Raw genomic sequence first — 576716 nt, 5'->3', positions numbered from 1 at the left:
ACAGTTCTCCATATGCGAGACAAAGGTTTTCGTGGATCCAAAGATTCGCAGAATGACTTCCATCTTTGCGATGCAAGTTTTTCCATGCGACGCTGAATTTTCTTTTGAGTTATTCTGGTCAACCTCAACTCAAGTGCAGACTTCGTGCCTGTACCTTCGCTCTGCAAGGCGACGAATTGCACGAAGCTTCTGCAGCTCAATGTCGTATTCGGTGCGCGTATACGTTCTCGGAATCGAATGTGTGCCTCTAGGTCACCCTTTATGATGTCTTCTAGGCTAGAGGACAAGTCCTCCCGACAGCCATCTTCGACAATTGATCTGAACATTGGCCAGTCGATACATTGCGTGACGCCGGCTAACTTGGAGCCTGACAACCCTCCAATCCTAAGATAAGTTGGTAGGTGGTCCCTTCCCCGCGTTCCAATATCCGGAAAACACCTGACCGTTCTAGTGAAGGAGCATGAAACAAAGCTGAGGTCCAGGCAGCTGCAGTAGACAGTTCCACGCAGAAAGGTGCGGCTCTCATCATTGAACAAGCACAGTTCTTGTTCGTAGGCAAATGACAGTAATGTTCTGCCTCTCCAGTTTATCTTAGAACTTCGCCAGAGATGAAGGTGGGCATTAAAATCTGGAGTCATTACCAAAGGCTGCGGAGTCGCTGTCGTAATTTATTTATTTATTTAGTTTACCCTGCAGGCTCGGAGGAGCATTGAGTAGGGGGGGAGGGGTTACAGAAAAATGACAAATATTTAACGCAAAGAAGGGAACTACATAGTAAGAGAAACAAATAAGTTTCTACATTGGAAAAAAAGGAACACTGTTAAACATTGGAAAAAATACATACAAATTCAAGGAAATACAGTGGAAAACAAAGTCCAAAAACAATACAAAGGCGAATAGAATACAAAGTCGTACAACAAAGTCAAGCGAACATGTGATGTTCCAAATGTTCACGAAATTTGGCAGGATCTTTTATTGAGACAATATTATTTGGAAGTCTATTCCATAGTGCGATGGCGCGCGGTTATGCAGAGTTATTGAATGACTGTGTGCGGCCAAAAATGCGCCTGAAACTGAGATGATTATGAAGTCGAGTAGATGTGCGAGAAGGAGTTTCAAGCGACAAGCGGCTGGACCATGCATTATAGTAGTATTTATGAAAGAGGCATAGGAGAGCAACAGAGCGGCGGGAATGCAAGTCCGGCAGGGGAACATCGCGTTTAATTTGGGTAATGCTAGATTGATGACTGTAGTTAGAAGTTATAAAGCGGCCAGCACGATTTTGGATGGATTCCAATTTATCTATTAGGTATTGTTGATGAGGAGACCAGATCGATGAAGCATATTCAAGTTGAGGGCGTACAAACGTTTGGTAGGCCTGTTGACGCATGGTAGATGGCGAGAGGTGCAGATGACGACGTAAAAACGCTAAAGTTCTGTTAGCTTTAGCGCATATTTTCTCGATGTGAAAGCTCCAGGCTAGGTTAGTACAAAAATAAACGCCAAGATATTTGTAAGTAGAGTCACGGGGAACTTCCGACGAGCAGATTTTGTAAGGAAACTTAGGATATGATTTCGTACGAGTGAAGGAAAGAACGCAGCACTTCGATGTGTTAAGTGTCATTTGCCAACGGTCGTACCACCGATTAACTAGGTGAGGTCCTTTTGCAAAGTTAGGTGATCATCATGACAGTTAATCGTTTTGTAAATGACGCAATCATCCGCAAGAACTCGTATGCAGGAGGAAATGTTGCTCGGTAAATCATTTATAAAAATTAGGAAAAGAAGAGGGCCTAGCACAGTACCCTGGGGTACACCTGACGTTACAACAGACATGGAGGAGCTAAAGTTATTCACAGATACGAACTGGTGCCGATTAGATAAGAAATTGCAAAGCCAAGATAATATTAATGAGTCAATCCTAAGAGCAGTTAATTTAGCTATTAGACGACAGTGAGCAACTCTGTCAAAGGCTTTTGCATAGTCGAGAAAGATGCAATCAATAATTTTGCTGTTATTCATGCCATAATGTAAATCTCACGTAAATTCCAATAGTTGGGTGTCACAAGACAACGCTTTACGGAAACCATGTTGATTTTGAAAGAAAAAGTTATTAGATTCAACATGGTGGGATAAATCGGAGGCAATGATGTGCTCGAGAAGCTTGCAACAAATGCATGTTAGTGAAATGGGGCGGTAGTTACTAGGTGAGTGTCTTTTTCCATCTTTGAATATAGGAATAACTTTGGCTATCTTCCAGTCAGCAGGAAGAAGACCTGTTGATAAAGACTGCGAAAGATGTAGTACAAAATCTGACTGGATATAGCTGGCGTGTTCTTTAGAATTTTAGAATTAATATTGTCAATGCCACATGATGTAGACACATTTAGATCGCGTATTAGTTTTGAAATGCCTTCAACATTAATATATATAGGGGACATGAAGCGATAATGAAGGTCGGAGACACAGGGAATGGAGGAGCAGTCTTCATTGGTGAACACAGAGCTAAAGAACGAAATGAAAGTTGAAGCACACTCAGATGCAGGGACAGGAACATTGTCAGCGTCATGTAATGTTACTGTATTACTGTCACGACCAGGAGAGATAGCTTGCCAAAACTTTCTAGGGTTAGTGTGTAGTAGTGAGTACAGATCTTTGGAAAAATACTTCTTTTTGGCTTCACATATTGCTAGGCAGTAAGATTTTAAACAACCCTTATATTTAGACCATGCCGAGGGACATGATAGCCGTTTAGCAGAAGCGTACAACCTTTTCTTTTTATTTCGGAGTGATCTAATTGATTTATTAAACCATGGGTTACGTTTGCCATTAGATATAGTGAGTAGTGGCACATATTTGTCTACTAGGAGTGATATAATACTTCTAAATGAATTCCAATTCGCTTCAACAAAATTATTTGTAAATGATGGAAGAAACGTTTTCTGAAAGAAACCCTCAAGTACATTGTTCATTTGTTCGTAATTTGCTTTGCTCTAATCCCTGATAATCTTACGTTCAGCACCAGCGAATTTCAATGGAATATAAATTGAGAACTGCAGTAGGTTATGGTCACTAAAGCCATCAAGTTGCATGACAGGGCTTACGCTATGTGGCTCTGATGCGAGAATAAGATCTAATATGTTAGTACCGCGGGTAGGCTCAGAAACAATTTGCGTAATATTGAACTCTAAACACAGCTCAATAAAAGCACCTGAATCAATGCTCGATGAAGAAAAGCGAGACCAATTAATATCAGCGAAATTAAAATCCCCAAATAGGTAGATTTTATTAGTGGGACACTGTTCCAGGGCCCTGGTAATACTTTTATGAAGATCGGACACGAACAAGCGGTCAGCGGCAGGTGGGCGATGACAAACGCCCATCAGTAACTTGCCGTATAATGTAGGACAAGCCAGCCAAACTACATCAAGAGCAGTGTCAGTGTCAACGAGAAAAGAAGCAATAGTTTTATTGATGGCCACCAACACGCCGCCCCTCTTCTTATGTGAACGATCACGGCGATAAATGGCGTACTGATTAGAAGTATGAAATAACTCGGAGTCACCTACATCTTCATTAAGCCAGGTCTCGGTTAGCAATACAACATCAGGCATGCTATCTTCAAGATATGACTCAAGCAGGACACGTTTTGGCAACAGACTGCGGATGTTAGTAAATGATACTGAAAGTGAAGGTGTACGTGAAGTTGATAGCCGCTGGACGTTAGCACTGCGCACATCGGCAACTAGCTATCGAGCAGGTACTAGGGAATCAGAACAACTGTCGTAAATATACGTGGTATTATCGATACGAAGTTTGTCGACATTCAGTTTGTAAGAACAGTTACGTTCTCTGGCAAATTGAAGCAATTTCTTACGTGCCTGTCGAGTAGCTAGAGAAAAATCTTCTCTAATAGAGATCCCAGTATTTTTCAGCTTATGTGCACTAGTGAGAGTTTCCTGCTTATCCTTAAAGAACGTAAACTTGGCAATTATTGGTCTTGATTTATTTGAAGCAAATTTTCCCAGCCGGTGCACACGTTCAAACTGAGAACCGGCAGTTGTGATTTCCAACTTATCTGAGCATAGGGCAATAATTTTTCTTTCTGTAGTCGACCAACTCTCTTTATCCTCGTCGGGGATTCCAAAGAACAACAGACTGCACCGTCGCATTCTGTTCTCAGCTTCGTCAGACTTTGACATTACTGCCAGAAGTTGATTGCAAAGGAGCCAGTAGCATGATCAGAGCTGTTAGACAGTGAGGTGGCATGTGAAACAAGCTTTGCCTCCAAAGTGACCACTCTCTCGGTCAAGCTTTTAATTTCTTTATCGCTAGCATCTTGCTTTTCGCTCAGCCTCTTAATTTCACCGATTAATGTATTCTGACTCCCTCCTAGCCTACGCATAGTTTCAAGGACAATTTCAAGTGTTTGTTCGACGGTAGGGCCGGGATTTGATTCAATATCACCCGAAAGCAACAACAACAGACATGCAGAATTTTTGCGCAAGAATGAAAAGAACAGCAACAAACGCCGAATCTTATCATACAATTCGGTCGAGCACGACACCGCAACAAGGCAGTAATGGCTGCATTTTATACAGGATGCATCTTTGAAGTAACCAACCTGGAAAAACAGCAACGGTAAGCATCCCATCCTTTCAGCGGCGTCGTGCCCAACCGAAGTGGTGCCTTGCTGGCCTTTATATCCCGCTTTATAGCTTGCGAGGGCGTCAGTGAAGGAACCATGTTGCCAGCCACCAGAAGAAGAAGGAACCAAACTTGGCCATCCTTGCACTTTTGGGAACCCGGACAGAAATGCTTGATCAGCCCAGCGCGGCCAAGGTTCGAGAACCCACGGAGATAAGACACCGAGGAACGTAACCTGGAAAAACAGCAACGGTAGGCGTCCCATCTTTTCAGCGGCGTCGTGCCCCGTAGTCGCCGTAATCGCTCGCAGTCCTGCCGACTTGAGGTTGATATGTAGGATCCAACTAATGTGCAAGTGAGCTTGCCTTTCTTCGCTTTCAGACATATGTACTGATTTTCTTAGTCAAGTTGCACTGGATAATGGACATACGTAAGATCACGTCACATGAATACGATGATCTTGCTGCATTCGCCGTGGCGGACACGAAACACTCATACCCTGACAGTCTGATGTTACCTGCTAGGGGCTCGCAGATGACGATGATGGGGAACTTATTCGTGAACACAAACTGTCGAAAGTCCGACATGTGTCACTTAAGTCCTCTGGCGTTCCACTGAAATATCGACGCGTTTCAGACTTCGTAACGAAACGACGGCTTCTTGAGAGCCATGATTTCAACCAAGAGCTGCAAGTACTGGACTCAATGTGTCCAGCACCTGTGACGCGCTTTGCGCAACCTGTGCTCATATTGCTAAGTATGACAAGAATGACATTCATGAGCGACCGCAGAATGTTGGGTACCTGGAGATCATCAGCCAGCGTCGTTTCAAAACTTGCCGAAGCCGTCGAAGTCGGCTCGTTGTGAGGTAACTTAGCAGGGAGTTGTGCCCTCGGTAGCTCAGGTCATTCTTCAGGACGGGCGAACCTTTTCGCTTTGTTTGCTATCCTTTTATCTGTTTTGGTGGCACAATGCGTTGGTGCGGCAATCCTTCTGACGGAAGACGGCGTGTTCCTATCTCCGGTTGCGAAATTTCGTGAACGTTTTCGGTGTAGATGCCGACGTCGCCGAACAGCGGCAGCAGCCTCTCAATGCGTTGATTGTCCCACACGATTCGTTTTAGGATCGCGAATTCCTTCTGCATACGTGGACAATCCTTTGATGAGGCCTTGTGAGGACCACTGCAGTTAGGGCACCTTAGAACGTCTGTGCTGCAGGCGTCTTCTGAATGGAACTCAGAGCACCACGGCACACGACGTTGTTCACGCAGACACCCTTTACGTGGCCTGTCTTGCAGCAATTGAAACACTGGAGGGGCTTCGGTACGAATGGTCGTACTGGATGGCGGACATGTCCTACTTTGACGTGGGAAGGAAGGCTGTTTCTTTCAAACAAATCCTTCACACAGCGTATGTTTCTCAGTCTGAAAATCCTCGTAATGAAAGTGCCTTCTGTCGTTGGCTTGATCAGGATTGGCAAACCGTCATTCGGGATGCCAATGTCGACGTCATAAATGACGTCCGCCGTACCATCGCCGCCTGTAGGGATCATTGATCGCACCTTTACATTGTCGATCTCAGTTATACTACGTAGGCCTTGTAGGGCGCTGCGATATTGCGCATGAACTGCCAAGACATTTTTCCGCGAGTTTATTCGCCCGTCTTTAATCTCATTTGGTGCGATTCTCTCGAGTAACGAAGAGAGGACTTGCCTGTTGAGGAACCGAAAATTGGTTGCTGGGTCCACGGGCATAAAGAGCACAGTGTGCGACTAGCGCTGCGGTGCACTCTTCACGGTAGAAGCACTTGGTGACGAAGATACCTGCAGTAGTCGTCTTTTTGCTGATCTACTCAACACCACCTGGAAGTCACCGTCCGGCGAGTCGTAGCTGTCCGAACACAACTCAGTGGCCTTGCTGTCTGTGTCGCTTGACGCACTTCCACGTTTCCTGGACGCTATCCGACCTGACGGCTGCGCACCAGGAAAGTCCTCGACGATGTCTTCATCCATTACCGCAAGGAGGGAACTGCAGCTCCCAGAAATGCAGGGAAACAAAGCGAAAAAGGGTAGACAAATGTACAAGCGTCCTATCAAAGAATCACTTCGTCTTCTCAAGTCTTTCGACGGTGACTGGCTAACATAAGCTATGACCCTTTCAGCTCCGTTTTCTTTTTGAACTAGTAGGGCGCCGAGGCTTTGTGGATTTTCGTCTCGCCGTCTTCGTCGAAATGTGCCAGTACCGATAGTGACCTTACGTGTCGTTTCTATTTTGGGAATGCTTTGCCTTGGGCTGTTTACCACTTCAAGTGGACGTCTGATTTCGGGAGAGGGGTCAATGGCTCAGCACTGCATGAAACGTCCTAGAGAAAGTGCCTATAACAGCCAACGAATCTGTGCAGTGCCTTCTTGTCGACAGGATGCGAGAACTTGTTGATGGCAGACGTCTTCTGAAGATCAGGACGGACTCTAGATTAGCTTGGCATGTGACCCAGGAACAGAAGCCCATCGTAAGCGAAGCAACATTTTTTGTTGTCGCTTTGCTTACGCCCTGATGACTGATATGACTTCTAGTACTTTCCCAAGCCGCCTGAGGTCATCGTAGAAATTCTCGGTAAAGACGACGACGTCATCCAACTAGACAAGACAGGTCGGCCACTTCAACGCTGCTAACACCGTGTCCATCACCCTCTTTGGGGTATGCTCATAGAGTTTCTCGCTATATTACCTAGAGGGAAATCTGGTGCTGCTGCGCTGTGGTATGCATGGGAATGCCGGTATATCGTGACTTCGGATTGGGATCGTTCTCGGAGAACCATGCAAGCACCATTCCCTTTGTCACAGTGATTCATTTTCTACTAAAGCTTCACGTAAAAAGGTGTTTTAGCTTTATTATTTCGCCAAAACCTGTTTTGTTTAACTATGAGGACTTGTTATTGCATGTACAATTATATGATACGTAAAAAGTATCAACGGGCCGCTAAAGTCGGAGGACAGACGACAAGATTCGCGCTCGCTTTGGAACAGTTTGTCGTCTGTTCTTGCATTTTTTCCCTTCGTCATCCATTGTAGGTGAGTAAAGGTGCAATTTGCGTCAATGGAAACATTTTATGAAGATTTTACTTTCAGAACGTGTTAGTTGTGTAGCCATATCCACGTTTTAGATGAGGCCTCTTACAACACCAGCAAAAACAAGCCTGGCAGACACATGTACCGTCATTCCCATGACGGCACAGCGCCCCTTAAGAAACTCCCATAGACGGTGGCGCCAGATTTCCCTCTAGGTGTTATAGTGGGAAACTCTATGGGTATGCTAAAGGGACTGCCAATTTTTCCCTTTCACGCAACTTCCTCCACCATGCAGGCGTCCTCAGAAGTGCTTTGTCATGATAGAATACAAGTGATCACCTCTTGTATTCTACGTGATGACAACTCCACTGCAGGAGCATAAGTTTGCCCCTTTGCAATACATAATTCATTACGTTGTTATAAATAGCATTATATAAACCATTATGTAACAAGATATTTGGACCACCACATGTTGGTCATATTATCATGAATGGTTGAACGACGTAAAACATAGAGCAAATAAGGGAAAACCTTGTACATTGAAAATTGAGTCCGCCATTTTTTTTTCGCAATGACAACCATAAACTCGAATTGTGCTTAGGATTGGAAGAATAACTGGTGCAACTACTAGACATCATATGAACTGTTTATTTTATGATAATTATATAGATGGCACAAAAATGCAATAAAACGGAAAGAGATATGATGACATCGAGATGTGCAAATAAAATCAATTTGGTGGACTGTGTCGGGGACGTCGCCACAGTGGGTTAGGAGAAACGTCTTGTGCTTGCTACCGAGGGTGTATGGACACTACAGAAATTGCGTAACCAAATACGCAAGTGACATTTAATCATGTATTGAAGACCTTACATGCTTAACTTGTGATATAACTAGTCGGGACATTAGGGCTTAATCTAGCAGTCGTGCTGGCGCCCTATTCCTACTTAGCCTGCTGCCGTCAAAGATGGTGAGCGCGAGCTGATATCTCTTCGTCTTGTTGTCCAAATCTCTTCAGCCATGTCTGGACCCTATGTATCGAACGCGGGAGCCTCATACTAGAGCAACTATCTAATTTTTGTCACAAATTGTGCAATTGTAAGCCTTGTAACTGCTGATGAGCACAGGTTCAAGCTTCATGTGTTATACCTACTATCGGTGAGCGAGCTCTCTCAAACGGGAATGCTCTCTTTCGGATCGACAAAGGTACTGCCGAGCTATGCCTTTCTAAACGCCACGCGAGGAGCTAAATTCAGCTCCAATTATGTGGTGCATGGCTGAAACAGCGGCGCCTCCTGCACACGGAGCTATGCATTAGCATGTAAGGGCTTCTCTACTCTACACAACAATACAAAAGTAAGGCGCGTAGGTATACAGTATCGTTGCAAAAGATATTCCCCGATAATCGTAACACATGTTTCTTTTATACGCGGTTTCAGCAAGCGACCCTCCATTCAGACCGAACTGAAAGGCTTTTCGCATCCAAACGATCCTACGGTATATTTCAGACCGACCTCAGCGGTGTACTTTTATGTTTTTTCTGTATCTTTGCAGACTTGCGTCGGAGACGAGAAAAACAACACCTGCGAAGGAGAGTGCAAATGTGAATACGTCACGCGTGGAACGTACAAACGCATCCAGCTGCATGACTATATGTGCTTGCCTAGAGGCCAATTGGAAAAAAGTTTGTGGGAAAAACTAATGGGAGAATAAATATCGTTTCCTGCTTTCATAAGAAGTTCGAGTGACTAACTCTTATATCTCAGCGGTGGCCCAGAAGCTGAGCAACCGGCTGGAGCCTAAAAGGCACAACTCGTAGTTATTGTTTTACCAGCCGAGACTCCACTTTCCCGTAGCCAACATTTTTTCTAGTCTGTTAAAATGTAAATTCTGACTTGGTTCTTACTATGGATCGTTTAATTAGAGAAAGGCCTCGGGAGTGATTGGATGATGATTATGATTTATTGGCATATCCTTCAAAACGACGATGTGAAATTTCGTCGCCTAGCCTGCTTAGACAGAGAGAGAGAGAGAGACAAAAGAAAGGGGGAAAGCAGGGACCTTAACCAGATGTTTAGATCCCGTTTGCTACTCTACGCTGGGGAGAGAGGCGAGGGATGGTAAAGGGATAGCAAGATAGAGATAAAGAAAGAAAGGAGCATAGACATACTGTTGCACTTTTTAAGGGCATCAGAATTGGACAAGCGGCTGTAGCCTGAACAGATGTTTATAGTGCTCCAAGTGCTACTGTGCTGTGTGGTGACAGCCTGCTTAAGCTAAACAGGTAATCTATATATACGTCTTAGTCAAGTATTTTGCCTACTTCTCCCTAATCATTTTCCTTTTTTCTCAGCACATTTCGATGTGCTGAGTGGTCTCCGAATTCTTGCTGCAGCACACGCATGCCTCATACCCTTGCGAATATTTGCTCCGGTATGTTTTTGTCCTTATAGGCGACCAACTCGAGCCTCAAATAGGAAGGCACTGCCCCGTGTGTTATCCTACAGATTTCCCCCTTAATTTCTTTCTTGACATTCTTGTAATTCCGCATGGTGTTCTTAATTTCCACATTTTGCGTCCAATTTACTGTGGCCGTTTCTCTTTCTTTTTGATGACCCCTAGTTGTCTGTCTCTTGAAACTTTCACTGTGTTTGATTGCTAACTTGACAGCTTTTTTTTTTTTACTTTTCGGACCTCGATTTTCAATATTACAAAAACAAAAAGTCGCAGTTTCGCGCGAAAGGTGAAGCATCTATTGCGATAACAAATTAGTGCACAGCACCACCGCAGAGCACAGGCCACGCCCTCGCGTATTTCCTTTCATAAAGGACTGTCCTTTACATTCAAGAACCCGCCGCGTTTGCTCGGTGGCTATGGTGTTGGGCTATTGAGCACGAGGTCGCGGGATCGAATCCCGGCCACGGCGGCCACATTCCGATGGGGACGAAATGCGAAAACACCCGTGTACTTAGATTTAGGTGCACGTTAAAGAACCCCAGGTCGTCGAAATTTCCGAAGTCCTCCACTACGGCGTGCCTCATAATCAGAAAGTGGTTTTGGCACGTAAAACCCCATAATTTGATTTTTACATTCAAGAGTCCGTATTGTTGCTGAGCACAAATGCCTTGCCTTGAAGTGTTCAATGAGAGAAAAATCCTCTGCAAGAAAGCTACTAGTCTGATCGTAACATGTCATATTCGATTACTCGCGGGACGAGTAGTTGTTGCTTAATAATTAATTTGATGATTATTTGTCACAGCAATTTGATGGCATGAGCACACACACACACGCACGCACACAGTGATATCATAAGAAGCTAACAAACACTGACACCAAGGGCAACATAGGGGAAATTACTTGTGCTTAATAAAGGAAATAAAGAAACGATAAATTAATGAAAATGAAAGTGAATGAATAAACAACTTGCCGCAGGTGGCAACGATCCCACAACCTTCGGATTTCGCGTGCGATGCTCTACCAATTGAGCTACCGCGGCGCCGTTTACCCCATCCCCTTTCTTGGATATTTATGTTTCTTTGTATAACCCTGGGAGTGTTAGCCAGCGCCACCACTCACAGACCTTGTGGCGGATGTGGATTCTCGAACTTTGCGGAGAAATGCATTGGCGTTCCAGTTACTGTGTGCTTCAGTGCGTGAAACGACGTTTTGTTAACAAATTAATTGTAACGCCAATGCATTTCTCCGCAAAGTTCGGGAAGTTATAACTCGAAACTGGAGTCATCTTGAAAATTCGTTCCAAGTGGATCATCCTTGTGAACTCCGCGGCTATAATTTGTAAGTTGCAACGTGGGCCATAATGTAATTAGTTAAAAACCTAATTAGTGAATGTTTAATAATGATTCGACAATGCATCTCAATTTTTTGTGAAGTATTGTCCGCTGCTTCCATAGACGTGCTGATGAACAAGAATTGTGATTCTGCCACAGGCAACTTTTCAAGGTTTTTGAAAGTGTTCGCTGAAACACTCTATTGAAACTCATGGGAGCGGACAAGACGAGAAAGAAGAAGACGGCGGACTCCAAAGGCGCGCGCTAGAAAAAGCAATAAAGAAAAAGAAAAAAAGAAGAATCTTGATTTTGTCCGCATCGAACACAGCTGTCTCATCTCGTTTCTGCGACATGGTGCGAGACCAGGATAGCGGCTACTCCTCATCCGACTGGCCACGGACTACCAAAACGACGTACTGGCCATAGAATATTGACGAAGAGGAGGCCCGAAGATGTACCAACGGCAGTGCGGTGAGACATCGACAGCAAGGAGCGGCACGGAAAAAGAGGGCGACGAAGCCTCAGATGACGTCTCGGCGCTAGAATCTGTAAGCGACCAGCAGTTTCCTCAGTTAATCAAGATGAACAGAGAAGTGATTTGAAAAAGCGAAAAACACTGAGGACACAAATAACAAACTTAGATAGGGATGCTGAAAAGAAACTGCAGGAAAATCAGGATCCTAAAGCTGATAGCCAGCCAGAAGAAGGACGTTGCTGATAGCCAGCCAGAATAAAAGTATTGCAGACTCGCTAAAGAAAGCAGACGAGCAGATGGAGCACTTCATAACACCCGAAACAGCGGACTCGGAGTTTGCGAAAACCACTGAGTACAAGTTAACGATAATAAGTGCTCTGCACATCATCAACACGTACATTTCTCGACAAGAAATACGGGAAACAGCGCGGGAGCAACCCAACTTTAATGGCGAAGGTAGACAGTCGCAGCAAGCAACAATAGTGAAGCTACCAAACCTAGAAATAATGAAGTTTGACGGCGATAACATGAATGGGCAGAGATTTTGGCGGCAATTTGAAACAGCTGTACATAAAAGAACCGACTTGAACGAAAATCAGAAATTTACGTACCTTCTGTCATCACTAACCGGAAAAGCGGCAGCTGTCGGGGAGAGACTACAGTTTTCCGACAGTAACTATGGGAATGTCATTGATCTACTCAAGCAGAAGTACGGAAAAGATGACGTGCTGGTAGAAACACATATGAAAGAACTGACTTGAATACAGTGACAAGCTGCAACGACCATGACGGTTTAAGAAAGCTGTCACAAAAGGTGCAAGTGCACATACGTGGATTGGAATCCTTAGGATTGAAAAGCGAGTACTATGCATCGATGTTGCTTCCGATCCTGAAAAGAGCTTTGCCAGTGGATATGTACATTGGATTCCAGTTAAAGTTAAAACAAAGAGAAGTGATTAGTAGATGTTCAGCACAAGATCATAATGTGGGCTTACGTCAAAAAGATATTCTTAGGCGCTTGATGAAATGCATAGAAGATCAGGTAGAGTGCAGAGAGGAATTGTCGACAGAAACGAGAGAAAGCTACGGCAACAGAACTGAGAGCAAGCAGCAGACAAGAACTGTTAATTTTCAAAGTACAGCTGCAAAGTTTTGCATATTTTGCCAGAATGCTACTCATTATACTGATAATTGTAGGAAAATGATCTCTTATGAAGATAAGAAAATGAAGCTGAAAGAGGCAAACAGATGTGTCCGCTGTACCAGGCCTCGCCATACTGCTAAAATATGTAAGGCAAACAATAGGTGCAAGATATGTCAAAAATGGCATGCGACATCTATGTGCCCTAGCAAAGAACTGACAGCACAGTGTACAGCATCTAATCCTGGTGAAATTGAAGATCACGAAGAAAAAACATCTACTTGCCAGTTTATGTACCTCTCATCAAGTGTTTTTCTGCAGACTGCAGTTGCATTAGCAGAAGGTAGAATGCAGTCATGTTATTGTCGTGTTATGCTGGACGTCAAGGCAAGTCTCGAGGAGCAGCATTCTCAGGACAAAACGGCACTCCTCTCTGAGCAGGTGGCACGTACCAAGGAGCTGCTGAGCAAGCATCGGGAAGAAGTGGAGCAGCTGGAGAAAACTGCAGAGGCAAGGCTAGCTGACGAGCGGTGACGCCTGACAGAAGAGGCGTTCTCCGTTGTAGCCTCTGGGAAAAGGAACAGGCTCTTAGCCGGTCTGCCAACGAACAGCAGGCAAAGCTAGGCTTCTGCCGAAAAGGCAGAGATTATCAATAAACATGGTGAAGAGGTCCAAAAACTGTCCTCTACCCTCGAGGAATAGCAGAAGAAGACAGAGTCACTCCGCAATGCACTTGATTCCCTCAAGAAGGAAACGGACGAAATCGTACAGCTTGCAGAGAGCATCGCAAGGGCCAGCTCGGACTCGGCGGTTGATCCAAGCGCTGCAATTAGACGAATTGCAGAAGAGAATGCGACGTTGCGACGAGAAGCGGAAGCGGCACGCACCGAACATGAGTCTATGCAATCCGAGGGGAAGTCTAGGCTGAAAGAAGAAGCGGAGGCTGTTCGTGCAGAGTACCAGTCTACACTGCAGAATCTTGAGGAGAAGCTCCGAGGAACCGAGGTCGACCACATGAGACATCTGGAGGAACTGCTTGCAAGCCAGGAGCGGTACCAGGAAGAAGTGAAGTTGAAAGACGAAGAGCTACTTCTACTGAAGCACGATATGGAGCATTACGCTGACACGCTCGGCTCGCAAAGGCTCGAGTATGACCAGGAGATAGAAAACATCGAGCGGAGTCTGTAGGCCAAGAACGCTGCCGAGATCGAGTCACTCAAGTCAGAGCACAGGGAAAACATTGAGGTTCTGAGAGAGAGTCTGCAACGAGAGCTGCTGGTACACCATATTCATCAACTCACGCTGCATGGAGGAATAAGCGTCACATTATCATACCTTTGAACTAAGAACTGGATAATACAAGGAACACAGCTGGTGAAGAAGATGATTCATGGATGTCTAAAGTGCCAACGATTTGACGCCAGGGCGCTGCACCAAGAAACAGACCCACTTCCTGCTGACAGAGTCAACGAGCGACAACCATTTGAAGTGATCGGTGTAGATTTCGCGGGTTCGTTACTTATAAAAGACGCGATGAAAAGTACTACAACGCAGTATGTTGCAATATTTGTATGTGCTACTACACGAGCTGTGCATCTCGCAGTTGTGGACAACACAAGAGAAGCATTCTTACATGCATTCCGAATATTTACAGTGAGACGAGGGCTATGTTGCACCATTTACAGTCACAACGCAAGGACGTTCAAGAAGGCCAACAGAGACATCAATCGTATAATTAAAGAACTACAGGAAGAAGTCTCCAAAAGAACAAGCCAAGGAGACCAAATCAATTGAAGTACATCGCAGAACAAGCGCCTTGGTGGGGAGGCTTTTATGAAGGGTGGTATGAAGCATGAAATCAGCAATGAGGAAAGTTATTGAAAAAAAGGCTGTTTAAAGAGAAGAGATGCAAACAATGACAACTGAAGTGTGCGGACTCGATGGGCGCTTCCAGCCGAGGAGGTGGCCATTGCCCTGGCCATCGCCGACCCCGAGTGCACGACTGTGATCTGTGATTCTAGGACGGCAGTGCGAAATTACGCCAGAGCAAGGGTGGGTGTGTGGTGAAGCCGCGCGTGTGTTGCGTGTGCTCGATCTCGCGAGTGAAAATCGATGTGTAGTGATAAAGTGGTTTCCGGCCCACATGGGCAGTGATGTGTCGGATCGCGGCAATGCTAACCACAACGAGACGGCGAACGCGGCGGCGCGAGGACTAACCAACCGTGCCGCTGCTACTGCGGTCGACCCGTCCTGGTGGTGGGAAACCAAGGACAATATCACTTCCTACAACAAAATAGTGAAGTGGTACAGACTAGAGTGAAGGACTATGCCGCCACCTCATCCGGGCTTGACCCGTAAGGAACGGGTTCTATATCGACAACTTCAAACGGGGTCGTTATTCACCCCGGTACTAATGAGGCACGTGTGTCCAAGTGTTTATGTAAGTGACCTGTGTTGTGTGTGCCAAAAGGAAAGATCCACTGCAGCTAACATCCTTTGGGACTGTGCTAAGAATCCGCACGAGGCTGCAACAATAACAACGATCCCGCCGCGGCTCGAGGCCTCTACGAGGTGCTATGATCAAGATGTCCAAGCCCATGCCGTCCATCAGATCTCGGCGGCCCTCGAAAGGCAACGACCGAGCGAAACCGGAGGAAGGCTGCCACCCAAAAGAGGGGCAGGCGCGGTCGACCAAAGGGAGTAGTGCGGAGTAGTGCGAACGATGAATCATGTTTTATTAGAATGTGAAGACATCTGCCCAGCGGTCGATTTAGGCACCACTGGCCTCCTTGAAGCTCTTGGGTTTAGCGAGAGCAGGGTAAAAGTGAACCTGCCCACAATACACATTAGTAAGAGGCGGTTGGAAGATTGGTGGAAGAAAGAGAGAGAGAGAGAGAGAGAGAAGGAGATTCTTGAATATGGGAAGGAAAGGTTGGGGTAAAGTGCAGCGCAGTAAAGTAGGAAAGGGAAGTAGGAAGTAGTAGAAAGGGAGAAAAACAAAACTTTTTTACAGTTGGGTATTTGCGCTTTGTATATTTCCTTGATTCCTTTGCTGCGCAATACATAAACTGCGACAGCGACATATTCTCACGGAGGATAGCTCATCTGCACAAGAACATTCTTTTTTATGTAAGTAACATTGTTGTCGCCACTACAGCACTTCCTATTGTAGCCTACGAAATATACGCAGAGACGCCGTGACCCTGGCAATCTGCGGTGCGCGCGAAACTATACAGAAATTACTAAACAGTCATGTGACTATCGCGCACAGCTCCGAAGTACACATAACCGTCGGAACGTGAGTTAAAATCCAAGTCGCGATGGTGGATGAATTTTGGCGCGTAAAAATTTGGGTGCCCTGCGCAATTTTTGTCCCGTGTGTTTCCTGCCTTCTGTCTTTGTTGTCTTGCGCTGCCCCTTCGAGATGTTTAACCAGTACCAACTCGCCCACATGTTGATTTTTCTGCAATTTTTGCCGACGTTAGTAATTTACACTAATGTGTTGCAACAACTTAGATGTTACTGTTCTGTAATCATAAAACTATTGAATATCGCGCACTGTTCTATTAGCAGATATACTGCGTACTTAAGTACCTATACGCCGGCGATATAGATGCAGACACTGTGTCGTCATTTATCGTTTTAATATGCAAAAAAAAAGCGCTCGCTGGCCCTATTAACTTGTTGGTCAAAACTCCCCGCTGTATAAGCCGGCATGGTGTGGCTTGAATTATCTGCAGCGTGAGCAATGGCGCACCAAGTGTAAAACGTGAGCAAAGTGGATAAGGGCCGCTGACTTGCGACGACGACGAGGGCCATTGACGGAAAGCGCTCGCACACACGCGCACATCTGCGCGCACTAGAAAGCAGACAAAATCGCTGGTTTTACGATCTAAAACTGCGATGTGATTATGGAGACGGCCGCAATGGTGGACTGTGGCGTAACTTGGGCCACCTGTGTTTCTTTACCACGCACCTAGGGTGCGGTAAACGAGTTATTTTTTTCATTTCACCGCCATCGAAATGCGGCCACCGCAGTCGAAATCCAACCCGCGACCTCGAGCTGAGGAGAATAACGCCAGATCCACTAGGCTACCGCGGTGGATAACGAAAAGCACAGGAAAGCAAATTAACCCACTTTTGAGCTACAAAAATAAATGAATAAATTAAATAAAAAATAATAATAAGAGCTTAGAGTATTCTGAAGAAATTGATACAGGAGAAGAGGTCATACATGAGCAAGTCGATATGGGATCACATATGAAGTAATTTGGCATTACCATGAAGTGTGGATCAAGTTCATGTGGTTCGCCTGGATAGTCGTCAAATGATAGTATAGCTGAGCAGTTTGTATTTACCTATAGTTTAGTGCTTTGACTTGCCCATCTGAAGCGTGGTTTGTTGCACCCTTTGGTACTGGAGCACGAACCAGCCGATTGGCATTTATTACATCCATCATTTTTCTTTTGTAATAAATTACATTTCCTAAAATTTTCAAAATCGCAAATGCCAACGAACCTCCAGCATCCACTTGCGTGTGAAACCAGCGCTGACGAGTTGGGTGTTATTCAATATGAGTGATAGCGTGGCGCCATTCAGATAGAGATGACAAAGGTAAAACATTGGAATGTCCATTTGTGAAGATTTTGTTGCCATAGACATTGACTCCGAATGCTTGATGTGGCTGTTGCTACTTCGAGCTCGTAAAATGTAGCAGAAAGCACACATGGCAACAAGACTAAAGTCGTGAATATCCCTTACATTAGCTCTATATCGCATAGACTTATGTAGGCCGTCGATACAAGGTTAAAGTTGTGTTTACTGCTGACAATAAGATGGGAAAGATATGCGCCACCGAGAAGACTAATCACGAGCAGTTGAAAGTGAAAAGGTACCTGAGAGGTGCCGTAAAAAGTTCGTTTGAGGTCGCTTCTCTGTGGTTTATAAAATGCCCTTTAGCTGTGGCGCTTCTTATGCACGGCAGACAGGTAGGTCCCCTGCCTCACTCAGAGATGAAATGAGCCCAAAGAATTGGTGACGCCGTCCAGCTTTTCAGTTCACTCTCGCGAATATATACGTACGCCGTACGTTCCAAATGTACCGAATTTTTTTTTCTACAGTTTATGAATTTGGATTCGTTTTACGATTTTACGAATGTTGCCTCAAGTTTTACGAAAAATAGGTTCTGTTAAAGAAAATGTTTCGCTCGTCGGTCGACGAGACACCTGTTAGAGGTTTTCCGGTGCTGAAAGAAAGCGAGAGGTGCTTGCCTAAAGCAAGTAGCTCTCTTTATATTTTGCATTATCTTTGGATTCGGCTTAATCACACAATTTCTCCTAATTATTTATTCAACTTCTGAAATATTATAATTAATGTCAATGAGAAAATTATAGAACAACATGAAAAACTCCCGATACAGCTTTATATTTCTCAATGCGTGCTAAAAGAAGTAATGGCTTCTTTCCTATACAAAATGATACCAGAGCGAGGCACGTGGGTATGCGGCTGCAAATATTTATAAGCTATACCACCATTACATGCTTTCGTCTCATAGACGTGACGTCACGTGCAGTTTACTTCCCGCTCCCTCCTTATTTCCCAATGTTGAGCAAAATGGAAGATATTTGACGTAAAAAAATATATATCTGATGTTTTACCTGCCAAAATCATGATATGATGATGAGGCACGCCACAGTGGAGAACTCGGGAATAATCTTGACCACCTGAGGTTTACATTACTAGTAGATACCAAAATGTCACTGCCACCGTGAGAAAAATTTTGGTCATGCCAGAAAGAGGAAAAGCGGAAGAAGGCCTAGTGGCGACGCCACGTTGAACTTCCCCCACTGACTCTCCTTGATGTCATGGATTTTGACGGCGCCTGTTAATCTATTCTGTGTGGCAACGATAGACTGAATTGTAACCAAAGACAGTGTTTAGAAGGTTTCTAGAATAGTTACTGATCCACAACGGCCCACACACACACACACACACACACACACACACACACACACACACACACACACACACACACACACACACACACACACACACACACACACACACGCACGCGCACGCGCACGCGCACGCACACGCACACACACACACACACACACACACACACTTTGAGATCCATGACGTCACTATGACGTAACAGAAACTTCGCTTTCGTCGCGCACAGGCTCTCAGAATTGTCACAATGAAAGAAATTAAGAACCACGTCGTGTACTGGTGCCCGGTACACTTAGGACCAAAGATCGGCGACGTCCCCAACCTTAACGAGGCGGCACACGAGGCTGCGCGCGCGCTTACAGACCGCGCGGCTTCACCCGACCACTCGGAGAACAAGGACGCCTCCACTACATACAATGCAATCACGAAACACTACTACCTACAACGGAGAGAGTATAGCACGCCACACCGCACGCTCACTCGAGCTCAAGCGGTTACACTCAGAATGCTACAGACAGACACATACCCCACGCAAAACAGATTGCACCACTACATGCCTGAGCTCTACGACAAGCCTTATTGCACCAATTGCAATACACCCCTTAACGTCTATCACTTACTCTGGCCGTGCTCGCAAGCTCACATAAACTCCGAACCGCACGAGCGCAAGTTTGAAGAAGCAATCCGGAGAGAAGAATTCGCTCCCCAACTCTGCGCCGTCCAGCAGGTCCACGACGCCGCTAGGAAACTAAACCTCCCGGTTCCGTCATGGGAGACGCCCACTCCATGAGAGCCCCAAAGCTCTCGTGGCCTGCAGGACCTTGAATAAAGTTGTTTCTTCCTTCCCTCGTCGCGCAATGAAAGAATGTAACAACTCACCTTTGGTTTCTCTTTTAATATTGAACCTAATAAAAAAAGTGAACAAAACTGAAGTTTGCAAAGAATTTTTCATCAGCTTAAAGTGATAAATATTGTGCCTTATTGGGACTGAATGCATTTCATGCCCGTAGATGCCACGATCACACATTGTACGGATTTTCGAATTGAATTTGTGATTCAGAGGTCCAGGAGCCATATTCTCCTTATCACAGCCGTCATATTAGGGGGAATTGTGTGTGTGGAGGGGAGGGGCGTGAACAGAGGATAGATGCTAAGAAAAAAGTTGCAGTTTCGCGCGAAAGGCGAAGCATCGAATACGATAGCAAATCGGTAGACAGCTATAAGAAGTAAGGGTAGGAATTATGGATTTTGACCAGCTGAGGTTCGTCAACGTGCACGCATATCTAAGTGAATGGCCCTTTTTACGTCTCGCCTCCATCAAAGTGCGGCTGCCGCGGCAGGTACCGAACCTCTGACCAGGGGCTCAGCGGCGCAACGCCATAGCTGAAGGCTAAACCGCAGCAAGCGTATAGGTGTATGCAAGTTTGACAAATATTTTTTAAGCGCAAACAAGAGACACGGCACAAAAGGGAGGTCGAGACAGTACTATCCTGTGTTGATATTCCTTATGTGCCGTGTCTCTTGCTGGCACCTTAAAAATATTTGTCAAATATGCACCTACTAGGCCCACAGAAATTTCGTCTAAGTGTATGTAACTCTATTCAAGACAGCTGCAAGTTCTCGGGTTCTCAGCTGTGTCGACGAGACGCTCCCACAAATAATGTCTAACGCAGTGCAAAAAGTAAGAGTGCTATCGCGCTTTAACCTCTATTCGGGCACAAAGTCATGTTGGACGCCTAGAATAGAATGTGTTTTCCATCGTGTCTGTTCCTTTCGTATTGTTGTTATCATCCTATGCTATTTTGAGCCGGCTGAATCGCTGGCGCTGTCCAGGTAACGAATTACAACTATTTCCGAGAACACAGACCGCCGTGCCAACTACAGAGCCTGTTTCATACAACTCCTATCACATACATGAAGCTGGAAAAAGCACAATCGAGACAATGAACAAAACTGCAACAAGATGAAAGCAGAAGCCATGGTTTCGAGAAGTGGACTTCTCTTTTTCAACGAGACATATGCTTTCGTCGGCACGTTATTAGAGGTACGATTCTTCTAAAAGGGAGAGAGGGTTAAGTGTCTGGGCGAGACAGCGACAGAGGGTGTGTTAGCGACGAGGATGTAGAATGCAAAAGAAAAGTGCGCTACTGGACGTCGGTGGAGGAACATGGGATAGCGCCGTGTGCCAGCCGGTTGCTGGTTGACGTGTCACTGTAGAGATAAGTTTTTCTGAACGGTGTGTCCAGCGTCGGCAAGGGCGCCGGTGACCTGTTTTCGAGACGACCCCATGGCACTAGCGCGCACATTGCCGCTGCCATCTTGTTGCCGACGGCGCCAATAAGCCTATCGCAGTGGACGGCGGTGCTTCAATAATAACCATCGACTACCAGAAAATACAGACTTTAGAGAATGCTTAACCGTCTCTTTGTCATAATGTTACAGAAAACAAAAGAATTATCGGATGAAGTTTGTAGCTACTCGTGGGAAGCCGGGGTGCAGGCGAGCTGTTCGTGAGTGCAACGACAGCTGGATGCAGGTTTTCAGTTGAACGCGCCTTGTATCGCTATTCTCGTTCATGCTATAGAGATTTCAAAGCTCTCGTCGCTTTTCACTATGACACATTTCAGGGAGTGCCTTATTTTAGCAGCCGCTATCTTGGATGAACAAAAGCCGCAGCTTCGCCTGGTGGGCGAAGCATCGATAGCGATAGCAAATTAGGAGACAGCTATACAAAGTAAGGATAGTAGTTTCATCGGCTATATAACACTCTAACATTCGTTTACTAACTAAATTACCAAGCATTGTATCCCGCGCGTACAGGCAAACATGAACACATCTCACTCGATGTCTACGCCCACTAGTTGTCAAAACGCTGGAGTAAGAAAACGCGGCAGCAGCAGCGGCCGAATTGACCTTGGTGCTGCCTCTCGCTTCAACGCGAACTAAGCGGCGAGAACACAGCGCACACGAAACTATCAGCACTAGGCGCATTCTGTCCCCATCGGAGTAGTAAATGTATGGCGAGGCCCGTGCGGGCTCGCCATGCGCAGCCGCCGCCGGAGTATAACGTCCGCTCGTGCCCGCGCGACGGAAGACGATGTGCTTTCTCCCCGCTTTCCTCCTTTGCGAACGGGAGATTGAGCTACCATAATCGGCTCATCGCCCTCGCAAGCTTTCGCTCGCACATATAGCACAAGGCGCGCGGCGACGTTGTTATCGCCCTTGGACTTTATACGGATCATAACGGGGGCGACGACGGCAGAAATGCGCTGGTAGTGTCCATATAATTGCTATCGCACTGAATTAAACTGGTGACGTCGCCATCGCCGCGTTAATGTCGTAACAAAAAAAAATTATATACAGATGTATTAACACATTTTATCATTATAATAGTGTAATAGTAGATGATTTGTAGCGTTAGAAAAACATCATGCGCCATTCCACTCCGTGAAGGTGGATGGCCAGCGAAACTATGTAGCACACGGCGAAGAGGTGACACAGAATTTTGAACAAAAGTACGAACACATTTATCCTCTTGATCGGTGGTCATCGTGACGAAAGGTAAGCACACACATTCATTCTGATACAACCGTGTTCATTCCTGTTATACATTCGTTACATGCCTTCGTGTTTTCATTACACAATATATTGAGGCAAAGAACTTGAGGTGGCCTATGTAGACGCGGCGGGAGGCGGCGGCGGTTTCACGGTGGAAACGGCCGTTAGCGGCCGGGGTAATCTCGTGACAGCTGCCACTCTGCGCTGGTGAAGCATAGGAGTTGCCGAGGAAATTTCGATCGCGTTAGCTTGCACTGGAACGAACGCGAAATTTGTGATCAGTGACCGCAAAACTGCAATACAAAATTTTAGCAAGGGAAGGATCTGGCCCTTAGCGGCCAGACTCCTAGGCCAGAGAAAGTTAAAATAGAAAAATTTTAATAATTTGGACTCCGGCGCACGAAGCCGTCCCCGGAAACGAGGCGGCCCACGAGCTGGCTCGAGATCTCTATACCGCCGAGCCGCTACGGAGCCCCTAGATGACCGAGGGAACGGAGAGCGCATGCTAAAATATGGGGAGATCACGCAGCATTATCGATTGGACCGCAGACTGGTATCTCCGCCAGACCCGAAGTTAAACAATAGACAAGCAGTGGCGCGGAGACGACTGCAAACTTATACGTATCCGCACCCGGTTATGGCGAACCACATGATCCCCTAGGCCAGAAGCGATAAGTGTAATCTTTGTGGGGCGAGAGGGAGCCTCGACCACATAATATGGGAATGCCCGTACTCTCCCGAGGGGGCGCACAATATAGGTGATAGAGGCACCTAGGAGACTCTTCTGCGCAGCTCGGACTCTGAGCTCCAGCTCCGGCTCGTCCAAGTGGTTGAAGAGGCTGCTGGGACCCAAGACATCTTAGCCTGCATCTGAGGCGGCGGCACCCGCCCCTTGACCTGCGTGTCGGTGGGTGGGTAGATCCCCTTATCCGTTGGACAATAAAGCTTATTCTATCTATATCTCTGAGACCGAAGTCACCGCACCTTCTGGCAGTGGGCCAGTGCCGTCAGCGCTTTCGCAGAGAAGGGGCAGTATGGAAACGCTGGCATGATGAGCAGAAACGGAGCTAGCTGTGGAAGACGACGACTACGAAGGCACGAGCAGAGACACGAGCCATTGTTGATGACAGTTTTTCCTCACGCATATTTGTTGACACACACGAAATATGCGCAGAAACCTAGCCATAAACAGGTTCGCTGTAAAAAAACTGGTGACGTTTGCGTCGGGGCGTCAAGGTCGTAGCAAAAGAAGGACAATTTAAAAAAAAAGAAAAAATAAGAAAGCTGCGGTGTGGCAAAAAAAAAAAACGGTTGTCAGGGCGCTTCGCCTCAGTTGATACGCTATATCTGTTAATTAAATGTATAATTAGTGAAGTTAACACCAATAATCGATATATAAGTATTCTATATTCAATATTCTATAACATTACATTATTGGTATAGCGTTAGAAAAAGAAATACTTCTGACCGGGATTCGAACCACGGACCGCAGCGTACGTAAGCGTTATTTGGTGAGTACTCCAACAAAATCTCTCCGTACCGTGACGCCTTAAATCTGCAAAACAAAATCATAATTATCCAAGTTAACACACTTAATCATTATAATGGTGTAATTGTAGATGATTGGTAGGGATGGGTAGACATGCATAAGCTTGTAGAGACCGTCCGTCCCTGCGTTGTCCTCACTTCACAAAAAGCCGGTTTCCCTCGAATTGGGGGTCATTATCCCTTGCTCTTTCTTGTAATCGAGGCAGTTTCCCGCTTAGGATGCCACCACAGACACTCGGCGAACTTGTTTTTACTTTTGAATAAAAGCCAGTTGACTCTCCGTGCACAAGCTGTCAAAACGTGTATTCCTTGCCTCCGCTAAACCGAGCTCCCAAGAAGCTTGCTAAATGCGTATGCAAAAACGATGTAGCAGCCAAGCCAAAGAATGCTTACACATTAGAAGACAATTCTCAGAATTTTATCATTTTACATCATATATATTTTAAAAACTGTGTTGCTTGTCAGCCTTTGCTGCTTATAGTTTTGCTGCTGCTCGTTTGTAGCGTCTACAGCGTGAGCTAGCTTTGGATTATCCTCCATAAAATACTATTGGTCCACCTGCACGAAAGAAATATGTTTGTGTACGTGCATGCAGGTTATAAATTTATGTAAACTTTAAGCCAAAAAGCCATACCCATACCAAGAAAAATAAAATAAAATGTCATACCTTGACCGATATCTCTAGAAGATTGCGCACATTTATCCAGGCAATGGCTGGCTTGCGTTCCTTTTCAGAAAGTATGCGCGATAATTTTTTTTTTGTGTTTTCCTGCATTGCTGTTAGGAGCGACTTTCATGTGAACCCGAATTTTTACCAACATGCTTAGATTTCTGTTCTCTTATCTCGCATTCCGTGGAAATTGAAAGGTCATCTATTGTTGAGCTTACATTGCCAATTACTTGCATTACACTCGTGTCGTTATTCATACTGTTTTATTCTACGAGACTCTCGTGCTGAAGCGCGCATTGCGGCGCTGATTCAAATATTATTATGTTATGCGCGCACGAAATGGAGTGAGAGTTATTGTGTAGAGGAAGAGGCGGTTATTTCTGCAGCCTTTCCCGAAGCATAGCCATGCTTCTTGAATGGCTGCAGAAAAAAGCCGCCTCTACCTCTACACAATAACTCTGGCTCCATTTCGTGTGCGCATAACACATTGTTATCGAAATCTTGTGCAGGTAGACATTTGAGTCGCAAGGAGAACCGGCAGCCAATGGTGTTTTTCTTCGCTGCCTTGAAAGAAAGGAGATACGTAGGACGCTGGCTGTGCTTCCGACAGCCCCATTATATAGAGAGATCAAGACTTGACCAGGTTGTGGTCTGGACCAGAGAACACGTACAGAATCCAGCGTTAAGATGGCCTCATCGAGTTCTCTATTCGTCTTAATATTTGTATTCATGGTCACGATGATGTACGAGTAAGTACTGCAGTCATTGCTTCCAATGGTAAGCTGTACTAAGAGGCACATACGTCGCTGTGCTTTCCATACTAGTCTTCAGTTACAGTGTAGTAGAACGGACCATAAATATTAGAGTACACTGTGCTTCTGTGGCGCTTCCTTTTTTGTGACGCTTTCCCATACAGGCATTCCTCAGGACGAAAGGAGCTGTTTTTACAGAGAATCCGTTAATGGGAGTTTCGCAGCACTTTCTTGTGTTGAGGCGAAAACCGGCGGGCTCAGCGTCAGCCAAAAACACTACCTGCATCAGGGATACGAATTATTGCTTTAAAATATAAGCATAAATAATTAGAAAATTAAAGTTGCCTTACACACATACAGTGTATAAGAAAACAAGTTGTTTCCGCGGTTTTTGTTAGCCAGTAATCCCTAATTTTTGCTTCTCGCGTGGCATTTTACCGGCTCCGCATTGGTGGCCAACGAGGAACTTGCATGGCTGCGGTGGTCAACGCTGACGTTGCGGTAGGTATCCCATGTCAATCAAAGCGCAGCCAGCAACGTCAGCAGCGTGGGAGCTCCGAAGCGGCCGTGAGACCAGGATAGAGACCAGGCATTGGTGATGAATCATCACTAAGAGCAGCCAGAAAACCGACGCTCATATATAGGTCGAGAGAATAAGCGTCACACTCACTCGCAAATATTTTCACAAGTTATTTACTCACACTTGCTGGCGCAAACCCACGTTTATACTCATGGCCACTCATTTACTCGCGTTCTACAGGGTATACTTTTTTTGAATATCCGGTTAGTGATCACTATTTCGATAGATATGCCAGCAAATAAAAATTCCACCTTTTTTGAGATAGACATATCATGGGGGCAGCCATGCTCCAACAGCCAAAGAAAAGAGCACCAAGAAAAACGGTGCAGAAACTCCACAGAAATTCTCTAACTATGCATAAGCATACTCGCAAAATTTCAGTTAGCCTACCCCCAGATTTAAGTTGGCCCACTCCCGAATTTCAAGTTTCCCCACCCCGATATTTAACTAGGACCAAACCCAAAATAACGCGCCCCACCCCCAAATTTAGGTTGGGCTAACCTTAATTTCAAGTTGACCCATGTCCGAACTTCAAGTTGGCCTTTATTTTCAGTTAGCTTATGCCCAAATTTCCAGTTGGCCCCATCTCTAAATTTCAGTTTTACTACCTACAAATTTCAAGTTGGTCCATCGCAAAATTTCAAGTTAGCCCTCACAAAATTTACGTAGCGCCGCCTTGAATTTCAAGTTGACCCACGTCAAAATTTCAAGTTGGCCAAACCCCAAATTTTATTTGCCCCACCTCCAAATTTACGTTGGGCCACCGTGAATTTCTAGTTGACCCACGTCCAAATTTCAAGTTGGCCCACCCTAAAATGTCACTTAGCCACACTTCCAAATTAATGTTGCCCCTCCACCAGATTTCAACTTGGCCCATCCCCAAATTTAAGTTGACCCACCCCCAAATTTCAACTGGTCCACCACCAAGCTTAAGTTAGCCTACCCCCAAATTTTAAGTTGTTCCTCCTCGTAATTTAAGTTGGCACACCCATAAATTTTAGTAAGCCTACCCCACAGTTCGATTTGACCCACGCGGAAATTTCAAGCTCTCCCGCACCCTAATTTAAGTGGTCACACCCCAAAATTTTAGTTAGCCTGCCCCACTTTTCTAGTTGACCTAGCCGCAAATTTCAAGTTGGCCTACCCCCAAATTTAAATTTGACGACCGACAAATTTCACTTGGCCCACCCCTGCTATAAGCTTCCCCATGCATTTTCTATGAAGCCCTATGTATATCTATGCGCATTTTCGCCTTAATTCTTTTCGTTTAAACTGTTCCCATCTCTTATAAAGTTACCAATCATATATATTTACAATATTATAACGAGCCTTAACATTGCGAATTACGCATTTTTATGCAAATAAAAGGCATTGCACTTTTCGCATGACGGGGCTGGGACACTCGCCAAAGACTAAAGAAAGTTTACACCCTTTGCGGCGTATCTTGTCCCACAACAATAATCGTCATCTCTCTCGCCCACATTTTCTTTCCTTAATGCTGCGATCCCGGCACTTCCATGTTACGAAACGCTTGAGCGTTATCTGCGTGACGCAGCATTGTCGCAAGAGAAATGGCGAACGCAGTGTTTTCAAGAAAAAAATTAAATAATGGGGTTTCACGTGCCAAAACCACTCTCTGATTATGAGGCACGCCGTAGTGGAGGACTTAAGAAATTTCGACCACCTGGGGATCTATAACGTGCTCCTAAATCTAAGTACACGGGTGTTTTCGCCTCCATCGAAATGCGGCCGCCATGGCCGGGATTCAATCCCACGACCTCGTGCTCAGCAGCCCAACACCATAGCCACTGAGCAACCACGGCGGGTATTTTCAAGAAAGGAAGCGCAAGAAAGGTACATGAAGATTATTGTTGTGGGACAAATATAAAGGTGCAACTGTTTCAAAACTCTAAAAAATGTTTACACCCTTAGGGCTGTATATCTGCCACACAACAATAATCGTCATCTGCCTTGCTTTCATTCTTGAAAACTCGGCGCTCGCTACTTTCCTGTCGAGAATGCTGCGTCACATTGATAACGCGCATGCCGTTCGTGACTGGGAAGTACCGGGCTCGCAGCGTTAAAGAAAGGAAACACGAGGAAGACAAATGACGATTATTGTTGTGGGAAAAGATAAGCCCCAAAGAGCGTAAATTTTTCAAAGAGTGTGTTGTGTGGCAAACATACACCCCAAAAGGTGCAACTGTTTTTAGAGCGTATGCTTTCGGCTTGCATCGAGCTCCTGAAGCCTACGCAAGCCAGAAATCCCCACACATGAAAAAAAGGAAGCGCACTGAGGAACCTGCTTACATTTTGAAATTGTAATTTAGTCATTAAACGATGATTTCAGAAAGTCCATCCAGCATACGGCATTTATTACAGCGAAGCTCGAAGGCTTCTCAATGGGTGTGGTATTTCTTGCAAGTTTCCTGTTGTTCAATCGTCTTTTTGTACGTCTTTGAATATATACCTTAAAGTGGGCATCGCGTATCATATATAATGCGCGACAGCCTTGTTTCTTCTTTAAAAATTTTTTTCGTTTTGGAGTTTTTGGAATAAACAAAGTCTGGTCTAATTTTCTCAAACATTCATTAAAAAAATACAGCAACAAAATTGCGCAGTATAGGGGGCTAAGTACGATTTGCTCAGAGAAGAGCGTTTTTTTGTTTTTATTTTGAAAAGGTCTTCGTCTGGAAGTACGAAAAATCTGTAGGGTATCTTGCTGGGACTTTTTTACCATATTCTAAAATTAAGGCAATTTTAGGCCTCCTAGAGCACTAAAAAAAGAAAAGGTGTCAAAATGAAACTTCAGACGAAAGAGAGTGTACCACGTTAACGTTGTGCTGTGTACAGAACAGTAATAAAGCGTAATTAGCTCAAGAAGACGGAAATCAAACCCAGATGCACTCGTTCAAACTGCGCTCGCCTAAAAGGGAGCCGGTAGTGTGGCTTCACTCAACGGAGAATGAGGGCCCATCCCGAAGAAAATGCAGTCTGGGCCACTGCCGAAGGTGGTACAGCCCATAGAGTTTCATACATTTACTAGGGGAAACTGTACCTCTGCTGTCCACGGGAGCTGTGAGCAGGGTGGTGCAGCCAGCACGGGAATGATAGGTAATACAGGGACTTGCCTAAATTTCGTCCTCCTGGCTTTAAATGGCTTCTTGACATTGCAAAGTGATTAATTTTAAGAAGGTACTGCATTATAAATAACTAAACAAGCAATATTAGAATTGTCCCATGGCAGGATTCGAGCTCAGGACCTCTAGCACAGAAGCCCGATGTTGAAACCATTCAACCCCGAACGCATGGACAAGCGGAACCACTGCAATTCGCCGCGGTTATGCGTGCCTGAAGAATCTTATTGCCTTCTGCATTAACAAAAAGTACCAATTGCTTTGAAATTTAGTCCAATTTAGGCCCAGATAAAGCATAATAAACGAAGCCACAACGTATGAAGCCCCAAGCACGAAGATCAGACAAATACATGTGTTATCCATCACTTCGATGGCGGCTGAATAATCAGAGCGTCGGAGTTCCTCCTAGGGATTGCAAGAAACTCTATGGCGCAGCCTAAGCAACAAAACGCATGGTACACTAATGTACCCAAGAATACCTTGTCTTTGTTCGATGTCAACCACTGTTGACTCGTCTTCCTTTTTTGTATAAACGACCCATTACAGATCATATTTATTTAAGGCCGTCGTTTTCTAGCAAGAAATTCAAGAACAGGAATTTAAAAAAAGAACGGAAGCACGAAGTTTACAGCTTTATAACTCAGAAATAACAAACTATAACGTAGTTCTCTACATTGCACCTATTCGGACATCTAGAGCGAACAAATTTTATCTAACATACACAGCTTTTAAATCACCAGCAATCTGTGCCACAATTGTGCACAACTTTTGTAAAGCATGTAACCTTTTTCCACTGCAGCTGTATGATGCACGCTATTTATCCAGAAATATACGCAACAGATAGCTACACAACACATGCTATGGGAATGCGGGGGACTAATACTGGACAATGAGAGCGAAGCCTCCATCGACAGCCTCCGGCCGCGATGGCAGGCCGCGCATCTCAGCTCGAACCTGGAAGACAAACTCTGGGCAGTCCAGCGGGCCAAGGAAGACGCCGGGAGACAAGAACCCTTGGTCGTAACCTCGGCGGGTGTGACAAACCACTGACTCGCCTGGCGCGAATCATCCTGATTTCGTTCTGAAATAAAGTTTGCTCACTCACTCACTCAGCTGTAAACAACGATATCATATTTGATCATTTTAGATGATCCATCAGAGGCAGTTTACAGAATTGTTATATCTCATTTCGGTGCAGATATATTCAATTCGAGACAATTTGCGTGAGCATTGTGAATCCCCCCCCCCCACTCTTTTTTTTTTCTCTTGATTCAACGTTTTCAGTGACATCGCTCATTCGCTTAATGTATGTAAAACAAAGCCTACCACGCAGTTGAAGTTGACCGGATGTCTTCACCTTACCTCGCAGAAATATATTCTCAGCTCCCGAATACAAGTGCAAGAGTTACCCAAAGGTAAGTAATCATACTTCACTTCACTTTATTTCCTTAAAGACACCATAAGGGGGTGTTACATAAGGGGTGGGTTGTACAGAGATGCTACAAATGCCACAGGTATTTAACAAGACAGGTATATGGATACACTTTGAATAAAACGTGATGGACAGGTGAGTGAAACAATGTCATTCCATTCTGAAGCTGCGCGGCAAAAAAATGATGCAGAAAAAGTAGTGGTGCCAGAACGGGGTCGGGCGACTTGAAGTGGATGGCCCATGCGGGGGGATGTGCGAGCGGCGGGAGCGATGTAAGGTGGATGGCTGAAAGAACTGTGATAAAACTTGTGGTAAAGTGATAGTGTGGCGATCCTGCGGCGAGACGAAAGAGTGGGCAGACCAGAGTTATTCTTAAGGGATGACACGCTGATATCATATGAATAAGAAGAATGAATGAAGCGAGCAGCACGATTTTGCACTGCTTCGATAGCGTTAATCAAATAAACTTGGTGAGGGCTCCAGATTGGTGATGCGTACTCAAGTTTGGGTCGAATTAGCGATTGGTAAGCCAAAAGTCTTACGTGGTAGGGTGAGTGACGCAGATGACGTTTTAGAAATCCTAATGATCGATTAGCCTTTGAAATGATATTCGTGACATGGGTGCGCCAGGAAAGATCAGGGGTTAGTGTTACACCAAGGTATTTATAGGATTCACTTGTTTCAACTAGTATGTTAGCGATTTTATAGGGAAATTGGAGCGGGTTTCTGCGGCGGTGGAAGGAAAGTAATTTACATTTGTTAGGATTAAGGGTCATTAGCCAGCGCTTACACCAGACTGGCCCGAAAGACGAAGAAGACGAAGAACCTGCTGCTAGCCTGTCTGAGTAGCTCTGCCTACATTTATCGTTATTTTCGTTATTTTCTGGTAATATTACTGGTCAGAACGGTTCAAGACGTCTGTCGACTCGAAAAGGTACCTTCCGTATCGGAGACCGACGGGTGCTGCGCCACCCGCCGCCTCACAAGGTGCTAGAAGGAACCAAGCTGGCACCGACGAGCACCCCGCCATGACCTCCCAAGGGCTGACACCGGGTCAGAAACGCCAGCTGGTTTGTACAAGCCAGCCTGACTGCAAGCGACAAGACACTGGTGAATCTGAAGACGAGTCAACTATCATCGATGACGAGAACGTGGCGAACGCTTCGGACCTAGACATGGACGAGGGTGGTTTCCGAATTGTGCGCCATCGTAAAGACAGGGCGGAAGGCATTCCAGTGTTAATCACTGCAACATCCGAAAGAGATGATTTAAGGCAAGTAAACCCTATTGTCCTGTATTCTCAGCTTGAAACGATTCTCGGTGGAGCACCAGTGAAGAGCCACTTCACAGCACAGGGAGCACTGCTCTTAAATGTAGAGACAGAAGGACAAGCCAACGTCCTTCTAGAGACCAAGAATATCGGTGGCATAGTCATATCTGCCCGTGTCCCACACAGTTATATGAAAAACACGTGCATTGTTAGAGGAGTCCCTAAATGGTACTCGGATGAGGAGCTGCTCACCTACCTGAGACCTCAGGGTGTATTCCATGCAAGAAGAATCATCCGTCGGGTCCAAACTTCATCATCTGAATGGGAGTCAAGGCGCACTAACTCGGTGGTTCTCACATTTGCTCCAAATTCTGAACGCCCGGAGAAGATCAACCTTGGTTTCACCAGACATGAGCTTGTCGACTACGTGGAGACACCACCACGCTGTTTTAAGTGTCAGCGCTTCGGACATATCGCTAAGTACTGTCGTGGGGAACAGAGGTGCAAGCGCTGTGGGGGACCTCATGACTTTAAGACGTGTGCAAGTAAAGACAACTTTGTGTGTGCAAATTGCGGCGGTGACCATCCTGCTAGCTACGGTCGATGCCCGGCGCGGACAGCTGTTCAGCAAAGAAATAAGATGTTTGTTCTGGGTCCAAAGAGTGCAAGCGCACCATCGAACACGAAGACGTCCAGAGCGCCACAACTAACTGGTTTGGAAACAGAGTACGCATCTCATTTCCCGCGTTTCACACCGATAAACGAAGTTATTGAGCCAACGCAAACGGTCACAGCGGCTGAGAAACCTGTTCGAAAAGAGTCCGAAAAGCGCACCTATGCGGCCGCAGTAAACCGACCTCAAGTACCACTTGGCAACAGTCAGCAGGAAAACTGCCAGCATGTGATACGCGCTTTGTTCACGGCACTACGTTCCCACGTCGCGAAGATGCCTGCTAGTTCAACGAAGGATATGCTGGAAGCAGTGCTGGCTCTTGAGTCAGTAATACTCTGCTCTACTTCCACATACACTCAGTAGCATAATGGCAATGTCTCGCCCACTTGGTCCATTCCGTCGTCCAAAAGTGCCCTTAATAATGCAATGGAACTGCGCCGGTATTCTACAGCGTCTTTCTGAACTCAGCCTTTTCCTTCGAGACATACCTATACCAATTCTAGCCCTCTCGGAGGCCGGTCTCCCAAATGGAAGGACGATCCCAGGGTACATCAGACATGGAAATCCGAGTATACCATCATTTGCAAATGGAAGTGCGATGATATACATCAGGCGGGAAATACCTCACGTCACGTTACCAGTGCAAGACCTTTGTTCTACCTTCTTGGAAGTCGCCACAGTGCAAGTGTGCCTAGGAAAACGAAAACTCAGTGTGGTGTCGGTGTATATAAGTCCGCGCAGGAAGGTCTCCATGGAGGCGTTCATAAAGGACCTTTGCATTCGTTGCCCCTCTCCTATAATAATCTGTGGGGACTTTAACGCACATCATTCGCTTTGGGGAGATAAGACTGCAGATTCCCGAGGCAAGGAACTAGTCACAGCCGCGGAAGCTGCTGACTTGTGTATCGCGAACGATGGCAAACCGACTTTCTTCAGACCACCAGATTCATGGAGTGCCATAGACCTCGTGATCCATTCTATAGACCTTGTCGTATCGTCAACAACGGCCCCAGACAGGATGGGCAGTGACCACTTTCCCATCTTCACCAACATCACCGGATTTCACACTGCTGGGCGACAATTCTGTGCTGTGACCCGCTGGGACACATACAGAGAAGCGTTGGGCGAATCCCCTGGTGAGCTGTTCGCAGATATGCTGCGGAGCAAAAGAGTGGCTACCTCAATGTTGAAACTGCCAGATCATTTCCCTACTCCTGATTTGAAACTAAAGAACCTCTGCGCAGCGCGTAGGAGAGCGGAGCGAAAACTAATGAGAAAAACGGGAAATCCATCTGCGAAAACTGAATACAACAGGATAAACGCTGTCATCCGTCGTCACACAAAAAGATTAAGACGAGTTCAATGGGCTGCTTTCTGTGAGAGTTTATCGGCGTTTACTCCCATGACAAGGATATGGGGAGTAATGAATAGCCTATCCGGAAAGATTCGCCTACACAGGCCATTCGAAGCGCTTGCTTTAAAGCAAGGAAAAGATTTGCAAACCCTTGCAGAAGATTTTGCAGACGTATACACATCTGGCAGATCAGCAGGAGTATCGAACCCTCTGTTGTCTGAAGCATTCCATACCATGGATACGCCGTTCACCTTTCGTGAGTTGGATTTGGCGCTTAGCAAATTAAGAAGACGCTGTGCTGTGGGTCCTGATTCGATCAGCAATCAGATGCTGACAAATCTGCCATATGAACGAAAACGAGCACTTCTGGACATATTTAATCACGTCTGGAGCACAGGAAAGATCCCAGAAGCGTGGAAGACAGCATGGGTGGTGCCAGTGCTCAAGTCCGGAAAGGATCCTGCAAACCTCACCTCATATCGGCCAGTATCGCTAACATCATGCGTATCAAAGTTGATGGAAAGACTAATATGTACGAGGTTAACATGGTATCTTGAGCAAGGCAATAGACTGCCATCATGTATGACCGGATTTCGTCCACGGTTGAGTGCCCAGGACAGTGTCTTGGATCTACTGAGCCATATCGAGCACCATCGCGTAGACGGCCTTTCCACACTCGCCATCTTTATGGACGTTGCCAAGGCATACGACTGTGTGCTTCATACAGGCATCATCAACGGACTCCGAGCCATGGGCGTCTCGGGCAATGCTCTTCGATTCGTCCATGAATTTCTCAGTGATCGATGTGTACAAGTTAAGCTGGGAAGTATAATGAGTGTCAAGCGACGCATTTCCCTCGGCGTCCCACAAGGAAGTGTCCTATCCCCCTTGCTTTTTAACGTTGCCATGGCCAGCCTTCCAGATGCCCTGAAAGTAGGTCGGACGGCAGTTAAAATGTCCATCTACGCAGATGACATCTGCATTTGGATCTCGGGGTACCAACACAAACGTTTGGCCCGGATAGCCCAGGCCGCAATCTCCACTATCGATCGCCACTTATCGACGCTTGGCCTATCCTTATCAGCAGAAAAATCAGCCTTCATGCTTTTCCCGGGAGTGAGACGCAAGTCAACACGTCTGACGCTGAATATCAGAGGGCATTCAATTCTTCGTGCAACTCATGTTCGATTCCTGGGCGTCACCATCGACAACAAGCTACTATGGCGTGGTGCGGTCGAAAGTGTTGTGGCTGCATCGGTGCAAAGAATCAACACACTTCGTCGATTGGCAGGTGTACGTTGGGGAAACAATCCTATCTCCATGCTTAAACTGAACGCTGCACTGATAACAAGCCGCATTATCTATCAGCTCCCTCTGATATCACCGTCATCGAGTCAATTCGAGCGCTTGGAGGCAGTGCACAGAAAGGGACTTCGCTTGGCGATGGGAGTTCCAACGGCGGCTTCAAACAAGAAAGTCACTAATGAGGCAGAGTCTCTTCCACTCCGCCTCTTGGCATCTCAGGCCTTGCTGACGCAGCTATTAAGGCTGGGCGAGTCACGCGCAGGCACGGCGCTTCTCCGGCGGCTAAGATCAAGAACTCGCTCACATTTCCATGCGGCGCTGAACACCTTCCGATATTTAGGATTGGAATGGCCTAAACGAAGTCGCCTTGGCCCGCCATGGTCTTTTCCGGACGTTACCTGCAGCCTCAATGTACCCCACCTACCGACGAAACGCACCATTTCAACTGCCGAAGCCAAGTTTATTGTGTTGGACCACTTGAGCACTTTGTTTCAAAGCCATCTACAAGTGTACACAGACGGTTCGGTGTGTGCACAAACAGATAGCTGTGCAGCGGCATTCTGCATACCATCCCTTGATGTGTCATGGTCTGGCCGACTGGATCGCGTAGTTTCCTCTACAACAGTAGAAAGCGCCGCAATCACCGCGGCTTTGCGGAAACTACGTGCCTTTTCTGCACGAGATGTCGTGGTGCTGACGGATTCCAAGTCAGCATTACAAAGATTACATCGGGGCCTACCTCTAGAGAAATTTACAAGGCAGTCTCTGGCACTGATTGACGACCTCACGAGCAAAGGATTTAACATAAGGTTTCAGTGGATTCCATCACACGTAGGAATTGATGGAAACGAGAAAGCTGACGCCCTTGCACGCCTAGCGCTGACATGTGTCCCAAAAGTGAAAGCTCCAAAAGCTTTTCAAAACCCTAAGGATGCAATCCGCCTTCATTTTAGACAGATGCACAAGAATCCACACGAATCCTGTATGACTCATGGATTTACACGCGAACACGCGACGCTTTTGTACCGCATCAGGACCGACTCCGCATACATCCCAGCTTGGTTATTCAAGACTGGGCTTCGCGCTTCCCCACTCTGTGTTTTCTGTGGTGACATTGGTGACATCGAACATTTCATTTGGCTATGCCCACAGTTTGACACAGCAAGAAAAGCGTTGGTCGACAACCTGCAAAAAAGCGGTCTCACGCACAGGACCTTTGAAGACGTTGTTTTCCCCGGAGGGCCCGCGGCATTCAGGAAGAGAGCGCAACGCCTGCTGATAGCCTTCCTGCGAGACACGGGGCTCATCGACACCTGGTGACACATCCCTGATCTCAACTTGAAGGAGGATCAGGCGGAACAATTGCCGGCTATGTATGCCAGGCTAACCCCGCCTGCTTCAACATCACCACCACCACCACCACCACCCAGTCGAACACTTTATTAAGATCATCTTGTAGGGCTGTTTGGTCAGATATGTTAGTTATTTTGCGGTAGATGACACAGTCGTCAGCGAACATGCGGATGTTACATGATAAATTATTATGCAAGTCGTTGATATATATTAGAAATAAAAGCGGGCCGAGGACAGATCCCTGCGGCACGCCGGACGTTACAGGGAGCGAGTCAGACTTCACATTGTTAAGGGAAACAAACTGAGAGCGGTTAGTCAGAAATTGGGCGATCCAGTTTAGAACGTCGTGTGGCAGATTTAGTTGAGAGAGCTTCATTAGTAGACGCTTGTGTGGTACTTTATCAAAAGCCTTGGTGAAGTCAAGAAATATAGTATCTGTTTGTAGGTTAGTGTCGAGGTTAGCATTCAGGTCGTGAAGAAAAAGGGCTAGTTGGGATTCGCATGAGAGGCCTTTTCGAAATCCGTGTTGAGAGGGATTAAAAAAGCTGTTAGAATCAAAGAAATGCATGACCTAAGAGTATATGATATGTTCCATGAGTTTGCAGCACACACTGGTGAGAGATATGGGGCGGTAATTTAATGGACAGTCCCTGTTGCCTGCTTTATGAACTGGAATGACCTTCCCACACTTCCAGTCGTAAAGGAGAATTCCTGAGGAGAGTGACTGGGAAAACAGTAACAGTAAAAATTCGGCAGATATGTGCTTAGTGTTTTTTAAGAGCTTGGAATTTATTTCGTCCGTAGCAGTAGAAGATGACAATTTAATTTTTTCAATTAAGGACAGGATACCAGAGAAACTAATGCTTATGGGTGGCATTTCTGGTAAACTAGCGGAAAACAGTTCTGTTTCAGTAGGGTTAGGTTCATTTGTAAAGACAGGCGAAAAGGCTATATTAAATATATTGGCACTTTCTGAACAACTTGCTTCTTGACCAGATTGATTAGTAAGGATAACAGGAGGGGTGTCATGTGGGTTTAGAATTTGCCAGAAACGTTTGGGTGAATCAGCAATGATTTTTGGTAGCTCAGTGTGAAAGAATGAGTATTTAGCGTTGCGCACTTCTGTTAAGTGTGCTTTTTCTGCAATGTTGTATTTGTCCCATGCGCAAACACTGTTTCTAGTCTTGGCGGCACGAAAAAGACGTTTCTTCTTGTTTTCAAGCGATTTTAATGACTTAGTAAAGCAAGGTTTTTGGCGGGTGGGACGGAAAGTTACCTTAGGGATGAAGTCATCAGCTAATCGGTTCATTTTGTTTTTGAAGAGTGACCAGTTTTCGTGAATAGGTCGCTCCCAAAAACAATCTTGAAACGATGAAAAAAAGGCATTAAGTTCACTAATGATGGCCCCATAGCTCCCCTTGTCATATAGTCGAATTGTTTTCCTGCAAGCTTGGCGTATTTCGGGAACAAAGGCAAAATTAGCATGAATTACTTTGTGGTCACTTATTTCTTTTAGAAATGTTATAGAAGACAGGCTCCCTGGATCTGTTGTTAAGATTATGTCAAGAATATTGGCGGTATCGGAAGTGACTCGTGTAGGTTGTGATATCAGCTGAGTAAGATTAAAGTTTAGGCAAACGTCAAGAAATTCGTTAGCTTCTTTCGCATTGGGTGCTGACGAGGTTAGGGTCATCCAATCGATATTCGGAAAGTTAAAGTCTCCAAAGAGAACGATGCGAGCATTAGGGTATTTAGTCGAAAGTTTGGTTAAAATATTATTAAGTTCGCGTGAAAAATCTGGAGTGTGTCTAGGAGGCCTGTAGCAAACTCCTAAGAGCACCGACTGTGGTGCGGAACGACAGATTAACCATAATATTTCAAGGTCGGAGGATATTTTGATAACAGAACACGAAAGCTGTTTGTTTGCAGCAATGAGGACGCCCCCGCCGCGTGTGCTGAGACGATCCTTTCTAAAAAGATTAAAGTTGGGCAAGTCGGATAAAACTTCGCCATCAGTGACGTCAGAGGTCAACCACGTTTCAGTTAGAATAAGTAAATTGCTACTGGATGAAGATACAAGGCTTGACACGTGGTGGCGTTTAGAAAGAAAGCTGCGAATGTTTGTGAAAATAATCGAAAAAGAGAGATTAGCTTTGTGACCAGGAACGGAACCATTTAATGATTTGGGGTGGGGAGGGGGTAGCTATGATTTTTCTTCGACAGTTTCGGTTGCATCGTCGAATACGTAGCGTTTGGAGCCCATAAATAATGTTTTATATTGTAAAAGAGAAAAGGACCAGATTTTTCTTTAGCAAAAGCGAGAAGGTGCTTCCGTGCGTTCCGAACGTGAGGCGAGAAATCTTCCCCAATTCTAAAATGTGTATTTTTGAGTTGAGAGCCATTAGCTAGAACAGTTTCCTTGGTTTTAAAAGAGGTAAATTTTACGATTATGGGGCGGCACCGGTCTCGCAAGTGGCGACCAAGACGATGGGCACGCTCTATTTCCTTAGATTCAATGGCTACATTGAAATGGTCCCTGCAAAACGCAGTGATTAGCTCCTCAGACTGAGCGTTGGTCTCGGATGGCGTGTCGTCCGCTATGCCGTAAAACAACAAGTTGTTTCGTCGGGAGCGGTTTTCCACGTCGTCCAGCCGAGTCTCCAATACCGAGACCTGTCGACTAGTCTGGGAGGTGATGGTTGCAACGGTGTCTAATTCCGTTGGGAGCGTTTGAATCTGGTGGTAGTGCAATTCTAAACTGTCGATTCTTTTGCCTAGTTCGGAAATGGTTTTATCGGTGCTTGAGAGCTGGCTCTTTAGGCTCTGCACGTCTCCAATGAGCTGGGCTTGACCAGAAGACAAGCCTTTTAGTTCATTTAGTATTTCAGTTCATACATTTGGCATTGAAGTAGCGTGAAGATGTCAAACCATTTATGTGCTATCCGCTGCGATGTACTAGATATCCTATCAACAGTTATGATACTGTATCAATAATACTCCAGTTCAGTCCCCTCCTTACAAGATTATTACACGCTCCTTGTTCTGATCTACGTAGTTGCTGTCTATCACAGACCCTGATCTGCCTCCGGAAGAAGAGCACGTCCGATAGGCAAGAACGATATAGTTTTATTTCTTTTCTGGTAGTCTACAGCCTGTATGGACTGTGTAAAAAATGTATATGTGGCTGAGAATCAATTAGTACATTTGATGACCTTACTGGGTACTCGTTCAGTAATTGCCGGCGCGAACGCCTTCCTACTTTAGTGTCCATCGCTGGAATCCCGAAATACTTGGCGAAAATTTTACAAATAAACAAGGAAAGAAATCCCCTCTGCCTACTGACGAGCACATTGCCAGTCGAAAATTCCACTTTTCAACAAATTTTTCGTGATGATATTAAGTGCAGCCAGTGTAATAATTTTATCTGAGCATTAAAAAGACAAAAAGGAAATGCATCCCACTCCAACAACTTCAACGGCTTCAAGGGCATCGCGGACCAGGATAAATTTTTCTTCAACTGAGAACCTTCCTTTCAAAGAAACCTGTATGGATTTCCTTTGCTACGTGCTACAAGATGGGTGGATATCATAAGGAGCCAACAAACAATGACACCAAGGATAACGTAGGGGAAATTAATTGTGCTTAATAAATGAAATAATGAAACGATAAATTAATGGAAATGAGAGAGATGAAAAAAGAACTTGTCGCAAGTGGGGAACGATCCCATAACCTTCGCATGCAACGGCAGCATATGAACTGTATTTAAACTTCGATAATGAGATAAGGAAAAAAATAGGATAACATTACGAGATGAATGATTACGAAAATCAAGAAAAACTTGTAAAGTATACCACTGACGTCATGTTGCCGAATGGAACAGAATACCTAATGTAATAAAAATGTAATATATTTTGAACCATAAGGCCGACAGTTCATTAACCAAATGGCAACCGCAGAACTTACCGTTTCTTTACGTTTGAGAACGCGAAATGAAGACAAAAACTATTTTACGGTGTATCTATCAAGTAACCTCCACTGCACAATTACTTTTCTCCCATCTTTCTAGGCTTGCTATAACGGCGACAACAAAACTTGTCAAGGGGAGTGCGAATGTACAAGCCTCGGCAGTAACCAATATATATGCGCCGAATTTGGACCAGTCGGTAATGGAATAGGATGACACAATAAAACTTGATGCTGATTTTCATAAAAAAAAGAAAGAAATTTCGGTACAAACCTTCTCAAGATGGCAGTCCACGTTAATGTGATTAGCATTGACAAAATGTAGCAGCACACCGTAATACCACCGCCTAAATGCGTCATGAACGAGGCCTGCGCTGCAGTCAGGCTCCTCTCTCACGCTTCCCACAAGACTAAGTATCCAGAGAAGATTGCCTGTCTATATATGACGCAGGTTGGCTTCCGCCAAGCATTGGATAAATTTTGAGGATTTCTTTTAATGCTAAGAATTCTTTGGGGACTTCACCGAACTTGCAGTAATTCTCTTAATACCTACGTCCGCGCCTCATTTCTTTCCTGCGAACTTCTGTCAATGAGTAGTCTATGGCCAAATGGGCAGAGAACTGTGCTACTGTGCTGAGTGAACCGGGTGAAAAATCAACCGTCCGAAAAACTCGGTATGTATCACTGGGTATGTGCCAGCATTCAATCAGCCTCTCTCACACCATCTTAGGTCACTGGGTACGCGTCATTGTGTATGTGCCACTGTTCAACAAACCTGTCGGGACGAGGCTCACAGAACATGAACTCTGCTCAAGGTAAGAGCCAGTCTGCTTCATTGCTGCTGCTCGCAGAGAAACACTTCGTCCGAGGGCGCCACGTACCACACGGCCCCGGTCTTTAGAGACGGAGTTGTGCCACTGTATAGTGCAGTGATGATTCGAGTGGCGGCACGAAGTACTTGAAGGTGAGCTTGTCATATGGCACGCAAAAGAAGAGGTGGTAAAGGACGATGGAAGCAGAGGGCTTTCCTCAAAATCCCGCTTGAGGAAATCAGTGGACACGACAGTGTGGCGACCGTTGACAATGATTGTGAATATCTTCTCCTTGTGATCTAAGAGAATATGGGGTCCTGTGTACGGCGGCTTAAAAAAATGCTGTGTGGAGTCCAACCAGAGAAACACATAAGCCGAGTCTCAAAGGTGGCGTAATATAAGGGGCATTCTATATTGACGAGCTCTGCTTGGAGTTGCGCGAATTCTGGAGAATACATTCGTCCTGTACCGGGCGTGCAGCTGATCATTAGACGTGGTCGTGGGTGTTTTGGAGAGGAGAATGGGCACCTCCAGCGCGACGTCACTAGGGAGAGAGGACTGGATGTGGGCCGAGTGAGCATAGAGGGGATACGTGTAGGCTGAACAGTCCTGCAGCTTGCACGAACCAGCCTTCTGCACGTTGCACCCAGAAAGGACGAAGGCAAGTAATGGTCGCTTGATCAACCCGTGGAGAAGATGTGGCGGACGCGGTTTCTTTGTTGCAGGCGTTTTGTTCGTCGCTTCCAGGTCACCATTGCAGAGGTGAGGCTCTGAACAGTAGCTCGTCAAGATAAAAGCCAGTTGGCCGCTGCTGCTGCTTCTGAAGGTAACGCGATAATACAGCTCACACCCACCCTAGTGGATTGACTTTAATACGAACGAGCGGGCATACCAACTGGCTCGAGAACTCGCATTCCGCGTCTGTGGTCCACACCCTCGTTTCGGCCCAGCCTGGAGGGACCTAGACAACAAAGACACGTTAGTGTCATACCACAAAATCACCTCAAATTATATGTTAGCACTAAAATCGTTCTTCCTCCTCACACAAAGCTCAAAAAAGCACAGCCTTCACTTACACACAGTTGCAGACTAGAACATACATCATACCAACGACACTAAGCAGGATCAATCCAGACCTTTCTACTGAATGACCAGCCCACACTGCGGCCACGAATACAACTTCGAACACATGCTCTGGCTGTGCCCTGCCAACGCGGGCACGCACTTTCCTGACCAGTCCTCCTGGGACTCAGTGCTCAGAAGCACAGAGCTCATCGCTCAGCTCAAGGCTGTCCAGAGGGCCCGGGCCGTCGCCAAAGGACTCTGTGTACCGGCCCCGACCTGGGTGGAGCCGCTGCATTGATTTAATTCTTTCTCCTCAGGACCTAAATAAAGTTCACACTCACTCACTGGGCAATTGGCCAAGATTTGGCAGCTGAACTTTTACATATTTCAAGAAACTACAAATATTGCGCCCCCGAGCACCCGAAACAGAAAGATTAACTAGTTTCCTGAACAGAATAAGTTATCATAGTAATGATAGGATTTAACACAAACATCACTAAGATAATTTATAAAAGTGAGAATATAAAATCCTATTCGTTTTTTTTAATTGAATGAAGCCTCAAGCGACATAAAAGACGTCCCTGTGAGTAAACCCAATACGGAGGCACCGAAAATTAGTATTATTTCTGGTGTTAAGTTCAGCCCTAGTTCATCAAGCGGAATTGTCAGAAGTTTTTTCCTTCGTAATTTATACCGGCCGCAAATTAAAGAGTTCTACAGTTTCTATTACTAGGTAGCATTGACACAAAGGCGATATCGCCAGACCAGGCCTGTGCAAATATAGGCTCAATGGGGGGGAGGGAGGCGGACACGGCAGCGTAATCTGGTCATCATTACTTCTGCTTGTGTTGATCGACACCTCGCTCGCGTCACCTTGTGCGCATTAATTGATCGACCATTTCATCTATATGTAATCCACAGTGACCTTGCTCCGGAGACTTCGTGTTCGTCTGTCCAAAGGCGTTGACTTCCAATTCACTTCCATTGACATCCAATTTCGCGTGTTGACTGAGCGTGGTGCCTGTGCACAAACTTTCTGTGAACCGCGGCTCACGTGCACAGTGCATACAATGAGACACGAACCTCGCACTTTCATCTTTTCTGACGTATTTTTCATGTTAGGCTAACAATACATTGACACCGTGGCCTATCTGGCCTACGTAATGAGTACTACGTCACCTTGAGACATCGTACGCGACGTCTTGAGCCCATGTAATGATTACAGTGCTTGCGCTGCCTGCTTCGATAGAATCACTACTATGACACCAAACTATCAATTTTAGGCGCACACTGTAATATTTCCGTAACGTTTTGTAAAGTGTTTGGACATTACCAAAAAATTAATAAATTACGGTTAAAAACGCGTTACCGCCTTAGGTTGCGTAACTCGTTATCGTTAGGTAAATAAAGTAACTGACGTCACTTTGTTTTTACTTCATGCACTGAAGCTTTAGACAGTGCATATACGTTGCTGAAACATAGGAGAACAATTTTATTTGACATACAGCAAGCTTTCAGTCATAATACCGACTCAGCGAGAGAATTGTACAAATGATTTTGACTTCAGTAGAATAATTCGTCGAAAGTTGTTTCATAAAGGGTCAAATCTGTTGGATGCCTCCTCTGTTGTACCCCGCAGGGGCGTCTGCGTCAGCAGGCGTTTGGTGCGTTGCGACACCACGTACCCGAGCACACGAGGGTTTGACCCTCCCGCATTTAACCGTGCATGGCTTAGCCGCGTCCGGGGAAAGGGGGTTCCTGGGGGTTGAGCCGATGCTGTGTGCTGGGGGTTGAGCCGACGCCGAGGGACCTCTGGGGTCCCTCGGCGGAGGCACCACTCCCCACTGGCTTCGACGGCACCCCCGGAGTGACCCACCCGGGGGAAATCGGTAGTTGCCTTTTCCTGTCTTCCTCTCCAATCCTCATCTTTCTCTCTTACTTTGAATATTTCCATTTACTATCTTCCATTCTATCTTCCTATTTACTATCTTCCATTCACTACCTATTTTCCAGGTGGCGACGGTTAACCATGTTTATTATATCCAGCCCTGGATATGCATATTAGGTTATACTGGCGGTGTGTAGCTGGCTTCTGCAGGTTTCTAGAAACCTGCAGCGTCCCCGTGTTGGGCTCGATGGTGGGTGGCAACCACCGCTGCGGGACATCCAAGAATCTCTATGGAAGAAGCCTTTGCCTCCTTACCTGGTCACCCTCAGAAAAGAGGGTGCAGCGATGCAACATTTCAGTTTACATTCGAAATCAATGCACCCAAGTATATGTACCATGTTATACATAGCACAGGAACACTGCTTCAAGAAAGATTTTCCCCTTTTTGATGGCAAAGAACTTCATACAAGAACTCGGACCAGCCTACATGTGTTCAAAGATGTCTAGTGGTGATCTACTCATAAAACTGAAAGAGAAAGAGCTAGTTGAAAAGCTTTCAGATGTCAGCCATATCGTTAGTATAGCAGTCACAATTTCACCTCACCGCACATTAAACACGAGGATGGGCGCAATCTTCGAGGAAGACTTCATGAACTTGAGAGTTGAGGAACTCCTTCAGGGTTTGATGGAGCAAGGCATCACAAAAGTCCAAAGAATCATCCTCCGACAAAATGACCAAGAAATTCCCACGAAGCATGTCATTCTTACATTTTCCACCGGCGCTTTGCCCAGTTCTCTTGAGACTGGCTACATCAGGGTCAATGTCAGGCCGTATGTTCCCAATCCGACACGATGCTTTAAGTGTCAAAAGTTTGGTCATGCTTCTCGTTCTCGCAGAGAGAAAGCAACGTTTGCAAAATGCAGCTCCAATGACGACGAATCCGACAACTCTAATTTTTATCCACATTACGTAAACTGCAAAGGTGATCACCCTGCTTACTCACGGTCATGATCCACTTGGAAAAAAGAAAAGTAAGTCATTGCAATCACATTCACAGAAAAAATATCATTTTAAGAAGCTAGGAAACGTCTATCACGCCTACCTGAACTCAGCTATGCCAATGTGGTGCATCAAGGGCAGCGCCACATAGGCTCCACGAGCCTACAGGGTCTACCATCAGTGTCCCATTGCGTTCAAAGGCTCCGAAGACCACGGTCCCACATTTCCATAAGACAACGCGAACATCAAGGCCTGAGGCACGTGCCTCAGCGTCAATCACTCGTTCCTGTAGCGCTTCTGAGAGAGCAATCGAGGTCGACACGAAAACACCTCTGTCATTAACACTGAAGGACCGGCACTCTCTCGAGAGCGCAAAGAGGGATAAACTCCCAGTAACCAGTCCGAAAAAGGATAAGTAACCTGATGGTTACCCTTCTTATCTACAGTCGACATTTGAAAACATTCGTCACCTGTAATTTGTATTATAGACCGATTTCTGTTTAAATAATATTAGTTCTGTTCCCTCGTGGCTTTTATTATACAGTGGAACTGCAGAGGTCTACTGCACAACTTAGGTGAAATAAAATATATAATAAACAGTTTCTTCCCAGTTACCTTTTGTTTGCAGGAAACAATCCTAGGCCCTAAAAGACATAATATGTTTAGAAGTTCTTACCGTCTTTCAGACAGACCGGGACAACACTAGCCGACTTTCTGGAGGAGTTGCTGTTGTCGTGAAAGGCGGCACCCCCACCCGAGAAGTTTCTCTGAATACTCCTTTCGAAGCGGTTGCAATCACTATTCTCTCTTTTAAAACTATAACCGTTAGTTCTTTGTACATACCATCCCACGAAAGTGTAAATCTGAAAGAACTTGAAAAGCTGATTGAACAGCTGCCGGACCCTTTTACACGTATAGGTGATTTGAAAGCCCATTGTACTCTTTGAGGAAGGGGGAAAACTGACCAAGGAGCACAGCTCATAGAAGATTTTATTCTATCTAACAACATCGGCCTTTTAAACTCAGGAGCACCTACTTATTTTTCACCTACATCACGTATATTTAGCTGTCTTCGCTTAGCTTTCTGTTCACCGTCTCTTTTCATTAATTTTAACTGGGAAGTGCTGGACACTCCGCACAACAAATTATTACTTACCTGCCATAATCAAACCGTCATCAACTTTACCCAATACCACCTGCAGGCCGCGTCGTTGGAAAATCCAACAGGCAACCTGGCCGCTTTTCACAGAAACTGCCAAGTTTGAAAAACATTTTTCCGCCGATCTGGATATGCATAAGGTTAATGAAACATTTACTAATTTCATAATCACGGCAGCTGAAAGAGCTATACCCGAATTTAGTGCATAACATCCGAAGAAACTAAACCCGTGGCCGACAGAGGAATGTATGGCAGGAAAAAAATAACGGAATTTGACCACGCCGTCACCCCCGGGAAACCGCGTCTCGATGAGTTGGAGGCAAACAGGGACGCCCCAGTAACATAAAATGAAATCACCAAACACTTTTACTTGGGACGACGTCTCTTTCCGCCTTCGCTCCCCAGACTAAACAGGCCGCAGGCGCTAACGCTACGCTTGTTGCAGACACATACTTATCCGAACCCCACCACCTTACACATCATCTACCCGGACTTTTACCACGACTATGCGTGCCCCTCGTGCGGGGTCACGGCGACACTCGCACACGTGCTCTGAGAGTGCAGAAACGCTCCGCCCGATTCTACCTCCGACAAGTGGGAGAAACCATACGAAGCCCGCTCCTACAATATCAGCAATGGGCCGTCCAGCAGGCTCTCGCAGCAGCCGCCAGGTACTCCCTGTCGGTCCCTGCGTGGGAGATGCCCACTGCGCGCTGACGTGCGTCCTGCAGGATTTTTATTAAAGTTCTTCTAATCCAATCTAATAAGGTCTGGGGCAATCTTCGTAGATACCCAACTTACAACAGCCTAACTAATTTCAAAATCGAAAAAAGTCCATGCACGATACATCCGTAGACAAGCCGAAAAGCACTCTTGGCAGAAATACGTCTCCTCAATTAATAGTTCAGTTACCTCCAAACGCGTGTGAGTACAGGTAAAGACAGTCAAAGGGGATTACTTATCATACGAAATTCCGTTACTTTCAAGTCCTGTACACAAACAACACTCGAAGAACAAGCGAACATTCCGGGGGAACACTTCTACAGAGTATAAAGTTCAGCAAACTTCACGGACACGTTTTTAACATAATAATTCTGCTGAAAAACAAAGGCTACCAACAACAGTTGCGTCCGATCGGTTAACCGTACAATGTTCCACTTACACTCCCATAATTAAATGGTGTATTTTCTGCTGGAAATAAAACTGTAGGTGGCATGCACCGCATCCACTACATCATGCCTGTCCACTTGTCAGAGACCTCTATAAAAGCATTACTAAAATTATTTGACAAGATCTGGGAAACTGGTGTAACGCCAAAAACATGTAAAATGCCATAATTATATTTTTTTCTAAAATGTGGAAAACCCCCAACATTCCCAAGCAGCTACCATCCCATTGCTCTCGCCAGCTGTTTGGCAATGTCATACGAATGTGTTGTGAACACCACACAAATTTTTACCCTCAAAACAGAAAAGCCCTTAAACATACATTCATGTGCGTATAGAAAGGGTTGTTCTACAACTGATGAGCTGTTTCGAGTAGACCATAATATATACAGTGCCTTGTTACACAAACAACACTGCCTAGCTATATATATTTCGAATTAGCGAAGGCATATCACACCACATGGAGATCCGGCATTTTGAGGGAGTTGGCAGACTAAGGAATTCGGGGCAGCATGCTGAAATGCCTTTCTGATTGTATGTCCAGTCTAACATTTCATGTGCGCCTTGGAAAGGTGCTGTCACGTCGATTCACCCAAGAAAACGCTGTGCCTCAGGGCTGCGTTTTAAGTACAACACTCTCTGTCATTAAATTGAGCTCTGTTAACAAAGTCCTACCATCTAACCTTATGCGTTCTCTTTATGCCGATGACGTCCGAATTGCTTTCCGCGCATCTAACATGACAACATGTGAACGGCTGATTCAAATCACTCTAAACAAATTGACACAATGGGCTAATGAAAACGGCTTCCGTTTTTCCTCGGCAAGAACCGTTGCCTTGACATTTTCTCAGAAGACGGACTTACAACCGGACCCCTACTTGAAACTAAATGAAATAGTAATACCAGTTCAAAAAGAACACTAGTTTTTTGGTGTCCTATTCCACACAAAGATAAATTTTCTCACTCGCTGAAGTAACCTAAACGTTAAAACAAATACCTCAGTCAAGGTCCTGAAAGTCCTGTCCCGGGAGTTGTGGGGTCCTGACTGTACATGCCTTCTATATATTTATCGTTCTTTGGTACGTAGCATATTATACTACGGTTGCATAACATATGGGTCAGCCAGACAGTCGCACCTTAAGCGGTTAGATCCCGTGCACAATAAAGGGCTACGCTTAGCAACTGGTGCGTACAGGACCTCGCCTATTCCCAGTTTGCATTCCGACTGTAACGAGCCGTCTTTCCATCACAGAAGAGAGCAACTAATGTTGACATGCGTTGACATGAGTTGACAACTTTTTTTACGTGCTGCTGAAAGTCTATGAGAACTATAGTGTACATAAATTCATGGATTAGAAAGCTTGCATGATTAACTTATGATACAGCTATATTGGGTGTCCTATGTTCTCTATTTGCAATCGCGTTTGCCCCCTATTCATAGAGAGATCGCTGTGGTCAAAGGTGGTGGGCGTGATTTAGCACCCCTCTCTCTTGCTCGCTGAACGCCGAGTGGGTCGCTAAATTTAGCTCCAATTGCGTCCTGTATGGCATGGCAAAGGCACCTTCTGTGCATTAGAAACCCGCATGACTGAGAAGTGCCTTCCCTCCCCTAAACCGCAACACCAAAGTAAGACACGTGGGTAGTACGATTGCAGTGATGTAAGCGCTGTTATTATTACATGCGTTCGTCACATCACGTGTAACGTTACATGTGGTTTTACCGTGCGACCCCCCTCCCTATGCAGACCGAAATTACAGACGCCTCAGGTGAAAAAAAAATATATAGTTTGGCCTTTTACGTGCCGAAATCACGATATAATTATGTAACACGCCGGAGTGGGGGATTAACTTTCACCACCTGAGGTATTTCCAACATGCATTTAAATCTGACTACATCACTGTTTTTACGTTTTGCCCCCATCGAAATGCGGACACCGCGCCACGGGTCGAACGCTCGTCATCGAACTGAGCAGCGCAACTCCATAGCCACTGGACTATAACGCGGCATATGCGTACGTGCATGTAATTGTATTCAAGACAGCTGCAAGTTGTCGCTTTGCCGTCGCCAGGCATGATATGGAGGCCGTGACCGGCAGCCTGAAGGCCACGCATGGAACAGCGGCATCATAATTTTTTCTTTTCATTTTTGGCCTTCACTAAATAAAGTTTGTACCACCACTACCACCTCTCGGCTAAGCCGACCAGATGCTCCAGCAAATAGCCTATGCAATGCAAAGGCTCAGAAAGGGGCGCTAACATAATTCAACCTCAAACTAATCGAGCCCCAAGTTAAGTAAACGCCTGAAATAAAGTATGGTCTCGGTTCTGCGTTTCTTCACACAAGTTGTAAGTAACAAAAAAAAAATCAAGCCCGCCGGATCTCCATATCCTTCTCGTTCTTGTGGTTTCTTATGTTTCGTGTGGTAGAAATGAATGCTCGGAGCAGAGCTAACGCGAACGCTATTGTCATGAAATTTGCCGCAGCAGCCATTGTATGGCCCGCTGTTACGTCGATTGTGAAACCGCGAGCTGTTATTCTCAGCGCGCGCATATATGCATGAGATGTCCTGATGGCTGTGGCCGGTGAGATATAATAACTACAGTCTTTTTTATTATTATATGGTACTTAAGACATGTCATCGCCTTTAGTTGGCGCCGGCTACTCCTTTTCACGCAGAGATTAAAAAGATAGCATAACGCATTAAAACTAAAGCTCAACTCTTAATCACAAAGTTCAGTCCCATAAGTACACTAATGCCACACTAGAACTGAAAGTCAACTCAGAAACAAAGCAACGCAAAGTCCGGTAACATAACTTCACTGAAATCGGATATGTAAGAAAGTACGGATTAGCTTCAAATGAAGGTACATTAATCCCGGCATTGAATCGGACAGAGTCGGGTTAAAAAGATCCCCTAGAATGAGCTTATCGCATTTAAATACTCTACTCAATAGTTTCCGAGAATATTGCTCGCTTCTAGAAATCTTTGAAGGGCAGGTAACGTTCGTCTTTCCGTGAGTATGTTGGCCGTGAACCTAAGAACTTGCTGAGGCTGAAGGGCCTGCGATGTAATGTCGCTAAACCACGTGCTCAGCGTTGTCTGTGTGTGTAGTGTCGTGGAGATTCTACCAGAAGACGCTGTACATCCTCATCTGCGTGGCCACAAGTGCATTCCGGACTGCCATCTCTTGAAATTTCCTGTAGGAAGGGTTTCATGTACGTGGTACCGAGCCGCAGACGGTGAACGAGCATTTCAAAGGCTCTGCTTGCATCTAATGTGGACGGGATGTTACATTGAAGCGATGGGTCAATGGTTAAAACACGTTGGCGGGCTAGCTGGTTAGAATCCATGGTAGAGTGTATAAGCGCGACTGGACGAGGACGTAGAAAGAAACAGATACACAGACACAGCGCTTCACTTTCAACTATAGATTTTATTTTCGCACGCATCGATAAATATATACCGTGTGAGCGGAAACAAACGTAACAGCAAAACAGAACATTGAGTGGTGCATATCGTTGAACCGAACACGTGTGCAAGGCAAGGGAAAATAAAATCTATAGTTGAAAGTGAAGCGCTGTGTCTGTGTATCTGTTTCTTTCTACGTATTCGTCCAGTCGCGCTTATACACTATACCATGGATGGGTCAATGTTAAGTAAATCTGAAGATTTCGAGTTCTGACGAAACCATGAGGCTTCGCAACCAACTAATTTGCTATCGCAATCGATGCTTCACCTTTCGGGCGAAACTGTGAACTTTTAAATATATTTTTAACTAGACGTTTTATTTATTATTTTGATCATGAATGCTCTTGCTGATGGACCCTCTAGTTAGCCTGGGTGTGCATGTGTGTGTGTGTGTGTGTGTGTGTGTGTGTGTGTGTGTGTGTGTGTGTGTGTGTGTGTGTGTGTGTGTGTGTGTGTGTGTGTGTGTGTGTGTGTGTGTGTGTGTGTGTGTGTGTGTGTGTGTGTGTGTGTGTGTGTGTGTGTGTGTGTGTGTGCGTGTGTGTGTGTGTGTGTCGTTCCAAAAAAAATAATAACTGAGGCTGCGAGTGAGCGCTTGTGTGTTAGCGTTGCAGTGTGTCTCGTTTGCTGTGCGCGCTGCACTTTCCTAATGTTAGAGTGGGTGTCATGTTCTAACGTCAGTGCAACCAACTTCCGAAGCCAGTTTTCCAGTTTCCCTCTAACTTGGATAATAAATTTTTCTAGATTGTCCTAAATTTTTGCAAAATATAGTTGTTAATCTGTTTACCAATATAATTTCTGGACCGATAATCCTTTTCTAACTTGAAGATAGGCAAGGAATTTATAGTTTTAATTATTTCCAACCTTGCTTTGAATAGTCAAATTATTCAGTCTCTGCACTCAAGATGCAATGGTTTCGCAGTGTAAGCTGTTGGGCTAACAAGAACGCCTACTGCTTCAGCGATATTCACGAGAAAAAACTCAAGATGTTCATGCTTAGTTTTTGTACAAACTTGCTTTGCCCGTATTTCAAGGTACCGAGATTACGCAGAAAATTATCCCAACTTAAACGAAGTTAGGTACGGGACCTCCCTATAGAAAGTGTAACGAGGTCAAATGAGCGCGCCACTTCGCGGCATCATTAAAAAAACACGTGAATAAGTATTTTTTTCCGGCTGTACAGCATGCAAAAATGCACGACACGTGTCGTGCATTTGCAGCGAAGCACGCAGATATGCGGCGGATTTTTATTTTTTCTCCAAAGCAAAACTTTTCCAAACACATGACCACTGGGACTCTGTGCAAGGTTGCTCTGCCTATGGGCAGTTCGCAGTAAATATTAGTATACGCGTGCATAGATGGCTGTTTGGCGCTAAGACCGCATTATAGTGATTATCATTACGTATATGAGATTAGTCCGTGCTGCTTCGCTTGGCGTTGCAGCATACGTTTGTTTCGCCGGTTACAGATAAATACTTCCTTCGCAATGCGCACACAAGGATAACACAGCTAGAGGTACGAATGGCAGTAGCAGTATACTTCGTGACAGAGCACAGGACATCCGCACCCGTTTTGCTGGCGAGATGTGTCCACTCCGTGGTAGTACGATCAAAAGTCATACTTTTCATGCTAATGCGAAGTTAACTAGGGGTGATTGAAATCAAAACATGCCATCACGGGAGTCGTTGCACTGTTTCAATGTCAGCGTGAAATGTTCCATGATTTGGACGAATTTCTCTTTTCACCTAAGCAAGGCTTGAATCCCTAGATCTAGAGACATTTCCCTACATTTAGCAGCACTGGTTTTTCTGTACGTTCTAAAGGTTTATGGTTACTTGTATTGTTGTGTTTTCTCTTGTCTTAAATGCAAATTAACTGAAGTGTATGCCCTACCTAACTTCACATTTGTAAGCTGCAAGTAACTAAACATGCGACCTTTACTGAAGTTGCCGAACGGAGAAGGCACGCGATCGACAACACGCGGTGATGGCCAGCCCGGGTGGCGATTATAATGCTCCTGTACACTCTCATTTCAGATAGGCTGAACGTCAAGAGACCGGAAGAAAGTGGTGTAGACTAGATACCAAACAGGTGTAGGCGGTGGTCTAGCTGAGATTAAAAAGCAAAAAAATAGAGTGTGGCGGATCATATCATGCGTAGGTCAGATAACCAGCGGTCTCTTGATTCGCAGTCAAACTTCTCGGAGGTGGAGTGTTGATGAACGCCCTCCTCGCGGTCAGCACCGTCCTCAGCACAAACATGGCCCGGAGTTCACCGTCCTGCGCTCTGCCAGTGTTCCTCGTCAAGCTCTCCGAGTTCGTGGTGCACCGGCTGCCCTGTCCCTGTCCTGCAGGTCGACCTGGCGTTGGCGATGGCGGTGTGCAGAACAAGTGCTACAACAACGCCGTGGCCCGCGAGTGGTACGCGGCGGCTCGCGCTCTGGACCGTGCCCTCGGCCTCGTCTTCGCGGCTGCTTACGTCGTCCTCTGCCTGTGACGCTCCCATGTTCTGTCACTGTAACTTGGAACGCTAACAAGCCGAAACCGACCAGAGTGCGTTGGGTTGTTCGCCGACTCGCTTGCATTCGGCAGTAATAGCCGCCTAATTATAGCTTCCAGTACGTACCCCTTTGAGCATTGTGCTAAGGAACGCCCAAATCGCTTTTAAGACTCCGCGACTTACGTGTTTACATGCACAGGCTGTGCATAAGTATGTTAAATGAGTCTAAATGTTGCACGGGAAAGCTGCTCATTATACGTTTTAAGGGGATCGACACTATAGAGAAAAGGATTTTTTGACTGTACTAGTAAAATACCTTACAATAATAGCAAAAAACTCACAATTGCCGTGAAAAAAAAGTTTGCTTAGCCAGAAAAGACCAAAAACTAAAAGAACGTTGAATGTTTCGGCTTGTCGTTGAATTCGCGCATTGACAATATGAATTTAGACGGCGTCTATGCCTAGCGTCTAGCTGCTGGAACTTAATCAACTGTTTGTCGGCAAAGTTGCACCAAATTGCAACCAAGGACAGTATTTAGCAGGTTTCTAGAACTGATTGCTCCACTGTTGAACTGTAGAACTGTTGCGTGCGATAAGATTGATAGCTAATGTTCCGTGGAATGCTCACACCAGAGAATATTTCAGGCAGTTCAATATTTTAAGAATAACTACCTTGTATGTGTTCAAACTGCTGTGCATTTACAAAACTGCTGTAGTAACGAACAATAACCTTATGCTAACAATGTTTCAGCTAGTACGTCATGAACCTACATATGATGTACGTCACTCTATATCATGGGTCCTACCGTTAAGTCGCACCAAATACCGCACACAATCTTTATCGTACAATCTGCCTAGCTACCTAAATGTTCTCGAAGATAATCGTTTTTCTCTTAGGTTGCTTTCTATACAAACTTTAATGGAATTGGCAAATCTTTTCGTGCCTTCGAACGAATAGCTCACCGACACAATTACATAACAAGAAGTTGAGTTTCAGCACAAAATAAAAAATTTAACCACTGACCTTCCGTTCCTCTTTTAATAAGCAACGTATTATTAGGAAAATAACAAAACAACTTGGAGGACGCTTAAGCTTCGCCTTTTAGATTGGAACATGGTAGCATTTATCAGTACATGCCTCTAACACACTTTATTTAGCTAAACACAACAGCCCACTCACTAGGCCCCCTAGTATCCACACCTTGCCCCCGCAGCCACTAAGATATACCTCAAACGGCAGCTGGAAAAGGGGTCTGTGCTTGAGTTTCCGCGTAACAGAATTATGTTTTCTCGCATATTCAAATTACAGTCATGTCTGTAGGTTGTGTGTAAGTAGTACTTTACAAATTTTCTGACGCGTTTTACTTTGATAACTTCAATTAGTTTGGCAACGCCTATGCGCCACGGAGGGTCTGCGTGGTTCGGGATGATTTTTCTCTAAAGGACACACAACACTGCCGACGCCGACATCGGACTTTCTGCGCCACGGGATCCTTAACGCTGTCGCCTTAAAAGAAGCTTAGCATGCATACCTCTCTCTTACTCTCGGAACGACCAGTGAGAGGCAGAATTTAGCTCCGATTTCGCCCTGCACGGCACGACAATGGTGCCCTATGTGTACTGGACACATGCATGAGTGAGAAACGCCTCCTCTCCCCTAAACAACGGCACCGAAGTAAGGCAAGCACTATTACTATTATTATGTCATATTGTTATTTTCACTATTACTGTAGTGTTCATGTCATCGCGTGTAACATTACATGCGATTTTACCATGCGAGCCCCTATGCTGACTGAAATCAAAGGCGCCTCTAGTAAAAAAAATTTCGCCTTTTACATGCCAAAGCCACGATATCATTATGTGTCACGCTGTAGTCCGGTATTAACTTTGACCACCTGAGGTTCTTTCAACGTGCATTTAAATCTGCTTATATGGCTGTTTATAGGTTTTGCGCCCATAGAAGTGCGCACTCTGTGGCAGAGGTCGAACCCTCGACCTCGAGCTCAGCAGCGCAACTCTGTAGCTACTGGGCTATACCGCGGCATACGTGTACGTGCATGTAATTGTATTCAAGGCAGCTGCAAGTTGTCGCGCTCTCGGCTAAGCGGACCAGATTGTCCCGCAAATATTAGCTTATGCAATGCGAAGGCTCAGAAAGCGGCGCTAACACAATTCAACCTAAAAATAATCGCGCCCCAAGTTAAGTAAACGTCCTGAAATAAAGTATGGTCTTGATTCTGCGGCTCTTCGCAAAGCAGATCCGTTATAGGTTGTAAGTAAAAAAAAATCAAGCCCCCTGGATCTCTTTATCCTTCTCGCTCATGTAGCTTCTTATATTTCATGTGTTAGAAATGAATGCTCGAAGCGGAGCTAACGCGAATGCTATTGTCATGAAATTTTCCGCAGCAGTCATTGTGACGTCAACTGTGACGTCAACTGTGGCACCGCGAGTTGTTAACTCTCAGCGCGCGCATGTGCATGAGATGCCCGGATCGCTGTTGCCGACCAGATAGAATAACTACAGTTATTGTGGCGACTACGCAGACCGCTACGCCGACAGTTCCCGTGTTATGTAGAACTCCTACTGCGCGCATTAAACTGGAAAAACACGATAGCGGCGGGTTTTTTCTTGAACGGTGTGTCCAGTGTCGGCAAGCCGGTGGACCACGTGTTTTCAAGACGACCCCCAAAACAAGCGTCTCGTTACAAATGGCGACGCTAAGCCTATATCGCGGGGGACGGCGGTGCATCAATAATAGCCGCCGAATCTCACAAAATCGAGTAGACCTTACCGAACTTGACGTCTCCATAACCTTGTTTACGCCGTACTTTATATGGAATCCGTTCCCCTAAGACATTTTCAGGAAAGCAAGTTCAAGGTCAAATATACGTTCTCGCAACTTCAAGGTCAAGAACGTTTCTGTACGCTTTCTGCAACCTACGAAATCTCACCTCGTACCCAGGCGTTGTACAATGCATGGCTAGGGAAGACGAGAATGCAATCTTCCTGTATAATTTAATAAATGATGTCAAAGCGTCTTGCATGTAGAAACTCAATATTAATTTCAGAAAAGGCTTTGAGGCACAGTGAGAAACGGGCGTTTCAGGAAATTACGCCCTCTTTTTCAGTATTTTGCTTTTCCCTAGAGATGGTTCGTTAGTTTGTTGGTTAATCAGTTACAGGGCTCGTAACAGGCAATGCCACTTTCTGTCTCCTCTATGGGCTTTTGAAATGTGAAAACTATGCCGATTAAAATTAATCTGTTTCTGCTGCCTATCAGGCACTGCCGCTCGAGTCGCTTGTGGCTTTGGTAAGCCTCATTTGAAGTTTCCTTGTGACATTGTGCAATAAAGTATTATTATTATTATTATTATTATTATTATTATTATTATTATTATTATTATTATTATTATTATTATTATTATTATTATTATTATTATTATTATTATTATTATTATTATTATTATTATTATTATTATTATTCGTGGTAGTAGTAGTAGTAGTAGTAGTAGTAGTATCTGGTATATATATTATGCGGAAAGTATTGCATAAATACCAAGCAGGTTGAAAACAGGCTTGAAGAGACGCGCGCAAAAAAAGCAACAGCACCGTGCTTTTTGAGAGACAGACGCAAGGGACGTAGAATAGGAAAAGAGCAGCCTTATGTCACGGCATCTTGCGCTTAATTTGTAGGCTCGCGCAGGCTACGACTCACTCACTGCGAAAGCAGGAGAATCTCACCGCGGACGCCACCGTCTTCTCAACAATAGGTTCATTGCGATGCCAAAATACCCACAGACGCCGCAACACGCATATTGTGTGTGGTGTGGAAAGCCTTCCAGAAATTACCACAGGCACTCGCGTTGTGTAAATTTGTTAGCACTGAACAAGTTTTGCTGACGCTCGTTTATAACACTCTAAATGTGTTGCTACGATGTCAGTGTCAAAATTTGGCAATAAAAGAAAAAAAAACGGCTGGATATCATGTGCTTTTCCATTAGCTGATATGTAAGCCTATGCGGACTATTTATATGCGGACATTATTTGTTATTAATTGTTTGATGGCGCAAAACAGAAATGCACTTCCTGGCGTATATTCATGCCTCAAACGCCTTGCAGTACAAGTCGGCTTTGCGGGGCTTGAATTGACTGATGAGCAAGCAATGCAATGGCGGTGGTGGGCAAAGCGTTTATATATATATATATATATATATATATATATATATATATATATATATATATATATATATATATATATATATATATATATAAACGAGAAGCAAGGGGTTAGCAGAGGGGCCCGATTTTTATTAGTCACATCATAACAAGCCAACAAACACTGACACCAAAGACAACATGGGGGAAATTACATGTGCTTAATAAATGATATAAAATTATGTCATTTGGTATGCACAAGTAATTTCCCCTATGTTGTCCTTGGTGTCAGTGTTTGTTGGCTTGTTATGATATGACTATATATATATATAACAAATGTACACCACTGCGCGTCACCAAAACATGAATGAGACACCGATCAGGTTTCCCCAGAATTACTGCGATTGCTAAGACATTAGTTCTGCCTTAGTCAAGGTCAAAGACGGAATGTTGACGCAAGGCGCACCACCATTCGCTGCGATAGCAGCAGCCTCAAACATTTCACGTGCACGAGCGTCATTGTAGGGTTTGCGGATGGATGGATGTATGCAAAACTTTATTTGGTCCTGAAAGTAGTGATAATTAACCACTAAAGGGCTGTTCTTACGTCAGGACTGGAAGGCTAAGCCTCGCGGCCACGTCGTGAGCCTGCTGGACAGCCCAGAATTGTCCATCCACGTCCGGGCTGCGAAGTTCAGCCCGGACCTGGATAGCGCACCGTCAAATGTCTGGCCCTTCAGTACGGCACACGTCACATTCCCTGTAGTCATAGAGTCGCCGCCAGGAAACTCAACCTTCCGGTTCCGTCGTGGGAGACGCCCACTCCATGAAGTTGATTTCCTTCCTTCCATAGAGTTACCTACAGTATACTAGACAGAACTCTGGTGCTGCAATTGTTGAGCCACCCCGGGAATGATGGAAAGTACACGGACCTCTTTGATCTTCGTGCTTGTGGATTTTGACGTTCTTGTCGATTAATTTACTTCGCTTTGTACGCCTTCATTGTCGTAAATTTTAGGGCACTCTAGACTATTCTAAGTGCAGATGACGCTGCGAACACACACAATCGCTACTAATTGTAACCGTTCAGCTCGTCGAGGTGACCAAATCGAAACGCGCTAAGCGTCTCAAGGCACGGGCTTGCCCACAATAAATTAATGAGTGCTTTATATGTCGCTGGTCGATAGAGTCACTGTATATGGCTCCCGAAGGGAGCCAGGGTTGGGAATACGTCCGCCATTTTGCAATACACATTTGGGCAATGAAGACACCTCTCATTCGCGCAGGGTCTATTTGATTTATTATTACGATAGCAGTTATATGGACACTCCTGCCACATTTCTGCCGTCGCCGTCGCCGTGAGGTTCCGTTTGAGTGAAAGCATGTGAGGGTGAGCCGGCGAACGCGGTTCAATCTCGCGTGCGCGAGCGAGGAACGCGCTCAGGATGCGTGCGCTCTCCTGTGGCGCGCGATGGAGGGTAGTGATGATGATAGTGATCTAAAGAAAGGAAAGACGATTGGAGTGGAGCACGGTGTAAGAATTCTTACACCGTGGAGTGGAGTGAGGCGAAGGAGGAGGCGCGTCCTTCTCCGGCGGCTGCTACGGTTAAAGCCATAGGCTTTAGCTACGGTGCCTCGATATCCCCTCGCCCGCCGCTCCGTACAGAGTGGACACAACCGCGGCGTCAACTACGGCGTTGGCCACGCGAATCGCGGACGCCGTACTGGACGCCTTTGGCGAACGCCGTAGGGACGCGTTGCCGACGCTCGTGTGTCTTGAAAGCGGTCTGCGACGTTGGCAAAGTGCGCACCCACGCGGGCCTCATCTTCAAAGCGATCGGCGATGTTTTCAGAGTGCGCGTAGTGCCGGTAGCTTCGTATGCGCTGTGCTTTCTACATTTCGTACGCGTTGAAGGGACAGATACTCGTAGGTGAATTGGGTCGCTGCTGCTTCTGCGATTCCTAACTCCAGCGTTTTCACAGGCAGTTTCTTTTCTCATCTAGCGATGTGTGTTCATGTTTACCTGTGCACGTGTGACACCGAGCTGGCTAATTTAGTTAAAACAAATTGACGGGCTAGTTAGTTTTAATTCATGATACAATGTTTAAGCGCGACTGAACAAAGACATAGAAAGAAGCAGACACACAAAGATAGCGCTGTCTCCGTGTGTCTGTTTCTTTCTGTGTCCTCGTTGAGTCAATCAAGTACCATGCTAGGGCGGGGTAGTAAATTAATGATGCAGTGAACAATTAGGCTTTTATAGCTTTCCGCATCGTCAACGCATCACCAATGCTACTGCTCTGATGCCATCTGGCAACTAGAAATCAAATGAGTTTTACAGCCCGGTACCGTGTGTGCAGTCCTTGCACCGTGAAAACAAACAGCCGACCTCAATAATTAAGGCAAAAGATGCCGAATGATTTGACCTCAGCTGGGCATGAAACTGGGTGATGATGGATTTCGCCGCTTGTTTCTTCCTTAGAGGGCGGAGAGCCAGTAACAAACGCGAATTCGGATCGAAGTGGGTGGTCGGCGCTGTATGGGCGCTGCCATGTTGCCACTGTTAGGGTGGCTTCCCTGCAGCAATTCGGAGTTCCACGTGGCTGCGCTTGGCGAAGGGCAACAGAGCGGCATGTGGAAAACAGAAGCCCAGCTCTGGCTCCACTTGTAGATGCATGCATCCGTGACGTAATGGTTTAAGTAACGGGCGTCTGTGCTAGAGGTCCTGCGTTCGAATCCTGTGTCGGACAATTTTAATAATGTTTATTGAATGCTTTATTACGCAGCACATTGTAAAGAATTACTAGTTTTACAAGGTCACGAAGCCGTTTGAAGCCAGAAAGACAGTGTTTAGGCAAATCGATGTACTGCCCATAATTCCCCTGCTGGCTCAACCGCTCTCATTGCAGTTTCTGTAGACGCTAGCGCCAGAGCTCCCTCAGCAATTATTGTATGAAACTATGCAGTGTAGTGTAAGGCCAAGTTGCTTCTCGAACTGGAGCTGAGGCCACAGCCTTCGTCTTAAGACTAAGCTTTAGCTCGGGTGCTAGTTCTATCTAAATACATGTATAAGGAGAACTCGTTTTTCTCGACAACCACTGCACTAAATTTGACGAGTTTTGTTGCATCTATAAGAAAAACTTTATATCTAGTGACTGTTCGTCTGGATTTTTTTTATTTATGTCGTCAATTCTTTATTAAAGATTAGCAAAAATTCAAAATTTGCAGAGAACGAGACTGTCAAGTTTACAATTCTATAACTCAGCAATGAAAAATGACAGCGTAATTCTGTGAAATGCATCTGATAGTAAACCAAAAGCGGACAAAATTGATATATTACACATAAATCTGAAAAAAAATCAGTAATATGGAAATACAGCTTTTGCACAGCGTAAGGAATTCCCTCCTACACAGTGTAACGAATTCACGGAAAATGTAAATTGACATATCGAACTTGTTCACCTTAAATGATCTAATGGATGCCGTTTACAGAACCGCGATATCTCTTCTTGGTACGGAGCTATTAAGTTTTAAACTTCGTACGTTCATATTTTCCGAACTAGCGAACTCTTTAAAGCTCTTGTAACAAAAACCAGGCCTTAAAGCGAACTTCCGCTTCCAACAGTGACTAGGATTTAACTTTCTCTCTCAAATGCAACAAATTTCATTAAAATCGGCCCCGGGGTATTCTCAGGAAAGCATTTCTGCGTTTTATATGTATTTGAGCAGGTCGCATCGGAGTTCGGCGCGAGCTAAAGCTTCCTCTTAAACGATCGTTTAAACAACGACCGGTCTGTCCAATGTAGGAGTGTACACTGGAAAGGGGCATCTCGTACACAACCCCAGCTCCACAATTGACGAATGGTGTGGCATGCTTCTTCGTACAAGCGGTTTGTTGAGATTTTTCGCAGTTGATTTGTCGACATAGTCGACCTATAGCTTATTAGGCACCTACAAGTTCCTCTTCTTGCCCTTCGTCTTTTCACGCTGTTTCCCTATAGAGTATGTACCGACTAGACCAAGCCGCCACGGTGTTGCGGTTTAGCTGAGGTTGCAAGGAGGTGGCCTCACGACGACTGTGCGACAATTGTCAACCTTGCCATTGACGTGCCGGGAAGGGCAGGGGGACGAGGTAAACCCAGTTTCGAACGTGTAACTGCAGTCGGTGTAAAAGAAAGATGATGGGGGAAGAAAACTCGCCATACCGGCCCTACAGAAGTGGTTGTGCCAGCGAAGCTGTCGGAAACCACCACTACAATGGCTGAAGGTTGTATGCAATGCTTTATGGCTTCAGACCAAAGGTAGTAGCGCTATGTTAGAGTAATGGATTAATCGTAATTTTGACAGCACGCCCCCGCCAAGAGCGGTGCTGCAACGACATTAAAGTGAGTTGCTAGGCTGGTTATATTATGTACGAAAGGCTAGGGACGTCACTGCCCACATCGCTATGTGCCGTGGCCGCGGCAGCTTGCGCAGCAGAAACCTTTACCGGCAAATGTATGCGGGGAGCGCTACGTGCTTCGCATTCCATGTAGGTACAGAAGCGCCTTATCATCAATTATGTGGTTCGCATACTTGTTTTGAGCTTGTTCTTTATAGAAGCGTATGCTGTTCAGGTTCTATGCGTGATTCCAAAGAATTTAAGCACTGTTTGCTTCACTTTGCTGAGGGCTTGTAGCGTCTGTCTTACGGGGCTATGAGCCATTGCATTTTTTATTGCATACGGGGATATGAACCATTGATGATGATGGTTTTATGTCGATGAACGTGAAATAATTCTGGGATCCTATCGATGTACAGCTTCGCTGTAAAAGAAGAGGTGAAAGCACCATGAAGAAAATATAGGAGTATAGATTGTATGCCAGGAAGTAGATATCAGCTCAGTTAGCACAAGGGTTACCATAAACACAGGATGTAATGTTGCTGTGGATTTTAGTGGATACAGTCATCGAATGATAGGAGCAGTGCGTTATTTTATTTTATCAGTGCTGATCGTTAGTGAGGTTTGTCGTGCATTTTATGTAACTAGCAATCGACGACAGCCCAGCCGCTGTGACAATTATTCCACCAACTGTTGTGCATTTCTAACGAGTTACACATTAGAAATCCCTGCAGTGGTGTCTGCGTCAGCAGGCGTTTGGTGTGTTGCGACACCACGTACCCGAGCACACGAGGATTGCCAAAGGTTTTTACATGCTTCCCATGCATGCCGAGAACAAACAACTTGTGCTAAATGCAGCTATAACGATCACCAACCTGACAATTGCACCTCTTCCGCACATTGTGTTAACTGCAAAGGAGATCATCCAGCTTACTCGCGGTCTTGCCCTTGCTGGAAAAAAGAAAAAGAAGTAATTGGATTAACTGTCCAAGAAAAAAACTCATTTTTTGAAGCGAGAAAGTGATTCCCATACCTTTCACGAAGACGTTATGCCGATGTGACGCAGGGGGGGGCAGTGTCACAGAGGTCTCACGAGTCCTCCGAACCTACGCATAGTGGTCCCGCAGAGACCCCTCCCGCCCGCGTGGTGGAAGCAGCCAGCACTGCTCCATCCTCTTCAAAGGCCCTGGAGACACCAATCCCGCAGGGCCCTAAAATCAACCGAACACCAAGGCCCGAGACACGTGTCTCGGCGCCCGATTCTTGGTACTCTAGCACTTCAGAGAGAGCGATGGAAGTCGACCCAAAAACCCCGGTGCCGTCGAAGCCGAAGGACAAGCGTTCTCTCGAGCGCGGAAAGGGGGACAAAGTCCCAATCAGAACGTTCAATAATAAAACGATAACCTAAAGGTTATCGCACCTTTGTATTAACATTCTATAAATATGTGTCACCTAACATCTGTTCTATTCTCATGTACTTTTAATGACATTTTTTTACCTTTCAGTTTCAAAATGGCTTTTATTATCCATTGTAATTGTAGAGTGCTCTTACACAATTTAGGTGACATCAAATACATGTTAACTAGCTTGTCTCCTGTGGTCTTGTGCTTACAAGATACGAACTTAGGCAAAACGCACAATAAGATTTTAAAAGGCTTCACTGTTGTACGGCGCGACCGTACTCAGGCGAACGGGCTTTCGGGTGGTGTAGCTATTGTTCTACAGAGCAGCATTGCAGCTAGAGAAGTTGCCATTAATACTCACTTAGAAGCCGTTGCTTTCACAGTTTTGAGACACAAAACAATTACCATTTGTTCAATATACATTCTACCACATCCACATTTTAGTGAAGAGATCTGGAGTTAATCTTAAACCAGCTACCTAAACCTTTTTAATCGCGGGTGATTTTAACGCTCATAACATATTATGGGGTAGCAAAACAACTGACACCAGGGGACAAACACTTGAAGATGTTATCCTTACAAACGAAATATGACTCGTGAACACTGCTGCGGCAGCCTACTGTTCCCCAAGCACAGGAGCTATGAGCTGTCTAGATCTGGCGCTGTGCACTCCATCTCTCTTTATCGATTTTAAATGGATTGTTATTAGCAATCCTTATGGTAATGATCATATGCCCGGCATTATTAAAAAAAATCTCCTTTCCCTACAGTACCATTAAGATCACCCCGTTGGAAACTCCATCTAGCAGACTGGCCTCTCTTCAGCGAAAAGGCCAGTCTGGATGACATATCAGATGATCAAATGATAGACGAAATGAATTAAAGGATTTCTGCCTCCATACTTGCTGCAGCAGAACAGATGATTCCGCAATCCTCCGGGTTCTTAAGGAAAAAACTAAAACCCTGGTGGACGAATGAATGTACACAAACTAAAGAAGCACAAAACAAAGCGTAGGGTATCTTTCGGCGATACCCAACACAAGATAACCTCTTGTATTTCAAAAAAGCAAGACGAAAGCCAGGTATCCGCGCAGGCAAGCCGAAAGAAAGTCTTGGAAAATGTATGTATCCTCCATAAATAGCTCAATAACATCCAAAATAATGTGGGAGCAGCTTCGTAAGTTCAGAGGCGACTACGCTCCTTACACGATCCCCGTACTCTCACCCCCAGGTACGCAAACGAATGTAAAAGAACAAGCAGGCATATTAAGGCAGCATTTCCATATCATGTCAAGCTCAATAAACTATTACACTGCATTTCAAGAATATAAACAATCAGCAGAAAAACAAAAGCTTCTGACAACAGGAAGTTCCGAGAGATCATATAATACCCTCTTAACACTCCCGGAAATCAGCAGAGTACTCGCCACTGGCAAAAAACAGCGCCCGGTCCGGACAGAGTGCATTACACAATGCTTGCACAGCTATCTCCAAATAGCAGTTAAGACCTTGCTCCATTTTTTCAATATAATCTGGGAAACAGGAAAAATATCGAATGAGTGGAAAAAAGCCATAATAATAATAATAATAATAATAATAATAATAATAATAATAATAATAATAATAATAATAATAATAATAATAATAATAATAATAATAATAATAATCCCTTTCTTGAAAGCTGGAAAGCATCCTACAACAGCTACCAGCTACCGACCTATAGCACTCCCAAGCTTACTTGCCAAGTCTTATGAATCCATTATAAACATCACATTGACAAACGTCCTTGAAACTGAGAACCTGCTAACAATCTCGATAATCATCAGTGTGGGTACAAGAAAGGCTGCTTTACAACCGATCATCCAGTTCAGCTAGAACACTAGATACATGCGGCCTTTCTGCACGAGCAATACTGTCTCACAATTTTCTTTGGTCTAGAAAAGGCGTACGAAACAACATGGACGTTTGCTATATCGAAGGACAATGGATTTTGGGATGCATGGTAGAATGCTCAAATGTCTAGCCGATTTCATGTCGGACCGAACATTCCAAGTGCGTTTAGAAACGGTGTTGTCACGTGTATTCATTCAGGAAAATGGTGTGCCACAGGGATGCGTATTAAGCACAATATTGTTTGTGGTGAAAATGAACTCCGTCAATAATGTAATTCAATCCTCTGTAATGTATTCATTATATGTGGATTATCTACAAATTGCGTGTCATGCATCGAACATGGCGAGCAGCGAACGGCAAATTCAAATTACACAAAGCAAACTAACGGAGTGGGCATCCGAAAACGGCTTTCGCTTCTCAAGGTGAATGAACTATTAGTGTTGTCTTTACACTAAAAAGAAGCCTACAACAAGATCCAATCCTTAAGCTACAGGTTTATTTGCTCCAATCCAATAAGCTACAGGAAGCCACACTATACCGGTAAAACAAGAACACAAGTTTCTGGGTGTTGTGTTTGATAAAAAATTGAACTTCCTGGCGCACATAACTAGTATAAAAATTAAAGCAAACAATGCACTTAACATCCTCAAAGTCCTCTCCCGGAAACGCTGGGGCTCTGGCTGTAAATGCCTGCTACACATCTACCGCACTTTAGTACGTAGTATATTAGACTATGGTGGCGTCATATATGGTTCAGCCAGACAGTCTTACTTCAGGCGACTTGACTCAGTTCATAACCTCAGCCTACAAGGGGCAAGTGGCCCTTACAGAACATCACCTGTCCAGAGTTTATACGTTTATCAATGCGATTCGGAAGGCCCTGACGTCAAAATGGCAGCACGAATGGCACCACTGTTTAAGCAACAAGCTACATCTTAATAAACCTGTAATTGGCGAGTGGAAGTGATACAATCACCAGCAACGGTTCTACGAGGTGATCTTGTGTCGACTTGGGATTAGACACACACCTGACGCACAATTTCCTCCTCCGAAAAGAAAACACGCCAACTTGCGAAAAATGCTATGAACCTCTTAGAGTCATACACACCTTAATAACATGTCCACACATCGACACACAGAGATGGACGTTTTTACACGGCCTGTATAATTTACATACTCCATTACACCCCACCCTATTACTGGCAGATGACCCCCTAGTGCTATTTACTAACCTGTCCGACTTTTTAGAGGAAACTGGTTATTTACACCAACTATAATGTAACGCAGCTATAACTGCTCTAACTTAGCGCTTCCTTTTGTCTTGTGACTGGCGCAGCTTGGCGTTAGTTGCCTTCGTACCATTAAACCCAGACTAACCAACCAACCAACATTCCAAATAAAAAAAACACAATAGTTAATATATCGTTTTCTCCGTTTATGTAATAAACCACCGATGCAGAGTTTGGTGTCATTAAATGTAAATGATTGCATGGCACCATTCAGATAGAGATACCAAAGGCAAAATTTAAACACCTGCATTCGGGCGCTCTCGGCAAGTCGTGTGCATGTTTATAATGAGCATTAATATTGACAAGCACGTCGCGCGTTTAAGTGAAGCAGATTTCCCTCTTGCCATACCCATTGTCTCTGAATACTCAGATGGTAAGAAGAAGAGAGTCGTGAATATACCTCGTATTCACTCTTTGTCCCGCAGACTTAAGTAGGCAGTCGACACACAATAAAAGTTGTGTTTACGGCTGTCATTAGGCTGAAAAATATATACGCGCCGCCGTTCAAGGAAAGGACGAGCGTCTGAACGAGAGAAGAAGACCTGACAGATGCAACGTAAGCAGCATAAAATGTACCCAAGATGTCTTTTATAATAAGTTCTTAAAATTAACTTTCATTTAGCCGCTTTTTATCCTGATCAGGCGAGATTCTGCCTTAAGAAATTAAAGGATCACTCATGGTCGTTTACATGTGGAACGCTTTCTATGCCCTTTCGTTTCAGCCTTGTTAATGCAATGTACTCCCAATTTCGAAGATACTGAATTCGTATCCAGGCACACAAGAATCCTGAATTGCTTGTTATGGTCGAGGCATGTCAAATTCTAGTTGCAATAGCACGTGCGGGAGCCATGCCTCCATTGTCTTCCATAAATAATTCTTGTGCTTGAACCAATGTATTTCGAGGCATGTGCATATGCTTCCACATTTGATGAGTCAGCACTACCTTCCACAGCGCAGGCCCGATAGATTTTGTCATCTTTGTGCGTTTTCCTTATATGCAAGAAGTCTCACCATCTGCAAACTTTCAATTGAACTCACATTCTTACTCACTTGTTCAGCTTTCTAGTGCTTAATTCTCTCTCATATATATAACTCCTATTGTTGAGCATTTTATGCAGCTACTGTGTATTACCATATTCGTTAGAAAACTATGATGTCACTGTTCGCACTCTTTTGCTCCACGACAATCTGCTTCTAAATTTTCACTGGACCTACAATACGTCATATGCGCAAAACACATTTTTTATTGTTTTCTGCGGATGGACATTTTAGTTTCCAGAAAAGCTAGCAGACAATTGTTCTTTCCTTCTTGGAAAATCACGCCACTGTTAAAAAAAATATAAAGAGGTACGTGGGTAGTTGCCTAATACTTACATAATCATCAGTGTATAAAGGCATCGAAGTTTTACCGCAAGCTTGTGGTTTCCACAAGGTAACAGTTACAGGATCTAGAGTTACGATGTCCGCAGTAAATTTCATTTTCGTTTTAATGTTCGCAATCACGATCATGATCACGTAAGTACACTTGTCGTTCCTTGCTTTGCTAAGTTAGCTTGGATTATAATTTATATTTTCCCGCATTTTTCTGTGTTTGCGGGGATGCTTCTCTTCTCGTGGCGTTTCGCACATTAGGCAATTCCTTAGAATTAAAACTACCTATTTTTCCATATCGAGCCTATGGTCATTAATGCTCCTCTTTTAATGTCTCGCTTATCATTATTTTCATCAGCCTAATTACGTACAGCGTAGCACAAAGGGCTCTGCTCGTAGCCTCACCTGCATCTACAATAATGCCGAACTGCGCTACGAGTGACAGAACTTTCGCATCTGGCATGTGAAAAGGACTACATTGTGCAGAAGAAGAATGTCCAGGAGCGTGGCACGATTAGCGAGTTCATTCGCCGTTTTATACTGGATTTCCCACGTGACTTGTGCCAAAAATTAAAAAGTGTGCAAGTGCCGCGTAGCTGGGCAGAACCAAGGTAATGCTGTTTGCCGTGGCTTGGAGCAAGTCAGACTCTTTCTTGTATTTCGTTTTATTACATAATTAGTTAGTAACTTAGGAAATAATGTTGTTGATATCCACTGAAACAATTTAAGTGCTAGTGTCTTGGTGCAGATATGTCGGCGTCGACGGAGTTGTACATGAGCGAAAATTTCCCCATATATTTAGGTATATGTATATGCCAACCTTGCTATATATATGACATGCGGTATAGACCGGTTATATTGGCACACCGCTCTATCACTAAAGTTGTTCATACCTTGTATCACGTTCTTGATAAAGTTATTCCTCGGAATTTTTAGAATGCCATCCCACAAACAAATGTCACAAAAGGAAAGATCGGCAGCGCGTGCCTTTTATGTTAAATCTTCTGAGACTTAAATATTAAAATTGCGAAAGAATGTCTGAAACCTGAAAATGCTGTAATTGTCTTGGCGTGGCTGGGCACTACCTCCGGGATCTGCCCACGTAAGAGGCCACGTTTCTAGCAGAAAGCTAGCCTTCATGCATATCGTTCGCCGCCAGCGTTTCCCGTTAAAAGTTACCGTTACATAAACTGCAGTTGCCGGAATACGTTAGAATCAGTCAGGGATCATTAAATACTATCACGTTTCACTCTTAAAGTTGAAGCTTCTGGCGCCCTCCAAGATTTTTAATTCATTTAGGACGTGAAAGCTATGTGGGCTTGCTCGCGAGTTTACGTTGACTCAGAGGAATTCGGCAGACTCTAAAGAACAGCGCCTTTGTTTCCCGTGTCCTGATCTGAAGATCCGCCTTACACATGGCTTACCACGACGTGAGGTAACTCTCATTTGTAGTATGTGGCTTGGAGTGGCCTTTACCAATGCGTACTCTTACCTCATCGGAATGGTCACAAGTCCACAACGTGAAGCTCGTAGGTGCAAAGAGACAATAGCACAGCTTCTATGTGATTGTCGTCGTTTCAATGCACAAAGAAAAGTCCTCAGCACAACGCTCCAGAAGATTGACAACCGTTCTCTTACAGAATCCAGAATTCTTGGACCCTGGTCCCAGCCAACGTCGGCCCAAACTGCTTTAGAAGCGCTAGTGTGCTATGTAAAAGAAACGGGTCTCATTGAAAAAACTATAGAATGTGCGAATTGATGCGCTCCTTTTCTTTAAATCTTCTCTTGTTTAATTATCTTGTATGCCCGTTACCCCATCCCCCTGTGCAGAGTAGCCAACTGGACACTTAATCTTTATATATTTGCATTTAACCTCTTGTTTTTCCTCCGTTAGGACGCTAATTTCTTGGAAGAACTCGCAAGGAATAAAATTAGGAAAAAAAGTTTACTTTCCTCTAATACAGCAATAAAAATGACCTAACCATTTTATAAAACGCACCTATTATTACATATAATGCAGCCAATTTTTATGTTTTGCACTGCTTTGAAATACCGTACTAATATTTGTGACTTGTGAATAACTCGCTTAAACAATGCAACGTTCTTACATAAGGTGTAATATATTTCGTTACTTTTGACAACTTCAGACTACCTAAGAGATAGAGTTTACAGAATCATGGTATCTGCTCCTGGTGTAGTTATGGAGTTGGAAAGATTGTGTTTCAGTTTCTGTAATTCCCGTTTCTTCACTAAATCATTTTCTTCTATCACTCCGTTAATTCAGCTTACCTCTGCACAACAAGGCTGATGGCGTTGGTTGAAGATGACCATAAATATGTGCCCTGCTTTCTTGCAGAAATATATCCTCAAGCACGTCCACCCGGAATGGCAATGGTTTAACATGTCGCAGTGTTGGACAAGTAAGTCATCAAATTTGTAATTGAAGTATATAGCTTCAAGGCATTGCCGAATCTTATATGTACGATCGGCGGCGGCACCCTAGATATGCTGTCTACTGAGATATCTTTTCTGTTTTTGTTGTTGTTGACACCGAATTAGAAAGACAACGCAATTGTAGTCCTTCAGTTAGATTTCTCGCCGTGGCGGATATTACTCGCGCGAGAAATCAACATGCGTGATCGAGTTATTAACACAATTTCACTAATTATTATTAATTCTTTAGTTTACGGCACACATGGCAATTTACGAAATGTAGCTGGCGAGATTCCAAGGCATACCATTAGAAACAATTTATAAGGATGCCACGGGTTTTGAGATTTGCGCAGTCAAACTTGCGCATAAATGGAACCATTTGTTACACTTACTTTTTTTCTAACATACCGCCGTATTATGCATTGAAGCAAAAAGTAACTGGAACGCCGATGTATTTCATCGCGCACTTTGGGGATATCTGAAAATTTGTTCCAAGTGCATACGCGTTGTTAACTCATTTTTCATTTTATTTTTACTTTGTTTTTTATTCCGACGTGTGGCAAAAGGAGACGACCTGTCTCCTGATTGGGCTTACTCTTCGTGGGGCACTTCGGACAGTTACAGCAAAGCAGAACACAATACAAACAATATACTATGTTCAGAGAAGATTGGGTGCATCATAACCAACAAAATTAATACTCAAGCTCAGAAATTGTTTTTTTTAAGCCACGCACAATGTATGTGTTGTACATCAATGTGTGTCAAACACGTGACGCATTTACATGAAAGCAAGCAATTAGCAAACTACAACGAAAATTCGTCGATTCCAAATGTTGAATGCGTGTTTTTCGAAGGTACGCGGAGGCGCGAAAATCTATGGGTACTTAGCTTAGCTCAAGTGCGACAGGCGAAAGCCTGCATAAGAATGTCTTTGTTGCTGTTGTCTGAACTGTCCTGCGAACGGCCGCCGCCGTGGCCGCGAGCATGGGATGCAATCACAGCCATATGGCTGAAAGGTTTGTCGCCGATGTGCGCGCTCTCCCACGCTGCTACTCGCACAGCGCTACTGGCATGGCGCCTCCTCTCCTTGCTCTCCTCGCCTGTGATCACCGCTTTCCTGCTTCCACCACGGACCGCGCCCGGGCACTCATGAGCCACTAAAGGCTTAGGCCTTAATTTTCACAAATGTGGAAATACAGATTTGTACTTAATTTGATACACGTGGTATAAGACAACGCATTGTAGTTCTGGTTCCATGTACATACAGATTGTTGATTTCTTAACACTTGGGCAAATTTCTTCCTAAATTGCAGTATGTTACCGGTTTATTTTGCACATTTTGTGATTTCGCGATGTTTATTATAAAGTGTAATACACTGGTTATTTATTGACTGCATTCCATAGTTGACGCAACGTATCGGCCCGACAAGTTCTACAACACGTAGATTATGTGAAATATTTGTATTCAAGAACGTATGAGTGAACAGTTCGGAATCTTGTTTTATTTTCCGAAATACTAGCGCTTCTATTTGATATCTGTAGCAATCCGAAAAGGGCATCACATTACACGAACGAAGTTGTGACACGTGGTTTCGGGTTGTGTAACTAATAACGCCTAGAGCAGGTTTTGCGGGGAAAACAGCTTGTCGGCATCCGTTTTGTTACAGGTTCCCCACACCAAAACGAAATGAATAAGTTGGGAATGGCTAAGGGAAAAACTATAGCTATCTTTTAACCCTACCCGGAAGAAGAATATCCGAATATCGCCGAATTAGGCCGATAGGCTTTCATATTTTAACTGGAACGTTATCTACATGATCAAACCAACTCATATTAAACATACCACAAGAAATTAATGCGAGTGCGTTTGTGTGTTGCATTCATTATTAAATTGCAAAGAAACATTGTAACCTGTTGGCCTATTTTTCAGTCGGAAGAGCATAAATTTCGTTTTCTTTACTTTTAATTCTAACTGATTGGCTTTAAGCCATGCCTGTAGTACCCGTAACCAGCGGTTTGATTCTTGCTCAATTTTTTGTAAAGCTGCGCTAGAAAAAAAGGCATTCATTTTATTTGCATACATGACAAGGAGAGGAGTGAAATGAATATTTACTATGTCGTTTATGTCTAGAATGAAGCGTAAAGGGCCGAGGACTGACCCTTGCGGTAAAGCATACTTGATAATACTAAGTCAGATTTAATGTCATGAATCTGTGTACTTTCTTCTATTGCTAGGGTCACTTTTCATTAGAGCAAGCGTAGTTCCACGTATACCATACATTTTGAGTTTCCTAATTAAAATATCATGTTTGAGGGAATCAAACGCTTTGCGGAAATCAGTAATCAAATCCGCAGTGTAAAGTTGTTTTTCAATGTTATTAAATATGCGATCCCTAATTGGCAGTAGTGCTGTCTGCGTCGATCTACCACACTGGAATCCGTACTGTTCTTCCCAAACTACATCGTTTTTTTTTTTTGAAATAAAGGCATATAGACTCTGATATAATACGTGTTAGGCAACTTTAGAAAATATAGGTAGTATGCATATTGGACCGCAAATATTTAATTCATTTTTATTTCCTCCTTTAAAGATTACTATAAGTGCAATTCTACAATTAACAGTTCGTAAATTGCAATATTTGCCATTGTGAAAAAGTAAAAAGACAATAAGTGATTTTTCTATAATTAGTCGATTATGCATTTCATTATCTCGTGCAAGTAATGTCCGCCTCTTTTTGTAATCGAGCTGAATGACTAGAATTACGCCGTCTGGCATAGGCGACATTGAAATATTCTGCATGGTCTAAAAATAAAACCACCGGTATATTAAGATCATTGTCTCAAGTGTGCCCCCAATTTAGTTTCCTCCTCACATCACTTTACCCCTCTAGCTTTGAGTAGCCTCCACCAGTAGACGATATTTGATAAACGAGATGAACGCCTTTGATTTACAAGGTAGTTTTCCGGGAGTCCACAGCGTATGTAAGGAGTGTGAACGAAGTGTGAACGGAGTGCCTGTGTCACGGGTCTACGTGGCCCAGGAGCAGTCACTGCATTTGATAGACTTACGGGATACACCTACAGTGGCTGCAAGCGCGAATGTCAGCTAGCATGTTTTTGACTCTGTGCCTCTGTGGTACTCACCTTTGATAGTGCTGGACAAAAGCTCCATTTTCCTTCACCTTTTACCTTACTCAAGCTTGTTACCTCCTCCATTATCTTTTATAACACAGGGTATCAAACTGGGAATTCCTTCTTGCTAACTGCCCACCCTCCAGAAGCTAATTAATGCAACAGATATGCTAGATAGAGATGCAGGATCCAGATGTTAGATCAGGCGACAATACACATTTCCAGTGAAATGACTGCAAATTTGGGAAAGTCGGAACATATTCATTTTAAAGGATGCGCAAAAGAGAAGAACGCAGGCGTTCTTGCCATTATTAATGGGAAATCATTATATGCCCTATGAGGCAGAAAATCTGGCGTGATCAAGTGGTGGTACCGAAAATCATCATCGTAATGACGTCATCTGCGTCTTGTAAGACGTCTGCAGCAATAAAGAATACAAACTGCATGAGAACGTTTTTGAGTAGAAATTATGGGTAATTAATGGGAATTCAAGTGAATTAAAAAGTGAAATAAGGTGAATTAGAGTGAAGCACCGTTGATTAAGGTTAGAATAAGGTAACTTTAGGAGGTGTAAAGTGAATTAAGGGGAAGTAAAGTAAATAAAGTGGATTAACATGGATTATAGTGGACTAAGGTGTATTAAAGTGGATTAAGGTGGATTAGTGTTGGTACAAATTATAACAAGGTGGATTAAGGTGTAATGAAGTGGATTAATTTGAATTAATGTTGGTACAAATTAAAGCAAGGTAGATTAGGGTGGATAAGGTTGGTAGAAATTAGAACAAGGTAGATTAAGGTGGATTAAGATGGATTAAGGCAGAGTTGTGAAGGACACGTGAGAGAGTGTATGATGTCACATGTCATGGACGTAACCAATTTATTAGAGAAGTCATATTGCTCTCGCATTCAAATGGCGTAAGGCTATTTAACTGACTGTCAATTTCTTTTGCCTGGGCCCTCGTTGTTCTGCACACCATTTATAATTAGATTCTTTTGTTTTCGTGTACTCTAAAATAATTCCTTATTTTTGCTCCCCGAACATATTTGATGAAAATTTGGTTCAACCTAATTTCACCCTGAAGTTTGCCCTTTCATCAAGTATAATAAATGCAGGAGGTACAAAACTAACGAACGCTGCCAAACTTTTGTGAAGCAAATGATAAAGGTATATCATACGATTAATATTATTCATATATTAATGTGCTATATGCCTCGTTTACTACTTGTCGGGATAATTAATGTTGTTGGGCTTCTACTTCTTCATTTGAAGAAGACGAAGGAACGGTTGAAGAAACGACTTCATATAATGTATTTACCACTTGCGAGCCTTTTTGGGTGAACCAAAGTCAAACGTGTAAACGGCGGTAATGCAATATGAAGCAAACACGGCGTTGACAATGCTCTGCATTGCGAACTGTGGTTGTGACGCAGAGAGAACTCGGGTATTCAAGTATATTACACTCAAAAATCAATAAAGAAAGAAGGCAAGTTGGGTTACTTGATATTTCTATGATTTCGTTGCAAGACCGTATAGCGTGAAGTGGTAAAACAAGACGACAACCGAAAAAGACAGAAGACTCTGCAGGTCCAGAATGTCACCGGTCTTATACAGCTCTTCTACATGTCTTCCAATGCCCGCGGGTATACATGCCCCCACACGTCCAGTCAGCCAGTGTCTCTTTGAAATGCGACAATAGGTTCAGCTTTCTGGCGTATTAATTATCGGGCCCTCGTGTGGAAACACAATGTGTTGGAGGGAAGCATGCGGGTGGCTTTTCCTCTGTAGATTCTGAAAAGAAGCGTCTCTTTCGAGCACGACCACGGAAGTTGCTCGACGTCTCCTATATTGTTGCAAGTTTGCACGCCTCGTCTTATATAGCGACGCGGATAGGTTCTGTGCTTAATGTTAGTGCTTAATTATCCCTTGCATATATTGCGTGTCCCTCTTATCAATCTTTTGGGCGACATTTTTCTTTCCATCTTCCTACACTTTTCGCATGCCGCAGGAGACAGATTGACCACGCCAGTGAATATATCGAGAAATGAAAACACGTACACAGCTGCGCTCAAATTTCGCGACAGGGAGCATTGTTATCGTCGGTGAATTTTCTCCAGGGTGAAAATGCGTCCAACTTGATAATGCGTTCTGTACTCGCAATATGTCGCTAAAAAAGAACCATGGTCTTCGTAAAAACCAATGAAAGCTCCGGCTAAACCGAATTTTTGCCGTATGTGTTACTTGGTAATGTTGCAAAATTCCTACCTGTCAATTGTGAAAATTAAATTTCGTAAAAATGCCCCGTACATGACAAGGAGGTAAGAGGGAAGGCAGCGTACCGGTTCGAAGCACACTTTCCTTAGGGCACTAAGCTTTATAAACCGCTACTCAGGTGGACAAGCAGCTTTGCCTAATCCATTCGACAAAAAAATGTAACTGGTTGATTGCGCAATCAGAACAGTCTGAGCTGGCGTCTTGGATATAGTGTGTTGACAGCACCGTCACATTAGCGTGCGTTTGCCACCTTTGAAATGTGTACCAGTTCATACTTATCTGTGTTTAGAGAGACCAATACGTACAAAATATTAAGGCCCTACAGGTTGTCCAAAACAATATGAATGATTAGGTCAACGATTACAAGCAAGACACATTTAAAGAAAGCGGAAAAATAAGCGGAATAAGCATTTCACAAGTACAGCCAAATTATAACAACCTTTATGAGCGTAGAAATGAACAGTGGGAGCTTCGAAATCATAGCGACTCATTTTGCGCTTAGGACCACAGATGATGAATATAATATATATAGAAATTGAGAAACTAGTGATTGTGTTAATTTGCCCAAAAATTCGAAATTTATACTGTGTAAGTGAGAATGCACTACTAAAGAGAATGTCTCATGTATTGAGAAGGAGAATGTTACTCAAGTTCTGACAAAGACATCTGTAGCTGAAAATCTCACGTTGAAATGACAGTCGCAAACAGAAACTTATATTAGATCTGTCAGTCCCGTCGTGGGATTAGCCGGGTGCGCGTTTTATCGCGCTGTGCTGGACCAAATAAAAGTTTATTCACTCACTCACTCATTAAACTTGTGACTGTGAAGTGATGCTATAAAAACGATGTGCCAGCTTACTTATGAATAACTTCATCAGTATGCACTAATATATTTTCCTACACCTTTCTAGTCTTGCAGTAATGGCGACAACAGTTCCTGCGTCGGTGTCTGCAATTGTGAAGAACTCGGCAATGCTGATGGAACATATTCGTACCAATGTGTGGAACCACGTACGCCGGTATCAAGTTCACATCAGCGGAAATAAAGAGAGAATAAAAATTGACACCGGTCTTCATAAAAAGCTAGGGTGAAACCCTTACTGACTTAAGTCAAGGCCAAGAGGTTGAGCGTCAGGCTCATGCGCATAAAACCCTCGGTTCGTAATCTTGTACCGCCGAGACGAAACTTCACTTATTCGAGCGGGTGAAATAGCCGTGAGTGAACATTCGAAATTGCGAACACGAGTCGAGTAGTCTCGCTATTTGATTCGTATTAAATTCGACAAATCGCAATTATTAATTGCCGAATATTTCTTTTTCTTTCGAATATTTAAAGCATAAAAATTATAGGTGTTTCGAAGGAGAGAGAACGACAGAAGTGGGGTCTGTTCCGAATGATTCCGCTGCAATCAGACGCGGTTCCTGCGCAGAGGCACCCGTTTCTGGGTGAACGCACAGGGCATCGAACTTATGCTCAACGATGTTCGGTGATTCATTTTAAATGGCTCCCTTTTAATCTGTCTATATTTGATTTTGTTCCCTCGATTCAGGCAAATCAATTCTTTGTCCATTCGCACCATGTTTCGAAACCTTTAAAACAATGTGTGCTCCTTTAGTATCACGCCTCCTTCCCTGAACGAACTGTACCCTCTACGCGCATCTGGTGATGTGCCGTTGACGTCTGTCTGGGGAACCTCATTAACTAACGTGATTGTCGTGGGGCACTAGATAACTTAAAGCAGTTGTTTCTCATTTACAACTTACCCAGTTGACTGGACGTCCGCTTGCGAGTGGTATTGCATCGTGTAAATATACCTGCGAGTAAGCCGTGTAAAAGCATCAACGCCTTAAGATTTTTACTCACAGAACTTCATGGTAACTTTATATTTGGCTGCGTTTCTAAATGAAATGTTCTACATTTCAATTGACAGTCGGACGTCATCCTTCTTGTATAGTTGTAATTGAGTTGATTCGAAAATTTCGCTATTCATACGCAGTCAGGATACAGATATTCCTACGTCTGGCGCTCAGCTCATTCTCTTGCTATTTTATCTCGGGAAGAGATTCTGTAGCGATATTCAGCAGGTCTCTGGGCACACCCTGCTCCGCCAATGGCGGGCATTTTGCGGAGGACACGCTGCTGTTTTGAGAGGCACAATGAAAATGAAGTGGCATAAAGCCTTACTCCTGGGGCTTTCATAGGTACAACGGAGAGTAGAAGCAGGGTGATCTCGACAGCCAGCGGAAAATTTTTGTGCTCTTCTAGCTTGGCCACGGAGCCCATGACGGGACACGCAGTGAAGTGATTGAACGCGCATGCATACAATGTGTCAATCGACCAAGGGAAGTAAAAAATAAAGTTTTCATTTCCTTTGCGGTGCCGGTGGTGCAGAATAACTCGCGCGTGAGTAAACCGGCACGCGATAGGCCGGTTGCTACACAACCTGTTTCTGAACACCTGATGCTGTAACTGTGAGAAACATTGCTAAAGCCCATTTAAAAAGGTTCTTACAAAGGGCGTCATATCATTTTCATTGTAGCAATTGGCATAGGGAGAGCGAGAACGCAAGGAAAGGAGGGTGGCAGCCCAACGGACGTCCGGATCGCTATCCTGCACAGGAGACAGGGGATTAGGGATTAAAATAAAGAACTCCAGATAAATATAGAGAGAGAAAGTCTGTAATACCTGGAGTATGTGCCTAGTGACCTGTTTGACATGCTTCTCCAGATGAGATGTCGAGGGACGAAAAAGGGAGAGTGAGGTAAAAAACAAGAAGGAAGCACATACGCATTAACGAATACACTAACACACACAAAAAGGACTATTCTTTTCCCGAAGGGGATGACGTTGTTGCGCCAGTTCTGGCTTACTATCCCACGTAGTCTGTCAACCCTGTTACCTGCCACCATCACGTCACGACGTCGCACAATAAAATACCTGCTGCCCCTCAAGCTGTTTCGTCATGCCTGCTGGTTGCGCTTAATTCTTCTCTTCGCCGGAACATCCTGCAGCTTTGAGCTTCCCCTTGTAGACTTGGTGATACCACAAGCTGCATGCACCTACAGACGCAGACAAAGACGTGGACCCAAGCACAGGAACTAGAAGAAGGTCGCGGAGCGGAATCTAGCGCTTCATTTGTGGTTACGTAGGACTGGTTGCTTGTTTTCAAGTGAAATGGCGCAACAAATCACAAGGATAGTCTGAAAATCGAGTTCTATTAGGCAGCCAATAAAACGAATTTTATAGAATGACAACTAATCAATAATAATAGTAAATTGTGCATGAAAATAAGCTCAAGGGTGATACCCTGGCCTAGTTTCTTCAATATGATTTCTGTAGGCAAACATCGACGAAAACGAAAACGGCGATATGAAACACTACAATGCGCGGACTACAGCACCTGGGTATTGAATTCTCTTATAACCCTCGAATAGCGAATTTTTCAGTACTCAGAGATTTGAAGTATCCCTAAACAAACTATGTTGGCGGATTCCTTCTTTAAATTTTTGTCATGTGTTCTGCTTTCCTTCTCACGAATTTTCAGTCATTGGGAAGAAAAAATAAATCTCCTCATGGTAATATTGCTAGAATCTGGAATATTTGCTAAATCTGGAAAGTCTTTATCCTTTCATTTGAAAATTCGAGTCCCGGGAAGTCACATATATGGTTGTGCCGCCGTCCTGACCTTTCTTATTGATTTCGAGCGATGTCCCACATAAAGCTGCTTCGCTTCATCTATTTATTTTTGCAAGGTACATTTCAATTCAAGCTGCGTTATTGGTTTTCTTGCATCTGTTACATTGAATTTATCTTTTCTTTCCTTGCAAATCTGCAAGTACAATGTAATCTTTAAGTTAATTAGCTTTATCCAACCGAATTTGGGCCAGTCCTCCATACCTGGTGTGAGAATGAGTTAAGAAAAAAACAAAAAAAAAAACCAATGAGTTAAGAAAGAAACAAAGAACTAAGAACTGGAGGGTTTTATTGCATTGACTGGAAATGATCGAATTCATACCTGGTGTGAGAATGAGTTAAGAAAAAAACAAAGAAAACAATGAGTTAAGAAAAAGAAACAAAGAACTAACAACTGGAGGGTTTTATTGCACTGACAGGAAATAATCGAATTAATAATGAACACGTCAAAGCAAGACCTGATTGTCGGATATGCGTGCGAGGACACGCCGCAGAATAAAGGCGAAGCAGGAAGGTGGCTTAACAAAAGAACAAAGGGTGCTTGCGCAAGCATCGCCATTTCAGTTACACGCATGTGGTTCAGCAGTTAGGTCAGTTCAGCAGTCAGCGAGGAAACATTTGCACGCATCTCACCGAACCACTAGTCCAGGCAACGACCCGCTTGCTATAAAAGTAACGCACGTTACTTTGTCGTTGTTCCATGCTCAGCAATTTTAGAGAGCGGGTGTTTGTTGCAGGGACCCAGAAGAACGATTTCAGAGAGATCATATTTTACAGACCGCATCGTTTCACGCTTAATACTGACTGAGGGACGGAAACATTGCACAAATTTCAAGAGCTTGAATTGAATTTGTGGTCCAAAGCTGGCTGCCTGTAGAGTTAAAGGTGATGACTTTCACCTCTGTGGCCCACAGTGGAACCATTTGTTCAACATGAAATTTAACTACAAACAAGCTTTCATCCTTGCTTATCCTCTGCAAAGAGAACTTTACAGAACACTGAACAACTTTACAGTAATTACATGTTAACAATACGGTGCTTTAAAATGGTTGACATGATTCTTCTCACGAAATAAAATTGCGAATGCTTTAGCGTTAACTGTTAATGACATTGTTAATATCAAATGACATTGGTAAAACGTACTTGCAAGAGCCGACAGAAGTACGTTGTCGTTTCGAACCTGCATAACTACACGCAAAGTAGCGAATGTTTATGTGAAGGTGCTTAATGGTGAGCCTCACTCGCTGCTAAAGGATCTGGTAGTAACGCGAACGCTCAGTTTACCAATAGTTTACCAATAGGTGCATTTCAAATTCGATATCGGACAGCTTGCCTCGGTACTTATTAAGTATAGCGTGGGGAGGGGGGAGGATAGGTACGCTTTGGTACATGTTAGTTTGCGCGCACGTTTTAAAGCTTGATAGGCACTTTGCATTATTCTTAGCTAACTCTGCTGCCGGCATCATTGAGGGTACGTGCTTTGTGGCGCGTATACAAGGCGAGAGAATTGTCCTCGAAAGTGCCTCTACATTCTTTGCCACGCCCAGTTTAGCTCAGGTGCTGTACATTCTAGATGCGAGAGCATCAAATGGCTGTTACGTTTCGCCTACGACGCGCGGTAAAGCCGGCGAGGATACAACAGACGCCAGGGCTTCGTTCAAAGCGGCAGACATTTTGGCCCGTTCGGCGCCGCCGCTACGCCTCCCTGCCAAGCGCGTCCAGGCATGTTCCGATGCCACGTGCCTTCATGTGCGTGTGTGAGTGTATGTGCATATTGGTGCCCACGCTTGTCGAAGCGCGGCAGCCGGGGAGAGGAGCTCCCAACAACTGTGAAGCAAGGGGGTCCGAGCGGCGCCGACACGACGGCTGCTCCTCCTTCTCTTCCCATTGTGCCCACGCTTGTCGAAGCGCGGCAGCCGGGGAGAGGAGCTCCCAACAACTGTGAAGCAAGGGGGTCCGAGCGGCGCCGACACGACGGCTGCTCCTCCTTCTCTTCCCATTGTGCCCACGCTTGTCGAAGCGCGGCAGCCGGGGAGAGGAGCTCCCAACAACTGTGAAGCAAGGGGGGTCCGAGTGGCACCGACACGACGCTGCGCCACTTTATCCGATTGTGCCCGAGCGGCACCGTCAGGTGCTCGTCTATAGAGGGGTTCCTTCTTGCCCTCAACTGCGAGAGTATAAAAGCAGCTGCCCCCGGACGCCAAAGGAGGGCTCCGATTTCTTCTGTTGAGTAACGTGCACTCCCGTCTCTCTACTTCGGTCAACCTGACCGCCAACTCTTTGCGATGTTAGAATAAACAAGTTGTTTTGTTGTTACCAGTCGACTCATGCTTTGCCGGGACCTTCGGATGCTTCCAGTTGTACCCCAGGCCGCCAGGCCAACGCTACCCTTGGGGCTTGCGACCCAGGTGCAACAACGGGCGTCAGCGCCGAGTTCCCAACAACTCGCGCCAGCGGTGCGATTACAACATGGCCCACTGGGCGAAAAAGCTGCCGTCTGTAGCAGCGAAACGGCACCTAAATGCCCATTGGCTACGAAACCACGTCACGTGAGCGCCTCGACGGAGCAGAGCGGGCGGAAGGGAATACTGGCTGCCTCGCTGGCGGGTCACGTGTTGCGCGAGGGGAGAGAGCATCGAGCCACGCCACGTCACTCACGCTCTCGGAAGCCTGTCTTATCCGCGCGTTTCTTGTCCGCGCAAACTGAAGCCTGCGTTCTAACTCGATAATCCGCCTCGGTAATCGCTATGAAGAAATTAATGTATAAATAAAGAGATTAAATTCGAAAGACAAGACATTCAGGGTAGCGTGCTCCGAACGTACGACACTACGCACGGAAACGGAGTGTCTTACCCACTTGGTGAAACTAGTGCCTCCTAGAGAGCGCGAAATTCAAGGCAACGTAGGGCGGGACACGGACAAGCGCCAACTTTCAACTAACTTTGTTCTTCGTCGCGTAAATAAAATAAATCGAGGAAATAAGCAAATTGTGCGCGCCCTACTATAAGGAACCGCGTTATCTTCTAAGATCCCTTACCTCGACGACAACCAAAGCACGACTCATGCTGCTGCTTATGATATGCACAAATGAAGAGGATGAAATTAAAACATCGATTTCATACTATTTATTTACGTAGCATCTCGACTGCACCAGTGTTCTGCAGTTTCCCTAATTAAATCTTTATATACAATTTATATGCCGCCCTCAATCTCATTATCTCTTTTCCTCTCTCTCGAATATCATATTTTGTGCTCGTCTTCGGTCTGTCTGGGATGTGATGTTTTTATGTTTCCGTAAAATTATTATAATAATAAGAATAATAACAATCAAATTCGCAGGAACTCCGTCGGGTGGGTTTCACAATGAGTACCCATCATAACACTTGCTTAGTTCTTCCTTACTCTAAATCTCAAGCACAACGCACTTCACTGAAACAAAAATATTCGCCAGATTTTCTACGGCTATCGCTATGCCGGTGCTCGTCCTCCTTATTTACTATACTGTCCCGTTGCCAATTTTGTGTAAGTCTGCTCAAAAAGTGCGAAGCGTCGCAGTTAACCTTATGCCTTCTTCCTTCCTCAGAAACGCTTCTCGGTTTGATAATTCTCATACCCTCCCGGATCACGCATGTATTAACGGTTTTGTGGGAAAGGTAAGCAATCATATATCTGTAATTGCAATTCTTTGTGGATTACATCGAATTATTTGTGTGTCATCGACAGCAGTGCTCGAGGTGCGCTGTCGACATTTCATTTGAATGTCCAATCCATGTCAATTGAAACACGCCTCCTTACAATGCCTTTATTATGTTCTTTGCTTTGCGTAGCCTCTGGTAGTGCATCATGTGTGATGGACATTCTCTGAGACCAAGAATACTGAATGCACAGTGTATGCGGCTCAGAACAATTCAGCATATTTTATGGCCTCGCCGGATGCATGTGTATTGCTGGCTTGATCCAAACTATCTATATTTTGTAAAATGTGCCTTGTATAGATGTACTATTGGTGCAGCCACATTAGTACATCCCACAAACTAATTTTTTTTAATGAAACGCATGCGGTGGGAACATAAAACGTCAGCGAAGAGAAAACATTGTCATGTTTGGATTGCTGCATAAGACAAATTGTTCACAGCTAGTCAACTTCAGCAAGCTATTCCTTGGGAATTTCAATCTAAGCACATTAGAACGAAAGAATTGTTCCGCTTGGACGTACAGTAGAACAATTTTGATCGGGTTTGCGGCATTTACAAGACAACGTAAAGAGGACGCTTTAGCTCGAGCCCCAACTCCGACGCCGCCTCTTGAAATACATGTAAAACGCAAGAAGGGTTTTCTGAGATAACCCCTGGACCGATTTGAATGATATTTGTTGTAGTACTTGAGAGAGAAAGTTAAATTCTAGTGACTGTCGGAAGCAAGTGGAATTCCGATTTACGGCCCGAGTTTTGTGAACAAGATTTTTAAAATTCGAGTTTGAAAAACAGACGCACGAAGTTTATAAATTAATAGCTCTGCATCAAAACCAGATATCGCAGTTTTGTAAACGGCATCCATTAGATAATTCAAAGCGGACAAATTCAATCTGTCAATCTACATCCTATCCGAATGTGTTACGTTGTGTACGAGGTTTCTGCAAAAGCTGTATTTTCATATTAATTTTTTTCGATTCATATGCAACAGATCACTTTGGTCCGCTTCAAATACACAGAAATCCATATGTATTTGAAACCCCGTTTTAACAAAGTGTATTTGCCCTGCAAATGGGTAGGAAGAACTAGGTTTGTCCCCGAAACGAATAGTTCCCGACTCTTGCTCGCCGAATATACACCGCTTCCCGCGTGGTTCGGCCCACGCGCGGCGTAGAAGTTCAAAACTCGCGCGTCCCCGCATTCAATGCGCCGTCAAGCAACGCTGGTGTTTCTCACCACTTCACATTGTTTTGCGTAAGGCTGTGCGTAAGGAGTGACCACGGCAAGCGGCCATGCACGAAAGAAAAACTGAGGAGAGGCCCAGACTACGCGGACGTCGCTCTTTGTGAAGCCTCCGTGGCGCCGGAAGTTGACTTTACTCCGCCATTTTGTCGGAGCAGATTCTACTTATTGCATTTCTCGCCTCCGGCGTGCATCCCCACCAAGGTGCGCGCACGCCCGCGCCGTAGCGATCCCACCACCGAAGTTCGATCGCGATCAATCCGATCAATCCCGATGTACCACTGCGATACGGTTGCCAAAGTGACGTCGTCCTTGTATACAAGGACGACAAAGTTCTCTGCAAAAGCTCTTTGATGGAGGTAAACATATATTCCCATAGTTCCCTACAAAAACTCGGCGATGGAGGTAAACATGTGCTCCCATAGTTCCCTGCAAGAGCTCTCTCATAGAGGTAAACATATACTCCCATAGTTCCCCGCAAAAGCTCCGCGATGGAAGTAAACATGTACTCCCATAAGTACATCCACAACCTCCGTTCAGCAGCGGAGTAAATCTTTTACTCCGCCTACCCGGAGCATATTAACCTCCCACCGGGGAATGCGCTATAGGACAAGTCATTTACTCCCATGTCGGATCATTTTTGCTAACAGTGTATTATGCCCTAGCGGCCTCGCCATCGTTATCGCAGTTCTCTGTCTATGGAGGAAGGAAAACAGATTGTGTTGATCCCTCTTTGACAAGAATCCGTAGAACACCAAGTGAAATCTATCTTCACAGAAGCTGTTGCACGTTTGCTTCGTGAACTCACGATCCGCTGCATGCGAAAAGCGCACGATTGGCGGGTTGGCAACCATGTTGCAAGTTTACTTGGCGCGCGGTGTCCTGTTGATGAGTCGCTTCGGCGAAGGTACGAGCATTTTGGTCCGACTCCGTAGCCTCTTCGGCAGCCAGTTCAGTTGCGACGCGCTAAGCTTCAGAATGCGAGTAGCAGATTTAGCAGCGTGAGCCATGGACCCGCGAAGGCGTTCTGATTCACGCTGGCGCGTCTCTCGCCGGACCAAAGCGAGATTCGCCCGTAGACGCCGTTGCCTTTCTACGCCGGTTAGCGCAGTAGTTTTCTCAGTTGGTGCCACCGCAAGCGAAGCAGTAGGTGGCGCGTAAGCACTGCGGATGCATTTTCAAGCTGCAGTTCGTATATAGGTGACGAGGTATCACAGGCAAATCGGACGCGAAAGACAAACCATGTGAGGAAATTGCGTCATCACCTCAGCATAAGGCCTACACTGCCTACACAAGGCAACACCGCGTTGGAGCCTCTGCTGCAGTGACCTACCTATCTAGGCCACTCATCTTCGCTGCGCTGAGCGCTCACTGTCCGCGCTCGTTAGTCTCACCATGCAGTACATCGCTTCACCGCTCCTATAGATGGCGGCACCATTCCTGTCAAGAGAGACTATATTTTACACGTTTGCACTGATGTCACTTCTGTTACAGGAAGTTGATGGTGGACCCCGGCATAAAGCGCTTTAGTGTTAAAAACTGAGGAGAGGCCCTGGCACAGTAGCAGAAAAGTATGCATTAATTCACGTGGTATTTTTCGGTGTATACCGACCGTATTGTCAGGGCACAATGGCGGTTTTATTATGTTGGTGTGTGCTCATGCGTGTGTTGCCCTGTAGGTGTCGCACCGTGGCAAAGGCGCCTAATGCGCCCTGTGTTTTGTTCCACTGAGTGACGAAGACCGTGCTCTCTCGGCTGTTGTTGTGGCCAGACAAGACTGGAAGAAGTAAAAAAAAAAACGTGATAAGACTGCGCATGCAACGGTCTACACCACGCACCGCGCCACGGATGAAGGACGATCTTCTGGGAATCTATTTGCCGTCCTCGGTGGTTTCAGGCTACATTGTCATCAAAGACTAAAAACGCTCTGCTTCAGAAGATCTACGATAAACTTCTTCGAGGTTAGTGATAGCTCTAAAGTGCTCCTGCTCCTGGCAATGGACGATGCTTTTGTGAAACGTAACACAGCCATGTGGAAGAGTGAGAAAGAAGCGGCTGCTGTCAGTAATTAAGGGACGAACCCTCCTTGCCGCAGGTATCTGTGTGCTCAAGGGACGCAGGCAAATGCAGGATGGTGGATGCGGTGCATGAGTGTGCAAGGCTCGACAGAAGAACGTACGCCTGCGCGCACATAAAACGGCTGATGGTCGCACGTACGCACGGCGAACGCGCTAATCGCACGCATACGCGCTGGCTGTTCGGCACCGTGCGGACAGAGCTTTGTTTCGGAGAAGCTTCACTTACCGTGAGAACAACGTAACTCAATTTAAACTCGTAACTACGTTCACCTGTGCTGTACTCTTCGTCGGCGCGCTGTGGCTCGTCACATATCTGTGGAGCGTGGCAGCCCGAAAATTATTTAGTAAAGCAAAACGATTTCTATAAAACCACGACCAGCATACGCGTCTGTTCACATAAGCTGCAGATGGGCTGCCCATAGATCGTGATTAGCGTGAAGTGTAGTGCCGGTCATAGCATGTGCATTCTTGCAGTGCAGTGAGAATGCACAGATTTGTTTTCAGAGAAGGCCACAGATGTTGCGGGGGACCGGCCTCACAGTCCATTGGGGGCGAGGAGTTACGGAGTCGCCATCTGTCGGAAGCGCCTCCCTTGCGTAGTATGAGCGATCACGCGGCGCGCTCCTCGTAGGTTTCGCTTATGCCGCTCAATCAAAACACCACGCGGCAGCCGTCCTGGACATTTATGTAGGTACTCTCAAAACGAGAGAAGTTTTTGACTGTCGATATATTAATCGTGGGCAAACTTAAAGCACAGAATCGGTTACAGACGCTATCTCTTTACCGAATACGTACAGCGAACGCCTCTACGCGTGCTCTCCGCGTCTCCCGAACCGACTTCTTCCGTGAAAGGTAGGCAAACGCTGAAAGTAAACTATGTGAAATATGTTCTTATAATAGGCTGTCTGTATAAACAAATGGGGCATAACAGAATAAAGCCTCAATGCGGCGATCACACGGGTTCGCAGCGACTTACTGCGCTTCTGCATGCATGTCCGCGCACAATTTTTTGCTTGCGCTGTGAGCGCATTTTCGTACCGTGTGTGCTTGCGTGCTGTGAGCTTCAGGCCGCAGTATATGAGCATTTGACAGTACACTAGCAACCATTGTTGCGTGGACGCTATCAGAACTGTCCAAAAATAATTTCGTTATAGAGACTTCAATGCCTGTATACGGCGACTGTGATGCGCCGTCGCGAGGATTCAATCTTTTTTTTGTCTTCTAAATCCTTGGACATTTCGATATTATTTCTCAAGTTGCTTCGCACTGTATGTTTGTCGCTCTTCTCAGCGTGCGATTTCCCTCTGCTTCCTTTTTGTAATCCAGTGCATTAATTCTTAACACAAACATTACCATATGCCATGCCTTTCTTTAATCTGCGTCTTACCGCTTCCTTTCCGCTCCAGTGAACTTGCCAGTATCAACAAGTTCATAGACCAAACCGTCCTGACATTAGCCGGGCAGCGGGCGCGGGCGAGCGTCTCAGTGCGCGTTTTCTGCTACTCACCGAACATCGCGCAGTCCCGGCGCCGTAGCAGAAATCTTCCTCGCGTGTGTGCTTGCTGCATACTCGAGTTGCAGCGGATGGCTGTCTGCCAGTTCTAGACTTCGCCAGCGAAGCTTCACGCAGCTCCTTGCCCTATGGTCACGTGTGAATAAGGCTGACACCGGGCTCCGTTGCGTACGTCCGGCTCTAAGGCACCGAGCTGTAGCCTACCATGCTGCACGCCTCCAAAGGCAGCCACTACCTGTTGTAGTAGTTTCAGATGTTTTCAAGCTGACACCGAAGGCGGTAAAGCCTCACCACTTAATCAGAACCGCGGCTCAGGTGGGACTTTAAACTTTCGTTTTCAGCTCGCTTCGGCGCTTCCGAAGCAGCCGACGCGGCCGCTGTGTCCACGTGGTCCCTCATGCAACGTCCCACCGACGGTGGCGCCAGCTTTTCCAGTAGTGGAGCTCGCCGCCAATAGCTTGCGGAGTTCATGATGAACTTTCAACGCTAGAGCACCATACTCGGACGAAATGACTGCGGAACGGTATCTCAACGGTTACGGGCTGGATTCCAAGAGAAGGGAAGCGTAGCAGGCGCGGCAGAAAGTTAGGTGGGCGGATGAGATTAGGAAGTTTGCAGGGACAACATGGACACAATTAGCCCATGGCTCGAGTAGTTGTAGAAGTATGGGAGAAGCCTTTGCGCTGCAGTGGGCGTAGCCAGGCTGATGATGATGATGGTGATCGCAATGGTACCACGATTGGATCCGTCGGTCGGACTACAACGGCGTGCGCACGTTCGCGCCGTCCGGCGTGGTTGCACGCTGAATGCGAGGAATGTAATCAAAGAGTAACGTCAGGGCCCCTCCTTAGTTTTTACTTCCTTCATCTCTCTCTCACTCCGGCGCCGCGCAGCCCATGGAAAAAGAGAAGTACGTTGGCCATGGTGAGGCCGCCCCTTGTGCGTGGCAAGGCGCAAGGCCCCGGCATCAGAAGGGGGTGTGCAGAAGGCTGAGTAGAAATCCTGAAGAGATGTCGGCATGTTTCCAGGCTGCGAATCACCGTGAAATGCGGTTCCCGCGCTTCTGGAGTAGTGAGGTGACTCGACGTAGGTTGCGGGACTCCTAGACACACTCGTAAACTCTGAGCCTGCAACAGCTGTAGCCGATGGAGGCACGTCGCAGATAATTTCTGCAATATAGGGCCGGAGTAAGCAATTCTCTGGCGCACAAATGCTGAGTGGGCGTGAAGCAGGGATGCAAGCCCTGATTTCGACATGTGTGCGTCAAAGGTTTCTTCAGGGGCTTAAACATCGACAAAAGACAAAAGGGTAAAACGGCGGCGCAGCCACCACGTTTTCGACGTGCCAAAGAGGAGTGCGAGAGCGAGCAGTCAAGCGTCCTAAAAGAAATTAAGCGGCCGGGATCCGACATATGCGCGTCAATTGGGAGTGCATGCACTGTCGCGATACCAGTTTCAAGCGCCCTCTTCCTTATACCTAAAGGCGATGGAACTCGGGAGAATGTTCGTCTCTCCGTGCCGTTCGTATTGACGATCCGGTAAACTAAACAAATGTCGATACGCGCACGAGTGAACTAACAATGCTGCACGTGCGAACAGCTGTCGCGTATAACACGCAGTTTATGACCTTTTTCTATGACCTTTTTACGCTCGGCGCATGTACTTTTGAGCATGCATCAGAAATATTATTTCAGGTCGAAGCATATATAACACGGGCTGGTTATAAAGAATGCTTCGGAACGTAAATAGAACGTATACACGTTAATTAATTTGTTTGCGTTGATTCTAGCCCAGACAGTAACCCTTTGAGAGTCGCTTCCGTTAATGTTGCTCTTTTCTTTTTCTTTTTTGCAAAGTGCATCAGGCAGGCACCGAGATGGAAACGAATATGCAAATAGTGAGTGGAATAAACGTAAACGGCGCACGCAGAGCTAAGCAATGCAAAAGTCAAGCGAAGAATCAGTATTTTTTTCTTTCTGTGAGAACTAAGAAGTGGAAGCACAGCCGAAACAATTTAACTAATCTGTGCCGTAAGTTCAACCAATGCAGCGTGGCAAGTTCTGATCGCGTTAGAAGCGCTCGCGTGCGAACGTTACGATGCAAACAAACGTTCACTTAACGCGGCGTTCACATATCCACCACTCTAGCTCATCACGGAGGAGCGACCGCGTCGAGGAACATAAGAATATCGTCCCCAGTGAGCAGTTAAAATAATTTTTCCCGCGACAAACGACACCGCAGTTGGTGCGTGACATTACAAAGCTGCGTCCTAAGCTTGCGCTGTGCTTTGCTACACGTCAGCTGCAACAAGATTCATGGCAGATGCTTTCATTTCACGTCGCGCGGCGTCGCCATCTTGGTACCGCAGGTCCCCGTAGCAGATGACGAACACAACTGCCCGCCTTGACGTCACGCGAGCGCCGCTTTCAGCGCTCTTGTTGGCAGAGATCAAGCCTATAATAAAGCTCACAACACTGTCAATTCGATAGAAGTCTTATTACGCGGTTCGCCGGCGGCCCTCTCAAAACCCAATGAAACCGTTAAACAATTGTATATATGTATTTTTAACGCAATGACACTCCTACACATTAGTACAGCATCCTCCTACTCCCCATGAAGTGAGGATTCGATTCTCCACCGCGGCAGCCGCTTTTATATTGGTAGGGTACTCAGGAATTAACTAAATTTACACAATGTTTAAAGAGAGAGAGAACAACTTTATTTTCCAAAAGGCAGAACTGGCCATGTAACCCATTAAGCGACAGGCCGGCGAAACCGACAAGCGACGTCTAGGATGCGCAGGATCGTTGCGGCCTGGATGCGGCATCCGGTTGATCGCAAGAGGCGGTCCTGGGAGGCTTCCGGTGTGGGATATGACAGGAGCTGAGAGGGAGGAGGGAAGGCCGCACACGTCTCCATAGCACGTGGGCGAAAGGGGTGTGTACATTGCACGAGGGGCAGTTAGGCCCAAAGTGGCCCGAGTACATATACGGGAGACTACGTAAGGGTTGGAGAAAGTCTGTTTGTAGTTGACGCCAGCCATCAGCATGCTCGTGGGTGAAACGAAGGCGAGGAGGGGGGTAAGGACGCCTACTGATGCGATAAGATGTCGTGATGTCGGGGTGAGGCGCTCTCTGGGCATATCAGTTGACGAAATCTCAAGCAGTGAGGTGGGCTGCCTCGTTCCCCGGATCGCCTTCGTCAGCCGAAACCCAAACCAGTTCGATGGGATCGCTGTCCTCTCAGGAGATGCAGGGTGGATGAAGTCCCAATGCCGCGATGGAAGTTAGTGAAAACCTGCTTAGAGTTGCTTACCACTACAAGGATGTGCGTATTTAGCATGGCGAGTTCGATGGCTGCTTCTTACGCAGCTTCTTATTCGGGTGTCGCGATGGTCGCCGAAGTAGCGATTCGCCCCGAGCCGGTCACCACAGCGCAGGCTCGCGCTGACCGCAAAGCAAGAGTGCCTAGCAGAGGGACGATAACGAACCGCGTCCGTGTAAAGGACATGTGAGCAGCCGTTGTAGGAATCGTGCAGAGAGTCCGCCTGAGCGCTACTCCTGGCATGGTGAATCTCTGCGAGCATATTCTTAGGGAGCTGTTTGGCGAAGACCTTGGCCCTGACCAGAAGTAGACGGGATGCGCATCTGGTGTTAGTGTGGCTATGGGCGGTATGCCCAGTTTGGTGAGAACACGTCAGCCTGTGGTAAGCGCTAAACGGTGTTGCTGAAGTGTTCGGTGGACTTCAACGAGCTCATCTACCGTCTTATGAATGACGAGATGGAGGAGCTGCTCCGTGCTGGCGTAGCGTGTGAGGTCAACTGCAGTCTTGTACACCTGGCGGATGATGGAATCCACCTTCGTCACTCGAGGGCCTTGGCCTTATCTGCCTGGTGATGACGTAGATAAGGGATCCAGCTTGTCACTCGAGTGAGAATGAACGCCTGAATCAGCTTAAAAAGGTCAGTTTCCTTAACTCCGTGCTTACGGATGGAACATCTACGAATGAAGGATTCCACAGGCCGCGTCGCTGTTTCGAGCTTCATGATGGATGGCTAATTGTGTGTATTGTTCTGTAGCAGCACTTCTAAAATCCGTATGGTCTGCACCTCCCGAATGCTGACGCCGTCGAGGCAAATGTCAAGAGTGACAGGCGCTGGAGAAGGCTGAGCAGAGCGCCTGGCTTTGTTGCGAATTACGAGGAACTCGGAATTTGCTGCTGAATAATTGAGCCCCACATGGTTGTACGGTCTGAACAGCCTATTAAAGGGCAGTCTGAATCACCCTATCAGAGCCTCTGCAGCAAAGACGACAAAATCGTCCGCGTAGAGGGGCTGGGAGATCTTGCGGATGGATGCCAGCTCCGTAGGAAACCGGAACGTAGTCATATTAAAGAGGAACGGGGAAAGAACAGTACCTTCTGGGGTTCCCCGCTTTCCTACAGAAAGATTTCTGGCTCCCCCGTAATCAAGAGTAGACGTAAGCATGAAATGGGAACCGCAAAGCACATATGTTGGAAACAATAGTAGCGACAATCTTAAAATGGTTGTAGTGCATCTACATTGGCACACCCCACCACACTGCACCACACCACACCACACCGCACCACGCCATACTGTACACTGGTCCATATGGACGCTGCCCAGCCAGAAGACGAAAACCAGCTGAAGGCGGCATGACAGGCGGCGAAAGACGCCAGGGAGACAGAGAACACTGCCCGGCTAGAAGAAGAGTGAATTAAATTATGTGGCTTTACGTGCCGAAACTACGATTTCATTATGAGGCACGCCTTAGTGGGAGACTCCGCATTAATTTTGACCACCAGGGTATCTTCAACGTGCCCCCAATGCACAGAACACGGGCGTTTTTGCATTTCACCCGCATCTAAATACAGCCACCGCGGCCGAGATTTGATCTCGTGACCTTGTGCTTAGCAGCGCAACACCATAATTCTACCCCAGCGGGTAGAAGCCCCTCAAGGAGACACCACGCAGCGTGGAACCATCTCTCGAGGCGATGCAATACCCGCGCCTGAGCGAGCGAGCGCTCAGCTCCAAAAAATGACCAGGAAGGGTATAGTGCCCTGTATCTACCTTTTGAACGTTGTCATTAGAAATGACTAATAACTCTTTCAGCGTACCATAAAATACAGCTTGGGTTATTGTAAACAAACGTTAGGAAGAGCTCGGAATCAATTTTTTTAACTAGTTTGGGTAGTAGCTAGTGCAAATATTGCGGTCCTGTACAAAACGTTGGGCGCCAGAAATGACATTGTGTGCGGTTTCGAATTGGTGCCCGGTTCATTTCAATTCGTTCAAGCAACATGCCCGGATGTTTATGTTCTGGTGCCTGGACAGCGCCTGTGGCTTTATGCTCAAGGTCCCTTGAAGCTCGCCGACGACGCGAGCTAAAAGCATTTCATGCCTAGTACGATCACTGCAGTATGCTCGCCGTGGGCCAGGTCTAAAGTATACCGTTGGTCCAAAACGCCCAGATCTATAGTTGTGTGCGCGGAATTCCGGGTTCATTTAATTTAGATTGACCATGATGGTAGCATGCGACAAACCGTCGAATCCTTTCCGGATATCAAGTCCCACGACAAACCTGGTCGCTCGCCCGGATCGGGGGTCCGGGATTGCGACCGGCAATTGGAGCATGATGCCCCGCGTGGGTGGGTGGCGCCGTTAGCCAAACATGTTGCCGAGGTAAATCTTATCTTCCACGTCGGTGATAAACCGATTAGGATCCCGTTACATGCTTTATCTAATGCAAAATTTCAGAGAAATTGGGCGAAGGTTCTGAAGGCTGAGAGACTTGCCTGGCTTCGGGAAGAAAGTCACACGAGTGTGCTTCTAACCTGCGACACCATTGGTGGTGCGGGTTTCCCTCACATTTATTTACGTTCTCTCTTTCATTGAGGAGATGAGTCGATGTGGTCGAGTAAATAGAAACGCCTTCGTAATTTCGTAACGACAAGACAATTGGTGACAACATTTTTTTTCCTCATGCTTCGCAGTCAAAGTTCTTTAAGACCCGGTGTTGGTGAACGCCGTCACCTCCTCCAGCATCATCCTTAGCAAAAGGATGTCCCGGAGGCCGCCATTCTGCATGCTCCCCGCGTTCCTTCTCCGAGTTTGTGGCACACCGGCTGCCCTGTCCGTGTCCTGCATGCCGGCCAGTCGGGAATCGGGGACGATGACGGTGGTGTGCAAAAGATACCTTACAATTACGACACTGAATCGCGAGAGGTTTACGGCGGCTCGCCCCCTTGACCGTCTCCACGGCCTCGTCTTCACGGCTCTTTCCGTCATTCTCTGCCCATGCACTATTTACCATACATCTTGAAAACGCTAACGAGCTTAAACCTGTCTAGAATCTATTGGGTTGCTCCCGCGTCCCAAACACTTACTTAAGTTCTTGCTCGGACCCTTGCCCCTAATCAAGGGGTAGGGGTTTCCGGGTTAGACCGGATCTGTAACCATGTCCTTATTCTTGCAACCTATATGAACACCTAAATATCGGTGCTGGAAATGCAGCAGGTTGGATTACACTTGTGTACCTGGCCTGCAATATTCTGCCTTGGGCATCTCTCACGCCAATATTCTGCGGGTGTTCCGAGTATATGTTCATCGAAGTGGCGTTTCTAATAAAAAAAAAGTAAAGCAATGAACGGGAGTAGAACGCTTTCTATTACTCCGAGCCCTACATAGAAATGGAAGACAGTAAGAAAGGAAGAAAACACAGAGTGCAAGAAGACAAATGTCAAAGGATAAAGCAGAACGCACACAGTAAACGTCACGCACAGCTGGCCGGTCGCTGCAAGTGACGTGCATGTAATCGTATTCAAGGCAGCTGCAAGTTCTGAAGTTCTCAGTAGAGTCGACCGCAAATACTTGGTTATGCAAGTTGTACAAGCGCAGAAATAACGCGATAACTGCGGGGTATATCGCTGTTTAACGTCGATGTTTTAGTTCGCTGCCAAGTCAAGCAAGACATCTGAAATACCATCTAGCTTCTGCACTGTTCTTTTCGGTCTCTTATCTTTGTGTGGTTGTACGCTGCAAAAAAAAAAAAAAAAAAGTCGAGCTCCGCGGATTTTCCGGTTCCCCTCCTTAATGTCGTTATTCCTTTAAGCGGAGCGAACATGAATGATATATTCATGAACCTTTTGGCGCTCGAAAAACATTCTTCACACATCCTTCCCTCCCACAACGGCACGTTGACCGACGGCTTATTTTCGGCATGACGTCACTACCGGCGCACATCGTCGTTGCACTTTCGTTGGCCTTTGCCGATGGCGCTTCTAAGCCTATACGTAGTCTCCTATATGACTTCTTTGCCTGCTTGATGACCGCTAAACGGCCGTGGTCTACAAAGCCGCCATTTGCTTAGGGTGAAAATCAGCACATTTATGGTGGTCACAACCCCCACCAAGCGATAGGCGACCATGGCACGGCGTTGCCACCGAGTAGCGGTGGAAGACAGCAAAAGTTGTTTGCACTCATCGCATAAAAGTGTCAAGCGGTGTTTGCGGGTGTTTCAAATGGTGCGTGGAGACACCAACGTATGCGCCCCCCCCCCCCCTCCGCAGAAGTTCTAAAGCGGCCGCTCTTTATTGCTTCGCTATAATTCAACAAGCTGGAGTGCGCTGCTGCTCTTTTATTCATGCACATTTTTTCTTTGTCAGTAGCGAGCACCAAATCTAAAAAGTATGCTCGACACAGCCCTACGTAAGTGGCGCCATCGCCATAGTTCAAACTACGGCCGCTTCTTATTGGTTTGGCGATGATTCGGCAGGCATGGAAGTTATATAGGCTATTGTTTATACGTAGCCTCCTATATAACTTTTATGATCTATAGTGTTTTGCAGACGGGACCACCTCAATAACAACCCCCGACTATCACAAAATAAAGACTTCAGAACGTGACTATATTTCTTTTTATCGTAATATCACAAAGGAAACGAGTCACGAAAAGATCCCCCATCCTTCGCGTTATGCGAAGGATGGGGATTATTGTGATTACATGGATTGGTTCGTTTACAACCTTATACAGGTTTTGGCCAAAGTTATATCTACACAAGATCGTTGTAGAGTAGTTGAGTGACTTGGATTCGTGTGGCACTTCAAACCAAACTCTTGTAGCACAAACTGTGGCAACCGGTTTCTTGTCTTGTTTTGAAATGTCGGCATTGAAGTCATCAGCGATGATCACAGGGGTATAGTCATCACGGCTAACCCATGCAAATTACGTGGTCATAAGCATCTCCATATCACACATGGGTGTGCCTGAAAATATGTACAAAGTGGATATCACAATTCCATTTTTTATTTGTACAACAAATACAGCCCCACAATCTGTGGCATTACTATATCTTGTGGGGTAAGGGTGTGTACGGTTGTACATACATTTGGTCCTTTGCGTATGTGGCAATGCCTCCTGCTCGTGAGTCCATGTGGTGTCCATACTCATCGACTTCAAGCAATGCATCTTGATTTATTTCGCTTATTATTCTTTACTATTACTATTATTATTGTTAGTGCAGTGATGAATTCAAAGAGCTATAAGTTGCATTTCGATTGTTAAGAAGCAAAAAACGTTTTAAAGTACCCTATTCTGCCAGTAAGTATGGAAAAGCGAGAATTGTATAGATCCCAAAAATTTTGAATGATTTTGCTGATGGATTGTTTTTTGCAACTTCAAAAAAAGAATTCAAGATGTTATTGATGAAATGGCGAATTCTAGTACTTTATGGTTTTGTCTTTGTTTGCTTTGTCATTGTCTGTTAACAGGTCATACTACCAACTATTCCTGTGAAAGCTGGTAAAAGAAATGCGTTATTGTGTAAATGTGCAACCACATCGCTGCACCGACTCTGCCTTGCCTAGTCGCACAAGTCCTCAGGGACTTAGAGAGGCCTGTTTGCTTATTTCGCTTGTGAACGTGTATAAATTATTATTATTATTATTATTATTATTATTATTATTATTATTATTATTATTATTATTATTATTATTATTATTATTATTATTATTATTCGCACTATTTCCGGGATCGGCCCACGGTAACCTTTCTATTGCTGACGCATAGACACGGAAAATGCAATTAACCTTAGCCAGATACAGCGTCACTCTAAAATACTATGCTTTCTTTTTAACGCTCTTTCGTAGTACGCAGAGCTCGTGCACTCTCAAATGTCAGCGAGCATACCCTGGATCGTGACGGTAAGAATACTTTAGTCTCGACGTTTTGCAAATATACGTGTTCCTATTGTCCACAGAAATTGAAAAATATTCTTTTTTAGTCACGTCATTGAAGAAAAGAGTGAAGAAATGCATTCGGCACGTCATAATACCTACGTCAGCGACTGTGTTTAAATACAGCGATATTTTACCGCAAACTTGTGGTGTGCACGAGTGATACATCCGACGTTACAATGGCCAGTGCGAAATTTGAATTCGTCCTCATCTTTGTAGTCACTCTTATGCTGATGTAAGTACTGTTGTCATTCCTTCCTGTGCTAAGCTAATAAGTGACGCATACCGTATCATCTACACACTTCTTATTTTCTTTCGGGCTCCTTTTGTTGAGGCATTCTCGCATTAGGCATTTCTTGGGGCTACAGGTATTGATCTTCGTCTATCGAGTGTACGATTTTCATTGTTCCTCCTGTAGTACGTAAGTTATTCTTATTGCAAACATAATTGTGGACGTTGCAGTATAGAGGGCTCTCCTGGAGGTTTCGAGTCATTAACAGAACGTTTGTAGCCACTGCGCGGGCGTCTTTCTATGGAACCGGTGGGTTGCAGCGCTTTTATTCATGGAATGTGAAACAAAGAAACGTCCAAAGGGAAATTCAGGGCAGATGACGCAATCACCGTATTTCGCAATACTTTTTGCCAGCGAGCATGGTGATGTCTCTGCGTCTGAACTTTACGGCCACAGCAGCAGAATCTAAGATGCCGCAATTTTCTTAGGGACTTCTTTGCGATCTGAACAAAGTCTTCCCCGTTGACTGCAGAATTGCCTAATGGGGCTTCTGAAATTGGTACGCAAAGGCCACTCCTCTTCGAGCATATAATGGGCACAAATCTAGGGATCAGATAGATCTTTATATGTATGAAAAAAAAAAGGACGGGAAAGTATAAAATAACCTTCACTGTATAACAAGCAAATGCACCGAAAGTACTTGTATGGCGTCGGCTACTTTTCGACAGCTTCTCCGTCATTTGTCCGCGTGGACAATTTAATTGACGTTTATTTCGCTGAAACGTACCTCATTGTATAAGAATAATAAAATTTCCCAGTGGTTCCGCAACTATTGTCGCCCTGTTCACTGGTAGCCGAGCGCGAACCTCTCAGCTTCTATCTCCTCAAAACGCACTTGACTACGTTAACGCCGCGAATCAAGAAACTAACCGATGTTAATTACCTTTATTATAGACAAGAAAGTGACTGCATGCTTCAGTGCACGTAATCTACTCAGAGTGAAAGAAAAGTCGCGTGCAGCCTTCTTCGGCAGCCGATTTTTGTTTTCCTGTACCGCAGTGCGGCAGTGGCCGCCGCCGGTTGGTTGGCCGGTTGTCATCCCGCAGCAAATGCTATCCCATAATTCCTCATGCGATGCGCTTCTGTTTACATGCGCCGCTGAAATGTGTATTCTCCATCCGAAGCTACCCCAGTGCGGTACGCCTTCCTAGCGAACTACCTCGTTTACATGAGATGCGATAGGATCGAAAGTTGAACGATATACGCTCCTGGATGCAGCTAGTAACGCATGACGTTGGCGCGAAACAAAACGCTGATAAGCGCTCGACTGGCGTACCGTGATTTGGATTGACTTGTGTGATGGGCATAGCCAAAGGCTACGAGCACGGCAGTCGGGACTGCACGCTAAAGCGGAGATCTATCCGATTATGAGTGCATGCCGTATAACTGCGCACTTCTCGTTGTGCTCCTTTACACGCCGGACCCGTGGGCGCCGCCATGTTTCATCACGTGGTCATGCTTCCGGTGCTTGCCTGAGCCTGCCTCCGTGGCCTGTGCGCGCGACGCCCGTACGGCGCATCAGCTACAATGACTAGGAGAACCACACGAAGCTTCGGCAAGTTTCAGAGAACATATCCATCCTTACTAGTTGAGTACGGCTTTTCCAAATGCCAGCACCGCCAGGTTCTCGACTCCAGCGAGCACGCTGGATTTGAGAGCGAGCTATTTGCTCACAAGGGCTCTCTATGTAGTGGGAAATCATCGAAAGCAGTTAGAATAGATTGGCAGGTTCTTTGTTTCTTATTTACTTGTATTTCGGACACCTAGGTTAAGATATCGCTCTGTATTTTCTACTGACCTAGCTTAAATTGTCTCTTTCGAAGTCCTTCTTCCGTTAAAGAAGAAATTAGTTGCAATGGCGCCAGCATATTTTAATATTTCGAGCCGAAGAACTCACGCACATGTGAAAGCCAAAGACTTTACAGTGGCCGTGCACACTTATCGTACCGTAAAGGCCAAGCTTTTGTCTTTTGACTGTGTTCTGCTCCGCAAGCCCCGGCTAATATTGACACGTGTACTTATCTTTATCCGGCGACCACGTTTCGCCGCTTAACAAATGTAATCGCACAGCGAGGGACGCGCCTGCATGTATCCGACGTTTCTGGAAAGTTATCGATGCTTCTACCCGGCTGTCTGTTGTCGCCGAACCTTGTGTTATCTGATTCCATCGCGTAACGCGAATGGTGTAGAACATTGTGGAAGGCACGCGGGTCCGAACGATTAGTCTGGAACATTCGACGGACTATCTCACCCGTTTTGCGGAAACTAAAGCTCTACCAAAAGGCAGCGCAGCCGAAGTGGCGAAATTTTTCGTGGAGAACATCCTGCTGCGACATGGTGCCCCAGAAGTCCTCATCGCCGACAGAGGAACGGCTTTTACAGCAGAGCTCACCCAAGCCATTCTGCAGTACAGCCAGACAAGCCACAGGAGGACAACTGCCTACCATCCGCAGACGAATGGTCTCACGGAGCGCCTGAACAAGACCCTCGCCGACATGCTAGCAATGTACGTCGACGTCGAACACAAGACGTGGGACGCTGTCCTGCCGTACGTAACCTTTGCGTACAACACGGCGGTGCAAGAAACAACACAGATCACGCCGTTTAAGCTGGTTTACGGCAGGAACCCGACAACGACGCTTGACGCCATGCTGCCGCACGTAACTGACGAAGAGAATGTCGACGTCGCTAGCTATCTCCAGCGCGCCGAAGAAGCCCGACAGCTCGCCCGCCTGCTAATCAAGAGGCAGCAGAGAACCGACAGCCGACACTACAACCTCCGACGACGCTTCGTCGAGTACCAACCTGGCGACTGTGTTTGGGTATGGACCCCGATACGCCGACGAGGACTGAGTCAGAAACTATTGCGACGCTGTTTCGGACCCTACAAGGTCATCCGACGTATTGGCGCTCTGGACTATGAGGTCGTGCCAGACGGCATTTCGCATTCACAGCGGCGCCGCGCACGATCTGAAGTGGTCCACGTGGTGCGCCTTAAACCCTTTTACGGACGCTGACAAACTTCGCCATTTTTGTTCTTTTCTTTGCTACGAGTGCTTTTGTTTATTACCTTCGTTTGTTTGCAGCATCGGGTCGATGCTTTTTAAGAGGGGGGTATTGACACGTGTACTTATCTTTATCGGGCGACCACGTTTCGCCGCTTAACAAATGTAATCGCACAGCGTGGGACGCGCCTGCATGTATCCGGCGTTTCTGGAAAATTATCGATGCTTCTACCCGGCTGTCTGTTGTCGCCGAACCTTGTGTTATCTGATTCCATTGCGTAACGCCAATGGTGTAGAACATTGTGGAAGGCACGCGGGTCCGAATGATTAGTCTGGAACATTCGACGACTGCTCTATAAAAGCCGACGCGCTTGACCCGCTGATCAGATTTCCGACGATCGCCGACCGTGTTCGCCGCTATCGTTGTGCTATAAGTGTAGCCTGTTTTGTGGGCACAGGTTCGCCCAATAAAAGCTAGTTTTGTATTCCACCGTACTGCTTCTTTCTTCACCGTCACTACCACGGGACAATATAGCTGCAACAGGTATCTGCACCATCCGCAGCCTAAAAATAATCAAACTAGTTAATTGCCAGTTTGTCATTGTCACATTGTCATGCTTACATTGAGCCAGAAATAAATAAATAAATAAATAAATAAATAAATAAATAAATAAATAAATCGTGAGCACCCTACTGAGGAACCGCTTTAGTTTCTAAGATTCCGAACCTCGACGACAGGCAAAGCAAGACTCGCGGTGCTATAACTATATGCACAAATGAAGAGGATGACATTCAAATATCGCTCTCATACTATCTATTTGTCTAGCACATCAACAGCACCAGTGTTCCGCAGTTTCGTTTACTTACTCGTTCTTTATTATTATCTGCCACCCATGAATGCGTTATCTTTTTTCTTTCTCTCGACTGTCATCTTTCGTACTCGTCTTCCGTCTGAATATGATGTCATTTTTTTAGGTCGCCATAAATATATAGTAAGAATAATTATAATAATCTAATTCTCAGGAACTACGTTCGGCAGGTTTTGTAATAGGTACGCATTATAACACCTTGCCTAATTCTTTCCACGTGTAAATCTCGACTGTAGAAGAAGAAAAAAAAGCTCCCCTAATTCTCGTTAAATAAAAGACTTCATTGAAACAGTTGGCAAGCCTGACTCGCTTGGATAAAACAAAATCTTCACCAAATTTTCTATGGCTATCACTGTACCGGTGCTCGTCTTCCTTGTTCACTATAAAATCCCATTGTCAAATTTGTGTAAGTCCGCAAAAAAGTGCGAAGCATCGAAGTTAATATTATGTCTTCTTGCTTCCACAGAAACATCTCTAGGAGTGCGGCGCTTGATGGCCCCGCGATTCACAGATGTATCGACGGTCTTAACGGAACGGTAAGCGATCACATACATGTAACTGCAATTGTTTTTTGATGACAACGAATTCTTTGTGTGCCATCGACAGCAGTGCTCTAGAAGCGCTGTTAACATTTCATTTTAGTGCCAAATGTATGTCAATTTATACAGGTTTCCTTAAAATGTATTTATTATGTTCTTTACTTTACGTATATCCTCTGGCAGTGCATGATGTGTGATGGACATTCTGTGAGACCAAGATATACAAAATGTACAGAGCGTGCATGCGCGTCAGAAAAATGCGCCATATATTATGGCCTTGCGGGATGCATGTGTATGGCTTGCCTAATCTTTAGTATATATTTTGCGCAAAATGGTGCATTGTATTGAGTTGCTGTCGGTGCAGCCGCACTTGATACACCCCACAAACTAATTTTTTGAATGAAACGCATAGGGTGAGCATATAAAACGTAAGCAAAAGAAAGTGTTCTCGTGTTTGCATTGCACTATCAAACAAAGTGTTTACAATGAGCCAACTTCAGGAAGATATTCCTTGGGAATTTCCATTTGTGCTCATTAGAACGAAAACATTGTTCCGCTCGGACGCACAGTAGAATAATTCTGATCACGTTTGCGGCATTTACAAGAGAACGTTAAGATGTACTGACTAGGAAAAAGTAATTTCACGATTGGGCCTCCGGATATCTTTAAATTACTAGAATGAGAAAACCTATCTATCAAGACCATCAGATTAAGCCAAACAAGCCATGCGATGGCCGTGTTACGTTTATGATGATGCGAGAGCGTTCAAACGATTCTATGAGGGATCCTCCACGTATGACGTGCTCCCACAGACAACCGAGCTAGCACTTGCTTCATGCAATAGTCATGAGTATGGCGGGTGCGAATTATTCATTCGATCAAAACCATTTACCGCCTTCTGTTTGCCTGATTCAGTGCTCATCATTATACACACTCAATATGCATAGCCAAATTGTTGCAAAATATAACGGGGAAAAAAGGAAAATAATAGTTTGTGCACCTCTAGCTGGCCTGACAAGGTCTACATTCAAAGAACAGCTTACAACATTTGATGCGCATTTTTTCCTCAACAACAACCTTCATTGATCGTGCCTGCTTTTCCGGTCTTTTACGTTGTACTACAGGATGTTACATCAGGCCAACCTCTCTGCATTTCCACAATAAATTATTTTCGATCACTCACTCTCCCCTGCTACTTCAAGGTTACGAACCACATGCACGCCATCATGACATAGCATTCCTGAAAGGAAAGTAGCCTGTGCTCAGTTTTCGGGAAATGAAACCAAGTAAGAGAGATGACTATTATTATTTGGGAAGAAGATACGCCCTAAAGGGTGTGAACTTTTTTAGAGTGTAGGATTCCGCGACAAGAGCTATTTACACAATGAACGCCGGATACACGCAATGGTATGAGAGCAAAGCGTATAAACATCCAATAAAGCAACGCTGTGCCAGCGAGTTTCATGACAATCACGTGCCCAGCGCAAACAAAACGAGCAAACTGAGAGGGAAGGTGCATTAAACGAGATGAGGAGGAGGGGAGGCAAGGCAAGGAGGAATTTCGTGATCCGTAAGATTTTACTGTCGACTCTGCATGGTATCGAGGCACATACATATAGAGGTCCGCATGTCTGGCTGGAGAGGTTCATATCTGGAAGAGGATGCCCAACCCGCAACGTAGCTAACGCTTAGGACACTCGTAGCCATCCTGTGAGATTTAATGCGAAAGCATTATGTGCCCCATTACAGGAAAATATCTCGTCGTTGGCGGCGTGATGGCGCAATGGTACGAAATTGACCGACCGCTCGAAGAGTAAAGAACACTTCACAAATTGCTCGGACTGACGTCGCATTTCTCCAGGAGGTTCGTGTAAACAAAGTAAATAATGGCCTTGAAGGCAAAATTTGGTACATTTGGGTCTGGGTGTGCATCGAGCCCGGGCCTCCGGTGTGCGAGACAAGCACATTTCCCCGACGCCAGGTCGGATCCACGCTTCAGGCTCACTAAAGGTGTGCCTTGTGCTTACGTCGTTGCACACGTCGCGTCACAGCTATCTGGCTGACTAAAGGCGTGGCCTAGTGCGCGCCTGATTGGGCACGTGACGGCGCAGCCAATGCGGAGGAGGTGGTGCCACGTCATGAGTGTATAAAATAAGGGCGCTGACACCCATGCCAAGGGGACTTTAATGCTTTTGCATTCGTACACGTAAGCAGTCTTAAGTGTCCCTACGGATATTTCTGACTTAAAGGTCTTTATTTTTTTCATTAAACGCATTTGCGTCAGCAATATATAGATGTTTATTATATTTTTATATTCGAATTCATTTCGCTGTGCCATTGCAGTATTATTGGTCCGTAACGCTGTTATGTCCTGCATGCAAATCGCAGTCGCTCTCCAATCGCCCAGCCTTGACGGATGGCACTGGCAAAATAGGCTTTGAAACGGATTTCGGGATTGAATTCGGCATACAATGTGAATCGACCATTGCCCCAAGATTGTCCAAGCGACACGCCAGTGCTCGCACGCGGTCGACGAAGCGCGTTAAAAGACCGGACCGGCGGTCGATCCACGTTAGCGTTGGCCATGAATCTTCGTGCCATTTGCTCATCACTGGGCGGCGCTACCTGTACCAGAAACCACGTGCATTGTAGATCCCATGTCAATACATTTGTACACTGCTTTGACTCTGCCACAGAATGCGAACGCGAGAAGACAATGATAAAGGCGCATTGCTCTCTCCATGCTCACCAGTCTGTGTGGCATTGATTTGATTCACTGGCGCACGCTTAGTTTTAATACTACACCGTATTTAGCACCTGATAATGTAATTGCTGCACATGTTTATGTTAAGTATTGCAAGCGTTAGATTTGTCATATCTTGTTTATTGCCGTTATTCTTTCATACAGGAGTGACAAATTTTAAAGCTCGGTGTCATCAGATACCTATTCGCGTTCTAATGGGCAGAGATGTCCCTCGGTGTGGATCCCTACTGCTTGTAGGGATTCTCATCCCGTAATCGATCCCCTTAAAGATTTTCTCTGGGCACCATTTTTCCAATAACAGATGGCCTTGTAGTAGAGCGTCCGCCGTGGTAGGCACACGAGAGCTGGTGCCGGCTGTCTACCGGTAAGATAGGTACAATCGCGCTCTCGGTCACGTGTTCATTACGGGACCTCAGCGCTTAGAAATAAAAAAAAAAACTCGAGGCAATCTCGATAGCTGTCAGGTGCGTGCGGATACCATTCGGAAAAATGTCGCAGCGCACGCGACTCTGATTCTCTCTTTCAGCCCTCAGGGCTTCGATGGGTTTTGTGTCCCGCGGGCTCTTAGAACTGTTAAACGGTAAAAAACGTTTGCCTGGGCTATGCCTGAGCCCATCTGTAACCATTGAGAAAAGGCGGAAGCCTAGTTTTTAACCCGCGTCTTCCCGAGCCCAGGGGCTTTTGTTCTGCTCAAGATTTTCGACTGCTTAGTAAAACGCGGCGAAGTGACCCCCTACCCACTTAGGACTGAAGGGTTGACACTCTCCAAGTTAGGCGGCGTCACTAATACATCGACTGCCCGATGTTCCAATCGATTGTCGAAGAGGGCTGTCGTCATGACTTGTTCTCTAGCCCAGATGACATCGTAAAGGTACCCTAGAGGCTGCCCCGCATTGGCTTCCCGAGAACTTCTGCCCGCACCGAATACGATATTGAGCTGGAGAAGCTTCGTGCAATTCATCTCCGTGCAGAGTGAAGATACAGGCATGCAAAATATGTACATGTCTTGAGATTGGCCAGAAGAAATCACAGGAAAATTCAGCGTCGCATGGACAAACTTGCATCGCAAAGATGGATGTCCTTCTGCAAGCCTTTAGACCCATGAAAACATTTGTCTCACATGTGGAGAACTGCTCGTGGTCTCCGTGGAACTCCTCAGCAACGCCACCCTTTCAAGTCTCTGACCATTCACCAACAAAGCAGATAGATTGACGTCACTGACGATTTCTGCAGGAGAATTGCTGGTGAAACTAGATCCGCCGCAATATCTATGCTCGACCGCTCACCGATTTCACGCGAACCCCACATGGACAGTCCTTTCACCAGGGATGAACTCGACGCTTCACTTGCCTTGTGCAACCGTTCATTATTACCAGGACCCGACAGCATAACCTACCGTGCCCTGTGCATCTTGGCGAAGAGGCTCGGAAAGTGCTCCTGTTCTGGTTCAACAGCTCCTGGCAGACAGGTACGGTTCCCCAGGAATGGAAGACCAGTCGCCTAATTCCGCTGCTCAAGCCTGGCAAGTCGTCTGTAGGCATTGCATCACACCAACTGCCCTTGCCAGTTGCATCGGAAAACTTATGGAGAGGATGGTTCTAGCACGGCCAGAATGGTATCTCGAACATTAACAGGTATAACCAGATGCAGTAGCCGGTTTCAGGCGTGGCCCTTCTTCCATAGACAACGTTATCGACTTGGTGACATACATCGAGCACCAGAAGTCCTGCAAAAGATTATCTGCGGCCCTGTTTCCGGATGTTAAAGGAGCGTACGATAACGTAACGCACGAAGCGATTTTCAACGCGTTAGATAGCAGTAGGACTTGGCGGCAAGGCCTATTTCTATATTAGTTGCTATCGACATAAGAGATCCTTTTTCGTGCTTACCCGAAGATGGCCCGACCTCCCAGCATTACAGTAACCGTGGAGTGCCTCAGGGCAAAGTACTGCGCCCAACGCTCTTCAATGTAACACTCACTCTACTTGCCGACATCCTGCCGTGCAGCGTTAGGCTCTCTACCTATGCTGACGACATCTGTATTTGGATGTCGGGTGTGACGCGACTGCAGCTACGCGCGCGGCTTCAGAAGGCAGCCACTTTAACATCATCCTACCTTCGAGAACAAGGCCTTCATATATCATGTGAAAAGTGTGCAGTGGGGGCGTTTACCAGGAAATGAATGTCTCCATACGGGATATCCGTCGACGGACAGCTGATCTCGTATGGCCCAAGTCACAGATTTTTGGGGCGTGGTCATTGACAGAAATCTCTCCTGGACCCCTCATGTTAATTATGTGAGAAAATGTCTGAAAGGAATTTCCCATATGTTTAAGTCCCTTGCAGGAAACACCTGGGGAGTACCAATACAATCTACGCTGCAACAGTACAGGGTTGATCCTTTTTATTGGATTCCTGTGGTACAACCTACCGGTGATCTCCTACACCTGCAGAAATAACCTGAATATAATTCAAAGCATGCAAGCCCAAGCCTTCAAGATATGTCCTTGCTTACCGCGGAGTGCGTCAACGACTGAAGTTATTGCAGTTGCTCAAGATTGCACTATTAGAACGCACATTACCATTGAAACAATGCGTGTCCACATAAGACACACAGGTCAGGTTACGCAGCTGCGGCAAGACCTTCGATTCCTCCATGGTGTGTGAGCTGGGCTCAAGTAAACCTTACAATCTCAGGACTTCAGAAAAAGTCGGACTTACCACAATCACCACTCAAGCAACTAACTTCTCTTGTACGAAAAATACAGCGACTGCACACACGTCTGTACTGATGGATCAACTACATCAACCAGTTCCGGTGGCGCTGTTGTTATACCAACAATGAGAATAACCTAGCGGTTCAAGACTTCCTGTGTCACTACGTCGACAGCTGCAGAGCTCGCGACTCTCCGCGAAGCCCTTCATGTGATAAATGCTGAAAGTCCTCGAAAATGGGCAGCCTTCTTCGATTCAAGGCCGGCCTTGCAATGTGTGTAGTCGTTTCTCCGACATGGAACTAACGATCAGCTCACGTGCGAACCCGTCGAGCCTGTCCATCATTTTAGAGAAAAAGGCCATGATAACAATTTAAATGGATACCACATCATTGCGGTATCATTGAAAATGATGACTTATATAAAGAAGCTTGGACGTCAAACCAAGTAGACCGCTGCGTCCCCATTCCTCTCTCAAGGACCGACGCTGCGAGTCAACTTCGCATTCTGGCATGCACGATCTCCTTAGCAGAGTGGAATACCACACATACAAGGCGCACAAAACTGCATAGACAAAACGCTTCACTGCAACTCATACCTCCGGTCGGACTGCACCAACGCGAGACGTCTCTTCTGTATCGGTTGTGGCTTGGAATTGCCTTCATGAATACCTCTCACCACTAAGTAGAATGGCTGATAGGCCTGCATGTGATGTTTGCGGATGCGACGAGAACATTGACCACCTTACTGTCCCATTGTCCTCAATTTCGAGCACAAAGACAATATTTGTCCAACACATTTAGGAAGTTAGATGATCGTCTTCTGAGTAAACAGAAAGTACTATTTTTTTTTATTGCGATAAAGACTTGCCCTTAAGGCATAATTCTTGATGCGTATATGTGTATTATATGTGTGCTGTGAGGCCTGTGTTGTGTATGAATTGAAGCAGAGCACCGTCCCCACCGATCATCGGCTCAGAAGGCAGTGAAGGCCTTTCTGTGCTTTCTCAGAATGTCTGGTTTGCGCGAGCGGCTTTAACTCAAGTACTGTCCGTGCACGGCTCTATACCTTCTCTCTCTTCCTTCTCTATCTTTTCCTTCTCCCTACCCCCAGCGCAGGGTAGCCAGCCAGATTCCCGACTTGTTAAAATCCCTGCTTTATAAGGCAGGGATGTTAACTGCTGAGAGAGATAGAAATTGAGAAAGAGAGAGAGAGAGTATACTATCTCTATATATATATATATTAGTGTCGCACCGTAGGTGTCGTACCGTAACAAAGGCGTCGTGTGTGCAGGATTGCGTTAGTCTCCGTGTTTTGTTCCGCTGTCTTAAGTAGACCGTGCCATCCCGGCTGTTGCCAGCAAAAAGAGTGAAACGACCACGCATGCAGTGCTGTACACCACCTACCACATGTACGCCACGCATGAAGGACGATCTGGGAATCTATTTGCCGTCGTCGGTGGTTTCATGCTGAATTGTCATCACAGTCTAAAAATGCAGTGCTTCAGAATATCCACGATAAACGACTTGCAGATAAGTGACAGCAGTGAAGTGTTCCTGCTTATGACAGTGAACGATGCATTTGCGGCACGTAAAGCAGCCATGTGGAAGGATGAGAAAGAAGCGCCTCCAGTGAGTAATTAAGGAACGAATCCGCCTTACCTCAGATATGTGTGTGCTGGAGGGGCGCAGGGAAGTGAAGGTTGCCGCATGCAGTGAAAGAGTGGACAAGGCTCGACCGGAGACCATTCGCGTGCGGGAACATCAAACGGCTGATGGTCGCACGTAGGGCCGGTCAACGTGCTGGCCGCACGCGTACGCGCTTGCTGTTTGACACCGCGCGCGGAGGATACCACACAGCTTTGTTTTGGTGAAGCTTCACTTACCGTGAGAACAACATTGCTCAAGCTGCAGTCAGTGTATTTAAACGCGTAACGACGTTCTCTTCTGGTGGCCTCCTCATTGGCGTGATGTGGCTCATCACATATCCACGGGGTGCGGCCGCCCGAAACTTGTTCAATAAAGCAAAACGATTTCTACAAAGCCACGACCAGCATACATGTTTGTTCCCATAAACTGCAGATGTGCTACTCATTGGTCGGGATGTGCGTAAAGTGTGCTGCCGGTCGACGTGTGTGTATTCTTGCAGTGCCGGGATAATGCAGATTCATTTTCAGAAAAGGGGGCAGAACATGCGGGGGACCGGCCTCACCGTCTAACTTGCGGACTTCCTCATGAACTTTCAACACTAGAGCACGATACCCGGACGAAACGACTGAGGCAACGGTGTCGTCGCGCTTCCGCGATTCGATCCGTTGGTCTGATTCCTACGGCGTGCGCACCTCCGCGCAGCCCGGCGGGGTTGCGCGCCGAAGACGAGAAGTGTAAACAAGAGAGAAGAATCTGCCCCAACAAGATGGCGGCGTAATGCCAACTTGCGGCGTCACTGCGCTTCACGAAAAGTAACGTCACGGCTTCTCCTTACTTTTTCCTTCCTTCATCTCTCTCTCTCACTGCGGCGCCGGGCTGCCCATGTAGAAAGAGAAGTGCAATGACGATGGTGAGGCCGCTGCTTGCGCGTGGCAATGCGTAAGGCTACGGCATTCACTTTCATACCTCACGGCGTCGCTCGATACTGACTAGAACACCTAGGTGCTGCCTCCGAGATGGCATTGCTGCCAGTGCAATCACGGGGGCCATGAGTCGGCCAATTAAGCCAAGCTGGCGCGACCAGGTTCGTTGCCTTCCCCATTAGCACATGCAGCATGGACACGTGCGAGCGGCGAATCAGCCGTGATCAGCTGCGTAGTCCGCGCTTCGTGTCATGTGCCACTTGTTTTTGCTGTTTTTATTAAAATGTTTTCGCGTGCGTGTCCGAGAAGCCGTTGCGTGGTCGCAAAACCGTCCTCTTCTCTGCATACTAAAGTTGTGCGTCCCGTTGGGAATCATCATCATCGGCCTATTTTGATGTCCACTGCAGGATGAAGGCCTCTTCCGGCGATCTCCAATTATCCCTGTCTTGCGCTAGCTTATTTCAACTTGCCCCTGCAAATTTGTCAAATTCATCACTCCACCTAATTTTTTGCCGCTCTCCACTGCGCTTCCTTTCCCTTGGCACCCTTTCTGCAACGTTAATGGCCAGCTGGTTATCTACCCTACGCAATACACGGCCTGCGCAGCTCCATTTCTTTACCCTAATGAGAACTAGAATATCGGCTATCCCAGTTAGCTCTTTTATCCGGAACGATCTCTTTCTGCCTTTTCACGTTACGCTTAACACTTTTCGTTCCATCGCTCTCTGCGCGGTCCTCGACCCTTTGTTGAGCTTCTTTGTTGAACTCCAAGTTTCTGTACCATATGTTAGCACCGACAGAATACAATAATAGCACACTTTTCTTTTAAACGACAGTGGGAAGCTCCCAGTAGGCATTTAGTAATTCCTGCCGTATGCCCTCCCACCCATTTTTATTCTTTTGTAAGTTTCCTTCTCATGAAGCTTCTCCTGTCCTGTGAATATCTGACCTATATAGATGTGCTCTTGTACAGACTCTAGAGGCTGTCTGGTGATCGTAAATTATTGTTTCCGTGACAGGCTATTGAACATTGCCGTTGTCTACTGGGAATACATTGCGTAATTGAATTGGCAATGCACTGCAGCAAAGAGCAATAATTCGCTACAACGATGTATTGTATATAAGGAAATAATTTCGGGTCACACTTGAACTTACACTGAGGCTTTACTGTATCTACTTCCTGTATGCCACGCTGGTTGATTGAATAAGTAAACTGGACAGAGCTTTTCTTTCCCACAGTATAGTAAACAGCCAAGCCGAAAATAGATTATCAGAGACTAAAGGAATGAGCACTATTTCATAAAAGTGCTAGAAGTGATAAATTATATTAAGAAAGCCAGGCCACATATTGACACAGAATGTATCGTGTGATGAATAGTAAAATATATTTATTATTTCCGAAACGCTTCCGTTTTAACCAAAACATTTGTGAGGCGCGGACAATTTAATGTCTCAGAAACCGACACAGAAATTGTCCTTTCGCTCTCCTTGTGAGGGCAGTACGAGGCAATACTAGCAATTCTATCAACCTTCCTTCTAATGACGTATTTTCTTACATCTTTCAGAATTGCGATCCAAAGGTCGACGGCTACTGCGGTAGAGGGTGCGAGTGTACCGACAGAGACCAAAGTGGAGAATATACGTGCCAGTTTACCTAGAGGACTCCAACGCCAATAAACTGAGACAATAAAAATGGTTTCCTATATTGCTAAAAAGCTGGAGACTTCCGCGGCTTTCCAGTAACACAACCCAAATTCTAGCATAACTGTAGCAATTGTACTAGCGATTTTCTTCGAGTTCCGGAATTAAACCACCTATTTTAAACATGAACCAAATTTTGATATAGAACAGCGCACGCAAAAACCAGCAGGGATACAAAGAACGACACACACCACCAGAAGGTACTCGCGGCTCAAGGATTCACACACGTAGGGTGCATTCTTTTAGTCAATACAGATTTTTTTTTTTATGAAGAAGGTAATGAGCACAGCGAACGTGGGCTTTTTGCAGACGAGTTCCTATGCGAGGTGGACATACCTTGCTATTAATAACGTGAGCTTCAGAAGAGTAATTAAGAAATATTCTATAATTAAGTTTTTTCTTAGTTCATTGGGATCAGTTGTCTACATGGCGAATTCAGTGGCAGTTAAATTTAGTTACTTTGACAGTTACAATTACATTACAACCACATTTAAAAATCTTTTTAATCTCGCCAAATTCGAGATAGGGACCGTCAAATTCCAAAGCTCAATCGATGCAATATCCAGTCTGAACGAGCGTCGCTTGGCGTCAGACGGCAACGCCCCGTAAAGAAGGGTGGGTCTAAGTTTGAATGATGGCATGACGCGGCAAATCCTAACCCGACACACAGCCGCACATGCTTGCCAGGCAAAGCTTGACGTATCAGTAGATGCCGCGACTGGCCGATACGTTTGGCTTGAAGCTGTCTCGTGCTTGTCGTCGCGGAGCGTTTCGGTGTGATGTAATAGCGGGGCCGCGTTTTCTGCGCTCCCGTGGGGTCGCTTTCGATATTGCTTCCATTATTCAGTGAAATTTCATTATGTATATCTCGAATTGTGTGCTAATTTCAGGATTTTTAATGAATGAGGGTGCTATGAAATGTGACTGCCTTCAAATTCGCCGTTCAGGCAAAAGCCCGTAAGGCACTAATCAAATGGTTAATTAATAAAATTTTGTTAAATAGCCTTCCGAACCTCACCTTACTAGCTAAAAAGTCCGTTCACCATGCCCAGGAAATCCTCTGCAGAAAACGTCATGGTCGCTGCACTTTTAGCGTTTTTATAAAAAGTATATATCGCCTAAAAAAAATTAGGCCCTGTTCAAACAAGCACAGACAAACAGACACAGAGTTGGTGCGGCCGTCTGAATCAGTTCAAGTTAGGGGAATAGCTTCCGTATAAGCATAAATTCTTTGGCTTGCTAAGTAACTGAAGGTAGGTCTAAAACAATTTTCATTTTCTTGAGAAAAACTGTTCCAATAATAAGTACGCATGCACGAATAATGTTATGAATAATACGAGCCCCGCGACCTCCGCGAATGGAAGCACGAGCGCTAACACATTCATTTCTTCGAAGAAGCGGGAAAACATACTACTACGGTCTTTGCATAAGGTTTCCAAATATAGGCGAAGTCAATATTTAGTTAGTTGCCCCAAATCCCTACTTGTAATCTTTACCCCTTGATACGATCTCGACTGGGTGTGGTGAGTCTTGACCACAGGAATCAGGAAACGACGACGAAGGCTGCGAAGCAGATCAAACAGATAAAACTACATAAGCGGTCATATACACAGACTCATTAAGCGTTGTAAAAACATTGTTGTCATGCTGCAGCCACAGAAATCCAGTAATTGCAGATCTTTTCTCCCTCCTCTGTACTATTTATGCCTCTGGCCAACATGTAACGGTATGCTGGGTGCCCAGATACAGAGGTCTGGAAGGTAACGTCCTGGCAGACCGGATTGCTACCTCGTTAGACACTAAAGCTTGTAACATGTCCGTAGCCACTCCGGTCTCAGACCTAAAGCCATACTTACAAAAAAAAAAAAACTGAGAACCTACTGGCAGCATAAGTGGGACGCTGAAATCCTTAAACTCCACGTAGTTAAGCCATAGTTAGGATACTGGCCATCACCAATCAAGTCCAGACGAAGTGATGTCCTATTCTGTAGTCTCAGAATAGGGCACACTTATGGCACACACAGTTTTTTTGTTGACTAGCGGGGAGCGTGCAATGTGTAACAGATGTGGGGAGACAGTGTTCAGCATGTGTTCAGCATGTGTTCCTAGAATGTCGCGAAACACAAGTCGACAGGAAAATACGCTTCCCCTTAGCATATGTTCAGTATATACCACTTCACCTGGCACTGTTTCTATGCAGAGAACCACTATTTGACATGCAATATATTTTAGCCTTTTTAAACGACGTTGACACGCTCCGCGTTTCCTGTCCAAGAAATTCGTAGCACGGCCTCTTCCGAGAGGCCACGGTTGCGATGTCAACCTTTGTCATAGCACATGCCTCCGGGCCCTTGTACTCAAAGGACCCGCTGAGGCTGTTTTGCTACTCGTCATCAACAATCACCCGTACATTTTTATGCATGTAACGCTATTACACCCTAGTTGTGCATCGTATACTTATAGCATACCCTACTTCAGTCATTCTCATATTTTTATTCCTTATATATTTTGAGCAGTTTATAGCTCTCAGTTTTAGGCCTCTATACAGCCACGTCACATCTCCCCCTTCCCCATCTTCAATCTCCCCCATCCCTCTCCCATGTGTAGGGTAGCAAACCGGTTAAGCTAAACTGGTTAACCTCCCTACCTTTCCCTCTCCATTTTTTCCTTCCTTCCTTCAGCCATTAATCCATTGAGTAGTCATCATCGCTGCCTTGGCGCTTTTTGGCCACACTTGGCCCTTGCGCCAGTAAACACTACATATCGTCAAAAAGATAAAATCGACTTATTTCATTCATTTATACAACCCACAACGGACTGCGACCGCAGCGGGTTCTCGAAACGTACACCGGTATTTTGTCACGAACAATGTCAGAGACTGAATAAGGCCCAAGGGCTATTTTTGAGAAAATGGCGATGCACCCTGGGAGAGCGCGCTGAATTGATTGGTATTCAAGGACCCACGCAACGCACATCACCACCGGCAACTTCATGCTCCCCGCATGGATTTTTAACGCTGACGTGAAGCAATAAGCATCGCTAGAACTAAACGTTTTCTCTCTCTCTCCCTCCCTCTCAGAACAAATTTGGTGCATTACACATAGTGCCGTATTTGGCCTCCGACACCACCGTGCATCTATGCTGCCACATCCACAGCATGCGCGGCCTTTAAAACTATAGTACTTAGATTTAGGTGCACGTTAAAGAACCCCAGGTGGTCAAAATTTCCGGAGTCCTCCACTACGGCGTGCCTCATAATCAGGAAGTGGTTTTGGCACGTTAAACCCTATAATTTAATTTTTTATTTAAAACTATAGGGTCGCGAAACCGCACACAAATTGCTAATAGCCATTGCTGCGCAATAGCACAGCGGTTAGAGCGTCCGGCTTGCGAATGAAAACTACCCTCGAAGAATGTGTTGCATGAGTCATCCGGGCGTTAAGGTTTTATTTCCAAGAAAGCTATGTGCTAGCAGATGTCTCTTTTCCTCAATATGCGGCAATGAGGTAGCTATAGACGTCGCCGTCCGTATTTATCTATATTAAAAGTTTATTAGAATCAAGGGCCATACAGCCTACGAAAGAAAATGCGCCTGTTCCCGTTTGCCTCTCTTTTTTTGTAATTTAATCCAGGAAGACCAGAAGGCTGCGGGAAGTTCACAGGGGCAGAGACCGTCGCAGCTTCTGCCGCCCGTTCTCGCACTGCTCGATGGTCGATATCGCAGACAGGCGCACGCTTCGTCAGCAGTTTCAGTTAACTTACGAAGTACGAAGATGTGAAAGGATAAGACGGAGAAGCTTGATAAGGGCATCAGGGAACAGAAGACGCAGAAGAAAGGTGCAGTAGACCGAGACGGCTGAATCGGTGTATCGCAAGTCTTGCGCGAGCAGTGGTCACGCAGTCCAGCTCCGCCAGCTTTTTTTTTTTCGGTTCCGCTTAAGAGACAGGTAAGCACCAGCTTTTTCACCATACTTTATTTGCAGACACCGGTGTTTCACGGGTAAAGGTGTGCTTTACAGGTAGCAAAATTCCTGCGAAGACTTCACGTACCAGAGCTGTTATGTTTGACCGTTGCAAGGGCTGTGCATAAAATACTATTTATGCCCCGGGGCAGATATTTTGAAGAGCGCGAGACAAGACCAAGAAAGGGGGAACAGGACAAAACGTTCTGTCTACGTCATATGTACCAAGTAGCCCTAAATGAACATGTTACAATTTACCGTGTGCTAGAGCTCATCGTTGCCGGCTTAAATGCGAAGTTTTCTTTTTGTGAACTTCCACTGCCAAGACTAAAATAAAACAAAAGCGCAGGAATTCATTCTAAGATTTCGTTTGACGAGCAAGCTCTCGAAAATGATCCACGAGCATACTTTTTCTTCATTTTTGATGCGCAGGCTATGCCGAGTAACTTGTGCAGCAGTGTAAAAATATGCGAGGCCATGTTGCTGCATAGAACCAAGGTAATGTTGTTAGGTGTTGCTTCGAGCAAGTCAGAATATTTCTTGTACTTGCGTAATTACATTAGTTATTATTGTTGATTTAACTTCTCAGATGTTGTCACATGGTAGTGACGATGAAGAAAGCAGCAAAACTGTGAACGGCGAAACTAATATTTTATTGGGCGAACTTTTGCCCCTCAAAAACGGGCTGCACTCAAAGAACGGTTACAGTGGCGAACACAGTCGGCGATCATCGAAAATCTGATCAGCGGGTCAAGCGCGTCGCCGTTTATACGTCAGTCATCGAAGGTTCCAGAGTAAGCGCTGGTGCCTGCGTGTCTTCCAGAAAGTTCTACCATAAAGTAACATAGTAAACGTAAAGAATGGGCACTCCTATTGGCCTCGGGCTCCACCACTGGAAAAGCTGGCGCCACCGTCGGCGCGACGTCCTATGAGGGATCACGTGGACATAGCGGCCGCGTCGGCTGCTTCGGGAGCTCCGAAGCCAGCTAAAAACGAAAGTTTAAATTCCCTCGTACGCTGCGGTCCTAATTTAGTGGCGAGATTTTCCCACTTCGTGTGTCTCCTTTACAACGCTTCAAAGCACTACAATAGGTAGTGCGCTGCCTCTGAAGGCGCGGAACATGGTAGGCTACTGCTCGGTGCACGCAGTGCCGGACGTACGCAACGGAGCCCAGTGCAGCCTTATTCACACGTAGCCGCAAGACAAGAAGCTGCGTGAAGCCTCGCTCGCGAAACATAAAACCGGCAAGCAGTCCTCGGCTACAACTCAGTTATGCAGCAAGCACAGGCGCGACGAAGATTTCCGCTACGGCGCCGGGTCTGCGATATTCAGAAAACGCGCACTGAGACACTCGCCCGAGTCCGCTTCCCGACTAATGTCATGACGGTTTGGTCTATGAACTTGTCGACGCTATAGATACTGGTAAGTTCACTGGAGTGGAAAGGGAGCGGTAAGAAGCACATTAAAAAGAGCATGGCATATGGTCATGTTTGCCTTATGAATTATTGCACTGGATTACAAAAAAGAAGCAGCTGGAAATCGCACGCTGAGAACACCGATAAACATACAGTGCGACGCAGCTCGAGAAATAATATTGAAACGTCCAAGAATTTAGGAGATAAAAATTATTGAATCGTCGCGACGGCACATCACAGTGCCCCCGTAGGCGTCAGAGTCTTTACAATGAAATTACTTTCGAGCAGCTCTGATAGCACCCACGCAACAATGGTTGCTTGTATACTGTCAAATGCTCATATTCTGCGGCCTAAAGCTCATGACACGGTGCGAAAACGCGCACGCGGTGAAAGCGAAACAGTGCGCGGACAGGCATGCAGACGCGCAGTCGGTCGCTGCGAATCTGTGCGATCGCTGCATCGAAGCTTCATTCTATTACGCTCCATTTAGTTATACAAACACTATAAGAACATATTTCACATAGTTTGTTCTCAGCGTTTAATTACCTTTCACGCGAGAAGCCAGTTCGGCAGACTCCGTCGCGGCGACCGCGAGTGGCGTTCACTGTACGTATTCGGTAAAGAGATAGCGTCTGTAACGATTGTGTGCTTTCAGTTTGCCCAAGATTATTATTTAGACAGTAAAAAACTTCTCTTGTTTCGACAGTACTTACAGAAACGTTCGGGAGAGCTCACGCGTGGTGTTTTCAGTGAGCGCTGACAGGAAAACCTATGAGGAGCGCGCCGCGTGATCCCTCATACTGCGCCAGCGAGGCGCTTCCGATAGATGGCGACTACGTAACTCCTCGCCGCCAATAGGCGCGTGCGGCCTACTTTGACTCTCAGCGCACCTAGCGGCATTGACGAAACGCACCAGCCTCCAAGATGGTCGCGCACGCCGCCGAATCTCGGAGGCCTTAATTTCAGCTTTTTTTTTTTTTTTGATGACTCAGAACGTTGCTTAAATCGAGTGGTTTCATGCAGGCGCTTGTGCCGCTTTCTATATGTTGTGACGACGTGACGACAAGCTCCCAAAGGTGTTTCACTTCATGTTTCATTTAAATTCATATTTGTGGTTTAAAGCTGTAATTTGCGCAACAGTCATGCCAACTGTTGAGGAAGTAGAATTTTATCGCTTATGATATTGTACGTCAGGTAACTCACTTCAAAAGGTGTATCGTAAATAAATGTGCCATGTTCCTTAAATATAAATCAACTTGCTGCACAGTCAAGAACACGAAAATAGCAGATAACAATTTATTTCAGCAAGATTGTAAGAGGCAGATACATTAAAACGGGAAGAAACAGCGAAATGCAAGTAATACAGGTGTCACACGGCGCACTTTTAAGCGCAATCAACCCCAATCCTATTTGAATTTATCGGTCGCGATTGGTTCCTTGGCGCAAGCTGCGCGATGGAGCCAATAGCAGTCGAGAATTTCGATCCGGATCGAAATTGACCGCGATCGAAAGTGGTCGTTTGACACCGGTATAATGAATAGTCGGAAATTAATGCGGTGGAAGGTGCACATATTTGTTTCAACGATATTAGCCGCGGTTTGCACCGCAGAACACAGTCAAAAGACAAAATCTGGGCCTTTATGGTGCGATATGCGTGCACGGCCACTCTGAAATCTTTGCCTTTCACACGCGCGTGAGTTATTCGGCTCGAAATATTTAAAGAATGCTGGCGTCATTGCAACTAATTTCTTCTTTAACAGAACCGGGAGCTAAAAAGAGACAAAGAGTGTGACGTCAGTAGAAAATACAGAGCACAATTTAGTCCGAGGTGTCAGAAATACAAGGTTTGGTTTGGTCAAAGGCAAGGGTCAGGTTAGGCCAAAGAGCGCCATGACAAGTGGTAATGTTGATGATGTACTGTGGATGACGTGCACAATGAATTCCTTATAGTAGATGTGACATGGCTGTAAAGGCGCCTAAAATATGTCGCTGTAAGTGGCCTAGAATATATAGGTGCTAAAATATTGACGCTGACTAGGTAGTGATGTGGGCTATGGCAATGAGCTTTAGTTAAATCATGATGCAAAAGACATAACAGAGACACCAGAGTTTCAAGTGAGCCCTTGAATGCAGGGCTTTTAGTCGTGTGCTAAATGTTGCCTGGCCAAATGATTTTCCGGGTGTAGGTCTCGGCTAACATATCTACGACTGTTTGCAGATTAAAAACCGGTTCATCGCTAAGAAAAAAGGCAGGGTGAAGAAGTATATTCTCGCGATATGCAGCAGGGAAATACTTTTTCCTCTCTGTTTCTATGGGAGGGCACTGAATAAGAACATGGATGACTGTGAGACTATTGCCGCACTTAATAAAAGTTGGAGGATCGCCCCCAGTCGAGAGATAAGAGTGAGTACCGTATGTGTGGCCTATCCTTAATCGGCAGAGAAGTGCTTCTTTGTACCGTGCTGTTTTTCCACTTATCCAGTTCCCCAGTTTCGGTTTTACAATGTGAAGCTTATTCATTGCTTATGTATCCCACTCGCCTCGCCAATGATTCCTCAATTTACGGGGCAGAAAAGGCTTTAGGTCTGTGGCAGGGATGGGTGTAGTTCAATCTCTGTCGCTAAAACTCACTGACGTAGCCATTTTGTCAGCAGCCACATTACCTTTTATACCCCTGTGGCCAGGTACCCAGCATAAGACGATCACTTAGTTGCACATATTTACAGAGCACAACAAGGTATATGGTTCATTCAAAACGGAGTTCTTGTGTTTTCGTAGGCTAATGAGGGCTCTCACTACACTTAGTGAGTCTGTGAAGACAATAGCCTTAGCGATATTTGTGAGCCGTATGTGTTGAATTGCCTTAAGTATAGCGTATGCTTCCGCTGTAAAGATACGGGTGTGTGGATTTAGTGCTCCAGATGTCAAAAATTAGGGTCCTAGAGTTGCGTAAGCAACACCAGCAGGAGACCTTGAATCATCTGCATAAAATTCATCACAGGAGTACTTCTCCGTAAGTTCCAGAAAATGCGAATATATGTGTGCTTCCGGGGCTCGTTTCGATATTTCTAAGAAAGACATGTCACAATGGATAGTCTGCCACTCCCAAGGCGGTGGAAGCCGTGTAGGAGCCATTAGGACATTGTGTAAAAGAGGGACCCCTGTATTTTCTGAGAGTGCTTCCAACCGAAGGGACAGAAGAGGCCTGGTGGCTGGGCGGTTACGAAACAGCCTAGCAGTGGACAAGTCGCATATAGTAGAAGAATGTTTAATATCTGAGCTAACTTTCAGGGCGTAGGAGAAAGTTAAATATGTCCTTCGGTAGTACAATGACCATTCGTTTAATTCGACGCAGAGGCTTTGCACAGGGCTAGTCCTAAAGGCGCCTGTAGCAAGGCGGATACCTGAGTGGTAAATAGGATCTAGCATTTTCAGAGGACTAGGTCTAGCAGAATAATAGACTATATATTAGGCTTTTGTACGTGTTTAAAAGGCATCTCCTGTCGCTTCCCCAAGATGTGCATGACAAGAGCTTCAGCAGGTTCATAGTCCTGAGGCACTTTGATTTCAGATACTTCAGGTGTGGTACAAAAGTCAGCTTACTGTCTGAAAGCAGTCCTAGAAATTTGTGTTCATGGCCCACGGATAGCCGTTCTCCATTTGGATATATTGCGGGGTCCGCAAATATGCCTCTCTTGTTAGAAAACAGGACGCATGTACTTTATTGTGGGTTTAGCTAGAAACCGTTTTTGTCCACCCACTTAGATAATTTATTTATGCAAAGCTGCACTTGGTCGCTCGCAGATACTTCGGTTACATGATTTGAAACCTTTCTGGCTGTCATCCACATATACAGAATAAAACATAGTATGTGGTACGGCAGTCTGGATCGAGTTCATTTTGACAATAAAAAGAGTGCAGCTCAGCACGCCACCTTGTGGAGCACCAGCCTCTTGCGTAAATATACGAGACAGAACGTTACCAACTCTAGAACATGCGGTTAGAGAGGTAACTCTGAATCACAGGCAGCAAGTTGCCTCGAACTACCATTTCAAACAGATCATGGAGGATTCCAAAGCGCCAGTTTGTGTCATATGCCTACTGTATATCTAAAGATACAAAGAACGACGGCGACGCAGTGGCTACAAACGTTTTGTTGATAACTCGAAACCTCCAGGAGAGCCCTCTAAACTGCAACGTCCATTATTATGTTTGCATTAAGAATAACTTAGGCACTACAGGAGGAACAATGAGAATCGTGCACTCGATAGACAAAAATCAAAACCTGTAGTCCCAAGTAATGCCAAATGCGAGAGTGCCTCAATGAAAGGAACGCGAAAGAAAATAAGAAGTGTGAAGATGGTACGGTATGCGCCACTTATTAGCTTAGCACAGGAAGGAATGACAACAGTACTTACATGAGCATGAGAGTGCATACAAACATTAGGACCAATCCAAATTTCACAACGGCCATGGTAACGTCGGATGTATCGAGTACCTGATCACTCGTGAAGACGACAATTTCGCGGTAAAATATCGCTGTATTTATACACAGTCGGTGACGTAGGTATTACGAAGCGTCGCAAGCATCTCCTCACTCTCTCCAAGTACCTGGTAAAGAAAGGTGTTTTTGCATTTCTGTGGCCAATAGGAACGTGCATGTTCGCAAAACATCAAAAATAATGTATTCTTACCCTCACGATCCAGGGCGTTGCTCGCTGACATTCGCGAGTGCACAAGCTTTGCACATTACGAAAGAGCGTGAAAAAAAAAAGCACATTTTAGAGCGAAGCTGTATATGGCTAAGGTTAAATACATTCTCAGTGTCTGTCGTCAGCAACGGAAAGGTGAGCGGGTTGATTGAATGAAACTTTTATTAGAAGTGATAGCCCGTGGCCTAAGATGGGGGTAAGGGATCAGGCAATAGGAAGGATGCCTGCCTGTTTCGCAAAGGACAGCAAATCATTCATTCTTCTGGTGGCATTTGTGTGCGCTGCCACCCAGTCTTCGTACGATGACACCTTTAGAGGTCGGGTATGCGTCAGCAATGAACAGGCGAGCGTGGGCCTATCCTGGAAATAGTTAAATACCGGGCCGACCCGCGGAGGAGGTGAAGCAGGGTTGACGCTCTCCGTGCATAAATAATAATAATTATTATTATTATTATTATTATTATTATTATTATTATTATTATTATTATTATTATTATTATTATTATTATTATTATTATTATTATTATTATTATTATTATTATTTATTTGTACACGTTCAAAAGCAAAACAAGGAAACGGGCCTCTCAAAGTCCCTGAGGACTTGTGCGACTAGGCCCGGAAGAGTCGGTACAGCGATGTGGTTACATATTTACATAACACATTTTTTACCAACTTTCACAAGAATAGTTGGTGGTATGACGTGTCAACAGACAATGACAAAGCGAACGAAGTCATAGCCATAAATAATTAAAGTAAAAATCAGAACTAGAATTAACCGTTTCATCAATGACATCTTCAACTGTTTTTTTTTCGAAGTTGCAAAAAAGAATCCATCAGCCAAATAATTAAATATTTTTGGGATCTATACACTTCTCGCTTTTCCATACTTACTGGCAGAAGAGGGTACTTTAAAACATTTTTTTGTTTCTTAACAATCGAAATGCAACGTATAGCTCTTCGAATCCATCGCTGCAACAACAATAATCGAAGTAATAGTAAAGAATAATAAACAAAATAAATAAATCAAGATGCATTGTTTGAGGTCGATGAGTATTAACACCGCATGGACTCACGAGCAGGAGGCATTGCCCCATACGCAAAGGACAAAATGTATGTACAGCCGTACACACCCTTAACTCGCGTGATTACAATACCACCGACTGTGGGGCTGTATTTGTTGTACAAATAAAAGATGGAATTGTGATATCCACTGTGTACATATCTTCAGACACGCCCATGTGTGATATGGAGAAGTTTATGACCACGTAATTTGCATGGGTTAGCCGTGATGACAATACCCCTGTGATCATCGCTGATGACTTCAATGCGGACATTTCAAAACAAGACAAGGAACGGTTGACTCAGTTTGTGCTATAAGAGTTTGGTTTGAAGTGCCACACCAATCGAAGTCAATCAACTACTCTACAACGATCTTGTGTAGATATAACTTTGGCCAAAACCTGTGTGAGGTCGTAACAGAACCAATCCACGTAATCCCAATAATCACAAAGTTATTGCCACTACCATTACCAAATGATGAGAGTGAATACATGTACCCTTGTGTAACATGTACTACGCGGTGTCGTGAAGGTTCAATGGCCATCCATCATCCCAGAGTGGTATGGCTCCTTATTCTTTTATTTTGTTTTCTTGCCGAAGGACTATTTATTCAGAGCAGCTGCATTAAGTTATTGTGGAAGTTGCTCCAGTTTCCAAGAAATAAGAGAGAAAATATTTCAATGCGTCTACTTTGTTATCCTTATCTGAATGTGCGTGCGCAAAAAAAAATTTATTTCGTAGAAACGGCAACCGCTAGCGCTCGCTTAGAGAAGACAGCAGACTTCTGTGAACTTGTATATTCACAAACGGGTTTGCAGCGAAGCTGTTTCTTTGGAGGAGTTGAAATTTGGCAATTTCGGGTTGCCGTAATTAAATTACATACTTTAAATCATTGCACAGTTAACGACTAAAACTTTTTTTTTTCATGTAACCTAGGAGCATCTCTAGTAAACTGCTTTCTAAGTACCTAGGTAAAAAGTGACGACATCTGTGAAATCTCTAGCACCAACGAGAGTAGCGATGCGAGACAAGAAACTAATTAAACAATGGAGTCGTTCCATCCACTTTCCGGGGTATTTATGTGTTAGTACTAGAACTAACTCTGGGAGTGTTAGCCAGCGCCACAACTCGCAAGCCTTGGCGGCGGATGTGGAACATGCTTTCTGCAGCAGGCGTCACGAACACGTGATGTTTTTGCGTGAAGGCAACTGGTCACAAAACCTACACGTGCTACCTGAACACATTAATGTAGCCGGATTCGAGACCCTCGTTATGTAGAGGGGCCAGATTTTTATTACTCATTTCATAAGAAGCCAACAAACAAAGACACGAAGGACAACACAGGGGAAATTACTTGTGCTTACCGATTGAAATAAAGAAATTATAAATTCATGGAATTCAAAGTGAATGAAGAAACAATTTGCCCCAGGTGTGGAATGATCCCATATCCTTGATATATGATATTATGATAAAAAGAAGTATAACCGCGTTCTTAAAAGTCTTTATTTTGTGATAGCCGGCGGTTGTTATTGAGGTGGTCCCGTCCGCGAAATACTATATTTATTTATTTATTTATTTATTTATTTATTTACCCACAGCGCCACAGTGCCATTACATACACCATAGAAGTTGCATAGACCATAGATCATTACATAGACTATAGAATTGACATAGGAGGCTACGTGTCTATAGCCTCCTATATAACTCCTATGCCTGCCGGATCATCGGCAAACAAATGGGAAGCGGCCGTCGTTTGAACTATGGGGGCGGGGCCACTTACGTAGGGCTGTCTCGAGCGCACTTTTTACATTTTGGTGCTCGCTACTGACAAAAAAATATGTGCATCGATAAAAGAGCATCAGCACACTCCTGCTTGTCGAATTATCAGCGAAGCAATAAAGAGCGGCCGCTCTTGGAACTTCTGCAGGGGGGGGGGGGGGGGTGGCGCAGGGGGAGGCGCCACATACGTTGGTGTCTCCGGCGCACTATTTGAACCACCCGCAAGCGCCGCTCAAAACCCTGATGCGATGGGTGCAAACAAGTTTTGTTGTCTTCTGCCGCTCCTCGGTGGCAACGCCGTGCCGTGGTCGCCTATCGCCTGGTGGGGGTTGCCGCTACCATCAATGCGCTTATTTTCATCCCACGTAAGTGGCGGCTCCATAGACGACGTCCGTTTCGCGGTCATCTAGCGGGCACAGAAGTCATATAGGAGGCTACGTATAGGCTTAGAAGCCCCATCGGCAAAGGCCAACGACAGTGCAACGACACTGTGCGCCGGTAGTGACGTCATCCCGAAAATAAGCCGTCGGCAGGCTTGCCGATGCTCTAGGTGCCGTTATGGGAGGGAAGGATGTGTGAAGAAAGTTTTTCGAGCGCGGAAAGGTTCATGACACGATCGATCATGTTCGCTCCGCGTAGAGCAATAATTTCTACCAGGACATATAAGAAACGACATTTAGGATGGGAACCGAAAGAACCGCGCTGCTCGAGTTTTTTTTTTTTTTTTTTTTTAGTAGCGCACAACCACACAAAGATAAGATATCAAAAATAACAGTACAGAAGCCAGATGGTGTTTAAGATGTCTTGCTTGACTTGTCAGCGAACGAACACATCGACGTCAAAGCGAGATATATCGCGGAGTTATCGCGTTAGTTCTGTGGTTGTACAATTTCCATAAACAGGTATTTGTGGTCGAATCGGTTGAGAGCTCGAGAACTTGCAGCTGCCTTGAATGCGATTACATGCACGTGACTTGCAGTTACCGGCGAGCTGTGATTGACCTTTACTGTGTGTGTTCTGCTTTATCCTTTGACATTTCTCATCTTGCCCTCTGTTTTTCCTCTTTTTGTCATTTCTTCCTGTCTTCCATTTCTATGTAGAGTTCGGAGTAATATAAATCGTTCTACGCCCGTTCACTGGTTTACTTTTTTTTATTAGAATCGTCACTTTGATGAATATATGCTCAAAACACCCGCACAATATTGGCGGGAGAGATGCCCAAGGCAGAATACACGGAGGCCAGGTACACCAATCTAATCCGACCTACTGCGTTTCCAGCACCGATATGTAGGCGTTCATATACGTTGCAGGAACATTCTGGATGCTGAATTAGGACATGGTTACAGATGCGCACAAACCTTAACAAATAAGCAACCCATTCGTACGTTTTAGGAAGTAAAAATAGAAAATATAGTATTTGAAGAGCCGCCCTGAAGAAACCAAAACCAAATAGTGAGTTTTGTGTTTCGGCCATCTGGCGGAAGACTGCGGAACTCAGTCCTACGCGGCGTTAAAAAGGAATGCTAGCATGGCATAGATGCTAGTGGTTAAACGTCTCGGCCACGGCTTCCGAATTTTCTGCAAGTGATACGCTTGGGTTTTTATTGATACAACGTGAACTTGCACAACTTTGTGCCAGAAATCGCTTTTGTGTGTAGAGAGTCAAGATGGGCATTAATCGAAAGCTGAGTCTCCGGACTAGATACGCAGCAGTGGCTTTTGCGATAGACGCCACAGTTTTGTCACAGCTACCGTTTATGTCTCGAAAAGCGAGTGCAATTTTTCGTCGTTTCCACAGGCTTCCATTGCTGAATCTTTAACCACTCTGTCAACAGAATTCTTGCTTACCACACAGTGATCACTGCATTTGGCTCGTGTGGATTGTCTTCCAGAACATGTCTGTCCCCTGCCTTTTTCAATAATCGACCTGCAGCTTTTCTTATTCGCGAAAAACCCGCTCCTTCTGTTCAAAACGCGCTAGCTTCGTGCCGGGGCCGCTTGGGGCGCTAGTTGGTACCTGTCCAGTAAAGCTGGATATGATTCTACCATGGGGGCATCTCTCAGGCCAATATTGTGCGAATGTTTTGAGCATATATTCATCAAAATGGCGTTTCTAATAAAAAGAAGTAAAGCAACGAAAGGGCGTACAACGCTTTTTATTACTCCCAACTTTACATAAAAATGGAAGACATGAAGAAAGGAAGAAAAGAGGAAAGACAGAGGGCAAGATGACAAATGTCAAAGGATAAAGCAGAAAACACACAATAAAGGTCAATCACAGCTGGCCCGTCGCTGCAAGTCACGTACATGTAATCGTATTCAAGGCAGCTGCAAGTTCTGGAGCTCTCGCCGAGTCGACCGCAAACACTTGTTTATGCAAAGTGTACAAGCGCAGAAATAGCGCGATAACTCCGCCATATACCTCGCTTTGACGTCGATTTGTTCGTTCGCTGACAAGTCAAGCAAGACATCTGAAACACCATCTGGCTTCTGTACTGTTATTTTTGATATCTTATCTTTGTGTGGTTGTGTGCTACCAAAAAAAAAAAAAAACTCGAGCTGCGCGGTTCTTTCGGTTCCCATCCTAAATGTCGTTTCTTATATGTCATGGTATAAATTATTCCTCAAAGCGGAGCGAACCCGAATGATATTGGCACGAACCTTTCGGCGCTCGAAAAACATTCACACATCCTTCCCTCCCACAACGGCACGTTCAGCGTCGGCAAGCCGGCCGACGGCTTGATGATGATGATGATGATAGCAACTTTATTGTACCGCCGGATAAGGAGGCCCCCACTCCCCGTCCCCGGCACACAGGCCTTGGGGACGGGGGCCGGAACCTCCGCGATTAGAAGCAAGCAAAGAGGTCTTGACTCTTCGCGGCTTCTTCCGCCAGGCGGATGGCCGACGGCTTATTTTCGGGATGACGTCACTACCGGCGCACATCATCTTTGAATGTTCGTTGGCCTTCGCCGATGGCGCTTCTAAGCCTATACGTAGCCTCCTATATGACTTCTGTGCCCGCTAGATGACCGCGAAATGGCCGTTGTCTAAGGAGCCGCCACTTACGTACGGGGAAAGTCAGCGCATTGCTAGTAGCAACTACCCCCACCAGGCGATAGGCGACCATGGCACGGCGTTGCCACCGAGTAGCGCCAGAAGACAACAAAATGTTTTTTGCACTCATCACATAAAAGTTTCGAGTGGCGGTTGCGGGTGGTTCAAATAGTGCGCCGGAGACACCAACGTAAGTTTCATCCACTTTCAATTCCATCAATTTATAATTTCTTTATTTCAATGGGTAAGTACAAGTAATTTCCCCTGTGTTGTACTTGGTGTCTTTGTTTGTTGGCTTCTTATGATATAATTAATAAAAAACAGGCCCCTCGGTTAACCCCCTTTCTTCTCGTTCATTACATAACGAGGGTATCGAATCTGGCATCATTGATGCCTTCAGGTAGCACGTGTGGGTATATTGACCAGTTGCCTTCACCCAAAAGGATCACGTACTCGTGACGCCTGCGGCAGAAAGTATGTTCCACATCCGCCGCCAAGGCTTGTGAGTTGTGGTGCTGGCTAACAGTCCCAGGGTTAGTTCTAGTAGTAACACATAAATACCCGGGAAAGTGGATGGGAAGACGGCGCCGCGGTAGCTCAATTGGTAGAGCATCGCACGCGTAATGCGAAGGACTTGGGACCGTTCCCCACCTGCAGCAAGTAGTTTTCTTTATCCAGTTTCAAATCCATTAATATATAATTTGTTTATTTCAATTAGTAAGTACAAGTAATTTCTCCTGTTCTGTCCTTGGTGTCTTTGTTTGTTGGCTTCTTATGATATGATTAGTAAACATCGGGCCCCTCGGTTAACGTCGTTTCATCTCGTTCAAATAAAAACGAAGGGGTTTTGGTGATCGCTTGATATAACTGGCTCCACGTGGCGAAGCCGGGGCACAGGAAAGCTGTTTGTCAAAACAACGGCGGCTAGACACTTGTCTTGTATCACTGACCTGCCGAAGTTCCTTAGTGGCTATAATGTTGGGCCGCTCAGCACGAGGTCGCGGGTTCGAATCCCGGCCACGGCGGCCGCATTTCGATGGAGCCGAAATGCGCAAACACCCGTGTACTCAGATTTAGGTTCACGTTAAAGGACCCCCGGATTGTCCAAATTTCAGGAGTCCCCCACTAAGGCGTGCCTCATAATCAGGTCGTGGTTGTGGCACGTAAAACCCCGTTATTTAATTAATTTCTTATCTCGTATCGCTACTCTCGTTGGCGCTACAGATTTCTCAGATGTCGTTGCTTTTTACCTCGGTACTTGGAAAGCAGTTTACTAGAGAGGCTCTTATGTTATACGAAAGACAAAGCTCTAGACGTTAACTGTGCAATCATTTAAAGTATGTGGTTTAATTACGGGAACCCGAAATTTCCAAATTTCAACTCCCCCAAACAAACAGCTTCGCTGCTAATCCGGTGGTGAATATACAAGTTCACAGAAGTCTGCTGTCTTCTCTAAGCCAGCGCTAGCGGTTGCCGTTTCTACGAAATAATTTTTTTTTTTTTGCGCACGCACATTTAGATAAGGATAACAAAGTAGACGCATTGAAATATTTTCTCTCTTATTTCTTGGAAACTGGAGCAACTTCCACATTAACTTAATGCAGCTGCTCTGAATAAATAGTCCTTCGGCAAGAAAACAAAATAAAAGAATAAGGAGCCATACCACTCTGGGATGATGGATGGCCCTTGAACCTCCAGGACACCGCGTAGTACATGTTACACAAGGGTACATGTACTCACTCTCATCATTTGGTAATGGTAGTGGCAATAGCTTTGTGATTATTGTGATTACATGGATTGGTTCGGTTACAACCTTAGACAGGTTTTTGGTCAAAGTTACATCTACACAAGATCGTTGTAGAGTAATTGAGTGGCTTGGATTCGTCTGGCACTTCAAACCAAACTGTTATAGCACAAACTGAGTGAACGGTTCCTTGTATTATTTTGAAATGTCCGCACTGAAGTCATCAGCGATAATCACAGGGGTAGTGTCATCACGGCTAAACAATGCAAATTACGTGGTCATAAACTTCTACATATCACACATGGGCGTGCCTGAAGATATGTACACAGTGGATATCACAATTCCATCTTTTATTTGTACAACAAATACAGCCCCACAGTCTGTGGCATTGCTATCTTGCGGATTAAGGGTTTGTACGGTTGTACATACATTTGGTCCTTTGCGTATGCGGCAATGCCTCCTGCTCGTGAGTCCATGTGGTGTTCATACTCATCGCCTTCAAACAACGCATCTGGATTTATTTGTTTCCTTTATTATTCTTTACTATTACTATTATTATTCTTAGTGCAGCGATGAATTGAAAGAGGAATACGTTGCATTTCGATTGTTAAGAAACAAAAAACGTTTTAAAGTACCCTATTCTGCTAGTAAGTATGAAGAAGCGAGGAGTGTATAGATTCCCAAAATTTTGAATGATTTGGCTAATGGATTGTTTTTTGAAACTTCAAAAAAAAAAACAGTTCAAGATGTTATTGATGAAATGGCGAATTCTAGTTCTGATTCTTAAGTACTTTATGGTTTTGTCTTCGTTTGCTTTGTCATTGTCTGTTAACAGCTCATACTATCAACCATTCCTGTGAAAGTTGGTAAAAGAAATGTGTTATTGTGTAAATATGTAACCACATCGCTGCGCCGACTCTGCCGGGCCTAATCGCACAAGTCCTCAGGGTTTGAGAGGCCCGTTTCCTTGTTTCGCTTTTGAACGTTTATAAATAAATAAATTATTATTATTATTATTATTATTATTATTATTATTATTATTATTATTATTATTATTATTATTATTATTATTATTATTATTATTATTATTATTATTATTATTATTCGCACTATTTCCGGGATCGGCCTTCGGTAACCTTTCTATTGCTGACGCACAGACCAGGAAAATGCATTTAACCTTAGCCAGATACAGCTTCGGTTGAGTATACTATGCTTTTTTTTTACGCTCTTTCGTAGTACGCAGAGCTCGTGCACTCTCAAATGTCAGCGAGCATAACCTGGATTGTGAGGGTAGAATACATTAGTCTTGATGTTTTGCAAATATACGTGTTCCTATTGGCCACAGAAATGGAAAAACATATTTGTTTAGCCACGTCATTGAAAAAAAGAGTGAAGAAATGCATTCGACACGTCATAATACCTACGTCGCCGGCTGTGTATAAATACAGCGATATTTTACCGCAAACTTGTGGTGTGCACGAGTGATACATCCTACGTTGCAATGGCTGGTGCGAAATTTGCATTCGTCCTAATCTTTGTATGCACTCTCATGCTGATGTAAGTACTGTTCTCATTCCTTCCTGTGCTAAGCTTATAAGTAAGTGGCGCATACCGTTATCATCCGCACACTTCTTATTTTCTTTCGGGCTCCTTTCGTTGAGGCATTCTCGCATTAGGCATTTCTTGGGGCTACAGGTATTGATCTTCGTCTATCGAGTGTACGATTTTCATTGTTCCTCCTCTAGTACGTAAGTTATTCTTATTGCAAACATAATTGTGGACGTTTCAGTATAGAGGGCTCTCCTGGAGGTTTCGAGTCATCAACAGAACGTTTGTAGCCACTGTGCGGGCGTCTTTCTATGGAACCGGTGGGTTGCAGCGCTTTCATCCATGGCTTGTGAAGCAAACAAGATTCCAAAAGGAAATTCAGGGCAGATGACGCAATCACCGTATTTCGCAATACTTTTTGCTAGGGAGCATAGTGATGTCTCTGCGTCTGAATTTTACGGCCACAGCAGCAGAATCTAAGATGCCGCAATTTTCTTAGGAACTTCTTTGCGATCTGCACGAAGTCTTCCCCGTTGACTGCAGAATTGCCTAACGGGGCTTCTGAAATTGGTACGCAAAGGCCACTCCTCTTCGAGCATATAATGGGTACAAATCTTGGGATCAGATAGATATTTATATGTATGGAAAAAAAAAAGGACGGGAAAGTATAAAATAATTCCTTCACTGTATACCAAGCAAATGCACCGAAAGTACTTGTATGGTGTCGGCTACTTTTCGACAGCTTCTCCGTCATTTGTCCGCGTGGACAACTTAAGTGACGTTTATTTCGCTGAAACGTACCTCATTGTATAAGAATAATAAAATTTCCCAGTGGTTCCGCAACTGTTGTTGCCCTGTTCAGTGGTAGCCAAGCGCGAACCTCTCAGCTTCTATCTCCTCAAAACGCACTTGGCTACGTTAACGCCTCGAATCAAGAAACTCACCGATGTTAATTACCTTTATTATAGACAAGAAAGTGACTGCATGCTTCAGTGCACGTAATCTACTCAGAGTGAAAGAAAAGTCGCGTGCAGCCTTCTTCGCCAGCCGATTCTTGTTTTCCTGTACCGCAGTGCGGCAGTGGCCGCCGCCGGTTGGTTGGCCGGTTGTCATCCCGCAGCAAATGCTATCCCATAATTCCTCATGCGATGCGCTTCTGTTTACATGCGCCGCTGAAATGTGTATTCTCCATCCGAAGCTACCCCAGTGCGGTACGCCTTCCTAGCGAACTACCTCGTTTACATGCGATGCTATACGATTGAAAGTGGAACGATATACGCTCCTGACGCAGTTAGTAACGCATGACGTTGGCGCGAAACAAAACGCTTATAAGCGCTACCGCTTTCCCTGGGCTAAGGTGGATGAGGAAGATTGAGCGATAAATCACCCATGTTTTCGAAATAGTTGACAATACGAGAGCTCGTATGCCTACAGCGGTTTGTTTTCGACTGGCGTACCGTGATTTGGATTGACTTGTGTGATGGGCATGGCCAAAGGCTACGAGCACGGCAGTCGGGACTGCACGCTAAAGCGGAGATCTATCCGATTATGAGTGCATGCCGTATAGCTGCGCACTTCTCGTTGTGCTCCTTTACACGCCGTACCCGTGGGCGCCGCCATGTTTCATCACGTGGTCATGCTTCCGGTGCTTGCCTGAGCCTGCCTCCGTGGCCTGTGCGCGCGACGCCGGCATGGCGCATCAGCTACAATGACTAGGAGAACCACACGAAGCTTCCGCAAGTTTCAGAGAACATATCCATCCTTACGAGTTGAGTACGGCTTTTCCAAATGCCAGCACGGCCACGTTCTCGAATCCAGCGAGCACGCTGGATTTGAGAGCGAGCTATTTGCTCACAAGGGCTCTCTATGTAGTGGGAAATCATCGAAAGCAGTTAGAATAGATTGGCAGGCTCTTTGTTTTTTTATTTACTTGTATTTCGGACACCTAGGTTAAAATATCGCTCTGTATTTTCTACTGACCTAGCTTAAATTGTCTCTTTCGAAGTCCTTCTTCCGTTAAAGAAGAAATTAGTTGCGATGGCGCCAGCATATTTTAATATTTCGAGCCGAAGAACTCACGCGCATGTGAAAGTCAAAGACTTTACAGTGGCCGTGCACACTTATCGTACCGTAAAGGCCAAGCTTTTGTCTTTTGACTGTGTTCTGCTCCGCAAGCCCCGGCTAATATTGACACGTGTACTTATCTTTATCGGGCGACCACGTTTCGCCGCTTAACAAATGTAATCGCACAGCGAGGGACGCGCCTGCATGTATCCGACGTTTCTGGAAAGTTATCGATGCTTCTACCCGGCTGTATGTTGTCGCCGAACCTTGTGTTATCTGATTCCATCGCGTAACGCGAATGGTGTAGAACATTGTGGAAGGCACGCGGGTCCGAACGATTAGTCTGGAACATTCGACGGACTATCTCACCCGTTTTGCGGAAACTAAAGCTCTACCAAAAGGCAGCGCAGCCGAAGTGGCGAAATTTTTCGTGGAGAACATCCTGCTGCGACATGGTGCCCCAGAAGTCCTCATCACCGACAGAGGAACAGCTTTTACAGCAGAGCTCACCCAAGCCATTCTGCAGTACAGCCAGACAAGCCACAGGAGGACAACTGCCTACCATCCGCAGACGAATGGTCTCACGGAGCGCTGAACAAGACCCTCGCCGACATGCTAGCAATGTACGTCGACGTCGAACACAAGACGTGGGACGCTGTCCTGCCGTACGTAACCTTTGCGTACAACACGGCGGTGCAAGAAACAACACAGATCACGCCGTTTAAGCTGGTTTACGGCAGGAACCCGACGACGACGCTCGACGCCATGCTGCCGCACGTAACTGACGAAGAGAATGTTGACGTCGCTAGCTATCTCCAGCGCGCCGAAGAAGCCCGACAGCTCGCCCGCCTGCGAATCAAGAGCCAGCAGAGGACCGACAGCCGACACTACAACCTCCGACGACGCTTCATCGAGTACCAATCTGGCGACCGTGTTTGGGTCTGGACCCCGATACGCCGACGAGGACTCAGTGAGAAACTACTCCGACGCTATTTCGGACCCTACAAGGTCATCCGACGTATTGGCGCTCTGGACTATGAGGTCGTGCCAGACGGCATTTCGCATTCACAGCGGCGCCGCGCACGATCTGAAGTGGTCCACGTGGTGCGCCTTAAACCCTTTTACGGACGCTGACAAACTTCGCCATTTTTGTTCTTTTCTTTGCTACGAGTGCTTTTGTTTATTACCTTCGTTTGTTTGCAGCATCGGGTCGATGCTTTTTAAGAGGGGGGTATTGACACGTGTACTTATCTTTATCGGGTGACCACGTATCGCCGCTTAACAAATGTAATCGCACAGCGAGGGACGCGCCTGCATGTATCCGACGTTTCTGGAAAGTTATCGATGCTTCTACCCGGCTGTCTGTTGTCGCCGAACCTTGCGTTATCTGATTCCATCGCGTAACGCGAATGGTGCAGAACATTGTGGAACGCACGCGGGTCCGAACGATTAGTCTGGAATATTCGACAACTGCTCTATAAAAGCCGACGCGCTTGACCCGCTGATCAGATTTCCGACGATCGCCGACCGTGTTGGCCGCTATCGTTGTGCTATAAGTGTAGCCTGTTTTGTGGGCACAGGTTCGCCCAATCAAAGCTAGTTTTGTATTCCACCGTACTGCTTCTTTCTTCCCCGTCACTACCACGTGACAATATAGCTGCAACAGGTATCTGCACCATCCGCAGCCTAAAAATAATCAAACTAGTTAATTGCCAGTTTGTCATTGTCATATTGTCATGCTTACATTGAGCCAGAAATAAATAAATAAATAAATCGTGAGCACCCTACTGAGGAACCGCTTTAGTTTCTAAAATTCCGAACCTCGACGACAGGCAAAGCAAGACTCGCGGTGCTATGACTATATGCACAAATGAAGAGGATGACATTCAAATATCGCTCTCATACAATCTATTTGTCTAGCACATCGACAGCACCAGTGTTCCGCAGTTTCGTTTACTTACTCGTTCTTTATGATTATCTGCCACCCTTGAATGCGTTATCTTTTTTCTTTCTCTCGACTGTCATCTTTCGTACTCGTCTTCCGTCTGACTATGATGTCATTTCTTTAGGTCGCCATAAATATATAGTAAGAATAATTATAATAATCTAATTCTCAGGAACTACGTTCGGCAGGTTTTGTAATAGGTAGGCATTATAACACCTTGCCTAATTCTTTCCACGTGTAAATCTCGACTATAGAAGAAGAAAAAAAAGCTCCCCTAATTCTCGTTAAATAAAACACTTCATTGAAACAGTTGGCAAGCGTGACTCGCTTGGATAAAACAAAATCTTCACCAAATTTTCTATGGCTATCACTGTACCGGTGCTCGTCTTCCTTGTTCACTATAAAATCCCATTGTCAAATATGTGTAAGTCCGCGAAAAAGTGCGAAGCATCGAAGTTAATATTATGTCTTCTTGCTTCCACAGAAACATCTCTAGGAGTGCGGCGCTTGATGGCCCCGCGTTTCACTTATGCATCAACGGTCTTAACGGAACGGTAAGTGATCACATACATGTAACTGCAATTGTTTTTTGATGACAACGAATTCTTTGTGTGCCATCGACAGCAGTGCTCTAGAAGCGCTGTTGACATTTCATTTTAGTGCCAAATGTATGTCAATTTATACAGGTTTCCTTAAAATGTATTTATTATGTTCTTTACTTTAAGTATATCCTCTGGCAGTGCATGATGTGCGATGGACATTCTGTGAGACCAAGATATACTAAATGTACAGAGCGTGCATGCGCGTCAGAAAAATGCGCCATATATTATGGCCTTGCGGGATGCATGTGTATGGCTTGCCTAATCTTTAGTATATATTTTGCGCAAAATGGTGCATTGTATTGAGTTGCTGTCGGTGCAGCCGCACTTGATACACCCCACAAACTAATTTCTTGAATGAAACGCATAGGGTGAGCATATAAAACGTAAGCAAAAGAAAGTGTTCTCGTGTTTGCATTGCACTATCAAACAAAGTGTTTACAATGAGCCAACTTCAGGAAGATATTCCTTGGGAATTTCCATTTGTGCTCATTAGAACGAAAACATTGTTCCGCTCGGACGCACAGTAGAATAATTCTGATCACGTTTGCGGCATTTACAAGAGAACGTTAAGATGTACTGACTAGGAAAAAGTAATTTCACGATTGGGCCTCCGGATATTTTTAAATTACTAGAATGAGAAAACCTACCTATCAAGACCATCAGATTAAGCCAAACAAGCCATGCGATGGCCGTGTTACGTTTATGATGGTGCGAGCGCGTTCAAACGATTCTATGAGGGATCCTCCACGTATGACGTGCTCCCACAGACAACCGAGCTAGCACTTGCTTCATGCAATAGTCATGAGTATGGCGGGCGCGAATTATTCATTCGATCAAAACCATTTACCGCCTTCTGTTTGCCTGATTCAGTGCTCATCATTATACACACTCAATATGCATAGCCAAATTGCTGCAAAATATAACGGGAAAAAAAGGAAAATAATAGTTTGTGCACCTCTAGCTGGCCTGACAAGGTCTACATTCAAAGAACAGCTTACAACATTTGATGCGCATTTTTTTCCTCAACAACAACCTTCATTGATCGTGCCTGCTTTTCCGGTCTTTTACGTTGTACTACAGGATGTTACATCAGGCCAACCTCTCTGCATTTCCACAATAAATTATTTTCGATCACTCACTCTCCCCTGCTACTTCAAGGTTACGAACCACATGCACGCCATCATGACATAGCATTCCTGAAAGGAAGGTAGCGTGTGCTCAGTTTTCGGGAAATGAAACCAAGCAAGAGAGATGACTATTATTATTTGGGAAGAAGATACGCCCTAAAGGATGTGAACTTTATTAGAGTGTAGGATACCGCGACAAGAGCTACTTACACAATGAACGCCGGACACACGCAACAGTATAAGAGCAAAGCGTATAAATATCCAATAAAGCAACGCTGTGCCAGCGAGTTTCATGACAATCACGTTCTCAGCGCAAACAAAACGAGCAATCTGAGAGGGAAGGTGCGTTAAACGATATGAGGAGGAGGAGAGGCCAGGCAAGGAGGAATTTCGTGATCCGTAAGATTTTACTGTCGACTCTGCATGGTATCGAGGCACACACATATGGAGGTCCGCATGTCTAGCTGGAGAGGTTCATATCTGGAGAGAGGACGCCCAATCCGCCACGTAGCTAACGCTTAGGACACTCGTAGCCATCCTCTGAGGTTCAATGCGAAAGCATTATGTGCCCCACGCACTACAGCAAAGAGCAATAATTCGCTACGACGAAGTATTGTATATAAGGAAATAATTTCGGGTCCCACTTGAACTTACACTGAGGCTTTACTGTATCTACTTCCAGTATGCCACGCTGGTTGATTGAATAAGTAAACTGGACAGAGCTTTTCTTTCCCACAGTAAAGTAAACAGCCAAGCCAAAAATATATTATCAGAGACTAAAGGAATTAGCACCGTTTCACAAAAGTGCTAGAAGTGATAAATTATATTAAGAAAACCAGGTCACATATTGACACAGAATGTATCGTGTAATGAATAGTAAAATGTATTTATTATTTCCGAAACGCTTCCGTTTTAAAACAACACATTTGTGAGACGCGGACAGTTTAATGTTTCAGAAACCGACACAGAAATTGTCCTTTCGCTCTTCTTGTGAGGGCGGTACGAGGCAATACAAGCAATTCTATCAACCTTCCTTCTAATGACGTATTTTCTTACATCTTTCAGTATTGCGATCCAGAGGACGACGGCTACTGCGGTAGAGGGTGCGACTGTACCGACGACGGCCATCCTGGAAACTATACGTGCCAGTTTACCTAGAGGGCTCCAATGCCAATAAATTGAGACAATAAATATGGTTTCCTATATTGCTAAAAAGCAGGAGACTTCCGCGGCTTTCCAGTAACACAACCCAAATTCTAGCATAACTGTAGCAATTGTACTAGCGATTTTCTTCGAGTTCCGGAATTAAACCACCTATTTTAAACATGAACCAAATTTTGATATAGAACAGCGCACGTAAAAACTAGCGCGGATACAAAGAACGACACACACCACCAGAAGGTACTCGTGGCTCAAGAGAGAGAGAGAGAGGGCTCTTTATTGGAAAAACAGAGAATTTTGCCGGCGCGTATATAACTGCTGGCATGCTACTCTGTATAGGGATGGGGAATGGGATTAAAAGATTCCAGAAAAGAGTGCGAGAAAAAAAGGATAAAAGTAAATATGAAATGTCCGAGTGGACCTGATACTAATATTTACAGGTGACATGGCGGGTAAACTTAAGCTTTTGTATAGGAAGGATGCAATCTTTAAAGCTTTCCTATTTGACCAATTTCTGTCAGGTAATTGAACAATAAATCCAAAACCCGTCGCTGGTTTGAAGGGCCGGGCATTGGACCTAAGATGCTCGGTAACGTTAACGGTTCGTGGCAAATCATGTCCATTTGGTGCTCAAAAAATTGTCTCTCGTCGCGGTACGCGGGGCATTCTAGTAATATGTGCTCAATTGTCTCTAAGTTGCGACAGTTATCACAGTATGGGTTAGTGGTAAGTCCTATGCTGTACAGATAATTGTTCGTGTATGCCACATTCAGTCGAAGACGATGGTACAATGTCTCTAAGTGTCGAGGAAGTGGTCGTGGAATTTTCGGTCTCATTTCTGGGTCAATGTAACGTAGGAAGTTATCTTGGTGAAGCGGCAGATTCAAGATGCGGTCTCTTTCTTGATAGGCATATTTTTTTGCCATGTTTGAAGCATCGGCTTTTGTAAAATATGTTCTTTTGAACTTGCGGTAATGGAGTCCATTTCTGGCGGCTTCGTCCGCTCTTTCATTTCCCGAAATGCCGGCATGGCCAGGTATCCACTGGAACTTTATGCAATGCCCAGCAATCTTAGCCCTGTGGTGAAGATAAGCAATGTCAAATGCTGCTGGTTGATTATTGCAACGCTTGTGCCTGTTCCAGATACTTTGTAGGGCTCCTTTTGAGTCTGTGAAAATCACCCATGTCCTTGGCGGCTGCTGTCGAAGTACATACACAAGGGCCTCCTTAATGCCATATAGCTCCGCTGAAGTAGATGATGTCGCTCGCTCAAGACGAAACGAGAATCGTTGCCCTGTAGAGGGTACAAAAAGTCCGCATGATGAACGATGTGGAGTTGTAGAGCCATCTGTGAAAATGTGCGTTGCGGCTGCGTATTCTTTGTGCATATATTCTAAAGCTATCTGATAAGTCGCTGCCTGAGGCATTTTCTTTTTCGCACTGATTCCAGGTATATATGGCACGATTTCCAGTGGGGACAGTGTCCATGGTGAAATGTTGCGCGGCATAATTTGTGACGCCTGAGCAGGAATCGAAATAGATATGCTTCCGACGGCCTGCCCAAAGCTAGATGTAGCACGGGTTCTGGAAATATCCTTTAAAAAGTGAGTCTTCGTATGAATGACGTGGCGGAGGTGTATCCGAAGTGTCTCCTGCGAACATAGCACTTCCAGAGGCAGGCATCCAGCTTCTGCTACAGTCCCTGACCGGGACGACCCCTTCGGAAGGCCAAGACATACGCGAAGGCAGTTGTTTCGTGCTGCCTCGAGTTTTCTCTTGCTTGTGGGAGATATTTTGTGCAGGATCGGGAGGTAATATCGTAGTGTTCCGTCGACGTAGGCCTTATGGAGGAGCACCATTGATCTACAGTTGCTGCCCCACTGTGTTCCGGCTAAAAATCGGAATACGTGCGACGCCGAGGAAATCTTCTCACTCAGTTTTTTCACTTGGGGCGACCATGTGAGGTTCCTATCGATCGTCACTCCAAGAAACCTTTGCGTCTTGACGTATGGAAGGGCACGACCACCCAACACTAGTGGGTATTTGTCCATACACCTCCGCGTGAAAGCCATGGCAACGCTTTTGTCGGGGGACAATTTCAGACCCCTTGGATTTAGGTAGGCCGATATATTTGCTAGCGCTCTCTGGAGGCGTTGTTGGGTGGTACTGCGGGAACGCGCCGCACTCCAAATGCAGATGTCGTCCGCATACAGTGTGATTTTGACGCCAGGGGGCAGGTTTCTTTTCAGATGGATGAGGACTAAATTAAATAATACCGGGCTTAACACAGCTCCTTGTGGCACTCCCTTCTCGACGGCATAAAGCGCCGTGGGGCCATCCGGGGTACACATGAAAGGATTCACACACGCAGGGTGCATTCCTTTAGTCAATACAGATTTTTTTTTTTTATGAAGAAAATAATGAGCACAGCGAACGTGGGATTTTTGCAGACGAGTTCCTGTGCGAAGCGGACATATACTTCACTTCTAATAACGTGAGCTTCAGAACACTAATTAACAAAAATTCAATAATTACGTTTTTGTTACCATCTTGGGCAGTTGCCTATATGGCGAATTCGGAGGCAGTCGCCCAATGTACACCCAGTTTTACAAAAAATTAAATCGCACCAAATTCGAAATGCGCGTCAGACGGCAACGCCCCACAAACAAGTCAGGGATGAAGTTTGAACGATGGCATGACGCGGCAAAATCTGAGCCAACCCACAGCCGCACATTTTTGCCAGGCAAAGCGTGACGTATCAGTAGCTTTCGATATCGCTTCGATTTACAGCTGAAATTCGATGATAAATATCCCGAATTAGATACGACCTTCAAGATTAGTAATGATGCATTAAAATGCGATTGCCTTCAAATTCGCCGTTTAGAAAAATGCCTGTAAGGCACGAATAAAAAGGTGAATTATTAAAATTTTGTTAGCCTTCTGAAGCTCACTTGATACGCCTAGGAGCTCCTCTGTAAAAAAAAAAATCCATGTTCGCGGTGCTTATAGCCTTTTTATAACTTATAGCCATCTTATAAAAAATCTGTATCGTCTAAAAAAAAAAACTGTATAAACAATCACAGGCATCCCATAGCATGAGTTGCTATTACCGTCTGATTCAGTACAAGTTAGGTAAAAAGCATCTGCATAAACGTCGTGTCATTTGCTCATAATTTGACATAAACGTCACCATTTTGTCGTTTTGTCATAAGCATCATCATTTGGTCATCATTTTGTCACAAACGTCGTTTGGTTTGCAAACCAAATGAAGTTCGGCCTAACACAATTTTCATTTCCTTAAGAAAACTGTTCCAATAATAAGTACGAAAGCACGAATAATATTACGAATAATACGAGCTCCGCGACCCCTGCGAATGGAAGCACGAGCGTTATCACATTTATTTCTTCAACGACAGCGGGCAAACATATTATTAGGTTCTTCGTATAAGGCCTCGAAATAGGGACAAAGTGAGTATTTAGTAATTGTCCCCGAAACTTCTAATTAACCAATACCCTTTAAACTTTTCCCATAGGTAACCTCTGAAATCCCTCCCCTCCCCCCTCCCCCCCACCGATCGTTCCGAATGTTAGAGGGGCACTGAACGAAAATATCTTTAAGCCTCGAAAAGGCGTTGCAGCGATTGTGGTACCTCCAAGGAATAAATTACCGAAATAATTTTTCATTAGAACCTACAGTACGAGCTTAGATACCTTGAATGCGGTATCTACTTTTCCCATTCGTCGTGAGCGTCGTCCGTGATGAAGGAGCGGAAGAGCGCCGGTGGAGGTGGAATTCTGATGTCCTGCCCACAGCGTTACAGCGAGAGGGCTCGTCGCCACCTGCGCAGACGCAGCTGCGCGCAACTGCGAGTGAACCGCGTTGAACAAGTGAACCGCGGTGAAAAAGTGAACCGCGGTGCAAGTGAACAAGCCCCTGTGGCTACCCTCATCGCGGGGCTGGAGTGCGAGCTCGCGTGCCCCAAACTGGCCGTGCTGCTTGGTGCAGACCGGCTTTGTCTTGTAACGATATCAGGCGAGTCCAGATTGGTGTGCACTTGGCAGGGCTCAATACGAAGCTTGTCCAGCGAGGAGCGGCCGAGAGTTGTGACGTGCGTCACTTCACAACGACGCGCGTCGTTGTGATGCACGGCGCAAGTCGCTTCTATAGACGCCAACCGCCGTTCGCCGCGAGGCGCGACAGTCGTAGCGTACGTGTGGTCCGGGCTTAAATTTCGCGTAGTTCGAGGCTAGTTGGGTGTTCCCGACTGATCGAAATTAGCCGACGGCTACGATGCCGATAAACTGTGCGGCCAGAGTTCGGTTCCTACGGTGTAATTTTGAATCCTGACGATTTACGTGCCAAAACCACACAAATGTTCATTTCAGAACACTCGACGTTTGCTCCGGTGTGTTTCAACATAGCTGTGTACTCCGGCCTTAGCTTAGCTGTTCTAAGTGCGAGGGAAAACGACGAAATTAAGGAGGCCGGTTTCCCGGCCCCGCAAGCCAGGCGACTCGTCTTCCGCAGTCCCAGCTTGATTGTGCAATTTTACTACCCACTCGTTTAAGGCTGTTAAAGAACACGCTTACATACAAGGTAATGTTGAGGGAGGGGGGGGGGGGGGAGGAGGAGTATTCCCCGCATCACCTTGTATATAAGCGTGTTCTTTAACATGCATTAAACGAGTTGACCGTAAAATTGTGCCACGTAAGTCAACGTTTTGTTTCTTATGTTCGTCGTCCATTAGTTGCGTCAGTTCAACACTAAGCGCAATACAATCGTGAACGTCCACCAACAAGCCCCGTTCACTGCTTTACTAAGCATGCTCACTTGCAGTCGAGTTGTGAGAACTAATACAACTATTTATATAGCTATATTTATATATATTACGTAATGTATATTTATATTTATTATCGTCAACTAATATGCCTATTTGGGACGCACCTGCTATGGCGCGAAAGCATTGGGGTGTCTCAATGTTTAGGTGGCGGCGGTGGATCAATCGAGAAGGACAGCACTCTCCCTTCTCCCGCCAGCCTCTCCAGCTGGGGCTGCTGTGGGAAAGCATTCGGCTTTCATCCCGGTGACTGCGAGGCTAAAGGCAGCGTACATACCACGAATCTGCTTATGCATGTAGCCACCAATACAACCGCTACAGGCGTTCTGATTAACGGCCATTCTCTCTACAGAATTGTTCAATGAAGCAACAAACGCTACCTAAATATCCTCTGAGCACAAGTATACGGCTTCGAGAGAATCATTCCTTTAATAAAGGGTGTATGTTTCTAAAAGCGTTCGGCTATTCGCTTGCATTGACAATCATCGTCGATGGTTTGCGCACAATTTTATTTTCTCGCTTCACGAAACTCTGTTCGTTGCTTGAGGTGCGTGAGTATTAGCAAGAAATTTTGTTTTCCGTTAACCAGACGGAAGGTCTTCAAAAGCAGTTCACGTTGTCTCACTGTCGACGTCTACAAAGGTTTCTTCGAAGTCCTAATTCTCAAACTAATATGATAACGGTGAATGTAATCAAGGAGGCCAAGAAGAATGCGCGATCGAGTGCCCTGATGACAGCATGTGCGATGTCAACAGAAGCGCCCGCACTGCTTTCGGATGAGGCTTTTGGACCGGGGCACACCAAGGGCACACCGGTCGCCATCAAGCCCGCCACCTTGCCGACAACTGGCGGTAGCGCCCGGACATTCGGCAGGAACCTGACGAGGTTCATGTTGGCGACGGTGGCGACGATGGTCAGGGCGTTGATCAACACGCTGGTGCTCAAAACAATGGCTGCAAGAAAAAAAAAACCGTTGAGGAGCTAGTGGTGTCGTCATCAACAACAACATCGTCATCAACACAATCGTAATATGGTCATTGGAATGACGCCAATTACCCAACCAAGAGTACTGCTACCGGCCTCATGCCGTCTCAACTGCCCTTCGACCTGCACCAACCAAACTGAACTGGCATAAAAGCAAATTTCATTTAAAGCACTGAAACTGCACAGCGGGTAATGAGGGACGGTGTAGTGCGGGACTCGAAACTAATATTTAACAGGGGGAATTCTTTACCGTCCGCCCAAATAAGGCTACGCGGGCGTTTCTTGTATTCTGCACCCATCGGGATGCGGTCGCGGTGGCTGGGCTTCGCACCCACGTCGCTGGGCTCAGCAGCGCAACGCCATAACCAATCAGCCACAGTGGCCCTGGGCATGCTTATCCTGTCGCTTCGTTCATCTCATTTAATTAGTGACAAAGGTCAACTGCGCGTTCCTCTGGTACACGCACTTGGCACACTATTACTCGAGTACACTATTATTCTTATGGACCACAGTATATCAATTCTAAACGAAGCGTCGTGGCAGCCGGCGTCTTTTGCAGAACAAGGGTTTGTTACTAATCCCCCTGGCCCCTCTTTTCTCACATTATCCTGATCCGCTCAACATGTACCATGACGGCGAAAGTTCGTCGAAGTTAGCGAGGTCAGCGGTTGATGAACCTTGACGTACCGTTTCCTATCTCTTATAGAGGACATTTGGCTATGGCATTTGCCACGTGTTGAAATTCATAAACAACATGTCACAGATATCTGCCGGGTAGTGGCCTGAATGGAACTGTAGATATATTTGTGGTTGTGTATATGGCGCCCGTCAATGTATTAAAGTGAGTGTTTCACTGCGACTGCGTTATAGGCGGACGTCACCCGCTTTGGAGATGTCACGTTCCTCTGACGAAAAATGTGCGCCGATCCTCGAGGCCGTGCAGTTTAACACAGCGCCTCAAAGCACTAGCTGTTCTGAGCGATTAGCGCGAGAAACTGGCACGGGACGTACGCGCCAGACGTTTCTCAGAGCGACTTTATTACGACAGAACCTTGCGTGCGATCGTGACATAATCGTTGAGTATTGGGATGCTGTGCTGGAATGCAGAGGTTCGATGCCACCATCGGTTACGAATTTACAGGCAGACTTCACCGACTACGGAGGTACAGAAAACTCCACGGATGTTGATGCTGAGGGTATGCTAGCGTGCAACAGTGTACACGCTCTCGCAATCTGTCACAAATTTGTAAGATATGCAAGATATAGAAACGTCACTTTAATAAATGAGATTGCGCAATGTCGTCCGTGAGGCACGCGTTCGCAGCTGTCGAGACATCAAAATCCTCACAATGCTTAGAGAGTTAGGCGGTGCGAAGTTCTGGCCTGCATTATTTTCCTCCTCACTCCTTTTCATTCTTCCCTCATCATATCACCTCAAGTAGCACTCCAAACATTTCGCAAGGATAACCTTTCCCCGTTTAAACTTACTCTTTCTCTCTCCATCAATAATTCACAGTCTCGAGTCAATCTTGCCAATTATGACTTTTGAGGATACGCACAATGACGAAAATAACAAGCGCTCTCCTCACTGATCTTTGGCACTTGGTTGGACCCCGCTGCCGCATCGTCGGCCCGGTACAGCAGCAGCAGTGACACCAGAAGCGCCACGCCTGCGACTGTAAACCGCCGGTCCGAGAGCGGCGGTAGCCACAGCGTTAGTAGGCTTAGCACCACGACACCGACAGCGGGAAGGAGAAGCGTGAAGTGCTGGAACAGGTTGCGCCTCTCCAGGACGAAGCGGTAGACCACGGTCGAGTAGCGGCCGTACTCTTCGTAATCCTTGATCTCGCTGAGTAGATCACAGTAAAAAAGTACCAGAATGTTACTAGAGGCCTTGAGTTTTCTGTTGTTAGACACTTTATGAGGCCTTGAGCACGCACTGCGAGTATCAGAACGGCAGATAAATATGGACGAACAAGTGGCTATAACACACCCAAAACTGGTAAAAAATAGTCGGCATGCCTGGTCCGAAATATATAGCCCCGAATATAATGTTTCATCTGCAGAATCTACATGAGAATGCAAGCTCTTTTGAGCCAGGAAATACAGTGCACATATAAATTCCGACAGGTTTGGCAAACAGGTAAAACACAACTTATAACAGCAAGAAAATAGAGTGGTTGCCATCATTGCTTATATAGTCACATAGAACGAGAGTTACGCACAATGAGTGTGCCACACTATACCACCCTCAAATTTCACCTCGTGAAATTATTGATGAGTGTATACATTGAATTGTCATTTATTGGACAAGAAAGTACGATCGACAGTACAAGCTCACAAAATACAGAACATTTTATAAGTGACTCAATGAGAACGTCGTGTGTCAAATCCACTTACAATAAGAAAAAGTGGTCCCGCAGGTGGTGCGAAAAGGCAGGCCACTTAGCGTATCAGGTTCTGGCGACACGAGACCAACATCAACCTTGGTTTCACCTCAACTTTGCAAACTGAGGTGAGGTTGATGTGAGACTGCGAGACAGTCTCCAGTTTTGGCCACAGCTTCTTGTGTGAAGCTGAGGTGGAGTGAGGTAGAATTCTGAGGTCAAGTTTTCTTTATCACAGTTTCTGTGCCTGCTTATGCGTCTGCTTATCCTGAATAAATTATTTGATGGTACTCAGCCCACGTTCTCATGTAAATTTTTACTTCTTCAGAGATAAATTGCATGCAGGGACAGCCTCGTCATCAGACAGACGTAAGGATGTTTCACAGCTGAACAATCCTAATGAACGAGCTTTCTCGTGAAGTGCAAAGCTTTGCTCACTACATCGGAGCTTTGATCCATTGTGTGTAACAGGCATCGGAGCATGCTTACGTGGGTTAAAGTATGATAAACACGAATAGCTATGTACGTTCGACATCGAACACGAGACCTCGCGTTCAAGATATTAGTATGAGCTTGAGGACTCGACCTCTATCTGAGTTAGAGGCAAGGTTGTGGATGACCACTGCACAAGCTGGGATCAGTTGGAGCAGGACAGGGGTAATTGGAGATCGCAGCGAGAGACCTTCGATCTGGCAGTGGACATAAAATAGGCTGATGGTAATGAAGATGATCATGCTGTGAGGTCTCTTGAAAGCATCCCAACATCTTGGTCTGTTTTTGAAGTTGACTGGGGTCGTCAAATCTGATAGGAGGTTGAGGTGAGCGGGAGATTTGTGTCGTCGTTTGTCCATTTTTCCTGGTATGTATATCGAGAACGTGACGTGGGCATGAAGCTTGTCGTGCTCAGATGTTCCGCTATAGCGGCACCACAACATTTAGGCAGCGCGCATTCCTTGTGTTTGAGTTTTGAGTGTGACTGTTTTATCTCACACGAAATATGCATCATAGAAGTTGTGATTAAAGGACAAGAAAATAACTACTTTGTCAGCTTGACCAACCCGGCCTCCTGGACCACTGAGTCGCAAGCAACAAAGCAGCACAAATTTGGTTTGAAAGAAACACTACCGAAATTACACAAGTTGGACACGCAATGTTACTAAACTACGCACCATTTCATCGCAAGAAACATGACAAAATGAACAAGGAAAATAACTACGCATGATAAACTCGCAACATTCCGTTAAATGTTACTACTTGTACCACGTTACGTTGAATCATTACACATGTAATAAAGATCTCTTTTGTTGTTGTTGCAAGGGCGACGCAAAGTATAGACTGTGACTGTGACTTTCTGTCTGTTAATCATACTGCATAGAAAGCTCACAGCCTCTCGAAATGGCGACTGATGCGTACTCGCGGTACATACCACTATGTGCTGTCTATGGTAGAGTGGATGTGCGTATGCGTTTTCTCAAACCTGGTGGTGGTTTCCAAGTTACTTTGCGGTTTATTAATTTCACTACAGCATGCGGACGCGAGTTAAACTAACGAAAAAAAGAATAATAACGATGTCCGATTTCTGAGCAAATCATGTATGAGGAGAGTAAGAGTAAAAAACTTTATTGAACATAAATAAAATAAAATAAAATAAGGCACGATGGTTGGAGCCCCTATTCCAGGGCCTCACTGGCACGAGCGGCTCGCTGGGCTTGGTCCAGAAGAGCCAGCTGGCTCTCCCGACCCTCGTCCGCAAGCCATGCCTCCCACTGTCTATTCTTCATTAGTGGATGTTGGTGGAATATGAGGCTGTCTATGTGCGGAGGCCTCCTGGGGCACTCCCATGCGATGTGCTTTAGTGTGGGTGTGTCTGTGCGCCACGGGCACTCGTCAGTGAACCTCGTGGCATGTATTCTGTGTAGGTGGTGCAGGTTAGGGTATGTATTCGTCTGAATACGACGTCAGTCCCTCTCTTGTTCGCTGTTTGAATCGGGGTGAGGATATCCAAAACATCTCCGCTCCTGCCTTAGCTGTAGGAGGACGTCACGAGAATTCGGTGGAAGGTCGTCGCTAGGCCATGCGGTTGCTCGAACGTTTAATCCTCGAGCAATACGGTCTGCCCTCGCGTTTCCTGCCAGTCGCTCGTGTGCCGGACACCATACGATAGTGCGGTGCCCCTCTAGTTGAGCGCCTAAAATTTTGATTATGTATTTGGGTGCCATTCCATGCAGAAACAGGCGGCAAGTCGCTTGTGAGTCGGGTAATATGACAGCCGAATTGGTTTGGCACTCGGCGTCCTGAATGGCCAAGGCGATGGCTGCAGCCTCTGCCACGCATGCCGAGGCGGTTTTCAAGGATGCCGCTGTTATGTTATTGTTGCATGTAGAGACTATGGTGAAAGTGTCTGAGCTGGCTCGACTGGCATCCGTATAATACACCCCCGGTCCCACGCCAAAACGTTTGTGAAGAGTCTTTACCTTTGCTCTGCGTCGTCCGGGATGGTACTTGGGGTGCATGTTTTTGGGAATTGGGACCACCGCGATGTGCGATCGAACGTTGCGGTCTATCTGTGCCGTTTCCTCTCCGCAATACTGGAGTCTCAGGGGAAAGCCTAACCTCGCCAATACTTCCCTGCCCTGAGTTGAAGAACAAAGTCGCTCTTTCTGAGCATATAACGTCGCGACTGCGTACTCGTCAAAAGTGTTGTGCAGGCCCAGACCCTCGAATCTCTCTGTGCTAGAGCATTCGGGAAGACCAAGGGCGGCTTTGAAGGCTTTTCTTATTATTGTGTTTGCCTGTATATTCTCTTGGTTTGTCAAGGCCTGATACGGAAGGGCGTATGTGATTCGGCTAATTACGAATGCGTGAACCAGGCTGATGGTCTCTCCCTCAGTTAGGCCGTCTCTGCTTCTTGCCACTCTCCGCATCATTCTGGCCACGTTTCATGTGACTGCCTTTAGTTTTTGAAGGGTGTGAGATGTTCCAGCGTTCTGCTGTATCCCCATCCCCAATATTCTGAGTGTCTCCACTTCACGAATTGGCGCCCCGTCGAGAGTCAGGGTGAGTGGCACCCAATCCTTCTTTCTTGCGTATTTCGCACGCACCTGAATGAATTCCGATTTTTCGGGTGCGCATGCCATGTCCACCGCCCTTGCGTATTCCACGACTGCGTCTATGGCCTTTTGAAGGGCTTCTTGCTTGTCCCCGTAGGACCCCTGGTGAGCCCAGAACGTGATGTCATCGGCATATATCGTACAGCCGAGATTCGGGTGTTTATCTAGCTCCAGGGCTAGCTTTCTCATCCTTACATTAAATAGCAGTGGAGAGAGTATAGTTCCCTGATGGGTTCCTCTGTCGGGACAGTTGAAGGTGTCGGACCTCGTGGAGCCTAATCCGATTGTGGCCATGCGGTCGCTGAGGAACGAGCGCACGTAGTTATAAATTCGCTTTCCACAGTTCACCGCTTCCAGTCCCTCCAGAATAGCGTGGTGGGAGATGCTGTCGAAGGCCTTTTTGATGTCCACTGCCAGTATGAGAGCCTGCCCGAAAATGCAACGCGATGAGTGGAGACGCCCGCCGTCCGGTCGCACAGGGTTCGAATCCATTACGCAGTTTAAGCTGCAACAAGTTCACCGACGAATTCGCCGTTAAGCTCACCACCTCACGTTAAGCCAGAGTGCGCTGGACAGTCAGGACCTGGCCGCACTTACAACAGCAGTACCTGGATCCTCGGGTAGTGCTCGGCGACGCTGGAGAATTTTTGCCTTGAGCATGCTGCTTGAGCATGCTTGAACCTGAGCATGCTGGTTGCCCATCGCGACAGGGAAACCAAGTGGGAATCTGACAAAAACGATGAGTGGCACAAAGACTGTTGTTGTTGTTGTTGTTGTTGTTGTTGTTGTTGTTGTTGTTGTTGTTGTTGTTGTTGTTGTTGTTGTTGTTGTTGTTGTTGTTGTTGTTGTTGTTGTTTTCAACAGTGCTGTGCACGCATTCCTTGCGCCTATTTTCGGCTTCATCTAATTTAGGCACTGTTCCCCTGCAACTGAAAAATAAAATGGTTGAAAATAGTCGCCGAGGCTGCAAAAATCGAATTTGTCTTTAAGGAGATTAAGGAAAGCTAGCTATGTTACCAAGGATTACAGTAGAAAAAAATCTTTGCCTATACGCTAAATCTTTGCATTTGGTCAAACGGAGAAGACGAAACGATTACCGTAGTATACCCCACTGCTTGTACGAAAACAAGACATCGCGAAAGCACTCTATACTGTGCCGACCACTGGTGCGCGGTATCCGTCGTGAATGTATAGAATGAGTCAGTGTTCACGGTAGACTTGCACATTCAAAAGATAGTGGACCGCAGTTCTACGCACGTTTTGGAGGTGAGGGAGACGAGTACAAACTCCGAGTCCGTTTTCCCTTGGGAGTCGGTTCGGTCAATGGTGAGGTTGACCTCCTTTTCGGGGTTCAGTATGGTGCTGTACTCCACGAGACATTCGTGGCGGTCCACCGGGAAGTGCGTCATGTCCGCCTGCGTGCCAAGCGCTTGTACGACAAGAAACGTGCAACGTCCACGAGTGAAGAAGAGAATACGCACCATCTACACTGCGGACGTGAACGCTATCGCGACCATCAAGCCGATTCGTGAAGAAAATTCCCGTAGGAATTATTAACGACGATCATCAAAGTCGGGGATAGCTCTCCGAAATTCTGCTGCGTTGCCATGGCATTGTCCATTTCAAAAAAAAAGAAAAAACACCTACCACAGTCATCACCATTAGCCTATCTTTACGTTCACTGCAGTATGAAGGCCTCTCCCAGCGATCTCCAACTACCCCTGCGTTGCGCTACCTGATTTCAGCTTGCGCTGTCGAATTTCCTCGTTTCGTCTACCATAGTGACGCAGAGAAATTCCGGAAAGGCGTCGCCAACTTGGATAGTCATCGGCAATGATTTATATAGCAATTGCAACATCCTTAAAAGCAACTTTTAACGATTATTGCTGCCTTATTTTCAGTTACGTTCGCACAGAAACTCATTTTATTTGTTCGTTTTGCTCCATGTCGTCTGATGAAACACGTCACATTGTTCTTTAAAAATTTAAATTAAATTCTGGGGTTTTACGTGCCACAATCACGATCGGGTAACGGGTAACAGCGTGGTGGGGAACTCCGGATTAGGTTTGCCCACGTGGGCTTTTTTTTAAACCTGCACCCAAAGCACGGTACGCGGGCGTTATTGCATTTCGCCCCGGTCGAAATGCGGCCACCGTGGCCGCGATTTGATCCCGCGACGTCGTGCTTAGCAGGGCAATGCCAAAGACAGTAGGCAACCACGTCGGGTGACACTGTTCCTTTGTTTGGCTCTTCAGGACCTTTAGTTGTCGACTGACAGCAAAGCCAGCCCACGTATCTGCAACACTTCGCTTCTCAGATGGCGGCGTGCAGATACAACAGTGTTTTGTTCTTGTCTTTCTTTTCCTTTTTGGGCGAACTGGACGAGCAAGTATGCTGAGCGCTTTGGTGAAGGACCTGGAGCATAAATTTCTACCTTGCTGCAAAATTTGAGCGGAAACGAAGGAGCACTAACATCTCCAAACCTTATTTTCAAACCGTGAAAGAACAGCAAGGTGACCTGCCGCGGCAGCTTAGTGGATGTGTGACGTCGTGCTGCGCTGAGCGCGAGGTCACGGGTTCGATCCCGGTCGCGGCGGCCGCATTTAGGCGGGTACGAAATGCAGAAACGCTCCTGTACTTACATTTAGGTCCACGTTAAAGAACCCCAGGTGTTCAAAATTAATCCGGAGTCTGCCGCTACGGTATGCAGGTCTCATAATCGTATGGCGGTATTGGCACTTGAAACCCAAGAAGTTTTTTTTAACAGCAAGGCAATGGCCGCCTACCCTTTCTAGCATTTCACTCGGAGAACAAAAAAGAAAGTCAGCGTCAGCACCTGCTCCGCCAACAACACAATGTTCCCTATAGCAGCAACTTCAAAAGATGGCTGCTATACAATCGACTCTTGCACATTTGTCGTACGGACGTATAGTCAGGCCTTAATGCCGTTCAACTGCAGAGATTGCAAGCAGCATTGATCCGGCCCGTCTATTTTACTTGTCGGAAAGAACGAAACTTCCTTGAAAATAAATTGTATAAAGTTTCAATCAGGAGAGTTACAACCACTTACTTATAACTGCGAGATGGGAGAAAAGAAATAATTACAAACAGGATGGCTTTTCAACAATCTTCAAGGCACTTCAGTCTTCAACACACTTGAGTCAGTTTGTCTTTTCTTTTTTAGAAATGTCAAGGGAGTAGGTGGACACGACTTACACTGCAAAAATTTTGCACGGACGTCGCCGAGCACATTTGAACTTTGCCGTCGTCGCTCACGAGCAACACGTAGTTTGTGAGAAGGCTGGAGTAGACGTCGGACCTGGGTATAGGAAGAAAAGCCGCAGCTGTTAGTTGTAGCTTTCTTCTTTTTTTTTTTACTTGTGGCACCTTGGTCGCTGACCCACCGAAGTATCTGCAGCGCGCAAGCAAGCGTTTTTGTGGAAAAGTTGAACAGCTGCTTCCCCTTGCACGTCCTACCCGTGCGATGCGGTTTGAAACACGACTGCCGTCAGCCAATCGGCGATGAGAGAGCCAGCTGCATTTTACGAGCGAGGAGTTAGCGCCATTTCGCGCCGCTAATGTACCACGGTTCCTTCACTTAAGAGGAAGCTTTAGCTCGGATGCTCCCATCTAAATACATGTAAAAGGAGAATTCGTTTTTCTCGGCAACCACTGCACCAAATTTGAAGAGGCTTGTTGCGTTTAAAAGTAAAACTTAAAATGTAGTGACTGTTTGTTTCAAATTTTTTATTCAGGCCATCAATTTTTTATTAGAAATTGGCAAAAATTGAATATATTCAAAAAACGGAACTATCAAGTTTACAACTACGTAACTCAGCAACGAAAAATGATAATTCAATTCTGTGAATTGCATCTAATGGTACATCTAAAGCGTACATAATTGATATGTTACACGTGAATCCCGGAACATTTACTAACATGGAAATACAGCTTTTGTAGAACCCCTTGTAGACAACGTAAAAAATTCACTTAAGATGTAAAATGACATACCGAATTTGTCCGCTTTCAACGATCTAATGGATGCCTTTCACAGAACCGCGGTATCTGTTCTTGATGCAGCGCTATGAATTGGTAAACTTCATGCTTCTGTATTTTTTAACTATCGACTTTGCGAAAATTCTTGTAAGAAAATTCAGGCAACCCGCCGTGGTTGCTCAGTGGCCATAGTGTTAGGCTGCTGAGCACGAGGTCGCGGGATCGTATCCCGACCACGGCGGCCGCATTTCGATGGGGGCGAAATGCGAAAACACCCTTGTGCTTAGATTTAGGTGCACGTTAAAGAACCCCAGGTGGTCAAAATTTCCGGAGTCCTCCACTACGGCGTGCCTCATAATCAGAAAGTTGTTTTGGCACGTAAAACCCCAAATATTATTATTATTATTATTATTATTATTATTATTATTATTATTATTATTATTATTATTATTATTATTATTATTATTATTATTATTATTATTATTATTATTATTATTATTATTATTGTTGAAATTCAGGCACTAAATCGAAATTCCTCTTCCATCAATCATAGAATTTAACTTTCATTTGCAAATGCAAGAAACTTCATTAAAATCGGTCCAGCGGTTATCTCAGGAAAACGTTTTTGCGTTTTACATGTATTTGAATAGGCCGCGTCGGAATTGGCCCCGAGCTAAAGCTTCCTCTTCAGAGGAAACTTTTTATTTATTTTATTTTTAATTCGTTTACGTACCTTCAAGCGCCTGGGCATTGTAGACGCGGATGGGCTACATGGAGTACAAGCATAGCAAGATTGCTAGTCATGCTTTATGTAATGCTAGCAATATTTTCCCTCAATATATTTCCCAAAACAACACAACTGTCAAAAGAAAGGAGGAAAAAAATCTAAAAAATACAATAAAGAACTCTCTGGCTCGGTAGGTGCCATCTAAAAACACGGCAACGGATATATATATATATATATATATATATATATATATATATATATATATATATATATATATAACGCCTAATAATACATCTAAACCGGGCCAAATCTATGCCTCCTATATACATCCCTCGTAAATGTACCGCTAATTTGTGAGTAGGACTTCTGCGGAACCTTTGTACACAAACATCGCAACAATTGCTCTTAGGCTGTCAATTAATGTACCATGGTGCTCTGCTTCAGATGCTCTTAGATATGCAGTTTTCATAGAACTTTCATATTTGTTTTCATTGCAGAGTTGCCAATTCGTAAGCCTCATGCTTCAATTTGTTTTTGTTTTGTTTTTTCAGTTGGCTTACCGATTTTCAACAACTTATTCGAAACTTCGAAGTTCTAAAATTATTTTCTGTTTCCAAGAGTTGGTAGAGAACTTCCTCTCTCGAGTGCAATAAATTTTATTCAAATCAGTCCGGCGGTTGTCTATTAGGAGAATTTCCCTGTTTTACATGCATTTGAATCGAAAAATTGGAGCTGGCCAGCACTTCAATGACACCCGACCAGCCTCCGGTAACGGCTGCTTTCGCAACTGCCGACAGGCGGCAGCACAAGTTTACCAGTTTATGTCAGCGCCGTCTTAGCACCAGCTAGCTTCCCAGTAGACAAAAGCAACTTCGCATTCCCTGCCCCCCGCCACCCTCCACTCCCTCTTTAAAAGTCAGGCAAGTAACTATGCGAAATGTTATGCTGGATCATCTGTACCATAGAATGCGATATTTCTGTAAATTTCAGTAAAAACATAGCAATGGTGTCCGCAAAATCTTTTATTTAAGGTTTTTATTAGGAGGAATTAAAAACGTGCATCCCTGCACACTGTAGTCATGCTTCATCGTTTTGAAGTAGCTGCTTTCACCCCACTGCAGGGTGTTGTTGAGAGGAAGCACCTCTCTTGTATTCAGCCATAGCCTTCTATATGTAGCCCTAGATCTCGCCGTATTCTTTTCTTTCTTTCTCTCTTCTACTTGTCCGCGTGTTATGTTGTTGTTGTTGTTGTTGTTGTTGTTGTTGTTGTTGTTGTTGTTGTTGTTGTTGTTGTTGTTGTTGTTGTTGTTGTTGTTGTTGTTGTTGTTGTTGTTGTTGTTGTTGTTGTTGTTTCGTTAAACAGATAGGTTTGTTCCACAGGGGCGACATAAGCAAGAGCCATGCGATTTAAATCTGGGACACTAATTCGAAACATATCGCGAGGGTAAAACGAAGCGTTGCGCCTATGCATCTACTCTCAGGTTAGAAAAAGCCGCAAGAAGTCATAACTTTACCAAGACGACGTCATGTACAATTCCGGCCTCCAAACGTCGCCCGTCTTTAGGCGGATTAACGTCTGTCCTCCGTATTGCGTTGCGTTCCACTTGAGTCGGTGATCCTTCCAAGTCTAAGGTACGGAAAGAGAAGCATAGCCGACACGCAGATTACACGCTACGCTGTTCAAAATAAGCCCGTAATGTCTTTCTTCAAAGCGTTGGCAAATTCGACAAGACGGCACTTCCCACAAAATCCTTATTGCGTCATAGACATGCTCTTTTTTTCTTCCTTATAATAATACAGCGCAAAAACGCGAGGATTGTCTGCCGACATTGTATCTGCTATTAGGCCTGTCTATAGGTATTAATCGATTTGTGTTCACGTGACCTAAATAGATGAATGCGTAAAGCGGTAAGGACACACCCTGTCTATATGCGGCCTTTACTCCCGTATTCTCAAACGCTCCTTTACTTGAAGCTATTCCTCCACTCGATCAAGCTGAGTACATCGCCGCCCATCGACTGGGAAAAAAAGTGCACTATTCAGAAATTGGCCTGTATGACCGTGAAGCGCAATGATCACTTCTGCCGAGGGACGTCGCTGATCTCTGCTTTCTTGACAATGCTGCAGCGAATCCAGGCTTTATGTTTAGCACAGAGAAATTGGTAATTATGGTTTTCAATGAAGAGACTAGTCAGAATGTCAAGGTGAAGCGTTAAATGAAGTAACATTTTAGAATACGGAGAGAAGGGGGGAGGAGGATGGGTTTGACTGCACGGAGCCACTTTCCAGAAGTCACATACGGAGAGCCCGTAAAAGTTGTAAATAAACGTTTACCTACTTTCTCTAAGACAGCCATGCAGTTTATGTGAATAATTTCATTCTAGTTTGAAACAATTGTTTTTTCGAAAGGTTACGTAGTCACGCAGCCACTCACCATGCATAAACCGATGTCTGCGTAGAACAGCTCTCTGTCGGGATGCTGCCAGGCGTTGAGTCGGCAGTAAGAAAAGAGGTAAGACAAAGTCAAAATACGCAATGTCCACATTAAGCTGTGTCCCCACTTTTCAAGAGTTCCAAATATTTCACAGAACCACTGAAAAGTAAGCCTCAGAATCCATCCAGTATATATCGGTGGCCGTAGGCATATTCGCACATTTGATTTACTAGTGCTGTATACGTCATTTACCAATCATTTCCGGTTTGTGTTGTTTTTGTTTGTCACTGCGCTTGTAACTCCGAGTAAGCTGCCTCCAATGCTGCGTGTGAAACTTGTATCCTTTTTTTTTTACTGTACGAGTGCGCCTCAGAAGTTCCGGGGCCTCGTGAAGTAGAACTGTACGCCTTTAGTCCCGCTACCCCAGGACATTTTTGTAAATGTCAGAGTAAACTGCTATTCTGTTCTATAAACGACGATGGACCGAAGCTCACGCTCCCTGAACAGCAGCCATTTCACCTACCATCTTTTCTTTTCTTTTAATTCGTTATATTCTTTCTCCTTGAGCAATCACATTTGGCCTGCCACGGGAATGTTTGCTCTTACCGCTGGCAGGGCTGGCTCAAATCCCCGTAACTAATGCTTAACAGTGTCACAGGGGACGTATCCGGAGTAACGTTTCGAGAATGAGACAGTGACGACAAGAACTGACGAAGTACAGCAGCAATATTGTAAAAACGAGAAATCGCTCGTGGCGCTCTCTCTCTCTCTCTCTCTCTATCTATCTATCTATCTATCTATCTATCTATCTATCTATCTATCTATCTATCTATCTATCTATCTATCTATCTATCTATCTATCTATCTATCTATCTATCTATCTATCTATCTATCTATTTTTCTTTCTTTCTTTCTTTCTTTCTTTCTTTCTTTCCTTCTGCGGAACGCATCATGCGAAGGCCTGAAATAAATTACTTTACATTACAGCTCCGACTCCTGAAAGTTATTGCCTTCACGAAAACAAGCCTTCTTTTCGAAACATTGGCTCTTAAGGCATCAATTCAATTCAATTCGATTCACACATCCTGGAAAGGAATAAAGTACAGCAACTAAAAGCAGAATCATAACCTTGACAAGGGCACATAAACGCCAACAATGAGTATTTGTATACGTACACATTTAAAAATCTCTGAACACATTACGATGAGAAAGCAAATCGACAATTGGGAACTAATATTATTTATGCAATAAGTAATGTTTATAAGCCTCACACAGAACGTTGGGCAGATATCAAATCAATAGAAATTAAAATTGCGTGCTAAACGTGCAATTGCGTGCAAACCTTGAAACTGTCATAGCTATACAAATAATAGCATTTTAAATTACGCCACAAGCATTAGCGACAGTTCAGGTACAATTATGTTAACGTCACATTACGTAACAACACAAAAATGTAACAATTATAACGTAAAAGAGCAATCGACCAATAAATACCTATTGTAAATATGGCTTTTGGGTTCCTTAAAAGTGCAATTACTGATAGATTCGCGCTTGTTTAATAAAGCCGGGAAATTATGTTGAAGGGACAGTAATTTACAAATATTTCTAAATCTTGGTACAAGAGCACAGAACTACTGGTATATACGTATTATCTGACTTCTTCAAGAATGAAACATTCCCTGTTCTGCCTGTGTTTATCACTTAAAGTCTACATCTTGCTATGTACAGTCAACCACAAAACCTTACGGACGACGCGATCTCACAGAACGTTGAATTTACGAGCAGCCTGTAAATGTAGCCAGTAAAACTGCACATCACTAGGTGATGTACGGTTTGCGCGTGTACTAGAGTATGCTAGTAGCGGCTGGAAATGTGAAGGCTCCATTGCGAGGCTTCTGTGAGGCCGTTGTAGAGATAGTTGGCCTTCCTTATTTTTTTTTTTTTCAGGTCCCGTAGTCCGAAAAATTTCGTGTGCGACTGTACATCTGTCCTGTTCATAACTAATCCTGTTAGGCAGCCTAGTTGGTTGCGCTTGACTATTCGTGAAACGTTTCACCATCGAACGGTACACAACAGGAAGAGACGCTGACACCACAAGAGCTGGTTCACAACGTTGGAGTTGTATATATTCTCGCGTTTCTGGTGGCAGTGTCTTCTCTGATCGTCCGTTTCGATTTGGACTGTTATATGCTTCACGACTAAGCCCCCTCTAACGACTACCAAAGGTACCTGGCTGAGTTGATGTGTAGTGCTCGTTTCAGAAAAGGTTGTTTAGAAGGAAGCACAAGGTGAAGATGACAAATGCATTGTGCGCCTACTCTACGACTGATTGTTTACTGAAACACACAAGAAAGCACAGCATAAATCCAGTTGAAACAAAAACAAAAAAGGTCGCTCATTCAGTTCTCTTTCTACGGGACGCATTCAGCGAAGCCTTAAACTGAGGGAGCCTATCATTATCGCTCTGATTTTCGATATAGTGTTGCTCTCTCTCTCTCTCTCTCTCTCTCTCTCTCTCTCTCTCTCTCTCTCTCTCGCCCGTTGCCACTGAGAGTTTTATGATTGTTTCAAGTAAGTTCTCCTCCTAAATTCTTAGTTCATTATAATATTTGCCTTTCCGTGGATATTTCCTCTCTTCCCAAATGTTTGCGTTGCTTTCTGCAGTGCATAATGGCGTTCCCTAATCTCATCCATTTCTTAATCCTCCATAGCGGAAATGCGCTGTTCTCAGAGATAAATCGGTTCAAATAAACTTACACCTCAAGCGACCTATTGCGAAGCTACCGAAGCTTTCGAATTCACGCATTGGTATATTGCTGGGCGAGCTCCCGTTACTTAATAGTGCGCAATTGAGTAGGAAAGCCGACAAGCTGTATGCATTCAAAGCAGTGCGATTACGACGTTTACCGCGTTCATTCTTTTCACAAAGCTTAGGTTTCAGTGTCGGTCTTCTCAGGTGGCGTCATGTCAAGTGACCAGTAATCGTGGAAGTTTTATGTAGGAGGCGCTCCGTCAGGACGTTCGCGAGACGTCACGACCCGGGCATCGAAAGAGAACGACTGAATTACAGTACAACCTCTTTACTTGTCGCCCCCTCTTTTTTGTAATTTGAAATTTTAACCATACCTGAGCGTTCGAAAACTTTTGAGCAAGGAATATAACGACTCACCAGGTCAAAAAAAATCGCTAAATTTATTATCTATGTTCACAAAAAAAGCACGATGCGTTTGCGACGAGAAATATACGAGCCTGCAAAAACATAGGTTAAGCTTGTCCGTAAAGATATTAACCTCTACGTACAATACCGGGCTGTTGGAGACGTGGCTAGCAGCAACAACGCTGGTGGCGACGTCCCATGACGCAACGTCCAACCACAACGCGTTAGCCACGTCTTTTTTTTTTTTTTTGCTACATGTATGTTTTTCTCGGATAAATTTCGCTGAGTGTTGCATGTTAACGATTACGCAGCTATCGACGCTTTACACCAGCAACTAAGTAGAATGTGGTTGGTTGCTGCAGCGACAACTCTGCGTCCTCTCCTGTTAAATTATGCGATATTCCGCAAAGGGCAATGCGCTTAAGGAGAGGCTAAAGCTCATTAATTATATGACTTTATCATATAACTTGCCAGCTAGCATAGCGCGCATGTCGTATGCTTGGCGGTCCTTTCGACCGCCAGACGCACTGCAGCGAGTGTCCTAGACGCGTAAAAAGGAGTGTTCTCAGGCGCGTACACTACATGAAACTCCAGACCGGTGCCACTGAAAAAATGGATGAAGGAGGGACACGTAAAGTAGGCCACAATTAAGTGTTAACGGAACGTGTAATTTGCGAAGAAATGCTGCATTCCCGCCTACAGTCTGGTCACCACAGCCTCGATTTCAAACTTTCAGTGTGTCGTCGCTTTTGCGACCTGCGCCGCAATTCATTAAATTTAGAAGCGCCGTACCTTCGCAGGGCAGAAAGGGGTCATCGAGCCGGTGTCCCGTAAATTTTTGTCGATGACCGTATACAGCGACGACTGATCTAGTAATAGAGAACAGTGCACCGTTTTAAAGCCCACACGTTGTCGGGTTGTGCGTTGCTTCGACGTGTTAGTCACTCACCAGGTAAGGGCCGTCGATAACGTCGGCGCTTATGAGCACCTCAGTCGTGTCGTTGGCGTGGGTGGCAGGTCGACTTCCGGGGTCGTAACCCTTTCCCAGCAGGTCATTTCGGAGGCGCCACAATTCGTTGCTGCTCCGACCATCGGTGCATGCAGCTCTGTTTGCTGCGCGTTGCCGTTTCGATGTAACGTCCGTTATTATTTTAGCGCATGTAGAACGCGGCAAGCGAGGCAAAAAAAATATAAACTGAATCAAAGGATATTCAAGAGCAGTGCAAGTAACATTGGTATCGGCATCATGCTAATCCCGTTTCAAAGAGTCGCTTTATAGTAACGCTAAATCAGTCTGGATTTGTGAAGTATTGTTTGAAAACTTCGTTCTCAGTCGTGGTACGTGCTGAAAGACAAGTGCCCTAACGCGGAGACGAGTAAGCTGCAGAAGCCGCCAGAATAAATAACAGTAGCTGGATATAGACCATTGCTTCTTGTTCACGATTTGTTGCAACTACTTATAAGCTGTGCTTTATTATGTTTAATAATAATAATATTTGAGGTTTTACGTGCCAAAACCACTTTCTGATTATGAGGCACGCCGTAGTGGAGGACTCCGGAAATTTTGACCACCTGGGGTTCTTTAACGTGCACCTAAATCTAAGCACACGGGTGTTTTCGCATTTCGCCCCCATCGAAATGCGGCCGCCGTGGCCGGGATTCGATCCCGCGACCTCGTGCTCAGCAGCCCAACACCATAGCCACTGAGCAACCACGGCGGGTTTTATTATGTTTAGTTTGGAAAGCAGGTCCGATTGCAGTCACTGAAGTATGTCAACATACTGTATGTATGTTAACATACTTCTGTATGTTAACATATTGTAATCTTTCTAATCGTTACAACAAGACCGATTCTGATATTTCGATACATGAGCGATAACGACGAAAATGGAAAGAAGTTCACGCTCTGTGGATGGCAGCCGTTTCACATGACTTTTACTGTTGTTTTGTATTGCTACTATTCTTTGACCTGGAGACCTTGAACTTCGACTGCCACAGGGATTTTTTTCCTATGGACGTACGAGCTGGCTCGGGTGGCTGTAACTGGGATGCTTAAAAATGGTCGAAGGGCGTGTAGCTCCAGAGCCAACGTAGAGTCATGGAGACTCGTCATCGTCAGTTAAACAACTGGTGGCTGTAACTGTGATGCTTAAAAATGGTCGAACGAGGTGTAGCTCCAGAGCCAACGTAGAGTCATGGAGGCTCGCATGGAGGCGAAAAAAGTAAAACAGCATCATAACAGAAGGGAAAAAGATAGAAAAAGAAAACGATCCCTCATAGATCTATTTCTTCTACGGAACGCACCCAGCGAAGCGCGTATAGTATATAGAACAAAATGGACAACGCCATATGCACCTTGAATCGTTGCCAACTTGCTCGACTTTCATCCGTTCCAATCTTCGTTCTCATTTATTAGGCGAGAATATGTTGATTACTAGTGAGGGAAATAGCTAGCAAGCGCCAAGCTTGACTTCCTTTCGTAAATTTTTGCGCAGAAACATCAGAGCGCGTACGGTAGTGTGACGTCACGGATTCCGAAAGCAATCTATCGAATTCGAAAGCTTTCAGAAGCCATCAAAGTTCTCGAAACTTCTCGAAACTACCATGCTTTCAGGTCTAAGTACGGACAGTAGTGCCAGAGGTCCTTCCTGTAATTTTTTTTTTCGGGGACCTCCACATGCTTACTGCAATCGGGTCTCGAAAGTCGAGCTTATCGTGGAACGGCGCATTAGTAATGCTACCAGTTGTCACGTGCCTTACCGATCTGCCAGAGCATGCACAGCACCAAGAGTGAGGATCCAGTCCGCCGTCCTAAGAAAGCCATCGCGAGCGCTTGCTTCGTCTCAACGTTGACAGCCCGCTGGGGAGGTGTGTGTGGAAGAAGGCCACGGGCTGCAGCCCGAGCGAGGGCTCCGTTTACAAGGTTCCCGTATCGGTTCCGCGGACTCGCACACGCGACAGTGCTGCCAAGCAGCGGAAGAGCAGCAAAGTCAGATTGGTTTCTTTCGAGGTTGTACTGCACCTATTTTGAATCTACTACTGGACAACCTAAACTTCAGTTGAGCGACAAACTGCGCGCTCAAGTCGAAGCAAGCGGTGGTCACGGGCTTGTCTCCCCCCTTTTTTTTCTGCGCTATAAAGCGCCAATGACGAATGTCAACCAACTATAGTCAATTTATACATCTTGCAGAAGGTACCTGCTTCCAGTAAAATCGAAATGTATGAGCTTTTTCTCGAAGCGCACGACCTTGTTGGGAAAGAGGGTTGTAATTCTCCAAACTTAGGGTGCTTCAGCATCGACTGTATCCAATGATTAAAAATCCTGCATGTGAGACAAATCGTTGGTGATTATTTAGATCAGCGGCGGACATAAGTAACCGCGCCATAATCGTCAATTAGTTCTTTCACTGCCGATTTTTCTTAATTGACTTTTAACCAGTTGCACTACATGAGGCACGTTCCAGTCGCGGGATTAATGCCACAGTCGGTGCACGCTCGAGGTATGTCTAATTAGTCTAAATCCTGACTTTAGCAAAAGTTTAGAGTACCGTATTTTCGCGATTCTAAGCACCCCCCCCCCCCTCTATTTTCGCGAAAAAAATTGGGGGAAATGTTTGCATGCGAATCTAAGCACCTCCCTATTTGTTCGGAAGAGCGCGTAGCCGAGGCCGCCAAGCGTGCTTGCTCACTCTGTCATCGAGCCCGAGCCGTTGGAGTCCCGAGGTGGAACGGCGTCTGCGGTACGAGTACGCCGTTCTCGCGCCGCGGACGTACTCGCACATTCACGCCGCGAGTACGCCGTACTCGTGCCAGTGCTGCAGCCCCTCGACGTTTCAGTCAACAATCTCCGACAGGAGTTCGAAGAGCGGGTGCTAAACCCTGACCGGAAGAAGACGCCAACGGGAAAGCTGCAGAAAGCGTCCCCATCAACCATCGCAAAGTGGATTTCGGACGCGTGGAAGCGGGTCCAAGCGGACGTTGTGGTCAAATCATTTAAGAAGTGCTCGATCACTAACCACTTCGACGGAACGGAAGACGACCTGCTGTGGGATACCGAGAGCGGCGCGATGAACTCGAGTGGCAGTGATAGTGACTGAGCATCCGACACAAGCGATGCGCTCACTGTCTGCACCAATTTTTCTTTGGAATGTTTGCAAAATAAAATGTTATTTCTCGCACCCGTCTCGTCGTGATGTCGCAGCGAAAAGAGGGAGGGGGGGGAGGCATTCTCGATTTTTCGAACCTAAGCACCCCCTCCCCCTTACTTTGGGCATCGGGATCGTGAAAGAAAGGGGGTGCTTAGAAACGAGTAAATACGGTATATATTTTCGAGATATCGGTCCTTTGATGTATCCGGTGGTAGATACATCTGTTATCTCCATAACCATCGATAGCGTGCTTTGGGGAAGGGTAGTCTATAACATTCTGGATTAATTGGATATTTGTCTTTATAGTGCACCTTTAAAGACTACACGAGTAGAAGTTCGGTATGGCTCCCGCGCACACTTGGACCACAGCATAAGTGCAGAAATAAAGCTAAACTTTCCGCTGTGACAAGGACACTAGTTACTCAGACCGCCGGATCCAGAATGCATAGACGCTTGACACGTCTTGTAATTGCTACGCACCGAGCTTTGCTGAGCTCAAGCTCATGAATACTCGTGCTTCTGACTTCCATCGCAAAAGTTTCCAGTCATACCGATTACGTGAACGAGAAATCGACAAACATAATCGACTAATCAATAAAAATAACAAATTAGTTTCTTTAATTAATTGCCTTACAGCGCGTCGGCGCACATTGGAATTTACGAACTGCAGTCGCTGAGTTCGCAAGGCCACTCCGTGCGCAAGGCACATCCATTTATTTGGAACCAACTTTCAGGACGACACCAGTTTCGAGATATTCATTTCTAAAGTATGCGACGAAACACATGGGCTTTCTAATTTTGCCCTTCAATGCATAAAACGGTGGTTGGTTAAAAGAAAAGGGGGGGCAAGTGGAACAATACTGCATTTTTGCCGCAAGTTCCACGGCTCATGTCCTCGAAACCCGAGAGATCCTTAAAAGATTAGTTCCAGATGGATTTGCTTCGCAAACACACCGGCTGCAATTCTAAATGGCAATATGTGCCATCTAGCTGTGATAAGTGCCGTCTGTGATATGGAACTGAAAACTGTCACTACGTTGGCGACATGAACGGTGGACTTTCTTTTTTTTTCTTAAACTTCTCCTTTCCTTTTCCCCTTCACGCAGTGAAGGGCAGCCAACCGGGCTCAGTCCTGGTTAACCCCCCCTGCCATTTATTTAGCCCCTTTACCTTTCTCTCTCTCTCTTCTGCATGGTCGGTGATCGCAACGATATGGCGGGGGAGGCGATTCCAGTCACGCGCAGCACGAATAAAAAATGTTTGATGAAACGTCGTGGTATGGGTAGTGTGAGCACATGGAGCGACGGCGGCCTTTGGATGGGTGTTACGGGAGCCCTGTGGTCCTGGCTGCGATGGACGATTACGTCATCGCAGGGAGAGCAACTACCAGACGACAGGTGCTTCTGCGCGTGGAAGGAGCCGCGAGGGTCTCGATAAAAGAGCGCTGTAACTGAAATGATAAAGGGGGTGGCAGCATGAAGCGTTCGTTTTGCGACTACCACACGTGACCCATAGAGAAAGAAATTTCAACAAGAGCGGACACTCCCATAGAGCCCAGCGGCCGAATTGACTGTAGCACACCAAGCGGATGTTGTTGACTCCTTCCGGTTTCGGTTTTGGGCGCGCGCATTTTGAACACCACTTGGTACACGCCGCGGCGGCTCCGCTGCTCGCGCGGCATTCATTTTTTCTTTCTTTTCGCTTCTGCTGAGCCTCGCGTGGCCTTGGCGCGGAATCGTTTCATTATTAAGTAGAAATGATTGCGTTTGACCTTTACAAGACTGCACCGAATCTGTCAGGTGCAATTTCATAAAGAAAACGAAAGACGCCTTCTGAAATGATGAAATGTTTATTTTGCTCTATATAAATGCTCGTTCCGGGCTTCTGCATTCATCCAAAGTTGTGGCACCAGGTAAGCAGCAGTCGCTGCCGTACGATGCTCCACCGGATGCCATCAGCTGAAAGAAAGTAAATTACAAGCATGTATCATTTTGGTATATTGACCTAACAGGAGTATTTCGTGTAGAGGCGAAACGTGCGTAAGTGGTGAATGAGCGGCATTACAGATAAATTCACTTTTACGTATATTTCGCAGCAAAGACTCCTCCCAAACAATGCTACAAAATTTTCAAGCAGCCCTCCTTTCCCGGGCATTATTTCCTGCACTTCAAGTGCACAAATACACGGGTGACTGCGCGTTTCCAAAGCAACTTCGCCTCAGTCGACACGATGGTACGCCAAGTACACAAAGGTGGCTACAACAAAGGCTCAGCCAGACCATGTTACACGCTCGCAAAATGCCTTCTAATCGCACTGATGTCAGACTCGTGGGTGCAAAGCCTGTTTTCAGTCGCTCAGAATACATAAATGTCATGTTCTTGAGCTCCTCCTTGTTATCTTTTACGCGTCCTGCCGGCGCATGCAACACTCCCGTGTTATCACTCTCGGCAATCGCTCGTCGCGTTTTCGAGAAGCGTGAGTACCGAAATAAGGTATATGTTGTTGCAGGGCTATAAAATGCGTCACAAACTTGTCCCACTAAAATTCAGTACACGCAAAACCAACTCACTATGGCCGGCTTGCTCTTTTGCTAACACCTTCATAACCCCAGGCGCGGCGAGCAAGCCTCAAGATATCCTAAAGAGTTACCAAATAAATTACAATACTTTCTCGGGTCAGAGAATGCGTAACGAACTTCTACCAGTAAGATTCAGTACACGCGAAACTGCGGCACACAGCCGAGCTGCTTTTCGCTAACTGCGTCAATAAGCCGGGCGCGGCAACCGTGCTTCTAAATTACCCCAAATATAACGACGTTAGTTACAATAATGTTGGGGGCCACAGAATGCGCGAAAACTTGTCTGTCTTAGGCGCTACGACGTAGTACACGCATGTATGTATGTACACGCGCAAATGCGTCACACGGCCGAGCCGGTTTTCGCTTACTGCGTCAATAAGCCGGGTGCGGCAAGCGTGCTCCAAAACTACCGAAATAAGTTACAGTAATGTTGGCGCTCATAGAAAGCGCCGCAAACATCTCCCAGGACGAGGCATTAACTCAAATTAACTGCGCCAGGACGGCGGAGCTGTTTTTCGCTAACTGCGCCACTCGAACTAAGCCTAAATGTGCTTAAAATGCGCCGCACACTGTCAAACACAATTTCTCACCTTGCCGTAGTCCAGTAGTGCAGTGGTGCCGTGACGAAATGCAGACGATACGCAAGAAAAGCATAGAGAAGGCCGGGAGCCCAAAAACATGGGCTATATCCAAAACAGACGGGTCGGCGAGCACGCGAGCTTCGTACGTACGACCGGCCTCGCTCACTCCTGCGGCTTGTCTGGCGCATGACGTATGCACGCGCGTCTGGCGTGCCGCTAGCTTGTTGCTAGGCAACGAAACAAAAAGTTGCAAAGTATAAGTTCATTTACACGCAAAACTTTTTCACTTTTAGTGGGAAGGAATAAAAAAAATAAAACGTTGTCTGGAAGTTTATTTCACATTCTTTTTTTTCTGATGCTCGCGTCAACTGACGGTTGTTGTTGAAACTAGGCGTGACGTGTTTCCTGTTGCCAGTTTTTGAAGAGTGTCCCCTCTTGTTGAATTTCTTTCTCTATGCGTGACCCCTCGCTGCGGCGCTCGCGACGCAGGCGTTGCGACTGCTCGCGATCGTATACTGAACTCTGCACGTTTGCGCATTTGTGCGCGCGACATCATGCGTGTTTGGTAGTGGGCGAATGTTCACTGCACTTTATACTGGCCACAGAACTGCGAGCCTTACTTCGGGTATTATTCGAAAAACTTGTCAGTGCTTCGCTCTTTAGGCGAAACGTTTTTCGTTGCATTTTAATGAAACTTGGCATTACATTTCCGCTAATTTGCTGACATAATCTTAATTCCCACGTGTTTCACCGAGCTTGCTCATAATGTCTGGGACTGTTCTGCAGTAACTTTAGTGCCATGCTTCTGCAACTGGCTACTGGCACCATATGTACTATATTGCTAACCTAGGAGTGTGCGAACACGTTCCTCTACTTGCACCAGCCACGGAAAACAGTAGGTTCAAGGATGCTGTAATTAGCATGTTGCATAAAAATGTTATTACATTCCTGTCTTCTGGACACAGGGCCTTTATTGCTGTGATTAATAATTGTTATTCACTATTATATTTTGTTGGACCATCCTGACCACTTGCCTTTGTAATGACCACTTGCCTTTACCTCGATGGCACAGTTTCTAAATAATGTGCACGACTGATGGAAAGACAAGGAAGCACACAACATTGCACATTGCTGCATGCATAAACATTTTATTCCTTACAAAGTAGACGTACATATTAAAATACAACAAGCAACAGACATATTCTCTTTTCATTTTGTGTATCAACAACCTTAAAGAACATGCTACACCTCAACCCGTCGCTTCCTAGGATGTTGCCAAAAAAGGTTAAAAAGAGAGAATGGCATGAAACACACCACCTCTCTTCCGCCAACATTGGCGTGATGGCAAGTGATTGACAAGTGACACGTCAAATTATTACCGTGCCCTAAAAAAACAGCGCAGAGACAACTTGCCACACGACTGAAAAAAGTATGTGTCGCTCCTTAATTGATGTCTATACAAATCACTAGAAAGATACACGTCTATCTATGCAGCTAAGATCTGTATTGTCAACCAAACAACACACACGCTAAAAAAAAAGTGTCATCACAAATTCACCTTACAAGAAAAAAAAATTCAAGGTGCTTCATACACATGAGAGAGAATGCGCTCTCTGAAAGACTACAATACGACAACACATGCTTGAAGAATTTGCTTGAGCACTGCCGACTTTCATTTCACCGGGCACTGCATATGCGAGCTAAAAAAACAAAGAAGTGTTAGTCGCTGAGCAAATGAAGTGTGTCTGGGGAGCTCCGAAGAAATGCCTAGGGATTCTAGCAACTTGCCTGCGGTTCACAACCTTCAAAGGTTCATATGCAGCAAATAACGCACATGACTGACAAAGGGACAGCGCATGCAAGAAAAGCTGCCACACAGGCCTGCAGCTCTGTAAGAGTGACATTCAACAAAACCTTCAAAACGTTTACAAAGTCCAGACCTACTACAAGTGCAAGAAAAACATTGCAATCTTTTTTTTTATTCTTTCTCTCAATGGTCTTCTCTTGTGACAATGGGGAAGAAAAAAGGGTGCGACATTTACACGGCAAGCACACATATTGCTCCAAGTTCAAGAAAACCGATGATGCTTAATGTTGGTTCCTTCTAGGGTCTTTTCTTATATCTTTGCACAAATCCTCCCACATGAGAGATAACCCGACATGTCATCACAGAAAAAAAGCTCCCAGACGACACCAGCGCCTAAGCCAGAAACAAAAGTTCTGAAGCCACAGAAGTAGAGAAAAATTCAAACATTCTCACAATCAACGAAAACATCATGGAGTTGGGCAGAACTTCAATTTGGCCAAATCAATGTGCCATTCATTCCATGTTTGAATCCAAGGCAGCGAGCATCATTTATTTTCCTTTGTAACACCAGTCCGTAAACTCGTACAGTGCAAAGCTGCTGTTCCGGTACCCTTTAGTAATATGGTTGGTTATGGGTGAGAAATGGATGCCTCATGCTTGCACACATGAACAATTGAAGTCAGTTTGAATGTCGGGCTACAGGAAATTATTTTTGATCAGACGTTCTTGGAGTGTGAAAGGCTGTACTCGCACATCCGAGCATTAGCGCAACGAGAAATGTGGTGGTGAAATAATGGTCCTGGATACCTTGAGAATGCAGGTGCGGTGAACCGATGAGAAAAAAAAAGGCTGTCGACCGGCGTTCAAAGCAAGCAGAGGTAACATGGCACAACAAACGCGCCTTTCCTACACAACTCCAGGAAATGCATTTGCCGCCTTAGTGGCAATCAAGGGCAGTTTAGTGTTGGCAGCAGCAAGTCGAAAGGCTGCCCCGAATCTTGTACCATTAACCGACTGCTTGCAAAAAGAAAAAAAAAAAGGCCTCCAATGTGCAAGAGAAAACATTGTTAAGAACTCCTGTGTGACTGTGCAATAAAGTAAGCAAAACTAATGAGTTCAGATGTCGAACGATGGGAAAAAAAGAATATGTTGCGTACTGATGTCATGGCTGCACATCTCTGAAGCTGTTGTACAGCAGTAAACCACTGGGGAAAGTCGCTCTCATTACTACCAGTGCTTGGGGTACTGTGCACGCTACAATACTGCCCTCAGAAGCAAACAAGCGACCATTGTGGAATGACTAAAAGTATCTGTACTGAGAAGCGTCTATTAGCCACCTTAAAAGCTGCTGCACTAGCATCTTCAGCCACGTTCCACGCCTCAGTCCTTGGTCAGAATGATTGTGTGCCACTTGACACGGGGCCTAGTTTTGCACACTTATATAGCATCTCCAAAAAAGAAAACAATGGCCACTATGTGGCCCTTCGTATACCAACACTTCTCGGGCAAACAGCCCATGCCATGATAGGTGTTTCATCATTGTCTTGCTTTGCACAATCTGATGCCTACAGTGTTCTTCTATGAGGTTCTTAAGCAGTAGGCTTACTGATTTAGTGCCAGCATTTATTTTGCTATGGCTAAAGAGAACTGCAGCTGCCTCTCCCAGTGTGCTGTTAAAGGTGATGAAGAAATGCCAATGCCCTGCCTCATCTGTTACCATTCCTCCGCATGTTACTGGAGATGTGTCACGTCAGGACACCACAAGCTTAGAATCAAGTTCATACAACTCACTTCTGAAGCTTCACGTCCTGCAGTCCACACGAATGCTGTTTGTTTCAGCCAGTTACAATGGCATGTCGTGGTCATGTTGCCAGACAGTCTCTGCATGCAAATGATGCATGAGCAAGGTGAGACTGAGTCAGTGTGAGTGTGACCAAAATGGCATTGTTCATGCAATTTGCGAATCCTGAGTTCTTCCCCATTTGTTGCACCTTTCATTTCAACCTTGGGGAGCAATTGCCTTCAAAGCTTTAGTGCTCGGGGCACATTCGTGAAAAGTCAAAATCACCCGCATCTGTGAAAAAAGCAGCTGGCAGCCATTGGCAAGCCCATCCATCAACCATTTTTGCGGTACGCAGACTCCTATGCAAACCACCCCTTGGCGAAACCCAAGCTGTCCAACTTCGATTCATTTGTTCCAACAGCTTTAAGCTGACTACTCGGCTGAGCCACTTGTAATTTCACACGGCAGCGATTCTTCCATCATGCCACTACCGCACAGCGCCAGTGCTAGGTATCTCTTGCCGGAACCAGCCCCCGGGGCTTGGCCGTCCTGGTTACTCTCGGTTGTGCAATCGTCTCAGTTGTTGGTTGCTCTCGCAGCCACGTCGATCTTTCCAGAAGCGTTGTCACACTTCAACTGAAGGCTTTCCGTGGCGGCACTCAGGTTGTCCTGCTTCAAGATTTGCAGCTGAGTTACGAGGTTCCTCAGGCCAAAGAGGTAACCTTCATCTGGCCCTTTGTCCTTTGGGCTGTAGACTGAGTGGGCAAAGTCAATCATCCTGATGTCCACTGGAGGCGGCGGCTGCTTCTTGGTAAAGACGCTCTCTTTGGGTGGTGGTGGTGGCGCCTCGCTGCAGTCGTTTGAGTTCCCGTCGGGCCCTTTGCCCTCGTACAGGATCAGAAGCGAGCTCGTGTAGAAACGAAAAGACTCCAGCTGCTCTATTGCCTGCACAACAAAAGGCCACAGTGAGGGTTGGTTAAGAATACGAGCTTCAGTAGATGGTGGTGTACTAAACGTCCTTGATGAGCAACACAGGAGGGGGACACACTCAAACTTGCATTCAAGGTAGTGTGGCAGCTCACATCAATTGTTTAAAGAATTATACGTTTAATGGGACAGCCCAATATGTCATGTTGAAATAGCAAAAAGATTTGCTGCACAACGAAGACATACATGCAGGAAGAGCACAGCACAGCAACAAATTACCTAACTAGTGTGTTCAAACATGACATGTGGGCACCAACTAACTCAAAGAGATGTTAGCCAAATGTACACTACGTTGCAAGTAACTGTTCCCACAAAACAAATTTTGGTGATCAACTCTCAATAAAGTTTGCCACTAAAATGTAAACATGGATAACAAATAGTTATTTCTCGATTGCTTTCACCGATTGCTAATATATGCAAATCTCGCATTTATTAGAACTGAATATGCCATCAGCATCAAGGTCTTACGCTCATTACTATAGGTACTCAAATTACTACATTGCAGAGACTAGAAGGACTGCAGATCAGCAGCCAGCAGGAGCAGCTGAGATTAAAGCTGCATTTTTCCTTTGACGAGCATCCACAGCTGCACTCACGACTTCTCAGTGACTAGAGTGATATACCCACTTATTTCGGCTACAGAAACTCAAAGGGACACTAATCGAAAACTGGTCTCACACCACTTGTTGTGGACTATGGTGCCTCTCCTGCGACAGCACTGGCCGATCGACAGAGAGCATCACCGAGGGAGGTCACATGGAGATTACATTAAAGCGTCCATTTTGGGGCGAGGGAGGTTCCAATTGAGCAGCAGTCGTGCGACCTTCCAGAGCAATTTTCTATGCAACCAAGCGACATACTAGCATACAGAAAACGTTGATAGAGTTATAGAAAAATAATCTAGCAATCTAGCTAGACTCAATAATTTCGTTTAGAGTGCCTTCAACCCGCCGTGGTTGCTCAGTGGCTATGGTGTTGGGCTGCTGAGCACGAGGTCGCGGGATCGAATCCCGGCCATGGTGGCCGCATTTCGATGGGGGCGAAATGCGAAAACACCCGTGTGCTTAGATTCAGGTGCACGTTAAAGAACCCCAGGTGGTCAAAATTTCCGGAGTCCTCCACTACGGCGTGCCTCATAATCAGAAAGTGGTTTTGGCACGTAAAACCCCAAATATTATTATTATTATTATTATTATTATTATTATTATTATTATTATTATTATTATTATTAGAGTGCCTTCAATGACAGTGTGTAGGCACACTGACCTCTGTGAGTGATTGGAGCCGGTCAATGAGGGGCAGCAGGATGTCGAAGCGGAAGCGGATGCCATCGTGAAGGAAGTGGTACAGGGTCTGCCGGAAGCCTTCCACGTTAAGTGACCGGCCAAAATACTTGTTGTGGCACTTGTAATAGCCAAGGTTCTGTTGGTACACCTGGAAAAGATGCAATGAGCAAGAATAATGCGAAAAGTTACCTACTACAACTATTTTGCAGAACCCAGCTCTTTCTTGCTTCAAATGTATTGTGCTGGAGACTTGCGATTCTAGGCACAACATGCCTTACACGCATTGACTATGCACATAAGTACTGCAAAGGCAACACACAAATTGGGGCTGGTCTGGTAGTTTCAGGATCAAAACAACGAAAGCTTGGGCCCATAGAAATGTAAATGTAACCATTGTTGGTGGCCTGATCAACACACACGTGCCCAACCCCATGACCCTAGTGCACAACTCCGATAGCTTGGATGGCCACAGAACAAGTTCTCTCACGTAGAATGTTAACGACAACGTGCCGCTTTAAGTCCGCTTACAAAAGCACATTCAAGCAATAAGTTATTTTGTAAGTTAGCGAAAATAAGTCGCGCCATGTGTTTGCAGCCTTCCAGTGAATTACATGCGTCACAGGACGAACTAGCGAAGTGGATAGTATAGGTGTGGGCTTCCATCCTGTTTGGAATTGTTTGAAGTTGTTTGATAAATGCAGAACATCAAATGCACTATGGACTGCACGAAGGACAACATGTGGTGGTTCTTAACAGACAGTGATAAAGTGCTTTCTAAGAGTGATGACAATGGGCATAAAGTAAATAAAGTTCCATTCTGTGAGGTAAAGCCCACTGCTTTAGACTTTTTTTTACTGTCAGGATTGGAGGCATGCTGCATTTTTCTTGCTAGAAAAGTGTGTGTTTGATTTCTGCTTTGTTTAGGACCTTTTATGTGCTTTCTACATTTGTTTCATAGTTTAAAATTATAAAAAGGGGGTTTACCATGTTCTATTCTTGCGCGTGCTGGAATAGGACAAATACGGCCAAATAAATCATCACTGTGTTTAGACGTTTTTCCTGCCTTTTGTTTAATTCGATCTGTCAGATAATTTAATGGGTCGGTGCCAAAAAGGTCAAATCAACAGAAGTCGACTCTACTTTAAAGAATGTGCCATTAATTATTTTTGCACCCTTTATTAAGCATCGCACATCAAGTAGAAATAAGTATGCTTGCTTTGAAAATGCAATGAAGCGCGGTTGCAGTAAATTTTAGCATAGCCAAAATATGAACACATGAACAGGCACTAGCAAGTCATACTTAAGAGAATATCAGTCCCATGCCATCCTTTGATGATATGCATAGACCAGATATATACTACAAGAAACTAAAAAGAAAACAGCACGTTCTTCTTGCTGACCTGCATGCCGCAAATCCGGAGCCCGAGAGGACTCGAAGTCGTGGCGGCCGTCTTGGCGTCGAGGCTTCGGCGCTTCTCTTCAGAAGCGTCGTCTGCATACTGCCGAGTGCCCATCTTCAGGTCCAGGATACAGGGAAACGTGTAGCGGGCGGTCAAGTTTTCCAACAGCAGGAACTCTGGTGGCAGAGAAAGTTTGCGAAGAAGTCTGCTCAATCGCAACTTTTGGAAATGTATTAAAGCAAGGACTCTGCCACAAAACAGTGCAAAGAATGAAGGCACACCACCTTTTCTCAATACATCCCCTTCCTCTGATATAAAACACATTTCATTACATGCCATCAGGCAATGAAATCATTACACCTGCTCGCAGCATCTCTCGTCTGAGGCAAAATAGGCGAACAACACCACATCCAAGCATTCTCGTTTCTTATAGTCAGAGATTGGAATGCCCTTCCTTCTGAAGCAACTATAATCAATGTCCTCTCATGTTGCAAATCTGACATTGAAAATCACCAAACAGGACATGTAACTCGTAATTTTGATGCCTTACGATGCCAGGACCTCATGCCAGTAATCAGTTATAAGATTATTTTGGTGTGATTCACCATGAAAAATAATTTAAAACCTTTGGTGTTAATCCTGGCTCCAAACAATATTTCTTTATTTTGTAGCCCTTTCTTTAAAACTCTGTGCTCACTACTTTGTCAAGAATGCAATGTGACACTGATAGGCTCATGCTTTTTGTGACCTGAAAGTATCTGGCCTGCAGCATTAAGGGAAGGAAAGGCATGCAATATAGACGCCTATTATTGCTTGAGGACAAGTCAAGTCCAAAAGGGTGCAAGCTCTTCTTAAGAGTGTAAATGCATAATAAATAATTAAGAAATAACCCTCATGTTTATGCATAGAGCTGAGCCAATTAGAAACTGCACAGAGGCAAGTTTGAGCAGTACACCAAGAATCGGCATGAATGCAGGTCACTGGAGCATGAACACCATCTTGCATACCTCTGGGGCTTCCGGAGGATGACAGGAATCGCTGAATCTGTAAGTTGTGGCACCGCACGATCCACGGGTTGTGCGTGGTGAAGCTGTCCTTGCTGTCATCCTCCTCAAACAACTGCGTACCGTCCGTGAGCACCGGCTCAATCTCGACGCTGCCAGCCTTCTGCCAGCGCATCCTGCATTGACAAGTCATTTTCACATGGCCATCTGTAGGCTGCCCTTGAAGTCTGTCAGCTCACTGCAATGTTTGTCCTTGTAGAACGGCGTTAGCATGTATTACTTCCTCACTTTGCAAAGGATGTTTGGGAGACCTGAACCATAACTGCACTTGGCTAAGCAAACACCAACTACCTAACCTAAGCAGACAGACACACACAAAAAGTAGTCGTAGACAAAGCACACAAGACAAACTACTTGGCAAACTGAAGCCGCAATTTCTTACGCATCTGTCACCCAAGTACTGGTCGGCCAGGCGCTGCTGGCTTCAACAAAATAAAACAAGTGGGGTGAAGAGTGCCCAGGTAAGAGAAGCCTCACTCAGGGGCCAACATTTCAACAAGGGAACTTGAAGACAATCTCTTTGTCGATACACTGGCTCCAACCTCTGGCTTCTCTTACTTGGTCACTGTTGCAATCACTCCAATTCATCACCTCCCTGTAAAGCGCTGTCTTGTTTGAAGTGAAATCATGGGATTTACCAAACCAAAGCACCACAAAAGCTACACGGAGCATCATAACGGGGGGAGGGCTTTGAAAGGCTCTAATTACGACCTCTTGAAGTACTTTATTATACACCTAAATCAAAGTACACGACTGTTCTTGCATTCTGCTGCTGGGAATCACACCCATGTTTTGCACTCAGCAGCCCAATGCCATAGCCACTATACCACCATATGTGTCGTGTCTGAACAAGGCAGGTGAAGTGTACCTGTACTTTCTGGCTTTGAGGCTCGTGATGCTCTCTGTGCCCTTGATGTTATGACTAGAAGCACAGCCATTCTTAAGGGGGTCGTACGAGGGATGCGCTGTCAGCGTCAGGTAGCCATCGGGGTCCTCCAGCAACGCTACTTCGACGACACCTACAAAAGCGCATAGCAACAGGGTTAAGGAGAGAGAGATTAATTGTGGGCAATGAAAAGATATTGCAGGCTCATAGACAGAATGAAGAGAAGGGAGGAGAAGGGTTTATGCCAGCAAGATACAGGCAGAGGCTGCTTACCTTTGTATTCGGATGTGAATGGCTTAAGAACATCCGGAAGGTTTTCATAAAATTTAAGTTCTTGCAGTATGAGTGGCTTGCAAAGTGTTAACTCGTCAAGACACAGCATGGATGACCGTCCTCCAACCTGAAATCATGTGCAGAGCGGAATCTATTTCAATCAATCAGAAATGTTATTAGCACTGAATCAGTTACACGTTTATGTCAGCCTAGCTTGGCCAATAGATAGGAGGCTATCAACGGGATCTCAAATGTATTAACGCAGTAGCAGATTTGAAAATGTTGCCTACCCACAATATTTCAATCTGATTGTGGACCAAATCAGAGAGAGCACAAATATTTGCACTGAAATCCTTTAAGAAACATGAGAATTAAAGTAATGTAGCTTGCAAGTAGCGTTTTGCACTGAAAATTAACATGTGCGAGTACGCACGCTTCTTGTTCATGAACTTCAGATTTCATTTTGCTACCATATGTGTGTTATGTATGTTACGATCGCCCAGTAAAACTTTAGCTGTGTGGATACAAGTGCTTTTTCTTAATATTCCTATGAAGGCCATAAAGGTTTGTGCTGGATTACATTAACGATGCTTGCTGGGAAAGCCTGTTCATGATAACAAAATGATACATCAGAGTAGAAAATTATGCAACGTGGGCAGACAGAGAAGCGGAGATGACAACCATTGCACTCGCAACTCTTACGCAAGTTACAAGCTGTAAATATATGTCCTGCCCATTTTTCTTCTTTTTGTGAGACATTATTTTCTGTGCTGACTTACTGTTGTAAGTACTACTGTTAACTTCCACTGGATTTTTCACAAAAATTAATTGGAAACACTGAGCATCTGTGATCTATGTCCTTTCATTATCAAGCTTTTGCAGCCCTAATGACTTCCATGCAAAATTTGCCTCGTCACTACATCAAGACTTTTGTTTGCTTCTTACACAACTTGCTTTCTCTTACAAATTGCAACGACACGAGATGGTACAATCCAAAAGAAATGTACAGGCTATTCCTCTTTTAAGACCTACGAGTACGCGCAACACTTGCAAATTAGCAAGCTATCCAAAATTGATCTCATCAGCGCTAAAATGAGTGCGGTGTTCACATTTTGACACGAATGCGGCCTATTCTTCGACTACCACTACAAGCTGCTCAGACTGGTTGCGTGTTCCTCCAGCCAAATGCCTCACCTGGTGGATGTAAGGTTCCAAGACCACATTTTCGCACTTTCCTCCGGATTCGGCAGCCATGGGTCATCGCGTTTATTCTGCGGGCTGCAATGTGACGGGACGATTACTCCGGCCCTCCGCTGTCATCCCGGCGTTCAACAGTTCTGCGTGGCGTGAAAGATACAGACAGGGCCGTTGTTTTGAATGACCCTCGCCGTAAAGATACAGCGACTATCTAGACAAGACTGCGCGGCGAGGCTCCTCAATTTCTGTGTCATTTCGAAACAACTGAGAAGAGGGTAAAAAATGAATGTGAGAATCGGATGCAATCTGCACTAAAGTGTGCCCCTGACAGCAGCTAGCTTTCGGTATAGAGGTGCGCTAAGAAAAAAAAAAAAATTGCTGCTAGCGATGACACTAGGTAGCAAGATCATTTACGCGATAGAAGCATTTAATCGATGAACGTAATCCCACCAGTAAGGTCGAGATGTTGGCGTCTGAGCTCTGATAGCGATTGCTAGGTGGGAGTTCCAAGGCCAATATTTCATGGGTAGACGACGCCGGCCGCGAGTCGACGAGGCTGATCACGACATCAAGTCCGTATCACCGCTCGCCAGCTCTGAACGCGGCAACTAGGAGCTGTGGTACACGCATGACACTCTTACCAGAGGAATCGGGGAGTCCTTGCACAGCCGGACACAAGAAAACGAAAGGAAATTAAAAGTGAAATGAATCGGTTTAGCACTACTCAAAACATACCGCAGGAAATTTTGGTGTTTTCATACTTTGATAGAGGGCTCTACAGGCAATTGCGGCGCCTCTGGCGCTCGGCTGAAGCAGTTGCCATGCGGAACGCAAAAAAATGAATCACGTTCGCTGAAATATCATGGACTGTATTATGCTTACAGTTACAAAATATTGCCCTAAAATTATGCTTACAAAATTAAATGTATTTAACTATGCACATTGCCAATTCGTCATTACACATAATAAAAATTTTACACTCAATAATGTGGTCGATAAAGCCCCACAAAAAGCTTCATATTTATTACATGTTATTAAAACAGGTGATAGTCTTCATTTGCGTTTATGAAGCGCCGATACGGTGATGCGTACGCAAAGCAACGTGCGGTGACAACCGAAACCGATATCTACGACTTTAATGTGCTAATAGAACACGCAAGTTTGTTCGAAAACAATCGGTAGAAAACGACAAGGGCATTTTCCAGAGAGACAATATTGACTTTGACTATTGTGACAACGGAAAAGTTGGCGACTTTCGGTATGTTTTCGGTATGTAAAATGAATGACACGGAAAAGTGAAACTACGGCAGCTTTCTGCGCATAAATACACAAGACGTATAGGGTGCGTTCGATTCGTCGTTCAGCGACGTACAACTGACGAGTGTGGAGGAAGGGTACCGGTTGGCCATCGATAAGTGGCAAAGCGATATACCGCAGCCCAACGTCATTTGATAAGTCTGCTGATGCGAAGGTTCGATTTGATAAGCGAGGTCATCAAATGAAAATAAAAAATCAGCTCGCAAGTAATTGCTGTGCGTTCGGCGAAATGTTTCGACGCTGCGGCAATTAATTACCAAAGCATATATAAGGTATGGATTGTTTACAAAAATGCACATTGCTTCTAATTTTTAAAACTGAAGCTCTCTTTTTTTTTAGCTACGCAACTACGGCAACAACGAACCCCCAACCATTTACGCAGGCGTGAGGGGGGTTGGTTGTGACGTCATAGAGCAGAAACTTTTCCCGCGGAGCTTGGCGCACCGCGGGGCGCTGAATCGAAGCCGACCCGAGTCTCAAAAATGGCCGTGGAGCAAATCGAGGCGAGAGCATCGCTCTGGAAGGTTGCGTGCCGCTTCTGCGAGACCTCGCAGCGATGAAATCGTAGGCAGCTGCTCCGCTCAGCACCTTGCGTTCTCCGAGTGCTCGGCCCGTTCCTCGGCGACGAAGCATGAAAGAGAAGCCCAACTCGACTCGCACGTATGACGGGGACGGCTTTCGGCGACGAGCGGCCTGTCTGTGCGTACGCAAGGATGAAAGCGAGGTGAGAGTCTTTCGGACCCCGTGCATTCGCATGCATCTTCGCGACTGGCGTGAACAAACTCACGTGCTGCGCGACCTTCGCACGGCACCTGTCACGCTCGCTGGCCGAGGAAATTTGCGCAGCAGTGAATCCTGTGTTCGCTTTGCGACGACTCGGGCGCCTTTGCGCCGCGAGAGCGGCTCCCGTTTCGAGACATAGACGCCCCGCGAACGGAGGAGAGACTGGTTAAAGAAAACTAAAAGCGGAGGAAACATAAGATGGAGACAGGATTCGAGGATGTGCGTAAAGTTCGTCGGACATGCTCCAAATGCCGTTCGCCTAGCGTGGCGTCGGCTGAGCTGTCGCGCTCCGCAGCTATATATACTTTTTTTTTTCGCCGATTTCTTTCGTTTACTTTATTTCGTTGAGCGATCGTCGGGGGACGACCTTGCTGCCCCAGCGGTTCAATAGTCAATCGAGCGTGCCAGCGCATTCGTCTCCGGCGCGACAACGTACGCGAATTTCTTGCTGATTTTTCTTCCCCAGCCTATGTGTCGTGCTTTGAACGAGATTTAAGTGTGCAGCAGTTTTTCGACGACGCTAACGGCTCTGTCGTCAACAAAAAGAGAATCAAAAGAAAGAAAGTCGACCACGGTAGGAGGTTGCTTTCGTTAATCGGCTCAGCACGCTGTGCATCCTCATGCTCGTGTCAAACGGATTTGTGTAGGTGCGTGTGTTGTATACGTGTACAGCGCATCACCGCAACGTAGATGAGTACTAGTACAAGCGTGCGAAGACTAGAATAGATGGCGTCGCTCGCTTTCGGCTGTGTTTTTTTTTTCTTCTTTTCCTTGGTTTTTCTCTACTTTCTGGCGGGCGGCTAGGCAGCCAGAACTGTAGAAACGACGCGAAAAAAAAAATAATAATAACGCGATCGCGCTATGGGTGCTGCTAGGAGAGCCAGCGCGGCTCCATCTCCGCTCCTCATTCTGACTTTGATTAATCGGTGCGTTAGCACGTGAGACAAGACAGACAGCCAGAGACGTCGTGCGTTCTCCTCCTCTCCTTCTTTATTTTGTCACTTCTCTCGTTATCTTGATCACGCATCGCCGGGTTGTGTACCGCGTGATATGCTGGCGACTTGTGTCGTACAGTACGTAGTACTTACATGAGCACTTTCCGCGGGCCCCGCTCTAGCGAGGAGATCGCGTGCGGCGCCGGATAGATCTGGAATGGGCCAGCCGAAGCAGGCACCGGAAACTTGTTGCCGTAGTTCTCAGCTTCTCAAAAAAAAAAAAAAAAAATGGCGGGGCTTCAGCGCTTGTTTTGTGCGTGTTGTTCAGAGCCCGCAGCAATAGACTCACGGGAATACAGCTGAATTAGCGCCGCATTTGTTTATCGCGTCGTTTCTGCCTTTTTCCGTGCACGGCGTTTAAAACGGTGCTTGATAAACCCGTCGAGTGAACGAAGGTGCGCTTCCACCGAGCGTCGCCTTTATCGAGTCCTTTTTATTTTGGGAATCGGCTCCCTGCTGGCGTTGGAAAAAGTGGGGGAAGGGGGGGGGGGGGGGAGGGCCATGAGAAGCTGCCCTGTTGCTGGTGAGCAGAGACAAATGAGAAAAAACGGCGAAGAATTGAAACAGAAAAGAAAATGTTTTCAGAGCCGTTTAGACCCGCTTAGCGCCGTGTACCCGACGTTGAGGCCCAGCGTGTGAACGCGAAGTTGGCGTTGAAAAAAGATCGGTGTCCCGCCGACCCGTCGCCTGTCGCTGATAATCTCTCGCAGTCTTATTTTCCCATTCGCTGCCTCGAATCCTCCGTCTTCCTGTCACCGGCCGTGTCGTTCTCCTCGAGCTTTGACTTTTTGAAAACTTTGTGGCTAGGCTGGAGAGAAGCACAGCCTGTGTTGGAAGTTTGCAAGTCTTTCGTAACGTAACATCATCTGCTGGATATATCGAGTGACCCGTTGTCAACTTCTTGGACACGGCACCAGTGGCGTCAGCAGTGAGATAGAACTTGCGCCTAGCTGGTGTCAACGTTCGTTTGTGTTTGACCCGTTGCTTATAGCTCAGTGGCTGGTGCTGTTCTGCTGCTGAGAACGAGGTCGTTGGTTCGATTCCCAGCCGCTTTGCAACGACTGCGAAAGGAAAAAAAAAAAGCAGGTGGCACTGTGGGAAGCAAAGGCACTGTGGGAATCATCGATGTAAGCAAAACTTTGTGTTGCTTGTTTTGATTGACGATAATTAGCGGCGATGTTGACGGCGAATGTTTCAATTCTTCAACGTTTAGTCCAACACGATATGATTGATTCGACGTTAAAAGTTTACGTTGCGTGCGCCACAAGTGTTTAACTGCATAGTACACAGAACACGTAGGGGGAGATGTTTACTTGAGGCGTTGCTGTGCGCCATGCTTTATAACCTCTGAGAGGGTTAAACATTTCCATTGCCTCACATGGCACATCGCATCGGTGCAGAAGTATTAAACTTTCAGTGAATATAGGGCTGTGCGTGCCAAAACCAGAATCAGATTACGAGGCACGCCGTAGTGGCGGACTCCGGATTTTGACTATGTGGCGTTCTTTAACGTGTACCTAAATCTAAATGCACGAGTTTTTTCTTTTTTTTTTCGCCCACGTTGAAATGCTGCTGCCGCGGTCGGGATCCAACCCGCCACCTCGAGCAGTGCCACAGCCGCGAAGCTGCCGCGGCGGGCACAGAAGTGTAGATTTGACATGTTACCGCTTCGGCAGTGTCGCTAGACCCTGCGGTGCGCTTTAGTACGGCGCTGCAACTGCTTAAGTTGTCCTCTTGACAAATTTGCATGGTGTTTATTTTTAAGGAATAGCATAAACGTACCGGACCTTGAACTTAAGTTCATCCAGTTTTCCCGCAACTGCTGTCGTGTCTGTAGCAGTAGCGTATCCTTGCCTTCTCCCGTCACCTTTTCCCTATCGTCCCTCCCTCCCCCCCCTCCCCCGCCGTATGCGAAGTGCGAGTGAAGAGTGGCAAGGCTATTATTCACTCGTACTGCGACAGCGTTGGTTCCTCCCTCCTCTCACCCTCCTCTCTACCATTCATTCTCTACCATTGTGCACATTCGACCCGGTGCAAACGTTCAAGCGAGTTTCTGGCGTCGCCTTTCATGTATACACGCTCTCTGAACGCTCCCCCGCCTCCCCCCCCCCCCCCGACGCGGTGTGCCAGACAGCAGCAGCAAAGGAAAAGTAGCGGGAAGAGGTGAAGAAACTTTAAAACTCTAGACATAGCGAAAAATGGTGGCAAGTGTCGGAGCGGCCTAAATAATTCAGTATAATATGCTTGTTTCTACGAACCAGATGTACCATTGGGACAGTGTCGAATTTCGCAATATTGACAAATTTTGTAAAGGCCGACATTTTGAGCCAATAAGAGATCTCGGCCGTAGCAGCCCTCTGGGCCAGTCAGAGCTGACAAGATGGCGCATCGGACGGTGTCCTGAATAGCTCCCCAGTTTCGGTTTCAGTGTACCCGGGAGGTGGATGCATGCGTTGTGACGTCAGGTGCATTGTGTCGCGCCGCTTGGTTTCCGCGATCGCAGTCAGAAGAAACGCACACAGAACTCTTGTTTGTTATATTCTATCACTAGCAACATCGTCGTACCTATTGTAGGCTTATGGCTATGCAAAGCTAAGTAAAATTTGCTCGTGCCGTGACGCCGCGATAACGTCGATGACACCAGCTTGCGGCTATCGAGACCAAATGTGGTATTAAATTAAAAATGTTTCCCAACTGTCATACTCGCTAAATGTGGTCCTATTGCGCGCGAGAGAAGCGTGTGGGAAAGATTCTGCAACCTGGAAAGCATGTGCCGGTATACCCCTTTAAATCTAATTCATTGAGCTGTATCAGTGAGGCATACGCATCTACGATACCAAGAATGCCGCTTTTCATCGTAATAAGGGTATTGGTAAACTGTAAAAAATGCAAAAAAAAAAGAAAGACGAAAGACCGCCGCGATTGCAAAGTTGATATTGTTGTGCTGCATGAGCAGGAGGTCGCAGGTTCGATCCCGACCGCGGCAGTCGCATTCCTATAGGGGCGGAGTGAAAAAAAAAAAAAAGAAGACGCTCGTAAAATATACATTTTGGTGCACGTCATAAAGAACCCCACGGGGTCGAAATTAATCCCGAGTCTCCCACTACGACGTGCCTCACAGTCAGATCGTTTTTTTTTTTTTTGTCCCGTACAGCCCCGAAATTTAATTTTCAAAACACACAGAACTAGTGGCGACAGGACAAGTTCTCGCACCAGCTGAACGGGACGTCATAGACTTTTACTGCGTCTAGTTGTGAACTGCTTATTCGTAAAGTAAGGACTATACATTACATTCAGAAGGAGCAAAAGACGCACGCTAACAGATTTCGAAAAAGCTTTCCTGTGGCCAAAACGACCTGATTACGAGAAAATGTATGTTTACTTTGAAACTCGCCGTGACGTCACAATGAGACGTACCGACGCTGAGGTAGAGGTGCGAAATTGGAGACATGGAAGCTTGGCTTGCATTTCCTCCGGTTACGATCGGCATTATGCTGCGAAATGAATGACACGAACAAACTTTTTGAAACATTCTTTATCAGTCCAAAGTGGTTTATTATCCGACTTTAGGTTTCCTTTAAATCCCTCGTTTAGATCTTTGTAAATCTCAAAGGTAGCTAATGCGTCATGTCAGGTATCTAGGGGAAACGCGGGGACGGCGGGAGATGGAAATTCAAGACGATCTAAGACTTACTTGCCTTGAAAAAGACAAGTCCGTCGACTTGTCGAAACGTTGACTCCCGCTTTTACCTTGTTCTCATTTTGCTCATCACGTCGGGTACGTACGTTGAGCGGGCGGGTAGTATTAATGATAATCACGCGCCACCGAGCACGACAGGCGTTACAGGAACACTGAAGTGAAACGTTAAATGAGTTTATACTGATAAAGTGTTCTTCCAAAACAGTGTTTTCGGTAATTAACGCGGTGATAGGTCGATTATATTATCACACCAAATGTCACGCTGACGTCACTGATTTCATACGTATCTTTTCTTTTTTTTCGTGTTTCAGCCGTGGTTCTTAAAGAGTTCTTGAAAGTTGCCAAGGTCTTAGACTCCGTTTGAAAGCAATGTAGCCGATTGTCACTAATGAAACGATTAACTAGGCTCGAGGAGATGCGGTTAAAAAATACAAGACGTCACGACGGGTTGTTGCGCGAACTCGCCGGCGGCGTCGCTGCCCGTCCTTCTTCTTTACGTATTTTATGGCTTCCATGCAAAGTCTGTTGTCACGGAAAGCGTAGCTTTCTTTTCTTTTTCTGTAGAAGAGTAACTAACTAATGCGGCTCACGGGATCTTTTTATCTATAGTGTCTTTTTTAAAACATCGTAACTCGTAGATAACCGACGGCCAGCCTGATTTGGTAAGCGAGAACGAATTGGTGGCTCTACGAACTTCGTTTCTTGATGGCTTATTTTGTGTCCGGACGTCCGATAAGTCGCTGGTGCGAGCTGGAGCTTCAGATCGTCCGCGAGCTTCGCGTCCGGCTACTGTCCGACGCGAAAGCGTTGATCGAAGCAAATCCTGTTAATCTTATCCAGCGGTAACGCGATAAAGAAAAAACGTTGTTTTTGGCCGACAGAATCGTGTCCAGTAAGGCAGAGGGTCAGCGCGCATGGTCTTGTGTCGAGCCTCCAGAGGCCTCGAGTTCTTTGTGCCCATTTTTTCTGGAGTTTCGACTCTTTAATAGCGATCTGGGGCTGCTTGAGAGGTACATACAGGTTTTGTGCCAAGAAAAGGAAGCAAGTTTTTGTGGAGACGGCTCGCTTCATGTTGCTTCGGCCGGTAGCGGTATAGAGAACGATTTCCAGCATGTCTACCGCCGGGGAGACACCTGTAATTTTCAAGATGTTTGTCAGTCACGGAAAATTTAGGGGACAAAAACAGGAAATTTTCACCTCGGTTGCTTTCAATCAGGAGCATATACCGTGGTATGTGATGTTACTCACGTGGTGCATATCACGAAGGAAGCTAGGTTTTCTTGCTACGCATATATGTGATCCGCAAATAACGGTGTCTGCGGCTCGTTTCGCTAGAGAAGAGGTTAAGGACCGCGCAACGGGGGAGCGATGGGACGAAAAGCGACAGGCGTATAGTAACGCTGATAGACAGGAAGACTGCAGCGGCGTGGATTAGAAAGCGACCGGATGTAACAGATATTCTAGCAGATTTAACAATGAGTAATGCAGTTGGGCAGGCTTCGTGGTATCTGCCCAACTAGATAACCGATGGACTACACGAGCTTTACGGAATGGGTGCCAAGAGGGATAGTTTAATCATGAGTGGGCAGAGAACAAAGTGGTGTGACGAAATTAGGAAACTTGCAGGCACAACCTGGAATCACCTAGAGCTAGACAGAAGTAATTGGTGATTGCTGGGAGGAGCCTTCGTCATTCAGTTGACATAAAGCTTGGCTGCTGCTGCTGCTGCTGATGATGATGATGATGACGACGACGACGCCTCCGCAGACCATATATGGTGGGTGTCCGCGACTTCGCAGAAGGCTGCTTTGAATCAAACTTCGTCCTGGCTGTGAAGGGCGCTTGCGCGACTCCCTGCAGCGCAAGGTGTGCGCTGACGTCACGTTAAGAACGAAAGTCTACGAAAGACAACGCGCGCCATCGAGCTGGTGACTGACGAACACATGTTACCAACGCTGCAGCCTACCGCGTACCTTAATTATATGGCGCACTTGCATGCACTGTACGGCTGAAGGAACTACAAGGAGAAACAGTGGGTGTGCTTTATTAAATGGCGTCGCTTTCTGTACGATGCTCTGGAATGTTACTAAGTCGGGTACAACCTGTGCACCGCTGTGCAACGCAAGAGATAATTTCTACAGATGCACCGCGCAGTTACGTTCGCCCACTCAGGTTACGTAACTGCGGAGGCGAGCTTCTTCCAATGCCAGCGTCTCTCGGAAACTGCGTTTTGAAGCGCAGAAGCGGCACGTGCAGGCACGTGCAGTGCGGCTTTGTGAGCCGAGCTTGTGCTGAATTATCAGCTTATCACCCAGTGTGGAATGGAATCCTTCTGGATGTCCCCAACACGACAGGTGGTATTTGCGGAAGAGTAATTTTGCGGAACCTGCGTCACTGACATCAGATGTCGTCTTATAAGCGTATGTACCCTTACAGAAATATGTTTATCCTCTGTAGAATATCTGCAATAATGACCATGTAGACCTTGTCGTCTTAGAGATTTCTTCACTTTTAGGTATGAGGGAAGTGTAGGCCATCTGTAAACCATCGTTGATGAAAAGTGTAAGACCATATATAGTCTGCCAGCTTACAGGCCACATAGACTTTCGGTACAGCCAGCGTACGACAGGTGATTTGGGATTTACTGATTCACGTAGTTTAAACGTCCCAAAGTACCTGTGGCACCTTGAGAGACCCCGTATAGTGTGAAGAACTCCTGGTCAATTTTAACCCAATCTGGCAATCTGTAACGCGCGTCTAAAGCTCGCGGCACACGAGCCAGAGATCCAATCCCGTTCCGTTCCGAAGACCCTGACGATTTCGCACCAATTCCCGGAATCATTCCGACTGGCCCCAAGCAGTCCCGCAACTCTGATATGGCGTACAGCACAACGCTGCGGCTGTTGCGACATTCAGCGTGCGCGCACACGGGCGTTGTGTTTGCCCCCGTCGACCGAAGGGCGTCGCACTTGCAGAGGCGGCTTGCTTGTTTTCATTTGCGATTGTCTCCAGCCGACCCCCCCTTCCACCGAGCCCTCTCTCTCCCAACGTCCTGTGTTGACATGGGACTCTGTTAGGAGGGCGAGGAGCAAGCGGGTGGTGGAAGGCGGGCTTTACTGTGGCCTGTTGCCGGGGGGTCATTAGCGGACGACCGCGCCGAACCGAGAGCGCTGTAGCTCTCCTCCGATCCTTGACTCCGGATAGCGGTTGGCGTGGCTTTGCGCGTCGCCCTTCACCTTGAAAGTGCTGGTGTGTTCGTTCCTTTACACGCTCACTTTCCTCGCGCGACCACCCTCCCCCGACCTATCCCCGCGCACGCACTTCTTACATTCCAATTTGTTTATCAGACGTCATATGTTGGCACAATTTGTTTATCAAACACCACATGTTGACGCGGGCGTTGCAGGCATCGAGAGTCTATTAGTGTATTTTTCTGTTGGCCGGACCTTCTAAGGTTTCCCTAAAAGAAAATTACTGGAGGGATTTCTGGGTCTACGACCGTTAAACTATCGCGGAAATGGTGGGCATAAGATGAAGTATTGAAGGACTTTGGTATTGCAAAGATGTGTCTAATCTTAGTGATTGTGGTTTCAGGTATTCTTGTGACGTCATTCATTATGTTTAATGTTTGTATGTTACCAATACACTTCTTTTTACTCAAAGCAAGGAGGCAGCGGGTTTCTGCGTACAGGTAAACCGATTGGGAATCATTAAATTTATAATTTAGTATTTTGTTGAAAAGAAACAATTTGCAAATTCACGAATTAGCTTGAAGAATTTTAGGGAAATGTGTATACCTATCAGTCACATGCTAGTTGGAACAGCCATATTCGTATCTCGTGTGGGCACTAGCACCAGAGTTTCCTGTTGTACGTTGGTAAGAAGCTCAGCCTACCTGCATCTCAACCTCCCCCCTCACACACACACCACAACCGCACTTCTTTCATCTACGTTGTTTATCAAACGCACATCGTCGTTAGCATCCCGTGTATACCACTTCTCTGTGGCCCAGACGGCAGCGTTGTATTGTTTGATATTTGGAGAGCACGCTGTCGTCGCCGCGACATAGGCGACGTAACGAGAGGATTGTCTGCCAGCGTTGGAGTCAACACAGCGCGCGCTTTGACAACGCCGCGACCTGACAAGAGCTCCCGCGGCGCTGTACTGACTGGTGCTATATATAGCGAACGTTGGATCACTGCTCGCTGTTGAAACAATCGTGATCTAAAGGAAACAATAGTTCAAAGCGTTGCGAATCGAAGCATACGCTCCAGCCACGGCAGCCCGTTGTATTTTCACGACGCTCACGTGCCCTGTCGCGCCGGAAATGTCCGCTGGGGCGGCGCCACCTTCCCAGGTATCATAAGCTTTACAGCACGGACAACACCAAATCGGATCTCAGCTGTGGCCCGGAATAGTACCACCACGGTTGTGATGTGTGTACAGATCTGTGTACAAAAGGACGCTGTCAAATTTCACGGCGCCAATACGTGCGCGGACTTGAAACAAAGCATATATAGCGACGGGAGACGTGAGCTCAGTCGGAACACGGAGCGAAAACCAAGCAGCCGCTCTGCGTTCCGACTGCTCACGTGACTCGATCGCGTAAAATTGGTTTCGCTATGTTACACGTTGTTGCGTTTCGCCTGCGACACGTGGTTTTGCCGGCGCGACTGCGGCGGGGCGGCAGACATTTTGGCCCGATCGTCGTCGCCGCAACACTCATCGCCAGGTGTTTCCAGGCGCGACTGCGGCGATGCGACCGCCTAGGGATCATCCTCGCATTCCAGTCATTGTGCCCGAAACAGGCGATGCCAAAGCAGGGATCTCATTCCAGTCATTGTGCCCGAAACAGGCGATGCCAAAGCAGGGATCTCATTCCAGTCATTGTGCCCGAAACAGGCGATGCCAAAGCAGGGACCATCCTCTCATTACAGTCATTGTGTCCGACCGGCAGCGCCACGACAGGGTGCTACGAGATCGTGCTCGACATGGTGCTACGGCATCGCTACGACAGTGTGCGTCACCATTAGCCCATTGTACATTCACGTGCTCGTCTTTTGAGGGGTTCCTTCTTGCCCTCAACTGCGAGAGTATAAAAACAGCTGCCCCCGGACGCCAAGAGGAGGGCTCCGATTTCTTCTGTCGAGTGAAGTGCTCTCCCGTCTCTCTACTTCGGTCAACCTGACCGCCAACTCTTTGCGATGTTAAAATAAACAAGTTGTTTCGTTGTTACCAGTCGACTCATGCTTTGCCGGGACCTTCGGATGCTTCCAGTTGTACCCCAGGCCGCCAGGCCAACGCTACCCTTGGGGCTTGCGACCCAGGTACAACCACGGGCGTCAGCGCCGAGTTCCCAACAGATCGTACCAGCAGTCCGATTCAAAACATCTGGTTGCCAGCGGTGAGATCGCCTCCGACTTCAAACAACTGTCTGCCAGCGGTGAGATCGCGACAACGGAGGCCAGCAGCGAAGAGATGCAGTTGACTGTATGCTGAGCAGCTCAACGACGATCCGGGAGCAGTGCAACGAGCCCTGTGTGACGACTGGTTGCCTGCAGCGGAACGACTGCGCGGAATTCCTGCCTGCGAGGTTTGGTGAGTGCGGGACTTTCTTCTTCTGAGCTTTGCCAGGCTTTTGTTAGTGTTAGAAACAGAGCTGGTAATTGTGGTTGTCGTTGCTGCCGGGTTAGTTGCGGCAAGACAATAGTAAGCAGTAGAGAAAGCAGCATTCAGAGCAGCCATGGATTTGAAGTCGTTGCGCAAACCGAAATTGTTGGAGCTTGCAAGAGAGTTGGGTCTGGATGTCTCAGACAAACTAAGAAAACCTGAACTGCTAAAGGCTATTCTTGAGTTAGAGGCTGAGGATGACGAGCTGTCGGAATGCCTTGAGACTATTGAGGAGAGGTCAAAAAGACAGGAGCGCGAACTTAAAGAGCAAAAAGAGAAACAGGAGCGCGAACTTAAAGAACAGAAAGAAAAAGAAGAGCGTGAACGTAAAGAACAGAAAGAGCGAGAGCAACAAGAGAAAAAAGAAGAGCGCGAACACGCTTTGGAAATGAAGCGTCTCGAGGTAGAGATGGAACGCGCTCGTAATGGAAGTCAGGCACACGGTGCAGGAGAACGAGTATTGTTCAAAATGACTGACCTGATGCGGCCGTTTAAGCTTGGAGAGGACATTGGTTTGTTCCTGGTTAACTTTGAGCGAACGTGCGAGAAGCAGGGGTTCTCTCGGGAAACGTGGCCACAGCGCTTGCTCACTTTGTTACCCGGCGAGGCGGCCGACGTAGTCGCTCGCTTGGATAGAGAGGAGGCAGAGGATTTCGACACAGTGAAATCGAGTCTTCTAAAAAAGTACCGGCTGTCTGCGGAGGCGTTCCGTCGGAAGTTTCGGGAAAATGAGAAAGGCAGAAGTGAGTCATATACAGAGTTTGCGTATAGGCTTATGTCGAACATGCAGGAGTGGCTCAAAGAAGAGAAAGCGTTTGGTGACCACGATAAAGTTCTGCAGTGTTTCGGGCTAGAACAGTTTTATAGTCGGTTACCTGAGAACGTGCGATACTGGGTCTTGGATAGGCCAGACGTGAGTACGGTGGCTAGAGCCGCTGAACTAGCCGAGGAGTTTGTGACGCGTCGGGCTCGCGGAGCTAAGGACGGTCAAAAGGGTGAATTTGGCTCGAAGTTTGAGAGGCCGAAGTTCACACCCATGAGAGCAAAGGGGAACACGCGTAGTGCGGATGCGAGTGGAAGCAGTGCGACCGAACCTAAGGAGACGGCGGCAGCCGAAGCCGAACGCAGAAAGCGGTTCGAGATGAGGCGAGCGGGCGTTTGTTATACGTGCCAGAAGCCGGGTCACTTTTCGGCGCAGTGTCCGGAAACAACACCAAAAGTTGTGTTTTTTTCAATAGGCAGCACTGACGAGAACATGAAGCTTCTCGAGCCTTACATGCGAGACCTCCTCGTGAACGGGAAAGAGTGCCGAGTGCTTCGCGATTCCGCAGCTACGATGGATGTAGTTCACCCATCTTACGTAGAACCCCATATGTTCACGGGCGAGTGCGCGTGGATCAAGCAAGCCGTGGAAGCTCATAGCGTGTGTCTGCCAGTAGCAAAGGTGCTTATTGAAGGACCTTTCGGAGCGCTTGAGACAGAGGCGGCAGTGTCATCTATGCTGCCACCCCAGTACCCGTACCTATTTTCAAACAGGTCCGATCACCTCCTGCGCGAGAAGGGGCTTTTGTTTGGTGAAGCTAGTGTTCAGGCCTTAACCAGATCGAAGGTTCGGGAGCTCGCTGCAAAGGCGGTAGTTGCGGGGCCGACGTTATCAAACAACGAAAAAGGGTCAGAGGCGCAGCAAGCTGATATGCCGAGCACGCCCGAACTGAATAAAATTGAGTCTGTAACGTTAAAGGCACCAGATACTGGAGAGGAAAATCCCGATGCGGGAAAGTTAGAAGAGCTATCTACTGATTTGCTCATCGCGCCTACGTCACACGGACTTGATAGGTTGCTAAAAGTCAGCCGGTCGGCTTTGATAGCCGAGCAAAAAAAGGATGGCAGCCTGGAAAACGTGCGCTGCAATGTCAAAGAAGGTATCGCCAGGAAAACTGCGCGTTTTGTGGAAAGGGGTGGAGTCCTGTACCGGAAGTATCTAGACCGCCGAGGAGTGGAGTTCGATCAGCTGGTCGTGCCTCAATGCTATCGTCAGGATCTGTTGCGCTTGTCACATGGGGGTTCGTGGTCCGGACACCTAGGAGTTAAGAAAACTAAGGACCGTCTCTTGCAAGAGTACTATTGGCCAGGGTGTTTTCGGGACGCAGACCATTTCGTGAGGACATGTGACACTTGTCAGCGGGTGGGCAAACCAGGGGACAAATCGAGGGCGCCGTTGAAATTGGTACCTATCATTACGGAGCCTTTTAGACGGCTCGTTATTGATACTGTGGGACCTCTGCCGGTAACAGCCACGGGGTACAGACACATTTTGACTGTGATCTGCCCAGCGACAAAGTTCCCTGAAGCAGTGCCGCTTAAAGAACTCAGCTCAGTTGAGATAGTTAATGCACTACTGTCCATATTTGCGCGAGTTGGTTTTCCTGCGGAAATCCAATCAGATCAGGGCACAGTGTTTACTAGCGCTTTGACGACAACTTTTCTCGAAAGGTGTGGGGTAAAGCTGTTACACAGCTCAGTGTACCACCCACAGTCGAATTCCGTTGAGAAGCTCCACTCCGTCATGAAGCGCGTGTTGAGAGCGTTGTGTTTTGAACATCGAACTAACTGGGAGCTGTGTCTGCCTGGGGTGATGTTTGCTTTAAGGACCGCGCCGCATGCGGCTACGGGGTTTTCGCCAGCTGAACTGGTGTACGGTCGCTCGCTTCGATCTCCGCTTCGCATGCTTCGAGAATCATGGGAAGGTAGGGGCGACGACCCAGTCGTGGTGGAGTACGTACTTAAGCTCCTCGAACGCTTAAGAAGGGCACAGGAGTTGTCAGGTGAAGCAATGACAAAGGCCCAGCAGAGGGCCAAGGTTTATTATGATCGGACAGCCAGGGCCCGTCGTTTTGAGGTTGGCGATGAGGTCATGATATTGCGCACATCGCTAAACAACAAACTAGACGTGCAGTGGGAGGGCCCAGCACGAATTGTTCAGAAACTGTCGGACGTTAACTACGTGGTAAGTCTGCCAGGAAAGCGGAAAGCACAGCAAGTTTACCACTGTAATCTGCTCAAACCTTATAGACAAAGGGAAGCAGTGGTGTGCATGATGGTAAACGTTCCTGAAGAGCTCCCGGTCGAGCTTCCGGGACTAGGCTCAGTGACGAACAGGGAAGACACCGGTCAAGTCATTAGTGACCTTATCAGTAAAGCACCGCTGTCGCCCGAGCAGAAAACCGAACTACACCAGCTATTACAAGAGTTTCAAGGTCTGTTCTCTGAGAGGCCTGGTAGGACTTCTGTACTTACTCATGATATTGAACTTACCTCCCCAGAGCCAGTACGATCCAAGGCGTATCGGGTGTCACCCCGCCAGAGCGATATTATGGAGGCTGAGGTAAAGAAAATGCTACAGCTCGGTGTTATTGAGGCAGGTGAGAGTGATTATACCTCCCCTTTGATTTTAGTTGAGGTACCGGGCAAGGAACCTCGTCCTTGCGTCGACTACCGCAGGCTTAATTCCATCACTAAGGATCAAATTTATCCGATCCCTAACATCGAGGAGCGCCTTGAGAAAGTTAGTAGCGCTCAGTTTATTTCCACCCTAGATCTTGTCAGGGGTTATTGGCAGGTTCCACTTACAGAAGAGGCTAGTAGGTATGCGGCGTTCATTTCACCAATGGGAACATTCCGTCCTAAAGTGTTGAGTTTTGGTTTGAAGAACGCGCCATACTGTTTTTCAAGTCTCATGGATAAAGTGTTGCGGGGACAGCAAGAATTCGCTTTACCGTATCTAGACGACGTAGCGATATTCTCCGCATCCTGGTCTGAGCATATGACACACTTGCGGGCAGTGCTAACCCGCCTGCGCGAAGCAGGCTTGACAGTCAAGGCTCCTAAGTGCCAGTTAGCACAGGCCGAGGTTGTCTACCTCGGTCACGTGATTGGTCAGGGTCGTCGCCGCCCCTCTGAAATAAAAGTGGCCGCTGTGCGAGACTTTCCGCAACCGCGCACAAAGACCGATATTCGGTCGTTCTTGGGTGTCGCCGGCTACTATCAGAGGTACATCCCTAGGTACTCTGATATCGCGGCTCCCCTGACGGATGCTCTAAGAAAGACAGAGCCTCAAACAGTCGTCTGGGACGAGACAAAGGAAAGAGCTTTTAGCGCCCTAAAGAGTGCCCTAACAAGCCAGCCTGTGCTACGATCGCCAGACTATACAAAAGGGTTCATTGTTCAGTGCGATGCTAGTGAGCGAGGCATGGGCGTTGTACTGTGCCAACGGGAAAATGGAGAAGTAGAACACCCCGTCCTGTATGCTAGTCGTAAGCTGTCCAGTCGTGAGCAGGCGTATAGCGCCACCGAGAAAGAGTGTGCGTGTCTCGTGTGGGCCGTTCAGAAATTGTCATGCTATCTAGCCGGCTCGAGGTTTATCATTGAGACGGATCACTGCCCTCTCCAATGGCTGCAGACCATCTCTCCCAAAAATGGCCGCCTCCTGCGCTGGAGCCTCGCTTTACAACAATATTCCTTTGAGGTGCGTTACAAAAAGGGGAGTCTCAACGGTAACGCCGATGGCTTAAGTCGAAGCCCCTAACGTAGGAATCAGCCTCAAAATTGTTTGTTACTGATGTTTTTCTTCCTGAGGCAGGATTTTTTTTTAACATATTGCTTTTGTTTAGTGTTTCAAAGTGATGATATGCTTTCTAGTGCAATTTTTCAATTTGTGGACGCGTTCTGAGTGATGCTAGACTACTGTAAGGAACTAGGCAGTGGTATAAAAAGGGGAAAGAGCCTGGCAGGGCTTAGTGAGGGTTGTGCCGTGCTTGCTGACTGAGCGGTTGAGTTTCAGCGTAGTTCTAACGCTTGCCGGGAACGAGAACAAAAATGTGAACTCTCCCGAAGTCACTTTGCAGTGTCCCGTGCGAACCTGAACATGAGAACGAGGCCTTCTCTGTGCGCTGCGCTCAAGAAACGTCGAGGGACGCCCGACTTCGGTTATGAGCATCATCGAGCGACATCCCTCCGGATAGCGGATGCAGTCCCCTGTCCATCGGGATCTCCTTCCCCCGGCGGGGCGGTCTGTTGCGTTTCGCCTGCGACACGTGGTTTTGCCGGCGCGACTGCGGCGGGGCGGCAGACATTTTGGCCCGATCGTCGTCGCCGCAACACTCATCGCCAGGTGTTTCCAGGCGCGACTGCGGCGATGCGACCGCCTAGGGATCATCCTCGCATTCCAGTCATTGTGCCCGAAACAGGCGATGCCAAAGCAGGGATCTCATTCCAGTCATTGTGCCCGAAACAGGCGATGCCAAAGCAGGGATCTCATTCCAGTCATTGTGCCCGAAACAGGCGATGCCAAAGCAGGGACCATCCTCTCATTACAGTCATTGTGTCCGACCGGCAGCGCCACGACAGGGTGCTACGAGATCGTGCTCGACATGGTGCTACGGCATCGCTACGACAGTGTGCGTCACCATTAGCCCATTGTACATTCACGTGCTCGTCTTTTGAGGGGTTCCTTCTTGCCCTCAACTGCGAGAGTATAAAAACAGCTGCCCCCGGACGCCAAGAGGAGGGCTCCGATTTCTTCTGTCGAGTGAAGTGCTCTCCCGTCTCTCTACTTCGGTCAACCTGACCGCCAACTCTTTGCGATGTTAAAATAAACAAGTTGTTTCGTTGTTACCAGTCGACTCATGCTTTGCCGGGACCTTCGGATGCTTCCAGTTGTACCCCAGGCCGCCAGGCCAACGCTACCCTTGGGGCTTGCGACCCAGGTACAACCACGGGCGTCAGCGCCTAGTTCCCAACAGATCGTACCAGCAGTCCGATCCAAACAACGTCCAGCGCCAGTCCTATCGCTTCTTTCTTTCTAGCTCGTGTCTCTGTATCGCGCTTTTTGTTTTAATGATCGGTTACACAAGCTCCTCCATATGTCAGTTCTGTTAATGTTCACCGTGCTGTTGAATTCCGTCAACGTGGGCGCTTTGCGTGGGCCCTTTGAGCCAATCAGAGAGGGCATGGCCGTCGTAGCTGTGAGCTGGCTAACGCGATTGCTGAAATAAGCAATAAAGCTAACCCGCACGCTCGTAAAATAGTCTACTAAACTATTCTTCGTCCTGTATGCGGGCTGTAGCACTTCAACACGAGAGGGCTGGAACGTAACAAATAGCAAAAACAGAGCACGACGCACCTCCCTCTCTGTAGTCTCGGTTCCTGCATGTTTACGCCTGCGTGCCTGCAAGTTTCGGCGAGACTGCTCTATGTCAAGCAGTCGCCTTCGCGCTTCCATGCGCAACGCGAAGGCGCATCAATGCACTGCACTGTCTCTCTCAGACGATTGGCAGTAAAACGTGCAACCTTTCTTTTCGCGTGCTTCCCGACTGGCGACCCTTAGGATTCATATGCCGGGAGGCTCTTCCGCCGGCGTTTTATTTGCAGATTTCTGTTTCAATAAGGCAGCCCGTTTCTCTGTCCATAAAAGGCTGAGCTTCTGCGTTCTCGCGCCCATACAGGCGCCCGTGCGTGCGTGTGTGTGCGTGTGTGCGTGCGTGTGTGTGTGTGTGTGTGTGTGTGTGTGTGTGTGTGTGTGTGTGTGTGTGTGTGTGTGTGTGTGTGTGTGTGTGTGTGTGTGTGTGTGTGTGTGTGTGTGTGTGTGTTTCCGTGGGCGTGTGTGTCCGTGGGCGTGTGTTTCCGGGTATCGATTGGGTGCGCCTTAGTTTGTACGCGGCTGACGGAATTCTGCGTCAAACGACTGCAAGCGTACTAAAATGTCAAGGCGCCATCACAGTTTACCGACGTGCAGAGGGGTTTGTCGCTTAAATTAACAGCGATTGGTTAGTATTACTGGGATAAAAATTTTTACGGTCGCATGTAGGCCGTTGCCCTCGGTGTCCGTCAGAGTTATGGTGTTTGTCCTTGGTCGCCGAGGGATCGAATAATAATCATAGTAAAGAAAAGCTCCCGCGTGGCTTTAGGTGATGACGCACCAAATTGTGCAAACCGTGGCGACCCTAATTGTGTGCCCACATATCCCGAGTTCGTCTGCCGGCACGTGCTAGCGCTGCATGCTTCCTACGCAGAAATGACGATGCTACTGGTAATGCAGGCACATTTTTCCCAGAATTGAGCGATCACGTAGACGACAGCAAGTCGAAAGAACATAGGTATTAGTCAGAGCAATGACAAATTGTAATGATGATGATAATTATTATGAAGACTATCCCGCATGTAGTTCGTAGCATCGCCGTGTTTCTTGTTTTTTTTTTTTCGACGCTGTCGCGCCATTGTTGGGATTTGTTTTGTGCTTTCGATTGCCAAATACGTGCTGGTCACGCCAGCATTTGCCAGCCATATAGTGTCATTGCCAGCAGCTCATTGGTCGTGGCCTCTGTAGATGGTGATACCGGTCGGGGCGGCGTTCATGAGTATAGGGAGGAGGCTATATCAGTCACGTAACTGACTGTGGTATAATATATGTGTACGTGTGTAATATTAAATAGCTGGTTAAATAATAACTACGAAGTTCAATCTAATTAAAAACAATACAAATATTATTCGAGGCTTCTTCAGGTTGCCCCCAACCTTGTCAAGCTTCAAAAAAAGCAGCTTTTAGTTCTTTCCCCAGGGTTCATTTTTTGTAACTGAGTGAATGCGAAATAAATGATTGATTGATTGATTGATTGATTGATTGATTGATTGATTGATTGATTGATTGATTGATTGATTGATTGAACATCATACAGTTAGTTTCATCCGAATAGCAGGCGTCGCTTCAGTTCAAAGCTTGGCGCTCGATAGCGGGACACCCTGCTGTCTACTTATAAGGAGTATTAGGTTGGTATACGTTCTGATATTGTATCTAGAGGGTGGAGAAGATGGATGGAACTACACAGGTTAGCGACTATGTTAGCGATCAGCGCAATAGTTGACGCGCGTTCCGCACTATACCGCCGACCCCTGTTATTTTAGGTAAAGACCATTTAGCGCCAAAGCCATTTTCTGGAAAACTTGTGTTGGCTGTCTATGAAAGTCTCCCGCGTTTTTTTTTTTTTGTTGTTGTTGTTGTTGATTCATTCATCGGTGACTCGCCGCGGTGACTATGGCGTTCTGCTGCTAAGCACGGAGCTCGCGGGTTCGACTCCCAGTCGCGGCGGCCTCGTTTAAACGGGGGCGCAATGCAAAAAAACAATAGTAATAAATAAACGCTCGTGTACTTAGGTGCGCGTCAAAAAACTCCAGCTGGTCGAAATCAATCCAAAGGCCTCGCCCCGCCCCCCCTCACCCCCCCCCCCCGCCTCCACGCTGCGGCGGCTGTCGTACCCTCTCAAGAATACATAGGTTTATTCCATTCAGCCAAGTTTCTACGCGCCATCTGCACCTAGACCCCCGAGGTGCAGCCGTGCTCGATTGAACGGGGTGAAAGGCAGGGTGCCGCGAGCGGTGCTGTGCACCCTTGAGCCTTGCAGCGAGTGGGTGCAACCCGGCACACAATAACTGGCGCCACCTGTACCTTTTCGTTTGTGGTGCCGTGCACATTTTTCTGAATCGAACAGACCTCATGTAATCCAACTGTATCTCAGGAGACCTTCCATTGAAGGCAATGTAAGATCGATATAAACACAACGTAGTCTCAGTTGTTTGTGTAACGGTGTTTGTGTTCCTTCGGGACCTTGCGCTGAATGGAGTCACTGAAATTAATCGTTGATCGATGCTGCGATGACCGACTCTTTGTCGGGACAGTCGCTATGGAAAGGTCCGCGACTGGCTCGTTTTTTTTTTCGTTTATTTTTTATTCATGATTGCCCCCGTGCGTGACTGATGTCTGTCCGTTCGCCGCTCCGATAATGGGCGGGTGGGTGAGCGCGTGTAGCTGACGAGTGCTGTAGAACATGCAGCTGTAATGAACGGTCGCGACAGGAGTTGGGGGGGAGTGTTGGGTGGCGGCGTGTTTCTGTTTGCGGCCAAAAGGCTATAGACGGCGCACCATTAAATAATCACGTGCTCGCTCTCCGACCCGCCGACAGCATTGCGATTGTGTGACGGCTCTCCTCGGCTCTGTAATTTCTCTGTCACGTAAAAAAGAAAGAAGAAAAAAAAAAGGCCGTATCACGAACGGTCTGTTTTCGAGGAACGTGGCCGTGATTGGCGCGCGACTTCCCTGGCTGACGTCGTAAAGCGATCTCGGGCACGTATAAGGCAGCGTGTTTTCTACACCGAAATCTCTCTGCAACAGTGGGACCGGCGATGACTCAGCGAAAATGGCGCGCGATTAAGGACGGGGTCGGCCGGAAAAGGGAGGCGAAAGAAATCGCTCGTTAACCGCGCTCTCTCTGTATGGTCACCGGCGTTTCGCTTGAATCGCGCGCCTTTGCATCAACAGAGTGATGTTTTTTTTTTCTTTCTTCTGTGCCGGCCAGTCAGTGCGTTTTCACGTCGACGCAATTATGGTCAGCGTAGACGGAGACATGCTCCCGAGCCAGTGAGAGAGAGAGACACACAACAGACCCTGGAAACTCGCACGATAATTTATTCTTGCGTCGTGCATGGCACGTTCAATTTCGCCTATCCGGTCCTAGGCGGCGCCGCAGTTAAGATTCCGCGTGGTGAGGCCTAACGTGGCGGCTAGGAGTTATGGTGGCAGGTTATATATGTTAGTCCATTACTCTTTCGGGGGACGCCGTTCGAATAAATGCAAAAAAAAAAAAGAAAATGCGCTTCAGCGTGGTGCATCCGTTGTCGCCGGGTCACAGGGAAACTGCTGCTGCGGTTGTGAATTCTTTAAAGTGCACCGCAATTGCCAGCAGTCGTTTTGCGAGTTCTCGCCTTGTATTTTTCGAGCGGACCTGGCATTGCCTTGTCACGTGAAAGTTGGGTTCAGGTCGACAGTATGCTGCAGCTACAAGCGGCGGCGCAGGATTGCTGCACCTCGCTTTGTCATATAAAGGGAGAAGAAAAACTAAGAAAAAAATCGTGATGTGAGGATGGCAAGAAATAGCTGCAGTGGGAGCCTATATATGTTTCCGTTCTCGTGGTTTCTCTGGGTTTTTCATTTCGCCCCCGCCGAAACGCGGCTGCCACCACGGTAGGGATCGAACCCGCGACCTCGAGCAATACCATAGCCGCAAAGCTACGGCGGCGGGCACAAAAGTAGATTTTACCTGTGACCGCTTCCGTAGTGTCGCCTAGACTCTACAGTGCGCTATAATGCTGCTCTGCTTCTGCACGCCCTGCGTAAGTTGTCCGCTTGACAAATTCGCATGGTGTTTATTTTACTTCAGTTCAACCAGTCTTCCCGCAACCACTGTCGTGTTTACGGTGGTGGCGTTTCCCTGGCTTCTCACCTCCCTCCCATGTATGGGGATGCAAGCAAAGAATGGCAAGGATGTTATTCATTCGTTTCGCGTCTGCATTCTACCCATTCTCTACCTCCTCTCCCCCTCCTCTCTACCATTCTATCTAGCTTCCCTCTTGACTTGCATGTTAGTAAAAAGGTATGCGCTGCAGTTTATAAAATGTTTTTGAGGGGGGTCACGGATAATTATAGCTGTCAAGAGGTTAGTGTGGCAACAACCAGGGAGGTCCAGAGGGCATTGTGCTCATTCTATTGGAAGGTTGGTGGAAGAAAAGTAGGGAAACGAAAAAAAAAACGGAGACGTACAAAAGCAAAGTTCGCAATAGTGGTTCAGAAAATTTGGTTGTGGTAGCTCATAGCTCATTAGGCAGCATAATAGCACAATCTTGGTGACCCAACCCACCGCCCCTTTCCAAAGGGGGACGCTCGTAACATCCATCCAGCTGTACAAAGGTCCAGACGAGATTCTCGCGTCGCTTTTCCTCTATGACTCGCACACAGGCTCAAAACCACCCCCTCACGCGGTGCGCCAGACAGCAGCAACAGCTCCAGCATTGGGAAAGTCGAAGGAAGAAGCAGAGAAAGCTCCACTTCAAAATACTGAAGGGTAACACATCATCTTTAGGTTACAGTGACTTTTTCAGCGACTTTGGTGTCGTCGATTTCTTCTGCTTCGGGAACTTGTCTGCATAAACTCGCTAGAGGCAAGTGAGCGATCCTCTTGCCTCCTTTTCTCCATTGGTACATGTCTTGCTCTACGAACGTGCTGTTACAACTATCCCGTCGCGTGGTGCATTTTTACCACGTTCGACACGTGTGCTGGCGATTAGTGACGGATGCAGTCACCTTACAGCAAAAATCTGTCTTCTGTCATGGTTGTTTCTTTTTTTTTTCCTGACCACGTGTCATCTGTTCTGTAAATCATGTTCTTTCTGCGAACCTGTTACAGCCATCTCGTCGTGTATTTCCTTTCTTCTATTTTTTAACCACGTGTCAACCGCGGACTATAGGTGGCGCACGAAGGGATCCATGGCGGCCGACACAGAGATTATCCGGATTGAAGCGCCTCCGTCCACGCGCCACCGCCGCTTTTACCTGGTCGACAAAAACGAGTACGGAGGGGCATTAATCAAGTTTCCCGACTTCGCGTTCGTGTCGCAGCACGCCGAGTTTCACTTCGGCTGCGGAAAAAAAAAACAGGCAGCGATGGCTTTTTACAAAGCAGCTGTCTTTATCATACATGATGGATCGCCTCCAGACCTGCGTAGAAAAGGGCCCCATGCGTAATTGAAGGCAAGGAAGTTCTGAACGCCGGCTATCTGATTTGTTAACGGCCTCCGCCAAGACGTGCAGCGCTCAAGCTCTTACTATTCAAGTACCGTTTCTACGAACGTCGCACGTTGGAGGGAGGGATTCTCAGCCGCGCTTTCCGCATGCCTTGCGCCCCGCGTCAATACGTAATTGACTGTCTTGAATACGATAATTCACGCACCGCGTGAATGTAAATGACAACCGTGCATATCCAGCATAGCGTGCGCGCTTTTGTTGCGCGGTACGAGGGCGTCACTGCATTTCGACACCGTCGAAATGCGGCCGCAGCAGCCGTCATCGAAGAACTGATATTAATTGATTATCTTGCTCGAACAAGGAATGGTATGCATAGTTCAAGAACTACAGATTAGAATGTTGGAAATCTGTCATGAAGCTAGCGCGATAATGTAAAACGTAAGACCGGTAATGTACTTTAATACGCAGTACCAGGGACGTACACAACGTCTGCACGTTATTAGAATCGACCGTTTTTTTTTTCTTCTTCAAATTAACGCACCCTAAGTTTTCAGCTGGTACTCGAAAAGCGCAATAATCAACCGTTGCTGTAGCATCCCAACAGCCTTGCAGTGTAACGTTGTAGGGTATCAGTGCGAGCTCGTTAGCTTGTGTCTTATCCTGAGTTGAACGTCCGGTTCACGTAAACTACAGTCACAAAGTCGTAAAATTTTAATCTTTATGTTTTCGTCATCGGTGTCGGCGATCAGCGTTTTGCTTACTCATGCCACTCCAGAAGATGCCTTCGCCGACGAAGCGCGCGCTCCTATAATTGATCAGCGGTGGCACAGGGTTGCGGATCCGAAGCTTCATCACGCGCTTTTTAGAAATGCGTCCGTCGTAAAGGAATGAATACCTTTTTCATCCTTCGCCGCACCATTGGTGCACTGATGCACCCTGCATATCCTGTTGTTTTTAAATTTATCTGCGGCGTAGATACAGACTGTCAACGCATCAGGAGCGGGCACGGAGCTGTGCGGAGACACTATGCGGATAATCCTTGAAGCATTTCTTTCACTCGCCGCTCCGTGGCGCCACAGTCTGCGTGCATTGCGAACCTGTTACAACCGTCCCGTCGCGCATTTCTTTCAATTTTTTTTCTTCAATATATATATATATATATATATATATATATATATATATATATATATATATATATATATATATATATATGTATATGTATATATATATATATATATAACCTGTTGTGTGCATGTTACTCTGTGGTACGCAGCCGTGTAACTTCAAGGATTGCAGCCTACAGCCCCCCTGCCCCCTTTTCTACTACTGCATTTTCGGTTGTATTCAGACAGCTGTAGCCTTGTCCTATTTGGCAGTAGCGTAAAAGGTACGAAACGCTTCAAAAATCATTATTGCACCGCGCAAAAGTGTGTAGGCTCGGCGTCAGAAGTGTGCCGGGCGCTTGTATCTCGGAAAAGAAAAATTTTCTGCTCGGTTCGGGCACGCAGAGTCTAGTAGATCATTGCTTCAAACTCGGCATCAGTTACACACTGCAGACTTGAAGTCTGAACTGCGGCCTGTGCTGCCGAGCCTTGCGCTGATTCGGCTTCTTTGTAGATCGTGCGTTTCGTAAGCCTTTAGAATTTGATCGTCGGAAGCCAGTATAGACACATTAGCATATTTGTGGCAGTGGTTCACCGCATATGCTCTTCTCGTTCTGGGCGTCGATCCTTCGTTCGTGTGCAACGAAGTAACAACAAAAAATCGTCGTTGAAGACGCTATGTAAAACTTAACGCTGAGTTTATTCTCGAGCAGGCTTTTTGTCTGTGCCTTAGAAGTCATTAAAAAAAAAAACCTTCGAACTGCTTTTTGTTGTTTTGCACTCCACACACAAAAGCTACGATCTCTGCAACCGAAGTCATCACTTTGCAAAGAAGCGCATTTCCGAAATTGCTGTTTCGTCATATGTTCGCCTGTTGTTACGAAACTACCTCGCCCCGGTACAATTGAATCAACAGATGCGTTTAAAGGACGCGCAGAGGGAAGAAGCGCGACTATCGACTGTTCCTTGTGACGTAAACATTCCGCGAGGGACTGGATCGAGCATTAAAGAGAGAAAGGAAAGGAGCGGGGCCAGCGCGCATTGAAGTTGATTTATGTCCTATTCCAGGCGTTCCGGGAGCGGCGGTAAATGCCAAGAAAACATACAAAACAGTCGGAGCACTGAGGTCATCGTCTGATTCATCGCTCGGTGTCAGGAGGAAACGTTTGTTTGTTGCGCTAAACTTCTGTACGCGTCGTTCTCAAAGGGACACTAGACATTAGAAAGAAAAATAATACGTTGAGCTGTGTTAGTAAATTATCCTTCTGCAATGCCGGATAAGCCACATTTCCCGTGACAGGAGGCTTGATAGGCCAGAGAAGCTGTAGAAAAAAAAGCGAAATACAACTGGCGACGACGCCGTGAAGTTCCCACATCAGCGTGCGGTGGCGTCGTGGACTTTGACGGCGTCTGCTTAGGCCTACTTCAGTTTTCATCGGTAAAAATTGATCACATTGTGTTCTTACTAAAGGACCCAAAGACTGAACTTCGCAACTTTCGAGAGCTTTTATTGCGCCGCAGACGGCTCAAGTGAGAGGAAATAATGCTTTGAAATGAGTGGCGTCGCGCTGACGTATCGGGTGCTTGGGTTTCGGCGCGAAAGTTAAGGAAGGGAATTTTGGCCTCGAAATCTCTCTTCTTGCGTTCAACCTCTTATCGCGAAATTGATGAAAGTAAAGCTTTAAACCAATACTCTATCAGGCTTAAGTGATTTGGTGTTTACCTTTAATGTCACTTCGGTGGCTCTCTCTCTCTCTCGGCTTCTCAACAGTGGTCGAACAAGGCATACCTTAGGCTGGAGCCATCGTTTCGACCAGTCGACTTGTTTTCGTTTTCGACATTTTCGGGCAGCGATTGCTTTCGTTGGCAGCAGCGTCTGTATCATCTCGCAGTCGCATTGTATAGGCATTCGTGAGCCCAACTCGTTTCAATGTAGTTTCAAGTGTAGCTGCACGAGACCCTGCAGCGCGAAGTCTGTAAGGATTGCGACATCGTCTGGCGAGCCTCGCGCACGCTATAGTACGTCTACCGGCGGTGTCGCCACGCTGTTCCTCTATTTCCGCGCACATGACGCCACGATCTGCGTGCGTATGGGCCTCCCCTCTTGAAACTTGACACAGCGTGTCGACCACCCCCCGCAACACGGTGCCTCTATGACGGTTTCGCAGTTGCTGCATGCTTATTTAAGGAGCTTGCGACACCGCTGCACGCGCCATACACGCAGCAGCACGCACACCCTCCGTATACATGCCATGGACGCGCATACTCGTTCAATGGCTTCTATCGGGGGCGGCGGCGACTGCACACGCGCATATTATACCTGTCAGACGTCGTCGCCGGTCGGTAACTGGAGCAACGCGCCTGCTGTTGATGTTTTCCGTTCCTTCTTTTTTTTTTTTTTTTTTGCCTCTGCCGCGGTGACGTTCGTCTTGTATAGCTTGCGTCCTGTTTTGCTTGGTGTACACGTGTCTCGCGAGCCCCGCGTTTGTGTGCAAGCCACCGCGTCCTTCGGCACACGGTGTCGTTTTCGGCGCAGGGAAACCAAAACAGCTCGGCTACCTTGATTCTGTTTGTGATTGCGCTAGTGCGGCTGTGTGCGCTTTGTGTTTTCTGCCGCCCCACACTGTTGAGCGCGAACATTATACCGTGTGTGGAGCGCTGCCTGGCACGGGTGTACCGCTACCGTTGACACCACGGGAAGGAAGGCATAACCAAATTGAATTACAGGTCTCGCGTGTGCGTACTAATAAATCTTTCATGCATAACTGGTTAATAAAATTTGGGGATATGGAGCAACTACTATAAATAATAGCCAGCTAGCTTCTTAATTATTTATATTTGGGGAAAATAACTTAGCAAGCACTGTGATCGGGCTAGATAGTACGAATCCTACTTCTTTCTTTGTTCCGTATTTCGTCCCTTTCGCTTTATCCAAACTTATGGATATTAGGGGACGTGTTCTAAGCGAGGAGAATATGGGACACCGAATGACTCGAGTTTGTGTTATAATTACAACCACGGGAAACCAGGAAAACTTGAAGCTAAAAAAAACATAGGGCGAATTAACCGTTTCATATAGCTTTAAGTGAAATGTTATAATTGCAGCATCACCTGCGCCAAAGGGTGAAGAAAAGCAAAACAACCTTCGTGTGCGCCAACTGCTGCAGTGTGCGGTTGGAGGCCAAACGCGTCAACCGCTGCCCGATCGCGAAGCAACGAAGCTTAGCAAGTTCTGCGCGTTCTGCTGCCGATCGCAACTATGTCAACACTCCAGGCGCATTTCCGTCGTCGTCGTCGCCGTCGCTACCCGCCGTGTTTGCTTAGTTAAAGGGCCCCTCACCAGGTCTGACCATTTTGAGCTGACAAGCGCAGAGCGTACAATGCGCGATAACGATCGTGTTTGCAAAGGATTACATCGCTACGCGCCGCGAAAAGGCCCGAAATTTCAATCCGGATGCCGCTTCCCTCTTCTCGCGGCGAATCCGCCTGGAGAGGGACGGTGACGTAGTCGGGCTCCTGCGCCCACGTAATCGTGTCCGCAGTGTGACGTATCTCGTGGTGACACGTGACTTCGATAATTATTCGAGGCAACATCTGTTATTTGTGTGATCTCTTGCTTGAACTGACGAATTGAGGTTTAGAGAAATAATAAAACACGCAAACGGAATGTCTGCGTATTTTTCTTTTACTTCGCACCGAAGCAAGAGCGATGTAATTCCGTTTCGTCTCCTTGTTCCCACGGTCGTGCAGTCATGTGCGCAGGTATCGAAACTATGCCATTTTTTACTGTGTTCCAGCGCGTGATCATGGTCTGCGGTCCGATTGTTCTGCCTCAGTATTCGTGTAGCACTGAATTATACCGCTAGTCATGTGTGCTTGTCCACAGCGCGTAAAACCCAGCGGATAAACCAGCGGAAGTGCGCATCTAAAGAAAGAAAAAAAGCGAGGAGAAAATAAAGTGAAGGCGGGACCCGTGAAGTAGATGTCACGCGCTCCTCGAGGTTCGACATGGGAGAACGCAGGGAAGGAATTTCGCTTGCGAAGGCTAGACGGGGCGAGTGGTGAGGGAGTCTCGCTATGCAGTGGAGCCCGCCTGCTGAAATCGTGGGTTCGCGGCACTGAAATAGTTCTATCTCGGCTATTAATGAGGCGATTTGAAAATTTTTTGAGGCAGAACGCTCCCTAGAGGACACGAAACAACTTCCAGCGTACAACCAAAATTTGCTATGGGACCTGGTGAGGGGCCGTTGAAGGCTTTGGTGTTGCGCTACTAAGCTCGAAGGTCGCGGTGTCAAATCCCGGCTGCAGATTAGGTAAACCAAATCATTCTCTATTACAAGAACGATCGCAGCGTCGGAATTCAGACTAGTAATTTTTGTAGGAACTCGGTTCCCTTTTTCGGCAACTGTGTGTGAACATCAAAAGGTTCCTCACACGACTGGTCGTTCCCCAGCCCACATTGGCTGGCCATAATTACCAACAGGAAATGGAACCCCATATGTAAAAACTGCACAAATCAAACATTGGCTATCCAAAATCACATTCTTTGGGAGGCGCGAGGGCTTACCCCCCTCCCAGGTCGCTCCTGCCAGCTTCCTCACAACAGACGTGGGCGGAGCTGCTCAGAACGCCGGATCAAAAACTACAAGAAGCCCTCGTTACCTTGGCCTAAAGGGTCGCTCCTCGTGAGGGGCCACCCTAGGACTCTGGCCTGCCAGATCATAACTGAGCAGAGTCTCAATAAAGTTGCTACCACCACCTATACGACTGGAACAATCGGCGCTTGCCGCCGGTGTCCCGTTCTCGAGCTTGCACGTCACCGTGGAACGTTCTGTTTGTCGCGCGAACGTGCGCTACCCCTCGTGCGGCCAGCGTGCGCGCGACTGCTGCAGTGTCGAATTAGACGCGGGCGCACGCGCGAATCCCGTGCGCAATAACAGCGCGCTTTCCTCTGTTCTCGCGACCTGCCTGCTGCGTGTCGTCGTCTACCGCCGCTGCCTCGACTCGGCCTTCGCCGCTTGACTCCATTGTTTCTGCAACGTCCCCTCCCCCCCTCCCACCGGCTGCTATGATTTTTGGCTCGTGCGGCAGCGCGCTGTGCTGAAGCACATTTGCCTCGCGACCGGTACGCACGTGGGACCGACCGCTCTATCCCGTGCGCTCGGGCACGAGTTGTGCGTACAGAGAATATTAGCGAAAAAAAAAACTGGCGCTTAGTAATAATAGCGCCTGCTTTTATGTAATGCGCAATGTAAGCCCGCTTCTCGGCGGGGAATGTGCGCTGGCGCGCGGAGTTGTAGGCGGCAGTGCGCGACAGAAATACCAGAGGCAATGTGCGTTGCAATGAAAAGCATGTACCTATTTGGCAAATTTTACTTCACCGTTGCACTCGCTCGTGAAGCTTCCTGTCTGAAGCCCGCTGCGCGTCAGATATGCCTCCGAGATTTGAGTCACTGGCTCGTGTCGTCTCGTGTGAAGCCTCTTGCGAGACATACGTGTTTCCATTTGGCTCGTGTCAGCTGTCTAAAACATTTTATGTGTCGTATATCTAATCAGGCGAGGAAAAAAATGTGTAGAAAGAGGCTAATGTGTGCACTGAGATCTCTGAGGCGACGTCCGTCGTTCGCCAAGTGCGTGCTAGGTGGCGCCACAACATTGCGCCGCATCCAACTCGTATACTTCGTGGTAGTATCGTCGCCTTGCGGTAACGCAAGTTCAAGTTGCACGTGAACGGCGATTCATCAGAAAAAAAAAAACTTACATCAATGGCACCGTGTGAAAGAAAGAGGCTATCGCTTTCAGTTCCTTCGTTTATATTGAGGGACCGAGTAAACCATGGCCAATCCTGATACCTGCACACGTGGTGTGTCCTCTAAACGGTTTCAACCCTTCAAATCCCAAGCACCATCCCGCGTGAAGGAAAATTAAAGAAACTAGTTCACCCTTATTTCTGGCGGTAGAGAGTACATTTGTGCGAGGAAACAAGTTTTCGTGAAAATTAATTGTTGTAATTAATTAGTATACAGTGATTTCTGAAGTGCACTCACAAAGGATAACTTTATTCAGCACACGAGAAAGCTATTCAGCGTAGAAAGCGACTGTTGTCCTTTCGTTAACTTTTCGACACTTAGATCAATTTGGCAGCGTCAGATTGAGCGTATCAGAAATAATGCCTTGAGCCATGTGAGGTTGATGTGGGCGTGTAACGCGGTCCGATCCCGAAGGCTGTGCAAGCGTCACACCGCTCGCACGCTTCGTAGCAATAATCAGGAAGCTAACCAATGTGTGTGCCCCAGCAGTATATCTCAGCACGAGCAGCAAAAACAGCGCTAAACAGGGCGAAGAGAGGGACGCATACCACAGCGCCGTGTCCCTCTCTTCGTCCTGTTGTTTAGCGCTGTTTACTGTTCGCAATCGTGAACCAACCAGTCCAAGCAGCGTACACTTCTGCAATTCGTATCTGCGCAGTTCTTCGGGGAAGCTATCGCTTCACTTTGACGGGGAATCCATGGATGGTTTCCGCGTTCTTCTTTTTTTTTTTTTTTTCGTTTCCGCAGCTGCGACTGGCCGCGCTAGTGACGCACGTCCGAGCAATGCCCGGAGAAACGGTAGTAATTATATACTTTTTTTTTCTCTGCCATCCCGGTCATCCGGCTCATGTGCGTATGCGCCCAGAGGAGCGAAGTTGTCCTGATTTTTTTCTCGGAGGAGAGGCGGAAGCGAAGAAAGGTTGGGCCGGGTGTCTCGACACCTTTGTTTACTTCCCGCTGATAAAGGGGTTTTTCACTCGGCGAGCAACTGTACATTTCTTCGTTTTTTTTTATTTATTGTTTTTTTTAGGACGGGCGCACTTGGCTCTGTTATGAGCATCGTATGCGTCTCCGCAGAGTTGTTTGTATCACCCACTTGCTTCGGTTTTCTTTTTCTTTTTTTCTCTTTCTCTAGTTATTATTACTATTCCACTGCGCTTGTTAACCACTGTAGCGGAGCACCTATGCTGTTGTACCCTTGATGACGTGTGCACCTTTCGGTCGAGCTAGTTAACTACGCCCTACTCGTATAGTCGTAGCAAGGTCCTGTCCTTGGTATATATTAATGGTAGATGTACTTCGCTTCTTTCCGAAGGTCTTTCATTTGTTATTTTTATGGGTCGTGTTTGTGGCTCCAGCCTACTTTCATATTGCGCTATATTGACGTCTTATTCTCTGCGCATCCGCTATTCGGTCACACGTCCGTCTTTGTCTTTTCATTTTTATTTTCCTGCGGTATATTCAAACGGGTGATTGCGGTCAAATACTGACGAAGCATGACGGAGAAAATTGCAAAAGAATGTATGCAAAACGCTGTCGCGAGACGTCATGATGACGTAGCAGGGGATGACGTTCGTAAGCGATGCGGCTCGAACACGCTCGCAGACATTCACGCACAGTCCAAGTTGGATGGTGGCCGTGTATGAGAGGGTGTCGCGCTGCTAACTATGCACGAGGTCGCGGGATCAAATCCCGACTGCGCGACCGTTTCTCGATCGGAATTTCGATGGGGGCGAAATTCAAAAAACGCCCCTGTCCCGTGCACGGGGGGCACGATTCCCGGGATGTCGACATTAATCCGAGTTTCCCTACTACGGCGTGCCTCATAATCACATCGCGGTCTTGGCACGTAAAACCCCATAATTCAGTTAATACGGGGGTTAAATAGCCTTGCAACGGTGCTTCACGTGCATGCAGCTCTACGTGTGCTGTGCCTGAAATCCTATAACTGAGGCACCTACCTCGTTCGTTCCACTTGAGCTGCTTTTTTTTTTTTTGGCCCCGAGTTCTATACGTTGCAATATCCAGTTCTTTATGAGGGAGTTACTTCACGTGACTATCGGTCAGTATGTTCTGCTTGGTTTCGGCATAAAAAGCAATTGGCTTTATCCTGTGAGTTATATTGCATGAGCATCGGTCAGTATGTTTCTGTCGTCGATATAGCGCATAATTCGCCTTAATCGTGTTCGTCTGTATTTGGCGTTCTTGTCCTTTTACCGCGCAAAATGTTCCCCCTATATTAAAAGAAGAGGGACGCTAAGAAGCAGCGCTAAACCAGTTTTCATGTAGATCGGCATTCTTTCAAAAGATTCATTCATTGGAGCGTAAAGAATGTTGATTATTACTGGAGGAAATGAAAACCAAGCTTTATTTCTTTATTGAATTTCGCTTCTCATGCAACATCAGCGCCGTATACATCAGTGTATACACGTGACGGATTGCGAAGCTTTCTTTTTTTTGTATTTTCACAACGTTCTCTAAACTTTCTGGTTCGACGCGTTGGTGCCTTTATAAAACGCGGTGTAATCTCTCATTACTGAAAAGCTTAATCCGAGTAGATCTGTTAAAGATTATTAGAGGCCACGGCGAGGTATAGTGCGGGAACTTCGCGGTGGCGTCGCCACTAGCTGCCTTTCGTTCCTCCGTGTCATCCCGCTTGCCAAATCTGCTCGCACGATAAGCATGGTGGCTTAGCTGTTTACTAAACCCATGTTAACGTCATATCCATCTGTTGTGTACCTTTAAGCTTGTGTTCTGATAACTCTGGGGTGATGAAGTGTTTTCGACGCATAAGGCGTGTGTAAATGTGTGATACCGGCCAACAGTGGTGCTTTTTTCTAGACTCTCCGCGAATACCGGTGCGAACGTTTTATGTATCGAAGGTGGCTCTACGTGCGTAGTCGTGCCACGTATCCCCACTTCCTTTCTTTCCTTGTTTTGTTTTTTGCGCGACTGATAGGAATTTCAGTACCCAACTAAATAACGCAGATGCCTCTCAGCAGGGGGCGCCACGAAACTCGGGGCCAAAAAAAAGCGTATGCGGCGCACAAAATACGGCGGACGTAACGTGTTTCCGGCTCTGCAGTGTCTTTCCGGCGCATCCATTCCGCGAAAGCATCGCCTTCGAGATATGTGTCTATAGCTCCAAAGAAGCGGTCGCTGGACGCTGAATTCGGGAACCACCTATACACTGCAGCACGCCGGTGCCCAGTCGTGCCAAGAGCCGAAGACGAACGGTGAATTTGCCTACGCGAAATCGGCAGTGTGTACGTGCTTCTACTAAAAACTGATTCCTCCGCTGTGTGTGTTGCGGCGTCCCTGTTGGCAGGCGAAGTTTCGGCGCTGGTTTCGCATACCCGACTGGAGGCAAGGAAAAAAAAAAAGGAGTTCGTTCCCCGCGCTCGCCCAATGTATAAACCCAGCTACGCAAGTAATGCGAGCCGCGCCAGGAGACCTCCTCGCTCTTAGCTGCGTGGCGGTCGCGTGGGACGGCGCCCACGTGTAGCTTGTGCCGAAGTAATCTTTGATACCGCGGACCGAACGAAACCTTCGGCGGTCGGGCCTCGCGTAAGCTTCGGATCAGAGAGCCGAAGTCATTTCCCGCGACTTCAGCCTGCGCGTAGGGGGGCAGCGCGAACAAAAAACACGGCGCCAAGGGAGCTTCCCGCGCGTTCTTTTTCTCTCTTTTTTTTTTGTTCCCCTCCATCTTTTGTTCGCCTCGCCCATTTAATTTAACCGCTTCGAAATGGAACTGTCGGCGGCACGCTCACCCACCGCGTATGTAAAGCTTCGCGAGGATGCGCAAAATGAAAGCGCGATCTGTATCTCTGCATGCATGCGCGGATAGGAACGAGTGGCGTTCCGAAAGCGTGGAGGAAGGAGAAAAAAAAGAAGATACGCTAGGAAGGGGGGAAGCTTGTGACGTCATTCAGCTGTGTATAGCCTCGTCTGACGCCGCCCCTCCCCCTTCTTCGGGGTGCGCCTGCGCACGTGGGCTCCTTGGATCTCGTCGATATCGTCAGTCAGAGTCATTGCACCAGTCAGCTTCGACTGGGCGTAGTAGCATTCACGAACAGTTTTGCTTGCTTTTTTCTTTTTCATTCCCTCGTGGATTTCAGCGCCCGCAATCGCACAGAAGCTACGAAGGAAAGAAACACACGGATAGAAAGCGCTGCCACTCGCAACTCATTCTTTATTTCAAAATAAGGGGAGGGTGGGCGGGAGGGGGGGGGGTATGGTAGAGAAATAAATAGCAAAATGTATACAGCAACTAACAGCGTGTATTTATACATTCGCAGAGCCCTGGTCCGCGTGTTTGTTTCCCCCGTGGCCTTGTCGATTGTGTGCTCGCTGAATCTTACGAGAAAATTAATCCGCACCAATTCAGCCAACTTTCCGTTCTACAACAGCTATGTGCGTAGCATAGAGCGTATATATAATACCACCGAACCCTGTACTGCGATAACTGTGGCAGTTTGAAGACAGTGGGACACGGGCGCGTATAACTTGGGTGCCCCGCGTATACCGTACCGCAACGAGAGATTTTGACTTGAGCGCCAAATGGACGTGATTCGACGCGTCCCGCTAACGTTATGCGCGTGGCATTTTATTGCGATAGGATAGCAATTACGTGGACACTCCAGGCGCTTTTCTGCCGTCGGCGTCGCCGTGGTGTTCAGTATACAGTCCAAGGGTGATAAAATCGTCGCCGCGCGTCTTATCCTGTATGTGCGAGTGAAAGAGTACGAGAGTGAGCCGGCGATCGTGGCTCAATCTCGCGCACGCAACTGCGGAAAGCGGGGAGGATGAACGCCGCCTTCCGTCGCTCGCGAGGCTTCGGAGTGAGGGTGTTCTACTGCGGGCAGCCGCACCCACCTTGCCGGGCCGCTGTTTCTTGAAAGCCATCTACGACGGGTACTCAATCCGCGCTGCGCCGTGTTTTCGCGGCGTAGTTCGCATTGGGGGGCAGGGGGATGCGAGCGGCTGCGCGATGGTCAATTCGCTCGCTGCTGCTGCCGCGTTTCCTCACTGCAGCGTTTTGACAACGGGTTTCCGCGGTCATCGAGTGAGATGTGTTCATCTTGGCTTGTATGCGCGTGACACGATGCCTTGTTAATTCAGTTAGTATGCCAATGTGTCAACTTTAGACGGCCGATAATTAAACTACTTTGCTTACTTAGTATAGCTGTCCACTCATTTGGTGTTGCAATCGATGCTTCGCCTTTCGGGTGAAGCTGCGACTTTTTTCCGTTAGTACGTGGGCTTCCAGTATGTGGACCCCAAAATTTCTGTTACTATGTGGTACCAGCCCCTCCGCCCTTCCTCCCCGTCCCAGGTCAAGTGGGTGCCCTGCCCCCGCCCCCCCCCCCAGATAAGGTTGTTGGCTACGCAACTGGTACAACATACAAAGACTGCAAAGGTAGAAACAAGATACAATGCAATATCAACGCTTAAGAATATAACAAAAGGAATTCAGCAGGTGATAAATCTCGCACATTGCCAGGTAAAGCTTTCCACCGTTCCGTAGTGCGGACGTGAAATCTGTATTTGGACATCTCAGACTGAAAATGAGACACTAAGGAAACACTGCTGAATAAAACAGAATAAACTTATTTTCTATGAACAAAGGAGTTCTGAAGTGGTCACTCAGTCACATTTCGCTGACCTTGCCATGCAGGTGCACAAAGCAGTGGGTCACTTCTGCCAGGCTTGTATATCGTGTTGCTACCACGGGCATCAAGGCCAGGCTTAAACTTACTGCTGTTTCGTACGTGGCGTAATAAGGTTGAAAAGTGGCGCATATTGATGAAAAAGTTAGGAAAACTACCATAGTCCGTGGAGAAATATTAGATTGGTCGTTACCTCTCTGGGCACCATTCGTTAAGAGAGAATGGAATAGCTAAACCATGGTCGAGTAAAAATAACATAACTGTGTCGCCATGCTGAGGTATTCAGTCAGGCGTATACAGTGCAAGTCGTTCACAGCACGACGCACTCTGTCTGCTCTTTTAGGGAAGAGAAAAAGAGAGAGAGAGAGAGACCGAATTTTTTCCTTTGCGCAGCTCAGTGTGAACCGTTGCTACCGTGCTGTAAGCATTGGACTTCTACAGTTTGTTTTTCTGATAAAACGCGCTGCTCGCTCCTCTGGCACCTATATTGTTATTCGCTTTCTGTGCACGCCATTGTCGCCGCTCTGCGTGTGTGTGTGTCATACGCGGGAGTACGCGCGCACTTGTTGGCTGGTTCCAAAACAGCGGCTGGGCGGCCTCAGCTGTACGCCTTCACGTGCCGCTTAATAATGCCGTCTATCTATGGCCGGGAGGCACGTGTTTGTTTACAGATTGCGGAGCTCCCTTTGCGCAAACGCGATAAGGGTGTTTTGTCCAGACCGCGCCCTTCTGAAGAATCAAACGCTGCCTCACCCAGCGCGCATGCTGGCGCACCCGTCCTCTGCAGCGTAGTTACAAACCATATAAAGCACTCCTTAAGCAGATCATGGCCTGTGAGATCGGGTGGCACGCTGTGTGCGCCGCTCGATCTCTGAGGCCGTGCACACATCTCTGAGGCCATGTACATAGCATGGAGTTTCCCTACGAAAATTGCTCGAGGGAACTCTGGCGCTAGTGTGTGCGGGAGCTGCGAGTATAGGGCTGTTCTGCCGGCTTTGGAATGCTTGTTAGTACACGGATTTGCATAAATTCCATCATTTTGGCTTCAAGCGGCCTCGTGACTTCGCAGTTTAATCATTTTCAACAAAGTGCCTCGTTATAAACTCAACAGTTTCGCAATGGTTACGCACCTGCGCAGAGTCTAATCGTGTTGCTGTGTTTAGAAAACTGTGAGCGCTTGGAAATACAGAAAGTTAAAGCGTAACGAATGATCTCGCAAGAAATGTCTGAAGCCAGAAGCACGGATATTAAGACGCATGTATACTAACCACCATCAGAGTAGGAGGGAGGCAGCTCGGGCCTATATAGCTAACGTTTTATCCTACGTTGTATGCTAAAGAAGCCAAAGGCTGAACTGAGAAATCTTCTGGAAAATTTACCGATGTACAGCTGCCCAAATACGAAGAAAAAATAATCTTTTGAAGTTGGTGACTTCGCACTGACGTAATGGCGCTGAGATTTTAGCGCAAAATTCAAGAATGGCACTTTGAAAAGTGTTAAGTATTCTAATAACCTTTCACCGCCAAATTGATGCCATTACTGGTTTTCTTTTTCATTTCTTTTTCAGTTTTTAAAGAATACTTTGTCTGACTAAACGGATTTATGCCCCCATGTTTTTAAAATACTCCTCCACTCAACAGTCCACATCAACTCGAAAAAGTAGTTACTCTACGATCATCATTATGGTGATGATGGTAATGTTCATTGGCATCCCCTTTGGAACAGGGCGGGAACTAATAGTCAGCTAGCCTGTCTGATATCAGGTTTTACTGCATGTATCGCCATCTAGCTTTTTTTTTTTTTTCTAAGAACGGGAAAGTGGATGGTCTGTGCCGCCATCTCGACAGAATAAGTCACGTGCTCTTCATTGACGTTCGACGGCAATTCTTCCGAATAGCAGCGTCTTTTCCAGCCGAGGTGCGGCGCTGTGTTCAACTCGATCGCTCGAACTGATTGAAGTTCCGAGCTTGTTGCCTGGCAAAAAAAAAAAAAAAAAAAAAAAAGAAGGAACATGCAGCAAGTATTCGCAACTGAATGGAGCGCTTGTATGCTGCAGCAAAAAAAAGAAAAGGAAAATCCGGCGACAATTCCTCAGCACGTTCTAATGGCATGCGAAGGTATTTTCCCAGCGAGACCAGTATAGGAAAGGTTCACCTTTTAGGAGCGCTGGGATTTAAAGTGGATAGAAGCCTTAACCGTTCTGCAGTCGAGTTAAGCAAGATACGTTTCGAATATTGGGGGGGGAGGGGGTGGGGGGGGGGTATGCAAGGAAGAAATTGGTAGCACTGGATCTGTCGCAGGCATAGGCAACTACTATACAAGGTCAGTATAGAGTGGCAGAGGGAAAATATTAACGAGACGGAAAGAATGCTGGACTGACATCTATAGTTGGAAGAAACGAAGGCGCACACTTACGAAAATTGCATATTAAATTGCATTAAACATGCAATTTTCGTAAGTGCGCGCCTCGTTTCTTCAACTACGTATGCACCGGACCTACAGAAGTTTTCCTAGAATTATATAATCAATTCATTAGCTCAAGCAGGCAAAGTGACTTATTTTTCGCCGCTCCGTTTCAAAATGGATGCCAGTAAATCATCGTCGTCATTGAGTGGTGGGTCATCTGAGAATACGGGGTTGAGTGTTTCTCTTTAGGGTCCTTTCAATGAACCCCAAGCGGTCAGAATTAATCCGTATCGGGCCCGCACTGAGCCTTTCCTCATAATCAGATCGTAGTTCTGGCGCGTAACACCTCAGAGTCTAATCTAAAATCATTGCGATGGCATTGATTGCTCCTTGCGTATTCTAACGGATCCTCGCAATTGCGCAGAAATTAGGTATAAAATGTAGCGTTTCTTCATTATTGTTGTTAGTCAAGAATTAGCTTGTTTAAGGCATGCGCATAAGTTAATTATTGGCCGCGGACATTACGGCATAGATCTTTTTTTGCTTTGCTGCAAATTTATTTAATGAATTCTGTTTAGCAGTACTCAGCATTCAAGTGAAATGGGGCCATATTGTCTACTTAGGTGTTTAAATTTGCCGGAAGCTTAACGTTAGTTTCTCAAAATTTTGTATATTTTAAACAAACACCCTGGATACGTGCCGTTTAGGTCACGTCTTGTGATTGGGCTTTCAGGAAATGTTACCGTGGTATGATCAAGCAGCGCTCTACACGTAGATACGGTTTGTAAATACGCCACCGGGCCCGGCATGTGTTCGCGCTGTTTCCTTTTTTTTTTTTTTTTTTTGCAATTATCTCTTACATCGCAAACCGACTTGACTCGACCGACCGGCGCTTGGAAACTGCCGTGCTGACGGCAGTAATGTCCCCTCCGCGGTTATCTCGCTCCCAATCAACAGGTGCTTTCATATTTTCTCTTCGTTTACTGCAGTATCCATCCGCCTATCGCGACACCATCATGTGAATGGGCAGAGTCCGTTAGCCGTTACACTGTAGCTGTTTCAACTTGCAGAGAAGAATACCTGTGTGTGTGTGCGTGTGCGTGCGCGCGTGCGCGCGCGCGCGCCTTGCCGAAATCTGTGACGTCAATGGATGCACTGTCTGAATAGAAAGGTGGCGCCGCGCCACCCGCCTTTAGTTCGTACGGTGTTTAATCTCTCTAGTATTTCATTTACTCCTGCACCTGTCGACCTTGCCTTTCGCAGGAACGCAACTATATATCTTACTTTGACGGACCGATAAATTGAGTTACTTATGCAAAAGTCCGCAAAAGTGCGATCGGTGGCATCGATAAACGCCCACATATTTGTTTTAAGTGATTTTGTTACCTGCAAAAACTTCCGCAGCACGGTTGTGACAGAATGCATGCGCATTTTACAAAATAGCGACACCAGAATGACCTTCCGTTTCATCAAAAATTAGGCAAAGAAATTGCGCTTGTGCCAGTGTAGTTTAAGGCATATATAAAGCCGTCTCGTTCGGGAAAAGCCACCTGTGTATGCTATCGCAAAGGTTTCCGTAAACCAATTTATCTAACCTAACCTTTTCGTTTTCTCCCCCGCTTTGTGTGCCCTTAACTACCGCCTGAGAAACTTTACCGGGATTTGGAAGGCTTCTGTGAATTGTCTTCTTTCCTTCGTTCAGTTTGTGGGTCCGACGATTGCCCACGTTCATTTTCATCGCCTTGTTGCTCTGCTTCGCCTTTTGCGCTTGAGCTTGCCTGGCGTTCTTTTTTTTTTTTCTTTTTCCGGCTGTAGTACAGCGTTTCACCCGGACTGTGTAAGCGCGCACGCCGGTGGGCCGTTAGGAAAGCGTACCGCTCATATAAACACACGAAGCTCGCTCAAATAAACTTTCGCCGCCTGCGTAGGCTGTACGGCGTCTAGGCCGCGGCATGTTTCAAGCAGCGCTGTCCCGGTGTTATTTTATGACGGCAATTGCGAAGCTACGGCTTCAGAATCCGGCCGATTCCTATGACCTTTCTCCCCACGCGCCTTCTCTCTCGTGGGCAGCGAGGCAAATTGGCAATTGTCATTTTATCTTGAACCGGCAGCACGCCGCTGGTTTTCTGCTAGTTAGCATTATAAAGAATCGGTGCTTGTGGTGTTATTTGGTGGTTTCAGTTTAGTTTATTGAACACAATAAAGCTTTAAAAGATATGGATTATGTATACAGAGGAAGACCCAAGGGCAGCAGACCTTAGAAGAGGCCCCTCCGTTAGTATTGTCTAGAAAACCTCCTAAAGAAAACAGCTATACGTAATTGTAATGATAGCGTACTTCTGCTGTAAGTAGATAACACGTACGAAAAGAAGACTGCAGTAAATTGGAACAATTTGTTTCTTCTTTTTTTTCTGCATAGACGCTAACCAGTGGACGCTAACCAGTGGAGGTTGAGTGGAAAAAAATTGCGAAAGCTTTATTTGTTGAAGTCAAATGGTTCGTCAAGGTGAACCATCTGGTCTACGGCTGTCTGATGTAAACCTGTCTGTTTTGATGGAGAGCCAAGCTAGGCGTGAATACTTTATATTCAATCGCCGTTTCCCCACTACCATTTCCGCCCTCTCGCCGCCTATTTAATTCCAAAAGTATTCAACGATTTTACAGCACAGCGCTTGCATACAATAAATCATTCCTTCCTGCAGCCATCGAAGAATGGAACAGTGTTCCCGAAGCTACGCTTCTTGAGCGTGATCCAGCTGAATTCAGGAAGTCATTAACCGCACTTTTTGTTTCATCGTTTATGTAAAGCACTGTTTGATTAATGTCTTGTATGTTTCTTTTAATTTTAATTTTGCTACCGCTGTTAAAGATGTATACATTGTCGGCTGAAAATAACGATTGTAATTTTGTTCTTTGTTGTGCGCGCTTTGTGTATACAGTCATTGTCAGGTTGACTGTGAATATCTTAATTACTGTTAATCATTGTTTTTGTTTTACATGTTTCTTTCTTTAATTTTAATTTCCTCTTTTGCTCCTCATTCTTTATGTATTGGCTGTTTCTGTTTGCTTTAATTTCAGACTACAGCCATTATACCATACCCAATATTAACGAGAGAAATTTTGTTCTTTTTTGTACTCGTTTCAAATTTATTTGTTTGAACGGCTGCCGTTCTGTAAATTATTGTGTTCGTTCTATGACACGTCCTTTTTGCTATTTCTCCCCCCCCCCCCTCTTATACGATGCCCTGCAAAGGGCCTTTACGGGTGAAATAAATTATGATGATGGTGAACTCTTTTTTAGATATATTAATTACGCAGTATTTTTAACTCAATTGTCCGTATAGTGCTTATGATAGTGCGTTTCATCGGGACGCATTTACGTGTTCCCGTTATCGTATTACCGTCATGCCGTGGAGCCACATATAGATGAACACCGCACGGCATCGTATCTTAGTTTTCCTGTAGCGACTGAAGATAGCGCTGGCGTGCCGTCATTCAGGGGTGCTATACACGAGAGGCATGTTTCCGATGCGCATTCCTTTACAAGAAGGAGCTATTATAATTGCAAATCCGACGCAGTGTGTCAGAATGTACGAAAAAAAAAATGAAGCCCGTATTGTCAGTTAAATTTTTAGTACGCATGGCCGTTTTCTTTTTTCCATTGTCCTCAGTGTAATGGTCTTCGAGCCCTTGACCTTTGGCGAAACGGCGGAAGGAGCCTTGCAGTATTCAGTAGTGCCGTGATATTCAGCATGTAAGCCGACTGTATGGGATACGGGCGCAGACAGCATCTGCTCCGTGTGTATATTGAGATCACGTCCCTCTAAACAAAATGAGCCATCAAGCTAACCAATTATTTAGTTAGTTAATTAATTACCCGCCGTGGGAAACAAAAGAAACGTAAGCACGTTGCTTGATTGGATCAGTGTACCATAATGTAGTGAGGAGTAGCTATAGGCGGTGTCAGAAAATCGTGGTCGCTATAAGGGGTTTCGTATGGGCAGCATCGCGATGTCGTACCATAATGTAAGTGGGGAAAGAAGGTTCTGTGAATGCCGATGGATGATCATCGAATGGCATTACGCAGTAATGCTACTTTCTTTAGCGTTGATTTTTCTTGTTCGTTTCCTTATTTTCACGAACACACTGACCTGCATGCAGCGTGCTCGGACGCCGCCTTTCTATTTAGCGAGCCGGCGGCCAAAATGCCCGGCGTGTCTGTGTTGTAGCAGGCCTGTTGCCTCTGTCGTTGCACCAATTTCTTTATATCCTCGCCCAGGCAGCTAAGCGTCGGTGCGCTTTCCCCGTTTCTGGCCCACTTGGCATAATTCCACACACACACACACACCGGGAACACGCGCGCGCTCATGCTGTTTACGTTCTGAGGGCAGTGTCTAAAGAGGAACGAAGGGGGTTGCATGGACGGTTGCGTGCTCTCATCCTGCCCAGCTATAGCACGTCTTGCGCAATCGAACGGGCCGCGCACGTGACAGGCACGACCTCCGGGCGTGCATTGTTGCGTCTTTCTTTCCGGGAGCGCACTGCCGTGCGCCTCTCTCCTCCGCGACGACTCCTTTATAAATTCGGGACGCTCGCCAGGGTTGCGGCGCCGGCTGTCGTTGATTGGTTACGCGCTGTGACGGATGGCGTTGCATAGTATGTACTATATAAAAAAAAAAAACAGGCGCGGAATCTGTCGCGGAGGTTTTTCCCGGCCTCCGCGATTGAAATCGAGGGGAGAGGAGGAGGGGAGGGGACAAGCGGCGCCCGGAGATTGTGTTGGGCGCGATTATAGGTTGTACAATCTTTCCGCGTGTGACGCATGGTGGCTGTCCGTGCGGCGTTGCGAAGCGCTCTCTCTCTCTCTCTCTCTCGTGTGGGCTAATTCTGTCGGCTTGTGTGGCATTCTACTGCTGGGCACGGAGGTCGCCGGTTCGCCGCCCGGCTTCGGCAGCAGCTGTCGTTCTTCTGCTTTTCCCCCCAAGTCCCTTATTCGATTTTCCTTCACTTGATGCAGTAGTGATGTTGAATAGCCTGGCCAGGGAACAAAAGCTCATGATCGGCAGTCAGCCTCTAGAATCTGGGCAGGAGTACGTTTATCTATAGGTCAATTACTGACAGGGGACCCTAATCGGGGGAAGGAAATTTACAGAATAAAAAAAAAAAATGGTTGGGATGCATACTGCAGACAATCAAATTCTCGCTGGAAGCTTACTACTTTGGTTGAGGAGAAAAGTGCACAGTCATTGCATTCTAAAACTGGTACAGCGCAACACGGAAAGCAAGAAACAAGCCGAGCCGGTCAGAAGAAGGAACACAGCGCTCTGTTGCTTCTTCTGGCCGGCTGTGCTTGTTTCTTCCTTTCCATGTTGCGCTGTGCCAGTTTTATATTGTAATACCAACTCGCCCAATCCGCAACTCTAGTGAACTTCATTGCATTCTACCGGTGCTAACATATGGGGCAGAAGCTTCGAGGTTAACAAAGAAGCTCGAGAACAAGTTAAGGACCGCGCAAAGGGCGATTGAACGATTAATATTAGGCGTAACGTTAAGAGACAGGAAGAGAACGGTGGGGATGGGAGAGCAAACGGGCATAGCGGATATTCTAATTCACAGTAAGAGTAAAAAAAGTGGAGCTGGGCAGGCCATGTAATGCGTTGGGTAGAGAACAGGTGGACCATTAGAAATACAGAATGGGGGTCAAGAGAAGGAAAACGATGTCGAGGATGGCAGAAAACTAGGTGGGGTGATGAAATTAGGAAATTATCAGGCGCAAGTTGGAGTCGGTTGGCGCAGGACAGGGGTAATTGGAGATCGCTGGGAGAGGCATTCGTCCTGTGCAGTGAACGTAAATATAGGCTGATGATAATGAAGTGGTAGTTTGCTCAGTGGCCACAGTTTTGCTGCTGAGTACGAGGTCGCAGGTTCGACTCATTTTGAAGGCCGAAATGCAAGACCCACCCTCCACTTCGGCGTCTTTCATGACCATTGCGTTGCTTCGGAACGTCGAACGCAGTCAATCCAATTGAACCACAGTATCTTTAATACAAGAAGCAAAAGCGTACAATATTGTCCTTTTGTGTCCGAAATTGTTACATCTTGATGAGGCTTGCTTTAACAATTGCTCGAGACTTTGTTGTGATGCTCTTTGACGGTCTTGCTCTTCGAAAATATACAAAGGTACAACCTGGTATTTCCAAACAAATGGGCTTGTATTGCTCCTGGAATGCGGAATCTCAGCGTCGCTTACTTGCTCAAGGTTGAGCACGCATCGACGGAATTGATAAGGCGGCATGTTTAAACGTGTAGATGTCGAAACGAGGGCCGCGGGGCGCCTCGTTGCGTGAATGAAGACGCTGTACCAACAGCCGTTGATTCCGAAAGAAAAAAAGAACAGCACTAATGACTGCAGAGTTGCCTCTCGCTCATTAAATTATGCCCCCTCCTGGATTTCCGCCTCACTCGCTTTGTAGTATCTACTTTCGTCAAATAGATCGAAGCGCGTTCCTCCTTTTGCTGACTTCACAACCTCAGTTAGAGGAAGTTCGTTGCGGTCGTCTGCTTTCCATCCACAAATCACTTCGAAGGCGGCCTGTTGCTTGTCATCTGTATTCGCCGCGGGCGGCGCTGGTTGCCACTTCAAGGCTGGGTTGCATGTGTGAAAGCGTACTCCATATAGGTTGCGGCGCATGCCTTGCCATGCGTAGAGTTTGATTTAAAATTTGATAGAGAGAAGCTTGGACTAGTATGCCTATATGCGAGAGCCTCCAATATGGTGGTGCGAATAGTAAGGCTCACGCAGCCTTTAAGCAGCGGCAGACTTGTAGTCTACGAGCCAAAAATCGAAAGAAAGTAACCGTACCTATTTGTTAGCAGACGATAAACGATTAACAGTGGGCTAACGAGCGTAGCCTCAGCCTGTAGCCAGGCTGTGAGAATGTATACTCTTTAACAAGGCAGATCAGTTGTGCCGAAACCCGCTAGGTGGAGGAAGTTTCAGGACAGGGAAAAACTTGTCTCTCATCCGACAGCAGCATGAGTACATTTTAGGTTGTTAGTTTTGTTTCGTGCTAGATCCCACGTAAACCTTCTACATAATAAGGTCGTATTTCGGGCAGTGAAATCAAACGGTTGTTGTAGTCGGCGCGTTGTGTCGCTCTTGACGTGTCTCGTCTCCATCACGTATAGTCGTACACCAACCGGTCTGAATGTATAGACCGTGCATCATCCTCAAAGAAACCATGTTCCTTAAAAGAAATGAAGCAACCCAGCTGAAGATTAAATCGCTCGTTTCCGGTGACTTAATCTGCAGGAACAGTGCCTTTACAGAACGGTCGCTGTATACCATCTGTGCCTACCTAGAGGTTTGCATGTCGAAAGCTACAGTTACCCGCCGTGGTTGCTTAGTGGCTATGGTGTTCGGCTGCTAAACACGAGGTCGCGGGATCGAATCCCGGCCACGGCGGCCGCATTTCGACGGGGGCGAAATGCGAAAACACCGATGTACTTTGATTTAGGTGCACGTTAAACAACCCCTGGTGGTCCAAATTATCCCGGAGTCTCCCACTATAGCGGGCCTCATAATCAAATCGTGGTTTTGGCACGTAAAACCCCAGAATTTATATATATATATATATATATATATATATATATATATATATATATATATATATATATATATATATATATATATATATATAAATTCTGGGGTTTTACGTGCCAAAACCACGATTTGATTATGAGGCCCGCCATAGTGGGAGACTCCAGGATAATTTGGACCACCACGGGTTTGTGTGTATATATATATATATATATATATATATATATATATATATAATATATATAAACCTACACCGCAACTAGAACTGAAAATTACAATTACAATACAACTGCAAGAACATGGCAATCCAAGAGCTATATAGAAGTCACGCAAAAGAACAGGGACTGAATTTAACGAGGTTTTTGTTCGTGAGACCTGTTTGCTGTTGTTATTTGCTGCTACTTGACCTTATTAACTGATCTGAACAGTTTTGTGGATACGGGCCCACGAGTGCTATACTAACAAAAATTTCACTAACAGAAACAGACAACTGTAACGCGCCGTCCGCACCGAACGTGCATGCATACTGTTCGTACTTGCTGGGTAGTTTGCATGGTTATAAATACCGGCGCGCGCTCCTCGAGAGATTTCTGCGACGCAAACAGTTAGGCAGCATAAATCAACATGCGAAGAGCCGGGTAAAAAAAAAAAAGACACCATTCGTTCTCGTCCAAGTCGATTAACGCAGATCTCGTCCCTGCCACGATGCCCGGATGCTTGCTGAGTTTAGCCGCACTATCTTAATGTTTGTACAAGGCCCCCATGCATGCTTGGACGGCGCAGAGTCGGGGTAGCAGCATAATCATTGATCCTCGAAACGCACAGCAGATGGCGGGTTCAGATTGGAAACCGAATTAGAATCGAACCAGGGCAGCGTGATTTATCTTGTTCGCTCGATTTGTTGTGCAATCGCTGCAAGTTGGAGAGAATCGAGACACCGTAGTTTCTGCTTAATAACCTTCTCTTTTCGTTTATTTTTTTCTTCTCCTGCTTGTCACGAAGGATATATGGCAATCCTTCACGAGGCGCAGGTTTAAGAAAGATCCCCAGATTATGGGCTATATTTGCAAAGATGTTTTGTTAGTCTAATAGATATGGGACGTTGCAAGTACGCCCGCCGTCATTAGTATACTACGTGCAGCCTGGGAAACCTAAAACGACGTTTTCTTTTCTTTTTTTTAAGCAATTGCTAACCGTGTTCGTTTACTACGTGTTTCCGCCACATGTCCGTTTCCTGATTTTTTTTTTTATTTGACAAGGTTTACCTTTTGTCTCTTTCTTTTCGTAGTATACACGGAAGCTCTAGGTGACACACGTGAACGTTTTTGTGTGTGTGTGTGTGTGTGTGTGTGTGTGTGTGTGTGTGTGTGTGTGTGTGTGTGTGTGTGTGTGTGTGTGTGTGTGTCTGTGTGTGTGTGTGTGTGTGTTTAGCAAAAAAGTTTCGCAGAAAAAAGACACAATGTTGGCGCCGGACAGGGGTAATTGGAGATCGCAGGGAAGAGGCCTTCGTCCTGCAGTGGACATGAAATATGATGATGATGAAAACATATTATAGTTATAACAAAGTTATATACACATTTACACCCATTTTCACCTTTAAGGGCGTAAACTATTGTACAGTGTGCTCGTAAATACCTTCCAGCGGCACGATCGCGCGGGCAACGCTTCGTCGCCCAGGCTGAGAAGAGGCGAGACAAACTCGCGCGTTATGGCATTCTTGGCACTTCACTGGGCTGCATTTGTGGAGACGTGCAAAGTGTGCTGCGCCTGGGGGTGCGTAGAGTTCTGTGCAAGATGTATACACTCTGGGCGCCGCAATCCGTCATCTGCCAAGAAAATGGCGGCTAGTACGCGCATCCGTCTAGTATTCGTACCCGCGGCCTCAAGCGTTCTCGTGACGCCGTACTTAGTATAGGCTCGATCTTTCAACGTTTCCAAGCACTCGTAAGCTTCCTGAACGCATTAAGACGGTTAGGCTCGCTGCGCACACGCGTAATCATTGAGAACGGTCGGATTTTATAACGCGATACGTGTTCTTCGGAATTGATCGATTTCGCGAGGGCACAAATCTGTTTGAAGTCAGTTTGAGGAAAATCCGCATTTACTGTCCATCGTATTTCCGCGCTGCCGCTTCAACGTAGCTCAACAACCGTGCCTGCAACTTCCGTAGACACTAGCGCCAGAATTCCCCCTGGTAATTTTTGTTGGAAACGCTTTGGCCGGGTGAGTTCGCCTGCGCAGCGCGCTTTTCTCCCCCCCCCCCCTCTCTATCTCTCTCTCTATTTATTCTTTTTTTTTTTTAACGGACGCTGGGTTTTGGCGGGTACCCGCGGCGCTTGCGTCTCGCCTTTGATGTGCAGACCGCATACTGGGGGTGTGATTTTTTGTTTCCGTTGATTTCTGTTTGACGTGACATCCGGGGCCATATGTCAGTGTTGTGACTAGAGGGACGGCGAGCTCCTGGGTACAGAGTGTAACACTTCCGCGTCAACCAGTCAGTCGGACAACGCGTTGGCTCCTTGGACTGTCGGAAGCGCGTCGGAAACTTATTGGAAACTTTTTTTTGTTGTTTTGGAAATGCTTTGGAACGGCTTTGGAAACTTGCCAGAAAGCATCTCGGAAACCCAGTGGAAACCCCGTTGGATACTTCATTCTTGAAAACTCGTTTGAAACGCGTTAAAAGCTTGTTCCGAATCAGTTGGCAACGTTGGAAATCCCAAGGCGTTTCCGACTTTTCGCGTGCCACTTCATGCCCCGTGCCATTTCCTCGTGTCTTTCCACGTGACAGCTCGTGCTCTGAGCCGCCATCTAATAAGCTGCACTATCTCCGAGACCGGCCCACTTTCCTCGGTACATTTCCTCGTAACAGGCAAGCTACGTAGAAACTGTGCGACTTTGCACCGACTTCACGATCTCCCAGGTTAATCGTGCTCGAACATTTCTTAAATCGCAGTATAATCGCACAGGTGCGGCAAAACCGGATGTGCGCGCCTGTCGAGGATGATGACTGGCCGACGGCGCGCATGCGCTGTACTACCTTCAATTACGTTTCGGGCACATTCGCGTTTCATTCGACGCCGAGATATAACCCGCGAAATGCTTCCGCATTACGTCGGTTTCCACAGGCATCTGCGCATTCTTTTTTTTTTTTCTATTTAACCAACACCACCGACTAATGCGAGTAAAGAACGCAAACCGCAACGGTTGGACACGGTGTATACGTCGGGATGTCGACTTTGCTCTGTTACCGGATACTTGTATCGCTGAGTAGCTATACCCTCATTGTGTGTATACGAAAAAAAGAAAAAGCAGGAGGTGGGGGTGGAGAATGCCCCGATTTTCATTCGCTGGAAACGAGAATGCAGCAAATAATAAAAGGAGCGGAACCGGAAGGTGCAGTCGCACCACGTCAGGAGAGGCGAAGTGGCGACGAAAACCGTTCTTTCTAAGCCATTGCGCATCCTGTTTCCAGAGGAATCTGTAACCTTTCTCGTTGACGTGTACCGCGAGCGAAACCCTGTCGCGCCCTGACGGATACGCAGCGTCGACGCTCACCTCGCGGGTTAGCTTGTAGGAAGCCGACTCAATAAATTTCACCTCATGATGAAAAGCGGGAAAAAAAAAGTCTGCAGCTAGAAAATATTCGTTTTTCTTTCTTTAAAGAAAGTTTAGGCACGGTTAGTGGTTGGTACGTGGAACGTGGTTTCTTGTTTTCGTTTTGTTTTTCTTTCTTTCTCTCTTGTTTATTTTTGCTGTCTTCCGTCTTTTTAATGACCCCCTGTACACGTATTTTCGCGCCGCGCTTGACGGCCCACTGAGGAATCGAGTGGGTTGGAAATACCGTATAAACGAGCATACAGGCATCAAGTTACACGCACGCAGTGCTGTGCTTTACTGTGTGTGTGTGTGGGGGGGGGGGGGCTCCGTATGTGGCTCCGTATTAATTTCGAGACTTCCTGGGGATGTCGCTTTCTGTTTATTGCGCCATGGTGTAGTGTTACACAAATGACAAAAATAAATTTAACTGACGCACATGTCATACAACGGTCTCATACACCAACTAGTTGGCGTATGAGACCCCTAGATGAAACCTTAGTGTACGTATAGGGTCCTGTAATGCGCGCCCAAACAACGGTATACACGGGCGTTTTGATTCCGCCTTCATCCGAATGATTCCGCCGAGGTTGGGAATCGAACCCGCACCCTCGCGCGCTCATATGATCACCGTATAGCCACTGTTTCGTACGGTACTCTATGATGTTTTAGAAGTAGCGTTGACAAAATGTATGTTCGGCGGCACAGCGTATACTTAGAGCTCAAACTTTACCTAGGTTTTGCTGCTCTAATTGTGTAAGTATACCTACACATTCAGTTGATGCTTAAATACGCTTATCTTTCCTTGTCCAGCACAAACTGCGCTGCTTGCCGCTGGTGCTGCTCTGCAGAACGAGGAGGGAAGCTTATCGCCGCGACACAAAACTGTCGCTCGAACCTGCGTCAAATTCTTAAGGACAATGCGTGCTACAAGCGTCACTCTAACCAATCCTTGCTACGCTCATGCTGCCCATGGTGCTTGTAATCTCTCGACGTAGATTTAAAAAAAGCCTGGGGGTGATTCCTGTGACTTCAGCGATAACGGCAATGATTGCCGCGATATGCTTCTATTTTCCGCGCATTCTTTATTGAAGTGCAACAAAAGAATAAGATAGGAGTGAGTAATATCTATTTTTTTTCATCATTGGTTGTGGCGATGCGGCTATCGCACGAACGTGTTCAATATACGCGAGTCTGTACGATATGCGCTGGCGAACACACACCCCTACCGCCATCCCGTCTACTTCGGGGGGGGGGGGGGGGGGGGGAGGGGGGTCGTGGTGACCTCGGAAACGAGGCGACTACGCACGATGCCACGCCTCCGCACTGCAGGCAGACGTGAGGAATTCCATTATATGCGATCAGTCGGCGTGCGCTTTCTTTTACTGCTGCGTTGGCGTCATTCGCCTGTGCAGATAAACGCCCCGAGCTTCTCTTCCCGGCAGGCATCGCGCGATGTAGTATAGGGGAGGGGGCAACGACAGGTCTTTGTCCTTGCTTGTAAGTTTTTTTTTAAGGGGATCCTCCGGGCCACGAAATGTCCTGACAGTGGGACGTTTCTCCAGTGGGACGTTTTCGCGAGCGGGATGTTTCAACAGTGGGAACGTTTTCACAGTGCGACACATTACCGGGGCCGCTGTATACCAACGGTACGTTTCGCAGCCGGGACGTTGAGGGTGGGGTGGAATACACGAGTTCCGATGTTTCACCGCTGGGGTGTTTTACCAACGGTACGTTTCTATATGCTATGAAACGCTTCTCCTTTTTGAGACGTTCTGCCAGAAGGGCTGGGGGGGGGGGGGGGTATGTTGTCGGAAGAACGTTTCGATTAACAGGCCTTTCGCCTTTGGGACATTTCAACAAATGGACGAGGCTCCTTGAAATGGTACGTCAGCGGGGATGGTTCGCCTGTGGAGCATGTCGGCTATGTACTGTAAAAAATAAACGTGAGGAAAAAACGGTAAGAAAACGGAAAAATTGTATTTTTACCACGATAAATTTATTTTAAAGGAAGGAACAAGGATTGGTTGCTGAGGTGACATGGTGGTTTTGGGGTTGCTCTACTAAGCCAGAGGTCGCGGGGTCAAATCCCGGTCACAGTAGCCTCATTTCGATAGGAGCGAAATGCAAGAAACGACTTTGTACCGTTAATTAGGTGCACGTTGAAGAACCGCAGATGGTAAAAAATTAATCCGGAGTCCCCCCACCACGGCGTGCTTCATAATCGTATATCTTCATTCTGTCACGTAGAATCCCATAATTTAATTCAAATTTAAGGGGACTCTAAAAGCGAAACAACAAATCAGTTCGGGATGATAAAATTGTGTCTGGATACTTTATTGGCCTTAGTTTCGGGATGGTACATACGTTGATTATTAAAAGAGAAAATAAAGGCCTAAGTTCATTTCTTCTTAATTTGGCGCGAAACCGCACGGCGATACGTCAGTGTGACGTCATAGATTTCAAAGCAAATTACCGAGGCCCTAGCAAACGCCGTCAAAAATCAGTGACGTCATGGTGGTCTGGTGCGGGAACTTCAAGGTGGCGTCGCCACTCGCCTTTATTCTTTATTCTGGCCAACCAAGCGTTTCCTCGCGGTAAGAGCTAGTGGTGTTTTTGCCATTGTGGAAGGGTTATTTACTAACACAGAAGTCATTATTTCTCTTCCGTGTCCCTTTGAGAAACAAGGATTACTACTTCATTGAAAAAAGAAAAGCATGTCTTTTTCTGTTCATGGTCAAAGGCGAGAAATTTTCTTGATTTTAACAGTATTGTTCGATCCCCATACTTTAAACTGAAACAAAAACAAAAAATTTGTCGTGTGTCATCATCGTCATCATCAGCCTGTTTTATGTCCACTGCAGGACGAAGGCCTCTCCCTGCGATCTCCTATTACCCCTGTCCTGCGCCAACCGATTCCAACTTGTGCTCGCGAATTTCCTCATTTCTACTGTGAGCGAAATGAGAGTTGTTCATCTCTCCGAAAACATTTGTGCGCAGCTTCACCAGCCACATACCCAAGTATAAGCAGGACTAGATCTCGCATGCGCGAGCCAGTTGGTTTAGTTTCTGAATAAGATGCAGCGGCAATCTGGGGCGAGTGATGCCGACCAGGGCATGGCTATGTAAATTCGTATACAGGGTGTATGCTTGGATGCGTCGCGTAGTGCGGGGTGTATTGGCGCCAGATGTCTGGCCAGGGGGTGGTCACATGACATCTCACATGTTCTACGTGGCGTGCTTGTCTGTACACCTGTGATTTGTTGCGTACTGCCGCATCCCGGCGTTTAATTGTTTCGTTCTACATGAAAGATGCAGTCATGAGGGCAGTAAACTCCGTGAATGGAATAAAACGATTTAACAATGTATTTTTTGTAAAGTTACAGAATAAACAGTGGACAGAATATTTTGGTGAAATCTCAGAAAGACGAGCTAATAGAAAACAGAAGAGAACATAAAATATATATTACGGAAATTGCCATACCTTTACTTGTCTTTTTTTTTTTTTTTTTGCAAAAAAAGAAATTGACACTGTATGAGATGCTGCTCTGCGAATCGTCTTTCCAACGGAATTTTTCGCGCTGGGATGCCTTGCTTATTAGACGATTTAACGTTTGGGGCGATTCGAATACGAGACGCTGCTCCTGTGGACGTTTCGTAAATCGGAATGTCTCGCCAATGCGTCTTTTCGCGGGTGGAAATCTTCGCTTATTTCCCGTGTGGGACAATTTGAATGCAGAGCGCTTCTTCTTGGTCGTTCCGCCACTGAGACGCTTGCGGGTATGGAACGCATGCGGCTGTGACATACCTATCGCGAGCAATCAAATAGAACGCTTGAGCAAGTTTTAAACAAACACGCGAATCGTTTTGCTTGTATATACGAGCTTGTATTCGCATTTTCTCTCTCTCTCTCTCTCTCTCTCTCTCTCTCTCTGTCGGTCAGGAACATAATCGATTAAGGCTGGCAGAAACCATGCTGGATCACGTACACCGCATCTAAAGAAATCATGTCTAGCAGCAACGGACGCATTTGCAACGCCTATACTGTATAAAAAACTGAGAGCAGGGACTACACCTCATTTTACTTTATCTCAGCGTTAGAAGAAACGTAAACTAACTCTCCTCCCAGCTTTCCCTGAGGCTTGAATTAGTGAACAGCGCGAAAGACGAGGACGCATAAGAGGCACATAACAGCGCCACACTAATTCAAATTGTTCCACGGTCACTTTCCGTGAAGCCTATATGTTTCTCCACTGGCCACCTTCTCCGCTATAAGAGCCGGCGTCTTTCTTTTGTCCCCGTGCAATCTCCTAATGCGCGGATGGTGTTATATAACGGACGCAAAGGGTTATTCAGATGGGGGCACTTGTTTACGTGGGCCGCAGTACAGCCGCACTGCTGCGCCTATCGGCGGTGATGTAGCTGCTGCAGGAGTGGGGGGAGGTGTCATTCTCTTATCTTTCAGCTCTACCATGCACGCGGCTTATCTTCAGTGCACCCTCAGGACATTCCTCCGCGTGGTCGAGAGAGATGCCGAGTTCCCCTCCAGCCGATAAGATGTGTGATGACAGATTGAAGAGGGGAAGACCGCGTAGGGTGGAGGAGAGGGGGCACAGATAGAAACGTGTGCGTAGGCTTGTGGGCTGATCGAGTCTGGCGATTGCTGATGTATATAAGCTGATCGGGCGTCCAGCAATGTCCCGTCCTCCGAGTACATAGTGGACTTCGATCGACGCTGCCGACGATAGCGTTCAGCGCTGACGTGCGGCTGGGCCTTGGAACGGCAGCGGAGGAAAAAAAAGTGATGTTTGCGACTCCGATTAGAAGCCGCGCTCTCGTGGAAATGAATGAGCCCGTGACGCAAATGGTGAAGGAGCGGTCTCCGCCGGTTTTTTGCAATTTGTCGGCTGTTCTGCAAAAATGCGCGCATGTGTTCTTCGGCCAACTTCTTTTTTCCGCTGTGAAATGCCAAGCGAGCGTAGTTTAACGTGCCCAGATAACTTTGTTCTAATGCATTTTTTGATGATGTGCACTGAATAATGGCACTATAAATCAATTTGTTCAGTAAAGTATTATTTCAGAAGCCCCCGCTTCGGAGCGAAATTTTTGCTGTTTCCTGCTCTACTTTGTAGTGCCGGCAGTGAGAGAAGAAAAAAACACTAACAAAGGTACGGCTAATTGGATTTTATTTAAATCTCATCTTTCGCTCTGACCACAAAGACTTCGTGGGCGGAGCGGGGGGGGGGGGGGGGGCGACGCTGCGGCATCCGTTCTCGGAGTTAATGCCTGTCCCTATGTCAGGACTACAACTCGCCTTGTCGGAACGTCGAGTCTTGTTGGAGACATCCCTTTTTCGTCGACCATTGTTAGTCTCTTCCAAGTCGGCATCTACCTGCGATCGTCTGGATTGTTCGGTAATGCGGCAACAATTGACGTGTCGGGAACCACTTGACAACCCGCATGCCGCCATTACGTCGTTCCGTCGCCACAATAGCATCCCTAGACCTCTCGTACATTATATTAAACGTCGCCTTAGAACCTTTCCAGTGTTAACTGGGAAGCAATCGTATAAAATATGTACCCCGGATATTTACTCAGATGCATGTGGAATTGTAGGCAAAGTGCATGGTTTAGAGATCATCATAAAAGCGCGGCGCTTTTGCTGTATCGAAGAGTCGGACATTGCTTCAAGAATCGATCGAGGTACGTGACCGAATAATTAATAAAAATATCAGTAATTAACTTTTCAACTAGGTGCTTTTCGGCATGTGTTGCAATTTGCTAATTGTAGCCATTGAGTTCCTTGGAAGGAATCCTGAGGATGGCGCCTCCAGTTTCCAGATATGCAATGTCAAACTTGCGGTAAAAATGCACTTTTGTTCCACTTCTTTTTTTTTTCTGCGTTCTTTAACAAAATCTCGTCTTATCCATTGCAGTACACGAGATAACTGGAACGGCACAGTTGTTTCGTGGCACAATTTTTAGGAATGAATGCCTCGACACCGTTGTCATCCTTGGGAAATTCGTCCTTGCGAAGTTGCGGTTACAATTCGTAAACTTCAATATCTTAGTTGGTTACTTAGTTGGGGTTTAATGGTGCAAAGACTATGCAATATGTTATGTATGTTTTATACATGTTATATATGCCGTGAAGTACTTGGTTAAAAATTAACTCGTGAAAATTTTGTTAATTCGTCGTAAGCGTTTCGATTTATTACGCATGTCCGCCTCTTGGAGTAACCCAGCTCAAGGACTATAAGTTGTGCTATATGCCACAGTCGAATTGCCTTCTTCTTTCTTTAAGATTGTCTAAAAAAAAGATAAGCATCCGGGAAAATAAACATCGCGCTTAAGCATAAGAAATAATAATAATAACATAATAATAATAATAAGCATAAGAAAATAAACATCGCGCTTGTTTCTTCGTTTCGATGCACCTTTGCGCTTATTCGCACACGCTTTGAGATTGCTGTTCGCATGTTTTTTTTTTTTTTTTTTTCCTGGCCACCGTGCTCGGATGCTTCGTCCACGGCTTGCTTGCCTGGCGCGATGGGCAACGCTTACGAGAAGCGTTGCATAACACATAGACTTTGCAGCGGGGATGGCCCGACGGATGCGCGCTGTTCCGGCTTGGCTAGGCTTGGATAGGCTCGGATAGAGACATTCTTATCTGGTCTCGACGCACGCGCGTGTAGCGGAGAGCGCAGGAGCTTGACCACTCGCGACGGTTATTAATAGTCACGAGGTGCTCGGCGCGCTCGGGGCATGTAACGTGTAGTGCAGTCGGGGCAGATGCGCACGGCCTGTTGCGCGCAGTGCCGCGGTGTTTTTTAAAAATAAACGCCGTACCTGTATACCGCTGTCTCGTTTATCTGTGTCGGGAACTCGTTCCTCTCTCCCCCCCCCCCACCCTTTTCTTCTTTTCTCTCTGGACCGGATGCAGCGATGAAAAGAACAACGGCAGTGGTTTGAATTTTGTACTTTGGAATGTCCTCGTGTTACCCCTTGTATCTTTTTTTTATTATTATTATATTTTAGAGCCGCTTGCCCTGCGGAATAGATATATGTTTAAATAAGAGCGCGGGGACACCCTCTATGTGTATAAATTGCAGGAAATGTGCTTACAACGCATTTCCTTCTAACCCTCTTCAAAACTAACTCGCAAGCGATTACTGAAAATATTCGATACGGAAGTGGTTTAACTATATTATGGCCGTCAGATTTCGTGAATATCCACGCTAATGTTATGTAGCCTGCTGTGTCGTCACAGACGATTAAAGTAAATGAACGAATGAATGAATGAACGAATGAATGAATGAATGAATGAATGAATGAATGAATGAATGAATGAATGAATGAATGAATGAATGAATGGTTTATTCAGTTGAAATACGGGGGCGAGTCAGAAAGTCTTTGCCCCCCCCCCCCTCCTTTCTTTTTAAGCCAAATTACGGCTCTAAATGCGAAGCCAACATATCCATTCTCAGCGGTGGACCTTTCCTGGACCGGTCCGGCCTTGTCTGCCGGTATCTCCACGGCACCGCGGGGCTGTCAGTTGTTGAAGGATGGCGCTTGTGCTTCACACGTCCGCGGCCTACGAGCAACGAAGTGTGGCAACCGGAACCGCCGACAAGCTCTGGTCATTTAACTGGGAGAGTCTGGACCACCCACCATACAGTCCGGACTTCGCCCCCTCGTGATTTTCACGTTTTCGGTCCGCTCAGGAAGTTCCTGGCAGGACAGTCATTCACGTGCAGCGATGAAGCCTAGACAGCAGTCCGACGGTGGTTCCACAGTCGGCCGGACGAATTCTACCACAGGGGCATCTTAAATTTAGTGCTGCGATGGGACAAATGGTGTGAACCGGTGTGGAGACTGTGGGAAAATAGTCTGGGGTATGTAGAACAGTACGTAGATTTGTAATTGCCTGTAGGTACCTTATTTTGGCTAATAAAAAGTAGGGGCAAAGACTTTCTGATTCGTGTTTCAGCGAACACATTGAAAAAAAAATTGAAAAGTTGCCTGTGGCAGGTAACACAATTTTAGTCCATGAGTTGGTCTACTCGAAGAGACGGAAATTACTTGCACTAAAATGTAAAATGCAATATCGGCTAATTAAAAAATACTAATTAAGTTCTCAACTAATTACTATTTGGTACACATTGTCATTTACAAATTCTAGCGGGTGAGACTGCAATGCATATCCACTTGAATATAATTGTTTGGATGACACAATTTACGAGATATGCGCCGCCAAACTTGCTGTGGGAATGAGCTATGGTTCTGCTTACTTTCTTAACAAAACGTCGTTTTATGCATTGAAACATAAAGTAACTTGAACGTCAAAGTTCTGGAATTAATATCTTTAAACTGGTGTCATCCAGTGAACTCGTTCCAAGTGGATCCGCCTTGCGAGCTCCCCGGATAGAATTTGTACATTTAAATATGTCCCATAAGGTAATTAGTTAGAAACGTAATTATGATTTTTTGTAATTGGTCAATTATGCATTTCAACTCTTTGCGCATGTAATTTCCGCCTCTTCGAGTAAACAAGCTCATGGGCTAGAATTATCCTACCTGCCACAGGCAATTTAAAAAACAAATTTGAAAGTGTTCGCTGAAACACCCAGTATATTCAACGCGGCTAGTCATGGCCTTATACAATCGGTGTACAAGTACTCGTGAAAAGCACACGTAAAGTGCGCTTCAAATACTGCGAGTTGACATGCTGGACAAATCCAGCATGTATAGCATCACAATACCGACCTACCGCATGATGTTAACACCACCATTTTAAGCAGATAAAAGCTGTCTTTACGAGAAGAAACATCACGTAACGGTTACTTTATTCACGTAAATTTAAATTTTGCCTTCAGCATCCAATTGTAGCAACGTTAATTTAGACCCCTGTGGGACCGCAAGATCTGATCGAATAATGCGAAAGCTCGAATTAAGAAACGGTAGCAAAATGGAACGAGTTCTGATGCTTTTTTTTATTGCTTGAAGTAGTCTGTAGTGTATTTTTACTTCTCGAAGCGCGAAACAACCAGCATGTTGCGAGAAGGTGCTCTGCGAAAAGTTCCGAACGTGTTTGAACGCAGTCTCAGCGTTGGACTGTCACGTTGCTGACAATGTGGTCGTCAGTGACAATGTGGTCGCCCGCTAACCTCGCCACCGTCGTCGATGCGGTCAAAATTCTCGAAAGAGAGAAAATAAATAGCGTCGCCTACCTAATTTCTTGTTCTCAAGGTTTTAGTAGCCGATATACGTGCTTGAGGGAGGGGGACCCCAGTGGGGGTCGAATTAACCGAAGTTACACGCTTTCGCGTTCGAACTAAAGTTTTCCTTCCATATAGCACTCTTTTCGGGACTTCTCAATGCGTTCGAATTAAGCGAAATGTCGAATTAACCGGATCGGCTGTATAGGCATTCCACGTTGATAACGTACCAGTCGGTAATAACCTACTTGGAACAGCGACGCCATCGCTGAGCTGTCGCCGCGGGTCTGAGGAGGATATATTGGTCGGTGCAGTTGGCGTGGGTCGAGGGAGAGAAGAGCGCAGTACTGTGTTCTACGTGTGGCGAAGTGGTGGTGTGTGCGAGGTTGCAGCGATAGGGCCTAATTGGTACGGTGATATACCTGAATACTCTGCCATCTGTACTGACAAAAGCACACCTAAGTCGTATATAATGAAAGGTCGTCTCACGACCTTTTACGTTGTGCTCGAGCCCGCCTCGCACGGGAGCTGCCGGAAGAGGAAATCTTAGCTGCCACGGGTGAAGCCCCTATTTCACCTTCGGAGCGCTTACGTAACGACGGGAAGAAATTGCCTCCTCGATCGTCTCTCTATTTCGCGTACACTGCTGCAGGAAGGCCATTTCTCCCCAGCGATCTCCAGTTACCGCTATGTCGCGTCAGCTCACTCAAGTCCGATGCCGGCAAATCTCGTCTCACTGCCGAATCGTCTGCCGTTCTCGACAGAGCTTCCCTTCTCGTGGCACCCATTTCTGTCAAGCCTCGTAGACCACCGGTTAGCTGCTCTTCGCTTCACACGGAGGCCCTATCTCCCACTATTTTCCTCTTAATCTCGACTAGAATCAGCTAGAGTCGTTTGCATACTCTCTAATCCACACTGCTGTCTTGCTGTATCTTTGCCTGCAGAAATGCCGAACAACATTCCACATCAAGAAAGCTTTTTTTTTAACTTGATCGTCTTTATTTCTGGTTATGCAGAGGACAGTCTGGAAATGTTATTTGATGTACAAATTAGCTGTCATAGTAAATAAATAGTAATTTGCTCGCTTGGCTTTCCACAACTGAAACTTATCTAGCGTGTCAGAAACGCTATAATGCCTTTTGCGTAAAGCTTTGTACACTTAAATCGGCATTTAGAAGTATCCGACTCGGCGTTTCAAATATGATGCGTTGGTCTTTGTGTAGTTATTATTGTACGCTTAATCATTTTTCGTTACTATCGCTCGTAGCGTGGTCGTTAGCTTCTTCTCAAGCCTCTCTGCCATTCTCCAAGTTTCACCTCCGCATGTTACACTGCCTGAAAAATAAAAAATGCACTGATTGTGTGTTTAAACTATATTGTGAATTTAAATTGCCTATTTCAGTTATATTTCGGTGAGCTGCCAGTCTCTACTTGGGAAGCGCCTGTCACGTGCGATCCAACGCAATTTTTTTCTTCGGTTGAAAGTTTTCTTCGCGTGATTACTGTCCCTGCTGCTGCTATTTCACTCGAAGAATTGTGCTAACGTCAGTCTTCGCAAGTCCACGACGTTGAGAGACACCGCGATTCTGCGGCAACGACATTGTGCTGTGCTGACCTAGAGAGAGAGAGAGTAAAACATCGTTATTATTAATATTTGAACGGCGAGAGCAGTGTGGGAGGAACCCTCAGTCCACGGTCCCCAAGATGATTCCGGCGATGTTTCGAGCCCGTTGTATCACAGCTCGGAGGACCTCGGGAGGTCCGTCGCTGAGGTTGCGAGTTTTACTACGCGTGCCGCGTAGGCCGCATTCATGCGGGTGGATGACCAGAACAAAAAAAAATATATATATATATAGAAGGCGGTTGTGTGCAGTCTGCCGGCTTCAGTGAATGGCGATCAATTCCCTTATGAAAATGGATTTAGAGTTCCTTTAGAACTCCTAATGAGTTCCTATGGAGTCAAAAGGGACTCTATAGGAACTCGCGATCTATAGAGTCGTCTGCATAGAATCTCTATAAGAAGTCTATAGAAACCTTTCTATAGAAACAAGTCATTTCACACACAATAGATGTGCAATAGAGGGTGTATTGACGTTCTATGTACTGAATTCTATAAAGTAATTTTTATATAATGTCTTTAGAACTTCTAACGCGACCTGTCTATAGAATGTCTCTCCATTCGTTCTCTATAAATGTTCTATAGAGAGTGTATTGATATCATATGTACTAAATTCTATAAAATAATGTCTATAGAAAGTTTTTAACACTTCTAATGCGGATTTTCTATAGACTGACTCTCCATTCACGCTCTATAAGCAGTCTATAGAGGGTTTATTGTCATCATATGTACAATATTCTATAAAATAATGTCTATAGAAAGTTTTTAACACTTCTAATGCGGCTTGTCTATAGACCGACTCTCCATTCACCCTCCATAAATGTTCTATAGAGGTCGTATTGACATTTTATGTACCAAATTCTATAGAAAAATTTTTATTGAACGTTTTCAGAAACGTTCTATAGAGGTCGTATTAACATCTTATGTGCCAAATTCTACAGAAAAAATGTTTATAGAACCTTTTCAGAACTTCCAATGCGGCCTGTCTATAGAATGGCTCTACATCCACCATAATAATTCTATAGAGGTCGTGTTGACATCTTATGCACCAAATTCTATAGAAAAATTTATAGAACGTTTTCGGAATTTCTAATGCGGCCTGTCTCTAGACTGGCTCTCCATTCCCGTTCTAAAAATGTGCCATCATATGGCATATGTACTGAGTTCTATAAAGGAGCGTTTATAGGACATTAAAGAAGCTAAAGTGCGGCCTGTCTAAGAACGGCTCTATATTTTCACTCTATAAACAGTACCCAGTATCCAGTGCATCGCCGGATTATGGGTCCAGTGCCGCGCGCTGGATGCATGAGGCGCTGGGCAAGCGCGGCGTACTGGGAAGCGCTGGTTACTGGTGCGAAAAACAGTTCTAGCGCGTTAAATACGCGGTGCCTAGACACCGTATGTATTTTTTGAACAGAGAAAGCAACAGAGAGCGTTTTAGTGCAATGAAAAACGAAAAAAAGAACATGTAAAAACAGAAGTGTTTCTTGTGTTTCTTGCACTTCTTGTGCTGGCACTGTAGACATGAAAAAATTGTTTATTTAAAAGCACCGATGCGAAATCTGAAATATAAAGTAATTTATCCTTGTTAGACTCCTTGATTCTTGAGGTTAGACGCGCCGATAGCGTGCAGACGGACTCGGCGGATACGCTATGCCTAAGCTTCGGTGGGGACTGATCTCGGCGCGGGTAGCTGGCGAAAGCTAAGATGTGTGTATTTGAGCCTCAGAACTCTTTTTAGTACAATAGGGAAAGTGGAAGCGCACGAATCGCCTCAGCCTTGTTATCGGTGCGATAATATCAAGCAGCGGTAGGCTTCGAACTCGGGGTCTGTTCGAGCGCGTCTGAACGACTTCTGGATTTCATGTCCACTCCACAACACTGCGACAATGGCGATAACTCCCTATCATATGTTACGTGCGAACTACTAAAAAAGCGGCGTCCTCTGCGTTTGCATGGTTTCGTTCAAGAATTCAGCTATCCGCCTTGTCAAAAGGCAAAATGCAAAAAACGAAAGTGATTTTCATTGTCACATGTGCAGGAATAAACAAGGCAGCTCACGCACCTTTATTCCATGCTGCGACACGAAATAGTTCTATGACCCTAAGATATAGCGTTATTTAGGACAAGGGACTAGTATGAAGTGATCAAATTGTATAAAGCATTTAATATTCAGCAGCGCTCGTCCTTGCGTACTGGAGCCAGCGCGGCACAAACACAACCAGCGCAGTTTCCAATGCGACCGTCTCTTCCAGTGTGACCCAGCATTGCCCAGCTCTTATCCAGCGTTCTCACTGGTCTCGAGTGAGTCCCAGCGAGGGCCAGCGTACCCAGTGCGATCCAGTGCTTAAAAAAAAAAAAATAAATAACAACGCGCTGATTTCACACTGGAAGGCACTGGAAGACGCTGGTTCTTGCAATCGGCATTTCCGAGGTTTTTTACTATGAAGTAAGAGCATCGTTAAAAAGACACTCATTGACGAAGGCAAACATCACACTAATCTAAATTAGGAAAACCAAAGAAATATAACGGAAGCGCGCATTGTGGTTTATATCGCATATGCAGGTAAATCACAAAGATGTATACCAAGAAACACTAAGCAAAAGTGCGCCTTAGCAATCGCGTCATATCTATTTGCTGGCATGCAGTGACTGCAGCACTTGGGGCGGAAACACATCGAACGCCGCCGCACATTTCTGGCACACACCACTCAAATGCGACAAATGCACGCTGCAGAAAGGATTTTTTTTTTTCAAGGAATCTTGAAAAGTCACGGACCACATGAGCGCGATCCGCGCATGATAAGCACATCGCCACGAAAGCAAGATAGGGAGCACATAAGCGTAACCTGTGCCTCACAGGTAAAATTAAAAATCATCGTATATAAATTATGTTGCTGTGCGACGGACACAAGCGCACGGAAACATCACACACTGCACATGTGTACCTCCGAGGTTGTGTGGACAATTTCTGGGCTACATTTAAACGACAGCAGGAAGTTACTTCAATGAGAAACGAAGTGAGGGCGCATGTAGTGCAGGTAACGGCTGCGCATAAAGTCAGTTAGGGTTTTGAGGCCAGTGACCGAGGTTGAAATCGTTAAAATCAGACCCCAGCAATACCTTACGCAGGGTAAATTGTCCGGATCTTGAAGGCCATGCTTTTTGCTGACTACATGTGGCATAAACGATTCAAAAGCAAGAATACTGCATGTAATTTATTTCTGCCCTAAACTATAGCACACAATATGAGCATGTCAATGTTTCTTCTTGTCTAGCAACATATGTATGTAGTTCGGCCCAAAACGGCGCAAAACCTGCTGTAGTGGGTATTATTGTAGGAATCACGGAGGCCACAACAGCCGCACTATTATACAGACGGCGCTGGCAGCGCCGGTATTTTCGTATTCAACGCGACAGGTAGAATACGAAGATACGGCGTGTTGTAATTTCTCCGTCTTCAACGGTTGTTGTGCGAGCTGCATCGATGTGTTTGTTTGATCGTGTGTTATTAGGTTTGCTGTAATGAAATGAGACGTAGTTCGCGAGCACGAAAGTGCCAGAAGATGGCTTGAGTCTCGCTGTAAGCACGCCGTATGCGTGGCGCGCCAGCTAAATGTGGACCAACGATTTTCATGCCGTGGAGTGCGTTCCCTTTGTCTCCGCTGGTTGTCGTGGAAAGCTTGGTGGACGGCGCAAAGAAGTAATGCGTATTATTAGCGTGCCTCAGCTCGTCCACTACCCAGCGGATCGCAGACGCATCACTGGAAACTTGGAGAGCGCCTTTCGACCTCGCCGTACTGTTGAAACGGTAAGCAATCGTGCTCGCCAACTACACGTGCGTTCATCCGTGTTGTGTGTGCTTCCCGTGTGAGTATAGAGTGCCTTGCGAACGTAGCAAGTGGAACACCCACGTCAACAGTGAACCCTGTGCTGATACTTGCTACGCGCTGGTTGTAAAAATTGTGTACGCAACTCTATTGCCACAGTGCGGAATTGATAATCCTGATAAGCGTTTGCTTCCGCTGAGAAAAGTTTCGGAAATCGTGTTCACCTTGTGCAGCTGTGCGTGAGCTCCCGCCTGTCTGCTAAAGTTGCATAGTAACGACCCGTCTACCTCTTCATCGATTCTTTCTTCAATGACGTTTCCTCACTTATAAATGCTTCGACGTTGTGCACAATCTCTGCTTACGAGGTTTTTGGCTAACGAACAGTTCTAGGGAAAAAATGTAAGCCAATCACAGCTTGCTACTAGTACAGCTTTATTTCCAAGACAAGATGTGTTGACATAACTGACTTAACTAAACATGACAGGGGAACGTTGCCTATACTAAGTAATGGAAAAAACATTAAGATTAGATTGTAATCTGCTGCTGCGGCGCGTCCAAAACTTTATTTGATGTAGAGGTCCCTATTGTCATGACATTCGATAATTTCAAGCATTTGCTCTCTTTCCACATTAGGGCAGACATTGTTTTCATGACCCTTTTAGGTGCTGATTGCATGTTTTCATTATATCACAGCTTTATTGTGCCACTGTTATAAGCTAACATAGACCTCATTTTGTAGTGGCGAGGCCGTGACCCACAACATAAACTACAAGATCGAGGAGCCCCCAGAAATGCAGACCCTGTGGATATATGGCTGCAGCAGCATGGCATGTGATCTGGATGGTCATGTCAGGTGTGTATGAAATGTATGTGTTCCAAAAAGGGGGCTTGGTGTCATTCATGGTGAATTTTGTCAACACATTCCATACTGCAGCTTACTAAAGAGACTAAATATTTATGCAACCTTATTGAACTTGCTACCTATTTGTGTGCATATCCATTATGCCCACATTATTGTGTTCTGTATAAAACTATACCTAACCTTTCCTGATGTTTAGTATTTCTTTTGCGTAAGTTGCTTACCTGCAAGTTAAATATAATTTTTGCTTTGCACTTAGCGTATTTATGACTTTATTGTGGTTTTATTCTTTGAAAACTATTTCCTATGCTGTACCCCTTATTTGCATAATTTTTTTTCTGTTTGTGCTACAATCTCGTGCAGTTTTCTGTGCATGTAGGAATTCGAAGTGTAGTGGACTAAATATGTCACAGGTCTAAGCACGTAGTGTGCACACCTTTGTTTATCATTGATATCTTTACAGTTACTTCTCCGTTCCCTTAGTAACAGCCACTGCGAAATACACATTTGGTGAGCTTTAATTTCTTGAAAATTACTATGATGGTCAGTATTTACTATGCTGCATTTACTTCAGTAGTACATAGGCACAGACTGATATGGATACCTTGTGACCTACACAGGATGCCTTTTTTGTTTGTTGCATTAAAAATGGCGGCTCACCCACATGTCTTACTATATATGTGGTATGCCTCATCGATTTCACTTGTCAATTTTTACAGTGGAGGAAAACAGATAAACGATTGTAATCCAACATGAAGCCCCGTTGTGGAATGTACGGCCAAGTTGGATGACCATACTGGTCTTTTGAATGAAATATGGTGGTCTCTTATACGATACCGGCCAGTTTGCCCGATGTACACTTGACCACATGTGAAAGGGATACAGTACGCTGCCTGTGACACACACGCCAATTTTGGTGGTATCTTTCACCGAGTAAGCGTCCCTTGCCTGCTTGCCTTTCTCAATTCTCTTGCACACTGCTGTGCATATAGGCACCCCGACAAGAAAGGCTTGCTTAGATACCACTAAATTTGTCTTGTGTCTGTCAGAGGTAGTGTAGTCTATTCTTGTGATCATGTGTATATTTGGTCAAATGTACATGCAGCAGATTGGCCGGTGCCTCAACACGTGCCTAAGACAGCACCATAATTCACTCCCCGGATCAGTATGTTCGTCCCACTTGACCATGCACCGATGGGACTGGGGCTGCACGCCAGATTTAGACTGTTCATCTGTTTTGTTCAGCTGCGGCAACCAATTGACCAACAAATTCGCTGAGGAATACCACATAAAAAGACTGGGTCACAATCTGTTTACTGAATTGTCTGCAACCTTCGTAGGAACAAATTTGTTTGTTGCAACTAGTTTTAGGCACGTTATTTCTTGTTAAATTTTCTGCTTGACCTACAGAGCAGTTATGCAATCAATTTTCAAAGAGACATGATTAGTATAATTTTTGTTTTCTGTTTTTCACATGCCATGTTGCAAGAAGGACCCTTTTTAATTAAAACTGAATTAACTTTTCAATTGCAATTGGGAAGTCTTATCATTGCGTTTAGGATACATATCAGTGTACATACCTGTACTAGATTAGAAACTAATTGTTTCAATAACTCAAAAAGCACGAATATACTGTGTCCATTGTATCTGACAGTGACACTGCGACTGTGTTCCAAATACCACTAATTGGCAGTTATCCATCATAATTTGCGAAAACAACTTAAAACATTATTGTTCCCCATACAATGGATACTTACATGCATCATCATGATTGCTCAAGCTCCATGTGAGAAATTTATTATTGGCATATTAAGCATAGTACATACCAACTATGGCTAACAGCGGATGGAATATTAATTTTGTCTACCGCTCAGCAATAGAAGCCAGTAGGTCATTCCCTTCTTTTCAAAAAATTTGTTTCCTATGCACAGTGTGACGTCTGTATAGGACTCTTAGCTCATGGGTGTTCCTGCTTGCTTATCTTATAAATGGGGAATGTGTTGTCATTGCAAGATGAGATTAATGTGTGACTAGGCTGTTGTCGTTTGGAGATGCTTTTTGTCATCAGCAATGATATTCTACTGCCAGGCACATTGGCCCAGTGCTGATGTCACAGTATCTTGGGAAAGTAAAGATATTGTCAAAAATGATTCTCAAAAGAACTGCCGCTGTTTGGCAGAGTGGTGGGGAGGTGGGGTGTTCTGCCACTTTCCTGTTATAATTTTTTTCTCAAATACTGAAATGAAACTTAGCATAATGCTACAACTATACAGATATTTGTGGCGTGTTTGTGCCTGCTAATACATTATGGCTGAATGTTCATTACACCTTTTGAAAATTAATTTCAATTGTATTTTCCAGGCTCCAGCGTCGCCGTTACTAGACGGACCAAATGAGGCCAAAAACTAGCCTTTCCTCGCTCCTTTCCTGGGAAGTGAAATAGCAGGTGATCATGTAAGAATGAACTTGCAACATGTGAGCAGTAGCCAAAGCTCCATACAGGTCATGCTGGTGGTGGAATGATAAGACAAACCGCAATATTTATTTGTTTACTTATTCACTTAATATTTATTTATTCATATCTCGTGAATACTGTGCAGTTTTTCAGCAAGGAATCAGATAAAATAAAGAAATATCATTGCATCAAAGTAAACATGTTATTTGAAAAAGCATAATTCACGTAGCACAGTACCATGATAAAACATTTTCAGACAACTAGTCTGCTTTTGATACGAATTCATGAAAGCTGCAAATTTTGAAGAAACAGAGCAGTAAGGTTAACAAATCTTACTCGTAACTAAAAAATGAGATCACATTTCTGTTGGACCTAATACCATAATTTAATCTGGCAAATTAGAGATACCATATGCTGCTCTAATATACAATCACTAATTTATGAGTAGATGTGCGAAACTCTCAAACATTGCAACAATTTCATGTAAGCTGTAAATTCATATATAAAGTTTGTTGACTTTAGACATAGCAGATGGAGTCTGCAGAACTGTGATATCTCTTTCTGGCACAGAGACGGGGATTAGTAAGCTTCGTGGTGTTATTTTTCTTAAACCTGCCAAATAGTTCTTCCTGCAACAAGTTGAATTCTTAAATGCCACAAACTTCAAATTAGTGCTGTGGTTGTCTCAAAAGTATTTCTGTATTTTGGATGTATTTGAGTAGGAAAATTTACAGAATTAACGAACTTGTGCTAGTTGTTCTTTATCTTTTTACCGTTGCAAACTCAGTCCTTTTCCTTCAAGTTTTGCTATTTTCAGCAAATTTTAATAAATATTGATGGTTTTAGTGTAAAACTATGATTTAAACATTTTTAAATGTATCAAACCTCATCAAATTTGATTCCATAGTTGCCGAGAAAAACTATTTTACTGTTTATGTGCATTACATAGGAGCTCCTGAGCTAAATCTTTTTTAGTCATTGCGTGTGTCGGTCTGGTTTGTATTTCTCACCCTAATTAGAATATTGGCTCTGATCTCAAAATTGTTTCCTTTACAACGAAATACAAGCTTTTAAACTTTGTACGATATATGCTGTACTGCTCTATGAAAACCACTGTTTGCCACATTTTTGCAGGGCCTGCTAGTGCTAATTTTACACATAAACATAGACTAATATGCTGTGTGGTTTCGGTATATGGTGCACTTATCTGTGAAAGCCATTATTTGCCACATTTTCGCAGCGACTGCCAGTGTTATTTTTGCACTTAAACAAACTAAAATGCTGTGCCGTTTCGTCAGGCTGACACAACATTGCAGTGCACATTCATATCAGTCTATTTTCAGGCTTTAGTATCCAACCGTTCAATGTGCACTGCTGGAACAGGCACTCCTGTTGCAGTTTTAATGGTATGGTTTCTTGTCCTAGTTAAGCCTGTTATTGCCAGGTGTCAACTGTAATCAAGTCTGCCACTGATTCTTTTACCTCATGTTTCGCGTGTTTGCACCACCAGCTTGACCTGAGAAGTATGTTGGCAGCTACAGTTTGTGTGTTGCAAGTTCTAGTCTGAAGCGTGTATGTCACATATATGAAGTCTGAAGTGCAATAAACATTTCAAGCTGAATACTTTGTGGTTGTAGCACCAATTATTTTGCCACTGCATTTACTGTAGTCCTTATTGCCTACAGTAGAACTTTGGTAAATTGCAAGTACTTTACACATATCGGCCTAGCTTTTATAGGCATTCGCTTGTAGGTACTCGAAAGCAACTGCATAGAAATATTCTATAGAATTTTGTCTTTAGCGTCTCTAAAGCAACTCGATAGAAATATTCTATAGAAATTTGCCTTTAGCATCTCTAAAGCAACTCGATAGAAATATTCTATAGAAATTCGCCTTTAGCATCTCTAAAAAAACTCGATAGAAATATTCTATAGAAATTTGTCTTTAGCATCTCTAAAGAAACTCGATAGAAATATTCTATAGAAATTTGTCTTTAGCATCTCTAAAGAAACTCGATAGAAATATTCTATAGAAATTTGTCTTTAGCATCTTTAAAGCAACTCGATAGAAATGTTCTATAGAAATGCGTCTTTAGAGTTCCTATAAGAATGCGGTGGCCAAATAACTTTTGAAACTCTATAGGAAAATTCTATAGGCAATCAAAATAAACACAATAGAGTTCTATAGAGAACATTCAAAAGACTTTCTAAAAAAACACATTAAAAATTTTTGTAAGGGTTTAGTCCTGAACCTTCCATGACGGCTCGTTTTCATGAGGAGGCGAAGGTCAAAGTGGTTTAACAGTAGCACTTCATTCATACAGTCTATACAATTCTGCATTGTCACTTTTGTGAGAAAGCAGTGAGCTAGCTGGGGGGCCTTCTCATGCCAGCCAGGAGCTGTAAGTACACGCAGACGTCCGCATAGTATCTATCGGCTGTTGTAGCGCAATGAGCACCACACCCTCACGGTAACAGTGAATTTTTTTTTTCTGTCGTAAAAGCATAATTTACTCATGTATAGCTTCTTCGGCGTTTCTTTCCAAGTTCACCGTGTGAATATTCGTGTGTTCTGCGCGCCTGTTATTTCGGCGTCGGTGAATAGCGTGAGATCACGTGCGCCAATCAATGCGTGAAGGAGAGCCCGCGCCACACCTCCGCGTCCTGTGACGATGAGCAACACGAGCGATAAGGAAGGCGCCGTGTGACGCTTACGTGCCACGCCGGATAAGGTGTCGGTCTCTCGGGTAGATAACCGTGCTGCGACGCGGCGGAGCGTGGCGATAAACATCGCATTAACGCCGTGGGAGCTTTCGCGCCAATGGTGTCGAAAGCTTGGGCAGACCATAAAAACAAAAACAAGAAACGTTGCACTCCTTTCGGAGCGATTTCGTCATGCAAATAGTCATCACTGTTGTGTGCATAAAACGGCCGCATGTTACTGTGGGAGAAATGGGCCCGCAGTAAGCCAGGAAAGACGGTATAGAACGAAGTAGTGGTGGCGGCGCCGTCCAGAAGTTCCCGCGACAACGCGCTCTGACGCGTCATCGGTATCGAGGGCGTCTGCTCGGGTCTAATTGTAGTTGTTTATCGGTAAAGATGCACTTCTAGCTTCGTGACGTCTCAGTGACTGTGTATGTGCACTTGAGAGCTGCCGAGAGCACGCTCGAAGTGGCCATGGCGTTCTGCGGCCGAACACGAGGTTGCGGGTTCGTATCCCGGCAGTGGCATGCAGAAGCGTTCATGCAGCCCGCCTCGCGTGCACGTTAAAGAACGGACTGCATCGTCTCTCACATAGCCCGCCGCTTGTGCAGCGAGACGTTAAACCGTGTAGTTCCGTAGTTTGATTATCTTTATTCCCGAAATTTCGTGTTCATGCCAGCGGTGCCGCTGTGTGTGCGAAACGGTCGAAAGGAAGACCCGCCGCCTCGCAGACGGCGCGCGCGGTGATTCCACAATCCGAACCGCGGCGGAAATAAAAAAAAAGAATCGACTCGCGCGAATGCCCGCGTATGTGCTCCCGTCCCTCGCGAGAGTGCCGCTACCTGCTGGTATGCAGCGTACGGTTGCGGCTCCTCGATCGTCGGGGCTGCGCAGCACGCGTAAACTTATCTGCATACACTCGCGCGCGCGCGCCTTCGTCGAGACGACCGCAGCAGAAGTCGCGCGTGTACCTTTTCCCGTCGCGCCGTCGCGCCGCGGCCATCGATTGGCGCGACGCCTCGTTCGTTTTATCATTTTCTCTTCCGGCTCGAGCGATTAGCGGCGATTCCGCCGAGAAACACAGTGTATCGCCCGCCGGCCAGCTGCGCGCAGCCGGTGGGCGGAGTGTTATTGCCGTGTCGCGGCCGGAGCAGCGTTGCCGGCCTGACGACGACGCGCGCGTTTTCCTGAGCCGCACGGCCGAGGTCGCGGCTATAAAGGGATCCGCGAATACCCCCCGTTGTTTGTTTGTTTGTTTGTTTGTTTCACTGCTAAAGAGGCGGTCCCTCTTGATAGAAAGCACTGCCTCGTGGCTGGTGGCCTTGCTGCGTCGCGGCTTTCGACCAGAAACGAGGATCGGCGGCATTCCATGGATTCGGCTCTGCCGGCTCGTGGCAGCGGTGCCATCTCTGCTACGAGCGCTTCTGCTCGGGCAGTGTTTTGGCGAAATCCAGTTGTGAATTAAATCATAATCGTGATTCCATCCGAGGGTGTTCACACGTCGGTTCGTTCAACATCATCGCTACTGAGCAGAAATGAAATTGTCTTCAAGCGGTGGTCAAGCTTGCGACTTTTTGTTGCGACCGTAGTTGCAAGCATTGAAATGTTGCGCAGTGCACTGAAAAGGCAGATGTGATTAGATGCAGCACTTTGCACATGCTTTGACCATGCATTTTGTAAGAAGGGTTGTAGGCAAGATTTCAGTGTATTGCCATATTTTCTTTCATTCTTGCCATTGGCCCTGCCTAATCGAGGAAATTTATGGGTATGCCCTGGGTAAAAGAGATGGGTATGAGTAAAAAGAGATGCTGGATAGTGTCACCAAGCTGATGGATGGATGGGTGGACAGATTTTAAAGGCATTCCCTTGGAAAAGGGGTGATGGCACATGCCACCAGTCTTGTTACGTTCACCTCCCTGCTGCATTTATTATCGGCTTAAGATCCATGGTTCCTGTAACAAACCGTTGAACCTGAAAGAAATTTATTACTTTAAAATCTAACATGTGTTGATTCTCTGTGTTCACTGCCTTCATACTACCAATACTCCAGCAATCTTTTACTATTCTCCATTGCTTATTCATTCACCTTTGCTCTATTATCCTTAAAGCCCGATGCTTCAGATCAGGGTAACTGCGTCTTCACTTACCTCTGGATGGCCACATTCTCCCGCTATAGAGAATGTTCACAGGATTCCTTGCAAGCTTTTCTCATTGCTTGCAATGTAACAATTAAGGCAGGTTTCGCCTGCTTTCGCCGTGATGACCTGACCTAAACATTCTCTGTGTGCAGATAGATGAAAGGTATTCCAACATGTGTGAAATCTAGAGTACAAATCGTTGTTGCAAGTAGCTTCAGGGCTACAGTGTTAAACTCTGTCTGTGAGGAGGAATAATTCATGTAGTCTCATTCTCTTCTACCTTCCCTGCAGATCCTGCTTGTTTCGAGCAGCAGCGCGCCCGACCGGTGGATTGTGCCAGGCGGCGGCCTGGAACCGAATGAGGAGCCCAGCACGGCGGCGATGCGTGAAGTCATGGAGGAGGGAGGTGTGCGTGGTCGGCTCGGACGATGTCTTGGCACTTTCGAGGTTTGCCTGCTCTACTCATTAGCTGACAAGCTGCTTGCCATTTGTCTTGCCACACTAATGCTTCTTCCCATACTTCGCACATTATACACCTCAATTTATTCGCGGCAAAATCTTATGCACTGCTGTTCTAAGGCCAACAATGTTGGCATGACTCTAATACCGTGTTAGCAGGTGTTTACTGCAAGAAAATTTTGAGGTGAAGGCAAAAGGAAAATGGTCACATGAGCTTTGTGGTATCCCAGATTTGTCTACCATTGTGGTGGTAGTAGAAAAGCCTTTGTGCATCGATTTTCTTCTTGTTCTGACTCAAAATGCTTATTCTCTTTTTCTGCTAGGTATCGCTTCACATGCGATAAAGCCATCCAATAAAGCCATAATTCAACATTTCCATGTTAACACCAGTGTCTATTTTCTAAAGCCCATCAGAAATATTCTTAATGTGCAAATAAGATTCATGTGCATGCATGAACACTCAGCAGTCGTTCTGGTGCTGTCTGGCCGTGCCTTTCTTTTGCATTGTAAGAGAGCCCCACATCACGATCATTATCACTACCATCACTGACAATCTCATATGCGCATCGTTGCTCCTGAAGTGTCTGTATGCTTGCAAAAGAAACACATAGTAGAGTAATAGCATGAGATGCGAACAAACAAAGACACCAAGGAAAACACAGGGAAATCACTTGTACTTACTAATTGAATGTTTAAAAATGATAAATTAATGGCAATGAAAGTGGTTGAAAAAACAACTTGCCGCAGGTGGGAAACGATCCCACGTCTTCGCATTAAGCGTGCGATGCTTTAACCACTTGAGCTACCGCAGCACAGTTTCCCCATCCACTTTCTTGGGTATTTATGTGCAACTACTAGAACTAACCTTGGGAATGTTAGCCAGTGCCACCAGTCTCAAACCTTGGCGGCGGATGTGGAACATCCTTTCTGCCGCAGGCGTCACGAGTACGTAGGATTGTTCCCCGCCTGCAACAAGTTGTTTTTGCATCCACTTTCATTGCCATTAAGTTATCATTTTCTTTAATTCAATTGGTAAGTACAAGTAATTTTCCGTATGTTTCCCTTGGTGTCTTTGTTTGTTGACTTCTCATGATATGATTAATAAAAATCGGAGCCCTCGGTTAACTGCCTTTCTTCACGTAGTAGAGTAACATACTCGTATGGCGTGCCAAGTTGGTGACCTTGCATCATGTCCTGTTAGGTAGAGTGTCTGGTCTCACTTGCATCGTGTGCTTTACAGCTATCTGTGCATGGAACCCCATAAATCTTCTCGAGCTTGATTAACAAGCCTGGCCAGCCTCTGGCTAATATGAAAAAAAGAAAAGCAGAACGATACTGACACAAGTGAGGCAAACGTTGAACTGAGACAACAAATTCTCTGCTATGAATGTGGCCTTGGAAATGTGAGTCAAATACCAATGCCACAGTCACAGCAAAAGATTTGTGCACTTGCTCTAAAGTTTATTGAACTTGCGTTGTTATTACTTTTTTTCTATCAATTCCTTTTGTTTTCTTTGTCACTTCTAGTGTGAAAGATCTGCTGCCTTTGGATAGCTTCCTTCGATATTTGCGTCATCAGAAATGAAAACACAGAATGGAAACAAAACTAGCTAGCAAACAAAAGAACATGGCAACTATCATGCCAGGCGTTTGTCTGGTTGAGAAAAAGGAAAAGAAAGCATGGTGCACTACCTTGTCATTTTGATTGCCTTGTGGCAATGAGCATGTGTATGTTTCGTGTTATGTAAGGGTAGTGAGGGATATGAAAGCCTTGGAAGGCGATCTAGGGCAGCTTTGGATTAGTTGACAAATTCAGACAGAAAATGCTGCTGACGCATTCTTACAGGAAGAGATTCGTGAGGTAGTATATCTTTTGTTTCCACATTTCTTATACCTTCCCAGACACCCAATTTACATTCAATGTCCCTCACTTGCTGTGCCCCTCACTTTGTCAGTGGTGACCCAGTGTCCCTTTAAATTGAAAAAGATTGCTATTTATCCGAGTGATGTGGCTCATTTTGAGAAAATTCATGGATAACTTCATAATGCGTGCAATATGAACAAACAAATTATCGACCGAACCATCTGAAATATTCTTGCAGCGAGAAGAACGTGAGATAATAGTACTAGTATTTTCTCTTTATGATGTTTCGTGCTTTCCACAAGCACAGTCTTGCCAACCAGCTTTCCTATAAGCACTAGCTGGTTGGTAATTCGTTATGCACATTGCTATACAGTACAGCTCAAGGACAGTGTAAGAATGGACAGGCGACAAAAAAGTTCTTTTTGATACTTTGCCAATGCTTTCCTGATGACCACTAATTTTGCAAAAGGAAACTTCGAGTGACCCAAGTGATGCAGCTCATTTTGCATGAATTCACACAGAACTCTAAATACATGGAAAATTGTACTGTTTTTTTTTTTTTTACCTTGCATCTGCTGGTGCTTATATTTCTTTTGTCCTTGACACTGACCTTGGTGCGTGCAGTATTGAATTTAAAGGGGCCCTGACTCGCTTTTCCATGAAACCTCGACAACACACTGGTATGAGTAAATTGCTTCTCAAGAAATATATGTACTCGAAAAAAAATTTTAAGAATGATCTAATATGAACTGAGATATAATGAGTGCAGTTTTTACCTCACCATTCCTTTCAGCTGGGTTGTTGCCAAAGTCAACACCCTGCCTATCGCTCCTTCCTTCTTTCTGCAGTGTGGTAATAGTAACCCTTCGATGTTGGCATCTAGCAAAGGTGCCCGAGAACAATGAAGGCGCGATGACGGGACAGGTGGGACGTGATAACGGTTCCCGATTCTCTGTTTCTTATAAGAGCTGAAGGGATCTGCATGTACACACAAGCAGCTTGTGAGTAATTGCAATAATGAATGCACATTAACAAACTCCTAATGGCTAACGTCTATGGTCCATGGCACCTACATATTGTGCAAAGTGGAACAAGAGCAGTAGCTTTGAAAGCCTCAGTAGAGAGACCATGTGACCTATTCGAAATTGTAAGTTTTCTGCTACATGCGGCAAAATAATATTTGGCTTGCTTCATGGCAGCATTGTTTCCAGATCGGGAATGTTTCCTCGCAGTGTTTTAAAAAGTGTTTCAGTGCCCTTTGAATTGCTGCTGCTCACAACACGAAACTTTCACTGACCATTTTCGCATTGCCAGGCGCAAGCAGCATGAAAAAATGCAGGTGTTTGTTTTTGTTTTGCACAGGCATGCGAGCAGAAGGTGTTGCTGACAGGCAGTACCTTCGGCACGAAGTCCCCAGATGCGATGCAACTAGTGAGTGGACCTGCATAGATGCATGGCCGGAGCAGATTCCAAGCCTTGCATTCAGAGCTTTCTTGGCTTTGCAATGGGAAAATGGTCTCTCATGGCCAGAACTCGCAAAAAGCATAAAACGCAGGAGCAAAGATTGCGAGAATGTTCTAAAGATTCTCTCTCTCTCTCTCTTGTTTTGTCTCTGGTCTACTGCTCTGTTCCTTTGTCACTGTGCAGTCCCATTCTCTTAAGTGTGTCACTGTGCGTTAAAGGTTGGGAGGCAGTCTTTGCGGTTAGGAATAGGTGCCGCCTATGTAATTGGGGGAATGGGAATGGCAAAGCTGCTGGTTTGAGAAGTTAGGCCTAGGAAACGTGGATCACAAGAGGAATAAAAACGTGTTGTCCTTTTCATCTTTCAACAGAGTGCTAACTGGTCGTTTGGTACAGACTTGGATGAAGAAACAGAGCTTTAGAGCAAAACGGGAGAACACGACACACACAAGCACCGACTAGCATGCTTATAGATAATGTTGTATTACATAATGTTTCCACATACATAAGAGCTATTTATGTGCAGGCATTGCCAAGTGCAAGAGAGCAGGCGACATTTACAAGTGACACTCAAGACATAAATCTTTTTGGGCAAATATACGGAAGCCTTACTGGCACAGGGTTGCAAATGGTAGATAGCAAATGCTTGAGAAAGCCCACACATTATTCATTGTTAATATCTATTCAAGATGATGCATTACTGATGCAGCTTGGCAAATGGAAAGAACAAAGAACAGTGTTGTACAGTGCCAGGCTTCTCTCAAAGGACAATGTGATACCATGTTGTAGGCCAAGTGGAGGGAAGTCTCAATGCATATTATGTTTTTTTCTATGAGCCAGTCCTGCTAGCCGTGAAACATTGTAAATATGTTTGCATAGGATCGACATTTAAGTGTACCATAGGGCGACACTGTGAGAACTGCGGCAGTCTATAGCTTTTACCGATATCAGCACAGCCACTACGTTGGCACCTCAGAGAGCTGTGCCTTAATGCGTCTACTGTTCATTCTTTGCCTGCATTGTAAGAATTGTGGATGCTTCTCCAACGTTACATCTATGACGTATCTGCTGTTCAAGTGGGGGGCTGGGAGGGGCATGCTGAGTCTGGCTGAATTTTCTGTTTGTCCTGCTGCAAATGACAGATTTCAATACCACTAAGGCAAATGCGAGTACTATTTCTTTGTGTTTCTGGCACATTCAGCATGCCTATCAGTGTCTGCATGCTACTTGTCAATGCTGATGTAAGCATCTCCGCACGTGCTGTCTGCCTGTCATTATGATATCGAGGATCTGGTGCTCACGGAATGCCTTTGTCGCCGCTGCATGCAAAAATGGTTCAAGTGCTTTTGAGAGCTATCTTGCATTCAGTATCTATAACATTGTTGTCATATCAGCACATCCTCATACTTGCACTGTGTGGTGAAATGTCCCATTTCAAATGCACGCGTATGCATGTGTTGTTCCGTCACCGACGTGACTGATTGTGCTTGCAATGCTTTAGAGGACAACTGCAACAAAATTGTGGACTGCGTAAAGAGCCTAGCTTCAGATGTTGAGCAGCCTCCGTGCAGAATTTTACATTTAAAACAAAATCGTATGCATCATGAAAAGTTAACAGAAATAAACATCTTTGATGTGGAAATTGAAGAAAGAGAAACCACCATTAACACTTGCCAGAAGTGATGCAGAACCCAGAACAACGAAAACCAGCACAGCTCCTTGGGATGGCCTTCGAGACTGGAGGGTGCACCCACAGCATGCTAATTATTTCAGAGGCCAAGGTCTGAAATTTGTGTCATATTCGCTGGTCATGAGGTGCACATGCCATCTGCTTATGTTCTGTCTAAAGGCTGTTACTAAGAAAATTAGGCGATTGTCAGCCCTGCAGCTTTGCCAAGATTGCTTCCAGTAGTATATGCTACTCACATATAACTAAAAAAGAATGGAATGTTGAGCTAGTTGGTCTTCTGACATGCGAACCATCTTGAAATAGCGCGCAACAGGATGGCACAACAGAAAGGAAGACGAACAACTGACTGAGTTGTTCTGACTCAGTCTGTTCTAACTAACAACTGAGTTTAGCGAAGCCAGATCCACAGTCATGTATATATTTGTTAGTTTGCGCCTGCGTTAGTCTTCCTGTCTGTTGAGCCGTCTTGTTGCACGCTATTTCAAGAGGGTTCACATGTAACTAATTTAGTCAAAGTGAATTTGCATAATCAGTTGACCTGTAGTATGCACTGAAGAAGAGTAAAAGGGTCACAGGAATACAGAGACTTTTAAGTGATCAACATTGAACAAACAATGGATGCCTTAGCTTGATGAAGAGCCCTGTTGAAATGTAGGCTGCTGGCTGAGGCTTTCCTTGCTTGGCCACCGTTTCATTTTCACTTTCACATTTATTGATTACTATCAGAGCAGATAGTCTGAGTAATATGCAGCATATAGTCACCGTGTATACAGTAATATACATATCTCAACACTTAATAAGCACAGGTTTCATGAAGCCAATGGCTGCTGCAGCACAGCAGTGTTATTTAGTTTACAAAGTGACCTTACCCATGCCACACTTGCGAGGTAGATGCCACTGAGTGTCTGGGAACTTAAGTATTTTTAATGCCATGACATCTGAAGTTGGTGCTACGTGTGCGCTTTTAAGGACATTAACTAAATGTTGGGATGGTGATAGCTGCAGCCAATTCAACAAATTTGTCTTACATTATGAATATCACCAAAAATATATCTATTTACACTCAAAAAGATGAAAAAATAAATTTTCTTACCTAACTTCTCGTTAAAATTTTCCACCGAAATTCCTTTTCTTTCTTTCTTTTTTCCTTCTTCCTCCTTAGGTTGTTTTTTTTTTCTTTTTTCCATCATTTAGTAACACAGTTGGCATTTTTGTTAGCCTGGTTTGTCCAGATTCTTAAACTGCCAGACAGTCACACTTTGTGGCACATTGAATTTGCGGCAAGGTGCATAGATAATGAAAAGTTCCCTGTCTTTTCATTTTTTTGGACAGACCAGCCAAGCAAGGATGTCAAGTTTTGTAGTCAGTGATGGGGACAAAAAGAATGACATAATGGTGCTAATTTCAAGAAAATGTTAAAAGAGCAGCAATAAGCACAGATTATCCCCCCCCCCCTTAGAAATTGTTGGAATAAAACTGCAATTCACTGTGCCCTGTTTCTGTAACAAGCCTATCTTGTTATTGGCATGACTTTCTTACTGCCAAAATCTTCCGTATACTCTTCGAGTTATGATAGCACATCTTTTCTGTAGTATATGGCGGGAAAACAAAAGGTTAGCATAGAGATACAGATGCAAGGAGAGGGAAACGTTTCTCTCTGCTTGTCTGTGTCTGCGCACCTAACTTTTTTCCATCATGAACTACCAACTAGCTGACCTTTCTGTCATTCTTGCAGTGTATATTGTCTGGTGGGCAACCAGTGGATAAACTTTCCTTCCGTGATGAATGTTACATGACCTGACTTTTGTTTTTATATTGCCTACTTTCAGAACTCGGAGAGGAAACACCGCACGATGGTATTTATTTTGGAAGTCACAGAAGAGCTTGAGGAATGGGAGGACTCCAAGAACATAGGTGAAGAATTAGTGATTGCATCTAATGAACCTTTGCAATACAAATGGGTGAAATGGTTGTGCTACTGCTAAATGTGTGATGAAATTCAAGCATTCGGTTAGTGGGCCTAACTGTTGAAAGGAAATACATTTTCAGGCTTGCATTACCCAGTAATGAATTTAACTCATTGCTACCAGACATACAATAACTGAAATACACTCCTTCCAGAAAGCTTTACTGACATATTTAGGCACCGTGCACTAGCAATCTAAAGTATTCTAAAACTGTGTGAGCAATTGTATTTTTCTTTATCTTGTGCTTTCTTGACCAACCACTTGTACTCGGCTTTTCATGCTTTTTTAGCTTTATTTATGCCACATCTGTTCTTCTGATCATTCAGTTGACTGTTTACACTTGCATTCATCGTATGAACTGACATATCCATGTAATTTATTTTGTATTTCTTGTATCATGATAACATTGTTATTGTCGAATTCATGTTATAGCCATTTCACCCTCATCTCCCCTGGCCCAGTGTAACACTATACTATCCTTAGCGTACCTAAAAAAATAACTAAAATTAAAGACCTCTGAAAAGCAGCTGTAGCTCTCCTCAAGTCGTGCTAGTGAAAATTCACGTTCCCGTTTATATTGTGATAAAAGGCCTTGGCAAGAGTCATGAGTCCTGAAGGACGTAGTGGCCAAATGCTGCATCAGCGAGTCTACTAATTCCTATTCTGGTCAGGGAGTGTCTTTGTTGAAGCTTAGTGGGCTATCCTAACTTCGTTGCACCTGCAATAGCATAGCCCCACTGGCTCTCTGCATTCTTTTCCTTTTTTTGCAGCTGTCATGTGGTCATGTGGTACTCCAAGCATAGTTGACATATGGAGAAAAAAAAATGGGGCTGGGCAGGTCATGTAATGCATCAGGCAGATAACAGGTGGACCGTTAGAGTTAGAATGGGTGCAAGGGTAGGAAAATGCAGACTAGGATGGCAGAAAATTAGGTGGGGTGATGAAAGTAGGAAATTAACAGGCTTAAGTTGCAATCAGCTAGTAAAACACAGGGGTAATTAGAGGTTGCTGGGAGAGTCCTTCATCCTGCAATGGACATAAATATAGGATGATGATGATGTAAAAGCCATGCAGAAAAAAGAAAACAGTGGTTTATGTGCACACTATGTTATATGAATGGCATCAAGTTCAATGGAATGCAACTCAGTTTAGCAAGTAACGGTTATTAAGATAAAAATACAAGATGTTTTACTGCTTGGAGCTGCTCTTTCTGCATTGAGGGATGCTGTTGTGGGCTTAGATGTAGATAATGGGTATGGGAGTAATGGACACAACTAAGTAATTCTGGCTCCCTTTTTGACTTTGTGATAGCGAGGTTTTTCTGTTTATTTGGGTACAGAGATTACAAGGCACATTTAACAGACCAAAGGTGGCAGATAACCTGCAGCTTTTCACAACATGCCATTGACATGGTGTCGCTGTGTGTAGCCCTGGGATGCAAAGTTCAGTTACCTATTAGCAGTAAGCACTGAACTGTTTGTAAAATATCTCTAGTGAAAATCCTTCTTAGTTTCCCCAGGTAAAGAAATTTAACCATACCTACTGGCACAGCTTACAAAAGCTGTGTGCCTTTAATGTCATAGTTGCCACATAGAGTAGACAGGATGACCACAGCACCTTGTAGTTGTGCTGTCCACTCTGTACCAAATGTTATCTGGTGCCACTCCCAGGCCAGGCTTTCACCAGTATCGTTTTTGCAGCTCCGGTGTAAGCTTGTCAGCTTTCTGCTCGTTATCACGCAGTCAATGCTTTCACTGAAACTAAGGTTGAAATAATGTAATGATTCTATTTCAATCCTATTTCTCGTTGCACTTCATCACTGGTCTGGGCAGTCCTCTGCCTGCTTCCATCACCAGTACTAGCCAGTAGTGAATGGCAAATGGTTAGAAATGATTAGAATTGTGTGCAAAAGGAATCCTTGCATTACACTGCTGGCAATGGAAGCCCACTGTTGGCACCTTAGCGAGAAAGTCACTAAATTTAGCAAGTATTAGTCGCAATAACAACTTTACATTTTGTGAGTCTTACAACTTCTTTAGTGATGTAAACAGCCAGTAAATAGCGCTGCTAAGATTCCTCGAGGCACTTTGGCTAAATTCAATGCTTCGCCAGCACTTTAGCCCAAGGGGGATATGTATTTATTTCTACTTATGAAGACATACTGAAAAGCTTATTAGTGAGCAATCTGAGTGAATGAAAGCTGATTTTGTAGCCAAAGCATGATCTTCAGAGCTGATACCGTTCTAGGAAAACGGGGTCGTTTTCCCTTTTCACACTTCAGCCATTGACTTGCCATTTCAGGATGCATTTTGAAGCTGCAGTTTAAAATGTAGGCAATATGGAAGACTTTTAGTAAGAACAGAAAAACTAAATTAGGAGCCAGTCGTCACCACATAGCGACTTTTCGCTAAATGTAGTGTTTTAGATCGCGATCTTACGACTTTCACCACGAAAAATTTAAGAGTCAGGTTAGAACCTGTTTACAGCATGTCATTGCTGTTTTGCACGTAACCTTTGCTTGAAAAGGTTCCATTACAACCTTGGCCGAACCCTTGTCATGAGCGTGATATTGTAAAGGCTCCCATCAAATTGTTGCAAAAGAGTGGTCTGGATTTGTGACTTAGGAAAGTCTTTGCGGTTCAAGTTCATTCAACACCATATTCATCATTATCAACACTTTTCTGTTTCTTTTTACTCCCATTTCCCTTCCCCTATGCTAAATAGCAGGTCACAACTTTGACTCAGACTGACCTCTCAGCTTCTCTATCGTAATAAGTGTCTTTCTCTCTTTCCCCTAACATTGTCTTGCTTTTTGTCTTGGCTGGTGCAGGTCGCAAGCGGAAGTGGTTCCCCATTGACGAAGCATTGCGCGTCCTCTCCATCTCAAAGCCTGTACAGTGCAATTACGTTAAGCTGCTCATGAAGAACGACAAGGTGCCATGACCTTCATGGCTGCCTTAGTGTTGTTGTTCTCTTTGTGTTGTTTTTCTTTTCCACCCTTTTCCCTTTGCCTCATCTCCTCCTTCTTTTCTTGCTCTCTTTTTTCTCTGTCTCTGCCCATCCGACAGTCTTTGTTGTACAAGATAAACCATAAAACAAAAAATACACATATTGATTGCAAATACACATGATTAATGAATCTTCTGTCAGTCCCTTACAGGACTGAGGCCTTTTGCAATGTACGGCCACATGTCACTTGTATTGAACCTGTTTGTGCCACCTTGTGAGTAGATAAACTGAAGTGTGCCTGAAATAACCCGATTACTTAGTGTTTTCTTTTCATGATGTGTTAAAGCATATGTCTGCTGTCAGCTTGTGTTGCTTTTGAAACTGTGAAACACAGAAATTGGGCAAGCCTGCTGTTGTGTCTCCAAATGAATTGTGGACCTTAGGTGCACGCTGCAAAATCTTGCGTGCTCTGAGCTTTTGGCAAGCTACAACAGCTGTACTCGGATCATTCAGTCATAATTCTAGTTTGATATTGGTACTTCTGCTATTTTGTGGCTGTACAGTAGTTAAGTGTTGACTGGCATTGGGAGACAAAAAATAGTTTGTGCAAATCTGGCTAATACTAAAGCCCTAATACTATGGGGTTTGCATAAAATTTTTGTGAAGCCACTAAAGTAAAAAAAATTTGGTAGGTTTCTTTCTCTGCATCAGCACTGTTCCTTACAAACACCACCAAATAAATCTTGTGTTACTATTTCATTAGGCAAAAGCTGATCAGACAAACAAATGCTTAGCCGTTTATTTTAAAGCGCTATGCCATGACCGTAAGTTGAGACTCTCATACGCTTGTTGAAGCGTTTGTCTATGCCTGTCACACACTGCATATGTCCAGCTTCTGTGGAAGAAAGCTTGCAGAATATCATTGTAAGAATTCCACCAATGTGGTCAAGCAATTCAAAATTTGCCTGTTTTATTTGGTTATGTGACAGCAAATTTTTTTTCACTGAAAATGAAAAGCGAATGAAAACCTGTTAAATTGTATTTCACGAGGTATGAATACGAAATCCAGTGCAGCTTGCTAAATTTGAAAGTTGGTCTCGCGGTACTGTAGCACTAGAGTTTCCGAGGCATGGGCTCAGTGAAAAAATGCTGAATTTTCAAAAATTTTGGGCCTGTAGACAGTAGAACAGTACAACACCATGCGTGTCATGCATACAGTCAAGCCCATTTATAAGAAACGCCCATGTCATGTGTTCACCATATCCGAGCATCCGTAATAAATAGGCTGCCAACACAAAAATAAAATGACAGAAGAGACGAAGGTCTACGCCAAAAAGAAGGCGGTAATATAAGATTGTTGCTTCAGTGCAGACCCATTATCACTTTTGAAGACCTTCATCAGCAAATGAGTGGTCATTGTTGAGACCTCCGGAGAAAAGACTCTGTCCTTTAATATGCAAGCAGTTGCGAATGAAGCTCTTGGAGTTGGTAGCAGTGCCTCTTCTTTTCCCTCACTAGGCACACAAGTGTATTTGCAAACATTGCCCAACAACCACGAGGAAGCACTTTGTAGATGATAAAACCGAAGCAAATCATGAAACTGCTATCCTCATGACTGCGAGGTTACGTTGGCTTCATTACCATTGAGCACAGTAAAATGGGGATTCTGTTGTAACATAACAGCACAGCACCATGTGACCCTGATTAGGCTAGTTGGTGATTCATCTCCGTCAATTGAGTGAACAGTGCGAAAGTTGAATAGAGACCTAAGCAAGACAAAACGGGAAGTCGGCACTCGCCTTCGTCCCGTTTACGTCCTTGTCCGCCCTTTTCACTGTTTCACTCACTACTATGCGACGCTGCGACAAGCGAGCGAGATGTGCTTGCCCATTTGCTCTAAGAGAGTTTATTGTCCCCGCATGTTTGTTATCACCTGCAACGGGGTGTGCTGTTGCCTGCCCACGAATTCTAGCAGTCAAGGTGTTTTTATTTGTAATAAACGAGTGTTCACTTAAAGTGGCCTTGCTGCTATCATTAGTGTAAAACATGGACCTGGGCCTCCAAACAAAAACAACCTTTAATTTGGCTCGATTGCACCTACTGAAGAAATCCTCCCCTGGGTGCGGTACGCAGACTGCTTTTGCAGCCTCGTCGTGGAGGGTTCAAGCAATGAAGTGTGCAGATGCATCTGATCACAGTGCGTGCCTTGCGATGCACGTGCGTGCAGAGGGCGTGGTGTGGATTCCCGAACGCTATAACTGGCGTTGCTATAAACGGGCTCGACTGTGCTGGTGCCGACTGCAAATTTGAATTCCCCTATTGCATAACTGGGCAGCGATAATATTCCACTTCCTCACTGATCCCTTGCACCAGGAAGCTTTTGATTGTCGTAGTACGCTCGCGCTTCTGTTCTGTGTAGCCAAACACCCACTGTACAGGCTGTCGGATAAGGCACAGAGAAAAAAAGGAACCTCCTTCTATATATAATGGGCACGAAAAGAAAGGAGAGAAAAGCTTCTGTGCCTGTGAATATTATGCGTGTGTGTGTATGTGTGAAAGTGGAGAGTGTGAGAGCCTGTTGGTGAAACTTGCTACCAGAAAAGTTGTCGTGGGGTGTGTGAAGGTCCGTCATTCGGGGTGCAGTTCTGTGTGGAATGTAAGCGGGAATGTCTCCTAGCAGCAGAAGCCTACATCATTGTGATGCAGATTTGAGTCAAGCAAAGCCAGTATTTATTGCTGCCAATTTGTGACAGCCAATTTCAAGAAACTAGAACAATTCAGCCTCACTAGACTTGCTTATTTTCTTATGGGACAAGCATTTAGAGCCCTCTTCACTTTTTTTTTTTACCACAAACGACAGCCATTCAAACTGGGCAACACGTAATACCTCGTTTTATACATCATAATTGTTTGTTCAGCAGAACAGCAATATTTTACCTCATTTTCTAGAAACACAAGCTCTGTGCGCTACTGGGAATGACCAAAGGCTTTGGCATCAGCTTGATGAAATTGACATTTTTTATGGAAGCTAGTTTTACCTTACGAACGCACTGTTGCATGCTACATTTTCAGGAATTTAAGATTTCTGGTGCACTCTTTGGTCAAACGAAGTAATAGCTCAAAACCAGCTCAGTGTTGAGGTCATTGGGTTTTGACAACATTCAGGAATTTAGGGACGCCCTTGGTAACTAATTTTGCAGAAAGCCTCCTTTTTTTTTGACGTAGCTTTGTCGCATACAGTCTGCTTCGAATATGAGGACTGCTGTTAGGCAAGGCACTTTGCCTTGCGCTCTTCTGCCTGCCGGTTGACAAGTCAACATTGCCACCACAGAGATTGAATGAGCATTGCAGAAATGGTTATTGCGGAGTGAATGCTTCCAAACTGTATGTGCAACATGTCCGTGACATCTTTGTTTTTTTTCTTTTTCTTTTTTTTTCCTGTGTGCATGTGCGTTAGCAGCCCCCTGCTTACATTTTTTGTCAGCCTTGGACATTGCAAACGTTTGCTGCACCAAATGTAGGCACACCCAGAAAGAAACGATGGTCGTTTTTACACGAGATGAGCCGATGTGTGTTGCCTGCTACACTTGTTTTCCTCGAGCCGTGTTCTTTCCCAGCCAAACAAATAAAGAAATAAAACACAGTACGTGCCTGTTGGGCACGGGAGCAAAACGTCTTGGAACACATTTGGGTTGATATCTCATTAAACAGTTGATTCGGTGACTACTGCAGCAATGTTGTTCATTGTCTCTCTCGTCCTTGTCTCTCTCGGAAAACACCGAAGGAGTGGTCATCTAATCATCATTTGGTGAACAAGGCAAACCCATGCCTGGAGCCAACATTTCAGCAAAAGGAGACAGAGAAAATTTTATAAAACACCGGTTGCAGCTGCAATGGTAAGGAAGACAAGGACATCAACACGAAATGCACAGTATGGGTGCTGGATCTCAACTAGCTTTTTTTGCACAAATGATCACACGTGTAAAAGGCACACTCGCATAAAAAAATTTGAGAACATGGCTCTCCTGCAAGAGATGGAACACGACAGAGAACATGCGGCTTTTGTAGATGCTGCATGGGTCAGAGAAAAAAAAGCCTGTATGGCAGTAGTAGTAGATGCAGATGGTCTCACTCGGGATGCTATTACAATCATGACATCGGTGAGTTGGACACGAAGGGATCGAAATCCGCTGGTTTCCTGCGCACATGGGATCTGTCGATCCATCTCGGAAGAATTTAAACGAGATGGCTAGCGCAGCTGCATGAGGACTTACTATCCATGCACTACGCGACCAGGACTTTAATAATATACAGGAGGAGAACGGGGACAAATTGCATATAATGAAATCACGAGGCATTACTACATAAACAGAAGGGAATTCCCAGTGCCACATGCTAAGCTCAATGGAGCTTAAGCGGCGACTCTGAGATTGTTGCAGACAAGAACTTACCAAATCCAAACTTTATTAACAAGCTATATCCTGAGAGAGGTGCCAATCAATTGCGAGAAGTGTAATGGCATCATTACTCTGGATTACATGCTTTGGCAGTGTCCTGTGACTTTCACAGACTGTGGCAAGAAGAGAGACTGGTGGTGATGAGTCCTTCACAGTGGAGTCCTTTCAATCAAGTACAGGCCGTTCAGGAGGCCCACGATATGGCGATAAGGTTAAACCTTGCTGTCCCGACGTGAGAGCCGCCTGCATCAACCTAAGGGTTGATCTTCAGGACACTGGAGTTCATCATACCATACCATACATGTTATATATCGCTCGAATTGCCCATCGTGTGCACGCCATGTAACCTGTTATTCAAGTAATCAAGTGCTTTACTATAAATCCCGATGGAAGGTGCATTAATGCAGTTACAGGCTCCTTTTATCTGAAAAATCTTCCATATCATTCTGCACTTTTCAGCTTCGTATACACCCCGTGCAAGTGTTCTTTTAAATTTTGGCATGCATTAGCATCCTTTGCAATGGTCTGCAAGATGTCCAGACCTGAACATGTGCAAAACGAACCCTCGGCCTGTCAATAAGGTACCCTCCCAGTCTGTCCAGTTCAAAATTTGCTGCAGGAGAGGGCCGTTTTTATAACCGACCCCAAATGTGCGCACAACAATGTGCGTCGTGTGCCTCTTTTTCATGACGCTAGTTTTCTAATGCCAGTAGCCAACTAGCCCAGCTTTCAGCAATAGTCTCGGACAATTCCTCTTGTCGAAACGGCTCCACGCTGACGCTTCCCTTGCATGGCCACCGGAATGCACAGCCTCAAAATGGTTGAGTGTGTGCGGCTCCAAATGCCCAAGACCATTGGGAGCTCTGCAGACCGCTGCTGGAGAAACCCTTTAGTACAGAAGGATCGTCGACTGAGTGTAATAATGAAAAATAAATAAATAATAAGCACCCAACAGGACAGGAACTAAAAGGAGAACAACATTACTGCTTACTCACTAGCTTTTCTTTATTATTATTAAAGGAAATTCGGAATAAATATGTGGTGATATGTAAAGAGAGAAATCCTTTACAGATATATGCCAATCTGACAACTGATATATTGGACTGCAAACCTGTCTAAGCGAGTTCTCGCAACCTTTGGCAGTACTAAAGGTGTATTTGCTGCCTCACTGCCTCGCTCGAACATAGCAGCAGTTGCTGCTGCATTCTCGTGGCTTGTTCTTATTGATGGCTCCCACAAAGGCCGCATTGCAGAAACGCCGTCAGCTTTCATTGTAGCTGATATGACTCGATACAAGAAACAAAAATTGCGGATTACTGGTATTTCAAAAAATGCACTTTTTTTTTTTTTTGAGCGAGATATACACTAGTTAACTTTTACTTCATAGTAAGTGATCATGTTTCAAATGAATTCGAGGCTCCAATGCATTGCATTGCACTTGCATGTGATATCAACCACGCTGCTGAACGAAAACCGTTGTTGAACTCCTTAACAGCTTCGCTGTAACATGTGCAGCATGTTACTCTGGTAGCACCACAGGACTTTGAAAAGCGAACGACAAAAAATGCAGCAATTGAATTGCACATGCCTGCCAACTTTGTTACAAATTTATCGTAGAATATTTGATTTTTCATGCTTGTTTACAATTTTCATATTAAAGCCTACCATTTTATGGCTCTTGATTTGCTTCCAGTTCAGGACAAAAACTATTTCAGAGTACAAGTACAGGAGCCAACCAATTTTCAGAGCTCCAGTTTGTGGACCTGCTTGATATCATTTGTGCCCACCTACAGCATTGCGTACACCCCATAGAAACGGTACAACAGCAACAAAATTTTTTTCTGCCATTGCATGAATATTTCGTAAACTTCACAAATATTCCAGTCTCTGTGGCACTGATAATTCTAGCTGCACCTGCAGAGCACAGTGACTAATTGTAGTGTCTCTACAGAACAAGTCTGAATTTTTAAATAAACGGTCAATATCCTGAGTAATAAACAACATTTAGAAGCTTACCAAATTTTAGTATTCTTTGCAATTGTAGTATAGTACCTTACAAACGTCAAGGTTGGCATGTTTTGAGCACGGTATAAGCATGTAGCATGAACACAGCATAGCAAATTTGATATAACTGATGCTTGTAACAAAAGACATTTAATTCACATTATTCGACAAAATCGACAGAATGCATTTAATTTGCATTCATATGTTTTAGCAAAAGTTCAAGCGTGGCCCAACTTGGTGCGTGTAATGTTTGCAGATGGCATGTTGATTTATTCCGAGTGTCGCACGCGCACCTACACACATTCTTCAGCACTGTTCATGTTGAAAGCTTTGCCGCTTGAAAGGCAGTGTAAATTATGAAACAGAAGTGCGAGTCAGACAAGCCAGCTGACGTCACAAAGACTCGCTGGTGCGTGGCGGCCGGAGGATGTTGCGCTTCACGCACTGCGTGATCCACTCGATGCCTTCATTGATGCCCTCCCTATAATGAGTTCAAAAAGAAAATGTGACGTTAGTAGAAAGCTTGTCATTAACAAGCGCTCTAATGAAATTAATTGTTGCAGGTTGGCAAGGCCGCGTGAGGAAATGAGCACACGAGGAGAAGTGTAAACAAGGGTGACGCTGCACTGGTGTGGCGCGCTGTAATGTGAAAAAAATCGCGCACATAATATGCCCAAAGAGGTGCGAGACCACAGCCTGGAGGCACAATCTACAAGAGTCCCACATCACTACACATTCTTGAAAAACGTGTTCAGTGTAATGTTCACCTTTCTAATGCACTGGCTCCAAGACGCCACCATTCCACTTTTGTCCATGAAATGCTTATACAAGACACCAGCCACATTTTTTTTTAAAAAATAGAGAGTACACTGCCAAAACCATCTGCCAGCGGCAATTGAGTAATCAGGACCTAGTCAAGTTATGGCTTTTTTTCCTATAGCCCTCTACTAGATTGGGGCAGAAATAAACATTGATGGAATATAAAGAAAAGAAAACCAAATTCTTCACCACTAATTATGAATTCTCAGATGAAATTTAATCTGTGCACAAGGTGTCACAGGTTTCGATGACAGTCACATGGCAAGCAGCCACCCTGTTGCACACATGGATGACAGTTTGGTATGTGATGTGTGCCCAGTTTAGCTTAAAGCTTGTATACACAGGGAATTTCTCCTGTCGTTTCACAATCTGCAAACTTGCAGCACTGCCGAGCAGTCGTACAGGTTAAGCTAGCCTGCACAACATTTGCCACATCAACACATCAACTCATGAAACCAACATGCGAACAGAATTGCCGTAAGTTAATGCGTGCCACAGGAGGAACCACTGGTGCATGGCAAAGCACACAATACAGGTTGTAGGGCAATAGAGGATGTCCTGCTGACAACAAGGGAGGTGAAACGCCACAATTGGATTTAGTGCCACAATTATTAGTCAGAAAAAGACAATGAAAGGGGTAGACAGTTTCTGAAGTTCATGCCAGTCGCAGCCCATTTCATTCTAGTGTGCACGAATGCAGGCTTCCCGTGCACTGTGGTGTCGAGGTGCCACCTAGTGCCTTGATAGTATGCCACATAAAAGAGCCCAGACCTGAGGTTCGCAGGGAGCCATTGATCAACATGCTACTAAGGAAATGCTGCTGCTGCTACCTACTTATAGCCTTGCATTTAATTTTGTTACTTTCTTTCAAGCCTTGCACATACAAATATTGCATAGGCGCACTTTCTATGAAGTTAGAGTAAAACACAATGGCATTGAATCTTCACATGGTCAAAAAACATGAATGAACAATCATTTTGTATTTCTAAGAACTGGTTCAAACACACGGAAAACATGGCTGAATAAAGGTGCGCGCATACACACAAGCACAACTTCCAACAATTTATTTTTGATCCCGACGCTATTTATACATTACGGTAATCTGAGCACATCAGTGCGCAAAACTCCCAAGTCGCCTAGAGTCAACAGTTCTACACAAGCGAGGACGGCACACCCAGAAAATCAGATTCTTTCCTTATCAACTCAAAAGCCGCCATGCTTACGCACATTTCGTCTATCGCACTGACAAGGAAAGGATTTTCTGGATGTGCCATCCTCCCTCGCGTAGAGCTACCGACTTGAGGTGACTTGGTGTTTTGCACACTGACGTGCTCAGGTTACTGTGATGTATAAATAGTGGCGTCGGAATCAAAAATAGATTGTGGGGAGTTTGCCTACTCATGTTACTGTGCGCATCCGAATGGAGAGAATGGAGAATGTACCGGTACGTCAGTGGCACTTGAGAAGGTTAAGCTACCATGCGAATGATTAGTGCATGGACTTGTCTGATCTTTGTACATGTGGCTTCGGACATCCTTGTGGCTTTATTTAGTATGCTCCACGTTTCTAAATTGCCAAGCATTCATAGCCTTCTAAACGGATGAAAACAATAAGACTGTACACATGCATAATCGTTGTAAACATTTTGTTGGAAATTGTTAACTTGCAAAGGTGCAGAGCCATTTCAAGCCAGAAGATTGAAAAGTAGGCAGATCCATGTGCTAATCACCGTTTACTTGCTGGCTCAAGCGCCATACTAGTGGTTCTCATAGACACTATCACCACAGTGACCTGTAGCAATTTTCGTGGGAACCTCTGCAAGTTGGACCAATCTGGCAAGTCTTACCCATGTAATGCGGATGCTCCAATCAAGTGACAGTCCCTCCTACCGATGAGATGAGAGCTTTCCCGAAAGAGCTGACGCATTTCTGCAGCATTGTAGCATCCCTGAAATGACATCGACAACAGCAATCACTAATAGAGGCATTTCATAAAAGGTAGCAATTGGTTGACTTTACTAAAAATACATATGTACATACAAAAGAAGGAAGGAGGAAAATTCCTGCTGGCCACACTGTTAACAGGCTATATTCAATGACAACATAAGGATCCCGCAAAAGATCAGTCCACAAGTTGCACTGAATCTGCCCTCTGTATCTCCACACTCCAAAACACAAAGGTTTTCAGCACAAACAAGACCTGGACACGAAGAAACACATAAAAACACCACTAGCATACCAGCTGAGACGAATCAATGCTGATCCTGTATTTATGTGTGTTTTACTGGTGCAAGAAGAAATCCTCGTAAAAACAGGACCAGCACCAACTTGCATCTTGAAGGGTTGTACGGTAGCACGATTAAAAGACGGGACAAAAGAAGACACACAGGGTCACCCCGTCTTTTAATCGCGCTACCGTACACCCCTTCAAGATGCATTACCAACAAGCCCACATTGCAACTATCACTAACTTGCAGCTCACTTTTAAGTCAGTGCGGGTCCCGTCCTTATGCTCATTTTCTCATGTCCTGGTCTTGTTTGGCTAAAAACCATCATTCCGGATGAATCAACTAGCATATTTTATTTATAATAGTCTTCCTCGCAAACATGGTTTCCGAGTATTTCTGATATTCAAAAGAACTTTCCATACTGTGATAACTGAATGGAATAAGCTCCCTAACGATGACCACAGCCTTTCATAAAGTGGGGTTTTGCGGCATTTCCACTAGTGATATGTTCCATGTGGCATGCCTTTTCTTTCTATTGTAGCTTTTCGCACTTTGATGCTATCTGTGTACTTTTCAGTGGTAGAACAAGGAATTTTGCTGGTGCCAGCATTTCGACAAAGGAACTTGACGAAGCGCCTGTTCCGAAAAGTTGACTCCAGTGACATTCGTTGTTCGACCACTGTTAAGCATTACAAGCCTCCATACTTCTATGGACTTCTGTCTTGTTTGCAGTGCATTCTATTTGTGTGTTTACTGTCTTAAACTCACGAAATCAAGCTATAAGGTCAAGTCACCTTGTAGTAACATTGGCTCCAGCGACCTACCTCTTTCGACCACTGTCGACGAGTTTAGTGAATCATAACTTAAACAACAACACTGTTAAAGCAGCAAGTGTGTGCAAGTGTGACTATGTGGCCTAAATCAGACCCAAGCTTATACATCAACCAGTATTCTTGTTGTCACTAGGACAACTGGTAACAAAACTGTTGCGTGAACTTACACTAATGTCTTGCTTGTTGGCCACCAACAAGACAGGAACACTGTGAAGTGCATCATTTCCAATCATCTTTGCTGAAAAAAAGCACAGCATCAATAACCTGGTAAATCAGTTTTGTGTCTCCCTTTAAATCTGAGAGACCTTGTAGCAATACTTACCGAATGCAGCCTTGGATTCGTCGATACGGCTTGCATTTGAAGAGTCCACAACGTATATGACGGCATGAGATTCTGCATAGTACTGAAAAGGACATATCCACACAGTGATTTTTCTATGGGGCATGCCACTTGACAAGGACATTAGCCAACAATAGTCTTCCAGTCATATTAATTGTTTCAAATGATTTTTTTCTTTCTCTAGGACAATAACTGAATGGAATAAACTTACTAATAATTTAGTGTTACAGCTTTCCACTAACTTGTTTTCGTAGCATCCCAACTGGTGATCTGTTCTATGTGACGTTCTTGTAAACATTTTATTTTGTTTGACTTGATGAACTGTGGCACGTTGGTGCGACACCTGCATACTTTTCTTTGAATTTACTCTAAAAACAAATAGCAAAATCAAGTGACTGTCATTCAACCCTGCATAAATCGTGCTTTGAGATTGCAATCTGAATAATGAAGTATAGAATTATTGTTTATCCTCACACAATAAGAAGCCTGGGAATGACAGCTTAAGAATGTAGTTCTATGATGATTACTTTCAGCAAGAACCAGATAAGGCATTTCCTGGCACGATCGAAAACCCAGTGGAATGTCATCCAGTCGGGCTAAAGAACCATAGCCATGACAGGCAAGTGAGCAATATCAAATCGTGAACAGCTCAAGCATAAGGAAGTGGCTCATATCAGTTCAGTTGTCAAAAATTAATGTGAGTACATGCTACAGCAACAAGGTATTTTCTGGCAGTCACTAGTGGATTGCTTTACTGCGAAGTCCACGATACTGAGGACCAAAATTTGAAAAAGGTCTTTTTCTTTTTGAGGAGCTATATCAGCATTTTTTTTAGTGTCAGCCATTGCTCTATTTAGTTCAATACCCGTGACTACTGCACGACTTGGTGACCTGTATGTTATTGAATTGGCACAACAAACTCTGCATGCAAGTGGAAAATGTATAACATGACGCGTCCGCTACTTTGCAACTGCTATGCACGTGAGCCAACGCTCCACCACATGGGCGCATTACCACGAATGGGCACACAAGACTTGGTTGCAGGGAAGTAATGGCCCATTCACTGTCACCACACATACCTGCGGACACAACAAACTTCGGTTCTTATATAATTATAGTGTGCAAACACCATCCACACAAGGAATAAACTCACAACTCACGCACGATGTTCTTTAAGCTCTTCAGTGAAATAGAAACCGACTGAGATTGAAAGCATTCACAACACCGCTCGAAATCGTCGTTTGTGAATATTTCATCACTGAGGTGTCAAGTGGCCGTAGTCAAACCGAAAGATTGATAGTGAACGCTTGTACGCAAAGTAACGCGTTAAAATCGATGTATATATGGCGCTGCCCGCGCTACTGTTAGCGCACATAAAGCGTTATTACAAACTTGAATTCAACAAAACGTAGCAGAATGTGACTTCCTAGCTTCTTTTTATTATTTTGTTTTTCTTGCTTAGAATCGAGAGGGATTCCATTTTTAACTCTTAGATCTTGAAGTACGTATCATGCTCAGACACTGCCAGGAATAAGCGCATGATTATTACAAGAGCATCAAGATTCGTAGTGCGTCAACGTCCCAGAACAATGGGTGAAGGCCTCCCCTGACTTGTCTATGACGAGCACCCTCGGGAACTTTAAGTCAACTGTCATTGACGGCGCTTACCTTATCCCATAGCGACTGTAGCGAGTCTTGGCCTCCAAGATCCCAAAAGTTTAGCCGTATGCCGTGGATGTCGATCTTGCCGACTGTTTGAAAGAGAACGAGACACTGTCAGACTGTGCACAGTAAATATGAGCAACGAAAGAACATATAGTGATAAAGCATGCGTTTTGCACTCACTATTCAGGCCGACAGTCGTGGTAATCTTGTGAGGGTTTAAGCCCTTGTACCCCTTCGAGAACTTCGTTTTGGTCTGCTCCAGATAAGTCTGCACAAAGCCGACGATACGTGTTTTGTTTACATTTCAAGTTTCTATTGAACAGGATCGATTGTGACTCAGGCAGCCGCCAAGAAGTATCGGCAGACCCGAGTACACGAAAATGAATGCGTGCGACAACAGTTTTACTGCTCATACATGCAGACGTCGAATTACCGTTTTGCCAGCGTTGTCAAGCCCGAGAATCAGCACATAGTACTCGTCGCGCTGGCTGATGTACTTCCATAGGCCGGAAAGCAGCGTGAACATCTTAGCAACTGTCTTAACAAAGACCACGCTTTCATTAGTGCACGAACGATCCAAGGTGCGAGGCTTGTAAAGAAGTGGGCGAACTTCTGTAGAAACTAACTTCGTAGCAACGAAAGCAGCGTCGTCTACGATGTGCCTGTAGAAGTGCTTTCACCTGACAGTTTTGAGCAGCGTTACCAGACTTCGAAGTGGATTATGCTATGGTCAGCGACTTGGTTTGCGTTGGCGCGGGCTTTGTAACTGTGTCGTCACTATCGTCGCTTTTTGTGGCTTTCCTTCAGCTTCTACGAGATCGATTTAATGTTAAACGTAGCAGCAAATTTATGTAATTGTAGATTCACCTAAATCAACGAGGCAAGCGGTACAACTGGTACGCATAGAGCTGGGCGGGATGTCGAAGGCAAAATACTAAGCAAAACGAAACCGTTGATGAAGCACAGCTGTTGGTCCCCGCATAAAGGGACCGCCTCGCTTCCTTTATTTGCTTTCGCTCACTTCAAGATGAGCAGAGATATGCTGCTACGTAAAGTGTACATCACGTGTGTACTTTTCGGTTCCCTTTATAGCTGCGTGGGATCAGGTGACTCGGGTGAGTAAGCAAGATTGTCAAAACAGTTTCTCTAGAATGCGTCAGAAGGAGTGTATCTTTCGCAAAGATAAAATGTCGGCCGAGACATAATGCATAACTTCAAGTACAAAATCTAAACACACATCAAATACGCCTGGAAACCATTTGGAGTCGCGTACAAATTTTGTAATTGTCTAACTCTGTGTTTCCAAGCGGAATATCTTAGAAATGCGTGTCACTATAAATCATGCAAATATTTACGCATGCGTCGTCCCTGAGTTTAACATTTTTTAACAGCAGACACAACCCTCAAAGAGGTGACCACGCTAGAGTACCAAATTAAACAAATTTTACAGATTCACATTTTGATTACATTTAGATCACAAAGGCGCGTAAGCATATATGCGCTCGTAGGCCAAACTATCCTGTAAAATCACGCATTCTTTTTTTTTCTGTTTTTTACCCTACGCAATGTACGGATTCGAGAGCGAAAATCACCACCTTGCGATGCTTCTCTACATATTTAGTCACGTGGTGAAAACGTCCAGCGTGCCGAGATAAGCCGCCACCGTAGCGTCCAAAAAATTGCTTATTCGCGTTCTAAACAATTTCGCATTTGCTGTGCATTTGGGCGTCGTTGCATAGTCCCTGTTTTAAACTAGGCAATACAAAAACCTTTCACACTCTAACGACTTCCAGGTTATGCAATAATAAAAAGTGCACGAGAGAAATGCCTGGGTGGAGCTGCTATCAATATCTACATAATTCAATTGATTATATTTACTTGCAAGATCTTATGTGAGAATCGAGCTCACCTTTTTCCTGGTGTCGCTGTGGTGTCTGCGCATATATAGGATCAATACGCGTATTTATGTAGGCGACTGCGTGTCAAATAAAATAGATATAAGTGTGCGTTGCAACGCGTCTGTGTATGCTACTTTGACGCTTATACAACTTGACACTTTGCATTACTGATAACTGCTCTTTTCAAAACGCATCTGTTAACAGATCTGAACAGAATCGCTCATCACAGGAATCTTTTGAAACACCTTTTCGACCCAGAGAGGTACACCAACGACGTTCGTCCAGTCTTCTATCACACGAACGTAACGGTGTTGACATTAGACCTGCTGATCCAGGAGATTGCCGATATGGTGAGCGCGTGCGTTCGCATGTCGTGTCCACAACACTTAACTTTCTGTTCGTTTTCAGGACCATTCAAGGCAGACGGTCAAAGTGAACGTAATCATCTCCGCGGTAAGCCTTTAGCTCTCTTTTTTTTTTTTTTTTTGTTCGTAAGGTATGACGTGCGCAAAATGTGCCTACGAAATGGTTTTACAAGTACGTACTGCGTACTACAATGACGTCATGAAACAACTAGTCACGGGTGTCATTATCGAATCTTGTCTTAATTGTCCAACAGAAATGGAGAGACGAGTTCTTGACGTGGAAGCCCGACGACTATGGCGGCGAAGATTTTATCACAGTCCCGGCTGAAAAGATATGGGTACCGGAAATCGCCGCCATGAAGTAAGCCAGCGGTCCTCGTTTGGTTTATCGATGATTCTCTCTTGTTCGTGACGACAACATAACTTGTGCTCTCCTGGCTGCGTGTAAAGTATGGGCGCAGTTTCTCACATCATTGAGCATATACCGAATTCGTCTTGTGCCTACATACTATAATGGCATTATCGCGTTTTTTTTTTTTCGATTAGTAAAAGGTGATGACTTGGAGGGGGACAACGCTACGTTTAGCGTTCCTTTTTTTGTTTTTTTTTTCTTTTTCAGGTAATGTTCGCATGATTGCTTTCAAAATTGCCCGACGGTACTGAGCTCTAGCCTTTTCGTGCATCCTAGTGTACTCAGTCATGCTTTTGTTGTACATGGTGGCTCAATCAATCAATCAGTCAGTCAGTCAGTCAGTCAGTCAATCGGTTAAAGCAGAGTAACAAAATAAATGCATGCAAGCACGTGCTTTTTTTTCTGCTGCACCTCTAGAGATCTTTCGCCTCTCCTGATGTCATCACCACCAGGCGGCAGTTATGGCCGCCCGATGGCGCGCGTGGACGCGTCCGGCTCTGTTTCGCTGGACCACTTGAAGCAGCTGCCGGCCAGTTGCATCGCCACGCCGGAGGGTTTCTGGTCGAGCCGCTACGACTGCCAAATGGTCGTGCACACGTGGGACATCGACGGTCGCGAGGTGCGCTTGCAGGGCAGTGTGCGCGTCGACGTCGAGGACAACCCAGCCTGGGAAGTGTCGCAGCCGAGGGTCAAGATCCTCTTCCATGCCGCCATGGGTGAGCAGAAGTGGAATTGTGTACACAGCATAGGAGGGGCTGCTTCTGAGCTAGTTGGTTCGTAATGGACTTGCATACGGTTCCATCGGCGTATTGGAACAAGATGAGCGAGAAGGCTGACTCAGCACAATTTAGCCGCAGGCAGATCCCGGGAAGTCTCAAAGGAAGGAAGGGAGGGAGGCTTTTGTATTCGCCAGTCGCTTAAGCCTTCTGTCGTGTTCGCCTTGTTCTTCACTTCCTTCTGTTCTTTTTGTTTGCTCTTTGGTAAGCTAGGCATGGCGTTTAAGAGCTCCCACAACGGGAACCGTAGGAAGAGGTCGTGATACACTAGTAGTGAAGCGCCGCTTGTGGGAGCGTTCTACCAGGCTAGCAGCGGCCGAGAAGCCCAATAGACTGTCCTCCTGGAGATAGAAGGAAATGAAATGACATGCCAGGAGGCGAGCCACCCTCCACCAGCACTTGCTCGCCTCCATTTACCTCGACCGGCGCCCTGAAGCGACAATTATCCCCATGCATTCCGAAGACCCGCCTCCATCTCTGTTGGAAGACTGACTGTTGGCCCTGTTGGTCTTGCATTCTGTCTATGGTAACTCAGCACAAAGTGGCGGCAGACAGACTCAAAAAACGGATGCTACTATCGACTGTTCATTCACCCACCGATATATGCATACTGTTTGGTGCGCATGCGCCCCCTTAAACGTCATCGCGTCGCTGCGGGAAAATTCGTGACACAAACATCGCGCATATGTCCCTCACTTTTGTCACGAACGCTCCCCAAGCGACTGCCGCCTTCTTTTTCTTTTTTTTTTTAATCATCCCTTGCTTTCTTGCAAGAGGAATGCGCTGCACAAGTGACAGTGCTGCGCGCTCTGCGTTTCATGGCAATCGCCGAGTTTCCCGGATGGTATATGCGGTATACGCCTACGTGGTTGTCTCGTGTCTCCTTCCTTCGTCCGTTATTTTATTTGGCGCCAACTCGCCCAGCAGCACGTACTCGGTATACGGGTTAAGGTGCTTGCTACATAGGCAACGTTAACATGGCATCTTTATTTTCATGGCATCTGGCACTGGCATCACTGGCACATAACATGGCATCTTTATTTTCATGAGACCTTATAAACATGTGTATCCGAATAGAGGAATGCGATAAGCAGATTTCACGTACAAATATCTTTGCAAAAGACATGAAAAAGAAGCCGCACCAAAATATGTAAAAGAATATCCGAGAAACTCGAAAGAAATGCTACCGCCGCGGTAATTCAGTGCTAGAACACCGCACACGTAATGCGGAAACTGTACTTTCGGCGACAAGTTGGGCCCCTTTTTGCCCATTTTCAGCAAGATTCCTACCTTTCCCAGTTTTTCAAAATTGGGGCAGGTAATTATCCCAGTGTATTCCCTGGCATTGTTGTCCGTTTGCTTCACTCGGTTGCAACTAAAAAAGGCTTGGTGCTATATAGTTTGAGGGTTTTACACCACTTCTTCTTGACTGCTTGGCAAACAGGCTGTCAGATGGTGCTGAGGAAAAGGTACGAGCCGAGCTTGGCGTGCCCGACCGTGGCGGTGGTGTTGCTGACGCTGGCCACTTTCTGGCTGCCGACGACGGGACCGAGGGTGACCCTGTGTTGCGCCAACCTCCTGGTCGCTATCATCTGGCTTTCGACGCTCACCGAATACCATGCGGGATCAATTAGCACCGCGCCTCATGGTACGGAGCGCCAGCTTTTTTTTTTTTTTTTACCCGTGCTTCAGTAATGATTTCATTTCGAGCTACTTGCCACTTACTTACCATAGCGTGTGGTCTAATCTGTAAATACGATAGGCAAGGCAACCACTAATCAACCACTAATCAACCATCTAATCAACCATACTAATCGACCATATGTCATTTTACCTCCTTCCTGTCTCTCTCTGTAACCTCAAGCTTAGGATCTGTGCTTTTACCAAGAAACAGCTATAAAATAGAAAGGTGTGTGGCCAACGGAGTGCACGATGATAAAGCCGGTCGAACTCGACCAATCACTAATCTCAATACAGCTCGAAAACGACAGTGCAAGGTTCGATGCTTTTCTTCGTCGTCATCGAAAAAACAACGAAGCCAGTGCGCTACATCCAGAAAACAAACATCTTTTACAACATATGTGCACACCGTATAAGCATGTGTACAGTACTGGCTAGCAGACGACGCAAGAAGCAATCTACACTCCGGCCTCCAAGATCGGGCGATGCGGTCCGCACGCACCGGCCGATCTCGGAAACCACGCCCACAGTAATAATGCTCCGTCGCAGCCCGCTTGGTGGCGACTCCGTTCGATCTCGCTGCATAGCGTACCTGATTGGCTCAAGCAGGCTAGGTGACTATTTGTCACCGCCCCCTTACAAAGGGGATGCCAATAAATCATTATCATCGTCGTCGTCGAGCTGCGAATTACTCTCTTATGGGCAGGTTAAGAATGGCAGTTTATTTATTGTTCATTTACACTGCATAAACAAAAAATTAAAAGAACAGCATATTGGTGGTAGAAGAGAAAGGCTTGCGGTTGCACGCACTGTAAGCGCGTCACGATATTTTATGCAGAATTATTGGTCTTCATCCCAGCAGTACGAAAACTCCCCATATGTATTTCTTCAGCGTTTATAATGAACGACTCCATGTCCGTTTATTCTGTTCTGACAGTGCCAATTGACCTAACGTTCTCCGAGAATTTCATTCATTTATTGCACAACAAACAACACTAATTTTCAGCACCTTAAGTTCTCCTGGTAAAGCAGATGTGTTGCATAAGGAAATTTGAAGTTTAATTTACTAAACTGCTTTGTAGAATACAACTATTTGATTTCATTCCCGCTGGTCTGATTTTGTTCTTTCACCTAATTGTTATTATTGCGGTAAAGCTGAAACCATCGACGATTTCTTTGTATAATGTCGTAGTATAGAATTCAAAGGAAACGAGTTCTGCAGAGTCCTCTTCTCCAGCTTGGGCTCGGCCTTACGCTTCCAGTGATTCTCTCCCTAGAGGCGTTGGCACAAGATTGCTGCAATAGGAATGTATGTGTTGTCATATTTAATATTTATATAAGACTCACGCAAGCTTTCTTAGTTTTTTGTTCCCATAAATGATGAACAATATTAACAGCACCTCTATTTCTATACATCCGGTAGAATTTACATTAACAGTTCAGTGAATGACGCTATTTTAACACGAATATTCGTCAATGAACACTCGATCACTTAATTATCTTCTCTTCATTTACTATTTTAGATACGATTATTCATCAATGAACACTTCATTCCTTAATTATCCTATCTTTATCTACAAAATTTCTTCTTAGTGTTAAGTTAGTCTCAGAGAAACATGAGCATTGCGCTCCTGTGTAGTAATGACCTTGGAGTAAGCGAAGCTCTTAAGCAAGGCGAGCTCCCAACACTCCCTGATCAAGACGAACGCGTCAGCTGTAGGCCACGTGGCAATTTCGGACGAACTGTCTGCAGAGTGCTGCCGCTTCACCAGCCATTCGTCCAACCTAAACTCCGACCTCCGCGGGATCTCAGAAAAAAGTCGGGTTACAAAATAAAATTCATGCTGACTTCGGTTCCTTCGTTAGCGCACTAAATCATCTCCGCGCTCTCTACTGCATCGTAAAGGTGGCTTTTTCTGTGGTAGTCACGCTAAGGGTGGAAAACGCTTTACAGGGACAAATAGTTGGAGTAAACTCTTTGTTTTACAAATCGCAGAAATTAAAATACCTACAGAAAATAAGCATTTGTCAAGCTCAGTGACCGTGGGACCCTTTTATAGGGATAATGAGCAACGATAAGCCCGTGTGTTATCTTGGGGCGGCAAGCCCAAATAATCAATAACTCTATCAATCCCATTAGATGTCACGCCGCAAAGATTATCACCGTAAAGTCGGAATTGCACCAGAGCCAGAGCAAACTATTAACTGAAATGCTTCGCACAGCAAATGTGATAGCGCGCACGAGTTAGAGATATAAGAAATAAAGGAGGAAAATACCAGTTACACATGGCGCGTACGCTTTAATGATTAATGTTCGCCTAGTTTTACCGACTAGCCCAATATAATACCAGAGTCGTATGAAACTGTTAAAGGGCTCTGTTATTACGCAAATGAATCAGTCGATTACTCAATAAATCGCGCTGCCTTCCGTTGAGACTCGTAAATGCCATCTTAGCCTTCTCCCTCTTTCTTATCTCGCCAGTGGTGTTCCTGTCCCTATCGGCAACGCTGGCTGCCGTGTCCCTGGCTTGGGCCGTCGCAACTTGCAAGTTTCTGCACTCCGCCGACCGATGCGAGGCTCCTCGAGGTCTGGTCCACTTGTTGGAGAGACCTTTCTGGCAGTTCCTTTGCGTCGGCGGCTTCCAGCCGGCTTCGGCGGCGGCCGCGCGGGAAACGGAGATGGAGCACCTCAGCCACGACCCACCAATGGCGGCCGAGGTGGCGGCCCCGGCTTCGACCAATCAGGAGCCGCGACTCAGAGAGGAATGGCACGCCGTGTCGCGAGCTGTCGACAGGGCGCTGTTCGTCGCCTTCGTCGTGTCGTTCATCTCGTTTCGCCTGGTGTTCGGGGGGCCCCACTGGGGAGCGAGTTCGCACGTTGATGAACAACAGTAGCAATTGCCGCTGAAATGACGACGACAACAACAACAGCAATAACAATACTAATGGTAATAATAATCAATCAAATCAAATATTTATTATAGGGACCAGGAACAGCTACGCAACCTTCGTACTGGTGCACCTAAAGAGTAATACGCGAGACAAAATGTACAGAGAAGACAAACGTGGTTGACAAAACGATGTGAGGTGGAGAAACACCTAAGCACTTCCTATGAGCTGTGAATTAGAAAATGTCCAATGGAACGCCTCGGAGTGGTCTGTCGAGTTTTGCGCTGCGAGTAATGTACCATAGCGGCACGTACTGCCCCAGCCAGTACGCAGCAGCAGCAGCAGCCTGCAGTGCCAACGCCACCGACGCGGCGGTGCCCATCAGGCGAAGCGTCGAGGCGATGTCCCCTCTCCCTTCACGCAACCCCTCTCGCCTGCTCTGCTCCGTCCAGACGCGCTCGTGACGTGGCCCCACAGACAATCGCGGAATGTAAGTGCCGTTTCGCTGCTACAGACGCCGCCGGCCTTTTTCGCTCAGTGGGCCATTTGACGCTTTCGCGTGAACAGGGAAACGGAAAACGAGGAGGCGGGCCTAAAATGGAGTTAACCAGGCGGCATGATTAACATATATACGAACCACGGGGAATGTACTCTGAAACATGTCAATATAGGTACTACTAACTACTGCTATTATTATTATTATTATTATTATTATTATTATTATTATTATTATTATTATTATTATTATTATTATTATTATTATTATTATTATTATTATTATTATTATTATTATTATATCTTAAGAGAGGAAGTGACGTGCTTTCTAATCCCATTGACTCATTTCTAGATGACAAAACAGTGGTAGTTAACGCATTCAACCGTTTTTTTTCTCGCGTGCTTCTGAAAACGCTTTATCCCAACAGGAAAATCATTGTACGTTGAAGGAATCTGTGTTGGCATCCGCTTTTTTTTTTCCTAGCTTATCAACACCTGACCTGAAACGAATTCTTTGTAGTTTTCGCTAAATAAACCACCAGGAATAGATGGCATATCAGTAGGCACTCTGCGAAGAAACTTCGATGTGCTTGCGAACATGTTGTTTTCTTTAATAGATGGCTTTTTAGAAACTGCAGTAATTCCCGAGACTCTAAAAACAGCTATAGTTAAGCCACTATATAAGGGAGGCAGGAAAGATAACGTTGAAACTACAGACCAATCTCAATTTTGCCGGTACTTTCCCAGATACTAGAAAAATTCCTTTACGAATGCATGACGTCATTCTTAATGAAGTTTTCGATCTTATCGCCCAGATAGTTTGGTTTCGTTGCGAATCGAGGTACCACAGTCCTATTAGAAGAATTCTCAGATGAAGTATATTCTGCATTTGAAAACAACTTGTTCACCTGTGCGCTATTTCTAGACATGGAAAAAGCTTTTGACACAGTGAATCGTAACATTCTACTAGAGAAACTAACTTTAATGGGATTCAGAGGACCATTCCACAACGCACTGCGAAGCTACATGTGTGGTAGGTCACAGATAGTTATGGCCGACAAGGAAACCGTCAATAGCAAGCAATGGCTTAGAGCCGGTGTTCCCCAGGGTTCGATTTTATCACCTCTTTTGTTTAACATATTCGTAAACGATCTTCCTCTAGTAATTTCTAAAAGCACCATCTGTCAGTATGCTGACGATGCGGTTATATTAACAAAGGATATACATTATGAAAAGGCTGTGGGCGCCCTGCAAAATACAATACACAGTGTAATGCACTGGTTTGCGAAAAATTGTATTAATGTAAATATCAAGAAGACACAGTTAATGTCTTAGAAATCCCTTAAAGACCACAGCAATAAACATTCCAGTATTCTTGCATGCAGCCCTGCGTTTCATGTACATGTACCCCTGTTCAGTATGTAGACTGTGTGAAATATCTCGGTTTATTTATTGATAGCAGCATGTCGTGGCAGCATCATCTGGCCTATCTGTGTGGCAAACTTGGGAGTGTCGCTTGGTTGCTTTTTAATATAAATGGTTTCACGCCATTATCGGTAAAGAAAACCATAGTGCATGCACTCGCATACAGCATATTGCGATACGGAATCACCGTTTTCGCTTTCTGCGCATTGCGATGGCAAACAAGAATTGACAGTTTACTAAAAAATATATTGAAAAGTGTTGCCTATGGCTGTGGCCAGGTGTCAGGTGACAATTAATTTTCAGTGTTAGGTTTTCCTTCATTTCAGTCGTTATTTAAGCAAACTGTTGTTCTTCGTCATTTTTGGAACGACCAATTCAGACAGAAATATGTAACCCCTCGACTTTTGAGGGACAACATTCGTTTCAATGTTCCTCGTTCATCAACTAGGTATGGTGAGGCACGACGATGTGTATGTGCCAAAAATCTTTAATGATCTACCTGACGAAATTTTCTCGGTTCAGTCAAAAAAGGTTTTAAAGATAATGTCATCGTCCATTTGAGTTGTTTTATGTATGGGTATGTGTTTATTTGAAGTAATTTGGTTGTCTTAACCTGAATATCTATATGAGCTTACCAAAATGCTCTCTACGTTGCCAAAACTTGTTTTCAATTTTTGTTTTTTTTTTCTGTATAAGCACGAAAAAAAATTTCCACTACGTCGGAATAACATGTATTTAATTTTCCTTTTATTTGCACAATGTTTTGTCGGCACTAAGGTAACGCCTGTATGTACATACGCTGACCTCATCGCTGTTGCCGGCGCTGCCGGGCCTAGTCACACAAGCCATTTAGGCTTCGACAGGCCCGCTTACTATGTATTTGTTCTTGTTGTGCATAAATAAATATTATTATTATTATTATTATTTTATATTATTATTATTAGTAGTAGTAGTAGTAGTAGTAGTATTATCATTATTAGTATTATTAGTGTTATTATTATTATTATTATTATTATTATTATTATTATCTTGACAATGGTGGGAGAGAGGGAAAGTTAGAAATGTCTTGAATAGATCATCTCTCCCCAGGGAAAAAGCGCAAAACCGTACTCATCCTGTCATAATGTATCGTCTACTTATTTATTTGAATACACACTGACTACCTTGTTCAACTAACGCTTTTAGCCGATTACTTCTTTCGGTTGCCGATTGATGAGTGGAATAAATGGCCTAATTCAACAATAAATGAACACACTTCAAAGTTCTCTGAAGCATTGTTAAAACATTTTTGCCGTCAACCCCGCACTATATACCAAATGATGTTCCTTCTTACTCACCGCATTTATTGTTCCATAACACTACTGGGTGGTTATGATGATTATGATGAGCATGCGGACACATAGGGGAAGTTGACCATGAGAAGTGGGGTCCTGCAGACAGAGTTCCCGAATTCCTTCTCTTTCTTGCAGGTTCCGTCTTTCGAAAGCGTAAACTTCCTTGCGAATTTAGGAATCGCCGTTATAATGTTCTGAAATAATCTTTATTTCGCAGCCTGTTTTGTTTTGTGGCGTCCACTAGCCGCGATTACATATATTCCGCAAATCATGTTCGTGCAACAGTTACTTGACCCTTTGGACGTACGCATCTGCTATGTACTTCAGATTCACGACAGCTCTGTTACTATTGATATTGATTTCGATAGTATTTTTCCTTATAATGCAAATTACTTCCCCACCTGGTCATAAAGGACTATTTATAAATGAAATTGCAGGTTCTCTAGTCAAGACACTTCTAAGCGGCCCGATTCTCCTGTATTGTCCTTTGTCTGCTTATGTTACCTCTGCTAGATTTCGTAGGAATGTCATTAGACAGGCAGTATCCGGCTCCGCAATCACTAACTCTGTGCATTACCGACATCTTCTACACCATTGGTACAAATATTTTGTCAAACACGGTTACTCGAAGTGTCCATCCCCACGAGCCTGCTCTGCCGTTAAATTTCAATCTGCACAACTCTGGACTGGTCCCCTCACCATAATTCTGAATTTGTGGCGAAGCGGTGACAACTGATCGTTTCTTGTTGTTTGCAGACGTTTTTCTGCAATAAAAAAAAAGGTTACTGCAAACTCCACTTCGCACTATTGGCCTACATTTATCTGTGCCTCTAATCCTGTCTTTCGGAGCCTCTATCAATTTAGGGTTCAGCCACAGAAATGTTTACTTGGAGGTCCAAAATTATCTAATTAAACCTAATTGATTACCATGCTAGATTGATTGTCCCTCTCGCCCGACTATTGTTTTCCTTTCTTTATTTATTTTCTTCTTCTTTGTTCTTCGCGGCTTTGTTTTGATTGTGTTTTTTAAAAGTTACCTTCTTTGCTCACGCACACAAAAATAATCTTTAAGTTACAACGTTCGAATTCTTATAATCTAACTACACGATTAATGGCCAATCCTCTACTGTGGACATGTGCCACGACCACTCAGGTCAACAACAATGAGATGGGCCAATGTGCTAGCGATAAGGTATGTGTGGTTGACGCCTGCTCTGTTACTTAATTGCATTATACCAGAAGTCTCAACCCTTTTGTTTTTCTTTGCCCTTTGGGGCTGAAGAACACGCAAGAAAGTAACTGTGTCATTGAGCTGGACTAGCAGTCAGCTGTGTCAAAAATTTACGCACACACCTTACAATACCCGCGCTTACACTTACTAGCAAAGTATCGAAGCGAAACTGAACCGCAAGCTATGAAAAGCGTTATTACAGCAAAGCTGTAGATGGCAAGCCGATCCGTCCGTCCGTTGCTCATGCCCATACTCGAAGAAAAAGAAAAAAAGAAAGGGGGCGCGATTGGCTGCGCTAGTAGTCACGTCGTTGCTGTCCGTCGCAGCCGAGCGAGCGCGCAGCAGTTTCTCTCCGGCTCCGAAATGGGTAGGCCACGTGTCATACATACTCCTGAGGAGCAGGCAGCTTTCGATCGGCAACGCCGCGAGCAGAACCGGGAACGAGCTCGCCTATGGCGTGCCGACGCTGCAGCCCGGGGGCAAGAACAGACTGGTGCAGCCGAGTGCGAGCTGCAACTGCGCACCGAGTATCCGGCGGCCTACCAAACCGGCATTTAAGGAATCGTCGGGAGTAACCCAGTTATAAACGCCGGGGCTGCACGTTAGACCTTCGCTGGTTAACCATCTGTACGGAGTGCTTGGGCTGTGATTTTTTTTTATGAGCCGCAACTGAACTGGAACGTTACAATTTTTTCCTCTCTCGAACGAAACCGAAAAGAGATAAGCGGTGCATCAATCCGTTAGAGATTATTGGTGGCTTTAATGCGTAATTTATATGATGGTTAGTGTATAATTGTTAATGTTTATTTTTTTATGGGGTTTTACGTGCCAGAACCACTTTCTGATTATGAGGCACGCCGTAGTGGAGGACTCCGGAAATTTCGACCACCTGGGGTTCTTTAACGTGCACATAAATCTAAGTACGCGTATGTTTTTTGCATTTCGCCCCCATCGAAAGCGACCACGGCGGCCGGGATTCGATCCCGCGACCTTGTGCTCAGCAGCCCAGCACCATAGCCCCTAAGCAACCACGGCGGGTCAAAGGTTCGTTGAAAAGTGCCACGCGCCCAGTGATACGTGACCGGCGACCCAAGTTGGCGCATAGCCAGTGCCAAACACACAATGACCAAAATTGTCGTGAAACGAAAACAGTTATGTCGATAGATGCCGGAAAGTGCGCAAAGTATACTAAGAGGGCTAATCGCAATAAAGTTTTTGGGTTCGGGTTGGCCACCATCTCGTGGGCCTTACGCTCGTACCTTGCCTGCAGTTGCGGCTGATCTCTGTTACCTCATTTCCAAACGCACGTGAGTTTGTCGTCAACAAAGACGTGTCCGCACCGTTAGTGCGGCCTTCGACGTGTCGTGTCGACAGGAAGCCATGTTAGCTTCAGGCGGGGTTTTTGAATATCGGTGACAGTCAAACATACCGTGGTGGCAGAAGTATATGTAAACGCTGAAATGAAAAAGGAAACGGCTTTCTAGATTGACGGTTGCTTTCGAGTACACTGTCGTATAAATGGAAGTAGCTAAACTGAAGCAAAGCACGCCATGATAGTGGTAAATGGTGAGTGGTCCGCCTTGCATGCCGCTAATTAAAAGCGTGAGAAAATGACGAGGAGAAAGAAGAGGATGGTGCTAGCGCTTAAGTACACCCAACTGCCATACTTTTTTCCAGATCGACGTGATATGTGTGAAATTGGAGAACCGAAGAATACAGGAAAAAACCACGTGCGAAAATCACGGGCCACAATATAAAGCAGAACAAACAGTCATATTTGCCAAAGCGATGTGTCCTCCCCGTGCAACGTTTAAAAAAATCGTGGCTCGTTTGTTGATGAATAAGTTCAAGGTACGGTGGCGCATAACGCGTCGTAATGCTTTTGCGACTATAATTTAACGTTGATGTGGAAAAAACGGAGTAGTCGACGTAATTGGTTGGCCCTGTCGTTTTCTTTGTCCCCTTCTATTTCTCGCGCTGTCACTTGCAGTGAGTCGCCACATAGACCCGCACTGTACTGCTGCTCCAGTTTTTCGACAGGGCCGAAACCAAAGGTAGTGGGTGGGCATGTACCAAACGTGGGAGAGACATCGAAGCGGCACAAATGCCGAAATATATGCGTCGGTCTGTTTGTCCACCCGTGCGTCCGACGCTGACAACGCTCACCGCAATCGCCGCCTTCGGTGGTAGAGTGACGCAGCTGAATGAAGACATAGACGATCGACGACAATCTCGACGAAGAAGATGTCACGACAGCTTCAATCAACAAAACGAATACGATTTTTTACAATCGTATTTTTATAAATTTTTCTTGCAATATTCTTGTATTTGATCCTATAGCATTACGGTTATAACTTGCTATGTTTAGCTATGTTTAGGAAAATTTTTAATCTGTCTATTTCGATTGCTCGATTGCACATTACTTGTAGTTCCTTGCAATATCATGTAAACGTTCAGGTGCCCAATTCTTGGCCAATCCCACAGGGTGGGCATGAGCCATATTATATGGTCATAATCATCATCAGTTTGAAAAAGGCAGCGCTCGGTGGGCCAGTAGGCTTTTTTTTTTTTTTTTTGTACCGAACTTTACCTTGCTGGCGGTGACAAGATTCCGAAGACAACAACATTTTCTCGGTCAAAAAAACAAAAACAAATGACTGGTCCTTTGCTGCAACGGATTACAGACGTTTAGAAGTTACATGGAATGTCCGCTTGTGTCAGCTTCACGGCAATGTGAAGTTTCGATTGCCCTTCTACACGATGTCGAATGCAGCAGTTAAAATCCATCATGAGAACGCGTGGGTTCACACCATCAAACTTTTCTTTTCGTCGTGTGACGACCACCGGACCATTTCCTCCTCTTTTGCCGAAAAAATAATCTCGAAAGAAAGGCCTTCTTAGAGCAACCCATGTCGCTTACTGGCCTTCCTCTCTCTGTGCTTAATGTTTTACCTATTGATGTGAGCACCCTTGGTCGAGCACCAAAGAAAGTGCGTCAGATTGTGCATGAGTACCTCATTGCTACAGAGAGACTGTCATGTTAAACACCTTTTCCTTGTTACTAGAGCGGATTCTTTAAGTATCTTCTAGCGGCTTCGCCAAAAATTGGCACGACTTCTTTTCTAATATTTCCTTTTAGAATTTACAATCGACATTGTCTAAATGTAGGCACTACAGACCACTAAGTTAACGGGAAGCAAGGAGATACATTACGTTTCAATTGCGAACACTGACCAATCCCACCTCGTGGGCGCGCGCCACGTGTTAAAGACAACGAGGACGGCGTCGAGAAGCCTATCGGGAGGGCTGGCTCTTCTTTAGGCGCACGAAGCCCAGAAGATGGACGGTGGCAAAGTTGGCCTCAGCGTGTCGACCCGTGCGCAGCCGGGTGAGACTAGCGACAGGCGACGCGAGGCCAACTCCCTGCCGGAAGACGGCGCCGGTCCTTCGAGTCAAGACCGGGTCGCCGCCGACGTTGAAGCCCAGCGCCAGAAGCCAGCCACCGACGACGCAGGAGAGACGTCGAAGGAGCGAGAGCCACCCGCTCAACGTGCACCGATCGGTTCCAAGCGCCAATCCAGGGATGGTCCTCGCGGCGCACCTTCCAGGAGGAAGGTCAGACTCCAAGAACACATTCCCAAGTCTCAGGTCGTCGACTACGAGGAGCTGGACACGCGCAGGGTGAAGTTGTCCTGCTTCGCCAAGGGCGTCAGGAAGGAGGACGTCGTGCCCGACTACTGCCTAGGCGCCGTCGAAACTAAGCACCTCACCAAGGGCGATATTCTGATCCACGTCTTCGCGGTGTACGACTGCCTCGAAATGGCCGTCGTGGCTGCTGGAGCGCTGGACGGCGCCGTGATCAAAGGATCTCCCATCAAAGCTACGTACATGGCCGAGCGTTGGAACGACCCGGGAACGCGCCCGAAGGTGTCGTCCCACACGCTGGACGTATGGAACGTGCCGAGCGAGTTCCTCAACAAGGAGAAGCTGGCAGCTGTCTTTAAAACCGGCGACGTAATCAAGGTGTCCTCTACCGGGCCTTGCAAGGTTAGGTTCTCTTCGCCCAGTGAGCTCATCGGCGCTGTCAAGGACCCCGCTTGCCGCACTCTGGCCGGACAGAACTTGAAGTTCGCGATGGCCATTGACTCCGTGGAATCAAAAAATCGTGCCAGAGCCAACGCCAAGCGAAATGCCAGGGCAGCTAAGCGACCTAAGAAAAGCGCTAAGCCCGGAACCTCGAGGCCCAAGTCGTCCGGTCAGAACAAGAAAGCCCGAAAGAAGTAAAGCACAAGCACGTGACACCGCGTGGTAGCTTCGATGCTGCTGAGATTCAGCACGTTGCTGCAGCAGGAGCTCGTCTTTCTTACAAAAGATGCAACCTAACAGAAGTACCCGGAGGCGGCTCTGATCAAGCATTGGGTTGAAAGATGGTCTGTGGTGGAAACTTCGCTTCCATAGGCCGGAGCGCAGCGGTCTCACAAATGATCACATATGGCAACGGACACCTTCATGCAGCAGCCGAAGGTTTGCTTGAAAAGACCGAGCTTCACGTTACTGCTAAATAAATACATCCAATGATAGTCGCACGGGATTGTCTTTTTCAGCGGCAAATGCTTTCTTTTTTACTTGTATTGGCTCACAAGTTTGTGGTGATATGGTCACGCCAAAGCCCAATTGCTCCCAGAGCAGAGCAACTGCGGGAAAGTGCGGTTCTATGACTTGACAGCTGCTCTGGCGCTGGAACGTAATTAGCAAGGATTTCAGCTGCATAGGCGCGCGCAACCAATCAGAGCCGTTTCGCTCCAGCCGGGGAGGGAAAGGGCAGGAGAAGGTCTCGCGCGCGCTGCGCCGGCTTTGTTTCCGTTCGGTTCAGTCTGAAAAGGGATGGGACGGCCCCGCCTTGTGCGTTCCCCCGAGGAAAGGGCAGCGTTCGACGAGCGGCGGCGAGAACTCGCCCGTGAAAGGGCTCGCCGTTGGCGCGCCGATCCAGCCGTTAGACCTACCCGAGCCCATGCAGTCTGACAGTAACGAGAATATCCCGAGCTGAGGGAGCGGTAGGTCGAAGCAATTCGGCACCGTTACCTGTGGGTTACGTAACCGTGACGAAGGGTAGGTGCGCACAGGACAAGCTTCACTTAAACCCATTTTCCGATAGGGGAAGGGTTGGTCATTTTTTAAACTGCATGGTACCTGCTATATGGCGAGCTATGAACACGAATTCGTGCGTGCTTTTCTTGTGTAATAATTTATAATGGTATCGGTATCTATGAACAGGTATCGGCTTCGGTAGGCAGGTGGCGGATACCCCAGGGCATCATAAAGCATTGGCCCGCTGCGTTATTCCAATCGCTGCGGCTAATGAGGTTGATGACCTTAAAGTCATTGGCACATACCCACACAGGAGGATTGGCCACAAGGCGGGCACATTTTAGATAAGTCTTAAGGGAATACATTTAGAAATCAATCCTACAACTACATCAAGGACTTCCTCACGGACAGGACCGTCGAGCTACGAGCAGGCGACCTACAGACGCAAAAGAAGCTCGGGGGCACCAGCACACCACAGGGATCGGTCATTTCGCCGATGCTGTTGAACCTGGTAATGTTCGGAGTGGCCGAAAAGCTTGGGGGCATCGAAGACGTCAGGCACACCATCTACGCGGACGATATCACGCTATGGGTGACTGGTGGCAGGGACGCCCACATCGAGGGCGCGCTGCAAGCCGCCGTCAACGCAATAGAAGACCAGCTGGAAGGCACCGGACTGAGATGTTCGCCGAGCAAATCGGAGTTTCTCATACTCCCACCTACCAAAAACAGCAGAGGCAAGACCAGACAACGCGAAAACGAAAAAAATCAGAATCGTAACCAAATCCGGCAACGGGACCACCAAGGTCGGCAAAATTAGGATCCTAGGCACGGTCATCGAAAAGCACGGAAGAAACGGCGAAACCATCGCCCGTCTCAAGGCAAAAGCAGCCAACGCGATTCGACTCCTCGAACGAGTCACTTCCTGGAAGGCTGGCATGAGAGAGGAGAGTCTAATTAGGCTCGTCCAATCCTTCGTCATCAGCCACGTCGCGTACGTTGCACCCTACCACAGATGCCTGCAACACGAACGTAACAAAATCAACGTGCTCATCAGAAGAGTGTGCAAGACGGCGCTGGGCCTGTTCGAGTCCACGAGCACGACCCGCTTGTTACAACTCGGGATACACAATACGCTCGAAGAAATAGCCGAAGCGCAACGGACCTCTCATCTGGGGCGGCTGTCCATGACCAAAGCCGGGAGCAATATACTGGACGATCTGAGAATTAGAGGCTCGAACGAGGTGGAGATGAAGCTCCCCGACCCCGAAGAGGTCCGACGCCAGACCAGAATCGACCCCATACCGAAGAACATGAATGCCGAGTTCAACAAGGGAGGCAGAGCGGCGAGGGCCAAGGCTCTCATCGACCAGCATGCCAACGACGAACACGCGCGGTACGTGGACGCGGCCGAATACCAACGGAACGCCTTCGCAGCGGTCGTCATAGAGGCGTCAACCGGCGCCACGAGGACGGCAGCGAGCGTGAGAAGCGCCGGAGCGGAACAAGCGGAGGAGGTAGCCATCACCCTGGCCATCGCCGACGCAGACTGCCGCACGGTGCTGAGTGACTCAAGACAAGCGGTGCGAAACTTCGCCAAAGGCCAAATCTGCAGGGAGGCTGAGCGCGTACTGCAAGCGGTCAAACTAGAAGAACGAAAAGTACGACTCAAGTGGTTCCCGGCGCACGCGGGCGACGCGTCGGAACGCAATGAGAACCATAATGAGATGGCACACGCAGCGGCGCGAGCGCTAACCAACCGCGCCCCGGCGACAGACCGTCCGACGTGGTTCGGAACCAAGGACCGCATGACAGATTACAATGAAATCACGAAGGCCTACCGCCTGGCTCGCAGGACTCTCCAACCCGCGCACCCGAGACTGAGTCGAATGGAGGCGGTAGCACTGAGACAGCTCCAGACCGGATCGCTACCGAGCCCGAGACTGATGAATCGCATGTACTCCGAGACATATCTGACAGATAAGTGCAGAGTCTGCCGGAGGGAGACCGCAGACTACACGCACATCTTGTGGGACTGCGTTAAATATGCAGAAGAAGCAAAATCAAGAACGCTCCCACCGCGGCTCGAGGCTGCCGCGAAGAGCTACGACCGAGACGATCAGCTCTGGGCCGTCCAGCAGGTCCTCGAAGCGCTCGAAAGGCACGGACCCAGCGAGCCGGCAACGGCGAGCGGAGACCCGCGCCGAGTAACGGCGACTTCGAAGATGACGTAGGCCCAACTGCAGGCATAAATAAAGTTGGCTCCAATCCAATCCAATACGAGTAAGTTAAAGCCAGTAAAATACAAGTCGATATATATATATATATATATATATATATATATATATATATATATATATATATATATATATATATATATATACACACACACACAAACACACACACACACACACACACACACACACACACACACACACTGGTAGATGCGACCATCAGGGGAGCTCACAAATGAATTTTTCTATGCTGATGCATACACCCCTGTGTGAGTGCAAGCACAGACGCTGCCGACAGACAGCAGCCCGAAGAGTTCAACGCCAGGCCGAGCTGTTGCTTTGTGATTTGCAATGTCTGTTTCCTCAATGAGGAGGAACGCCGGTAGTGCAGTAAGTATTGTTCAATTGCTTCTATTTGTTTCTAATTCGCTGCAAAAGTGGCACAAACCAGATCGGTGCATGCATAAATGTAGGGTTGACGACTCAACACCACAGCCTTTCATGCTCTAGGACAGTTGGATGTGGGGCGTGCCGCACTCTTGCTTATTTTTCTATGAGCAACGACATCATACCTAGTATTATCACCAGACGACGTCAGCATATCTTGCTCTGCGTCTTGAAGTCACGACATTGTCACCAACCTCAAACCCAGTACTTTGAGGCCAACTTTATTATCAAACTAGAAATGCGGCCACGGCGGCCGCATTTCGATGGGGGCGAAATGCGGAAACATCCGTGTGCTTAGATTTAGGTGCACGTTAAAGAACCCCAGGTGGTCAAAATTTTCGGAGTCCTCCACTACGGCGTGCCTCATACTCAGAAAGTGGTTTCGGCACGTAAAACCCCAAATATTATTATTATTATACCTTGTCTCCCAAACATTTATGCTTCCTATGTCACCAGTGTAGTAGACGTGGTAAAGTTTCGAATGTAAGTGTCGCCACTGCTTTAAACGCGAAAGTGGCGAGTGCTTGGTCTGAGGAATATACTTCTAGCGATTCGATGTCGGTTTCTCTTCTTGTTGCTCTTAGCCACTCGCATCACGGCCAATTCCCCCCACTGTGGTTATGCGCCACGAATATTGAGAACAACAAAACTACTGCTCGTGCATTGTCCGCTTCCCCGTAGTGGGTTTAGCCATAGTGGGCTTGTGCCACTGAGGAATAATAATAATAATAATAATAATAATAATAATAATAATAATAATAATAATAATAATAATAATAATAATAATAATAATAATAATAATAATAATAATAAAATAATAATAATAATAATATCCATAGTCGAAGAGCTCGGTGTCTCCTTTAAAGCCGTTCGCTCCTTTCTCGTTCCCTTTGCTTGAACAAGTGGAGAAGAAGTGGGTAACTCATCAAATGTCGCGTCCAAAGTCTGCCCGACTCTTGGCCAATCCCCGCGAGTGGGTAAGCGCCAAACTCATCAAGGACATCATCATCATCATCATCATCATCATCATCATCATCATCATCATCATGTGCAAACGAGAAAATGATGCGCTCGTCGTTTATTAGCAGCTGCTGGCCCAAATCAGAGTGTGCGCTGAATTTATCTTCCAGTAGCGTAGCTCGGCGGCGATTTCCCGCTGTGGCCGCCGAATTTGGGCAGAATGCTGCATAATTAGAACAAACCGCTTAAAAAATTATTTAAATTGTCGTTTTACGTGCCAAAGCTGCGATCTGCTTATGAGGCACGCCGTAGTGGGGGACTCTGGGTTAATTTGGGCCATCTGAGGTGCTACAAGATGCACCCAAATCCAAGTACACGGGTATTTTCACAAATCACAAACACTTCATCGCATGCCTTGTGCGGCAGATCCCTCGCATGAACACAGATTCCAATGATACCTTAAATCTGCGCTGGAGGACGAATCGGAGTTGATCCTGGGCCAAAAGTTTCTCTTGCAGTGCTTGGCCACACGGTTGAACGCAATGCTAATTCGATGCCTATACCATGTGAACCAGTGTCACCTGAATGAGTTTCGCTTTATTTTATACATATATATAAAAAAAAAGAATTGTCATTGTCTCAGAAGTGAAACGCATTGCCGGATGGGGGGGGGGGGGCATCGTCAGTTGTGCGGCGCGTAGGAAGCGCTCGAGTCGCTGCAGTTTTGCCCGCCGCAGTTGGACAGGGGCGAGCGCAGGCCCTTGAAGAAGTACAGGACCACGATGAATAGCATGGAGCTCGCCGTTGTGCCCACCGCGAACGAGAAGAAATCCAAGCTTCCCTCGGGAGGGCTCAGCCGGGCGGAGGTCCGCGCTGCTGCAGGCGTCGGCTGGGCTGGAGACCGAAACGCGAGTTCTATAGGTGGAATAGCCGTAAACGCGATAGAAGCCGCTTTGTTGCGCCAAGTAGTTACGAGTAGGGTTCCGTGTTGGCTGTATTTTATTTTGCTTCAAATTTGGGGGTTGTATCTATCGGCATTTTTTTTTATTGAGATTGCGATTATGTGGACACTCCAGCCGCATTTTTGCCGTCGCCGTGATGTTTCGTGTAAAGTCCGAGGGTGATATCACCGTCGCCACGCGTCGTGTGCTCTACCTGCGAATGAAAGCACGCGATGGAAACCGCGACGATCTCGGCTCAATCTGGCTCGAGCGAAGGCGGAAAGCGGAGTACAGACGCGCTGTCTTCCGTCGCGCGAAAGGCCTTGGGTAGATGGGAGGGAGGGAGGGAGGGAGGGAGGGAGGGGGCTGCGTGTGTCGTTGTGCTCCGACAGCAAGTGCGCATTTCGCAATCAGGCGCAAGGGCAACTGACGATCGCGGCTCAATCTGGCGCGCCATATATGGAAGAATGTGAGGACTCAACGCGAGAGGGAAGGGGGGGGGGGGGGGTTCGGTTCCGACTCCGCCAACAAGTGCGTAGTTTGCGCGGTCGGGCACGGTATGCGTGTGCCGTATCTTGAAAGGGATCTGCAGAAGGCTTATACCTTTGTGTGTGCTGTGTTCCTGTCGCACTGACCGCACTCATCGAGTGTAATGTGTTCATGTTTGTTTGTGCGCGCTAACACGACGCTGGTTAACTCACTTAGTAAGCGAATATTTCCAAGTTTACACGGCCGATAAAACTACTATCCTATAGCTGTCCATATAGTGTATAGCTGTCCACTAATTTGCTATTACAATCGATGCTCCGCCTTTCGGGCGAAACTGGGACTTTCTTCCCTCCCTTCGAATCGGTGTTTCTCGGCGCGTAATTTGAATGCCGGAGAGAAATCTGTCTTTATTAGGGCTTCGGAAACGTCGAAGGGTGAGGGGGAATCCGCCCTGCTCACGTGCAAAGAGCTTTGCGAGGAGAAGCTTCTGCTGGGTACTACTTAGTCCTCTTTCTTGTCCCGCGGAAACTTATGCCTGGCCTAAATATTTGGAAACAGCAGCGCTGCTAAAGATATAAGAGAAGAGAACGGGACGTAGAGTTTAAAGTAAACTTAAGACAACGAAATGTTCGCTTTTTCGTTTTTCACACTGGTTCAAAGAAAGCGACCTCGGGGTTTGCTCGTCGGTGTCTGTCGGTATATACCGAAAACAGGGAAGCCTAGTTGTGAGTTAGGCATAGGGATATCCCTGCAATTCACGGTTTATGTGTAATCACAGCTCTTTGTAATATTACGCTCGAAGTCTCGGGAAAAAGAAGATAAATAGAGCTTGGGATGAATTTTCCTACTTGCAGTGGCACGAAGTGACAACAGTGCACAGTGGCGCAAAAGCGAGCACATAACTTGAGCGCATGCTTGCGCAAACACTCGTTCGGTAGTGTGACTAGGGGTAACTAGGCCATGTGAAGGGCTAAATTGCAACTGAGCTGCTTAATGCTGTCATTGAACAGGCCGCTGAGTGACTTTTTTAATGCGTAAGCATCCTTTCGCAAGCGCCCCAGAAAAATACGTCACGAGAAAGATGTAATGCCTTGCATCTGCACGAAAATGCGTAATTTGTGAAGACATTTAGTCGTTATAATACTGTAAATTTAGATTACTGGTAGCTTTATAAGCGATAAGGAAAAATTGAAAAAAATGTATATATTTGATCAGAGAAGAAACGTTCTGGTGCGCCTTGAAAGCTTGCTTTCTCGCATGTCGAGTATGTGTGCAGCGAAGCCTGATGTGGGGCTGCTGAGTATAAAAATGGGAATAACTGATTGGTTCATGTGATAATAGTATAATAATAATATTAATAAATGATTAGTGGCGTTCAAAAAAATTCGAGCAGACGTGCGTTCGATGGGCTCCGTCGACTACGGCCGCTCGAGCGCAAGTTGGATTCGACGGTCTTGGTTTCTAGCTGGAATCAACAGCACTCGACGAACGGACACCGAGGATATCAATTTTTCCAAGGTGGGCTCTCGTTTTCCCACGATATTGAGATTTTGAAGTGTTCGACGCGCTGCATGGTAAGCTAAGCCTAAGGCTCGACATAGCGACGAGAAGCCATCGGCGGCGGCGGGGGCTCAGCTCGAAGACTATGATGGAGACCGTAGAAGGTACGGAGATCGATCCGGAAGAATTGAACGTGCCGGGGCAATGGTACGTTAGAAAGAAGAAAGGAAAAGCGGCCCCCCTAGTGAACAACGAGGCACGCCATATGGAACGGCAGCGAGCCGCCGAGAAGCTCGCAGGGAGGAAGATGGCGCCTAAGTCGGTTGAAAGGCAATTTGCCCGACTTCCGGACGGCGCCGAGAAAGTAGTCATGAGGCCGCACGGTGGTCTCGTACGTCTAATGAAATACGGAAGTGCGTATTTCGCAGACGTAATTCTTAGGGCGGCTGGCGTCAGTCCAGACGCCGCCGGAGAGGACGTCATCTCGATGAATGTCAAGCAACATTCCATTCTCGTCGCTACCGTCAGCGCGTAAAAGGAAGCGAAAATACGCCGACTTGAAGCTCCTCGTGTTCGAAGGGGAAGAGATTGAAGTGACTACGTACGTCGCTATGCCGGAGGAGTGCGGAAAAGGCGTCGTGCACGAAGCCGCTTTGTCCTTCTCGGACGCAGATATCTTGAAAAGGATGCTAATCTACGGGAATCTTCCGGTCCTGGGAGTGCGACGACTCGGAAGAACGTCGCACTCTTCTTCCTTCTTCTTTCTTCCTTCGCGCGCCCCTCATAGAGCCGTGCTTTCACTCGCACTTACAGCATACGACACGCGGCGACGGGGAAAATGCGCCTGGAGCGCCCATGTAATTGCTATCGCAATAAAAGAATATTGTGAGATCCAACGCACACGCTGGAACCTAACGGAAATGCAGCTCTCGCGAAGCGGGGAAATAAGTGCTGCGGACGGTTTCACTCGCGCGATAACTACAGCGAGAGTGCGCCCCCCAAGAAACTTCCGGCCACGGGCCTTATCAGTCTACTGCGCCGGAACACAAAGCGCGTTTTTAAGTTGCTTTAGTGGCGGAAAGGCTATTTTTCAGTTTTCACGTAAAAAAAAAAAACATGCGCATTACGCCTCAAGACAAATCCATAAAAATTTTTGTGTAACTCAGGGCAACATTCACTTGTAAAATTGTTCTTATGTACAGGGGAAAAGTGTTGAAAAGCTGCGGGCTTAGATTTTTAACGCACTCTTGCTAGTCAATATCGCAGGCAATGCCATTCTTGCTCGCTAAATTTAGCGGGTTACGTCAATGAGCAAAACCAGGGACCATCTAGGGCCTATGTTTGTAAGCAGCGAAAGAGTCTATAGAGTCGGTCTATACAGTCTTCCGCACCGCGCTTGACAGCACGGCGATGCCGTGTGTGCCATCCCTCGACAAACATCAGACGTCGCCGCCTTTCTCCTCGCGAGCGACGTCTCTGTGTCGACGTGTCACAGTGTGCCTCAGCGTGAACTGCTGTTTGTATTTGGGCACAGCGTTTCGTTGCTCTAGTTCATAAAACTACGCAACGTTGTTCAGAAAGTTGCCATAGGGATTCGTGTTGTTCAAAGGCAGGCGCGGCAGATGTGGATGTACGAACAAACGGCATTCGATCGCGTTCTAATTTCGGGTTTCTTTTGGCGCTCGCGTTTGCTCGCGCCTGCTTTTCAGTAATATAATTATTGGGCATAAATGCGTAATTCTCCGAAATTAAAGCGCACCGTACGAATCACGTTTAGTTGTGCCGCATTTAAGCAACCGCTTCACGAAAGCTTCGTCTTACACAGATTCCAACACGTGCGTTGGACCTGCATATATATATATATATATATATATATATATATATATATATATATATATATATATATATATATATATATATATATATATATATATATATATATATATATATATATATATATATGCCTAGCTGCTAAACCTATGTCAAAATATTGCGAGTCCTATCGGGGAGCTGAAACCTCAGTTACCGCTCCCTGTAGTGGAGCTGAAAGGGAGCCTGGGCACCGACGTCTGCTCGAGGGCGCCCGTCTGCCAGGACCAGCGCCTGCCGAAGTCTTGCGTCACTTCCCTCAGGTCGTCCACCAAGACTTCCAGGAGTGGCGCCATCGCGTACGGGTCCGGAACCTCCCGCGCCTTCGTTTGCGGCGAGATGCCGCTTCCGGCCGGGCTGTACCCTGCGTGCGGATCATTCCTGGAGCGCGTTCCACTTTTAAGCGTAGACGGCAATCAGTGTAACAGTTATGTTTGAGTGCATAAGTGACAAAATTTCTTACTTGTCCATGACCAAAAAAAAAAAACGAAAGTACGAAAGGAGCACCTGTCTGAAAACGTTAATTTTCGCATCGTAAACAACCTGTAAGTCTTGCGTGCGGCGTCTTGAAACGCGAGTAATCCTGCGATGGGAGCTAGTTGGTGAAAAAAAAAAAGGACGTGGATAGACGCGATGCTTAAAAGCGTTACAAGGGTCAGGTTAGACGTGACAAGAAGATAGACAAAGTAAAGTGCTTCACCTTCTCTGCGTCCTTTTATTCCGGCCGCTCACTTTGAAGCCAAACTGCAACAAAATTTGACTTGACTAAATTGGTTGTAAATTAGTATTGCGCATACAACTGACGCAATCATGGCAAAGCTTCCAGGACTGTTAATGGTCTAATTGACTTATTAGCTGCCCTTAAAAAAGCGTCCAAGCAGACGACGCGTGCCCCTGGTAGTTAGCGGATATGACTAAGTCCCAGAACATCGCCTCCCAGACTCGAGCGGCACCCTATCTCTGAGGTCATGCTGCGGAGCCGCGCATTCTGAGTCATGCGCCACTTCCGGCAACAGATTATGGCGGCGTTACTCTTTGGCTTTTTTTTTCTTATTTTTAAAATTTTGGTATCAAACACGTCTACTCTTACGGCCCTATTGTGACGCATCCGCTCGTATACAAAACCTCACATTTTGCACGGTAGTTGCTCTATGCCGACACTACCCGAAGCTAGACTTCTTACGCGACCCACAGTATCATGGCAGTTGGCCTTTAACTATTCGACACTCTTCATATTAGCGTTATAACGTTAAGGCCCCGCGTCGCTCATGTGGCGCAAGGAAGCTACTGAACTATTTAAATTTCTCAAGCCAAAATACGTAGAAAAATCGTAAAGTACGACTTACACACAACCTACAGACATGATGGGCGTCGGATTGTAATTTGACTACACGATAAAACATAATTCTGTTACGCGAAAACTCAAACAAACCCCTGTTCCAGCGTTTCTACCAGTCATAGACTGGCTACGGCGTCCGCCATTTGCACGCGCCGGCGCTTGAGTATCTCGGGGGCCACGGAGCGGGGCGCCCAGTTCCTTGCAATACATCCAGATGGCGCTCACCTCTGCCGCATCGTGGCCACGCAAGAGGCCGCGTTTCTACCAGAAAGTCCGCCTTCGTGCATAGCGTTCGCAGCCAGCGTTTCCTAAAGCTTCATCTCAAGAGGAAGCTTTAGGAAAACGCAAAAAAAAACATGTAAAACGCAAGAAAGTTTTTCTAAGATAATTCCAGGACCGTTTTTAATGAAATCTGTTGTATTTGAGAGATAAAAAGTTAAATTCTAGTGACTGTTGGAACCGGAATTTCAATTTCGGGCCTGAACTTTGTTAAGAATTTTTTTTATTTTGAAAGCTTGAAATAAATGCAAGCACGAAGTTTACAAATTAACAGCTCAGCATCAAGTACAGATATTGGTTTTCTGTAAACGGCATCCATTATATCACTGAAAGCAGACAAATTAAATATGTCTATTTATATCTTACATATATTTGTTACCTTGTGTACAAGAGTTTTGCGAAAGCTGTATTTCCCGATTACAATGTTTTAAGATTCATGTTTAACATATCCATTTCGTCCGCTTTAGATGTACTATTAGATTCAATTTACACAATTGTGATATCTTTTTTCATTGCTGAGTGACAGAGCTGTAAACTTGATAGTTTCGGTTTCTGAAAATGTTCGACACTTGCCACTTTTTCATAAAAAATTGACGACTTTAATCGAAAATTCAAGACTAACAGTCACTAGACTTTCAGTTTTTATTTTATATGCAACAAACTTCGTCAAATTTGGTGCAGTGGTTGCGGAGAAAAACGAATTCTCCTTTTACATGTATTTAGACAGGAGCACCCGAGCTAAGGCTTCGTAAGCTTTAACTCGGGTGCTCCTATCTAAATACATGTGAAAGGTGTGCGTGTGCTTACATACATACATACATACATACGTACGTACGTACATACGTACGTACATACGTACATACATACATACATACATACATACATACATACATACATACATACATACATACATACATACATACATACATACATACATACATACATACATTACTACGTAATGCATCAGAGAAACGGAACGAACTTGTGGTCACAGAGGACGTCCTGGGCGTTCGGAACGGCTTCGTGGATGGCCGGCTGGAATCCGAGGAGGCCGCACCCTGCCGATGACCGGCGGCCTGCGTGCCGCTGGACGACTCGTCCGCCGCCTGCTTCGATGGCGCCTGCATCGCGGCTCCCTTAGGGTCACTCCGCGAGCTCTTCTTCACTTCCTCGGGCACGGCCGGCGCTTTCCTCTGGCTCGAGCTCGCGGGTCGCGTCGGCAGCAGCGGCAGCCGCAGGTCGTCGTTGCTCACCTCCTTCGAAAGCGACACGAGGGACTCGCTCGGCGTCGACGTGGCCAGCGGACCGGCTGGGACCTGCGTTGATGACGCAAACAAGCGGTACGGTTAGCCGATAAGTGAAGTAAATGAAAGGCGGGGTAACCGCGGACGTGCTTGTAGAGCAGAAGACGGCAACCCCCAAGTGACTCTGGAGCCAATAAAGGCCTGAATGCCAGGCCAACGCAGGCCAACTGGACGTCACTATGACCAGAGTTGAAATTCATTTTGGTTCATTTACAAAAGAAACAAGCCACGCAGATCGAGGCTAAAGGTGTTATTCACACCGAAATAAGGACTGCCTTCCACAAAAAAGTAAACGTTGGCAGTTCATAAGCACGTACCAGTATGCAATAGCAATGCGAGCGCATACAGGCGTTGTAGATATAGGTACACGTTATCAAAGAAACGCAAAGTACGAATAATAACAAAAAATGCTAACGCTCTCAGGGCTAGACTTAGTACCCACAAATACGCAAGATATTCACTGAATTCCTGGCCGTCGCCGTAGCACGGCCAGCCGTGCGCATTTTAAATCGTGGATCCGGGGCCTCAAAGATGGGCGACGTAACGCTGACGCATTTCTCTGGCATTCACCGCTAAATCGCCAAGGGACGTTCTTTATCGAAAAGATTTATGTACCATTCGTTCTTTCATTACGTCCGCGAAGGACAGAGCCGTTAACCAGAATATCTGTAGCGATGCCGGAGCCCTCTCCAGCCTCTCGCCACAGGTAAGTAAACCGACTATGGTTACTAGAGTTACAAAAACTTCAGACGGTGCCTAAGCTCTCGCGCGAGAGCATTTGCAGGCAAGCACAAATGGAAGTTTATTTGACATCACAAAACGTAAATACACACAACCAGAAGAACTGCGACTTAGAATTATTTCTTCCACATAACGAAAAGTCGGTATGCCAGCAATAAGTTTATTTTCGCAGTGATGTGTTGCTACCGCGGAACAAGAACAATACCAGCAGCCACAAAATTATGACGAAACAGGCAGGACTGACCACACGTCAACACCGCAGCGGTGTTCTGCCGTTGCTTTGTCACCGATTTACCTATTTTCGCGAACCCCGCAGCAGCACTGGCTGTTTAAATAAACATGACGAAATATTTATGCTACCGTTGAAAAATGCCATTTCTAGAACTTGTAGAAGTCTGTGAGAACTACGTTCTCATCCTTTTCTCTATTATTTGGCTTACTGTTGGCGTTCGACGGTGAACGCGCCCTGCAACTATAGTCGGCTCGTGAACGCACAAATTTTTGCGTGGGCGCCTTCTTGTACGACCAAGAAAGTCCGACCACCGACCGCGAAAGCGTATATAAGAGTAAAAGATTGTTACTATCTTTTAAAAGTAAGCCGCTCTTCTTGGTTCCCTCGATTGTTTCGCAGATAAAAACCCAGCGCACTCTTTCCATGGCCTCCGACATCCGGCGGCATCCGAGACCGTGCTTCGCTTATATTCTCTGTCTTACCCCTTGCGCCTTCCTCAACTTAGGCGGAGCACGCGAAGGAGGAGGAGGACGAGGAGGGCGAAGGGACGGCGCGGGGCTCCTGGCCTTCTTATTGTCCGTGCTTCTGGAGCCGCTCAGCTTCGACACGCTCGACCTGGAGCGCGAGCGGGCCTTGGACAGGACGGAGTGCTGCTTGTCGCCCTTGGCCTGAGCGCGCGCCTTCTTCTCCTTGGACGGGTTTGCCTTGTGCAACGGGGAGGCCCGGGAGTGCAGCGGTGGCGTGGAACCCGCTGTTGCCCGCAACGCTTCCGAGTCCATGGGCACGCTGGTCGTCACCGTTTCGGTCACCACCGCGTCCGCGTTCTCTTTGGACGCCCTGTCCTCGTTTCGCCGTACACTCATCTTCGCGAAGGCCGCACTCGATCGTGATCCTTGAGGACAACGGTTGGAGCTGCTTCTCGCCCTGCCTGGACTTCTTCTTCCTCTGCACACGTGCCTGCTTATGTGTTGTCATTAGCGTTCTAGGAAGCTTTAGCTCGGGTGCTCCTATCTGATGATGACGATGTCTCAATTAATGGCATAAACCCACTATGGGGGATAGGCCACGAATCGGGTGGTAATATGATTAAAAAACTAAATTAGTGAATAAATAAATAGATATAAAATAAAATAGAAATAAATAAATAACTAAATCGAAAATTGTCCGAAAACGAAACTATCAAGTTTACAACTCTGTAGCACAGCAATGAAAAATTATCCCAGAATTTTGCGGATTGCATCTAATAGTGCATCTAAAGCTGCCAGAACTGATTACGTTACACATAAATCTAAAAAAAAAATTGTAGTATGGAAATACAGCTTTTGCAGAGTGCCTTGTACACAACGTAACAAACTCATGTAAGACATAAAGTGACATATCGGATTTGTCCGCTTTCAATGATCTAATGGATATCGTTCACAGAATCCTGATGTCCGTTCATGATGCAGAGCTATTAATTTGTAAACTTCGTGCTTCTATCTTTTTTCGAATTCTTTAAACAAAATTCAGGCCCTAAATCAACATTCCGATTCCAAGAGTCACTAGAATTTAACTTGCTCTCTCAAGTTCAGCAAATTGATTTTAAAAGTTGGTCCAGGGGTTACCCCAGAAAAACATTTTTGCATTTTACATGTATATGAGTAGGTCGCGTCGGAGTTGGGCGCGAGCTAAAGCTTCCTGCCACATGCAGCCCCTCTCAAGCTTATAAAATATCAATTGTATATGCTGTTAGGAGGCTAAATTCTAACAAAGTGCGTTAGTCATCATTGCGTATTGCTTTGCCAACGGTGGTATCTGTGGTCGATTCGACGTGCCGGCACACGAGGCCGCACGAGACCTAACCCACCGTGCGAGCCCGGACTCCCTCTCGGCAGGATGGGAGAGCGAGCGCGACCCCCTCGTCACTTACAACTATCTCACCCAGCATTATAAATTAGTCAAGAGAACCATGCCGCTACCGCACAAAGCACTCAATAAAGCACAAGAACTCGCGTACAGGCGGCTTCAGACGGGCACCTGCCCGTGCCCGGCCTTCCTGCACAAAATCTTTCCGGACGCGCACCCTCACAATGCCGCTACTGTAAGGATATAGCTAACCTTGCTGACATGCTCTGGGTTCGCCCCCTGGCGCCGGGGCCAGGACCACAAAGGAAGAGTGGGACCGAGCTCTACGCAGCTCGGACCTTGAAGCCCAGCTCTGTCCATCGGGCCTGCGACGCGGCGGAGGGACATGGCCTCTCTGTCCCAACGTGGTAGCGGCCCGCTGCGCACTAATCGCGCGCACCTACGGACCTCAAGAAAGTTATCCATCCATCCATCCATCCATCCATCCATCCATCCATCCATCCATCCAGACTCAGAGGCATTATTATAGGCGCAGTAGTATTGTTGTTCGCCAACAGTGCCACCGCACTATCAGTATTAAGGCTTCTTCATTTTCGTTCCTGTCACGGTGTTGCTTATATAGCTAAACACCAAAAGTCGAACTGCTGTTAAATGCTGACTTCGCACTACTTCGTTCTTTTTAATGCGACCAACATTCTTGGGATACTTAAAGCACCTTATCTATGTCTATCTATGTTAGTGCGGTACCTAACCATTCATCATTTGGTAGCGAACACACATACGACACACGAGAAAGAAGGCAGGACAACCGCTGGACTAACAACCGAAAGTTTTTATTTGGAAAAAACAAATATTTTATACCCAGAAATTATGAAAGTCATGCGTATTACATGAAAATAAGTCATCGTACACTCAAGAGCGATCAATGAACGAGATCCTTTCGTTTGCCAGGGAAACTGACTGCTGCCTTATAGAAATGTCCTTGTTCTTGACTATGTTGAATGCCTCAGCAATCACACGCAACTAACCGCTTTCATTTCACGCCAACTTCGGTCTAAGGGCATGCAGCAATAACTGTGTCTTTCTTTTCAGTTGCAAAATGTCGCAGTTTAATAGAGATAGTGAGAGGCAATTTATTCGACAAGTACCCGGGAAAAGGTTCTTGGTTTTTATCGGTCGTACAAGTAGCCGTTTAGATTTGCTCAACAATTTAATTAACAGGCATGGTACGTGTCACGCGCGCAGAGGCAAACATGAACAGATTTCACTTTATCACCACGAAACGACCACTCGCCGTCACCCTGCTGGTGGGATGAAGAGCTCCGGTAGCGGGATAGAAACACTTCATAGGTTGACCACCTCTCGGAAAGCTGGGATTACGAGACCTCGAACACTACATGCGTCCACTGGCACACAGCGCGAAGGAAGTCCCCAGGCACCTTGGTTTGACCTTTATCTTTGTACCCACTGCAGAACCACCAAGATGCAGCGCGTGGGCCGTGGATGAGATCAGCCACGCGGACAGCAACGCACAGCCACGGCCGCGTTAGAAGCGGAACGCTTTCCCTCGCACGGGCTGACAACCGGTTCGCACGAAGAAAAAACTTATATGCGAAAATTTGCTTTTCTGGGGAAAGCGGTAATGCTATAACCGACTGAAAATTCGAGCCACCAGAGTCCCGCTCACTTCTCTCAAGAGGAAGCTTTAGCTCCGGCCCAACTCCGACGCGGCCTATTCAAATACATGTAAAACGCAGAGACGCTTTTCTGAGATGACCCCTGGACCGATTTTAGTGAAATTTGTTGCAGCTGAGAGGGAAAGATAAATTCTAGTGATTGTTCCAAACGGAATTTTGATTTCGGGCCTGAACTTTGTTACAAGAATTGACGAAAATTCGGAAGCATGAACAAAAAATACAAGCACGAAGTTTACAAATTAATAGCTCCGCATCAAAAACAGATATCGTGGTTCTGTAAATGGCCTCCACAAGAGCACTCAAAGTAGACAAATTCGGTATGTCAGTGTATACCTTAGGTGAATTGAATACATTGTGTACAAGGCTTCTGCAAAAATGATATTTCCACATTACTAAACTTTTTAAGATTCATGTGTAACATACCATTTTGCCGCTTTAGATGTACTATCAGTTGAAATTCACAGAATTGTGGAAACACTTTTCATTGCAAAATTATAGAGTTGCAAACTTCATAGTTATCTTTATCGCATAATTGGGGGTCTGCGCTTGCGTGCGAAATGATGTAGGCAGCTAACAATCGCTTTCCAGAGAATTTTTTCGACCTGCCAGAAAAGTTTATCTTAATTGGAAGGAAAATTGGCCCAGGAAAATTTCGATTCTGTAAAGATTTTTCACTTCTTCCAAAAAGCGGGTTTTCTCGCCTAAATCTTTCCCCGCGATAATACGCGTACTTACAAGGGGTGTACGCCAAGAATAAGCTGACATTTGAAAATCGTCTTCTTCGGGAAAAAAGGTAAGGCTATATATCACCCAGGAAAATTTCGATTCTGGGAAGATTTTTCACTTCTCCCAAAAAGCACTTTTTTGTCACTTAAGTCGTTCCCTGCGAGAATACGCGTGCTTAAAAGAGGTGTACGCGAAGAATGGCCTGATATTTGAAAATTGGCTTTCTCGGAAAAAAAGTAGGGCAAGGAAAATTTCGATTTTCGGAAGATTTTTCACTTCTCCCAAAAATCGTATTTTTCTCGCTTAAATCGTTCCCCGCGATAATACGCGTGCTTTCAATGGGTGTACGCGAAGAATAAGCTGACATTTGAAAATCAGCTTTTTCGGGGAAAAAAGGTAAGGCAATGAAAATATGATGTTTCCGACGGAAAATAAAGTGCTTCTAAGGCGCTGGTTCTCTGCATATATCAGTCCCAGGGCATGCGCAGAGGCCGTTTAACGCGATATTTGAACGATTAGGCAAAAAATAATTTTTCCCCTAAAATTGAATATATGGTAAGCCTATAGCCCATGAAAATATCATTTTTCCGCCGAAAAATAAAGTGCCTCTAAGTCGCTGGTTCTCCGCGTAAATCAGTCCCAGGGCATGAGCAGAGGCCGTTTAACGCGATATATGAACGATTAGGCAAAGAATAATTTTTCCCCTAAAATTGAAAAAACAGCAGAGCCCATGAAAATATCATTTTTCTGGCGAAAAATAAAGTGCCTCTAAATCGCTACTTCTCCGCATAAATCAGTCCCAGGGCATGCGCAGAGGCCGTTTAACGCGATATATGAACGATTAGGCAAAGAATAATATTTCCCCCAAAATTGAAAAAACGGTAAACCTATACCCTTGAAAATACCATTCTTCCGACGAAAAATAAAGTGTCTCTAAGGCGCTGTTTCTCCGCATAAATCAGTCCCAGGGCATGCGCAGAGGCCGTTTAACGCGATATATGAACGATTAGGCAAAGAATAATTTTTCCCCCAAAATTGAAAAAATGGTAGCCTATAGCTCATGAAAATATCATTTTTCCGACGAAAAATAAAGTGCCTCTAAATCGCTGGTTCTCCGCATAAATCAGTCCGAGGGCATGCGCAGAGGCCGTTTAACGCGATATATGAACGATTAGGCAAAGAATAATTTTTCCCCTAAAATTGAAAAAATGGTAAGCCTATAGCCCATGAAAATATCATTTTTCCGACGAAAAATAAAGTACCTCTAAGGCGCTGGTTCTCCGCATAAATCAGTCCCAGGGCATGCGCAGAGGCCGTTTAACGCGATATATGAACGATTAGGCAAAGAATAATTTTTCCCCTAAAATTCAAAAAACAGTAAGCCTATAAGCCCATGAAAATATCATTTTTCCGACGAAAAATAAAGTGCCTCTAAGGCGCTGGTTCTCCGCATAAATCCGTCCCAGGGCATGCGCAGAGGCCGTTTAACGCGATATATGAACGATTAGGCAAGGAATAATTTTTCCCCTAAAATTGAAAAAACGGTAAGCCTATAGCCCATGAAAATATAATTTTTCCGGCGAAAAATAAAGTGCCTCTAAATCGCTGGTTCTCCGCTTATATCAGTCCCAGGGCACGCGCAGAGGCCGTTTAACGCGATATATGAACGATTAGGCAAAGAATAATTTTTCCCCTAAAATTGAAAAAATGGTAAGCCTATAGCCCATGAAAATATCATTTTTCCGACGAAAAATAAAGTGCCTCTAAATCGCTGGTTCTCCGCTTATATCAGTTCCAGGCCATGCGCAGAGGCCGTTTAACGCGATATATGAACGATTAGGCAAGGAATAATTTTTCCCCTAAAATTGAAAAAACGGTAAGCCTATAGCCCATGAAAATATAATTTTTCCGACGAAAAATAAAGTGCCTCTAAATCGCTGGTTCTCCGCTTATATCAGTCCCAGGGCACGCGCAGAGGCCGTTTAACGCGATATATGAACGATTAGGCAAAGAATAATTTTTCCCCTAAAATTGAAAAAATGGTAAGCCTATAGCCCATGAAAATATCATTTTTCCGACGAAAAATAAAGTGCCTCTAAATCGCTGGTTCTCCGCTTATATCAGTTCCAGGCCATGCGCAGAGGCCGTTTAACGCGATATATGAACGATTAGGCCAAGAATAATTTTTCCCCTAAAATTGATAAAATGGTAAGCCTATAGCCCATGAAAATATCATTTTTCCGACGAAAAATAAAGTGCCTCTAAGGCGCTGGTTCTCCGCATAAATCAGTCCCAGGGCATGCGCAGAGGCCGTTTAACGCGATATATGAACGATTAGGCCAAGAATAATTTTTCCCCTAAAATTGAAAAAACGGTAAGCCTATAGCCCATGAAAATATCATTTTTCCGACGAAAAATAAAGTGCCTCTAAATCGCTGGTTCTCCGCTTATATCAGTTCCAGGCCATGCGCAGAGGCCGTTTAACGCGATATATGAACGATTAGGCCAAGAATAATTTTTCCCCTAAAATTGAAAAAATGGTAAGCCTATAGCCCATGAAAATATCATTTTTCCGACGAAAAATAAAGTGCCTCTAAATCGCTGGTTCTCCGCTTATATCAGTTCCAGGCCATGCGCAGAGGCCGTTTAACGCGATATATGAACGATTAGGCCAAGAATAATTTTTCCCCTAAAATTGAAAAAACGGTAAGCCTATAGCCCATGAAAATATCATTTTTCCGACGAAAAATAAAGTGCCTCTAAATCGCTGGTTCTCCGCTTATATCAGTTCCAGGCCATGCGCAGAGGCCGTTTAACGCGATATATGAACGATTAGGCCAAGAATAATTTTTCCCCTAAAATTGAAAAAACGGTAAGCCTATAGCCCATGAAAATATCATTTTTCCGACGAAAAATAAAGTGCCTCTAAATCGCTGGTTCTCCGCATAAATCAGTCCCAGGGCATGCGCAGAGGCCGTTTAACGCGATATATGAACGATTAGGCAAAGAATAATTTTTCCCCTAAAATTGAAAAAATGGTAAGCCTATAGCCCATGAAAATATCATTTTTCCGACGAAAAATAAAGTGCCTCTAAATCGCTGGTTCTCCGCTTATATCAGTTCCAGGCCATGCGCAGAGGCCGTTTAACGCGATATATGAACGATTAGGCCAAGAATAATTTTTCCCCTAAAATTGATAAAATGGTAAGCCTATAGCCCATGAAAATATCATTTTTCCGACGAAAAATAAAGTGCCTCTAAATCGCTAGTTCTCCGCTTATATCAGTCCCAGGGCATGCGCAGAGGCCGTTTAACGCGATATATGAACGATTAGGCCAAGAATAATTTTTCCCCTAAAATTGAAAAAACGGTAAGCCTATAGCCCATGAAAATATAATTTTTCCGACGAAAAATAAAGTGCCTCTAAATCGCTAGTTCTCCGCTTATGTCAGTCCCAGGGCATGCGCAGCGGCCGTCTAACGCGATATATGAACGATTAGGCAAAGAAGAATTTTTCCCCTAAAATTGAAAAATGTATAGCCCATAAAAATATCATTTTTCCGACGAAAAATAAAGTACCTCTAAGGCGCTGGTTCTCCGCATAAATCAGTCCCAGGGCATGCGCAGAGGCCGTTTAACGCGATATATGAACGATTAGGCAAAGAATAATTTTTCCCCTAAAATTCAAAAAACAGTAAGCCTATAAGCCCATGAAAATATAATTTTTCCGACGAAAAATAAAGTGCCTCTAAGGCGCTGGTTCTCCGCATAAATCAGTCCCAGGGCATGCGCAGAGGCCGTTTAACGCGATATATGAACGATTAGGCAAGGAATAATTTTTCCCCTAAAATTCAAAAAACAGTAAGCCTATAAGCCCATGAAAATATCATTTTTCCGACGAAAAATAAAGTGCCTCTAAATCGCTAGTTCTCCGCTTATGTCAGTCCCAGGGCATGCGCAGCGGCCGTCTAACGTGATATATGAACGATTAGGCAAAGAAGAATTTTTCCCCTAAAATTGAAAAAATGTATAGCCCATAAAAATATCATTTTTTCCGACGAAAAATAAAGTGCCGCTAAGGCGCTGGTTCTCCGCATAAATCAGTCCCAGGGCATGCGCAGAGGCCGTTTAACGCGATATATGAACGATTAGGCAAGGAATAATTTTTCCCCTAAAATTGAAAAAACAGTAAGCCTATAGCCCATGAAAATATCATTTTTCCGACGAAAAATAAAGTGCCTCTAAATCGCTGGTTCTCCGCATAAATCAGTCCCAGGGCATGCGCAGAGGCCGTTTAACGCGATATATGAACGATTAGGCAAGGAATAATTTTTCCCCTAAAATTCAAAAAACAGTAAGCCTATAAGCCCATGAAAATATAATTTTTCCGACGAAAAATAAAGTGCCTCTAAGGCGCTGGTTCTCCGCATAAATCAGTCCCAGGGCATGCGCAGAGGCCGTTTAACGCGATATATGAACGATTAGGCCAAGAATAATTTTTCCCCTAAAATTCAAAAAACAGTAAGCCTATAAGCCCATGAAAATATAATTTTTCCGACGAAAAATAAAGTGCCGCTAAGGCGCTGGTTCTCCGCATAAATCAGTCCCAGGGCATGCGCAGAGGCCGTTTAACGCGATATATGAACGATTAGGCCAAGAATAATTTTTCCCCTAAAATTCAAAAAACAGTAAGCCTATAAGCCCATGAAAATATCATTTTCCGACGAAAAATAAAGTGCCTCTAAGGCGCTGGTTCTCCGCATAAATCAGTCCCAGGGCATGCGCAGAGGCCGTTTAACGCGATATATGAACGATTAGGCCAAGAATAATTTTTCCCCTAAAATTCAAAAAACAGTAAGCCTATAAGCCCATGAAAATATAATTTTTCCGACGAAAAATAAAGTGCCGCTAAGGCGCTGGTTCTCCGCATAAATCAGTCCCAGGGCATGCGCAGAGGCCGTTTAACGCGATATATGAACGATTAGGCAAGGAATAATTTTTCCCCTAAAATTGAAAAAACGGTAAGCCTATATCCCATGAAAATATCATTTTTCCGACGAAAAATAAAGTGCCTCTAAATCGCTGGTTCTCCGCATAAATCAGTCCCAGGGCATGCGCAGAGGCCGTTTAACGCGATATATGAACGATTAGGCAAGGAATAATTTTTCCCCTAAAATTGAAAAAACAGTAATCCTATAGCCCATGAAAATATCATTTTTCCGACGAAAAATAAAGTGCCTCTAAGGCGCTGGTTCTCCGCATAAATCAGTCCCAGGGCATGCGCAGAGGCCGTTTAACGCGATATATGAACGATTAGGCAAGGAATAATTTTTCCCCTAAAATTGAAAAAACAGTAAGCCTATAGCCCATGAAAATATCATTTTTCCGACGAAAAATAAAGTGCCTCTAAATCGCTGGTTCTCCGCATAAATCAGTCCCAGGGCATGCGCAGAGGCCGTTTAACGCGATATATGAACGATTAGGCAAGGAATAATTTTTCCCCTAAAATTGAAAAAATGGTAAGCCTATAGCCCATGAAAATATCATTTTTCCGACGAAAAATAAAGTGCCTCTAAATCGCTGGTTCTCCGCATAAATCAGTCCCAGGGCATGCGCAGAGGCCGTTTAACGCGATATATGAACGATTAGGCAAAGAATAATTTTTCCCCTAAAATTGAAAAATGTATAGCCCATAAAAATATCATTTTTCCGACGAAAAATAAAGTACCTCTAAGGCGCTGGTTCTCCGCATAAATCAGTCCCAGGGCATGCGCAGAGGCCGTTTAACGCGATATATGAACGATTAGGCAAGGAATAATTTTTCCCCTAAAATTGAAAAAACGGTAAGCCTATATCCCATGAAAATATCATTTTTCCGACGAAAAATAAAGTGCCTCTAAATCGCTGGTTCTCCGCATAAATCAGTCCCAGGGCATGCGCAGAGGCCGTTTAACGCGATATATGAACGATTAGGCAAGGAATAATTTTTCCCCTAAAATTGAAAAAATGGTAAGCCTATAGCCCATGAAAATATCATTTTTCCGACGAAAAATAAAGTGCCTCTAAATCGCTGGTTCTCCGCATAAATCAGTCCCAGGGCATGCGCAGAGGCCGTTTAACGCGATATATGAACGATTAGGCAAGGAATAATTTTTCCCCTAAAATTGAAAAAATGGTAAGCCTATAGCCCATGAAAATATCATTTTTCCGACGAAAAATAAAGTGCCTCTAAATCGCTGGTTCTCCGCATAAATCAGTCCCAGGGCATGCGCAGAGGCCGTTTAACGCGATATATGAACGATTAGGCAAGGAATAATTTTTCCCCTAAAATTCAAAAAACAGTAAGCCTATAAGCCCATGAAAATATCATTTTTCCGACGAAAAATAAAGTGCCTCTAAATCGCTAGTTCTCCGCTTATGTCAGTCCCAGGGCATGCGCAGCGGCCGTCTAACGTGATATATGAACGATTAGGCAAAGAAGAATTTTTCCCCTAAAATTGAAAAAATGTATAGCCCATAAAAATATCATTTTTTCCGACGAAAAATAAAGTGCCTCTAAGGCGCTGGTTCTCCGCATAAATCAGTTCCAGGCCTTGCGCAGAGGCCGTTTAACGCGATATATGAACGATTAGGCAAGGAATAATTTTTCCCCTAAAATTGAAAAAATGGTAAGCCTATAGCCCATGAAAATATCATTTTTCCGACGAAAAATAAAGTGCCTCTAAATCGCTGGTTCTCCGCATAAATCAGTCCCAGGGCATGCGCAGAGGCCGTTTAACGCGATATATGAACGATTAGGCAAGGAATAATTTTTCCCCTAAAATTGAAAAAACGGTAAGCCTATATCCCATGAAAATATCATTTTTCCGACGAAAAATAAAGTGCCTCTAAATCGCTGGTTCTCCGCATAAATCAGTCCCAGGGCATGCGCAGAGGCCGTTTAACGCGATATATGAACGATTAGGCAAGGAATAATTTTTCCCCTAAAATTGAAAAAATGGTAAGCCTATAGCCCATGAAAATATCATTTTTCCGACGAAAAATAAAGTGCCTCTAAATCGCTGGTTCTCCGCATAAATCAGTCCCAGGGCATGCGCAGAGGCCGTTTAACGCGATATATGAACGATTAGGCAAGGAATAATTTTTCCCCTAAAATTGAAAAAACAGTAAGCCTATAGCCCATGAAAATATCATTTTTCCGACGAAAAATAAAGTGCCTCTAAATCGCTGGTTCTCCGCATAAATCAGTCCCAGGGCATGCGCAGAGGCCGTTTAACGCGATATATGAACGATTAGGCAAGGAATAATTTTTCCCCTAAAATTGAAAAAATGGTAAGCCTATAGCCCATGAAAATATCATTTTTCCGACGAAAAATAAAGTGCCTCTAAATCGCTGGTTCTCCGCATAAATCAGTCCCAGGGCATGCGCAGAGGCCGTTTAACGCGATATATGAACGATTAGGCAAGGAATAATTTTTCCCCTAAAATTGAAAAAATGGTAAGCCTATAGCCCATGAAAATATCATTTTTCCGACGAAAAATAAAGTGCCTCTAAATCGCTGGTTCTCCGCATAAATCAGTCCCAGGGCATGCGCAGAGGCCGTTTAACGCGATATATGAACGATTAGGCAAGGAATAATTTTTCCCCTAAAATTGAAAAAACAGTAAGCCTATAGCCCATGAAAATATCATTTTTCCGACGAAAAATAAAGTGCCTCTAAATCGCTGGTTCTCCGCATAAATCAGTCCCAGGGCATGCGCAGAGGCCGTTTAACGCGATATATGAACGATTAGGCAAGGAATAATTTTTCCCCTAAAATTGAAAAAATGGTAAGCCTATAGCCCATGAAAATATCATTTTTCCGACGAAAAATAAAGTGCCTCTAAATCGCTGGTTCTCCGCATAAATCAGTCCCAGGGCATGCGCAGAGGCCGTTTAACGCGATATATGAACGATTAGGCAAGGAATAATTTTTCCCCTAAAATTGAAAAAACGGTAAGCCTATATCCCATGAAAATATCATTTTTCCGACGAAAAATAAAGTGCCTCTAAATCGCTGGTTCTCCGCATAAATCAGTCCCAGGGCATGCGCAGAGGCCGTTTAACGCGATATATGAACGATTAGGCAAGGAATAATTTTTCCCCTAAAATTGAAAAAATGGTAAGCCTATAGCCCATGAAAATATCATTTTTCCGACGAAAAATAAAGTGCCTCTAAATCGCTGGTTCTCCGCATAAATCAGTCCCAGGGCATGCGCAGAGGCCGTTTAACGCGATATATGAACGATTAGGCAAGGAATAATTTTTCCCCTAAAATTGAAAAAACAGTAATCCTATAGCCCATGAAAATATCATTTTTCCGACGAAAAATAAAGTGCCTCTAAGGCGCTGGTTCTCCGCATAAATCAGTCCCAGGGCACGCGCAGAGGCCGTTTAACGCGATATATGAACGATTAGGCAAAGAATAATTTTTCCCCTAAAATTCAAAAAATGGTAAGCCTATAGCCCATGAAAATATCATTTTTCCGACGAAAAATAAAGTGCCTCTAAATCGCTGGTTCTCCGCATAAATCAGTCCCAGGGCATGCGCAGAGGCCGTTTAACGCGATATATGAACGATTAGGCAAGGAATAATTTTTCCCCTAAAATTGAAAAAACAGTAAGCCTATAGCCCATGAAAATATCATTTTTCCGACGAAAAATAAAGTGCCTCTAAGGCGCTGGTTCTCCGCATAAATTAGTCCCAGGGCATGCGCAGAGGCCGTTTAACGCGATATATGAACGATTAGGCAAAGAATAATTTTTCCCCTAAAATTGAAAAAACAGTAAGCCTATAGCCCATGAAAATATCATTTTTCCGACGAAAAATAAAGTGCCTCTAAGACGCTGGTTCTCCGCATAAATTAGTCGCAGGGCATGCGCAGAGGCCGTTTAACGCGATATATGAACGATTAGGCCAAGAATAATTTTTCCCCTAAAATTGAAAAAATGGTAAGCCTATCCCATGAAAATATCATTTTTCCGACGAAAAATAAAGTGCCTCTAAATCGCTGGTTCTCCGCATAAATCCGTCCCAGGGCATGCGCAGAGGCCGTTTAACGCGATATATGAACGATTAGGCAAGGAATAATTTTTCCCCTAAAATTGAAAAAATGGTAAGCCTAAAGCCCATGAAAATATCATTTTTCCGACGAAAAATAAAGTGCCTCTAAATCGCTGGTTCTCCGCTTATATCAGTCCCAGGCCATGCACAGAGGCCGTTTAACGCGATATATGAACGATTAGGCCAAGAATAATTTTTCCCATAAAATTCAAAAAACGGTAAGCCTATAGCCCATGAAAATATAATTTTTCCGACGAAAAATAAAGTGCCTCTAAATCGCTAGTTCTCCGCTTATGTCAGTCCCAGGGCATGCGCAGAGGCCGTTTAACGCGATATATGAACGATTAGGCAAAGAAGAATTTTTCCCCTAAAATTGAAAAAATGTATAGCCGATAAAAATATCATTTTTCCGACGAAAAATAAAGTGCCGCTAAGGCGCTGGTTCTCCGCATAAATCAGTCCCAGGGCATGCGCAGAGGCCGTTTAACGCGATATATGAACGATTAGGCCAAGAATAATTTTTCCCCTAAAATTGAAAAAACGGTAAGCCTATAGCCCATGAAAATATCATTTTTCCGACGAAAAATAAAGTGCCGCTAAGGCGCTGGTTCTCCGCATAAATCAGTCCCAGGGCATGCGCAGAGGCCGTTTAACGCGATATATGAACGATTAGGCCAAGAATAATTTTTCCCCTAAAATTGAAAAAACGGTAAGCCTATAGCCCATGAAAATATCATTTTTCCGACGAAAAATAAAGTGCCTCTAAGGCGCTGGTTCTCCGCATAAATCAGTCCCAGGGCATGCGCAGAGGCCGTTTAACGCGATATATGAACGATTAGGCAAGGAATAATTTTTCCCCTAAAATTGAAAAAACAGTAAGCCTATAGCCCATGAAAATATCATTTTTCCGACGAAAAATAAAGTGCCGCTAAGGCGCTGGTTCTCCGCATAAATCAGTCCCAGGGCATGCGCAGAGGCCGTTTAACGCGATATATGAACGATTAGGCCAAGAATAATTTTTCCCCTAAAATTGAAAAAACAGTAAGCCTATAGCCCATAAAAATATCATTTTTCCGACGAAAAATAAAGTGCCTCTAAGGCGCTGGTTCTCCGCATAAATCAGTCCCAGGGCATGCGCAGAGGCCGTTTAACGCGATATATGAACGATTAGGCAAGGAATAATTTTTCCCCTAAAATTGAAAAAACGGTAAGCCTATAGCCCATGAAAATATCATTTTTCCGACGAAAAATAAAGTGCCTCTAAGGCGCTGGTTCTCCGCATAAATCAGTCCCAGGGCATGCGCAGAGGCCGTTTAACGCGATATATGAACGATTAGGCAAGGAATAATTTTTCCCCTAAAATTGAAAAAACAGTAAGCCTATAGCCCATGAAAATATCATTTTTCCGACGAAAAATAAAGTGCCTCTAAGGCGCTGGTTCTCCGCATAAATCAGTCCCAGGGCATGCGCAGAGGCCGTTTAACGCGATATATGAACGATTAGGCCAAGAATAATTTTTCCCCTAAAATTGAAAAAACGGTAAGCCTATAGCCCATGAAAATATCATTTTTCCGACGAAAAATAAAGTGCCTCTAAGGCGCTGGTTCTCCGCATAAATCAGTCCCAGGGCATGCGCAGAGGCCGTTTAACGCGATATATGAACGATTAGGCAAGGAATAATTTTTCCCCTAAAATTGAAAAAACGGTAAGCCTATAGCCCATGAAAATATCATTTTTCCGACGAAAAATAAAGTGCCGCTAAGGCGCTGGTTCTCCGCATAAATCAGTCCCAGGGCATGCGCAGAGGCCGTTTAACGCGATATATGAACGATTAGGCCAAGAATAATTTTTCCCCTAAAATTGAAAAAACAGTAAGCCTATAGCCCATGAAAATATCATTTTTCCGACGAAAAATAAAGTGCCTCTAAGGCGCTGGTTCTCCGCATAAATCAGTCCCAGGGCATGCGCAGAGGCCGTTTAACGCGATATATGAACGATTAGGCAAGGAATAATTTTTCCCCTAAAATTGAAAAAACAGTAAGCCTATAGTCCATGAAAATATCATTTTTCCGACGAAAAATAAAGTGCCTCTAAGGCGCTGGTTCTCCGCATAAATCAGTCCCAGGGCATGCGCAGCGGCCGTTTAACGCGATATATGAACGATTAGGCAAAGAAGAATTTTTCCCCTAAAATTGAAAAAATGTATAGCCCATAAAAATATCATTTTTCCGACGAAAAATAAAGTGCCTCTAAGGCGCTGGTTCTCCGCATAAATCAGTCCCAGGGCATGCGCAGAGGCCGTTTAACGCGATATATGAACGATTAGGCAAGGAATAATTTTTCCCCTAAAATTGAAAAAATGGTAAGCCTATAGCCCATGAAAATATCATTTTTCCGACGAAAAATAAAGTGCCTCTAAGGCGCTGGTTCTCCGCATAAATCAGTCCACGGGCATGCGCAGATGCCGTTTAAGGCGCTAAATGAAAGATTAGGCAAGGAATAATTTTTCCCCTAAAATTGAAAAAACAGTAAGCCTATAGCCCATGAAAATATCATTTTTCCGACGAAAAATAAAGTGCCTCTAAGGCGCTGGTTCTCCGCATAAAACAGTCCCAGGGCATGCGCAGAGGCCGTTTAACGCGATATATGAACGATTAGGCCAAGAATAATTTTTCCCCTAAAATTGAAAGAATGGTAAGCCTATAGCCCATGAAAATATCATTTTTCCGACGAAAAAGAAAGTGCCTCTAAGGCGCTGGTTCTCCGCATAAATCAGTCCACGGGCATGCGCAGCGGCCGTTTAACGCGATATATGAACGATTAGGCAAAGAAGAATTTTTCCCCTAAAATTGAAAAAATGTATAGCCCATAAAAATATCATTTTTCCGACGAAAAATAAAGTGCCTCTAAGGCGCTGGTTCTCCGCATAAAACAGTCCCAGGGCATGCGCAGAGGCCGTTTAACGCGATATATGAACGATTAGGCCAAGAATAATTTTTCCCCTAAAATTGAAAAAATGGTAAGCCTATAGCCCATGAAAATATCATTTTTCCGACGAAAAATAAAGTACCTCTAAGGCGCTGGTTCTCCGCATAAATCAGTCCACGGGCATGCGCAGATGCCGTTTAAGGCGCTAAATGAAAGATTAGGCAAGGAATAATTTTTCCCCTAAAATTGAAAAAACAGTAAGCCTATAGCCCATGAAAATATCATTTTTCCGACGAAAAATAAAGTGCCTCTAAGGCGCTGGTTCTCCGCATAAAACAGTCCCAGGGCATGCGCAGAGGCCGTTTAACGCGATATATGAACGATTAGGCCAAGAATAATTTTTCCCCTAAAATTGAAAGAATGGTAAGCCTATAGCCCATGAAAATATCATTTTTCCGACGAAAAAGAAAGTGCCTCTAAGGCGCTGGTTCTCCGCATAAATCAGTCCACGGGCATGCGCAGATGCCGTTTAAGGCGCTAAATGAAAGATTAGGCAAAGAATAATTTTTCCCCTAAAATTGAAAAAATGGTAAGCCTATAGCCCATGAAAATATCATTTTTCCGACGAAAAATAAAGTGCCTCTAAGGCGCTGGTTCTCCGCATAAATCAGTCCCAGGGCATGCGCAGAGGCCGTTTAACGCGATATATGAACGATTAGGCAAAGAATAATTTTTCCCCTAAAATTGAAAAAATGGTAAGCCTATAGCCCATGAAAATATCATTTTTCCGACGAAAAATAAAGTGCCTCTAAGGCGCTGGTTCTCCGCATAAATCAGTCCCAGGGCATGCGCAGAGGCCGTTTAACGCGATATATGAACGATTAGGCAAAGAATAATTTTTCCCCTAAAATTGAAAAAATGGTAAGCCTATAGCCCATGAAAATATCATTTTTCCGACGAAAAATAAAGTACCTCTAAGGCGCTGGTTCTCCGCATAAATCAGTCCCAGGGCATGCGCAGAGGCCGTTTAACGCGATATATGAACGATTAGGCAAAGAATAATTTTTCCCCTAAAATTGAAAAAATGGTAAGCCTATAGCCCATGAAAATATCATTTTTCCGACGAAAAATAAAGTGCCTCTAAGGCGCTGGTTCTCCGCATAAATCAGTCCCAGGGCATGCGCAGAGGCCGTTTAACGCGATATATGAACGATTAGGCAAAGAATAATTTTTCCCCTAAAATTGAAAAAATGGTAAGCCTATAGCCCATGAAAATATCATTTTTCCGACGAAAAATAAAGTGCCTCTAAATCGCTGGTTCTCCGCATAAATCAGTCCCAGGGCATGCGCAGAGGCCGTTTAACGCGATATATGAACGATTAGGCAAAGAATAATTTTTCCCCTAAAATTGAAAAAATAGTAAGCCTATAGCCCATGAAAATATCATTTTTCCGACGAAAAATAAAGTACCTCTAAGGCGCTGGTTCTCCGCATAAATCCGTCCCAGGGCATGCGCAGAGGCCGTTTAACGCGATATATGAACGATTAGGCAAGGAATAATTTTTCCCCTAAAATTGAAAAAACGGTAAGCCTATAGCCCATGAAAATATAATTTTTCCGACGAAAAATAAAGTGCCTCTAAATCGCTAGTTCTCCGCTTATATCAGTCCCAGGGCATGCGCAGAGGCCGTTTAACGCGATATATGAACGATTAGGCAAAGAATAATTTTTCCCCTAAAATTGAAAAAATGGTAAGCCTATAGCCCATGAAAATATCATTTTTCCGACGAAAAATAAAGTGCCTCTAAATCGCTGGTTCTCCGCATAAATCAGTCCCAGGGCATGCGCAGAGGCCGTTTAACGCGATATATGAACGATTAGGCAAAGAATAATTTTTCCCCTAAAATTGAAAAAATAGTAAGCCTATAGCCCATGAAAATATCATTTTTCCGACGAAAAATAAAGTACCTCTAAGGCGCTGGTTCTCCGCATAAATCCGTCCCAGGGCATGCGCAGAGGCCGTTTAACGCGATATATGAACGATTAGGCAAGGAATAATTTTTCCCCTAAAATTGAAAAAACGGTAAGCCTATAGCCCATGAAAATATCATTTTTCCGACGAAAAATAAAGTGCCTCTAAATCGCTGGTTCTCCGCATAAATCAGTCCCAGGGCATGCGCAGAGGCCGTTTAAACGCGATATATGAACGATTAGGCAAAGAATAATTTTTCCCCTAAAATTGAAAAAATGGTAAGCCTATAGCCCATGAAAATATCATTTTTCCGACGAAAAATAAAGTGCCTCTAAATCGCTGGTTCTCCGCATAAATCAGTCCCAGGGCATGCGCAGAGGCCGTTTAACGCGATATATGAACGATTAGGCAAAGAATAATTTTTCCCCTAAAATTCAAAAAACGGTAAGCCTATAAGCCCATGAAAATATCATTTTTCCGACGAAAAATAAAGTGCCTCTAAGGCGCTGGTTCTCCGCATAAATCCGTCCCAGGGCATGCGCAGAGGCCGTTTAACGCGATATATGAACGATTAGGCAAGGAATAATTTTTCCCCTAAAATTGAAAAAACGGTAAGCCTATAGCCCATGAAAATATAATTTTTCCGACGAAAAATAAAGTGCCTCTAAATCGCTAGTTCTCCGCTTATATCAGTCCCAGGGCATGCGCAGAGGCCGTTTAACGCGATATATGAACGATTAGGCAAAGAATAATTTTTCCCCCAAAGTTGAAAAAACGGTAAGCCTATACCCTTGAAAATACCATTTTTCCGACGAAAAATAAAGTGCCTCTAAATCGCTGGTTCTCCGCTTATATCAGTCCCAGGGCACGCGCAGAGGCCGTTTAACGCGATATATGAACGATTAGGCAAAGAATAATTTTTCCCCTAAAATTGAAAAAATGGTAAGCCCATAGCCCATGAAAATATCATTTTTCCGACGAAAAATAAAGTGCCTCTAAATCGCTGGTTCTCCGCTTATATCAGTCCCAGGGCATGCGCAGAGGCCGTTTAACGCGATATATGAACGATTAGGCCAAGAATAATTTTTCCCCTAAAATTGAAAAAACGGTAAGCCTATAGCCCATGAAAATATAATTTTTCCGACGAAAAATAAAGTGCCTCTAAATCGCTAGTTCTCCGCTTATATCAGTCCCAGGGCACGCGCAGAGGCCGTTTAACGCGATATATAAACGATTAGGCAAGGAATAATTTTTCCCCTAAAATTGAAAAAACAGTAAGCCTACAGCCCATGAAAATATCATTTTTCCGACGAAAAATAAAGTGCCTCTAAGGCGCTGGTTTTCCGCATAAATCAGTCCCAGGGCATGCGCAGAGGCCGTTTAACGCGATATATGAACGATTAGGCCAAGAATAATTTTTCCCCTAAAATTGAAAAAACGGTAAGCCTATATATAGCCCATGAAAATATCATTTTTCCGACGAAAAATAAAGTGCCTCTAAATCGCTAGTTCTCCGCTTATATCAGTCCCAGGGCACGCGCAGAGGCCGTTTAACGCGATATATGAACGATTAGGCAAAGAATAATTTTTCCCCTAAAATTGAAAAAACGGTAAGCCTATAGCCCATGAAAATATCATTTTTCCGACGAAAAATAAAGTGCCGCTAAGGCGCTGGTTCTCCGCATAAATCAGTCCCAGGGCATGCGCAGAGGCCGTTTAACGCGATATATGAACGATTAGGCAAGGAATAATTTTTCCCCTACAATTGAAAAAATGTATAGCCCATAAAAATATCATTAGTCCGACGAAAAATAAAGTGCCTCTAAGGCGCTGGTTCTCCGCATAAATCAGTCCCAGGGCATGCGCAGAGGCCGTTTAACGCGATATATGAACGATTAGGCAAAGAAGAATTTTTCCCCTAAAATTGAAAAAATGTATAGCCCATAAAAATATCATTTTTCCGACGAAAAATAAAGTGCCGCTAAGGCGCTGGTTCTCCGCATAAATCAGTCCCAGGGCATGCGCAGAGGCCGTTTAACGCGATATATGAACGATTAGGCCAAGAATAATTTTTCCCCTAAAATTGAAAAAACGGTAAGCCTATAGCCCATGAAAATATCATTTTTCCGACGAAAAATAAAGTGCCGCTAAGGCGCTGGTTCTCCGCATAAATCAGTCCCAGGGCATGCGCAGAGGCCGTTTAACGCGATATATGAACGATTAGGCCAAGAATAATTTTTCCCCTAAAATTGAAAAAATGGTAAGCCTATAGCCCATGAAAATATCATTTTTCCGACGAAAAATAAAGTACCTCTAAGGCGCTGGTTCTCCGCATAAATCAGTCCCAGGGCATGCGCAGAGGCCGTTTAACGCGATATATGAACGATTAGGCAAAGAATATTTTTCCCCTAAAATTCAAAAAACAGTAAGCCTATAACCCATGAAAATATCATTTTTCCGACGAAAAATAAAGTGCCTCTAAGGCGCTGGTTCTCCGCATAAATCAGTCCCAGGGCATGCGCAGAGGCGGTTTAACGCGATATATGAACGATTAGGCAAAGAATAATTTTTCCCCTAAAATTGAAAAAATGGTAAGCCTATAGCCCATGAAAATATCATTTTTCCGACGAAAAATAAAGTGCCTCTAAGGCGCTGGTTCTCCGCATAAATCAGTCCCAGGGCATGCGCAGAGGCCGTTTAACGCGATATATGAACGATTAGGCAAGGAATAATTTTTCCCCTAAAATTGAAAAAACGGTAAGCCTATAGCCCATGAAAATATAATTTTTCCGACGAAAAATAAAGTGCCTCTAAATCACTAGTTCTCCGCTTATATCAGTCCCAGGGCACGCGCAGAGGCCGTTTAACGCGATATATGAACGATTAGGCCAAGAATAATTTTTCCCCTAAAATTGAAAAAATGGTAAGCCTATAGCCCATGAAAATATCATTTTTCCGACGAAAAATAAAGTGCCTCTAAATCGCTGGTTCTCCGCTTATATCAGTCCCAGGGCACGCGCAGAGGCCGTTTAACGCGATATATGAACGATTAGGCAAGGAATATTTTTCCCCTAAAATTCAAAAAACAGTAAGCCTATAACCCATGAAAATATCATTTTTCCGACGAAAAATAAAGTGCCTCTAAGGCGCTGGTTCTCCGCATAAATCAGTCCCAGGGCATGCGCAGAGGCCGTTTAACGCGATATATGAACGATTAGGCAAAGAATAATTTTTCCCCTAAAATTGAAGAAATGGTAAGCCTATAGCCCATGAAAATATCATTTTTCCGACGAAAAATAAAGTGCCTCTAAATCGCTGGTTCTCCGCTTATATCAGTCCCAGGGCACGCGCAGAGGCCGTTTAACGCGATATATGAACGATTAGGCCAAGAATAATTTTTCCCCTAAAATTGAAAAAATGGTAAGCCTATAGCCCATGAAAATATCATTTTTCCGACGAAAAATAAAGTGCCTCTAAATCGCTGGTTCTCCGCTTATATCAGTCCCAGGGCACGCGCAGAGGCCGTTTAACGCGATATATGAACGATTAGGCCAAGAATAATTTTTCCCCTAAAATTGAAAAAATGGTAAGCCTATAGCCCATGAAAATATCATTTTTCCGACGAAAAATAAAGTGCCTCTAAATCGCTGGTTCTCCGCTTATATCAGTCCCAGGGCACGCGCAGAGGCCGTTTAACGCGATATATGAACGATTAGGCCAAGAATAATTTTTCCCCTAAAATTGAAAAAATGGTAAGCCTATAGCCCATGAAAATATCATTTTTCCGACGAAAAATAAAGTGCCTCTAAATCGCTGGTTCTCCGCTTATATCAGTCCCAGGGCATGCGCAGAGGCCGTTTAACGCGATATATGAACGATTAGGCAAGGAATAATTTTTCCCCTAAAATTGAAAAAATGGTAAGCCTATAGCCCATGAAAATATCATTTTTCCGACGAAAAATAAAGTGCCTCTAAATCGCTGGTTCTCCGCTTATATCAGTCCCAGGGCACGCGCAGAGGCCGTTTAACGCGATATATGAACGATTAGGCAAGGAATATTTTTCCCCTAAAATTCAAAAAACAGTAAGCCTATAACCCATGAAAATATCATTTTTCCGACGAAAAATAAAGTGCCTCTAAGGCGCTGGTTCTCCGCATAAATCAGTCCCAGGGCATGCGCAGAGGCCGTTTAACGCGATATATGAACGATTAGGCAAAGAATATTTTTCCCCTAAAATTCAAAAAACAGTAAGCCTATAACCCATGAAAATATCATTTTTCCGACGAAAAATAAAGTGCCTCTAAGGCGCTGGTTCTCCGCATAAATCAGTCCCAGGGCATGCGCAGAGGCCGTTTAACGCGATATATGAACGATTAGGCAAAGAATAATTTTTCCCCTAAAATTGAAGAAATGGTAAGCCTATAGCCCATGAAAATATCATTTTTCCGACGAAAAATAAAGTGCCTCTAAATCGCTGGTTCTCCGCTTATATCAGTCCCAGGGCACGCGCAGAGGCCGTTTAACGCGATATATGAACGATTAGGCCAAGAATAATTTTTCCCCTAAAATTGAAAAAATGGTAAGCCTATAGCCCATGAAAATATCATTTTTCCGACGAAAAATAAAGTGCCTCTAAATCGCTGGTTCTCCGCTTATATCAGTCCCAGGGCACGCGCAGAGGCCGTTTAACGCGATATATGAACGATTAGGCCAAGAATAATTTTTCCCCTAAAATTGAAAAAATGGTAAGCCTATAGCCCATGAAAATATCATTTTTCCGACGAAAAATAAAGTGCCTCTAAATCGCTGGTTCTCCGCTTATATCAGTCCCAGGGCACGCGCAGAGGCCGTTTAACGCGATATATGAACGATTAGGCCAAGAATAATTTTTCCCCTAAAATTGAAGAAATGGTAAGCCTATAGCCCATGAAAATATCATTTTTCCGACGAAAAATAAAGTGCCTCTAAATCGCTGGTTCTCCGCTTATATCAGTCCCAGGGCATGCGCAGAGGCCGTTTAACGCGATATATGAACGATTAGGCAAGGAATAATTTTTCCCCTAAAATTGAAAAAACGGTAAGCCTATAGCCCATGAAAATATAATTTTTCCGACGAAAAATAAAGTGCCTCTAAATCACTAGTTCTCCGCTTATATCAGTCCCAGGGCATGCGCAGAGGCCGTTTAACGCGATATATGAACGATTAGGCAAAGAATAATTTTTCCCCTAAAATTGAAGAAATGGTAAGCCTATAGCCCATGAAAATATCATTTTTCCGACGAAAAATAAAGTGCCTCTAAATCGCTGGTTCTCCGCTTATATCAGTCCCAGGGCACGCGCAGAGGCCGTTTAACGCGATATATGAACGATTAGGCAAAGAATAATTTTTCCCCTAAAATTGAAAAAATGGTAAGCCTATAGCCCATGAAAATATCATTTTTCCGACGAAAAATAAAGTGCCTCTAAATCGCTGGTTCTCCGCTTATATCAGTCCCAGGGCACGCGCAGAGGCCGTTTAACGCGATATATGAACGATTAGGCCAAGAATAATTTTTCCCCTAAAATTGAAAAAACGGTAATATAATTTTTCCGACAAAAAATAAAGTGCCTCTAAATCGCTAGTTCTCCGCTTATGTCAGTCCCAGGGCATGCGCAGAGGCCGTTTAACGCGATATATGAACGATTAGGCAAGGAATAATTTTTCCCCTAAAATTGAAAAAACAGTAAGCCTCCATGAAAATATCATTTTTCCGACGAAAAATAAAGTGCCTCTAAGGCGCTGGTTCTCCGCATAAATCAGTCCCAGGGCATGCGCAGAGGCCGTTTAACGCGATATATGAACGATTAGGCCAAGAATAATTTTTCCCCTAAAATTGAAAAAACGGTAAGCCTATAGCCCATGAAAATATAATTTTTCCGACGAAAAATAAAGTGCCTCTAAATCGCTAGTTCTCCGCTTATATCAGTCCCAGGGCATGCGCAGAGGCCGTTTAACGCGATATATGAACGATTAGGCAAGGAATAATTTTTCCCCTAAAATTGAAAAAACAGTAAGCCTCCATGAAAATATCATTTTTCCGACGAAAAATAAAGTGCCTCTAAGGCGCTGGTTCTCCGCATAAATCAGTCCCAGGGCATGCGCAGAGGCCGTTTAACGCGATATATGAACGATTAGGCCAAGAATAATTTTTCCCCTAAAATTGAAAAAACGGTAAGCCTATAGCCCATGAAAATATAATTTTTCCGACGAAAAATAAAGTGCCTCTAAATCGCTAGTTCTCCGCATAAATCAGTCCCAGGGCATGCGCAGAGGCCGTTTAACGCGATATATGAACGATTAGGCAAAGAATAATTTTTCCCCTAAAATTGAAAAAACGGTAAGCCTATAGCCCATGAAAATATAATTTTTCCGACGAAAAATAAAGTGCCTCTAAATCGCTGGTTCTCCGCTTATATCAGTCCCAGGGCACGCGCAGAGGCCGTTTAACGCGATATATGAACGATTAGGCCAAGAATAATTTTTCCCCTAAAATTGAAAAAATGGTAAGCCTATAGCCCATGAAAATATCATTTTTCCGACGAAAAATAAAGTGCCTCTAAATCGCTGGTTCTCCGCTTATATCAGTCCCAGGGCACGCGCAGAGGCCGTTTAACGCGATATATGAACGATTAGGCCAAGAATAATTTTTCCCCTAAAATTGAAGAAATGGTAAGCCTATAGCCCATGAAAATATCATTTTTCCGACGAAAAATAAAGTGCCTCTAAATCGCTGGTTCTCCGCTTATATCAGTCCCAGGGCACGCGCAGAGGCCGTTTAACGCGATATATGAACGATTAGGCCAAGAATAATTTTTCCCCTAAAATTGAAAAAACGGTAAGCCTATAGCCCATGAAAATATAATTTTTCCGACAAAAAATAAAGTGCCTCTAAATCGCTAGTTCTCCGCTTATATCAGTCCCAGGGCACGCGCAGAGGCCGTTTAACGCGATATATGAACGATTAGGCCAAGAATAATTTTTCCCCTAAAATTGAAAAAACGGTAAGCCTATAGCCCATGAAAATATAATTTTTCCGACAAAAAATAAAGTGCCTCTAAATCGCTGGTTCTCCGCTTATATCAGTCCCAGGGCATGCGCAGAGGCCGTTTAACGCGATATATGAACGATTAGGCAAGGAATAATTTTTCCCCTAAAATTGAAAAAACAGTAAGCCTCCATGAAAATATAATTTTTCCGACGAAAAATAAAGTGCCTCTAAATCGCTAGTTCTCCGCTTATGTCAGTCCCAGGGCACGCGCAGAGGCCGTTTAACGCGATATATGAACGATTAGGCCAAGAATAATTTTTCCCCTAAAATTGAAGAAATGGTAAGCCTATAGCCCATGAAAATATCATTTTTCCGACGAAAAATAAAGTGCCTCTAAATCGCTGGTTCTCCGCTTATATCAGTCCCAGGGCACGCGCAGAGGCCGTTTAACGCGATATATGAACGATTAGGCCAAGAATAATTTTTCCCCTAAAATTGAAAAAACGGTAAGCCTATAGCCCATGAAAATATAATTTTTCCGACGAAAAATAAAGTGCCTCTAAATCGCTGGTTCTCCGCTTATGTCAGTCCCAGGGCATGCGCAGCGGCCGTTTAACGCGATATATGAACGATTAGGCAAAGAAGAATTTTTCCCCTAAAATTGAAAAAATGTATAGCCCATAAAAATATCATTTTTCCGACGAAAAATAAAGTGCCTCTAAGGCGCTGGTTCTCCGCATAAATCAGTCCCAGGGCATGCGCAGAGGCCGTTTAACGCAATATATGAACGATAAGGCAAAGAATAATTTTTCCCCTAAAATTGAAAAAATGGTAAGCCTATAGCCCATGAAAATATCATTTTTCCGACGAAAAATAAAGTGCCTCTAAGGCGCTGGTTCTCCGCATAAATCAGTCCACGGGCATGCGCAGATGCCGTTTAAGGCGCTAAATGAAAGATTAGGCAAAGAATAATTTTTCCCCTAAAATTGAAAAAATGGTAAGCCTATAGCCCATGAAAATATCATTTTTCCGACGAAAAATAAAGTGCCTCTAAATCGCTGGTTCTCCGCTTATGTCAGTCCCAGGGCATGCGCAGCGGCCGTTTAACGCGATATATGAACGATTAGGCAAAGAAGAATTTTTCCCCTAAAATTGAAAAAATGTATAGCCCATAAAAATATCATTTTTCCGACGAAAAATAAAGTGCCGCTAAGGCGCTGGTTCTCCGCATAAATCAGTCCCAGGGCATGCGCAGAGGCCGTTTAACGCGATATATGAACGATTAGGCAAGGAATAATTTTTCCCCTAAAATTGAAAAAACAGTAAGCCTATAGCCCATGAAAATATCATTTTTCCGACGAAAAATAAAGTGCCTCTAAATCGCTGGTTCTCCGCTTATGTCAGTCCCAGGGCATGCGCAGCGGCCGTTTAACGCGATATATGAACGATTAGGCAAAGAAGAATTTTTCCCCTAAAATTGAAAAAAATGTATAGCCCATAAAAATATCATTTTTCCGACGAAAAATAAAGTGCCTCTAAGGCGCTGGTTCTCCGCATAAATCAGTCCCAGGGCATGCGCAGAGGCCGTTTAACGCAATATATGAACGATAAGGCAAAGAATAATTTTTCCCCTAAAATTGAAAAAATGGTAAGCCTATAGCCCATGAAAATATCATTTTTCCGACGAAAAATAAAGTGCCTCTAAGGCGCTGGTTCTCCGCATAAATCAGTCCACGGGCATGCGCAGATGCCGTTTAAGGCGCTAAATGAAAGATTAGGCAAAGAATAATTTTTCCCCTAAAATTGAAAAAATGGTGAGCCTATAGCCCATGAAAATATCATTTTTCTGACGAAAAATAAAGTGCCTCTAAATCGCTGGTTCTCCGCATAAATCAGTCCCAGGGCATGCGCAGAGGCCGTTTAACGCGATATATGAACGATTAGGCAAGGAATAATTTTTCCCCTAAAATTGAAAAAACAGTAAGCCTATAGCCCATGAAAATATCATTTTTCCGACGAAAAATAAAGTGCCTCTAAGGCGCTGGTTCTCCGCTTATATCAGTCCCAGGGCACGCGCAGAGGCCGTTTAACGCGATATATGAACGATTAGGCAAAGAATAATTTTTCCCCTAAAATTGAAGAAATGGTAAGCCTATAGCCCATGAAAATATCATTTTTCCGACGAAAAATAAAGTGCCTCTAAATCGCTGGTTCTCCGCTTATATCAGTCCCAGGGCACGCGCAGAGGCCGTTTAACGCGATATATGAACGATTAGGCCAAGAATAATTTTTCCCCTAAAATTGAAAAAACGGTAAGCCTATAGCCCATGAAAATATAATTTTTCCGACAAAAAATAAAGTGCCTCTAAATCGCTAGTTCTCCGCTTATGTCAGTCCGAGGGCACGCGCAGAGGCCGTTTAACGCGATATATGAACGATTAGGCCAAGAATAATTTTTCCCCTAAAATTGAAAAAACGGTAAGCCTATAGCCCATGAAAATATAATTTTTCCGACAAAAAATAAAGTGCCTCTAAATCGCTAGTTCTCCGCTTATGTCAGTCCGAGGGCATGCGCAGCGGCCGTTTAACGCGATATATGAACGATTAGGCAAGGAATAATTTTTCCCCTAAAATTGAAAAAACGGTAAGCCTCTATGAAAATATCATTTTTCCGACGAAAAATAAAGTGCCTCTAAGGCGCTGGTTCTCCGCATAAATCAGTCCCAGGGCATGCGCAGAGGCCGTTTAACGCGATATATGAACGATTAGGCCAAGAATAATTTTTCCCCTAAAATTGAAAAAACGGTAAGCCTATAGCCCATGAAAATATAATTTTTCCGACGAAAAATAAAGTGCCTCTAAATCGCTAGTTCTCCGCTTATGTCAGTCCCAGGGCATGCGCAGCGGCCGTTTAACGCGATATATGAACGATTAGGCAAAGAAGAATTTTTCCCCTAAAATTGAAAAAATGTATAGCCCATAAAAATATCATTTTTCCGACGAAAAATAAAGTGCCTCTAAGGCGCTGGTTCTCCGCATAAATCAGTCCCAGGGCATGCGCAGAGGCCGTTTAACGCGATATATGAACGATTAGGCAAGGAATAATTTTTCCCCTAAAATTGAAAAAACGGTAAGCCTATAGCCCATGAAAATATAATTTTTCCGACGAAAAATAAAGTGCCTCTAAATCGCTAGTTCTCCGCTTATGTCAGTCCCAGGGCATGCGCAGCGGCCGTTTAACGCGATATATGAACGATTAGGCAAAGAAGAATTTTTCCCCTAAAATTGAAAAAATGTATAGCCCATAAAATATCATTTTTCCGACGAAAAATAAAGTGCCTCTAAGGCGCTGGTTCTCCGCATAAATCAGTCCCAGGGCATGCGCAGAGGCCGTTTAACGCGATATATGAACGATTAGGCAAGGAATAATTTTTCCCCTAAAATTGAAAAAATGGTAAGCCTATAGCCCATGAAAATATCATTTTTCCGACGAAAAATAAAGTGCCTCTAAATCGCTAGTTCTCCGCTTATGTCAGTCCCAGGGCATGCGCAGCGGCCGTTTAACGCGATATATGAACGATTAGGCAAAGAAGAATTTTTCCCCTAAAATTGAAAAAATGTATAGCCCATAAAAATATCATTTTTCCGACGAAAAATAAAGTGCCTCTAAGGCGCTGGTTCTCCGCATAAATCAGTCCCAGGGCATGCGCAGAGGCCGTTTAACGCGATATATGAACGATTAGGCAAAGAATAATTTTTCCCCCAAAATTGAAAAAATGGTAAGCCTATAGCCCATGAAAATATCATTTTTCCGACGAAAAATAAAGTGCCTCTAAATCGCTGGTTCTCCGCATAAATCAGTCCCAGGGCATGCGCAGAGGCCGTTTAACGCGATATATGAACGATTAGGCAAGGAATAATTTTTCCCCTAAAATTGAAAAAATGGTAAGCCTATAGCCCATGAAAATATCATTTTTCCGACGAAAAATAAAGTGCCTCTAAATCGCTAGTTCTCCGCTTATGTCAGTCCCAGGGCATGCGCAGCGGCCGTTTAACGCGATATATGAACGATTAGGCAAAGAAGAATTTTTCCCCTAAAATTGAAAAAATGTATAGCCCATAAAAATATCATTTTTCCGACGAAAAATAAAGTGCCTCTAAGGCGCTGGTTCTCCGCATAAATCAGTCCCAGGGCATGCGCAGAGGCCGTTTAACGCGATATATGAACGATTAGGCAAGGAATAATTTTTCCCCTAAAATTGAAAAAACGGTAAGCCTATAGCCCATGAAAATATCATTTTTCCGACGAAAAATAAAGTGCCTCTAAATCGCTAGTTCTCCGCTTATGTCAGTCCCAGGGCATGCGCAGCGGCCGTTTAACGCGATATATGAACGATTAGGCAAAGAAGAATTTTTCCCCTAAAATTGAAAAAATGTATAGCCCATAAAAATATCATTTTTCCGACGAAAAATAAAGTGCCTCTAAGGCGCTGGTTCTCCGCATAAATCAGTCCCAGGGCATGCGCAGAGGCCGTTTAACGCGATATATGAACGATTAGGCAAAGAATAATTTTTCCCCCAAAATTGAAAAAATGGTAAGCCTATAGCCCATAAAAATATCATTTTTCCGACGAAAAATAAAGTGCCTCTAAGGCGCTGGTTCTCCGCATAAATCAGTCCCAGGGCATGCGCAGAGGCCGTTTAACGCGATATATGAACGATTAGGCAAGGAATAATTTTTCCCCTAAAATTGAAAAAATGGTAAGCCTATAGCCCATGAAAATATCATTTTTCCGACGAAAAATAAAGTGCCTCTAAATCGCTAGTTCTCCGCTTATGTCAGTCCCAGGGCATGCGCAGCGGCCGTTTAACGCGATATATGAACGATTAGGCAAAGAAGAATTTTTCCCCTAAAATTGAAAAAATGTATAGCCCATAAAAATATCATTTTTCCGACGAAAAATAAAGTGCCTCTAAGGCGCTGGTTCTCCGCATAAATCAGTCCCAGGGCATGCGCAGAGGCCGTTTAACGCGATATATGAACGATTAGGCAAGGAATAATTTTTCCCCTAAAATTGAAAAAACGGTAAGCCTATAGCCCATGAAAATATCATTTTTCCGACGAAAAATAAAGTGCCTCTAAATCGCTGGTTCTCCGCATAAATCAGTCCCAGGGCATGCGCAGAGGCCGTTTAACGTGATATATGAACGATTAGGCAAAGAATAATTTTTCCCCTAAAATTGAAAAAATGGTAAGCCTATAGCCCATGAAAATATCATTTTTCCGACGAAAAATAAAGTGCCTCTAAGGCGCTGGTTCTCCGCATAAATCCGTCCCAGGGCATGCGCAGAGGCCGTTTAACGCGATATATGAACGATTAGGCCAAGAATAATTTTTCCCCTAAAATTGAAAAAATGGTAAGCCTATAGCCCATGAAAATATCATTTTTCCGACGAAAAATAAAGTGCCTCTAAGGCGCTGGTTCTCCGCATAAATCCGTCCCAGGGCATGCGCAGAGGCCGTTTAACGCGATATATGAACGATTAGGCAAGGAATAATTTTTCCCCTAAAATTGAAAAAATGGTAAGCCTATAGCCCATGAAAATATCATTTTTCCGACGAAAAATAAAGTGCCTCTAAATCGCTGGTTCTCCGCATAAATCAGTCCCAGGGCATGCGCAGAGGCCGTTTAACGCGATATATGAACGATTAGGCAAAGAATAATTTTTCCCCCAAAATTGAAAAAATGGTAAGCCTATAGCCCATGAAAATATCATTTTTCCGACGAAAAATAAAGTGCCTCTAAATCGCTAGTTCTCCGCTTATATCAGTCCCAGGGCATGCGCAGAGGCCGTTTAACGCGATATATGAACGATTAGGCAAAGAATAATTTTTCCCCCAAAATTGAAAAAATGGTAAGCCTATAGCCCATGAAAATATCATTTTTCCGACGAAAAATAAAGTGCCTCTAAATCGCTGGTTCTCCGCATAAATCCGTCCCAGGGCATGCGCAGAGGCCGTTTAACGCGATATATGAACGATTAGGCAAGGAATAATTTTTCCCCTAAAATTGAAAAAACGGTAAGCCTATAGCCCATGAAAATATCATTTTTCCGACGAAAAATAAAGTGCCTCTAAATCGCTGGTTCTCCGCATAAATCAGTCCCAGGGCATGCGCAGAGGCCGTTTAACGCGATATATGAACGATTAGGCAAAGAATAATTTTTCCCCCAAAATTGAAAAAATGGTAAGCCTATAGCCCATGAAAATATCATTTTTCCGACGAAAAATAAAGTGCCTCTAAATCGCTGGTTCTCCGCATAAATCAGTCCCAGGGCATGCGCAGAGGCCGTTTAACGCGATATATGAACGATTAGGCAAAGAATAATTTTTCCCCCAAAATTGAAAAAATGGTAAGCCTATAGCCCATGAAAATATCATTTTTCCGACGAAAAATAAAGTGCCTCTAAATCGCTGGTTCTCCGCATAAATCCGTCCCAGGGCATGCGCAGAGGCCGTTTAACGCGATATATGAACGATTAGGCAAGGAATAATTTTTCCCCTAAAATTGAAAAAACGGTAAGCCTATAGCCCATGAAAATATCATTTTTCCGACGAAAAATAAAGTGCCTCTAAATCGCTAGTTCTCCGCTTATATCAGTCCCAGGGCATGCGCAGAGGCCGTTTAACGCGATATATGAACGATTAGGCAAAGAATAATTTTTCCCCCAAAATTGAAAAAATGGTAAGCCTATAGCCCATGAAAATATCATTTTTCCGACGAAAAATAAAGTGCCTCTAAATCGCTGGTTCTCCGCATAAATCAGTCCCAGGGCATGCGCAGAGGCCGTTTAACGCGATATATGAACGATTAGGCAAGGAATAATTTTTCCCCTAAAATTGAAAAAACGGTAAGCCTATAGCCCATGAAAATATCATTTTTCCGACGAAAAATAAAGTGCCTCTAAATCGCTAGTTCTCCGCTTATATCAGTCCCAGGGCATGCGCAGAGGCCGTTTAACGCGATATATGAACGATTAGGCCAAGAATAATTTTTCCCCTAAAATTGAAAAAATGGTAAGCCTATAGCCCATGAAAATATCATTTTTCCGACGAAAAATAAAGTGCCTCTAAGGCGCTGGTTCTCCGCATAAATCCGTCCCAGGGCATGCGCAGAGGCCGTTTAACGCGATATATGAACGATTAGGCAAGGAATAATTTTTCCCCTAAAATTGAAAAAACGGTAAGCCTATAGCCCATGAAAATATAATTTTTCCGACGAAAAATAAAGTGCCTCTAAATCGCTAGTTCTCCGCTTATATCAGTCCCAGGGCATGCGCAGAGGCCGTTTAACGCGATATATGAACGATTAGGCAAAGAATAATTTTTCCCCCAAAATTGAAAAAACGGTAAGCCTATACCCTTGAAAATACCATTTTTCCGACGAAAAATAAAGTGCCTCTAAATCGCCGGTTCTCCGCTTATATCAGTCCCAGGGCATGCGCAGAGGCCGTTTAAGGCGATATATGAACGATTAGGCAAAGAATAATTTTTCCCCCAAAATTGAAAAAACGGTAAGCCTATACCCTTGAAAATACCATTTTTCCGACGAAAAATAAAGTGCCTCTAAATCGCTGGTTCTCCGCATAAATCAGTCCCAGGGCATGCGCAGAGGCCGTTTAACGCGATATATGAACGATTAGGCCAAGAATAATTTTTCCACCAAAATTGAAAAAACGGTAAGCCTATACCCTTGGAAATACCATTTTTCCGACGAAAAATAAAGTGCCTCTAAATCGCCGGTTCTCCGCTTATATCAGTCCCAGGGCATGCGCAGAGGCCGTTTAAGGCGATATATGAACGATTAGGCAAAGAATAATTTTTCCCCCAAAATTGAAAAAACGGTAAGCCTATACCCTTGAAAATACCATTTTTCCGACGAAAAATAAAGTGCCTCTAAATCGCCGGTTCTCCGCTTATATCAGTCCCAGGGCATGCGCAGAGGCCGTTTAACGCGATATATGAACGATAAGGCAAAGAATAATTTTTCCACCAAAATTGAAAAAACGGTAAGCCTATACCCTTGAAAATACCATTTTTCCGACGAAAAATAAAGTGCCTCTAAATCGCTGGTTTTCCGCATAAATCAGTCCCAGGGCATGCGCAGAGGCCGTTTAACGCGATATATGAACGATTAGGCCAAGAATAATTTTTCCCCTAAAATTGAAAAAACGGTAAGCCTATGCCCATGAAAATATAATTTTTCCGACGAAAAATAAAGTGCCTCTAAATCGCTAGTTCTCCGCTTATATCAGTCCCAGGGCATGCGCAGAGGCCGTTTAACGCGATATATGAACGATTAGGCCAAGAATAATTTTTCCCCTAAAATTGAAAAAACGGTAAGCCTATAGCCCATGAAAATATAATTTTTCCGACGAAAAATAAAGTGCCTCTAAATCGCTGGTTCTCCGCTTATATCAGTCCCAGGGCATGCGCAGAGGCGGTTTAACGCGATATATGAACGATTAGGCAAAGAATAATTTTTCCCCTAAAATTGAAAAAACGGTAAGCCTATAGCCCATGAAAATATCATTTTTCCCACGAAAAATAAAGTGCCTCTAAGGCGCTGGTTCTCCGCATAAATCAGTCCCAGGGCATGCGCAGAGGCCGTTTAACGCGATATATGAACGATTAGGCAAAGAATAATTTTTCCCCTAAAATTGAAAAAACAGTAAGCCTATAGCCCATGAAAATATCATTTTTCCGACGAAAAATAAAGTGCCTCTAAGGCGCTGGTTCTCCGCATAAATCAGTCCCAGGGCATGCGCAGAGGCCGTTTAACGCGATATATGAACGATTAGGCAAAGTATAATTTTTCCCCAAAAATTGAAGAAATGGTAAGCCTATAGCCCATGAAAATATCATTTTTCCGACTAAAAATAAAGTGCCTCTAAGGCGCTGGTTCTCCGCATAAATCAGTCCCAGGGCATGCGCAGAGGCCGTTTAACGCGATATATGAACGATTAGGCCAAGAATAATTTTTCCCCTAAAATTGAAAAAATGGTAAGCCTATAGCCCATGAAAATATCATTTTTCCGACGAAAAATAAAGTACCTCTAAGGCGCTGGTTCTCCGCATAAATCAGTCCCAGGGCATGCGCAAATTTCGTTTAACGCGATAAATGAACGATTAGGCAAAGAATAATTTTTCCCCTCAAATTGAAAAAATTGTAATGCAGGAAAATTTCGATTCTGGGAAGGTTTTTGCACTTCTCCCAAAATGCGCGTTTTTCTCGCTTAAATCGTTCCCCGCGATAATACGCGTGCTTACAAGGGGTGTACGCGAAGAATAAGCTGACATTTGAAAATCATTTTTTTTTTTATTTTTTGAAAAATTTATTTATTTATTTATTTATTCGCATTCACTGGCACTGACCAACGCTGAACACACGAGTGCCACGATTACTAAGACATTCCGAGTGCTCAGGTCTTTCTCGTCAGTGCCGCGATGTACACCCAGATGGCGAGCACGCCAGACGGGTAGGGATGTATGTGGACGGCCAAGGCAAACTCCACATTTCTGGACTCGGTCAGGTGGACTCCGGTGGACAGCACGCCTTCTATGACCGTCTCCACGTCGGTGAAGCTCATCGACAGCGGAAAGCCACTCATCTGAAAAGCGAGAAGCGTCGCGATATTACTGTGCATTGCGAAATGTTAATAATATTTGGGGTTTTAGGTGCCAAAACCACTTTCTGATTATGAGGCACGCCGTAGTGGAGGACTCCGGAAATTTTGACCACCTGGGGTTCTTTAACGTGCACCTAAATCTAAGCACACGGGTGTTTTCGCATTTCGCCACCATCGAAATGCGGCCGCCGTGGCCGGGATTCGATCCCGCGACCTCGTGCTTAGCAGCCCAACACCATAGCCACTGAGCAACCACGGCGGGTGACATGTTAGCGCGAAGCTTTATCGGGATAAAGACCCGGGAGTTCTTCATACGTCGGGCCAGGTGATATGGCTTAATTTTGACCGACATAAATTAGCGTTGTCGAGCACACGTCTGTTCGGCGTAAGCAAACAATAAGCCACGACATAAAGCATATGTTACGTCTTATAAGCTCATAATTTGCTTCGAATGGGCAAAGATATCACAATGGAAGAGTGTGATACACAACCGTTTCTTTGATTTGTTTATATTTTTGCTATTATTTTGTACCAGATATAGATAGGTGTCTCAGCTCATTTAGCACATATGACTTGTAGGTATCTCTAAAGGACGAAGACTTTATGTTTGGTCTGGACCCATTCTTGGGCCAGTGGACGTGTTACACTGGGTTATGTCGCCGTCCTGGTCACGTCCTCCTGGAATTCGTGTGTGAAGTTGCGCCACGAAGGTCACAAAATCTCTAAATGTACTTAGATATGTGCCGCAGTTTTCTGCGCACACACCTCTTACCAACGTCGTTTCCTTTTCATGCATCATACGTCGACTTTGCCCTCATGTCGCTGCGAGATTTGGGAAGTCGGCATCGCCATAATGGGGAGGCCGCGTTAATTTTTTTTATATATAAGGTGGTATGAAGCATTTCTTAATAGGGTATGAGCCAATCATCGGCTTATGTGACCGAAGAGTGTAATAACAGAGGTGATACGAGAATGTGTTTGCGTACCTATCGTCACGATCACCACCGATCAGGACAATGAATTTGTTCGTACCTCTGTTCAAGACTCTGTTTCACATCTGTGTCGTGTGCGAAGCAGCTGGGCAGGTCATCCACCTTCAGAGTGAAATGGCTCATGATTTTCTTCGGAATATGTGCACTTCATGCGTTGGTGAATGAAATCAAATTAAAAATTTTGCCTCCATCAGTCCATAAACTCAAACTCTTGTTTTGTTTTGTTTTTAACAGCCACAGACTTTCCAGACGCAGAGCGGACTAAATAGCAGGAAACATAAATTACCTTGTACGAAGTGAGTATCTCGGAGAGTTCCTGGATGTCGTCGGTGCTGGTCGATGTCGACGCCATCGACTCGAGCCTGGAAAAAAAAAAGTTGTGCGAAAGTTGAACAGACGGACGACTCTACGGTGGAAACCTCTCGTGCTTCTGTTGTTGATGGGAACATGTGCTTGGAAAACAGAAAGGCACTCCCTTGAAATCGGGGATGTACTATTATGAGCAATATGAAAGGCAACACAGGAGCGCGTGGGAAACACCCTCAGACCCAGCTATGGGTGATACGCAGCGGCCGCCGTCAGAAACAAAGTGGAAAGGGGGACGCTGTTCCAACAACTGTTCGCACTCCCACCGTGGGCTGCAAAGGGCGGAACTTCGAATCGCCAGCAGACAGTGATAACACTGTTAGATATTGCGTCACTGGTAACTTTTTGCGCCGAAATCATTACAAAAGGTAGCACTGTTCCTTAATTCGATACTGATTTTCCGTAAATCTACTAAATCGAAAAAAAATGAGCTGTAAGGGTGAGTTCAAAATAAGTTTATTGGCGCTTGTCGAATATTAAAAAGATATTGTAGCAAATAAAATAAGGAAATACCGTCATCCCAGCTTATGCTCGTCCTTTGTTTTGTTCGTTGGTGGCCTAATAACCCGTCATGCCACCGCCGACTTGAACGACGGCCTCCATTTTTTGGGGCAGAGACGCGTAGAGGGCCTCGATGAATGCGGTATCATGTTGAAGGCGCTTTATTTGGATCGGAATGCTGGTACGATCTGTTGGGAACTCGGCGCTGACGCCCGTGGTTGTACCTGGGTCGCAAGCCCCAAGGGTAGCGTTGGCCTGGCGGCCTGGGGTACAACTGCAAGCATCCGAAGGTCCCGGCAAAGCATGAGTCGACAGGTAACAACGAAACAACTTGTTTATTTTAACATCGCAAAGAGTTGGCGGTCAGGTTTGACCGAAGTAGAGAGACGTGAGAGCACTTCACTCAACGGAAGAAATCGGAGCCCTCCTCTGGCGTCCGGGGGCAGCTGTTTTTATACTCTCGCAGTTGAGGGCAAGAAGGAACCCCTCAAAAGACGAGCACGTGAATGTACAATGGGCTAATGGTGACGCACACTGTCGTAGCGATGCCGTAGCACCATGTCGTGGCGCTGCGCACGATCTCGTAGCACCTGGTCGTGGCGCTGCGCAGCACACTGTCGTGGCGCTGCGCAGCATACTGTCGTGGCGCTGCGCAGCACACTGTCGTGGCGCTGCCGGTCGGACACAATGACTGTAACGAGAAGATGGTCCCTGCTTTGGCATCGCCTGTTTCGGGCACAATGACTGGAACGAGATCCCTGCTTTGGCATCGCCTGTTTCGGGCCCAATAACTGGAAGGAGATCCCTGCTTTGGCCTCGCCTGTTTCGGGCACAATGACTGGAACGAAATCCCTAGGCGGTCGCATCGCCGCAGACGCGCCTGGAAACACCTGGCGATGAGTGTTGCGGTGACGACGATCGGGCCAAAATGTCCGCCGCCCCGCCGCCGTCGCGCCGGCAAAACCACGTGTCGCAGGCGAAACGCAACAGACCGCCCCGCCGGGGAAAGGAGATCCCGATGGACAGGGGACTGCATCCGCTGTCCGGAGGGATGTCGCTCGATGATGCTCATAACCGAAGTCGGGCGTCCCTTGACGTTTCTTGAGCGCAGCGCACAGAGAAGGCCTCGTTCTCTCGTTCAGGTTCGCACGGGACACTGCAAAGTGACTTCGGGAGAGTTCACATTTTTGTTCTCGTTCCCGGCAAGCGTTAGAACTACGCTGAAAACTCAACCGCTCAGTCAGCAAGCACGGCACAACCCTCACTAAGCCCTGCCAGGCTCTTTCCCATTTTTATACCACTGCCTAGTTCCTTACAGTAGTCTAGCATCACTCAGAACGCGTCCACAAATTGAAAAATTGCACTAGAAAGCATATCATCACTTTGAAACACTAAACAAAAGCAATATGTTAAAAAAAATCCTGCCTCAGGAAGAAAAACATCAGTAACAAACAATTTTGAGGCTGATTCCTACGTTAGGGGCTTCGACTTAAGCCATCGGCGTTACCGTTGAGACTCCCCTTTTTGTAACGCACCTCAAAGGAATATTGTTGTAAAGCGAGGCTCCAGCGCAGGAGGCGGCCATTTTTGGGAGAGATGGTCTGCAGCCATTGGAGAGGGCAGTGATCTGTCTCAATGATAAACCTCGAGCCGGCTAGATAGCATGACAATTTCTGAACGGCCCACACGAGACATGCACACTCTTTCTCGGTGGCGCTATACGCCTGCTCACGACTGGTCAGCTTACGACTAGCATACAGGACGGGGTGTTCTACTTCTCCATTTTCCCGTTGGCACAGTACAACGCCCATGCCTCGCTCACTAGCATCGCACTGAACAATGAACCCTTTTGTATAGTCTGGCGATCGTAGCACAGGCTGGCTTGTTAGGGCACTCTTTAGGGCGCTAACAGCTCTTTCCTTTGTCTCGTCCCAGACGACTGTTTGAGGCTCTGTCTTTCTTAGAGCATCCGTCAGGGGAGCCGCGATATCAGAGTACCTAGGGATGTACCTCTGATAGTAGCCGGCGACACCTAAGAACGACCGAATATCGGTCTTTGTGCGCGGTTGCGGAAAGTCTCGCACAGCGGCCACTTTTATTTCAGAGGGGCGGCGACGACCCTGACCAATCACGTGACCGAGGTAGACAACCTCGGCCTGTGCTAACTGGCACTTAGGAGCCTTTACTGTCAAGCCTGCTTCGCGCAGGCGGGTTAGCACTGCCCGCAAGTGTGTCATATGCTCAGACCAGGATGCGGAGAATATCGCTACGTCGTCTAGATACGGTAAAGCGAATTCTTGCTGTCCCCGCAACACTTTATCCATGAGACTTGAAAAACAGTATGGCGCGTTCTTCAAACCAAAACTCAACACTTTAGGACGGAATGTTCCCATTGGTGAAATGAACGCCGCATACCTACTAGCCTCTTCTGTAAGTGGAACCTGCCAATAACCCCTGACAAGATCTAGGGTGGAAATAAACTGAGCGCTACTAACTTTCTCAAGGCGCTCCTCGATGTTAGGGATCGGATAAATTTGATCCTTAGTGATGGAATTAAGCCTGCGGTAGTCGACGCAAGGACGAGGTTCCTTGCCCGGTACCTCAACTAAAATCAAAGGGGAGGTATAATCACTCTCACCTGCCTCAATAACACCGAGCTGTAGCATTTTCTTTACCTCAGCCTCCATAATATCGCTCTGGCGGGGTGACACCCGATACGCCTTGGATCGTACTGGCTCTGGGGAGGTAAGTTCTATATCATGAGTAAGTACCGAAGTCCTACCAGGCCTCTCAGAGAACAGACCTTGAAACTCTTGTAATAGCTGGTGTAGTTCGGTTTTCTGCTCAGGCGACAGCGGTGCTTTACTGATAAGGTCACTAATGACTTGACCGGTGTCTTCCCTGTTCGTCACTGAGCCTAGTCCCGGAAGCTCGACCGGAAGCTCTTCAGGAACGTTTACCATCATGCACACCACTGCTTCCCTTTGTCTATAAGGTTTGAGCAGATTACAGTGGTAAACTTGCTGTGCTTTCCGCTTTCCTGGCAGACTTACCACGTAGTTAACGTCCGACAGTTTCTGAACAATTCGCGCTGGGCCCTCCCACTGCACGTCTAGTTTGTTGTTTAGCGATGTGCGCAATATCATGACCTCATCGCCAACCTCAAAACGACGGGCCCTGGCTGTCCGATCATAATAAACCTTGGCCCTCTGCTGGGCCTTTGTCATTGCTTCACCTGACAACTCCTGTGCCCTTCTTAAGCGTTCGAGGAGCTTAAGCACGTACTCCACCACGACTGGGTCGTCGCCCCTACCTTCCCATGATTCTCGAAGCATGCGAAGCGGAGATCGAAGCGAGCGACCGTACACCAGTTCAGCTGGCGAAAACCCCGTAGCCGCATGCGGCGCGGTCCTTAAAGCAAACATCACCCCAGGCAGACACAGCTCCCAGTCAGTTTGATGTTCAAAACACAAGGCTCTCAACACGCGCTTCATGACGGAGTGGAGCTTCTCAACGGAATTCGACTGTGGGTGGTACACTGAGCTGTGTAGCAGCTTTACCCCACACCTTTCGAGAAAAGTTGTCGTCAAAGCGCTAGTAAACACTGTGCCCTGATCTGATTGAATTTCTGCAGGAAAACCAACTCGCGCAAATATGGACAGTAGTGCATTAACTATCTCAACTGAGCTGAGTTCTTTAAGCGGCACTGCTTCAGGGAACTTTGTCGCTGGGCAGATCACAGTCAAAATGTGTCTGTACCCCGTGGCTGTTACCGGCAGAGGTCCCACTGTATCAATAACGAGCCGTCTAAAAGGCTCCGTAATGATAGGTACCAATTTCAACGGCGCCCTCGATTTGTCCCCTGGTTTGCCCACCCGCTGACAAGTGTCACATGTCCTCACGAAATGGTCTGCGTCCCGAAAACACCCTGGCCAATAGTACTCTTGCAAGAGACGGTCCTTAGTTTTCTTAACTCCTAGGTGTCCGGACCACGAACCCCCATGTGACAAGCGCAACAGATCCTGACGATAGCATTGAGGCACGACCAGCTGATCGAACTCCACTCCTCGGCGGTCTAGATACTTCCGGTACAGGACTCCACCTCTTTCCACAAAACGCGCAGTTTTCCTGGCGATACCTTCTTTGACATTGCAGCGCACGTTTTCCAGGCTGCCATCCTTTTTTTGCTCGGCTATCAAAGCCGTCCGGCTGACTTTTAGCAACCTATCAAGTCCGTCTGACGTAGGCGCGATGAGCAAATCAGTAGATAGCTCTTCTAACTTTCCCGCGTCGGGATTTTCCTCTCCAGTATCTGGCGCCTTCAACGCTACAGACTCAATTCTATTCTGTTCGGGCGTGCTCTGAATATCAGCTTGCTGCGCCTCTGACCCTTTTTCGTTGTTTGATAACGTCGGCCCCGCAACTACCGCCTTTGCAGCGAGCTCCCGAACCTTCGATCTGGTTAAGGCCTGAACACTAGCTTCACCAAACAAAAGCCCCTTCTCGCGCAGGAGGTGATCGGACCTGTTTGAAAATAGGTACGGGTACTGGGGTGGCAGCATAGATGACACTGCCGCCTCCGTCTCAAGCGCTCCGAAAGGTCCTTCAATAAGCACTTTTGCTACCGGCAGACACACGCTATGAGCTTCCACGGCTTGCTTGATCCACGCGCACTCGCCCGTGAACATATGGGGTTCTACGTAAGACGGGTGAACTACATCCATCGTAGCTGCGGAATCGCGAAGCACTCGGCACTCTTTCCCGTTTACGAGGAGGTCTCGCATGTAAGGCTCGAGAAGCTTCATGTTCTCGTCCGTGCTGCCTATTGAAAAAAACACAACTTTTGGTGTTGTTTCCGGACACTGCGCCGAAAAGTGACCCGGCTTCTGGCACGTATAACAAACGCCCGCTCGCCTCATCTCGAACCGCTTTCTGCGTTCGGCTTCGGCTGCCGTCTCTTTACGTTTGGTCGGATTGCTTTCACTCGCATCCTCACTACGCGTGTCCCCCTTAAATCTCATGGGCGTGAACCTTGGCCTCTCAGACTTGGAGCCAAATTCACCCTTTTGACCGTCCTTAGCTCCGCGAGCTCGACGCGTCACAAACTCCTCGGCTAGCTCAGCGGCTCTAGCCACCGTACTCACGTCTGGCCTATCCAAGACCCAGTATCGCACGTTCTCCGGTAACCGACTATAAAACTGTTCTAGCCCGAAACACTGCAGAACTTTATCGTGGTCACCAAACGCTTTCTCTTCTTTGAGCCACTCCTGCATGTTCGACATAAGCCTATACGCAAACTCTGTATATGACTCACTTTTGCCTTTCTCATTTTCCCGAAACTTCCGACGGAACGCTTCCGCAGACAGCCGGTACTTTTTTAGCAGACTCGATTTTACTTTGTCGAAATCCTCTGCTTCCTCTCTATCCAAGCGAGCGACTACGTCGGCCGCCTCGCCGGGTAACAAAGTGAGCAAGCGCTGTGGCCACGTTTCCCGAGAGAACCCCTGCTTCTCGCACGTTCGCTCAAAGTTAACCAGGAACAAACCAATGTCCTCTCCAAGCTTAAACGGCCGCATCAGGTCAGTCATTTTGAACAATACGCGTTCTCCTGCACCGTGTGCCTGACTTCCATTACGAGCGCGTTCCATCTCTACCTCGAGACGCTTCATTTCCAAAGCGTGTTCGCGCTCTTCTTTTTCTTTCTGCTCTTTAAGTTCGCGCTCCTGTCTTTTTGACCTCTCCTCAATAGTCTCAAGGCATTCCGACAGCTCGTCATCCTCAGCCTCTAACTCAAGAATAGCCGTTATCAGTTCCGGTTTTCTTAGTTTGTCTGAGACATCCAGACCCAACTCTCTTGCAAGCTCCAACAATTTCGGTTTGCGCAACGACTTCAAATCCATGGCTGCTCTGAATGCTGCTTTCTCTACTGCTTACTATTGTCTTGCCGCAAACTAACCCGGCAGCAACGACAACCACAATTACCAGCTCTGTTTCTGACACTAACAAAAAGCCTGGCAAAGCTCAGTAGAAGAAAGTCCCGCACTCACCAAACCTCGCAGGCAGGAATTCCGCGCAGTCGTTCCGCTGCAGGCAACCAGTCGTCACACAGGGCTCGTTGCACTGCTCCCGGATCGACGTTGAGCTGCTCAGCATACAGTCAACTGCATCTCTTTGCTGCTGGCCTCCGTTGTCGCGATCTCGCCGCTGGCAGACCGTTGTTTGAAGTCGTAGGCGATCTCACCGCTGGCAACCAGATATTTGGATCCGGACTGCTGGTACGATCTGTTGGGAACTCGGCGCTGACGCCCGTGGTTGTACCTGGGTCGCAAGCCCCAAGGGTAGCGTTGGCCTGGCGGCCTGGGGTACAACTGCAAGCATCCGAAGGTCCCGGCAAAGCATGAGTCGACAGGTAACAACGAAACAACTTGTTTATTTTAACATCGCAAAGAGTTGGCGGTCAGGTTTGACCGAAGTAGAGAGACGTGAGAGCACTTCACTCAACGGAAGAAATCGGAGCCCTCCTCTGGCGTCCGGGGGCAGCTGTTTTTATACTCTCGCAGTTGAGGGCAAGAAGGAACCCCTCAAAAGACGAGCACGTGAATGTACAATGGGCTAATGGTGACGCACACTGTCGTAGCGATGCCGTAGCACCATGTCGTGGCGCTGCGCACGATCTCGTAGCACCTGGTCGTGGCGCTGCGCAGCACACTGTCGTGGCGCTGCGCAGCATACTGTCGTGGCGCTGCGCAGCACACTGTCGTGGCGCTGCCGGTCGGACACAATGACTGTAACGAGAAGATGGTCCCTGCTTTGGCATCGCCTGTTTCGGGCACAATGACTGGAACGAGATCCCTGCTTTGGCATCGCCTGTTTCGGGCCCAATAACTGGAAGGAGATCCCTGCTTTGGCCTCGCCTGTTTCGGGCACAATGACTGGAACGAAATCCCTAGGCGGTCGCATCGCCGCAGACGCGCCTGGAAACACCTGGCGATGAGTGTTGCGGTGACGACGATCGGGCCAAAATGTCCGCCGCCCCGCCGCCGTCGCGCCGGCAAAACCACGTGTCGCAGGCGAAACGCAACAGCTTCCACTCATATTATATTGCTTCCCATAGTTGGTCGGAGTTCGCCGATTCTAACGACCTCTTCGAAAGGTTCACTTTCATAGCGCCCCAAACGTGCTCTATAATGTTAATGTCGGCACCCTTAGCGCACCACTGCAGTTGCATTAGCCCTCACTGTTCCAAAAGGCGCGCCACGTTTTTCGATGTATGAACGGGAGACAAGTCCTGCCCGAAAAAATAACACCCATCCGGGTGCGGCCCGTTAAACACATAACGGACCATCTGGTGCTCGAACAGAGTGCAATATGCAGCACTGGTCAACCTCCCATCAATTCTCATCAGTGGGCCTAGGCCTTTGTGGGAAATCGCCCCCCAGACATTCACAGACACGCGTCCGCTGGCGGCCACCTCCTGGATATCCTGCGGACTAAAGCGTGTGTTCTCGGTCCGCCACATTCTCTTTCGTTGGTCCCAGCGGCTCGAGAACGTGGACTTATCAGAGAAAACCACATACTTCCACTCGCTCTCGCTCCAGCTGCGGAGTTCTGTAGCGAACCTCAGGCGAGCTGCTTTGTTGTCTGCGGTGAGCAGAGTTTTCCGTGCGGCGATGCGACTTCGCAATCCTGCTTCTTTAACCCTTCGTCGTATTGTGCTGTCACTGAAGTTTTCTAGGCCGAGAGCACCTCGAACGTCCTTTGCACTTTGAAAACACTCATAATCGCTGCAAATTTCCGTGTTTCCGCCTGTTCATGGGTCCGTGGCGTAATGTTCCCAATATCGTGCTTCTGTTAGAGGTCCTTTGTTCCAATGCTCCAGTAAATCGATTTCATTAATGTTTATTTAATTATTTGTAACACAGTAATTTCTTAAATGTGATCACTTTGCAAAGTCCTGAGGCCATTTTAAAGCCAGGAGGACGAAGTTTAGTCAAATACATGTATCCTACCCACCATCCCCATACTGACTGAACTGCCCTGCTTGCAGACCCCATAGACACCAGTGCCACAGTTCGCCCTCCTAAGTGTATTAAACCTTGTGACCACACATAATTTACCCCGCACAGTTGCCAACCGGCTGTGCTGACTTGCGGATAGATTCAAATAGAATCAATTTCTCTGTTATAAGGAGACACTGGCATGTTTAGTCAGCCGGTGTTCTCCGCGCATGTTTACCAACAGCGTGCACAGACTCGGCTGTAGGTATAACTGAATACGGAACAACAACAACGCCGATGTGGCGCGACGCTTGCCTGGGCAGTATCTTGCGGAGCACCTGGCTCGCGTAGCGGTTCCAGGAGGTGCGGAACCGCTTGCGCCACTTCATCACGCTCTCCTTCAGCGCATACTCGATCTTCTGCTGCAGCCTGGACACGTACGAGTTGTCCGTCGGCTCGTACGAAAGCTCGCTGGGCTGCGCCACGATTGAGGGGGAGAAAAGCAAACGTTTCGCTGAAGGTGCGTTTGAATAAGTAAAGTTTTCCAACGCAAAATCTGAAATGCACTGCTTTGAAGTATCTATTCAAAATGACGAATGCTTTCTCTATATGTTCTGATGCTTTAAAGTATAAGAGAACCTGAACAGGAGAAGCCATGGAGTTTCTGACACACGTCACCAGAGGGACGTTGCCCTCTGGAAGTTGGGCAAGCCGGTGAACTGTGCTCATGTGCTCTCCCCTTTCGTTTTTTTTTTCTCCGTTCTCTCCCTTTTCTTTTTCTGATTTCCATCTTTCTCCTGTTCTACCTTGACCAGGACACAGCTTCTGTGTGAAACCATTACAAAGGACAGGCCACAAATCATTATCGTTTTCATTCAAATGCCATGGTAATGATGGGTAGTACAAGGACTTGTCTGTAAAATTCGTGCTTGTGGCTTCTCACATTCTCGTGATGTTATTTATGACGCATCATCTTTCTAAATTCTAAAGCAATTATATATTTTTAAACACTTCACGACAGTATGTTTCTGCGCACACTGCATTGTTGTACTTATAACAGAATATGTTGTTGAGAATAACAAATTTGAAAATTCACTAGGCCGCTTGAAGCCAGAAGGCAGAAGTTTATGCAAATCAATGTACCACCCACCTTCCGGCTGTATCGTCGTACTTACGGCTCCTGTAAACACAAGCACCTCAGTTACCTCCAGTAATTCTTGTACGAGAATGCATGGGAGAGGCAACAGAAACGTTTGATTTGTCTATTTTTTGCTTATCCAATATACTCACTACAACTGGAAGCCTATTCCACTATCCAGCTGGTAAATGAGCAACAAGTGAAAAGTCATCATCGTTGCTTGAGTTAGTGCGCGTATGTTTCTTTCCTGCACACGTGAGCGATCACATCAACGCCGTAGAGTTAGCGAAGTAATGGAGACTTTTCGCGTCTCCGCTATTCAGACAAACGGGGGTGGTTTGGACGGATTGCCGGATGGGCGGGGGCATAAACGTGAGCTGCCGGAGCGGTGCAGCCACTTGGTGGCGTTGAGCTCAACCAGACAAACGCAGAGGTAAAATTGCAGTAAGTTACTGAATTCTGCTTCCTGCTGGTGCAGATTTTCGGCGGCGGCTTTGCACCAACAGCTGGCGCCACCAATCTGGCCGCTCACTTTTACTACCCCGCTCACCCGGCAACCCGCCCGCACTTGCCGGAATACCGGACGCACTAAAATTCTCTACTGATGCCAGAACTAAAGAGAAATTGGATGTGTGTTGGCACGTGCGTGGTGCCCAGAACCAAAGCATAATGCTTGTAATTCATCAGGTGCTTAACGGAGAATGCTCGCACCTGCACGGAGTCGAGGGTCGGGGGCACCTTTCCTTTGGCGAAGAACGGCTTCCAGTGACTCGACTTGCTCAAGTTGTAAGAAAGCCTCGATGGGTGCTCGTGCTTCTGCACGTTGGCCCAGATCTGGAAAGAGACAACGCAATGGAATTGAGAGGTTTTGTGGCTCGTAAGCAATTTCGGCTATCATGCGCCAGACAAAGAGACAGAGATGCCGCTGATCTACCACGAACTCCTATATGATACTTCTTTAATTATAGTCAACAAGAGTCGTTGAAAACGGTTGGACGGATGTCGAGCGAATTTCTTTCTCCATTTTTCATGCATTTAGCTTATGTAGGACCCATACCCGGTTCCCCAGTTGGAATGCGTGTTAAACACAGAACAGAGGTTCTCTTACGCAGCTGCTTGACCCATTTTCGATTACGCATTACCGTTTTAGCAAAGTACAGTGAAAAAATCGCGTACAGACAAAGCTGGTGGTATAGCAAGCGAACCTGTACTCGGAACTTCAGTAGATTACCGTTAAAGGGCCTCGAATCTCGTTTTATCGAAGTCGAGGAATGCATTTGAAGTTAAAATAGGTTATTTCAGACAAAAAAAAATACCGGAAAGGGGTACTTGAATGCGCTCAGCAGAAGCAGAGTTATCGGTTATCAAACACCCCCGTCGCTGTGCTTGCGCTCCTTCCTCAATGACTTGCACTGCGAAGGCTACGGCGGAACGGGGTGTGCGCACAACGCTCCGCCTATTGACCGTTATCGTGGCGCGCAGTTGAAATTTGATTCTGGGCGTTCACGTTGACTTCCAATTTTGGCGCCTACGTCGCGCAAACGCGGTTGTCCTCAGCGAGGCGCAGTGCGCTGAGCCAGTGGAGTCGTCGCGGCACCTCGCGGCGGCCACGGTATCTACGCTACGGAGCAGACCGCACCTACGTGCAACTGTAGTGCGCATGCGCAGCGTTTGCTTTGTAACAGGACAGGGATTGAATGCGCACACGCGCTCATTCGCTCCAACCTGGCCGTGCTGCGTGGTGCGGACTGGACTTGTACGGCACCAGCTTGACCGACTGACCTATCTGTACGGAATTGCCGCAGCACTCGAAGCGACATCTTGTGGCGGTTGCTTGAACCACGCAGTGTCAGAAGAAACATTCTCCCCTTTCCCGTTGTTCTCATTCACGGAAAAACAATAACTAAGACGCAATGCATTCATGATCGCGCTTTTAACGACGCCTTTGCACAAGCGACTGTGTAGGACATAGCCCGACATTGAAATAACGGTTTCGTAAGCTCCGGTTGATATCAACGTCACCAGATGGCACCATGCGAGTATTAGTGGGGGAAAAGCAGGGAAGGGATGGGGAACGAGTTTATCGCAGGCATAGGTAACTAACTCTAAGAGGCAAAGTAGATATATGCAGAATGTTAGATTACGTAATAGTAGCACGTAAGTAGCTCATGCACACAGGCTAGCTGACTATTTCTTGTCACCCTGATTGAAAATAGATGCCATTAGTGGTCATCATCATCGGCTCACGTCCATGTCCAGCATTCTGGCAATCCGTAAATGTCAATGCAATTTACAGACATGGTAAAACTAAGGAGTCTCAGCTTGTTTGTAAACGTGTTAACATTAACTTCCACAAAATATCGTGTAACCGGAGACGTGGACGCTGGCAAGAACGCTCACGACATCTTGCAACACTTTGTCCAACCTAAGCACGTTAGAGACGTTCTCCCGGTAAGTGGTTGCTCTTGTCGAATAAAAAAAAAAGGTTGCATGTTAGCGATTACGTCGCTGTCGACAGTTTACACCAGCAGCTAAACAGAATACTCATGGTTGACGAAATAACAGGTCTGTGTCCTCTCTAATTAAACGGCGCGCTACCAGGTGGCGCCACTAACCAGGCCACACACGTTCCCGTCTCCGGATAGCCGGTATTCCGCCAAGTTCAATGCGTTTTCTGTCAAGCTTTTCTACATCCTTTTTGTCGACGTCCTCAATTTCATGACTGCACTCACGTTGTCGGTGCCGACGAGGCACCCCACGCTGTGCAGCGGCCCGTAGCTGTCGGTGGCGCTGTACGAACGTCCCGTGACGGCGTTCCAGATGCGCACGTCGCCGTCGCGGTTCCTAGCGGAGCTGTGCTCGCGGGTGAGCACGTACGCGGTCTGTCCCTCGGGAATGCCGCTGCCCAGTAACAGGTACGCCTCGGCGCCCAGGTGCAGGAAGTAGTTGCAGAGCAACAGGGCGTGCTCCTCTTCGTCGCCCGTCAGAACGCGCAGGAATTGCTGCGCGAGATAAAGTTCCATCACATACGCATTCCAACGTCCTCTCCCCCCCCCCACCCCCGCCCGGCCGAGCTTCTCGCCCGTAACGTCTTGAGTACCTCTTCGCCGTATCCGCACAAGGGTGTCGAATCAAAGGGGCAATAACGAAAAGATCTATTACTTTCGTTTCTGTGATAAGAGCATGGTCCCCCTCACCCGTGAGATTAGGTTTGATAAAGGGTTGACTGAAGGCCTAGTTAGTGCATATAGTTACAAAAAGAACAAGGCTGCCTGACGGGAGAATACAAGGAGCAGCGACGCGCAGGCTTGGTAAGTCAGAGAAGACGCAAAATGGAAGAGCTAGTCATTCATCCCAATGCACTCGAAAGCTGTGCCGACGTGGCGACGAAGAAAAAGAAATGCTTCCGTTGATGCGCCCGTCACGGAGCTGAGTTGAGATCTGACGTCGACTTCGTCCCCGAGATCGGTGCGCCGGGCCGACCGATCTCAGAAGCTATATTGTCCATGTGAGTGGCATTACGAGCATTAGACGTAATGAGCTGTGGACGCGGGCTGAAGAACCGAGACAACGGAGAACCGAGGCACACTTAGTGTTGGCTGGCATAAAGTACGGTCACGAGCTGCTTCGAAATAAATTCAGTTGGTGCCAACGGTGTGTCCTCTCACTTATTTTGTCTTTTTCCCCAAGGCGAACTAGTGCATACGCTGATTTCTACTTACTGCGTATTGCCAATTTAGTGTTGTATAGTGCAATTCTCCGCCACTAAATGGTGCCATCCTGTAGTGATGAAAGTTCTACATTTATTCTCATTCCGTAGGCACTGCTTAGTCCTGACGTCTAAAATAATCTTGCCAATAGTCATGTTTAGTGGGGCGGGACAGCAACGACGAAAAACGGGCGGGATTCCGAAATGTTGAAGGAACTCCTCCTGCTTCGTACAGCGGAATAACAATCGGATCACGTTTCCACGGGGTCATCGTCTAGCAACAAGATACGTTTATTGACAATGCTCGAAAAGTACCGCTGGCTTAAATACCAAACCTTATACTGCAGCGCGAAGGCAATGAAGCAGCATTAGGAGAAGCAGCGAACAGGACCTAGCACCGTGCTTTTTATCCTGGTTTCTCTGTTTTCGCTTTCGTTATGGGATGTTACAGGGCTTGCAAACGCACAATCTAGACCATCGAGCTCAATAGCTCATCGAGCACCCTCTACTGAAACCAGCCTTGTCCCGGAAGCTGGGGCTTCGTGTGCACGTGAGTTCGGCATTTCTTATTTTCTTCCCTTGAAATACGTGCCGGTTGTGCCGCAAGCTATAGAAACAAGCCGGATAATTCTTTCGGGAAAATGTGCAGAATTTTCCACCGCAGCGCCGACAGCGCCGCTAACTCGAGTGGCGCGCGCTGGAAACACAGGTGATTGAGACATACCATTACGTAATTTTTAAAAAATATCGCACACAGATTCATACCACCGTTAAAAGCTCTTACCGGACATGTAGAGACAACGACACCTCATGACACGCTGAAAAAAATAAACACGAAGAAAAATTGCTGCGGCCGCAACATTATCTGACCGCACGCACTAGTGTGTGCAGCATGTACATACGCCCTGCTTCCGGGACAAGACGCCGCACGACGCCGCACTTGTGCTGGCTTCGCCTGCTGCGGGCTCGGCCAACGGCGAAGCGGCATTCAGGAAAACATGGCAGAGATCAGTGAGACCAACTCTGCTCTTCGGATGCTTTTGAGTAAGCAGTATACTCACGTCGCAAGTGCTCCAAATGTCACAGAGCCCTGGAAACAGCACGCTGTCTGACAGCGTCGGTATCAGGGACACAAAGCGAGCAGCCAGCGCCTGTGATAAAAAAAAATCACTGCGGATTGCACACGCAAGATGTCCTGCCTAATACACGAGAACAAAAATATGTGGGGTTTTTTTCTGGACATCTTCAGTAATCTTTACGATGTTACGTCGCATTACGAAGAACAAAATCAAATCGGTTGGCGCTAGACTTTTTCTGACTATACCTTGAGTGATATTTCCTTACAAATTGCAGAATATGAAAAAAAATCAAAAGCATCAAGATTACAACAGCCCCATTCATCACTTTGAAAGCAATATCGCGACATCACAAGCTCTGCGTTTGTACATCACACGTGTACGTTTCGATCGACTTAGATTATGCAGTTTACAGAGTATTTCATCATCGAACATCCAGTGTAACTACCTTGAAAAAATAATCAGTCTCCCTTAATTCCCCTGTCATGCGCCGGAAGGTCTCTCGCCTCTGCCTATGTATTTCTGGCCTAGAGTGACAGAATGGAAAACATTTTTCTTAGGCAGATTTATAGTTTACCAATATTCAGCAATTTATTTATTAAAATATGAGGCCTAAGTCAGAATATTGCTTCACATAATTGATAGAATTCGGCTTTTTCTGTTAAATGCAGAAAATTTCACTCAAATCGCTTCGGCTGTTCTTTCGGCTTTTCACACATATCCAAATCGGGAATATTAGTGTGCGCCTAGACCAAAAGCTGCCTTTTCGCATCGAAAGAAATTATCTCAAGCGAAAGGTAAACTGCTTCGAAAGCTTTGAACAGCTCCGACAGGCTGGTAGCAGTCCGAAATCGCTCAGTACGTTCCATACCGTCGAACTATGATCGAACATCCAGTGTAACTACCTTGAAAAAATTGTCAGTCTCCCTTAATTTCCCTGTCATGCGCCGAAAAGTCTCTCGCCTCTGCCCTTTTTTCGAAAGATCTATTATAACAATCACGTACTTCAATCGCGCTGGATACAACCCGCTCGTTTCATATTTTGACGCTTTGATCATCATTGCAAAGTTCATATTCCTCCAGGAAACACGGTAACATATTCCCATGAAAAAATTCTACCCAAAACTTGCCGTCACTGGAATCAGCTGCCCGCCTAAACCGCCAGTATTACTAACCCTAACAGATTGCGCGAAGAACCTAACAGATCCTTTTGATGTATTTTCCTTTTTGTTTTAGATCTATTTTTCGTTGACTTTGTTTCTTTTTGCGTGTGTATGCGTGCATAGGGCAATGACCTATGTGTCACCATCTTCGTCATTCCGTGTACCTTATGACAACATACCATCACATTTTATTTTAGTTTTGTTGTGTTATTGTAGTGTTATTGTTGTAGTGTTATTGTTGTGTTGTTATTGTAGTGTCGTAGTGTTATTGTTGTGTTGTGTTGTTATTGTAGTGTTGTAGTGTTATTGTTGTAGTGTTATTGTTGTGCTGTTATTGTAGTGTTGTAGTGTTATTGTTGTGTTGTTATTGTAGTGTTGTAGTGTTATTTTTGTGTTGTGTTGTTATTGTAGTGTTGTAGTGTTATTGTTGTGTTGTTATTGTAGTGTTGTAGTGTTATTGTTGTGTTGTGTTGTTATTGTAGTGTTGTGTTGTTATTGTAGTGTTGTAGTGTTGTTGTAGTGTTGTAGTGTTGTTGTGTTGTAGTGTTGTAGTGTTGTTGTGTTGTTGTGTTGTTGTTGTAGTGTTGTTGTGTTGTAGTGTTGTTGCGTTGTAGTGTTGTTGCGTTGTTGTGTTGTTGTTATAGTGTTGTTGTGTTGTAGTGTTGTTGCGTTGTAGTGTTGTTGTGTTGTTGTTGTAGTGTTGTTGTTGTAGTGTTGTTGTGTTGTTGTAGTGTTGTTGTAGTGTTGTTGTTGTTGTTGTTTTACGTCAGTGTTCCTTATCAAATATGTAAGTGTTCTTTATATGCCCCTCCACTCTACGATGCTGTAAAGCCTTGATGGTACAATAAATAAATAAAACACGGATCAGCTTCAATAAATCAACCAAAGTGGTTTTTTTACAAACAGAAAAGAACGAGGCGGCTCTGGCGAAGAAACACATACCTATACTTCTCGTAAGTCTTGGCCCAGACAGATTTAAATCGCGACTCGACGAGTGATCAAGGCTTTTTCGCTTTGAAGGAGTATTGCCATGACATTTACGACTTGTCAATTGTTTGCGTTAAATTTGGGATGCGAACCCTCTAAACCTCGAAAGAAAATACTGGCGTGCGCCGGAGAACCATAAATTATTACTACAGTACTTGTTTCTACTAACCAGATTTGGTTTCGTTACCCATGAAGTGAATACGTCATGATGTCATGACACGTCGATCCGCTCCATTCATGCGATCGGTGAGGCTCCCACGCAAAAGCAACGTCATCACATTTAGTTTTATTGATACATGATGTCAGCAAATCTTTTTTATTCGTCATGACGTCACCGTAATGCCAAAGACGCGAGGCCTGGTATTCAGAGACCAACTATAGTGTCATATTAAAATATCTTGTGAGTGCCTCCCAAGTACTTTCCAAGTGTCATCTTTTTACGTGCAAAAAGCGTGTAGTAAATTCTAGAACTTCGAAACTAAGTTTCAGTACTACTTTAACCTCATGAATCACTGTTGTCATTCTCTAGGCCAGATTACATGCTCGTCACCTCGACTCGATCAGAGATGCAGGTCAGGAGATTGTCGAAATTTCGTCATATCGTCGAATTCGCCATTTTCTTAGCCCCAATTAGCTCAGAGGGCTGCTACAGCCTCTACCATTGGCTTAAAATGTCGCCATTTCACAATATGACAAAAATGGCAGAATTTGACGTATGACATATATTAGAAAGTACACCCTACGGACTCACCATGATGTCTTTTGCCGTAGCTGAGGCGTCCTCAACGAAGCTAGGGCGCCTGGCCGAGTCCATAAGCTGCTGGGGCGGCGCCAGGGGTCGCAGGAACCGCGGCACGAACACCCACTTGCCCGAGGCGTCCATGGCGAGCGCCTTGAGGAAGCGACGAGGGTAGCGGGACTCGAACGAGCTCTGCCACTCCTCGGCTTGCTGCAACAGCTGCGGGGGCTCGCTGCTGTCACACTGAGCAAGCGAAGGAAAATATGGCATATTGTTAAATTCTGCCGCGTTTTGAAGGCAAAATCTACTTAGCTGACTACACGCGGAGTTGTCGCATCTCGGTGCTATTGTAACCACTTCCAGAAAATATAAAGACGGCCCTTTCGCAACTTCAGAGCATCGTAGCGACTCGCAAAAGAGGTATCAAAATGCAGGTCTCAACGAGATAAAATGCCATAATTAGTTGGAGAGAAGGTAAAATGACCGGGACGGGCGTAAATCGCGCCAATATAGTAAAAAAATTAACCACACTGCACTTTACCCCTGTAAAGGGTGCACCGCCGTAGATATAGACACGTTGAGGCGAAGCCACCACGCTGCACACTTTCGGGAAATTGAGTGAGTTCGCTTGACCTGAGCTGGGCTCACGCGAGGCGATGATGTGGAGGCAATGGGTTCCATCCATCCACCCGTCCGTCCATCCGTCCGTCCGTCCGTCCGTCCGTCCGTCCGTCCGTCCGTCCATCCATCCATCCATCCATCCATCCATCCATCCATCCTGTTGTTCTGTCTTCACCATTCATAAGGTCCCACTCCTCCGGTATCGTCACCTCTTCGGTTACCGAGTGATCAGGATCAGAGCATAACGAGAAACTTGGCTGGTTCGCAAGAACCACACCTCTGATAACCGAGTGGGTAGGTGGCGGGTTCGAGCAGTAGTTGAGGATTTACCACACAAACCTCGACTCGAGGTGAGCCCGCCTTCCGGCAGGAACTGTGGGCCAACGTTTGTGACCCAGGTTGCGGCAAGTGCCATCCGCGGAAGCACTTGTTCAGGTCGGAGACTCTCCCGGCCAGTAACGATGGGGTCGCAGGCGCACTGCTTTCAAGGTACATCCCGGAGCAGGAGGCAGAGGTGGACAGAGAAGGGTTGTTGAATGCAGGGCGGCAATGCCCGCAACTGGCCGCTACTTATAGGGCCGAGGTGGAGCTGCGATAAGGCATTATCCGCAACTGACCGGTGTTGTTTAAGGTCGAGGCAGAGTTGCGGTAGCGACTGCAGACGGTTGGTGGGAGAGGATCAACACGGTCCTGCTGTAATGTTATTTAGTTAGTCTTTTTTGGTTCCTGGCAACTTGGGGCGCTGAGTGCGTACCACTGCATTTGTGCCAGTGGATGCCAACTTGGGCCACTGCTGCTTGCGTCTGCAAGCTGACTTTAAACTACAGGCTTCTTACTAAATTCCCGCGGTGGCGCAGGTAGCGAGCGACGTAGAACCGCACGTGTGACCACACGGTGAAGTGAGCATTCACAGCGCAAAAAGGGAGAACACACTGCATGTCGTAATCGAAACCGCGACCTCGCAGTCTACCTTATCATAGAGTTTGGGACTCGGGACGTCGCCAAAGCTGTTCGGCGACGTCCCGGACGATACCGATGCACACACTCACCCGCGCCCTGAGCACCTCGGGCGACTGCAACCCCGGCTCCACCGTCATGTAGAAGGACACGTAGGTGCTCGAGGCAGGAGCGTCCTGCGCGGGGGACCACGGCTTCACCTCATGGGCGTAGCCCAGGAGCACCACGGGAACGTCGACCCGGAACGTGCCTTCGATCTGGAAAGCAGCAGCAATACCACACGGCTCGCGTTAACGAGACGCTAAAGAGAACGATCAAGATCGACCCTGGAACAATTACTTGAGCTGTATTAGTAAATTACACTTCTGCAGTACCGAAAAAGGCACTGTAGCCGAGATAGAGGGCTTGGTAGGCCGGGAATGACGCAAAATCTAAAGACAAGTGACGACTCCTCTTCGTAGTTTCTGCATTCAGATCCCAACTGAACTTCTAGAACCTTTACCAAGCCACAAAGGCCCAAATACGGGGGGAAAATACATTGAAATTCGTGGCATCACGTTTACGTACCGGAGCTATAGGAAATTTTTTTTAAAAAATGAACTTTGGCTTTCATTTTCTCTTGTAGCAATAAACCACTTAGAGGGAAATTAACAAAAATATAGTTCTGAAAGAATCTATTATCTGTCCAAACTGATTCAGAGTTTCGCTTCAGTGCTCCTTTGTGTCACGGAAAGCCGCTCACGAATACGTTCAAGTCAAGTCAAGTCAAGTTTATTTACAACATGTACAAGGTACAGTGTTGAAGGCCACCCTGGCAAGAAAGCTGTAAACATACAGCTTGACGATGCCAGGGGGCCACCACCAGGCAACATCAGCATCGCACACATCCGCAGTGCAAACAATAAGCTTTCTTAAGTAGCTGCAGTAATACAACACGTGGTACATATCCACTTCCCTGGGCATGAATAGATCTTTATACATACATAATCATTAAGAGCGCATTGAAATTCGGGTGGATAACGTTAGCGCCACGGAAATATATACTGTTACACTTTAAAAAAATGAACATTATTAAAAGCAATAATTAAAAGGAAGTTAAACAACAGTTCAGAATGTGCACGTGCAACTTAAAAGAAATGAAATGAATATACATGTGATGAGTACATTGTGAATAGGTATGAAAACCAACTAATTTACAAATTTTAAACAGTCAGGTGAAATTTATCAAACACAAAGATATCGCGAAATAGCGTGCGTGATAGAACCGTATCTCCATTTACACATTTCTACAGTTGATTTAATTGCGCGGGCACGTTGTATGTCAGGGTTTGCATAAAGTAATTTGTTCGATGGTGCCTTATCATCCATTTTTCCGATCCTCGTGTTACACGGGTGCTGGGTCGTTCTACGAGGGCTGACACATTTTTTAGGAATTGTATGGTTTTGTTATCTGCAAATTGTAATTGGTGTAGAAGACGGTATGCGTAAAGATTTTTGACGTTAATTATTCTGCTTTCTTGAAATAATGGTTTTGTAGGATGCAAATAGTGAACATTGTGAATACAACGAATAGCTTTCTTTTCGAGCAGCAACAGCCTGTTAATGTTACGTTGTGTAGTCGTAGCCCATACTAAGGTGCAATAGTTTATATGCGACCGAAAAAGGGAATGATAAAGCTGGAACATTACACGAGGTGGGAACATATGACGGCATCTAAATAACACAGATAAAGCAGCAGACAATTTCTTTGCAACAAGGTTTATGTGCGAGTTCCACATCATGTGACTAGAAAATACAACACCCAAAATTTTGTGTTCCTGTACTACTTCAAGCGAGTGGGAACCTATGTTTAAATCGATGCATGACACAGATCTGTTCTTTGCAGCAAAAATAACGGCCTTTGATTTTTTTATATTGATTTGTAGGCTGTTACATAATGACCATTCGAACACTTTGGACAGAACATTATTAGCTTGTAAAAACAAGTCTGACTCGTTATCGGCAGAAACGAAGAGGCTAGTGTCGTCTGCGTATAGAACAAAATCTGTACACTTATCAATAGAAGGTAAGTCATTCACATATACATTAAATAAAAAAGGACCCAAAATGCTTCCCTGGGGTACGCCACTCAGTAATTGGCGAAATGATGACGTAGAACCATCTATATTTACGCACTGCTGTCGATCGGAGAGGTATGACTGCAAAAGTGACTGCAGATCTCATCATCGGTGTATCTTACAGACGACACCGATATATTTGCTATAAAGGGTCCCAAGCGCCTTATATCACCGAGCGCCAACATGGCCAGTTCCAAGATCTCTTTCGCAATCGTCTGAGCACTTCAGATAGGCGCCCTTTCTCTGTGGAAAAAAGTTCCTGGATCTTGGTTGTGCCCCAACAAACAGAGATTAGCTCTGAAAGCTCCACGGGACTTTCTCAAAGGCAGCGAGTTGGTAAATTTCCTGTGGACAATAGCTTATGTGCATTCCATTGCTATCGTAAATATACGGGCGCTCGAGGCGCATTCATGCCGCCATCGCTGCCGCATTCTCCGTCGTGTTGTCCGGCTATTAACGACGCATGCGCGGCCGGCGCGTAGAGGAACGCGGCGCGCGTTTGGTTGCAAAAGTGACGAAGCGAAGTGGACGCATCATCTACGCTCCGCTTAGCCGGCTCTGTGGTGGAGACAGGTCAGCATACTGCCTTCTGCTGCTGGCGTGAGCAGTGTGCGTACCCACAATAGGGCTATCTTATTTTACCTACACTGGCTACACGAGTGTAAGTAGAGTATGAAGTCATAATTTTTTTTACTACCGTAGAAAAAGTGCAGCTCTGCCCACCTACACAAAGCCATTTCTTATAGAAGTAGTGTAGCTTGAAAACTGCACTTTCTACACCGCAGTTTCGATTAGTGAGGTAGCAGACGACAAACAAGAAGGCTGCCCATGCAAACGCGGGGCGCCGTTTTATCTGTGACTGTCGGCGCTGATATGGCGACGATATGAGAGGTTCGCTGCAGGGTCGAGCAGCGAGGTGCTGGCGTGACAGTGTGTTACCGACGGTCACAGAGGGAGGTGAATTAGTCGTCCAAGAAAACGAAATTATCTTACTCAAGGACGGTGCAGTCTAGAAGAGCCTTCGTGCGCTGCGCATTCGCGACGTACTTAGCTGTAGTTTGTCTAGATTTGTTGCCGAAAGGAAGCTCGCACATTGGCTTCCAGTTTCAGGCAAGGGCTCATACGCAGCCAATAAGTGCTAAGTCAAGCAAAGCGCGAAGTCGGGCGCTTTTCGTCTGCTTGAGCAGAAGGCGACGCGCAGTCTGCTCTGATTGGCCACAGCCTAGTCAGCCAAGTGCGGCACACAACGCCATAGCCTGTCCGACATCTCAACACGTCATCACGAGCCCGCACGAAGTTTAGGATGAAAAAAATGCCTATAAGCACTCCGGCGTTTTTGCTGAGCTGCGGTATGTATACACTACCGCAGCTCGCTCTGAGCGGAACGAACAAGTAAAAGTCAAACTAGTCGTTATCTAATATTTTACTAGGCGCTGACTGCATCGTTCTCCTCTTGTGAACTATCGACGTCTGGCGCCGGTAACGCCACCTGGCGGTGCTTCTCATCACATTCGGCCTTGGGAGATGCCTGGCACGTTGCCGTTTTCCTCTGTCCAGCAGGAGCCTTGCGTGAGCTGCGTCGCGCTAACCCGTCCCACCAGCGTATGGTTGCAACTGGTCAGAACGTTGGTGCAACTTAATTTAGCAATCGGATGGACAGTCACAGCGCACGAGTTATTCTCGCCTGTCCATAGTATTTTGCATAAGCTGTCACTAACCCCACTGCTGAGCAAGATGTCTTACTTCAAGGCAAGACGAAGTCTTAGCTCGCAGAAAACCTCGATTTCCCCTGTGAAATACGTGCAAGACGCAGTAAGGCTCTCGTTAACGGACCTTACACGCAACCTAATGCGGGACATCACTGCCACTCTAGGAATCCTAGCGGCTTCTCGGTGATGCTACAGGGTCCGAACAAAGTGCCTTCCGCATGCATGCAAGATAGACGCGGCGGTCAGCCTTGTCTGCCGTTCGGGAGCCACTGCGAACCGTTTGATCTTCCGCGCGGCGACGCGCAAAAGCACCCGCTCACCTTGGCGTTTATGTAGAGCGTAGAGAAGGGTATCTTGAGGCTGCCAAGCCAGCGCCTCTCAAGCCGCTGGTACACAGTACTGTGGCGCTCACGGTCGTCCTCCAAGAGGTCGAGCACCACTTCGTCGAACAGGTTCAGGTAGATCATGTCCTTCACCACTCCCTCTTCTGGACTAACAAATGTGAAAAGCAAAGAAGAATTGACAAGTCGACTGACTGATTTGTTGATAACATCGCTGATTGACTGAGCTGCTGTTTAGTTTGATTGACTGACTGACTTATGAATTGCTCCACTTACTAACTGGCCAGCTAACTGGTTCGATCATTGATTGATTGATTTGTTGATTAAATTATTCGCAAGGTTCTTCAGTGACTGACCGATGGACTTGTTCACCGATTTACATATTGGTTGATTGACTCACCGATTGACCAACTATTTCGCTTGTCGAGTTATTGATATACTGACCAATCAATCGATTAATTAATTAATTATCATTGTATTGGTTGTCTGTCTGTTTGTCTGACTGATTGGTTGTTGACATACTGTAGGAGGAAGGAAGGAAGGAAAAAGTAGAGAAGGAAAGGCAGGGAGGTTAACCAGTTTAGCGTAACCGGCTTGCTACCCTACACATGGGAGAGGGATGGGTGCGATGAAAGATGGGGAAGGGGGAGAGAGAGAGAGAGCACATAGCACAGCACACAAACATCGTCCGGTAGAGTCTATCAATCTGGCATTGTACGTGATAACACTGTCAGAGCCGCTTGTCCAATCCCGTCTCTTTCAAAAACTGAAGTAGTCCCTTTGTCGCCTTCACCTGCGATGTCTTCTGTCGGCGGCATGTGAAAATCGTGTCGAGGGACAATGGTCTAGTGTCAAGGTGCGCGAGAACGGATGCCAGGGACTGTCGCTGAACATTATATTCAGGACAGTCGCACAGAATGTGTTGCAGCGTCTCCTCGCAAAGACAGGCATTGCAGAGAGCGTTGTCGGCCATTCCAATGCGGAATGAGTAAGATTTCGTGAAAGCCACCCCTAACCATAAGCGATAAAGCAGAGTCGCCTCGCTTCGGCGGAGTCCAGTTGGCATATAGAGATGCATCAAAGAGGGCAGGTGGTATTGACGGTTGCTCTGGTTGGTCTGGCTGTTTGGTGTGCACCATGAAGAGAGCGTCATCTCCTGTGCAAGCACTCGAAGTCTGCTAGCTGCGTCGGATCGTGAAAGCGGTATGGCCTCTTCTTGTGCGTCTTCAAGAGCTGCCCGAGCTGCATTATCGGCGTCTTCGTTTCCAGTGACGCCGCAGTGACTTGGCAGCCACTGAAACGTCACGTGGTGTCCTTTCTCCTGTGATGTATGGAGTAGGCATCTAATATCGAATACGAGCTGTTCGAATGGCCCGCGACGCAGAGCTGATAGTACAGATTGTAGGGCTGCCTTTGAGTCGCTGAAGATGGACCATTGTCGAGGTGGCTCCCGACTGACGAAACGGAGTGCAGCGCGAAGAGCAGCTAGTTCAGCAGATGTCGATGTTGTCGGGTGGTCAGTCCTGAAGCTGATGGTAATAGCTTTTGCTGGGACAACCACAGCACCGGACGAACACTGGATGTTTGTGGAACCATCAGTATAAATGTGTTCACTGTCCGCGTACCTCTCGTGCAGAAGAAGCAGAGACAGTTGTTTGAGGACAGGCGACGACAGTTCAGACTTTTTTCCGATTCCTGGTACACTGAGATGTACTGTGGGGCTGATAAGACACCAAGGGGGTATCGATGGTTTAGATGCAGCGGTGAAGCCCGAGGGAAGTTTGTCGTTGTACTTGTTGATAGTTTTAGAGAATGATGATTGGTGCCTGTCTGAAGGTAGTGCTGCAAGGTGGTGATAGGGGGCACGTGCAAAATGTCTGATGTGCGTTCTCAGGGCTTCCACCGTAATGTGAGTTCGCATTGGATGGTCCCGAGCAATCGCAAGAGTCGCCTCTGTTGACGTACATCTGGGCAAACCAAGGCAGACTCTGAGTGCTTGAGCTTGTACTGCCTGCAGAACACGAATATTTGTCTTGCAGGTGTTGTTCAGTACAGGTAGACTGTATCTTAAAAAACCGAGAAAGAGAGCTCTGTAGAGTTTAAGCATTGCGTCTACTGACATCCCCCACGTCTTCCCTGTCAAGTATTTGAACAACTGGGAAGTAGCTGTCAGGCGCCGTTTCATGTAGGCCACGTGTGGGCTCCAACAGAGGTCTCGGTCAATAATGACGCCAAGGAATCTGTGGTTTCGGACATAGGAAATGGTCCGCCCATTGATTGAGATGATATAAGGCGTCATCGGTTTCCGAGTAAATGCGACTAGTGCGCATTTTTCAGGTGAAATGCTGAGACCCTGTTTACACAAGTAGTTCGCTGTCAAAGTGGCCGCTCTTTGAAGTCGCGCACGTATCTGAGGACGTGTGACTGCCGAAGTCCAGACACAGATGTCGTCAGCGTATGTTGAAATCTTGATGGTAGTTGGCAAGCATTCAGCAAGTCCAACAAGAGCGAGGTTGAATAGCGTCGGGCTGAGAGCACCGCCTTGAGGAACGCCCCTGCTGGTATAGCGTCGCGTAGTTGGGCCATCGTCAGTTAACACATAGAATGATCTTGCAGACAGGTAACTTGCAATCCACAAGGAGGAAAGAGAAAAGAAGAAGGCAGGGAGGTTAACCAGAATAACGTCCGGTTGGCTACCCTACACCGGGGGAATGGGAAAGGGGAAAGCAAAGATCACAGGGAGAGAGAGGAGGGAAGGAAAGAATGAAATTGTGGCAAGTTCGCTGACGCGTGCGGTTTTACAGAAATTGCCTTAATAGTCACAGGTGGTCGCACAAACCCGTCGTCCTTAAGAAACACAAAAGTGCCTTCACCGCTTTATGGGCCGATGGGCGATGGGGGCGGTGTTCCAGCAGCACCTGCACAGAAAGCGGCCGATTGTCCAGTTTTTGGAAAGCTTTGGCAAGTTCTTGTCGCTCTAGAGCATATCTTGGACAGTGGCACAGCAGGTGGTCGATGTTTTCTTCGGTGCCACAGACCTCGCATGCTGCACTGTCAGTCACCCCAATTAATGTAGAGTATGCCTTTGTGAAGGCCACTCCTAACCAAAGGCGACAGAGAAGCGTAGCTTCACGTCGAGGAAGTCCGGGTGGAGGTCGGAGCTGCAGGGAGGGGTTTAGTCGATGTAGTCGTGTAAGTCGTAAGTTTTGCGAGTTCCAGTCGGTCACTGTGAGGCTACGTGCCAGGTGTCGAAGCTGCCTTGCAGCGTCAGTCCTCGAAAGCGGAATCGGAATGCTGTGCTCTTCTTGATGAGCTGTGCGAGCAGCGTTATCGGCGGACTCATTGCCACTGATTCCACAGTGGCCAGGTACCCACTGAAAAACGACTTCGTGGCCTTTTTGTTGGACATCGTGGTGAAGTTTCACGACTTCGTATGTCAATTGGTCATGACATCCGTGTCGGAGAACTGACTGCGTGCACTGTAATGCCGGTTTTGAATCACAGAACACAGCCCATTTTCTGGGTCTTTCCGAATCAATGAATTCCAGTGCTCGACGCAGGGCTGTTAGTTCTGCCGCCGTTGAGGTCGTGACATGCGATGTCCTGAACCGCAGTGTCATTCCTCGCGTTGGTATAACCACGGCACCACCAGAACTGCACGACGTAGTCGATCCGTCGGTATAGATGTGCACGTGGTTGCTGTACTTTTCATGCAGAAGAAGTAAGCTCAGCTGTTTTAGAGCAGGGGCCGGTAGATCTGTCTTCTTCTGTAGTCCTGGAATCGTTATCTCAACTTGTGGACGGCTCAAACACCACGGAGGAAACGCTGGCTTGGCCGCAGGTGCGTACCCTGCGGTAAACGACGCACGATGTGCACTGACAATACCGCTAAATGTCGAGCAGGGCCTTGCAGCAGTGAGGCTCGCCAAGTGGTGGGAAGGGGTCCTAGCATAATGCCTGAGATGCATACGCATTGTCTCAACGGCAATGTGCGTCGTGATCGGGTAATCCTGCGCTAGGGCAATGGTTTCAGCCGTTGATGCACTGCGTGGTAAGCCAAGACATATCTTAAGGGCTTGGGCTTGAATACTCTGAATCGTACGCAGGTTAGTCTTGCAGGTGTTGGACTCTGCAATCCACAAAAAAACTCGACCACCTAGGCCAACCGTCGCAAGAGCGTCGAGAATGGCCTCATGTAATACGTTATCGTATGCCCCTTTCACATCTAGGAATAAAGCTGCAGATAAACGCTTACGGGACCTTTCGTGCTGGACATATGAAACGAGATCAACTACACTGTCGATGGAAGAGCGGTCACGTCGGAAACCAGCCATGGAAAGCGGATAAATCTTGTAAAATTCAAGGTACCATTCCAGGCGGCCAAGGATCATCCGTTCCATTATCTTTCCTACACAGCTGGCCAGTGCTATTGGGCGGTAAGAGGTGAGTTCTAATGGGGATTTACCCTGCTTTAAGAATGGCACCAGGCGGCTTACTTTCCATTCGTCAGGAACATTTCCCTCCTGCCATGAGGAGTTGTAAAGGCTCAACAATTCTATCCGTGCGGACTCTCCGAGATAGCACAAGGCCCGGTATGATATACCATCTGGACCCGGAGATGATGAGCGCCTGCAGAGAGCTAGTGCCGCTTCGAGCTCCTCCATTGTAAAAGGAAGGTCCATGCGGCAATCACGGGAATGGGGGACGTCAGCTCGGGCTGGAGGATCTGGACGAGCCGCTTGGTCTGCGATCCGCGCACAAAAGTCTTCTGCGACATCGATGTCTTGCCGCCCTTGGAAAAGCGCTAGCGCCTTGAATGGAAAACGCCGTTCCGGAAGGCAACGCAGACCTTGCACCGTTTTCCAAATGTGAGACAGTGGCTTGCGGGGGTCGAGTGTCTGGCAAAACGTTGCCCACCGTTCCGACGCTAATCTATCCATACGACGCTGAATCTTCTTTTGCATCCTCCTGGCTGCCCTAAGGTCATGGATTGATTTTGTACGTCGATATCGACGTTCCGCCCGGCGACGAAGCGCTCGAAGTCGCTCTAATTCTATGTCGAAGTCATTTCGCGTGGAAGAGATCGTCATCATGCGAGTGGCGTTTTGCATCGTCATTTTAATCGTTTGCTCTAACCCAGAGGGTAGGCCCTCGCGGCAGGCATCTTCCATCTCAGATTTGAAGTTGGCCCATTGAATCGTCCGAATGGTATTCCGTGAGCCTGATGTAGACGACAAGCCTTTGATGTTCAGATAGGTGGGAATGTGGTCACTCCCATGTGTCTCAATGTCTGGAAACCACTTCACACATCTGGCGAGAGAGTTGGAGACGAAAGCAAGGTCGAGGCAGCTGCCGTATGTCACGCCTCGAAGAAAGGTGGGGCTACCATCGTTCAGGAGAATAAGGCCATAGTTGTGGGCGATACTTGCTAATATTCGTCCTCTTGCATTTGTCCTTGTACTTCCCCATGCTGGATGGTGTGCATTGAAATCTCCTATGATGACCCATGGGGCGGGACAAACACTCAAGATATCCGCAAATCTATTGGTATCGAAATTGCTGGAAGGCGATATATACACGCCTATGAGAGTAAACAATAGTTTGTTCTTTTTAACTGTGATGCATATATATTGATTGTCGTCGTGGGGCGCAATTGGTTGCAAAACATAGGTGAGTTCACGACGAACAAAAACGACGATTTTGCTGCATGCACCGTTTGTTGATGAGATGATAAACTCGTATCCTGACAGTCTTATTGGTTTCGACAAGTTGGGCTCACAAATGACGATGAGTGGAAACCCATTGGTGTAGACAAACTGACGAAAATCTGAAATTCGTGATTTTAGCCCTCTGGCGTTCCACTGGATGACGGACGCTGCTTTGACTTCTTTCCGGAAGGATGGGGTAGGAGTAGCCATCTTTCTAGTTGAGGGATGCAAGCACTGGGCTTAAGGCGTCCAACACTTTAAGTGCGCTTCGAGCAGATGGTGTCCTCATGTCCACTAAAAGCGCTCGAATGGCCTCCATGAGAGAACGTAGCACCGAGATGACTTGACGGTCTGTTTTAGGTGAATCATCCATGGCCGGAGAAGGATCAGGTGGGGCCCCGACCTTCTGAGGTTCTTTCGCAAGGGAGCGGCTCGGTAGCGTAGGCCATTCCTCTAAAGATAGAGTCTTTTCTGCTTCCTTCGTGGAAGTGGTGGGCCCTTTCGCGGCGCGGCTAACTGGCACCGCAGAGGAGTGGGTACTGTCACTTCGCGCATGCGTCTTCTTCGAAGACGTACGATGGTGCCGACGTCGACGCCGACGCCGGACTACTTTGGCTGCCTCCCTGTGGGCCGAATTGTCTCTGGCCATTTGCTTGAGAACCGCGCGTTCCCTCTTGATGCGGGGACAGTCTTTCGACGAGGCCGCGTGAGGGCCGCTACAGTTAGCACACTTCAGGACCGTGGCACCGCAGGTCTGTTCTGCATGAGGTTCAGCGCAACGGGGACACAGTAGCGAGTTGGGACACACGCCCTTGACGTGTCCTAGCCGGAAACACTGATGGCATTGAAGCGGCTTCTGGATGAATGGTCGGACCGGATGTCGAAAATGTCCGACTTTAACGTGGGATGGGATACAATCCCCCTTGAATATTACTTTTACGCAGCGCGTATTCCCAAGGCGGCGCACTTGCGTAATGATCGTGCCTTCGTATGCCGGCTTGATGAGGCTAGGTAAGTCATCATTAGGAATGGCTATGTCGATGTCCTAAATCACACCGGCTATGGATGTGTCGTCGATCGGGATAAAGGGGCGCATTTTGATTCCGCCTAGCTCCGTGATCGCTTGAAGTTTTCCAAGCGCACTCGCGTTGTACACGTCTATGGCGAGTATATTCTTGCGTGGATTTGTTCTTATATCTTTAATTTGATCCGGCACCGCACGTTCCAGAAAAATGGAGAGGGCTTGCCTGTTCAGCAATCGTAGGTTGCTTGATGGCTCTTCCGGCATATAAATGATGACGTGTGGCCAGCGCGCAGGCCTTGACTTCATAGTCGTTGTGCTCGCAGGAGTTGACGGCGCTGTGTTGACGATTTTTCTTCTCGCCCTCTTACTCCGGACGGGTATGAAGCCGTCGTCGGATGAGTCGTCCGACATGGAGTACAGCTCGGTGTCTTCGGTGTCACTGGGGGAGCCAACTCGCTTCCTTGCGGTTGACGGCTGTGATGACGTCTGGCCAGGCGGGCCTCTAGCATGCTCCGCGTCCATGGCTGCAAGACGGGGAGGCGAGGCACCTCGAAAGCCGAAGATTTTACCAAAAATTCACAGAGCACAGAAACAAGTGTTCTGCCAAGCGACATACTGTAAGATTATATATGTGTATATGTGCTTATATTTTTAATTATGTGTTTATATATTTATGTGTTTATTTATGTGTTTATGCATTTATTAATGTGTTTGAGTATTTGTGTATTTATTTATGTGTATCTGTTTATTTACGGGTTTAAGTGTATATGTATTTATTTATGTGTTTATGTGTTTGTTAGTGTGTCTATATGTTTATTATGTGTTTTAGTGTATATGTATTTATTTATGTGTTTATGTAGTTATATGTTTTTGTATTTATTAGTGTGTGTATGTGTTTGGTTGTGTATTTATTTGTGTTTCCGTGTTTATTTTAAGTGTATATGTATTTTATGTGTTTATTTATGTGTCTAAGTGCTTATTTGTATTTCTGTATTTAATATGCGTTTATGGGTTTACTTGTGTTTATGCATTTATTGTATTTATGTGTTTATGTATTTATGTGTTTACGTGTTTATTAATGTGTTTATGTATTTATGTTTGTTAGTGTATTTATTTGCGTTTATGTATTGAATTATGTGTTTGTGTATTTATGTATTTATTTATGCGTTTATGTATTATGTATTTATTTATGTGTTTAAGGTATATGCATTTATTTATGTTTTATGTGTTTGTCGAACGTGGAGAACTCACGTGATTGGAAGCCGCAGTTCCTGGTTCCATGTGGGATGCGGTCCATCGGCGACAAAAGTTCGCGCCGTGCGTTGCTGGAACATTACCTCGACGAAAGGGCGCACCTGGTACTCCACCACGTCGTCCAAGATGCCCGAATAGGCTGCGCAGTCAGCGGTGTAAGCCCTTCAGGCACCTTGCTGCGAGAACTCTCTGTCGCAGCCTTACGACTTTCATACAAGAACCCTAATAGAGAATACTAAGCCAAGGTGAATTTCTTATACAGGGCATTTCTTCTTTTCTTTTCTTTTTAGACTATGCAGAATGTTTATATCACGACTACGAGAGCAGTGAGTGTGACGTTATTACAGTGAGATTGCTAGGCGAGCCGGACAAACTTTGCGACTAACCGCACAAGTTTGATAGGGCTAATTAACAAGAAACTGTGAAGTTTTCGTTAGAAACTTGGGGGAAGTTGTTTATATGGCAAATTTATAGCATGTATTTCTGCATCCTATTTTATATTTATTTCGAATCTTAAGAAGCGCGCGTAATTTAATATCTTCATCGTCACATTTCAACGCACAACCCAGGCAATATGGAAACCGTGCGTTATCCCGTCAGACGGAAAAGCGCGTCACGTTACTCCACGTCGTGGCAGACGGCATGCTTTGCCTGGAAAGCATCTGCTCCGCCGTGCCACATCGGTATTTCTCGAGGCATGGTCATCTCTTAAACTTCACCACGCACTTGGCGAGTTTTGAGTAGGTGGTGGTGGTGTGCAGAATTTTTGTTTTGCTTTTCTTCACCATACGGTCAGGTTGAAGCTGAGGAGGAAGAGATGGTGGCTTGATTGATTGATCGATTAAGCGAGAAATTTGACGGACCAACCGATTGATTGATTGATTGATTGATTGATTGATTGATTGATTGATTGATTGATTGATTGATTGATTGATTGATTGATTGATTGATTGATTGATTGATTGCGACCAGACGGATACGGCAAACCAGTTTCGGGCGTTTCGAACTGCACGCTGTCACAGCAAACGTTTCAGGCCTTGCACGAGTAAACACGGCAGTTAAAGTAGTGCAGTGCCCCCCCTAGTCCAGGCGTCCACCTGCTTTCCTTCTCATTTTTCTCCCCTACATAGAGTACCAGGCCAGAGGCGAAACTCCTCCGGCCAGCCTTTCTGCTTTATTTTTTCTTTTGCACGTCAAAAAAAAATACTGTTCCCTCTTTCTCTGCCTCCCACGAACTCACCGGTTGCCCTCGGCACCCTGTGCAAGGAGGAGGCGTCGGGGTCCCTCCGCACGGGAACGTTGGACGCCCTGAGGACGGTGACCAGGATCTCGGCGTCGGCGGCGGCCGCGCTCTGTCCCGTCACACGACGGCGCTCTCGGCGACTCGGACGCAGGGGACGCCGCCGCTTGGCCAGCTTCAGAAGGCCGAAGCCCAGGGAACTGCAATTCGTCACAACCTTAATTTAGTAGCACTAATATTTATTTCGGTTCGCAGAATATGCACACTACAAACCGACGAAGCTTAGGCTGCGGACGCTTTTCCACGCCCGACGAAGACCCAGCCTGCCGTCGGTAATTCAAACGCATGTGGCCGACAGGAGAACTCGTCGTCGATCACCGCGTCCTGACAATGAGACAGTTTCTCTCGTCGAAACGTTGGCTTTAGCGACGTGCTTTGTTAAACCAGTATCGATAAAGGTTTCGTTGTAGTAATTTTGTTTCGTAGGAAACTCCATGGCCGGAATCGGCGATGGCACGTCAGCGTGTCATGCACCGGCACACTGCAGCACGAAAGACTCTACCAACGAATATCCGGTTGCGCCCGTCTCGCCTCAGCTGAAATGCATCCCATGGCTGCGTCTTTCCTAATTTCATCGCACTACATAGTTATCCGCAGTCTACGGCTTCCTCTCCTTAGAGCCCGTTCCTTTACTCTAAGATAAATATACCGGTTATCTGCCTTGCACGTTGCATTATCTAACTACCCCTCGTTTTCTTAACATCGACTAGAAAAAAGGTTACACGCGTTTCCTCTCTAAACCATGCGGTCGCGCTGTCTCTTATTTTTCTACCTTCGTTGCCCGCGTACGCGTGGGGGCTTCTAAATGCCGCCAATGCTAAGAGGAAAAAGATAGAAAATAAAGTAAAAAGCTGTACGTTTACGAATACAACGGACGAGCGGGGAACTTCGACAGCTCACCCAATGAACGGCATTTTCTCTTCGATCACAACGTCTTCCAAAACCCTGTGCGCCTGCGACTCGTACACTTGTCTCAAGACCTGCTCTCGCATCTGCGCAAGGGTAAAAAAAGAAAGGAAAAAGGAAAGATTTCAGTTTTTGTCAAAAGTTCCAGGACCACCACAGGTGTGAGTTTCACCTTGAACAAGCCTGCTCTAATTTTCACGTAAGCCGCATAGTGTACTATACGCGTTGTTAATTCACACACTTTTTTCACTTTTGAGGGTGTAAATTATTTTGCAGTGGGGAGATGAGCAAGTGGCACAATGCTTAAGCGTGCTTAGACAACTACTAGAGGAGTTTCTGTGGGAATGCTTTTTTTATTTAATACAAGTCACCTGTACGTATAAGTCACCAGTAAAGGATTTACTTCGATGCCGTATCACCCCCTTCCCCCTTTCCTCAAGCAATTAATATCTAGTGAGGAGCAGTGGGAGGCTGCCTTGCGCAGCTCCAGGCCCGATCTTCAGGAGGCCATCCTGGAGTGGGCTGAGAGGATAAAGGGGGCCTACTTCAAGTAGTTCCTCCTCCCACCCTCTATTCCATTGCCCCCTTCCCTTTAAAGAGGGATAAATAAAGTTTTTCATCATCATCATCATCATCGATGCCGTATAGGCCGCAAAGCAATCGCGTCGAAATTGAGTCGCGCTGTATGCGACGACCGGTACTGAGGCTGCATCTTGACGCTGAATATACGGGAAATGCCAGGCAGTTCCACGTTGGCTAATCTGAAGCATCAAGTGCGTAGTCGTGTCTGTTCTAAACCAGTGAGACTCGCCTCCTTGATGGCGTGCGACATCCGTGCCTGCCGAGCTTCGATTGGATCGTGGTGGCCTGAGAGGCTTTCCTTGCGGGTTTCCCTCGCGTAGATTTTCTGCGAGAAATAAAACGAAAAAATACACCAAACACTCGAGTTCAAGCAAATATTAACTGATTGTTTTGTTAAGGCTATGCAGGTTATTTACAAAAAAAAAAGTTCAAGCTTTCTTCGCCAACCTCCCAGCTCATTGGTATGCATCGTCGGTCTTTGACGTCTCGTCTGATAGGCATGCAAGTGACACTCCAGGACCGAAGATGTAGTGCCAGCGAGCCCACCTCTACTGTGCGTACAGTCAAACGGTAAATCACGAAATAAAACATGCACATATGATGTCGGTTCTTAGGTACGTCTACAGCACGCGGACCGTTTAATGGAATTTAGCATTATAATTAACGACGTTCTTGATTTTCCTAAATTTTCTCATATTCGGGCTACCCCCTTCTTGAGCCTTTCGATACGTGCCACGGGTATGTGATGATGCTTGACCAATCCTCTCGAATGGGTGTGTTCCACTGTGACAGAATAGATACAGAAGCCTTGAATGTGCTTAATGTGTTTATTGACCAATCGTCCGCAATAGTTAATTGCCAATATGAAAAAAAAAGCTATGGAAGCCAATATTGTGGTTAGGTACGTGTCGTACTTTGTGACTGCACATGCGTCGCCCTTCATCGCTCTTCAAGCATCAAGCACTGCATTCGTCCCCCCGGCATCTATGCATCGGTGTCTCACAGTCTGCATTGACCTGAAATCGGTGTTTACATTTTGGCATAGCTCGTGAACGGTGTAGTGCATATAATCATAAACATTGTATTAGTTTACACGTTGCATCACGGTGAAGATAGGGATAATTCTACGCATCGCACTTAGTTACATAAAATGTAGTTGAGCACGTCACTAAACTTCACCTAGATTCCAACATGTCCGTTGGATCTGCACAATTTTTCTATCAGCGTAACTTAAACTTCTCTCTCTAACCCCGTATGTCCAACGTACCCCACACATACTACGCTATTTGTACACCTCGAAATTTTGATAAGGAAACTTAACGCATAGCCCATGCGATAGCGTCTTTCCCGCACTGGAACAAGTTTACATTTGTGCATAGTTCCCCAAACCAATTGTTAATAAATTACTACACATAATTCAAATGACATTTCATTTAATTTATTTTTCGGTTATCTTTTGCACAAATGCATGCCCGTGAGCAAGACTATACGGACCACAGGTATCGCCGAAAACAACTGAATTAATTCGTAATTCAGACACACAAAGGGAAATTGACAAATGTACTGGAGCCGGAATACCGACTGTCCCCGTTTGCTCTCTGATCCACACTGCTCCCTCCCTGTCTCTTAACATTGCGCCTAACATTTTTCCTTCCGTCGCCCTTTGAGTGGTGTCCTCGAGCTTATTTGTTAACCTCCAAGTTTTTGCCGCATATACAGGATGTTTCTTTCTTTTTATTTTTTAGCTATACAGAATTTTAAAAACCACCTGTGGCAGATAGGGTATTTTTAGTCCTTGAGCTGCACTGCTTGAAGTGGCGGACATTACGCACACGAGAAATCCAAATGCATATTCGACTAATTAATAAAATTAACTAATTAACTCATGATTGACTTAATTAACGGTAGATATTGCAATTCGCGAATTGTAGCCGGAGCGTTTGCAAGGCATAAGAGACGCTCAAGTTGTGCGAGTAAACGTTGTCGGTCGAACCGAGGACTGCCCGTCTTCGCTGCGCACTACGGACGGGGGATACAGCAAGCGATACCCGCAGTGTCGACGGGAAAGCCGTAATCTTGCCCACTAGCGCAAGACAAGCGAAAGCCTGTATTTTTTTTTTTTTCAATCACGATGAATAGCAAGAGCAGAAAAGAAGAATTCGCACCAAAAGTGTGCGACCTGCGTCGCCGTGTCATATGCAAAAAACCCGTAACACTAGACCGAAAACTCTTTCTGCGTTGTGCGCATGCGCACTTCGGACCTACCATTCTAAACGCCCGAGCCACCCGAGAGTTTGTGCACAAGAACTGAAAGCTGGGCGAACTTGCACGAATTCGTGATTGGCCTGACAGCGCGAGGAAGACGAAGACAGAAGAAAGAAGACGACAGGGCCCAATGCTAACTTCAAACTAACGGTTATGCCAACTAACGTTGGTATACACTAAAACTACAGTTCCTTATTTCTTTTTTCGAATAACATTTACGCTTGCGCGCCCATCCTCTCCGTATCTCTTTGTGGTTCAGTGATCTGTGCCATAAATCATTGATAGGAATGTCGAGCGTATTATTTTGAAGCCGTCAACTTTACCGACGAGGGGCACTGTCATCCGTATCCTTCGGCGCCCTTGGCGCAGGCGCAACAGGCCAACAGCCCCCTCACCTCCATGAGCGAAACCGTGTACTCGTTGGTCATGAGCGGCACCATGGCGAAGTCTCGGAACTCCGCGACGCCCGAGTTCCGCAGCAGAAGCAGCGAGAACCGCGGGTTTCTCTCCAGCTCGGCCTTGTCGCAGAACTCCAGGCCGCCGCTGGCTCCGTCTCTCGCTGGAAGCATCTAGAGTGGCGAGAGGGAGGGGATATTGGTAACAGAACGAGGTAAAGTGTAAACGAGGTAGACGATGAGGAGAAAACAGGCGAAGAACATCTCGAGGAACGTCACCATCCAGAACATAAAATCCAGACCTGCAATGCTCAAATAAATCGTGCGTGGCATGGACGGCCTCAACACTACACACACACACACACACACACACACACACACACACACACACACACACACACACACACACACACACACACACACACACACACACACACACACACACACACACACACACACACACACACACACACACACACACACGCACGCACGCACGCACGCACGCTCTTCTAACATTTCCCATCCCGTCTCTGCCTCTACTACGTGACCGGCTTCCCACACTTCACACCATACACTGTGTTTTCCACTTTGACACTCTAAATATGCATTAAAAAGTCACGGCTTACCCCGCTGCCGTGAGGCTCCTGCGCGAGAGCTCTAAGTTTGGACCGGTTGAGAATGGTGCCGAGCCTTCCTTTCCCGGCCCTCCTTTGCGTGACGCGAGCTCTGCATTGGCGGTGGCAACAAACGAGACGAAAAAAAATTGATTGCTCTTCGCATGATCATGATCAACGTCAGCCTTTCTTTTTTATGCCTACTGCAGGACGAAGGCTTCTCCCTGTGATCTCCACTTTCCCTGTCTTCCGCTAGCTGATTCCAACTTGCGCCTGCAAATTTCCTAATTTCATCACCCCACCTAATTTTCGGCCGTCTTCGACCACGCTTCTCTTCCCGTGGCCCCTATTCTGTGACTCTAATGGTCCACCGGTTATCGACCCTGCTCATTACATGGCCTACCCAGTTCTATATTTCGTTTCTCTTAACGTCAACTAGGCATTACAATGCTGTGACTGAATACGACAATTCAAATTACTTGCGACAACAATTTGGACCGACCGGTCTCTCTCGCACACGCACCGAGAGTTCAGGGCGGTGCCGGTGCGGATGACGACGTTCCGGCCAGCGGCGTTGTGCGCCCACGCCAGGCTGCAGGTGAGCTCACCGTTGAGGCTCAGCCAGAGGGGACCTCCGCGACCCACTTCGAGGCGGACGCCTTGGGGAAGCAAGGGAGGAGAGGGTAAAGCGCGGGAGAGGTTAGCGAGAAATGAGTCTGGTGAGCGCTGCTCTGAAAAAAGGAGGAAAACGGTAGTACGTAAAGTAGCAACATTCTCCTCCTCCGCCTTCACTCCCCCTCGTTTCTCCTCTCTTTCACGCTCCCTGCTCGACCGTGTCGCGGCCTACAACGCGCGAGCGTAGCAACGGCACCAACATGCGCTCCTCGCCACTCCGTAGACGCTTCTCGAACGAAAATGGCGCTGAAGCACGGCGCGAGGGCCAACGTAATGCTATTAGGCCAATAGCGACGCAGCGTAGGCCTCGGCCAGAGCGCGCGAGGAGGAGGCGGCATTCTTCAAAGATTGGCGCTACTTTACGAAGTTTAAGGGGTTTTAAGAGGGCGCGATCTCGTTCTCCCTCTACTTTTTACATTAACTCGTTAGGGTTACGCGATAACTTGGTCAAGCCGACGAGAACAGATTAGGCTTGTTAGCGCTTAACGACGGAGGGGAAAAAATTATGGCTCATGCTATGCGGCGTGGCAACCACGGCGAGTTAAAAAAAGCAAAAGAACAAGAACGAGACATAGACGGAGGAGGTGAGACACATTGTCTTGCATTACTCCCTCATTGGGTCAAGCCGTCCTCTCGAGTGACGGCATAAATCATGTTGTCCTTTTAGTTCTACTTGCGCGCGAGTTTACATGCCTGCCTTTCCGCAACAAGACAATGCAGTTTTGGGATAGCCCGTAAACATACACTACAGTTTACGGAATCGTAAACGTGTTGCAGTTTAGGGAATACCGGAGAGATAAATGCGTGAAGGTTAAAATTATGACGATGACTACAACCATCAACATTGAAACGCGCCAGTGCCAGATGCAACCAATCTTGTTCTTTTAGACTTTCTGGCGATATAATTCTTTAAACAGTTCATTCGCTAACTGGCTACATTGTTCAGAATGCGAAGTTAGGTTCACAACATGTTTTCTCTTCTTTTGCGCCACCTACCAGCATTCTCTTACTAGTCTTAAGCGTATATTCATTCATCTATCCCCTAGAGTCCCTAAAACCTAACGCCTCAAGCAAGTCAACTACTTCCACAATTATCGTTGGATAGGTACTCCGATATTCTTGATACTCTGATAACTCGGAGCAGAAGATGTTTATCAAAACAATCTCTCCTTGGCCACGTTTCACAAAGGAGCTCTAGGGATAAAGCTTTCTCTTAAGTAACGGCCACGGGGTAGCAGTGCGAGGTTAGCAACTGCGACCGCGCGAAAGACCATGAGACACCGACCACATCCGACGCCAGCGTGCGACGAGGACACGGTCTTCTCGCTGGCAAAGTCCACGGCTGCGAGGTGTGCGTTCTCCGTGGTCTGCTCGGCTTCCGGGATCGGCACGGGCACGTCCGCCAGCTTCTGGGACAGCACGCCCCTCGTCTCATAAACCTAGTAAGTGGATGCATTGGGTGCGGGGAAAGAAAGAACGACACAAACCTTAACCGCAACTGTAAGTACGCCATCTTTTGCCGTGGGCATGCTTGCCGCAGCAATTTAACTGTTTGATCTAGCAAGAGAGAACTATCGGGGAAAAGCGAGATGCTCGATTTTCAGCAACAACCGTACGAAGCCGTTAAACTTTTTCTTTAATAAACTATAGAAGTGATTGTAGATAGAGGTTACGTTTCCGATATATTTGATGTTGTTAATAAGCAAAACTGAAAAAAATGAGACGGGGAGACAACTTTTGCCACCGAGTGGGAGTCGAACCCAGGACTTCAGCGTGACGCGTAGGCTGTTCTGCAAATGGAACTACGATGACGGGTCGCCCAGATTCGCCTCTCGTTCACTTTCTTTGGTACACTTGTATGAATGGGTCTATTTATAATCTAGTCTCGGTAGTGTTAACCAGCGCCACTCTAAGCCATAGCAGCGGACGCGGAGCATCATTGAAGCCACAGAAGTCTCGTTGCACGGACTCTTAAGAGTACTAAGACTGTGAAAGTTAGTGCAGATCTAAGAGGGAGCTTTAGCTCGAGGGCTTCTATCTAGATACACGGAGAAAAAGAAATCGTTTTTCTCGGCAACCAGTTCACCAAATTTGATGAGATCTGTTGCATTTAAAAGCAAACGTTAGACTCTAGTGACCATTGGTCAGGAAATTTTTATTTATGTCATCAATTTTCAATAAATATTGTCAAAAATAGCACATTTTCAGAAAACGAAACTATGAAGTTTACAAAGTTGTAACTCAACAATGAAAAATGATGTAACAATTCTGTAAATTCCACCTTATAGTACATCTAAAACGGACAAAGTTGATGTATTATACATGGCTCTCAGATAAACCACTAATATGTAAGTGCAGCTCTTGTAAAACCCTAGTAAAGAACGTAGCAAATTCATGTAAGAGAAAAATTGATAAATCAAATTAGTACGCTTTGGATGCTCTAAGGGATGCAGTCTGCAGACCTACGATATATGTTCCTAGTGCACAGCTACGGATTTGTAAACTTCGTTCTATTTCTTTTTCGAACTTACGAATTTAAAGAAAAATTTTAGAATATTCAGGGCCCAAATTGAAATTTCGCTCCCAACAGTCACTATAATTTAACCTTTCCTCTCAAATGCAACAAATTTCATTAAAATTGGCCTAGTGGTTGTCTCAGAAAAAGAGTTTCTGGGTTTTACATGTATTTCAATAGGCGGCATTGGAATTGGTCCCGGGCTAAAGCTTACTCTTAAGGCAGCCCTGTAACCATTACTACGATTTAATAAAAAAATAAAAATATTTATATATATATATATATTTATATAATATATATATATATATATTAAAATATATATATATATATATATATATATATATATATTATTCCCTGTGCTTCGCTACGCATGCGTGCGTTCCACAGAAGAAAATTGTGCGACGTCTCACCTCAAGGCTGATTGTCCTCGGGAACTGAAGGATTCGCAACGCAAATATCTGACCCCAAACCACCGTGAACTCTTCGCCGAGTGGTCTGAAATGCATTGCATGGATTGCATCACGTTTCCCTTACGCGCAGTACGGTGACGCAACGTACCTCGTGTCCGTCTTGCAGACCTCCTTCTCGTTGAACATGATTCTGATATGAACGCTGGTTTTCGCAACGTCTTGTCTCCTCTGCTGTTCTTCACTGCCAAAAACAAAAACAACACAAAAAATGTACAGAGCCAACGATGAGCTATTGAAGCGAGATCGTGAGTATTGTGAGACGTACGTGCCTTCGAAACGCCGCTAAAACTAAGTTTAGCCACGAAGTCGGACTATCCACATCCGTACGCGTGAAATTGGAGTACAGACCAGTTATGGTTACATTACCGGTTTGATTGCCGGCGAAACTGTTTTGGCGGCATGCGGAAGCGCTCCAAACGCGTTTTGTTGTAACTGCAGTTTCTTCATCGCTTCCACTCCTGCTTACCTCCTTGTTATCCCGGCAAGTTCGCTGGATGTCCGCACAAGTTAACTGCAAGGCGTACGTATTCCGGTTAGTTGTAAAGCTCCAGTGTCTGCAACTTCTTCCCGTGCTGTTCATTGCGTTGTTTTTCCTGCTCAAGCCCTCATAAAATTACGCTTGCCGCGGTTGTTGTTCTCACATTTCAGTCATAATCGACACAAAAATCGGCTGTGAACAAGGCTGTATAATCTCAAATATGGATTGCTTGTTTACCTTCTGAGTTAAGACAACAAATTGCGCTTTCAACAGTGAGTTTATGTCGAGACTTGCATCTTAACATCTTTCAACTCTATGTGATTATCTGCAGTAGTCAACAGTTTATGCCAATTCAAAGCATAGCAACAGCGCTATAGCGCCAGCTTTTTTTTTTTTTTTCAGTTTGGTAGCTTTTGCACCATGGCCTACGGCCCCTTCTCTCATTTCCTGCACAACGCCGAGCTTTAAGAAAGAAAATGCGAACGTTCACGTCAGCAATTTCTTTCCCGGACAACACGACAACATGCTGTCATTGGGACCAGACTTGCATTATATGTATGCGCGCAATTTAGTTCTATTTATTTATTTCAATAGCGCCAACGCCAGCGGACGCTACGGAAAGCAGTGGTAAGATAAAAATAGTGGTGAACAATAAATTCAGAAGGAAACAATTACAAAACACAAAACAGGCAAGCGTTGCCAAATAAAAAAAAAAGCTTGTTAACAGCTGATTAAAACGTAAATGCAGAACTTCTTGTAATAAATCTTTACCTTTATTGATTCCTTCATTTCATTTGAAAGGAACATCATCAGACCAAGAACAGATATCAAAAGATCAATATATCAGAAGATCAAAAATTAATAACCAGATCATGAATAAATGCTCTTTAAATCCACAAAAATTCACACTTAACACAAAAACTCCGCTTCCAGTGTGTAATACGAGAAAGAGAGAGAGAGAGAGAAAATAGACATGCACGTGAGAGTAGCAAGAAATGCACAAAGGAAGCCTTATACGTGTACTTCAAAAAGAAAACATTGCTAATGAAGCAAATTCAATTCTCGTCTTGGGAAGGGAACCCGACACTACTGCCTTTCCAATACAGTCGATCTACTAACTAAGCCTACTAACGCTTTCCATTGTAACTTCGCATTACTGTCGGCTGGATGACGCTTTGCCGCTCATGAAACTTCATGCAATTGGCGAACATCCGCAAAACAAGCCTGTTTGCAGTGTGCGATGGTATCAAACCTTTGTAGTTGGTCAGACATACTGGGATTTATGCGCAGTGCAACGCAGGCACAAGGCAAATATATTGAAGAAACGACACACGCAAAACTCTCAAAGTAAAGCGCTTTGTGAGTGAGTTGTTCCTATGCTCTTGTGTCCTCGTCAAGGTTTGCTCTACACTTCGTCCTAATCAAGTTTACAATACCACCTAAAACAATTTTGAGAGGAGTAATCGTTAATTGGGGGAGATGCAGCAAAACTTGCTAAAGTTCTTGTTGAAACCGTCGTTTACTAAAATTATGGGCTGACTTCCTCGCCATGATGTTTAGCACATTTACCGGAGGGATGTACTATATTACAATACCTTGCAAAGTGTCTAGCCACTACAGGAAAGGGTGCGTGCAACGTACCTGGGGCACTGGTGAGCCGGCGTGGTTTTGCCTCGGGTCAGGTATGCCACGCACTCTAACCACGTCACGCCCCATAGCAAAAAAAAAAAAAAACGAAGGAAAGAAAGAACAGAAATGAAAGTGAGTAATATCATTTCCCGTCCAACATATCAGAGGCATTAATGCGAGATACGACAGCTAGGAGCATATATTAACGAAAGTACAGTGAGTAAACAACTTTCTGGAAGCTATGTGCAATGCGAAGCTCCTTGTTCGTACACTTCGTCATCAAGCTCCTCCAAATAAAAAAAAAAGTGGAAGTCGCCATTAAAACTAAAGCAGCAGCTGTCGCTGGCAGCGCGAAAACGCGCCGGTCCACGATTAAACTTCACTCCACCAGCACCCGCGAGAGTAACTCACGACCAAGAATTCGCCTTGCAGTTCAAGCCTTCAACAAAATGAAGCACTTGTTCACTCCCACCCGGCATCGCCGCTCAATGGGCGGACAGCTCAGACGTACCTGTCGCCTCTCTTTGCTTCTCGACCCTCTGACGAACGATATGGGCGATTTCGGATTCGACGACGTCCACCGGAGGGTCCGGCTTGTCCGCTTCCAATTCCTCGTCGCCGACGCCTTCCCTCTGCTGCGAGTGTGTCGAGGGAGGCGAATGTATACATAAAGGGCAATACGCACGTGCGAAAGAAAAAGCGACCGATCACTTGCACGTCTATTCAATACCGAAAAAGAAAATGCGTCCAACAAGTTTTCAGCAAGTTAACACAATTTTTCAACAGATTCTATCACGTTCCAACAGCCGTAGCGGCCATCTTAGCGACACGTTGTCCGATGGGCAATGGATCGGATGGTTTTGACCATGGAGGAAGGAAACAAGAGGAGGGAGCATACCGCAACATTGCGCGACTGAAGCCGAAATATGCTGGGCCAGTGGTGGCCCAACACGTGACTGCACGTCAAAGTGCGCGGTTTGTTTTAGTGTTCCCGCTCTGCAGCCAGAGCCACGGCAGGGAAGCTGAACAAGAGTGCACCGAATAAAAACTACAGGCATAGCTACCGGGAGCCAAACGTCTCAGGAAATCGTGATTCTTGCTCCGTGATCTCGACGCAAGAGGTCACGTGTTGGGCCACCACTGTGGCTTCACGGAGCGTTCGCTTGCCAAGGCTGGCTGCGTGACGTAATGCTCTCTCCCATATTTTTCCTTCCTCCATGGTTTTGGCGCACATGCGCTTCTCATTTTTAGGTAGATGTGAAGCCCCATGTGCTCACCACACGCACATCAAGTGGGAAGCACTCTAGATGTACATTTGGCGCACCTAAGGCGCAAAGAACTTTAGATGTGAAACACGCAAGCAAAAAGTGGGAAGCACGCAAACACGTGCTTCCGACCTACACGTAAAGTGGGAAAGCACGAGTGCTTCAAACCCGTTTGATCTGTATATAGCACGTCGGACAACGCGTCGGGTAGGTAATACGGCTGCAGGCTGTCACAATCACCATTTTACCACAATTTGTGCCACCGACTTCCGCGCCTACCTTGAGGCGTTTCTCTTGATGCCAGAGGTGCAGCTTCTTTTCATATTCCATCCACTGTAGTTGTTGGAGCAACTTCCTTAGTTCGACCTCTTCGGAAAACAGTTCCTCCTCGGTCGGTGCCTCCTGAGATGGTATATATTCCGCCTCTCTGTCGCCGTGCTTTCTAAGACGGCAGGAAAAAATAAATGCGCTCAAGCAGCAGTAGCGGTCAACAATATCAAATGTCATCCTCCGGTATCATTGTTATGTACAAAAAGATATCGACGTCAAAAAAAGAAAATCACAATTGCAAGAAGTACAAAGCAACAATGTAATCGAAAAGCATTACGATATGTTTATTTTATCTTTCTAAAAGCGGACTCGCAAAGCAACCTGACCTAACCAGCTAGCTGACTAATATTCTTAATTAATAATTATACGAGTGGTTCTCAGAGCACGTTGTATAACAACTTCAGCAAGTATAGATGCGAAGTCTTAGGTTGGAGAACAGCGTCCGCTGTAACCTAACACCTGATGGCGCACAGAAGTCTTCAGATGCAGTCAACGGTTCCTTGCGATTAGCTTATTACAGTCTTTATAAATAATGCCTTCATTTAGAACAACAAACAATCCTATAAAATAGTTACGGTTGTTAACTTTTCATTAATATTGATGATGAGGATGATTTATTGGCATCCCCTTTGAAACAACGCGGTGACCAACAGTCAGGTTATTCGTGGCTCAATACAAACGCCACCTGTCAGTGACAAATATAAATGCACGGATATAACCTTTCCTGTTATTTAAAAAATATATCCCATGTTTTTCTATGTTTTTTCTGTGCATTTTTTGCGAAAATCGCATATGTTGCTATGGTGTATACATTTCAATTTACTAAATATTTATTTGTTATTTTTTTATCATCTTGTAAGCTTGCGACCTTAATAAGGGGTCTCACTAACATCTCCAGAGGGCACGCTCATTATCTGCACAGTTGGGTTTCTATACCTCCATTGCACTGCTCCTTGCGGTAGCCACGGACGGCGTTAACTAAGTTTGAGCTAGCGTTACCTGCGAAACTTCAAATTCACAGCGGTGCTGGTGTAGCCCTGCGTCCTCCGAAGCTGCTCCATGTCTTCCCAGACACGTTTCATTTTGTCCACGACTGTTTTCAAGGTGTCGAGCTGAGCGTCCGCTTTCTCACGTTGTTCTCTGGACCAAAGAAAGGAAACGAAAAATACGAGTCAGAGTGAGCTTTTCTCGCTAGCAATTTATGTGCATAGGCGGAATTTCGCCTGTAAACAGGCGCAGGTTTATGCATTCAGTCTGTGTGCGACAGCTGTTTAAAACGCGCTTACTTTCATAGGCAAATGGCGACACGTTTTTTGATAGTCTGCACTGTTGTCCTCGCCCTTTTACTGGAGTCGCAATGGGCAGTAATCGCTGGCGATACAATTTCTCGGCGATGCATCATGAGTGGCTTATTTGTTCTTCGGTGGCAGTGCCATGGCCGCAAGAATGGGTTACGCGGATTTTCCTCAATGTAACTCAGTCTAGCAAATCACAATGCGGCCAGCGCTTTGATAAGTCGCCTCCCGCAGACCGAGCTAAACGAAAATAAATGCGGAGAGCGACTAAATTCATTCGCAATAATGTATGCCAGATTCACGGGAAACGTTCTCGATAATTATGGTACAAAATGAGGTAGTAACATTTCAAACAATTCAGCTGAGTTGGCGACGTGTTTCCTCGAAGGAACTTGCCGGCACTGTTTTATATAGAAACAAACACCAGTGTGCAGTGTGACTGACTGGAGCGGCAGCTTGTTTGGATAGGCAGTACGTTCGTTAATGATAGTGCATCGCCCACTGCAAAGATCAGGTCATCGGCGATCCAGTCGTAAAAGCCGAAAAAAAAAAGGTGAGCGCACAGATACTAACCAGCACATTGCTGTGTCTCGCGATATCTCACTAGCTCTTACTTTTCTGCGACATTACTCTCAGTCCCACCACCGTTATAGAAGACGTTATGGAACGTGGGAAGAAAAGGATCTTACATTACGTCCAAAATTTTACGTCTTATTTGAGAAAAGTCTTTTTCGCTGGCCTCCTCGTTGAGCTTGTCCAAGTCCTCCCTGAGCGAATTCATCTGAAACAACGAGAGCGAGAAAATATTATACTTAAATAGTGACTCTAGGTCTGCTTCGGAAAGGAAGTTAGGGGAAACTGAGATCGGGTTAACATGACTCACTATCGAATCTTCACGTGCGAACCTCTACGGTGAGTTAGTTAACGTTAACCCCCCATGCATGGCTGGACCCACTCCTCGAAGGACGTCACAGCCTTAGCCAGCTACTTGCGCAGTGTCCTCTGTCCTGGTGACGGTCTTTTTCACGCGCTCCATAGTCTGCACAGAATTACGTTAAAAAAAAAAGAATTCGGCACGACATAACTGAGCGATGAACTCCGGAATAACCTTGGCCACCAATGTTCGTTAAGTTTAACTGACATATCAGCACACAGGTGGGCTTTTTTTTTGTCTCCGCTCTAGAACGCGCCAGGAATCGAAATAGGGATTTACAGCAGCGAAACGCAACAGCCCCTAAGTGACCGTGCGTACCATATGGCTCAACACCAACCAGTCTGCCATGTTGTTGTTGTTGTTGTTGTTGTTGTTGTTGTTGTTGTTGTTGTTGTTGTTGTTGTTGTTGTTGTTGTTGTTGTTGTTGTTGTTGTTGTTGTTGTTGTTGTTGTTGTTGTTGTTGTTGTTGTTTTCAAACGTGAGTTTTTTATGGAATCGGTCCAGAGGGTGAACAGCCGCGAGTGTAACCATAATTATCGCCGTGAACTCACCTTCTCCTTGCACGGCGGAGGTGCCTGGTCCCCGGACAGGGCGAGCGCGGCATACGCCTCGTACAGGCCGGTCAGCTTGGCGGCCAGCACGTGCTCGGCGCTGAACAGAGGGTGGTGCTGAAACCTCAGCGAGGACACGTCCAGCTCCAGTTCGAGCTCCGGCTCGGAGTCGCACCGGTACGGCACACAGTGCATCGCCTGTGGCGAGGACGAGGAACTTGAGCGATCTTAACGAGGAACACTAAACACCAAGAAGGTGTGGGTTATAGGGCAAACGGGCGAGGCTGATTGTTTAGCTGAGGATAAGAGGAAGAAACGGAGCTGAGCAAAACATTCAGTGCGTGGCGCAGATAACCGGTGGTCTATTAAAGTTAGGTAATGGCTGCCAAGAGAAAGGAAGCGCAGTCGAAAAGAGCAGGGAAATAGGTAATGTGATCAGATTAGGAAATTTGCAGCCTGATAGGATGGAGTCGATTGGCCCAACATGCAATTGACAGGCGTGATTAGCGGTACCGAGGACAGGCATTCGCCGTGTGGTGGGCATAAAATGTTGTGATAGATCGTGAATAATAGATCTCCGGTAACCGCTTTTGGTGAAGAATGAGTTAAAAGGCTGTAGACTTGGTGTTTCGATTCAAATCGAAGGCTGAAATGAGAAATCTGCCTTGAACACTTCAAGTTTGAACTTCCTCACCTAAATGCAACCAAGTTCATTCAAATTGGCTCAGCAGTTGCCTATAGAAGCATTTGAAGTTTCACGTGCGTCTTAATAGGAAAATTCTCATAAAAATATTATCGATTCCTGCACAGATCCGCACCACAATGTAATGCATAAAGTTTGGAAACGTGAATAAAAAAAAACTCGCCTTTGTGTATTTCGGCTTGAAAGCCCTAGTCTCATCCTCGTAACTCCGAAGACGGAATGGTTTATCACTAATCGTAATCGGCGACGTGTCAACAGCGCCTTCGCTGTTGAACCATTGCAGTTCCTAAAATATAAAAAAAAAAGTTTAGGTTATCAATGAGTACACGAAGCGCCAAAATCGCTAATACTTTATTGGCAGAGTCGTCAAACAGAGGCGGTAACTACAGAACCGGTGCTACCACTCACGCCTTGATTGATCAACCGGTGTTCCATCTGGTTTATCGCGAAGCGAGATAAGTTATTCCTTATCGGCGAACCCGGCCTGCTGCGATCATTCGAGTCGTCTTCGTTTCCATCTGCTGATCTCGATTTTGCAGAAAAAGGCACTGTAATAAAAAAAAAAAGCATACTTCGTTCGAACTTGCAGCTTCGTTCTTTTACGTAAACATGACGCTAGAACATCGCATTTTCTAGCGCGTCATCACAATTCAATCCTCGTGTCTCGCTTTTTCTCCCTCCTTCTTGATTCGACATGCTAGCCGTCTATATGAATTAGCCAAAGGCGATTTCACCAGCTCAAGTTCTCTTCCGGCTGGCCTATTAAAGTGACACTAAAGAGAAAAATTATTTGAGTTGCACTATTAAATCACCTGACTACAATACCCCAAAATCCACTCTTACGGTGAGAAGAGGTTTGGTAAACCAGGAAAAGCGTTTGAAGGAAAAGCGTGCGATGACGCCACCTTGAAGCTCCAACACCAGTTCGCAGTGACTTCATAGATTTTGACGGCGTCAGCAGAGGCGTAGTATTTTATCGTCGAAGTAGAGATATACTATATTGTATTCTAACAGAGCCAAAGGCTGAACTTGGAAAGTTTCAAGACCTTTCACAGAGCCACAATAACCAGATACGAGCAAATATGTTTAAAATCCATCGCGTAACACTAACTTGCAGGTGCTGGGGTTTCGGGGCGAGAATTGAAAATGGAAATATGGTCATTATTCAACCTCTTACCGATGAATTAACGAAAATATAGTTTTTAAAGACAGCTTTTTCATACTAAACTGATAAACTGTTTCTCTTTAGAGCCGCTTCAAGGCGTTGCGTCTTGCTATCCCATCAGCCGCGGTCACGTGAACGCGATGAAATGCGCTGCTGTCGCATTCGTGTAGACGCGACTACTCGTTCTTAACTCCGGTTTGAGTGTTATGTTTCCTCCCTGATTGCGAAACTCCTTCCCGAGTGTTTCAAGCACAAAACGACTTTTTTGTGTGTGTGTGTGTGTGATTCGGAATTATTTCTACACATGAGGAACACTATGCCAGATTGTTTAGACATTGTAAGTTTACGTTCACTCGCTTATCACCGTACATCAAATACGAACCTTTCGTGGATGAAGGGAAGTGCAGGTTCGTGTCGACACTGGGGTTGTACTCTGCCTTTGCGATCTTGCATGCGAGCTGCTCGTCGGGAACGTAATCGTCAGACGTCAGAAGGTGCTCCTCTAAGACGAGAAACGAAACACTGATTACGCATTCAACGGCAGTCAAGACTGAGCGTGTGGCATCGCTATTAGTAAGATCGTGGCATGCCTGAATGATTACGCAACTGCGGCGAGGGGAAAGTAGCAGAAGCAGCAGTGGAGATCTGTAGATCTGGCATCAATTTCACAAACCAACGGGAAGCAACGTAAAAGAACCGGGAGCTATTGCATACACTCACAAGTGAACACTCACAAAGTAAACAAATGGTGGGTATCAGGTCCTTGCTCTCTGGCTAAGATCAATTTTAGTATCTGTTTAGTATGTTCGTGCTGTACCGTATTTTTATTATTTCGTATGCTTTAAAGAAAAAGCGCAGGTCTCCGCAGAGAGCTAAGATTTTGTGAAGCAAATGAAAAGGCTCGGATATAGCAAAGGAATTGTGCCAGTTACAATATCGGATATAGTATCGAATATAGTGCCGGTTTTAGTACCATGTATGCCGGCGTTTGCAGACTTCAGTAAATTTTGACCAGTGGCAAAAGAGACCGTTAGAAATTCCGAAAGATGTGGTAACTCCCTTGTACAGCTTCACTGTCTTTGACGTGCGAGTTTTTCACATTTGCATACATCTTCCAAGGTATTTTTCTTGCCCAATTTAATCGCATAGCAATGTTTATTCTCATCGCTATAGAAACAGCGCGAATCACAAGACAATGTGCGCACAGGACGAGACCACACTTGAAAAAAAACAGAAAGAAGGCAAGTTTTAAAGCACAAAATAAAATTCTCAATAAATTAACATACGACAGGCGGGCGCCAAATTAGCGTCTTTTTTTCTTTTTTGTCTACGCCCAGCACACTAATTTGTTTTCTTGCAGATGCGCTTCACCTAATGCTTAGCAATCAAAGGTGGTGCACGCTTTACAGGATAAACTAAGGCTACAATTTTTGTGATAATTGTAGTTCGTCCTCATGGTTACTTCAGACTCATCAGTGTTTAAATAAATGGCATCGCACGAATGTCGCTTTCTCCACATCAGGCAACATTGTGCCAACTGATCTTATGTCAGGCGCAATCATGTAGATTTACACTCTCACAGATATGTTTCACTGTAGCGAATTGGAATAAGACAGGCAAGAACTCACCGCAGGAGAAAATTAAATAAGAGAGGGAATGCTTCTTTCTTTTTTCAATATGGTAATTGCAAACAATAAAAAACTGGCAAAGCAAAACTTCTCCTACTGGAAGTTTTTTAAACTAAGTGTAGCTTGGCGACGCAATATAACCCAAGTTACTACAGTACTTGATCGAAGTGTTACCACTGTACCGTTACCTATTTTAGAAGTCTGCCTTGCTGCCTCATTGTAGAGGAGAAAAGAGCTTGACCGTATTGTAAACTTTTCCACCCTTCGAAAGCAGCCAGCCGTCAAGGCGGGTCCGTGCGTTCGCGGGGGACCCATTTTGCAATCCTTTACAGTAGTCACTTTAGAAGGACTGACTGTTGGGTTAGTTGATCTTACAGTCTGCCTATAGTAACTTAGTGCTGATTGGCAGACAGACACATAAAAAAACTCAGACGGTGATGAGCTTTCGTTCTCATCTACGTCTATCGACATAGTCACATAAGAAGTAGGTCAGTGCACTATTGAAGTTCCTACATTCAAGTAACCAATTAGGACCTCTGAGAAGAAGGGGAACCGAGAGGCTCGATTTTGTTAATCATGAAGCCACACAAAGCCAACAGATAATAAAGTCAAGGAAAGCATTGGAGGAAATAACTGTAGTTAAAATTAAAATGTAGAAAATAATAAAAAGAAATGAAAGTGGACGAAAAGATAACGTGTCGCCGGTGGGAGCTGAACCCGCAACCTCCGCATTACGCATGAGTTGCACTACCAATTGGGCTACGGCCATAAATGCAGATATTTGGGCTTGTTGGTGTAACATTTTGCAATTCTTTTTTTTTTTTTGTAGCGCGAAAAGCATAGGACGTAGAAGAGAAAAACAGACACACATAGGCGCCTGTCTGTGTCTGTTTTTCTCTTCTGCTTTCTGTGCTTTTTGTGCTACTGCGACGGCCATCAAGCCGTCCACTAACTTGGGTATTTATGTTTTACTAGATCTAGCCATAGTAGTGTTAGCCAGCGCCACTCAGAGCCAAGGTGGTCGTATGTGGAACATCTTTTTTTTTCCCTAACACGTGACCTTAGGAGAGCGGGTACGTGGCTAATAAACGCTCGCATGCCACCTAATGACATCAAGCCTGCACACCAATCGGCAGAAAAGACAGACGTCAATCAAGCGCCTCGGTTCAGCTTCCTCTTTCGTTTATTCATTGCGAGGATCTCAAATCTGGGAGCCTTGATGTCATTAGGAAGCGTGCGAGGGTTTATTAGCCACGTGCCCGCTCTCCTAAGATCCCGTGTTACGTGACGCCATCGAGCAAAAAGAGGATGTTCCACATCCGCCTACCTTGGCTCTGAGTGGCGCTGGCTAACCCTCCCCGGGATAGATCTAGTAAAAACCAAAGATAGTGGGCTGTTTGATAGCCATCGCTGTAGCACAATGGGGTGTGCACGCACGCTTAATGCAGAGATTGTGGGTTCGGCTCCCACTGGCGACATGTTATATTTCGGCCACTTTCATTTCCCTTTCTTTATTATTTTGTACACTTCAATTTCAACTACAGCTAATTTCCTCAATGCTTTCCTTGGCTTCATTATCTGTTGGCTCTATTAGAGACTCTGACATTCCATGAGGGTGTCCCCCCAGTTTTCTCCTCTACTTTTTGCTTGCATGTTTTGCTTTTTTCATGCTATTCCTTCCATCTTTCCACACCCTTTACCTCTCCTCCATTGCAGGGTAGTAAATCGGAATCATCGCTTCCGGATAATCTTCCTTCCTTTCACAGCTTTCTTTCTCTCTTTCCTCGTTTCAAAACAGCACGCACAAAGCAAAGTATTACAGTATCACTCTACGACCGATAAGATAACGTGACACGAGTAAATATTTATGCTAAATTCTCCCATGTGTTTTGTTCTCTTGAAAGTGCGCTTCACCTAGTACGCAGTAATAAAAGGTGGTGCACGCTTTACTGGACAAATAGGATCTACAATTTCGAGGATGGTAGTTGCTCCCTGTAGTTACTTCAGGTTCATCATCGTTCGAAAAGAAAGCAGCACCCTGCACATGCGCGGGGATCCCTGCGCACGCGCAGTCACGCGAAGTGGTAACTGTCGCAGTAGAATGGTAACGCTGCGCTCAAATGCTCCGTTATTATTTCACTCACCGTCTTCTTCCGCTTCGTGCAATGACTCGTTGACGTCAGGGGTTGCGCCTTCGGGCGCGTTGTCTCCGCCGTCGACGGCGGAAGACCGGCGAGCTTCCTTGACTTCCTTCGTCTTCTGCTCAGCGCTGCCGGGAGGAACTTCCTTGGTCCACTTCCGGGTGAAAAACTCCGTCGCCTCTTCGACCAGCGTCTTCTCGGCCAGTTCTGCGGACTGACGACAAGAAGAAATATCATCGTGGGTCTCGTCCTGCGACCCGTCGTGTGCTCGTCACGTGTCCCGGCACCAGAGACTCGCTCCCTTTGAACAGCCTCGGCTCGTCAGTAACCGCTCATGTAATACCGGCGACACTTGTAAGTCGATCGTCTGCTATGACGCTACTCTTTGCCCGTGATACTGCTACTGTTTGCCCGATGTAGCATCGTGGCAGATCACCGAGCGAGCCGGAGCGAGGGCCAAAATGTGGCGATGTCCTGCTGCCACGTGACCATTTTCTGTTTCAAGACGCCACGACGCGTATACACCTTTTGGCAAAGAAACCGAAACTGGACCGTTTAGGGTGCTCTGAGGCCGCATAGCGTTTTTTCTAGGATTTCGAGCTCCAGGAACTTCATTCAACGTGAAAAAGAAAGCGAGAAAGCTGGAAATGTCATGTCAGTGTACTTCATTGAAAAATTAACACTGCCGCATACTTCAGCATGGGACTCACCTGACGAAGAGCGGACGAGGCGCTGGATTTCCATCTCGCGAGCGCCTCTCGACGCTTCTTCAGGGCTTTCTCGATGACTTCTTCCTCGACTTCTGGCTGCGAGAACGAGAGACCACAGAACTTAGGAAACTGATACTCTGGTGGCCTGTGCAGCGTTGTTCCTGTGCGTTGGCGTTATTCACGTACACATTCGGCTGTGCAATAAACCATTCACTGAAATTACATACCAATGCTCGACAGCGCTAGACAGACTGGTCTACCGGCCCTCATGAGAGGGGAGAATCCTGGGGCACTGGCCCCGACCGTCTTCAGCACAGAAGGCCTCAAACGCGCTGCTGCGGTCACTGAGGGCACACAAACTGCGCCGTGCTGTTCCTGTGCTGCATAGTTTTGTGCGCGAACTTTTTCTCTGCATATTTTTTTTTTATTTCGTACCAGGTTTCCTTCGATCATGTTTCACTCCCTATATAAGGTAAACCCCTTTCCCCAGCGCAGGCCAGCCCACCGGTTTTACAATGCTAAACTCAATGTATTTCTTTCTTGTTATCCTTTTCTTCGTCTCAAAGTCCTCAACGCGAACAAGAAGTTTAGAACACCCGGGTTTTTGCCGCAGAGGCAGCTTTTTATCGAGGTTTCCCGCAGGCTTTATATATATATATATATATATATATATATATATATATATATATATATATATATATATATATATATATATATATATATATATAGAGAGAGAGAGAGAGAGAGAGAGAGAGAGAGAGAGAGAGAGAGAGAGAGAGAGAGAGAGAGAGAGCACAGTAATAAAGTGCGCAATATTTCCACAGACGGTCATTCGGCGTCCCATAGTAAAAAGTGTGTTGCACAACCACCTTGCCATCCCTTGCTCGATAAGACGGTAATTTTGTACCGGCACCGCAAAGACCTGACAAGGGAAATCAAGGAACCATCTGAGATTGCACGGGCAGGTGATCTATGCGTCAGTAGGCCGTCTGTGGCATTATCAACTACAGAGCTTGAATTCATGGCATGATGGCATGCGGCGTTTTTGTTAAGCTTTTATGTCCTTCTTTCCCTTAGCAGAATCAGTTGCGTATATATGCCCCTCTCCCGCAATAAACGCTGTGTTGAAAGTTAGCGCTTGTCCTGTCTAGTCTTTGTCGATCGTCTTTTCCTGCGCTATGCTTCCAGTGTAACTGTATAATGCATTAATAATATTTGGGGTTTTACGTGCCAAAACCACTTTCTGATTATGAGGCACGCCGTAGTGGAGGACTCCGGAAATTTTTACCACCTGGGGTTCTTTAACGTGCGCCTAAATCTAAGCACACGGGTGTTTTCGCATTTCGCCCCCATCGAAATGCGGCCGCCGTGGCCGGGATTCGATCCCGCGATGTATAATACATTAAATTTGCCCGCTTTATATGTCTCGCTAGGTTCAGTCTGAAAATTTGTGATATCTTTTTATATTTAATTGCCGAGTTACGAGGTTGCATACTTCGCACTTCGGTTTTCCTGAATTTCGCTATTTCGAACAATTTTTGCTGAAATGCTGATGGCCTAAATTACAAATCAGCTCCCTGCAGTCTGTAGACTCAAACTGTCTCTTTTTTTTTTAATGCCGCAAGCCTCATCAAATTCTGTGCAGCAGATTCCGAGCAAAACATTTTCGACGCACTCAGCGATTCGGTGCTTCGTGCGAAGCCAACAGCTGTAATAACTACAGCAAGATGAAATCGGAAACATTCACAGACTCCCGTTAGTCCTATTCTCTCAAGAAATATAAGTGCAGATGGAATCGTGACACCTGCACAATGCTGCCCTTCTCAACACTTGTAAGCGTCAACAGCCACTCACCTGTTGAATTCGCCCCTTGCGAGGAAGCGGCGTCGGCGCCACCAGCTTGGAAGGCGTCGCTCTCGACCGCTCCCACGGCCTGCGAATCTGCACCTGCAAAATTAAATGTCGAACCGGGTTTGACTCCTCCTCAAAGCCCTCTTCGGCAGTGAGATCTCATTGTTGGCAGTGCTGAAAGAGCAACTAACAAGCCTTGCACAGTGCGATGAAAGAACAAATTATCCAGTGTCCACAAAAGCGTCGCCTGAGCGGTCAAGCGAATTAAGTTGTGGGACACTGCGCACATGAGCGCACCAACCTCGGATGGCCTTCGGCGCCTGCGGTCTCTGTCCGCAGCGCTGACCCTAGAGCTGGCCACGGAACTTGGAGTCTGGCTCCCGGAGCTGAGATCTCCATCTGGAAAACGCACGAAACAACAACAACAAAAAAAGCTTTGAACACGCCACGCTTTATACGAGTAATAGAGTGTTTTGGCTTGTCTGTAGACGTACTGCTGTTCGCGGAATTACGGGACACCGGAGACGTGAACTACGGCAACAGCGCTGGCACCGGCGTCCTGCAGTGGTTTGCTCGTGGTTTTCTGAACCACGACACACTAAAACCATCTTTTCGCGTTTTATGTTGTTTTTGCCGAACAAGAAAAAAGAAACAGAACTGCTGCCCATTCATTATTATGCTGTTGCCGACACCTTTACGTCATCAGCTAAAGCTGCGCTCACATGAACACGATAAAATCGGAACGAGTCGGCCTGTCGAGCCGAAATCCGTTCGTCTGGTTTACGCAAACGCTAGCGGTTCGGGTCGAGCGAGTGTCGAGGCCAGTTGTGTCAGCACGTTTGCAACTCGCCCAACGGACTTAGCAAGATGCACGTAAATGCGGTCCGATTGGGATGGCTAAGCTCGTCTTGTGACTCGACCCGCTCGCCATAGGGTATCGGAATAATAGCTTTACGCATGGCCTGCGAGATTGGGCCCAATCTTGGAGGCCATGCTTTTATGTGTTCTTGATGAATTAAAAGCCTCAAAATGGCACCACCAGCGCTGCTGCTGGCCCTATCACATAGCTCGAGTCTAGGTGACTGTTTGCCGCCGCCCTTTTCCATAGGTGATCTCATTAGAAATACACATATATAAAAATATACATATATAAACCCGTGTAGGGGACAAGCTAAACTTATCGAAGAAATAGATCAAGAAAGCGCGAGGTGGGCGAGTTATCACGTCAACATCGTAAATACAATAATTAAATAACCCCCGGGAACTTACACAACAAGAAAATTTTGCACCCTTTAGTGCTTACCTTGTTCCCAAACAATAATCGTCGCCTGTTTTACGTATGTTTTCTTCTTTGAAGGGGCCCTGAACCACTTTTTTTTTTTTTCAAATTCTAGAAATGCATCTGGAGTTGAAGTATGCTATTTCAGAAATACATTGTCGCAAGATGTACTTCAATGTGTTCAGCAGAATCTCGGCTCCTAAACAGGGGGGGGGGGGGGGGGGGGCAGGAGTGAGCCCACGCTGGCAAGCGCGCATGGGGTTTGACCTTAAGCTATGCTTTAAGTTTCGCGTGGTTCTGGCTTTATGTCTCTTTTCTTTCTTACTGCAAGGTGCATTTCCGGTGGCAGTCCCCAAAGAGATGGCGTTGTTGTCCGCGTTTGCTGTCGACTATTCGCGCGCCGCAGGCGAGACACGTGACGTCATAAGCGAAAAACGTGACGTCGTCTCCGCTGGCGAGAAGACTGTCGTCTGCTCCGAGAACGAGGACACGCGAGCTCTCTCTTAAAGTTTCGGCCGTTTCCGCGGCGTACATTGGTGCGCAATATTTCGTAGACACGGTCGGCAACGCGCGATCTACGCACCGCGAGCTTGTTTGCAACGCACGTAAGTGAAATGAGCGGGAACTTGAGAAATGGGTAAGTCCTCCACCGCACCTGAAGTTTCGGCGACCCGTTCCCGAAGCGGCGGCAGAATACGGGGCGACGGTCTTGCCGATGACGGAGACACCGACGGGGACGCGGCCGGAAGGTCCTCGCTTTTCTCATCGTCCGTGAAAGCTTCGTTGTCGTATTGCACGACGCTCTACGAAAGCAACCAAGCCGATCACAACGCGGTTAGAGCACATGTTGGTCAGGACATGGAAGGTAAAGCTAGGAGCGCTTCATGGATGACGTGGTATACCACGTAGGGAATGTAAGAAACTAGGACGGAGCGTCACGTGTTAAAACTGAAGCCAAAGAAACTCGTCGGTCCGGCACGTGATCATGTGACGGTATGTTTTAGTGCGTTTTCCTCTGCCGCGCGCTCATCACGTGCACTTCCGGAAAGACAACGAATGAGAGAGCATCGAGCGGCTGCTGCCAGTGTTTATAGATAATTTATATCTATAGACGTTATACCTATAAAGATGTGCGTGCTGCCACACTCGTACGCTGCAACGAAGATAAACGTATACGTTACGGAAACCACCCAAGCCACAAAGGCATATCGGGATAAAATGTGCGCAGAGTGGTTGGCATTTATCAGCTGACATGCATATGATAACACGAGCTTTTAGAAGTGGCATTAGGCGCAAAAAATAGGACACGGATAACAGAATGAAAGACACGGACAGGCGCACAATAACATGCGCATTGACATACATCAGCTAACAAGCGAAATCATTGAAGAAAAAAAAAAGGAAACATTTGTGTTTATTTATGTAGCACCTAGTGTTGGCTTCGTTGGCAAATGGAAAACTCGACGGATTAAGTATGCCAGCCCAAAGGAAAATATTCAAGGTGAAGTGTCACTGAATTGTGCAAACACACAAATAATGTTTCATTTAGGGCGCGGCAAGATTTTTTTTAAAAAGAAGGTTTCTTTACAGATCAAATAAAATCAGCGTGTTCTGCTGCGGGCCGCAGTCTCAAGGCGCGTGAGGATTTGTGCGCGAAGCGTGAGATGATATATTATGCAATTATTTACTCGTTTACTAGTACATGCAGATGTCACCCAAGCAGGCATTACCATAGCTATAAATAGTAATCACTGAAATATTATTTGCTTCGAACAGAAAATACTATACTCGCTTTTTCTCGTTTTCTGCATGCTTACGGCACGTTTATTTTATGTATTTTTTTTTCAGAATAAATTTATTTATTAATATCTTACATGCAGTAAGGGACGCATTGGCTAACGGGGCAACTTCGGTTGCATTAACGTAAAACAATCACTATTCAACAAGGCAAAAAAAGCACCAGCGTAACAAAAGAATTATCCACACAACGCAATAGCCCGCAATATCAGTACAGTCAATGCAGAAAAGTACAATCGAGATGGGAACTAAAAACATAAACAAGTACGCTCAGGAAAACACTAGTACGTAATTAGTGCACGAAGACCGTTGCACTACAGAGTTCGCGTACAAACGCGAAAATAGCCATATCAGTTGATGAATCAGCGCAACGCAAAGTGAAAAAATAAAATAAAAATAAAGGCAGGCAACAATTAAACTCTGCCGCCTACAATAAGCTACAAGTTCATAGACAATTAATGGCGTGTGAGCCTACACATTATTTGTTTCGAAGAATACGATAATAAACACATACCATAAGTACCGACTAAGTATAGGATGTCCCAGCTAACGTTAGCCAAGCTCTTAAAAATAAAATATAGAATATACTAGGACGCAACCAATGGTGTTCTGCAGCAGTAACGTACCTCACCAGGACGATTTATTTTTCGTACTTATTGCGCACCTCTTTGGGCTCGTCATTTCCGACATCCCTGGACGCGAACGCCCTCCTGCGCCTCCTCAGTCTCTCCTGCAGCGCCCTGCCCAAGAGAAATTGGCAAAAGCAGCCGGTAATAATAATAATTGGGGTTTTACGTGCCAAAACCACTTTCTGATTATGAGGCACGCCGTAGTGGAGGACTCCGGAAATTTTGACCACCTGGGGTTCTTTAACGTGCACCTAAATCTAAGCACACGGGTGTTTTCGCATTTCGCCCCCATCGAAATGCGGCCGCCGTGGCCGGGATTCGATCCCGCGACCTCGTGCTCAGCAGCCCAACACCATAGCCACTGAGCAACCACGGCGGGTAAAAGCAGCCGGTCAAACGAGCCAAACGGTCAGAATGCAAACAAGTACGAGTTCTGGGACTGCAAAACGACACGTCCACCAGAAGTGGAGGGGAAGGCGAGGAAGGGGAAGAGGGAGGGGGGTGCTGAACGAGTAGATATTCTCTCTTCCAACACCTGTAAACTAGAAGTGTTCTAACAGCTAACTTTTTTTAATCGAATACGAGCATTCCAGAAACACGAAAGAATATCGCATCGAATGCCAAATATTTCCAAATTCTAAACGATATGAAATATCAAGGTTGCGTGCAGACCCTGCGGCAATATAATAATAAAGGCGTGATGTTAGGTGACATGAGAAGCCTGTAAATGAGAAACAACTGAAATGTGATCGTATCCGATGCACCGTGACGCTGACAGTAAGGAAAAGATTACGATGGTCACCACATGCACGCGTAGACAACACAGATATATAAATATATATATATATAAAGGCTATAAGAGCACAGAACGTGGCGTTTTTGCAGACGAGTGCCTAGGCGAGGCGCACATACTTTGCCGCTAATAACCTGAGCTTCGGGAGACTATTTAAGAAAAAGTTATAGTTTTTTTTATTAGTACCTCAGATGTAGTTGCTTAATGGTGAATTTGAAGGCAGTTGCGTTTTACTGCACCCTCTTTCGTTTGTTCTTGTTTTAATCTTATACCCGCCGTGGTTGCTCAGTGGCTATGGTGTTGGGCTGCTGAGCACGAGGTCGCGGGATCGAATCCCGGCCATGGCGGCCGCATTTCGATGGGGGCGAAATGCGAAAACACCCGTGTGCTTAGATTTAGGTGCACGTTAAAGAACCCCGGGTGGTCAAAATTTCCGGAGTCCTCCACTACGGCGTGCCTCATAATCAGAAAGTGGTTTTGGCACGTAAAACCCCAAATACTATTATTATTAATCTCGAAAGTCGCTCCTATTACGAGATACCTATCTCGGCGGCCCTACTATCATTTAGGACAAAAACGCGCCGCGATGACAAGCGCAAGGAAGTTGGAAACGAAGCGTATCGGCCAGTCGCGGCAGCTACTGATACGCCACGCTTTGCCTGGCAAGCGTGCGCAGCTGTGCAGTCGGGTCAAGATCTGCCGCGGCATGGCGTCATTCAAACTTCGCCTCCCCCTCACCCCCTTCTTTTCGGGGCGTTGCCCTCTGACGCGCAGCGAGACGCTCTCAGTCTCGATACTGTTGCCTCGATTTGGCTTTGGAATTCGACTATGAGTATTTCGAATTAGGTGCGATTTTCAAGATTTTTTTTTAAAAGACTGGTGCGCTTGAAAACGTCACTGTCTCGAAATTTGCCATTTAAAGGGACACTATCGGCAAATAAGAAGTCGACGTGTACTGTCCAAATACCACTCCAGAAACCTCGCTACACTTGTTTCGGGCCAAGAAAGGAATTAGTTTACGAGAAAATTGCATCTGAAAAGCCGGAATACCCTTTTCGAAATTCATATATCCCGCCACCCAACCGGGGGAGTGGTGACGTTGCATACGCCATCACCGCCCTTTGTTGCCATCGGTGAGTAAAACGGCGCCCGAAAGACGGCGGCACCGAGCCAAGACAGAGCGGTGGATTCGCCGCTGCAGCTGCTTTTTGGTCAAGTGGACCAAAAATCGTTCGGACCGTTTTGGACCGTTCAGGCATCCCGCGGCATAATGTGCAAGTTGAATTCTCTCCTACTTACAGTTTGTGCGAGTTTCGCGAGCCAGCAAAACCAGCGCCGCACTACGCGATCAGTAAAGTACTGAAGCGCGAAAGCGTGGGCGGCGCAGAGTCGAGCGAAAACGAAACATTTCGACCGTCCGCGTCGTTCCCAAGGGTAATTTCAATTAGTTATTTTCTTTTTCTAAAGATGAGATAGAAGTGGATTTCGTCTCCTAATACAATGCAATGATGTTTTTTGTAACCAGGGTTTAGTACTAGTGGCAGAATTTAACTGAGGAGTGCTTTCGTCGAGTGCTTGAATGTCCCAGGGAAGTCTCTAATCATGTCCCGCATTTTACCTCAGTTTCACGATTACTAAGGCCCTGTTCGCGATATTATTGACCGCCTTAGAGATTCCCAAGCACTAATCTATCACTTTAGCTTGACTCAATATTTGCCTTTAGTGTCCCTTTAAAAAAATTGACCCAGAGGAACCAGTAAAATAGTTAGTTAAGGAATGTTCGTTAATTAGTCTTCTGAAGCTCACATTATCAGCGGCAAAGTACGTCCGTGTCGCCAAAGAATTCATCTGCAAAAACGCCACGTTCGATGCGCTCATTACTTCTTATAAAAAATCAGTATAGCCTAAAAAAAAAACACCCTGTATAGCACAATTCTAATCCATGAACTGCATTGCTCGAAGAAGTGGGCATTACTTACACGAACAATGGAAACGCATAAACGACTAATCAAATATCACTAGTTACGTTCTTGAGCAATTATATTACGGCAAGTATTGCAATTTACGAATTGGGTAGCGGGTGAGCTCGCAAAGCATACACACTCAGAATGAATTCTGAGGAAGGCGCCACGGTTTCGAAATACGCAGTCAAACTTGCGGTAAAAATTGCACTGTTGTTTCACCTACCTTAAAGGTACATAAACAAAACTATAAATATATAACTTAATTGGAAATAACGTATTTCGCATTGAAGCGCCGGAACAACTAGAACGCCAATGTAATCCAACGCACACTTCAGGATGAATGTATATCACGGAACTGGCGTAATCCTGAGAATTCGTTCCAAGTGGATGCCACTTGAGAACTTACCGGATACAATTCGTTAATTGCAATGTGTGGCGTAAAGTAATTGGCTATAGAAATTTAATTAAATTGTCTTAATGAGCCCAGTATGTATGTCGATCTGTCGCGTATGTCCGCCTATTCCAGTAATCCAGCTCAAGACGTAGAATTGTTCTATATCTGCCACGGGCGATTTCTAATATTTCAATAGAGTTTCGAAAAAAGAAAAAAAAACAGTATTGTCTCTCTAAGATCCGACGTACGAATCGTGCTAACAATCCGATCCACTACTTTCCGACAGGTTGTTCCAACGCGATCCAACAGCTGGTACATACCCATTCGCATCTATGAATAAAGGGAAAATCAGACATCCACCCGTTCGTAGCAATTGCTACAAAGGAAACCCATACGGGTTCCTCGAAAGAAAAGCCTCAAAGTTGAAGAAAAATTCGTCCTGGTCCGGGACTCCGATGGTTTTCCTTTGTAGCAATTGCTACAAAAAGGTGGATGTCTGATTTTTCCTTTATTCATTACTTCTTTCCACCTTGCGGGCTTCCGCAGAACTACTACGTTCCGCAGAACTACTACGTTCCGCAGAACTACAACTCTTGCCTTTGCTTCGTGTTGTCGACAAATTCGACTTCGCCTTGTCATCTGCTAGCCACCTGGTTAGCTCAGATGGTAGAGCGGCTGCCCCGGAAAAGCGGTGGTCCCGGGTTCGAGTCCCGGACCAGGACGAATTTTTCTTCAACTTTGAGGCTTTTCTTTCGAGGAACCCGTATGGGTTTCCTTTGTAGCAATTGCTACGAACGTGTGGATGTCTGATTTTCCCTTTATTCATTACTTCTCTCCACCTTGCGGGTTTCCGCAGAACTACTACGTCAAATTCGCATCTATATTCATATTCGCATTAGTCACTACATTCTCATGTGTAGCAAGACACATAATTAGATACGACGTCGGAAGCGGTTGAAACGTTGTTTTCATGTGGTTGTTGGTACAAGGCGTACATTATAGAGCATGAGGTAGTATTGTGCGCCTTTCATGAATGCAAGCGGATATAGACTGGCAGAGTTACACCAGTATTCGCGCTGCCTTGACTTAACTGAAGTTCATGGCATGAAGACTTATTTTATAGAGTATTTAAGGGAACAAGCCAGATATCCGTGATCATCAACAAGCACTGCAATTTGCCTCTTAAAATGCAAATCCATCCAAATATGCACGCTTAGCACTTCCAGAGAGAATTTCTGACGTTCCTTTTTTTTTTTTTTTTAAGTAAGCAGAATTAGAGTTAAAGCCTTCCCGTAAGCTATAGAGTTTGCAATATATTACGAGCATGTAGAACGCGTGATATCGCGTACTCTGAACATGTAGGCATTTGACCAACGTCTTCTCAGACAAAAACGCATACTGCCGTGTCACGCCTACGATGTATATCGGGACAAAAGCCAGTTTGAAAATATCCGCTGTTTACTACTGCTTTCAAACAGAAATAAAAAAAAGTGAGTACTTACATTCATGAACGCCTTTCGAAGTAATTCTGTGCGTGAAGGCGGTATCGACATATAATTGAAGGCGTGTTGGGGACGCTGCCGCTTGGAACCATGGCAACAGCATGAGCGCTGCCGCAGCGCCAAGTGGACGCCAGGCAAAACACCAACGAGTTGAAGCAGGGCTCCCGAGACTGGCGCACCGACAATCTCGGATACCACGCTTCGAACAATCTCGAGTGAGTGGTACAAAATCGTAAACGTCAATCGTTGCAGTTCTGTGAATTGAGCGCCTTAGGTCCAAGCGAAGAACACTTGCGGACTAATTGGACGTGCTTTTTTTTTTCTGCGTAGTTATCGAACCAGAGTTTGTTGAGCAGGTTATAAAAACAGCAAGACGGGTCCCATTTCTCGTGCCATTTATACTGGTGCTACCCGCAGAATCAAAAGGCTTAGTTTCTTATATGCTCGTCGTTATTTACCACATATCAAGAAAGCCTAAACAAAAAAGCATTCGGCTAATTTGTTGCCCTAATTCGAGTTTATAACGCTACCTTTTCAACTTTTCTTCAAGTTCGTTTAAAGAACCAAAATTTATTTTTTTTTGCTGTTTTCATGGACGTGGTGCACTGCCCAGGTGGCGCTGTGGAAGCTCCGGTCAACAGCGCCCTCCGCGCCAAATGTACCTCTTTCGGGCAGTACAACACGCCAGGCCCTGCTGCTGAACGCTCAGCGCCGCGGTTTGTCTTTCGCTGCCGCCACTGCGGTGGGAACTTATGTAGAATTTCGTGCATGGGAGAGGATTTGTAGCGTGCCTTCCATCGAGAGTGTGAATGGAGCATAGGTCATGTACGCACAATTCCTTCCTCCCTTTCATCGAGAAGGAAGCAAGGTTAATGCTTACACTGCGCGCAAGGAGTTGTAGACAGTACCACGGCGCTGCCGCTTTCGAATATACACCGCTCAAGTCACGCGATGTCAAGCTGCAACGACAGACTGTTACAGTGTGCATCTATTAACGCTCGTCATTTCTGAACCATGGCCCCGGAACAATGATGTAATCAACTATAATCAAACAAATAAAAGAATAAATAAGCTGCGACTGAGTCTGACCGGCGTTAGTGCGTATTGACGCTGCCTTTCGTTGGACTGCCGGACAGACATTATGCTTATGCGGCAAATGTAAATCGAGCGATTGTGTCTCGCTAGCCTTTGCGTCTCCGTGCAGGAATTTCGGGGGCAAATGTTGCGACCGCAATCATTTTCTCTACATGTTGGTCATTTAACAGCAACGTATAATGTTTTATAACGCAAAAGCACTACTTTTTATCGACATTTCCCCGACTTCGTACTGTACGTAACTAGCCGTCTTCACGACGTCATCGATTCTATTTCGCTAGTCCTCCGAGTAACATGCTTTGCAGCAATTTCTACCGCTCTGCCAGCCTTCCTTTAAACCGGTGTTGCTTCACCACCAAATATTCCATTATGACCTGTAAATTACCGTGCGCGGCAATCTTTAAATAGAAATCACCACCCGTTGTTCAAGAGACTCGACTGAATTTTCTTGCTCCAGCTTTCTTGCATGGTCAAGCGATTCACGGGTCGCCCTCCCAAAGAGGTGAGGCAAAGCATGTCGTAAGCGAACGAAGGTGCCTTTTCAGGTAGTGAACACTCAAATGACGTAACTACACTGGACACGCGAACGAAGCAGGCGATACCGGCTGAACAGCACGATGACAGCGTAACTCAATGCGGAGAGCCGCGCGTTTTAACTACCATTTGGGAGACCGCGCGCTGCTCGCCGTAGTCGCCGGGTACGTCCACCTTCGGCACGCTTTGTCTAAGCTTCAAGAAGGCCCGCCGTTTTGTGTTTGTTTTTTTAGAGTGATAGCTCTACTACTCCAGGTACAAGCCCAGAAAACGCCTGGCTCTGTAAATCCGACCTTCAAGCTCGGCCAAGGTCAAACTGGAACGTGCAGAGTGCCGTCGCGTTCGTGCCGAGCAGCGGCTCGTGTTTTCCGTTCAAGGGCCGCTCACCAGGTCTTGCCATTTTGAGCTGACAAGCGCAGAGCGTACATTGCGCGATAACGATCGTGTCTGCAAAGCATTACATCGCTACGCGCCGCGGAAAGGCCTGAAAGTTCAATCCGAACGCCGTTTCCCTCGTCACTCGCGGCGAATCCGCCCGGAGAGGGACGGTGACGTAGTCGGGCTCCTGCGCCTACGTAATCGTGTCCGCAGTGTGACGTCGCTTATGGTGACACGTGACTTCGAGGATTATTCAAGACATGTTATCTGTGCGATCTGTTGATTGAATTGACGAATTGAAGTTTAGAGAAACAATAAAACACACAAACGGAATATCTGCGTGTTTTTTTTTTTCACTTCGCACCGAAGCAAGAGATGTACTTCCGCTTCGTCTGCTTGTTCCCTCGGTCGTGCGGTCACGTGCGCAGGTACTGAAACTATGCCATTTTCTACCGTGTTGCTTCCAGCGCGTGATGACGCTCTGCGATCCGCTTGTTCTGCCTCAGTATTCGTGTAGCACTGAATTATACCGCTAGTCATGTTTCCTGGTGCACAGCGCGCAAAATCGTGCGGTCGGCGGAAATGCGTAGCGCTGCAAAAAAAAAAAAAAGTGGAGAAAAAAATTAAGGCGGGGCCTGTGATGTATGCGTCACGCAATCCTCGAGGGCTGGTATGGGAGAACGCAGGGAAGGAATTTCGCTTACGAAGGCTAGACGGGGCTACAGTATACTAGAGTACTGTAACGGGGCGAGTGGAGAGAGCGTCTCGTTTGGCAGTGGAGCCCGCCTGCTGAAATCATGGGTTCGCGGCACTGAAATATTTCCATCTCGGCTATTAATGAGCCGAATTGAAAAAGTTTTGCGGCAGAACGCTCCCTAGAGGTCACGTAACAACTTACAGCGTATAACCAAACTTTGCTATGGGGCCTAGTGAGGAGCCCTTTAATCCCATCTCGTAGGCTAGTGTCCCTGTATGGAGCATATACAGGAACACTATCGTGCGACATCCAGGGGGCGACACTGGCGACGCGCTCATCACGCCTGCCTCCCGAGACGCCTTCGGTGCAAGGCTAATGGCGGCGAGGAGTTACGGAGTCGCCATCTGTCGGAAGTGCCTCGCTGGCGTAGTATGAGGGACCACGCAGCGCGCTCCTCATGGGTTTTGCTGTCAGCGCTCACTGAAAACACCACGCACGAGCTCTCCCGGACATTTCTGTAAGTACTTTCGAAACGAGAAGTTTTTTACTGCCTAAATAATCTTGGGCAAACTGAAAGCACAGAATCGTTTACAGACGCTATCTCATTACCGAATACGTAGTGAACGCCACTGCGCGCGGTCGCCGCGATGGAGTCTCCCGAGCCGGCTTCTTGCGTGAAAGGTAGGTAAACGCTGAGAGCAAACTATGTGAAATATTTTCTTATAGTGTTTGTATAACTAAATGGAGCGTAATAGAATGAAGCCTCAATGCAGTGATCGCACAGATTCGCAGCGACCGACTGCGCGTCTGCATGCTTGTCCGCGCACTGTTTCGCTTTCGCCGCGTGCGCGTTTTCGCACCGTGCCACGAGCTTTAGGCCGCAGAATATGGGCATTTGACAGTATACAAGCAACCATTCTTGCGTGGGCGCTATCAGAGCTGTTCAAAAATAATTTCATCGTAGAGACTTCGGCGTCCACGGGGACTGTGACGTGCCGTCGCGGCGATTCAATCTTTTTTTTTTCTTCTTCTAAATTCTTGGACGTTTTAATATTATTTCTCGAGTTGCGTCGCACTGTATGTTTATCGGTGTTCTCAGCGTGCGATTTGCCGCTGCTTCTTTGAAATCCAGTGCATTAATTCATAACACAAACATGACCATATGCCATGCTTTTTTTTAATGTGCTTCTTACTGCTCCCGTTCCACTCTAGTGAACTTGCCAGTATCTATAGCACCGGCAAGTTCATAGACCAAACCGCCATGACATTAGTCGGGCAGCGGAGTCGGGCGAGTCTCAGTGCGCGTTTTCCGAACATCGCAGACACGGCGCCGTAGCAGAAATCTTCCTCGCGTCTGTGCTTGCTGCATACCCGAGTTGTAGCCGATGACTGCCGGTTTTGTTTCCCGAGCCAAGCTTCACGCAGCTTCTTGTCCTGCGGCTACGTATGAATAAGGTTGACACCGGGCTCCGTTGCGTACGTCCGGCACTGCGGCACCGAGCAGTAGCCTACCATGTTGCGCACCTTCAAAGGCAGCCACTACCTATTCTAGTGCTTTCAAGCGTTGTAAAGGAGGCACTCGAAGCGGGAATATCCCGCCACCAAATGAGGACCGCAGCGTACGAGGAAATTTAAACTCGTTTTCAGCTCGCCTCGGCGCTCCCGAAGTAGCCGACGAGGCCGCTATGTCCACGTGATCCCTAATAGCACGTCACGCTGACGGTGGCGCCAGGTTTTTCCAGTGGTGGAGCTCGAGGCCAAAACCATGCTATCGCTTTCAAAGCTTCACCCTCCGTTGAAACTGACAAATTTTTTTACGACCTGCGTTACATGTAGTGCACAAGGTCGTGTGTACGTTGCATGAACTTTTGGGAGTCTGAAAAACTACGAATTCAAAACAACGCACAAAATGAACAAGACTGCGTCCGATGGGGTGGCATCATATATGTACTCACCATCCAACTTTTACAGGCCCCCAGGTTGCGCTTCAGTCTATTTAAAACTCCCACCCCATTGAATCGGTACATGGAAGGTTGAAACCCTCTTCGTAAAAAATACTGGCAAGCAACAGCGTCACTTGGTTCTACAAAACTGATTGTGAGGGGGGGGGGGGCAGGGATATACGCGTACGCCTAGATATTTCGTCTGCTGCTGCAGTTCCCGATTGCCTGGGTTTAGGTACACTTCAGCAGGAGACCGGCACCGCCAGCCAACCAGGACTTCATCAGCAGACTACCATGGACACATCTACTAGGTGAACACTAACAGAATAACACCCCTGATGGCATGGACGAGCAGATCCATTTGATTGCTTTGTTCCAAGCAATCGCTGCAGCCACTACACGTCAGCGCAGTCAGACGAGTCATACCTAACCAATTGCTGCACATTGGGAAATTCTTTTATGCCACCTCACAACAACGCTGACTCAAACACGGCTTCAACGCCAGCCTTGGCATCGAAGAGAGATACCCGAGGAGTATATGCAACTCGTACCTGCAGAGTGAGGTGTGCTATCTCTCATTTAAGTCACATGTGGAGTTAAGCTTCCCTACCACGCCATTTTGAAATGCTAAGATTTCTTGAAACGAATGGCACAAAATGGCACTAAAGTCCCTTTCAGCAATGCTAGCTGTTGGCTAATGAGTGCATTCATGTTTACATATTTCCTTTGAAGAGTATGGCATTAGAACAAACATTTCACATACAATAAAGAATAGCATTGCAACTTTATTTTTCCACAGAGAAGGTTTGTAACATGGCAAATTTGTCACCAAGCAGAGCTGGCTATGCTGACAAGGTAAACAAGCTACGACAACACAAGAAACTAAGAACCAAATCAGGAGTAGAACTCGTTTTATTGACAACTGCACCATAAATTAATGCCAATGTCATTTTACACTGGCAAGGCTCACTTTGCATTGCATAACTTTGCCGTTAGTGTAAAGACAGCAAAAAACGCATGTCAGTGTACAGCAGTGTCATCAGCTTCGCATTAGTCTAAAAATAGCCAAAGGTGGAGGAAACTGCTGTAAAACAACACAGAAAGAGGAGCCCTTCACTGCGTTATAATCTTCTGAACATGTGCACAGTGATGAAACACCAACAGGCTTACAAGTCCGTATTTACAAGGTGCATCCGGGTTTAAACAGAGAAACCATAGAACTTTCAAACCAACCGCTATAGTAAGGGCAAGAAGCTGCTCCGCTAATACTGAACTCGTGCGCCATGTTTGGACCATGTAAACCCCAGATGCTTCTACAAGGCCTTCCTTGGTGTGCGATTTGGCAATTTCAGGCTCTCAAAAATGCAAGTGATCTTCTCCAAGGCGCATCTAACAATCAGCTGCCACACTAAACTATCAAGCACTTCTCACCATCTATTTTCAAAGTTACCACAGGGTTGAACACGCCCTAGCAAAGCAGCAGGACGATCTAGCAAAGCCGTGTGCCAAGGTCTTGTATGCACTATTGCATCATCTCTCTGGCCACATTGAAACGGGCACAGGCTGCATTTGTAACGATATTGTTCAGTATTAGCGCAGTTGCTCAGTAGTAGTCTTAGCATTCAGTGGGAAACTACTGCATTCTTATAACAGTGAGGTCAAAAGGTAAGGAGAGACTGGATGACCTAAACTCTGGTTATCTGGGAACACCAACAGACACAGAGCCACCAAGAAAGAACGCCCACGACTTAACATGCTCTCCATCCTCCACTTTGCATTTGCGTCTTTCAAAATAAAATAAAGAGGGGGCCAAAAAACAAAGTGGCCACTCTCACCATTCAAACTGACCATGGCTATAAATATTGGATTAAACACAACTTGAAGACACCGTTAAAAGGGAGAAGAGTGCATATAAAGAAAATACACCTCCTCCAAACCTAACAACATTTACACGTTTTCAAATCATGTGGGCAGCACACATGAGATCATAAAGCAATCTCGACGAAGGGAAAAATAAGCAATGTCACTAGAAAGACCACGAAAGAGCTCAAGAATTTCGTTAAAAAAGTGCCTACCCTTGGGAACAAAAAACAAAAAATTGCAAAAGCCACAAGTCAATGTATTGCTTTGGCTAACGGTACTTCAATGCCTCAGGTGAATCCTGCTTGGACAGTTAGTGTGCCCCCCCCCCCCCCATTCTGCAGCAACAGCAAGGGGAAAAAAAACGTCAAAGCATCGCCCACAGGGGTAAAAAACTGAAGTAGAGAGTACTAGAACATGGAGAGTGTCCGGAACAGCCGCTCATTCAATGCATTCAAAGTGAATCCGAAAAACCGTAATGCCATTGGGGGCTCTGCGATCGGTAGCACCCACACAGCTTGGTGCCAAGGTAGAATGTCTACTTCCCATGCAAAAGACCGGGGTTCGAACCTCAGTAATTTTGTTATTCTTCCATGTTGTACTTCACTCTTTCTTGCATTACAAAGCAACAAAAGCAAGTTATTAAGCAGCAGTATAAATAATATAAACATCAATGCATGAAGTATTAAAAAAAAAGAAAAACACTACTCCTTGCCAAGATACGAACCCCGGTCTTTTACGTGGGAAGCAGACATTCTACCTCTGCACCACGCCGTGCGAGTGCTACCGATCGCAGCGCCCCCAATGGTGTTACGGCCGTTCGGCTTCCCTTTCGGAAGCGCGTTCCGGGCACTCTCCAATTCTAGGTCACTCTAACTGAAGGCACAGGGAGGAGAGGTGCTTTGGGAACGGAAACTGAACGAAACACACTAACAGTCTTTTCTTCTGTAGCGTCTGATTGGTCGTCGTCTTTGTCAGACCAAAAGCCGAACAGTAAGCTGTCTTGCAGAAGGTCCCAAACCAAAGCGGATGAGAAGTTTAGTATTCTTCCTCTTCACCTCCAGCTACATTACCGCCATCTTCAACGTAGTCCTCGGGAACCGAGAAGCCCTCCTGCGAATATTAGCACAGAGAACCAATAAAAAAAATTCAAGCCTTGCCTAAAACGGAAATCCACTATAAAAAGCACACCAGCAGATGGAAGACTGATAGAAGAGACGGTCAGGGAGTGCTTCTGTTCGCTGGCGTACCGTTTTTACCGTCGAACGCCGAATAACCCAGGCACCCACAACTTCAAATGAAAGGTCGAGGCATTGTACACTACCAAGGCACACTACCCCATTTATAACAATATTCAAGTGCCAAGAAAATCCCACTGCTATATGATCGGGTTGCACAAAAAAACGCAGAGGGGACAAACATCTTATTTAGACAGAAATAAATACAGTCAAGCCCTCTATACCACTCTTAAGGGGGGTCGCTGCGCCTGAAAATTTAAATTCTTAGTTGATTTCGAAGAAACTTGTCGAGTTTAGTATTTCAATGTGCTAGTTTTAAATATACGTCCAGTTTTCTTGCAGAGTAGATAACTTTCCAGAAATTGAAGAAACTCAGCTTTATTGCTGACTTTGCTTGGAGGTGAGCTATCTACTAAACTATACATGGCGTAATAAATAACATATGAAAATGATGTGGAACTAACAAAGAGTGCAAATAAGCAATTATGGTGTTCTAATCCAATTTTATATCAAACGAGGACATTGCAAGCTTCAGTGAGAAATCCACCTAAGAAAAGTATTTTTTGTTATCTTCTAATAAATACAACAACATTATTTCGTTTATTTGCACTCTACACAGCTTTGCCTTTCTGGAAAAAAAACAACAGGGATAGCACAAGTAGAAGGCAGAGATAATGCACCTCCAATACGGCATTATCATCAAAATTTTGGTTTTGAGAAAACAAGAAAAAACATTTCACAACTGATATATGGAAAGAAAGCTTGAAAAAAAAAAAAGGGACCAAAGCCCATCAGTAGGCACTACGTATAATTCATGGCCGTTTGGCCGTTTGGCCATTGCTGATCAACGACATAGCATGCACTGCGAGTACGTTCACTTCAAAAGGATTACACGTTTTCGGGCTCTCCATTCCCTGTGAGCTCCATCCCGATGCAACTTCCCCGCAGATCTCGCAAACCTCCGTCAGTTTAGTAGTGGGACGGTAATCCTGGTTGCCCTGCACCAGCTACGCAGAACCACCTCAAGTATTACACGAGAAAATGCCGAGAAGATTGTTCACTGCTGCAAGTCCGACGACAGCGTACAGAGTAGCAGGCTTCGCGACCGAGGCTGTTGCACTATCGGCGGTCGGATCTTCAATAAAACGCCGAATCTTTAACTCCGTTGCCGTCATAGATGCAATCTTGTCAAGCATAGCTTTCTCATGTGCTCTTATCGACTTCCTCTTCAGTTACAACAGCCGTGTTCAATTCTGACGTTAGTATAATTGGTGTGTGGATATGCGTGATTCGGCAAAGTAGTGAGGCATCGACATTTGGCGGCGGTACAACTTCAGTGGCGAGCTGCCGGGTATCCAGTGCGTACGTTTGCGCCCGTAACGATTCACAGAACAAAGCTTTGGAGAGTCACAGTCGCAAGACAGACAAAATGGCGGCCGTTTTCATCATTTGAGAGTTCGTGGTCCTTGGAGCCAATCATGACTTGCCATCTTGGTCACATGCTCAAATTGGCCAATAATAGCATGTGCCACGATTTTCTTTTTGTTGTTTTTATGGTGACCGCAGCACCGGCAATGTTGCCGACCGACGAATAAAGAAAGCCAGAAACAAGTTTTTAAATGATACCAAAATGTTTATAAAGTTATACGCGCCGGAAATGGGACGCGGTTTGTACCCAATTTAAAGGGGAAAGGTTGCGGATTCGCATCTTTAGATCACGATAACGGAAGAACTATGCGGTATTTTGTAACCAAATTTTAGAGATAGGCACAGAAACGCGTCAGGGGCGCGGAAAATAAGTATTGAAAATACGAATTCTGGGCCAATTTTCGATCCCAAATACCTGGGTCCACCCCCCCCCCCTTAACGATACATGCAACCACGAGCAGCTGCTGCAACTTGAACATTTGTGTGTTCTCTATGGCAAAATAAAACCACTTACTGCAATGCACCCATGCCATATTACTGGCATGCATGGTTAGAATACTTCAACACAAGGACAAGGGACAAGAGAGGAAGTGCACAAGCGTTGATGCTTTGCACTCCCCCCCCCCCTCTTTTGTCCCTCGTCTCTGCGCTGAAGTATCGTAACCGCAAATTCAACATTCTAACTAGCCCAATTAGCAGTCTTGATATTATTGGCAGTAACAACTAGATCAGGCTACTGTGCATCTGCAATGAAAAATCCAGGAAAGGAAGAAAAATTCAAGCCGCCGCACGCTTCACATTTTCACCCCGCCCCACAGTCAGCCTTCATCGCCTTATGTACGGCCACCCGCGCACTTCCCTCCCACCCCACGGACACACGAGTGGACTGCGCAGATGTCAGATGGGTACAAGAGAAACGGGAAAGAGGCACACAAGGCTGGTGATGCGACAAAGGCATGCTGTGCAGGGTGCATGGCACAAAGGCGGGTGCGGCAGTTCACTACTGCACCCCCCCCCCCCTTCAGGTACTTTGCATTCTTTTTCCTTTCGGCACATACGCCCAGTAGTCGAATTTATAACGCAACTGATAACACAACCTGGGAGCATTGTAGTAAGTGGTCTATTTCGCCATAGAATGTATGCAAAAGCTGGCCATGTATCAGCTGCTCACTGTTATATCCCGTGTATTGTTAAAACCAGTATTGCTATAAGTGGGTTTAGCTTACTTCCTTGGATTACTGCAGCAGAAACGGCAATACACAACAACACACAATGTGCCGGCAGCTAATGATCACTTCAACTCTTTTTTTAGCAAGATTCAAAGACATGTATGCAGTATGTATGCAAAGCTATCTAAACAAGATATGCGAGGTGCACAAACTCATACACGTCAACAGGTTGCTTCAATGGCTCTGGAATATCATTCGTGTTCTGTTAGGACACTAATTGTCCACTGCACACATTTTTGCATTGTGTACTGTTATACAGTTGACTTCTATTAATCAAACCTCGACAAGACGGAGAGAATTAGAATTACCTGCCAGGTCCAGTTAAGGTAGGCAGAAAAACAACCAAAGCACAGCTCTGCTTCCCATTGCCATTATGGTTCTTGCTTTTTACACAGCGCTAGTTAGAATCAACTGAAAAACCTGTTGAAGGACGGCCATAAATAAAAGTTGTCGCCGGAGATAACGTGGAACACGTTCACTGCCCACTGGTGCCACCAAGACGGCTGCACCTATTCAGGTCAAGGGCCAATTTCAGAACAAGAAAAAATGCGAAACGCTGGCCCATAGGAATGTATGGTTGCGGGCCGAGATCTTTGGTTGGGATCAAATTACTTGAAAAAAATCGAATTAACGAAGTATACTGTGTTCAGTCATCCTGCTCTATATTGAGGCTATATTACACTGCTGACCTACAGTGTTTACTTGTGCACAAAATGCACTGCACGCTTGGTGATAAACAATCTAATGACGTGTCACAAGTATTAGTCAGATTAGCACTACCAAGTTGCGCACTGGCACCATGCAAAAATAGATCCCACCTAACGATTACGTTTGTCAAATACAGCAGCACATATTAACCAAATGTTGCCTCCGATAAAAAAAAAAAAAAAAAAACATCCCGGGGCAAATCAGGCATCAATGAAATTCTGCTGAGCAAGCAATCGCTAAATGGACTAGTGCCTTTGTACATGGTTCCTTGCGCTCGTTCTGCAAAGCGTAGATTTTGATTTCATGCAGTTCAGGTGCCTGCGCACAACTTACGCGCTGTGACTGGTTGTCACACTCGTTTTCCTGAAGGTCCTCCTGTCACAGGACCAAGAAAATATTTTAGAATTCGGTCAAACAAGTACAGTCGCCTACCGATAATTTGGACTGAATGGGGGCTACTTAAAAGCTCAAGTAACTGGGTCTCCAAAATAGTTGATCAACCAAGTTATTCCAAAATCGGCAAAAAAGGGGGCGGGGGGGGAGGGAGTGCTATATTCTCTCACAATCACCATGTGGGGATACCTTCACTTTCGCGAGATTTCGTGCGACTAGTTCCAGACAGTGGTGCCTATGAGCGATGGCTTCCATTGCAGATTTAGGTGCACCTTATTTTACCACTTTGAATCCATAATAAAAGATGCTACACATATAGCCTTCACGCGTGCAACGATGCGTTCACAACACTTCTAAAACAAGGTCACCTTTACTAGCATTATTCGCACTTTAAGCAGTCCCCATGTAGTCTGAATTATTTGTTGGCGACTATTGTTTAAAGCAAAGACACGCACACTGAAAAAAAAAAAAAAAGAGTATCTGGTTTTACATGCTAAAAACCACACAAGTCTCATAATGAGGCGCACTGTAGTTGTGGACCCCTGGGTTAACTTCGACCACCAAGGTTTGTTTAACATGCACGAAATGCAACGTATGCAAGTGTTCTTGCCTTCCGTCCCCATAAGAATGCGGCTGTAGCAGTTAGAATCGACCCCACGACCTGGAGGTCAGCAGTGCATCACAGCCACTGAGCTACTGCAGGGGGTGACACGAACAGTATTATAAATTTCTTTTTTTTCTTTTGGGGGGGAGGGGAGGGGGGGGTCTATCGGCCCCACTGGCAGGTATAATTATGCTCATGTGCTGGCTTCTCGTGGGACAAGTGGTACAATGAAGATATTCAACTCTGTCATAAAAACACAAGTTGGCGGGGTTGCTAACACAATTGCGCCTTGTTGCACGTGAATGCAGTGGCAGACAGGCTGGAATGGAGTAGCAAATGACGACCATGTCGACTCCCAGGATTCCGAGAACGAAGTTAACAAAACCCTACATGTACCACATTTCCTCTAAATAGGAGCTCGGTAAGAGGTATTCTTTTTACAATACCGTGAAAACTGCACAGAACAGTTTTTGAGCTCTTCCATAGTCTTACAAGCAGCTTTCATGGCTATTTACCTCACTGCCACTTCCCTCTAAAACCGGTCCAAGACAAATCCTGGGCGGTTGCACTTCGCGTTTCGGAGCAGCTATGCGCAATCCAAGCCAGTCCTACGGTTTTGGCACAACTGGCACAGCTATACCGCCCCTGCTATAACGATGCTCCATATCTTGTGGCATTGCTTCCACAAAATGAAATGTTACTCACCTCAGTGGCGTAGAGAATCTCGAGGATCTGGTCGACAACTTGAGACTTTCCATGCTTCTGTTCACACTCCTGGCACAGGACTTCGATGTCACGAAGTTTGCCATAGTAGAAGTCCCGCTCCTTTTCCAGGCCATCTACAGTCGTCTTCAACTCCGCAACCTAACAAATCGAGGAGAGATTACGAAAAAAAAATCGCATTGACTTCTACAATAGTGCAGGCCTAACATATGCAGATGCTAGGAAGCGTTGTCAAAAGCTAGAACATTCCGTAACTATCCATTTCATTTTCCAGTTTTCACTGTCATTGGCTCAGATGCCACCCAGCTGCTAATTCTTTTCAGCACTTTTTGCGTTCGTTAGCGGCCGCGTTCGACGCTCTGCCTCTTAACCACTAACGAATGCAAAGAGCTCGAAAGGCATTAGAATCAGGAAGAGGCACCGCCACAATATCGCAGCCTTGTAGGCAGGATCTGCAGTGCAGTACGTGCCAAGTCTTTGCTGGCAAGAGAACTGGCTTCTCTGAGAATAAGGGTGCATGGGCACTGTCAGTCTGCATGTTTTGAATTGACATTTGACGTGCTGCATCACAGTGTAGTCCACTTATGCATAGGGGTGTGCATATAGTCAAATATTCAACTTTATATTGAATAGTGAACTTTTAAATAATTTGATTAGGTGCACAACACGTGGCTGTGGTCGGTGCCTTGACATGCGCATTGTTTCCACGGTGCATGATCTTAATTATCACAAGCTTCGACCAGGTTGACTGGACCGATCGAAACAATTAACATTACATGAACAGAGGGAACGACAAAAGTAGCACATGCAGAAAGCACGGAAGCATGTGTGTAGATTAGCCCAGTTAGCCGTGAGAAGGCATGCTGATTGCATCGAGCACACGAGTTCAGTGTTCACATACGCAGATTCACGCAGTTCGGAGCCTTCTACAAACATGCGAGCACAGATTAGCTTTGCACGTGTTCCTGCAGTAGTTGCTGGCTGGTTGACTGCAGACCAGAAAACAGCTTTTATGGTTGTCAATCTAACCCGTACACGTGATCTCGCTAATGATTACCGATGAGCCACCCATAGAAACATTAGTGACAAGCTCTCCGCAACTGTTCATGACCTGTTATCACATCTGCAGCGGCGAATTTTCTTTCAAGACCCCACGTTTAGAAAGGTGCAATCAAAGCTGTGTTACCGGGTGTTGGCGAATTTTAGACGCCAGCCAATTTTAGAACACGAAAATTTAGTACCCAGGAAACTGCCCACGAATATCACTATATTTTGCTGCTGTGTAGGACATAACTCGAGAACTCTAGCAGCCACACAAAAACTGATGTCCTCTAGTACAAATAATAAATTTTTTCGAGGAGCATGCACCCTTAACGCCATGTTTGCTTAATATATTTCTTGGGCATTACGTCTTTCTCACGGTGTCGTGGAAAATGTATTAGAGGGGTTCTACTGCACTAGAAATTAATTCTCTAGTGTCATGCTACCGATGCTTAAAATAAGAATGAAATGTTACTTGAGTCGAAAATTTAGTATTTCCTTGTAGAGGGTTTGGTGAACTATCCATAGCTGGAGAAGTCATTCCAGCTTGTCAAAAGCACTATACCGTATTTACTTGCTTAATGATCACACTCGCGTAATGATTGCACCCCTAAATTTTCCCGCCAAAATTCAATTTTTTTTTTCTTTCCCGTGTAATGATCGCACCGCGAACTTACCGCAGCGATATGTTGTGTGCCAAGTCTAGCTAATTATCATCACACTTACCATCTGTTGAATGCTACACGAACGGCTCAGAAACATACCAAGCGGTCTGCTCGCACCAAACATTCTTAAGCAGATGCCTTATTTCATTCCGTTCATCGCTTTCCGCACTTGCACGAGAAAAAAGCTACAATAAACTTGCCTTGGCTTTATTATTTGTAGGCTTTATAATGGCTGTGGTCAACAAAAACAAAAAAAAAAGGAAATGCGCCTTTTGCTTCCTCTCGTTTGCACTCGTGGGCGGCAACGGTAGTAGCCAAGTTTACACTGATACATTAGAAGTATGACCTATTCATAAGCCAACGCTTATAACACAGCTAAGATATTCGCCCACCCTTAGCGGAAACGTGCCGTATTAGGATAGTAGTGAAGGCAAATGCCGCAGTTTTCGCAGCATGCCCGCCATGTGTTTCTACGTCACTGGCAGCTAAGCGCGCCCATCTCTGTTTCTGTCCCCTCAAAGTGGACATGGCTGCGTTATTGCTGCAAACTTGCCGATATTAACAATATTATTCATTACTGCTACGGAAAAAACTGTTTCAATGCACATAATGTACTTAAAAGAAGATAAAAAATCGCGTCTGGCGCGTTCGGCTTGCTCTGCCGGCTGCTATTTTTGTTTTGGTGTCCCACACTGTTACAGCGGCAGCCACCTGTTTGTTGACCTGTTGTCATCCCGCAGCGAATGCGGGATGAAAAATTCTTTTCACGGAAAATTTAACCAGCCTATGAGCGCACTGCTGAATTTGAGTCAATTGTTTTTTTAAAAAAAAGTGATCTTTAAGGGAGTAAATACGGTACTATGTACAGGCGCCCAAATCTAACTGGCGTGCGCAAGCGGCGACTTTTCCGTGCGTCAGCGCCGTATGACGGGGCGCGGCTGGAAAGAGTCTGAGGCTAAGCGCGTGCGGACGAAGCGCGCTCAGCTGGGCCCATCGTCTGCTAAGCTGTTTCCAGCCTCGCCCCGTCATACGGCACTAACGCATGGAAAAGTCGCCGCTCGCGCACGCCAGTTAAAGATTTGGGCGCCTGTACAAGCTTTGTGGCACGTTCCCCCACACTTGAGTAAGAATTTTGAGCTATCAAACTAGCAAAAATTATACTCTGGGCTTTGCGCGCCAAACAACAATGCTTAGGTACAAACACTTGTCTACGAAACTGTGCATGGCACAGTGCACAACTCTTCCTCAATACGCTTAGCTAACACTTGGGAATTACATCAGTAATAGTAATATTTAGCATGTCAATTCACAACATGCAGAACAATGGGAACAAACCACATGCATTCTTATTCTCAGAGGAGGCAACTGTCTTGCCAGTAATTAATTTGCACTGCACATCCTGCCCTATGCACAAGTAGGCAACAACAACGCTCACAACTTGGAAATTCCCACGAAAGCTTAAAAGGCAGAGTGCACAAAACCATCCACAGAAGTGTCACCTAATGAGAAATTAGAAAGGGGTTAACAGAGGGGCCCGATTTTTATTAGTCATATAAGAACCCAACGAACACTGACACCAAGGACAACATAGGGGAAATTACACGTGCTTAATAAATGAAATTAAAGAAAATTTATCGTTTACTTCATTTATTAAGCTCAAGTAATTTCCCCTCTGTTGTCCTTCGTGTCAGTGTTCGTTGGCTACCTAGCGAGAAACAAAAATTAAAAGACAAAAAAAAAAGAGAAAGGCATGTGATGCAATTGTAGGTACTCTGCTCTGGAACGCACAAGAAAACACAGGAAAGAACTCTTTGAATGCACTGCTCAAGGCAACAGGCGAGGACAGCCTCTGCTGCAGGGATGGTCTTCACACAAGCACATCACAACGCTTCATTAGCTTTTATCTCTGCTTTTACTAAATCCTCCTTAAAAATTATACTGTGGTTCGAACTCTGGACAGTGCTTTACAGTTATCGGTGCATATCCAATATTTCCCGATGGGACCCTTTAATTGAAACTACAGGATGGATGCTTGAGCTAGCTGCTTCAACATTATAAACGGCAAAGCAGTTGAAAAGACAGGCAAAAAGATACATGCAGGCACCAATTAAAAGTCCAAAAAGGGCCAGTACATCAGGTGGCACAAACTTCCACCAGAGGCGAACACCAGAAAGAGCACTTAGCAGTTGGCAACAGAGATTGTATAAGCCAGGCGAAAGATCACAGAAGCCAGCGCCTCTATCATGCACGACATCCGTGTCTTTTACACTGCTTTACCAATCCTTTTTTAATGTGCATCTTCACACAAGGAACAGCTGGCAGCAGAGACAGAGACTACGTGCTTCCTTGCCTGGTTAGTGAGCTCCTCAAGCCTGTGAGAGTCGCCGGCTCCTGTGCTTCCAGTTATCCGCGTTGCTGCTCCGATGGGCTTGGACACCGGAGCGTTGCGCGCCATGGGCTTGGTAGCATGCACTGCACAGACCGAGGACGAGAAGCAACGTTCGGCACCCACAACAAAAAAGGCAGTCATGTGCAACACAAGTTTATCACAAGTTTACTGCTTCAAAGTGGTTATAACACAGGAAGATTAAAAAGACCACCTGACAAACTCCACATACATCTCGTCGCTCCACAACCTCAAGGTTGTGGGGACACTCAACTCTCACGCGTCCTCCAATGTGCTTTCCCCGCATGGCTTACTGCATCTCCTGTAATCAGACTTTGCCGCGTGGCTTTGCACCAGCGGCAGTTGTCATTGCAGAATAGTACGAGATGGCACTAGTGTTGCGCTGCTAACTCCACCCAACAGCGAGGTTACTCGGGCGCAAAAGGAAGTAGCCACTGCCTCTTTGGTTTGAGATCGGCAGCGTGCGCGGTCATCTCGCAGGCTGGCCAGAACGCTTCGTGGGACTGTTCCGAGAAAGGCTTCGGAGCAGGTCCCCCCTGAGATGGACGAACACGTACTACTAATGCGTTGCTGTTCATGTAGGTGCGAACGATTAGACGTTGGGTGTCGAGCCATGAGGTTGGACATTCGCTCGGTAGCCTCACACACATTGACATGTTCTATTGGTAGTAATTCAGATAGCAGGCATTAGTGTATGAAAGGTGCAATAAATGGCCTTTTGATTGTTTGCTCTACTGTATTGTTCCTTTCTCCCAAGAGCACGTTTGAAACCCCACAAGGTAGGCCTATTCAAGATAAACTGCAATATCAAAACGGGCTCTTCTAAGCTAGCACCATCTAGAAAAGACAATACCGTAGCTGCTACTAGCCACGCCAGTGCCCAACTAAAGTACACAAATAACGTCGCCATTTTGACCTGCGTCGTATCAGCGTGTGGTGTGGCATTATACTGGCACCAAACAGGCGATGCCGCGACAGCACCGCTTTCAAATGAAAAGTTGTGCTAGCCGCAGAGGCATCGTCAAACATTCAAGCTGGGCAAGACTTCAGCACTGATGAGAAAAATGACCATCATTGCAAAGGGCAACAGGAAATGCTTTTTGCGTGCACCACAATGAGGAGATTACAGCGATAAGGAAGATAACGATGAGGCTAGCACTGATGATGACAGAGAATAAGCTTGGGTTGTTTATATTCAATAAATGCCGTTTTCATTTTGTGAATGCTGTCCTCGCTTTGTTGTTCTGCCTACGTTGGAGGAAGGATTACTTTTTTCCTGGCTTCAGACTTTTGGGGGTCTGCTTAAAATCAGTGTCAGCCTCAACAGATGCAATTGTGCATGCTTGCATTGCATCCGGCTCAAATGTTGCTGTACCTCATTGCTTCTTAAAATTATAATAGCATGCAAGCATGTCGTAATTTGAAGAAAGGACTTGAAGAGCTCATTAAACCTCTGTCAAGCTCCATGACTAGAACTGCAAAATGCTCTCGGACCATGGGGGAATGCTCTCTCTTCCGAGAAGATAGCAGGCGATGTGCCATCCACGCTGTGGATTTTTTCAGACTTCTTTTAAAACTGCAGAGTTTAGCGCTGTCCCAAATCATGTGCTCCAAAATCTTTTGCATTTGGCACTGTAATAACAATGTTGGTTATGGGTCCACAGGATGTTCGGCTGACGCAGCTACGCTAACCATAACGGCACACTCACAACACTACGGACAAATGCTTTTTTTTCTTTATAATGAAACACTTCATTCCACTTTTAATGAGGAAAAGGGTGGCAGGCAAAAAAGCGCTAGTGTTGTAGCTAAAGTTCGCCCACGGCCCCTGCGCATAAACTTGGCTCCTCAAGCTCCTCAAACGAAGTGCTCCTCAAACTCAGTAAATCGTAACGTGAGTACACTAGTTTTAGTTTTCCAGCATTTATTCACGAGAGCCAGCATTCAAAACTAAAGCTTGTCCATTACGATTCGTTTTGTTACAAAGAACTGCCCTTTGGCAACAAATTTAATGTAACCAGACACTAAAGGCCGTAAAATGTGTTGATTTCACCGGGAATGCTGGGAACTCTCCACTGGAAAAGTCCAGAACCAGCGGGTACTGTACCTGGTCGTGAAGCAGCAACCTTGTGGTTGTTCGCAATACGAGAGGTGGAGCCAGACGTGCCGCCGCTGCCAATGACGGATGTGTTGCCTCTCGCCTCCACAGGATCATACGGGCGTCCATCATAGTTGGCATCGAAGAACTTCTTGAACCACTGGACGAACTCGAAGTTGTCCTGAAAGCGTCCTTTGATCAATCTGTCAACAGGGATGTTCTGAAATGAAAAAAACGGGAGAATACAAACGCTGCGGCCAGAACTGCACGAGTTTATAGTTCCTGCCACCAAAACGCACTCACTCTCAGCCTCAAATAATGTTTCAGGTGTACTAGAAAACACTTGCCCCAAGACTTAGCCCACATGCCCCAATTCATCTCGGACACCACAAATCCTGACCGTTGCGCACTAAGCATATTGCTTTGAGCCAGGTTCTGCGCTCATTTGGCGCGCCATTTCAAAATTTCTGCGTCGAAGATGCCGTCGAGCAACACTAGCTTTCTTCACCATCACATGTAGCCACGCACACACACCACATTCTTACGCTATCGCACCTCTCTTGCTGCGACTGGCGAAGCAAGGCACACTCGCAGATCGCAATCTCATAGGCCACACCACATGTAGATGATGCTTCCGAGTGGAGTGACAAAAAAACCAGTGCCTTAACTTCTCTTACTACAGCATGCCGTGCTGCGCCAACACTGATAGGCATGACCTCAGAGATTCCGTGAAACCAGCACAAGTCGATCAAGCCAAGCCGGTGCACTCGCGTGGTGTAACCACGACAACCGGAGAGAATGGCGGATCAGATAAATTCACTTTCACAGGCCAAACACGTCCACGTACTCTTCCAAGTTTCAGGCACTGTGCCAAGCTGTGTCAGCTGCGTACTTCGGTCAATTTTGTGGAAGCAAAACTATCTACGGAAGTCATGATTGCCAGAGAATATCACCTCAGCTGCGTAGTCGGCGCACCAGGCTGTGTACCGCATGCTGCTCAAACACAACAGACTTCCCATAGCAGCGTACCAGTTGTTCCTTTAGACCGTGTCACTGTTTCACCAGCTTCACAATATGTACTAGCCAAGTGGAAGCAAAAGACCATCACATTCAAGCATAATGTCGCCGTCGTAACTGCTGTCGCATCGGATGCTATGAACTCGCACGTTGCCCACGCTGAAGAGCCTTTTGCTGTTTTATTCAATTCTCATTGCATATGCGGCCATGGAGCAGTAGTCTGCATGTTTACCGCTAAGCACACCATTGGGCATTGGCCATGTATACTGCAGTGAAGGGAAATAGTTGGTATAACGTATTAATTTTGGCTTCCCCTTCAACGTCGTTATAGTCAGGTGCGGGAGTAGTTTGAAAACATGCAATCGGTGTGTTCACATAGAATTGGCACACATTGCTTACCGATTTTAAGCCAGCCAGCCAACACATAGGTCAAGGCACGCATGCGCATCCAGAATGACAATTGAAGTTGCTCTTGCAAAGTACAGTGGAACCTATTACACGAATTTTTCAGGATCGCGAGAAAGCCTCGTAAAATTTTAACACAAATTATGCCTATGAAAATACTACTTATGTAACGCGACGGATTTACGAGAAACTTCAAGGTAAACTACTAATATACTCTGCAGGGCTTGGAAAACCAAATTACCAAAAAGTAAATGCCATAATAATTAATGCTGCAGTACAGGTACCAAGCACACTTTAATCAAACGAACCTTTATGGCACTCCACTGCCGCAATTCCTGCCAGCTGGCGTGAACTTGAAAAAAAAAGACTGCATGTTTCTTTTGGACCTTGTCTGATCCGTGACCCAAGAGCTTTCACTCGAGTTGGGCAACGTCCAAAAGGAGGTCCTCTGCGGCGGTGCGTGAACAGATGAAGTTCCGGATGACGCCTATGTGCCATAGCACCTCAGCAAACGTGGTAGGCACAGGCACGGCATCTGTGGCATCGTCGTTGTCCGATGTCGCAGCGGTGTCAGCACTAGGCAAAGCCTCCTCGATGGCATCATCCAGCAACATCTTGCTGCAGATCGCAACGTTGTCGTCGGCCTCCACGTACTCAGCGAAGGCCGTGGGGAGGTTTAAGCCCTCAAAATCGTCATCGGTGAAGCCTGCATTGGCCTCAAGCGACATTGAGGTTGTTGCATCCCCAGCAGAGGAGGCAGTCTCTCGCTTAAAGCCGCAGTGCTTGAACGAGTTAGCGATTGTGCTTTGCAACACTGCATTCCACGAACTGGCAATAAAATGCATGGCGTCGAGCGCAGCGATCTTTTTTTCCCGACTCGCTGCGCTCCATAGCCACCAGCCGACGCCGCACTAACCGCTTCCAGTACCTTTGCGTGACGCACTTAATGATGCCAGCATACAGCGGCGGCAGCCGGCTTGTGCAGTTGGACGGAACAAAAAACAACTTTTATGTTCCTCAGGCTGGGCGGTATCAGGTGGGTGGCACGGTGCGTTGTCCACGAAAAGCAATATTTTACTCGCCTTAGCACCCATCTTGTTATCCAGCTGCTGCAAAAAATTGCTGAAGAGCGAAGACATCATCCACACCTTTTTGTTCAAATTGTAGCTGCACGGCAGCATCTTCAAGTACCTTGGCTTTGCAAACTTTCCAACAATGCGCACGGGCTGCCTCTCTGAACCGTCCTCGTTAGCACAGAATAGTGCCGTCACACGCTCTTTACTATGCTTGCCACCTTGACAGCTGTCACCCTTAAATGCAAGGGTTTGCTCGGCCTGCACATGGTAAAAAATACCGCTGTCACCGGCGTTGAAAGCGTCGCAGGGCTTGTATGCAGCAATTATCTTTAGCAGCGACTCCATCCACTCGTTCACCGTCAAAACGTCCACGGAAGTGCTTTCTCCACAGGAGCAGCTGTACACAATCCTGTTTCGTTTTTTAATGCAATCCAGCCACCTGTTCGATGCCTGAAAGTCGTCGATGCCCAAACGCAATGCTACAAGGTCCACCTTTTCTTTTAGAATGGTGCCGTCAACGTTGATCACAGAGCTCCGTGCTTGATGCAGCCACTTAACGAAAGCTTTTTCTAAATTCTCATGCTGTCCTTTTGCCGCGTTCCGCTTAAGCCCGAACTTGTTGGCATTATGCAATATCACCGCTTCGTTTGCCAGGATCGCCTTAAGCAAAGATTCGGGTATCTTAAGGTCCCAAGCAATGCTTGCTTTCGTGGCTCCATGCCGCTTTTCCACTTCCTCGATAATATTCAGCTTATCACCAAGCGACAAAACTCTCCGCTTTCGAGACATTGTGCGTTGCGTTGCTCCACACAACTCAAAACTTCCCCTCAACGCTGGTCACTAGGATTACGACGAAGAACACGTGCGATACCTAGGTCTCTCCGCGCTACCTTGTCGGCAATCTTCTGCTGGGAAACTGGAAGGAGAGAAACGCTTCCCCAACGCGACGAGAGGCGCCGCCGACGAGAAGAGAGGGAGAAAGTGGTTGTGGAGAAGAAAAGGCGCTAGTAAATCAACACAGCGGGCGGCTGCTTGTGGTTGGGGAGAGAAACGCATCCCCAAAGCGACGAGAGGCAACGCCACCGAGAAGGGAAGGAAGTGTGATTGTGGAGAAGAAAAAGCGGAGAGGCGGAGCGAGGAAAGAGACCCACGGCACTTTTCTTTCGTCCACCGTTCCGTCCCACGCTTCGCGAGGGTCGTCGTATAACGTAAGTCAGGCGTAAAATTGTGTCGGATAACCGGGGTTTGTAATGCATTGCTTCTATGGGGACTTTGCCTGGACAGCGCTAATCCGTCGTAAAACCTGGGTCGTCGCAAAACCGGAGCATGTAGAACCGAGGTTCCACTTTATGTGGCATTTTTGCTACCAGAAGTCAAGCTTTGTGTTGCCAAGCAAAAAAAAAAAAAGGTACTTGCTTAGCTGTAACGCCAGTCTCGGGCATGCATTAGTAATTTTGTCATAGCAAAATACTCATTGAAATGAAACATTTAATTCATTACATATGACTGGTTATATTCGTGAATATTTATTGGTGTTCGACTGTGGTACATAATGTCACCTTCCAACTTTTTTTTAGCTTGCAGTGTTGTGCATGAACGTAAAGGACAATGAAACATGTAAACCATCCCCATACATGTAGTCAATTCATTGCCAAACCAGACAGAACATTGCCTTGCCCTGCCTCCTACTTGCAAAAAGATAAGGTGAAACAGGTTTCGCTTTCTCATCCAACACGGAAACTACGAAATCTTCCCCGCAACTTGCAATGTGTGTGCAACCACTGGCTGAACAAATTGTTTTAGCAGGCATTGGAAGTGAACATGCACGATCCGTTAAGACCAAGAAGAGATAACTGAATTGCTTAGTGGTTGACATACCTTGTCCACGCCCACTTTTTTGAACGAAGCCTGAAGCAATTTGAAGTTCTGGATGTACTCGTGTTCAAGATTCGTCTTGAACTTTACTTTTTTCAAACTCACGCAACCTGAATGCATTAGGAAAAAAAAATAATAAAAAGAATGCATGTATTGAGTGAAAGTGACGGCTCTAACCTACAAAAAAAAAAAAAAAGCAGCAAGCAACACTAAATCTCAGGAAATTTGGTTCAGCCCCCAAGGTACCAACTGGACTGGAGAGAACTTGGTCCAGCTCAAGGGGAGTTGGGTCTTGGACCAAAAATAAACATCTACCAATTTATGGTGCTCAAAACTTGTAGGTACAGTGCAGTTTAGATTAATTTGACCTTGACAGCACCAACTAAATTGATCCAATTATCTGGCGGGCTGTACTAAACAAGATGTAAAAAAAAAGCCTATATAAACAGCCGATTCATTTGGCAGCATTTGCCCAATTCCAACAAACCCTGAATCAAATGCATGGCCACTTTCTATGCAGCCGAAGCAAAAAACTAATGCAAAAATGACATTAAAACTATTAAACAAAAAAATTTCACATATACCCGATTTTATAGCAAGCAAAATGAGTAAGGATTTATTTGTTGCACAATGGGCGGTCAGTTTCCTTATGTCAGCTTCACAGCACCTTTTACGCAGTAAACAGCGATATTATGCAGTAAAGCATATGAATGCCACAAAGCTGGTTTTGGTATTGTGTGATTGCACCGCACAGGCAATTTTTAGCCCAGTCCTCTTTAAAAAAGTGCACGTTAAAATTGGGTAAATACCATACTTAGACATTGTGAGCTAGTTAATGCTTGAAAATATTCCTAGGGCAGGCCAAAAACTGCTTCCGACAGGAGATGATGTGTGTTCCAACACATTTACTGTCCTCCAAGCTCTGCCGAGACTGCCACTAAAGGAGTTGCTACTCGAGTCCCCATGGAGGTTAGCCGCAGGCATGCTGACTGGTCAAGTTTTGAATTATCCGGCGGAGCCCAATTTTAGAATTGAGGCAGAGTTCCAGAAAGACTTTTCCAGATGTTATCTTCAAAATCTCGCAACTTTTGTTCTAGTGTAAAATGAGCAATAAGACTGCTCTTACACCGCCCATGCCACAAAGGCACAGAAAAAGACAAACTTGCTAATGCCTTAAATTTTAATGCCATTTGAGCGATGCCACACAGACAAACAAACCTGATGTACATGCTGCTGGGCTAGTCTGTTCATATTGCTAGGTTCATATTGCTGAGGGGAGCGCTCCCCTTGTTCCCTCCCGTCCTTCCTTGTTTGCATCAAGCAACCATATTTGTGGTCTACTCAGCCATGCAAACCTGATGTCATTTGCTTTGATGTCATTCGTTACCCAATACGTTAGCCAGAACTCATTTGAGTGAGAAATGCGTACTATCATCACCATAGTTTGTACAGTGCAGTACTTGAGACAGCCTCTTGCAGTGCGAAAAAACAAAAAATCCTTTATACGTGGTTTCCAACCACACGCTTTCATCAGGATTTGTGCTCAGCAAACTTGCTCAGGTCAGCATTGCAACGAATTCAATGCTGACATGCATTTAACATGCAATGGTTGAAGTTTCTATGGCCGGTTGCAAAATAATAAAAGGCAGTAACAGACTCAAGCTAACGGTACTATTGCATGCCTATTTCTACATTTGAATCAGAATTTAAGGCATTAATGAGTGTCTTTTTTTTTGCTTATGGGACACATGTATTAGATTTCTTCACAGATACAAAAGCCATCAATACCCTGCTTAGCAATACCTGATGAACTGATTTTTAGCAACTTCTTCCACAATGTCAACTTGATGAAACAAATGAGAAACAAAAATGGATCACACTTGAAACAAGCATATAAAATTGCATATGTCCACAAGTTTTCCACACTAACTTGAAGAACAAAGTTTTCATGTAAGAACCTTTAAAACAGTTGCAAAACCAAAAGTCAATAAATTGAATGCTCAAACTTTGCAACAGCCAATTTTGACTGCAATAGAAGCTAATGATGTTTAGTTCTAGATGTTATAGACGGACACTTATAGAGCTTGCAAGCTTCAATGCATTCTGTGATTAATACTGGAAAACATGATCTCAGACATTAGGTTCATTGATTTGACTTTTTTTCAGCCAAGGTATGAGCAATTCACTCACCAGGGAAGAGCATGTCCATGAACTGGCAATAGGCAGCTCCTGTCAAAAAAAAAAAGGAAAGTTCTCTGATAACAATGCATTCCAGTCCATTATGACCCTTCGAGTTGACAGCTTTCCCCGTTTACTGCAACTAGATCTGCTAAGTTTGGGGTGAGGTTCTGGTGTTTCATGGATGATTTACTGCTGTTTTGACTATTCAGGTAGCTTAGCAGTGGCACAATTGTTTCCACTCTAATCTTTTCTACCATGGGTAAGCACTTCCTGTTTATAGAGTCACTGAAACATGTACAACTACGATGGAATGAAACAATTAAATTGTCTGCTTTGAATAAAACAATGACAAGTCAGAACATCGTCTATTTTTTTTTTTTTTAGCATGCATTTCCACATGTGCATATGCGAGATAAATCTAAGTGACCACTTTTTCAACTCCTAGCAAAAGCAACATATTTTTTAGCTAAAAGAAAAGAGATCCTTTTACGTAAAGTCAGAACATCCAAACTTAGTTTCACAATGTTTGATACCACTAGGTGAAATTTTTGGGCTCGTTACGAACTAAAATGAACATGCCATAACATCATTTTTTTTAGCATGCATTTCCACATGTGCATATGCGAGATAAATCTAAGTGACCACTTTTTCAACTCCTAGCAAAAGCAACATATTTTTTAGCTAAAAGAAAAGAGATCCTTTTACGTAAAGTCAGAACATCCAAACTTAGTTTCACAATGTTTGATACCACTAGGTGAAATTTTTGGGCTCGTTACGAACTAAAATGAACATGCCATAACATCAGTACATTTTTGGACTGTACGAATTCAGGACTGGCAGGCTTAATATCCAAAATCTTATGGCAGCCCATGAAACAGTTGCACACCTACACAACCTGTGAACTAAGAAAATTTGCACAAGTACTTGAAGACATGCCAAAGAGAGGCAAGAGCACACACCTTTTATAGAATACACACACTTTACAAATATATGTTTAGATGCAGCACACAAGGATCGGCAAGCTAGGTACAGCAGAGACTTAGAAGCAATGCAGCATTTTAAGACTGACTTTCAGCAACCATGCTTTTGCCAATTTAGCCCGTTTCAGGAAGCTGCTCGAATAAACTTGCTCAAACCCAGTGCCACTCTGTTTAGTGCTCAGTATTGCTACAAATGAGCAGTGCAGATAATGTAGCAATTTCTTGCGTGCATTTCCTTCTGCAATCTTTCTCACCCCGTACTTTTAAAACCTGTACAAGATTTTTTGCAAACAATTTTTCATGAAACTTGATGCAAGATTAGCAATATTGAACAAGCCCTAATTGGTAAGCTTTACAACAAATTTGGGAAAGTTTACAGATATGTAGTCCCTAACAGAGAGGTTTTAACTAATTTCTGCACCTGAACAGGCGTAGCTATGCGAGATTCTTAGTGGGTGACTTAACAGATGTGCAGTACACCGTTTTCCAATTTGGAGCTGGTGACCACCATGCTTTTTTGTCAGATGTGAGGAAATTACACGTTTTTACGAGGGCAAACCAAAGTCTTTGCCCCTATTTCTTACTGGCCAAAAATAAGGCACATACAGGTAATTACAAATATACATACTATTCTATGTGCCTTACACTTTTTCATAGTCCCCACACCAGTTAAGACCATCTGTCCCATCACAGCACTAAATTTGAAATGCCCCTCTGGTAGAATTTGTCCAGCTGACTATGGAACCATCGTCGGGTTGTTGTCTTGGCTTCACAGCCTTTTGCAAACTTGCAACACCACCACCTCACACTTCTCAAAGCGAGACACCTTTCCCCATATGTGGGCTGCATTTCCATGAGGCTTTCGATGGGCGTTTGTCCCCTGCTCCATAGAATATGCAGCGCACTTCGTTGCTCGTATTCCATGGATGTGTGAAGCACAACCGTCACCTTGAACAACTGACAGCCGTGCCGTGCTGCGGAGCTACCAGCTGATAAGGCCTGGCCAGTGCTAAAAAAGGTCCACTGCTGGGAATGGACATGACTTTGCTTTTACTGCCGTAATTTGGCTAAAAAAAAATAGTGGCAAACACTGATTCACCCGCATATTTCGACAAGCACAGAGCATGTCAAAATAGGGCTTTTTCTCGCTTAAGTGTTCAGTTTGGATTAAGGCTTTCTCAGCCCGTACTTTTAAAACCTGTACAAGATTTTTTGCAAACAATTTTTCATGAAACTTGATGCAACATTAGCAATATTGAACAAGCCCTAATTGGTAAGCTTTACGACAAATTCGGGAAAGTTTACAGATATGTAGTCCCTAACAGCAAAACCACAAAAGACCAGAGGTTGAAAGTTCAACATGCACGTGCCCCCTTCGCTCTCACCTGAACAGAGCTCCTCAATTTTCGTGTAATTTGTCCGGAGGCAATCGTTCACCCAGTTCAGCATGTCATGGCGACTCAGGTTTTCTGTGGTGGCATTTGTGGCATGCACGTTGACGCAGAGTGGGCCCTGCTCTCCCATGGTGACGCCTTAGGCTTGCCCTGGTAATCTGCAGGTCAGCAAGCACAGCCAACTGTGACATCTCCAGGGGGTCTTTATTCTCAACCGCCCACACCTCTCCCACAATATCTGGTGGCACTTGGTGACCTAGAGCTGTACTATGGTTATTTCAATTTCAATTCTGTTTATTTTTCATTGACAATAATTAGTACAAAAGAACTGTTGGGCCAGTAGCCAAAGGCTAGTGTAGGCCCATAGTCATATGTAGCAACAGCTACAAAGTCGAGTGCATATCTAGTTATTAGCGATACAACCTAATACAGTTACGTAGATACACACAATTAAAACAAAGAAGAAAACTATATCAATCACTAGTAATAAAACAACTGTTAGGAGAATACACACAGACAAAAAAAAAAGAAATAGCATATTATACGTAGAGGTAACATATTTGCAATTGTGAAAAAGCTTTACATTACTCTCGACTACCCGGGGCTCATTACAATGGACTAGTAAAAAAGCTTTTACATTCCTGCTCAAAATGCAGATGTCATGACGAACGTCAAGCATGCAACTTCATTCGCCACCAAGTCATTATGGTAGCTCTTAGCCAAGATGGGTATAGATTAAATCATCTGACCACATTTTAAAATTTATTACTGCATATGAGGAACAAGAAATACCATAGCGCAGTGCTGTAAATGAAGCTCGACTCATCATGCTTTTTAATGCACATCACAATCTAAGCACACAAACACTTCACGATTTTCCGCCCCTTTTTCTGCTCGCCCTTAAATAACAAACCCAGGTTAAAACAAAGGCTGTAGACACTGAGTTATCAAAGTATGAAATGCTTGTACAACTAAAATGCAAATGACATCTGGGTCATTACATGAGTTCTGAAATGGACGTACCGATTCATAAATAGACTGCAAAACTAGTTGCATAGATGCCTATCGTTCGCACCTCAACTTGGCTACGTGATGTCCTTCAGCATTTCAAGCAACCTTGTCCCTTTATTTCTAGTGTACCTGTGTGTCCGATGCATAAAAACAGGATCTGCACATTTTGAGTACTGTTTGCAGAAAAATATATATACAATGGGATTTATTTCATCGGAGAAAAAGGAATGAAAGTTGATGTGACCATCTTTTGGGAGAGACTCGAGGCAAAAACCAACTGATCTCTCCCACTGTTCCTTCATTTAAATCCTGTAGGGGCAGGTAAATCAGAGCTTGCAATAAGACAACTGTTCAAGGCAGCTTACGAGCCAATGTACATAAATGTCATGAAACATCTACCTCTTGTTTATCAAAACTGAAACTGGTCTGTAGAAACAAGTATTGGTTTATTATATTTAGGGCCCTTCGAGACACGCCAGTATAATTTTATGGTTCGAAAAGTTAAGGCATACCACCCAAAAAAGAAAGTTAAATTTGATGTCTGTACTCTTTCAGTGCCTTTTAAACTGAACCTGAAAGCAGGACACGTTCAAAGTGCCAAGCATTCCCTTAGATGGGACACAAACTGCCAGTACAATGACCACACACACAGAGCAAGCAGCACATGCCGTTAGTCACGAAATGCAAGCAAGCACACACAAGACACTGTTTGCTCTTTGTCTTTGGTCTCTCGACGAACACGCACAAGCCCAAGCAAAACTGTAGACAAGCCGACGCCACATCCCACATGACACAGTGTCCCCTCCCGACCCGGAAAGAGGCCCTCCCTCCTCGACCACAGCGATGGCACCCACTCTGTTGACACCCACGCAATCTAGCTCCGAAAGTAGTGCACCCTCCTCGCTCCCGCCATGCATTCAGGCCCTTTTGATGCCGCTGACTAATCTGCAAGGCCACATCTCTCAAGACAGTGGTGCCAGGCTCATTGAAAAGGATAGCGTGTCTGAGGCAGAAATAAAACATGCTGCACCTACACAACAGAATTTTGTAGCGTTAAAAGGACACTTAAGAGAATAATATACTGTATTAGCAAGTTGCCCTTTCACAATACCAAAGCCACTTTATCCATAAAAGAGGCTTGGCAAGTGGGAAAAGGAAAAGATGCAAATGGCTTCCTCAAAGTTTTCGCACCAGCTTGGATCTAGTTAAATTCTTTTAAAGTACAAATGAACTACATGGTATTCTAAAAAGCCAGAAACTGAAATTAGCACCTTCTAAGAATTTATTGCGTCACAATGACTTAAACACGAGCAAATACTTTAGATCTGCAACATCAACATTCATACGCCAGCACGAAGGTTCTGGCACGAAATTTTAACATACAATTTAAAGCTTGGCCTTCATTTTCTATTCTAGTAATAAACCTCTTACTGCAACATAGAAATTTAGTTTAAGAAATACTTTATCCATCTAATGTAGCAATTCTCTTCATTATCTTAACTAGAACCACACAGTTAACAGGATTAAATGGTTTTTCTTTATTGCTTTGTTGTTCCACAAACATGTCACTTTATGCTTGAATGAGCAGTTTCTGGATTGCTATAGTCTGTGACAACGTAAGACTGCAGTTGCAATTACACCACTGTCCAACTCAAAAGAATTCATATAGATGCACCAGCCAATTCTATTCAGTTGTTTATGTGATGTCAATGCAGAGACAAGCACCTTTCAATATCAGTATCTCTCGTTAACTATGTTTAGGGCACAGAGGTACGAAGGGAAGGTGCAGTGTGGTTTTGTGGGCAGAGCTAGCACTGAATCCTTATGTTATCAAATATAGTACAGTCATGATTACCTTGATATAAAGAAGTTGCATCAAACATGCCAATCAGTTCGTTGCATCGGAAATTCACAACATATACATGTAACATATGTTACATGCTACCGTCAGTGGTAAATGTTTTATATTTACATATTTATATGCAATAATTTGTAATACCCAAATTAGCTATACTCAGGAAGGACTACTGCATAACAATCTTACAAGCTTTCTTTTCCTTTACGATAATTATCTTATGTTAGCTGCTACTCTGTGCCTTACTTCAACTCCTACCCATTTATTTTTTGTTAAGAGGTCAACAGTTTCTTACTTTGGGATGCCTCATTCAGTATTCATACTGTGCATGCCATTTATGTATTGTACTTATTTTGAAATACCTTTCAGTCGTCCTGCCAAATGCCCATTAAGGCTGACAAAGAAATAAACATTCAACTGCTGTCAAAATGAAGCATTGCACACCATTTGATAAGTACAAAATACAATGAACAACGGAAGAATATCAAAAGAAATTCCTGAAACATGTCAATCGGGAACTTGGGCCAGCATAACTGAAAGAGATCTAAATGTTTTCTGCACCTACAAAGATGCTTGAGTCAAGCTTCAAGTGGGACAAGCGTTCTCCAGCAGCAGCAACAAGCAACCTGACACACAATGCCACAGCACGATAACAGCATGCAGGTCCTAATGCACAATGATAAAATGGATGACAACAAGTCAAAGTTCGCCATTATGCCAGTGACATGCTGCTCCTAGCTGCCTGAACTACTGGTATGTGCGACACGAGTAGAAAAAAAAAGTACAAACCATATGCTGAATCATGATGTACTAAAGGTACAATATACCGAACTGCAGTAATAAGAGGCTAAATATTTGGGGCCTTATCACCTACTTGCAGTGACACTTATCTTGATACCAAGTGCTATCACAATTCAATATGATGCCATGTGTCAACTCACACTGATTCTCTGCACAAGTACTACACAAAACAAAGCTAGCTGAGATACAACCAGAGTCACCTGCAAGTTGCAAAATTATGCCAGTTATTTAAGGGAATGCTATTAAGCCAACCAGGCTCCTGCAACTTACTATTGCCAGCACCTGCCTTTTGTGACCATCTCAGTTCTTCAACACACCAAAGACAGCCTGGTGACTCAATTTTTTTCAGGTTTTTTGATTCCCGCTTAATTGCCACCAGCCGGTTATGCTTCGAGCAAGTACGCGATCTGTAGTGGGAATGTCACGACGCCATCGCCACGAGCGTCTTGAAAAATGAATCACCGGGATTGCTCCGACTGCAAAAACACCTGGCTTTTGAAGGAGGCCGTTTCGCGCACCTCGACCCGACACTTCCAACAAGGACAGCACTTCGATCCGCCTCGTTCCAGTCAAGCAGACACCGACGCGTTACGACAGTTCGGCATCAATATTCAAGAGGCGTCGGCCGCTTAAATCAACGCGCAAAGGAATTAACGTCGCTTCACTGAGCGATGCGCCATTCCGTAAGGAGTAAGCCGACTTGTTTCACAACTGGAGCGAGCTACGGATTAAATCGACAGGTGCGACTTTAGCGCAGTTCGAAAAACAGACGACAAAGGAGGCGCCTTCTTCCGCTGTAACGAGAGAATGCAAAGGTCTGAAACGCGGCGGAAAGAAACAAAAAACGCACAGCCGTACGCGTACAACTGCGAAAGAAAAAAATCGAGACCGCTAGCCAACGCAACTTCTCGTGGGCACGCGGCCAAGCAGACGGCGCGCGCGCTGACGCGTACGAGGATATGCAAATGATCGCACAACGGGACTCGAACCGCCTTATATAGCGATCGGGTACACATTAAGAAAGACGCCATTTCAGCTGCGCCGGTTGGATAATCGCGACTTCGGAGAGTGCCGTTGACGCCACAATTAAAGCGAGATATTTATAAGCAGGCGGCCTAAACGGTCGTGAGAGAATATATCACCGTCATGACGTCACGAAAAGCACCAGTTTAAACGAGTGAGGAAACGAGGCACGATAGAGTAACGAGGGCGAGCACCCTGCAGCGTAATTAAACGCGGTGCGAACGACGGTAAACTCAAGCGCCGAAAGATCAGTTTCTCACAGGTAGCAACAGAGATGACCGCGAACAGAGACGACCGGGATTTAACGGTCTGTTGGCCCAACACTGCGACACCACACAGAACCAGGAACGCGGAGACTTCAACAGCAGAATCCCGACTGTCCCACGCTTCCCCGGCTCACTGCGGAAAACGAACGAAACAAGAAACTGCCAAATGACCGCCAACTTTTGTTTCTGACAGTGGTACGGACAGGTCGTACCGGAAGTCAACGACGCAAGGGCAGGTAGGCCGCAGACGGTGGACCGGTGCGAGCGACGTTTGAAGTGTCAGCACTTCAAACGCGCGCCCGTTTCCGCACGACGCAAATGTAAGGGAACCGTGCAAAGGCTCACGCTAGCCTCTACGAACGCGTGCGTCGTCCTCAGAAAGTCAAAACTTTGGGCTGCCCGCCTCCAGGCATGGAGAGGGGTATCTAACGTCCAGGTCAATCGACTTGACAGGCGTGCAATCCTTGCACCTGCTCAACTTGCCAACACACTGCGTGACAGAGCGAAACTATACATTTAAACAACTTAGCTTCGTACTCCCGTGAGCACAATATACGTCAAAAACGACAGCGTTGCCGGTTTACGGCGCTTTTTTAAATAGAGAGACCGAGCTATGACAGCTCCGGGGCTACCAGTGTCCCGCTACCTAAGCCTACACGCCGGTCTGTGAATGGATACCGCTACGGCAATCATCCTGAAGACGTCAAGCCGTCACGCACAACGCATGCTAGGGAACGCGTAAGGCCTTTCGTTAATAAATAACGGAAAACTCACCAATTCACGCGACGGAACGAGAAGCGAGGTAGACCAAACGCGCAAGGCAAACGAATCCACACCCGCCGCTAGCACTTGCGCAGACCGCTTGCGCTATGGAGGAGGTGCACGAGTCCCGTACCAATGCCCGTACTGTTTATAAGGCACTGTTTATTCTAATTGGTTTCCAATCTTACAAACTTATTAATATTACCATTAAATTATGTGGCTTAGGACATTAAACTAAAATACTCGTTTAATTTCCTAAGTTTGAATAAATAATTATTTTATGCGGCACAACAATCAAGTATGGCGGCGCCCATTGGATGCGCGGATTGATGTGAAGGTGCTTACTGTAGCCAACTTTTTAAACCTGTGTGTGCTTCCTGCGCTCCACCACGTCGACTTTTGTAAGGACAGAAATGACAAAGAAAGACAAACAAAGATCGGTGCAGAGAACCAATGACAGTAGCATCGTTAGTAAGTGCTCCATGGCTTCCAAGGGATACGTGAGGGACGACTTTACTAGACTTTTCGTCGCCAAATGCGCTCGGAGATCGCCTCTCATCAATCGCGGCTACTACGTTCGAGCCAAGTCCATGTCTCAGCTCTTCAAAGATTTCTGCGGTGCCTTCAGGAACCATAGGTGCCAAGTCCTGTCCCTCGGCGCCGGCTATGACGCGAGCTTTTTCAGACTGAAAGCAGCCGGTACATTGCCCGTCGATTGTCGTTACTTCGAAGTGGACCTCCCGTTGGTCGTCGCCAACAAGAAAGATATCATCGAGAGTTCTACTGAGCTCCGTTCGCTAGTCAACGCTGCAGTGACTTCAGGGCACCAGCCGCAGTACTGCCTCCTGGGTCAGGACATCCGCGACCTCGGCCGCCTGGAGTCTGCGCTGCGAGCCGTTGGCCTCGACTTCCGCGTGCCAACACTCGTGTTCGCGGAGTGCGTGCTATCGTACCTGGACACGAAGCATTCCGACAGGCTCGTCCAGTGGACGTCGAGCACATTCGAAGACGTGGCCCTGGCAGTTTACGAACAAGTGGAGCCGCACGACGCCTTCGGAATCGTCATGCTGAAACACTTCGAATCACTCGGCTCGCCGTTGAAATCGCCGCGCGACTATCCAACCGTGGCCTCATTAAGGAGCAGGTACTTGGCGCGCGGCTACGAAGCGTGCGACTGCGTCAGCTTGGCAGAGTTCGTCGCCGCGCTGGACGCGAAGGAAGCGCTGCGGTTCCAGGGTCTCGAGCCTTTCGACGAATTCGAGGAGTGGCTCGAGAAATGCGCCCACTACGCCTTCGCCGTGTCCAGAAAAGGAAGCGCCTTCGAGGCTTTTCTCACAACCGGCTTCGCCCAGCGCGGCGTCGCTTGTGTGCCTGGAAACTCAACCCTACAGCTCGGGCGAGTAGACTGGACTTTGCACAGCGCGGATTCGAGCCTGCGCAGATTTGGCCACTCGTCTGCTCTGACGACGGACGGCAGAGTGATCACAGCCGGCGGCTTTGCTGAAAACGGCGGGAAACACTCGCGCGTCTTCGAGCCTGTCCTGACAGACCCCACAACCTTCCAGTCAGAATTGATCAGCGCGCGCTTAGAAGGTAGACAGCATTTTGCAATGTTATGCCTCGACAACGGCTGCTTTCTGGTAAATGGCGGCCGGACGTCACCGCTTCGAGCGTGTGACACTGACATCGTCATGACCCCCTCCAGTGGATCGTACGTTGCCGAGAAGTCGCATTTTGCCTTTACGCCCCCAGCAAGATGGAGGCATACCTTGGCAAAGCTGAGAAGTGCAGAAGGCCGTGAGAAAGTGGTCCTGTTTGGTGGGCGGACACCGCGTGATGCTGCTTTGAGCGACACTTACGTCCTAGATGTCGCAGAATGTTCATGGAGCAAAGTGCCTGAAGGTGTAGTGTGGCCTGTGTCGCGACACAGTCATGCCGCGGTTTCCACAGCCGATCAGTACTCCATGATTGTGACGTGTGGCTTATCAAGTAGCGAGAAACCTCTCAACTGTGTGTACAGCTTTGATATCGCCACACTAACATGGAGAGAAATTCCTGTGGACGGCCTTCTACCTAGGTACGGTCTTGCTCATGTCATGAAGGGGCAGCTATGCAAAATACGGACACAAGGACAATGAAAAGGACGACACAAACACTGACTAGCTGGCGTCTGTGTTGTCCTTCTCTTCTTACTTGTGTCTGTGTTTGTACACCTGTCTTTCCATACCATGAACACCTACAGACTTGCCTTTTTTCTTTTTCCTTTATAAAAGCTGTCTCTCTGTTGCGTCCAGGCAAGCTGTGGCATTCATTTTGCTTGCTTCTTGTGCACAGACGTCATTATGTATCTAGCATAGTGTCTTTGTGGCTGTGGCATTCTGCTGCCCTGCACAAGGTCATGTACTGAATTCCCAGCTGTATTGGTTGTACTTTGAAGTAGCCACTGAGTGACAATACACTTTCATATGCTCAGATTTTTGCGCATGTTAAACAAACCCAAGGTAGTCGAAACTAATCTGGAGTGCAGGTGTTGCTTAAAGATGTTAGACCACATCAGTAAATTATATCCTACTATTTGTTGGTCACTTAATGAAAGATAGAAAGAAGATATGAACAAAAAATGACCGACATGGATGTAAAGAGCAATCCTTGTACAATGTAGTTGCTGAAAACACCAGTTTCTGAAATGAAGCTCTATGAATGTATGCACACATACCAGCATGTAAGAAGCTGTCACTAAATGTAAGACTGACAGAAAAAGAAGACTGGAAAGCATGTATGAGATACTCCTGCCAGTTCATTCGTGGCATGTGCTTTATATGCCTGCATGAAATCTTGGCCACACCCACTTCCTTCCATCCATCATACTCACTTACACATTGAGTCATAGAACGCTGTTCTTTTGTTCTCTTCAGTACCATTCAAATGTACATGTATCAGTTACATTACAATTGAAAACCAATCAGAAAATTCTCAGCAGGAAGCTTACTTAAATTCTAATTCTGCATCTTGGGCCAAAACAAGTGGCACATGCTTAATTCCAGTAAGCAACAGTGAACTTAAAGCTTGTGCAGCAGCTGGAAAGGTTATTGAAAATGGTCACATGGTTGACTGCCAGAATTCAGAACTGCCCATAACTTTCATGTTTGGCAAGGTAAGGACGTGGCAAATTAAACACATACTCATCATCCCTTCCAAAGTCCACTGCCAGACAGAGGGTTCCTCCAGGTGTCTCCAATTACCCTATCCTACTTCAACCAAACCCATTTTTTGCCTGCACATTTCCTAAGCTGCATAATGTCACAGTAATGTCGAACAGGCCAGGCAGAGAACTTTGTGATCAACTATAATATAGAATCAAAATATTTTATAAGTGTTTACCAACATTTATACTTGCTAAATGTTATCCTATTTTGTGCAAGAAGCATGCGCTATGTTTTACACAACTTCAAAATAAAGTTTGAATGCTCCTTTAACCTGTTGGTTATTTTTGATAACTTGGCATCATTGGTTGTTGCAGGTTCGGCCACACTGCGCACCTCATAGGCCTGACCACCGTTGTGCTCATCGGCGGAGTGAGTGGCAGGAGCGGTGCACCCTGCGGACTAGCGATCGTAGATTTGGTTTCTACGGCGTGCAGGGAAGTGTCACTGCCAGAACAAAACCCAGAACGCCCCTTTATGACCTTTGGCCACAGCAGCGTACTTATCGAAGATTCGGACAAAAGCTCGAGAATCCTCATTGTGGGCGGCGGAGGAAACTGCTTTTCATTCGGGACGCACTTCAACCACCACGTTGCATCGATTGACTTCAGAAGACTATTGGAGTGTGAGATGTGAAGTGTATGTGACTTTATTTTGTAGAGGCGCACAGTAAATAATGTACAGGTGACGTTCGCTCTGCCATGACTTACTGCTCATTAGGACTTTTGCTGTCAGGCTTGTACTGTAGAATCGAAGAAAGCCAACGCTCCTCAAACGTTGACATCACATCTGCAGCTTTCATGCCCTGAAAGGCAAGCACATCTATTAGCTGTAACGTCAGTCATATCAAAGTCCTTCAGAGCATTCATTGGTCATTAAACATTGGTTGAAACTTGCTTTCTCACTGCCAGCTTTCCATCAACGACTTCTGTCTCTGAATCACTCATCAAACATGGCTGTAAATATACACACTGTCCTTCCTACATGCATCATCTTCTCGGTTTGGTGTACAAAGCATAGTTAGTTATAGCAAGGTATAGAATATCTGTTAAAGCAAGTTATGCAATATCATGTACTAATATGTGTAGCCATTTGTCATTTTTTCTTCATTTGATATCACGAGGGCATTCAGATGACCTGGACTCATTGCAGGCGAGTTTTCAAAGCCGCTTGCAATGCTGGGCCAACGTAATGTTCCCTATAAGTTGTAGTTGAACTTAGACCTGTCTCTACTGGTTTTTGGTTTGAAGTATCATGCTGCTTGATGCTTTCAGTTTTGCAGACAATGTTTCACATTGTTCTCGTGGATAAGTTGGTAAGAGATTAAACAGGTAAGCACTGGCTGAGTCATAGTTGTGTGCATCAGGCAGCTGCAAGTTCCCAGGAGAAAGTATCCAGTCAGCTGAACTTGTCTAGTTGAACCTTAATATGACCAACACTGATATAACGAATTATCGGATATAACAAACTAAACAATTCTCAGATATCATTGTAAATAATATATGTTTATAATGAATATCTGATATAATGTAGGTATGTCCATGTCGCAACTTCATTATACTAAATTCAATTGTCAAGTTCTCAGCTTATAGAGCTGACTCTTCACTGGTTACTGCTGGTTTTGCCTAGTTACAAATGAGAATTGCGTCAGGACCTGTGTCAGCATGTGCGGTAGTTATAAGCCATCAATTGTGCATACCTTTTCTTGCTCGCTTTATCTGCTAAACGTCACTAGCAAATCTAACCCTGTAGACGCTCGGCTACTAAGAAACAAGTTCTACCAAGTTTCATGCAACAGTAAAAAAACAGCTTTAAAGCTTCGCCAAATCCTTACCAGTAACAAAAGTGACTCTGCTTCCTCATCACTTTCAGCCCCATTTACGGTATCACTGTCTTTTTCAAACTCCTGAGAGGGGGGATGAGAAAAAAAAAAATTAAACAGTCAAAGGAAACAGGTTATTGGAAGCAAGAACTTATAAAGTGGTTGCACTCTGAATATTTATACAGAGAAATTTTTAAGTGATGGAATTGAATCCCAGCCACAGTAGTTGCATCCGGCCAGGACAAAATGTAAGAATGGTCATGTACTTAGATTTCAGAGTACGTTAATTGATTCATAGGCAGTCGGCATCAAGCAGGAGTGCTTCACTATGGCATCCCTCACATCCAGACAGTAGCTTTGAAATAAAACTCGTGTGGCTCTGAAGTGTTGCACCCAATAAACATTATTTTACAGACCTGTTTCATCACTCCAGCAAAGTGTGAGCTCGGCTCCTATGAGTACCATGACGTCAGTAATTCTTTACATGTTGCCTAACCACGTAAGTGTTTATTATTTTGAGCAAAGGTTACCTTGTGTTTTTCTTTTTATGACTTATTGTCGAACTTCACGCGATCAAAAACCCTTCTGAAGCTTTTTTCAACCAATTTGCTTCAAGTTTTAAGTGTAAAAACACTGCATCACTGTTGGGCCAAGTCAATCTTGTCTTTGTTTTCTGAATCATCACTTTCAGTAGCAGAAGTGATGAGAAGACTATCACCGTCTTCTTCTCTTGACAAAAAGAAACTCTAGTGCATTGCTTTCACTGTCAGAATTGAGCAGTGCCGTTCTTTTGCATAAGCAAGACATAATGAAAAATCGGGAAACCTGCCACTTGCATAGGTGTCAATCTGTGAACATTACAATTTGTAACATCCTACAGACACAACATCAAGTAAGGGGGTGTGGTGTGTGTGTGATAGCACACATTTGCTTGCCCCAAGCACCCACCTTATAAGGTATTCATATACACTTAACTAATGATTTTCCTTTAGGCATCGCACAGAAGCAGTCACAAACTTGAGACAGCAAGGAATGAAAAGCAAGACATTGTTTATAGATCTCAGTGACTTTTTCAGCAACTTTGCTCTTTGTTGAATTCATCTGTTTCTGGAACTTGTCTGTATAAACTTGCCTGAAACAATTACCCCTTTTACATATTTTGACTATCACAATACTTCCAACGAAAGCATTGGAGACCGACAAGCGAAACTTTTTCACAAACAGAATTAATTTTTCACAGATACTGATGCAACGTTCGTAAAACCATAAAACACACCCAAATTCATAAACTTTAACAAAGAACTTGAGAGAGACGGCAGATGCGCACTTGTCAAAATAAAGCACCTGCAACCACAGTTGTCATTTACTCTGCCATGGGAACAGTGGCAATCTTGTGTTGAAACATGTATGATAGTGTATTAAGATTGAGAATTGTCTCAACACAATTCGTTTGATCTATGTGAACATTGTTTGAGCAATAGCATTTTGTTTCTGCTATAACAGGCTAGTTAAACTCACATTCAGAGCCTGCGTTGTGAAGTCTTCTGGAAGTTCTAGGCTTGAGATCAGCTGTTCAACCTGCAATGAGAACCCAACATCATTACAAGTGCCAAATAAAAAAACAGCAGCTGCAAATAAACACTATACCTCAGAAAGCATTTTGAGGTTGCGTACTTTTGCAAAGGACTGATTCCCTGACAGTGCCCCTTGGTACAGCAATCTGCAAGTAAAGAAAAATTCCAGGTATTCTCAGCACAAGAGCTACTTGGTATTTACTCATCTTTTTAATATTTCGCTTTCTTGCTGTTATCAGTTATGAAAATGCAAGGCAACACACGTAGGAAATGGCATGCTAAGACACAAATCTGCTATCTCCATGAGACAACAAACTTTGGTTAAATAATCTAAAGTTGCATAAAATATTAAACAGACCCAGCCATGTTCAATGGATATATGACCAGTACAGGTACAGGAACAGATATGTCCACAAACTGACTGCATTCTAGGGAACTAGTTCAGTGGCTTCATCTCTGCATACATACAAACACACACAAATGCGGGCATACTTTTACTGTTCAGGCACTTTGAATTCCCTTTAATTACTTGTTTCTAGCTTCACTGCAAAGCCAGGCAGCCTGAACTGAATAAAATTCTAAATACACTGAAACCATATATTGGTTTGAACATAGTACATTATTAGACTTAACTGATCATAGTTTTAGTTATTGCATGTGCATTATGTCTTTTTATTATACATGCTCGTCTGTCAAGCCATCCAGCAAGGAGGGAGGCTGTGAAAAGAGATGACAATAAGTACTTATGCTGACAAGTACTTATCAGTATGTTACGTATGACAACTACTCACCATAAAATCCCAAGAGATAGCCCACCTAAATTGAGTGAAACTTTGAGGTGGGCTAACTTTCAATGTAGTAGGTAATTCTTAGATGGGTACCTTTTTCAGTAGGACACGTCTATTTGATTTTGCTAACACACCAACTTCACTCCACACTGTGTCCAGCCTACTTGCAAGCGCACAACAAGGAGCGTCAACAACATGTCCGTGTCTTGGAATGCTACTTCTCATAATCGTCGTCTTGCATCGTCTAGACAGTGACAACAAAGAGGTTAGCAAGAGGTGCAGAAAGATGTGTCACATTACCTCGCCTTCAGCAGGCATGCCCCAGCCTTGAGAGGCAGGTTACCAACGTCTGTCCGAGTTTCAAGCTGGCTTAAACAGCACACTGAAAGCTTGTACCAAAGATCAGACGTCCAAGGTCGAACCAGGAGGCACCTGCAGAGGGCTGCGCTCTCCTCTAGAATGCAAAAGAATGAGGTCATCGTTCAGGTGGCCTTGCTGAACTGAGCAAGAATGCAGGAACAGACATGGTAGTGTGAATGGGCAGACCAAATTCTCTATAGACAAGCAACGCTCTTTTACTAGTCAAAATTTTACAGGAACATAGAAACAAAGTGATCAACAGAGGTTGAACGAGAAATGTATCAGTCAAGTCCCCTTGTTGGAGCATTACAGCTGAGTCACCCCTTCTTTGTCTTTGTTTACTAGTGTAATTCTTACCAGTTGCGCTTTTCATGTGGTTGTATATCTCAGATTGTAGCATCCACACTGCGACCCTGTGATCACTGTTCGTCGCTAGTGCTTCCTGTTTAAGCAGAAAAGCAAGAAAACCACAACAATGAGAGTTGGTTTAGTGAGGTGAACTTCGATACGCACATGAGACTAGAAAGTGGCATACCAACGTATCGGCGTACTTCAATGCTTCGTCGTTTCGGCCGAGTTTCAAGCAGCACCTGGACATTCCTTCGAGGCAGTCCCGTTTCACGGAGGCAGCGGACTTCGGCGCAAGATCCAAGCAACGCTCGTAGTCCTCAAACGCGTTGCGAAAGTCGTTTCTCGCATAATGATAATCTCCCTTGTACTTTTCCAGCATCATCTTTTCTTCGTGGTCGTCATTAGTGGCGGTGAGAAACCACTGAAAGGATACTTCGTTATTTTCGGTCAACGTTCCAAACATAACGAATTATGACACTTTCCAAAGTGCTCTACCGGTTGACGCTCACCTCACTTACACAGATCTTGGCGTTGTACGAAGTTCCAGGCTCGCCACCTCTGATCCTTGGAGAGTCGAAAACATCGTCGTCGAATGCAAATTCCATCGCGAATGACGCAAAAGAAGAACCACGAACGCTGCCGAATCTGTCGTGCAATTTGCCGCTTGCGTACACGCAGTACACGCCATAAACGCTCACAAGGCTCACAGGCACATGGAATGTTCAGACTAAATTCTACCGCCAACCAAACTAAAACAAATCACGTGATTTTTTATTGGTAATGTTTACTTATTTGTTTATTAGTAGTACATCATACGCTTTCACAATGCAAACGATGCGTTTTCTTTGACGTTAAACGATCTTGTAATATGAGAAAACGGAACGTTATTGGGTTAGCGGTGCAATACAATCTAGCAGTGGCCGGAAGCTTTACGTCACGTGCCCAGACGGCTGCAAGCTTGACTTCCGTTTTCTTGTTGCGTTTTATGTCTGGTGTTTGGTCATCGGTGATCGGCAAATCGGTGAAGTTACGATCGTTCCAGTTTTGTGTACCAGGATTTGCACAGTTTAAGCGCGATGGGATGCGACGGTGGCACAATCCCACGTCGCGACGAGCTCGTCAGAACCAAGCAGAAGCCCGAACAGGTACGCAAATCTGCCTTAATTTATGCACCCCCTTCAGGCATTGCATATCATGAGCCTTTCAACAGACTCCAGGCAGCACACAGTAGAGATAGCGCCTAGCGAGCTTTTGTCATCCGAACTGAACCTGTCTCATCGTTTTCTTGTGTGTGAAATTTCAGAAAGACAAAGATGCCGAGGCCGTGGCCAAGTGGAAACACTGCGCAATCACGCAGGAAGAACTCAGACTGCCCATCGTATCCTGCGAACTCGGCAGGTAATTGTCAGTTTTCGTCAATTGTGTCGTCGATTGTCGATATGGAGTAGCGCACTAACCTCATTAGCACGTCTGAACTTCATGCATGAAACCTCGGGTTCTCTATTTCCACTCGTGGTATGTAATTGCTGTGTTCGCTTCTTTCAGATTGTACAACAAGGAAGCTGTCATCGAACACCTTCTCAACAAGGACGCGTCTTGCGAGGCCGCCATGCACATTCGATCAATGAAGGTTCGTTTATTTTTCTGATACGCAAGAAGCTTTTATTACTACCATTACTGGTATAAATTTTATTTGCCCGATCTCGGGATCTCCCGTGATCTTCCAATTCGAACTGTCGTCAACGTATTACCATTACAGCGCTTTGTATGGCGTTCCTTCGTCTAAGTTTGCACTGTTGATATCTCGAACGTTACGTCGCGTGATAAAAGTACGATTTTGTCCCGTGATCGCCTATCTGGTTTTGCCTCTTACATTGCCTTTCTTGAACGAACACATTACAATGTTACGAGTGAGTAATATCACCTCCCGTCGCAACAATGAGCATTGAGCGACACAATTAAGCTCTACAGAATCTTCCCATTTCTCAGTGCCACAGTAAGTAAGTAAGTAAGTTTGTTCCTAGTCCAATTTAACGCAGGGCAGGCGTTTTAGGTGCCACAGGAAAAACACAGGCGCCATATGTGTTGATGACGAATAGAGGTCGCTGGCTCTGTTTCTTATTGGATATGACGGTACCACTTTCTTGCTAATATGAGGTGGGCCATGAGTAGACATTAAAGCGTTGGCTTCACTCGAATACAGAGCCAGTGACGGCAAATTGAATCCTTCATTATCGTGAGCTCTAAAAAGGCAAACTTTTGTTGAGTCTATTATAATGTGTCACTTCCACATCACACGCAAAAGAAACAAAAAAGTAATTGTGACATTATCTCGTAGGACGTAGTGGAGCTGAAGCCCACCGAGAACCCTGGCTACAAGCGGCGTGATGCTGACAAGGGTGATGAGTATGTAGACCTGAGAGCATCCAGGTTCATCTGCCCAGTGGTTGGCCTTGAAATGAATGGAAAGTACAAGTAAGTTGTGGCTGCGGGTTTGACCTTTCTTAGTGCTGTTGCAGTTTGAGGTGATCTGAATATTTGTTTCACGTCATCGGCCACTGCCTTGCCACCACTCTCAATGACTCACATTCCTTGAGCAATCCTAAACCAGTAGACGTAGAAAAACTTCGAGCTAACTCGCATTCTTCTGTTGCCTTGTAATACACCTGCCACATATGCAGGATTTTATCAGTTTTCTACAAAAATTAGTAACATTAACTCTGGCACTACAATAAGTGATGTCCATATCGAAGCTCTGGCTGGCTGCTTCTTTGGAGTAGCAGAAGCAGATCCTTAAGGCCATGCTTGCTTGCACTGCAGACACTGCGATGTCACAAGCGGTCCTGCTTCCAGCATGAAGCCATGCTGCACTTGGCGAGCATTTTAGATTGACCGCGGGAAAAAGATTGTATAGTTAACTGTGGCATGCTCAAGGAATTCAGGCCTGATACTGTAATTTCAAAATTGGCAGCTACCTAATAGAGGGGAAAAAAAAGTGAGCTGCAGAATTTTTCTCAGTACTCTTCGAAGGCCTTTTTTTTACCATTATCTTCATACTGCTGGTGCATCAGGTCTGAAGGTTTTCCAAAATACTATCTTAAAGGCGTCATGCCTACGCTTCTTGTAACATAATCCACAGTCGCAGAAATCACTGCTCAACTCTAGTGCACGGTTTCACATTCATAATTGATGGTGCCTTCCTGTTGTGTGTGTTGTGGTTTCAAAACTGGCTTTGTGGACACTGTTGTGGTTGTTGCAGATTTTGCTACCTCCGACAGTGTGGCTGTGTGCTGTCAGAACGTGCCCTCAAGGAAGTGAAATCTGAAGTGTGCCATAAGGTAATCAAAGTTCAATTACCACTTGTCTATATTGATGTGAAGGCGTCAGATGGCTCATTGAGCGAAAAAGCCAGCGTCTGTTGCAACGAAATCGCACCTGAATTCCCATTGGCTGCGACCTCACATTACGAGTGCGCCTTGATGGAGTTCCCATTAGCTGTGACGCCATGGCACGAGTGCGCCTTGATGGAGCAGAGCGGACAAAAGTGGACGCCTGCTGCTGCACTAGTGCACCAGGTGTTGCATCAGGGGAGAGGGCATTGCCGTGTAGGTGGCATGAGGTGTTGGCACCGCATGCTGCTGCTGCTTGCTGGTTCAGGCAGCACATACCGCTGTAGTTCGTTACTCGCAGCGTTCAATTGAACATTAGGGCTCTCGCCTGCATTATAACTGCACCTCAGTCAGGCCAAATCAAAAGTGCCAAGTGTCTCAACGTGCTTGCTTGCCCACAAAAAGCTCATAACTCGAAGGACCACTCCATGATGTGCAATAGGACATTGATACCTTCTCATTCACAACTCATAAGGTGTGCTTAGGTGTCATTGAATATGTGTGTGCGTGTGTGTGTGCATGTGTGTGTGTGTTTAGGACTTGCTGTCCCATTATCAGCATTAAAATTTTGCATGTGTGACTGGGCACCTATTTCAGAAAATGAAATACCATGTCACATCTAGAAATTATTACAGACATGGAGCCTGGGGCCACATTAAGGTCATTTTTATTTGGTTATTTGTTTCTTATCACACATCGCAGAGAGTATGGCTGACAGCGAAAATGGAAGTTTGACTTCATGCCAGCAAATTATGTAGGGCAATAATTGAAAATGAAATAAATTGATACATAGTATGGCCCTGTTTTCTGAACCTGATCTCGCATCTACCATACACCTTCACTTTTTTTGACCTGTTACATGGCATCTTATATCTTGCAGTGCAGGGTTCCACTTGTATGCACTGCTATAGAAGGCTCTGAGTTAAAAGCTTTTCTTCTTTTTCTTTCACTTATTTTCATTCAGTGTGGAAAGCCTTTCGAGGAAGATGACATTGTTATTCTAAACGGATCCGATGATGACATTGCTCTATTGTCAGCACGGATGGAGCTGCGTCGTGCAAAGGCAAAAGCTGAGAAGGTGAGTTGCATTTCAAGTTAGCAGGTCAGAGTAAATCGCTTCAAGAATGGATGCTTTTTTTCTTTGTTTCTTTTTTTTTTTCACCTTTTTTCATTTAAAAAGCATTATATATAGTGCACCCAAAACATTTCTGCCCACCTGACATGTAACACTATGCCCTGGAAAGTGAGAACTTGTAAAACAATGTATGGTCTGCAGACACTACAGCACAATTTACCCAGGTTACTTAATAGATTAAATAATGAACACAGTAAACTTGAAGATATAACATTCAAAGAACTTCGACAGCACTTTAATAAATTCTAGGCCGTTAACTTTGTTAACTTTTCGTTTCTGCAAACCAAGTTTTTCGTTTCCGCGTTATCCCTAACAGTGTAAATGGTGAGGGAATGGTTCTGTCTTCCCTTCTTTCAATTTACAATGTGTGCTTTATCTGTTTTGTTTCTCTTTACCGTCATTGTATATGTATTACTGTTATTTCTTACAGATAAGTGAAACTGCATTTTTGTTTCTTTTGTGACTCCTCCGTCGTTGATTGTGTTGTTTTATTACATGAGTGAACTAATTTGTATTTCCATCTTGCCTTATTCCATCACAATTTGTGTACGTTACATTGTATGCTCGGGAAGTGTGATTTCAAACGTGACCATGTATTATATGCCTTCTTTGTCGTTACGTAACTGCCCCGTGTATGGGGGGCCTACGGCTCTGTCAAGCGGTCATTGGTGACAGCTTTTACTGCAAGTCTCCCGTGTCGTGTATTTTTATGGGACACAAAAACATTATTACTATTATTATTAATATCATAACATTATCATGTTTCTGTTTCCTATGAGAGCTCCAGCTAATTAAGAAAAATGCTTACCGACTTTCTGTAAGAATTCAAATTTGAGCTATTTGTGAAGTTGTATGCTAGCAGGTACATTTGCTGTAATTCTGTGCCTGCCTCATGTTTGCAGAAGTCTAAGAAGCGGGCAACAGACACTGTGGAAGATGGGAAGAAGAAGGCTAAAATAGAGACTGGAAGTAGCGAAAAGAATTCTACAGCTGTGAACGGTATGAACTGTTGATGACCTCACATTTTACTTAATGCAATGTTTAAGTCTCCAGGTTTAATAATGTACTAGCGCTATGTACTTGGTTTATCGCTTTCGGTGATGCCATCACTTTTGCAAGGTGTCACATGACTCGGCACCACGCACATCAGTGCATATGAGTGACGGCATCCAAACATGCTGTCTTGGCACAGTGCAAGGAACGCTGTTGCACACGTTTGTCAACATGTCTGGTGCCAGGTCATGCGAAAGTGATAGTACCCCCAAAAGTGATCGCCGAAAAACACTGCGCTTGGTTTTCTAATGCACTGTTTTGGTGTCATGCTTGAAGTCAAACAAAAAGTGAGATCTGTTTCGCTGTTACTTTGAGACAGTTACTGTTAGTTCTCATTCCGCTAATTCAATGCATTTATAAGCAGCACAGCTAACATTACTAGCCCTCACATGAAATGGTTTTGCTATAATCATAATATGACTCTCATTTGTAATGATACAAAAATTCCACTTAGTATATTCATATCTCTATACTACATCCAGTGCAGTGAATGCTAGGACTCATGCTAGGCAATTAGTAATGAGAGCCGGCAACATGTTTATCTATTTATCTTAATTATTACATACTGCAGACCCTTGGGTCCAAGCAGGTGGGCAGATTGAAAATAGCAGACATAATACAAAAAGCAGCAATAGAAACTGTTTTGAGATTAGTGTAATAACAAAAATAATAAAACACAAAGTAACAACAATAGAATTTGTGTAAAGATTAGTGTACTAAGATGTAATACTGTAATGTAGGTTCCAGAATAAGGGAGCAGGGGTCAACCACTGTGCACTTTTAATCCTTCTGTGAAGCTTCCATCGAGTTGGCGTTGTGCAGAGGGCAGTCGGAGGCATAATTTAGAAGAGCCCTTCTTTTGGTTCTCTCTTCTTTTTGGCTGACACAATACATAGCTTTCACTGTACTGTACGGAATTGGTGACATAGAGTGCAGCCAATTCCTTTCTAACATTTTCTTTTCCTGGTGACTTCTACACCCATTCCAGGTGGTGCATCTACTAGCGGCACTTCGAAATCTGAAGTTGGCGCTGCAACAAAAATGATTCTTCCAGAAAAAGCACGCCACGGGTACAGCATCGCCAAGGACCCGAACACGAGCGAGGCTTTCAAGTCTTTGTTCACCTCCCATCCTAAGGCTCTCAATCAACCAAAGCCACACTGGGTTACACACAACCCCTTGTTCTACTGACCAAGTGTACATATTTTGCAGTGGTGAACGGACAGCACGTCTTCAAAAGATATGTGGAAGCATGCAGTGATTAATAAAAGAGAAAAAGTCAGCACTTCCTTTTTTCAAAGTACATGTTCTCGACTTGTTTCTGTATTATTAATTTTTCTTAAACAAGGGAAGATAGAATTGCAGTGTGTCCTTTGGACTATTAAGATTTCACGCAGCTCCCTAATTAGTGTTAAGACCCCTAACATTCTTCGCCATGGTAAGTTTTAATGGCGTGCCACTTAAAATTTAAAAAAAATTATGCAAAGCAACCGGAATTTTCCCATTGCACCATTCACAAGCTATGCCGAAATGCAAACACCAGACCAGGCAGATGCATAGCGCAAGATACAGCGATGTCACGTGGATGAAGGTGACTTATGGTGGTTGTGGAAGGTAGAATGGTGACGAGAGGTATATGTACAGAGAAGTATGACATATCAGTAAAGACATTTGAGGATTCCATACACTCTGTGACACACTGCCTCATGTCCATTGATGAAGGAGGATTGGCCTAGCATGGGCACACACAGCTGTTGATTATCATTCGCTGTTCTATTGAGAGGACTGTGCTTTAGAGATACCTATAAGCCAACATAACTGCTGGTTTCATCATGCTTTGTATAAGTGGTGGCCCAAATCTATGCCCCAGTTGTGGCACCTTTTGGAAAAATAGATGCAGATTTTGAAGGCTGCATGCCGCTGATGCGATAGTAGAAGCCGGAAATATGTTGTAGGCGTCAGATTTTTGGCATCACCTATTTTATCACACAGTAACGGAGGTGCACTTACTGGCACTACATTGTTTATCAAAGCTTTGTGCTACGTAGGCTATTTAATATCTTGCACTGCTCCATTAAAATGTCTGAGTGCTTTCGAGATACACACGAGCCGACATATTATATAAATTTATTGTTTGGTTATGCATGACAGAGATGTGCTCAATCGCACTACAGTGTCGTTCCTGGAGCCTCGCCCGCGTACATATCAGGCGTAAAACCGAAAAGCGGCGAGTCACGCCAAAGCTCGGGAAAGTCGAGAAAAAAAAACTTTTTTTTTAATATCTCGAGAATTCGGTAGCCTTCCATAATGTTTTGCTAATTCAGTGCCAAGAAATAAGCGTGTAATACCGATGTCACACGACCACTTCCGATCGCGATCATGCCCGATCCGGATCGGGCTTCATCGCGACCAAAACTGCGCCGTGTGACACCCGTATGAAAGTGGCACAGCCATAGGTTCTGCTCAAGGAGCACTCGGTAACCGAAACTGAAACCAGAAGCGAATCGCAACAACAACAACAAGAGTATATGCTCGCTTTAGAGGCAATAAATAAAACGTAAATGCTCCAGTCTAACATATTTGTTTATTGCATTGAAGCCAGCCAGGCTCTGCTTTACTGTTATGCCATCTTTAGCTCAAATTACGCATAGCCTCCTGAACGTCAGCAATGCTTGGCCAGTTGATTCGAAATGCGTGGCACACAGCCTACTAACTCTATGCACACAGCATACCGCAGCGGCACGTATGTAGTACCGCCACAGGGCACTACATTCTCATTCATTATAGGTGTCTTTGCTAGAGCATGGACAGCTTTACCGGCGCGCATGTGGTCGCAGCCATGGTCGCAGCTATTTCGTTGCTTTGTATCATAGCATCTTCGTATAGCATACGTTCTGTCCCCATATCTCCGTCTTTTTCTTTTCCTAAAGCAATGCTTATAATAACTACAGTTTATGCAGTTTCGCATGCAACTTAATAAGCAAATCTGATAAGCACTGCATGCGCTGAAAGTTGGCGTTGCCCTAATCGTGTCCCATAAACTCTGGCCAATTAGTGAGAAAGTGGCGCCCTCTAAGCAATATTTTGGCTTTGACAGCACTGGTAACTTTGTCATTGGAGCAGGCATTTAATAATTTATTAGGAAGCTATAAGTCACGTGCTTCCGGCAACGCGCACTTTCCTTCTGCACTTCCGGCGGCGAGAGCAAGGTGGAGGTCGACATTTTGTCCGACGAGTAACATTTCCCCTTGGGCTCGACATGTTCTCAGCGCTGCAGAAAGTGGGCGCTTTCGCGCCGGCCTGCACCCAGGCCCGTAACATGGCAACCCTCAAAGACATCCGGATGCGTTTGAAGTCCGTCAAGAACATCCAGAAGATCACACAAAGTATGAAGATGGTGTCCGCGGCCAAGTACGCCCGTGCCGAGCGTGACCTCAAGCAGGTCCGACCGTACGGCGAAGGGGCGCAGGCCTTCTACGAGGCGGCCGAGATCAAGCCGCCGGAGGGAAAACAGAAGACGTTGATCATCGCCATCTCGTCGGACCGTGGCCTCTGCGGCGCTATCCATTCGAGCGTCGCCAAACGCATCCGAACCATGATGCATGAGGATCCCCAACTGCACGAGAACGCTCGCATCATCTGCGTCGGCGATAAGGTTTGCAAGTTTTAACGTTCGGGCGTGTGCGTAAATCCTACGTGGCCTGCTTCGGAGAATATACATTTTATTTTATTGTCTGGGAGGACATTGCCTTCATATGAGGGCGTTGCAACGCGACAATTTGGCTGACTTGGGGACATAAACCGTCGGAAGAGGGAACATCTGGCGGTCTTCTTGAATGTTTCTCGAGTTACGTGAGGTGCACTTGTCCATCAATTTTTCTTTTCTAGCTGCATTCGCACTTTAATTCTCTTTGTAGCAGTTTGCCTGCGCTTTATCCAACGTGCATACCGCCGCATGTGTAAGGTGGAAATCTCGTGGACTTGCAGGTCCAGTAACAGCAGTCTCCTTGCCTGCGGCTAATTCTACTAGCCGGTAAACAAAGCAGTTTAGGCTGACGCTCTGAAGTCATGTGCATTTCCGTTTTTTTTCCCCTCCATATTACTACAAGTGCCGGCGTCATTTGAAGCCGTACCACTGAACGTTTAAATTTGCGATGTATCATTTTCTGTCGTAATATGACGTGGAATTAAGGTTAGCGTGCTCAGCTCTTAAAGCAGGGCCCGGTTATTGGGTGATTGCGCTTTGAGGCTAGCCATCTTAACATCTAATATGCTCTTTGCCACTCATCCAGGTACGGGCCATTCTTCAACGGCTCTACAGCGACAACATCCTTCTGAGCTTCTCGGACTTTGGCAAGAAGCCGCCCATCTTTGATGATGCTGTGAAAGTGGCCAATGCCATCCTCGGCTGTGAATACGAGTTTGACAAGGGGATCCTGCTGTATAACCGCTTCAAGTCGGTGGTGTCGTACACGACAACCGACATTCCAGTCTTCAGCCTCGATACTGTGTCTGGCAGTGAAAAGATCACATTGTACGACAGTCTAGATGCCGACGTTCTCAAATGCTACCAAGAGTATTCACTGGCCAGCCTCATTTACTATGTGATGAAGGAGAACTCGTGCAGCGAACAGAGCGCGCGGATGACTGCCATGGACGGCGCAACCAAGAATGCCGGCGAAATGATCGACAAGCTCACATTGACCTTCAACAGGACCAGGCAAGCGGTCATCACCAAGGAGCTGATCGAAATCATCTCCGGTGCAGCCGCCTTGTAGACGCTACCACACTGCCAGCCTCTCTCCCTTCCCTTGGGAGACTAATGGTGTATCCGCTGAGGATGCCACGGAAAACATGCTACTGCCGCCATTTTGTTTTTCAGGAGAGGCTGTAATCTTGTTCAGTACAGAATAGGAAAATACAAAAAATTAAACTGTTGTACTGCCCATCTTCCAACCCTCACCTTGAGATGATCAACTACTGCATTCGGTGCTCTGTGGTTGATGCAGACATTTGGTTATAGAAGACTCGTCTACATCATCATAATCTATTGCAAAGTAACTACCATGAAAAAGGACTAAGCATGACATTAAGCACATAGCCTTGGCAGCGCTGCCTACTCTGACACTGGCCCTCCTTCCAGGGCCTACCTGCGCGTTGACTCTTTGGGAAATAGGCTCTGCATTGTTGCTGGCCATTCCAAGGCTTTGTTTTGTTCGTAGTAGCCCTTAGCAATTCCCTCATCATGGTCAGCCCTTGCCACCCACACTTTGCTTGACTTGCCCCATGCCTGGCAGCTAGAAATTAGCGCGTGCCTATAACATGGCAGACACCTATTTCCCAGAAGCCTTTCCTTTGTTTTTTAATGACTAGGCTTCAGAAACGTCACATGGTGTTCCCTTATATTTTTCCTTTGTCCATAGTAACTACGCCCACAGTGCAGCAGTACCTAGGATTTGAAGTCCAATTTGGTTTAATTCTTTGTGCTCAAGGACATCACGCTACAGTCTGTTGTGGCTATTATAGTATGGTATGTTAGTAGCTTGCTTCTGAATACCTACAGACTGTAAATTTGCATCATAACGGACAAATTAGGGAAGGGATAAGCGTTTACTATATTAGTGTTGCTGAGTTTGCTCTTAAACATGGCCTCAAAGCTAAATGAGTAGCCAAGACAAGGCTGACAAGACAATGACAAGGCTCATGGTGAACAAAGACAAATTAAGGTTTTATAAGCAATGTAGCGAAATCAAAGCCCAGATCTGCTCGTAACTAATGGAACTGATCGTCTTTTCGTGTTCAAGACTGCAGAGTCCACACCGCTTTCATCATCAATTTATATTCGCCCTATTAGGCTTTTCTCAAGTTGATATGCACGAAACTGCTTATGTGTACAGGTTACGCATTTGCTAGCATGCGTTAGTAAGAATGGTAGAACACTCCAGAGTTCCATGAGGAAAAACTTTTATTTCTAGAAACAAGATCCAGTTTAATATGCGCTTTAAAAAATTATGTTCGAACATCTTAACACCACACCAAAAGAATTAACATGACTGACAGATGACAAGTAGTCATCCAGATTAAGTATTTTAGTATGTGGAGTCAGTTGGCCCACATTTGTTTGCACAGTGCATTTAATGTACTCGGAGAAAAGGTGACTTCTACAAATAGCTTGGGAACCATACTGCTTCTCCCACTGTAAAGAAAAACCTTGCAAAGCACCGGGGTCAGCTACATTACAGTTGGAGAAAAAGTTCTCCCTTTGGCCTAATAATGATGTGCTGGTGTATGGTATATAGCATGCACATTTTCTTGTCCTTTAGAGCTTATTGTACACCTATTAGGGTGTAATTTTGTCACAACAGAGTTTTAGCTTGTATAAACTGTGCCATTGATGTAATGCCGGAGACGTAAACATGAGCAGTCGGGTTTGGGGTATGGAGTTAACCAGAGCCGACACAGAGGTGTTGCTGCAATAACCAACCGTAGTCTACTTCACTGCTGATGTAAAGCAGTGATGTAATCTTCATGCAGTTTGGTTGTTGTGCTTCCAACGGGAGCATCTGCGATACACAAATGCTTGTAATATGTTGTTGCACAAGTCGCAAGGCTTGGCCACCAGCTTTGTTACTGCCCTTCAGTTTCTGATAACCCAGTGTTCTGTGAAGTGCCGTATGTGTACGGACAAGCTAGACAGCTCTAAGAATTGTCAGTTTTATGTGGAATCTCGTGGAATACCTGACAGTAAAGTAGCTGGTGCACAGTTTTGATTATTTTAAACAGCAAAATTGTACCCCAAGAAGTGTACATTCCCTTTTTTTTTTTTGCAATGAGCAATGATGATCACAAAACTTGCATCTTGCACAAACGTGCCCTTCTGTGTCCTCACTCTGTGCCCCTCAACTATCCTCTCAGGAATGCTATGGGACACTCAGACAGGCATGCTGTTCCTGATAAGAATGTTCAGTGTCCGAGGTGCCGACGAAATGAGACAAAACTGCACCCTAAAGGCTGTACAATCTTTCACGTACTAAACCTTCTCCTATGCTATTATCTGTAGACTGCACATTAGTATACCACACACCCCTTTGGCCTAATGGTTGCAAGTGCAGAGGTTCCTCGGCTTTTGAAATAAGCACATGACTAGATAAGGACTCAAAAGAATATTGGCTTTTGAGCAAGTTAATAACATAGTCAACCAGCATAGGCCAGACAAGGACAGCAAGGTAGACGAATAAGGCAACATTGCACTCTTGAGGACAGAGACACGTGTAGGCAGAGCATCGCAAGGATATACATAGAGGTAGACCATCAGAAATACTGAGAAGACCGCGCTTACATTTCATTTTTTTTTTCTCCAGTTGAGTCTTTGTGCTGTTCCAGCAAAATAGCATCCCCTGTCTGTCTTGCTGTCTTTGTCTACATGCCTGTGCTGGCTAGCTGGCATAAAGTCTGGCGAAGAAACACGCCCAGAAAAATGTAGAGAGAGCATGAGGTAAAATGTCTTTCAAGCTCACGCCTGTGCTGCTCATTCAGCTGCCAACAATTTCACAAGGCAGAACTATCAAAACACACATTAACAAACAGTAGGGGTTCCAAGTTGTGCCCTGGCCATGTTTTGTAGCTTGAATTTTGATCTGATATGGCAATTAGCACAACATAATACACGTGTTTATATGCCAACAGGGGTTCCGACACAGCGGTCATAAAGACAATCAATCCTCCGAAATATATATATGTATAACATTTGGTATAGCAAGAAAAGGCTTTGGTAAACGTTTGCCATTACAACCATCAACATATTCACTGCACAATAGTGCTGCTTGTTACAAAAATAATCACTCAGTTCCAAGTTCAACACTGGAATAGAAGGAAAAGCTCCAACATATATCACACTATTCAGAAGGCTTATGAATGGCGAATGTTGGCAAGCAACCACAACCACTTTCAGAGGCCAGTGTTCTCGGCCCATGGCCTGGTACCACAACCGTAAAGGCAGCTAAAAAAAAAAAGTGTTGGATTTCCTACGTGGCATGGGGCTAGGAGCAGCTCTAGTAGAGCCACTGTGTAATGTTCGTATGCATTCATCGCTATTCTCATCTTCATTCTTCACTTACTCTTCCCTATATATTTCCCCAGTAAAGCCACAGGCTACAGTGCACAAACTTGGGCTAGTCTTTCTGCCTTTCCTGTAAATAAATCCTCTAAATCTAATCATCAGCAAGGGGAAGAATGGCAGTTGTAAGTCGTCACAGCCTGAAACAGTTTTCACAGCAATAATGAAACCTTTGAGATCCCAAGCGTAGCTATTGCTGGTAAAATGTGCAGAATTCCCAGTTTTGCTTAACCAAATTCCACATATTAGTGTCATTGGAAAAGTGGACTGCACAAGCGACTTTCAAAACATCATGCAAAAAAAAAAAAGTGAATCAAAAGGGCTACTTGGAAGATGCCCTATTGAACCTCCTCAATACATATGGCAGGTTTCATGTGAGAACCACCTGAATACATAAGATTTACATGAACCGAAATCGCAGACTAATATTGCACAAGTACCTAGGTGGCTTTTCCTTTACAGCACCGTCTGCTATGGGCTCTTTACAGTGCTTGTAAATCTTGATGTTGGCATTGTTTGTCCATAGCCAAACCCACTAGTGGTGGACTTTGGTGGGTCTCACAACCAAACAAAATGTGTCATGATATTTTCTAGGCAACGAAACGCATTACACAACATGTTACAATGGAAGAAAAGTTAACATCTCCAAGCGGTGCTGCAGTCGCGGCAACAAGTGGAACACCCGTGGCCAGCAGTGTTCTTCATAGCATGGTGGTGCTTATAAGGTGCTTTTATATGTGTGCAAGTTTGCAAGGCCCCCAGTGCTCTCTAAGGTAGTCTCTACTCTCTCCGCAAGACACAACATTCCTTCAACTCGCGCTGCAAAGGCTCTATGCAGTGGTTTCTGCGCTGCCAGGCGAGCAATAATAGCAGACCTTGGCGTGTCTTGGTGACTCGGAACAAGAAAAGTTTGAAAGGGAATCGGATAAGGCTGTTATTGCAGAAATAATTCTGACAGCATGAGCCACAAGACAATAGTTTTGCGAGATTAATATGAGATCAATTTCTTACACTTGCAGTCACACTTGTTTTCATGTTCTCTCGCATGCCAGTGTACAATCGCTACACTGCTCACTTATTACTGTTTCTAGCGAAGGGCTACACAAACACGACGGTGTTTGCAGACTGAAAAATTCTTATAAAATACATTCCACAGCATTCTCTGGGTCACCGCTTGCAAGACTGCACACACTGGACAACAACACTGCCTGGCTTCAGTGCTTTGCCAATGCACTGATAAAAGCAATTACCTTAAACATTGGTTGTCAGTTCCATTAAAAGATAACCAGTTTCCCATAAAATTCAAACCTGTGTCCATTGCAGGAGAGCAGAGAGTGTTACATTAGAGCCACAGGTAAACCAAAGTAACAGATGTTTTACACCATACTCTATTCAATGTGCTGGCCTTTCACACTGTGCTTCCCTAAACAGAACAATGTCCTCATGCTTATCTTCTTTCGCTATAGATGGTTGCAGGGAGTAAGTACTGCAGTAAATTCATGCTGGACATGAGCAATGTACATAACCATGGTTTTCAAGCCACCATCACCACACTAACAAGAAAAAAATGTGTTGCCAATAGACAAGGGAACATACTTGGACCAAATAACCAGAAGTAGACAACGCTCATATCGCTGGACAACACTGTGTGAAAGAAATTGGAACATAGCAAAAGCTGTGCAGAATACGAGTTGAGGGGGGATGCCGTGACTTGAGAGGAGGGTGATCTTATGCTATTTTAACATAGCACAATGTAATAAACACTTTGTGAAAAAGCGTTCCATAAGAGATACTCGCTGTATCTGAAAGACTTCCTTAAATAAGGCTAAATTTGTTTCAGGGAGTCTCTACAGGAAGAGCCAACTATACATCATAGGGCAATCATTTCATTGGAACAGTGTCTTATTGTTCTTCGATCAATCTATACAACTTGACATGTAAATCAACAAATTACTTATCCAGCTATTAAGTACATTTTCCCTTGAACATTTCAATGCTAGTTTACACCTAATTCAGTGAACCTCAAGAGTATATATACATTGTGGTGCTTCTGAAAAATATTTGGGCATGTAAAGTAATAATTAATGAACCACTTGTCAATGACCACGCAAAGGTGCTACAATGCTTGGGTAGCATAATCAATGCTAGTTCATAGGTCATTTTATAACATTCCTCTTGGGTCTTGAAAAACTTTGGGCATATGAAGTCGTTAATGCATTTGTCAATAACCATGGGACATATTCTGCGATAATCACTTTGGCGGTACTGTCTATTGCCTTCAGCTCATCCAATTTTGCTCAACCAGCCAATCAGCGCATGCCTGACGGTGATAATATCACCAAAAGTGATTGTCGCAGAATACGTCCCCATGCGAAGGTACTGTGGTGCTTGGGTGGCATAAGTCATTGTTAAATTATTTATCTAGGGTTCTCACATAAACAAAATGTAACATCCAAACAGACAGCATGGTTTCTTCATAACTCCTCAAAAACTTGCCTCATGACAACAGCATCTTCATTATGTTAGTATTTTTCAACAAGGTATAAACACAATCGGCAAGAAGCACCAGCAACAGGAAACACTGGAGTAAGCAGGCCATCAAGAAGTGTTTGCAGACTACACTTGACAACATCTCAAAATGTAACTATATTCAACAACTATTTAAATCCCTACTACAAGAGAAAACACATTTTAATAGCAAACAACAACAATGAGACACCACATAATGTGTAGCCAGCCACATACAAAGGCTAACACAAGCTGACCACCCTTATTAGTGCCACAAGATATAAGTGTAGGCTATGCAAGCACCTCATCAAGTGATAAATGGCTCAGCACATTATATGACGAACACAAAGTTGTTTCTTACATATTAAATACAGCTAGCAGCTAACAACTCCAGAGTACAATGAATGCAGAGGAGTTTATTTTTCCTGTTTTCTTGCGCCCCAGTAATCATAATGTTCTGCTCAACCACCCTGTTGACTGTCCAAATCACACAAGGCTATTTTTAAGCACATTTTAGTACCCCTTTAAACACTAAGAACCCATTAAACATACCAGAACACAGTGAACCTAAATCTATTCCATTTTCTTTAAATGCAGCGGCTATGGTGTTCTCCCACTCAGCATAAGGTTGCTAGTTCGATTACCAGCTACAGCAGCCACATTCCAATTGGTGCAGAGGCAAAAACATTTGTGTACCATGCTGTGATGCAGGTTAAAAAACACCGGTTGGTCAAAATTAATCCGGATCCCTCCACTGTGGCATGTCTCATATCAGCTGAGTTACTTTGGCAAGTAAACCAAATGAACTAGTCAGGCAAAGGTGTTTTTTCTAACTGCCGGGGTTTTAAAATTAGGAGAATAGTTAATTGGGGAAGTCTGTAATGGCTCAAGTTTTAAAAAATTACAGCAGAGCTCCTCTCACGATGACTGTCAACGGTAATGCGAATAGCAATCAAGGAATGCGGTGACAGCCCATATTCCTGAAGTCACGTTCGTTTAACGTGTAATGGTAATTCTAAGACATTCATTGCTTCGGCTATATGACACAAACTAGGATATCGCTGCACTTTGCTATGGCACTCCTTGCAAGGTCACCCATGACGATGCAGTCATGACGCTGATGCAGTGACTATAGAATGACAAAGAGAGAATGATATTGCTACACGCGTGTGGTAGTCGACGAGCACATGACCGAGGTTGACAAGGTGGGCCATATCCTAAAAGGCATTGCGGATGACGCCTTCACTTTACTCGCCTATAACGACATTTCTACCGTCAATGCTATCGTTAAAGAAAGCCGCCGCGTCGCCCCACAGTTTTCCCGGCTCCCAAACACCCCTGCCATGTCATCTTGCTCCACTATTACTGCCGCACGACCATTTCAAGCAAACGTCACACGTATCGTTCGCCGTGAGATTGAAGTGGCGAGTCCAGCCCCCCTTCATCCACGACCCCCTGACGGTACCTTTGACCAAGCGGCCCCCACTATTTCCGTTATTCAAGCAGTTGTACGGCAAGAAATTGCAAACTTTGGCATCCCTACTGCCTGCTCTGTCTCCCTCCCTGATTCGGCACCCATTCCCATGTCCACAACCTGTAATGATCAGTATTTCGCTCCCAGACCACACAATCCTGCTGAATGGCGAACCCCAGACGACAAACCGATCTGCTTCCGCTGCCACCGCAATGGTCACGTGTCCAGCCACTAGCGCACCACCTGGATGCCGTCGTACTGGAGCTCATTCCCTGCTCCTCGCCCATACGCTGATGCATTGCCCTTATTCACCTCACTGTCTGTACCCTACTTCTGATGCCCCTTACAGCTGCTCCTCCGTGCGATCGCCGTCGCTCCCCCGTCACCCCAACCTCGCCGCTTTTCCTCGCCAAACCGATGGACGGTAAACTAGGCCATGCAGCTCTTGGAGGTAGCGCTGCATCACGTTCGTCCTGTCCAAATCCTCCATTGCCGCTCCTCACCAACACGAACATAATTGAAGTAGACGTAGATGGTGTTCCGTTGACGGCATTAGTTGCTCCTGGAGCCCAAGTGTCCATAATGAGCGCTAACCTATGTAGTCGCCTCAAAAAAGTTCTTACGCCTGCCATCACTGGAGCCGTATGCGTCGCCAATGGTGCCACTGTTGCCGTCAGGGGTATGTGCGCTGCTTGCTTAGGAATTGCTGGCCGCTAAGTTCCAGTCCTATTCACCGCCGTGCTGACCAGTTGCCCTGATGACCTACTCTTCGGGCTCGACTTTCTGACAACGCATTCTGCCCTCATCGACTGTTCCCCCGGTATGCTGTGCCTCGAGCGTCCTCTTCTTTCAGCCGTTCGCCCCGAACAACCAAACACCCTATGCACTACAGCGTTTGTTCGCTTACCTCCAAAAGCCCTAACCTTCGTCGAATTGGCCTCAACAGTAACCGTGCCTGATGGCGACTCTGTCGTCGCACCTATTCGTGATGTCCTCCTGGCGCGCGACATCTCTGTGCCACACTCCGCCGTAACCCTTGCCGCTAATTGGATGTGTCTCCCCATTATCAATTTTGGCTTGATGAAGCAAGTGTTACCTGAAGGCATAGCAGTGGCCATGCTCCGGTCAGTGACAGACGGACACGTCACTGCGTTTGCAGCAGACACGTCTCCAGATCCTCCTGATTACCCGCCGGATGCCTTGAACCTAGACAGCCCATTAAGTGCCATGGTCGCTCCGGACCTTGCACCTGACCAAGCAGCCGCCCTGTATCGCCTTTTGCTTTCCTACCGCGACATATTTGACACTGACAATCGACCACTTGGTCAGACATCCCTTGTTACGTCAGTTGCCGACAGTTCCCTTCGCTTATTCACACTTCAAGATGGCATACTCTACCACCACAACCATCACCCCAACGGCCCTGCATTACTCCTTGTGATCCCTAAACACCTTCGCTCGGCTGTTCTCCATTCACTTCACGACCTCCCCACTGCTGGTCACCTGGGCGGTGGACCTAGCGTCGGCAGACCTACAACCAGATCCGCCGACGCTTCTTTTGGCCAGGGCTTGCTCGCTCCATTCGAAGATAAGTAGCTGCATGTGACAAATGCCAGCGACGCAAGACATTGTCGACGCTGCCTGCTGGGTACCTTCAACCACTCGACATTTCCGTGTAACCATTCTTTCGGGTTGGTTTGGACTTACTTGGCCCTTTAACTCTTTCTACCTCTGGGAACAGGTGGATCGCTGTGGCCTTGGATTACGCCACATGCTACGCCATCACCCAAGTGCTTCCTACAAGCTGCGCCACAGATGTCACCTATTTTCTTCTACGAGACGCGATTTTATTACATGGAGCTTCGCAACAACTTCTCACAGACCGTGGCCGGACATTCCTATGAAAATTTATTGTGGACACCCTGCAGTCCTGTGCCACGAGGCACAAGCTATCCACGTCATACCATCCGCAAACAAATGGCCTCATGGAGCATCTCAATCGCACTCTCACAGACATGCTCGCAAAATATGCCTCTTCAGACCACACTGACTGGGACCTTGCTCTACCGTTTGTCACATTTGCTTATAATTCCTCGCACCACGACACAGCCGGTTATTCCCCATTTTTCCTTCTGTCCAGCCAAGAACCAGCACTGCCTTTCGACACAACCCCCCCAGTTCGTGCGGCACTGACCAGTGAATATGCACTTGATGCCATCGCCCGTTATGCCGATGCAAGGGAAATTGCCCGTGACCGCCTTCTGAAATCTCAAGAGAGTCAAAGGCACTTGTACAATCGGCGACACCGCGACACGCACTTCCCGCCTGGTTCTTTGATGCTTCTATGGTCTCCTTGACGTCAAGCCGGCCTGTCAGAAAAACTGTTGCTCATTACACAGGCCCATAGCGAGTGCTTCGTGCCGTGACTTCCGTCACCTATGAGATCACCCCTGATGCACCATCTGCTTCCCACTCCAGTGATATCGTGCACGTTACACGACTGAAGCAGTATCACCCTCCCAGTGATGACATTTAGACGCTCCGGGACGTCGCTTCTGCTGCTGGGGTAATATGCTACACACGTGTGCTATTTGATTGTTTGAACAAGGCACGTGGACGCCATCGCTCGAGAAAAGAGGAGGGCTCGCTCTGTGAATTTAACCAGTCAGCGCTGCAACCGCTGTTGTAAATATAACCTGTAAATAGTTGCTCATCTTACTGACTCGTCCTTCGTGTAACAATATCAATGGAATGACAAAATCGCATAACGATTGACAGCATAAGGACAATAAGGTGCCGATAAATTATGATGATGGTATAGCGGCGACATGAGGACAATGAGATGACGACGATGGGACGACCAAGACGGCATGACGCCGCCGGCACGACAACTGATGCATGATAGCGTTTGCATGACCACGACAGAATGACGACGACAGCAAAAAGGCGGAGGCATAATCATGACTGACTGGTGACAGCATGATTACAATATGATGATGAGCAAAGAATGATGTCGATCAATTGACAAAGGTGGCATGATGACAATGAAATGACAACAGTGAAGTGATAACGATGGTGAAACAACAGCAGGACAAGGATCAGATGCTGAAGTTACAATGATGACAATGAACGACCGCAACGGCATCCCAACATTATGACGATGCAGTGATGACGATGGCATGACGACGAGTGTATGTTGATAACGGTGCGACAATGAATGTATCACGAAAGCTGCAAGACGACGATAGCTTGGTGGCACCGACATGGTGAGAATTGGACAACAAAGCTGGAGTTATGATGGTGGCACTACCATGAAGGTATTACAATGACAGTCTGGCAATGGTAGTGACTGTCTGACGATGACAGCAAGACCAAGGCGACATAACACAATTGAATGACATCAGTATGTTAAAATAAAATGTTGAGGAAAGATTGACATCATTGGAACAATGAATGCGGTATGACAACAATGGGGTGATATTACTTAAGCGATGACAGTGATAAAACAACTGAGTGACTACAACTGTGTGACGATGATGGCATGATGACAACGACATGAGAGTCAGATGAGAAAGCTGGAATGATGACAGCGCAACAACCACAATGGCATCAGACTCCGAATACATATTTAGTGGCCCAAGCTATTAGATAATTTGAACCATTAGTTTGATGTAGAAGGCATGACGAGCGTCAGATCCCAAAGTTGTAATGATGATGTCTGAACAATCACAGCGGCAGCACTGTGGCGATGTGGGCACGAGTGTCATGACAAAGCTGGAATGACAACAATGCAACGACCACAATGGCATCACAACCACGAGCCCATACCTAGTGGCCCAAGCTATCAGGGAACTTTGGCCAGTGGGTCGAGGTAGATGGCATGACGACGATTGTGTGACGTGAATAAGATCATGACGAGAGTAAGGTGGAATGACGTCAACGAAACGACCACAACAGCATCATGATTAGGAGCATACACCTTATGACTCAAGCAGGTAGACAACCTGGGGCACTGGGTCGGCATAAGGGGCTAGATATATAGATAGGCTCAAAACAGCTGAAGTAGGCAAAGAATGCAATTCGCATTTATAAACGTTTTGTTTCTGTGTTCTTCTTGCCTTTGTCTTCTTTTCAAAAATTATCGATTTCGGTGCTTTTGTTTAAGCATGCCATTTTACATCTCAAGACCATACCTGGGCTGCGAAGAACAATGTAGTGGGACAGCCAGGTTTATTTCTATAAGAATGTACTTGTATCTCACTAAACATAATTTTTCTTTTTATCATGGTGGCCAATTGATATATGGCTGCCACAACTGGGAATCAAACCTGCAGCCACAAACTTATCAGTTGGCAAAGGTAGGGTTACAACCACAACCAGAAATAAAAGGTTTGCTTTGTCTACTTGTACCAAGCAACTATCTGAGTCTGTTTTCGCAATCTGGAGTAAAAACAGCGCAAGACGATATAAGGACAAGTGAGCAGTTCACAGGAATGCTCATGTCATCAACTCGCCCATCCTCGTGTCTTATGCAGCTCACATTACACAGCGCAACCAACAGGCCCAAGGCAGCACATTACTTAAAGATACTGGCAACTGGCCAGAAGGTGTTGCAAGACACTGGTGGAAATGAAATAACTATAATTTATGGTGGTAGAATCCAGCAAATTGTTCACGATTTAAGTAGAAATTATAAATTTAAATTGGCAAGAAAAGTCTCAAAAATCAGAAAGTGCCGCGACACGGTGGCGAAATCTTCGTACTCCGGATGTAGTTTATGAGATTACTGAGCGTAAGTCAGCTTTTATTAAGTACAGCATATTTATTGCTTAAAATTGCAGTTTGTATATTATTAGACGCTTGTGCTTTACTCTATGCACATTATGAAGTAAAGAAAGTCCACGCTAACGATCGGCACACGCATCCCACAATGCATGGCAGCGTGCACATGCTGTCGTACGCATGCAAGTTTGCAAGTACCCAGAGTTGTGCGGTCTCCCTGTGAGATACAAAATGCCATTGACTAATTGTGTTGTAAATGAGTGCCAGCAATACAATGTTAGCACATGTCAGGCTACGGCAAGACGCTGAACTGCGTATCAAAGCATTGTTTTGGCATTTGCAAACTTGGCTTGGCTAAAAAATGTTCTTGACTGGTCAATATCTAAAGCAGTTGGACAGGAAACCACGAAAACACGTTGCTATTATTGTAGAAATAATTTAACATTTCGGAAAAGATGAACTGCAGGAACATCGACTTGATAAACAAAATAATACTTTCTCACAGCTACGGTCGCACTTGTAGTCTGCCTCCCACCTTTGCCAGCATATAATCACTATCATGCTCACATGTCACTGTTTTCAGCATGCTTCTAGCGAAAGACTACATCCTCAATGCAGTTCAAAAAATTCTGCTAAAATATATTTCAGGGTGTTGTCTGGGTTACCACTTCATGATGAGACACTAACAGAAAAGCTTTCCACTGCACTAAAAGAAATAGGCACCATGAAAACTAGTAGTCAGTCCCTTTAAGTATAAGAAATTGAATGAACAGAATAAGTGAGAAGTAACAAAAAAAAAGCAAGAGTTATACAATCGAGAAGTATATACCGTAGCAAGGTGCAGTTTCCACAAAAAACTAAATTTTTAATGAGAAAAAATCTCATAGCTTAGTTACATTTGTCATCGACAGGTGGCACTTCAGCTGTGCTGCAACAGTGCCGCCTTTCAGTGACAGATATTACTACTTTGGCTACAAAACATTGTCATTAAAAAGTGCTATTCCATTTGTTCATGTTCATTTCTGCAAAAGCCACAGTTTGCTAGTATTCTTATTAGATTTTCATAAAATCAGAATTGGGCCTTGTTCGTTGAACATTCTGAATTCAGAACAGTGCACCAATGGACAGGATAGTGCTGTTTATGTCCTCTTTTGTCCCTGTTTCTTGCTGCACTGTTCTAAATTCAAGATGATTGTTACGTTTGCATCACCCTGTATGCTGCAACTACTGCATGCAACAAGTCCAATCTGATATAGTGCACACGGGCCCCTCACTTTCAGTGGCTGCAACAATCGCCCAGCTCTTTCTACGAGCACGTATCACTTGAGAAGCCTGATGGTAGCAATACTGGCTATAATAAGTGCCGTCATGACAAAGTATGTGGGTGTCTTGCCCACCAAGTCGATACATGGGCCAACCAGAACGGAAGCGGCCAGTTTGCCAACTACTTCGACGGTGCACAGGAAAGAGAAGTGTGTGGAGCGGAGGCCCCTCTGCAGGGTCTGTGACATGCTCATCATCATGGTGAAGGCCACGGTGGTTATCATACCACTGATCAGGTTAAGCCCCAGCATGGCTGTGACTCCGAAATCTGCAAGACGCATAATATTTATTATTTGCAATAGCAAGTTAAAGTCTGCACTGGTTTACAAAGCGTTTTATCTGAGGCCTCTCATATGTCATATGTCTAAATTATGTTAAGAAAAGAAATGTGTTCAAAGACGCAAAGTGTGCATCAAAATCTCAGATGCGACATGCATCATTTGCTGAGTGCATGCTAGGAGGTGCCACAATACTACTGCACTGCCGCAAATGCAGAGGCATCACCAAATACACAGGGCTTGGCTTTTGGTGCTGGTGCCCTTAGAGACAACATCTGCGTTCTTGTGACATATTTATATGTGTACAGTGATTTTTTTTTTGCTCTTCCTTTTCCTATTCTTCTTTTGAGCAACAAATACTATAGAATATTGAGATAGCCGGCTCTAACGAAGCCTGCTTTCCGCTCTTTCTACATCTTAAATAGAATCTGCACCTTGGATTATCTAAAGCAGCGATAGATGAGCAAAAGCACATACGTTAGCGGCACTGCATGCAAGACAGACAACTTGCTATCCCAAGTCCTTCCAGCCACAGTTTTATATAAGAAACCTCTAGCTTTTTTCTTTTTTTTTTTAACATAAGTTATACATGGCAAGTAACAAGCATTCACTTACACATTGAAAGAAATCAGAGAAAAATATTTTTCTCAAAACGAATTTCAGATACAGCTTTGGTAAAGTATGTCTGTGTACACTGTACCTACAATAAAGAATACAATAGGTCGAAGGTCTGACTCAATGACAAGGAACGGCGTGTCAGACAATGAAAGTTTGGCAGAACTAGAATGCTGCACTAGCCGCATCATTGTTACTGTAAAGTGCTGCCAAGTTGAACATGGCCCGAGATTGGGTGGCTAATGTGCCCAAAGAAATTAAGACAGCATGACTGGGAAACGGCTTAACAGTCTACTTTCACATTTTTGACTACCTCCCTTCCTGTGGCACAGTTTGCTCTCCTGTCGTGTCATGCTATGGGATATGTAACGCCACTCATCCTCCCTGCGCTCTCACCTATGGTCACACCTGTTGACCACTAGAGCAGCAACGGCAGAGTAGAAACTGTACAATAAGGAAGGCTAAGAGAGCAGCATCAGTAGTATTATTCAGAACCTGTATTCCTCAATCTAGAAGTACGCATTGCATTAAATTGAAGTGAAATTAACTTTTAGTGTTTATTACCGCCTGAAAGTGCTTCCTTCTGTAAACAAGTACAAAGGGGGGGGGGGGGCATGTAATGTGCAAGCAGATGCATGCACATATGTACAGATTTTAATTTAAGCAACCACTGTTTGTTAGTAACTGGAACATTCATTTGTCCATCAACAACTTTTCAGTGTTGCTTTTTCTTTGCATTTCTATTCATTACAATTCAACTGCTTGCACATTTGCCCATTTGTTACCTATATTTTGCCATTTATTTTTATTCAATTATAATACTCACCTGTATCGCTGTCAATTAAAAGCAGCAGTATTGAAAATAACGTCAATTTACATATCACAACTATTATCATTCGTTGTTCTTTTGGGTGGTAAGAAGCAGACAAAAAGAGTCAAAGAAGCAGACTGGCAGCTGTCACTGGTTGGGACACAATGGCCACATGCTTCATAGGAGAGGTGACAGTAAGGTTACAGGAAGGTTGGACAGAAAAATCACAAAGAACTGGAAGAGAAGAGAGCACGACCTGTTGTGAAGTCACTAAGCTAGACACACAGCACAAGATAAGTGGGCCGAATGAGGTTGATGGGACAGCATGCACATATGTAGGGCAGAAACAGCTGTGCTTTGTCCTGTCTAACTTGTTTTGCTTGTTTTAAGTACTTAGCGTGTACCTAGCTCACAGTTCACAACGTGGCATGTGGCATTTGAAAAAGATGACCTGGCAAACAGAGTGAAGCATCAATGAGATTTGGTTACTTTCACTAAAGAGATAAAATGCCAGCAGTGTGACAAAGTGTTCTACCTGCTGCTTCAAATAGACACTGAAGAGAAACACCAAACCAGTTTGGAGCGATAAAGTATTGTTTCAAAACTCTATCGTTGTTATTTTCAAAGTGGTAATATATTGATTATTAGAGGAGAAAATGAAGGCTGGTGTTCGAATTTTGTTTAATTTCACACCAGGACCCTATTCTGGATACACCAGCCTGATGCCACAGATTTCAAATTATTTTTACCTATATGAGCCGTTCTGGCTCAGTAACTTTTTGAAACTTGCTAAGTTGTGTCTTTGGATCTTTTAGAATACAATGTAGTCCATTTTTACCAATAAATAATAACTAGCGAGCTGCTGCAGGAACTTCAAAACAGTGTCACCACCTGTTGCTCATTCTTACATCATTTGCGCCTTACCAAGCCTCTTCTTGGGGCAAGAATGGCCTGTTTTGGTATTGTATGAAGTAATCTACTAACAGAGATCAAACCATTCTTTTGTTTAGTGTCCCTTTAGGATGCAGCAAGTGTCACCCAAGACCAACTGTAGCAATTAAAAGAACTGAAGGAATCTTTCACCTACAGAGGTTTTCAGAAGTTCAGGTTTCACTAAGAGAAATGTGAAACATGGTGCTGAGCCTTCTATCATAGGTAATACCTTGAACAAGGGAAAGCTGCAACTTATGACTGTAACATGACCCTACAAAGTCATTTCCTTCCATGGATACAGAAAAACCTTGAGAATTAATGTATTTGGATATTCATTTTGCACTAGCCTAGCCATGACCTGGTCAATTCTGAACAGAATATCTTTTTACTAAAATTCAATGATTTACTTCTTTTAGCTATCACTGTACCCTGACATGACTTCTCCACAAAAAGAAAAAAGTGATCTTATCCAGGTTCATCACTGTAGCAATTATATATGAATGGTCTTGAAACTAGGATGGAATTTGCACAAAGTGCATTTTTTTTAAAAACATTCATTTTTACACTTTTGCCGTGGCATAAACACAAGCTGTGCCAATTCCAAACAAGCATAAATGTGATATAGCTTGTAGGGATACTCTACATGTATTCTTCAACTTATTCAAACTGTAGAAGCCACAGTGCCATTGGAGAAGAATGTGTTTTCGAAACATCTTATTAATATACAGCTCAAGTACATATTGCTACAACTTTGAAATGCAGAGTGCAGACTGTGCTCGTATGACCGAATAGTGACAGTTGGTCACAGTCACTGACTGCTCATTGGCAATTGCTACAGCTGATCACTCTAGGCCTGAAGTGTGTAGTGAAAATAAGACTAGCACTTCGTACTCCTTAGGCGAGTGCTCGCTTAATTTTAATTAATTATGTACTACCCTCATTTGACGAGCTTTTGTCGACTGTTAGGCCTACATGCCTTAGTGAAATTTAGCCTTTTCATGGCTCATTGACTGTTGTAATCAACGAATGGCAGTGTGGAGGCAGAAATTACTCCTCACATTAAATATTGTGGCCATAAGAAAATTTATAACCTGACGATTCCATATGTTACTAAATATCTAGTCCCTTGGTATGCCCCACTGCCCCCTCCCCCCAAATCCTCTCACTGAGAACAGAGACAGAATGAGCTTAAAACAGTTCATAGGTGCTACCACCATAAATTAGGGCAACCTCGGTGCTCATCAAGCAAACTTTGTCAAGAGTGCTCCGCAGTTTAAAGAAAGTGACGTTTTGACATAGCAACATCGCATGTGTTGTTCCAAACAAAACATCTGCAGCAACTATAACGAGACATAGTAATGAGGTGGTGACCCAGATGAATTTAGATCACAGCTTTGCCCCTCACACACTCGTGCATGAGATGTAAGTTTGCTTCCGAGCTACAGTTTGTGACATTTACGAGAAATATAAATTGCGGTATTAGGGCTAGTGGTTCAAGCCCCCTTCCATTTATTTAAATTTGTAAGAAAAAATACTATTTTTGCCACTTACATTTCAACTACAATGTAACAAATTATCGGATATAATGAACCAAATCTAAAACCCAAATTTCTTTTGTCTATGCCAAAATGTATGCTTATAATAAACGTTTCGGATATAATGAAGGTATTTTCATGTGGGATGCAGCCGTGTTACAACAAGCTTCGACAATTTTGTGCTTTCTCTTTTAGAGGTCACTAAACAGGTTTGGAGATCACAAGATAATGAAGCAAAGTGTGTAGACCTGCCATGAAGCATGAAGTGATTACACATCCCCAAGACATTGTCCGCACATCTGTTCTTGAAGCATAGCTATCTCACAAAATGTTAGGAAAGTACCGACCACTCCAACAACCCACAGATCTATCCATCTCCTGACACAACACAGCAGCTTGCCGATCACACTACAGCTGCCTAATAGCTGACATGCATAGGTTTGTCTGTCCAAGTACTGTCAAGAGCATGTATGGCAAAGCAAAGCCAGGAAGTCTACAAGTCATGTAGCCATGGTTATTGTGGCAGAAATAATTATTAAATCGCACAAAATAATTAAAAGCAATTGTAAAAGGCACTGCAGGTGGCATTATCGTCTCGTTGCAATACTACTGCTTACCACATGGCAGGAAACAAGAAGGATTGAGAAAAAGCTGATCGCAGCAGCGCATAAAAGCTGAAGCTCTTTGGCAGCAGCACGTACTACAATTGCCACAGCTGCTGATGTCATTGTCATTGCTACAGCAAACGGCCAGTAGCAATGCACCATCAATCCCATAAATGCTGGCAGGTGCTGGTAGTCTTGGCAAAGACTGAACGCATGGAATCGCTTACCAGTAAGCAAAGAAGGGAAGTCTCAGTGCAGAAGTAATGTTACATCAGGATCTGCCTTTGTCAGTGGAACAGCCGTACCCTAGCATGACTTATAGTGCCCCATCTCTTGCACAGAACTGGCAAAGCTGGGTGTGCTGGCTCACCAGGCAGCAAACATTAAAAATTTTGTGGTTTCAGCCATAATACTGCAAAGCAGCAGCAGTAATATTTTGTGTACTCTTGTACACAATGAGAATCGCACTGTTCCGACATTACCAGTTGCAGAAACCAGCCTATTCGCAGCAGCAGGCAGGCTGACAGTCTGCTTTAGAAAATTGTTGCTTTCGACTCCTCCTCTTTCGTATCTCGTCTTTCACTTTTTGCTGCTGGCATCACATAATTTATTTAATTTCAATGCTTTCTTAAAATATGTGCACAGCTCAAGTGAGCTTATGCTTATTACTGTTCCATGTACAGCAGCGTATGGTTCAACCATTACTTTGCAAAGCAAATGCTGCTGCTAGCACTGAAATCTTGCAGGTGTTCCACTGCAGCCACCTCCTGAGTAGCTGTATCCTTTAGACTGGAATTTCTGCCAGAGATATTGCTAGTTCATTATTTGTTTATTCATTTGTTTGCTTTCTCTGCTTACAGACATCCTTAGTTGTGTGATTGCCTCTAAACGGCTTTGCTGTAGTGTAATTTTTCGCAGCATTTACCAGTGAAAAAAACTAAGGAAAGAAAAAGATGTTCAGCTGTCACAAGTCACTGCAGCATCAATTCTTCAGAAGCAAAAGTCCCGAGTTCGGCACTGGCAGAGGTGCCACTTCTCTGCATCTGATCTCTGATAATATATATACATCTTCTCGTTTCTATGATGATATCGTGGTGATCAATGTAGGGGCAATGTACTACAACAGCCTATAGCAACACTAAAAACGCAGCTATATGTTTCCTAAACTACGATCATTGTAAGAACAGTACTTCTATGATGCACTATTACGTTGTGCAATACAAGATGAAATAAGGAAAACAAACACAAACACTACATAAAAATAAACCTGAAATAAGGTAAAGAACAAGCAGGCTTACAATGAGGATAGTTCATAATAAGCACAAGAATGTTACAGGCGGTAGTACAACAGAGAGGAGTAAAAACTGAATAAAACGGAATAAAAAACACTTACAAACATTCTTTGGACGACCAAAAAGCCGTGTGTTAGTGACGCATATGAGGGCTGCAGGCAAAATGCGAGCAATGCAGAGCTTCAGAAGAAAGCTTTTGTGGCTCCTGGAAGAAAAAAAAAAAGGAGAAGATTCAAAATCTCGTTATAACGTATCAACGTAGAATGTTTTCTACTTCAAGGGCCAAAATCTCAACAGAAGTGTGTGCGTGACCATACTTTAAGATGGGGTTATTTTCTTGGCATAGTTTCTGTGCATTTTAACATGCTGAACAAGCACTAGAAACAGGAAGTTTTGCCAAGGACTAATTATGGTTGAACACTGATATAATAAACAAAGATATAACAAATTAGCAGATACAGTGGAGCACATAGATCTAAAATTTTCTTTGACAATATTAGCAAACAAATATATGCTTATAAGAATATTGGATATATCTGACAATAATTGATGGTGCTTTACATACTGAAGCTGTGCAGTGGGGCAGCGGAAAGGTAAAACAATGGCGTGAAAAAGAAAATAGAGGAGGTGGAAAACGTCTATGAGAACTATAGCCTCCCTAATAGGCCACTTGAACCTAAGAACTTCCTCATTCTTTTCCCTTTCCTGCTCCCCCTGTGCAGGTTAGCAAATCAGAAGCATTTCTGGTTAACCTTCCGGCCTTTTCCCACCCCATTTCTCTCTCTCTTTCTGCAGTGGGACATGAGAGATGCTGCAGTGGAGAGCTCCAGTTTAATGCTGAACATGTGGAGCTCTTTAATTCACACCCATATCAAAGTACACAACCATCTGTTCTTACATTACACCACCATAAAAATGTGACTGCACCCACAACATTTCATTCAGCAGCAATAGGCATATTGCCGAGTCATACTGCATAGCTGCTGAGTCATCATGGTGAGTTTAGTTCATATCTATTCATTTATTAGTACCCTCAAGGCCCGAAGGCATTGCAGAGGGGAGTGGTAGATTCGTAAGCAAAGTAATGAGAGAAAATTTCTGGTGACACAAGAACTCCCAAGAACGAACAATGTTTCGCACGGAAATCGTTGGTCTAGGATGGTGATTACAGCCCTCCGGAGTCTGTGGGATAAATAAGTACAGGCAAGCCTTTCTGTGACATATGTTAATGCCAACCTTATTTCTATGATTGATTTGTCAAGAAAACTAATATGAGAGCGTGGGGAAACCAGTTCGAAGTGGACCTATGCAATATGAAGACAGGTCTTTAAGAAATAAAGAAAAGCTGCAATGCTTACGCCGTGACCCAAGAAAAAGGGGAGTTCAAGAATGCTCTTTGTGGATATGACACTAGCTGCGCTGTTACAGTAGTTAGTAATAAATTTCGTGACGTCATTCTGAAAAGCTTAAATTATAGTAATGAGTCTAATAGAAAACGGATCCAATATAGAAGCTGTACCTTCAAGTTTAGTTTACCGTAGAATATTATACATTCTAGTTTCCCATAAACAAGAATAAAGGAGCTTAATAAGGGCAACACTGGAACAGTGTCACATGTGTAGCCAAGTTCAATATGGCTCACGAAAGCTTCCTGCCCCTTCTGTTCTCATGACGCCCGCTGGAGAGCATGCCCTTTTGCATCAATGTTAGAGGTAGGGCGACAGTAAACTTTGTGCACTATTACTCACCCTGCAGGCCATCTGATTGGTTAATGGAATGTCCAGCAGACCATAAAGACGGCTCACCACATCTGCCACCACTAATTTCTAACCAATTAGAGCAAGTTTTTCTTCCTCCTCCTCCTCCAGCAGGTAGCTGTTACTTCATTACTTCCTTTTTTTTAAATACTATTCAAGCACTCCCAATAACCCTACCCATTTGAGTTCACAAGCTTTACAGGTGAAGATGCCAATGGGCGATGCTGCTGCAAGGTTTGTTTGCCACCCTTAAGTGTGTTTGCAGTTGTAGAATAACATGGAATGAGAACTTTAAGCAAGTGTTTCATATAACAAAACCTTAATAAATACAGCACTTGAGTAGTACTAAGCACACATCTCTTTACTGGCATTTGAAGCTCTTTAAGCTAGACTGCTGGCCAAGCACTGCTTTCATAAAATGTTCATAATGTCTCTGTTTCTGTGTTCCATGAATACGTAATTTAACCCCTTCTGTGCCTTGGGCAAGCTGGGTTTGTCAACCAATTTCTGGTAAAAACGGCCAAGGATGAGCCCAGCTCAACAACGGTACTTTACATTTGCTGGCAAGGACATGGACAAGCATAGTTTCGTCTAACTGCTTAGCCGTGCTTTTTGTAGATAACAGTACGCAAGTGAGGGGAAAACTCGGGTCACTAAACATAATCTGGCCATTGTTAGCCAGAATTGGGTATAAGAGCCTGGCGCGGAAGGGGTTAAAGCTGTAAATGCAGGAAACATTCCTCCCAACATTTCAGCGGGGATAAAAGAACATGGGCACTTCACCTGCTTGATCGTGCCATGTATCCACCAATGATGGTTCCCAGGATGGATATAACTTGTCCCAGCCCACCATTAAGGAAGCCAACCACAAAGTAGGAATAACCACGATCCAGCAGGAATGAAGGGTATGTTGTCAGAATGCCATATTCACCTGAAAATTAAAACAATGAGTTAAGCGTGAATCACTATTAATGTAGTACTTCAATTCTATGAGGAGTGATGTCGACTCCATACTGCTGCAGCACATGGCATAATGGAACTGCCTGTCCCAGCACAATTTCATTACAAGGAGCTCCAAGACAACTTACGACCTGTCTCATTAACATGTCCATCTTGTAATACGAGGGTTACTGCACTACAAACACACGAACAACAGAAGTAGAAGTGGACAGGACCTGCAACTTCTACCAACTAGCCCAAATTGCCGCTCTGCTCATTAACATATCGTTTGCAGACCCATCAAAACATAGCTATGCATACCCCTTTACTTCCAGTTTTCCTCGATAGCTATGCATACCCCTTTACTTCCAGTTTTCCTCGATTCATCACGTTCATGTGAAGTAGATGATGTTGTTTGCACACTCTCTAGGTTACACAAGTTTTCTGAGACGAAATCATGCTGGTGTTCTGCTAAATGCCTCAACCGTTTTCAAGACTTGGAAGCAGCATGGTGACTTCAGTGTTCTGCAACATGCTCTGTCAAGTCTGAATGTAAAGTTTAACGAGGTTGGTTAGTTAATTCGGGTTTACTGACGCAAATGAGTTTGACGACGGGAAGCATCAACGTACAAAGCACTCACCAGCCTTGTAGAAAATTAAGAACACAGCAAGGCCCAGAGTGCCTTCAACCGAAATTGCGTATTTCAATCTCTCCAGCAGGGAGCCAGGTATCGTCTCATCAGTGGAGGCGTCACGTGACGTCGATTCGCTTCCACTGAGCATTTTTTCTGAATCTCCCTTTCGGCGGCGCAAACCTTCAGGCGACTTGGCATCGGCATCACCTGGCTTGAACTTCTCGTCTCCCACACTTTCCTCCATAGGTTCTTCCTCGGATCTCAAGCCGGCCTTTTCGGAGTCATTTCGCAGAGTAACGAGGCAAAGTGCGAGAGCGTACGCAACCGACATGCCCCGTAGAATGCCTTTCACTCCGGCGAGAAGCTGCAGCAAGAAGAGTACGCCGCCGCCGAATATGGCACCTACTTTGTAGGACCCAACCTGAACGGCACTTCCGACGGACAGCTGGGATGCTTGAAGCACGTCCATCGCGACAATGTCGACGGAAATGTCGAACGACGCCGAGACCACGTTCAGGAAGAATAGAGTCGAGACGAACGACCAAACGTTGTCGCCGAAGTAGGACGACAGCCACGTAATGGCTGCCATGGTGGCGAGAAAGACCTGGAGCCAGCGCTTCTGGGTCCATCGTTTCTCGATGTACGACGCGAACAGAGGCTTACAGAGCCACGGGACAAGCAAGACTCGGGCGAGTGTCACCTTGCTGTAAGAAAACCTCTTCGACCTGAGGTATTGGGGTAGTAGCTTGTCCTGGACGCCGTATGGGATGCCCTGCACGAAGTACAGGACTGTGAGGTAAGCGTACGTGAGGACGGACTCCAGCATGGTGCCCATGTTTTCTTTCCACGCCGCTGGTTTGCGATGATGTGTCGCTTGCACACAGCACTCAGGTACTGCGGCGTTCCAGCTCCTGTACGCGATTTAAAAAGCAGCTGTTTGAAACTTGTAACGCGGCACGAGGCACGGATGACATAAACATAGCGCGCGAACACCTGCGATCCCCGTTTAGAGCAGGTCGCGCGATGTCTGGCAGCACACGGGCTCGTGCGTCGAGGAAGCTGTCGTGGCTTTGACGCGCATAGCTGTAGCCTAGTTTGTAGGACTGAAAAGTACACGTCAGGGCTGTTTTAAAACAATACGGATCTTCCTCTTAGCAACGTGTACGTGCTTGCATCCGCGCGGCACGCCTCCTTTTGAAACGAAAACAGAGAAACGTGGGAACCGAGGCGACGCCTCTTGGCAACCAAGCGAAGCAACAGAAAAGCGTAATTTAGTTGTTCTTTTCTTCTCCTTCTTTTTTTTTTTTTAATCTCGTCGAGTTTTCATGTTCTTCATTTGTATGAATCATTGCCTTTTCATGCAGAACATCCCAGAATATAACGCGACATGAACTCATATTGCTTAGCATTTTACAGCAAAATTGCAACGACGTTTCCAACGTTTCTCGCACCTCTAGTTGGGATTTTCTCTTTTTTTTCAGCTTGCTCTTTTTCTTTTAGCCTGCAGTGGGCCATAACTCGTGTTTCTCAATCGAAAACCTAAAGAAGAAACATTTAAGCGTGCTGCTATATAGACGTTTGAACTAGTTTCGCTATCAGCCGGCAACTAGATTGCACAACAAATTGCGGCCGCATTGTCTGCTTTCATTCTACTATGTTATTGTACGATCCATTTGGAGAACAAATCTTTCTCTTGATTTTCAAGCAGCATGTATCTTCCGTGCGCATTTTTGCGCATATAGTTTTCCATCAATATGTCTTGCGAAACGCAGATGGAAAAGTATATGTAAGGTTCTGTACTACATTCCATTCATGTTTCCGTCTTCCTCGCGTAACAGAATGCGGAGTAATAGGCACGGGTTCTTTGATTGCGGTTGGACTTCGGGCGCCGAGAACAGTTTTAGGCACAGCTTTATTATATATGCTAATCTTTGGCCCGTAAGCTGTGTCATTAAAAAAAAATAGCGGCGTGGTAACTCAATTAGTGGCTACATAGTGGATATGTCGTTGCGCTGCTAATCTCGAGCTCACGTACAGGGGCACGAGCCCCTGCACTTCTGTTTAGGTGCACGTTAAAGAACCCCAGGTGATGAGAACTGAACAGGGTGCTTCATAATCATATCGCCAGATGTAAAACGCCAGAATTTTTTTAATTAAGAAAATACACAAAAAAGGAAGTAGCTGCGTCCTTCGGCTTTTTTCAGGGGTGTAAATGAAAGAAAGGCCTCGCGAGACGGTCTCGCAGAAGCATGGATCGGCGCACGCGCAGAACGTCCGCGCCGCTTGCCGATCCCCAGCCAAAGAGGAAGAGCGTTCTTTTTTGCGCCCAAGTAACCCCGCCGTTAGGTGGCGCTAGCAGAGCAACACCTGCGCCATCTCTCGCATTACCCTGCAAGCATATCGACCGCCGCCGTAAAGCCACGCGGCAAAGCCGGACAACAGGAGACGGAAGCTATGCGGGGAAAACAGGGGACGCGTGAGAGTCGCGCCTCCTCACGATATACCTTTGATATATATCTCTATGCACTTTTATATTTACCTAGAAGTACATTGGTCATCCGCACTTCTTTACGCCACGCAGTCAATAAACCTGGTTTATTACACTATAATATTGTTTTCTTTTATCATTGTCACTGGTGGATGTTTCACCAACAAGAAGAGCGCGTAAAATGGCACGATATCAATAAAATTTCCTCTCGTACTTTCATGTTGCAAATAGGCGGCTTCTTTGGCAAAAATTACCTGTTACATATAGAAAACAGTATTAAAAATAGCAGTTCACCTGGCTAAAGCTACAATTAGTACCGGCCGACAAGAGTCGTGGGCGCACCAAAGCAAGTAAAAACATAAAAAATTTCACTGCACAGACTATCTGCGAGAAAAACTGGGCGTACGCAAAGCGTCCGAGGCAACGAACGCGCCGCGCTCGCTAGCAGACGACGCACTTGACAATGACAGCAAATTTGAAGAAGTCACGTTGTATAACTCATGCCTCAAATATGTATACGTAGCAAAAAGGTGTCGATATAAATTTGCCGTTGAAATAAAGCAACATTATACGAGCGTAAGCGTGCAACTGGTCTCAGCGCCCGCAGCGAAATTACGCTGAATATGCCGCGAAGCGTCTCTCCACCCCAATCCTGTTCGTTCGCCCTTGCAAAATATTTCCCTACGCGGCGCCTCAGCGGGAGAGCGCCGCTTTTCCCACTCGACAATTGTCTAGCACACTCTGCCGGCAACTAAGGGAAACAGCGTCAATAGCGTGGATTATGGACAATTAATCAGCATCATCAGCCTATTTTATGTCCACTGCCGGACGAGGGTCTCTCCCTGCGATCTCCAGTTACCCCTGTCCTGCGCCAACCGATTCCAGCTAGCGTCTGCCAATTTCTTAATTTCATCACCCTACCTAGTCTTCTGGCGTCCTCGACTGCGCTTCCCCTGGCAGCCATTCTGTAACCCTAATGGTCCACCGGATTTCTAACCTACACATACATGACCTGCCCAGTACCATTTCTTTCTCTTAATTTCAATTAGAATATCGGCTATCCCTGTTCGCTCTCTGATCCACATCGCTCTCTTACTGCCTCTTAACGTTACGCCGACCATTCTTTGTTCCATCGCTCTTTGTGCGGTCCTTATCTTGGTTCCGAGCTTCTTTGTCAGTCTCCAAGTTTCTGTCGCGTATGTTAGCACTGGTAGAATGCATTGGTTGTACACCTTTCTTTTCAATGATAATGTAAAGCATCCAGTTGGGATCTGACAATGTCTGCCGAATGCGCTCCAACCCATTTTTATTCATCTGTAAATTTCCTTCTCATAATCAAGGTTCCCTGTGAGTAATTGACATAGGTAAACGATCTTTCACAGACTCTAGAGGCTAACTGGCGATCCTGAACTCTTGTTCTCTTGCCCGGCTATTGATGGCTATCTTTGTATTCTGCATATTAATCCTAAACCCCACTCTTACACTCTGTTAAGAGGAAGCTTAAGCTCGGGTGCTCCTATGTAAATACATGTAAAAGGAGCATTCGTTTTTCCCGGCAACCACTGCACCAAATTTGACGAGGTTTGTTGCATTTAAATTAAGAAACTCTAGTTACTTCTTGTTCTGAATTTTTTATTTAGATCCTCAATCTTTATTAAAAATTGGCAAAATTGGAAACTTTCAGAAAACGAAACTATCAAGTTTACAACTCTGTAACTCAGCAATGAAAAGTGATATCACAATTCTGTGAATCGCATCTGATAGTACATTTAAAGCGGACAAAAGTGACCAGTTACACATGAATCTAAAAATTCCGTAATATGGAAATACAACTTTTGCAGAACCCTTGTAGATAACGTAACAAATTCACATAAGATATAACTTGACATATCGAATATGTCTGCTTTGAATGATCTAATGAATAGCGTTTACATAGCCGCGATATCTGTTCTAGATGCAGAGCTATTAATTTATAAACTTCGTGCGTCAATCCTTTTTTTTTTTCGAACTTGCGAATTGTCTAAAATTTTAAAACGAAATTCCGGCCATAAATTGCGATTCCGCTTCCAACAGTCACTAGAATGTAACTGTTTTTCTCAAATGCAACAAATTTCACTAAAATCAGTCCAGGGCGTTTCTGCGTTTTACATGTATTTCAATAGGCCGCATCGGAGTTCATCGGCGCTCAGACTACTGACCTCCACTAAAATGTGTCCCAGACACGCAACTGCAAAATTCACAAACTAGAAATTGCCACGTTTGTGTGTACAAATTACTACAGTGGAAATAACCTAAAACAATTGCATTCATAGGGCACGTTTGTCATGGATATTGAACAAATATAAAAACTGGCTCACATTATTAGCAGTCTTCACTGCACCACAAAGACAATTGCGGTGAAGCCGATTAGCCTCGCCGTGGTAGAAACAAGTACCACGCCCATTTCCTCACACCACTTATTTCATATTTTGTTTCATAAGTAGCCAGTGACCGCCGTAGGCCTACAGCATGCGTAATATTTTGAATCGATAAGCTGGCGCAATGCTTCCATTGTGATACCATGACTGCAAGGTGCGCTTCGCTGCGTATCACAGTGCATTGAGGTAAAGCCCACCTATGGATATCCGTGTAGTGCACGAGTCAAGTGAGCTGACACTTATTTTCGAGATCTGGCTCTAAATTATGGAGTGTATGGCCGCAAGTCAAGAAATTCGTTGCTGTAGCATCTGAAAGGTGTTGCTACAAAACCAACGTGTTATGGAATGGCAAGTGGATGGTGCTGAGGCAGGTGACGGTTTGCTGCCAGGTCGGTGGAAAGTCGATCTCAGCTTGTTATCAACAATCGGCGATATATAGGCAGCTTGACTCATATTGAATTCGCTGCATGTGAAATAAATTTGCCTAAAGACCATCAATAGAAGTTTGCGCTAAAAAAACGGCTGTGGCGCGTGGATAGAGGGGTTTTAAGCTTACCTTACTGCATTGGGCCTCCAATATGGTGAACCAAATAATGCCACAACGATATAAATATGCGACCTTAAGAGGCATCAGAAGGAGTTTAAGAAATATGTTGCTGTCACACATCGCAGGTACGTCATGGGGGAGGCGGCGCTTTAATTACCCCTCTCATAATCTTCCTTTTATTCCGTGATATCCTCCCTAAAGTCGGCTGTACATCGTCGTCCTGTTGCTCCAAGGTCGCTCAATGCATCAACATTATCATCATCATCATCATTATTTTATATTATTATTATTATTATTATTATTATTATTATTATTATTATTATTATTATTATTATTATTATTATTATTATTATTCCTCACATCTCAGAACACTTGTACAACGTAACGTCCGGTTTGCAACTCCGCTACATATTCTAACTAATACTGTTGTTGACTAATGAAAGAATGAATTACCTTACGTATATGTAAGGTTCAGCGTTCTCGGTTTTTATATTCCCGCACTTCGGCGCATTTCTTTTCGAGTTTTATTGCGACAGCAATTATACGGACACTCCAGGCGCACTTATGCCGTCGGCGCCACCGCTTCGTTCCGTATAACGTCAACGACGATAACATCGTCGCCGCGCGCATCATGCTGTATGTGCGGGAGAAAGCGTGCGAGGGTGAGCCAACGATGGTGGCTCAATCGCGTGCGCGCGCAAGTGAGGGAAGCGGAGAGGAAGCGCGCCGTCTTGCGTCGCGGCGCAAGGTACTGGGGGAGGAGGGGGAGGGGGTTCTGCTGCGGCGGCGGCGGCGGCTGCGTCTAGCACGGCCGCGCGGGCTCTGTCTCAAAGCGGTGTGCGGTGGGGACAGAGTTTGCCGAGTGCTGATAGTTTCGTGTGCGCTGTGTTCTCGCCGCTTACTTCGCATTCAAGCGAGAGGCAGCACGAAGGTCAATTTCCTCGCTGCTGCATCCGCTTTTTCTCACTCCAGCGTTTTGACAGTGAGTGTGCCTGGTAATCGAGTGAGGTCTGTTCGTGTCTGCCTGTGTGCGCGCGCACCATGCTTGTTAGTTTAGTTAGTAAGCGAATGTTTACAAGTTTATACATCCGATAAAAGTAATATCCTTACTTCGTATAGATGCATGCAAATTTGCTATCGCACATGATGTTTTGCCTTTCGGGCGAAACTGCGACTTTTTCGTGTTTTATTTCACTCGAAAACTTCTTTTGTTTCCTTCTTTCGGTTAAAATAATTCTTCAGGTGAACACTCACCCACTTTTCCGGCGGATAACTTGTCGCGTCGGGCTTACCGTTGCTGCTCTTTCTTTTTTTTCGAGGACTATCTGGTTCGTTGGTTTTGATGACGCTAAAACATGCTGCATGACTGCAGACTCTGCTCATCAACATTGTAGTTGAATCCGAAACATAGGATAACTTTTAGAAGAGTTGCCTAGCAAAGGCACAATGGCATACGGCGATGTGACTATGCAGGAATTTTTTTTAAATTATGGGGTTTAACGTGCCAAAACCACTTTCTGATTATGAGGCACGCCGTAGTGGAGGACTCCGGAAATTTCGATCACCTGGGGATCTTTAACGTGCACCTAAATCTAAGTACACAGGGTGTTTTCGCATTTCGCCTCCATCGAAATGCGGCCGCCATGGCCGGGATTCGATCCCGCGACCTCGTGCTCAGCTATGCAGGAATTACGAGTGTATCTTATGCTAAAACACAATAGATTGATACTCTATTCGGAACATTACGCGGGTATAGACAGAGCACAACGAATTCGAGCGAAAAAGAAAATGAAGAGGTTCATATGACCCCCGTTATGATCAGTGAGCTTGCCCGTGAAGGTCCACGTACCGCAGTGGCCTCAGCGCGGAGATTGGATGGATCCAGGCTGCAGGCTCTTTCCTACCCTTGGTTTTGAGCTGTTTTCCGTTCTGAATACCACGTACGAAGCAGGCCAACAGCATGCTCTCTTGAAGCTCATTAGCAGTGCAGTTTTTTGTAATGAAGGCTTCGAAAACTTTAACATATACCCGTATTTGGCGTGCTATAGAGGGTGCAATACTATACTATAAAAATTACGCATATAAATTACCAGCTGCCTCCAGGGCACTAATAAAAAAGGTTAACCAATATTCCCTTGAGTAGCCTTCTGAGACTCACGTTATTAGAAGCAAATCACGACCACCTCGCCTAGAAGCTCTTCTGAAAAAAAAAGAAAACGCCACGTTCGATACGTTCACAAGCTGCTAATAAAAAAATCTGTATTAGTCTAATAAAAGCACTGTAATTGCTATTGCTTTTTTCTTTCTCTCACGTTACGTCACATCGAATACTTGTGAGGTGCCCCCACTAATCGGAGACAAACCTGTATACTATCGCGCTGTTGCATTTCGAATCGTGTAGGACCAACTATAGTCTAATCGATGACATTAATAAGTAATCGTGACGTCAGGTCTTTTGACTTGTCCGCAATCTAAATGCCATGCATCTAGATAGGCTAACTAGATTCAATTAAACGTCCTGAATACAAAGTATGTTCGGTTTACTAGTCGAAAGGAAATATCCATGATCAGTTCTGTCTTACGCGCGAATTCTTTTTTTTTCGTAATTTCAGTTTTGTTGCTTATTATTCAATTAAATGTACAGTTTATTGTAGAACATGTTGCAGAAAAAGAAAAGAAAGCTTATGTTTCTGCATTGTTTCTTTGAAAAGATTTGGGGAAAGTCGTAAACACCACCCAGTGTCCGATTTCATGCGCAACATAAGAGTACCCGAATTCTGTAGTATTTTCTTGCATCTCATTTTTTAAATGTTATTGTCGAGTTCAAACATGTAAACAGGTTTTAAAAGCATGCATGTTTCCAATAATAAAGCTCTCACAATGGGGACAAACGTTGAAACGCGTCGTTTACACTGGGCTGGATTCTTGTGCGTCTAAGGAACAGCGGGCACAGCCTTTCTTTGTTGTGTTTATGTGCTGTAGTTTTGTACATTATAATGGTTGCTGCAGCATGGTGAAATTCGAATGCAAAGGCGAAGAGGACGACAGCTTGCCAGGAACCGATCCGCGAAAGCCATAGCGAGCGATCGATATAAAACGGACCCTATATGACGAGTGGTACACGAAATGCATTGAAACTTGGCTGCATAGCACTGCAGTTACAGCAGTATTCTGGGAGACACGCTGCGTACTGAGACAATCGTGGATCACTTGGACATTTCGTGAAACATGGTCTTGTCCTGAACTCGAGAGATTCAAGGGTACGATTTCGCAAAGTGCACCCTATACGTAGCCCTCTGCGACTCCCTCACGTTTGTTCTTTGTGGCGCTCTGTGTCATTTCGGCAATATCAACGGTCGAGATAGAATCTGACCTTTACGCAAAGAAATCTTGCCTTACATATCACCGGCCGCTCAATGCGAAGGACTTCCGACACAGTCGCTGGCACTGCAAAACGAGCTAAAAAAAAAACGAAATGTCACACGTGCAAAACCATGACAAAAACAAGAGTTCAGAGGAGACTTTAGCAACGAATCAACGCTACTATATAAAACGTGTTCTAGTAACGTTGCTACGAACCTGCTGGAATATTTTAGCTCTCCCGAATCCAGTACGTGATGCGACTTGGTGCTTGCTGACGTTAACCGCCGCACCCTTGAGGAAGTTTTTATCGTGCTTCCGGATAGCTCGGGAGAAAAGTCTTCCTGCAACTTACAAGAGGATACTCTCTTCGGAATTCGGTGCTGGGCAGTAGTGCGACTTGGTGCCCGCTGACGCCAATGAGCATATCGAGTCATCGGAATTGCTTTGTCTCCTCGAGGCGACGACCTCGTCGCCCAAGAGATGCGACTCACAAGGTGAAAGAAAGCTGTGGATAGAGACACCTCACCTGCTCGGAAGGAAATGGATGCCCCTAGACAAAGTGGTGATCTGGGCGAGTTGGTTGGCGATGAGGGAAGGAATTTCTTGCCCAAAAAGAGGTATGCCCCTCTAGGGGTGGGAGAAGGTGATGGCTGTTTATTCCCCGGCGGAGAAAAACGCCCTGTACCGACCGGTGAAAACCGTGGCTGAATTACGCCTCGCCCCTGGCCGGTCCCTCGGTCTTTAATTCCGCGGCGACAGCGTCTCCGAGGAAAACATGGCTAACGTCCTCCGAAAAGATCGCATTGAGCGAGAGAGACCCAGAACAGCTCGAACAGCCTTATCGAGCTCTTATGTCTAAATCGTTTCACCGCAGATTGAGTGCGTAAGACGACTTCGACCTACAAACCCCCCAAAGATCCAAGCTGTGACACGCAGCAGCTTCTTCAGTTTGCGGAAGTCGGCAAGCATGTCAACTTCGCTTGGCGCTTGAAGAAAAAAAAAAACATGTTGCACATTACACTATGGCTCTTCATTTACCTGTGGGCGCTCGTCTGATCCTCCAGGCCACTCTGATCTCGACTGGGCTAACCATTCAGGTCTGCTAGACCAGATGCGACTTTCATAGAGAAACTTTGCAGACGCGCCCCGAGCCAGCAAGTCGGACCGGTTGTCCTCTCCTGGACACTATTCGACGGCGTCCTTCTTTTGACCGACGGGAATGGCGTCACCCCCATGGGGTGACGCCATTGGGTGACGCCATGGGGTGACGCCATTTCTCGGGGCGTCACCCCCATGGGGTGACGCCCCGAGAAACCGAAAGACATCTCGGTCAGGCTCCTGGTCTCTTTGTAGGAATGCCTTTTCGATGTACGAGTTTTTGGCGACTGCGAACCGTAAAAACCGAGGCAGGATGTGTGACAGCTCTGGGTTGTGGTTCGCCCCCCTTTGGCCACGCAATCGTTGAAAAATGAGGAGCGCCGAGTGTGCGACAACGCGTAGCTTGGTATCGTCAGCGATTCCTCTCTTCTATAACTTCCCGATGTGGCATACGTAACAGATAGCCTGATATGTAGTAGCATTGTTTCACGCCAGTTTCGCAAGGCCAAGTACCACGTATTGTCGGACCCGGATGGCATGTGTCGTATCGCTTTATAGTTTATCGACAGCCTCTTTTAAAGGACCCCTCACCGGGTCTGGCCATTTTGAGCTGACAAGCGCAGAGCATACATTGAGCGATAACGATCGTGTCTGCAAAGTATTACATCGGTATACGCGCCGCGGAAAGACCTGAAAATCCAAACCGAACACCGTTTTTCCTTCTCCTCGCGACCGCCGTGCTCCAAGCCGGACGGTTACGTAGTCGTGCCCGTGCGCCTCCGTAGTGGTGTCCGCAGTGTGACGTCGCTCGAGGTGACACGTGACTTCGCAAATAAATAAATTATGGGGTTTTACGTGCCGAAACCACTTGCTGATTATGAGGCACGCCGTAGTGGGGGGCTCCGGAAATTTCGACCACCTGGGGTTCTTTAACGTGCGCCTAAATCTAATTACACGGGTGTTTTCGCATTTCGCCCCCATCGAAATGCGGCCGCCGTGGCCGGGATTCCATCCCGCGACCACGTGCTCAGCAGCCCAACACCATAGCCACTAAGCAACCACGGCGGGTAGCATTTGAACAGAGGCAGACGCTGTGAGCGTCACAAAAAGGATAAGACGCAACACCGTTGAGAAACGAGGTAGACGCTGTTCTGGCAGTCAGCGTCAAATGTCCAGCGTATATACGCGGTTTCAATCAACGCGAATAGGTGCGCCGTTTAAAAACCTTTATTGTTCGAGACACTTGTTTGAGATCGCTCGAACGAAGGCACTATAAGGTCGCAGCTAGGCTTAGCAAACACTAAGTTGAGCGAACCGATAAAAGAAAGCAAGCAATAAAATACGCATCATCAGTGCTGAGAACATTCGAATACACATTAGTTCGTCAGCAAAAGTTTAAAAAATATATATACAGGTATCCGCAGATCTCTGTACGCGTTTGCTGAATTTGTAGAAGAACATTTGTGTACGAAGAATGCGTACGCGATGCGCGAGCACGTGCATAGGGCGCGAAGCGACGCGATGTACACTGAAACGAGTAAACGCACACTCAGTATCAAAAAAAAAAAACGTCAATACAATGCACGCTCCGCAAAAACATGAAATGCCCACTAAAGAACTACACAGATTTAGCAAAAAAAGAAAGGAAAAACAGGTATGCCTATGGCGACAGACAAATGTTCAGACAAATGAGCGTGCGTCGAGGACATGAGACAGTCCGGACTGCAGAACAGGTCTGGAAATCCCGATGTACAGGAACGACCAAATTTCGTTGCACTTCGACCGTTACTTTTTTTTCGCAAACTGCCAGCTCGACCCGAATCACGTGACGTTAAATAATGCAGGAACTGGCGCACTTTTCAAAGAGAATAACAACAAAGCAAGAGAACGCGTCTTGAATAAACACGCACATAGTGGAGCGATGGGCTAAAAGGTACGATTCTCGTGCTTGATTGTTGCGAGTCGCAATGCAGCTTGTTCGATCCCTTACTTGATCTGACTAGGTTTTCTACAGTACACTAAAGGCACCACGCTCTTTGGTCGAGCTCGAAAGGCAAGCTGCTCAATAGAATTCTCGTTCGCAGCCAAACACAGTATTCACAGATATCGCCAAGTATACCAAACCACGGAATAACTATTAATGCAGAAGCGGTGATAAACTAATGCCCATACTTTTGTACCGTACGTCGTATAGAGTTTTCAACCGTGAAACGCTCACACAGCTATCATCCTACAGTGCATGCTGGGCTACATAAGTACCAATCGGTACCCGCACAGACGGCATGAGAACCGCGATGACTTCGTGAACGCGATATAGCACAAGACCACGATGCAGCGTGGCTAAATGTACACTCTAGCAAAAAACGGTGTTCTGGAAACGACTCCGATGACTCCGTTCTCGAGAACATTCGCACCCCTTGCTCGGTAAAGTTCACGCTACCTGTGCACACCAAAGCGAGAGTGCGAAGGCTCTCCGAAACGGAGTTCTCGTGCTCCTCGAAATAAAATGGAGCGCAACACAAGAGCTATACCCTCACAAGGGTAGTTGCGGGCGCTCCCTTTGTTCTTTGACCTCGAAATTAGGACACCCTTTCGGGTGTAACTTTGTGACAATCGTCATCAACGGTGTGCGACGTTTCCTTTCTGTAATCCTCCGCTCCCGGCACTTTCTTGAAAGGGACGCCACGCGAAGGCTGTTATTGAAGGTTACTGTTCTGTGGCGAAATTACACTCTAAAGGGTGTACAATACGAGGACTACGTGCTGCCGCTGAACAGCTGCGTCAGGAGTATCCACGGTGACAGACATCGAGCTCTGGTGATGAGGTGATGCTTTTAAACTCTGTACCTCTCTTGCGATTTACGCTAAGCATTTCCGGTTTTTCCTATTTATAGCGCCTGCGCTAAGTGGAAACGGTAGCGGAGAAACTGCAGGCGCTCACACGATAGGACAAGACCTCCACACCACGGGATTTCTCGCGAGATCCACAGATCTGAGTGTTTCAAAAAATTCGTAATATACAAATCCGACACACATAAACATTTGCGCATCACTCGCATCCATCTCAATAACAAACAAACAAACAAACAAACAAACAAACAAACACAAAACATTGCCGAATTCAACACAGCTCACAAATAACAAAATCACTATCTACTAGTACACCGCTGACATGGGCGGCAATAAATGTAATCAACGCCACGGTTCGGCGAGCATCGCCCAACGTGTGATCAACGTCTCCCAGGTAAGATAAGGTCTGCGAGCTAAAAAAAGCCGTGACGTCATGCTAGTGGACCGACGTTTACAATGCAAAACGCAGAGCGGTGACAATACGAGAGCAATAGGCGTCAATTGTACTGTGCTCGTGTACCATCAGGTGTGTGCGTATACTGTCGGCACAACACAAAGGCTGCAAGTCACGGTTGCGAGCTCCCAGACTCCGGTTGCAGTCCGGGACATAATGTTCGTACGACTTATTTCTTCCCTGTTCATCCTCTCGCCTACAGTGGTTCGGTGAACCTCACATGCTGAGAGTCAAGCTTCCAAGAAAACTGCACCGAAATTTGGGACGATTAGTGGAAAAATTTTCGGCCATGAGTACGACTGCCAATTCTGGCTCCGCAGGAACGAATGTTGTGGCTGTAACACACTCTAGACAAAACGACGTCGGTGAAGAGAATTAGCACGGGTGTTCGGCGAACACATTGGCGAAATCGTAGTGTTGCAAACGACAAGTGTACCGAGCAAGTGTCCACTCCGTAATGTGGTTAGGCGCAAGGATAAGGCGCTTTCTATAAATTCGAATTTTGTCCTCGTCAGCTATTCACCTGTCAGAAAGATAACGAATTGTTTGCTAGCGATAACTGTGTACCAGACTGCCCACAAGGGAGACTAGTCCGACCAGATCGACACTATGTAGTTCTTGCTCTCGGCAGTTTCGTGATCTGTGCCACGCGTTGAGATAGGTCCCGCTCTGTCCTTAGTCGACTGCGTTATTGAGTGGCGATTGTACACGCTTGTGTACGCGGAGCGTAGAGTAACAGCCGACCGCGACGTTCGATTACAGTTTGGGCTTTAAAACACTCTGCATACATGTAAATGAAGAAAGCTGTTGTGCGCACGCCCGCCGACGCCGAGCCCGTGAAGAACCTGGTGGTATAACTCGTGACGTGAAGAATTACGGCGTGACGTCACGTGACGTCATCTAGGGAGGCTGACAACCTGCGCATTCAAAGCTGCACGTCGGCGACGGCGAAGCTTCGTATAATATGTCGCGCTATAATCACGCTTTGTGAATGGCAAAGTCGGCGCATTGCTTGTTGATAATACGTCACGTGACGCGCGGACCTGGAAGTTACCTAGCACCTAGCAGGTGTTGTCCTATCGCATCCAGATCAAACAGCCGGACTGCTACCACTTTCATAATAAGTGGACTTCAGAGTTCCTTTCCAAGAACAATAGCGACACCTAAGATGAGAGTATGACAGGAAGCGTTTGGACATATTAAGAAGAGACAGCTAAAAGGCACGCATAAAAATAGGAATGCGAGCCGAATAGGTGCAGCGTTAGTGAACGATGTAGTGATCTTCACGGCAAATAGACAAAAAGAAAGGTAACGAGTACGATACGTCGCATATTGTCCATAAGATATCTGACTTGTTCGATAAGGCCTCGAAGGCTGTTATCACAACGGTTATCACAAGAAGTGCGCGCGCACTTCGTAAATTCTCGGCCCAGGAGCGTTAAGTACGAAGCACTCGCTCCTAGTAACATCGCGCTGGTCTCAAGTCCCCATATATAAATTCTACAGCCAGCGCAGAACACTGCACAGCGACCGAAGCGACCCACAGTCGAGCAGTAAAAGGCACTGACTGTTCGTAATGACACATGTGCCACAAAGGAACGACGTGTCTTCGCTGGGCGAGGTCCGTAGCTGTAAACGGCGAGCCTGCAGGCGAATATGTTGCAGTGCCCGCTGACGAAACGTTTGCTTCCGCACTTAACAAAAATGCGCAGGCGGATCAAGCGAGACAAATAGGTTACCGAGCTTGCAGACAAAAAAAGTAAAAAGCGTCTTCTAACACTTCACATTCTCATAAAGGCACAAGGTCTATCGTCCACAAATATCCCTGCGCAGGGCAGACCGATAATCATGTTGCACAACTTGCAGACGAAAAACGAGAACGTCGTCTGCTGCTGCGTATTCCCTAAAGGCACCGCACGTGTAATAGTCCAGGCGAAGATCTTGCAGAAGGTGCAGACCAAAACTAAACAATCGTCTGCCACCGCGCACGCCACAGAAATTCGCAAGTCCAGGGAGTGCACCCCGCGCTTTCACATGAAGGTTTCACGTCCTACTTTCGCCGCAGGCACTTTATAAATAGACGTCTGCAAAGAAGTCACCTTCCATTGGCTACCGGCCGTTGAAACTTGGTCACGTCAGACGCGACGTCTTTAGCGACGCGCTTGGGTAACTGCGCTCGCTTCTGGCGCGCTAAGTATTGCCGAATCCTGGCTTCTTGGATCTTCTTGACCTCTTCGTGGAACTCGAGCTCGCTGAAGGTGAGGCTGCGGCACAGCCGGCTCTTGTCCTTGGACTTGAAGGCCACGACGTCCTTGCGCTTGAAATACGTGGAGAGCTTCTCCATCGACCCTTCGGCCATGACGCAGCGACCGTAGTACTCCCTTTGCGCCGCTTGCAGTTCCTTGACCTCTTCGGCCATTCTGTCCACGCCGAAGGCCTTGACCTTGTCGTCGAAGACCTTGGAGAAGTACTTGTAAAGCTGCCAGTCCGCAGAGTTCAGCCGGAGCAGGTGCTCGATGGTTTCGTTCGAAAGGCGTTCCTTGTAGGCGCTGTACCTGGAAAACATGTGACCAAGTGAGTTTTAGGCACACTTAATGTGACTACAATGTATGACAACAGCTTATGTAGATGCTCAACAGCACTTTCTGGTGAACGCCGTAGGTTCTCTGCAACTTATAGCCTATGGTTACCGTCTATTTCGTAGTGGTAACAGCACACTAGCCTATCGACACGTCCAAAGTCTGTCACGCGAAATATCACGAAAGTGCACGCACGTATCCCAGAAGAAAAGTCGCACTTTCGCCCGAAAGGCGAAGCATCGATTGCGATAGCAAATTAGTAGCTGGCTATACGAAGTGAGAATAGTAGTTTTATCGTCCGTATAGACTTGTAAACGTTCGCTTACTAACTAAATTAACAAGCATGGTGTCACGCGCGCACAAGCGAACACGGACACATCTCACTCGATGACCGCGCAAACTCACTGTCAAAACGGGGGAGAAAGCGCGGCAGCAGCAGCGAGCCAATTCACCTTCGCGGTACTTCTCGCTTCAACGCAAACTAAACGGCGAGAACACAGCGCACACGAAGTTATCAGCTACCCCGTCGCAGATCGCTTATCAATAGAGGGTCCGCGCGGCCGCGCCATGCACAGCCGCCGCCGGAGTAGGTAGCACACCCCCCTCCTGGGTGCTTCGCGCGCGATGGAAGACGGCGCGCTTCCTCTCCGCTTTCCTCCCTTGCGCACACGAGACAGACACCATCGTCGGCTCACTCTCGCACGTTTTCACTCGCACATACAGCATACGGTGCGAGGCGACGATGTTATCGCTCTTGGATTTTAACACCACGGCGACGACGACGGCGTCGGAATTGCACCTGGTGTGACCACATATTTCGCAATAAAAAAAGTAATCGACCGGTAATGGCGTCCTAGGGCCGCGGTATTGTAGCCATGCCTTCCGCTCGATCATATATGTAACTGTTTCATCCACTTTTATCGGCTGGCTTATCCCATTGATAACGCTGGCGGAGCATCGCTATGACTGCTGACGAAGCGTGACAAGAAACAGCATCGAAAAGGCTATCGCTACAAAATCGCGGGTAAGCAAACTGACAACGCTTCGCGGACACGTGATCATGCATGCTGCGGAGGACACGTCCATACCTTATCGTGCTAAGTCATAGCGAGGCTCAGCCGGAATTGTCAATGAGATTTCAGTCGGCTATGAACGGCGGATAATTAGAAGGGCGTAGAATGAGGCGGAATTGGCTACAAACTTGCGGTCATGTCCCTTTTAATGCGTAAGCATTCTCTGGCGAGTACGCCAACAAAATTTGTCACGCGAAAAGTGTATTGCCTTGTATCTGCACAAACAAAACGCGTAATTTGAGAAGTTAGGACATTTAATCGTTATAGTAGTGTAAATGTAGAAGATTGGTAGCTTTATACGCGATAACGAACAAGTTAAACAAAAATAATGATCAGAGAAACTCATACGATCAGATTTATGCATGCAGATAGGATATAGGGATCCATAGAAAATGCATGGGGAAGCCTATAATAGAGGTAGGCCAGCTGAAATTTGGGGATGGGCCAACTTGAAGTTCGGGGTTCTGCTTAAGCACACTTAGACAACTCCAGTGAAGTTTCTGCATACTTTTGGCGATATCGCAGCTGCGCACAAAGGGCAGGAACCTTGGCGTAATGGATTTTTTTCCCGACATTTTCGCATTCGTGATTTCGACATATCCGGAGTACGGCGCAAAAAGCATACCGAGATAAGAGGCGAAAAAATTACATTAAGTTGACATCGAGCCAAGAAAATAAAAATTCGACTTAACCGATGTTTCGAGATATCAGAGTTCCGAGTTAACGAGGGCTTACTGTACTTCAAACCTACTGGCTCGGCAATACCTTTACAGCATACGGATGCATCGCTTTCTGGGCGATGAGTTGACGCTTTTGGCGAATTCATACATTCAACGAGCGCAGACCGAAACGCTCGTTTGTGGATCCTTGACGCTTTGTTATGGCAGCCAAAGAATGTGGCTTTCACTCACTAGATTGCAGGAAAGTTTAGCAACGTTTAAACAAAAAGAAGAGGAAAACTATAGCTCTCCATTGAGCGTGTCAATCTCGTGGGCGAACTTCAGATATGGGTGGCAAGCGCCTCGTTCGCGGCCGAGCGAGCACAATTCGCCGGTAAATCTCGTTCGCGAGCGCTGATCGTTCTCGAGTTTACGCCGCTTTCGTAAGCAACCATATCAGCCTCGTTAATAAGCGCTGCTTGTTCACAAGGTAGGATTACGCCACAACATTTGTGGGCACGCCTTCTTCGTTGTAACAAAGGGCAAGAAACCTCATTCACGCGCACTTCCATCCCCTCCCCCCCTTCCAAACCACCTTTTAATTTGCGCAGTTTCATCCCTAATCGACGTCTTAGGCCTCTCATACCACTGCCTCCCTCGCTTCCTCAAGCTGTAACAATCATAAGCGTAACTAATTACTCGTCCTCAATGCGCGACACGGCCAAGCCACGGACGTACCTCGAGTTGAGCTTGAGCGCCACCATGTCCGTGGTGTTCCAGCAGAGCAGGTGCTTGAGGAGGACCAGGGACTCGTCCAACCTCTCGGCGAGCATGACCAAGTCGAACGCGGAGGCGATCTCCCCGATGAACTTGGCGACGGCCTGCTCGGAGTCGAAGGGCCCGTTGAAGCCGAGGTCGAAGGTCATCTGGTTGAGCCCGACGCGTTTCTCGATCACGCGGTGCCGGGAGAGATAGGCGGTCAAGTTGCGGTCCCGCACGAACGTGGTCAGGTTCCTCTTGAATACCGACGCCAGGTTGCAGTACGAGTAGAGTGACTCGAACAGGGTGTCCGGCCTGCGGGGTCAAGGAATTTGTGGACAGTGTTAGGCAAATCAAATGGCAGAGAAACGAGGTTCCGGAACTTGGGCCTGCCAACTTTTAAAACTCGTAAAATTCCTTTTAAAATGAAAATATCGCGGACGCGACTGCGGTGGACAGGAGAAGAGGTAGGGGGTGATAGTACGCCTATTTTTTGTTAAGCGTTCTCCAACCACATACCTTTTGTGGGATACACACGCACTTTACTAAAGGTCATTTAACGGTTACCGCTGTTCTTATGTCGTGCCTTTTAGGCACAGTACACAAACATCAGCAAATTTGAAACTGGAGAGACTGAAGAGCAACACAATAATTTTTTGGTCAGGGTGACCTTTCCAGCGACACTGCTGATTACGCCTGCTTCTGGAGCATGTCTGCGCAAACTTGCTCGAAGCAAGCACCATTCTCGTGTAATTCCACGAGAATTAGCACGCCAGTGAGGTAGCTAGGCTCAGTGGAGCCCTGGAATAGGGGGCCCACCCTTGCCGGAAGAGGCTCCAAGTCGCCGGCGCCCAAGAAGACGACGGAGACCTCGAGACGCTAAATCCTTGAAGAAACCAAATAAAGTTTCTCTCTCTCTCTCTCCACGATCATAAGACCTCCACTGGTAGGATCAGGAATCGAGGAGCGAAACGTTTTTCGCGAACGGAATTTATTTTTCGTAAAATAATAAAACAAGCTCAAATTCGCAAAGCTTTACGGATACTTCAGGAGAGTTGGCAGGTACGACTGAAGGACTACTCCGGGAACCTCGGGGAATAAATGTTACATGTAAGGCGGCTGTGGAACAATAAAACTGTTGTGTCACTTTAGTAAACAATATCCAGTATCAGCGGAACGCTTGAAGGTGTAGCGGCGCGACTATCGCCTCCAGAGCAGGCGAAGAAGAAGGTGGGCTCACGTGCAGGTAGCGCAAGAATAGAACGCGCTGGCGCGCCTGACCTGAGCGGCCGCGGTGTCGGCCGCACCCGAGATCGCGCTGCACCATGGCTGGCCGGCCTAAATAAACCGCGGCTACGACGGCTACGTCTTCGCGGCGCCTCCCATAGGGGAAAGCATTAAGCGGAGCAAGACTGGTAGACGTAACCTTTAAACGGCAATATAGTTAGTGGCGATGGCGTTGCAGCAGGTCCGGTTATAGACTGGCGTGCTTGGCCGGCACTCGTTCCGGCTGGAGCATACGCGTGCTTCACCAAACGTCCACCAATTCGGGGTCCCGAACGAACGCAACCAACAGGCGTATAACTATTTCTTCGGCTACTCCGGACCGTTGGGGAAACGCTGCGTGTCGAAAGACCGCACGTCAAAGAACATCTCACGTAGGCCGCCGAAGTCTTCTAACTGCGAGCGCAAATTAAACGAAGCGGTCCAGATCACTGATCTCTCAAGCACTGAACGGGGAAGTGAGTCAACTATATACGTCTGCGTGAAGGTGGAACCAGTTCCAATACGATACGGGCCTCCTCACGAACACGTCGTCATTCGAATTCACAATAAATTGAATTTCGTTAGCAATGTGTTAAAAATTTTCAGAAAGATTCTGTTTCACAAAACGACTTCAGAGACCGGTGACCACCCCACCAGAAAAATTCCCAGAACAACCGTGACGTCGAAGGTCGGTACTGTCTGGCAAAGGTCAGTTATAGCTAAGCGTGGACAGGTGGGACAGTTGGTTGAGAATAGCATTGCGAAACATTTGTTCCAGCCCACACATCAACACGGATGAGCAGAGAAGGACAACAAGGACGCCGGATCAACCGGCGTTCTTGTTGTCCTTCTCTGCTCCTCCGTATTTATTTGTGCGCTTGAACAAATGTTTCATAAAGGTCAGTTAATCGCGCATAATGTTTAATTGCAGTTAAACACGGTAGTGAATTACGATCGGAAACTTAAAGCTGAACGTGGCCAGTCTTGTTTATTTTTTACTTGAGAACAACGCCCAGATCCGTAGAGACAAACAAATTCGTGGCCTCATAGAATGAAGCCATCTTCGCCCGAGGTCCGGGCGCTTAAAAGTTGGAAAATAAGTTACGGCCGCGACAGAATCGTTTTCCAATGGGACCCATTTTCTGCCAACGAAATGCCAAGACGATAACAACCTAGACTGGTTTACAGATTTTCTTTGTGTCTCTTTGAAGGGGCACTAAAGAGAAACACGTACGATTTCAGTTTAGATTGAAAGATGATTCTGTGAAATGTTTATTTTCGTTAATTTCGCAGTGACGCGTCGGCTATGAGAAATGAAAATGGAGGTCAAAGTTCAATTCTTGAGAATCGATTCTTGCATACCCCAATTGGATACTGAAACAGCACCACGATGCACGTGGAGTAAGTAACCGTCTCTTTATGCCTCCTGCCGCAACTAATGGTGCTATAGCACCAGTAGTTGGTGCACCAATCATCGCCCCAGCGACGATTGCCTCCGAGTAATAATAATAAAAAAAGCACAGATCTCGAAGGCCATGCCTTTGCTAGCTGCACGCGCCGGAAGCGATTCGGGAGCCGGAAACACGTCGCTGACGCCATGTTTCGGACACCACTCGTTGCGGTTGGCTAAAACCCTCTCTGTTGCAGCGACGGCGCCACCGGCAATTATACCTTCGCAGGATGGTGACGTAGACGCTGTCCGCCGGCATGAGCGCGTGTATCTCCTTGCCGTTGTAGCGCGTGTGGTGGGTGAGGATGTTGTACGTCATGTTGTAGGCGCTGACGTTGGCCACCAGCCGCCGGTTGAAGGGATCCGGGTGGCCCAGGTAGTGGGTGTGCTGCGACTTCGGCAGCACGAAGTTCAGCTCGTGCTCGGTGCCGAACCGCAGGAAGATGTTCATCACCGTGGAGCTGGCGCACTTGTGCGTCTTCAGGAAGACGATGTTCTTGCGCGGCTCGCACGGCTCCGAGCCGTTGTCCGTGAGCAGCGCCTGGGGGGCGTACTGCTCCTGCATACGCGACCTGCGAAGAGGAGCACGCGACGACGGTCACGGGAGCAAAATGATCCCCTCTTGCAGTCCTTGAACATCGCTAGGAACCATCAGCCCGGCCGCCTCCCCACTCCCATCGCTATTTGATGCGCAAATCTTTCGAGGCGCTTCGCTTATCTTCCGTTATAATTAATGTTTCGCAATATCCGAACTATCGTAATATCCGAATTATGGGGTTTCACACGCCAAAACCACGAGTTGATTTTGAGGCGCGCCGTAGTTGGGGACTACGAAATAATTTGGACCACCAGGGGTTCCTTAACGCGCACTTAAATCGAAGTACAGGGGTGTTTTCGCATTTCGTCCCCATCGAAATGCGGCCACCGTGGCCGGGATTCAATATTCAAATTATCGGGGCTCGGCAAGTCCCGATCTCGCGAAATGTCGCAGCTTTCATACCCCTGATCTTGCATCCGTGGCAGTTTTTAATGTTTCATGAATTTCGTCGAATATACACGTTCTCGACCTCTACTGGCTTTTTACAGCATGATATCTCCCAAAACCTCCGCGCGCGATCCAGCCGTCTCTTTACCTTTGTCTCTGTCGTTATAAAATTTCTAACAACCGTTATCGCAAGCGCTCATCTGCAAGCAAGCCACAGCGCTCTCTTTTAAAAAACAATTGTCGCAGAACTCCGAAAGCCTACCACAGCGGAAGCTTTTACAAAACCAAGACACAAAATATACGTTTATTGTTACTCTTTGGTTAAGTGATGAATTTTGTAAGGTATTCCCTGACACTGCCAGTGTAGTATCTATCGCTGCCATGGACAACAACCGCGGCCTCTTTAAGTGCCAAGTATGTACCTGGTTGTGACGAACACAATTCCGAGGAGAGATAAGCAGAGGAACACCATGCAGGTGACCAGCACCCGGTGGAAGTGGCGAAGCATCTCGACTGGAACGGGAAGCTGCGCAGAACAATGGACAAATACTGTTATAAGACAAGGTTTAACGAGAAGGTAAAAGAATACTTAGCAGATGTACACGTCCAAACTGTTAGCAGGCATGCCCCAAGAACAGCGTCGTCGGAAAGCGAACCTCTAAAGTACCGCAAAGATTGGAAAATGCAATATATCGCAATATCCGAGAATTCGCAATATCCAAACTCTCGGAGCTCACTCAAGTGTGGATAAGCTTAGGTGTAGACAGAAACGTTATTGAAGGCTCTCTCTCTACAGGCTGTCGTAGCGGCCGTACGGCACGACAGCCTGGGTGTTTAATTCGAGGTTGATCTGAAAATTTGGCGATTCATTACAGGCCTTGACTTTTTATGGCTATCACCAGTATGTACGCAAGGCCTACTCGGTTCCCGCAATGTTTCACCACGATACGCATACACCTTCTCGTGCGCTTGTGACGATCGGATGAAAAATCCCTCGCAAGCTGCTACCCAAGAGCTTGACTGAGCCTTCAGTAGCTGACACGTTGACACACGTACGCAAACACAAGGAACGACCGAGCAGAAGACAACGGGGCAGACTTTTTTTGCTGGAAGCGCTCTCTTAACAGCGGCAAGAAAGGATATAAAGTAATACGTTCGACACTTATTGTTGACATGATATGATATGGTGATGCCGCGGCACTGATACCGCGTCGGATACTCTTCGTCTCGCGAGGAGAAAATGTTATTCTACAGATATGCAGGTAGCCTCTGTTGAGAAACTAGTCCTGTCAGAAAGGACTAGCATGTATGTCCCGAACAACGCACGCGAGACACTAAATACAACGCAACGTACACAACGGCAGCGCTAATAAAAAATATATTGAACAAAAAGACGCACACGACGTGCGTAGCGCCCTTACGTACAACGGCACCAACCCAACAAGTCAAAGCGACAGTTCGAATGAAGGGGGCTGACAACACGGACATTTTGCATAACGTGCGCGATCGACACACGTTGGCTCTTGCTTGAGAGCGTGACGGCAACTGAGAGCGCGCATTATTTTGGGCCTACGGCGGGGGTCTGTTTATCTAGTTTTTCAGACTTTCGAGGCGCTACTACATTTTTTTTTTTCAAAGAGCATTGCGCGTTGTTTTAAATCAGCTGGACGACAAAGGGTTCGCAAATGATATTGAGACCACAGACGCAAAGCCGCCGGAGCCTGCGGACTGCGCTGTGTGCGACCACCTTCTTGACTTCGAACGTTTTGTGCGCACGCGCGCACCGCCTCTTATACCTCTGCATTTTCTTCCCGCCTCTTCTGTGTAGGGTAGCAAACCAGTTGCGACCCAGCTAACTTCCCCACCTTTCCTTTCTTCTTCTTCTCCCTCAAAGAGTGCGGTTTTGAACGGCATGCTTTGAGTACAAGTGTAGGTCGTGCTCTCGGGCATCTTCCCTCTCTTCGTCGACAAGCGCCCCGTTCCTCTTATCCCTCCCCCTTCCACCAGCACGTGATGACTGGACAAATACAAGCAATACGAAAAGTTCATAGGGAGTTGGAAGTCAACAGTGGACGAACAACGGAATTATCCTTAATCAAACCTGAATCAAGGCTTCCCTAATATTCGCCCATAGACAAGTGTGTACTTCTTTCCGGTCGACTTTTCTTGCCATCTCAAACTTTTTCGTGCGCGCAAGTTAGTGCACACGGGCTGACCATACTAAGGTCCCTATAGACAAGTCTCGTGGTAGCGTCATTCTTTCATCAAGCCGTTGTCCTCCTCATCCTCGCGCTCTCCCGCCATTGCCCGTCCGTGATTGGCTAAGTGCGGTCGCGCGGCATTTCGACCGGTTTTTATTTCCTCATGTAAAGCACGGCTTACGGGAACACACGCGTGAAAATAAATAATTACTGCGCGGAATGCAGTTTCAAAACGAGGACTGATAATACATGCAGTACGACACAAACTAGAAGCTATATTTTTGATTGAGTGGTGACAGGTTGCATGGCGGTGCTCCACGAAGGAGATTGATTAGAGGAGGAGGGGAGTGGGAAAGGAAAAACGGCGCCGTCTTGAAACTTAGAGAGCTAGACCACACCACCCACCTAAGCCACTTTCCTCCAGACTCAAATGCCAAGCGAGCTGATCGTGATCAACCTTGCGATTACGATGGCATTTGTTCGCATGCCTCCAACCACTTTCCCATTTCAGACTATGTGACCCTGAATATGAACAGTCGTAACCTACGTAGTAAGCCCTAGTAGTAAGCTTCGTAGTAATGTCCGCAGTGCTGTTTAGATTGCACAAGGCCAGTTGCATTCAATTTGTAATGTCTTACTATGTTTCACACTATAGCAGTTGTTATGAAGAAAATAGTATTCCTTTGCGTACCTCCATCCACTTCCCTATTTCTGTCTCTCTGACTCCGAAGTTGTATAGCACAGTTTCCTGCAAAATCTATTAGAGGGCACTCAGGCACAGCGACCGCTGAGCTACCGTAGCAGTAGTGGACTGTATGTGCATTTGTCTAATCTCCATGCTTTTGGCTTCAGATGTTCTTGTGCCATTATTTATTACCGTTAATCTGTCTGCATTTGGTCAAAACCACCTCGTATTTCAAAATTCACTACCAAAAGTTTTTGTCAACATCTCAATTCAATAGGTTTCCGGGGGCAAGTATAATTATCGAGAATTGTTGCATTTCTATAACGCCATATGCCATCGAAACTGATCATGTTCTAAAGCCACAAAGCATGTTCGAATTCAAAAGGACAAAGTGCATGGGCAAACCAACGTACTGCCTGTTCCTATGGGCGCTATTCGGGGCTCCGCCATATTGTAGAATTCTGTAATGGCGCCATTTTGGGCCAATCGGAGGCGCCGTAGCAGCCCTCTGGGCCAATCAGAGCTGACAAGGTGACGGAATTCGACAATAGCACCCCCGTGTTAGCGGAACCGCCACACTGTCCGGGAGACTACTGCCAGACCTCCCTCTAATAATTTTTGTAGGAAACCATATTCCGCGTTACCGAAACTACAGCTGCTTCGTAAAAAACAAGTGTTGCAGTGAACTAGTTAGGGCGCTCTTACGCTGTCCTGTCAGTAACCCTTTAAAGGGACCGACCAACCAACCGTGACACCTCGCTCAGCAGCAGAAGGCCATGGCTACGGTGATCTATACTGCAGCAAGTAATAATAATAATAATATTTGGGGTTTTACGTGCCAAAACCACTTTCTGATTATGAGGCACGCCGTAGTGGAGGACTCCGGAAATTCTGACCACCTGGGGTTCTTTAACGTGCACCTAAATCTAAGCACACGGGTGTTTTCGCATTTCGCCTCCATCGATGCAGCAAGTAAAGCATTCACGTTCAATGTGAGGTTGCAGGGACGACTGCATTGAATTTACATAGAAAAGGGGCAAGCACTATGGACAAAATGGCGAATCGGGCTAATTGGTACATACGCTCTGCTGCACGTGCGCGAGAAGAAAATGTGCGCCCAAAAACAACGTTCAGTCGTGAGCGAAGCGCTGAGCTGTGCTTTTTTTTCGTTCTCTTTTTGCGTGTGGCGTCGGTGCGCTTCAAGATGTGTCCGTTACGAACTACGGGACATCGCTGCGCGTTGCCCTAGCGACCGAAACAGACCCGAGGACCAGACAGCTATCACTAGAAGCACCTCGCAGACAGTCCCCCGCGAGTCGTTTTTTCTTTTTTCTTGGAAGAGTGGAGGGGTGGCGTGGCGTCTCTGAAGTCCAGCTGAATCGATTCGGAAATCGTTAAGCGACCTTTCTTTTGATCGTAATGCGACACGACGCGCAACTTCCGACCACTTTCCTAAAGCGGTCGTTATTAATGTACGGCTGCGCATATCGACTGACGGATCACAGATACACAAGCGCGCGGGTTAAGTCAGGATCGCATACACACTCCGATCGAGATCGCAAGTGCCGCCCGCGCTCGGCGTCCAAGTGTGAATCATGAAGTAGTAATCCTAGTGATATGAATGCGAGTCATGGTGCCAGTGTCTGTTAATGTCCCGGGGGGGGGGGGGGGGGATCATAGACAGGAACACTTTAGTGCATGCTTGAATTGCAGGCTAGTTCATATTGCAAAAGAATAAGAATGCCAGGAATTTCGCCCACTTGGCCCTCGTTGATTCCAACAATGCCGCGGTTTGGTATAATAAAATAGCACAACGAGAAAAGTAGTTTGAGCAGTAATAGTAAATAACCCTTCCAGCATAAAAGACAATGCGCAAAAAGCGCTTTTACCGCGACAGGCGGCTTGATAAGGCCAGGAAAGACGCAAAAACTCAGTGTCCTTCCGCTCTGTGAAGAAGGATGACCAGCGAAGCTGTGCAATGTGGGCCCCTCAATGGCGGACTGCGCCTCCGCCGCGGGTCGCCTTGGTGCTGCACTATCTTCGGGATCGGCCCACCTATGGGGAGTGGTTAAAGCCTGCTTTACCTTCGCCACGGGCCGGCCCGGCATTGCACCATCTTCGGGATGTTGTGCCTGCACGCGGACACGGTCCTGGGATGAGTGGCGACGTCGCCTCTTTAAGTTTCCGCACCAGCTACCCCGCGACGTCATGGATTTTGACGGCATCTGCTTAAACCGTTTTAGTTTATTGGTCAACGTGGAGTACACTGTATTCTACACAAGCCAACGACTGAACTGCGCAAGTTTCCGAAAAAAAAACCTTAACTGAGCCGCGACGGCCCAAAGAAAAAAAAAAACTAAATAAATGAAATGCTTGCCTTCACACTGATGCACCTGCGGCTGTCGTGGAAAATAATTTTGTGTGGAAAGGCGCACATAGTAAGCCAACTTTGCGCTGATTATAGGGCCTTGCGTTCGCACAGATCTTGATGCTTCGACCACAGCTGTCAGAACTGTCAGCTCAAATCATTTCTGGGGGAGGGGGGTCTTAAAGCATCGTCGCGACGTTGCGAAGTTTAACCTATAGCAAGCACAGCAGAGTGTTTTAGGTGAGCGTCTTTACGGTACGCTCCGCTCCGAGCTGTAAGGGCCGATTTACGCTCAAACCGCCCATCGCCGCACGCCGCACCGCATGCAGGCGGTTCGTGAAAAACGGGCGGTCGTCGCGATCGGTCACAAAATTGCATTGTGGAGCGGTGGGCGATTTCCACGTTTTAGTCCTACGTTTAACGTATACAGCGGAGCGGACCTTTCGCAGTTGCAGCGCCCCCTGGCCAAATTCAGGGTAATGAAAGAAAATAAAAACACCTATTGATCACCCTTATACAGTAAAACGTGTGTGTGTGTGTAATATATATATATATATATATATATATATATATATATATATATATATATATATATATATATATATATATATATATATATATATATAAACTTATTTCTCCATGAATTTTCTAGACGTGCGCTTATAATGCGTTACCGGTCCATTTTATCCAATGGAAATTAAAGCGCCGTCTTGGGGAACGCCACGTAATAGCCAGCGCGCTTGCTTTTTGCAGCCAATCTAATCCTTTATGGTGCCAACGCTAGCCAACGCGCTGCGCAGCACGCTCCGCTCAGGCAGCGTCTAAGCGGACCGTGTTCCTCGCTCCGGTAGCCCGCTTACGGCGCATGCGCATTCGCGCTTCCGCTCCGCTTAGCTGCTTAGCGGAGCGTAAACACGCTCAACTAAAACACTCTAGTGACATACAGATAGGGCACGTATTCCGATCACCGATCGCCGAGCGCATGCAGCCGTATACGTCGCATGTAAACACCACCGATCCGCCATTCTTGCGCCGACAGCGTTACGGCATTTCTCTAAGCTATACGTGACTTTTCAGAAGGGTCATCACTTGACGTTTCAGTCACCGCGGTGACCCAGTGGCAACGGCGTTCCGCTGCTGAACCACGAGGGCGAGGGTTCGAAACCTGTACGAGGGGGCCACACAGCGAAGGGGACGAAAAAAAAAGAAGGCTCGTGTTCCGAGCATCGGGTGCACGTTAAAGAACTCGAGGTCGACTAATTTAAGGCGGAACCCTTCCCTACCGCGCCTACTTGTGCTAGCCCTTGTGCTGCTTCGGGACGTAAAACCTAATCAATCAACGGCCGTTAGATCACGACGGTTAAAATTGAACACCGAACGCTTATTCCGTGCTGTGGCTAGTCCCCAGACTGTGAGGGCAACGGTAGCAATTGGCCGGCGATGGTCAGCTATTGATAGCGTCATCGCTTTGGAGCGACGCATTGAGGGTCACGTCTTACAAGGGGCTATATAACGCTGATAAAGAAAACGAAAACATTGGACCAACCTGCAGTTCCGTCACGAGGAAGTCGACATACCAGCCGAAAATGATCGCCGCGAAGCCGCCGTTTTATCGGAGGGCGGAACCACGAAGCGTATTATACGAATGATCGACTTCAACTCCAGCCGACACAGCGGTCGCCTACGCAGAGGCTTGGTGCTGCAGCCCGGGAGATGTCCGCAGCAAATGCACGCAGTAACAGCCTATGACAACAGCTCGAGTACTTCCGGAAGATTTTGCACAGGCACCACAAGAGCCCCGCTATTGACGCTGTTGGAAGCCCAATAACACATACGGATCCAGATGCTCTCGTAAAAGCCAAATCGATTTTTCAGAAAGCTGATAGCAGATGATGTTCGGCACAGTGACCCTATCACCGTTGCAACTTGCAAGCGCGCCGCTTTTAAGTGAATCCAGAAATGCTGCCACTACGCACTGCCATCGTGACCACTGGCGTAACTGTAGAGCACGACGCGATTGGTCACCAGCGAGCGTGGGCGCTGGAAGACTTCGGAAACACGACTGCTTTGGGCTACAGACCCGGGCGGTTAGAAATAGCCGCGTCGCGTTGTCAAAAAAAAAAAAGAAACATAGAAACGAAGCCAGACCAATCCCGGGGTAGAGATGATAGTAGCGTAGACACGCAACCTCGTCAAAAACATATCAATCCAAGCTGCCACACCAATATGATACCGTCAGCGACACGAGGTCAGAAGCCCGAAGAATCTTACATATGTCAGCGGACGCGGCAATCTGCTGATGATGCTAAGGCTGGCTATACGCGCGGTCGCGATAGCGGCCTCCCTCACGGCCTGACGAATTCGTACTCTCTCTCCCTTTCTTGTGAGTGTTCCATTTTCTGTGCTTCTACCGAGGCGTGCCCGAATCACCCCCTTTGCTCTATCGTTTCTCTTGTCGAGGAGCTCTTGTGCGCGACTCTCTGTTTGGCTTTGCGGCCCCCGCAATCTCGCTGCTACGCGCGAGCGCGCCACCCAAAGAGCCTTGGGTCCGGCAATCCACATGTGCCGCAGCCCCCCCCCCCCCTCCCTCAGGAAGGCAACCACGCGACGCCCATACCAAAGCAGACGCGATCGAAGCCACGCTCTGCAGCTGAACGAGTCACTGTTGCCGTAGGATCGCATACCGCGGCCACCATTTACAACGTCTCTTAATTGAGTGCAGCGTGCAATAAGGCTCGAAAGGACAGACAGATTTCACGACGAGATTGACTACGCTGCCGAGGCCGCAAAGCATGCCGGTAGTATACGGCAGTCTTTAGTGGGCTGAAGGGCAGCTGTGGTAAGAAGCGTGCTGCGTTTGTACTATGACAATCCCGCTTGACACTAGATATCTAAAAGACCCCCGGCATGAGAGAATTAAAAAAAAAATTCGACGAACGGAGATTAGTTTAGAAGATGCATTCCACAATTTCTCTTTAAAATACGCGGCGAAAATCCACCGTGGCACTCTCGGTATTCCTCTCGATGTTGCCTTGGAAACCAAGTATAGCGAGAAAGCTTTGAGGACTTCTGTCATCATAGCGCCCGCAATGCTTACGCGCATGCGCTCTGAACGCGGTGAAATTGGTCTGTTGCTACAGCCTATAGCTCATCTCAGCTCATCTTTTCAAAACGGCCCGCGGGAATGGCTGTCTGAAGGTGTTATTCCGGACAACGTCAAATGCCGCCATGTTGGCATTTTTGAGCCAATCAGAGAGGCCGTAGCCGCCCTGCAAGCCAATCAGTGATGACAAGATGGCGAACTTCACTGTACGGCGGCGTTCGACAATGTACATAAAGGCGCCAATGGGCACTGCCAAATTTGGCCATGCTGTCGAATTTTCCATCTTGTCGACTCTGATAGACTCGCAGCAGGGCAACGCCAGGCGGCGTTATTCACCAGGCGTCTACGCCGTCGGTTACGTAAACACACGAAGGAATTAGAGCGCCCGAAGGTGCGTTTATGCGACAGCTTGGCTTGACCCTCGCAATCTTCGCAGCCGCATACCTTCTACACCTTCCCCGAACGAGTACGACCAATAAAAAATTGGAGGACGCTTAAGCTTCGCCTTCAAGAGTGGAACGCGAAAGCGTTCCCGTCGACCCGCCAAGGGGTGTAAGACAATGGGCTACGGCGCAGCGACTACGCGCCCCGCATCGGACGCGGTGAGCGTCGAGCAACGCAGCGTTCGGCGCGACAACGAAATGTGCGCCTGAGCAAGCGACGCACGCCTGAGCCTTAGAAACAGCTCGTTTCTAAGGCAACACCGCGTTCACTAGAGGCGCTTTTGTACCGCTTTGAAGCATCGAACTCGTGGCTCAGTGGTAACGTCTCCGTCTCACACTCCGGAGACCCTGGTTCGATTCCCACCTTGGAAGTTGCTTTTTATTTATGAAGTGCCTGCCGTGATTTATCGCTCACGGCCAACGCCGCGGACGCCGACGACACCGGCTTTTCTGCGACACGAGCTCCTTAACGCTATCGCGTTAAAATATCGCAGACACCTGTCGGGTGACGGTTTAGCATCACGTTCGCCTCGACGAACAATTAGGAAGGCTGGACTGCGTACGCTTGGTGACAAGTTCGTGCTGCAACTAAACCGCACTGCTCTCACCACGAGTCATGCACTAGCGCGCGCGAGGTGGATTTAGGAGAAGTGGTGATTCATCATACAGTTAAAAGTTGCAGAAGCACGCTGGAGACGCGCGACAGGAACGAGAGTAACGCGGAAAACAAAGGAATCGCGCTATTGTAAGTTATAAACTGCACACCTCCGCCACAGCTTAGTTCGCCAGGAACTTCGGCGGTGCAACAGCCTCAGGCGCCCTGTTGTTGCTGTACTTGTATGACTGACTGGTTGGCCGAGGAACTGACCCACAGACCGAGCGGCTGGCTGTCCAACCGTCCGATACTTAAGTCTGCCTTTGTTCGCGAAAGAAAGTGTAAGAGAAGATAATTTTTTTTAAATAAGCGCAACCTCATTGAACGGGAAGTGTCCAAGACATGCGTAGCATTCCATGGCAAACGGCGTGGTGAGGAATGCGTTATGCGTGGTAATGATGTGCGTGTGTGCGGGGGGAGGGGGTTATGCTGATGTAGTATACGTTATTTATTTATATATGCGTGAGGAGTACGAGCCGAGAGATGCACATATTTAAATTGCCGAACATGTATACATTCCCTGCATGCATATATATATATATATATATATATATATATATATATATATATATATATATATATATATATATATATATATATATATATATACCGCCATACTGTATAATGCTACGCATATATCCGATATTTCACGTTCAGGGAGGTTCCGCCTAATTTGTTTGCGCGATCCCCGGCGCTGCATAACCAACGCGTTAATGTCGTCAAAGGCAGCGGAGGGGGGACGCCTGCGCGAACGAGCGTAACTAATGCCGGTGTGACGCATACATTCATTCTGTGTCCCCTTATTTACTGGTCGCTTCACTTCCATCCTCACTGGTCGGGTGCTTACCAGGGCGCTCGATACTGCTTGCTATCCCCCTTTCATCACGTGCTTAGGCGTTTCTAGCCCAACTTTAGAGCTTCCTTTCTACGTATGGCGTATGGAGAAGGGCGAAAGCGAACGGGCTCGTGGAATGTTCTGCGCCGGCGCGTGTACCGTTATTGCGGACAATGGGTCGTTTGTCGCTGTAATCCGGGTGGCCGCTATTAACCTCACACAAAATGAGCTTAAACTGCGCATTCTCTCTCTGTATGGGGAAATTGCTTTTTTTTTTGGCTTCACATTGAATTTTTTCGACCGACTCGCCACATAATGCTACGCATTAAAGACAGACTTGCTTGCACGTGGCTCAAACTGTGGTTGACAATTGCGGAAGCATCACGGCGGGATTAGGTGCCACGTACGCACGAAAGCGCAGCGCCCACGTGTGATCACACGTGGACAATTAACGTCCCTTCTGACGTCGCAAATCAACCTTGTTCATTGCTTGTGTCGTCACCTGTATATACAAGCTTCGATGTTTGCAACGGTGTGCCCTTGTTTATCAGGATGGATGCTTTCGCGAGCCTGCCTACTGCACCCGCTTATAAGGAATACCGCGTACAACAAATACATTTTTTTTTTCAGATTTAGCACTGCTACCCGAAGTCCTGCACTAGTGGGCAGAAGGATAGAACATCAGATAGCACATTCGACGTCTGCTCTGTCGCTCTGCGGGCACTGCTGATCCACCTACACCCATCGACACAAAACTGCACACCACCGTAGAAGGTAAACAAAATTGTGCAGAAACTATCGACGATGATTTTCAATGTAAGCGAATAGCCCAAACTAACGAACGAACGAACGAACTCTTTCTTCGTCAGGTTCGGCCCCCGATCACCGATTAACCACGAAAACAGGCGCAGGAGGCAAAGAAAGATACCCGCTTTAATAAGTGGGATCGACGTCGCGGACGAAACGGAGCGGGCCACACTGCACGCAACTGTGGGAAATAAAAGCCGCTTGGGACAGCAAGCAGCACGCTGACAGATAGACGACCTTAGCGCTGGTCGTGCGGCAGTCCCATTCTTGTTGCCGGTCATGTGCCGACATGGGCCTGTTGGCACGGGGAGCGCGTTGCGAAGAGCGGGCCAGCAGAATAAGGGGGCACCACTTACGGCACAATTTTCGTAATGTCTCGCACCCAAGGGGCTCACGGAAATAACTATAACTGGAGCGACAGCGTACGCAGACTCCACAATAGCCCGCATCTGGCATTACCTTAATTAAGTAAAGGGTAAATAAATCTCGGTTCTATTGGCGCTGCAGCCGGTTCCGGCTATAGTACGCCAAGAGCAGGGTGATCGTGTTAGCGTTGTCCGTTATGGCCCATTGTATACCCTCTGTTCCACTAAAAACACTAGCACTAATAATCATCGCAACTTGTAAACCTTAAAATTTGTAAACATTCTGCGGGCGCAAGACTCTGAAGGGCGGAGAAGGATAGCACGCAAATACGTTATGCATCAAGAAAGCGCTAGCCACTCACATTTTGTGGAATACATGTACCATTTATCAAGGATGAAATACTCTTAGACGCAGCACGCACACGAGCAGCAACAAACTCGGCACAGCAAGTACAAGCAACAAATTGCTTCTTGATCACAGTTGAGTTTTTCGGCGACTTTCTTGTTGCCACGTTTTCGTTTCGTTCTCAATCCCTTCTCTCACCTTTTATTCCCTTTACACCCACTCCCCAGCATGGGTAGCCAGTAAGTCTACACCCTGGCTAACCTCCCTCTCTTCTCCCTCCTCCTTGTTGTTTTGCCGATTTTACCTGCTTCAGGAATTTGTCTGAACAAGCTTGCTCCGAGCAGGTGTAGCCCCTCTGGTGTCCTTTCCAAAGGGGATCGCATGAAAAGAATCCAACGACTATTTGACAGGACGAGATTTCCCTAAGACAGGCGAGCGCGTCGTAAAGGACGGGCCGTAGAATACCTATAAGAGCAAGAATCTGAGGACAGTGAATAAAATTCAATTCACTTAAGCACTTGTTGTGAATTGTGAATGCGAAAGCGTTAATGTCCAATTGAATGGCGCAGAGCGGCCTTTCGAGTTTTGCGCTGCGGGCAATGTAACACAGCGGTGCTCGTGGTGCCCGAGCCAGCAAGCAGCAGCAGCTTGCAGGGCCAACGCCGCATGCCACCGACGCGGCGATGCCCTCTCCCGTCACGCAACACCTGGCGCGCTATCGTCGCAGGCGTTCGCTTTCGCCTGCTCGGCTCCACGACGCAACTTGTGACGTGGCGTCGCGCAGCCAATGGCAATGCGAGTTTAGGCGCCGTTTCGCTGATGCAGACACCGGCTTTTTCGCTCAATGGGCTATTCGACGTATGAAGTACGGAGCACGTTTTCAAAGAAATGTCCAGTTCTAGCCACGTGGCCTCGCTGAGATATAACGACGTAGACCCACGGAAACGCAGTCACACATAAAGTAATTTCAATAATACATAAAATGACGTCGAGTATATACAATGTACGCAATGGTTGCGTACAATGATGATGTGACAGAGGCACTTTACATGATTTTGCAGTGATGCCATGAGATATGTGTATTTACAAAATTTATCATGCATTAATAGCCCGAACACAGAAATCGCGGGCACCTACATTCTATGTGCATTCATAATACTTTTGATGGCCTGGCTACAAGAACCAGGTTGGTCGAAAATTAAGCCATACGTGGCTATCAGCCACCGACAGGGAACGGCACGACCGACTGTCGAAGGAACTCCTCTTCCCCAGGGGAAGAACAACTCCTCTGACAGAAACGACAGTAGCTCAGCACCGGTTACGCCAAAGACGAGAGGCCCCCGCAGCGACTAAAAGTCGCGCGAAGCGGCCACGTGAGCAACGACCAGAGGTGGCAAAGCGGTTGATTCCAAGGCCACGGAGACCAGCATGCACGGCCCTCCAAAAATACCCTATAGCAGCGACGCATTGCAGCAGCACACCCTCGTTGGATTCTTGAAGGCGGATTCTTGGTGATTCTTGGCACCATGCCACACCGCTCTGTAGTCTGGTACACCTTTAGAAATAAAGGGGAGGCCCCGCCCAGATGATCGAAGTGCTGCAGCCGCTTGCCTCCGCGACTGGAATAGTCTTGCTCAAATAAAAAAATAAAAAACGTACTTCCAAAACGCGTAACTCTCGGTATAAATAAAGACTTTTGTATTTTGATGACTGGTCTGTAGAGCTCTCGTGATTGGAATGCTACAGCACGTGCCGGATCGCGAGAGAAAAAATAACCCTGCGCCTTCTGCAAAGCTACGCGTCTGCTTTTTAGCTTCACTGCAAAGGACAACAGAAGAAAGAGCAGCTCTGCAGTGCATGGCTTTTGCACTGGTCTACATTCACACGGCACATTTACCATTCGTTTAAATGAATTAGTTGCTATTTATTTATCGAAATCATTACAAACCTGTGCCCAGAAGACAATCGAGGCAGGAAAGATACAAAAATACTTCATCCATCGTTTTAAATACCAAATGTTTTTTTTTTGTTTTGTTTTCACAAACTTATTCGAGAATGTGGTAGGCTTGTTTTTCTTTCGGTCATTCTTACTTCTTCTTTCTTTCTTTCTTTGCAACCCTGCAGTGTCGCCAGTTCGCGCAGCGTAGCGTCAGCGATGCTCGCTGCAATCTTTCGTCGCCGGATCACGGCTCAGAATAAATGCACGTGGCACAAATGGTGCATCGTAAGCTCGCAACAATATTTCCGGCATGGCAGACCACCACAAACAATTTGGTAATTCACTCTGACGAGGGGCAGACGCACGCGACTGACGCGACTCGGCCCAGTTCGAAGCGCGGGCGGCCATCTTCTCCACCGGCGGGTTCGGTGGCCGTCCTGCTCGTGACGTCAGTTTAGAGTGCGCGCCCATTGGTGGAGGCTCGCGTGCATCCGCCTTGGAGGAGTAAACGCCCTTTTATGCGAAGCATATTAACGTAGGTTTCGGGCCTTCGCGCGACGCCCGGCGGTGGCCACCATTGACCCTGAAGTGGGGTCACGTGACATGACGTCACGTGATGACGTCACACAGGCTGCAGATGGGGCCTCATATCGCGCCGTCGGTCGCCTCCCGGCAGTGGCCACCATTCACCTTCAAGTGACCTTCAAGTAGGTCACGTGACATGACGTCACATGATGACGTCACACCGGCTGCAGATGGGGCCTCATATCGCGCCGTCGGTCGCCTCCCGGCGGTGGCCACAATTGACCCTGAAGTGAGATCACATGATGTGACGTCACGTGATGACGTCACACCGGCTGCAGATGCGGCCTCATATCGCGCCGTCGGACGTCGCCCGGCGGAGGCCTCCACGCTTCGGTTCGCGCCGTCGCGCGCGACGCGGCGGCGGCGCCACCATCGCTGCATCACGTGATATGTGACGTCACGCCAGGGATGAAGCGGCGCGCGCCCGCCGTCGCGTCAGTCTGTGCCCGCAACCGCGCCAGCGTCTTTGCGCCGGGCGTGTATGCGGTCAAGATGCCTCCAAACGCTAAGGATACGCTAAGGTTAAGCCCAGTGGATGCGAAGCATCCACTGGGCTTAACCTTGATAGGCCTCCAATTTTTTTTTCTAAAGTTGCACCCGGCATAGTGTGTCAACGCGTAGGGAGCACTTGCAATCCTAAACGCCACATGATGTCGCGTATATGGCCAGGCAGAAAGGACACGTTCCCCACGACACATTAGTGGCTATTGTAACTTGCTTGTGACGATTTGGGGGACTGACTTGGAGAACTACCGAGGCCGATCGGAAACCGTTTAAAAGGGGGGTGCCATTCAACCTCCCAAGTTGCTCAAACAAGGCCTTGTGTTCCTGGCTGATTATCCTTCTGAATTTGTTGAGATTCGCAGTGCGCAAACAATGGGCACGAAAAATTTCATTCACAGCGCATGCGTTTTTATCGTAAATCTGCTAGCACTACGAAAAACGTGCAAAACAACATTAGTGCTCACAATGAGAAATCTTGGCGCATCCGCGTATAGTCGCACACGCGCGTAGTTAGAAAATCGTCTGGGGAGTTCGAGAAATGCAAGAGAGTGCCGCGCCACCATATCACGCGTATATCGCGTACACTTATTTCTATATTGCGGGTTTTCTTAGCGGTTTGGAAACAAAAAAAAAATTATATAGCACGTACTGAGCAAACGAAAGCTGGATCGGTAATCTTTCAGAGTGGTCTACAGTTTCCACAGATACATATCTATTTTTTTTTCTGAATAATACATGTTGAGCGGTTGATTAATTAATAATAACTAAGTATGTAATTAGGCCAAATAGGAAAGGTATAGTCTGACTTGCTCCGACCGACGGCACACGTCACCTTGGTTATGTCCAGCCGCGTGGCACTTGCATATATTTAAATTTTGGTACAAGTCACGTGGGACACGTGGCGTATATACACGGCTTCCTCGTCGGAATGTCGCGTCTTCACTCCGGCAGAGTCTTTTAACGCGATAGCGTTAAGGAGCTCGTGTCGCAGAAAAGCCGGTGTCGTCGGCGTCGGCGGCGTTGGCCGTGAGCGATAAATCACGGCAGGCACTTCATAAATAAAAGCAACTTCCAAGATGGACTGGGTGGGAATCGAACCAGGGTCTCCGGCGTGTGAGACGGAGACGCTACCACTCAGCCACGAGTTCGATGCTTCCAAGAGGTACAAACGCGCCTCTAGTGAATGCGGTGTTGCCTTCGAAACGAGCCGTGGAAAGTTATACTGCGGTGTATATCGGTAATTATGAACATGTAACTTACAGAAGTCGCAATTACACGAGTAGCGAAGTGCGTTTCCGCTGCATTTCTTCTGGGCTTTCCGCACACGCAGAGCCATCTTGCGGCAAACATAGAAGACCCCCTCCTCTCCATGTACGGCGCTGCCCGACAGATGGCGCGCCACGCGCGCATTGGAGCTAAAGCCCCTCAATCTCCCAAAGTAGCGCCATTCACTTCCCTCCTCCTCCGCTCGGCGCGGCCTCGGCGGTGGCGCCGCCGGTGGTGGGCCTGCCGTAGCAGACGACAGATAACACGCTACGGGAGGAAATTTGCAGAAAAGTTCGTGCGAGCCCTGCGGAGCAGTTTTTTCAATCGAGATGTTTCTTTGTCAGTCGGTAACTGGCCTTTAGAATTTCGTGTTGGAATTGCGGAAGAAATAGAGAAAAGGCGCGCGACGTTGAGAGTTCGCGCGTTGCTGAAACACGACGCAAGCACGCGGTGTATTCAAACACGCGCGTAATTACCAAATTTTCAGGTGTTGTCAGCGTAGAAGTATGTGTACGTGGTTTCGTAGGTTCATTTACGTACCTGCAGGATACTTTTGTTTGGCCGGTCCGTGAGAGATTCCGGCTGTGTGCGGTCAGCAATGCCTGCCAACAGGGCCGTTTTTTTTTATTGCTGGGTGCTTTGGTAATCGTGACGATATACAGTTTTTTTTACAAGTACAGCTCCTGGAGGGCACATGCAATGGCTAACGGAGGCCTCTGAAGAGCACGTGACATTACAATAATGCAGGCGTCGCAGGGGGTGTTCGCATACAAAATTGGCTGTCCGCGATCTTATACCCTCTTGGCATGCACACGCTTCGGCGAGCCCCATCCAGCCCTGGTTCTAGCTTTGGTGTTCCCGTTGCCGCTTTGGTGCCCTGGAGGCGCCGTCAATAATACGAAATAATGACAAGTTGTTACAACTAGCAAATAAAATTTATTGGAGAAATACAATCGCGCGAGGCACCAACTTCTAAAGCAGCGCTAGCGCGCCCGCGCGGGTATTATGAAACGCCAACGAGGAATTTACCGGCCCACGTACGACTCTACGATCAAAGTGCACGTTAAACATCCGCAGGCGAGCTAGATAAAGTTATCCGGAGCCATCCACTAGGACCTCCATCCTAGCTTTAGTGGCTTGGGAACGTTAAAAACGTCAACCACCACAAACCAAATCAATACATGCGGGCGTACATTCGAAGCTAAAATACTGCATCGTAAGTCATATTGAGCCTTGCAAAAGCGTCGAGAATGTGCTAACTTCTGGTGGAGCTCAAAACACACCCTGAATAATGTCGCTTTTATGTCACAGGCCAGCTGCAGATGCGTGCATTTCACCGCAAGACGAAACTACATGAAACAATGAGAGCACATTCGAAAAAAGAAAGTCGAACAACGCGCTAAAAACCACGCAGAACATGAACACACACTTTTTCGAAGCGGTAGGCGTGAACTAGGCTCAAAATAAGAGGCTGTGAGTAGGCGTGGCCCTTACTTCACTAAGCCGTGCGCTCTTTGCCACTTCCTCGAAGTCAGCCCGCCCGATCCTGCGAATCCACACTTCTTTTTGCCTTGCGCCCGCCGGACGGCAAACCAAAAAGCTTTTTGCCCTCACTGTCTATTGCGGTAACCGAAGGCGCAGCAGCATGGCACCGCAATTAAGTTCTCGGCCCTACACATTCTATTACGCTAACGCACTCCGTCAGTCCGCCTGCCGTACTTTCGTCGCGCAGGCCCAACAATGGAGGTCGGCGCGCGCTGGAAAGAAAAAATATACAAAAGCGCGGCGCCTGCTCCGCACTGGAAAGAAAAAATATACAAAAGCGCGGCGCCTGCTTGCACGTGACACAGATTGGCCAATGGGGGAGCGGAGGAGGCTGGGGCGACAGGAAGCGTGGAGGAGGAGACGCCAGGGTGAGCGCGGTGGCGGAAAGATCTAAGAATGGCGCTACTTTTGAAAAATTGAGGGGCTTTAATTGGAGCTGTACGAGGACCGGTGCGAGGCGGGTCGCGGCATGGACTCTCTCTCCCCTGACAACGCTTCGCCTTGCTCCCTCTGCAGAATCATGCGGCCTTCCTTTCTTTAGATCACTATCTGTCTATCTTTCGGCCCGTGCCGATCACGACGTTTGGCTGGCGTGCATCATTTCCCCCTCCGAGATACCGAGTTCTTTGGTTCGTTCCGCTTGCTCAGGCGCACGTTTCGTTGCTGCGCCGAACGCTGCGTTGCTCGACCATATGGCTCGACGCTCACCGCGTCCGATGCGGGGCGCCTCGTAAGTGATGGCTGCCCTGTAGCCCATTGTCTTACACCCCTTGGCGGGTCGACAGGAACGCTGTCGCGTTCCACTCTTGAAGGCGAAGCTTAAGCGTCCTCCAATTTTTTATGACCGGCTACTTGCACGCACTGCCAACGGCTCTCGGGTCGCCGCAGCAAGAATCAGGTGCGCACAGATTGAGAGATTATCACTGCACCGCGCAAACGGTAAACAAAAATACATCCGCGACTACACCGCTTGTAACGAACACGACGAATCCGTTTACGGCTTTAACCCAGACACGTCCTACATACTTGCGCGATGGAGCAGCAACGACTTGGCGACGACAGGACGAGACGCTATATACCAAGCCATTACCTTTGCAGCGTCCGCATACGCAAGCTCGATAAGATTACGGGGTGTACGGGAACGGAGCGCTATCCGAATGTGTCACGCGCGTATATCCTTGCTTCAGACGTGTACATACAAGCTGCGGCAGCTGACGTGGCGAGTGGCACTCGCTGGCAGTGATGGGAAAGGAAGCGGCGAAACAAACGACCGTCGATATTTCCCGCGAGGGTTAAAGACTCTCAGAGAGCGTCGAAAACATGATCAATGAAGTGACGCGTGCCAACATTCGTTTCGCAATGCGCGATGTAGACTAAAGAACTTGTGCTCAAAGTCGATTGACACTTATTCCATGACAAAACGATAGCAGAGGTCCGAGCAGAAGAGCAATGAAGCAAGCTCATTAAACCACAACACTTGCACAAGCATGAGTGCTTAAGATGATGACGTATGCGTGTCATTCCACGTTCGGCATTCATACGTTTTCATAGTCCGTGGATTGGCGCGTTATTTCATTTGTTAATCTGTTTTGTTTACATCAAGTATGATGTATTACATGTGATATGCCTTATATTGTACTTTTCGTTCATACCACAGTTGTAAGCGTGCCTACGGGTGAATAAATTTCCTTGTCGCCAGAAGTTCTTGTCTCCAACAAATCTGCAATAAGTTTTTGATGTTACACGATCTATGAACAGCGGATCAACACCCGCTCCAGATGGTTTACCAGTCAAATTTTACCAGTCTTGCTGGGAGGAAGTAGGCACTGCCTTAGTACCGCTCCTTAACGACATTCTTGCACGGGAAGGTATTCCTAAATCGTTTAATCGGGGCCGCGTAATGCTCTTGCCAAAGCCAGACTCCAACCTTGCAGAACCCTCATCCTGGAGGCCTATAACGCTGCTCAACGCAGACTATAAAATATTGACAACCCTTCTTGTAAATCGCATGAAGATATTATTGCCGAAAATAGTCAGTGTACATCAAACATGTTCCGTGCCTGGTCGGAGTATATTTTCGGCTCTCGACTTAACACGTGATATCATACTATACACGACAGCGCGTGAAGTTTCAGGAGTATCAGTAAGCTTAGACCAAGCCAAAGCGTTCGACCGCTTAGAACACCAGTACTTACTTGGGGTTTTACGATGCTATAACTTCCCTGAAGATTTTGTAGACATCCGGCGGATGTTGTATTCGGGAAGAACAGCTGAGCTACTACTTAACAGCATTTTGGCACGTAGATTTGATGTGACAAGGGGATTGCGGCAGGGCTGTCCTTTGTCAGCCATATTGTTTGTGCTTGCGATTTACCCGTTGTTAAGGCGTTTTAGCGAGAGCCCGCTCGTAAGAGGTCTTCCTATGCCGGGAACGCGGTGCATAAAAGTATTGGTGTATATGGTAGCGAATGATAAATGCATATATTGCGCACAAACAGAGGCCAACGCGCATGTAGTAAAGGAGTGCGTTGTAGCACGCACCTTCTGAAGCTAGTTGCAAGAATGTTTGGAATATCCATCGTGCGGCCACCACAGCGCCGAGATAGGTTTGCGAGTCTCGTCTACTACAGCGCTAGCTACGTTTTGTGGTGCTTCCGCAACATCGCAGAACGATCTCGGCAGTCAAACAGAGCAATGCATCCCAGAACGCGAAAACTGCGGGTGATATAGTATGGGGTCATCTTGAAGAACAGTTGTTCACCGAGTTTCTTCGCCGCTGGCCTACGCGGTACATAACCGCCTCCTGAGGCAAAGTCTTTGTACAGTCAGAATAATGCTCAATTCTGTTGCGTGAGTTGAGACTGTATTTGTATGTACCCCGGGTATCTTTCATCAATCCGAGGCTGACAATAATGCTTTTGCGTGGACGCTGTAATGAGTTTTGTTGTTGTTGTTGCTGTGTGTGGCAAAGCCAGTGTCAAGCAGACACCATTTATTATTTCATTTGCTAATCTGTTTTGTTTACATCAAGTATGATGTATTACATGTGCTGTACCTTGTATTGTACTTTTCGTTCATACCACAGTTGTAAGCGTGCCTCCGGGTGAATAAGTTTCCTATGTCAGCTCACGTGGCCGCTTTGCGCGACATTTAATGGCTGCGGGGTACCTCCGGGTGCCGAGTCCTCTTCCCATCTGACAACGGTGCCTCTTGCCTATGGCGTAACCGGTGCGTGCAGTTGCCGCGGGACATCGTCGCCGCGCTCTGTTTCCACTTCTGGGGAGGCTTTACTGCGAGCTACTTTCGTTTCTGTCAGAGGAGGTGTCCTTCCTTGGGGAAGAAGAGTTCCTTCGACAGTGGTCATGCCGTTACCTGTCGGTTGCTGATGGACGCGTACGGCTTAATTTTCGACCAGCCTGGTTCTTGTAGCCAGGCCGTCAGAATGGTTCGTTGAATGTGCACAGAATGTACGTAGGCACCTGTAACTTCTGCGTGTGCGTGCTCTCTTATACATGATCATTTTAAAAGCGAAAGCTTTACTGGCCGCGAACTTGCGATTTCGCCGTGGCCGTGCTCCGAAGAGGCACATGACGTCACAACGCGTTCCTCGTCGTTGCGCTCGCCTCCGCTCGCTTCGCCAGCTGCGTCGCATTCCTGATAACATGTCGGAGGATTGAAAAGAAAAGTTCGCGTGCGCCACAACCACAGTTGAGGCGGCACTACAGACGGCGACAATTCTGATAAGCAGGAGGATGCCTGGAATCGACATCGGAACGAGATGAAGAGGAAACGAATCGTCCAGGAAACAGACGAGCAGCGCGCTGAACGACTGGCTAAACGCCTCAACATAGCTAGACAACCAGACTAACCTGGACTTGCAATCAAGATTAACCAAGGCTAACCATGCTATGCATTAGCTTTCGCTACGTATATCATGGCATAGCCGAGCTAAGCCACTCCCATTTTTGTCGTATATACACATCTCATATCATCACCTCAAGATTATGCAAAGTGTCTCTGTCATATCATCATTGTACATAACCATTATGTACAGTGCGGCTCCACAACTTCTTTCCTCCAGGGAGCCCCGTAAGTTGTAGTAGGTCAGCGAGTTCTTCTCCACCGCCCTTGGCGCAAACTATTCGTTTTATGCTCGCAACGCAAGCTCCACGAACCGCTAAGCAAAGTAAGAAAGGACTTGGAATTACAAAAAGCGGTACGTGGTCGATGGACCTCGGAGGTGCCGATGTTAGCTGATGTCCAGGAAGACAAAAAAAAAACATAGCTGGCGACCTGCAAACTTTAAAACTCGCAAAAAATCTCGCAGACATGTACCATCGGAAGAGAAGGCGAGAAGCAAGCAGAGTGCGCATTTTGTAAAAGTTCGACTCGAGCACGAATTTCGTTGCGGGATGCGCATATATACCTCCTTTATTAACGATGATTATTTTTACTTTTAGACACAGCGCACAAGCAGCAGCAAAGGCAGAACAACACAAATTGACAAAAGCGGCGGGCTTATTTTTAGATCACAACGACTTTTCCAGCGACTCTGCTGTTAACGAATTCACCTGCGCCACGAACAGCATACCAGAAGCAGGTATGTATCCCTCTGGTTTACTGTTACAATGGGAAATAATTAAGACTTTCAAGCAAGGGTATATACAGTCGGAGACCGATGAGCGAAGCTTTTTATTTTTTGGAACAGAATTTACTTTTCGTAAAACTTAACGAAACATCCGTAAAATCGTATAGACCGAGAACGCATCCGTAAAGCTTACAGAAAATTCGGAACAATCGGCGTGGTATGAAACACCCCTGCGCGCAAAAGCCGAGCGGCAAAGGATGGAAAGGACGGGAGTTTGCGCGTGAACAAGAGGTAAAGGTTAATGGGAACGTTATATACACGTTATATATATACGTTATATATACATACTATATAAATACGTTATATATACATACGTTATATTTATATATACGTTATATATACACACGCTATATATACGTTATATAGGAGAAACTGTAACATATAAGTCAAGCCATGTGCGCTTATCAATTATGGTGAGATAGACGTGTAGTCACCGCGTGCCAAAAATACTTCACATGACGTAAGCGTCGACTTCGATAACGTAAGCACGAAGCGGGAAATTATGAAAAAAGAAAATGTCGGGAAGTTGGTTTTATACGTTTAGGTATAAGTATTAGCAAGCTTGTTGACTTGTTTAGTTTTACAAAAAATTTGAATATCTTAGCGTTATGTTACGCTAGGCATTTATCATGTACCGCTTATACAGTTTGAAAGAAGTGTAACAAGTTAACTGTTGTATATACATTTCACGTAAGGAAACAAGAACGTTCCACCGCTGCCCGGTCTAACAAGCAGTGTGCGCATCAAGTGAACGGGAAATGTATTATCTGACGAAGAAAGTGAATAAAGTGTACAGTATTGGAAAATCGCGCACCAAGCATAAAATATAACGCAACAGATAAACAGAAAGTAACGTACGTGCGCTCGGTGACAGAGCAGGTAACACTGTATTGTGCTCAACTCACTCTCAAAAATTCGGGTTATGGGCGTCTGATTTATAGATGTGCCCTTTTTTATTTAGTTATTTTTATTTTAGATATAAAAGCAAAAGCGCCTGTAAAGCCACCTGTGGTACAGATAACACTTTTACTCCTACAGACGGGCCGTCATTGCTTGTACGGGAAATCGAAACGCGTTAGTTACTAATCAACACAAATCTAACTAAATAACATTGTAACTAAACTTCATTGGCGCACATTGCACTTGCAAATTGTAGCCGGGGCGTTCGGTACATCGACAAGGAACGAACTCTGAGGGCGACGCGCCAGTTGCGAGAATGTGCTTTACGAAAGTATGCAGCGAAATTCGTATTGGCCTCTCAAATTTGTCTCGCAATGCGCAAAAAAAAAAAAGAAAAGAAAGAAAGGAAGGGAGGAAGGAAGGGAAAGGCGTTTTGTTTAAAACGTGAGTGGGTCAGCAGTGCATTGATTATGAGAGAGAGAGAGAGAGATGATTGTATCCGCAGGACAGAATTGGGAGATCCCCGGCTTTACAACGCTACCTGAGGACTGCCGTCACGCACTCATGCGGAAAAACGGCCGGGCTAAGGAAAGCTAGATTTAGCGACTGATGATTCAGAGAAAGGAAAGCCAAGAAGTACACTTCTTTCTTTAAACGCATTTTCCTTCTTCTCGTTCGGTCATGATCGCGTGACTTCCTCTCCGCGGACCCTCGACATTGGCAACGTCTTCCTTCTCCAGCGCGCAGCACACGTTTTGAAACTGTACACCGCGTAGGTCTTACTTCCTCCGACCGCAAGCTGACTCACTTATAGACCCTTTTATCCACACTGTTGCAGTATAGGGTGTTTGTGACCTATAAGAACACCTCCGGTGGCACATTTTCCGCATCCGATTTAGCCATGACAAGTAAAGTATTTTCTCGTCGCGTCAATTATAGGTATACAGTCAGGAGCAAAAGGCAGGAGACTACGGCATCAGTTAAACAAAAAAATTTTGATTTCTTTCTAGCACAGCCGTGCAACTTGGCATTGTCTCACTGCGTTGACTGCGTTGATCGAACACGCGCAGGTAGCCAGTATCGCTTGATTTCAGCCCGCATGTCTAAGCTGCGACACCAAATTTATCTTTTCTTTTCTTTTATTTTGTCGTGGCGTCAGTGGTTGTCACACTTTCGCTCGCAACTATACACGCTCCTGATCTGGCCATGCCTAAAAACACGTCGCGTGCGCCGAGCTCATGCTTTTTTTTTTTTCTTCGTTTCGGAGCAAAATTTATTTATCAAGCAGCGATCAAACTGCGTATCGAAATTGGGGTCAGTTGAAAGCTCCTACACAAAGCTATTACAAGCCGTATTCTTCTAGTTATCCGCTCTAATTTAGCGGGCCAGTTCAGACGGGTGAAACCGGAAGTGTTTCATGCCATTCACGGGACCCAGAGGTAGCGGGTTCGACTTACGCGCTCTGCCTTCTTACATCACGAGGCGTCAGCCAACTGCTTCCTCGAAGTCGCCCGTACGGTACGCCGTGCGTGGCCTGCACCACGCCGTTCCTTTCGAAACCGAGAGGCTGCTTTGCCGAGACCACGCCGTTTAAAAACGCTCCGTTAACGCCGCAGACCCCCAACCCACTTCCCACTCCCTCCGTCTCTCAATCGCGTCTTCCCGGCTGCGCAAGAAGTCATAGACCGTCGCTCGCCAATTGCGTGCAGTGCGTGCAATTCTAAACTGTGGGTCACGGTCAGCCAACCTGAAGGACAGGAACCACGAGAAGGGTTCCTCCACAGTCGTCCCGCCTCTGATCGCCCCGTGCGCGATGTCGACTGAACGGAGGTACGTTGAATGGAACTAGTTGGTACGGATTCTTTTAACCAACACAGCGCGAAGAGGTCATTCTTGACACAGCCCCCCCCCCCCCTCCCGAAAGAAAAAAACAGCAATCGTAGCGTAGTTTTTTCGTGAGTCTCCTATTTACCGCTGTTTGTTTGCGCTGTGCTAAGAAACTGAACAGAAGCATTGCGGAATGATTACTAGTGCACAATGGGACGAGCCCTTCGCTTGCCTTCTGGAACGCGGAGCCGGCCAACGTGGCGGATTGGCTGACACAAGCCCCTACCTTCGCCTCACTGCACCGAAGTGGTGCGACGGAGTTTAAGTGCCTGTTATTCCTGTCGCGCGATGGGCGGAGAAAATACGAGCCAGCTTTATCAAGGACAAACCAATTAGGTCCTTTCGCGCGTCGGCCGCCCTGCCCCCAAATGATATAGAGGGGGAAATGGTGTGTGTGTGTGGGGGGGGGTGTGAAGGGGGAGGGTAGGATACCTTTCGCCGGCTTACGACGCGGCGTCGCCAAGAAGTCAAAAAGTAAAGAAAAAACAAAGGACGAATGAAATCAAATCAGAAGCAGCAGCGGGAGGGGGAGAGGGGGAACGCAGTTAAAAGACAGCACGAGGCGCTGTTGTCTCGAGGGCGGAAAGTAACTGAAAGAAGTCGTCAGTGCGTGATGGTGACGAGGAGCGTGCGCTTGAACAAAGGCGCGGAAACGGTATAGACGGAGCGGAGCGACTTCTCCGCGTAGAGTCGACAAGGTCGCCGGTTCGGTTTTCCTGACGAGCGAAGTTGTTAGTCGCGGTACATCGGAAGCGAATAAAATAACACCTCGGTTTGGGCGAACTGGTTCTCCTTGACAGTTTTCACACGCAAAAGAAATTTAGCGCCAGCCCTGTCGTACGTGTTCCTTTCGTCTTCGTCTTTAGCGCGTTTTTGTGAAAACTGTCGAAGGAAAATCCCACTGTAACCCACTGACAAGCAAGTAAGCAAGCCTGTGTACGAACGCACGCAAACTTCATTCTCAGCACCATAGGCTGAAAGCTTTCATTTCTCTCTCTCTCTCTCTCTCTCTCACACTATATATATATATATATATATATATATATATATATATATATATATATATATATATATATATATATATATATAGGCTGTCAAGTTGGCGGTACGGCTCTTACACGGATTTTGTAATTGTCTAATACTTCGCTATCACTAATACTGCTTCCGAAACTGCAACCATCCGTCCATCCGTCCATGTGTGTGCGTGCGTGCGTGCGTGCGTGCGTGCGTGCGTGCGTGCGTGCGTGCGTGTGCGTGTGTGTGTGTAAGCGCTGTTGAACGTGATTGCTATTTATTCGGATTTCGAGTGGATCCGGCTTGGGCCTCATTTCGGTTAGTGTGTGAATTATACATATTTATGACCCCTTCATGCATGTGCGATAATTCCATCCCTAATAAATGCAAATTATGAGAAGACTTTTTTCAAAAGTAATTAGCATAGCCTACTGGAAATAGAAGCAATACCGAGACACATATCATTCAAGTGCATTTCACACACCGTTAATAAAAGACTTTGTGGAAGGGATCAGTTAAGTCTGCATGTTTTTTTTTTTTTTTTCATGGTCAAAAAAGCACACAAATTATTTTAAAGCGAGGCGAACATACAGTAACATATTCATTCTCTAGGCATAGGGTATCCATACCATTAGAATTAATTGTTAGTTGGCTAACTACTCCTCTTTAAATTCTTAAAAACATATATAGTAAGCTTTGTCCTCTACACATATTTAAATATATTGTGTCTGTACATGGTGCTCACAGTAGAAATTTTTAAAAAAATGTTGAAGTAAGAAAATACGGATGAGGTAGCCGCTGCTGGTGCTTTTAATGTGCTTGTCCGCCTATTTTCAGGATTTGCAGAAACAAACGGAGAGTATGAAATAAAAGCCGGTCACGTCCGTGCCAACAATGATGCAGTAAGCATTTGGCCAGAACAAAATTTTTGAGAAGGCTTTGTCGGGCAAAGATTCACTCAAATAATAATAATATTTGGGGTTTTACGTGCCAAAACCACTTTCTGATTATGAGGCACGCCGTAGTGGAGGACTCCGGAAATTTTGACCACCTGGGGTTCTTTAACGTGCACCTAAATCTAAGCACACGGGTGTTTTCGCATTTCGCCCCCATCGGAGATTCACTCAAACGCAGTAGTTGGGTCAAGAGATTCTGGGAAGCCTGAAGTCGCAGAGGGCGTGACACAGCACACAGCACAAAGAGCACTTTTTTGTTCGATGTCGGCTGTGGGCCTCCCAGTCACAGTCGAAGACCTTTTCTATGTATGACTTCCAAGCGTTCGTACTGACTATCCGAGGGTGACATCAGATCAGATCAGATCACACAGGTGTAGGTAACAGGCCGCGCTCACATTTTTATGCAGCACTGAACACGCTTCGAGTCTCAGGATTGCGCTCTTCGAGACAGAGGGAAAAGCTAGACCCACCTTGGACATTCGAGGACATGACATGAAACTCAAGTGTACCACGACTGCAGTCCAAGAGCCGCATTCCAGCTGCAGAAGTCAAGTCGCTAGTTCTGGAACATCTGAACACGACTTATCCGAATCACCTCTAAGTATACACAGATGGCTCTGTCAAAGTAGACAAAGACCGCGGCGCAGCTGCATTCTATATTGCCTCTCTGAGGTATGCGTGGTCTGGACTGCATAGCCTCGTCGACAGTTGTGGAAGGCGTGGCGATAGCTGCTGCTCTGCGCAAACTAAAGACATTGCCTCCACAAAATGTGGTCCTCCTTAGGCACTCGAAGGCCGCGTTACAACAACTCTACCCTGGTTTACTGCCCATCAAGCGCGAATCACTAGCCCTCGTGAAAGCACTCGGCAACAAAGGATTCACAGTAAAATTTCAGTGGATTCCCTCCCACGTTGGCATTGCTGGCAAGGAAAAAGGCTTATGCACTTGCATACGCAGCGCTCCATCATCCTCCAAAAGTCAAGGGCCCAAAGAGCAATCAAATTAATAAATCTGACATTCGAAATCACTTTGCGTCACTTTGCGTTCCACCACAACTGTCATGCGTAACAAAGAGCTTTCGTCGAGAGGAAGCCTCACTTCTACATCGAATAAGTACAGGATCCGCTAGTACACCAACACACCTATTGAAGACGGGGCGCACCAATTCTCCGAACTGTACGACGTGCGACGAGACAGGAGACATTGAACACTTTCTGCGATCGTGCCCGAAATTCCGAGACGAAAGGGACGCTCCCCTGGAAAATCTGGAAGAAAAGGACCTTCGGCATGCGTGCCAGCAGCGCCTTGTGTTTCCCGGAGGAACAGTTATGGATCGCAAAGAAACTTCGCGTCGCCTTATCGCATTCTTGAGACAGACTGCGTTGATGGGACAGGTGGGAAAACACAGCAGTGATATATTTATAAGAGGCGTACGAGGGCGGAGCAATTGCCGGCCGTGATCCTCGGTCTAAACTAGCCTGTTGCTAGAGCTCCCCAGCACCACCACAATAAAATTTTGGAAAGGAAAAGCCCAACCCCTCCGGCGATGCTCGAAGCCTGCACCCCTCCCTCCCCCCCAAAATGTCACTACCAGAATTCTGTTACCATCGCCACTTGAGGTTTCTTGAGAACGAGGTCGCGGCTTCACTTCCAGCGGACTCGGGGAAGCAATATCCCTTCGCAACGAAGCTGTCCCGAAACACGTAAGCACGCTTTCCCAGAGACCTAGTTTGACCTAACCAAGATGGCGGACGTCGGGTTAGAATCGTAATTAGGGTGTCAAATAGCAGACTCCTGACACCATCCCTGCCGCCTTCCCTCCCTCGCACCATCCAAGCTTTGAAAACGTGTCTCAGGTTTAGCAGGGCTGTTACAGAGATTTAGATTAGGAAGGACGCAAGCGTTCGGGCCCCCTATCGCTTGCGGCGACGGTACTGAGCATGCGCTCGAGTGGGGGTCTGCGCATGCGCAGTACTGTCGCCCCAGGCGCTAGGGAACCCCAACGCTCGCGTCCCCTCAATCTAACACTCTCTATTAGCTGGAACGCGGCCATCGCGGTTAGGTCAAGTGAGCTGTGCGGGAAAGCCTGCTTACGGAGTTTCGCATATCGCAAAGGTATCCTACCTGCAGTGGGCTTCACTCAACTGATGATGGCGAAGCCCCGGCGACGAAACGGCGATAACTTTCGAAAAAGAAAAAAACGAGAAAGAAAACGAAAAAGTTAAAACATAAGCGATGCGGCAGACAAACTTTGCAGGAACACTTGCGGAAAGAGCGCCTGAATCGAAACAGCCTCTGTATAGCCGTTCCTGCAGAAAAAGACACAGAAATTGGGAGAGAGTAAAACACACACACACACACACACACACACACACACACACACACACACACACACACACACACACAAGCTCACGCTGGTTCGACGCTGGACATTCTGCGCTGTCTGAGACTTTCTTTCGTTTTCTTTCTTTTACGCCTGGAACGTCCGCCATGCAGTCGCCATGTTTGAACAGTGGCGGCTTTACGATGTTCCCATGTGGAAAATAGATGTATCGCTGATGGACGCGCTTTTGTTATCGCCTCCTCTTATACGGACTTTTTTTTTTTTTACCCTATCCACGGCCACAGTTCGCGTGACAGCGTTTCCCGGTTACCTACGCGCATGCGCACACTCGTCCGGGCGAGTGAGGTCCTTCTCGTTTCTTTTTTTCTTTCTTTTCCCTCCAGCTTGTCCGCGCGATCACAAAAACGCACGCGACGCAATTAGTCGGCGGTTCCTCTTACGTATGTGCCAGTTTGTCCGTGCGGCGCCGTACCGCGTACACACGGGGCACGCAGACAAAGGCTGCAGCCGCGTTCTGGTCAGCTGAATGTCCTCCTATTCAAAGACTTTTCCGTTTTTGACAATAGTTGGTCGCGGGATATACTTCTAACAGCGACGACCTCGTTCTCACAAATGCGGAATGATGACAACAACAACAACAACAATAATAATAATAATAATAATAATAATAATAATAATAATAATAATAATAATAATAAATTATACAGGCTTGGGCGATTCCTCAAGCTTGGAGACCAGCTACTGCGTCAATTTAATGAAGACAGCTGGGCCCTGTAAAAAGCCCGTAAAACAGGGTACATAAAACATGTACGTAAATCTCTGCACAGGTTTTGCCGAGCTCCAAAGCTGGGCGACTGCGCAGTGGTATATCAGCGTGTCTGTCTCCCCCACTGCACGCAACTGAAGTCCAAATTCGCGCCCCTGCGAAGGCTCTCCCAGAGTGGCAAAAACAGATCTCAAAGGCTATGCTTTTCCTGGCTGCACGCGTCGGAAGCGATTGCGAGAGCCGAAAGCACGTCATGACCGCCTATTGCTAAGGGAACATGAGTTTGATCCCGCACTGTGTCGTGGGCAATGTCCTCTTTGTTTTCTTCGACATACATGGCGAAGGTTAAGCTGTGAATGTACGCTATAGTACTACAGCTAGAGTACTCCTATATGCCCCGCCTAAATTTCAAGTATGCCGAAATAACGTCTCCGCTGATAGACAACTACACCAGGGAATAACGTATCTCCCGGTTTACAAAGTATCAGTTTGTATAGCGTTTTAATGTGAGAAAAAAAAAACTGAAATGCGCGGTCAGCTTGCGTAATTTCCGCCCTGGTTTCTTAGTAGCTACGGTGTTGGGCTGCTGAGCACGAGGTCGCGGGATCGAATCCCGGCCACGGCGGCCGCATATCGATGGGGGCGAGCGAGAACAACTGTGTACTTTGATTTAGGTGCGCCTTAAAGGACTCCAGGTGGTCGAAATTTCCGGAGTCCTCCACTACGGCGTGCCTAATAATCAGAAAGTGGTTTTGGCACGTGAAACCCCATAATTCATCTTTTTCGTAATTTCATACTCTATAGTCGTAGGCCTGCAATATACGTAAACATAAATAAAAATCTACTATCAGTATTTAGCGTCCCTTCGTCTGAAAGACGCTCTTAGGAGCCATGTGTAGCACGTCTCGAAGCTTGCACCTTTGCGCGGTAACTACGAGAGAAAAGAGCATCTAGCAGCTGTATGTGTCTGTGGGGGGTCAGGAAGCTCCCGGACAGATGCGCGTGTCTGACAAAGACACGTGACCGAACTCGTTTCGATGAAATACGCCGCCCGTACACGACGAGCCCGTCGGTAGGCTCGCCCGCGCCTATACGCGCATCATCGGCAACGAACATGTGTCCGTCACTATACGTCAGCTGCGCATTCATCGTTTCGATGCAACAGCGCGCGCGTCAGATGCCCATTGTCTTGCTACATGCTCACGCGCTATATACCTGATTACAGGGTGCGCTAACTATAGAGGAAGATACGCTCGCGAACCGCCTCATTCCGTCGACCGTGCAACGAAAGGCGTCATTTACGAGACGATCAAAGTGACCCCCGCCCTGGTTGCTTAGTGCTACGGTGTTGGCTTGCTAACACGAGGGTCGCAGAATCGAATCCCGGCCACGGTGGCCGCATTTCGATGGGGCCGAAATGCGAGAACAGCCGTGTATTTAGGTGCACGTTAAAGAAACCCAGATGGCCCAAATTTCGCTTGCTAAAGGAGCGGAAGGGTTGGCTAAAGCCTGCCCTTCACCTCCCCCCCCCCCCCAAAAGAAAAGAAAGCATATATATGCAGTTTATACGCACATGATGGTTACAACAGAAATGTACCCATGCACAGGAATGTTAACAATAAGTACGCATTTTTTTTTTTCCTTTTTTCAAATATAAAGCACAGAACACAAATGCACCAACAACAGTGTTACAAGCACAGAGAAAAGTATCGCCAGCACAATCCGAAGCTTAATTCTTACCTTGATAGGAGACAATAAATATTCTGCGTAGCAGAGCGCCATATTGTCACAGACACCACGGCGAATACGCGTGCGGTCATACACAGAGACGAAGTTGTGAAGACATGTTATTTTCGATCTTTACGTAGTACGAAAAAAAAAAACGTTTCCTTATAATACGTATGTACGTATAAAGCGTTCGGTCTGCGCTGGCTCGTGCTACCTCTGCGGGCTTCTATATGGATGTTGCATCGCTATAATTTACGAGCAATAATTTATTAGAGCAATTTCATACCGTGAATGAGGGCAACCTTGCCGCTCAACTTATATTCATTTCATCCAAGTCATTGTTCCTAATTTCGTAGCTGTGCTTGTGCTTCAGGGTCATTAATTAGCATGTGTTCCTTTTCATAATGGCTATCAAATCAACGCCCCCAGCACAGACAACTATAGCCACACGCTTACGTGTACAGCCCCTCCAGCCGCCACATTAATTCTGTGAATTAAAATTTAGTTTCCTTTTTTTTTTCTTTTTCCATCTTCAAGATCATGAAAAGCGTACTGTTGCAGAACGGATTAAGAATTTTTGAATTAGCGAGATCTGCCACGTTTACAGAATGTGGACTCCATGCTGGAATTACTACATAAATGTTAGACATAAGAACATTAACTACTTGATGTCAAGCGTTTCACGTCAGCTATTTCGCTGCTTGGAAAGCACCCTTCCAGCTGCTTGAAGTATGCACCTTAAAGCGATTGCGAAAGTGTGATAACTCACACCCTTACAGGTGCAAGGGTGCGTGCTACACAGAAAACACCCTCGAGGGTATAAAAATAGTTTACAGCGTTTGCTGGACGTAAAACATCGCGAAAGACTACGAAAGAAGCGAACCCGCTACATCAGGACCTACTAGCTGATACCGAGAGCAAACACCCCCCCCCCCCCCCCCAGACGTCTATCTACCTTTCAACTTCTTTTACTAGAACAACTGTAAGGTCGCTCTGATTGTTCGTGTTCTTAAGTGTGACGAATCGGCCACGTGCTTTGTGTATAGAGAGGGGGTCCACTTGCCCCCGTGTCAGCCGGGCGACAGTTGCTGTGTTATGTGAGGTCACAGGCACCGCGCGGTGTTGGGTGACGCGTCGCGGCAGGTGCCAGGTGGGCGAGTGCCGATTCCGGGAAGTCGGCATTGTGCGCACGGTGTTGGCAGTCCGCCGACGGTCACACGAGTCCACACAGACCAGCCTTGAAAGGGACCGCTGTACAGGGTATTGTGGGTCTGGCCCCCGAGTGCCTGACTAATTGGAGGCGCCGCCGAGGTTAAGAAGGGCTTAGCAACTCTGACCCCGTGCCGCATGCAGTGAGCATGGACCTAATCTTCTACGCGTCCGGAACGCAATCGCCAGCCTTGTTGTTGGGTGCGACTGCCTGTGTGGTGTCGAAGGCCAGCTTACAGTGCACGCTGTAGGAATGCGGTGCACACGTAAAGAGTGCATTCGGACGACGGCGTCTTGGAAACACGCACTCGGAGAACTTTGTCTTGTAGACAATAAGTTTGAAGGACAAGGAGGGCCATCAGTCTCCCACGCGGACAAACTTTGAGTACGGCCGCACTACGTGGTATCGATGCCCCTGCTTCCGAGACAGTTGCGGCCCAGAGACGCCCTTGGGATTTGAGGCGGCCTAGCGATAACTTGTTCGGGCCTGGCGTGTTTTGCTGAGCCCGTCACTAACTACGAAGAAATGAGAGGGCATCGGAGTTTTCGGGAAGAAGGAAAAGAGCTTTGTTTTCCAATATGTTTATTTTGAAGAGTAAGCCCATCCCTGTGGGTTGTGGCTTAACAAACGGTTGACTCTGATTGGCTACTGAACCTGTGGGACGGGCCAACGGCCCTACCGCCTTTTTTTTTCTTTGTGTAATTGAGCTATAAAAATCGGGACGACATGCTGTCCCTCAGACTTGGCTGAAATCAGGATTGCTGATAGATCAGTGAGGCTCCGTGCTATGTACGTTAAAACGAGTCTGGGCTTTAACAGTCATTGAGACAGTCGACATTGAGACTTTGTTTCTCAATTGTTCAAATTTGTAATGTATTTGTTTTACCTGCCATGTATATAGAAAAGTTTGCGTATAAATATTTCTTGTACATCTGATCTCATCGCTTCCTGTCTGCGTTTGATCAACAACTGCCGATCACCGTCCGAGAAGCTTCAAGTTCTAACGGTGAAGCGAGGACAGAGAACGAACGAAACTTTACTACAACCTTACAGATACAATGCAAACTTGCAAACCAGACGGTTTTTTTTTGTTGTTGTTGTTAAGAGATGTACACGGCAGATTTCAAATATCCTTCTTCGTGGCTTTTGCTTTTGACGCGCCCTCTTGGCGTGCATGCACACAGAGCCTGAATTCGATACGGCGCTACAGGTCACGACAGAAGTGCACCCAATCGAACAGACGGCGCGCATTGATTTGCACAGCAGAACAAGAAAGAGCGGCCGCGGAAGCAGACGACCAGATTGCTCGACGGACTCGCGCCGAACGTTAAGTGTACGGTGCAAGTCTGCATATCGAGCGGCACCTAAACACAGCCTGCCGCACACGTCCGCGACGACGACGCGGACATTCGAACAGCTTTGCTGAAAGAAAGAAAGATCCAGGTGACGCACAATACGCCCACACACACTCGCGCGCTTTAGTCACAAGAAAACGTGACTTGTCATTATCATTAAAAAAAAAAAAGACAGACGGCTGTTGTCAGTGTAAGCGAACGACCGAACGCTTCTATAGGACGCTGTTCGATTTATTAAAGGCATGGTGCGCTTGAAGGCGCGTGTTTTATGCTGTGAGGACACACAAGTACAGCGTTTGTTGTTTCATTGCGTAATTCGGTAGAGAAGAGAGCCCTCAACCGGCACACCTGTGGCAGTATAGTATAGGCGGCTACACGTGTAACCTGGTTTAGTCGTACGTGCGTGCGTGCGTGCATGTGTGGGCGCCGGAGTGAGTCCGAAGGCGACTGCCACCCGCCTCCTCTCCCGCGATCGGAGCGCTCTTAACTACGGCGCGCAGCCTCACCTTTCGCGGCGGGTCGTTCTGGTTTAGCAGAAACGTAACCTATACCACGTAGAGTTGAAACTTCGCATTCTACTTTACACCGCGCGCCTCGCTAAAAGCTTTATCGATCAAGGTTTTACGCGTTCACTTCACGAAGCGAAGAAAAACGGTGCGTCAGACTCTTTCCCTGTTTGCAAACATATAGGCCCTGGACGGTTTCCGGTTTTGCTCACTGGCGTAGCCCGCTAAATTTAGCGAGCAAGAAAGGCATTGGCTGAGATATTGACTAGCAAGAGTGCGTTAAAATCTAAGCCCGCAGATTTTCGACACTTTTCCTCTGTACGTAAAAACAACTTTACAAGTAACCCGCCGTGGTTGTTCAGTGGCTTTGGTGTTGGGCTGATGAGCACGAGGTCGCGGGATCGAATCCCGGCCACGGCGGCCGCATTTCGATGGGGGCCAAATGAGAAAACACCCGTGTACTTAGATTAAGGTGCACGTTGAAGAACCCCAGGTGGTTTAAATTTCCGGAGTCCACCACTACGGCGTACCTCATAATAACAAAGTGGTTTTGGCCCGTAAAACCCCATAATTTTTTTTTTAATTTTACAAGTGAATGCTGCCCTAAGTTACACGAAAGTTTTTATGTATTTGTCTTGAGGCGTAAAGCGCATGTCTTTTATCTGAAAACTTTAAAGTAGACTTTCCGCCAGTAACACAACTTAAAAACGATCTTTGCGTTCCGGCGCAGTAGCCTCATAAGGCCCGTGACCGGAAATTTTTCGGGGGGGGGGGGGGGGGGCGTACTCTCGCTGCAGTTATCGCGCGAGTGAAACCCCCTATAGAACAGGGAAAGAAAGAAAAAACAAAAAAAAACGCGCGAGGGAGAGTTTGCGAAATATCTTTTCAGACGATGCGCATCGATACAGGCCAACAGCCTGATCGTTTTGTTGCATGTCGAAGGCGAGCCCTGGAGACACAGGGGATCGCAGAACGGCGGCGGTGTCGAGTATACACCGGCCTGCGTGGGCGCGGTGTGCGCGAGAATTATAAACCAGGGCAGGTGCATCCGTTTCCGTACATGCTGCCACCGATACGTGTCGAGCGTGCCGACTTGCGCGTTCAATGTCAGTTCAGCTGAGCATCATGCGCACGAAAAAAAGAAGAAAAAAAGAAAGCAGGATAACAGGTCGTGGCACGAAAGCTGCTGCGGCGGAAACAGTCTTGTCGCATGCGCAGCCGCGTTTGATATTGAGCAGTTTTATTTCACGACGAATTATAAAGAAGCTATAAATTATATTAACATACGTGCTTATGAAGTAAGAATACTAGCTTTATATAGAAAAGTCACATCGAGCAAAAGCGCAGATCGGTCTGAGCTGCCGCGGAAAAGCGCTATAGCTGTCCCAGGCGATTTTCAACATTTCGAATCAAAATATAAGATGAAAGAACAGGTGGCGTGTACATCTTTAATGTATGCATCAGTGTTCAGTCGACTCTTTCTAAGTTGCCAGTCACCTTTGCTACGAAGTTGCGCTGTTTCCGCGGCCCGTGAGTTATATACCGCGCGTTCCGAAAAGCAAAAGTCAACGTTATTTCTTTTTTTTTTTTAACAGGCTCGTAAGCCCGCTAACTGCCTTTGGTATTCCCCAAGCCGTTAGCGTCCGCGCTATTTCGCAAACACCCAAATAGTTTTCGACAGAATAGCCTTTTTTACGGCAAGTCCGCTGTCAACGACGCTTGTCGGGGAAATGACAGGCGCTGTTTCAATAACGGTACCGACAACGTGAGGGCGAAAAGCAGCAAAGCTCGGAGCCGTCCAGAAATGCGCGACACGAGACCAAACAAACAAACAAACGAAACGGGACCACGTGGTTTTCGCCATTCGATATTTTTCTAAAGAATGACGCAAGCCCAACGAACGTGTTGGAATCTATGTGAAGCGAAGCCTTCGTGAAGCGCTTACTTGAATGCTGTCAAACAAAATGCGATGCGTCCCACATAGTCCCACTATTTATTGTTTTCTGCCTAATTGCATAATTAGTCAAGATTAATTAACCAACTTCGGAAGCAACGATGTTAGGCAAACAATTCATTTAAAAAGATTACGCTTTGCAAAAACGTCCGATTAGACAGTTTCTAACTCAGCAGAAACGGGTAGAGTCGGCTTGTCGGGATGGAATATGGCTGTCGAGCTCACGTACACGCTAGCCGGTCGGGCATGAGCGAGCGTCGAGTCGGGCATGAGCGAGCGTCGAGTCGGGCTCCGAGTTAACCGCGACGGCATGTGGTGTGTTGGCCCAACCCGACCCGCTTGCAGCGTGTCGGGTCGGGGCCTGCCAGCGCCGAGACCTGCGCGGGCCCGCCGTGGTACGTTGCTTGGTGGCTATGGTGTTGGGCTGCTATATAATCACGAGGTCGTGGGATCGAATCCCGACCACGGCGGCCGCATATCGATGGGGGTCGAAATGCGTAACACACCCGTGTATTTAGATTTAGGTGCACATTGGGGAAGCACTCCAGTTGGTACAAATTAATCCGGAGTCCCCCACAACGGCGTGCCTCATAATCAAATCGTGGTTATGGCACCGCGTAAAACCCAGTAATTTCATTAAATTTTAACTTGCGCGGGACCATCGTGACGTCGCGCTTTATGCGCCGCCAGCGGGTATGATGTCGGGACAAGGCAAGGACAAGGCACCGTGCAATGCAAGCTCATCGTATAGCGATAAGACCCACGAAATAAGAGCTGTTGCAGACGGCAGCGCGGGAAACCGGAAGCCCCGTTCAAAATGCGTTGATGGAGAGTTATAGGTCAGAGGACGCAAGCGGCTTGCGTCCGCAACTAGGGGCCACGGTAATGCGCATGCGCAGACTTCTGTATCTGCGCATGCGCTGTACCGGCGCCCCTATAGTTCTTGCGTACGCAGGCCGCTTGTGTCCACCCAACCTAAAAGTTCTCCGATTCCTCGGCTCGACGCTACCGCCGTCTGGATGGGACTCGTAGGAAGCGAGACCACCGCAACGCGGTCAGCCCGACTTCCGACGCTCGAAGGAAGCATGGCTTGGTAACCTGTCATGCGGCGACTGAATGCGAGATTGGCGACTGCTTCACATTGTTCCAGTTCGTTACGCCGCGTTCCCTTATTTTTAGGAGATGAAAAATGATGCCGCACATCCGGGGAATGCGCGGATTATTCCAAGTCGAACTAAATAAATATACTTCCGCCGAACAAACTGCACAGGTGGCTTGCGCCTTGGCTGACAAACACTATTTAGTTCTACTTGGTGCTGGAAATAAAATATTGTCGTCGAAAGCAGCGTTACGAGCGTGAGTGTTGAATGTGTTGTGTACCGGTGCCCTCGACCGCTTTTTTTTTATTTATTGATCGGTTTTTGCAATACATACCTCTGTTTTCACTGACTGCAACTCCACGAACAACAACAACAAAAATAAAGAAGGTAATGATGAGAATGCCGTATGTGCACGTGTTCTTGGGTTATCTTGGTGCCCTTCGGTATAACGACAGTCAATAACATTAAAATCAGACCTGCATGAGTGCGCATATGAAGAGGGTGCGCGCGCGCAAGAGTCATGTGTATTGAACGATACGGTGAACTATTTCGTTCGTAGCTCCTCGAAGATTAATCTGTGGCCACTACAACGCCAGTTACACAGGATAATAGCTGAGTGTTTCATGCTTCGAACTCCACCTGATCAAAAAAAAGAAATTTAACGCGCCCCGTTTGTGACCCCGTAAACGACTTTTTCTGCTTGCTATTCCTTGACAATTGTAGAGCCACAAGCCGGGGATGGAGATACGGGAATCCCCCTTGAAGCTAGGCTTCACCGCACGTGTACCATTCGCTCCCAGCCCGAGAAACACGTGCCGCGACATACTTGGCACTGTGACCACGTGACCGACACGCATTTTTAAACGTGACTCGGTAACGCTCGCCCGAGCGCACCACGTTATTCAGACGCGCCACAAACCGCGCACGCCCATTTTGCCGCATCTGCGCGTTAACTTATATACTGGGATTTGGCAGGTCGTCCTATCTCCGCATGCGCTATTACTCCACTTCGCAATGAAGCTAACAGGCCAAATCTCATTTGCCCGTCCCCCCCTACACGCCTTCCCGCTCCCCGAAACACATTTTTTTTTCTCTTTTGTATTAGTAAAGCTTTACTCACTCACCCCTCGCACCAAGCGAGCGCGATGTAGCAACCGGGCACAGCTCAACACCAATGCACGCTTTTCCGGAGCCGCAAGACGGGCAGTGGAACAGAAGCACCACCTCGGCGAGACAACACCGCGACGTCGTGTCGCGTCAGGAACGACACCAAACCGTCGCACAAGATGACATGTTAGAGGCCGCGGAAGCGCGGGAGGATGAGTTCGGTGCAGCTCCGGCGAGGGTCGTCTCCTTTCGTCGACGACGTTCGCAGCAGCGGGCTCGACGGCGAAGGCAAGCCGGGGCGGGTAGCCAGGCACTGCACGAGTTGGCTAGTAGGTGTGGCGTGCCCCTCACTCACTGCAGGGCCGGTCGGACTCGGGTCGCGCGCAGCGGAAACTGGGGGAGATTCCGGCGCCGCGGTTTAAAATTAGACCCCCCCGCCCCTCTTTGGCAGGCCAGTAGCGAATTGTAGAAGCGGCGCGAGGTTGCCGGCAAGCACTGGAAACCGACCCGATTGTCCTTCTTGAACGGCGTGAACAGTTCTGCAGCAGTGGCGGTCGTCTGCTGGCAGTCTCCTGTCGAGTATCCCTCAAAGAGAGAAGGAAAGAGAGAGAGAAAGCAGTCGTTCTTCGGTTTGGTTTGGCGCCTCCCGAAGCGCGCTTCTTTTACGAACTCTCGGGGCACGCCTTGCGCCCGAAAACAGCGATGGAGCGTAGGCATTTGAAAACGCGCGGCATGGAGACAGAGAAAGGAGAGAAAGGGCGTTAGTCGGATGAGGAGGAGGAGGGCGTGGCGCATTCCTACTTGACCGAGTCACCAGCACCAGCGAAGCTACACAGTGTAGCTTGTTGCTGCGGCGCCCATGCATTTACGCGGGGGCAGAGCCCGATTTTCGTGGTTTTTGGGGGTCGGTTAACTTTTGTTCGTTTTTCGCGATCTTTATTTTTTTTCCTCGTATCTCTTTCATCGTCGCGCCCGAGTCCCTCCAGACAGACGACGACGAGCAGACGACGATCCCTCTCAAGACGGGCGAGGGTGGCCTGTCCCTTCTCAAAAGAGCGGACCGCGAGAGGAGGCAATGCGCTATCGGCAGCTGCCTCTTGACGACGGCGCACACACACCACAGACCTCGCGGACCCCACGGGGTCTCAAAAGAAGCGGGAAGGGTGTGGGGGAGGGCCAAGACGGAGGAGGAGGAGGGGTTGCGCGGTGGAAGTCGTGTTAGTAGTCGTGACGAAAGCGAGCTATGCGCGCAGCCGCACGATGTCGAAACCGCGATGCGAGTTTTCCCGAAACGCATTTTCAGACCGCGTGGTTAAGACGAGGAAAGAAACAAAACAAATACACGTGCCTGAAAGAAGGCTGGCGAGAGGGACTCGTATGATGTAACGAGGCACGTTTCTCTACCGATATATCGTTGGCGCTTTCGGACCGTTCGCGTCACGGGACGGTAACGAATGTGTTTGTGGCTCGATGTTGTCCCGGATGCGGCAAAGCGTAAGTGTGTCGAAAAAGTTGGCCTTGCTCGTGACGCATATTATTAATCATACGTACAGCGCTGGAGCACGAGATGAACAGGACAGGCTACATCGGCGGCTCCTGCTGCACTACAAAATAAATATAAATTGAAACTAAATATTAATGTTAAGCTCTGCAAGTAAGTTGAACTCTCTGCAATTTCAAGACAGCCACTCTTGCCCTGGGTTGAGAAATGGTAGACCATAAAAGACGCAGAACCGAAATACAAGTGGCGACGCGACTTCAGTTAATTGTGTTAACCTTCGAACCCACCAAGTTCGGAAGAACTTTTTCGTGTGTCAAGAAGTTCCAAAGCCCACCCATAAAGAGCACAGGCCTCTTAATGGAAGAACGCATGAAACTCAACGGCTTCGGTGATTCTCTTAAATTTTCTTACAGTTGGGCTACCCCCTTCCTTGGCCCACTGGGTATGAACCCATTCTTGGGTGTGCCCATTCTTGTCCAATCCTCCAGATATGGGTATGGGCCACTGCGACACGAGAGGCATAGAAAGAAGCCTTAAACGTATTCAAAGACCATCACCAATCTGCCATCGCCAATGTTCCATCATCATCTATCACACATCGCCTTTGCCCACGTGATATCACCGAGCCGACATCTCACAATCGCACTTCTGCACGATCTGGTGTGTTTTCCATTTCGGCATAGTTCGTGAACGGTGTAGCACATAAACGTACGGACAGGCATTGCACGAGATTAAAGTTATCTGTGCGCGGTATTAGGGTAAAAGGAAACATCGTATGATGTTACACATTGCGTAACGTGAAAATAAATATACTAGTGTACGCATCGCATTTGTTGTATGTAGCATTCAATTACCGTTTCCCTCTATGGTTTCGCTTCACACAGATTCCAACACGTGCATTGCATCCGCATCGTTTTTCTTAATGCTATGAGGATTCTAGTCTACTTGCGTTCTACCCATATATCTCTCTCCCCCTTTTCTCCCCCTGCACCCGAACGAGCAACGTCGCCTGCATGGTTGAGTGGACCAAGGCAGCAATGGAGACAGCGCTGGAGCCCCGGACTAAGGGCCCTACGCACCTTCGTATATTTTGTATATTGCCAATAAAAGCTTAGAGTAATCTACTTCACAAACCTTTCCGCGGCTATCTATCTATCTATCTATCTATCTATCTATCTATCTATCTATCTATCTATCTATCTATCTATCTATCTATCTATCTATCTATCTATCTATCTATCTATCTATCTATCTATCTATCTATCTATCTATCTATCTATCTATCTATCTATCCATCTATCTATCTATCTATCTATCTATCTATCTATCTATCTATCTATCTAGCTGTACCACCGGGTATGTGGCAGAACAGATAACTTACATTCCATAATTACATAGCAGAATCATTAAAATCTCCACCAATAATGCATTTCCGATCACCGGATTACATACGCACCACCACTTGGACGCTAATCGCATTGACGTAGATAATTCCAAACCCGAAAGCATGCCTGAATCCTGCCTGACTTCCTTTTTCATTCTTTTCGAACAGTGCGGCCGGCGTGCCATAGTTTCCACATTGTTTCGCACGCCCAGTTATTAAAGGCGCGCCACAACAATCGTCGCGCATTAGAGGGCGAGGCCCGGGAGCAAAGAGACAAGATAGCGGACGTCCGGTGAGGGCCGGTGAAACGCGCACCCTGCGAGAAAGCGCGAGATAGCGGCAGGCGTCGTCATCGTCGTAAAAAGAGGAACCAATTGCCCTCCAGATATGGCGTTCCGTCGTCCGCGACGCGCCGGAGCCACGCAGATGTAACAGAGGACGCCGGCATGGGACTCCTGCTGCTGTACACATAGTGTTGTACCACGCGGCACCGCGCCACACGTGATCGTCTCCCTCACCCCATCCCCTCTCCCCCACGTACGCGTTGCTTCACCACTGCACGTTCACTAAGGACATGCGCAAGGACACACACGCCTTTCGTTACTACGTTAAGGAATAGACACAGTTGAGGTGTAGAAGGATCGACATTTGGCCGAGTTGGTACTGGTTGAACATCGTGAAGGGGCGGCGCAATATGACGAAGACCTGTCATGTGTGTTCCTGCTTGTCTTCGTCACATTGCGCTGCCCCTTCAAGATGTTCAACAGGTGAGGTGTCTTAAAGCGAAGCTTCCATCGCGAACCTTCCCGGAATTTCCTGACCGTGGCTGCTCGGTGCTCCTGCTGCCTAACCGAATAGCTCCCCACTTAAAAAAAAAAAGAAAAAAATGACGCGCCCGATGGTGGGATAAGAGCCTCGGTCCCTTAGCACAGCAGCCGGATGCTCAAACCATATTAGGCCGGAGTCGCACTCATTTTTTATGTTTTTGGGGGGGAGTGGGGTGTTTATTGTAGGCCACAATCGCACGTACACTTCCGTCGTGCCATCGCCGAGCAGCTCTTTGACACGTGATCGCCGCGTGTGTCAAACTGCGTTAACACAGGTGCGCGAGACCAGGTGAACGCGCATCTATGGCGTCGACGCCAATTTACGGCATCTGTGTTAACCGCTTCCACGAAAGCTTCGCTTCACGCAGAATATTCCAAGATGTGCGTTGGATGCGCACATATTTCTCTTTCTTTCTTTTTTCTCTGAAACCATCGAGCAATCTTTAAATATTCATTCAAAATACCTTGCAGGCGCGAAAAACGAACAGTGGGTAAGGGGAGCTTCCATATTTTGCGTGGTATATTATATACATAGCATACAATTATATGCATATCAGAGGAACACTGTTAATAATCATACAATGAAGAATCAAGCGTACACAAAGTCTGAAAAATCCACACAGCGAAAGAGACAAAGAATGTAAACAAGAAGGAACGCAGACAAAATGTTAATTAAAGTAAGAAATGCGCGTATGTGTAATGACGTTTTTGTTGTTAACTGCAGCTACCGGGACGTCGGGAAGGTTGTTGCACAAGAGGATGGCACGTGGAAGGGTCGTACGAACTAGAGGCGCGTGTATTTTCACGACAGAGGCGCGTGAAAGGAACGTGATTATGCAATCTTCGCGGCGTGAATAGGGAGACTTGCAGAGCTATCGGTGATGTCCTTGGTCCGTGAACGTATACGCGTGTGAAACGGCGTTGAGAGTGCTACCTCACGCCGGCGATGTAGCAGCTCTTACCGATAAGAGTGCTATGTCACAGTTTATCAGACAATTGATAAATTGTTTTCGTTTTGCGTTAGGCTTGCGTTGTAATCTCGTGAGTCGAGTCGAGCGGCTCTGTTCTGATTATAGCATACTGGTTGCACAAATGTAATTAGAGGACCATACTGAAAAGCAGGTTCATGTTCATGGCGAACATATGTTAGATGGGCTAATGTGTGTGCATTAGTCGGCGTCTTGCGCGGGTTTCTGCGTAAAAAGCCCAAGGACCGGGAGGCGTTGCCGCAAATTTCGTTCATGTGTGTAGTCCAGGACAGGGCTGATGTTAGGGTTACGCCTATAGGTATTCGAAAGAAGTACCTGTCTTTCTTTTGCCTTTCTCTCTCTCTCTCTTGAAAAAAAGTAACTTCAAACATAGGGCTGTTCCTAATTAGAACGAAAAGTCTGAATTGAAATGTTTGCCAGCGAAAAACATAACTTGATTTGAAAATTATAACAGCGCTAACACATGCACCCACAAAGGAACATGTGCATGTGTTAGCGCTGTTATAATTTTCAAATCAAGTATGCACCAACTCACCCAGAAAGAAATTTTAATGAAAAACATAAATTTACATTTATTTGGATTAAGCGACATTAGCCGCGTGCTGCACCAATCGCTAATAAGGTCAAGGCCATTTTGAATTTCCAAACGCTCATCTGTACAAGTAATCACGCGCTAAAATTATACAAGCGTGAGCAAAAATACACACGCGAGAAGATATGCTATTTGGTAAATCGGTAATGTATATCAGAAAAAAAAAAAGCATTCGACCGATCGAGGACACTTCCCCACGGCACACCAGGGAAAACGTAAGAGAGGGAGGAGAAAAATTATTAACGGGGAACTACTGTCGATTGGTAAGAAAGTTCCGGACCCAAGATAGCCTTAGTAAATCTAGGAACAAAATACACAGTTGATAAATTAGTCGGCAGTGAGCTACGCGACCAAATGCTTTTGAAAAAATCAGAAAAGTTGCACTCATTTTGCAAGTTTTTTTTATGTCCAGGTTAAAATGTAATTCAGTCGCGAACTCAAATACTTTTTTCGCACGCTAAATCTTCCTAAATGGATGTTGGTTTGGAAGGAAAAATAGTCGTAAACATGAGATGCCATGATATGCTCTAGCATCTGACAGCAGATGGAAGTTAGTGAAATGGGTCTGTAACGCAGGGTGAATTTATATTGCCACTTTTAAAGATGGGAACAACCTTCGCGATTTTCCAGTCTAGGGGGAAGCTTTCCTGTTGATAGCAATTGCCGGAATATATAATATTTTACTTGAGACGGACATTTTGCTTTTCTAAGTATCCTTGAATCGATCTCGTCAACGTCTGCCGATGTGGACACTTTCAGATTATTTAAGTAGATGCGGCGCCGTCGACAGTGTTGCCGATGGGCTGCAAAAAAAGGGTAGTCAAAACCGGCTACGTCAGGCACGTTTGAATGGTCTTCCGTAGTGTATATTGATCAGGACACAACTGATTTCCACACACACACACACACACACACACACACACACACACACACACACACACACACATATATATATATATATATATATATATATGTGTGTGTGTGTGTGTGTGTGTGTCTCGAAACGGATGCTGTCCAGGACGCAAGAGATATGCACAATACGGTGTCCTAAAGAAGCCCAGCAGGATTTGGGTCCTTGAGTATGCACACGCAAGCTACCTGCATCCCCTGATCAAAATCCATTGACCAAGCACGAGCTGATGTGCGGAACACACGGCGACGCCGATGTGTGAATGGACAACGTTATCACGTCAACTCACCGGAGGTCGGAGTAAAACGGAACAACTAGAACAACTCTCTCCGTGCGCTATCGACGTTCGACTTGGAAGCAAAGTGAATCAAATGTTGGCGCCGTGACTGCGCTGCACTGCACGGTACAGGGGCGAAACCTTCACAAGGTAGCCGTATTTCTTAGCGGCAATACGGTGCATTGCTGTCGAGTCGGAACGAGTAAAATAAGATAAGTACATAAAAGAACCAGTCGCAATAGAGCTAGCAAGCCGCTCAGCGCGCTCAACCACTCACGTCACGCACAATTCGTTCCCACTACGCGAGTGACGGATCCTGCCATACCTCTCTCATCCCTTCCTGCGCCCTCCCCCACCACCCTCTCCCACAACCACATGTAGCAATCTCGCCGTATGTCAGCCGATTCTCGCCGTTACGAGTGCGAGGTAATTACCGGCTGTGGTATCGATTCCCACGTTATCAGTGATGAAGCGGTATAGGAACACTAACAGTATACATAGATAATGCGTACCACTATACGGAGCTAATACGCATTTATTTATTTATTTATTTATTTATTTATTTATTTATTCAAGTTTCCTAACAGGTTCCGTCAGGAACATAGAGTAAGGGGGGCGATTGAATCAAACACAAGTTTAACAGAATCAACGCAGATCAAAAAATACAATGTGGTTACATAGTACGAATAAATAAAAGAAAGGTTAACATGACACAAGTACACTATAGTTACAAGAAGGGTATTGTTTGCAAAGGCGCGATAACGCAATAATGTAAGATACACAAGGCGGAGACAGCCTGTTCAATGGGCAGGTAATAAGCGCAAGACAACAACTGCTACGCTAGAAAAAGAAAAATGGCGACAATACACTCCCACGTAATCACAACGAAATGTAGTTACAGTATTTAAGATGCATAACGTTGATACACTTGGTTACGGAACGATGCATGATCGGTTACTGAAACGATTTCGTTGGGAAGATCATTCCATAATGTTATTGCTCTGGGCAGTGTCGATGAGTTGAATGCTTGCGTGTGGCCGCAGATGCGTTTGAAAGAGCGATGGTTGTTTAATGGATTGGACATGCGCATGGGGGATTCTAGGGGTAAAGGTGAAAGATAAGCGCAGTTTATATAGTTGTGTAGCAAACAAACGATAGCGACAGAACGACGGGTCTCTAAGGATTGGAGAGTATTATCAGTTTTTATTTGAGTTATGCTGGGAGATGACGGCTGTATTTTTGAGAGATGAAACGAGCAGCACGGTTTTGTATCGCTTCTATCATGGAAATTACATGTTTTTGATGAGGAGACCAGATTGATGATGCGAACTCTAGCTGAGGACGGACGTATGTTAGGTAGGCAAGTTTACGGACATTGGTCGGGCAGTTTCGTAAATTACGCCGTAAGTAACCCAAAGTTCTGGAAGCCTTGGCGCAAATGGTGGTGATGTACAAGGCCCTGGAAAGATCATTGTTACATGCACGCCTAGGTACTTATATGATGTAACTTGGGATACAGGCATAGTATCCAAGACATATGTAAAGTTAGAATTATTGCGTTGATGATGCGATCTATATACCTATGCCACGTGACTAGACAGAACCACGGTCATGTAGGTTGTTTGCCGTCGCTTGGAGATACTCAGATAACTTTTTGCATTCCGCGTAATTACATAACTAGCCCTAATTAATGAATCAACTTCTCAAGTATTATAATTTGATGGAAACTTCACCGAGAAAATTGCAGAGAAACATGAAAAACTTCAGATACAGCTTTCTGTTGCTAAAAACGTGCTACATAAAAATGTTTTTTTTTTTTCCCGAGCGTGAAAGAAGCCCGCGAGTACACGTGCAAAGTACCTCGATCCGCCAGTTACGCGGCAATTTTTCGTGTATTCTGGGGCTTCTTTCATGCTTGGAAAACACTTTTCTGTAGCATGAATTGTGCAACAGAAAGCTGTATCAGGAGTTCCTTTGCAATTTTCTCGTTGATGCTTTTCAACCAACTATAATATTTCAGAAGTTTATTAGACTAATTATTAATTAGGCGGAACGCATCTGAGTATCTCCAAGCGACGGCAAACAACATTACTTTGATTCCGTCCAGCTACGTGGCATTTGCATATTTTGCAAGTTTGGCTCAATTCACGTGGGGCATCCAATACAAATACTCATCATTTCGATGGTAGCTGAACAATCGTAGCGCCAGAGATCAAATGATTTTCGTAGAAAACCAAAAAAAATAGGGAGGATTATGGTGTTTTACGCGCCAGAGCCACAATCTGATTATGAGGGGCTAGCTGTAAGAAGAGAGTCCTAATTAATTTCGACCCCCTGTGGTTATTTAACGTGTACCCAACGCAAGGTACACACGGGCCTTTTTTTTTTTTTTCATTTCGCCCAATCGAAATGCGTTGGCAGAAAACTCTACGCGCGAATCAGTGTCTGAAGTAAGTTTCTTACAGTTTATTGCGTACAATTTTGCCACAAAGCCCGGGGCTATAGATAAGAGCGCGTATACGGGGCTCTATAGACCCAAACCCTGGCGGGCTCAGTCTACAGCAGAATTAGAAATGCTTCAGCACAGCTCCCCGCCTTCCGTTGCCTCACCGGTACGCGGAATATCCCCCTTTCGACACAGCCGCGTATTGTAGACACCGAACGGAAGACTTGCAGAGTATTTCACCGGCGAACATTCGGTTGCGTGCTTGGTGCGCCGTCATGAATATTGAAAGGCGCGGGCGGCTCATTACGAGGCGTCGCCGGTGGGGTTCACTGTAGCCGTTAGTGGAACGCCATCGCAGGGTGCCCTACACAGATTTTTTTTCTCTCTCTCTCTCTGTTCCAACACCTTCACGCTGGGCGCCAGCTCCGCGCATTTCCTGCGTTCGAGCCCACTGTCTTCCTGTTTGCGCATCTGTGGGTCACAACCAGACGTCAGTACACAAAAAGACTGTCGGCCGTGTCGGGAAGCGCATTATACACCCGAGGGCCCAGCATAAAAAAAAAAAAAAAGAATGTTTAGGGGGATCTTTAGATGCAACCGCGCATAGCCGCTGTTACACTTAACCCAGATAGTCGTGACGCATGCCTAATTAACTGCTTGTGCCTGACAATTAAACGCAGGGCGTATACAAGGCCGGATCAAGAATTGAAGTCCTTGCAAGTAATCCAAACAGGATCGTACGGTTCATACGCCCTATTCTCACCCCCTAACGCGCCAAGGAAGACGCTGTCTTTCATAGACTTTAACTATAAGGACGTTGAGTCGCCTTCCAACATTTTTTTTTTTAAGCTTTACACTTCGTCTCGCTAACTCCATCCTCGCTATGCAGCGAAGGCTGTGTATGGGCGGCGTCAGCTATGGCCAGAGAATGAGAATAATGGGGAGAGGAGTGCTGCTCCAATGCCCGCGCCTCTGATCGCCTTCCATGCGACGGCGAGTGAACGAAAGCTTCACGGAAAGATTAGCAGTGTACAATGGGCGAGCTCTCCTTGGGGTCACTTGGCTACTGAAAAAAAAAAAAAGAAAAAAGACCCCTCATATATTACTTGGCGAAAAACGATGGACATATCTGCTCTTCCTCGAATTTCGCGCCGAAACCCCAGCGACGTCGTGTGACGTCATCGTTTCCCTAAGTATTTTTTTTTATAGCGCTCGGGCCATTTCACTTTACATTAAAAATAATTGTGAGGACTTGCTATAAAAATAGGTTCAGTCTGGTTCTTTTGACATACGACGTAGTGTCCTTCTTCTTTTTTTTCTCCTTTTTTAAAATTCTTACAAGCACTTACACAGATACACACGTGCAGACGCTATCAAAATCACCGAAGAAACGGCGAGCCGATGGGAGGACGGCATCGCCAGCCGTCTCTTTTTTTTTTTTTTTTTTTGCGTTCATTCTTCTTGGCCAAGCCTATTTCCACGGTGATATACTCTATCACAAAAAACGCATATGCCCCGCATTCAATAATCCCATATGAACGTACGTGAAGTCCACATAAAAAAAACGTACGTTCTCATATGATATGGTGCATGTCTCACATCCCTGTATGAACACCCCGTAGAAGGGTTCCATATAGAAACCCGTTATATGGTATGTATCATGCGGGGCATGTCCCATATCATTAAATGAACGCATAGAGATCCCAAATACTCATATTGGATTATTGCATATGAAGCTTATGGAATCCTTCTTTTTTTTTTCGATAAGGCAGTGACCCGTTTGCTATTTCAGAACCGAAGTTTACAAATACAGCTTAATACATTCGCCTTCCGAGTGCCTGTAATATTGCGCATATGCTTTAACTATTCAAACGTATAGCCTTCGACTTTCTTTTTCCGATTCAAGCCCGTAATCGCTTGTTGGTGTACAGGCAACTGACATATTCAAACCGCGGGCTGCTGAAATATTCGCCGTCGATGCTTTTTCATTTCATTTATTGCACCTTAAGGTCCCGAAGGCATTACATAAAGGGGACGCGCATTGAGTTTGCAGCTACAATACAATAAAATGTAACTGGTAAAGAGAAAAAAGAAAGGAATAGAGCCAATAAAAGTAGCGCACGGTAGTAAGAAAGCAAGTTAACACGCTACGATGGGCGCGTTTCGCCTGAAAGCAGGTGGCGGGTTAATTGTTCGCGAAATCCTACTCGATCAGAGCACGAAGTTATGCCGTTAGGAATCGTGTTCACCCGCCGTGGTTGCTCGGTGGCTGTGGTGTTGGGCTGCTGAGCACGAGGTCGCGGGATCGAATCCCGGCCACGGCGGCCGCATTTCGATGGGGGCGAAAAACACCCGTGTGCTTAGATTTAAGTGCACGTTAAAGAACCCCAGGTGGTCAAAATTTCCGGAGTCCTCCACTACGGCGTGCCTCATAATCAGAAAGTGGTTTTGGCACGTAAAACCCCAAATATTATTATATATTAGGAATCGTGTTCCACAAGGGTATTGTGTGCGGGCAGGAGAGGTTATATTCGTTGCCGATGTTCGGTCGCCTACGCGTGCAATGGGACTTTTGCGCGGGCTAATCTCGAGGATGATCCGAGTGGCGGGTTTAGCAGCGCGTGCCTTGTATAGATAAAAGAAGGAATGATGCAGGGCCAAGACGAGCGATTATGCAAAGTGGTTCTAATGCTGGAAGGGAGAGGGTCTGTTTTATAGCAGTCGTACTGACGTACGGAGAATACTGAGACGTTATAAAACGTGCTGCACGGTTTTGTATTGCTTCTATTTCATTGGCAATATATGAATGCGACGGACGCCATATACTGATGACGCGTACTCGAGCTTTGGTCGCATGTATATTACGAATGCCAATTTTTTCATGTCAGCGTATGCGGATTTAAGACTGCGACATACACGTATCCAAATGTGCACGATTACAGAGAATATATGGTTTCGATATGCGATACCCACGATAGTGATGGCGTTAAATACATTGCTATAGGTACTATAGGTATAGTTTCGGCCGAGCTGATAGGGGACTAATCAACCTGGCACGTGTGGTTTATCGAAGTGCGTTCGCGCGAGAATGATATCAATTTGCACTTCGACAAGTTTGCGGGCGTGAGTCATTGATTGCACCATGCAGCGATATTATCTAAATCGCGTTGCAGAGAAGTCTGAGTTATGAATAGGGCTATAAATAATGCAGTCAACGGCGAAAAGCCGTAACATTTTATATTATGTTAGCGGTAAGGTAGTCGGTAAAGCTTAAAAATGACAGTGGTGATAAACGTGCACCTTAAGGAACGCCTGATGTTACGCTAGAGAAGTGATAGTTAATCATCAGTTGTAAACTGCACTCGCCCTTTCGGAAAGTGTTCCAGCCAGCGCATTAAGTTTTGACTGCTGCCAAGGTAAGAGGGATTAATGAGCACTTATCTGCGAGATACCTGGTCGAATGCCTCCGAAAAGTCCAGAAATATGGCGTCTATCTCAAGGAGCTCATCTCCCATATTATGTGCAAATTCTGCCAGCTGAATTTGGCAGGATCGTCGATTGCGGAAACCATGTTGTAGCGGGGAGAAGTTGATCGATTCGAGATGAGCCATTAGGTTGGAAGCAGTTATGTGTTCAAGCAGCCTGGATATGATACACCCCTATTGAAAAATTTGTATGAGAAATTGAACGAAATATATGCATGTCGCACAGATTTGACGAGAAATTGAACGAGATGTATGCATGTCGCACAGATTTGACGAGAAATGAGCGATATGCTATGCATATTGAACGAGCTCGTCAGAGAAATTGGTCGGTGCTTAGTGGTAAGCCCTTTGTTTCCGGTTTTAAACATTGGGACAATCTCACCTATTTTCCGATCGCTGGGAACGACCGAGTTTCGCAAAGATTGGCTAAATATTAGGCACAGTATTTTACTACATATTGAGCTTACACAATGCACCTGATCACGCTTTCACCTAATCCTTCCCGGTCTCACAGCTCGCACACGGACAGCGAACTAAAACGGTTTACAGGACACAGGCTCAACGGTAAATGTGAACTTCCAGGGCGCTGGTATATTGTGAGTGTCCATTAAGTGGGCTGTCCATTTCAGCGAGCGCTGATTGAGCACAGCTCGAAGCCCGTAGGGCAGGCGTCAATAGACGCCGCCGAAGCTCTATTCATTCAGCGTGCGCTGAAATGGACAGTTCCGCCTAGTGGACACTTACACGTCCCCTCCCCCACTCCCCTGCTCTCTTAAAGCATGACACTATAAATTTAATGTATCGTTATGTAGATCGCAAAGGCTATCATGCGCACTGAAACATTTTTTCGAGGATATGTGCGAAAAGCTTCGCGGGAATTCAGCTTTTTTTCGGAAATCGTGTGTCCCGTAACCTTTTTTGCGGTCTACTGTACTTGTGGCATGTAGTGCAGCAAGGTACAGTACAGCAAATACATAAACGCAACAATCGTACCAAAAGTTTATTTGCAATCTAATCAATTTCTCCTGCACAGCCGGACTGCGAGATTTCCTAGAGCTCGTTCGCACCACGAATTACCTCGCAAAAAAAAAAAACATCACGCATGATACACTCAACCACACCTCAACAGAAAGTCAACAGCACGCAACAACAACTCAATAGAAAGGCGCAGAATCGCGACTGTTTTTGTGAGGGTTGTTTTCTGGCTTGTCCCAATCGCATCGGGCGCTAGCTCCTCTTGGAAACACGCGGTGTCCTCTACACAGCCTCGGTTCCGCAGGCGGCTCGATTAAAGCGCCCCCTGTACACCGTTTATACATGCAACGGTGCGCGCACCCGGAGGTGAAGCCCACCTTCACTGCACGCATGCCTGCATCAGTGTCTCTCAGTCCTTCAGAATTTTTTTTTTTTTTTTTTACCGGCGCCGATTGCAGTAACGCAGCTGGTACTGCGTATTCCGTCTACGTGCAACAGACGCACGACCACGGGCACCAACGGCGTGTGTCTCTACCCCTCGCATATGTATATCGCACTGCGCGTTTTCCAGCACGGCGGAATGATTTCGTCCTCTGCCTTCACCGTTTTTATCCTTTTCTTTTTTCAGGGACTGTTTTTTTTTTCCAGGGACACCGCCTTCTGAACAACTTCAGCATCCGGTGTTGCAAGGCCTTCCTTCCTCGCCGCCTTTTTTCTCGACAGCGAACGGAAGAAAAGTTCAGATAGCGGCATGCGGCCGGATGATGTGCCACGCCCCTGCAACCCGCGAGAGACAGCACCGGCCGCTTATACGCGCCGAGGAAGAAATATGCCTGAACGAAAAAAAATAAAGAAAAGCACGGAACCACGTCATTCCCCCCCCAAAAAAAGAAAAAGAATGGCTTGGCTTAAAAACACTGCATTAGTTTGGAGCCAGTAGGCATACAGCGTGAATTGGCAAATGCAACCTACGCTTTGCCGCGTATCAACGATGCACTGCACCGGCGAACTTGAAGATGAAGCCAACAAGGCAGCCAGCATACTCGGCTTATATCATTGTGGGAGCGGCGACAGCTTGCCACTGTTGCGCAACGCAGATATATCGAGCCACAGCAGGAGTAATGTGTGTGAGCAATTATGGAAGCATGCCATATCGTCCAGGAACTCGGGTAATTGTGTCACCCATTCGTCAGCTGCACTATCCGCTATAACGAGACACCTCTTGGACGGTGCGTAATCAGCGTTCCTCTCTGCGTCATTGCATCGCGTTTTTTTTTTCCTTTTCGTATGCGTGAATTGGGCGGTGGTTACTGTTAGGAGTTATTTGTGCGTTTCCTTTTTTTTTTATTAAGAGCTTTAATTCACTGGCGAGTTAGCGCCGTTGTCCGTCATTCTTTTGTGCCAATACCTAAGACATCTATCTGGATGGGCCTGTGCAAACTGGCCCAAATTTCGGTTCTTCAGTATACCACAAAAGAGCGCCAGAAACGCGGCGAACGTCAACCTATAGCGTTGTCCACCTTAGCGCCAATGTTTTTTCTCGACGTGTGGTCCTACGAGGGCCCCGCTTCTTGCGCTAATAAAGAGTACACGTAGTCGAGAGAATATTGGACTTTTCCAAGGGACCCGCGCATAGCCTGTAACATTTACACACGGGCGTGCGTACTGTCGCGTTGGTTGGCGTGTTCAATATGAATCTCGCAGCCTTTCTCAGTATCGATTCGAGTTTCGCTGTGTTCACGTGCGCGCGTGTGTGTGTGGGTACAAAATAGCTGACGCAAGCTGCAATATCGGTATTACATACGCTTTATACGAAACCTAATTTTGTGGGTTTCTTTAGCTGCCGCTCTTTCTTGAATATCCAAGTTTTCTCAAAGCTTTTAACGGCGGATGACAGAGCATGACGAGCATCATGAGCGGGAGCATCGGAGCATCATGACCGGGATGTCATAATAGAAGTAAAAATCGTTGTAAATAAACCCAGCACCCTTTGTTCTCGATGAGAACATCCTCCTCTCTTCAACATCGTCCTCGGCGTGGATGTCGCGGAAGACAACGAGTGCAACTACTCCCCCCCACCCCTTTTTTTTTCTTTTTTTTGATACGCCCGATTTCAACTCTCCCAACGTTAAAGAAGGCCAATGTCGTCTAAATTAATAGGTAGCCCTCCTTTACGCGGCATCTCATAGCTGCTGATCGTTTTTCTTTTCTTTCCTTTTTTTTGCGGGAGAGCGGACGTTAAACTATATAACTTGTTCAGTCAGTAAATCAGTCAGCTAGACCGGTTCAGTCAGCCCGGCTAGTCAGTTTGTCAGTCAGCCAGCAAAGCCAGTCACTCAGTCTGCGAATCAGTCAGTCCGCCCAGTCAGTCGGTTACTCCTTTGTGGAAAGCCTTGCGCGCACTGAACGAAGACAACAAGAAAAGGACACAAAGACCAGCGCAATGTCCTTGTTGTCTTCGTTCAGTGCGCGCAAAACATTCCACAATGTAGTCAAACTAACTAGCCCAACTTTCAGTCTCATTGCGGGTTACTTCAGTCAGTCAGTCAGTCAGTCTGTCAGACAGTAGCAGGCAGAGTGCACGCAAGAGCGACGCCACCGATTCATCTGAACAGGAAGCCAGAGGCGAAGCAAGACCCGACACCCTTGCAGGATTTTTGCGCCGTCACTATGACTGCACCGGTTTGCGTCGCATTCCCGCTGTTGAGCTGCATCGGACTCGCTTAATCCTCGGGATGGACGCCGCGTATACAGGTGCACGGAGTGGTCCTGCTCGCAGCCTCTCCGAAATTGCAGACGCTTCGCCGATCCCAAGGTCGAGCCTTGTATCACCCTCTAGACGTATACCTCTCGAGCAGCGCCTTCGGCTGCGGGGCATACGACGCTCGATATAGAGGCGTGTCGTGCTGTCCCCGCATTTCGTGCCTACGCAGGCGTTTCTACAGCATCCCTGCGGGGTAACAGCCTTGATAACACTCGATGAGTTGCCTCGAGTTAACGCGTTATCACTATGTGCTCATATCGAGGATTCCGTGCACGAGAGAGAAAGAAAAAAAAAAAAAAGACGGAATGGGTCACCGGCTCCCACGGTGAAGCTAACAGCCGAGCCTCCGTTTGAAGGGGTCTCCGCACAGGAGTCGGCTGGTTAAGGAGATCGGCGACTATTTAAACGTCTTTTAAACGAACACTGTACTTTGCGCATGTTGTAAATAAACTTGAGCAGACTTGACTTGCCTTTATTGCCTTCTGTTCGCGATCGCCGAACGCGATCGCGAACATATTGACCAAGCCGGTTGTTGAGCCGTGTGTTGTCGTTCCAAGTCTATCCTTGATTTTCTTTTCCTTTTTTTACATTCGATTTCTTCGAATGTTCGTGTGAATACTATACTATAGCGGAATCGTTTGCTACGAACATCGGAGCCAGCTCGCCATGGGAAAACGCCGATGGATGCGCTTCACCAGCCACTCGAAGTGCTAGTTGTATGCAGTACCAACCTGGAAGTGCGACGAACTTCCTAACTTACAACGTTTCCAATCGAACGGACTTGCAAATGTAATGCGCGCGATTGAAGAAAGTTTTTCGCACGTTACCTCTCCGTGTTCATTTCTATTCATCCCCGCCCCCAACCCCGTTTTCGGTTTGACATGCGAGAAAGTATCATTTATTCAATCCAATATTCTAAAGTCGCGTTACTGTTTAGAATATTTGTTTTCGATTGGTTTTCTTTAATATTTACCATTTGGAACGCCTCTAATTGTAAGCGAAAGTGGTTCGGCCGGGCAACGAAAGCCCGTTGTTAAGAACGAAAAGCCTCCCGAGTTTGGGTCTCTGCATGTACAGCTGTCTCTCGATCGGCCGAGTTGTGTAACAGCGCAGAGGACAACGTACACGGCATTCTGCTGCATGCAACGGCCTGTGCTTCGCACCGCGCATGTTGCAAGCTTTTTTTTTTTTTTTTTGCGCAACGAAGCGGAACTCACAGAAAGAAAACAAAAAAACAAAAAGAGAGAAAGAATTAGGCTCCCAGAAAACAATCAATCTGAGCTCTTCCTTACAGCTGGGCCAGACAGGAGTGACAAATGAATCCAGCACTCCTTGTAGCGCATTACGCTGAGCGCACTGCCCTTTTGCAAATGTGGGCAAATGCTCACATTTCAGCCAACGATTTCAATTTATTTATTTATTTATTTACTTATTTATTTACAGATACCGTCAGTCCTTACACAGGGCTATTACAGGAGTGGAATAGAAATGTATAATAGTTAGCATTGCATATATTTTTTAAGAATTCTATTTGGCAGATAGCACAATTCAAGTCAATGAGACCTGGTCTACTCGAATAAGCGGACATTACGTGCACAAGAAATTGAAATGCATAATCCCCAAATTAACGAAAATTCACTCATACGTTTTTTTTAACTGTTTACCTCATGGCGCTTAGTGCAATTTACGAAATCCAGCCGGCGAGTTCTCAAGGCGGATCCACTTGGAACGAATTCTTAGGATGGCACCAGTTTAGAGATAATTATATATATATATATATATATATATATATATATATATATATATATATATATATATATATATATATATATATATATATATATATACATAGAGAGAGAGAGAGAGAGAGAGAGAGAGAGAGAGAGAGAGAGAGAGAGAGAGAGAGCATTTACTTCAACAATCGAGGTCGTTGCTCTTGAGGTCGAGTGGTTGGTGTTCTCATTTTAGGACTCCAGTGGCCATGGCTGCTCGACGAACTTGCTGTACGAGCGCTTCTTGGGCCGCCAAGGCATCGCCGAACTTTGCGGAGGAACTTTGCACTGGCGTTTCGGTAACTTTACGTGTTTCAACGCACGAAACGAGGATTTTGTTGAGAAAGTAAGTGGAACGACAGCGCATTCTTACCGCAGTTTTGACTGCGCATCGTAAATGGTGCCATCCGCACAATTCTTTTCAAGTGGGCATGCCTCGCAGTCTCACCCGCTAGAATTTGTAAATTGCAATCTGTGCCATGCGGTAATTTGTCAAAGAACTTAATTAGTGAATTTAGTTTAATTATTCAATTATGCATTTCAATTTCTCGTGCAAGCAATTAACGTCCGCCTCTTCGGGCACACCAGCTCTTGGACTAGAATTGTACGATCTGCCACAGGCAATTTTTAAAACATTTTGAAAGTGTTCGCTGAAACACTTTCTACACGAAACCTCTTGAACCCAGCCCTAGTTAAATCAATGCAGCACAGTGCACTGCGCTCAAAACAGCACGCCGGAGGCGCAATTCGAGCCAATGTGAAAGGGAACACTTTCACTTTGAAAACGCGCACGGTGTATGTTTCTTTTTTTTTTTTTCGTGTTTCTTTGCGCAATTCTGCGCTGAAAGCCGGCCGTGGATTCTTCATTCCCAACTCGCTCAAGTCAGTGTCTTGCTATGAAACACTTGGTCTACGTTCAAACATCGATTCATACGAACGCTTAACGTTATAAATACACTCATTGGTCTTCGTAATATAGCCCGCGCATTGAAGAATCGTTTCCTCAGAACTTTCTTCCTCAGAATATCACCGGCCTTAAACGCAAATCTGGCGTTCCCTTTAATATTGTCACACGCCGCACTTCGATGGAAGTTTCAATTTCCTACTTGTAAGGGCATTTCAAACTTCGTTCTACATTCCGGTAGATGCCAGTACTCCATTTGGACTGAGTGCCTGGAAAAGTTCACCAGTTGACGGAATCCCAGCTGAGGTTCAAGATGAGGCGGAATCTCAAGATGAGGTTTCCTTAGCATATATATGTAGTGACTCGTCTAGGACCAATGTCTCATTCATTCATTCATTCATTCATTCATTCATTCATTCATTCATTCATTCGTTCGTTCCCCTTCATGGCACCTATTTCACCTTGTGATTTTCCGCAAACTAATTTAATGCTCGCAAGTTTACAGTTTTCGATCAATTCACTTTTCCCCACTTACTGCTGGCCGATTTGCAGGTGTTAGACCGTGCCTATAGCTATTTACGGTGCGGACTGCCAGAATTCCGCTCTCCCTTTCCGGTTTTTACAACAGCCACAAATAATATAATAAATAGCGGTGTCACGTGCCAGTGTAGTGATTAGCTCGCATGGCAGTGCGACTGCCTTTAGACCATAGCGACGAATTTTTAATATTTCCTTTCTTCGACTGCCCGAAGCTTTTCTTCCGAGTACATCCCCCCGCAGATTTCCCTATACGCAGCTTCGTGGACACATGCATGCATGCGACGTCGTTTTTACCCTTCACGACAGTCAAGGTGGAGTCAATACTATAACATCGGCAAGGTTTGTGTGCAAGCGCCTTGTTGCAAGCTTCGCATGGAAGGAACCAGACGAGAAAGAGGCCAATGAGGACTTGGTCCAAACCAGCAGGGACACTAAGATGTTAGAAAGCGAGTTTTCAGAGAGCAAGGTTTGGGTACGGACTAGTTGGTATTCCATTGTTTCAAACATCACTTACAGCGCATCACTTACAACGACGAAGACAAGCGCTGACTTCCAGCTGATTTTTATTTTGAGTAACACCCATATATACTGAGACACTAAGACAACAGCGCCCCCCACAAAGAATCTAACCTTCGTCTTTTTTTTGGTCCCTCGTCTATGTATGCGCTGTAAGTGATGTTTTCAGAGATACCAATTTCTGCAACGAGGGGTGAGGTATAGAAATACTCGCTAATGGCTAACAATCGGGTGGCGTATTATAGTAAGACTGGTGCAGGCGTCCAGACTAGTGCAGACGTCCTGCCTTTGTTCATTTCCTATGGTGAAACAGGACGCGAAACATTGTGAAGTAAGACCAGGACAGGAAGGAGAGCTCGGATGCTCCGAGACCCATTACGCCATAACGAGTGTATGGGCGCTCTTTTCTGCACTGGTCCTACTTCGTAATGCCTCTCGTCCTATTACGCCACATTAAGCACGAACCAACCGACCCAGCACTGTGTATGAGATTGCTCGTTTCCTCGTCACAGTGCTAGTGATAAGTGACACACGCTTACGGCACATGTAGCTCTGCGGCATATATTTATTCCGCATGCGCGCAAGTTCAAACGAGACGCTCGGGCGGAACATGTAGTTGCCGGCATGTCTCATGGCGAGGCTAGATCCGCCCGTAGCTATAGTACCGTCCTCACCTTCCTTCTCAGAAAGAGTTTGCCCAAAGCTGGAGGCGTCGCGTCCTTCTGCCGCTTCAATTATAGGCTATACAGTAGACTTGCAAGACACTCGCTGACTTTCGTGCGACCTGAAAGTGTCTGACGAGACACTCACGTAGCCTCTCGACGTATGGAAAGCATGCATGTACCAGGGCGGCGGTGCAGTTGCTTTATACGAAGCAACAACAACGAAAAAAAAATATGAAAGGAGAAAGAAAGGAAAGCATTGCACCACGGGTTGGCGGTATACTGCGAGAAAGATTACATTCACCTGGAAGACGACGACGACGACGACTTCAGCAGCCTCGCGAGCAGTGAGGCGTCGTAACGCGCGAGTGACGCCGCGGTGCGCCGTTTCTTTAACGCGCCTCACTGCGCGCGCAGCAGGCAACCTTGAGGCCAAATTGTGGGCCAGCGCTTCAACCTTGGTCCGCGCGCCTCGTCATGCGTGCACCGCGACTGCGTGTGCTCGGGATTTCCAATGTGCAGAGGGAGACCTCGTCGCAAAAAAAAAAAAAAAAAACACAACCGAATGCACATACGCTCCGGCGTATATAGTTGCGCATGACGTTGCCCGTTGCTTTCTTTAGCTGTTTCTTTTGCGCCCATAGAGCGCGGCGCCGACATGCGGATTTAATCTCTCCGCGAACCCGCCGCGTGGCATGCATGCGCAACAGGTGCCACCAGGTGCGACTCAATTCCGAGAGTCTGCGCACGCGCACATACTGTGCCCGTTGCTTCCGTAAATCTGTGCAACGTTGGCAGAGGTATAAACGCGAACTGTATACAGAGAAGGGGACGGTGAATCCTGCAATGGCTGGAAGTGATGCAGTGTATAAGGAGCGCGGCACACGACTATACATACACAAGGGGAGAGGATGAGTGCTGCCTATGGTCGACTAAAGGAATCAGCCGAAGTTTTGCCTATCGGCTGAATTAAACCTTTCATTTGATAGACAACGCTCTTCACCCCGTGCTCTTCTCTAATGTCCTCGTACTTTGGCACGCTTGCTTCCCTATCGGAAAAAAAATAAGAAAAGCTCATACGCCCCATATCTAGTATAGGCCCATACGAACACGTCTGGGATGGTTCCGTATAAAAACTGGCATGTCCCCATATGACATGTCATGGCATGCCTCATTTCCCCTTATTAATGCCCCCACATGTTACGCGAGGCACGTTCCATATGATCCCCGTAGCCATTATATCAACATATGCCGGGATCCGAAAGAAAAGCCCGTATGTTCCCGTATATCGCATCATTTATTGGGCATGCTCCATGTGACATTCTCCATATTATATACGAAAATATACGGGTCTTTATATGAGATCACATATATCATATCATACATGGGACAGGTTCTGTGGGACATGCTCGGTAACTTATATGTAGAAACATACGGGCTTTTATATTCCATATATATCACACCATATAAGAACAGGTTCCATGGGACATGGTCCGCATTATATGCAGAAATATGCTGCTATTTATATGCGATTCTACATATCACATCATATATAGGGCATGTTCCACGGGACATGCTCCATATATTGTATATGGAAACGTACGTGTTTCTATATGGTATAACCCCATATGTTCATATGTGATCATTTGCATCATATGAGTTTTTTTCGATGGACTTGCCATAAAATCAGGTCGCGCAGCAAAATACAGAGCGGTCGACCGCTAACGGAAACACGAACGCCTGTCTGCGGCCTTAACTTTGATAGCACTCTCCAGCTTGAAACACCGGCTTGATAAAAGTCGTTTTGTTAACAATGTAAGCGCCGAACAACCGCGCATTTTTACCCCAAGTTTAACGGTGCTTACCTCAAAGATTGGTGCTAGTTTCCCAATTAGTTCCAAGCAGATGTGCTTTCAAAACTCGGTCTTCATTTTGTAAATTGCAATACGTGCCTTAAGGTAATTAGGAAGTTGATTAGCGACTGTTTTTAATTTTCTAATTACGCATTTTGATTTGTTGCGCAAGTGATGTCCGCCTCTTCGAATAATCTGCAGCTGGAATGAGCACATTTGTGCTGTATGCCACAGGTATACTTCGTTTTTTTCAATTCTTTTACTACAAAACACCTGATATATTCATAAGCACTGTACCTATACCTGCATAAAAACTATTTCTGTGGTTTAGCAAAATACCCATTTTAAAGGTTTTAAGTTTCAACAGAGCTACGCAGTTTTAGCTCACCTCTTGCACTATACGGTACCGGTGTCGACGCAAACGCCGACGACCTCATCGCAAGGACACGCCGGCAAGCGGTGAATAGATTATTCTCTATATTGCTTCAACTCTACGTTTATTTTGCGCGCTTTGCTTTCGCCCCGAAATTCGTGTTTCTTGGCCCCTCGGTTAACCCCCTTTCCTCTCGTTTGTTGCAACGGAGCCACACCAAAGCGAGCTTCTACGCTGCTCTAACCAGGTGCGTCGCTCAAGGGAATTTAATCCCGAACTCCGCGACACCCACCTGTTGCCCCAAATCGTGGTTTCCTCGCTCAAACCTCACGGCAAATGTGTTCACGTAGCGGTGCAAAACAACTTTTCCTGTGGTATTGTCCCCGATGCGCTATAGAGTCGGAGAAGTGTGTCGCAAAAAAATTTTAAAAAAGTATTTGTTATATTACGCCTACGCGATTTATTAATTGAATAAACGTTTGTTGAGGCGGTTTTTGCATTTACTGTGGTCGGCCTCCTCAGTCCATGGAGGAAGTCGTGGTCGTCCGTTGCCTCCGCCTCTGGGATAAAATGCCCATGGGATAAAAAAAGAAAAGAAAAAAAGAAAAGGCTCGAACAGCAGCGTTTTAGTTTCATCCTTTTAGCCTATTTCCCGTACACTGCGATTCGAAGGCCTTTGCCAGCACTCTCCTATCTGACACGTCTTCCGTGCAGGCCGACTACATCTATTGCCTGCACATTTCCCAATTTGATCAAATCGGCAAAGGCTCCGCCGTCTTCGACTGCATTTTTCGAGCTACCGTTCGCGCCCGTTTGGTTACTGTAACAGGTAACCAAGGTCGTTTGAGCTATGCATTGTTGTTCTGTTTCGTATTGTCGTCCTGTTGTCTTTTCTTTTTTCCTTTTCAGGCGTAGAAACGTGGAAAGGTAGGCTACGTCAGAGCCGGCTATCTCAAAATCCCAAATTCGTTACTCCAGCAAACAATGAAAAAGGATGTTGAGGTTGTCCTCTGAACTCGGTGGCATCATACCCACTGTGGGGGATTGGCCAGGACACTGATAGATAGCGCCTGTCCAACTTCGCTTATCTCTAATAATCTCACCTGGAACATCAGCTGCAGTCGCTCGCTGATCTAAGTTGCAGAACCTTAATAAACTGCAAACAAATATAAGTCCGAATGAAGCATGACTGTATGCGCTACACTGTCTATCCATCCAGACGTCTTACCATCAAGAGGCATGCGTTTTTCGTACTATATGCTATCAACTGGCGAGACATTGTCTCCGTTCAATAAATTTCATTTAATAAGCTTAACCAGCCTAATTAATATTCGTGAGTAGCCATGTACGTTGGGAACGTGGGTAACATCTACGGGTAGAGTTCTTTTCACTCGCACAGCAGATCTATCCGTCCGTCCGTCCGTCCGTCCGTCCGTCCGTCCGCCCGCTGTTCTCTGCCGACTATCGCTAGGAGTGTCTTTCACGAGTGCATTTGCTTGCCGCATCGGAATGACTGACAGTGGTAACTGTGATAGCTGCGGCAGCGAGGAAACAATCGAACATACCCTCTGTCATGGTCCTCGCTACAGATCCCAGAGACGGTCGCTCGTGACGGCATTGACACGCCTCGATGACCGGCCGCTTTCTGAGCAGACGATTTTGGAATGCCGGCTGATGCGACCTTCAATCGGATGGATGGGTGGGCTAGGTGGCACTGCATTACTGCATCCAAACTTACAGCGCAGCAAAATACGATAGACGAAGTGTGACCCTTTCTTCGTCCATCGCCTTCTGCTGCGCCCCAAGTTTCGTTACGCCTGGAGGACGCCTCTGCGACATGACGCCACCTGGCGTTGACAAGGACAAAGCTAAGAAAAGCACACATTATCGCTGTCTTTGCGTGCGCGAACGTGCAAAAGAAACACAGCGTCGCTTTAATTAGGCGCATGAGGCGTGACTGTTAAGCTAGGAGAAGACGACCTTGTCGTCGACTTGACAAGCCGCCATGTTGTTTGGACAGCAAAACTGCGTAGTTTTGGACTTCGATGCTGTCTTCGCGAAGCTGTCTCTTTCACCGGCTTCGTCAGAACTGCAACGAGACGTAAGATGACCGCTGTCCACTTAGCATGCCTATTTAGCCATCCAAGGCGAGTATTGAAACAGAGCCTCAGCGTAACAAATAACGCCACAGGAACGGCTGAAGACACAAGCTGGACGATCGCAGCGCCAGAGTTACGTCTGGTAATTTTCGCGCAGGGAAACCCCGCGACGGAAGCGCAGCTGCAAGCGGGCCTGCTACAACCCTGTCAAGACCGAAGCCACGCGAGCGAGCCCCTAAATTCGGTCGCGCAAAATTTCTCGCCAGCCGCGGTTCGGCCGCGCGGGCTGTCAGTCGGCGAGGAGCACGAACATCTGCGTTCAACGTTGCATCTCCTCGTCAAAGGAGAGAGGAAGTAATTACGTTTCCCGACTACGTGGCACGCGACGCAGAACGCGGTGACGCTATCGGAAATGGCGCACGCGACAGCAGCAGCTCCGGAGATGGCTACATGCTTCCTACAGGAAGCGCTGCGAATGCTGGTCCATTGCCAAATAACCTCGTTTAATCAAATTACGCGCGCGACGCGAACGGTAGTGCACACATTCTGGAACATACGCGGCCAATATTAATTACGCTAGAAAGTGCGAGAGTGAGAGAGGGATATATGAGGAAGGTAGGGATGTTAACCAGTCAAGAGCGTAGTTACGATACGAGCCATGTACACGTATAGCCGACGCACTTGACCTGCATACATCAGATTTCGACGATCGCCGATAACGTTGCGCTTTTTTTAACGATGCTTGGTATATCTCTTGGCACCGGCCACGTTCACCCGATAAAGAGTCCACTTGTTCACTCTCGCCTTTGGCGGCTGGTGTGCTATCCTTTAACGTCGCCACTACGTGACGTCGAGCAGGGCCTATTCTCTGCGGGCCCACCACCGAGCAAAACGAATTTTCTTCTACTACGAGACTTTCGGTCTGGGAAAAAAAAAAGAAAAAAAAAATACGTACGCGTTTCTTTGTAGTTTTGTGCCACTCTCACGAAGAGCAATCTCCTCTTTTCATTCATGAAGTCTCCCTCCATTTTGCGGATTCATAAACAATTGTTTCTTTCTTTCTTTCTTTCTTTCCTCTGGCATGTATATATTGCGTAGCACTTCTTTCTGAAGAAGAGTTGTGGCTTTTTGGCTATTCTTGCCTGTGTTTCCCGGCATCTCATGTCGAAGTAAAGGTTTGAGACAACCTACCGCGACGCAGCAAGCATACAACTCAACTATACGGCTAACTTAAAGGGACATTAAAGAGGAAAAAAAAATCCCAGCTATTTCAGCAAATTAACCGTTTACAATACCATAAAGGCCACTCTTGTCGCAAAGACAACACTATTGGCAGCCCACTTGTGGCGACGCCGCCTTGAAGTTTCCACCTAAGCTCGTCGTGACGTCACAGATTTCCACGGCCTCAGCTTGGTGAAGACCGACTACGATGCGCTCTAGAAAAGCCCAGCACTGAACTTGGCAAGTTCTAAGAACGTTTACACTGAGAAAAAACGGCTCAAATATGAGAAAACACTTCGAAACCCATGACTTTACACTATGACGTATCGGCGCTCGGTATGAAATCCCGAAAGCTACGGTTCTGGTGAGGAATTCAAAAAATGAAACTTTTAATTTCACTTGATGTCGTAATAACCAATCCATTACCGCGAAATTAACTAAAATGCAAGTTTCGAAGGAATACTTCTACCAGAAAACAATGATTCGGAGTTTCACTTTATTATAAATATGAATATTGAATTAAGATGGATTAGTAAATTATAAGTTTCAGCAACAGCTCCTCCTCGCCATGAGATCCTCTTTTCTCCCACATCTTAATCCTTGGTTTCTCCTTCGCCATATAGCAAATAAAAAACAAAATAGTTAATTTATTCGCTGCACGCATTTAGTGACCGACTTACATTTGCTCATCTACTTCATCGGCTTCTCCACTAGTTCATTTGCTCGCTATTCCATTTACTCGCTCGTTCAATTCATTCCTTCGTTCACTTATTCGTTGAACCACTCGCCCTTACATTGATTCATCAGTCCACTAAATCATTTCTCTGCTTCTATTTCACTTATTTCATCGATGGTCCATTAATCCGTTATTCCGCTTAGTCGTAAATTCATCCCTTCGTTCACTCATTCGTTGACACATTCTCGCTCTTTCGTTGATTCGTCTATCGGCTCACTTACTCCTTTGTTTCTATCTATCCGTCCTCTAAATAAATCATTATTTTGTCCCATATGCGTTGTTTACTTCATTCTCTCGTCCAATAATTAATTGCTCATTAATCCGTTCCAACGTTAATTCAATCGTTCATCCATTTAATGATTCATTCATTCACCGTTTAATTTGTTCGCTTGTTAATACGTCCATCCTTTAACTTTAATATTAGTTGATTCATTCGCTATTTCATTAATTCGTGCGTCAGCTCATTCTTCATTTTCTCTGGTTACTTCATTCGATTTTCTTTCATCTGTCCATTTCTTGTACAATCCGTTATTTCGTCCCCCGAGTGTTCGTTCGTTCATTCATTAATTCTTCTCTGATTCGTTCATTCACTCGTACTGCAACGGCACACGGCCTCTGGTGGTTCGAGACAGCTATTAGAGAGTTTTTAGATCACGGAGACGCAAGCGCTTGGGCCCCCCTAGCGCTTGGGGGCCCCCAACGCTTATACGTCCCCCTAATCTTTAAAAAAAACTCGCTATTGGCTCCGCTACCAAACGCATGGTGCAACCACGTCTATACACCGCAGCGAGCAACGCAGTTCGCGGAAACGTAGACGGCTGTTATTCTAACCGACAGGTCACGTGACCGCCCTGCAGGAACCAGTACCAAACGGCGACGCGATCCGCGTCCAGCAAGGGTGTTTAGGAAGCGCTGACGCATGCAGCCTGTATTGCGCCTACCTTGATAGCGCATGCAGCTGTGCTGTGGGAGCGCGCACTGCAACCTCTCTCAAAAGCGAAGCCGCAGCACACGCTTGGCTGCAGGTTCGGGAGAAACAAGCGCAAGGATAGAGGCGCCGCGCCTCTGTAGCTGGAGCCATATGCGAGCCATATGCAAAACAAATATGTTTTGCTCGCAGCAACCCGGAAAAGTGACACGAAAACATACACATTCCTTCTTTGCTTCATTTCCTTTCTTTTGTTTTTCTTTTCGCTGCGTCATGAATATGATGTCTGAAATACTAGGGCAAGGTCTGTAATAAATGAAGAAGGGAATGAGGTAATCAAATCAAATCATTCATTTCCCAGAAATGACAGTTTCGGAGAGTTTCATCGGCTAAACGCTGTTATGGACAGCTCGACTGGGCCGATAAACCCTTCGCAAGGCATTTGGGACGACAACAGCACACGACGGAAAGGCAAATTTATTACATGTTACGATTAATGTAAAACACTGAAAATTTTATAATGGCACATCGTACCAATCAATACACTAGAGAAATCTGCGAATTAAGAAAGAAGTGGCGTCACAGGAGTGGCACGTTGCCAGTCAAGTTTGACAGTGCACGCGCACGGTTCAGTGCGACGAGTATTTTGTGTAGACGCGAGTAGATGTGTAGATATGGCGTATAAAGCATGGCGTCTATGACGTGTTTCCGCCTCCGCAATTGCTTCCGGCGCACACAGTTACCAAAAAACACAGCCTTCGGGACATGTTTCTGTTACTCGGAGGCAGGCATGGCTGGGGCGTGGATTTGGACAGCACCTATAACCGGTACACCGTTGCGGTGTACCGGTTATAGGTGCTTATAGGTGCTTATTCTTCGTCATCGGCAATCTCTCTGGAACACGTCTTTCATGGAGCGCGGACGCACACAGGGCAGGTTTGTACAGCGGTTTCGTGGGCGGATCTCGCACTGAATTCTTCAGTGGTCACCGAAAGTGAATCGAAACAGGAACTGTGGCAGCGAACCATGCAACCAGCGTAGCGTAAGTACTTGTACCGGCGAAAAACGTCAGTTAACGTTTAATATTTCTTAAAGATAAACTTTTTTTTTTTTGCTAACCCTCCCGAACTTTGCTGAGCGTGGCTGCTGCTAGTGTCTAGTCGAATAACACACACACACACACACACACACACACACACACACACACACACACACACACACACACACACACGCACACACACACACACACACACACACACACACACACACACACACACACACACACACACACACACACACACACACACACACACACACGGCAATCGGCCATCTGTTACTTTGTTTCGCCCGTGAACTGCTCCATTCTCCATCGTTTTTCGCAGTAAAAGAACAAACGGTACATAAATATCCTCTTAAACCACTAAATATGTGCCTCGAAGCGCACGATTTAGTTATCAAAGCGAAGCGCAGGAACGACACGGCGCAATAACTTTTTTTTTGTGCCGGCAGCTAAGTAGCCCGTATAGTCAGTCACCGCGATAATACTTTTGGACTCTGTGGCGGCGCTCAGAGTCCCAAGGTGGCGCCACCAGCGCTGCTGATTATATCTACGTCACACGGTATTAAACTTGCTCGTACGCGCATCGCCGTTTAGAGAATACACGAGGCGAAGACGGTAGCGGAGGTGCTGGTGGCGCCATCTCCCGGTGCCGTGTGTTTAGCCACAGCACACGGTGACGATATCGCGCGACGACCATCCGTAGGCTACTTAGCTGCTGGTGTAAAGATCCGACAGTAGCGTAATCGTTAACATAGGCCGTTCTGTTCGTTTTCCTTCGACGACCACACTCGTGCAATACCAAAAAAAAAAAAAAGTGTTTTCAACACGTGGTTGAACAAAGCGTCACAAGTTGTCGCTATGCAATAGTGGCGCACTGCTGCCACTTATGTCTGCGGCATACCGCTAAGTGTAATACGTAAACGCGAAAATTATTCGCGATACTTATCGATAATCGACATTTTTCGACGTTGAACAAAAATGTGCAACAAACCGCGACTCACGGTGCGTTCGAGTATACAGCTCCTGTATATAGCGCGCTCCAACTCGGTTTGAAACGATGCGGAGGCCTCTCGACATCGGAGTGTGATAAAGCCTGCACCAATCGAACGTTCAGCTAATTCCAGAACGATCGGACGAGCCGCGGTGGCCAGGGTATTCTGTCGGACCTCGGTCGCGCGCTCCCAGATCGAAGGTGAGAGCGCGGCGCTCTGAATAATTAAATTATGTGGTTTTAGGTGCCAAACCCACTTTCCGGTTGTGAGGCACGCCGTAGTGGAGGACTCCGGAAATTTTGACCACCTGGGGTTCTTTAACGTGCACCTAAATCTATAGGTACACGGGTGTTTTTCGCATTTCCGCCCCACCTAAATGGGGGGCCGCCCTGGCCGGGATTCGATCCCGCGACCCCCTGCATATAGCAGCCCAACACCATAGCCACTGACAAACCACGGCGGGTTGGCGTTCTGAATAAACCATGGGGGAACGTGCTCCGAGCACTCGATTTCGACCATGCGGCCATAATGCAAACAGCACGGCGAGAACGCTCGAAAGTGACCAGTCGAATATGCCAGTGGTTTGTGACACGCGACAAATACATTAGAATTAATGAAGGCAATGACGGAAATATCGCGAGAAGGAAAAAGAAACCTTCCTGTATAATGCAGCGCACTTTATATTTTCCGCACGCACACTTCTACGGAAAAGCAAAAAAAAAAAAAAAGAAAAAGGGAGGAAGACAGCGGACACGCAGATTCTCGGGTACATTCACTTGTGGCAAACCAATTGTGCCACTAGGTGATCGATCGGAACTCGCAGATCGATGGGTTTCCTGCCTCGGTGCCGAGAGTGCGTCGAAATCGAAAGCTACGCGTTTGCTTTAGTCACGCAGACCGCGCACGTAGCAAACGTTGCCGTCTCTGACGCAGTCGAAAAGACTCGCGCCACGAAGGCTGGCGCAGACTGTAACAGCCTTGGTGCATATATATATTAACACGAATTAAGAACGACATGTATATAAGGTTAGCGTAATGCCAGCTACGACTTCACCTGCTGCAACCTGGCGGACATCCGGAATCGACAAATCTGCGACGTCTACTAAGCGCCCGGTTCCTGTGTCTACGGCGGACATTCATCACTTTTTTTTTTGTGCGTGTGGCTGTGCCCATGCATGGTACGTTCACGGTATTAGGCGCAAGAGTCACAAGGTGGCCAAACTGAAGCCTAACGTTCTAGAGGACTACATGCCCGCTGAGTAAAGGTCAGCATTGCTCCAGTACCTGCACCACACGGGGCCGTGTGCGTTTATTTGATGCCCCCTTTCGACATCTTTTACTACCACGTGACTCACGGCGAATCCTACGAATAAAAACAATGAAGGCTACGACACGGCACATTAAGGCGTTTAATTATTGAAGAGCCCCTCACACAAGGCCTGGACAGAAACTCTGGTTATATGCTGGAAGTCGTGCAAGGACGTCCAGGGAGTGATCTGCTGCAATAACTAAAAAAAGGAAAGGAAAAAAAACGAAAGAACGAAAGGAAGGAAGAAACAAGCTAATTTAGTAGAAGCTGAAGTTGAAGCAAATTAAATGTTGCAAGCTGATGGTGTGAGCGGGCGAGCTACCCTCTCGACTGCAGAAGATCTGTCCCATTACCGCGACCAGTGCCCACAGTGACGTTGTACTCCTGCACTGCTCCCTATTAGAGCCGAGGGCGCACGTCACGTTTACGTCACGATCTCCACCTTCTGCGTTTTTACAGCGAAGCTGTATATGGCTAGCCGGTTCGTTCTTCCGTCGCCTGTACGCCGAAAACTCCTCCAGCGAAGCCGCATGCGCTTGCGCGAAAGAAAAAAAACGGGGGGTGGGGGGGGGAGGAAAGAGAGGCGCGCAAGTAGCCAACACCACCTAGATAGCACAAGGCCTGTTTACTCCGATCCATGACGTCACGCTACCTGGCCGAAAATTTCCATTCCATTGCGGCGGAATTCCATCGACGAGGCTGGCGTGATGAAAGCGGCGACGTCAAAATCACTATTGCCCACTCGGGAGCACCCCCATTAGATTCTATGGCAGTCGGGCCAGGTAACATGGCGTCATGGATCGGAGTGAAAAGGCCTTGTGCTCAGGTGGTGGTATTGGATTAGCTGCGCCAGTAGTGACGTCGTTGCCCTCCGTCGCAGCCGAGCGCGCGCGCAGCAGTTTCTCTCCGGCTCCGAAATGGGTGGGCCGCGCGTCATACGTACCCCGGAGGAGCAGGCAGCTTTCGATCAGCAACGCCGCGAGCAGAACCGGGAACGAGCTCGTCTACCTCGTGCCGATGCTGCAGCCCGGGCACGAGAACAGGCTCGTGCAGCCAAGCACAAGCAGCAACAGCGTACCGAGCATCCGGCAGCCTATGAAGCCGTCGTTTAATGAACCGTCGGGATTGTCCAGCGATAAACACCGGGGCCGCACGTTTCAGCTTCGCTGGTTAAACATCCGTGCAAAGTGCTTGGGCGGTGATTTCTTTTTCTTTCTCTTGTTAAAAAAAAAGAACACGTCGTCCGCAAGCAGTTACCACGACTCAGCGATTTTCGCCTTCTCGCTGCTGTGCCGGCCCGTGCTCCTGTGAAGCAGTGACGCGATGGACCCCGTGTTGTGAAGGAAGTGCGGTTCACTGCCCGTTTTGTTTAGAATACGTGGTTTGAGGCCCGAAAGCCCGCCGCCCAAGTTTGTTGCTTTTTTTTAATAATTATTGGTGTATAATTTGTTCTTACATAATTCGTGAGTTCTTGCGATCACGATTTCTGTGTATGCTCCCTTAGGCAATGCCCTTCTGAACCTGTAAGGTATGTTGCAATAGAAATCAGAAAGCTAAACAGAAACGAGAAATGACAAGAAAACGGAAGAAGGCGTCTCTACCCGCCGGCGTCTTAACAGTAACATGGTACTATATACTGCCGAGTTTCGCTGAGAAGCGCCATTGCCGTATGCATCACCGGCGTCTCCCAGAAGAACGAGAGGCGAAGCATCGTGTCAGTGCGGAAAAAGGGGCTTGAATTAAGTGTCTGTGTGTGTCTGTGTGCGCGTGTGTTATTATTGCGAAAACAATGTATGCCCCATTGAGCGAAAATCTGTCGCAGTAGGCGTGACCGTAAGAAGGCACCAAAATGGCCGACAGCACAAAGAGTAAAAACACGTCAAGAAATGCTCGGACTGACGTCGAGTGTCTCGGGAAGTTTCCTGTAAACAAAGTAAATTAACGGCTTTGAAATAAAATTTGGTACATTTCGGTCTGTGTGGGAGTCGAACCCGGACCTCCGGGGCGCGAGACGAGCACGCTTCTCCGACGCCACGGCGGCTCCACGGTTCTGGCCAACGTTAATTATAGATTAACTAGCTAATCTAGTAACGTTGGTTCTGACTGTCTAAAGGCGTGCCTAGCGCATGCGTCACTGCACACGTCACGTCGCAGCCATCCGGGCGACTAAACGTGTGGCCTAGCCACGCCATTGGCTGCGCCGTCACGGGACACGTGACGGCGCAGCCAATGGGGAGGAAGTGGCGCCACGTCACGAGTGCATAAAAATGAGCGCATTCGTGACGTTCCGAGGTCTACAAACGGTTTAAAGCTTTCGCGTTCCCACACGTAAGCAGTCGCAAGTGTCTCTGCCGAAATTGCTCTTTTTTATGCGAAGCATACTAGCCGCACAACCACGCTCTTCCTTGCTGCGCCGCGCGCGGCCGCGTAGCTACCATATGACGTCATAACAGCTGCAAAAGCGGAGGCTCAACTCGTGCGCTCGCTTGCGGCCGCGTAGCTACATAGCCGGGTCTCAGCTCGTGCACTAGCCTGCATGAGTTGTTTCTTCGTCTAGCCGAACCAAATATAGCCAAGCAACAGCAGTTCACCAGGCTAAACAGTGGTTCAACAACTAAAATAAAGGCTAGTATGCTTCGCATCCTGGGCTTAACCTTACCTAAGCCACAGCCATTTTTTTTTACCTTTTGTAAACGTGCACTTATAACACGAGTGACGTGGCAGTGCGAATCGCAAACCTAAACACGTAGCACGTGTGCACACACGCAAGCAACACAATTGACTACAACTGCAAGAGCTGCATGGAGGCACGCTATAGCAGAAGAACCGGAAGTCGTAGGTTCTCGTAGCTTGACCAGTCGACATTGTTTGCCCAGTTGACCTCACCCAGAGCACCCTTTTGAAATCGCGATGCGCAGAGAGGCACCGGAAAGGCCAGGAGAAGAGCACAGAATTTTTCTTTTTTTTTTAACTTGCGGCGTCCCTGAACCGCGTAGCTCTACCGCGTTCACCAAAGACGATCGTCACGGCATTCCGTACACGATGCGCGCGTTTATTTGAAATGTGCAAAACATGTGAAATGCAAGCTACGGTACAACGATAGCCTCCTGTATGAAATGAATACCAAGCAGCGGCTGCTGTATGTAAAGCAAAATGACTCATCTCTGAAGCTGACTACGGGCATGCCCTTCCAAGAAAATTACAGTTTGTCATTCCTCCACAGTCGCTGTTTTATCCAGGCAAACAGGTTTTCTCAGGTATTAGTGGACACCCAAACAGTGAAATGTGACGTGGCCAAAACTCTAATATTAGTAGAGGATTGCGAAAATCAGTAACAAAAGAAATAGAAGGAAAATAACATATATATAAAAGAAATGAGCTCATCAGCGCGCACGTGACTTTCCCGGACGGAAGATACGACGACTTCTCGAAAAAAAGAGGAAAAAAAAAACGCTGGACGGAGGTACAGCGAACAACCGCAATTCCGGGGTTGCTTCCGAGACATCCTGCACTAAAGCGATAAGCCGTCACACGTCCGCGAAGCGCCCAGGCTTCTGTGTAAGGAATACATATAACAATCTTTTTTTGTTTCAGCAGGAAATCCGCGCACTCATCGGTTGGTGCTCGTTTTTCACGCGCACGTTTGCTGCTATAGCGCATGCGCAACTGGTGGCAAACCCGGATGTTGGCGCCGACTTAAAATTTCGTAATTAAATGCTTCGGTTTTACGCGTGCCATAGCCGCGACCTGTTTTACGAGGCACGCCGGATTTTTCGGAATTGCGCCCGCCGAGGTAGGGATCGAACCCGCGACCTCAATTTTAGCAGCGCAATGTCACAGCCACTGCCATTGGCATCGGCTTTGCGAGTTACCTTGGCTCCCTGAAACACTAGCAGGAGTTTTTCTTCTTTTTCCAATATTTTTAAAGTGCCTGCTTAAGTAAAGTAGATTTTAGGGCGCACGGACATTTTTTATTCGTCTGACAAAATGTCAGGACGTAGTAAAGTAAACGAACCGGTAACGACGCACGGAGCCGTGCAATGTTTAGTCGATGTGTACCATTGTTTGATGCAACGCATATGTAATCAACAAACATCGCTGCCTTAACAGAAGGCACATTCGCTCCCTTGCTTGAGCGCTTAAGCTGCGCGCGAACGACCACAGGTGCTAACTGCACATGACGTCACAAATTAGAAAGCCATCTCGGCGCGCGTTCTGCCTGGAACTACCACACACTGTTGACCGGGACTGATAAGATAGCGTCAAACTGCTCCAGGTCGAGCAAGAAAGGTGCTAATCGTAAATAGAGATGATGCCCTTCGCCATACAAAAACAGATCGGTGCCGTAGTCGCTAGATGGCTCGACGGCAGACCACGACGAACGCAAGCACTACACCCGTTCGATCGGAAGTCGGAGAAAGCGACTGAGGAGCGTGCGCGTACTCACAGCATCGGGACGAGACGACGATCTAGCGCGAAGAGCACGGCTTCCGCTGTGCTGACGGCTCGAGCACGCGATCCATCACCACCGATCACTCGGCTCGTTTAGCTGCCGCTCCCAATTGGCGACCACTTGCCGGCTTCGGAGAAAGGCTGCAACGTCGGGCCGGCAAGGAGAAGCAGACAGCTCCTCGTCGCGAACCTCGGCACTTCTGCGCCTCACTTTCAAACACGGCGATTCCCTCGAGTCGATCTTCACATCAAGAGTGGGCGCGGCCACAACGTACGAAGCGACGAAATAGTCACCGCTGCCGCGACACTTTCGGCTACGAACGTAGTAGCACCACCGTGGGCAGGACAAGGCACGCTCACACACACACACACGCTCGCTTCTTCCTCAGAGACGAGACACGCGGCGCGAGAAGTTCGAGTCGAGGGACGAACCGGAGGCACGAAAGTTTCTTTCGGCAGTGGCTGATCACGAGCCGTCGAAACGGAGCGATGGCTATGTCAAAGCAGCCAAGTCGAGTTTCAATCGAATACGCACGCGTACGCGCGCAAACACGCCGGACGGGCACACAGGACGGAAGCGGCGCGCCTCGCTGGGAGCGGTGGTGCACAAGCGAGTGTTTGTCCATCGCGCGCGCCGGCCGAACCGAGCGGTGGACCCTCCCTCACCGCCGCCGTCGCCCGCCCGCTACTTCCTCTCTCGTCGTGCCGCGCCGGTTTGGCTTGGCTTGGCTATTTTGAGAGTCGAGAGAGTGTGGAGAAGCAGAGAGAAAACGTCGTCCTACCCGCCGTCGGGGGTACGCTTGTTCTCTCGCTCACACCTATTTCAATCTATCTGTTATCTGTTCATTTTTCTCTCGTTTCTTTCCTCCTTTCTTGCAGTCTACCCTTCTCACCACTGGTCTGCCGGTCTGCGGCGAAATCATCGCAAAATCGTTCGGCGAAACCGAATTCGGCGGGCAGCCTGCCAAGCCTGCCTGGCTGCCCCTCGAGCCCTCCCTACCTCGCACGTTTTGTGTGTGTGCGTGTGTGTGAACGCGTTCACTTTCTTGGCTGCCTTTACCCTCGCCTCGCCGCTTCTCTCGCAGGGGTTCACGTACGTGTCGGCAATGGTTGGGTAGAGCTCGGGTGGCAAGTTTGTATCACACCTCCCCTCCCACTCTCTACAGGTGTCGATGTCAGTTTCCCTCGACTAATGGACGGCCCGTGGCTGGGTGGAGGAAAACGAAGTCTCGCGAAGCTTAGGCTAGGAAATAGCTTATTTTACGTCACTTCATTGCTCCTTCGTTCCCTGAATTCTCTGCGGGGTCATTGGACATGTCGACGGCTGCGCAAAACGCCGCAGAAATGACCACTTGACCGAGGCCGGTGTTTCGGAAGACTGAG

At 46.0% G+C, this 576716-nt stretch overlaps 15 protein-coding genes and 4 long non-coding RNA genes across 32 annotated transcripts in view; 10 read left to right on the top strand and 9 right to left on the bottom strand.

The window, feature by feature from the left end:
* Positions 1–57153, top strand: part of LOC142557582 (neuronal acetylcholine receptor subunit beta-4-like) — a 108177-nt gene extending 51024 nt beyond the window's left edge. The window contains exon 8 of the mRNA XM_075669540.1: positions 53412–57153. Within this exon, the coding sequence (XP_075525655.1) occupies positions 53412–53716 (305 nt within the window). The 3' untranslated portion in view covers positions 53717–57153. The remainder of the gene's footprint in view (positions 1–53411) is intronic.
* Positions 57154–68263: 11110 nt separating this feature from the next.
* On the top strand, positions 68264–77118 carry LOC142558199 (uncharacterized). Its single transcript, XR_012822977.1, has 3 exons — positions 68264–68358; positions 70571–70634; positions 76963–77118. It is a non-coding gene; the product is annotated as an uncharacterized LOC142558199 (long non-coding RNA).
* Positions 77119–83328: 6210 nt separating this feature from the next.
* LOC142558198 (uncharacterized) lies at positions 83329–102229 on the top strand. Its single transcript, XR_012822976.1, has 3 exons — positions 83329–83398; positions 97440–97493; positions 102159–102229. It is a non-coding gene; the product is annotated as an uncharacterized LOC142558198 (long non-coding RNA).
* Positions 102230–143487: 41258 nt separating this feature from the next.
* Positions 143488–162690, bottom strand: LOC142557578 (acetylcholine receptor subunit gamma-like). The gene is made up of 8 exons (XM_075669534.1): positions 162553–162690; positions 160742–160905; positions 156636–156680; positions 155716–155828; positions 152695–152797; positions 150736–150893; positions 145571–145830; positions 143488–143950 (listed from the first exon to the last, which is right to left on the bottom strand). Exons 1-8 carry the CDS (start codon positions 162614–162616, stop codon positions 143661–143663), a joined length of 1197 nt encoding a protein of 398 aa, XP_075525649.1. The 5' UTR covers positions 162617–162690; the 3' UTR covers positions 143488–143660.
* A 3080-nt stretch (positions 162691–165770) lies between these two features.
* LOC142558197 (uncharacterized) lies at positions 165771–167548 on the bottom strand. The gene is made up of 2 exons (XR_012822975.1): positions 167109–167548; positions 165771–165898 (listed from the first exon to the last, which is right to left on the bottom strand). It is a non-coding gene; the product is annotated as an uncharacterized LOC142558197 (long non-coding RNA).
* A 683-nt stretch (positions 167549–168231) lies between these two features.
* LOC142557577 (inositol hexakisphosphate kinase 1-like) lies at positions 168232–178601 on the bottom strand. 3 transcript variants are annotated; one of them, XM_075669533.1, is made up of 8 exons: positions 178518–178601; positions 177780–177922; positions 176586–176712; positions 176295–176445; positions 175370–175542; positions 174363–174538; positions 172943–173110; positions 168232–171634 (listed from the first exon to the last, which is right to left on the bottom strand). In XM_075669533.1, the coding sequence occupies exons 2-8, from the start codon at positions 177837–177839 to the stop codon at positions 171266–171268; spliced, it is 1224 nt and encodes a 407-aa protein (XP_075525648.1). In that variant the 5' UTR covers positions 177840–177922; positions 178518–178601; the 3' UTR covers positions 168232–171265. The 3 variants fall into 3 exon arrangements, with proteins under 3 accessions (XP_075525648.1, XP_075525647.1, XP_075525646.1); XM_075669532.1 differs by having other exon boundaries at positions 178424–178539; XM_075669531.1 differs by lacking the exon at positions 178518–178601 and adding an exon at positions 178233–178511.
* Positions 178602–179538: 937 nt separating this feature from the next.
* On the top strand, positions 179539–264991 carry Aps (diphosphoinositol polyphosphate phosphohydrolase 1 Aps). 2 transcript variants are annotated; one of them, XM_075669529.1, is made up of 5 exons: positions 179539–179823; positions 251170–251325; positions 254564–254632; positions 258182–258266; positions 261150–264991. In XM_075669529.1, the coding sequence occupies exons 1-5, from the start codon at positions 179731–179733 to the stop codon at positions 261260–261262; spliced, it is 516 nt and encodes a 171-aa protein (XP_075525644.1). In that variant the 5' UTR covers positions 179539–179730; the 3' UTR covers positions 261263–264991. The 2 variants fall into 2 exon arrangements, with proteins under 2 accessions (XP_075525644.1, XP_075525645.1); XM_075669530.1 differs by lacking the exon at positions 254564–254632 and having other exon boundaries at positions 179543–179823.
* LOC142557573 (uncharacterized) lies at positions 242333–247661 on the top strand. 2 transcript variants are annotated; one of them, XR_012822784.1, is made up of 3 exons: positions 242333–242705; positions 243464–243577; positions 245945–247661. It is a non-coding gene; the product is annotated as an uncharacterized LOC142557573 (long non-coding RNA). The 2 variants fall into 2 exon arrangements; XR_012822785.1 differs by having other exon boundaries at positions 243464–243590.
* Positions 264992–267860: 2869 nt separating the features above from the next.
* On the bottom strand, positions 267861–274308 carry Arfrp1 (ADP-ribosylation factor related protein 1). Its single transcript, XM_075669528.1, has 7 exons — positions 274047–274308; positions 273794–273881; positions 273617–273699; positions 271931–272012; positions 271776–271846; positions 270395–270495; positions 267861–268210 (listed from the first exon to the last, which is right to left on the bottom strand). The coding sequence occupies exons 1-7, from the start codon at positions 274137–274139 to the stop codon at positions 268123–268125; spliced, it is 606 nt and encodes a 201-aa protein (XP_075525643.1). The 5' UTR covers positions 274140–274308; the 3' UTR covers positions 267861–268122.
* LOC142557574 (neuronal acetylcholine receptor subunit beta-3-like) lies at positions 270480–284477 on the top strand. 2 transcript variants are annotated; one of them, XM_075669526.1, is made up of 7 exons: positions 270480–270545; positions 275716–275861; positions 275920–275964; positions 276131–276237; positions 276706–277004; positions 278509–278712; positions 281227–284477. In XM_075669526.1, the coding sequence occupies exons 2-7, from the start codon at positions 275859–275861 to the stop codon at positions 281637–281639; spliced, it is 1071 nt and encodes a 356-aa protein (XP_075525641.1). In that variant the 5' UTR covers positions 270480–270545; positions 275716–275858; the 3' UTR covers positions 281640–284477. The 2 variants fall into 2 exon arrangements, with proteins under 2 accessions (XP_075525641.1, XP_075525640.1); XM_075669525.1 differs by lacking the exon at positions 270480–270545 and adding an exon at positions 274427–274728.
* Positions 284478–288766: 4289 nt separating this feature from the next.
* On the top strand, positions 288767–290699 carry LOC142558196 (uncharacterized). Its single transcript, XM_075670356.1, has one exon. The coding sequence runs from the start codon at positions 289458–289460 to the stop codon at positions 290400–290402; it is 945 nt and encodes a 314-aa protein (XP_075526471.1). The 5' UTR covers positions 288767–289457; the 3' UTR covers positions 290403–290699.
* A 47564-nt stretch (positions 290700–338263) lies between these two features.
* Positions 338264–387388, bottom strand: Cc2d2a (Coiled-coil and C2 domain containing 2A). Its single transcript, XM_075670685.1, has 25 exons — positions 387136–387388; positions 386340–386431; positions 385355–385495; positions 384305–384467; positions 383272–383395; positions 382773–382827; positions 380742–380834; positions 380594–380678; positions 378954–379107; positions 377517–377652; positions 377006–377105; positions 376380–376553; positions 373949–374044; positions 373132–373223; positions 372172–372371; positions 370929–371070; positions 362925–363096; positions 358871–359035; positions 357213–357443; positions 354297–354386; positions 352259–352528; positions 350238–350360; positions 348704–348864; positions 339811–339886; positions 338264–338514 (listed from the first exon to the last, which is right to left on the bottom strand). The coding sequence occupies exons 1-25, from the start codon at positions 387328–387330 to the stop codon at positions 338326–338328; spliced, it is 3519 nt and encodes a 1172-aa protein (XP_075526800.1). The 5' UTR covers positions 387331–387388; the 3' UTR covers positions 338264–338325.
* A 10-nt stretch (positions 387389–387398) lies between these two features.
* On the bottom strand, positions 387399–406733 carry LOC142558551 (uncharacterized). Its single transcript, XM_075670684.1, has 11 exons — positions 406597–406733; positions 399074–399149; positions 397268–397415; positions 395635–395732; positions 395337–395429; positions 393483–393578; positions 392776–392986; positions 389386–389505; positions 388247–388386; positions 388002–388124; positions 387399–387431 (listed from the first exon to the last, which is right to left on the bottom strand). The coding sequence occupies exons 1-11, from the start codon at positions 406731–406733 to the stop codon at positions 387399–387401; spliced, it is 1275 nt and encodes a 424-aa protein (XP_075526799.1).
* A 2370-nt stretch (positions 406734–409103) lies between these two features.
* Eb1 (microtubule-associated protein RP/EB family member 1) lies at positions 409104–446219 on the bottom strand. Of its 5 annotated transcripts, none has more exons than XM_075669518.1 (9): positions 437391–437522; positions 431652–431818; positions 429296–429334; positions 427109–427215; positions 422742–422952; positions 420578–420699; positions 416504–416662; positions 415135–415176; positions 409104–411311 (listed from the first exon to the last, which is right to left on the bottom strand). In XM_075669518.1, the coding sequence occupies exons 2-9, from the start codon at positions 431788–431790 to the stop codon at positions 411237–411239; spliced, it is 894 nt and encodes a 297-aa protein (XP_075525633.1). In that variant the 5' UTR covers positions 431791–431818; positions 437391–437522; the 3' UTR covers positions 409104–411236. The 5 variants fall into 5 exon arrangements, with proteins under 5 accessions (XP_075525633.1, XP_075525634.1, XP_075525637.1 ...); XM_075669519.1 differs by lacking the exon at positions 437391–437522 and adding an exon at positions 435598–436005; XM_075669521.1 differs by lacking the exons at positions 409104–411311; positions 415135–415176; positions 416504–416662; ... (3 more) ...; positions 429296–429334; positions 437391–437522 and adding exons at positions 441292–441386; positions 442416–442487; positions 443922–443981; ... (3 more) ...; positions 445661–445897; positions 445986–446219 and having other exon boundaries at positions 431658–431818.
* On the top strand, positions 437653–441270 carry LOC142557566 (tRNA wybutosine-synthesizing protein 4-like). Its single transcript, XM_075669510.1, has 2 exons — positions 437653–439455; positions 440899–441270. The coding sequence occupies exons 1-2, from the start codon at positions 437792–437794 to the stop codon at positions 441215–441217; spliced, it is 1983 nt and encodes a 660-aa protein (XP_075525625.1). The 5' UTR covers positions 437653–437791; the 3' UTR covers positions 441218–441270.
* A 218-nt stretch (positions 446220–446437) lies between the features above and the next one.
* LOC142557572 (replication termination factor 2) lies at positions 446438–452358 on the top strand. Its single transcript, XM_075669524.1, has 8 exons — positions 446438–446621; positions 446780–446874; positions 447022–447106; positions 447815–447951; positions 448736–448814; positions 449830–449943; positions 450903–450999; positions 452042–452358. Exons 1-8 carry the CDS (start codon positions 446553–446555, stop codon positions 452242–452244), a joined length of 879 nt encoding a protein of 292 aa, XP_075525639.1. The 5' UTR covers positions 446438–446552; the 3' UTR covers positions 452245–452358.
* A 1874-nt stretch (positions 452359–454232) lies between these two features.
* On the top strand, positions 454233–455991 carry ATPsyngamma (ATP synthase, gamma subunit). The gene is made up of 2 exons (XM_075669523.1): positions 454233–454708; positions 455346–455991. The coding sequence occupies exons 1-2, from the start codon at positions 454313–454315 to the stop codon at positions 455829–455831; spliced, it is 882 nt and encodes a 293-aa protein (XP_075525638.1). The 5' UTR covers positions 454233–454312; the 3' UTR covers positions 455832–455991.
* A 1009-nt stretch (positions 455992–457000) lies between these two features.
* On the bottom strand, positions 457001–479946 carry LOC142557567 (major facilitator superfamily domain-containing protein 3-like). Its single transcript, XM_075669511.1, has 4 exons — positions 478663–479946; positions 477866–478013; positions 475427–475530; positions 457001–469524 (listed from the first exon to the last, which is right to left on the bottom strand). Exons 1-4 carry the CDS (start codon positions 479489–479491, stop codon positions 469253–469255), a joined length of 1353 nt encoding a protein of 450 aa, XP_075525626.1. The 5' UTR covers positions 479492–479946; the 3' UTR covers positions 457001–469252.
* A 9832-nt stretch (positions 479947–489778) lies between these two features.
* On the bottom strand, positions 489779–576033 carry LOC142557568 (galactosylceramide sulfotransferase-like). 5 transcript variants are annotated; one of them, XM_075669512.1, is made up of 5 exons: positions 575329–576033; positions 501066–501169; positions 499880–500230; positions 496922–497257; positions 489779–494427 (listed from the first exon to the last, which is right to left on the bottom strand). In XM_075669512.1, the coding sequence occupies exons 2-5, from the start codon at positions 501149–501151 to the stop codon at positions 493968–493970; spliced, it is 1233 nt and encodes a 410-aa protein (XP_075525627.1). In that variant the 5' UTR covers positions 501152–501169; positions 575329–576033; the 3' UTR covers positions 489779–493967. The 5 variants fall into 5 exon arrangements, with proteins under 5 accessions (XP_075525627.1, XP_075525632.1, XP_075525630.1 ...); XM_075669517.1 differs by lacking the exon at positions 575329–576033 and adding an exon at positions 560615–560704; XM_075669515.1 differs by lacking the exon at positions 575329–576033 and adding an exon at positions 539780–540491.
* Positions 576034–576716: the final 683 nt, after the last annotated feature.

The sequence above is a fragment of the Dermacentor variabilis genome, chromosome 9 (assembly GCF_050947875.1).
Source record: "Dermacentor variabilis isolate Ectoservices chromosome 9, ASM5094787v1, whole genome shotgun sequence".
NCBI lineage: Eukaryota > Metazoa > Arthropoda > Arachnida > Ixodida > Ixodidae > Dermacentor > Dermacentor variabilis.
This window is presented reverse-complemented; position numbering and strand designations above follow the sequence as displayed.

Bases quoted from the DNA above. Each gene is read 5' to 3' on its own strand.
- LOC142557578 (XM_075669534.1), bottom strand. From the start codon at position 162,616: ATGGCTTTCTTAGGACGGCGGACTGGATCCTCACTCTTGGTGCTGTGC. The intron at 155,829-156,635 runs GTGAGTGGCTGC...TCCGTACCTTAG, and splicing joins CAGACATCGGTTTATGCATG to ACTTGGAAGGATCACCGACT. The intron at 143,951-145,570 runs GTGAGGAGAGCG...TTTTTCTTGCAG, and splicing joins CAACCAAGTGCCAAAGATCA to CCATTGTTTTGAGCACCAGC.
- LOC142557577 (XM_075669533.1), bottom strand. From the start codon at position 177,839: ATGGCTGCCGAATCCGGAGGAAAGTGCGAAAATGTGGTCTTGGAACCT. The intron at 175,543-176,294 runs GTACACTTCACC...TTGTCAATGCAG, and splicing joins CTCAAAGCCAGAAAGTACAG to GATGCGCTGGCAGAAGGCTG. The intron at 171,635-172,942 runs GTCAGTGTGCCT...TTTGTTGTGCAG, and splicing joins GGCTCCAATCACTCACAGAG to GCAATAGAGCAGCTGGAGTC.
- Aps (XM_075669529.1), top strand. From the start codon at position 179,731: ATGAAAGAGAAGCCCAACTCGACTCGCACGTATGACGGGGACGGCTTT. The intron at 251,326-254,563 runs GTTTGCCTGCTC...TGTTTTGCACAG, and splicing joins GATGTCTTGGCACTTTCGAG to GCATGCGAGCAGAAGGTGTT. The intron at 258,267-261,149 runs GTGAAGAATTAG...TGGCTGGTGCAG, and splicing joins GGAGGACTCCAAGAACATAG to GTCGCAAGCGGAAGTGGTTC.
- Arfrp1 (XM_075669528.1), bottom strand. From the start codon at position 274,139: ATGTTCACGCTGCTTTCCGGCCTATGGAAGTACATCAGCCAGCGCGAC. The intron at 272,013-273,616 runs GTAAGCGCCGTC...TGTCCTTTTCAG, and splicing joins TACAGTCGCTATGGGATAAG to TACTATGCAGAATCTCATGC. The intron at 271,847-271,930 runs GTAAGTATTGCT...GCTTTTTTTCAG, and splicing joins CGAATCCAAGGCTGCATTCG to CAAAGATGATTGGAAATGAT.
- LOC142557574 (XM_075669525.1), top strand. From the start codon at position 274,569: ATGAAGCACAGCTGTTGGTCCCCGCATAAAGGGACCGCCTCGCTTCCT. The intron at 274,729-275,715 runs GTGAGTAAGCAA...ATCTGTTAACAG, and splicing joins CGTGGGATCAGGTGACTCGG to ATCTGAACAGAATCGCTCAT. The intron at 275,965-276,130 runs GTAAGCCTTTAG...ATTGTCCAACAG, and splicing joins TGAACGTAATCATCTCCGCG to AAATGGAGAGACGAGTTCTT.
- LOC142558196 (XM_075670356.1), top strand. From the start codon at position 289,458: ATGGACGGTGGCAAAGTTGGCCTCAGCGTGTCGACCCGTGCGCAGCCG.
- Cc2d2a (XM_075670685.1), bottom strand. From the start codon at position 387,330: ATGCACTGTGTGCCGTACCGGTGCGACTCCGAGCCGGAGCTCGAACTG. The intron at 380,679-380,741 runs GTACGTTGCGTC...AATGCATTTCAG, and splicing joins GTCTGCAAGACGGACACGAG to ACCACTCGGCGAAGAGTTCA. The intron at 371,071-372,171 runs GTGAGTTCGTGG...CTGACTGCGCAG, and splicing joins CAGGGTGCCGAGGGCAACCG to CCTATTCGGGCATCTTGGAC.
- LOC142558551 (XM_075670684.1), bottom strand. From the start codon at position 406,733: ATGAGCGCGTCGCCAGTGTCGCCCCCTGGATGTCGCACGATAGTGTTC. The intron at 395,430-395,634 runs GTTGGTGCGCTC...TTAATTTTGCAG, and splicing joins GGCGCCGAAGGCCATCCGAG to GTGCAGATTCGCAGGCCGTG. The intron at 388,125-388,246 runs GTGAGTGGTAGC...TTTATATTTTAG, and splicing joins ACCGGTTGATCAATCAAGGC to GAACTGCAATGGTTCAACAG.
- Eb1 (XM_075669518.1), bottom strand. From the start codon at position 431,790: ATGGGAGAGCAGGGCCCACTCTGCGTCAACGTGCATGCCACAAATGCC. The intron at 427,216-429,295 runs GTGAGTGAATTG...TAATGCATTCAG, and splicing joins CATGGACATGCTCTTCCCTG to GTTGCGTGAGTTTGAAAAAA. The intron at 411,312-415,134 runs GTAAGTTGTGCG...TAATATTCGCAG, and splicing joins GTGACAACCAGTCACAGCGC to GAGGGCTTCTCGGTTCCCGA.
- LOC142557566 (XM_075669510.1), top strand. From the start codon at position 437,792: ATGACAAAGAAAGACAAACAAAGATCGGTGCAGAGAACCAATGACAGT. The intron at 439,456-440,898 runs GTACGGTCTTGC...TGGTTGTTGCAG, and splicing joins GTGGACGGCCTTCTACCTAG to GTTCGGCCACACTGCGCACC.
- LOC142557572 (XM_075669524.1), top strand. From the start codon at position 446,553: ATGGGATGCGACGGTGGCACAATCCCACGTCGCGACGAGCTCGTCAGA. The intron at 446,622-446,779 runs GTACGCAAATCT...GTGAAATTTCAG, and splicing joins CCAAGCAGAAGCCCGAACAG to AAAGACAAAGATGCCGAGGC. The intron at 447,952-448,735 runs GTAAGTTGTGGC...TGGTTGTTGCAG, and splicing joins GAAATGAATGGAAAGTACAA to ATTTTGCTACCTCCGACAGT.
- ATPsyngamma (XM_075669523.1), top strand. From the start codon at position 454,313: ATGTTCTCAGCGCTGCAGAAAGTGGGCGCTTTCGCGCCGGCCTGCACC. The intron at 454,709-455,345 runs GTTTGCAAGTTT...CCACTCATCCAG, and splicing joins TCATCTGCGTCGGCGATAAG to GTACGGGCCATTCTTCAACG.
- LOC142557567 (XM_075669511.1), bottom strand. From the start codon at position 479,491: ATGGGCACCATGCTGGAGTCCGTCCTCACGTACGCTTACCTCACAGTC. The intron at 478,014-478,662 runs GTGAGTGCTTTG...TTTAATTTTCAG, and splicing joins CTTAATTTTCTACAAGGCTG to GTGAATATGGCATTCTGACA. The intron at 469,525-475,426 runs GTAAGTGTTTTT...TGCGTCTTGCAG, and splicing joins TGGTCGTCCAAAGAATGTTT to ATTTCGGAGTCACAGCCATG.
- LOC142557568 (XM_075669512.1), bottom strand. From the start codon at position 501,151: ATGCTTCGCCACTTCCACCGGGTGCTGGTCACCTGCATGGTGTTCCTC. The intron at 497,258-499,879 runs GTATAATTGCCG...TTGACCCCGCAG, and splicing joins TACGTCACCATCCTGCGAAG to GCCGGACACCCTGTTCGAGT. The intron at 494,428-496,921 runs GTACGTCCGTGG...CATGTTTTCCAG, and splicing joins GCGCTCAAGCTCAACTCGAG to GTACAGCGCCTACAAGGAAC.